Below are 576,716 nucleotides of genomic sequence, written 5' to 3'. Positions count from 1 at the left end.
TTGATACTGACAAGTCAACAACTGCTGGCGTTCACCGATGATCCTGAAATTGGCACGAGGGTCCTGTCCGATCACGCCCCAATTCTGCTGACAGCCTGAATATTTGATCCAGATCCCCCCGAAAATCCCTGCTGGGCACTGTATGAAACTATGCTGCACGATATGATAACCAAAGCAATACATAACTACTTTAAGGAGAATCCCCCAGACCTCACATCCATGGCGACACGATGGGAAGCCAGGATGGCTGTGATCAGAGTGGAACTGATAGCCCAGGCAGCAGCATACCGGAAAAGACGCACCAGAATCAAGGAGCAGCTAGAAGAGGAAGTGGCAAAAGCGGATACTCTTCATAAGAAGGGATGGTCACCTAAAAAGTCTAAACTCCTGAGGTTAGCCCACACAAAGCTGGTGGCCCACTATGCCGAGGACACTGCCCAAACCCTGATCAAGACCAAGCAATACTATTATGTGAATGGCAACAAAGCTAACAGACTCAGTAAATTAGCCAGAACTCGCAAGCCCACCTAGCAGACACACTAACAGCCTCTCCCGGCTGCAAGCACAACAGGAAAAATTTGTGGCGCTGGCCAAACTGCCACACCTATCAGAAATGGACAGAGCGGCGTTGGAGGCCCCCATTACAGCCTAAGAGATCGAGGAGGTGGATCCAGAGCCCCAGCCCCAACGGTTTCTCATCTAAATTCTTTAAACTCTTCCATCCCCTGCTCCTGGCTCTGATGAGGGAACAATTCTTTTAATTCCGAGACTCAGGCACAATAACCCCCTGCATGCAGAAATCAATTACAATCTTACTACTGAAGCCCAGCAAACATCCACAGGAATGCACATCGTACAGACCCATTTTTCTTCTTAAAATAGATGCAAACGTCTATTTTAAAGTGCGGGCGAACAGGCTGGCATTAGTTCTGCCATCCATCATAGATCCAGAACAAACAGGCTTTATCAGAATCAGATGCATGAGAGACAATATTCGTCGGGCCCTCAATTTTATCCAAGTAGCAGTCCAGAACCGACAGGAATTAGCAGTCTTAACTTTGGACGCTACTAAAGCTTTTGATAAGGTGGACTGGGACTTCATGCGCCTCACGCTAGAAGCTTTTCAGTTTGGCCCTTAATTTCGTAGGATGCTGCTGGCTAACTAGCGAGCCCCAAAAACGTCTTTGCGAGTAAACCAAAAACTCCCGGACCATATTCCATTGTCATGCGGGATGAGACAGGGATGCCTGCTTTCGCCTTTGATCTTCGCCCTCGTGAAGGAGCCATTTGCCCAGAGGCTCCGCCTAATAGATCAGATAGCTGGACTGAACGTAGATGGTGAACACTTTAAGGTCTCCCAAAACGCTGATGATGTCATGCTCTCCATCACGGACTGTCACTCTTCTCTCCCCGCCACCTTAGAGGAGCTGAAAGCTTTTGAACAAGTGGCAGGGTTCAAGGTAAAATACTCCAAATCGGAGGCTCTGAGTATAAAATTAAGTGCTGACAGCATGGTAGAACTCCAATCACAATGCCCGCTGAAGTGGAACCTCACGTCCTCACCCTACCTTGGAATACGCATTACAGCAGATCCGAAACAACTATATGCAGCAAGCTTCCCCCCATCATTCCAAGCGCTGGAAGCCGACTTGAAACACTGGGAGGGTCAGGAAATCTCTCTGCTAGGCAGAATTACAGGGTGGAAGATGAATCTGCTCCCCAGACTGCTATACCTTAACCAAACCCTGCCGGTTCCTCGTCCAAGAAAACCCCTGGAACAGCTGCAGAAAGAAGCTTTCAAAATTAATTTGGAAAGAGGGCAACGCTAGAATCCCCCTTAGCGTTATGACTGGGGCGGCCAAATGGGGAGGTATGGGCCTTCCTTACCTTACAAACTATTACATGGCAGCCCAACTCTCGAACACCACAGCCTGGGAAGAACAAACAAATCTTTCAAAGTGGACCCGCATTGAACAAGCAAAGTGTCCCTTCCAGCTGAACTCCCTGCTTCACACACCAGGTATAACTCCCAGATGCTGACTGACGATCCTGTCCTCCACTAAAGCTACCTTAAGTGCATGTTCATTGGCCCCTGAAGGAAGAAGCTACCAAAGGGCCTAATCCCACTCTCCTTGATCCTCCGGAACCCAGACTTCTCACCCAGAATGGTTACAACACAATTTAACAACTGGTCAAGAGGAGGCCTCCGGAATCTCTCATAGTTCTATGACAACGGCACTCCACTCCGTTTTGAAGAATGCAGGACTCGCTTCTGGCTTACAGAAACAAAGAGGTTCAAGTATGCCCAGATCAGACACTGGATCTCACCGCCGACAATTTGACAAGGGGCCACAAGGGAACTTCATCCATTAGAGCATGCTCTACAGGAGGGTCCCTGTAGGGGCCAGATCTCTAAGCTGTACAGACGTCTACAGGGAGATATGCTGTCTGCCAAACTAGTGTATATGGCCAGGTGGGAGGAGGATCTGGGGCATCCCATTGAGGACCAAACATGGGTAGACATCTGGACAAGAATCCGCTCAGCCTCTAGGTGTATCACCAATAAAGAATGTGCTGGCTTTCTTGTGAAGGCCTCTTAAAAAAAGAAGGAAAAAAAAGAACAGGGATGCCACAAGTCTAACACTTTCAGCACTGACCCTAAATAGGAAAGAATAGGAATACCAAATATTGTGTCTTTCTGGAATTCTATAGAAAAATTGTTAGATTCATTAAAGGTTTATTTCAGGCACACTTCAGGGGGTGAGTCACTGATTTAGTCTGTTCTTAAACATCTCAATTCAGCCTTTCATCCTTCTGAGGTCGATAAATGAGTACCTACACATGTTGGGTGATATTGGGTGTATACTTCTTCTATATATAGTGCTTAAGTGTAAGTGCTATATAATAACACATCATTATCATTTGGCCATGGACGTCTGATTGCATTCACAGTAATTTGGTAATATGGGTCTATACACACTGATCCAAACAATACATATGGCGATCCATTCTTGTATGAAATGTACATCACATTATAGTTATGTTATGTTAATTGCCATTTATATAGTGCCTTATGTATCATTGGTATGACCTCAAAGTGCTGTTAGGTTGAACGCCCTCTGGAACCGCAGTTCAAGTCAGTAGAGAGAGAGAGAGAGTGTTGTATTGTGTGTGGGCGCACCGGATATGTGTGCAGCCGGTGTGGTTGTTGCATGATAGCTGCTTCTTAGCAGTAGGTATGGTGCAGAGGGAATCAGTTGTACATGTTCAGTCTGGAGGGTGGACACCTAGACTGAGTTTGGCTGTGTTAGGCCTGAGGAGATGCCAATAGTGATATTGCAACCATATTTTTCGTAGTGTACTTAGGAACAATGCTATGTGATGCCACTTCCTGTTTTGTCAAGGGGTGAAAGGTCGAATTCCATAACTTCCCGCGATATCACTTCAGGGTAGGGTCCAATGACCTCACTTCCTGTGATGTCATCAGAGGTCAAGGGTCGTGTGATGTCACTTCCGCTACCTCTGGCATTTTGGTGAAATGACATCCCTGCTTTCACTCACACTCTATTAATGACGGTGAGGTTGAACTTCCTTCCACTAGCACCTTTAACTAACCTATGGCACAAAACAGGGAGCGATTATTGCCCTTTTTGTGAAAATGTTAATTAATCCTTACAACACTTTTTGTTTATTCTAGAATCTGACAAAGTAAATTAAACACTGCCTAAAAAATCATAGGATGAGATTTATTAAATAGCACATAAGCTTTGTGCAAGAGCGCTCTATAACTTGCTGCCAAATTGCTTGCCGACACCCTCCCCAGTTGTTAGTTCACTGATCCCTTGCATGGCTGCATCCCAAAGTGTGTCAATCGCCCTATGACTTGTAAAGTGGTATATTGCTTCCCGAATCTAGGTAGGTCCATGCTCAATATACAATAATAATAAAAATAATAATAATAATAATAATAATAATAATAATAATAATAATAATAGTAATAATAAATGGTAAAAAGTATTAGGTATTGGTTCTGTGTAGAGGGAACATGTTTATGTAAATTAGTTCTGTGACAAAGAGGTTCACCATAAGGAGTAACATGATTTGGAATCTAGACACTGATTCGTAAATAGTTTATAAAGTTCAGAAAGATGAAAGACGAAGTTGGGGCATCCACGTGATTCAAACTTGTGAAGTGCAGACTGTCCTCAGGTCAGAGACCTGCTGTTTACTCGTGAGGTATACAATCAGACATCTGGGCTCAATAGGCCCCACTTACACTCCACTCTTCTGTGTATTGCACCTCAGGATTGTGGTGCACTATTGACAACACCTGTTCTATTTGTAGTGCTCAGCTCTTCCTTGGAGGTAGGTCTCTCCTATTGTATTTATTCATTTCATATCATTTTGAGTTTCAATAAGGAATGGACTGCATCACAAGAAGTTGATCGGCACAGTAAAGCATTAGCGGGAAGCTGTTAATAAGCAATTATGTTTTTGTAACCTAAGGGATAGCGTGTGGTCGGGCAGGACGTTAAGGCTGAAATGATATTTAGTACAGGGGGGTGGTCCTGACATCAAACATTTAAACTACAGTGGTTTGCTGTAGAAACAATTATAACACATCTCCATATTAAGTACAATACATCTTCATAAGTATGCATCATAGGAAGGAAACGTACAAATCCAAATTCTGGAAAAACTGGAAAACCAGTTGTTGAGACCTTTATTTATTTAGGTCACATATTTCAGCATGGATAGTTCAATTTTGCTAGCTGAAAGACTTACATATAAACAATAAGCAGTAAACATAGTCACCAGCTTGCTAAGTTTTGTAAAGCGAGGACACAAATGTTTAACACAAAAGTCACTAAATACAGCCTGTTATACTTAAAGTCGTACGAAATCTAAAGTAACGCTGGGGGTCGCGTAACTAGTTAGCATGTAGGAGTCTTGTTCGTTATTGGAATTAACCAGACAAATCGCTCCACCAACTAAGAACGGCCATGTCAGTTACTCCATTGGAAAAGAATGAGACATACAACTTAATATAGTACCAATTCGTGTATTTATGGTTTTGCAAACAATATTTCAGAGATTATGGTGACTCCAAGTTATAACCTTATGTATTCATTTTAAATGCAGTTCCCCTGCTTACACTAGTTTAGGGTTCCAGGACTATGATTGTCTATGATCTACTTAGGGTGGCGTGGTTCAAAATCATTTGACATTTTTGTTTTTCATAAACTGTATATGTGTCTGATCTAGTATTCCCCGAAATATGGTTTCAATAAGGGAAGTGCTTGCCCAATATACTCTATTCTACTAAGTATCTGTCTTAGACTTGACCCTAATTTAGGCCATAGTGTGTTTGAAGCTTAACTGCTATTGTTGTGTTTTGGGAGTACTTACAACTCTTATTCGGTAAACATGCAACGCAATTGAAGGGTGGGCTTCTAGTATTTTTTCAATGTTCTTTATAGGATTGTTCTCTAGGTACTGCTCTGTTATCTACTAGTGGTACATCTATTTGTAACTATAAGCAGGTTTTCCTGTTTATTCATGCGCCGTTTGGGTTTGGATTTTTCTTTTTTTTTCTTCTTTTTAATGAATATATTCTTTTTACGTTAATTGCACAGTCAATCCAGTTTCCTTATATGAACTTGTGTTCTGTGGATCACTTGAAACTGCTTAAATGGAATAGAAATGGAATCAATAATGTTGTAAAGCGAAGCAAGGTGTTGTCTTGCTTAAAAACTATGTATTGTGAGGTTGCTTTTCTCCAGGAGACACACCTCACTGATGATGAGGCTGCTAAACTTAGGCAGAGTTGGGTGGGTCAAACCTATTTTTCAACACTCAGTTCAAACAAAAGGGGTGTCCCAATTTTAATAAAAAAGAATCTACAGATAAAGGTTCTGTCCAGCAACACTGACTAAGAAGGGAGAATTGTATTGGTAACAGTTAAGATACAAGACTCTGTGATATTGTTATGCGATATATATGCAGCCAATACAGAGGACCCCATTTTCTTCAATGTTCTTGCACAATGTATCCAAAATTGTAAAGTAGATTTGGTTATTTTGGCTGGAGATTTCAATTTGGCTTTGAATCCATTGTTTGATTGCTCAAATGGTGATAGATCTAGAATACCAGAGAGAAGTAGAAGATCTCTTGGGAATTTGATTGATGAGTTACACCTAGCTGATATCTGGCATCTCAAACACCCGCCTGAGTGATATTACAGCTTCCACTCTGCTTGTCATGATGTTTACTCAAGTATTGATCTTTTTCTGACATCAGATCGCGTGACACCAAACTGCTATAATTCTGATATAGGAATCGTTGGGGTTTCTGATCATGCCCCAATAACTTCATGCCTTTCCTTACAATACAGGCTAAGTAGATCCTTCAGGTCGAGAATGAACAGAGCCATTTTGCAGAATGAGCGTATCAAAGAAGAGATTGTGAATTGTATTGCAATCAACAGAACTGATGATATTGCTGTTTCAACAGTCTGGGAGACAATGAAGTGTTATATGCGAGGCATATTGATGTCCAAAACAGGGAAATACCGGAAAATGAAAGAGAAGGAATTGAAAAGATTAACACAAGATGCAAAAACACCAGAGAAACAATATGCAATAAATCAGGACCAGAATGTAAGGTCTGAACTCAGGAAAAAGAAATATGAGTTAAACAAAATTATATCAGACCAGCTTGACTATGCTTTATTCAGGAGTAAAATCAATTCCTTTGAAAATGGGGAAAAGGCTGGAAGGTTACTGACACACAGACTAAATGTCGTAGAGAGCGAATGATGCATTGCTGAGATAAGAAATCCATCCAACAACCTAGTGACACTTCAAAAGAGCATAAATTATATATTTAGGGGATTTATCAATCAGAATTAAGTTGTGACCAGAATACAGTAAAAGCCTTTCTAGACTGTGTTGATATTCCACGGTTATCGAATGAGTAAGCCACACTCTTAGAGAACACAATAACAGTGAGGGATGTTCATTCGGCAGTTTCGATGCTCCGAGGAGGCAAAATGCCGGGAACTGATTGATTGCCTGCTGAATTCTACCGGATATTACGTGAATGTGCCCTCCAGCTACTCTCTGATGTACTGACCACGTTGTTCAAAACTGGGTCCTTGCCAGACTCTATGTTACATGCATTGGTGACGGTTATGACAAAGAAAGACAAATCACCAACAAGATGTCGGAACTATAGACCAATTAGCCTGATTTATACTGACTGCAAGCTCCTGGCGAAGATATTGGCCAAAAGATTGGAACCTGTTGTGCCATCACTAGTGCATGAAAACCGGGTGGGATTTCTGTCGGGAAGATCAGTGGCAGATAATATGAGTGGCTGCTCTAGGCGATTGATAATGGATGTAAGCAAATGTGCCCTGCTGCAATGGTCTCTCTGGATGAAGAGAAGGCCATTGATTGGGTCGAGAGGCTGCTAAGGCATAAAGACCGCATATGGAAACTAAGGCACAATAACCATATACTATAATGACATGTCAGACGCGAGGTTCATTTTCCAAACAAGTCTGGTTTATTTCAAAGTTTTCTCAGTCGGCTGACCGGGTCTCAACACCTCACGACGTGTATTCCCAGACACCGTGAGATGTCAGAGAGCGAACAGTGCTCAAGCAGCAATATATAGGCAATATATATAATTCCGAGTTAGGACTACACCATGGAGTAAATAGCTCCATGGTTGGCAACCATGGAGCTATTTACTCCATGGAATACTGGCATGGTGAATGGAGTAATTACCGGTCCATTCCAAGGTTGGATGGACCGGTAATTCCCCATTCACAATAGCCCTTCCCCATCCCCATTTCTGCCCCCATAGGGCTCAATGGGAATGGGGAAGGAGGTAATTACGGCACCGTAAATTACAGTGCCGTAATTTACTCCAAGGTCACTTTGCGGGTCCTGTAATTTACTCCTGCTAAAAGCAGGAGGTAAAGAGGGACCCGCAAAGGGAACTCGGAATACGGAGGTAAGGGATTACCGCCATCGGTGCCCTTACAGGCGCCGGTAATCCCTTACCTCCAACCTCGGAATGACCCCCATTATCTTTTGTTAAGGCAATTCGACCCGCCCTCATACATGTCATACAGGCTAGGGTTCAGTGATTGACAATTATGAAACATTATGACAAGTCTAAACATAGTTATTCTAGCAAAGGCAGCAGAGACAGCTTCCTGGTATGGGGAACATAGAGCTCTGGCTCGGTAAGGATATCGTGTTCTTAGCAGAGAAACATTCCTTACTATGTTATCTGTGTGTTACGGCTCATGAGCAAAGGGTCAGATAGTTCTGAAACAGAGAATACCATTCACCACAGACGAGCACCGCTAGGAGAATATAATTCATGTTTAACTGCCTTTTACAACAGCGCTTGCAAGATAAACCAGCACCTGGACTACTGATTAGATGCGGCTTCTGCTCGACTTCAAGGACTTAGTGAGATAGAAAAACAATGTATTTCTGCACAGTTTGACATTCCTGTCTGTGTTAGTATTTCAGCGTTCAAGCCGTGGCCTTGCACTGTGTGCGAGTCTAAAGCATAGAATATATTTGCGAAGCGTTTAACAGAAAAGAAAAAAGCAAATGGCCGACATTTCACAAAATATACGCCCTTTGGTTACATTGACGATTTTTGGATTGCGATGTTTGTCACATGATGCAATTTGCTTCTGGCCAACATATTATACATATCATTCGACTATGGGATTACTTTTCTGGTCTAACAAACCCAATAGCATCACCAATACATTGCGTCTTCATCGGACCACATGTCCAATTCTGAACTGCCCATGTCGCTATAATCGTCATCAGAAATATTAATTGCCATAAATTCTTTAATTATTTCATTTTCATGTTGTGCACCTTCACTTATCATGCGAGGAGGTTTCGTACTAATTGCATGTACACACTCATTTGTAATTTGGGAGCAGAGGACTGGCAGGCATTGTATGCAACAACAACAGAATATGAGGATTCCAAATATCATAATCAAGATTGCAATTACTTTCCATCCCCATGATCGTAGCAGTTCCCAAAACCATGAACTTAAATTCAGATTCTAACCACCTATGACAACATGAATTTCAGAGCTTAGGACATGCAATTTCTTAAATGCTTCAAATATTGTAGGGGAGGAGTCACTTACGAACACACAGCACGCTGACCCCACCAATTTGCATACTCCTCCACGATCAGCCAAAATTATATCAAGCACCATTCTATTTTGAAGTGCAATTAATCTGATTGCTTTTTGTTCCAATGTCATATTATAGAGTATATCCCTTGTCCCATTTATCGTTTTCTAGCACCCTGGACAGTTTTCTTATATTCCATGAGTTTATTGCTTGTCCCCAAAATGGTATAAATGATTTTGCTATATCCCCAGCAATCTGCCCTGCAGTATCATCTCGTTGTGTCCGAGATCTAGATAATTTTGCTATTTCAGAGAAATAGACCAGGTAAAAGTATCCCTAAATAACAGTTCTAGGTAACCATGGATAGGCCTGATCTCCATATATAAAATAGACAGAACCTCCTATATATAATGGCTTTTCTTCTTGTTCAAGCACAGCAATATTCATGCATCTAGTAAATGTTCCAACTGGGTGGAAACCCTTTTTCCGTAAGCAAAATAGGACATAACGTGGACTATGATTAATAGTATAAGAGGGAGGTACAGCATCGTTGTTTGCTACCGGAGCCATTTTAAAAGTGATTAGGGACTGGTAAGGCCTAGAGAGTCTATCTACTGAACTTTTATTTTGCTTCTGCTTGTAAATACGGAACAACCCAACTGTTCCAATATCAATCTTTCAAATTCATTTATGTTTGTTCCATCAAACTGACCAGTGACACTATCATTCCATTTTCTGAAAAATAGCGCTCTTAATGATGCTTTGCCGCGTTACTCTGCTCCTGGAGCTACGAACTTTTGTGGACTATTGCAGCTGTCACTACATTTACCAGCAGGCCATCTGGTCACCCTTTGGAGGCGGGCAGATAAAAGGAGGAGGTCGTGCGCATCGCACGCGCGCACCCAAGCGAGTCCCGTGGAGTCCCACTTTGCCGCGTTACTCTGCTCCTGGAGCTACGAACTTTTGTGGACTATTGCAGCTGTCACTACATTTACCAGCAGGTGATTTCTAACCCGCAAAAAGCATACTTCCCAATGGACTTGCTATCAATAGTTAAGCTTATATTATATTTATTTATATCTGTCTAGGCCATCTGGTAACCCTTTGGAGGCAGGCAGATAAAAGGAGGAGGTCGCGCGCACTGCGCGCGCGCACCCAAGCGAGTCCCGTGGAGTCCCGCTTTGCCGCGTTACTCTGCTCCTGGAGCTACGAACTTTTGTGGACTATTGCAGCTGTCACTACATTTACCAGCAGGTGATTTCTAACCCGCAAAAAGCATACTTCCCAATGGACTTGCTATCAATAGTTAAGCTTATATTGTATTTATTTATATCTGTCTAGGCCATCTGGTAACCCTTTGGAGGCGGGCAGATAAAAGGAAGAGGTCGCGCGCACCCAAGCGAGTCCCGTGGAGTCCCGCTTTGCCGCTTCGCCGCGGCGTCCGGGGCTCCGCGGCACCGAAGCACACATTCACATAAGGCTCCCTGTTAGGGGTGAGTGCTTATTTTGCTATATATCTCCTCTTTGAAATTTAAGCTTTAAGCAACTATTAATTTACGCTGCAGCTCAGTGAGCCCTGCTTGATACCAAGACAACACATCCTAACGGTCTTTACCGGTTGACAACGGGCATGCCGGACAATACAAGGCAAAGAATTATGTCTGAGTCCCATCCTGTCCGCGAAGACTTCACCATAGATGCTGTTGTGTCCACTATGTGCTCAACGCCACTTCAGCGGAACTCTCGACAAAAATCCAAAATGCTGAATAACAAAAAGGATCGCAAGGGGCACAACACGGACATACAAAAATATGGGTTTGGAACTTTAAGAAATGCTGAATTGGTATGTATCCCTGCATGTACAGAACCTTTGATAACTTCTACCATTGATGTGGAACAAACTCAACGTAACACACAAACAGTTGACTCTATTGCCCAGGCTGTATGTAATCTTTCCTTAATGACTGATAATGAAAAACTGTCTGCGTCCATGTCTGATAGTATGTTGTTGAGAAATGCCCTGTCTGGAGCGCCGCATACAGGCATCCCTGTAGAAGAAAATGCGGAAGAGGCCATAATTGATTTAGATTCAACTAATTCTACCTTTTCAGCCAGCTCAGAAAGGTCAAATCTCTCACAATCCCCCGATATGTTTCAGCAATCCAATGGCAGTACCGCAGTTGACATTTCATTTATCCCTCCAACTCCTCGCAGGGTTCAGGACGGTCAACAGGCTTCATCTCTTAACCTGATTGACATACCTAAACCCGCCAATTTAACCCTGGAGGTCATGATTATAGCACTTATGTCACTTGCCAAGTTATTCGAATCCACCGATGGCACACTTAGAGGGCTTACAGAAAAGTTTGATTTGCTTAACTCTGAAATATTCAAACTTAGTTCCGAACTGTCATGTTTCCGAAAGGACTCTGTTGAAAAATGCACTCAGGATCGCGAGTTCCAAAAAAAAAATCACCATATTTATTAATAAAAAACAACCAGAAAAAGTAAGCAAAACCTCAGTCCTTATAGATGCGTACACACAAACAAAGAAAGACTTAAATAATCAGAATGTAGAAATCAATGTCGAGATAGGAAATACACACCAAGATCCTCTGGTTATGCTACCCGCCAAAACGTATACTCACCTACCGTTTGTAGATGGTATCATCACAGATAACACTGTACCGGTTAAACTCATGATCCAGTTCAGGCTCCTTCTCAGACAACCTCAGTACAAAAAGCAAACGGATTGGCTGCACCTGAGAAATCTATATACTCTTTCTTTGATGTCAGAGCCAGTAAAAACACAGCAGGAATAAATCCTAAATCAAAAAAGTTGCCACCTCAAAAAAAAACAAAAAATGTTAAGACGGCAAAGATGGCAGTATCGTCATCAACAAAACATTTCATTAACAATCTATCACGTGCCAATACTAGCACTCAGGTGGCCTCAGGGATCATAACAAAAAAATATGATGCACTAACTAAATTGAGAAAATTAAATATCTGGGGTCCTGCCAGTCACCTCGAGCAATTATAGATCACCCTCCTCTTGATGAGTTAATAAAACTTGCTGAAGATCATCACTCTCCTCAACTCTTAACACCTCAAAACACTGGTGAAAATGACAGTAAAACTCCATTACATCCAGTAGCAAATAGTAAGAGTGAAATGCCTGACGACACGCATTTATCAAGGCAAAACTTGAGACGAGAGATTGACCGTTATTTAGAGAGTCAAAGTTTTGAACCTCCTAGGTTCCCTATCAAAGTCAATGGACCTGCGAAAAGCACCTTTGCTAACACCATGATACCGTCAATGGAAACGCAGAGCATAGAATCTAAAAAGACAACTCTCAAACGAGTATCTTTTGCTGACTCAGAATTCCCGAGTGAGCATAATTTGGCACAAGATTCAGTAAACAATAGTATTGACAGACAAAAAGATCTTGATGAAATAAAAGAGTCCATTGCACGCCTGTGGATGCTAAACTCGAAATCGCAGTTTATCTCGCCACAAAAAAAAAAATGATAATAATAAAAAAAAAACGGCGTCACCACAGGCCAATACAGATAAAGCCCTCGGTCCACTCAGCAGCGTATTGGACAAGCACACGAATATGACAGCAAAAAAGGCACAAGGTAAAATTATGACAAGACATGCCTTGCTACTAGCGTGTCGTCAGGCCAATAAATACACTTTGAATCGTCAGAGTGTGCTTAACTTGTTCTCTGATATAACAACACTCAGAGACATCCAATCGCATTGACCAAATTGAATTCCAAAACAAGAATGACCTTGGTGTGGTACTTGTGTGGACGACCTCTCTGATTGTACATAATGTGATATGGGCTGCGCGGGAAGCTTTATTTGACCTGGGCTTTATGCTTTCACGAGTTGATGATGTAAAATACCCCCTGAAGTCTTGTCTCAAAACACAGCAAAAACCACAACATCACATCTCAATCTATAATAACGGAGAGCGAAGGGAGTACCCACAAGAGCATACCAAGATCACAAGAGTATAACTAGACCCAATTAAGGAGCAAGTGTGTTTATCCATAGTCAGCTGGAACACCCGAGGCCACAGTCATTTGATTAATAACCCAAGAGTATACTGTGTGAATTTGACATCATCCATTTACAGGAAACCTGGCTCACTGTTACTCCAAGCTGGAATAACTTTGAAATTCATCTGGAGCCGGCTATACGAGCAGCCAAAGGTAGACCTATGTCTGGATTACTCACTGCTATAAACACACGAGCAAACTTACTCCTCACTTCACTACCCGCGATAAACCCATTGATCCAATGTTCTATCATTGATGCCAACTCTTGCAAGATTGCATGTGTATATGAGTATCACAGTTGCCTTGTTTTTCAAAAATCTCACATCTGTTCTTGAAAATATTATATTGGGCAATGGCATTACATATATCATCTTGGCAGGAGACTTGAATCTACACTTATTGCAAGGGAACTCTGTTAAAAAAAATGGAACGGGCTGATCTATGGATCAAGTTTGCGAAAGCCTGGAATCTAATTATGCTAAATGGCACCAGTGCGGCTGATTCCCCACCACTTGCGACATGGCAGAGTAGAAACCAAACTGCTATTATTGATTATATATTTGTCTCCAGGTGTCTCTTTGATTACATAACTGACTTTGTATTTAAAATTTCAGAGTATAGTGACCATCATCCACTCACATGCAACCTTGTGCTAAATCTAGATACAAGTGTGCCAAGACAAACCTGCAGTGGGTCAGTTAACATCAATAATTCCTTAAACCGGTTGAAATGGACTGAACAATCATTAATACGTTATCGTGACCATCTAAAAATGTTTGTGAATGATAATTTCAAAGACAATAGCATACATGATTTAGGACCGTTTCAGCTAATGCAGCTATATGCAACGCACCATAAGTCTCATAGGAAAACAATTCAGGTGTGCAACAATCCAGTTCGCTTAAGAAAAGCACTGTTTCGCAAACAAAAGAGACAAACTCAACATCTTTCAGAAACAGATAAGGTCTCGGAACTGAGAACCATTAAAACTGCATACAGAAATTGGATGCGGGAGCATAAGATCACCAACTACCAAAAGAATGGCGAACTAATGCTAAATCAAGTGCTGAGAAAGAACTCAGCACAAATCTGGCAATTAATCAACTCAGCTACGTCAGCATCGCAACTCGCCTCTCAGGTAAATGGGGTATCAGAGAATGACTGGGTATCTTATTTCTCAAGTATATATGCAGCTCCTTCCGGTTCTGGAGCACCAGACATGTCCTGCTCCGACTTTGACATTGATTTCGATGAAGACGATATTCGAAACCTCATTAATAGTGCCAGCATGCCTCGCGCCCCAGGTCCGGATGGACTCTCGAACGTAGTAATAAAGGAAAATGTGGACATGTGGGCTTCCATACTTTATACACTATTTCGACTAATTATTCAATACCAAAACCTTCCAAAATCTTGGTCCCAGTCGATCATTGTTCTGATCTTTAAAAAGGGCAATAGACAAAATCCGATGAGTTATCGTCCAATAGCCCTGTTGGACGTCTCTGGTAAAAATGTTTGCAGACTAGTGCTATGTGATCTGAACACCTGGTCTCTTACGACCCAGCGCAGAGACCCTTTTCAGTCTGGGTTCGTCTCAGGATTAGGAACCTCAATAAATCTTACAATCTTGAACGCATTGAAGATGTCATATGCCCTGCGAAGACAACCCTTGTATGTTGCCTTCATCGAATTTCGCATGGCTTTTGACTCGGTAGACAGAAATTTACTTATCAGAAACTGATAAAATATGATTGTCCCAAATCCTTGGTCAAGATCGTGAGTCTTCTTCATTCAAACACTTCTGTACAGATCAAGCTGAATTTGGAAGGCTCCCTATCCAAACGGATAATGACAGCAAGAGGCTTAAAGCAAGGGTGCATTTTGGCATCCACTCTATTTAACATGTTCCTGCTGGACTTAGCTGACGATCTTGCTTCAGTTCATTCCGACTCACCTAAACTAGGAAGACAAGTGATAGCATGGCTCCTCTATGCGGATGACTTAGTCCTAATCCCCCAGACGCCCTCTGGTTTACAAATCCTGTTAGACGTACTTGACCAATATGTTTCACGAAACAATCTTATTGTGAACCAGAAAAAAACTCAAATCATTATTTTGGGTAAACCGAAAACGACCTTGCATAACAAATTCCACTGGACAATATCTAATCACAAACTGGAAGTGGTCTCGGAGTATAAATACTTGGGGACGAACTTCAACAATATAACATCTGATAAGCCATTTGAAACATCATTGCGAGCTAAATTATTAATGCTTACCTTGCAAGCAAGAATAGTTCATGCAAAATTTGGGAAATTTTCATGCGCCCCTCTTATGTCATTCTATCAGCAGAAAATCATACCTGTCATTACATATGGACTTGAATCTGTTTTACCCAAATCTGTTACATTCTGGGATCGTATTGAAGCAAAGTTCTGGAAAACAGTTTTACATCTACCGAAAAGTACACCTAATATGCTTCTTAGATTTGAATTGGGACTCATATCAATCCAAGCCCAAATAACCTGGAAAATGTGTAGCCTGTTCAGAAAATGCATCATGGGAATCTCGATGAAAAATAGCCTCGCAGAGCTGGCCGATTACTTAACATCCTCAGACCACACTTTCCCACTGCAATGGAGAACCCACACTATAAATGCCTTAGCTAAAGCGGATATCTCAATTGATCTTTTGGTAACAAATCCAAATCGAGCTAAAGCTAAATTTCTTCAAATGGACAAATGGACTGGGTGAAAACTCAGGAGAAATGCCTTAAACTTAAGGATTTTGATAGACTCCTCTTCGGTCATAAACACTTCCGTACAATGGCTGACTATTTGATGAAATGTCCATCCCCACAATTAAGATTAAAAATTTTAAGATTCCGCTTTAATCTATGGCCGGTCAATGAAATACTACTAAGACGAGGTTTGATTAAAAAAGAATCGGGGTATTGTCGATTTTGCAATGATATTACCACCACAGAAACATCACAACACATTATCATGGAATGTAAAGCTTTTGACTTCCATCATGCCAAACTAGCTAAATGTGTGAATCTGAATTATTATAATCGCTCAGATGCCGAAACTTGGGCGACAATCTTTAACTCTCCTAAGATATCCGTGAGAATAACAACTATTGCAATTCTAGATGCAGCGTTCCCAGAAGAGCAAAAAGGTCTTATCATCTACTAATGGAAATAATCCATTGTCAACAATAATGCACAATGTGCCTGTGAAATTGTGTTTGAAATTTCCCCATTTGTCTTAGATATGCATATAAAAAGCACATAAATAACAATTATGATACATGTGCACTTTATAATTCTGTATTTCTTCCGACGTTCCTACTTCTGAGTATCCATTCTCCTTTTTTTTAATGATGTACTAATTATGTATTGTCGAAAATTGATTGATATTCCTTGATTTCTAATATGCTACTATTCTGTTTGTATAAAAAAAAAATTGTAGAGTTGTTGTTTCAACTAAAGCAAATAAATAAAAAAAAAAAAAGATGCATAACAGGCGGTATTAAGGGGAAAAGGATGTACATACCAACCCATTCCTCTTTCCCCATGCTGGGGTAAATGGGAACACACCCAACATTGGACCTATTCAAGATAGCATGGGTCATATTCATAATCAGCAGTAATGTGTTATTATCATATCCTTTTCTATGTTTCACTTCTTGTCATGGAAGAGTATAAGAGAGCACATGTACTGGGATGCTCATTGTAAGAGCATTGGTAGCAGACAAGAGAGAGTTTAAGGGATGCACAGTTTCCAGATACCAAAATATTGGAATCAATGTAATCAAAATGCAAAGCAGTATCATAATAAACAGCATACTATTCTTTCTAAACCAAGTCTTTCTTGGAGTATGCTTAATGTCAATCTCTATACCATCAACAGCATTGGTGCAGGCGGGAGCAGGAGTGATATAGGCATCGTCTATAATGTTTATTTCAGGAAAAGTTTTTCAGTGTTTGTCGGAAAGGTTCTCCACAGCAACACATGTTAGTAACAAAAGTTCAGGCCAATCCAGGTTAGCCTGTATATAGATATTAAGCTTCACAGAGCTCCAAAAAGGCAGGAGCAAGTATCAATTTTATAGTGTCAGTACCATTTGCCCCCGCTTGTCTCTGCCAGGTTGCAAAGCCCTTCCCTTTCAATGGTAGCAACAGGAAACTGCGTGTCAGAGCTCTCAACTGATACCGCTCATACGCTCCTTTTCCCTAGGCCTCCATTCCCAGTGTCATCCATGAACTAGAAACAAAGGCGAAACAAAGGCTGATCACTTCCGATTTCGTGAACGTAGATTGTACCTTACAGCTCCAGGTACAGTATGATCGATGAGCAATGCACTCTCATTTCCAGATGCAGGATCAGTGCCAACTCGCGATGCAATGAGTGACGATGAGGCAGCAGTCGAAAAAAGTTGATGCAACTTCGGCCTTTTGATTTTCGTTACAATCTCCCCAGGCCCTTTCTCTGGCTTAAGAAGTACTTCTGACAGGGATTCGGTGATGATATCTTTGTGATCAGGTACAGCTGTCTTGCTTTCGACGTCCGGATCATCAATCTCTTTCTCTTGTGGCAAAGGAAACTGAACTCTTTTCGTGTGTGTTGCATGGATCCAGTGTTTACGGCCATTTACTCAGACTGCAGCAGTGCCAGTAGTACCTGGAAGGGTCCCGTCCAGCGCGGTGCAAGTGAAGACTTTCTTTCAAAAATGTTCACCAGAGTCCAGTCACCTGGCTGCAAACAATGTCCTAGGCCGGTATATCTGACAGGAAGAGCCTCCTGCACCTGCTGATGAATCAAATACAAGTTTTGAGTCAACTGTTGGCAGTAATCAATAAGTAATGGGTACTCAATAGCCCTCAAACGTTTCAGTCGGGGCACATTCCAGAAATTGGCTGGTCTCCCCATCACAATTTCATAGGGGGAGAGACCAGTTCTCGCCTGCACAGCTGTTCGCATGCATAGTAAAGCTAGGGGCAGTGCATCGGGCCATTTCAAATTGCTCCCTGCGCAAATTTTTGCTCAGCTTGTTTTTCAAGATACCGTTTTGGCGTTCTCCAAAACCGGCACTCATCGGGTGTCTGGCCTAATGGAATTGCTTATCAATTTGGAGACCTGTGCACATTTGCAATATTACGGCTGCAATAAAATGCGGTCCATTGTCTGCCCATATGACGCGGGGTAGCCCAAATCGGGGAAAGTATTCTTTTAGCATGGCTTTAGCTGTGGACATAGCTGTACAATATTTCAGGGGATAGGCCTCTACCCATTTGCTGAATGCGCAGATCACCACGAGGACATATTTGTAGTTTTGGCACCTCTCCATTTCTATGAAATCAAAATGGATGACTTCAAATGGCATAGACGGTGGGCCAAACCTTCCTACTGGTGTCACTGTTCCTTTCCCAATGTTATGTTGTAAACAAGTCATGCAATTCTGAACCAATGTTTCAGCAGTTTTTCTGATGTGTGAATTCTGCCATACAGCATCCAGGTGCTGAATCATTTTTCTAGCACATATGTGTGTCGGACTGCCAGCCATAGTAACCATTGCCATTACATAGGCATTTGGCAACATCCATCGGTTATTTTGTTTGTCCACCCAACAACCCTCAGAATCGAATTTTGCTGGACCCTCAGACCATTTTTTTATTTGATCTAGAGTAGCTTCTGCTTGGATCTCCAATTCAATTACTTTTTGTATCATGCAGGGTACTTCTTCTATTTTTTCGACATACATTTTTGTGTGGAAATCAGTGGCAGTTTGTTTCGCAATTTTGTCTGCAAATGCTTTTCCCTGTCCTATATTACACGTTACTTTTTATGTGCTTCACATTTCATTATTGCTAATCGCTTGGGAAGCACAAGTGCTGACAACAGTCTCACTATAAAAGTGCCATGTTGGATTTTTGTTCCGTGTGATGTCAGGAAACCCCTTTCAGCCCATAATCGACCAAAATTGTGTACCACCCCAAAGGCATACTCACTGTCAGTATATATTTTTACATTGAGGTTTGCAGAAATTTCACATACTCTTGTTAACGCTATTATTTCTGCAGCTTGTGCTGAGTTATATGGGATTTGTTTGCTCTCTATAATAGTTTTCAGTGTAGTGATGGCATAAGCAGCAGTCGATGTGTCATCTGCTAATTTAAAACAAGAACCGTCACAAAACAGTTCTCCATCTGGCTCTTTCTGTGGAGTGTCAGTTAGGTCAATTCTTCCTTTTGTCTCTTGTTCAGTAACCATTAAGCAATCATGTGGGAATTGTTTTTCACCCCCTTTTTCATTGGGAGGAGGCATTAACTCGGCCTCATTTAAAGTGCAACAGCTCTTAATTTGAATATGCGGTGCAAATAGGACAATTTTGTACCTTTTTAATCTGGCTGATGTGAAATGTTGCATCTGCATTCTATTTAAAAGAACATCCGCTGAATGAGTTACCATTACGGTTAAAGCGTGACCTAAAACCATTCCCTCAGTTTGTTTTACTGACGCGGCGGCTGCAGCAACAGCTTGCAAACAACGTGGCAAAGCACATGCAACATGATCCAACGTGGAAGAGAAGTAGCCGCATGGCATATTTCTCCCCCTGTGTTCCTGAGTCAAAACAGCCAATGCACATCCATTGTTTTCATGCACAAATAACTTAAAACTCTTGTCATAATTTGGCGTGCCCAAAACTGGAGCTGAACACAATGCAGCTTTGAGCAGGTCAAATCCTTCTTGACATTCCATGTTCCATGGCAAAGGTAAGGTAACATCCTTCCTTGTCAATGCCACTGTTGGTTTCACAATCATTGAAAAGTTAGCGATCCACTGCCTACAATCTGAAGCCATGCCAATTAAATCCCTGAATTCCTTCTGCGTATTTGGAAAAGGCATATCAGAGATGCTTTTTATTCTTTCTGGTGTCAATCTTTTCCCTCCTTCGAAAGGAGGTAGCCCAAATAGGCCACTTCCTTTCGACAATACTGGCATTTTTTTAGTGAGAGCTTTGTGTCCATGCGCTGCTAAATGTGTTAATAATGCAACAGTGCTTTCTTTACAAATATCCTCTGTGTCTGCTGCTATTAGCAAGTCATCAATGTACTGTAATAATACGCAACCTGTTGGTAATTCAAGCATATCTAGTTCTTCCTTCAATGCTGTACTGTAAATTCTAGGACTCTCAGTGTAACCCTGTGGAATATGTGTGAATGTAAATGAACGTCCTCCTAGTATAAAGGCAAACAAATAATCTACTATCTGGATGCACTGGGATACTAAAGAATGCATTTTTCAAATCAATTACACTAAAATATGATGCAGAGGCTGGAATCATAGTCAAAATTTTAGTCACATCCGGGACTAATGGAAATTGCGGATATACCACTTTATTCACTCCACGTAAATCAATTATAAAACGGTAAGGTATATCATTACCTCCTTTCTTGTAAACCGAAAGAATCGGACTGTTGCAAATACTACCAGAAGTTTCTTCAATTACATTTCTTTTAATTTAATCTGATACAATGCACTTCAACGCTTTTTCTCCCTCAGCCGAAATTTTATATTGCGGAATGCGTGACAATGTAATTCCTTCTTTCAAAACAATTTTCACTGATTCTACTTTCAAACAACCAACATCATTGTCGTTCACTGCCCATATACAAGCCGTTACTTTACTCAATTCAGTCGGTAGTGGCATAGATACAAATTGTGAAACAGGAGTCTTTTGTGGTGGAATTGTCAAATACACTCCATCAGGAGAACAATAAATGACTGCATTCAATTTTTTCAGCAAATTCAATCCCAACAAATTTTCACCGCAATTTTTCATCAAAAGGAATGGCCAAGATTTTGTAAATGGACCTAGTGTTATAGGTACTGGTTGTGAAACTGGACTAATTACCGGCATACCTGAGAACCCTACTGAGACATTTCTATGCCCTGACAGTGGTATTTCTGGAACCCGCTGATGGTCAAGTGAACATTTTTGTGCACCTGTGTCCACTAAAAGAATGTGCTCCCTATTCCCAACCTTCATTTCTCCGTCGGGACCTTTCTGGTCAATGGGAATACATACTGGTTCCAACCCCTGTCTCAGGCTGTCCTAGTAGAACAGTACATCATCAGATGTAAAGTCGCCAGAGTAATATGCATTGGACTGATTGTCAAAAACATTTCCACCATTCGTATTGTTTCATTGTTGATTCTGATTTCCCTGATTATCCTCAAATTGTGGCATCTTTTGGTTTCTATTCTGCCCTAAGATTCCCAAACAACCTCTATTCTGTCTTCTTGAATAGTCCTATTTCTATTCTGTATCTGCAGGCACTGTGTTCGCCAATGGCCTTCTTGTCTACAATAGGCACATTGATTAATCCCTATTGGACCCCCATGCATACTGGACGTTAATGCAAATTGGACTCTGGACGGTGCGTTCCCACCACCTCTATTATGGTTCGCTACTTGCTGTAACAATACTCTTGTTTTCAAATTCCCTTTATCCCTTAGTCCCTTATCTTTTCTGAATTTACTCTGTTCTCATAATATTGGGCCATATGTAATACTTCACTTTGTGTCTTCGTTTGCCATGCACTTTCAGATGTCATTATTAAAGTGTGAATTTTCGGTAACAACCCTCGCACAAACTTTTCAACAAACAATCTCCTCCCGGGATCGGTACTTAAATCTTGATCACTAAAATCTGCAAATACTTCTTCAAACCGATTAAAATAATCTGTCGCTCCTTCCTCTTTGCCCTGCAAAAAGTCAATTTATCCCAAACTATTCTTTTTTCAGGCACTAAAGTTTTCAATTTTTCTACTATCCGCGATGGTAAAGCCAACATTACTTGTGGTAGCTTCTCTCCAGCCTTTCTCTCACTATCAATTTTAGTCAAATGTTCCCATGTATCGCCTGACATTGGTGCGTCATTTATATTTCTAACCTATTTCCATATATCTACAGGAAGAATCACAGGAAACAGTACATCAATTTCACTCAATGTAAAAACAGATGAATTTAAAACAGATTCAATTTCCTTATATAATCCTGCCAGGTTTTTCCTAATATCAGGGATCGTCTGCTTTATAGTATTTACTTCTTGCCTAGAAAAAGGGACATGTACAAACTGTGCGATATAATGAGCTTCTATCGTTTGCTCTGGAGTCGCTCCATCAACAGCAACCTATACTTTTGGGGCAAACGTGGGAGGCACCTCCCTCATGGGTAATTGCAAACTAGGCGATTCTACATTCGTTTGTCTATTAAGCAACAAAGCTAGATCAAGTGAAAAAGCAGTCGTTCCAGTTTCAGGCGAAAAGGCTCTTTTATAAATTGTCATTAACTCAGCGGGACAACGTATCCTATTCTTCATACAGTCATCCTGCAGGTACTCCACCATAACTTGTAATACATTTCTGTGCATTTCTGGTGTATACTGACTAAACGTACCATGCACTTCAATTGGGGAAATGGCGACATCCGTAATCCATCTAAGCGCATCTCGCGTACAAATTCGCATCTCTTCACTAACAGGTTTCAACGGTAGTAAAAACCGTTGCTGAACTTATGACATATGCGGTTTATCTTTTTTCAATATTTCTTTGTGCAATCGATCAAGTTCTCGCTTAAACATAAATATTCGGCCTACGTGTTCTCGTACTTTCACCGCATTTTCTCGCAAGTTCGAAAGAACAACCAAATCACGCAACTCCACTGTATCGGTCAAATCACTCCATATTTTCACAAACTAATTCCCCATGCATTCTAACAATACCTGCTGTTTACCAAGACCTCTATGATCAGATATGGAATTTTGCACAGCCACTTCATTGTCATCATCAATATACATTTCGGCCCATTTTTTCAGTTCTTCTTTCCTTCTTTTGCTAATAATACTACGAGTCTGTCTAATACTTCCTTGCGCAGGCCCCATCTCTGTAGAACTGCCTGCTAAAGCGGCTAACTCACGCTCTGAAGGCGGTGGAGGAAATGATGTCACAGGCACAGGGGGAGAGGAACTGCTTACTGCTTACTGCAGGTGTGGATGGAATCACGGGAATAGGAGGTGCATAAGAAGGAGGTGCAACTGGGTCAGTACTTTGATGTTCATTTCTTTGCTCATTTAATATTTTGTTTATTAGTTCATCTGATGTATGCAAATCTTGTGATTGATATATTTTCTGTACATCTAATTGAAAATCCATGTTCGTAATGGCTTCTGTCTGGTGATGCTGATCATGCTCTAGCGCTTTTTCTACATTTGTTTTATGTCTACGTGCGTGTTTCTCCCTACTTCTCAAACTGAGATTATCTTCTTTCCTCCAGTCTCTTACAAAGCCGAACACTGCAGCAATACTGAATCTAAGTGTTCTATACATGCTAATTCAAAGCTCCCATTATTAGGCCACTGAAGGTCTGATACATGTCTGGTCTGCCTATGCCAAATTGCATTAAACACTATTGCCCCTATACCATACTTGATGTACATTTCATGTGCCGGCAAGCCTTCGGGTGGCGCGACCTGGCCAGTTTCCAAAGAATGTCTACCGCAGTGAAAAAAACTAAACAGGAAGACAATTTCCCAGGCATGGTTAATTCTTACCCTTTTCTTACACTGGGGGTTTGAACTTGCAAGTACAACACTCAACCAATATCAGGATGTTTAAGAATCGGTGCACGACTCACCTGATCAATCAATTCGTCACTTAGGACGCAATTCGCCCGTATACAGACGCAACCAAGAATCGTTGCGACTGCGTGTCTGGCTCAATCTGCCTCGTTCCAGGACCCTCGTCCCCTTGATGCTCTCTGGGCACTGCTTGTCGATCAGGGATTGGCTATGTACAGATCTGCGGAGGAGTCTCTCATCACTTCTACAGGGGCGCCCCGAACACCTTCCGATCCCGGTTCGATTGCTTAGTCCTCGACTCATTTTTTACCTTCCTTCAACATATACGATTGAGCATTAGTGGGAGGGTCCCTATTCGGGTGCCATATTTGCTAGGCCATAAAGACCGCATATAGAAACTAAGGCACAATAACCATATACTATAATGACACGTCAGACGCGAGGTTTGTTTTCCAAACAAGTCTGGTTTATTTCAAAGTTTTCTCAGTCGGCCGACCAGGTCTCAACGCCTCACGATGTATGTTCCCAGAACAGCGCTCAAGCAGGAATATATATACATTAGACATTGGGCCTCATTACGACCCTGGCGCTAATGGGTTAACGGCGCCGTAAAAGGCTGCGGCGCCGTTAACCCATTAGCGCCTGAATATGAGGTCCCTTTGCGGGACCCGACCTTAACGGCTTGTTCACACCAGCCGTTAAAGTAGGGACCCGCAAAGGAACCTTGGTGCTAAGTACGGTACCACAATTTGCGGTACCGTACTTAGCGCCTTCCCCATTCCCATTGAGCCCTATGGGGCGAAAATGTGAATGGGGAAGGGCCATGGTTCAATGGGGAATTACCGCCCGCCAACCTTGGAATGGGGTGGTAATTCCCCATTGAACCATGGCGGACCCGTTACAACACCGGCACCAACCATGGTGCTAATAGCGCCATGGTTTAGCGCCGGTGTTGTAATGAGGGTCATTATCTTTTGTTAAGGCAATTCGACCCGCCCTCATACATGTTCTTCAGGCTGGGGTTCAGTGATTGACAATTATGACACGTTATGACAAGTCCTCATTCAGTCTAAACATAGTTATTCTAGCAAAGGCAGTAGAGACAGCTTTCTGTTATGGGGAACATAGAGCTCTAGCTCGGTAAGGATATTGTGTTCTTAGCAGAGAAACATTCCTTACTAAGTTATCTGTGTGTTACGGCTCATGAGCTAAGGGTCAGATAGTTCTGAATCAGAGAATACTATTCTCCGCAGAAGAGCACCACTAGGAGAATATAATTCATGTTTAACTGCCTTTTACAACAGCGCTTGCAAGACAAACCGGCACCTGGACTACTGATTAGATGCGACTTCAAGGACTTAGTGAGAGAGAAAAACAATGTATATCTGCACAGTTTGACATTCCTGTCTGTGTTAGTATTTCAGTGTTCAAGCTGTGGCCTCGCACTGTGTGCGAGTCTAAAGCATAGAATATATTTGCAAAGCCTTTAACAGAAAAGAAAAAAGCAAACGGCCGACATTTCACAAAATGGACGCCCTTTGGTTACATTGACGATTTCTGGATTGCGATGTTTGTCACATGTTGCGATTTGCTTCTGGCCAACATATTATACGTATCATTTGACTATGGGATTCTTTTTCTGGTCTAACAAGGCCATACCTATTTGAGTTCTTAAATAAAATGAGATTCGGGGTGAACTTCAGGCAATGGGTGAGGCTTATATATACTGACCCTAATAACAGTGTACTCACTAAAGGACTGATCTCTGATCCCTTCAGGCTAAACAGGGTGACTAGACAAGGGGACCTGCTTTCCCCTCTACTGTTCATCCTAGCTATGGAGCCATTGGCAGTGATGCTGCGGGCAGATGCGGATATCCGTGCAGTTGGTGAAGGTGTAGGTGTACACACAATGTGGACTTCCTAGTGTTTCTTAGTAACCATGGCAACGCTATTCCACACTTAATGGATGATATTCAGCGCTTTTCTAGTGTGTTACGGTACAGGGTGAACTGGTCCAAATCTGAGATTCTACCAATTAACAACTCATGCATGAGGCATACGTGCAGCCAATTTGACTTTATCTGGTGCCCTGAAAAAATGAAATATCTTGGAGTCTGGATCTGCTCCAAGATTGAGAGACTGCCAAGGATGAACTTTGATTCTATAATACTCAAGCTAAAATCTGACATGGACAGGTGGGCTCTTCTGAAGCTCTCACTGTGGGGCAAAATTAACAGCATTAAAATGAACATAGCACCAAAAATAAACTACATTCTCTCAATGCTCCCTTTTAAGATGCCAAGACAGATTTTCAAAGAACTGGATAGTGCTATACAAAAGTTCCTGTGGGATGACAAGCCACAGAGGTTGGCCCTATGGAAATTGCAGCTGCCACTGAGACAAGGCATTATGAATCTTCGACTACCATATCACATTTTCCATTCCGGCATTTGTGTCGGTCTGTAGCTACAGAGCAAGAACTTTCGGATGAGATCGTAGCCGAGTGTAATCGTGTCTCGCATCTAGCACCTAAAGCCTTGTTGACAAAAACAGTGACCTGACCGTCTCGTCTTGTGAATCCCCTGACAGCGTTCTTGCGTTAGTGCTGGTATAACATATCACGAAGGATTGGAAGTGACCTGTACCTATTCTTGGACGCATCGATCTGGTTAAATCCAGCATTAACCAACAATGGGAAAGTACTTTTCTAGCTACCCTGGTTCCTGGTAGGAGTTAGCTATTTCAGAGATCTGATTAAGGACTAAAATTGGTCCCATTTACATGTCTGTGCAATTATTTTGACTTGACCGATTGCACTTACGCAGAGTACAGACAACTAAGGGGAATTGCTGCCACCAAAATAAATCCTGCGCAAATGATGTCTTCAAATACAGCATGGTCGGTGCTGGTGCTCTGCAAACGTGTGCTACATCCAGCTGCTACAATATATGGCATACTGCTAATGTCCACCTGGTGAGCTTGGATTGGGGTCTGAGGGCGTTGCAGACTAAGCTCCTCTTCACAACATATTGGAGTTCGGAACGTATGTTCAAAAGACACCTTATTGACAATGACAAATGCTGGAAATACAAACTTGAGAGGGGCACCTTAAGTCTCTTGCTCTGGGCCTGCCTAAAAACAAAATACTTTTGGAAAGGAGTTTGTGAAAAGCTGGGCCTGGCTTTAAGCTGCATGATTGCAATGAAGGCATCTATTATGGTTCTCACAGACGTAAAACCATTGGAGGATGTGCCATTTTACAAAAAAGTGTGGCTACTGAGGGCTTTCATAGTGGTAGAAAAATTATCCTAAGGGGTTGGAAGTCAGTGGCCTCATTTTGTATTGATCACTTGGTGGATGAGTTATTTATCATCTCCACATATGAGAGGGCAATTTACAAGCAGTCTGGAAATACTGATACATTTGAAGAAATTTGGGGATCTTTTCTTGATTCATATGGTTAATGCATAAACTGTGTAATCTGTTTTGTTAACTGTGTGCTTAATACTATTTTTGTTTTCGTTCTTTCTTCTCTTTTTCCTTTCTTCCTTTATTTGATGTTTAATTTGTATGAACCATTGTCGATAATTCAATTCTGTTTGATTATTTGTTAGCCTGCATTCGTTGTTCAAATTTTGATGTTATGTACCATTTGTTGAGTCTCTTGTGACTTGCTTTTGAAGAGTAAAATAAAAATTTGAAATTAAGGAAAAGATTGTTAATGTATGATTGCAACAGAATCAATCAGCAATAGCAAGTCACACCTGCAATGGTAATAAGTGCAAAACCTGAGACCTCATATGTGTAGCATCCGCATCGCCAAAGGGACTGAATCCACAATTCCAGCATAGCAGACACAATCCATGCCTAGCTAAAGATCATAGAAATGCAAATATGCCATACATCCTTAGCCAAAGGGACTGCATCCACAATTCCAGCATAGCAGACAATCCATGCCTAGATAAAGATCATAGAAATGCAAATATGCCACACATCCTTGACCAAAGGAACTGCATCCACAATTCCAGTGTAGCAGACACATTCCATGCATAGATAAAGATCACAGAAATGCAAATACGCCCACATCCTTAGCCAAAGGGACTGCATCCACTATTCCAGCATATCAGACACATTCCATGCCTAGCTAAAGATCATAGAAATGCAAATATGCCACACATCCTTAGCCAAAGGGACTGCATCCACAATTCCAGCATAGCAGACAATCCATGCCTAGATAAAGATCATAGAAATGCAAATATGCCACACATCCTTGACCAAAGGAACTGCATCCACAATTCCAGTGTAGCAGACACATTCCATGCATAGATAAAGATCACAGAAATGCAAATACGCCCACATCCTTAGCCAAAGGGACTGCATCCCCAATTTCAGCAGAGCGGACACAATCCAAGCCTAGCTAAAGATCATAGAAATGCAAATATGCCCACATCCTTAGCCAAGAGGACTCCATCCACATTTCCAGCATAGCAGACACAATCCAAGCCTAGCTAGAGATCATAGAAATGCAAATACACCCACATCCTTAGACAAAGGGACTCCATCCACAATTCCAGCATAGCAGACACAATCCATGTCTAGCTAAAGAGGTTACGCTCACCTGGTCTCTGCAGAGGTGTCGGGGCACGGTTGCAGCCCTCCCGGGGGTGAGGTCGCGTGGGTCTGACTTCGCCCTCTGTGCTTATGTGGTGACTGGTGGTAATAGGTGATGCTCCTTGGGACTGCTCCTGTTCATTAGTTTTGGCAAGCACTCCATCCTGCTGCGTCTGGCAGGGGCGCTTGTATGATCTGGACCGAGTTCCTTCACTGGTCCCTTGCACGTAGTAGTCCAGTCCTGCTGTGACCAAACCACTACACTTTAGGTAAGTGTTCCTGTTTGCCTTTGTCTTTCCTCATCTGTTTTTCTTGTATTGTAAAGTTTGTTGTCTTGTATTGTTCCACTTTTGATGTTTGCTCTTTTGCTTTCTTCCCTTGCAGGTGATGTTGCCGGCCTGGCAGAAGCTGTAGAGCTTGAGGCGGCAGCCGGAGGGAATGAGGAACAAAGCTGCAGCGGTACAGTAGCTAATAAGTTGTTAAGTAGGGGGTGCAAAGGGTTCAAATGAGGTGCGGCCCTAGGACGGATGTTCTAACCTTGTCTTTCTTCTTCTTCACAGGGTCTGAGTTCGTGGATGCGGAGTGTGGTGCTGCGGTGTCGGGATCAAGATCACTGCATGTCAGGAGAAGAGTCTGCAGATGAAGCGATGAAGCACCGGTTTCCTAGAGGTGAATATGCAGGAGAACGCCTGGTTTCAAATGTAAGTAAACTGTTCCAAGCAGTGGTGAGCGTCAAGTTGCATGCGAGTGCACAATGACGTGAAGCACCGGCCTTAAGGATGGAGACGCTTATATAGCTGAGCTTCTAAAGCCACGCCCACCAGGTTCAGCCTGCCTGCCACACCCTGCCACACCCGATGAGTCAGCACATGAAGACCAGACCTAGGGAGCCACACCTGATGAGTCAGCAAATGAGGATGTTCTCTGGAATAAAGGCTTTCAGCTCCTGGAAAGTTCTTGTAAACTTGTAAAGTAAAAGCACTCCTGCACTGAAATAAAGTGTTCCTGCTCACATCTCCATATCAGCCTGGGGCCAAAGGGGCCAGGACTGAGTCCAGCCAGGTCCCCTGTGTTTATGGGTCCCAAAGGGACATAAGTGAGTCAAGTGACCCATTGCCCCATCACTAAATGGTGTGGTTGTCGTGTTCTGTGGCCTGTGGCCATGACAAAAGATCATAGAAATGCAAATACACCTACATCCTTAGCCATGAAGGCGTCTGAGGGCAACGCATGGCAGACACTGATCGGCCATTCCATCCCAGAATGTATAGGCACCGACTCCCCATTCCACAGCCTGGCACATTGACATCAGCAAGAGAGAGGTTTTTGCAAAAACTCAAATTCTGTGAAGTGCCTAGGTTCCAGTTTTGAACTAGAATTTATAAAACATAACAAACAAAATCGTTTGTGGGAGCGTATATATTTAAAATTAAGAAACTCAAAAAGCATCAAACTAAACTTTGGTATGTGGTTTATAACGTGCTAATGTTAAATGAGAATGTTATGTTCCCAACATTTAGCAAAAAAGAGTCATAAGCACATAGATATGTGACACAGCTATTTAATAATCATGTCACTGACTCCGAGAACATTACACTAAAATGTGTCACATGGCCTGATTTACAAAAGCGTGTTTCAATTGGGTAAATCACACTGAAAAACCCTTTATCAATCAGGCACAAAGTGCCCGATTCATGGAATGTTTTGCATGGTTCAAACTGACTGATTCATGGAACTATGCAAAGTGTATTATTGCAATGCATAGCCATTTTTGCAGTACAAAATTACTTTACTCTGACTTCGCACTGCAAAAACACACTTTGCACAGTTCCATGAATCAGGGTTTGTGTGGGCAGTGCAAAGTCACTTTTCAGCAGTGCACAGTCAGTTTGAACCATGCAACAAATTGCATGAATTGAGCCCACAGGGTTTATCATTATCTTTCTTAAAAGTTGTATCGTAAACCTCTGCACAGAGTTCCCCGAGGACAGTTAATTTTACTGAAAGTCTCTGACACCTGAATTTATTTTAAAGTAAAAATTGTAGTTAACTACAAATTATTAGCTGTAGAATTGTTAGGGCACCCACCTGGAGGACGGTGGGATGCTGCCAGTCCTGGCGGGTTTATCCTAGATTTCGGTTTGCTGGGAGACTAGTCTCCCGACGTCCGCACTTGCCCTCCTGTTTTGCTTCCGGGCGCGCGCATGCACTGCGGGTCACGAGACCGGCAGCTTGCGTGTCTAGCCTTATTTTTGTCCCCGGCGGGGCCGCTGCGCATTCACGCGCAGGCCCACGCCTCAAGCCTCGGTTTCATGCCGAGGACCATAAATAGCGGACGAGCACAGGAACGGATCGTGTTTTAACGCGATTCGTTCCTGACTCGCCGTAGTTACGCTCGTTCCTAGCTCTTGCCTGCTTCCTTGGTTCCAGCCTTTTCCTGTTCCTAGCCTTACCTTGTTGGATCTGTGGGTTCTGCTTGCCTCCCTTCCTTGGTGTTCCCTGTCCCCTCCGGGGTCTCTACTTTCCCTAGGAGTGCCATCCCTGTGGTTCCTCTGGTTCTCCCCTGGGTTTCCCTTGCTGTCTATCGCTCTGGATACCAGCCCTGCCTTACCCCTTTGGCCTTGCTCTTCTGAACTCCAGCCAACCACCCATCTGAGTTTCCTTACCTGTTCTTCCCGGAACACGACTGAACTGCCATTACCAGGTGTTTTTTGCTTCTACTACTTCAGTCTTTTCCTGCCACCTGACGCTACCTTAGGCATATTGGACTGTGCTTGTCCTCTCACCACCAGAGCCTAAGGACTCCTTCTTCAGCTACCGAGGTCCTTGGATTCCACCACTCATCAGCTACTGAGGTCCTTGGATTGACCATCTTCAGCACCCCCGTTCCTGTCAGTGCTGACTGTCTTGGCGCCACGTAAATCCACAGGGAAGAAGAGACTGTGGCGTTGGGGGGTGGTTCCTCTCTATCCCTGTTCCATCAGGGTTGGGCAGGAGCTGCTACCTTGCGTCCCACAATCAATCGGCGGATCCCGATTGCCAGTCTGGCCTCTCCAGCTCGGACGTCATCCAGAAACCCAGGTACTACCCGATCACGGGACACACAGCTTAACAGATTAAGACGCCTAACCACCAGTTCGGATCCAGAGATGGAGGACACAGAGGAGTTGAGAAACGAGATCGGCTCTCCACCAGGAGAATCTTTCATTACGAAAGGTGGTGGCACAGGGGGCCAGTTCTAGTATCTCACCTGAAGCTGTGATGGCCCAGACCAGTCCAGTGAAATTTGACGGCGACCCCAGACGAGTGGCTGAATTTTGCAATCATTGCGGGATCCATTTCTTGTGTCGCCCAACGCATTTCAACCAGGACAAGGCCAAGATTGGATATATCCTGGGTAATTTGGTTGGCAATGCGTTGGCTTGGGCTACTCCCCTGGTGTTAGCAAAGAGCCCTATTTTGAAAGACTTTGTGGCTTTCGAAAAGGCCTTTTTGGAGGTGTTCCAATCGCCTAATCTAGCAGCAACAGCTCAGAACCAACTAATGGATTTGAAGCAGGGGTCTAATGACATAATTTCTTTTATCAGTCGTTTCCGCCAGCTGGCCACCGAGTCTCAATGGCCGGAAGTAACCCAGAAAAAGCTCTTTCGAAGAGGACTGAGAGAGGAATACAAGGATGAGTTATTGCATATCCCAGAACCTGATACCTTGCAGGCCTTCCAAGAACAAGTTCTACGTATCGATCATAGGTTGGCTGAAAGACGGAGCGAGAGGCGTCGATCTGAGAAGACGCTTCCGCGATTTTTGCCTGTACCCTCCAAGATGCAATTGGGAGCTGTAAGAGGTCCCCTGTCTGATGCTGAAAGGAAGAGACGGAGGGATCTCAGATTGTGCTTATACTGCGGGGCCTCCGGACATTACCTCTCCACCTGTCCCCTACAACCCCTCCGAAAGTCGGAAAACTAAATGGCCTGTCGTATGTAGGGAAGGCGACGACAGGCCCTTCTGCCTTTACTTCAGTCCTTACAGATGATCAACTGGAGAAACAACCCATGCAGCCAGTGGTACTCATGGCTTTAAAGATCCAGGTCACTTGGTCCAGTAAAGAACCTGTCGAGGTTCTAGGTCTGTTGGATTGCGGAGCATCTGGCAACTATATCAATGCCGATTTCGTAACCAGAAATGGGATTGCCTTACTGGAGAAGAGATGTGCTACGGTGGTGGAAGTTATTGATGGGACTCCTTTGTCTTCTGGACCAGTTCATTAACATACAGGAACCCTACAATTGCGAATCGAAGGACATCAGGAACTGATCTCTCTGGATGTTATCAAGACACCCACGTATCCTATTATCTTGGGGTAACCTTGGTTGTTGCACCACAATCCTAACATCAATTGGGAGACAAGAACTTTGGAGTTTTGTTCGGACCGTTGTACACAGGAGTGTTGTGGAAGTAACTACCCTGTTATGACGGTTTCTACCTCCACACAAACCGACGGCAGTAGTAGAACAAACCATTATTCGATTGCTACAATACCATCAGAATATAACGAATTTCAGGAGGTTTTTTCCGAACCCAAGAATATTCCGTTACCGCCGCACAGACCTTTTGATTGCTCCATAGACCTCTTACCAGACACAGTGATACCACATGGTAAGGTGTACTCATTAACCTCACAGGAGAAGGAGGTTCTACGGGAATATCTACAGGACTGTCTGCAGAAAGGGTACATTGCACCCTCATCCTCTCCAGCAGGGTTTCCCTTATTTTTTGTCAAAAAGAAAGAGGGTACCCTTCGACCATGCATCGATTACCGGCAATTGAACAACATAACTAGGAAGGACAGATATCCACTTCCCTTGATACGAACCATAATGGAATCACTGCATGAAGCCCAGGTTTTTACCAAATTCGATCTCCAAGGAGCCTACCACCTTGTACGCATAAAACCTGGTGATGAGTGGAAGACTGCGTTTAAGACACCGTTGGGACATTACGAGTACCGTTTGATGCCCTTTGGCTTGTGCAATGCTCCCTCAGTTTTTCAGCGTCTAATGGATCATGTATTTGCAGATTTAATCGGAGTATTTGTTTGGGTGTACTTGGATAATATCTTGGTATTTTCTAGAGATCTTAAAGAACATTTAGTTCAGGTGAAAGAGGTTCTCAGAAGACTACAACAGAATCATCTATACGTAAAACCTGAAAAATGTCTTTTTCATCAAGATCACATTGAGTTTCTGGGATATGTGGTCAGTTCTACTGGTATACATATGGATCCTGCAAAGGTTCGCGCCATTTTGGATTGGAAGTCTTCCAGGGACCGGCGATCACTCCAACGTTTCCTTGGTTTTGTTAATTTCTATCGCCGTTTCATACCATTATTCTCCAAGTTGGCAGCTCCCCTTTCAAGTTTAACCAGCACTAAGAAGACCAGAGGCCGCAGTCTCCTTTCAGCAATTGAAGGAAGCCTTCAGTACCTCTCCCATCCTTCATCATCCTCGGGAGGACAGGCCCTTTATTGTGGAAGCCGATGCATCAGACTTTGCTGTAGGGGCCGTATTGTTACAACAGGACCCTGAATTGAAGATAGAATTCCCACTAGCATATTACTCCAGAAAACTTACTGCCAGTGAACGTAACTATTCGATCATTGAGAAAGAGCTTTTGGCCATAAAGACCGCCTTTGAAGAATGGCGTCACCATCTTTTGGAAGGCCGATTCACAGTGGAAGTACGCACGGACCATAGAGACCTACAGTTTCTATGTTCTTTACAGTGCAGGACTTCACGGCAGGCTCGGTGGGCCTTCTTCTTCTCACATTTCGACTTTAATATCACCTATATATCCAACACCAGAAAAGTGAAAGCGGATGCTCTGTCTCGCTCTTTGGAGGATGATATCGTACAGGAGAACAGAGGGCAGCCAGTGTTAGCCCCAAGTCATTTTCTCTTGGCCCTAGTACCCTACATGCAAAGAGTCGCTCAGGAAACATCAGTGGATCTTAGACGTTCCACCTTATTACAATATCCACAAATCAAGGAAAAGGACGGCCTTCTGCTTTATCGAAAAAGGTTGTACTTGCCCACTGAAGATCTCCGTAAAGTCGTGCTCCAAGGTCTACATGATTCTAAAATAGGGGGGCATCGTGGTATTCGATCTACGCAGGAGATGATAGCCCGTCAGTTCTGGTGGCCTGGCTGGGCAACGCAAGTTAAGCAATATGTGGAGTCCTGTCCGTTTTGTGCCCAGGTCAAGACCCTGCACAGGAGACCTGTAGGCTTGTTACAACCTACTGTGATACCACCATACCCTTGGCACACACTTGCCACTGACTTCATTGTGGATCTCCCATGCTCCGAGGGCCATACCTGTATCATGGTGGTGGTGGATTGCTTTACTAAAGCGGCTCACTTCATTCCTTTTGAGAAAATACCCACAGCAACTCAGATGGCACGATCCTTTCTACAGAACATATACCGTCTACATGGCTTACCTGAAAAGATAATATCAGATCGGGGCTCTCAATTTGTTTCAGCTTTCTGGAGTCAACTCTGTCAACATTTGGGTATACATAGAGCCCTCAGTTCTGGTCATCATCCACAGACCAACAGGCAGACAGAAAGGACCAATCAGACTCTGGAACAGTATCTACAATGTTTCACCAACGCATCTCAGTCTAATTGGATGTTGCATCTAGCTCTAGCTGAAGTGGCTTACAATAACTCAGTTCACTCAGCAACTGGGTTTAGCCCTTTCTACTGTTCCTCTGGTTTACATCCCAAGTTACTGCCTCTCCCTCCTGTTCAACCCAGTCCAGTTCCTTCGGCGGATCAGTTGATATCTGAAATACAAGATCTTCATCATCAGGCGGCTGGTACTCTGGCTTTAGCGCAGACCAACATGAAGAAGACAGCCGACAAGCGTCGGAGTCTTGGTCCATTGTTTTGGGTGGGAGATCTCGTGTGGTTGTCTTCCAGAAATCTACCAGCCCGAAATATCCCATCAAAATTGGCCCCCAGATTCCATGGCCCCTTCCGCATAACAAAACAAGTTTCCCCGGTTGCTTTTAGGTTGGCCCTATCTGCTTCTTGGCGTATCCATCCAGTATTTCATGTTTCCCTACTGAAGACCTATCGCCCCAACCCCTATGGTCGTTCCCACTCCCGTCCAGCTGCCATCGATGTTCAGGGTACAGCAGAATTTGAGGTTCAAGAGATCTGTGATGCCCGTTATCATAGGGGGAATTGCAATTTTTGGTGGATTGGAAGGGCTATCCCCCCTGTGATCGCCAGTGGGCAATGTTCTTGCTCCCAGATTGGTGCGGGAGTTCTACCTCAGTCATCCCTGGAAACCTGGTGCTCCTGGGCCTTCTGTGGGGGGTCATGGTGTTAGGGCACCCACCCGGAGGACGGCGGGATGCTGCCAGTCCTGACGGGTTTATCCTAGATTTTGGTTTGCCGGGAGACTAGTCTCCCGACGTCCGCACTTGCCCTCCTGTTTTGCTTCCGGGCGCGCGCATGCACTGCGGGACATGAGACCGGCAGCTTGCATGTCTAGCCTCATTTTCGTCCCCAGCGGGGCCGCTGCGCATGCGCGGACCGGGCCGCGCCTCAAGCCTCGGTTTCATGCCGAGGACCATAAATAGCGGACGAGCACAGGAACGGATTGCGTCTTAATGCGATTCGTTCCTGACTCGCCGTAGTTACGCTCGTTCCTAGCTCTTGCCTGCTTCCTTGGTTCCAGCTTTTTCCTGTTCCTAGCCTTACCTTGCTGGATCTGTGGGTTCTGCTTGCCTCCATTCCTTGGTGTTCCCTGTCCCCTCCGGGGTCTCTCCTTTCCCTAGGAGTGCCATCCCTGTGGTTCCTCTGGTTCTCCCCTGGGTCTCCCTTGCTGTGTATCGCCCTGCGTACCAGCCCTGCCTTACCCCTTTGGCCTTGCTCTTCTGAACTCCAGCCAACCACCCATCTGAGTTTCCTTACCTGTTCTTCCCGGAACACGACTGAACTGCCATTACCAGTTGTTTTTTGCTTCTACTGCTTCAGTCTTTTCCTGCCACCTGACGCTACCTTAGACATATTGGGCTGTGCTTGTCCTCTCACCACCAAACCCTAAGGACTCCTTCTTCAGCTACTGAGGTCCTTGGATTGACCATCTTCAGTACCCCCATCCCTGTCAGTGTTGACTGTCTTGGCGCCACTTAAATCCACAGGGAAGAAGAGACTGTGGCGTTGGGGGGGGTTCCTCTCTACCCCTGTTCCATCAGGGTTGGGCAGGAGCTGCTACCTTGCGTCCCACAATCAACCGGCGGATCCTGATTGCCAGTCTGGCCTCTCCAGCTCAGACTTCGTCCAGAAACCCAGGTACTACCCGATCACGGGACACACAGCTTAACAAGAATGACCTCTTCAATTTCTAGACTATATATGTGGCATTTTTGGTGACATGAGCTAGGTTTGGTTTTAAACAAACATGTATGCTTATTTCTTAAACTCTTAATTTAATGAAGCAACCTAGTTAACCTTGAAATCATATTCAATCATATTCATATTCATAATTCAACCTCTGTTCTTATATTATCGCTCAAATAAAAGGCATTGTTTCAGTACCTACAACAAGCAGAAATCTCTTTGTGATGAAATAGAGACAAAGTAGATTTATGCCTTTTGTCTCTTGACTACTGAAAGTATGAGGAAAAGCCTGAACAAGCAGGCTTATTCAGATAGTAGTGATACCGGGAAAACCAGAAAAAGTGCATTTTGCACCTTTTTCCGCCTCTGCCGCATTCTCAAATAATTCCCATGTTTTGATGAATTAACATCCAGAGTACCAGTGGTCAGTGGTGAATGTCGGTTTCTAAACTACCAATCAGTCCCACACCTCTAATAAACCAGAAGGGATCTGAGCAGTTTGGAATATCAAGCAAATTATAAACCTTATAGTCCAATTTTGGCAACGTGGACAGAACGGCAGGCTTATTTCTAAAAGGTGTGGATCGTTGGTTATTTGCAACAGAGCGAAAATACAATTTATGTCTAATGATAAAAGTGACTGTGCGGTCAAGGTTGGAACAGAAATATCTACTTTATTTAGATCACAACAGACAGTTCTAGCAACACTACGAAATACAACCCACCATGTAAAGGAACACAGAGGACAGACAGTTTCAAAGAAGCAAAGGGGATCACAACAGTTTATGGTTTCCTTGCTTCAGCACAAAGGCAGCAATGGGTCTTAAAATGTCTCTAGGGGCCTTCTTGGAAGGACCATGGTGACAGAACCACAACCTTATGCGGTGGGTGTTCTTGGTGCTCAACAAGGTCAAGGTTGGTGCTCTACAAGGTGCTTTGCAGGCTTCTGTGATAGAGTACAAGACGGGAATCAGCTGCACATATCAGGCGGCAAGACGATTTGTGCAGGCTGGCCTACATGGCGGCTTGGGGTCAGGAATCCTTGTCTCAGTGCTGTTCAGCAGTTCTGAAGGACTGTTTGAGATGTCTCAGATTTCTTTAAATGACTGCAGCATGACAACGGTCAGCGTTGCCAACGGTTGCAGATCAAGGAACTTGACTGGCTCTAAAATGTCCTTTAAGGCGGACATCCGTAGATGCTCATTGAGGCACTTCCCGAGCTTCATCAATGGGCTTGAGTCGTTCTTTAAGGTACACGCCCCAAAGCTGAGGAGTGTGTTGCAGGCAGCTGCCTTGTCCTGGGTTGTAGGTTCAGAGACCTTCTGGCACTTCCAATCCAGGAAGCTTGCTTCAGAGCCTAGCAGGGCAAAATGTGTGCTTGCTGGGTACCGGCTCTGGAGCGACTGCAGGGACCGCCGAGTTCGTTGCTCCCTCTCTTCTCTGGGAGAGGTTTCTTGGAGGTGAACCCATAGGCACTTTAAGCGAGGTAACAAGTTATTGGGGGGATCGGAATGCAAAATTTACTCTTACACCAATAATAAGACCGACTCAGGAAGTTGGCAAAACTTAGCTGTTTTATTTGCAATCAATGGACGTTCCCTCAAGTCTCTCAACGTTTTACATGAAAAAACACACAGTTATAGTAAAAACTTGTCAAAATAAGAAAACCTAAACTGGATTGTGGTTGGTGTACGGGGAACATCTAGGTATACTTTCTATGGGGAATAGGATTGTGATTGGATCTCTAGAGTCAGGTGGACAACTATGCCCACCCCTTGTGCAGGTCATCTGCAGTGTCATAAAACACACAATGTTTCATTGGTTTTCAAACTATAGGGCTCTTTGATACGTGGCCCTCTACAATTGGTTGGCACGCTTGTACCCTTCTGGAATATTCCACTCGCTAGCAGCACGCAAGCTGGTACCCCAGGTGTTTGTGGGTGGACTTGACCATGCCTTCCCACCCTAACGACCCCATCATCAATCATCACTACTGCAGTCTGTTATTTCATATATATGTATATATATATATATATATATATATGTATATATATATATATATATATATATACCGGGAGGTGTTGGGAGGTTGCGAGGGGTTTCCCCCCGCGTATTTGTCCTAATTGACCTTTGAAATTCGGTCAATTTTCAATTCGGTCAATTGTGAAAAGGTCAATTGTAAAAAGGTCAATTCGTATACAACCTGTTTTCTATAATGCTCCTTGTTATACTATAACGCTCCTCGTTATATTTTAAACAACCCCCGTTACTTTTCTACGTTACCATTCGCCATCGTCTGGATCCCTGGCATGAAGATAGTCGTGAATACTGCAGCAGTTTCAATGAACAACCTGTGTTCATACATAATAGAATCAAAGGCTTCTATGGATTTAGCTGAAAAGTAATTCTCCCTTTTTGTTCTATTAAGAAATCCAACTGATCTCCTCTTCCTCATGTGGGCATCAGCTTTCGGAAACTCTCCAATATTCAAGTGACTCTTCGGAATCACCAAAGCTGGAACATGAATGAGTACTATGGAACACAGCCCTCCCTAAAGGCAACTTCTTATACACTCTGGATCCACAGGCCCAGTAAGTGGTCCATTATCACTACTGTTCCATCCTTCATGCCTAGTACTTTGAAAATTCCAATCTTTCTTGTGCCATTGTTTCTGAAACATAAGGATATATTCGCTGCAATGGTCCACCTTCATCATCGACCCATGTCAGCAACTTTGCAATGTTCGGCCAATGATGTTTGCATTCATTCTCTGCATGCCACACAATTGCTTCTGGTCGTCCGGTTTATGCTGGCGGTTTACACACAATCAGACCTTCAGCCCATCCATTCAGAGTAAGCAAAGTTCCCTTGTTTTGCAGCTGATGTCTCTCGTTGCATGTTCGTATTGCTTCATATTGCTTTCCTTGACAATTGAGATTTTTGTGTACTTGCCATCTGATTCCTGCTCCATTTATTCCAGGCTGTTTATATCTTATCATGTTATCTTTGGTTTGGGCTCTCTCGCTTGTCTTTAAATCTTGTCTTTAAATCTTACACATAATCATCTTCTTCTGGAGCTATCTTCTCGGTCACCCAGACCAAGGATGCCGTTCGACCCTGGAAATGATCTCTCGTATGGTAGAACATCAGGCACTGAGCTTTCTGTACTGCTACTTCTATAGGTATGAATATCTTGGAATTCCCCATGGCATAAGGTATGAGAGCACAAACATCGCAACTCTCCTTGGACGTTCTCTCTCCCACCTTTTTCATGTGCTGATACCGCATTGTCTAAATAATGATATATTTCATAATGATCTTCCCTTGTGCTTCTCTTGTGTCTCCCTCTTGCAAAGTGAGGGCTAGCATAATACTCAAGAAGTATATACCAGTAAGGGTTCTTCCTACAGGGGAGATCATTGGTACATTAATTTTAACAATAGGAAATCTTACATGAGCTCTTGGTGTGGGAAAATCACAAATGGTCTTGGACTTTCAGTAATAGATAGGTCTATGAGAGTCACTGGAGTTGGAAGAATCAAAGGGACTTTTATTTTGCTTGGACCAATGAAGTAAACAGTATGGATCAACAAAATCAGGAAAACTAAAATAAATGCTGAGCATGCATATATTATGCACCAATAGATCAATCCCCACCATTTACGATTCTCCACATGTCGTTGAATTTGCTCACGTTCCAAAACTGTACCATTTTTGACATTCCTCATTGTGCCTGTGTACTGCTTTAAGGAAGGAAAAACACTTTTTAATCAGGCAACCCTGTTAAATGGTCAGGTAACTGTAGGATCTGTTCAACTATCTGCTGTAAGCAGCCTCCTAATTGCGGGGCCAATTTTAGGATCTGGCAGAGAAGTGCCTATATTAATTAGTACTACCCACAACAAGAGCAGGACAAGCTTGAAGTATGTAAACAAAAACAGCAAGAAGTAGCCTATGGGCATCGGCATCCATTAAGGCCATTGATTTATCTAAACAGAAACTCAGTGAAGAATGAGTCTTGAAACTGCTCACGTTTCCAGTAGTCAAATTCAAACTCCCGGTTTGGCATATTTAGTACGTCAACACTTTCTAAAATCCAATTCAAAGATTCCTGTGACTCAAGAACTGAGTTTGCACTCCTGTTATAATATCTATAAAGAGTGTCTGAGGTGAGCCACAGTCCAAATGCACACTTGCATTTATTTAAATAGCAACCTTAGCGTCCTTCTTCCTCATCGTCGATCAGGGTCTGCACATGCAGAACTTATTGCCTTGCTTCGGAACTGGTAGTTGGGGGTGCGTCAGTCTCACCAGCGTATGGCTTTACATCACTCAAGTGGATCCCAGCACGTCTGGTGCTGAGGAAGTAATGTTTTCTACTATGTAGGGACCACTAAAGGTTGGTTAGTGCCACTTCCTGGTGAAGTTGTGCATTAGAACTGGATCTCCCATAAAAGGTCTAGGTACAGGAAGTAGGTTTTGAAAGGGGGGTCGGTCTGTGTCCTGAGACCGACCCCCCTTGCGCTTGAGTTGATCTGAAATGACAGAGATGCTAGCAGTTAATCATGTCAAATAAGCACGTAACTAATTTCCTTACATTTCTGCAGTCTTCTGGGTATCACTTCTGCTCTTCAATGGAGGAGACAAAAGCGTTCTCATTTGCCTCCCTGTCACTAGCTTCTGGGTTGTGTGAGATGGTGGTCCGACCCAGGCTGATTCCTTAATGCATATAATGCAAGGGGCAGGCAATACAGCCATCCCTTCTTCAGTGTCAATTTTAATTTTTCAATTCTCTCTTAAGATAGACCATTAAGTCTTTCACATATCCCGGTGATAAGCTGAAGAAAACTTGTGTGTTATAAATAGTAATAGACTAATCTGTTCAAATACTTCATCAACAAAATGGGTCCCATTGTCAGATCTCAGCACCTCACATACTCCCCATATGGAAAAGACTTCTCAGACTAAAAACTTTGCTGCGCAAGAGGCATCAGGGTGTGTACAAGGACTTTTCTTTCGATCCACCTGGAAAAGGGACACACCACCACCACTATCATATACCTATATCCATTACATACTTGCAGCATATCTATGTAATCGACATGTAAATGCTGAAACAGACCATTTGTTCGGGAATCACTCCTGTGATCATTCGCAGTATATGCCCAGTGGTAAACTTTTGACATACCATGCAATTTACTACATAAAATGCAAGGTGTTCGAACAGGTTCCGTATGAACCAGTCCTCTGCAATAGCTACTGCAAGGCTTTCCCTAGTTAGATGCGCGGGGTAGTGCAGCTGTTCAAACGCTACTGGCATCACTGGCTTTCCAGTGCTATCCTGTCGCCATAATGCTTCAGAAGGGGACAATGAACAGCCCCTTTGTTTCCACTATTCCTGCTCTTCCTGTGGTGCACTGCCTTGAACCTCCATCAACTGTGTTCTTGATAAATGATTAAACCCTTCATTTACTGTCATAATCATGACTCATTTTTCCTTTACATCTGGAGTATCAAAACTTGAAATATCTAGCAAATATTCAATCCTCTTGGCCTCTTCATCCGTGGCTTCGTTCACATGAGAAATAAAGTCAATTTGCTTAGTATATGCTGTGCATTTAACTATTGTAATGGTTACTGGGAGTTGTAGTGCCTTAATAAGCCTGTCCAATAATGCTGCGTGTTGCACTGGAGTGCCATCAGCTTGAAGGTAGCCCCTCCTTTTCCAATGTGCTAGCCCTGCATGCATGGCTGACATCACATAGGCGGAGTCACTGTAAACGTGTTTCTCAAGCATGGCAACAAGCGTTACCAATTCTGGTGCTTGCACTGAAAAGTGAGACATAGGAGGTCATTACGACCCAGGCGATAAGTACACCAAATTTACCACCATGGTGTAAACTATGTTTACACCATGGTGGATGGCGGATTTACTGCCCCATTCCAAGGGGAGTGGGGCGGTAAATCCCCATTTCCCATTTACCCTTCCCCATTCCCATTTTTGCCCCATAGGGCATAATGGGAGTGGGGAAGGCGCTAATTACGGCACCGTAAATTACGGTGCCGTAATTAGCACCAAGGCGGTTTAGCGCCATGGATTTTAACGCCTGCTAAAAGCAGCCGTTAAAATTGGAATCAGGCGTTAAGGGTTAACGACGGCGTTAACCCTTAACGCCTGGGTCGTAATGACCTCCATAGTCTTGCACTTGCTACCACCTCAAATTCATCATTGGCTCTGTGCCTCACCACAGCTGAACTTGAATGCCTCTCTCCGCTAATTTGATCGATTTTCGAAGAACCATCAATAAAGAGAATCCCCCCTGCTAACACATTTTCCTTTATGTGTGGGATGTCATCATAGAATTCCTCATAGTTAGCACAATCATGCTCATGCTCACCCTCTACCACAGGCTTAGCTACAAACGTGGCAGGGTTCACTATTTTATACCTGACTATTTTGATTGCAGGATTCGATATAAACACCTCATATTCAGAAGCTCTCTGAGATGTCAATGTACCCTTAGGTTTTTCCAAAATGGCAAACAAAGCATGCTCTACAAAAGGTGTCCTGGAGCACCCCATCACAATCCTAGCAGACCTCTCTATTGCGAACGCGGCTGCTGCCAGCGACTGTTCTCAAGGAAAGTGCCCTTTCATAACTGGATCCAGAATCCGACTATAACATGTCAGAAGTTTGTACCCTGGTGTAGTTCTCTGAGTCAGCACTGCACTCATGACTGTCCCATTCATGTGCAAAGAATAAAAAGAACTCCTCATCATAATTGGGAATTCCTAAAACTGGAGCTGTACAGATTGCTTTCTTCAGTTCTTCAAACCATCCCTCCATTTCCTCAGTCCATTCATTTTTTTTTCCTTATTCACTTGTGCTTTCTTCAGAGCCTGCAAAAGGGGCCTTGTGCATGAACTATAATCCAACACCCAAGCTCTGAAATAGTCCCCAAAACTGTTGCATGTGTTTTACTGTGTGTTTCGCTGTTTTCATAATGCCTCAGCTCTTTCAGGCGTGACCCTTTTTCCCTCATGAGAGATCAACTGGCCTATATACAACACTCCTTCTTGACAATATTGCAACTTCTCTTTGTCTACCTTATATGCCTTGTCTGCCAGGATAGTCATTAACTGAATCGAGTCTTGTCTACACTCATCTTCTGTTGTGCTACAAACCAAAATATCATCTACGTACTGTATCACAATGCTTTTCAAATCAATATTGCTTAGGTACATCTGAAGGACCCTGTTAAACATTGATGGAGACTCACAGTACTCTTGGGGAAAACAAGTGCTTTCCAGTTTAGTATGGCGAAATGTAAATGACGTAAGGTCTTGGGAGTCCTTATTCAACGGGACTGAGAAAAATGCATTGTTCAAGTCAATCACTGTAAAATATCGTGCCTCTGCTGGGATCCTACATAATATTTTCACCAGATTAGGAACTAAAGGAAACTCTGCTTCTACAATCTGGTTAATCAGTCTCATATCTTGGATGAATCTCCACAACCCTCCCTTGATGTTTTAATCTGATACACCAAAGTATTATACAGTGACTCTGACGTCACTAAAATACCTTGCTCCATCAGGGCTGAAATAGTCTTAAAAATATCCTCATCTGCCTCTAGAGACATTTGGTACTGTCTTGCTCGAGGTAAAATTGCCCCTGGCTTCAGCTTAATCTTATCCTCCCCTAACCCCTCAATAGGCCTATGTCATAGGGGCCTGTAGTCCATAAAGAGTTTGGTACCTTCTCTAAATCTTAATAAAAAAATTGTGGACGCTGCCACAACAATACCATTCACTGTGGGTTCTCTGTTTACTCTATACGGATCCAATACTTATCTCAAATATCACTTGATCATCTGATGGATCATCTCTAAACATGTCTTCATCTGTGACATCAGTCAATCTATACCCTTCCCCAAGGGCAATCACTGTTCTCCATGGCCTGCCCTTGTCATCGGTTCCTTCGAGCATGGCCATCTCCCCTCGCACTATGACTGGATTTAAATCAAGGGGAATAATCTGTCCCCCCTCTTCATCCATAGGTATCTGTGGCCGGAACAAAAACTCATCAGGTATTCTCATACTCTCTCCCACTAAGCCGGGTAGCCATGTCAACAAAATGCATACCCCATAAAGAAAAACTTCTGGCTCTAACGCCATTCCTCAGAGAGCCATTAGCCCTGTAAATGCCAATATAAATTTGCCCACATTCATATAATGTATCCCTGGAGTAGAACACACTATGCCTTCATCAGTAAAAGAAATCATCATATTAAGTTTCGTCATTAAGTCTCATCCTAGAATGTTAACCAGTGTCTGTCTTGAATATAATAATGGAACAGACATGTCATACTCTCCTATGGAGACTGGTAATTTGTCAGAAAAAGGAACTCGACTTGTAGCTCCAGAGAATCCTTGCGCATTCATGGCATTTCCTGACATTGGGTATTTTCCCTCTCGTATACATGATCAGTAGCCCCAGCGTCTACAAAAAAGAAAAAGATTTGCCGCCTATCGTCACATCAACCCTTGGTTCCTCTTGGGGGTCTGGTGTCACTAATAGTACTGAACACTGTGAGCTGTCCTATTGTGGATATATATGTATTCCCGTACCTGTGATAGGACTTCCTCCTACCACAGTGACACCCCCTACTCTAGGTGTCAGTAACTGTCCCCTGTTTGCATTCTACTGTATCTGCATGGGTGTGTTTTGTGACTGCCCTTGTCGAGGATTCAATGGTGCTTGCTGTGGATGCAATGCCTGTTCATTTGTGGCGCTTGTGCTTGATACACTGTCTGATCTTGGGCAAACCCATCCCTAGCCTGTGAACTATATGCCGAAGAATAAGCTGTCCCCCTCTTGATAATTGCTCATTCTGTACATACCTTTGGCTTCCACATGTGCACGCAATTTGCCCTGTCATCCCACATGTCCTACATACAGGAGGATCTCTTCTAATTTGCCCCCTTGGTTAAATCCTCTTTACATATTCTGATTATCATTTTACACATTCTGAAAACCGTCTTGATTTTTCTGAAAACCAGCCCGTATCAGGATACTGAACCCAAAGTGGTCTCCAGACATGTGCTCTACAATTATTAAATGGCGCTCCATCATACGCTGTGTTCTGCACCGTGACACTTGAATATCCTGCTCTCGTCCAAATTTCATCAGCCGTTTCCCCAAGAATGGCTACTAGGAGACCCTTAATGTTCTTTATTGCTAAGGTATTTACCCTTGTCATTTTTTTGAGTTTATAAATCAATGTTCCCACACCCGCAGTTAAACTGGGAAGTTTACTCCTTAAATTATCCTTATCCATTTGTGGCCAAGGAATATACTGCGATCTGGCCCCTTCTTCTCCAATAAAGGGAACTGCGTGAACCAAAATCCACAATCTGCTCCCATCGCCTGCCTATCCATAGTGGAGACAATGGTTCCTGATCACCTTCTTCCTGGCAATGACCTCAGCCTGCTCACATATGGTGGTGAGTTTCCCTTCTTGCTATGCGATCATCCTTAAGGTCATTCTGGATACTCTATATGATCTGGCGTCCTATCTTTAGGCTGCTCTACATCAGACCATCTCACTTCCTTGCCTGTCTGCAAGCATTCCTCAGGACTGCATGTACCTCCTCCCTCTTCCCCATGCAAGGTTTCTCTTTCTTCATCTGACATATCTAGTCCCCAACTAGTATGGCTCTCTTCTCTTTCACCGTTATCTAAAGTCAGCCTGTCTAAGGACAAGGCTCTATGTTCGAGACTGAACCGGTCTCTTTCTTCGCTTTATGATTGGAAGACTAGGGCCTGTTCTCCCTTCCCTCGGTTTCCTGATTTGCTACTTTCTCTTAGGTTCTGATAGGCTTTATCGATCCTCTCTCTGATGCTCCCAACGTCAAAAATCTCCTCTAAGGCTACCCTAGGGAGCCCTGATGTTGCTCCTTGCCCCATGATATTACTGGACTCGGTTACATCAATTATTTCTGAATGCGATCAATACTGCGCTCCCTCTGTCTACTTTGTTGCTCCACTTCTTCATCTAATTCTCTTCACTTTCTCGCTTCCCATCTAACTCTTTCCTCTTCTTGTCTTTTCTCTTCTTTTCTTTCATTTGCTCTATGCTCTTCTTCTTCTCTTCGTCTTTGTATTCTTGTATCTCTTCATTTCTGCACTTCCTCCTCTTCTCTCTTCCTTTCTTGCCTATCTTGTTCTTTGATTGTTCTCTGTCTGTTGTCATATTTCCTTGCTCCTCCGCCCTTTCTGCTTTCTTTTGCTGTTCTTCCCGATACATCTGTTCTCGTCTCTGCCTCCTCTTTCAATAGTTTTTTCTCGTTGCCTGTCTTTTCTGTCCCGCTCGTCTTGATCTTCCCTTTGCCTGACTTCTTCAATACTTTTCCCATCAAACTTGACCAATATCTATCCTCCCATCAATTCGTTCTCCTCGTCAGTTTTATCCTTTTCTCCTTTCCATCTCTTAATCTCTCGTTCTTTGTCTGTGGTTACATTCGATCATTCGCTTTTCTCCTCCATGGTTCTGTATGATCTTAAAGATTCCCTCCTTTCTTCTAGCCTTGTCTGGACTATCGTCACTGCTATATGCAGGTGTTTCAATTATCAGGTTGCTATACCCTGTCGCTGCTTTTAGTTCCTTTAACGGATACAAACCTGTGTTTTATACATCAATGTTTTTTTACTTCAAGCCAGGCAAGGGGAGCAGAAGGCTCCACACCTTCCTCCTTACAATGATCTAGCATCCAATCCTCAGGTGGCGGATCCTCTCTCTCTTCCTAATTCATCTTCCAGTGCTCTAAAATAGCTAACCTTTTCTCCAATTTCTTCCCTGTGTACGCAGAGTGCAAGCATGTGGTCAGGTGTTGCAACACTGCTTTCGACAGCAATCCCCCTTGTGGCCATGGCATGAACATTTTGTCTGCTGTGCCTTTTACCCATGCTGCACTATACTGTTTAAGCTTAGGCGGGTGTTTTGGCAGCATTTTACACAGGTGCATCAGTGGAGTAATATCTCCCATTGAGACAAGTCTCAATTGACTGTCAATACTTACTGATAATTACACAGATACATTTCAGAAAAACAACAAATATGTGAGTGATCCAACCTTCGCCGCTCAAAGCCTCTATTTCTCAATTATCTCAATCTACTTTTCAGTCTGCACCGACAATGACTAAAAAATAGGTAATAACTTTTTATATGTACTTCAACTTTACACAGCTTATTCCTGTCACTCTTCAACACCTCTTTTTATTCATAAAATAAACAGACGGACAGACTAGTTGGCTTTTCACATATATACCATAGAACTCCTTTTCTCCTTGCCCCCAAAATACTCTGATTGGAGTTTCAGCCATTGCCTATCATAAATCTGTTTATGTGCTGCCTGTTTATACCCCGATTGGGGTTGGAAATTACTCTTTCTAAACCTGCCTTGAGGTAGGAAACCGGGTTCTCAAAACACTCCTTTTTTTTATGGTATTGCCCAAATTGACCGATCACAATTGAACTTTTGACCTACTTGACCGAATTACAGTGGTCCTAATTGACCTTCTGTACAATTGACTGTTTAGTTATTTTATATATATATATATATATATATATATATATATATATATATATATTGGATTGGTTTTGGTTTATAATAACATAAGGGGATTGGGTGGGGATTCCAGGGGGTTTGGATTGGGTGGGGGGCTTGCAGGGGGTTTCCCCCATATTTGTCCTAATTAACCTTTTAAATTCAGTCAATTGTCAAAAGGTCAATTGTAAGAAATCAATTTGAGTACAACCCATTTTCTATAACGTTCTTCGTTATATTATAACGCTCCATGATATATTTTAAACAACCCCCTGTTACTTTTCTACGTTATCGCAATCCCATTCCCTTATTTTGCCATTCCCCTCAATCTACTCACCATTCGCTCTTCAGCCCAAACCCTTCGGTATAGTCTCCCTCCTCCAATCAAACACCGTCACCTTCTGTCCCCACAGCGCCTGTGGAAACCAGGAGGGATTTCGTCAAAGAGGGACCCGTACAACCTATATCGATCTTCTTGCAAGTATTCTATATCGTCCGCTCTCCACAGGAAACCTTCTGGCTAGATGCTAGAGGGTGTGCTGTTAAAGTATATTTCACATAATACCGCTTAATAACGAACATTGGCCTAAGCACATTCGCATCGCACTGAAAATCGCATTTGAATGAACCTGAATAAGGCTGATTACGCCACCATTTTGATTAAGTCCTATTTTTGTTGCATGTTAAACTTGTGTTTACGGCTCCAGCAGAGAAAAATTAACTTTGCACAGTGTCAACGCAGATAAACATTTTGTGGCTGCTGAGAGTGGATTGTTTGTCCTGCACCAAGAAACCTTGAAGCTAAACTAGAGTTGAACTGAACAGTTATTTAGATGTTGTCTGTACCAATAGCGTCATCCTCGTTCAAACAGTGGAATAGAATGTTGAATAGCTGAAACAGTGTGCCTTTGCAGAAATCTGTGTGTACGTTCCTTGAAACTGGATTAACTTTAAGCTTGTAAACAAATGTTACCATAGTATCATATGTGCAAGGAAAACATGCCTAGTGTTTGAGGAAAATGTATAGTAATTTGAATTTGTATTAGTTATGTGAACAGGCTGTGACCGGGCTTGTGAACCCTAATGAACCCTAATGAATATGTAACTCGAAGATGGGCTGGACGATGTGTCTGGGATTGTGAGAGAAAAGTATAAATATGCTTGCTTTGCAATGTCCAGCACTCTCGCATCTCACGGTGTCTGCTACCACACATTGGGAGGTATTGAGAGACCAGACAGCTGTTCTGTGAATTAAAAGTGTACTTGTACCATTGTACTCATGGCATATTTCTATTGAGTGGTATTTAGCCTCGATATTTGTTTTATCTTTCAGATTGCGGCTGAATAGGGACCCTCAGGATCGATGTCAAACCGCTAAGATGAAGACGAGGCTGCCGGACCGGGATCAGAGAGTGAAGGGGGCCCCTGCAACGTGAGACGCAACTCCTCCGCAGTACTGCATGCCCAATCCCTGGATATTGAGCAGCGCCTAGTGAGACATCACGACGAGGTTCCACGTATCAAGGCCTGTTTTGCAAAAACGCCAGCCACAACAATTTGTAATCCGATCGGACCCTTTGTATTTTGAAATCAGGTGAGTCGTACCCTGATTCCTAAGAATCCTGATAATGGTTGCAGATTTGTTTTTGAAGAAACAAATGATGCCAAGTAACACCAGTGATCTGATATGCTTGAAAAATTGGCATCCTGTTTCAGGGTATTATTCCGCAGAGATCTTTGGACAAGGCCAACTAGTGCCACCCGATGGGTCACCGGCTTATTTAATGTACTTGTAAGTACGGCCTAGGAGTTATTGTATTCAATGAAATTTGGCACAGACAGATTAGACATGCTTTGGAACTTCAGTGGCCAGTTTATGGCAGATTTGAAATTGCCTGCCTAGAGCATTTAGAATCTGTGTTGTTAAGGAAAAAGGCTAGGCCTGCAGCATTTGATGCAGTTAAAGATTGGAGAAAGGAAGCTATGCTATGCTCAGAAGTAAAGAAAAGCATGCACGTAGACATATGACAAATCCTGAGAAAACACTATTGCATGATCAGCAGAAACATTCAGAATCTATTAGAGGTATGGATAGGGCTTTTCAACTTGATGTGCAAAAGATATATCCGTCTCAGGATTTTCATACATCAGATTAATTAATTAATAAATTGTTGAACGAACGTAGTACTGTTCCAACTGCTCCACCTCCTTATGTACCTCCTCTTATTGTTGCTCCTCCACCACCTCCCCTTGTTGTTCCTCTTCTTCCTGTTTTTCCCCCTCCTGCACCTCCACCCTTGCCGACAGTTGCTGTCCCCATAATTCCATCTGCACCGCTAGTGGTATTGCCTCCGCTACCTAGTGACACTTTGACAGGTGATTCTGCTTCACCAGTGGTTGAAGGGGTGGGAGCTGATCCTAGAATAGTGACTTGTGGTACAGTATCCAAGGACAGAAAAAGAGAATTATATGCATGTGCTTAAAAGTATATTGAAAAGGGTGATGAATCAGCTGTTCTAGTTGCGATTTCTGTTCATGGGGGTATTCCTGAACAGAATATTTTGAAAGAATGGATGGGAATATATTTAGTCGATATATGGAGTGATTTGACGGGCATGAATGTCCCACAGGGAATGAGGGATTTGAATGTCCTTGCCCGCTCAAGGGACACTGCGGAGAAAGTATATGAGCAAGTAGAGAAGGTATTTGAGTTTAAAAGGGACCTAGATCGGTTACAGGGAGATGAAATGGATGGTAATGGATGGGAAGCTTCATATGTGCAGAAACAATTTCTCCCTCCATTGAAACCAATGAGCTAAGAAATGCGCATTTGCACAAGAGACGCTCTTATAAGATGGATTTCGGATGTTTCAATTTCTCCCATTGAAGTTCATGACACGTTTAGTCAGTATGCTCCAGCAATGCAAAGGAAAGTGTTACAGGTGATGGTAGAGTATCTACAGGATGAGTTTATGAAGAGAAAGGTTTGTTGTCCCGCAGATTTGATTGTCATTTATAAGAGAGCATTTTCGCCCGATACTGCTTTGACTACTTTGTCGCTTGATTCAGCCTTTTTGCTTAATAAACGCTCATATTTGCCTACTTTACAATTGCTGATGAGAGAGGTTCCTCCGACATTTGTTCCGAAAGTAGAAATTCCAGCTAATGCCGCAGCAGGAACACCTGCCACTACTATTGAAGCACATTATGTCTCACAGTTTGTTCATGTTCCATTCTCTAGACAGGAAGTGAATACCATTCAGGAAGTGAATACCATTAGACAATCAATTCCAGATATTAGGAAGAATCCAACAGGATTTTATAAAGAAATTGAGTCTGTCTTGCATTCGTCAGTTTTCACACTGGGTGATGTAGATTTGTTGTTTCCCGTGATCCTTCTTGCTGATTTGTGGAAGTAGATTAGAACTGTAGACCATCAGGCAGGGATGGGTGATACATGGGATGCTTTAGTACGAATAGATGGGTAAAGGACTGCTGGTGAGAAACCGCCACAAGTAATACTAGTGTTGCCAGTCCTGAGAAAAGAATCATATGGGATAAACTTACGGCTTACATACAATTGAAGCGAGAGGGTGCAAATGAGTATTTTAATATGTTCGAACAAGTATTCTCAGATTTTAGTGGTCAAGACTTAAGTACAGAGTCAGGAAAGAAGTTGTTTGTAGACAGGTTTGTGCATGGATTGTTGCCTGAAATCCAATCACAGATTATGACTTCTGAGAGTGCTTGGCAAGCAAAATCACAATCTGAAGTATTACATATGGCTCATTACTATGTGAATAGGGTTAATACAGAGAAGGAGAAGGCAGAGAAGAAGAAGGGAGACTTGAAGACTAGAGCACTATTGCAGCAAATAGCTAGAGGAGCTAGAGGTGGAAATACACAGTTTAGGGGCCAATTTACACCACAGAGTAATGCACAACTGGGTCCTGTATATATGAACCAATGTTCATATTGTAGACAGGAGCGTCATTGACAAGCACAATGCCCGATCCTTCAGCAGAGATCAAATAGCACATATGGTGCCATGGGTAGACGATCCAGAGGCCGTCCTGGGATAGTGGGTCCTGGTAGAAGTCAGTTTGCGCAGAATCAACAGGCACTGTTACAAGATAGTCAGCAGCAGAATGTTACTAGTGGGAACATTTTTGATAATCCTTCAACTGTCTATTTTTCTGAGGATCTTGCATTTGATAATATACTGTTCCATTAGGACAGCACGAAGCAGAGTCTGGAACCAGTACCTATTCCCGTTGACCAGAAAGGGCCCTACGTTGAAATGAAGGTGGGGAATAGGAAACATCTAGTCTTTATAGATACAGGAGCACAGAAGTGTTCTATTGATCATTCATGGGCTCCAGATATTCCACTGTCAGGGCAGAACAACATTTCTGTAGGGTTCTCTGGTACACCAGTGGTTAGTCCGGTCTCTCAGCCAGTATCGATTTCACAGGGACCATTTACTGATTCTTGTCCATTCCTGTTGATGATGAATTTGTGGGGAAAATTTGTTGGGATTACATTTATTGAAGAAATTGAATGCTGTGATTTACCGATCTCCGGATGGATTGCATTTAACGATTTCGCCTCAACAAACTTTCATCCCTCAGTTTTTGTCTAGGCCTTTACCGACTGAATTGAATAAGGTTCCGACATGTCTATGGACAATTAATGATAATGACGTTGGCATTTTACAAAATGAGCCAGTTAAAATTGTGTTGAAACCAGGTGTTAAATTGCCACGTATTCCGCAGAATAAGATTTCTGTTGAAGGTGAACAGGCTTTGAAGAGTATTATTTCTGATTTTGTACATATAGGTGTGATTGAGGAAATTGCAGGGAGCGTGTGTAATAGTCTGATTCTACCAGTTTATAAGAAAGGGGATAATGCAATTCCTTTTGATTTAATTATTGACTTGTGCACCATTAATAAGGTTGTTGCTCCTCAATTTCCAATTGTACCTGATGTGACTACAATAATAACTATGATTCCAGCTACGGCTACACATTTTAGTGTTGTGGGTTTGAAAAACACTTTTTTCAGTATTCCTGTGCATGTTGAAAGCAAATATTTTTTCGCGTTCACCCTAGGGGGACGCTCATTTATATTCACTCATGTGCTACACGGGTACACGGAGAGTCCAAGCATTTATAGTAGAGCGTTGAAGGAACAGCTTGATATGCTTGAGATACCTTTCACTTGCACGTTGTTGCAGTATGTCGATGATCAACTTCTAGCTGCTGATTCTGAAGTTGCTTGCAAAGAGGGCACCTTGTTACTGCTTATTCATTTAGCAGAACATGGGCATAAGGCTTCATTGAAAAAATGTCAGTATTGTTAACAGGATGTAGCCTATTTAGGCTATCTCCTGGCGAAGGAGGGAAGAAGGCTGACACTTGAACGGATACAAAGCATCTCTAGCATGTCTGTCCTAAATACACAGAAAGAGGTCAGAGCTTTAATACACATTGTTTCATACTATAGACAGTGGATCCGAAATTTTTCTTTGATAATAAAACCTATGTTGGCATTTAGGGATGTAACGGTATAACGGTATACCGTTAAAGATACCGTGAACCACTTAATTGAACAATAATAACCATCACATTGTTTATACCGTTATACCGTTCATACCGTTAAGTGTGATTTTCAATCCGATTTGGAAAGGCTGCAGTAAGCAAGTGCTGCGCAGTCTTGGTCTTGCACTGTTGGATGTGCCGTCTGCCAAGTAGTTTCAGTTAGAGCAGTTTTTAATGCCATTCCATAAACCACACGTGCCTGACACAAAATCAATATGTTAGCAATAGGAAGAATAGATACAGTGCCAAGAAGGAAAAGGGTTTACTTTGGGGTGGCGGCTTTTGGGTTTATATATTTATAATGGATAATGTTCTCTAAACATATGGCAATGGGGGATTTCCCTGGTTCGATCATTGAATTTACATATAATAAGTCACACTGCGAAATTCACTCATCTGTCGGTATTCCCTGCTGCCGTACCAAAACTAAAGGCTGTAACGTGTTGTGTGCGTGTGCACGTGCGTGTGCACATGCGCGTGTGAGTGCGCGCGCGTGTGTGTGTGTGTGTACAAGCTTATACTACCATCATCCTCCATTGATCTGTGGCATGCAGGTTATCAAGATGGCAACATGTTCATTTTCACCAGTAGCCAGTGGGGGAGCAAAACGCCTAAATGACCTCAAGAAAAGCTATTCAGTTTGCTTTGCCAGTTGCAGCAGCCCACCCCCCTCTCCACACGTGTGTTTGTGTTTGGTGGAAGCAAGCCATTTCAGTGGAAAGTATGTTGAAATACCCAATACTGGCCCTGGGTGCCTGGTTTTGTTTGTGATGATAAATCTGTCAATTTATGACCTTTTAGAAAATATTTGTTAAGATTAGTTAACTCCACCTGCTATACCGCGATAACCATGATATACCGTCATTTGGCAAGAAGGTTATTGTACCGTCAGAAAACTAATACCGTGACACCCCTATTGGCATTGACAAAGAAGGGTATTTCTTTGCCTCTACTGTGGAACATGGATTGTCAGAATGCTTTTGGTCTGCTTAAGGCTTCGTTGTGTTCAGCGCCAGTTTTGGGCACACCAAATTATGAAAAGACCTTTGTGTTGTATGTGCATGACTGTGATGGATGTGCTTTGGCTGTTTTAACACAGGAACATGGGGGCAATAATAGACCATACGGCTATTTTTCCTCCATGTTAGACCCTGTTGCATGCGCTTTGCCGAGATGTTTGAGAGCTGTAGCAGCTGCCGCTGCATCCGTGAAACAAAGTGAGGGTATGGTTTTAGGTCATTCTTTAACCGTGATGCTACGCCAATCCGTAGATGTTCTATCAAACAGAACGCACACACAACATCTCACATCGGCTCAACTAACAAGGTATGAGCTGATTCTATTTGCTCGGCATATCCAAATTAAGAGATGTTGCTCATTAAATGCGGATTAACTATTGCCTCGTCCACAAGAAATAGACTGTAGTGACAAGATGTCACATGACTGCCTCTATACTACAGGGCAAGAAACGAAAGGCAGTGTTGATTTAATCGATACACCTTTAAAGAATCCACAAGGGGAGCTGTTTTGCGATGGCTCCTGCTTTATACTTCCGGATGGTACATCCACTGCTGCTTACGCAATCACCACATTAAGCACTATTGTGGAAACCCAACGAATTCTGCATAATTCTGCGCAGGCCACAGAGATTATTGTACTAACCAGACCATGTGAACTTTCTGAAGGGCTTAGTTTGAATATATACACAGATAGCCAATATGCGTTCGGTGTAGTCCACAACTTTGGTTGACTATGGGCTCAGAGATGTTTCTTGACCTCGCATGGAACAAAAATTCAGCATGGTACTTTAATAGTCTGGCTACTTTCAGCTCTTGCGCTTCCTACTCAGTTAGCAATAATGAAGTGTGCCGCACACCAGAAAGTGATGGACGAAGTGGGAAAAGGAAACGCCTTTGCTGGCAGAATAGCCAAACAGCCTGACACTGATTTGCATTCAAAGATGTATGTGCTAGATACAACAAAGGGGGTCACTGACACTTGTATGATAGATGAAGGGGTTAGCTGTATAAAAGATATTCCGGCTGAAGCTACTCCAGAAGAAATCAAACAGTGGGCTGAGGGTCCAGTGGGTTTAGATGACGAGGGTTGTTGGGTGGATAATGAAAATCAAAGATGGTTGCTACCCAATGCATATGTCACTGCTATGTTTACAATGGCTCATGGTCCAACACATATATGTGCTAAAAAGATTTGTAAACAGTTAGATACTGTCTGGTATAATACCAATATTCAGAAAACTGCTGAACAGTTTGTCCAAAGTTGTCAATAGCCTTATTATCAATGTGGACGATCGCACAGTCTGAAACAGGGCTCTCCCACTATGAAATTATAATGGGATGACCAGCAAATATATGGAATGTTCCAAAACCCAAGCAGTTGAAGCACATTGAGTATCTGCTTTTATCTGATTATTGTGACCAGTTGACTCAAAACGTGTATTTGATTCATCCACAGGTACGAGCAGCCTGCCGTGTAAAATGCGAGGGTCCAGGTCATCGACTCCGACCTGGCCAGTGGGTCTTTCTTAAGAACTTTGAGAGGGGCTCCTGCCTTGCATCATGGTGGAAAGGACCGCATCAGATCCTTATGGCTACGCAAACCACTGTATGAGTGGCTGGGAAGAAGCACTGGATCCATGCGACACACGTGAAGAGGATTCCTTTTCCTCTGCCCTATGACAAAGGGGAGGAGAAGGGAATTGCCGATCCCAATGCTCACTTCAAGCCTGCTCTGATAGACACAGAGGGTGTCATGAAAGTCCTTCCTCTATTTCCATATACACCATGTGACAGGAGACTGCGTTTTAGCTCATTTCTCGTATTTAATACTAGTAAATGAATAAAACTTGGCACTCAAAGTGTTTTTCCATTGCACCTCAACAGGAGCTTACCTCGTTTCTCACTTTCAATGTATCTTCTCGAATCGATAACTTGTTTCTTGGCTGCCTCAACCCTTGACAATGGGCCGGACAAGCCTTCTCGAATATTCCTTCATCTTCACCCGTCTTTCTCAGCTGCGCCACACTTTCAGCCCTTTTTGCTCACGGGGTCCTCGTTTTCTAAAATACGACGTGGAACATTCAGATTATGTATATATATATATATATATATATATATATATATATATATATATATATATATATATATATATAGACGGGACTGCCTGCAGTCTATTCACTACATATAGCCAGCCTTCATGATTACTTAGTCTACTTGCATTGCAGCATCTGTACAATTATAAAGCGATTGCATTTTCTTCAGTGCTCTTCGCACGGGCAATCTACATTCCGCACATGAAATGTTACTCAATTCTTTACTTCGTCATCAGACTCTATAATGTCTATATACTTTCTTCCTTGGCATTTCTTCTTGGTGTGTCACCTCTTCTTCATGTGACATCACCAGTCTCTTGCCTTTGTCACTTCACACTTCTTCAGGGACCTCCTTTAAGAGACTGTCATTTCTCCGGGGGTACATCATGTAGGGCTTTCTTAATAGATACCTTGTTTCGAGGATTCTTCCTGAGATAGTTACCATTATCGACATCGTACATGTCACAATTTCCAGCTTCCAACATATAGGCAAAATACGGGTGGGACTTCCGGTAGAGGCATTTGGCTCCTCCTCTACAGAGGGATCTTGCTTCCCTCTTTCAATATCCTATCCTTCCTCACTGGTGGGAGATGTAAGGCAGGCATTACCTTTAGCCAGGGTCCAAGATTGAGTTCTTCTTTGTTACTGTAAGTGAAGTCTTTAGATGATCTGCCAAAAGAGGGGTTCAGTCTTCTTTTAAAGCCAAGTGGGCCGCAACGATTGGTGTAGGGTAAGCCTACCTTGATGAACGAATCTCTGGGGCCTTACCAACAATCTCCTGTATGCATGAGGTTATAACCAGAGTGCTTTTCAACAGCATAGGCAAAGGGGTGAAAAATCTGTGATACTAAGTCCCACCCATCTTCCTGTCTGTTGTTGATCAAAGAGTCTGTCTGGTTGATAGATCTCTCTGTGGTTCCTGATTAAAACATCAGGTCTCCCTTGAAGCTGCGGCGAGACCAAACTCTCTGGCATTGTCATACCTTATGAACAGGGTTCCCCTACTGGGGTGGTCTGCTGTAAACACACAGTCCCATATTAAAGAGCAAAAATGAGCAAGGTCATGGGATACCTGGCTGATGAACGAAGGGTGAACACACACCTTTGGGGGTTACACCTTGGTAAGTGTGTACAAGTAACTGTGAATGACTTCTGGCAAAAATGTATCAGGACAGTTCCGAGTACTGCAGTTAGATTTTTAATAAAACTGCAGTTTACGTGTTTGTAGATACACTTAATTGAGAGTGACACAAGATACAACAGTATTTACACATTTTGAAGGTATAGTAACCAGTTTGTGAGTGATACATTTCAAATATTTGTAACGTCTTTTCAATGCTTACACATCCACTGAGCGGTCCTTGGGAAGCAGACCAGTGGATTTAGTGAGGTGCTAGCATGTAATAATCAGCACATATACATCAAAAAAATGTGGGGTTGAACAAGGACAATGCAGACAATATAACAGTCAACACGACAGTGTTTCGGCCAGAAAGTGAGCTTGGATGAGCTCTGATGGTGTGGCCTTCATCAGGACGAGATATTCCAAGGCGGCAAGTATCTTGTGAGGTCTGTTGAGATAAACAGACAAGGTGTTATTGGAGTGGGCACATTCGTGGATAACTAGCACAGGTAGAGGTATCAATACATGAAGGACTGGTGCTTACCGGAACTTCGGAGCACAGTGGCTCAGGGAGTAGCAGTGTCAGGAGTACACTGGAGGATTTTCGAGGTCCTAGAGGTGGCCGTTACTGTGGAAGTAGGAAGGACATGGAGGCTGTGTTAAGCCATATGGAGCGGTGGAGCAACTAAGGGTAAAAAAGGGGGAAAGGGCAATCTTACCTTGAGGGCCTGTTGCCGCGCAAAATATGGGTAGAACAGGCTGGCGTGATGAGTGCGCTAAAGTCAACTGCAAGCGTGAGGGGCTGCGGAAAAAAGGAAACACAGGGCTAAGATTACAGGCCTCGGAGTATATCAAGTGTCATGGTGCACGTGAGGGTTGGTGAGGCGTGCAGGTCACAGATGGCCACGGACAAGGTGTGGCGGATAAAATCACACATGGATAACATTAACTGTGTGTTCCATGCGGAAGTCGGTCTAAGCATGACTTATAAATGGACAGAAACGTCTGTGATGCTAAAATTACAACCTTAAAAGCCAGGCGGGGGATTAGCGGGATTGCCCGTGCAGGATAGCATGCTGGGCGAGGAAGGTATAAAATGGAGGCTGGGCTCCCGTTCTTAAGTGAGACATGCAGCCGAGAAATAGGTGCAAGAGATCACAGAGCTGCAGTGGTTGCATGCGCGTGTGCTTACCTGGGGTTGAAGGAAGGATGAGCGTTGCAGAGCAAGCTGTCAGCAGTCGCGGTCCCTGGCTGCGCACGGAGTGAGCTGGGGAGCGGACTGTGATTAAATGGGGTAGGCGGCCATGATGTGGTGCACGAGGCCGGGGTGCCCGTGGGGATGCCTGACCAAAAGCGGCACTAAGTACCAAAGGCAAAAATAAAAAACAAAAGGCAAAACAAAACACTCAGCCATGGGGGAGCATACTAGTGTGTACGCATCCGCTTGCAAGGATGCATGGCTCAGGTAGGTAATCCATGTCTAGGCAGGTGGGCGGAGGACGCCTCACTCTCAGGCTAGGATGCTGATTGGTCAGCGTCAAGAGTGTGGTGGTGATGGTGCCAAGAGCTGCTAAAGAGGGGTAAAGAAAAGGAATGGATGATGTGAGCATACCAACATGTTTGGGTGACGCATATCATGATACATATTTGCAGGAAATGCCCCATTGATAGTGGTTATGTTTAGCAGTGACACAGAAAAAGGCACATATTACCCCAATGGGCTGGCGTTTACAGAGTCCAGCGGTGGCATATGAAGTCAATTAGGAGTGGAAGCATTGTCTCAATTACAGGAAATGTTTCCCTCTAGTCATTCACAGTTACTTGTACACACTTACCAAGGTGTAACCCCCATAGGTCTGTGTTCGCGCTTCGTTCATCAGCCAGGTATCCCATGACCTTGCTCATTTTTGCTCTTTAATACGTGACTACCCACCTGGGTAGAGCAAGGCATCAACCAGGTGCCCTTTTTGATAAACAACACACAGTCCCAGACATAACAGCTCATTGTCATTGATACTGAGGGTGGCAGCTGTCTTCAGGTTGATACAGTTACATATGAAAGGTTGTTGGGTTTCCTGTCTCCTTTGTTAACCACTGCAGCCGGACCCCATGAGGGCCTCTTTGAAGTGCCCTCTAATTGGTATGTTAATCTCTGCCACAGGTGACAAGGACTAACAAAAGAACAAGGTGGATCCATGGAGTCTTTGTTAGGTAATCAGGCTGGCCATGGCAGGGAGAAGCTTGGTCCTCCCCCATCCTGGAGATGACATAGTGTGCTCCTGGCTGTCACCTTCCAACTAAATATGACAGGTTGGACTGTGCCTGTAGGCTGTGTCCACCCAGAATACAAAGGTCTATGCGTTTGTCGTAGTGTGAGCATAGGAAAATGTGTGTGGATTAGCCCCACACATTTTCCTGAGGTTGGTGTATCATCATTCCATTTAATTTAAGATTTCAAAAAGCCCAGGCGATCTCACGCCCAACATGCGGATGGTCGATTTCCTCACACACATTATACAGGTAAACCCCAGTTTCCATGTAAGGTTTATCACACTGTGCGGGGAGCCTGTTCATGGAGCCAGTATTCTAATGCTCGAGAAAAGGCTATGTCCTCTTTTCTTGCAGAGCACATAGTGACCCTGTATAATGATGGCCACTTCATTTTATATTGTGGTGCTCATAGTGGGCACCATTCCTGATCTGTGCATGGCAGAGTTCACCACATAAAGCAATGCCAGAGGCGTTAACTCTGGGTCTGCCTGGACTCCCGTGCCTGAAACCAATTCATGCAATGAACCCAGATAATCCATCAGGGAGATGAGGGTGCCTAGCCTTAAGGAATAACTTTACTACTGGGATTACCCAGGGTACATGTGCACCCTGGAAAGGGGGGCTCCATCTAACCCTAATGCCCATATCCTCCCAGAAGCCCCTGAGCCTGGGGAAACGAGGGGGCGTGCACCTTGCAGTGGCCCCCTCCACCCCTACATCTAACCAACATGAGTTCCTGGATCTCCAGGCAAATGCATCCACTTCAGTGAGGAGTCTGGGAACTGGATGGCCCAGTCTGCAGACTCAGTGCGGTAACTTGGTGAGAACAGTGCGCCTGGGACCGATCTCTTTTAATCCAGATCTCCCTCTCCTACCTAAATCCTAATTGAAAGTCAGAGCCAGCTGCTTTTCACTCTCACCTTTCTCTTCCAGCCCATCCTCTTCACCTTCTATCCCCTCTCTACTTAGGGACATGATGGACACCCCCATGTAGGACTGACTGCAGAGGGTGGCCTCCAATATTTAGGGTCCCCAGATTGGCATAAAACCTGCCTATGCAAATGAGCTGTAGGTATCGCAGGTGCAGTTGGTGTTGTGCCGCTCTTCGCACTGGTCCTACGCTCGCTTCCTTCAGCCTCTCCTCCATGACGAAAGGGCCTAGAGGCGATATTAGGTGCTATACAAGATACCTTCAGACATACACATGCACTCACTGGAGCTCGCTAGTGGGGATGGCAGCTGCAGTAGCCTGGTTCCAGAATGAGGTGTCTTTTCACACCCTCTGCATTCAAGTCACATTTTAACTGCCCACGCGCGCAGAAAAAAAGGTCTCCACAAACGACAGCTCATCATCCTGAGTACAGCACAGGATCAAAGGCAACTGTTTGGTCATGACAATTTCATCACTAGCACGTAATAGATCATATCTATATCTCTATGTATAGGGGAAGACAAAGGGTGGCCACGCCACCCCATTAAAAGAAAGACGAGAACGATTGATTATATGACAACGCGATGAAAATGCCACGACCACGCGATGCATTTCACATAGAACCACAAGCAAGTTACCGGCACTTTCGGCGAGAATATCTCACGTTGGTGCAAGTGATGTAAGCAGACCAGACGGACATCCTGGTGCACACCAGAACATTCTGGCAAACACTTCACTCCCTGGTTTTCATGCAAACGTTCTACGTGCCGAGATCACACTCCCCTGTTCACGTATAAATTATTCGGCCTTTGTAAACGAATACTATTTGTGTGTTTTCGCAAACGGCAGTCACACCTCTGATTCGGCGCGTACATTTACTTGGTAGATCTATAGTCTCTGTCCCTCTGACTCGCTTCCTCTCTCTCTCGTTCTCTCCTTCTCTCCCCCTCTCCTTTCCCTTTTTGAATACTATAACTCCTATCACGAGAAAGCCTGCCCCACCTCTTTCTGCTATGGTAATATTTACTGAAGTTTTATTGCGTGGTGACGTACGAGGGTAGTTGTTAAAATGCTTTCATGTAATAATTAACATCTTTACCCTGTAAACTATGGCGTATATTGTGTGACTCCTGGAAGCGAGGGAGTTGCGCAACTCTTGTTGTTGTAATGGTATGTCTGACAATGTACTGCTTCTGAGAAGTGTAAGGACACACGTGGCCTGATTTACAACAATGTTTTCAACAGGACCTTCCCATGTTAAAACATGTTTGTTAATCAGGCCCAAAGTCTTGTAACTGTAAACATGTGAGTCAAAAGCAGCATGAATAATGTAGCTATTATTGAATTTACACGTGAGATCATTCCTCCTCTCAAATTGTCCACACAGCATAGCTGTGTGTGTTTGCCTTTGCAGATACATAGGGAGGCAAATCCGTAAGAATATTCAGCATGCACACAAAGAAATGACATGGAATAATGAATATGTTTCTACTAAAAACTGCCTATTGGCTGATATGCTCCTAATTAAAGACTAATCAACATATACATGCATTGTCACACGCATGACCCAGTGAATCACATTATCCTTAACATGTTGTCATGTGACAACAGACAATATACATTGCTACATTATAACCTGTGTTTATTTCATTAAACATTAACCAAAGTATTTAATTTTTGGTTTTGGCTTCGGTGTGGCATTTGAGCCCAACCTCATGAGGCAAACATATATGTATAGAGTGCATGGGATGAAGAGGCATTGTGAATCCAGAAAAATGCTCGGGTCACCTTGTGCTGCTTAGTTTTGTTATAGGTGGCCCTTTAGCACTACTATAAGTCCTGCCTTACGCGCTGTAATCTAACATCACTATTAGTTTTATCTTCAGCGCCACCATTCCCTTTGGCTAAGAGGTAACGCGTTTGCTCTATCATTTACTACATAGTTTTGGCATCTCCAGGGATGTGTCAGCAGCACAAACATATGATTTCCCACCTTCCCCTTTTTACACATCCGGTCCTTGGCTCTCTCACTTCTGATCGTTGGTTTGGCATTCCAACATCCTATACCCCTCGCCTAAAACATATTGCCTGACAATTCCCGCCACCATGCTTCAAGGGGTTCTTTAGCGCATCTCAGGGCTCTCATACAACCATACATCCAGTAGTTCTACTACTTCATCCAAGGTAGTAGAAGCTACCATCATGTTTGCTGCCATGAGGTTTTTTTCTTTTTCTAGATTAGATTTCCACCTGATCCACTGCCTACCATTGCGCAAGCTCCCCTACCTACGCCATCATATCATCTCTGTCACAATCCCTTTTTATCTTCCCAATTTGTAGCTCTGTGAATCCATATGCAATTCCTACTCCCATGGACGTCATTTCACCAAAATACCAGGGGTAGCGGAAGTGACAACACAACGCCACGCCCCAAGAGTGACATCACAGGAAGTAATGTCATTCGACCACACCCCCGTGTGAGATCACAAAAAGTGATGTTATTTGACCACACCCCCGTGTGACATCACAGGAAGTGGCATCATAAAGCATTATCACTCAGTACACTAAGAAAAATATGGTTACGATATCACTGTATTGCAACATTTTATACAAGAATGTATCATCATATGTAGCAGTGTGTCAAGGCCCATGTTGCCATGGGAAGTGTATGAACCCAAATCCCCTCTTTATGTGGATCTGCCCTGTTATTTCAACAGGACTACAGAGAAAAATAACATTCTGGGGGAACAGGGGTAGATTGGCGGGCATGAGGATAGGGGAAAGCCAGGATAAAAAGGGAGAGGGAGAAGGAGAATAAAGTAAAGTTTATACAACCCTATTAAAAAACAGGCTGGTAGCCTGGAGCGAGTCAACACATCACATTGACCAAAGACAAACCGGCTTTGTTAGGGGAGTTGGCTGTGGTTTGAATCTTCTGATTATTAATATCCTAAAGATGGAAGCCATACGAAACTCAACATGGCATTAAGCAAGGATGCCCTCTTGCTGCCATTATCTTTAATCTATTTCTTTCTGACATCAATTGGACTTTTGACAGTGTTGCATGCTTCCCCCCGAAAATCAATGGCTCACACGTAAGTCATTTACTCTACGCCGATGACGTAATCTTGTTGGACCTAACATCCATCGGCCTACAGAGAAAACTAATCGCCCTGGATATGTATGTGAAGGAGAACGGCCTGAGTATCAATGCCGCAAAGTCCGAAATATTAGTACTCGAAGATATGAGAGGCTTGAAACAAGTAAATCAAAGGTTGGCAAACTGGAAAATAGAAAAAACTTGGCCAAAAATCACACGGCAAACGAGGTACTTGGGGACACAGATTAGTTCCAGCATAAATGATTCCCCATGGGTCGAAGGTATCAAACTAAAATGCCAACAGTTGGCCTCTTAGTCATAAACAAAAAATACGGGAAATACTTGTTGCTTCCTGTTTTGGCTTTTTTCAAACAAAAGGCAACACCTGCATTAACTTATGTTGCAAAAAGTGTACCTGGATGTTCTTCCGACCTATGGAACAGGCTTGAAAACATCTTATGGTCCAGGGTCTTGGTCCTACCCAGGGGAATCCTGGCAGCGTGCATCCGATATGAACTTAGTTTAACTTCCATTCACGCCAGTATATGTTGGTCCACGATTGCCCTTTACCGTAAAATGACCATAGACGAGATACTACCTCAGTATAAAATTCTGAAAGAACCGGGCGCAAACAACAAAAACTCTGTATTGGCCCAGTGGGTAAACCGGTGTAAAATCCTATTGGCGGACTTAGACATCGGTATTCAGACACTGCACATCAATCCAAATTTGGTGAAAGAAAAGTTGTGGAGAAGAGACTGGTGCGAGACATGTGAACAAAGACGTTTGTATACTATTATGGCAAATTTGCCATATGAAAAAAGAGGGCTAAATGAAATCCATAGCCTTTGGAGACTATTTCCCAATTTGTATCGAAGACGCCTGTACATGCAGTTTCTACTGAACCTGTATAAAACAAAAGAAAGAACAAAGTTGTGATCATCAGATAAAACAGCATCAGTGCTATGTAGACTATCTAGTGCCTCGAAAGAAACATTGAAACATCTCACACTTTTCTGCCCGGTTCTCTGACAGGAAAGAACACGCCACCTTGGAAAGCTTATGATAGGAAGTACTACAACAAGTGCCGAGGATTGGTGGCAGTTAATGTTTGATGAGACAGATCGCAAACTAATTATAGCCCTGACATTCTTTAAATGGTTATTCGGCTAGAAAGTCTAGAAAGCCAAGACTGCATGACAGCTTTTACGTAACAGACATTTAAACAAGCTTCTACTGACCCAGACTGGGAGTGCTTTAAGGGCGGCGGCTTTGCTTAGGCCTGTTTAGAGCAAATGTATTTGGAAATTTTGGGGAATGGGAGGAGGTGTTAGACATGACATTTCCTTTTCAAATATGTTTGCTCTTTTGAAGATTATGTGAAGTTCTCTTTCTTTATGAAGATTGTATGATGATTCGTTCCTTGTTTAAAGGTTTGTAATAAACCAATAGAAAATAAAAAATAAAAAAAGAGGGAGAATATTTCACCAGAGATGGCATCCACGGTCTTCAATGAGGTTGGCATTTCCCCCATTTTCTTCTGATTCGACGAGTTACCTTAAGTGCTGTGTTGTACTGTTTGCAGTTATTTCATGGACTTCATTACTCCTGCACAAAACAGCCCGACGTCTCCAATTTCCATCTCCTTCAGAACCTAGAGCTAAGTTTAAAATGGGTTTGATTAGTGTATTGGGAAATATTGCTACCTGATCATCTTCCTGTATCTCTTCAAAGTGCTTTGCGTAACTTAAGAGGAAAAAACATTTCAAGTTCTTGTTTCTAAATATTACTACCATCGCACTCTTACACTTTAAAAAGAAGTATAATTAGTTTGTTTCAGGTACACATCCTATTATACAAGGTATGCAGAAGTTTGGTGTGTTACAAAACCTGATTACCAACATTGAAACCTGTTATTCCACTTATGCAGTGCTTCTGCATTGCCATTCTAGTGCTGCACCCTTCCCCAATATCTGAAAAGGAGAATACTTGTAGTACTCTGTGTGCAAACCTGCCGTGACCAGGACACATTTCAAGGATGGGTAGGTATTATACTCACATCCAGAAAACAGAGATCAAGAATCCATCTTCCTCCTTTTGCTCTCGTGAGGCTTCTGGTGTAACACTTCTTCTTGTGTTATTTTGGCTGCCAACAGAATAGTTCAAAATGTGTTCAAGGCATACAGCGCATTACTGAGTGATGCCAACTTCACTACTAAAAGCCTCATGGCTCCTGTCCCCATACTGTACGGAAAATGATCCTGGCTGCATCTTGCATTACTCCCGCACTCATCAACACTCTTTATATGCCTAGGTTTCTGTTGCTACATGTTCATTGTCCTCTACACCTCACACCTCCCCATAATGGTACACATTCCAACAATTATTACTATTGTATAGATTTTGGATAATACCCAACAGTTAATCTTCCTTCACTCTGATCATAAGACTTAAAATGTAGTTTCTTACCAGATTGAGCAGAACAATGGCTTGACAGATGTGTCCGTTGCTGCTGTTTCAATGGCAAAACAGTTGGGCTGCGGAACAAATGGTGCATGCCTTTCCTCATGTAAGGCGAAGATTCTGACTGGAAGGCAGGCTGTTGCTTAGGTGACTGGAAACCAGAGTGGAGGGCTGTGAGTGCTAATTGGCAACAGATCAAGACACATAACTCTGGTAGTGGAGCTGCAGGTGTTTGGCAGAGAAGAGACTGCAAGTATGGCAGGTGCTGTTTTGATGTCACAGAAAACTGGCTGTGACGCGGATAGTGCCTGGCTGGTTTTAACAAAAGACACTGACTGGGTGTGTCTCATTATTGCTTGGTTATGATATGATATGACATAGCATATATGACGCGCCTATACACAGGTGTTTCAAGGCGTGATGAGGCAAGGGAGGGGGAACAAAAGGGAGGACAGACAGTGATCCTACTAGGCCAGGTGTCATTCAGGTTGCGCAAGTGCATGGGAATGGAGGAAGAGGAAAGTGGGGGGGAAAAGGGTAAGGGATAGTGCAGTACATAGGCATGGAATAATAACAATAAGTGAAGTAACCGCCAGCTGGTGGCAAGTGCAAAGGTAAGTGCAGACAACAGGTATCAAGTGCTGGTAGTGATACTGTAGGAATACAGAAACAGTCACCAAGTGCAGGGGCTGCCAGGCAGGCAGTGCAGGTATGTGCGACCGACGGGGCGGGACCTGGGCCCGAGAAACAGAGGGTGGCCAGGTAACCAGTGCAGATTCAGATGGGAGGTCAGCAGGGGAGAGGAGGAGAAAAGGCAGAAGTGAGGAGAAAGGTTTTGAGGTGCTTCTGGAACCGGAGATTGTTCTCCTCAAGTTTCAGGAGGCAGGGAGGCTGTTCCAGAGGGAGGCCCCAGCCAAGGAAAGCGATCTATCATCCACTTGTTGCTTAGAGAACCGACTGGCCCTAAGAGAGTTGGAGGTGGATGAGTGAAGAGATCGAGATGGCAGATATTTAGGAAGAGAGAATTGAAGCTATTGAGGCCCAGGCCCTAGAAGGCCTTGTAGACAATGCAGAGGGTTTTGAACTTGATCCTCGCAGCCACTGGGAGCCTGTGTAGAGATTTCAGTCCTGAAGAGATACCATCCCTGCGCTTGAGGCCAAGGACAAGTCTCGCAGTCCTGTTCTGGATGAGTTGCAGAGGGCAGAGAGTAGATGCAGGCAGATTTAGAAAGAGGCTGTTTCAGTAGTCCAGCCTAGAGAGGACCAGCACTCTGGAGACAGTGAACTTCTGGGGGAAGGAGAGGAAAGGGAGAATACCTCTGAGGAGGTGCAGCTGGTAGTTTCACTTCTTAGAGATGTCAGAGATGTGAGGAGCGAAGGAGAATGTGGAGTCGAAGATGACGCGGATGATTTTAGGCTCGCAGGTAGGAGCAGGACGAGGGCCAAGAGAGGCTGGCCAGGAAGTCACAGGAAAGGAGGGAGTGGGTGTGCCGATGAGGAGAATCTCAGTCTTACTGGCATTAAGGCAGAGGTCATTGGCGGCACACCACTCCTGGATAGCAGACAGACAGTCGGAGATGAGAGACTGAGAAGAGGTGGCCGAGGGTAGCCTGAGCATGAGCTGTGTGTCATCCACATAGCACAGAAAGTTGGGGCAGAGAGCGGCAATGCGGTGGGCAAGAAGTGCCAGGTATTGGTTGAACAACCAGAGAGAGAGGTTAGACCCCTGGGGGACACCACAGGTAGAAAGAAATATAGCAGAGGGGAAGGACCCAAGTTGGACCTGGGAGGTCAGAGAGGAAAGAAGTCAGCCATGCCAGGGCCTGACCGGTGATACCCAGGTTATCACGGAGACCTTTGAGCAGGATGGCATGGTTTACCGTGTCAAAGGTGGAAGAGAGGTCAAGCAAGATGAGGAAACAGGGTGTTTTAGAATCAAGGTTGGAGAGCAGGTCTTCATGGATGTTCAGGAGAGCAGTTTCCGTGCTTCTGGCAGCTCTGAAGCCAGACTGATGGTCATGAAGACAGCCAACAGATTCAGTGTGGAAATTAAGCTGAGAGATGGCCCGTTTTTCTAGGAGTTTGCCCAGGAAGAGAGTGATGGAGATTGGGCTATAGTTGGACGGGCAGGAATGCCAACTTGACTACAAATCAAGGAGAAGGTGCTGGCATTGTGGCATTTTGAAGACAGAACTGTAGCTGTGGGGCAGCTGGTGACTGGCTTAAAGGGAAGATGCTGCTTAGATGGTTCATCATTGCTTCATTCACTGTAAATCAAGAAGAGCCAGGCTGCATAGTAAATGTTTTCATGACACAAAACTCTGGCTGTGCTGCAGCTTCTGGCTGACTTGTCAAGAAGATGTTGATGGAGGCTACTCAAATTCTAAGAGACTGACAGTTGGCAGATGCTTGTAGCTGTGCTACTAGTAATGCATGTCTGGCTTCACAGGAAAATACTCATTGAATGTATCGCTGTAGCTTAGACTGAAAATCTGTAGGATGCCGGCAGTGTGGCAGATGTTGCCATTTTGAGGACACACATGACTGGCTGTAAGTGTATGTGGTGCCCTTCTTAATGGGATGTTTCTGATTTAATGGTCCATTCAATATTAAACAATAGGATGCTGCCAAAACTCAACAGCATACCATGCAGTAATTTGAAGGTAAGACACAAACTGGTTGTAGTGCATGAGCGATATATCATGGCTGACTTTATGAGGAGAAGAGGCTGATAGTGTACAACAGCAGCAGAGGGTTTTGAAGACTGTATGTGGTGTTGATTAGGTCTGAGTGACTTGAAAAGAAGGACCTAACTGGAAAATTGAGCAATAACCCAGCAGTGTCAAAGAAAATAATGGTTCATCTTTTCAGAATTTACCTCCTGTGCCGCATGTCAGCACATTTTGTCAGTGGCATCACTCAAATTTACCTTTTCATCCTCCATAGGTTTACATGCCATTATCAACAAATCACTAAGTCTCTTTTCTCCACATATATTTCACAAATAGTTTTTAACTCTTTTCAAACAGGCGAAAAACCTCTCATTTGTTGCAGTTGTAATCGACAATGCAAGGACCAGATCCAACAGGTGTAGGTCCTCAGAAAATCCTCCTGGTGATGTATAGAAATAGTACCGGACAGAGTGAATACCTGCTATCGTCTTGTCAGATAAAAAGCTCCTTGCAGTGTCAAGGCCTTAATGCAATCCAACATAATTTACTTGGGGCCCTAGGTAGTGCTCAGCAAGACCATCTGCAGATGAGTCATCCAAGAAATGTGTAGCCCTTGGATTGAACATGCAGGCAGCCTTGATAATCCCCATGTTATTTATAAAACAAGCATCCAGCTCTCTTACAAACCTACCCAAGGTGGAGAAAAACACCTCTTGCTTTAACTGTTCAGTCCGTGGCATTCTATCCTCAGAGTTCTCATAATGTCCAGGCCTCTTCCCTACAGTAGTACCAACAAAGTATTCTGTTAGTTTGCTGCTCAGTTGGTGCTGCCTTAATGGTAAAGCTCTTTGTTCGTGGTCTTCAACTGTTTCAATAGCAAATGTTTCTGCCAATTTCATTGCATCATTGCCGATTTACACCGAATGGCATTCTTGTCGAAGGTTGACGAGGTCAATTCTTGTCACTTGAATTAGTTCACTTGCATTTGGCAAATCAAGATCCTTTCTTCAAAGTTATTCAGATAACAGATGAATCTTTTTCAGAATTGCTTACATACTTAGCAAAGTTAGCAAAAACTCAAAGCACTGCATATTTCAGAGAAGTCCTCTGGCTTCTGAACAAGCCTGCTTTCCACGTTGTGATTCTATTGCACTGAGAACAACTACAATGGTCTCAAATCGAGCCTGTATTTTTTTTAACACAAGCGTACCAATAAAACCATCTAGTGCCAGAAAGTCATTCTAATTTGTGTACTGCCAGACCGCTTCCTTTTTGAGCTTTGTGTCGAGGAGAACTTTGTGAAAGGAACACATACACAGCCTGCAAAGTTGAGAAACAATCTTTCACTGTTCGTATGTTAGTGATAGTTTGCAGTTCGCAGGGTTTAGACGATGTGCATGACAGTGAATGTAAACTGCCTGTGGATGAATTTCTTTTATTTTCGCTTGCACTCCATTGAAACAGCCACTCATATCTGATGCCCCATCATAGCATTGTGCCACAGAATTCTTCCAGTCAAGGCCAGCTTTGCATACAGAATTGTCAATGGATGCAGCTAAACTGGAGGCATCCGACTTCTCCACGTGGTAACATCCCATGGCTTTTTCCTGAATGTTCACATCTTCATCACAAAACTCATCTGTTCTTCATGTGAAATGTCTTTGGTTTCATCAACGAACACTGCAAAGTGCTTTGTCACTTTCCTAACGATTTTCTGACGTACAGTTGCCACAACTGAGATCATGTAATTTTGATACTCAGGAGATGTGTAGTGCCCCTATCTTCTAGCCATTTTTACTTTAAGAGGTTCATTATTATCAGACAGCAAACGCAATATTTCTATGAAGTTTCCCTTATTGTGGGAATGTTGTGATTCGCCTGTGGCTCGGAAAGCAAGTCCTTGACGACCCAAAAGACATACAACCTTTAATAACTGCAGCACATGTCGACGATTCTCTTCAATCTCTTGGTCCCCAATGTTTTCTAGCATGGAAACAATTGACAGGGTAATTAATAGAATTTCGCAGAAAAGTGTCGCAAGCGGCTGGCGCAGAGTGTCCGCATGCGATTGTCTGCGCCAGGCGCGTGCGCCAAAACCGATTTCCGTGCACAGCGTATTCATGGATTTTAGGCTCCCAAACTAGCCGTGGCGCAGAGTATCGCAGCGACCCTGCAGCAGCGCCAGTAACGCCCCCAAGAACGCCCTTGCGCAAGTAAAAGGCATCAAAATTGCTAAATCATCGCAAAGGGCTGCGCTCACCCTGGACCAGTTTACAGGGCTGCCAAACAAGGAACGCAAAGCGGGTAACGTTCATATCAGGGGTACGCGGGAAGTTTTACATGCGATTAGCCAGGATACGTGTATGACAGGGGTACGCGTGAAGTTTAACACGCGATTAGCCAGGGTACGTGTATTACAGGGGTACGCGGGAATTTACACACGCGAATTGGCTGGGTACGTGTATGACAGGGGTACGCGTGAAGTTTTACACGCGATTAGCCAGGGTACGTGTATTACAGGGGTAGGCGGGAATTATCACACGCGATTTGGCTGGGTACGTGTATGACAGGGGTACGCGTGAAGTTTTACACGCGATTAACCAGGGTACTGTATTACAGGGGTACGCGGGAATTATCACACGCGATTTGGCTGGGTACGTGTATTACAGGGGTGCGCGGGAATAATCACACGCAATTTGGCTGGGTACGTGTATTACAGGGGTGCGCGGGAATAATCACACGCGATTAGGCTGGGTGGGTCCTCACAGGTGTTCCCTGTACACCCTCCACGGCCCCTGCAGGCAGCCCACAAAACAGGGGACTACCCTGCACACCTGCTCATGTCTCCCACCCCCCACCCCCCCCAGCAGTGTGGGGCACCCTCCACCAGGCCCCCACTCATGTCTTGCACCCACCGCCACCCCCAGCCAACCTTGGGCAGCCCCCACCAGGCCCCCACTCATGTCACCCACCCACCCCCACCCCCCAGCCACCATGGGCAGCCTCCACCAGGCCCCCACTCATGTCTCCCACCACCCCCACCCCCCCAGCAGTGTGGGGCACCCTCCACCAGGCCCCGACCCATATCTCCCACCACCCCCACCCCCAGCCACCATGGGCAGCCCCCACCAGGCCCCCACTCATGTCTCCCACCCACCCCCCCAGCCACCATGGGCAGCCCCCACCAGGCTCCCACCCATGTCTACCACCCCCCACCCCCCAGCCACCATGGGCAGCCCCCACCAGGCCCCCACTCATGTCCCCTATCACCCCCACCCCCCAGCCACCATGGGCAGCCCCCACCAGGCTCCCACCCATGTCTCCCACCACCCCCACCCCCCCAGCAGTGTGGGGCACCCTCCACCAGGCCCCCACCCATGTCTCCCACCACCCCCACCCCCCAGCCACCATGGGCATCCCCCACCAGGCCCCCACTCATGTCCCCTATCACCCCCACCCCCCAGCCACCATAGGCAGCCCCCACCAGGCTCCCACCCATGTCTCCAACCGCCCCCACCCCCCAGCAGTGTGGGGCACCCTCCACCAGGCCCCCACCCATGTCTACAACCCCCCCACCCCCCAGCCACCATGGGCATCCCCACCAGGCCCCCACTCATGTCCCCTATCACCCCCATCCCCCAGCAGTGCAGGGGCAGCCTCCACCAGGCCCCCACTCATGTCTCCCACCACCCCCACCCCCTAGCCACCATCGGCAGCCTCCACCAGGGCCCCACTCATGTCTCCCACCACCCCCACCCCCCCAGCAATGTGGGGCACCCTCCACCAGGCCCACAACCATGTCTCCCACCACCCCCACCCCCCAGCCACCATGGGCAGCCCCCACCAGGCCCCCACTCATGTCTCCCACCCACCCCCACCCCCCAGCCACCATGGGCAGCCCCCACCAGGACCCCACTCATGTCTCCCACCCCCCCAGCCCCATGGGCAGCCCCCACCAGGCTCCCACCCATGTCTACCACCGCCCCACCCCCCAGCCACCATGGGCAGCCCCCACCAGGCCCCCACTCATGTCCCCTATCACCCCCACCCCCAGCCACCATGGGCAGCCCCCTCCAGGCTCCCACCCATGTCTCCCACCACCCCCACCCCCCCAGCAGTGTGGCGCACCCTCCACCAGGCCCCCACCCATGTCTACCACCCCCCCCGCCCCCCAGCCACCATGGGCATCCCCCACCAGGCCCCTACTCATGTCCCCTATCACCCCCACCCCCCAGCAGTGCACTGGCAGCCTCCACCAAGCCCCCACTCATGTCTCCCACCACCCCCACCCCCCAGCCACCATGGGCAGCCTCCACCAGGCCCCCACTCATGTCCCCTATCACCCCCACCCCCAGCCACCATGGGCAGCCCCCACCAGGCCCCCACTCATGTCTCCCACCCACCCCCACCCCCCAGCCACCATGGGCAGCCTCCACCAGGCCCCCACTCATGTCTCCCACTACCCCCACCCCCCCAGCAGTGTGGGGCACCCTCCACCAGGCCCCCAACCATGTCTCCCACCACCCCCACCCCCCAGCCACCATGGGCAGCCCCACCAGGCCCCCACTCATGTCTCCCACCCACCGCCACCCCCCAGCCACCATGGGCAGCCCCCATCAGGCCCCCACTCATGTCTCCCACCCACCCCCCCAGCAACCATGGGCAGCCTCCACCAGGCCCCCACTCATGTCTCCCACCACCCCCACCCCCCAGCAGTGTGGGGCACCCTCCACCAGGCCCCCACCCATGTCTCCCACCACCCCCATCCCCCAGCCACCATGGGCAGCCCCCACCAGGCTCCCACTCATGTCTCCCACCCACCCCCACCCCCCAGCCACCATGGGCAGCCCCCACCAGGCCCCCACTCATGTCTCCCACCCACCCCCCCCAGCCACCATGGGCAGCCCCCACCAGGCTCCCACCCATGTCTACCACCCCCCCACCCCCAGCCACCATGGGCAGCCACCACCAGGCCCCCACTCATGTCCCCTATCACCCCCACCCCCAGCCACCATGGGCAGTCCCCACCAGGCTCCCACCCATGTCTCCCATCACCCCCACCTCCCCAGCAGTGTGGGGCACCCTCCACCAGGCGCCCACCCATGTCTACCACCCTCCCACCCCCCAGCCACCATGGGCAGCCCCCACCAGGCCCCCACTCATGTCCCCTATCACCCCCACCCCCCAGCAGTGCAGGGGCAGCCTCCACCAGGCCCCCACTCATGTCTCCCACCCCCCCACCCCCCAGCCACCATGGGCAGCCTCCACCAGGCCCCCACTCATGTCCCCTATCACCCCCACCCACCATGGGCAGCCCCCACCAGGCCCCCACTCATGTCTCCCACCCACCCCCACCCCCCAGCCACCATGGGCAGCCTTCACCAGGCCCCCACTCATGTCTCCCACCACCCCACCCCCCCAGCAGTGTGGGGCACCCTCCACCAGGCCCCCACCCATGTCTCCCACCACCCCCACCCCCCAGCCACCATGGGCAGCCCCAACCAGGCCCCCACTCATGTCTCCCACCCACCCCCACCCCCCAGCCACCATGGGCAGCCCCCAACAGGCCCCCACTCATGTCTCCCACCCACCCCACCCCCCGGCCACCATGGGCTGCCTCCACCAGGCCCCCACTCTTGTCTCCCACCACCACCACCCCCCCAGCAGTGTGGGGCACCCTCCACTAGGCCCCCACCCATGTCTCCCACCACCCCCACCCCCCAGCCACCATGGGCAGCCCCCACCAGGCCCCCACTCATGTTTCCCACCCACCCCCACCCCCCGGCCACCATGGGCAGCCCCCACCAGGCCCCCACTCATGTCTCCCACCCACCCCCACCCCCCCGGCCACCATGGGCAGCCCCCACCAGGCCCCCACTCATGTCCCCCACCCACCCCCACCCCCCCAGCAGTGTGGGGCACCCTCCACCAGGCCCCCACCCATGTCTCCCACCACCCCCACCCCCCAGCCACCATGGGCAGCCCCCACCAGGCCCCCACTCATGTCTCCCACCCACCCCCCAGCCACCATGGGCAGCCCCACCAGGCCCCCACTCATGTCTCCCACTCACCCTCACCCCCCAGCCACCATGGGCAGCCTCCACCAGGCCCCCACTCATGTCTCCCACCACCCCACCCCCCCAGCAGTGTGGGGCACCCTCCACCAGGCCCCCACCCATGTCTCCCACCACCCGCACCCCCCAGCCACCATGGGCAGCCCCCACCAGGCCCCCACTCATGTCTCCCACCCACCCGCACCCCCCAGCCACCATGGGCAGCCCCCACCAGGCCCCCACTCATGTCTCCCACCCACCCCCACCCCCCAGCCACCATGGGCAGCCTCCACCAGGCCCCCACTCATGTCTCCCACCACCCCCACCCCCCAGCAGTGTGGGGCAGCCCCCACCAGGCCCCCACTCATGTCCCCCTGCCCACAGGCCCTGACAATCCTCAAGCATGGGCCTCATGGCCAGCCACCACAGCCCAAAGACACAACCAAGTATTACATGCGCCCATGATACTACTCCAATGGAAACAATGTAAATCAACACATGTGTCTCACACACACACAATGGTTGCAAGTGAACCTGAAAACCCATATCATGACATGCATGAAAACAATGAGATGAAACCACACATTGAAGAATGAAAAAATCCAAATAATGTATTAATAACAACAGTAATGGCAATCAAAATTAAACAAAATACACAAGTAAAAAAAAAAAAAAAGCTGGCTGTCCCTTTTCAAATTAAAATCAATAAATGATAATCCAAAAAAATGTCTTCCAAAGTTCAAGTCCATAAAAAGGAAATGAAGGGAAAAAAGAAATAGAAAACCATTGCTCCATGGGAAAAAATATTCATAGTAAAAAAAATGTCCAAATCCAAAGTCCAACTATGTACAAAGTATTCAGGGTCCATCATCCCAACAGAAGAAATGAAACCTACCAAAAAACCTATCTAAAATGGAACTATATACAAAAGGTGGAGCAGTGTCCGTCGACTCCAAATAAAAATAAACTATAAAGGAAACCTATCACTAAATAACTATATACAATGGCGGCGGGCCAGTCCAGCGGCTCACTTAGTTCCGGGCCAGGGCATCATCGAACTCCTCGTCTATGTCCCGGAGGCGGTCCTGTTCCATGGCCCCGAGGGTCCGCAGGGATGCTGACATGTTCACCTCCAACTCCCTGCGGATTGCCTCGAGGCACTCGGCCCGCCTCAGGGCCCTCCGCATGGAGTTCTCCGCCCTGACCATCGTGAGCCGCGCCTCTTCCGCCCGCCGCCGCTCTGCATCTATGGCGTGGCCCAACCGCTGCCACACAGAAGACACTTCCCGTCCAGGGTCCTCCTGCCCTCCGGCCGATGCCTGCCCCTCCGATGTTGAAGGCCCCGAGCTATCGTGGCTCCCAGCTGCTGCTGTCCATGTGCCCTGTCCGATGGTGCCTGCACATCCTCCTCCAGCTGGGGTGCAGTCGTTGATGTGGCCACCTCTGCTGGACGTCCGACTCCCGACTCTGGCAGGGATCTGTTGTCCACCAGCCTGGCCGCACGGTCGGAGGCAGCTCCACAGGGCACCCAGGTGACACATGGGTGGGAAGATGGCATGGAGGACGACTGGGGCATATGGGGTTCCGTGGAGGAGGGGGTCAGAACAAGGTCCAGGAAACGGAGAAATCCAGCCCTGGTGAGCTGTCCCAGTGGGTCAACGCAGTCAACGAGCCATGCAAGAAGACGTGCAGACTCATCATGAAAAGACTGCAGGTCAGCTCGCATGGCCCGTTGACGCAACGCCACCCCACCCTGGACAGGCTCAACCTGGTGCAGGATAGCCACATCCGCAGGGAGAGGAAGGCCAGGTGTTGTAAGCCAATCCCCTCCCTGAGAACGGGTCTGGAGGTAGACATCCCCGCTCGTGCAAGATGATGCAGGGACATGATCAGGGACAGGATTGCACACAGGCACCTCCGCGGCGGCCTGTGCTGCCTCCTGTCCCAGATCCTGCACTGCACCACTAGCACCAGTGGAATCCCCACCTCCAGACCCCGCCTCTGTCGCTTGCACGGCCTCCTCCTCCTCCAAACCCCCCACCAACCTGGATGACTCTGTGCCATCTTCCTCCGTTGGGCCCTGTGGGGTCCCAGCTGCCCCTTCTGCTGCCGAGGAGTCCAACTCCAACCTCCGCCTCTTGGACCTCCCCTCGGCAGCTGCGGCCTGGGACACGGCACCGGACTCCTCACTCCCCGACGAGATCAGAACCTGGGAGGGGATCCGGGCCTTGCGTCTCCGGCTGGTGGTGCGACCCCTGCCGCTGTGCTCCACAGCACCTTCTCCGCCCTCTTCATCAGTTGACGCTGCAGACAGGGAGAAAGAAAACACAGGCATCAGGGCACTGTCCAATGGACTCATACACACATGACAGTCATACATGAGTGGCATTGGTAAACCTCAGACATGGCATCACAATCCCCAACACACATGTCATTTCAACTTGCACACATGAGCCATACCACAGCCATATTGCAACAGCCAGCACCATCCATTCACATACAACAGCATGTGCAGCCAAAGGTCATCCACACATCACATGCAACATAGGGAGTACACTACACATGCACACACACCACCAAACTTGCATGCATGTGTGCACCTCCGCCAACTGTCTCAGTGTTCCGATCGACATCCATGTCACACCTGACAATCATTCCTCCACATCCTGTGCCATGCAAGCCCGCACACACAAGCACCATCCTTGTGTCACACATGAGACCCCTCGCATGTGTCACCCTCACGGCCCTGTACACCCCCCCTACTTGCCCACATAAAAATACATGTTCAACCTGCACACTCCTGGCACACCACAGCTTACAATCAGTATGCATGTACACTTACCGCTCGACTCCAGACGGGTCTGCCTCTCAAGGACCTGGACGTGGAGCGCTGGGGATATGTGCTCCAGGACCCTCATCTGATCTTCCGACAAGTGGCCCCGGCGCCCCTTAGCATCCGCTGCCTTGTTGAGGGTCCTGGACCTCAAGTCCTCCCAGCGCTTCCTGACACGTTCGTAGTCGCGGACTGCCACCTCCTCCGCGTTGATGGCAGTCACGATGTCCATCCAGATCCGAGTCTGTCCTTCCTTGTCGGCGCGCAACCTTCCGAAGAGGGCATCATACTGCCCCAGGACATGCTCCACCAGGACACCAACTTTGGTGGCAGTGAAGCTGGTGCCCCTCTGCCTCCTTCGCAGTGATTTTGCATGTGAAAATCCAGCACGTCTGCGTGTAATTCGAGGAAAGGCCCTTAGAGCGTAAGCGCGTCAGCACACATCTGTACATTCATTGGCCCAAAGGCCACCAGCGTATGCGCGTCTATGAAGTCACGTGCACGTTGAATAAGGCACACGTTTGAAATGTTGCGTGTTAAAAAAATGAAAGACACGTCCGAGTGTCAAAGCGTGTAATTGGTGGAAATGGCCTTAGCGCGTACACGCGGAAGTGACAAAGCATGTAATTGGTGGAAATGGCCCTACACGCGGAAGTGACAAAGCGTGTAATTGGTGGAAATGGCCCTAGCGCGTACACAAGGAAGTGACGCTGGACGTGTGGGCCTGCATAAAAGGTACATGTAGAACACCATTTCCTTGTACGTGCTTTTCGTGGAGAGCGAGTGGGTGAAATCTGTACTTCTTGTCGTTTCACACGCGATTTATTTCACGGCGTTTCAAGTTCGTACTCCCTGTTACCTCTTTCTCTTTTTCTCTTTTTCTGGTTTTCCTGGGCCTGTTCCCTCAAACAGCGTTCCCTTCTACTGTTGTCCTGTCTCCTCAGACAGCGTACAATTCTTCTTTTGGCGGGGGTGTTGCCAACGCGCAAACACGCTTCTTTTTCAAGCTCTTTTTCCTGGCAGACGGTGAGTCACGCACGTATCTAACAACTGTGCTTGCCCCGTGTGTAGCCTACCCCTTCAGAGGTCATTCTAGGCTGCGTGTGACACGCATACTTTCATTCTTGTGTTACTGGGTGCCACAGCGTAGTGCAGGTTTTTTTTTCTGCACACGTGGTCTAGGAGGGGTTGCGTGCACGTCATCTCCCTTTTTTGGGCTTCCTGTGCGTTGCGTGACCCGTCATGTTTCCCCAGGGGTCACATTCAGCCTTGCTAGAGCACTAGGGTACAATTACCATCTGGTACCCAACCCCTTTGACCCCCAATTGCCCAGGACAATAGTTTACAGCCACTCCTATACGCACATTAACATCAGTGCCATGGTTGGGAGGCGAGGAATCCGTAAGGGTGGCAAAGGTGGACGAGCCACAAGTGGTGGCCGTGGTGGATCCGGTAGGGGACGTGGTCGTTACTTGCAGGGTGACCCTGTCCCCCCATGTGTGGAGGACCAGTCAAGGGCACCCATAATCCCCCCTGCTCCCCCTGGTTGAGGCTGATGTGGCTGACACCATCCATGCTCAGCCCTTGTTGGACCAGCCCATTGTGGCACCAGACCTGGCTGACTCCATGGCTGACTTCCAGGTCAGCAGGCCTATGACACGTGCGCTGGTGCACGTTGATGACATCAGGCCACGTGGATCAGGGGCAGCAAGGTCATCTGCTGCCCCAAGTAGGCAGGGTGGAGAGGCTGCAGGGGCAGCTGCGGCTCCATCCACCCCAGCTCTCACACACCCAGCCAGGACAGTGTCGGTCCTAGTCCATCCTGCTGACATTCCCCCTGACACCATTACACTTGAGCCAATGCCTGCACCAACTCCCATGCTGAGTGTGCAATCCCACACTCCTGATACAGAGTCCACCAGGGCTCCTGCCCCTAGTGTCCAGATCGGTGTAGGACGCTCAGGATCACCACCACCTTCCAAGCGGAAGAGGAAGAGTGCTCGTCCGGCACAGGCTGATGCCCCAGACACGGCTACACAGTCCGGCCCGTCGAGGAAGCCCAGCTTCACGGATGCCGAACTGAATGCACTTGTCGAGTATGTGTCCGCACATGATAACGAAATGGTCATTGTTGCAGGATCCAAGACCACACCTGCACAACGCCAGGCGCTGGCAGACCGTTGCGGACATCGTAAGTGCCCTTGGAATCGTGAGGCGCACAGCCAATGATTGCTATAAGCGCTGGAATGACCTAAAGCGCAGGGCAAAGAATAAGCTGGCCTCAAGTCATGCCGCAACTCTAGTGACTGGAGGTGGGTCTCCAGTAGAAGACATGGAACTCACTCCACATGAGTCAGTCGCTGGGACCTACGTCACGGAGGAACAGATCCAAGGCGTGGGAGATCTGCCTGATTATGAGGCGTTGTCCGGTGAGTGCACATGCATGAGTGTGTCATCCATGTGCATGTGTGTGTGTGAGGGCTTCTGTTTGTGTGCCAGGTGAGGGTGTGTGCGCCTGAATCGTTTGGGTCACCCATGTGCTTCATGCAATACATTCTGCGCAGCAGCATTTGGCCATAGCAGTATCCCTTCTGCCAACAGTAGACATCTAGCCCAACAGCACGCCAGTTGCCCTTGAAGTGTCACCTTGCCACAACATTGTTGCTTATTTTTCTCTGTTCATTCAGGCAGATTGTTTGCATTCCACCACTTTTACTAGGCATTTCTCAGTCCTCTAGTCACATGTCTGACATGGCTATGGTAAAGTGGAGTGACTTTGTTACCTGGACATAATTTGTTTAGACATGTCCCTGTGCAATCACACCATTTTGGACTGGCAGCTCCAGGTGAAAAATCAGACCTGTTTGAATTAGAAAAGCTATTACATGAGGGAACTGGACTGAATGAATAAGTGCTGCCCTCCTCTCCATCTTCACTCAATAGCAATGGTACATGCCATCTGTGTGATGGCATGTGTATTTCACCTGGCAATCACAGGCCAATGTGTGATGCCACTGCCAGGCAGCATGCAGAAAATGTGTTCATCTTCCATCTTGGTGTCATCAGTGTGTGCCATTTGCCTACCCTTCATACGCAGTGAGGGTGCATGCATGGGAGGGTTTTAGTCATGTGGGACATGTGTCAATCAAGTACTGGTTCTGTTGCTTCTCAGCCCTCATTGTGTGCCATGGTGCTAATGCCTGTTTCCATTTGTTTGCTTTTATGTCTTTGCAGGGGAAGACGCACCTGATACTGCTGGGGTTGTGGAGATGGTGCAGGCCCAGGAGGGGTCTGAGGGCCGACCGACCACCAGTGAGGGACGTGGTGTGGTGGTGGGTGAGAACCCACAACTGCTGCAGGTCGTGCTCTCAAGGGGTGTCTCTGGCTGCTCCTCCCCCGAGCTGTACTCAGGTGTTGATTCGGATGATGAGACCTACGTGCCGTCGCAGGTGAGTGTTCCTGGGAGGGATTCTGTTCTGTCCCACCCACCTGCACCAGGGTCAGAACCCTCCATGGGGATGTCAGTGTTGGCAGCTACGCCTTTGGTGGTTACGGATGCAGGGTCACACTCCGTGACATCTGATCCTGTTCCTGGGCCAGCAGATCAGAGGGGGAATGCAGTCCTGCAGCCTCAGGCAGTGCCGGCACAGCAAGGCGCAGTTTGCCTTGCCCCAGACAGGTGTGGTACCCGCCGACGTGGTGGCCGTACGCCACCTGGCAATACCGCATGGGAGCAATCCATTTACGGTATGGCAACCCAACAGGCAGCATCATCAGAGATGATGGCTCAGGCCATGGATAGGGTGGCCACTTCCATTGTCCCCCCGAAAGGCTGATGGAGCGACTACAGCAGGCAACCGACTCCATCTGCCAGTCACACAGGGAGGACATGTTGGCGTCCAACAGGGACAGGCGGGCGGCACTGGCGACTCTGCAGGAAGCCATCTCCATAGAGTCCCAGGGCCACAGGGAAGCCCTGAGGCTGGAACTCCTTCACCTCAGGACGACTCTTGTTGAGCTTGAGGCTTCAACAAACAGAAGGACAGAACAGCAGCTGGAGCGTCTCACCCGTACGCTCTCAGCTGAGAGGCAGGCAACTAGGGCGGAGGTCCGGGCATCCCGTGAGTTGTTGCATGGGGACCTCCGCACACTCATCCTCCAGAACGAGACCTACCACACCCGCATGCTTGCAGCCATGGAGGAACAGACTAGGGCCTTGCGTGGGCTGCCTCCCATAGTGCCACCACCTCCGGATGCAGCTGCACAGGGTGATAATAGCGACAGCAGTGATAGTCCCACAATAGGGTAGCCGTGTGGGCCATGAGCCCATGGAGGTGTTTTTTTTTTCGCAAGATCCACACAGGTGGGTTTTGGTGTGCACCCTGTCCTCGGACCTCCTGGGTGGCCTCCACAACCCCCCCGGGCCCATTAATGGCCATTTTTTTTTAATTATTATTATTTTTTTTAATTATTATTTTTTTTTTTTGGGACAGTTTGTTGCCTTGTGTGGCTCCCGTGGGCATACGCTGCATTGTGGCTGGGCACATGCAGGCTTGTCATGTATTTGGTTCAGATGCTTGGGTTTTTGTCACACACACCCCTCCTGCTTCCCGTTTCCATGGGCTTGCAAAGGGTGTGCCCAAGTGACATTGACGTACATGGTGACATTGGTCTCCCACTGCATGTGTGGGTAGTCTAGTCAATACTGTGTATACATTCCTAGTGCATATTGCTGTTGTGTTGTACACTGCATGTTGCATTGATGTGTAACTCATCATCTGTGTCTACCTCCTAATTTGGAGGTCCTTTCCTCATGTCTACATAAGGCCCTCTACTTTGGAGATGGGGTCCATGTTGGCAGCAGTGCACCTACAATTCTAGATGGCGGCAACACTGTACAGTTGGAAGTGGTGGGAGTGCAGGCATTTCCAGGTGGTGAGACTACTAATTCCTTACATTCGTAATGTCATGTTAATGGTAGTTTTGAGGGTCAGTAGCTGATAAGTGTTATTGCTAAATACCTGCTCAAGTGTGTTGTTGGTCCTGCATTACTGTGAGCATTTCAGGTGTCGCGAGTTTCAATTAGGGACACTGTACTTTGTGACACTTGTGTCATGTTGTGGGGATTACTTTGTTTACCTGCACATAGCATGACATGGCACGGTGTGTCGTGTGGCGGTGCTGGGGATGGGTTGGGTGACATGGCACTGTCCTCATGTTGCATTTTGCAAGTGGGTATTCATTTTAGCTGCATGAATGTGTTTTTTCACGTAGGTAGGGATGCACACATTGTAACACTTCCAGGTGAACAATCTCAGGCTGATATGGTTTTGACGGTTGATTCTCCAGACATTCAGGATCAGTGTCAAGTTGAGTCATCATTGATTGTCAGATGGTATGTGCCAGGGCAGTGTGCACTCCACAGGGGTGTGATTTCTATGTGAAGTAATTAGCCACTAGCTGTGTACGGGCTGCCTCCCCCCGTGCCCTTTCCCCTCCCATGCGCAGCGGGCGTGCATGTGGTTGGGGATGTGGGGGCACCACCATGTCCACGGCCAGGCCCCGGCATGTTGCAACGTTGTGCAGGACACATGCTGCCACTATGATCCTGCACACTATTGGGAGAGCGTAAAACAGCTGCCCGCCAGAACGGTCAAAGGAGCGAAAGCGTGAATTAAGCACTCCGAATGTGCGCTCCACTATGCCCCGGGTTGCAATGTGGGCTGTGTTATATCTTACCTCGGGTGGCGTGGTGGAGTTCCGAATTGGCGTCATCATATGGGGGCTGAGAGGGTAGGCACTGTCCCCTGTGGAGGTGGTGATGGGTATCATTGGTGGGGTTGTGACCTTGCTCAGTATCTGACATGCATGCATGTGCAGTGGCATTCATACCCACCAAGCAGCCATGTATCGCCATGCCGCCTAGCTTCTAGGTCCCGGCTTAGGGTGGACATTCGGTAAATGAAGCTCGTGGGTGGACCCGGGATAGTTGGCATATACTGAGGTGATGATTCCCTTGGCATTACATACTACCTGCACATTGATGGAATGCCAGTGCTTGCGGTTCCTATAGATGTGCTCAGTGTCATGATCTCTGCTTCCAAAAGGTCAGGACTTACCCAACTCCCTTGGAAGCAGACCCATAACCCAGGTTCCGAGTGCCAATCAGTCCCAATTGGGACCTTTTGGACCCTGTCCTGGCGCCAGTGGCACCAGGCTCATAAATATGCAGCAGAACGCTCATCGCAAAGCCTACCACAAAACTCCCGTCCAGGCGCTATGGAAACCTCGGATACCGACCAGCTAGCCCAGTTACTTGGGGAACTAAGAGCAGAAGTGCATGCAGCCCGTCAGGAAACGAACGCTCTCAGAAGGGAACTGATTATTTCCAAGGAGCGAACAGACGATCTCGCTAGACAATTGCTACAGTCACAAGCCGGACTGACCCCGTTACCCGCATCAGGGGCAAATCTTCCTTCAACATCCTCTATGAATCCAGTGCAGATCAACCTACCTGGGAATGTACCTCTGGCTCCGCCCGAACGATTTTCTGGTGACCCAAAGAGGTTTGCAGTATTTATTAATCAGTGCCGGTTGCATTTCTTATGCCGGCCAGCAGCCTTTCCAACTGATCAAGCTAAAGTAGCTTTCGTGCTTTCGTACCTTAGTGGCAATGCGGCAGACTGGTCGATCCCTCTAGTTAATCAAGATGATCCGGTTCTCCATGATTTTCAAGCTTTTCAGCTCAGTATGGAAAAACTGTTCGCAAGACATTCACAGGGGCAGGCCTTGGACAATGAGCTTCTTTCGTTGCGACAGGGTAATCAAGACCTTTTGGCTTATATTGCGTCTTTCAACAGACTGATAGTGGAAACTCAATGGCCTGAGGACAAAAGGATTACGCTGTTTTATAGAGGTCTACGTGGAGAGCTCAAAGATGTGTTAGCCCAAGTAGTGAATCCCCCGCAAGACTGTTCGGACTATATAGACTTAGTCGTTCAAATAGATCACAGACTGCAGAACAGGAAGGCCGATCGTTCCAAGTTTGATGCTCGAGTATTTTCCAAACCACCACCTCCTTCCAAAGGAGTAGACTCCGGGGAACCCATGCAAATAGGGGGCCTGAAAGGACCACTAACACAAAAGGAGCGGGAAAGGAGAAAACAGTTGCAATTATGCCTCTATTGCGGAAACTCAGGGCACTTTCTTCGAGACTGTCCGGTGAAACCAGCCAAGAAGGCAGTAGGAGCTGCAGTTACCAAGGTCACAAACTCTGAGCAGGGAAACGACCTCGCCCGACAAGAATAGAGGTCCTCTTGCCGAGCGTTAAAACCAGTTCCGTGACCTCGCATTTCGTGATACCTATGGTCCTCATTAGTCCTGATCATCCGGATCGATTACATGCGATTGAAGCTTACGTCGACAGCAGTGCCATCGGCAATTATGTGGATCATGAAATGGTTTTGAGGATGAATCTAACTCTTTGTCCCAAGGCTGTAAAGGACGTCATTACTACGGTGGATGGTACGGAGATAGCCTCCGGACCAGTAACGCATACCACTCAAGAAGTGACGCTAGTAAGTCAAGATGGACACCATGAGAAGATCGTGTTCGATGTGATCAAGGCCCCTCAGTTCCAGATTATTCTAGGAATACCTTGGTTAGAGAAACACAATCCTCAGATCGATTGGCGAGCAAGAACGGTTCAGTTTCCAGAATGTGTCTCTACTTGTCACCCTCCACCTGGTGTTGCACTGGCAGCAATTTCTTCGGAGACTCCCCAGTTACCTCCCGAATACCTTGAATTCCAAGATGTTTTCCGGAAGGATCAGGATAACTCTCTACCTCCTCATAGGTTTTATGACTGCCAGATAGACCTGATACCTGGATCTACTCCTCCTTGTAGTAGAATTTATGCCCTCACCGAGCCTGAGAACCTTCACCTCCGACAATACCTGGATCAATACCTAGCGAATGGGTTTATTCGTCCTTCCAAGTCCCCTGCTTCTTCAGCTTTGTTCTTCGTTCCAAAAAAAGAAGGAGACCTTAGAACTTGTATAGATTATCGCGCCCTGAACCAGATCACCGTTAAGAATAGATATCCGTTACCTTTGATCCCTGAACTCCTGGACCAAGTCAGAAAAGCATGCATATATACAAAGCTGGATCTTAGAGGAGCCTACCACTTGGTACGAGTAAAAGAGGGCGATGAATGGAAGACGGCCTTCCGCACCAAGTATGGGCTATTTGAATATCAGGTCATGCCCTTCGGACTTTGCAATGCCCCGGCCGCCTTTCAATATTTTATGAACGATGTCCTCAGAGAGCTCATAGATGTGTGTGTTGTTGTTTACATTGACGACATCCTCGTTTATTCTTCATCGGAATCTGAACATCGGAAACACGTGAAAATGGTCCTCGAGGGATTTCGTCAACACAAACTTTTCGCTAAGTTAGAAAAATGTGTTTTCAACGTAACTGAAGTTGAATTCTTGGGATTCATATTATCACCTAGCGGAGTGCGTATGGATTCAAAGAAGGTTGATGCAATTCTCAAATGGCCATCACCATCCTCCGTAAAAGGTGTTCAAAGCATGTTAGGCTTCGCTAACTTTTACCGCAGGTTTATCCCCGAATTCTCCCGAATAGTCCAGCCCATCACCGCCTTGTTAAAGAAAAACAAACGTTTTGAATGGTCTACCGAGGCGGAACAAGCTTTCCAGAATTTGAAGACTAAATTTATCTCGGCACCAATTTTAAAACACCCTCGCCCCGAACTCCCCTACATCGTTGAAACTGATGCTTCGAGCCTTGCCATGGGGGCAGTTCTATCACAAAAGGACCCAGTAACCAATCAGTTGCATCCCGTGGCATTTTGGTCCCGCAAATTCTCGCCTCATGAAATCAATTACACGATTACTGATAAGGAACTTCTGGCTATCAAGTCTGCCTTTAAGGCTTGGCGGCATTATCTTCTGGGGGCTCGACACACCGTTACTGTGATTACGGATCCACCGAAACCTGCAATATTTGAAAACCGCAAAAGCCCAATCCTCTAGACAACTCCGTTGGGCACTATTCTTTGCCGAGTTTGACTTCATAATTACCTATCGACCTGGTACAAAAAACGTAAAGCTGATGCCCTTTCTCGGATGGGAGTGGAAGAACACTTGATCAACCCTAAATCTGTACCTATCATTCCCGAACAAAGAATTCTGGGTGTAATCGCCACACAATCCATAGAGGAAGTTAAGGATAAAGCCAGGCAACTTGTAACTCCAGCAGACATACAGAATAGGCATCTGCAGGGAAAGGACTTTGCAGTGAAGGACTACTTATTGTATTTCCAAGAACGATTATACCTGCCCAGCACAGATTTACAGAAAAAGGTAATCTCTTGTTATCACGATTCTTTAATGGAAGGACATCCCGGTATGGCCAAAACCTCAGAAAAGATCAAGCGCTACTTCTGGTGGCCGTCTTGGAAAAAAGATATCAGAGACTTTATAATGTCCTGTGGAGTATGCGCCCAAAACAAGAGTCAAAAGGAAAAACCAGCCGGCCTCTTACGCCCTATTGACATCCCACCTCGCCCTTGGCATACGCTTTCTATGGACTTCATCACCGATCTACCTCCATGCTCCGATCCTAGTAATCGTGGACTTATTCTCCAAGATGGCGCATTTCATTCCACTCAAAGGCTTGCCAACAGCAGCAACTCTGGCCTGAGAATTTCTCGAAAACATCGTCCGACTGCACGGTTTTCCTTCAGTTCTAATTTCGGATCGAGGTAGTCAATTTATTTCTCATTTTTGGCGAAGTTGCTGTCGGTCGGCTCAAATTGATGTGAGACTATCGACCAGTCACCACCCTCAAACCGACGGACAAACCGAGGTGACCAATCAAACTCTGGAACAGTATTTACGCTGCATGCTGCAACAAACTGAAAAAACTTGGAAAGATATCCTTTGGATAGCCGAATATGCCTACAATAACTCTGTCCACTCGGGAACTGGGAAAACCCCGTTTTTTCTTTTATACGGCAGTCACCCTCGAACCTCAGAGTTGGATCCACTCCAAGATCTTGGAACACCAGCAGTAGACTACCTGCATTCTACAATCACCCAAGCCTTTAAGGAAGCCGTTTCTCACCTTCAAAGGGCTAAGGAACAATACAAGAAAGGAGCAGATCAACATCGGAAGGAAGCCCCCAATATCAAGTAGGAGATCAAGTCTGGTTATCCACCAAATATCTACCTCTAAAAGGACTACGCACATTCAACCCAAGATACCTTGGTCCCTATTCCATCACTACCATAGTAAACCAAGTAGCGGTCAAGTTGGACTTGCCCCCTCACATAAAGATACATCCGGTCTTCCACGTCTCTCTATTAAAACCCGTGCAACCTCAAACCCGACTAACTAAATCTCCAAAACCTATCCTAGTCGATGGAGAACTCGAGTTTGAAGTCAAAAGCATTCTGGACTCCAAGATCTCCAAATCTAAACTATTTTACCTAATTGACTGGAAAGGCTACGGCCCCCAAGAAAGATCCTGGGAATCTGCAGAATATGTCCAGGCTCCTCGTCTAATCAAAAGATTTCACCGAACATTTCCTGACAAGCCAAAACCCCCGGAGAAGCCAGGTTTGGAAGGGGCCTTGAGGGGGGGTGCTGTCATGATCTCTGCTTCCAAAAGGTGAGGACTTACCCAACTCCCTTGGAAGCAGACCCATAACCCAGGTTCTGAGTGCCAATCAGTCCCAATTGGGACCTTTTGGACCCTGTCCTGGCGCCAGTGGCACCAGGCTCATAAATATGCCCAGTCCCAGCGCTGGAAGCGCCGGGCTCATAATGCTTGGGTGGACTTACCTGCAGCAGACCATGCTGCTTACTTACCTGCCAGTTGAGCCTCTGATCCTCTTCTGTTTGGGACTACTTTTCCTGTTGGGTGGGGCAGGAGCCACTCCCTGGGTTCAGAACACTGGAACTCTTCTGGAAAGCAGGAACTCTTTTCTTATCTAGGCGAGGCTGTGGAAGGAGACACCTAAGCACTACAGGAGGCTATTTAAACCACACCCGATGGATGAATCTTGCTTTGCGTTATTCTGCATCCTCTGCAGCAGAACGCTCATCGTGTCTTCTGCATCTGATCCTGGGCCTAAGGGAAAAAGGCTTACCATCCTGAATCCAGTCTTCAGCAACACCTATAAAGACAAGAAAGAACATGTTAGCACTACGGTCTTCAGTGACAGCGCATCTCTTACCTGGTCCATCGGCTGTCACCAACGCCTCGCGCTGCATTCCGGCATCTGAAAGACAAAGGCTTACCTACTCTTCGCGTGCTCCGGAGGTCTTCGCACTGCATTCCGGCATCTGAAAGACAAAAGCTTACCAACTCTTTGCACGCTCCGGAGGCCTTCGGCGCTGCATCCCACATCTGAAAGACAAAAGAAGGTGCGTTTAAAGACATTGGGTAACTTTAATACTCAATACTTTAATACTCACGTGCCATTACTCCCCACGCCGAACCCAGTGGGTATTCCGGCACCCTTCAGCAGCTCCGAACTTGTACCTGCAAGATAAAAGGACAGTTAGTGCGCATCGTGAAGCAGGCAACAAGCGCTTACTTACGTGCTTCCAGGCGCTTCTATTCCTCACACGGGTTCCATCCTCAACTCACTTCGGCCCGTCATCCCCCATCGCCGGAACCCTGCAAAACAAGAGACATCATTACAAAAGACTTTTAAAGACATTTGAAATACTCAGAACTTACCGTTCGTGCAGTAAACGACGGACAGCAGTCCTCTGAAGTCAAGAGGCCTGCACCCTTATCCAGTGAAGAAACTGGTTACGGCACCCTGCCCCGAGGCAGATGGAGAGCACGGCGTTCACTTACCTAAGACATCTTACTCTTCGAGTCAGACATACAGTGCACAGAGGTCCAGCCCAAAGAGCCAACCGTGTGTTACACATCACCTTTGAAGATACGGTACTCGCCCAGTCAAGACCGGCGCCTCTGCGGGAATCAGGTGAGCGTTACACTCAGATACCCTGGGGGACGTAGAGCCACATGGGTGCAGTCGATGGCACCTAGCACTTTGGGGAATCGTGCCACACCGTAAAAATCCAGGGCGGCAGCATGCCTTTCTGCAGGTGTTCTGGGCAGGTATATGTGCCTGCGGACTGATGGGCGTAGAGTGATGATGTTCAAGACCTGGTGTAGGCAGCGTGACTGGGTGGCCTGTGACACCCCACCCACTATGGCACTTGTCCGCTGAAATGATCCAGTGGCCAAGAAGTGCAGTACATTGAGGACATTCTCCAGGGGGCTGAGTGCTTGGGAGCACAGGGTGGGTGATGTGAGGTCATCCTCCAACTCACTCACCAGGTCCAGTATTATGTGTGGTGGAAACCTGTACCTCCCATACACCTGGTCATCAGGCATCCCGAAAAGGCTGGTTCTGGGTGTGAATATTCTGGCCCTGACTATCCTCCTCCTCCTCCTTTGGTAGCCCACGGCCACTGCTGCTAGGAACGGTATATTCATCCTGGCGTCTGAGCTTGTTAGTTTTTTGCGCGCAAATTTATGCGTCGCGGGTCGACGTATGCCTGCTTCCTACTGGCGTACGTGTTTCTTTGCGCGTGTTGTAGGCGAGCGTGTGAAACTTCCAGCGCACCCCTGAAATCCAGTACCCAGGCCAATAGCGTGTGGAAATTCCCGCGCACCCCAGAATACACGTGCGCTGATGTACTCGCGTGTGTAAGTGCCCGCGCACCCCTGAAATACACATACATAGGCCAATCGCGTGTATGCGCACTTTTGTCCAATTACACGCGATGACACACTGACGTGCAGTCTTTCCACGTGTGCTCCGTCATCACGTGCTATGAGGGAAACACCCGTGCGGGTCACGTCACAGACGTGCTTACGCGCTGAGGGCCTTTGGTCCAATGGAATCGCGTATGCGTGCTGATGCGCTTACGCGCTAAGGGCCTTTCCTCGAATTTCATGCTGACGTGCAGGATTTTCACGTGCCAAATCACTCCGTATCAAGCTGGCCACGCGAAAACACACGGAAGACCACGCTCCTGCCCAGAAGGCCGAATTACTGCCCCCCAGTGCCCCGAGCAGCCTCCCACGTGCCATCTGCTGCTGCCTGACTGCCTGCCTGCCTGCTGCCACCGTGCCCTGCCATTTGGTGCCTGCACATCAGCCATCTGCAGGGGTCCAGTTGCTGTGTCCACCCCTGCTGGAACAGAAGACTCCCGACTGGGATAACATCGCTCCACAGCCCAGCCCCAGGACCCAGTTGCCCACCCACTCCTGCCTCTGGGGTTGCCATGTCGGGCACTTCGACATCTGGCACCAGTGGCAACCCCAGGCCAGAGGGGCAGAGGGGCACCAGCTTCACTGCCACCGAAGTTGGTGTCCTGGTGGAGCATGTCCTGAGGCAGTATGATGCCCTCTTTGGATCGTCCCGCGCCAGCAAGGAAGGACGGGAGAGGATCTGGGCCGACTGTGTGGTTGCCATCAACGCGGAGGGTGTGGCAACCCGCGACATCCAGAAGATCAAGAAGCGCTGGGAGGACTTGAGGTCCAGGACCCTCGTGAAGGCCCGGCGCCTCGTGGAGGGGGGCCGGGGCTGCATGAGTTCCATCCAGATGAGGGTCCTGGAACGCGTACGCTCAGCGCTCCACGCCCAGATCCTTGAGAGGGAGACCCGTCTGGAGTTGAGCGGTAAGTGGCCAAGCATTGCTGTGTGAGACAGGGCATGTTGCGGTGTGCTGGTTGTCTGATACTTGCCTGTATGTGTGACATAGGCCATGTATGCATGTATGTGTGCAGGGACATCATGGTAATGCATGTGCGACCAGTGATGTGTGAACCACATGGTTGTTGCATGTGTTTAAATGCGACATGGGGAGCCCTATGCAGATTTTACACATGAGAGCATGCCAGTCTCTGTTCCTGGACATGGGTGGGGGTGAGGGATGGGTGCTGATGCCAGGTACATATATGGTAGCCATATCTGTGTGCCTGACCTGCATGTCTGTGACTTGTGAATGCCATGGATGCATGACACATATGTGTGACAATGCACAGATTCACTGATGCAGCCTAGTTATCCTTGTATCTGCTTTGTTTGGGGTGTATGAGGCCAGATGGATGTGACTGAGGTGAAGTGTGTGCATGTGATAGGCATGACCCATGATGCATGTGAGTTCCATATCATTGTATGTTTCAAGAGTCCATTGGACATGTATGGAAATGTCCATGGCATGCACCATGCCTGTTACTGTGTGTGTTATGCCTGGACTGACCCATGTGTTGTGGAGGGACATGATGGAAGTGTACTTTGACAGTGGTACTCATCTGCTATTGCTTCCTGTCTAGGGGACCATTGTACAGTACCCCGATGCTTGTGTTCTATGTCTCCCTCTACGCAGCGGCTAGTGAAGAAGAGGGCGGAGACGGCGCTGTGGAGCAAGGCGGCGGGGATGCCCCCACGGCTGCAGCGGAAGGGGTGGGTGAGTCCCCACAGGGGCCTGCTACAGCGGAAGACGGTGAGGAGCCATCCAGGTTGGTGGTTTCCACAGAGGAGGAGGAGGCCGCCACTGAGGCACACATGGGGCCTGGGGGGGCATCCCTGCTGGTGCAAGTGGTGCAGTCCAGGGGCAGGGGCAGGAGGCAGCACAGGTCACCGTGGAGAGGCCTGTGCATGTCGCTGTCCCTGACCCTGTGAGTGCACCACCATGCACCAGCAGGGATGCCCCGTCCCAGGCCCGTCCGCAGGTAGAGGGGATGTCCATGTCACCCGACTCCCCTCCACCTGTGGACGAGGGGACCCGTGGCCGTATGGAGAAGGTCCTGATTGGGGTCGCGATGCGCGCGGGTGCAATTCGTGATGACGTGCGTGCTTCCGGGGAGGAGCACGCACGTCATCACGAAGAGCACCGTGCCGACGTGGCCCAATTGGGATCTTCCATGTTCGGGGGTTTCCTGCATGTGTCGGCCAATCTGGCGGCCCTCTCCTCCTCTGTGGAGGCTATATGCCGGTCGTTCTCCTTGCCGTCTTCCGTCCGGCCCAGATGCCACCAGGGCCCCCTGTGGACCTGCCCTGACCAATGCAGCCAGCTCGGTGGGGATCCCATCCCTGCCACAGTCGGGAGTCAGAGGTCCAGCAGGGGTGGACACCACAGCAACTGTACCCCAGCAGATGGAGGATGTGCCGGCATCATCAGGCAGGGCACGTGCACGACGGCGTCGGTGGATTCCATCAGCCTGGATGCCGTCGTGCTGGCAGAGGCAGTTGCGTCGGAGGCAGCAGCAGAGTCAACGTGGGAGGCATCATGGCTCCGGGCCATCAACATCGGAGGGGCAGGCATTGGCCGGAGGGCAGGAGGACCCAGGATGGGAAGTGTCTTCCCTGTGGCTGCGGTTGGGCCAGCAGATAGGTGCGGAGCGGCGGCGGGCGGAAGAGGCGCGGCTCACGATGGTCAGGGCGGAGAACTCCATGCGGAGGGCCCTGAGGCGGGCCGAGTGCCTCGAGGCAATCCGCAGGGGGTTGGAGGAGCAGATGGCGTCGTCCCTGCGGACCCTCTGGGCCATGGAACAGGACCGCCTCCAGGAGGAGTTTGATGATGCCCTGGCCCGGAACACCACAGAGTGAGCCGCTGGACTTGCCCGCCGCCTTTGTATATAGTTCTTTAGTTTTAGGATTCCTTTGTTTCTTCTTATGATTTGGAGTCGACGAATACTGCTCCACTTTTTGTATATAGTTGCATTTTAGTTAGGGTTTTTTGTAGGTTTCCTTTGTTCAGTTGGGCTCATGGACCCTTGGATGTTTTGTACATAGTTCTTCATTGGATTGTTTTATTTTTTTTTTTTTTTATTTATTCACCATGGAGCAATGGTCTTTGCATTTATTTTTCTCTCTCGGATTGATTTTATTTTTAATGTGACTTTGGACAACATTTTTTTGGATTTGGATTTGTAGTTTGGATTTTTTTGGACGGACATGCAGCTTATCTTTTTTCATTGCCATTGTAGTTTGTTTCATTTCATTTGCATGCAATTTTTTTTAATACAATTTTGTTTTCATACTTCACTGTGTGGTATCATCTCATTGGTTTCATGCATGTCATGTTGGGTGTTTTCCCATTCAATTGCAACCATTGTGTGTGATGGACATGGGTTCATTTGCTTTATGAACATTGGGGGTGTAACATGTAATTTCCATTTCCATGTGGGTGAATGGGTTACTTGGTAGGGCCTTTTGGCTGTGGAGGCTGACCATAACGCACATGATTGGGGATTGTGAGGACCTGGGTGCAGGGGGACATGAGTGGGGGCCTGGTGGAGGGTGCCCTGCACTGCTGGGGGGTGGGGGTGATAGGGGCCATGAGTGGGGGCCTGGTGGAGGGTGCCCCTGGATGCTGGGGGGTGGGGGTGATAGGGGACATGAGTGGGGGCCTGGTGGAGGGTGCCCCTGGATGCTGGGGGGTGGGGGTGCAGGGGGCCATGAGTGGGGGCCTGGTGGAGGGTGCCCCTGGATGCTGGGGGGTGGGGGTGCAGGGGGACATGAGTTGGACATGAGTGGGGGCCTGGTGGAGGGTGCCCTGCACTGCTGGGGGGTGGGGGTGGTGGGAAACATGAGTTGGACATGAGTGGGGGCCTGGTGGAGGGTGCCCCTGGATTCTGGGGGGTGGGGGTGCAGGGGGACATGAGTTGGACATGAGTGGGGGCCTGGTGGAGGGTGCCCTGCACTGCTGGGGGGTGGGGGTGGTGGGAGACATGAGTTGGACATGAGTGGGGGCCTGGTGGAGGGTGCCCCTGGATGCTGGGGGTGGGGGTGCAGGGGGACATGAGTTGGACATGAGTGGGGGCCTGGTGGAGGGTGCCCTGCACTGCTGTGGGGTGGGGGTACAGGGGGCCATGAGTGGGGGCCTGGTGGAGGGTGCCCCTGGATGCTGGGGGGTGGGGGTGATAGGGGACATGAGTGGGAGCCTGGTGGAGGGTGCCCCACACTGCTGGGGGGTGGGGGTGGTGGGAGACATGAGTTGGACATGAGTGGGGCCTGGTGGAGGGTGCCCCTGGATGCTGGGGGGTGGGGGTGCAGGGGGACATGAGTGGGGGCCTGGTGGAGGGTGCCCCTGGATGCTGGGGGGTGGGGGTGATAGGGGCCATGAGTGGGGGCCTGGTGGTGCTGCCCCTGCACTGCTGGGGGGTGGGGGTGATAGGGGCCATGAGTGGGGGCCTGGTGGAGGGTGCCCCTGGATGCTGGGGGGTGGGGGTGCAGGGGGACATGAGTGGGGGCCTGGTGGAGGGTGCCCCTGCACTGCTGGGGGGGTGGGGGTGATAGGGGCCATGAGTGGGGGCCTGGTGGAGGGTGCCCCTGCACTGCTGGGGGGTGGGGGTGGTGGGAGACATGAGTTGGACATGAGTGGGGGCCTGGTGGAGGGTGCCCCTGGATGCTGGGGGGTGGGGGTGCAGGGGAACATGAGTGGGGGCCTGCTGGAGGGTGCCCCTGGATGCTGGGGGGTGGGGGTGATAGGGGACATGAGTGGGGGCCTGGTGGAGGGTGCCCCACACTGCTGGGGGGTGGGGGTGGTGGGAGACATGAGTTGGACATGAGTGGGGGCCTGGTGGAGGGTGCCCTTGGATGCTGGGGGGTGGGGGTGCAGGGGGACATGAGTGGGGGCCTGGTGGAGGGTGCCCTGCACTGCTGGGGGGTGGGGGTGGTGGGAGACATGAGTTGGACATGAGTGGGGGCCTGGTGGAGGGTGCCCCTGGATTCTGGGGGGTGGGGGTGCAGGGGGACATGAGTTGGACATGTGTGGGGGCCTGGTGGAGGGTGCCCCTGGATGCTGGGGGGTGGGGGTGCAGGGGGCCATGAGTGGGGGCCTGGTGGAGGGTGCCCATGGATGCTGGAGGGTGGGGGTGATAGGGGACATGAGTGGGGGCCTGGTGGAGGGTGCCACACACTGCTGGGGGGTGGGGGTGCTGGGTGACATGAGGAGGTGTGCAGGGTAGTCCCCTGTGGTGTTGGCTGCCTGCAGGGGCCGTGGAGGGTGTACAGGGAATACCTGGGAGCACACAGCCAAATCGCGTCTAGAATTTCCTGCGTACCCCTGAAATACACGTACCCAGCCAATTTGTGTGTGGAAATTCCAGCGCACGTACCCGGCCAAATCGCGTGTGGGACTTCCCGCGCACCCCTGAAATCCACGTACCATGCCAAATCGCGTGTGAAACTTTCCACGCACCCCTGAGATCCACGTACCCAGCCAAGTCGCGTGTGGAAATTCCCGCGCACGTACCCTGCCAAATCGCGTGTGGAACTTCCCGCGCACCCCTAAAATCCACGTACCCCTCCAAATCGCGTGTGAGACTTCCCGCGCACCCCTGAGATCCACGTACCCAGCCAAATCGTTTGTGGAAATTCCTGCGCACGTACCCGGCCAAATCGCGTGTGGAACTTCCCGCGCACCCCTGAAATCCACATACCATGCCAAATCGCGTGTGAAACTTTCCGCGCACCCCTGAGATCCACGTACCCAGCCAAGTCGTGTGTGGAAATTCCCACGCACGTACCCTGCCAAATCGCGTGTGGAACTTCCCGCGCACCACTGAAATCCACGTACCCTGCCAAATCGCGTGTGGGACTTCCCGCGCACCCCTGAGATCCACGTACCCAGCCAAATCACGTGTGGAAATTCCCGCGCACTTACCCGGCCAAATCGGAACCTCCCGCGTACCCCTGAAATCCACGTACCCTGCCAAATCGCGTGTGAGACTTCCCGCGCACCCCTGAGATCCACGTACCCAGCCAAGTCGCGTGTGGAAATTCCCACGCACGTACCCAGCCAAATCGCGTGTGGAACTTCCCGCGCACCCCTGAAATCCATGTACCCTGCCAAATCGCGTGTGAGACTTCCCGCGCACAACTGAGATCCACGTACCCAGCCAAATCGCGTGTGGAAATTCCTGTGCATGTACCCGGCCAAATCGCGTGTGGAACTTCCCGCGCACCCCTGAAATCCACGTACCCTGCCAAATCGCGTGTGAAAGTTCCCACGCACCCCGGAATACATGCACACGTTATTTTTCAGTCAGCGGGTGTCCGTGTTTGTGGGTAACCCTTTGCACGTCATTTGTCCTGGAGGGCCACAGTATAGGACATTCATCATAGCTGTATATAGGTGCTATTTGTTGGCGCACCTTTTGGCGCACATTTATTACAGGCGCAGAGACGCTACCGCCTGCTTTCTTGTGGCGGTCGTGTTTGTGCCTGTGCGCTGGTTTGACCGTGCGCTTTTTTGCCCTATTCGATTCCATGAATACGTGTTGTAGGCGAGCGTGTGGGCGTTCCGCGCACTTGCACCCTGTACTTCCCCCGTGACACCCACATTTTGGCAAGTTGTTCCCCATTCCGAGTGTTACGCCCCGTGTTCCGCCTACTTTTGTTGTGTGCACCGCGCTATGTGCGATTTTCGCTGTGACCCGGCGCACGTCGTTAGATGGCCTGTGCGCCAACATGTGACGCACACTTTTTTAGCGCACATCCGATGGTTTTCTCGCGCACGGCCTTCCATGAATCGATGTGCGCTGCTTTTCGTGCGATTTTCGCACTTGCACTGCGATTTTCGCTATTCCACTGCGCCGCGCTAATTATTCCATGAATCGGCCTGTGAGTGTTTAGGGTCTGTAGTGTGTTGTACATGCTTAAAGTCTGCCCAAGCTACAACCGAAGATTTATGCTTATCAGAATCTGAGTGCATCTTTAAAGCACAACCTGTCTTTACCATTGTCCGAAGCCAATGTAAAAAAACATTGCCACGTGCATGCCCCCCTCCTCAAGAAGTAGAACCAAAATGTCTTCATACAAAGCAGTATACTTTATCTTTCAGAACTGAATACTCCACCCAAGGATATGTTTTGTAGTCTCCATTAAACTTACGGGAACCAGTTACAGGGTATGTAGGAAGTTTTGGCTGTACAGGGTCACTGTATTGATTTGGTGACAGATCAGTCACCACACTGGCATCTAAATTGGGAGCTGGAGATCTTCTTAGAATGCCCTGCTTAGATTGACGCATCTGCATACTGTCCTCACTCTGCAACCAAGAGCTGCCTGTGCTCTCCCCGAGTAATGAAATGTCGGGAGAGCAAGCAACGGTGGGGGGATCATCAAACATGCTAACACGGGAAAAAAAATCCTTAATATCGGGATTAAAAGAACATTCAGCGTTATCCAGGTAAGTTGAAGTATTGCTTAGGTCAGCGTCACGTGAAATCATCACAGCAATGTCTGCATGTGAACAACAGCCTTCAGTGGCCAATACAAATGAAGGAGTTGCTATGTCAGCCAAGGAAGGAGGAGCGCTAGACAAAGTGTCAGCATGTGAAGATATCGGACTAATGTCAGCACATGTAGATGCACTGTCTGCACCTGAAGAAGCAGCTATACTGCCAGCAAGAGTTGATGTGCTACTCGAGGTATCATCAGAAGTCAACTTCTTTCGCTTGCTTGAATCAGAGCCTGTAGTAGGGCCAGTTCCTTTTGGTTTTGGTGGAAAAATATCAAGGATTGACCTCTGTTTTGGATCCTTGGGTTTTCCTGTAGGTGTAGACATGTTCATTCTTTTAGTACTGCTAAATCACAAGCTATTATTCAACAAATGGTGGATTCCTGAGTGTCCTCCTGACTTGTTTTGTGCTTCTCTCTTCTTTCGGGGACCACATCTGCTGCATACCAAAGAGGAGACAAATCTGAAAGGTATTGCTTTGGCTTAGAACTATATCAATATGCAAATGCTCCCAACAAAAAATAGGAAACAAACACAGTGGACCTTTAGCCCCTGCTTTCACGCACACAGCTCCATGGATGTTTGGAGAGGTAGTGCACGTAGTACTAAATGAAGAAAGTACTATTATTACTGCCCAGTTGGTAGACATGCACATGTATCTTTTAATGTGTATGAGTAACTAGGTTGCAACATTATTATTAGAAAAACATTTCTGTTTTCCAGTTAAAGCATTTTTACTTGCTTACAAAATACTGCCATGGGGAATTGGATTTACATTTTTACTCCATAAAAATAAATGTATTCCTAAGTTTACAAAATAGGGAGTAAAACAGTCCCACTTCATCTTATCTGGAGCACTGAGTATATACCTAAAAAGTGATTTCAAGTATTTATTTCTGTAGCTTACTTTTAGGCCAGTCCTATCTGTCAGGGTTATAGTTTAGATTTGAGAGATTAACAGTTGCAACCTGTCAAACCCTGCCCCTAAAGTGAAGGAAACCCCTGGGTCCTGAAAAAGAACTGGAGTGAAGCATGTGTTCAGTATCATACCGTTTGAAGTTAATTTTGTGGCATTATCTGATTCAATAGAAGAGAGACAGCAAGCCTTAGTGTTGGAACAACTAGTTCAAGGCCCCAATGCATAAATAGATAAAGACTAACAGATCATTAACATATGCTGTCCATTTTCAATACATTGCTTCATGTTCATTTACCTCCCACAGTGGTCACAGATAAGGCTGGTTGTCAGCTGCTCAATGGTGGAACTCCCACGAGAAGACTCAGGTCAGGAAGATGCTGGTCTGAAAAAAAAAACAAAATATCAGAATGGAAGAATCATTTGTGCAACACCACACCATATACATTTTTGATAGAATTTTAGAGTTCTGGGGTGTACAAGAGAGCATGGGGCTTGTCTCCATTAAAAATGTAGCAAACAGAGCAAAATGACCATGGCAGTCAGTTTTACCAGAGGCACAGTGGTGCAACTAAACATGACTGTAGAACTAGCAAGCCCTCCATTTTTATTGGTACATATTTTTCCACCAGTGAGGGAGAGCAGTACACACAGGTAAGAACATGAGCGTACGGTCTGAGGAAGGACTTAGGATACATGATTTGGTTGGGTTTCTAGTATCAGGGTATCCAGATCACGACTGACACAAATCTCTAATTTGGCTGAGTTGCTTAAGGGTTTTTAGGAATTCTTTGGTCAGCTGTCAGGCCAATTCACAGGTGGTGGCATGGGGACCAGGCAGTCAGTCCTGCTCCTCCCTGATTTATGAGGGTGCAAAGAAATCATTTTAGAAATGAAATCGTCATAATTGTGCTTGTCCCACTCCATTTTAAAAGGCAATACACTTGGGAGGGTCAGAAATAACAATAGTGTGTGGTTGTCAGAGGACAAACATGCCAACAGTTTGGGCTTTTGTGTAGGCATGGGAAAGGCACTTGCCAGACACTACCGTAGTGGTATTAACTAGCCATTGATGGTAGCAGGCGCAAAATGGTGCAAGTATCTGGGCATCTCATAGCAGTGGCTGACAAATGCCTGATACTTATACACAAGCCAAAAGTGTTGGCTTTGCAAATGTTTGTTTTTAACATGACTTCAGTGAAGGATGTGCATAGTGCAAATTGAGTGGCTGAAGGCAGACCTGGTTAAGACATTTGTATTACACTGTTAGTGCATTTACAACTCTGATTAAGTCATTAACTCTCAGAAGACTGCTCTGAAAAAACACTGGCAAGCACTTTGAGAGCAAAGTTTGATCATACGGCTTGATTAAAGTGAGCTCAACAAGCTCCCATGAGGAGGTGTTTTGGGGGGAACTGGGTGGGGATGGCCATATGAATTAGCATGGCCAGCGTCAGTCAATAGGTGGGAAAATGCCCAAACAACACCTACAAGCTGTGTGTCCCTCCCTAGCTGTACTCTAGTTTCGGATTATAGGTGGCTACTAAAAATGAAAGCAGGGGCTTCGCGGAGAGCCCCTCTTCCATTCAATTGACTGCCGGGGATGTGATAATGGAGGAGACAGTGTGGATAGCAGCTGGAGGGAGCAGGAAGGTTGTGGCAAGGGAAATATGGAAGGAGGAGGGAGGGCCTGGGCTATTCTCAATTAAGGATTCAAATGTCTATCTGTAAAGGATTCCAACCGGGCAGCACACACCGGACCAGGACCTTGGTCCTTAGCCTTAGATGTAGCACGCAATGAGAATGCTTTTCCTTGATTTTCTACGAATTTGAATTGAGCAGCTACAACTCCTTTTACAAATACCCCGGGTCACAATGGACCATGAACCAGGCCGGTGGGTGGTAACACAATATATATTTACTTGAAATTCAAAGAAAATCGCACAATTTTTATATTGGGCAGCAATCACCAATGGGGTGATCATTACAATGAAAACCACTGAAATACACTTGGGTAGCATTCTACATGAACATATCCAAAGCACAAGTAAATAGGAGCACTTTTTCAATTAGGATAGATAACACCCGAGTTAAGGTTTCCCCCTGCAATGTTCCCTCAAACCCCAATCAATCAAAATTCTGAGGGAGTCAGGGATGAAGCAGCAAACAGAATCGAAATTCGACCATCCCGCACAAAATAAGAGGCAAAAACGTATTTGTATTTTTTTAGGCTGGGTGATAGATGCACATCATCATCATAGGGACAATATAGAAGTGAAAGAGTGACTATAGCTGAAGAATTGGATGAGATTTCCAAGATGAAATGAGATTCAGTTTAGGTAAAATAAAGCAGTTAAAAAGAGAAAACCAGTTTTAAAAAGGAAAGGCAAGTTTTACTTAAACTAAATTATCTAGACTATATGGTTAAAGAAAGACACAGTACGTTCCAAGATTGATTCGCAAAGTCAACCTTTGCACCCCGCATTCAACTTTATGTGGGAATTAATTTGATTAAGCGCTAAGCCCTGTGTGCAAAGGGCTGTGGTTTCTACTGTTTGCTGTTTGGCGTGCGGCGACAGGTGAACAGGGAGTCAACGTTATAAGTTATGGATCCGTTAAACCTAACAGCGAGACTCACAATCTCGAGAACAAGAGCCCAATTAAAAAGGGCCGCATCCACGGATGAATCACAAGAGTTAATTGCAAAACGGTCGAGGAAAAAGCAACAAAGTCAATATTTTTCATGTAGCTCTGTAACCGATCTAGTAGAGTCTACTGAACAAGATGCGCCAGCTTATGTGGACCTAACAACAGAAGCCTTTGATGCCGTGTCTAATCATATATGCCAGGAGGCAGACGCAGAGTCCCAGCCCCCAAACAATGGAGAGTTGAACTATGCAGTTTCTACTATAAGCTCAGAAGTATCTCGCGCTACCACTGGCTACCTTAAGGTCTCCGAGTTCGCCCTCTTAATGGAGACGGAGTCCAACGCATTGGTAGTGCGTGACAAAATACTAAATGAGGAAGATCTATCCGAACACATATATACAGATGCGATGGAGTCTCACTTACCGAGTGTGGTGGGACATGGCCGTTTCGGAGAGTTTGCGGCATTGGAGCCCGTGCGGGGAGATGCCGCGTCGGCGCTGGCAGAGGGGGAGGCATGCCCGACACTCGCTGATGACGCGGCTGACTGGAGGCGGCGCGGAGAGACGGACGCTTCGCACAATCCGTGCTGTGTCGATATCGACACCCTGGAGAAGCTGGAAGAGGGCGGGAGTGCTAAAGCGGGTGCTCTCCCAAAAGACGATCACGCTGCTGATACCATGCCTGCAGAGTCGCCCTGGGAGCGTTCGATTCAGATGAAAGAAGTAAGTGACTCTATGATGATGCTTGACTTACCTAATGCCAATTCAATAGAAAACTTCAACGACTCATTTGCTTGCTCGGCTCTACCTACCACTTCTGATCACAATAAGGTCAGTGTAGATGGTCTATACAAAGACGAAACATCGATAGGTTTGAAAACGTGTGGTAGCGCTCAGAAGGAGCTTAATGAGAGTAGCACGACTGGGTTAAATGATAATCCCCCATTTGATAAAAGAAACTCGTTAGAATTCGTTTCTACTGTGCTGCAAAATTTAACAAACTTAAATAAAACTAGGAATTGTGATAACCAGCCATCTTTGACATCAAGAAATGTTTCCACAACTGATGTGTCAACCAAAAAGGTACGTATGTACGACACTGCTCTTAATCAAGGCATTTGGGGAGCACATAGATCGAATAATTATAAAGCACAAGAGGCAGTATCCCCTATGAGGTGTCTACAGACGCAGGAGAGACATGTGCCCATCTCACAGAATAGGGCCTCTAAACATGATCATGTAGAACAACGAAAACGGGAAATAACACATGTGATTAGAAGGACTAGCTCTCCTTCAGATGTTTCATCAGAAGAGGCGGAAACTTCAGATTCTTCGATTGGTGAACGCCCCTTTCCTAAAATAAGAAGAGAGGGGAGACGCTATAGTACCAACATAGCAAAACCACTTGAGAGAAACGAAATCAGGAATCGAGAGACATGTGGCCATGTCCCTTTAAACGATTTATTAACAACATTAACAGCTGCCATGGCAATTTCTCTTACACCGTTCACAAAACTGTATGAAACACTAAATGACAATGTAAAGGATATGTCAACCCTGTTAGCATTGATGAACTCAAAACTGGTTCAATTAGAGGCAATGCAGGGCTTGGGTAGCCTTAAACAAAATGAGATGAACCAGCAGTTGCTGTCAGGAATACAAGACATGACCGTATCTAAACAAAATGACAGGATTGACAAGAAGTTATTCGCTGAGGTAGCGAGGGAAGCTTTGTCTCTATTCCGTAAATCTCACGTTGTCTACAAAGGGGAGACGTTGGGGGCTGCCTGTCAAGAGAAAGACGCAGGTTGGATCCCTAAAGTAGCGAGCCCCTGTGACGAAGCAAATATTCCAAAGCCGGTAACGAATGCCTCCCTCCACCCGCAACTGGAGTTTCTACACAAATCCTCTCTCCACCTCAAGACGACAACGGAAACATCACAGATCGTGACGAATGTCGCAATGAACGAAGGTGACAGGAAGGAGGTTGATCAGACGATGTTGGAAGAGGTTTTGCGAACTACTACTAACAAGATGAACAGGAAAGTGGAGAGCTATACAAATCCACTCGACCTCTCGTTCAATTCTGCGTTTAGACAGACACAAAATGCGATGAATCCAGCATTGGGGGATGTCCAAATTGCCTCTTGTTCCGCTTTGAGCCATAAATATGTTCCACTTAGTTGATAAAGCGATTACCTCAAGCCTAAAAATAGCTGATTCAATTAAAGAAGGCAAGTCGGTGTATTCTGACCAAGAGGCGACAAAGGCAAAGGACCAAGAGAGTGAGTATCATGTTGAAGATGATGCAAAGGTAAAGAAGATAGTGAGTGTACAAAACGATGAGGATGAGACACTGCAGGCCGAATTACTGTAACTATCGGTCTATGAGGAAAAGGCTATGGATGAAGCAATTTCTGGTATAATCCCTGAGGAACCATTAGCCAGCCCAAGAGTAGTGGCTAGCACAGGGAAGCCTACTCCAGATAATGATATACAGAAAGTGAGTGTAGAACCAAAACCCCAGGTTCTCCTAAATAAGCCACTTAGCGAATCTAAGGGCCGAATATGCGTGATATTATCTCCCATCGTTGAGATTAATAATGACAAGAGAGAACCAAGGAGTCCGGAATTTGTTACACTTCAAGAAAAAAGAGCTAGACAAAGGAGGAGGAACCACGCAAAATCAATGAGCCCCAATGAGCTAAGTCTGAGCTTTGCACATATGACTCCACTGGGGGAAAGAAATGAAGCGACACTGGCTATGATTCCTACTCTCAAACCGTCGAAGCACCGGAAGGTGGACCCCCAGCCGATAGAATCATCAGGACAAAATTTGAAAATGAGACAGCAGAGGTCTAGTACACGAACAACTGATTCTACGGCCCTGATTAAATTAATGTTGGAGCGTCTACATGGAAATTAAAATCTAATTTTGAATCGTTCAAATGTGCTAAGGTTATTACATCATGTCCCACAACTTTGGTCGCTTGAATCAAAAGACATAAAAATAATCGAATTTCCAGATGACCTTCGAACAGACAGAGTAATTTTACATTTAAACTCAATCTTAATCGCAAATGTAATTCTAGATGTAAATGAAGAACTGCATTCTTTAGGCTTCGACGCCTACAAAATGGCGGACTGCGAGAGAAGAGGAAACAAGGATGAAATTAAAGACCAGAAAGGGGAATTCGCTCAGCGTGACATTAACGGCTACGGGCCAGAGTGGGACAAGAGAAAGAGTGTACATCCGACCATAAAACAACATTTACAACTGGCAAAGATCGAAATGGATTATAAAAACATCCAATCCAACTCCCAGTTGCAAGATTTCAGAGTTGGAACACAGGATTCAACCTTCGAATCCATTCCAATGGAGAGAATTAAAATTACCATAAATAATGAGAATCTAATTGAGTCCCAAGGTTTGGCACTTTCCAACAATCCACTGCGACCTATCTTAAATGAAGATTGGACCTGGATGGCGAGCGCACTGAATAGGAAGGCAATCAGCTAATGTTCATAGTGCGAATCGCAACAAGATCTCACGTTTATTTCTTGGAACACACGCGGCTTTGGACATTTGATGGTCAATAACTGGGCTAGTAAACTGCATTTGTTTGTCTTCAAGAGACCTGGATGTGCGAATCACCTACAATAGCAAACTTTGAATGCGCGTTGAATCCTGCCATTAAGCCTGAAAAAGGTCGCCCGATAGCCGGCCTTTTGACAATGATAAACCGTTCGTCTGGTTACCGGCTGTTAAGAACTGATAATCATACGCCGTACATCCAGGCCTCTGAGATAAGCAAGTCTGCGGCCGCCGATAAGAAGAACTACGTGATACATATCATTAATCTCTATTGGAACCATCAGCGCACTGGATCCCATGAGTTTATTGACCAAGTCACGAAAATTCTTGACAATTTATTAGAATCCGGCTTCGGCTCTGACATAATAGTTTGCGGGGACCTGAAAATTGATTTCTTCAAACCTCAGAACTCTCTAAAATCTAATCTAGCAAAAACATGGACTGATGAAATGGAAGTAAGAGGCCTCGCAATGTTAAACGGCTGTACGCCAGGCGATATTCCTCCGAAATCAACGTGGCAGCGTGATGGCCAAAGTTCTACTATTGACTATATTTTCGTGTCTAACAATATGCATGAGAAAATAAAGTCAATGAAAATATGTCCAATGACCCACAGCGACCATGAAATGCTCGAAATTATATTTCAAGATTGGAGAGATAAACCGAGGGAAAAATGGAGATCAAAGGTCTTAGTAGAACCAAATAGACTTCGGTTAAAATTAGTCGAAAAAGAGGTCCTCGATATCTATAAGCAATTTACATCAATAGAGAAGGTCATTGACTACGTTCCAATTCTGTGGCAGTTCAAAACAAAACATATTGGTATGAGAAATGGGTCATTCCAGAATAAGCATAGTTTTGACTTACTGATAAAACAACGAAAACGTGCAATGCGAGCCGAAATTCGAAAAAATAATCAAGGCCCAGTTGGAGAAATTTCGGCGAAAAACAAATCTGCAAGGCAATCCTACAAAAACTGGATTAAAAGTCATCGAGCCATATTAATCCAAAACGATGCTGAAACAATGATGAAGACTCTTGTAAACAAAAATAGTAGAGACTTCTGGCGCATACTCAATGGTCTTGAAGCCCCGCAAGCTGCTCTGCAGACATGCCCAGTGCCTGAAAAAGAATGGGTAAACTATTTTACAGCTCTGTATCATAAAGATATGCCACCCTCTAAGTCAATGTCAAATATAACATCATGGGACCTACAATTTTCAGATGAGGAAATCTGAGAGATTATTATGAGAGCAAAAAATTCTCGAGCCCCTGGACCAGATGGTCTGTCAAACTCGATGATTAAACAGTTTCCTGACTTATGGACAGCGATATGCGTTGAGTTATTTGGACGAATCAACGACCAAAAACAAATCCCTGCATCGTGGAAATCAGGGATAATAATACCCATCTTCAAGAAAGGCAACAGATTAGCACCTACAAATTACCGTCCGGTGGCCTTACTTGATGTACTTGGAAAAATCTTTGCATCGCTGCTCCAAAAAAAATTGATTACATGGGCAAAGACTGCAAATAGAGTTGATGCAAGACAGGCTGGTTTTGTAAAATCCGTTGGCTGTTCCTTGAACTTATTGATTTTAAATCTTTTGAAAATGGAGGCCCTTAGAACGAATACGAGAGTGTTCCTAGCTTTTGTTGACTTCTCCATGGCTTTCGACAGGATCGACCGTGACCTATTGTGGCAGAAGCTAGAATTGTGGGGATGTCCTGAGGGATTACTGGCGGCAATAAAAGAACTACACAATGCAACGTCAATCTTTGTCCGGTTAGATCAATCTGGGTCGCTCTCAACACAAATAAAGACATATAAGGGTGTGAAACAGGGGTGTCCTCTGGCAGCAGCAATCTTTAGTCTCTTTATTTCTGACATTGGGGACACCATTCAGTCTGTCAGATCCTTTCCTCCAAAACTCAACGCTTCAAAGATAAGTTGGTTATTATACGCTGATGACTTGGTTATTTTAGATCTAACGCCAATTGGACTCCAGCGTGAACTAGAAGCCGTCCAAAAATATTTGCATCAGAACAACCTAAGGATTAACACCACAAAGACGGAAATACTTATCTTTGAGAATCTAAAAACAAACCGGCTACAAAAAAGCACAAGACAGGTGTGGTCGCTGAACCAAGAAAAATTGAAAATCTCAAAAAGCGTTAAATATCTCGGAATGCTTCTAAATTCAAGCATATGTGATGAACCCTGGGTGGCAGATTCAAAACGGAAATGTGCCCAGTTGGCATGTCAAGGCCTGATGCTACATAGGAAATATGGGAATTTCTCAATACAACCTTTACGGAACTTCTACGAATAAAAGGCGGTTCCGATTTTGTCCTACGGTGCAGAAAACGCCTTTGGCTGCTCGGCAACCCACTGGGCCTCACTTGAAAACATGTTTTGGACAAAGTCCTTAAACCTGCCTCCAGGCATCTCAACGGCATGTCTAAGATACGAACTAGCCCTAATTTCATTACATGCAAGGATAAGTTGGAACCAACTTAGCTTGTATCGGAAATCAAGAGCAGAGGAGGGAATACTCCAATTTGAGATTTTACATAACGCTTCGTCTAAAGGTTCAGACTTGCTCGCGCAATAGGTAAGACGATGCGAAGACTTGTTAAAGGTCTATAACATCAACTTGGAAACCCTCCTCACAAATCCAACAGCAGCCAAGGTATCAATATGGCGCTTTGACTGGATAAATACATGCTATGAGCGCAATGAAGCCCATGCAAAGAAAAACTCTCCGGGGGAAGCAAGAGGCTACGGAATCCTTCAACCATATTTGAGTCGCTTTCCGTCCCCGAAAGCAAGAAGAATATTCATGCTATTCCGCCTTAACGCAATGAAAACAAAGGATAGAGCTAGTCATTGGGCGGGAAACGTGGATTTATCTACGATGTGTCGGTTATGTGGAAAGGAGCCAGAATCTATAAAACACCTAGTGCTTTTCTGCACAGCATTGAAGGACATACGATCAATCCACTTGGGAGGCTGGTATATTGCACACCAGTCGGCATGTGCTGATGAATGGTGGGGGTATATGTGGAATGGCTCAGACATGAAACTAATCCTACCTTTGACCTCCTTCCTTGCCGTCATTGAGGAGAGATTAAATGCTAAAAATGAACTAGCCTGAGACGGCTGGCCTAAGGATGTACATGCGTTTAAAGACATAAAAAAGGATAATGGTTATGTTCTTGTGTGGCAATGAGGGAGGGAGATGCTGAAAGGGGTAGTTCACCATGTCACTGTGTAATGTGTTGTTTTGTGTCACCTTAAGCAAACATTTTAAAGGTTTAATTTAAACCAATAAAATTAAAAAAAAAAAAATTAATTTGATTATTCTAAATACAACTAAGGATTTATGATCTATGCAGGACAGAAATTAATAGAAAAGTGGCGCTAACGCTTGGAGATCAATGACAAGATGCACAGAGAATTCTTACAGTTTTCACAAGGAATCAGGGTATGGATAGGATTACTTAAAAATGGAACCAAGACAAAGTATCAAGATGGGGTAGGCTAGGTGTGGCTATGGAATGGGGAAATACTCACAATTCACACTTGAGTTTGGGGATTTGGACAGTCAACTGGTTCTGGACACAAAAGCTCTGGTCACGGGATAGCGGCAGACACTCCTAAGAGCAAGCAGCTGGGCAAGTCTGGTCACTGGATGGCAAGGGTACAGCGGACATACAGGTAGTGAGGAAAAGGCTGGTCTGGTCACAGAATGCTCCCCAAGGGTACCACAGCTTTTCCCCTTTGCTATTGGGATTGTTGGGGGGGTTTCTGGATAATTGACCCTGCTTGGATAGGGTCAGTTATGCTTTGGCCTTGCTGGGATAGGGTCAGCTATGTGTTGGCCTTGCAGTAGAGTCTGGAATCTTGCAAATATGGATCTGGAATGTATGGATATGCAGGCGCTGGAAATTCAGGAGAGAGTGTCTGTCCCTGTGAGCTCCCACCCTTTATATAAAAGCGGGTGACATCAACGGGTTTATTGGTGGGCAGAACTGAGCTAGACCTACCCCCAAGAACCAGATAGGTCCGCCTAAGTTAGTCGCCTCCTCAAGGAGGAGACTCAGTTTAAAGGTTTGATTTTATGAGATGCAAGGCCTTCCGGCAGTCCTTTTTGCCAAAAATCAATCTTAACATAAATTACACATTTGTACAGTTGTGGCACTTTAACAAATTACATAGGAAGATTACATATTTCACGCAGAGCATGGCAGTCCAATTCTTCTATTTGTAGGACTTTGTTTCGCCTGTCTAATAATTTTTTGTCCTTTTCAGTGAGAAATGTCACACCTAAAATTCTATAACTTTATATATGTGTACATATTATTCTAAGGCATGTTAATCTCGAATTTCAAAGTGGCACCATATACACTTTCCTCAGACTATCCAATTCTCTACCATTTCTGTCCCTTATATGCCACTGAAGGCTACCACGTCTTGAATTACAGCCATCAAAATTGCATCTAGATTGTGACACTTTCACATTTCTGTGTTGTCCAATTGCAGAGATAAATGTCTCAATGTTTTATTAATAAACTAGTCTTTAGAGCCAAAATGGTCGGCCTTTGTGCTCCACTTGGTTCATTTTTTTCTTCAGGCTACCACCAAATGTCAGTTCAACCCAGGGCTGCCCTGGAGTTTCCCCGCTTGAGTAACTGGTGGTTGTCACTTCCAAAAGTCACTCTTAGGTGTCCCAGATCTATTGTCTCAAGCTGAAGCCCAGACACAAGTCTGACGAGCATGTGATATTTCTTTCTCTTGGTCCATTCAAAGTTTTCAAAGGCGGCAATTAACACATATGTGTCCCAGATCTCCCTTGTGGCTTCTCTTGGGGGTAGAGCACTGCTGTTATCAGCACCCAACTGTCCCTTGGCCCATGGCAGAAACCTGTTTGGGCTGATTTCCCAGTACAGCCAAAAACATTTATTTCTTTATTTTATTTTATTTTGTTTTGAATCAGCAACAAGCCTGTTGAAATAAAACCTCCCATATATGTTTCCCAGCAAAACCCCCTTTACATTGCTAGGCCAAGACAGGGCCTTCTTTCAACATTACTCTTTTAAAACAGGCATTTTTCCTTATTTGCAAAAGTGCATTTTAACACATGGTGAAGTCTGCTGGGCTGACCATTTCAAAAAGGTTTTCTCTTCCTTCTGACTTCCCAACATTGTTTTGCAGCCCTAGTCAGTTTCACTTATACATCAATCTGTTTAAGACATAGGTCCACTGAAATTGCTATATACACTTAGAGCTAGGGTTTCTTTTGAAGCAGTGATTGTTGACATTTTGTAGCCCAAAAGTCAAGTGATTTCCCATGTGATTGAAAGTAAAGCTTCAGTTGATTTCCCAGACTTTGTCTGACACAGCCTGCCTTTCAGGAATAAGGCTCTCTTCTGCTGGAGCACAATCTGAATATGGATGGGCATGGCAGGGCCTCACTGATAAAAGCAGAGTAATGTAGAACAGATGAAAAGAGCATCCAAGCGGCATCATTATAAATGTAAAGTATTTCCCTTTTTCAATGGGAAACCTTGGGCTAGCAGTACAGTAGCGGTGATTTTTCACTCCGTTTCTATCGTACACACCAGAATACACCCTGGCAGCCTTTCTTGGTGTGCTCCCAGTTACAACTTTCCCAATGGTGCTTGGCAAAACATGTAGCCATCCTTTTGTAGCTGCAAAATGCAGTTTTGATGCAAAGCAGTGGTGCTCAAAGGAGCCAGCGCAGCCTTTTTGCTGTTAACTGCTGAAGTGCAGCTTGGTTATGGATGGGAATTCTGCTGAGGGGGTTAATGTATCCCACAAATCCACCCGACTCTTCTGAAACCTCTTGCCGAGAGAGAGTAGGGAAATGTGGGATTCATCGGTAGGGCAAAGTGGGGTTCATCAGGTGCAGTCCTTCTTTCATCAGGGAGCGGTACACCACGATCCTCCCGTTGTCTCTCATTGGAGTGTGGAGTGACACCCACAGCTTTCCCTTATTCTTTGAGGTGTGGAGCGACACCCGCAGATTTTTCTTTGATCTTTCCTATCCATGTCCCCAGGGAAATATTCTTTGGTCTATGAATGGGCGGAACCAGGACGAATCTAGTGAATAAATAAGACCCGGTTACTACATATTCCCACCGACTGCCTTCCCGGAAAGGTTGACAGCAGTAGGACACACATGCATTGCAAACATTAAATGATAAAGACAAATAATCACTCACAAGACACAGACAACTACTGGCATTAGAAGAATTTGTAGGGATCCCTCTCGTATTGACAATGAAGATAATTACTCCCTGTTAGATAAATATCTCTATGAACCTACCTGTTCCCTTCTGGTTCTTCTTTTTCTGGTTCTCATTCTCCAGATGTCTCGTCTATTTGATTTTCTCAGGGCTCCTCAGTTAGCTACAAAGTGTGCCTGGGGTGACAACTCTTTAGCTGATTAATATGGACCCATTTCTCTTCTGCTAACTCTCCTTTGGGGATGCGGATTCTATAGGCGACAGGTGAAATTTCATCTACAATTTCAAAAGGACCGCACCAGCTCGGTAAAACTGTATGCTCCTTGGTCTGGTTCCTTTGGAAATTGTCCAAGTAGACCCTGTCTCCTACTTAGTATTCCTTTTTGGTTGTTTTTAAGTCATATTGAGTCTTCATCCCCTCTGGAGATTTTTCCAGATTCCAATGAGCGAACGCAAAAGCATGTTGAAGTTGTATGCTTAGATTCTCAACATACTCATGTGTTGTGGAGGTGTTTATCAGTGTCTGCTCTTGTGTTCTGTAGGGCAGGCGCTGATGTAGCAACATCCTTCGCCCAGTCATTAGATCAAATGGAGACATCTTGGTCGCAGAAGATGGTGTACATTTGATGGCCATCAGGACAAGAGGTAATCGGATGTCCCAACTTGGCCCAGAATCTGCCACAAACTTTTTTAGAATGTTCACAATGGTTTCATTGTACCTCTCAACTCCCCCACTAGAGGACAGTGGTATGTAATGTGAAGTTTCCTTTTTACCCCAAATATCTCCCACATCTTTATCATCACTTCGCTGGTGAAGTGACTATCTCAGTCTGACTCAATCGTTTGGGGTAGGCCAAAACGCGAGAAGATGTGGTTGATCATCAGGGCAGCTGCTGTTTCTGCCTTGCAGTTTGGGGCCGGGAAATATTCCACCCATTTGGTAAACAAGCATATTACTGTTAACATATACTTGTTCCCCCTAGAGGAGCGAATCACGGGCCTGATGAAATCTACTTGTAAATCTGGCCAAGGCAGTGTCATCCCCCTCTTCTGAAGGGGAGCTTGATGTGTGTGTGAAGTTGGTTGAAATAGTGCACACACAAGGCACGCCTTCAAATATTGGTCGAGGTCCTGCCCCATGTGTGGCTAGTATGCAACCTACCACAAAATTTCTAGAGTATTGTGAAACCCCTGATGACTGGATGTGGCCGTGACATGGGTGTGACTTAGCATCAGGCTTCGGAATGAGGTAGGGACCACCCACTGGTCACAACCAGATATAGATCTGCTTACCAACAAACCATTTTGGATTCGGAACATTTTTGGCATTTTGGACACTTCATCAACACCCTGAAGTCCTCTTTGCCAATGTAATTGGTATCCATCAACAGAAAGGTCTCAGGGTCCTCAATGTGTTGATAAAATTATCCAATAATGAAATCCCCCTTTTTGTGCCATGATTAAATCAGCATCTGGGGTCTCCTTACTCCACTGGGCAGTTGAGAGTTTAATTGTGAGCATTTGTCTGGGACCTAGTGACAGCAGTGACCTGGTTTTTCTCAAACAGGGGCTCGATCTCGAGGAGTTTTGGCCAGCTGATCAGCTAGGCCATTTCCAGTTTTGTCTGGCCCCACTATTATAGGATGACCCTTGATCTTCTTCCAATTGATGGTCATCCCATTAGAGGTGACCAGATCATCAATATTTTGTATTAGCTTGCCATGTTTAAGTGGTTTGTTATTAGCACACAGCATGCCTCTGCTTTTCCAATTTACCAGGTGCTCCACGAACCCGTTCCGGATATAATCTGAATCAATGATTAGGACCAGTTCGTGGAGTTGGTGTTGGATGACAGTGAGGATGGCCTGATGAACTGCCATCAACTCCACCACCTGACTACTACAGGGACCGATTTTTTACCCAGTGGAGGGTTCCGGGGCATCGTTCACCCAGGCATTCCCACCACCTGACACCAGTTCCTTTTCCCTGTTGTTGTCAACATGGTAGGAGCACCCACCCACATAAACTGTGGGCATTCCCTGGCACTTGTCTTCTTCATAGACTTTGTGCGGGGAATTTAGGTATGGCTCCATGTCGTCCTGGGTTTTAAGACTTTCGTCCTTGAGACAGGTTTCTCTGGCACAATCATGCAAATCAGCCAGACCTTGCACAAAGAGACTCTTCTTGTTTTGCCCATATCTGACCTCCACAGGAAAGCCTTGCATTGACAGAATCCAGGAAGTAATTCGGGAATTACTCACATTTCCATCCCGGATTATGTCACTTTGGAGATATTGCAGAGGCTGGTGTGGAGTCTCCACTATGATGTGCTTCCCCTGGATAAATGGGCGGTAATTCTTCAATGCCCACACTGTTGCCAGGAGTGCCTTCTCACAATTGTTGAATTTTTCCTCCACAGAGGATAAAGTTTTACTCGCATAGATTACTTTATTAACCTTGTCATGCTTTTGGTATGATACTGCAGTCAAGCATGTATTTGAGAACCCTGTCTCCAGGAGAGGGTAAGCTAGGCAAGGTGCTTGTGAGAGGCGTCTATTGAGTTGTCCTACTGCCTCGGCTTGTTCTGGACCCCACTCCCACTTGACCCCCCCCCTTCAAAAGATGAATCAAGGGTCTTGTGATCTCTGTGTTGTCCTCAATGAACTTTCTACTGTAATTAGTCAGTCCAAGGAGGCGGCTCCTTAGTTCCGGCAGAGTTGTGGGGTCTTTCAATTTCTGGAGTGCTTCCACTTTCTTTTCCTGAGGACAGAGACCCTGAGGAGTAATCTCATGCCCCAAGAAATTTACACGGGTTCTACACCACTGTGCTTTTTGAAAGGAAGGTTTTGCTCCGGTGGCCCTCCACTGTGTCAGAACATAACAGATCTCTGCTATGTGTTCCTCCACAGTCAAGCTTTTTATGAGAACATCTTCTACATAGGCCAAGTTACCCCTCTCACCCAGGTCGGGCATGGCCATATGTAGAAGAATGTTGAATTCATTGCCGGAGTTGATGTATCCGAAGGGAGTCCGGGTCCATGTGTACTGCTGCCCCCCAAAGGTGAAGGCCAGCTTGTATTGGTCCTCCCTACTGACAGGCACAGTCCAGTACCCATTGGTCAGGTCTATTGCAGTGAATACCTGGGACCCTGGATCTGGGCCAGCCCTTTGTCAATGTAGGGAAGAGGCCATCGGGAAGTATGGACCCGTTTGTTGAGCTCCCTAAGGTCGGCGCAGAGTCTCCACTGGCCGTTTGGCTTCAATATCCCCAGCACCGGATTATTGAAGGTGCTGTGGAGTGGACGGATTATCCCACAGGACTCAAGGTTCTTAATTATTTCAGTAAGGGACTCCATTGATGTGAGAGGCAAGCGATATTGCTTCACAAACACTGGAGTCATGCCCGGGTCCGTGGGAATTGTTGTTGTGTGGATGTCAGTGCGACCACAATCATATGAGTCTACCGCAAAGAGATCTTGAAAATCCAAGAAAACTTGTTTCAATTTTTGCTTCTGCTCCAGAGTCTCACAGGCATCCGCTAGGTTGACTCTCTCTTCAACCCTCTGCCTGAAGCCTGGAAAGACTTCTGGTTTTGCTATCTCAGTGGCCTCCTTCAGCTGGGTGGAGAAGTCCCTGGTCAAAATGCTGATTTGGACTGGTGGCTTCAGGTGGGGAAGGCAGTCCTCACGGACATGGAAAATCACCTCATCCCTCCTGAAGTCACAGGTCACATCTTCCTTACCATAAGGGCAGGAAGTGTACACCAGGAAGTTCCCCCCATGCCGGGTGAAGATCCTGTCTGGTGTTGTGTTGTCATCACTGTCACTGTCAAAACAGTCCTTGGGGATTGGTCCTAACAGTTCATTGCCTAAATCTATGGAAAAATGTTGGTCATCAACCGCCATTCCAATAATGGTGCCTGCGGCTAGAGTGATACTCTTTAAGTCGCTGTTATCCACCTCTATTGGAATGGTGTCATGTTCTATGTTAACTAGTGGTGTTGGGTTACCCCCAACCCTTTCTGTTGGAAATAAGCATTTAGATAAATATAGGCATCAGGGTTTTTCAATTTCTGTCCTCTTTTACCTTTCACTTCCAGGGAGAATTTTCGGGTCCTTTCTGGGATGGTGACCTCCTCTCCAATCTGAATTCCAACTGCATAAGGCAGCAGCTGAGCTGACCTTAATGCTTTCCCTGGGTCATCAAAGCCCATGGGATTATCCGCTAATCGGGACCAAGCTTTGAAGTTTATTAGGTCCAAACTAATGGCAAAGCGATTGAGAATGTCACTGCCTAAGTAAAAGGCGGCAGTGAAGTCTCACACGACCCAACAACTATGGACTATGCTCTTGTTGCCTATGGAGATTTTGAGAATACACCTGCTTGGCAGGAGTTGTTTGGAATTAGGTGTTTCCAGATCCATTTCCCATTTGTCTATCAATTTAAATGTGGGAATGGCTGGATCTTTTGGGAGTTGGCGGTACATGGCTTCGCTGATGAAGCTCTTACCGTTGTTCACACACACTCGGGCGAGAACAGAGTCCTTCCCTTCATTTAACTGAATTGGGATGAACAACTGCTCTCCAATATGCTGAATATCAGCCAGGCTCTGATCTGATTTCTCATCTTTCTGGACTATAGGATTGGGAATGTCTGATTGTGGATTGGTAAATAATTTCAGAGTGCTTCCTTCCAGTGTGGAATGCCACCTTAAACTGGAAGGAAGGTTGATTTTCAGAAATAGAGATGTCCCCCATCACCAGTTTGTTGTCCCACTGCTATTACTGTCACGTCTGGAATTTGGTTGTTCTGGAAATGAAATTCTACTTGGTCAGATTTTTGTTCAACCATGTGGCAGGTGCCGTTTAAACTAACATGGTGGACACTCTGTTTTAATTTTATTGGTCGGCTAGTCTGGGTCCAGAGGACCTTGTTTAGGAAATCTATTAGGGGTGACAATCTTCGCAGGAGGTCATTCCCTGGTAAACAAGGCGTTCCCTCTGGAGTCACAACTATGATGGGGTGCTTCACCTTGTGTCGCCCAAATTTAATGTCCAAATCCGCAGTCTCCTCGATGGGAATTTCCTTCCCGTCAAAGTTCTAAAGTTGTCCAGGAAGAAGGGTGAGAGGAATTTGGTAATTCTCCCCCCTTCCTGAATTCAGTTTATCAAAGGCCTTTTTGGACAGAAGGGTAGCTTGGGATCCAGTGCCCACCAGTGCCAAAATTATACCCTGCCCCTGTATTTGTACCGGGGCATAGAATCTTCCCTCCTTCTCCGCAAGGGGGCACAGATAATGTACATTTTTGGACAACTGGTGGGTTAGTTTTTTAGTTTTGGACACTAATAGGGAGGTGATTTGGGCAGAATTATGTGGAGAGTCTTGGGAATCTGAAAAGAACAGGTGGCAACTAGATATGGGAGAAGTTCTGGTTTCCCCTGGTTCTGGTTCTGTGCCGCCGCACCCTTTTGGAGGCAGTCACCAGGATGGGTTTGAACCAGGGGGTTTTCATGTTGTTGTTTCTGGGGGTGGATGATGGGCGGCGCTAGCTCAGTCCCCACATCTCACCAGTCTGGATTTGAATCCTTTGGGACCCTATTTCCCTTGGGAGGAGTTCCCCATCTCTGAAGGAGAAGATCCTTTTCCCAGAATCCTCTGAGGACCCCTCTCCTTCGAATTGGAAGATTTGTACCTCCTCCACAAAATGGGTCTGTTTGGGTTCTTTGTTTCTCCTACCCTCTCTCTGTTCCTTAGTTGGCAGACTTTCAGGGGCAGAAGATTTTGGTTCCGTTTCCTGGGTTTCCAGGGGCTTTTTACAAGTGGGAAAGAAAGCTTCCTCCAAGGCTTTGCACCCCCCTTCCCCTTGTGCCTCCTCCCTGGGAACCGGTGGGTTGTCGGGGTTCTGCCCCAGTCATTGCTCTGGAGCACCAGGTCCAGAGTTTGGGCATTCTTCACCAGCAAGCTCATCTGAGGGTTCTGTTGAGCCCTCAGCATGCGACCCAGATCCTGTGCCATGTTTTGGACCTGGCGCTCTAGCTGTGACACCTGCTCAGGCTGATAAGGGGTTCTCATTTCTCTCCTGGCTGATCCCGGGAAGGGTAGCTATCCCTTATCTGATAATACCCCGGGTTTGGAAGATTTGGGTACCCCTCCACCCTTGGCCTCCCACCTCCCGGATTGGGTTGTCTGGGCTCAGGAAAGTGGGGAAAGAAGGATGGATTGTTCTGGGGTTGAAAGTTTTGTGTGTACCTGGGGAAAACGTTCTCTCCAGGATTTGGTGAATTTCTGCCCTCCTGTGGGAAGTGAGGAGGGAAGTTCCCTGGGTTAGGTGCTGTTTGGTTGGATCCCCCCCCCTTGGGCTGGAGGGGTCCACACATAACCCAGGATGGGTTGGTTCCCCTTGTAGCAGGGACTTATGTAGTCAGGGGAGTGAGGGATCCCATTTGTGGGACTACCTCCTTGGCTCCCTGTCTGTGACTGGTCCGAGGGCCTTCTGGGCTTGGGATTGCTCTGATTTTGCGCAGGTGGGTTTTTAGGCCCCCCATCTCCAAATCTAAACTGGGTGCAACCTTCACCTCTGCCACCTTAGCAGCAGCAGGGGTTTTGGTTGTTTTGGGGCTTTAGGATTATTCTTATTTTCTATGGGCTTTTGCACCTCATAAATCCGGGTGGCCTGTTCAATGACCCAGTCTAGTGATATTTTCTCATGAAAATCTCTCACTAGCTGGGTCATGATGTACTTTGGTAGAGCACGGAAAAAAGTATTGACAAATTCTTTGCTGTCTGTGCGCACCCTTCTGGTGGTCTGCGCAAAGGCACGCTTTAACTCCTGCACAAATTCTTTTGGGGCCTGATCCTCCCCACATTGCCAGTTGTAGGCTGCCTTGCGAGCCTCCTGAGGATTTCTATGTACAGAAGAATTCTTCAAGATGGCCGCCCTATAGGTGACCATCTAGAATGATTTTGGTCCTCCAGCCCCGCAAAGAAGCTGGAGTATTCTGGTGAGAAGGTCCACTTCACATACTGAATACAGTTACTGCTGTCTTTCAAATGGAATGTTTCCATCATCTGCTCAAAGAGCTCTAAGTGCTCCCAAACAGAATAGCGTTCTTATGATAAGGCGTAATGACGCTCCTTATCGCCTTGATTTGTTTTAAGGGGTCCTTAAGCAAGGCCCTTTTTGCCTTATTGGCCTTCTTGGTTCAGGTAACCCGGGTCCATTCCTCCTCTGACTCAGAAGCACTGCTCCCAGAGGTGCCCGTCTGGTCTTCTAGGTTTTCCTGGATTCTGTGAGCCTGGGAATGGCTGGCAGAATGTGGGGACCTAGTCTCCTGTGTCCTGGGGCGCTCAGAGGAGTCTTCTGATTCCTCCTTGCTCCCAGGATTTGATGGGTACCCCCCCACTGTCCTAGCTGGGCAGAGGTTTATAGGATGCCCTTAGTGGGCCTACTCTCATGGAGTTCCCCACTAAATTTTACTGTACTTGGGTACCCATACCCAGATGCCCGCCCATCCATTCCAGGGAGGTGCTGTTCTATGAGCCCCATACTTCCAATTGGATTGAAATCGGCCATCCCCGTGGCCCTTGGCTCATGTGCGCCAGTGCACATGATGGTGGCAGAGTACAGGGACTGGAAGAGGTGAAGGCCTCTGGTACTAGGCTTCCTGAGGTTATGCTCAGGTGTTTCCCTTTCCCAGCGAACCTCATCTCTATCAGCCCCTGCTCCCTGTTGCCATGCAAGAACCTGAGCTTTCTGTTCCTCAATCAAGGCCTTAATAGTCTCTATCAGTCTCTCTTGCATGGCTACCTGCCTGTGGAGCTTGTCGTTGTTCTCACAGAGAGCCTCATTTTCTCTCTGTGCTTCCTGGGTTGTTTTTGAGTTCTGGGCCAGTCTTTGCTGCCGGAGGGTTACCTCCTGAGTCCTGTCCATACTGGCCTGTTCCTTCCTTGCCAGAGCCTCTTCCACCCTCCTGGTTTGCTCTAACAATCTTTCATGCTCTTTTTGGAGGTCACCCAGTCCCTGCAGGGCCAGGTGATTTTCTTCTACTTTCTCTTTTAAGTGACAGAATTCCTGGCCTAATGTGTCCCTTTCCTGAGTAAGAGCCAGCCTCTGTGCCGCCAGATCATCTTTGAAGGTGCACCGGCTTTCTGGCCTGCTTCATTGAATTCTGCCTGGGTATCCAGGTCTTTCAGAATTAATTTGTTACTCTCCTCTTTCTCTCTATCTAGTTGGCTTTGCAGGGTGGCTACCTGCTCTGTGCATGCCCTGTTGAAGTTTATTTGTTGCTCCAGCTTTTTCTGGCTCTGCAGTAGCAGTAGAGAGTCCAAACTTTCTTGGTTCTCCTTCTGCAAGGCCAGAATTCTGGTATCCTTTTCTGCCTTTTCCTGCTGCAGGATACCCAGGTCCTCTTTTATTTTGACTATATACTGCCTACTTTCATTTTCTGACTCTTGACTCCTCTGCAGCCTCTGCTCTGCAGCGTCCAGATCAGTTTGGGCCTTTCCTAATACCTGCAATTGCTTCCTTGGCAGATCTCGGCCTTCAGCATATTTATCCTGTATGGCTCCAATAGATAAATATAGATATGCCGCTATTTTGGCAATCTTGTTTTGCTCATCCTTTGCCTTAGGGCCCATATATAGTTCACTCAGGGCCACATGTAGTGGACCCTGGTCTTTCCATATATCTAACCCTGTTGTGGTGATCTGTTGTGTGATTCCCTGCAACCATGCATTCTGATCCTGCTCTGTCCATTCACCTCTCACAAATAACTTATGCAAAAGGTGTTTTCTAGCCATATTGATGTCTACCAATGTCGCCATTCTGGAAATATTGATTTCCTTCCTGACTCACAGAAGTTTTCTTTTATTTTTGGAAAACAGACCGTTTCCTTTGAGCGTTCCCTTTTGAGGGGTGCTTTTCACAGTGTAACACAGTGTGGTAGCCCAACAGGATTTATGTACCCTGTCAGTTACCACACTGTATTAAGCTGTCACAAGTGGTATATCTAATCCAGAAATCCCGGACGAACCCCCATATTGTAAGTGGTTTCAACCCAGCACTCCACCTAAGTCAATGCCTGGCGTGAGATGCCCAGCTGGAACCCTTAATTATATATTTTTATGTCAAAAGTTATTTTATTTCTGAACGATGTACCCTTATATCACGCCCCTCTCTTTGAAACCCCCCCCCCCGGTCTCACTGAACCAAGAAGTAGGTTGTTTTGCAAAGTCAAAAGATTTATTTGATGGATTTGAACAATATATATGTGAAGTGGGAGAATGGAACAAAAGGCTCCCACCAATCCCCTCACGCCCCTGGCCTAGAGGATCGCGGCCCAGACACCCGCCACGAGAGGAGTTTGCCTATCTACCAGACGACCAAATATCCTGGTACAGGAACATACGGATGTGCCCACCAGCCTGCCCACCAGCCTGCCCTGCTCATGCCAACGCCTGCGGCATGGATGAACTCGACTGAACCATTCAACAGTAAATGAACACATCGTTAGAGATGCCATGACGACCTAGCCAACGGTCAGCACACCCGTGCAAACATGCACACTGGACACTCCCACACCAATCCACACGAAGAACATATCCAGTGCTATGACGTAGGTGACGGGCACACCCACTGACGCGCATCTTTATTATTTTCACATAGCTTTTTTCAAAATGCAGAAACGCAGGGCGCACAACGAACCCATCTAAAATGCTTGCTGACGCTTCTCCTACCCCATGCATTGCAATGAGAAATATAATGAAGATATGATACTGGGGATAAAACAATATGATACCATAACCTAAAGCGCCGTGCATCAAACGTCCCCACCTATGCACCAGGCCCAAGTAGGCCGCAAGCAAGAGCCTCCATGAACATTGAACGAGCAAGAGTACAATTGCTGACCCTGCAGAATGAGCCCAGCAAGAGCAGACAGTCAAGGGCACAATGTTGCAAGCTCGCATGCCACAAGCCGAAGCCAAGGCCACACCTGCAAACTAAGCCAGGCACACAGTGGAAGATGCAATATTAAATGTGCAGAATTCTGCTTCAACCACAGTCTCTCCTCACGTGACCAAGCCGAACCTGACAGGGTGCCAGGCCCAGGAGGAGGGAGGCGCCTGGATCCCACGTTTTGAGACACAGGCAGCAACAATTAAGCGACTCAATGGACATCTGCGGCAGTGGGAGTAGTCTGCCCTCCCGCATATGAACAAATCCTCGCATTTTCTGCACATACCCATAGTTATACATTGTTGCAAATGACAGGTGCACCGCGAGCTGGGAACAGCGATGGTCCCAGACTGGGGGGCTCGCGAGTGGACCAATCAGAACATGGTGCTCTTATCACTGACGCCATTAACATTAGCCAATCCTCAGGGGTCTTCATGTAACAATTTTCATGTATCTAATTGAAAGGACAACCCAAGTATACCACCTGACTGACCCTCAACCACTAACAACGTTCTCTATACGTATGCTATACTAACCCTACCACTCGAGGAACCAATCCAGAGTGGAGATAGGTTTTTTGCTAACTTTCCCAGGTGACGCAAGTAGCGCGTCATACTAAAGTAAAAAGGGCCTGCGAGCCCCTTGAATTGGAAGTGTATGTCAAGACGGACGCGTACGATCCTTGACCCATCCCTGCCGTTTGTTTAATAAACAGCAGAATTACCTTGCTTCTTGCATGTGCCTCATACTCATTTTTGGGATACGCGGGAGGAGTTGGGGCCTCCCTGCCAGGAGGTCCGCGGACGGCCCAGCCGGCCCCGGGAGAATTTCCCCCCGACAAGTTGGAGGCACTGCTGAGATCTGTTTAAGATCTGTTTTATTTCATTTTTCCGAGTGCTCCCGTTGCGAGGAGGCCCGGCGGCGCGGCCCCCTCTGCCGCTGCCCCCTTTTGAGGACTACAGGACCATCGCGGAACTGCGAGATGACCGGACAGCGCAATCCGGATATTGGCCTTCGGGAGCCGGTTGAGAAGTATCCCGCCCGCGGTTGGCGAGTGTCCAGACGTGGTCCAGACGAGGGGAGGTGGCGAGCCGCTTGGAGGGGTGCACGCAGTCGAGCGGCCCCGCATCAAGAGAACTTGGTGAGTATGCCACGCCCAACAAGCAATGTGAAATTGTGAGGGAGGGGGGAGGAATAGAATACGGGAGGCGGGAGGTGTTACACAGGTGCACGGCGAAGGTTTGATAAATTACTGTTGACGGTGAAGTGAATGGTAGCTGGACAAGTGCGAGAGCAGTCCGGTAAATTACGGAAGAGGAGGGGGCGGAGCACGAAAACATCACGTGCGGGGCCCGTAGACACTGATTGGCCTAGGTTGCGACCACGTGTATGGGTGTGTGTGTGTGCGGTTTCCTACGATTTGGTGATTATTGATCAATGAGTAGATGAGGATCCCTATTGATCGAGCAGGAAACTCGATAGATAGATGACGTTTCTCTGTAGGAGGTAGCTAGCTGGTTGCCTAATACGGAAGATAATTGGCTGGTTAAGCCCTCCTGTCGAGGGGCGTATCACACGCGAGGCGACGCAGTGTGCGCAGTCCGATTATATTGTTGATTATCTTGTTCCAGGCGTGACAGGAAGACAGCTGTGGGGTTAACGGGGGTAGATTACAAGCATATTTTGAGCTTTTAAAAAACATGTGAAGAACTTAACTGTAGTTTTGGAGGAGATCGGTGACGTCACCAGTAGGGCTTTCATAGGACATCTTAAACACGAGGCATTTTTTATTTTGGAGAGTGGTGGGGAAGAGAATTATGGTAAGGGAGTGGAGACGGAGATAAACGGTAATGAGTAGATTGGGGGAGGGTGAAAAGGGGGACGTGGATGCGCACGGAGAACGCCGACCACGGCAAGTGAAGAAAGAGCAGGAGGGGTATAAGAAAGTGCGACGGCTGTACAAGAACGCCACACGGGGCACGCAGCCGCAGGGGGCTACGTGCGCCTCGGCCGCAGGGGGTCGTAAAGGTGTTTGGTAAAGGAAGAAAAGAAAGAAAAGAGTATACAAATGGAAATGCTATATTTTACTATTTTTCCCTAGCGGACAATCGCAAGTCCCCAAAATTACGGGGCCAGGTAAAGATCTAAGATTGTATAGCGTACACTGTTAGCAAGATAACCGCTACCAGATAGGGATAGGATAAAAAGTGGAGTGCTACTATGTCATACGGGACAGGATCGGGAGGGTGGGGGAACACCCTCACTACCCCGCTACAGCACATATGTAAAACACTGTCACCACATAGGGAGAAACTGATCAAATACAGCATAGAATGGACACAGGGGACGGACAACAAAATGACGACACCCTGGCCGCCTAATGGCAGTTTCGACTCATATACCCAACATTCACTATTAACCCATCTGCATAACACATACAAGGGGAAGAAGTTGACACACCACGTGGAAGTGTTTAACTTATGGAGGATGTTCCAAGGGTCCCGACCAGGATCAAACGGAATGTTCATTGTGGGGGAAACAACGGAAGAAAAAGAGATTAAGGAGAAAGGAGAGAATGGGGAAAAAGAGAGTGAAGGCACACAGAACACGGGGAACGGACAAGAGGGAGGAGAAAAGAGTAACAACTCAAATTAAAATGAAATAAAAAAGGAACAGAGCGACGATATACCCCTAGCGAAGGTAGTGAAAACGGAGGTAGGGGGGTTGTATCTTTTAAGAGAGCTAGGAGAAATAGCAAGAGACCAATTAAGGGCGGCTGAGGGGTACTCGAACCCGGCATACAGCCCGCCACCATATACAGCTACAGGTGGCCACACGGGAGGGGAGCGGACTAGTACGACGGGATCAGCTAATAGGAAGATGCCAGCAGGGGAGGGGAGGACTGGAGAAGAGCAGATTGCGGAAATAGGACATGATGAGTGGGTAGCTGCGCAGGTACTATTAAAATTACGAGGTTCATTAACAGGAGAAGAGAAGGAGGTAGTAAGGAAAATGGACGAGGCTAATACCAGGGAGAGGGAAATGAAAGGGGAAGAGGGGAAAAGAAAGGGGGAAGAGCTGTTAAGACAAAAGGAAGAGATTTTGGAGGAACGATTAGCAGAATTAAGGGATGAGCAGGATGCACTGATCAAGCAGCTCGAGAGAAAGGAAAGAGAGAGCCCGGGAAAGGAAAGAAGGTAAGAATTAGTTGGAAAAAATGAGGGAACAAACTGAGGAGCAAAAGAGAGAAGCCGAAAGGGTAAAAACAGTAGCAGAAAGGGTATCCAGAGCAGCACTGCGTGACAGGAAAAGAGAGGAAGAAGAGAAAGAAAAAGAAATGGCAATGTGGAAGAGGAGATTACTATCAGAAACGACAAGGAAATACGAAGAAGGGAGGATGATAGAGAGTATATTAGAACGGGAAAGGGCGAGATGAGAAAGGAAAAAAGAAGATGAAAGGATATTGGAAAAGATGAGTAGTGAAGTAATGGAGGAATTAAAAAAGAAAAGAGAGGAAATTGGTAGGGAAATAGCAGAGAAAAATGAAGGGGAAAGAGAAGATAGGAGAGGGGAGAGTGAAGTAAGGAGGTATGTATATAGAGACACAGAAGTAGCAACAACATCAGCACAAAGGGGAGCGATTGGTAAAGAAGAAAAGGGAGGAACGGATCTAATATACTTAAAAACAGTAACGATTAGGGGGAAAAGACAGATTGGGGGTTGCCATTTACGAATGACTTTTGTAGTGAGGAAGAAGAAGGAAAGAAGGAATGGAGAAGGAAGGAAGAAATAGTGAAAGGGAAAGCCTAGATAAATTATACATCACCCGGACAAATAGAGACTCACCATGGGCCTGTAGGAGAAAGGAAGAACTGGAAGGAAGTGAGGGGGAAGAGCAAGGAATGGCGGGAAGGCAGACACGTGCAGCTACACCCTCATCATCCCGTCCAACATGCTCCACCACCCCACACTCATTACGTGCAACATGCCCACCTAAACTCGCACCCTTCTCCCACGAACTGACACCCTATGCAAGCAGGCTTAGAGACCTCCCTGGACGCAGGCAGGGAGAACGAATACACACGCCAACATTAAATAAAGGAAATGATGAAAGAAGGGGAAGAGATGGAGGAGAAACAGTTACGAGCAGGGGAAATATGGACGAAATTGACGATGTAGGAGACACGGAAGAAGAGGAGGGGTGCGCGGACTCGATTTTGTGGAACCCAGGGGGTCAAACAGGACACAACTTAATGCCACTTCTGGAGAGGGGAGGGGTTAGACCACAATACGTCCCTTGGAAGCATGCAGACAAAGAAAATATAAAGTGCAGGCTCCCATCATTAAGTGGAGGTGCGGGAAAATGGATATATGAAATGGAAAAACACACTGCAGGACAGAAACTGGCAGTGGGGGATGTAAAGGGCCTTCTAATATCAATATTGGGGGATGCAGCAGATGACATCTGGAAAAGAGCAGGCTTCCCCAGGGTTACAATAACAAACACATCACACGATGGGGCACCATTCGCAAACTGCAGACATGCATTATGGCAAGCGCTGAGGGTACAGTACCCAGACATATCAGACATAGGAGCAATTACCTCACGCAAGATGCGTGACAATGAAGATCCTGTTGATTATATCCAGGAAATTCAAGAGAAGTGGCATATGGAAACTAGAGAACAATGGGACAAAACACCAGCAATATTTTATCATATACTAATACAAGGGCTCCCAGAAGCAGTTCAGAAACAACTGAAGAAGGTAGTAGGGATGGATGCAAAAGCATGGCCAGAAATACAACTGACGATAGTACATCATTGTAGGACATGGCAAGAAAAGATGAAACAAAAGCAAGAAGATAGAAAAGCGGAAGAGGCTAAATTGGTACAGAAAAAACGTACTAAATACACGATGGAAGGTGCACTAATAACTACACCTGCAACAATGACTCAAAACCCCACACAAGTAGTGGCTGCACAAGATCCCTCCCAAATACAATCATCACAGATTGTAGCACAACAGCTGCCACCACCCCAGCCATACACGACTAACATGGGAGGAGGATACTCAACGCCAGGAGCTGGATATTATAATTATAACAGGGGAAGGGGAGGAATGATGAGGGGGAGGGGATACGGCTATAACACACAACAGTAAGGGGGAGGATTAAGAAATTTCTACCCCACCAGGCAACCAGTATACCAGGACAATTCAGGGAGCTTTCCATGGCAGAACAGAGAACCACCGGTATGTTGGATTTGTGGATTACTAGGGCACATGTCACGCACATGTAGAATGAGACTAGGCACACCATCATGGGGACAACGGGGACAACAAGGGCCTACACAGGAACAGCAGGGCATCTAGCAACAGCAGGCATTGCAACCGGGAAATGGGCAGCAACAACTAGTAACACAACAACAGCCACAGACATATTCACTGCCACAACAACAGGTAGCGATAACACAACAACCCCAAGTGCAGGCAGTACAGCAACCTGCCTAAATTCAAGACCATAACATAACCTCCACCAATACACAACTATAGCAAACACAACTGGGAAAGGTGATGGTCCTGGGACACAACCCTTACACAGGAAGTGGTCAATCATTATACCCACAATAGGACAGCCCACAGACGGCCTTGGTGTGTCCCATCCTGTCGGTAACACCTAATAGTGCGGAGGAACCATGCATAGATACGTAACGATAGGTGACAATAAATTGTCATTCCTTGTTGACACCGGGGCGACCCTGTCTTGCATAAGGGAAGGTAAATTTAAGATGTCAGGTGAAGCCATGACCACCCAAGGATTCTCTGGGGCTAGGGGGTTGGTTCCCTTTACTGATAACATTCCCTTATCAATAGGGGATTATGACATGTCCGTCCCGCTTTTATATTCTAGGGCCTCACCAGTAAACATACTAGGGAGAGACATAATGAGAAGGTTGAAAATGACGATCTCCTTTACGGAGGACGGCATAATTTGCTCCACCCCAGGAATAAACATGCTCACTGCACGACAAATTATGCAAGCATATTGTGGACATACAGTGATTAGGGCTGAGCCAGTAGATGGCGAACTATTCCAGTACGGAACAGACATGGCATTTGCATGGATGCCAGGAATAGAAGGAAAGATCTGGAGGAGGCCAACAGCCTATTTGTTCAGACCAGAAACACCAGCCAATGAACCAGAAGGAAAGGTAATTTCAGTGAGCATAGAGAGCATTATAGCAACTGCTGACTACATCGCAGTACATGCCCAAGATAGAGAAGGAAGAGCATGGAGGGCAGTGATAGCCCTAGCAGAGGGATGCAGGCTCACCCAAGTGTCAGACGAGGAGCTCTTTTCAGAAGAAAAGGAAGAAGGTGAAATGGTATTTATGATGAGTGTAGACATTTGGCTAAGAGTAACATACAAACAAGTGGCACAGAAAATCGCAATGGCACTTGAAGCACCCACATCCACTCCAGTTCCCTTCTTTGAGGAGGATATGGCAAAAGTACCAACATCATTATGGACTACTAGTCCCTATGATGTGGGGTGCATAAAGAGCATAGGGGGAGTAAGAATAAAATTGAAAAAAGGTGCAATACTCCCTAGAGTGAAGCAATACCCACTATCAAAAGAGGCAGATGAGAGCATATATGAAACAATAACGTCCCTTATAAATAATGGCATATTGGTACCATCAGAATCACCATGTAACACAGCTGTATACCCAGTGCGCAAAGCCAAAGGAGGGTCTTGGCGTTTCATCCAGGCCCTCAGGCCCTTGAACAACATAGTGGAAGCAGAATACCCCATAGCAGCCAACCCGGCCACAATATTGTGTGGCATTCCAGCAGAGGCATCACGATTTACAGTGATTGACCTCAAAAATGCCCTTTTCTCAATACCCCTGCACCCAGACTCACAGGATTTAACAAGCTTCACGTACAGAAACACAAAATGGAAACACACCAGATTGCCACAAGGGTACTGCGAGTCACCCTCAATTTTCAACAGAGTAATACAGATGACTTGGGTAACATTGAAGTGGAAAGCACAGTGTTGCAGTATGTCGATGACATAATAATTTGCAGCACAAGCGAAAAAAGATGCAGAGAGGACTCATTAAAGATGCTGACAATATTGGCTGAAAAAGGTTACAAGGTAGACAAAGAAAAATACAGTACTGTCAGGAACAGGTACTATACATTGGTCAGCTCATATCCCAATACAGAAGAAAGATTGCACCACAAAGAGCACAGGCCATATCAAAAACGCTGTTGCCCCAAACAGTGAGGGAACTGCAGCAGTTCCTGGGACTGTGCAACTACTGTAGAGCATGGGTGTTTGATTACAGCTCATACATAGGACCCCTACTTGAGGCATTAAAAGAAGCTAACAAAGGGGAGAAAAAATTGGGGTGGACAATGGAAATGAAAGAGGCCTTTGATGAACTGAAAGATGCAATATCAACTGCTCCGGTACTGGCCACCCCAGATTATGAACAACAATTTTTTATATTTTCACGTTGCGACTCAGCAGTAATGAAGGCAGTGTTGGCTCAAAAAACAAGCATGGGTTACAAACCAGTAGCATTTTACAGTGGTCACTTGAATCATGTGATGTTAGGACATTTCCCTTGCGAACAAGGTCTCGCCGCAGCTGCCTTTGCGGTAGAGAAAGCATCATCAATCACAATGGGGTGCCCAACCACACTATTTGTGGAACATGCACTATTTGCAATATTGAACAAGCCTAAGTCCACACTAATCACGCAGAGGGCGTCAGGTTATGAGATCATCTTATCTAGACCTGAATTATCAATTGTTAGATGCAGCACAGTTAATCCTGCAAGGTTTATAGCGGAAGTAATTGAGGAAGGAGACTATGCACATGATTGTACCCAGACTACCGAAATGTACTCATGTACTAGAAAAGTTGAAGAGAACGCACTAGATGGAGGAGAGCTCTTGTTCATTGATGGGTCATCAACAATAGACCAAAGTGATGGGATAAGGAGAACTGGGGCAGCAGTGGTAAAAATGACAGAAGAACCGGTGTGTGTGGCGGTGAAATGCGTACAATTACCACAACATTACACTGCTCAAGCAGCAGAATTGGTTGCACTGATCTTGGCGTTAAAGGAAAGCTTTGACAAAAGAGTGACTATATATTCTGACAGCGCATATGTCACGTCTACTGTCCACTCAGGATTGTCCAAATGGAGGAGAAGAGGGTTTAGGAGAGCTGACGGCACCCCAGTGCAACATGCTCTCTTATTAGCTGAACTAATTGAAGTAATAAATGACCCACAAGAATTAGCTTTGGTTAAATGTACCGCACACACTAATGGAAAAGATCATATCTCAAAAGGAAATGCAGCAGCAGACGCACATGCAAAGTATGCTGCACATTTTGGTGAGATATGGAACCCCCCAGAGTCAGAGAGAGGGAGAGGGAGGGGATAGTTAAAGAGATGTTGATAAGAGAAGGGCACACCCATCTCCTAGCCAAACAAATAATGGAGTTACAAGCGGCTGCACCAATGGCAGAAAAAGAAATATGGGTAAAAAGAGGATGTACAATATCACCAACTGACGCACTATGGCGCCAGGGTAACACTGGAAAGATGGTAATGCCATTGGCACTATTGAACACCGCCCTGAGCCAACTCCACCACCCAGCCCACACAGGCAAGGAAGTTATTGCAGCACGAATTAGGGAAGATTGGTTCTGTCCCGAGTTAAATTCCCATGTGCAACAGTTTACGGCCGGTCACACGCTGAAAGTGATAAAAGGTACTATACCCCGGGCCAGAGGGACCATTCCTGCACATCCATATTGACTATGTTGATATGATCAACGTATGTCAAGGAAATAGGTATATGATTGTAGTAGTATGCCCATTCTCCAGGTGGATTGAGGCAGGACCCTGCTCACATCCAGACGCATTTAGAGCAGCTAAATTTCTAGTGAGGGAGGTTTTCCCCAGGTAGGGAGTGTGCGAGGTACTGCGGTCAGATAATGGCCCGCATTTCGCTAATGAAATGTTCCAGCACATCACATCCTTACTGAATATCAAGCATAAATTTGCATGTGCATATCACCCACAGGCCAATGGTATATGCGAACGCCTGAATGGCCTACTAAAGGAGGCAATTGCAAAGATACAGCAAACAACAAAGAAGAGTTGGTTGTATTGCCTTCCGCTAGCTCTATTTGAGCTGAGGAATAGACCAGGCTCCGATCACCACCTCACTCCTCATGAGGTGGTGACCGGACGACAAATGCGCCTTCCTCTAACGCCAACATCAAGGGCATTCACAGACTATGAAAACACTGCAACTGTTCTTGGTGATGAAATGTACCAATATGTGTCTTCTTTGGTTACTAGTGTAGTGTTTGTGTCTCAACAGCTCGAGCGCATGCGGGGCGGGTCTAAGAGTGATCAACAAGAAGACGCGGATAAAGAATTGGAAAAGGAAAAACTGTGCAAAATTGCTAAAGGTGATCACGTGCTACTCTGCAATTTCAATAGAAAGTGGAACAGCCCACGCTTCACTGGCCCCCACCTGGTAGAGGAGGTATCTACGAGAGCAGTAAAGTTGCAGGACAAACGTACTTGGAATCACCTACACGACGTAAAGATCTGCAAACTCCAGACCTGCCCTAGCGTCACCGACAGGGCCATTGGAAGAACAGCAACAGCGTCACCCACGGAGGAAGAGACTTCTACCACAGCTGACGACCTAAGTGTCTCCATACCCTGCCACCCACCAGATTCCCCAGAGACAACTACTGAACCTGGTAATTCCTATACCGCCCACCACATGGTCACACGATCAAAGAGTAAAGAGACTTCCACCAGCTGAGCCCAAACCCTCTGCCCATCGACCCCCTACCCACTACAGTAACCACCCAATTGAAGGACATTGTCTTGCACATATACACATGTAAACACTTGAATGTTCTCTTCTTTCTTTCTCGCACATGCAGGTACTGCGTATTATTGTGTTGCTAAGAAAACAGATAACTAACAAAGTTCATTGCCCAGGAGTAGATGCTACCCTCAGACGATAACTACCCTGAAGAGCTATCACACCAATTTGTCTATCACATAAAAAGGCCAAAGTACCCTAAAAGAAGGAGGGTACGTGTCTACTACACAGCATTTATCTTGGCCATAGAACAATCAATGCCCCATCTTCACCAACACTTGCCTGCCCTAAGAGACATATCGCTTAGATTGGCGTGGGAACAGCTCTTCGTCTGGGCACTGAACGACTACTTGATAGGGAGAGCTTGAAAACAACAACTAACACTAATAACAAGCCTATTGAGAATTTTCAGGCCGGCAACTTTAACGTCGCAATAATAAGCTGCCGGACTGCAGCAAGGTAAGAGCAAAATGCTGGTGAGACTAGCCCCTGTAATAAAGATGATAGGGATTTTGATGATCACCGGGTTTTTGGCTGCCTCTGTATGGCAGAAAAGTTATGCTATCAATATTTTGGCTGTATCCAAACCTAATATGCCCCCACCCACGGCTGCAACAGATGTCACGTCAGGTGGTACTAGCAAAATCCCACATAAGGGGAATAGAGTTAAACGCAGCACATACTCAGATAATAAAGGTATTGATAACTACATAACAGATTCAGCACACGTCTCGAACAACATGTGGTACCAACACATGACCCAAATAGGTAAGCAGACAACAGAAGACAGCTGCTACGTCTGCTCATTGATCCCATACGCCATGAGCGCTTCTCGAACATTCGTTGCCACTGAAATAGATGAAAAGACAGCACGATGTATAATATACCTGGCACTGTTCCAAACGAAAGGGAGATTTCAAGGGACGGTGGTGAAACTGGTGTGGAAAACACGAGACACATATCCATACGAAAACAACTTCCTCAAGACTTATTTGAGTTACCACAAGAGCAGTTTTCATGCTGAGGCATTCAGATACCTGACAAGTGGTCCTGAAAAGGGAGAAACAAAGAAAGTAACACTACAATACCTACCATGTGACTGGTACGCCACTGAAGTTCCTGGTAAACAAGGATGTTGGGAAAGACCACTGGTAACAATAACAGGGAAGGTGTACATGGACAACAAATGGGACATAGGAGTGATTGGCAGCAACATGGTAACAAGGGTAAATATTACAACTATTAATGAACACAATGACAGATGTTGGACGATTTGGGTCAAGTATGTACCCATGCTAACGTGGATAGAGAAGGATGAAGACCCAATAACCATACTGCCGCTGTCTGCACCTAAGGTATGCTACCAACATAGAGGAGAAGTGGACGTGGGATACAACACCAACTGTGCAAGCGTGGTGGAGTTACCTGAGGGGGGAGCAGGAACAGCAGTATTAATGGACCATTACTGGGCCTGCCCTGCAGAGACAAGGCATACCACACACTGCCCCCTCTGTGGAATGGTATATGCACAATGGTACACGTTAATGTACCATCACTAGTGGTGCCCCAGAAACATGTGAACATGGCGAACTTCCCTAAAATGAATGAAGGAAACAAGAGGAAGAAGAGATCTGTAAAACCTCAGAAGGGGCCAGAGAACGAAGACAACAACAACAACAATGTCCTGAATAGAAAGAAAAGACAAGGAGAACCTCTGACAGGAAATTACCTATGGGGAAGGTCCGAAACAGCACTCACTTCAATCCCACCAGAACACAGACTATTCAGCAGCGCAGCAATGTTCTTCTCGTCAATAATACATCCGGGACTACAAGCTTACGCAAACGCAAAATGGCTCCAGATAACTCAATGGGAGCTAATGATGACAATTAATTCTACAGTAAACGGATTCAACGCAATAAAAGAGGAACTGCGAGCAGTGAGGATGGTAGCACTACAGAACAGATATGTATTGGATCTCCTGACAGCGATGGAAGGAGGAGTCTGCGCAAAGATAGGACAATCATGCTGCACATTCATTCCTGCTAACAATGCTGACAATGGTACACTGACAGAAGCAGTATCACAACTGGCCCAGATGCACTCCAAAATGATGAATGAAAGTAAAGGAGTGAAGAAGGATGACAGCTGGTTTTCACTGTTATGGTTGTGGATGCCATCTTGGCTGTCGGACGAACTGAAGATTATAGTTGGATGCATAATACTGGCTGGAGCTGTACTGATCATAATAAGATTCTGGAAGGCCCGGAAGGCACGCACCACAGACGAAATGATCGAAATGGTTGGCATGCACCCCTTGATGCCGGCAGACGATGGCCAGCACACAGGCATAATAATAAAAGAGAGAGAAAAACTGCGCAAACAGATCATCACCAACCACCTAGACCCACCATCTGTAAAGCTCGAAAACCCAAGAAACCCAAGGAGCTACATAGGGAAATGGGTATACTGCACACCTGGATGAACCTGTGTATATATGTATTGGTCATTTGAAGACCATGTCAACCACTATGGGCATTTGGGAGGAGTAACTAAAATATGGAGAGTAAGAGGAGATAAGGAAAAAGATATGTTTGTGGTCGACAAGTCGACCAGAGGGGGGACTGAAGTGGGAGAATGGAACAAAAGGCTCCCACCAATCCCCTCACGCCCCTGGCCTAGAGGATCACGGCCCAGACACCCGCCACGAGAGGAGTTTGCCTATCTACCAGACGACCAAATACCCTGGTACAGGAACATACGGATGTGCCCACCAGCCTGCCCACCAGCCTGCCCTGCTCATGCCGACGCCTGCGGCATGGATGAACTCGACTGAACCATTCAACAGTAAATGAACACATCGTTAGAGATGACATGACGACCTAGCCAACGGTCAGCACACCCGTGCAAACATGCACACTGGACACTCCCACACCAATCCACACGAAGAACATATCCAGTGCTATGACGTAGGTGACGGGCACACCCACTGACGCGCATCTTTATTATTTTCACATAGCTTTTTTCAAAATGCAGAAACGCAAGGCGCACAACAAACCCATCTAAAATGCTTGCTGACGCTTCTCCTACCCCATGCATTGCAATGAGAAATATAACGAAGATATGATACTGGGGATAAAACAATATGATACGATAACCTAAAGCACCGTGCATCAAACGTCCCCACCTATGCACCAGGCCCAAGTAGGCCGAAGCAAGAGCCTCCATGAACATTGAACGAGCAAGAGTACAATTGCTGACCCTGCAGAATGAGCCCGGCAAGAGCAGACAGTCAAGGGCACAATGTTGCAAACTCGCATGCCACAAGCCGAAGCCAAGGCCACACCTGCAAACTAAGCCAGGCACACAGTGGAAGATGCAATATTAAATGTGCAGAATTCTGCTTCAACCACGGTCTCTCCTCACGTGACCAAGCCGAACCTGACAGGGTGCCAGGCCCAGGAGGAGGGAGGCGCCTGGATCCCACGTTTTGAGACACAGGCAGCAACAATTAAGCGACTCAATGGACATCTGCGGCAGTGGGAGTAGTCTGCCCTCCCGCATATGAACAAATCCTCGCATTGTCTGCACATACCCATAGTTATACATTGTTGCAAATGACAGGTGCACCGCGAGCTGGGAACAGCGATGGTCCCAGACTGGGGGGCTCGCGAGTGGACCAATCAGAACATGGGGCTCTTATCACTGACGCCATTAACATTAGCCAATCCTCAGGGGTCTTCATGTAACAATTTTCATGTATCTAATTAAAAGGACAACCCAAGTATACCACCTGACTGACCCTCAACCACTAACAACGTTCTCTATACGTATGCTATACTAACCCTACCACTCGAGGAACCAATCCAGAGTGGCGATAAGTTTTTTGCTAACTTTCCCAGGTGACGCAAGTAGCGCGTCATACTAAAGTAAAAAGGGCCTGAGAGCCCCTCGAATTGGAAGAGTGTGTCAGGACGGACGCGTACAATCCTTGACCCATCCCTGCCGTTTGTTTAATAAACAGCAGAATCACCTTGCTTCTTGCGTGTGCCTCATACTCATTTTTGGGATACGCGGGAGGAGTTGGGGCCTCCCTGTCCGGAGGTCGGCGGACGGCCCAGCGAGAATTTCCCCCCGACATATGTCACACTTTTATGAATTATGAACAATATCTAAATTTCACATGATTAATATTTATACATTGATCAGCGTTGGGTGATATTACAATAATCAACAATCTCTTTAATCAATAGAAGTAGGGATGAAAAGAATAATGTTGCATAGAATAACTTTGTGTGGGTTCAATGAAATGCGATGATATGAGATTAATGCAGCACAAAATAAAACTTGATATGAATTCAATCAAATGCAATGTAATCACTCTTTCCCCCTGATACTACTCAATCCCCCCTAATATGCAGTATGAAGAGATGGAATGAGGGAACACAGGTTTCAGGAATATACAATTAACAAATGCAGTTTCAATCCCAATTCCCCCAGCAAGCTTAGAGAGAAACAGGAATGATTTCAACACAGGTCAAATGCTTTTGAATGTGGCTTGTAATAAATGAGAAAAATGCTGAAAATTGATTTAATTCGCTAAATGGATTCAGAACTATTGGGAGCCACTTTGGATAGCTTCAGGAAAACACTACCAATGATGGTGGGATAACTGGTAGATAGAAAACTGAATTCAGAGGTTGAATGCAAAGAATAGCCGTTTTATATTGGATGAAACTGAGCCAAATGCAGAATCGCAGCAAACTTTTCAGTGCACGAGAAATGCGATTGCGGCAAAACTATAAGGAGTTCGAATGACACTTAAATTTTGTTTCTAGCATGTACGGTTCAGAAGTTACAGAGGTTTTAGTGAAGGTCAATTTTTTTAGAAAAAGTCAAGATTTCAAATGAGGGATGCACTGTTCAAGATCACAAACAAGGATTTCTTAACACTAAGAGGCTATGAAGATGCCAGATACCAACGGTACAACACCAGTCCAGAGGCGCCTCTGTCTGATCTTTGACCGCTGCGACACTTGCCTTTCTTCAGCAAATATATATTAGCGCAAAGATGATTATCACTACAATTATCACATGATTATATGGATGAAAGAATGATTCAGGACAGACAAAAGAGGTTCTAAAATGCAGTTCTGGATATGTTGGAATGGGTTGGATAGGGTTACTTAAAGATAAGAGATTGGCTATGGACAGTTCTATACTAAATACTCACAACTATGGTTTCGGAATATGCCCGTCAGGGATCTGGTCAAGGGTTTGGACTGGAATCTGCTCGCCTCAAGACAGGATTCAGGTGCTTGGTTCTGCACTCAGCAAGGCACTCTTGGACTGGATCTGATGGGTTGGTTCTGGGTTACAGCTCTGCTCTACTGGTTTAGATCTCTGGGTTCTAGCAAGGTTCTTGGCAAGAAGCAGAAAAATAGTACAGCCCAGCTGTTGAATTGGTTGTGCCCCTTGGAAGTTTGGGGTTAAAATCAGTTGCAAGATTTTAAAGGCCAGCTGAGAAGGGTTCAGCTTTGGATCGGGCCTTCTGCTTTCAGAGTTCTGGAGTCTTGATCTGGGTTCTTCCGGCAGAGCACTTTGCCAGTAAAATCAGTTGATGGGTGAATGTCTGTCTCTAGGTCCTCAACAGTCCCTATTTATCTATTTTCCAAAGGGGTGGCCCAACCCTGTAGGAATCCGATAGTTTAGAGAATTTCCTCTCCCCTGATTTGAGAAGGAAACAGTGTGTCATAATGTGTCATAGTGATGCTGCCATTTACAATCCAGGGAGAGACCTCCTCTTGGTTCCTGTACAGAAAATCTGTTTTTCATATAAAACACATTTCGAATATCACCAACTTGCTAATAATTCATATTTACATTAAAGATTAAATAAGGCACGTATCCATCAAAGTCTCATCCTCCTAAGAGTTTCGGGTCACAAATGACGGTTTTTCGTGCTTTTGGTTTGTTACCCAGTGTCAGAGCTGTACCAATTTTTCCAGATACATGCACATAACATCTGGGCATACTTCTGTGAAGTTTCATATTTTTAACATTATCACAACTGCTACAAAGTCAATATTTTGATAGTTCAGTCTCTGAACATCCCACAAATTCCAGAGTAGTTTTAAAACCTGACCAACCTTTTCATTTTAACAACACTGGGGGTCATTCCGAGTAGGGCGGTAAGGGTTAACGGTCACCGGTAACGAGACCGGTGCCGTTAAACCCTTAGCGCCCTATTTCGAGTTCCCTTTGCGGGTTGGTACTTAACGCCTGCTTTTTGCAGGCGTTAAAAAACGAACCCGCAAAGGGACCTTGGAGGTAATTACGGTACCGTAATTTACGGTACCGTAATTACTTCCTTCCCCATTCCCATTGAGCCCTATGGGGGCAAAAATGGGAATGGGGAAGGGCCCATGGTGAATGGGGAATTACCGCCCCACCAACCTTGGAATGGGGCGGTAATTCCGCCATTCACCATGGCGGAGTTGGAAAAATACCGGCGTCAACCATGGCGCTAATAGCGCCATGGTTAATGCAAGGGTCGGAATGAGGCCCACTATATTTACAGATTTTTACCAATTATGTTCAGTTTTCTATGAGTCTTTTTTCAAAAAGATATCTTCTGTGCTCTCTGAATAAACAAAACTCTTCGTCTCCGCCCCCAAGATTTTGGGACTGAGCAGTCCCGGGCTTCTTCCTGCCAGCAGTTGTTTTCTGTCACACCCGAATTAGCATTTTCCTTTCAGTCAAGGGAGTCTTTTGTTTCTGGTCAGAGCAACAGGCCAAAGTCCCCTCCCATTTCCTTTCACACCTCCCGACCAGTTCTTCAGCAGATGGCAGGGGGGAAGATTCCTTTGTTTGGGGAGAAACTGTGGAATGTCTTTGAAGCTCCGTGTGGCTGGCTTTAACTTACTTTAGAAACAATGTTTAAAATAGTCTTTTACTAAAATACAATTTACATTTTTACAAATATAGCCACAAATCTCTTACTTCCAGCCTTTTTTAACACATAGAGATTGAATTGTCACCCTATATTGCTTTTGATAGGAAGTCTCTTCTTTTCCATACTTTGATTTAATGTACAAGTTTAAACTGACAGGTTAAGTAAATCGCCAGCTTCTGACACAGGCGAGTGAAGGCACTGTGCCCATTTATAACATATTTTTCCAAGCAAGCATCTTTAAATGTGGATTTTCTTCTGATAAAATATGTTTCTGCTTACATTGTGCTTGGGTGAACTCTTTAATAAAGTGATGTTTAACACCCAACAAGGATGTTGGATCTTTTGTGAGGTTTAGGAACCATGATTTTTGCACTTTCCACAGCCAAGGAAAAACGGATTTTTAAAGCAGTTTTGGGTTTTCCTTTGCAATGCAGCACTGCTTTTTCAAGTAGTTTCATTTTCCTCTGTGGGCAGCCAAATTATAGGTTTTGGCAGTGGTCTCCTGTGTTACCACCGACATAGGCAAAATGGATTGGCGGCCTATTTTTCAGGTTTTCCTGCGCACTTTCAGAGATTTTTATTGCAAAGATCTTTTTGGCGGCCATCCTGTTGTTTCTGATGCAGACAGCGCACAGTGCTGTTGCAGGGCATGGACTAGTGGGTTAAAACATCCCACACTCCCCCCTTCCTGAATTTAGCTGCTCAAAGGCCCTTTATGACAGAAGAGTGGCTTGGGATCCAGTTTCCACCAGTGCTGAACGGGGGCATACAATCTCCGCTCATTCTCCTCAAGTGGGCAAAGGTAATGAGCATTTCAGGCAAGGTGGGTGGTCAAGTTCTTTATTTTGGACTCTGACGCAGTGGCCTTTTGGACAATTTTCTGTGTCAGAGTCTAGGAATCTGTAATAGAAATTTGACATCCTGAAATAGATGGGATTTTGGAATCCCCCATTTCCCTAATTCTGTGCTGCCCCCTTTTACCTGGAGGCAGTCACTAGGATCAATTTGTGGGGAGGTTGCCTCCTTTACAATTTTCAATTTTACTCTCATAATGTCAATTCAGGGGTTCAGGGATGGATGACTCTGAATCAGTCCCCACACCAACCCAGTCTTCATTTGGATCTCTCGGGACCCACCTTTCTTTGGGAGGAATTCCCCCGTCCCTGAAGGAGAAGATTGTTTTCCCAGAATCCTCTAAGGATTCTTCATCTTCAAATTGGAGGACACTAACTTTCTCCACAAAATGGGCCTTTTCGATGTCTTTATTTCTCCTACTCACCCTCTGTTCTCTAGGTTGCAGATTTTCAGGGCAGTGTGGGATGTTTTAACCCACTTCTGCTCTGCTATGCAGCATCACTGTGTTATGATGGTGCCAGAAAACATCAAAATGGCCGTGAAACCCTTGTGCGCACCAAATCCCCTGAAAATCATGCTTTGCAATGCACATAAAGATGGCTGCCCATTCTGCCACGCATGTTGTCAGTGGTGGAACAGAGATCTCACGCCTGGGATATGTCACTGAGCTCCACAACAAGTGAAAATGGAATACAGAAGGAAAAAGCGGTGTTGCTAAATGAAAACCCAAAATCTTGCCTTAAATCCTTTTTTCTTTGTTGCTGAGACTGCAAAATGCCGGTACAAAACACCCTCAAACATCCAAAATTCTTGCTGGGTGCTACAATTCACTTAGTTTAAGAAATCATTGCGAACTTACAAGCTCCTAAAAATGTGAAAGCATAAAGGGATTCCCACAGCAAAAGTGGCCTGTCTGTGGATTTCAAAAATCTCTGTGCAGCAGTGGACTGCTGAGATGACAGCTGTCAAGAGCCTGCCTGATTAAACTTTAAACATGTATAAACTGAAATCAAATGTTTGCAATCTAAGAGGCCTGTTACTGAGAGTAACCATCTTGTAATTGTTTTGATCCCATGGTTTAAAAGCTTGAATCAGAATTGTAGCTGCTATTTTGAAATCACAAGTTTGTTTTAAGCTAAGGGAAAATGCAAAAGAATAAACAATTAAATCAAGCCTGGCTAAAAGCTACCAAACTGGAATATCAGGTTTCTCCACAGAAGGATGGCCTTTCCCCCCACCAGGAAATTACACCAAAGTGATAATTATACGGTTTGGAAAGAACTTGACCTATAGAGGCAAAAGGGAACAATGAACAGCTGCTACTAAGGAAATGCGGGTTGTGAGGACCGTCGTATATGGCCTCTGCCAAGAGCAAACAGGGAGGAGACTGCTTCTGAACTGCAGGGAGACAAAAAGAGGCGGAGACAAACAACCATCTTTGGCTGAACCTTCACAAAGAACATTTTCTTAAAAGACTTATAATTTGCCAGTGAAAATTGTACAAAATATAAAAATAACAGATTTGTGAATCTAAATTTTGGCTGCATGTTTCAAGAGGTGGCAAAATTGTGTGACATTTTCTGGAAAGAAATGGCAGGAAATGTGATTTTACACAAAATGTATTTTCGCTGGAAGTCTGAAATTTTATACACTTGTGCCCATGTTAAACGCGCACAATTGTAGAAATGTGCTTATAAATTGGACATCGTGTTCCTGATGAAAAGGGCAAAATTCTGTGAAAAGCCGAGATAAGATCCCACAGCTACGGGGTTTTGAGGGATAGTTGGTATATAAAATATGTAATATGTATATGTGATTGTTATAGAGGTTGCACATGTGTAAATATGTATGGTGCCAAAATTAGATTTTGTGTTCAAGGGGCTAGGGGTGGATTCTCTGCCTCATAAAATCACACCATAAAGGTGACATATTGTTTCTCTCCTCCTATCAAGGCAGAGGGGCGCCTCTGACCCAATCACCTGTCAAAAGGGGCAAGCTTAGGATAAACCAGCCCACACACACAATTATCATAGCATAAATAGAGACAGCTCACAACTCAAAAAGACAGACAGGTTCACTCACTATCCTATACTGGCAGAGCACCCTGCTGCTGAACTCTACATCTTTCTTGCTCCAGACTCCAGAAACTTGGCAAAGCAGAAACCCATTGCATAGCTGAACCATTTTCAGCTAGGCCTCAAATTCCAGAACCAGAACCCCACACACCTAAGAGGAAGCATCAAAATAGAGCCGGGCTGCGTTGTACTGCTTGCCTGCTGAAAGAATTATCATCAGAACCAAGAAGGGCTGATCCAATCCAGTCCTATGCCATGCTGTCACCAGAGTGCATTGCAGATCCAGTCCAGTCCTGTGCTGTGCTGTGACCAGAGTGCCATGCTGATTGCAGATCCAATCCGATGTGCCCAGCTAACTGTCCTAGAACCAGATCCTATCCCCTGACCAGAATTGACGGTTCCATTTAAAAACATATCCAGTGAGTATCTATAGACAGAATTGTGTCACTGGCATATGTATTTTGCATAGTTCTATCCCTATCTTCACCCCATCCTATCTTGTATTCAGAACCGTATTGTTAGGAGTATTTTTTGAATTATCTGAACTCTCTCCAAACTATCCTATCTTACTCCTGTACTAGTATTGCTAAAACTATCTTTGCGCTGATCTATTCTCATCTGAAAAAGGCGAGTTCCTCTTCAGGCAGTCATTCTGATCAAGAGGCCGTGTTCCTGTGTGGATTTGTTTTGTTCATTGTCATCCCCTAGTGTAAGAAATCCGTTTGTCATTTTAAAAGCGCACTCCTGTTTCCCATTCTTGCCCCTATCTCGAAAAAAGCAACCTCTACTAAAACGTATATAACTTCCTCAGTTTTTGTGCTAGAAACAGAATTTCAACTTCTGTTTGTAGCTAACATCCACAGCTTTATATTCCAAATCCATACTGTTCTCCCGTTATCGCGATTATCGCGCAGTGAAACATTTGCCGCAAATTTCGTTTTTGGGAATTCTGACACGTGTAAAACAGCTTTTGATTACTCCAGACTTGAATTTTAAGATTTCAAATGGTTTCTTGGTATTAAATCATTGTTTGTGTTTGTGTGCAACTATCCAAAGTGGCTCCCATATGAATTTATAGTAATTTCAGCAATTTTGACCATATTTACTGCCTGATTCATGGAATTATTTGCGTGAAAAACGCAAATTTGCGCGCCTTTCTGCCTGAAAATCCCCATACTTTAAATAGGGATTTTTGGGCAGAAAGGCACACAAATCTGTGTTTTTCACACAAATAATTCCATGAATCAGGCTGTTAGTGCTTTTGCCCAGTCCATTCTAAGAAAACTTTAAAAGCCATTCTGACAGCTTGATAGTCAATTCCGTTTTTTTCTCTTGTGTTTGCTGGGGAAAGCGGGATTGATATTCTGTGTATTCCTCCTATCTTTTTACATTGCCTATTGTGGGTTGAGGGGTGTGCAGGGGGAACCTTTAACCACAGTTCTATTTGATCTGAACACACACACAAAAGTATAATTTCTGTGCTGAATTGTTTTGCTTACTATTACTCCTGGTGTATTAAAGAGATTATTCTGTGTTACATCACCCCATTGGTGATTATTGTGTACCCATTAAAACATAGTGTGATTAAATTGTAAATACATAAATACATATTTTAACTTTGCAAACCATCCTGATTCCTGGTTCACTGTGACTGGGGGGTTCCAGAAGAGGGGCGTGATATGAGTGGTATATCGTTCAGAATAAAGAACTTTTAGACAAAAATAAATAAGGATTTCAGTTGTGCATTAAATGCTAGGCGCTGACGTGGATATGTGCCGGATTGAAATCACTTACAGCTTGGCGGCTCGTTACGAGATCCTGAATAAGACATGCCACTTGTGACAGTCTAACACAGCATGCTAACTGACGGGGTACATACACCTTGTTCGGCTACCATCCTGTGCTACACTGTAAAAACACCCTTCAATAGAAATACTCAAAGAGTTAGGCCTGTTTTGCAAAAGTAAAATAACCCTGAGATAAGTCAGAAGGAAATTAATATTTACGGAATGGCGACCATAGTGGAAATCATTATGGAAAAAGAACATCTGCTGCACAAATTGTTTGTCAGGGGTGAATGGGTAGAGCAGGATGGGAATGTCTGGATGCAGGAAATCATACAACAAATCACTGCCATATAATTAGATATATGAAAGGACCAGAGACAATTACACCAGGCAGCTAGTGAACTGGATATGGCCCCAAAAGTAAAAGAAGAGCAATGTAAAATTGACAAAATAGCGGCTTACCTTTACCTCCACATTGGAGTAACACAGGAAAAATATGCCGAAAACTTAGATCTGGCAAAGAGTCAAGTACAATCCCTAGAGAAAACCCAAACTTAACTGGACTTTGCATAGCAAAGGCTACGAGAGAGCCAAGAATCAGAGAGAGAAACCAGACAGTATCTGAAAAAAGTAAAGGAAGATCTGGATCTCCTGCAGCAAGCGAAGGTAGAGCAAGACACCAAATTACTAACACTGCAAAAAGAGTGTCAAGAAAGGTTGAATTCGATACAACAGAGCCAACAAAAGCTGGAACAGCAAGTAAATTATAATAGAGCCTGTGCAGGGCATGTAGTTGCCCTATAAAATCAGATTGATGAAATGAAGGAGGAAAATAATAAATTAATAGTGAAGGATCTCCACACTCAAACAGATTTTGATGAGGAGCGCCAGAAATGATGTGCCATTAGAAAACAAAGGGTCAACCTGGCTGCACAGAGGGGTACTCCAATTCAAGAAAGGGACTCCTTAGGCCGGGAAGTCAGCCATTTAAAAACCAAGGTGGAAGAAAATCCCCTGGCTTTTCAGGGGCTGGGTGAACTCAAAATGGACTAAGAAAAGCTGTTAGAGCATACCAGGAGGGTGGAAGATGCTCTGGCAAAGAATGATCAGGCCAGTAAAGATCAGATTCAGGAGGTGAGCCTCATACAGCAGAAATTGAACAAATGCTCCCAAAGCAGACAGGAAGCACAGAGAGACAAGGAGGCTCTCTGTGAAAAGAATGACAGGCTCCATAGACAGATAGCCATGCAGGAACAACTAATATAGACCAGTAAGGCCTTAATAGAAGAACAAAAGGGTCAGATTCTTGCATGCCAACAGGGAGTAGGGGCTGAGATGAGGTCAGATGGGAGAGGGAAACCCCTGAGCATAACCTCAGGAACCCTATCCTTGACAGAGACTTTAATCCCTTCAATTCCATGGACTCTGCCACCCCAATGTCCACTGGTTCACATGAACCAAGGGCCACGGGGATGGTAGACTTCAAACCAATGGGAAATATGGGGCTACTAGGTCAACGCCTCCCAGAAATGGATGGCCGGGCATCTCTGTACAGGTTCCCAAGTGCTAGGGCCATCTTCTCTGTTCAGGGAGACTCCAGTGAGGGGGGAATCAGAGAAATGGATCCTCAGAAATATAACTTACCAAGAGATCAGGCAGTGAAATTTGGTGTGGCATTCCACGAGACTAGGCCCACCAAGAGCATACTAAAAACCTCTTCCCAGCTCGGCCAGTGGGGGGAGGGGGTACTCAACCAATCCTGGGAGCAAAGAAGAGTCAGAAGACTCTTCTGAGCACAAGAGGTCCCTAGAGACTAGGCCCCCACATTCTTCCAGTCATTCCAAAGCTCACAGAATCTGGGAGAGTCTAGAAGATCAGACAGCCACCTCTGGTAGCAGTGCCTCTGAGTCAGAGGATGTGTGGACCAGGGTGACCCGAACTAAAAAGGTTAACAAAGTTAAGAGGGCTTTACTCAAGGATCCCCTGAAGCAAGTAAAAGCTATTAGGAGCATCATCACGCCCTTCCACAAGAATGCCAAATATTCGGTTTGGGAGCACCTTGAATTATTTGAGCAGATGATGGAGACTTTCCATCTGAAGGACAGCCAAAGCTGCATTCAGTATGTAAAGTGGACATTTTCTCCTGAGTACTCCAGCTTCTTTGCTGGGCTGGAGGATCAGAACCATTCCAGATGGTCCACCCATAGGGAGGCCATCCTGAAACATTTTTCCATTCATAGGAACCCTCAAGAGGCTCACAAGGCAGCCTACAACTTACAATGTGGGGAAGACCAGGCCCCACAAGAATTTCTTCAGGAATTGAAATGCGCCTTTGCGCAGACCACTAAAAGGGTGTGCAGTGACAGTAAGGAATTTGTGAACACCTTCTTTCATGCTCTCCCTATGTACATTATGACCTAGCTAGTGAGGGACTTCCATGAGAAAAGATCACTAGACTGGGTCATCGAACAAGCAACGTGCATCTATGAAGTACAGAAGCCGTTGGAAAGTAAAAATATTACCAAAAGCCCCAAACCAACCAACACCCCTACTGCTGCTAAGGTGGCGGAGGTGAAGGTTGCCCCCATTTTAGATCTAGAGATGGGGGGCCTAAAAACCTCCTCTCACAGAATCCGACCAACCCCAAACCCAGAAAGCCCTCGGGCCAATCCCAAACGGGCAGTCAGTGAGGTAACCCCACAAATGGGACCCCTAACTCCCCTGACTACATCAGCCCATGCTACAAGGGAAATAGACCCATCCTGGGCTATGTGTGGACTCCTCCAGCCCAAGTGGGAGGATCCAACCAGACAGCAGGAAACCCAGGAAACTTCCCTCCTCACTTTCCACAGGAGGGCAGTAATACCCCAAATGCCGGACCAAATTTCTTTCCCCGGTACCCGGCAAACTTCAACCCCCAAAACAACCCTTCTTTGTTTCCCCACTTTCCTGAGCCCAGACAGCCCAATACGGGAGAGGGGAGGTCAAGGGTGGAGGGGTACACAGACTTTCTTAACCAGGGATATTATGCGAGAAGGGATAGTTACCCTTCCTGGGATCAACCCAGGGTAGACCAGAGGACCCTGTACCCACCAGAGCAGTTATCCCACCTAGAGAGCCAGGTCCAGAACATGGCACAGGATCTGGGTCGCATTCTGAGGGCTCAACAGAACCCTCAGATGAGCATGGTGGCTCAGAATTCCTCAAAACCAGTGTCTGGTGCTCCAGAACAATGACGGGGGAAGAACCCCGACAACCCACCGGTTCCCAGGGAGGAGGCACAAGGGGAAGGGGGTTGTAAAGCCTTAGAGGGAGCTTCCTTCCCCACTTGTGAAAAGCCCCTGGAAACCCAGGAACTGGAACCAAAATCTCCCGCCCCCGAAAGTCTGCAACCCAAGGAGCAGAGGGTGAGGAGGAGAAATAAAGAGCCTAAAAAGGCCCATTTCGCGGAGGAGGTGCAGATTTTCCAGTTTGAAGGAAAGGGGTCCTCAGAGGAGTCTGGGGAAAGGATCTTCTCCTTCGGGGATGAGGGAACTCCTCCCAAAGAAATATGGGTTCCAAAGGATCCAAATCCAGGCTGGGTAGATGTGGGGACCGAGTTAGAACCGCCCATCATCAGAACACAGAATGACCAGCACGAAAATCCCCTGTTTCAAACCCATTCTGGTGACTGCCTCCAAAAAGGGGGGTGGGGCAGAATCAGAACCAGGGGAACCCAAAAATTCCCCCATATCTAGCTGTAACCTTTTTCTTACAGGTTCCCAAGATCCCAAACAGAATCCTGCCCAAATCACCTCTCTGTCGGTATCCAAAGCAAAGAACTTAACCCACCAGTTGGCCAAAAATGTGCATTATCTTTGCCCCCTTGAGGAAAAGGAGGGAAGATTTTATGCCCCGGTCCAAACACAGGGGAAATAAACAATTTTGGCGCTGCTGGACACTGGATCCCAAGCCACCCTTATGTCAAAAAGGGCCTTTGATCAGCTGAATTCAGAAAGGAGGAGAAGTACCAAATTCCTCACACCACTCTTCCTGGACAACTTTAGAACTTCGACGGGAAGGAAATTCCTGTCGAGGGGACTGTGGATTTAGACATTAAAATTGGGCGACACAAGGTGAAGCACCCAGTCATAGTTGTGACTCCAGAGGGCACACCATGTTTACTAGGGAATTAAATCTTGCGTAGATTGTCTCCCCTCATAGATCGTGTAAAAAAGGTCCTCTGGACCCAGACTAACCGACCAATAAAATTAAAACAGAGTGTCAACCATGTTGGTTTAAATGGCACATGCCACATAGTTGAACAAAAACCTGACCAAGTTGAATTCCACTTCCAGAATAACCAAATCCCAGATGTGCCAGTAACTGCGGGTAGGACAACAAACTGGTGATGGGGATTCCTCGCTATTTCTCTATTTCTGAAAATCAACCTGCCTTCCAGTCTAATGTGGCATTCCACACTGGAAGTAAACACTCTGAAATTCTATACAAATTCACAATCAGAAAATCCCTTTCCTATAGTCCAAAAAGATGAGAAATCAGCTCAAAGCTTGGCTGATATTCAGAAAATTGGAGAGCAGTTGTTCATCCCTATTCAGTTAAATGAGTGGAAGGACTCCGTTCTCGCCCGAGTATGTGTGAACAACGGTAAGAGCTTCATCAGCGAGGCCATGTTCCGCAAACTCCCAAAAGATCCAGCCATTCCCACATTTAAACTGTTAGACAAATGGGAAATGGACAAGGAAACACCCAATTCCAAACATCTCCTGCCTAGCAGGTGTATGCTGAAAATATCCATAGGCAACAAGAGCATAGTCCATAATTGTTGGGTCGTGTGAGATGTCCCTGCTGCATTTTATTTGGGCAGTGACATTCTCAATCGCTTTGCCATTAGTCTGGACCTAATAAACTTCAAAGCTTGGTCCCGATTAGCGGGTAATCCCATGGACTTTGATGACCCAGAGAAAGCATTTCGGTCAGCTCAACTGCTGCCATATGCAGTTGATATTCAGATTGGAGAGGAAGTCACCATCCCAGAACGGACCCGACAATTCTCACTGGAAATAAAAATTAAAAGAGGACAGAAACTGAAACATCCTGACGCCTTTGTCCATCTCAATGCTCATTTCCAACAGCAAGGGTTGGGGTTAAACCCAACACCACTAGTCAACATAGAACATGACAGCATTCCAATAGATGTGGATAACAGCGACCTAAAGAGTATCACTCTGGGCGCAGGCACCATTATTGGAATGGCGGTTGATGACCGACATTTTTCCATAGATTTAGGTAATGAACTATTAGGACCAATCCCCAAGGACTGTTTTGACAGTGATAGTGACGATGACACAACACCAGACAGGATCTTCACCCGGCAAGGGGGGAATTTCCTGGTATACTCTTCCTGCCCTTATGGTAAGGAGGATGTAACTTGTGACTTTAGGAGGGATGAGGTGATCTTTCAAGTCCACACGGACTGCCTTCCCCACCTGAAGCCATCAGTCCAAATCAACACTTTGACCAGGGACTTCTCCACCCAGCTGGAGGAGGCCGCTGAGATAGCCAAACCGGAAGTCTTTCCAGGCTTCAGGCAGATGGTTGAAGGGAGAGTCAACCTAGCTGATGCCTGTGAGACTCTGGAGCAAAATCAAAAATTGAAACAAGTTTTCTTAGATTTTCAAGATCTCTTTGCATTGGACTCATATGACTGTGGTTGCATCGACATCCACGCAACAAAAATTCCCACGGACTCTGGCATGACACCAGTGTTTTCGAAGCAATGTCGCTTACCTCTCGCATCAATTGAGTCCCTTACTGAAATAATTCAGAACCTTGAGTCCCGTGGGATAATTTGTTCAGGCCACAGCACCTTCAACAATACGGTGCTGGGGATTTTGAAACCTAGCGGCCAGTGGAGACTCTGTGCTGACCTAAGGGAGCTCAACAAATGGGTCCATACTTCCCGATGGCCTCTTCCCTACATAGACCAAGGCAGGCCCATATCCAGGGGTAACAGGTATTCAATGCAATAGACCTGACCAATGGGTACTGGACTGTACCTGTCAGTAGGCGGGACCAATGCAATCTGGCCTTTACCTTCAGGGGGCAGCAGTTGGACCCGGACTCCCTTCGGATACATCAACTCCGGCAATGAATTTAACATCTTTCTACACAAGGCCATTCCCAACCTGGGTGAAAGGGGTAACCTGGCCTATGTAGATAGTGTTCTAGTTAAAAGCTCAACTGTCGAGGAACACATAGCGGAGATCCATTATGTCCTGACACAGTTGAGGGCCGCCGGAGCAAAACTCTCTTTCCAAAAGGCACAGTGGTGCAGAACCCGTGTCAATTTCTTGGGGCATGAGATAACTCCTCAGGGTCACTGTCCCCAGGAAAAGAAAGTAGAAGCCCTTCAGAAAATAAATGACCCCACAACTCTGCGGGAACTAAGGAGCCTCCTTGGATTAACTAATTACAGCAGAAAGTTCATTGAGGACTACGCAGAGATCACAAGACCCCTGATACATCTTTTGAAGGGGGGGTCAAGTGGGTGTGGGGTCCAGAACAAGCTGAGGCAGTAAGACATCTCAAAAGAAGCCTCTCACAAGCGACTTGCCTACCCTGTCAAAAACAAGGAGTTCTTCTTGGAGACAGGGTTCTCAAATACATGCTTGACTGCAGTGTTATATCAAAAGCATGACAAGGTCAATAGAGTAATCTCCTATGTGAGTAAGACTTTATCCTCTGTGGAGGAAAAATTCAATGAACGTGAGAAGGCACTCCTGGCAACGATGTGGGCATTGAAGAATTACCGCCCGTTTATCCAGGGGGAACACATCATAGTGGAGACTCCACACCAACCTTTGCAATATCTTCAAAGTGACAGAATCCGGGCCGGAAATGTGAGTAAATCCCTAATTACTTCCTAGATTCTGTCAATGCAAGGCTTTCCTGTGGAGGTCAGATATGGCCAAAACAAGAAGAGTCCCCTCACGCAAGTCTGGCTGACTTGCATGATTGTTCCAGAGAAAACATTCTCGAGGACAAAAGTCTTAAAATCAAGGACAACATGGAGGCATACCTTAATTCCCCACACAAAGTCTATGAAGAAGACCAGTGTGAGGGAATGCCCACTGTCTATGTGGATGCGACTACCATGTTGACAACAACGGGGGAAAGGAACTTCTGGCCGGCGTAGGGAATGCATGGGTGAGTGATGCCCCAGAACCCACTGCTGGGTACAAAATCGGTCCCTGAATTAGTCAAGTGGCAGAGTTGATGGCGGTGCATCAAGCCATCCTCACTGCTGTCCAACACCAACTCCACGAACTGGTCATAATCACAGATTCTGATTATATACGGAACAGGTTCATGGAGAACCTGGTTAACTGGAAAACCAGAGGCATGCTATGTGCTAATAACAAACCATTGAAATATAGAAAATGAATACAAAATATTGATGATCTGGTCACCTCGAATGGCATAACCATCTACTGGAAAAAGATCAAGGGTCATTCGAAAGTAGAGGGACCAGACAAAACTGGAAATTACCTAGCTCATCAGCTGACCAAAACCGGAGCCATCCAAGGGGATCTACTTGAGATCGAGTCCCTGTTGGGGAAATCCAGGTCACTGCTATCACTAGGTCCCATACAAATGCTCACAATGAACTCTCAACTGCAAAATGTAGTAAGGAGACCCCAGATGCTGATTTGATTACAGCTCAAAAAGGGGATCCAATAATTGGTAAGTTTTATCAACACATTGAGGACGCTGAGAACTTTCCCCTGACAGATACCGATTACATAGGGAAAGAGGACTGCAGAGTGCTGATGAAATGTCCAAAAATGTTCCGAATCCAAGACGGTTATCTGGTAAGGAGGTCAATAGCTGGCCATGACCAGTGGGTGGTCCCTACCTCATTCCGAAGCCTGATTATAAGTCATGCCCATGATGCGGCCACCGCCGTTCATCGGGGGTTTCAGACAATGCTAGCAATCTTGTGAGATGTTGCATACTGGCCACACCTGGGGAAAGACCTCGACCAATACTTGTAGGGGTGTCTTGTGTGTGCACAATTTTAGCCAACATCACTCACACACTGTGCGCCCCTCCAAAAGAGGGGGATGACGGTACCTTGGTCAGATTTACAAGTCAATTTTATCAGGCCTGTGATTCGCTCCTCTAGGGGGAACAAGTACATGTTGACCGTAACATGCTTGTTCACTAAATGGGTGGAATGCTTCCGGCCCAAAATTGCAAGGCAGAAACAACAGCTGCCCTGATGATCAACCACATCTTCGTGCATTTTGGACTACCCCAAAGGATTGAGTCAGACCGAGGTAGCCACTTCACTAGAGAAGTAATGACAAAGATGTGGGAGATACATGGGGTCAAAAGAAAACTACACATTGCCTCCCGGCAAGATTCTAGTGGTAGAGTTGAGAGATACAACAAGACTATTGTGAGCATATTAAAAATGTTTGTGGCAGATTCTGGGCCAAGTTGGGACATTCGATTACCTCTTGGCCTGATGGCCATCAGATCTACCCCTTCTTCTGCAAAAAAAGTCTCCATTTGAGCTGATGGCTAGACGAAGGATGGTGCTACCCCAGCATCCGTTCTACAGAACCCAAGAGCAGATCTTGATAAATGCCTCCACAACTCATGAGTATGTTGAAAATCTGAGAAAACACCTTCAACATGCTTTTGCCTATGCTCAGCGGAATCTAGAAAGATCTGCAGACAGTATGAAGACCCACTATGACCTTAACACAACTAAAAAAGAATATCAAGTAGGAGACCGGGTCTACTTATACAATTTGCAAAGGAACCAAGCCAAAGAGCGCAAATTCCTCCCAAGATGGCAGGGTGCTTTTGAAATTGTAGACAGAATCTCAATAGTCGCCTGACAAATCTGCATCCCCAAGGGCAGTTTGGCAGAAGGGGAAGACAAGTGGGTCCACATAAACCAGCTGAAGAGTTGCCATCCAAGGCATACTCTGCAGCAAATAGAGGAGCCAACCGGAAACCCAGAGGGGGACATTCCGGATACCTAGAAGAATCCAACTGTTAAAACCATTAGTAAATACAGGCGGGGAATATTGTAAATTGTATTTCAATGTATCCATCTGCCCCACAACATGTGTAGTAGTAGGTAAATTTCAATAACCATGCTCTGTTCTGTCTCATAGCATTGGAACCAAGAATTTCTAATTACCAAGGAGGACCACTCAGGGACCAGGAGGAAAGACCCAAGGAGCCCGGAGTATCGCTCCATACTCCCATCCAGAACCGGCGAGGAGAGCATGTCGATCCAGCATTGATGGGAGAAGCAGACGACTTTCTCCACCTGGACCAAAGAGAGAAAGAACATCCCAATCTCCCGACTTCCCCTTGACGGGCGGTCAAACTCAAGTCATGAGGGGGGCTCTGTGGGATGTTTTAACCCACTTCTGCTCTGCTATGCGGCATCACTGCGTATTGATGGTGCCAGAAAACATCAAAATGGCCGCGAAACCCTTGTGCGCACCAAATCCCCTGAAAATCATGCTTTGCAATGCACATAAAGATGGCTGCCCATTCTGCCACGCATGTTGTCAGTGGTGGAACAGAGATCTCACGCCTGGGATATGTCACTGAGCTCCACAACAAGTGAAAATGGAATACAGGAGGAAAAAGCAGTGTTGCTAAATGAAAACCCAAAATCTTGCCTTAAATCCTTTTTTCTTTTTTGCTGAGACTGCAGAATGCCAGTACAAAACACCCTCAAACATCCAAAATTCTTCCTGGGTGCTACAATTCACTTAGTTTAAGAACCATTGTGAACCTGCAAAGTCGGGAAAAGCTGAAAGCATAAAGGGATTTCCACAGCAAAAGTGGCCTGTCTGTGGATTTCAAAAATCTCAGTGCAGCAGTGGACTGCTGAGATGACAGCTGTCAAGCGCCTGCCTGATTAAACTTTAAGCATGTATAAACTGAAATCAAATGTTTGCAATCTAAGAAGCCTGTTACCGAGAGTAACCATCTTGTAATTGTTTTGATCCCATGGTTTAAAATCTTGAATCAGAATTCTAGCTGCTATTTTGAAATCACAAGTATGTTTTAAGCTAAGGGAAAATGCAACAGAATTAACAATTAAATCAAGCCTGGTCACAGAAGGATGGCCTTTCCCCCCACCAGAAAATCACACCAAAGCGATAATTATAGGGTTTGGAAAGAACTTGATCTACAGAGGCAAAAGGGAACAATGAACAGCTGCTAATAAGGAAATGCGGAGTGTGAGGACTGTCATAAATGGCCTCTGCCAAGAGCAAACAGGGAGGAGACTGCTTCTGAACTACAGGGAGACAAACTGAGGCGGAGACAAACAGCCATCTTTGGCTGAACCTTCACAAAGAACATTTTCTTAAAAGACTTTTTATTTGCCAGTGAAAATTGTACAAAAATATAAAAGGAACAGAATTGTGAATCAAAATTTTGGCTGCACGTTTCAAGAGGCGGCAAAATCGTGTGACATGTTCTGGAAAGAAATGGCAGAAAATGTGATTTTACAGAAAATGTATTTTCGCTAGAAGTCTGACACTTTATACACTTATGCCCATGTTAAACGTGCACACTTGTAGAAATTTGCTTATAAATTGAACATTGTGTTTCGGATGAAAAGGGAAAAATTCTGTGAAAAGCCGAGACAAGATCCCACAGCTACGGGTTTTTGAGGGATATCTGCTATATAAAATATGTAATGTGTATATGTGATTGTTATAGAGGTTGCACATGTGTAAATATGTATGGTGTCAAAAGTAGATTTTGTGTTCAAGGGGCTAGGGGTGGATTCTCTGCCTCATAAAATCACACCATAAAGGTGACACACTGTTTCTCTCCTCCTATCAAGGCAGATGGCAGTCTCTGACCCAATCACCTGTCAAAATGGGTAAGCTTAGGATAAACCAGCACACACACCCCTTTATCATAGCAGAAATAGAGACAGCTCACCACTCAAAAAGACAGACAGGTTCACTCACTATCCCGATACTGGCAAGGCACCCTGCTGCTGAACTCTACATCTTCTTTGCTCCAAACTCCAGAAACTTGGCAAAGCAGAAACCCATTGCATAGCTGAACCATTTTCAGCTAGGCCTCAAATTCCAGAACCAGAACCCCACAAACCTAAGGGGAAGCATCAAAATACAGCTGGTCTGTGCTGTACTGCTTGCCTGCTGAAACAATTATCATCAGAACCAAGAAGTGCTGATCCAATCCAGTCCTGTGCCGTACTGTGACCAGAGTGTATTGCAGATCCAGTCCAGTCCTGTGCCATGCTGTGACCAGAGTGCCTTGCTGATTGCAGATCTAATCCGATGTGCCCAGCTGTCTGTCCTAGAACCAGATCCTATCCCCTGACCAGAATTGACGGTTCCATTTAAAAACATATCCAGTGAGTATCAATAGAAAGAATTATGTCACTGGCATATGCATTTTGAATAGTCTCTATCCCTATCTTCACCCTATCCTATCTTGTATTCAGAACCGTATTGTTAGGAGTATTTTTTAATTATCTGAACTCTCTCCAAAACATCCTATCTTACTCCTGTACTAGTATTGCTAAAACTATCTTTGCGCTGATCTATTATCATCTGAAAAAGGTGAGTTCCTCTGCAGGCAGTCATTCTGATCAAGTGGCTGTGTTCCTGTGTGGATTCATTTTGTTCATAGTCATCCTCTAGTGTAAGAAATCCGTTTGTCATTTTAAAAGCGCACGTCTGTTTCCCATTCTTGTGCCTATCTCGAAAAAAACGAACTCCACTAAAACGTCTATAACTTCCTCAATTTTTGTGCTAGAAACAAAATTTCAACTTCTAACATCCACAGCTTTAAATCACATCTAAAACTGCATTCCAAATCTATAGGGTTCTCCCGTTATCGCGATTATCGCTCAGTGAAAAGTTTGCCATGAATTTCATTTTTGGGAAATTCTGACTTGAATTTTAAGATTTCAAATTGTTTCTTGGTATTAAATCATTGCTTGTGTTTGTGTGCAACTATCCAAAGCGAATCCCATATGAATTTGTAGTAATTTTAGCAATTTTGACCATATTTAGTGTTTTTGCCCAGTCCATTCTAAGATAACTTTAAAAACCATTCTGACAGCTTGATAGTCAATTCCGTTTTTCTCTTGTGTTTGCTGGGGGAAAGTGGAATTGATTTCTGTGTGAATTTTGCCATTCCTGAATACCTGCTCTCTCCTCCTATCTCTTTACATTGCCTATTGGGGGTTGAGTGGTGTGCAGGGGGGACCTTTAACCACAGTGCTATTTGATCTGAACACACACACAAAAGTATCATTTATGTGCTGAATTGTTTTGCTCACTATTACTCCTGGTGTATTAAAGAGATTATTCTGTGTTACATCACCCCATTGGTGATTATTGTGTACCCATTAAAACATAGTGTGATTAAATTGGAAATACATAAATAAATATTTTAACTTTGCAAACCAGCCTGATTCCTGGTCCAGTGTGACCCGGGGGGTTCCAGGAGAGGGGCGTGATATGAGTGGTGTATCGTTCAGAATAAAGAACTTTTAGACAAAAATAAATAAGGATTTCAGTTGTGCATTACATGCTAGGCTTTGACGTGGATGTGTGCCGGATTGAAATCACTTACAGCAGGAGATTTTAGTTCCAGTTCCGGGGTGTCCAGGGGCTTTTCACGGATGAGGATGGAGGCTTCCTTTAGGGCTTCACACCCACCTTCCCCCGTACCTCCTCCTGGGGAACCAGTGAATTATCAGGGTTCTCTCCCCGTCATTGTTCTGGGGGTACCAGACCCTGGGTTTGAGTGGTTCTGAGCAGCCATGTTTATCTGAGGGTTCTGCTGAGCCCTCAACATGCGACCCAGATCCTGTGTGAGTATTCATGGCGCTCCAGTTGGGACACCCGGTCCAGCTGGTACGGGGGTCTTTGTTTGTATCTAGGGGGTTCACAGGAAGGGTAACTGTCCCTTCTCCTGAGGTACCCTGGGTACTGGGGATTTTTGTAACCCTCCACCCTTGGCCTCCCTTCTCCCGGATTGGGTTATCTGGGCTCCTGAAACCGGGGAAAGAAAGGAGGGTTGCCCTGCAGGTTGGGGTTTTGGGGATACTGGGGAAAGAAACTTAACCCAGGATTTGCGGGATTACTGCCCTCCTGAGGGGAGTTAGGCGGGAAGTTCCCTGCTGGAGTACTTACCTGGTGGAACCCCCCCTTGTGCTGGGGGAGTCCATACATAACCCAAGATAGGTTGGTTGCCCTTGTATCTGGGACGTACATAATCAGGAGAGTTAGGGGTCCCATTGGTGGATTACCTCCCTGACTGCCCCCTGTTTCTGATTGGCCAGAAGGCCTTCTCGGCCTCTGATTTTGCTGGTTTTGGGTAGGTACATTTTAGGTCCACCCATTTCTATGTCTAAAATGGGGGCAACCTTCACATCCGCCACCTTAGCAGCAGCAGGGGTGTTGGGTGGTTTGGGGTTTTTGGTCTGGCTTTTATTTTCTGCAGGTTTTTGGACTTCATAAACGCGGGTAGCCTGCTCTATTACCCAGTCCAGAGATCTTTTATCATGGAAATCCCTCACCAGCTGGATCATGATATATTTTGGGAGTGCATGAAAGCAGGTAGTAATAAACTGCCTGCTATCCATGCGCACCCTCCTAGTGGTTTGTGCAAAGGCGCATTTTAGCTCCAGCACAAATTCTCGTGGGGCCTGGTCCTCTCCGCCTTGCAGATTATAAGCCGCTTTGCGAGCCTCTTGGGTTGTTTCTGTGGGCGGGAAAGTGTTTCAAGATGGCCTCCCTGTAGGTGGAACATCTTGAATGTCTTTGGTCTTCCAGCCCTGCATGGAAGCTGGGGTACTCCAGAGAGAATGTCCATTTAGCATACTCTATGCAGTTCTGGTTGTCTTTACATCAAAAGTGTCCATCATTTGTTCATAGAGTTCCAAATGCTCCCAAACCGAATATGTTGTGCTTTTGTGGTACGTGGTTATGAAATTCCTCATAGCCTTGATCTGCCTAATGGGGTCTTTTACTAGAACCCTCTTTAGTTTATTCGCCTTTTTTTGCCGCTTCACCTGAGTCCACTCGCCCTCAGACTCAGAGTCGCTACCGCTCGAGGACTCCACATGATCTTCTATTAGGTGCTCCCTGATTCTGTGAGCTTGGGAGGGGCTTGCAGAATGGTGGGGCCTAGTTTCGTCTCCCCTGTGGTGCACAGGAGAGTAGTCTTCTGACTCCTCCCTGCTTCCAGGGTTAGCGGAGGATCCCCCCCACTGCCCTGATTATGGGAGGACATCAGAATGCTCTTTTTGGGCCTCATGTCATTCTGTTTTTCTACAAATTGAACCAACTGGTCCCTTTGGACGTAGTATTTTTGCAGATCTAATTCCCTGACTTTCTCCTCATAGGATACTTCCTTGTCAGAGGCATCAGCCTTAAAATATTTGTATCTGTACAGGGACGCCCATCCATCCATTTCTGGGGGGCGCTGACCTGTCCGCTCCATTATGCTCAGCCTATTTAATTCTGCTGGCCTCATGGTTTCTGGCTCATGTGAATAGGTAGACATGAAGTCAGCAGTGTTCAATGTATTAAATGGGTTTGAGTCCCTTAGTACAGAGGTCATTATACTAAGATCAGGGGTTGCCCTGTCCCTCTCTACCTGTTCGGGGTCCCTCCAGTTTGGATTAAAACCTATCACCCTCTTTCTCCAACCTCACTAGTTTCTCCTTCTCAGCCCCTACCTCTTGACAATAAGCAAAGATCTGAGCCTTTTGCTCAGCTATCAGGACTCTACTGGTCTCTATGACCCGCTCTTGATCTTCCACCTGCTGGTGGAGCCCCTCTTTCTCTTCACAGAGGACCTCATTGTCTCTTTGGACTGCCTGTATGGTTTGGGGCCAATGAGACAATTTCTGTTGCAGGAGGTAAACCTCCTTTTTCTTCACATTTGGAGCCTCTATGGCCTGCTCTAACTCGAGTTCCATATGTCTGCTATGTCCCATTAATTTATCACATTCTTCTTTTATGCCAGTCAGTACCTGAAGCTCTGAGCCCCTTTTCTACAGATTGCTTTTGGCCTCTTTCACCTGGCACTGAGTGCCCCTATGTTCAGCCAGGTCATCCCTTTGTTGTGTTATGGCGCCTAATTTCTGGTGCTCTTCATCAAATTCTGATTGAGAGTGGAGGTCTCTCATAATGAATTTATTATTTTCCTCTTCCAATTTTTTTATCCGGTCTTGTAGCATGGTTATTTGTCCTGAGCAAACCCTATTATATGTTGATTGTTGACTCAGCTTCTGTTGACTTTCTTCCAGGGAGTAAATATTTTCCCTCCACTCCTCTTTCAATGCATCTAATTGGGCCTCTTGATCTGCATTATTTTGCTGTTGTAGTACCAAGGCCTCTTTTAACTGTTTCATATAGTTGCCAGATTGTGCCTCAGAATCTTGGCTCTTTTGCAATTTATGTTCCGCTAATTTGATTTCAGTCTGGGTTTTATTTATGAGTTCAGATTGATTTTGTGCAAGAGTTGTATTTTCTTGATGCTTTTCCCACATCACTCCCATATGGAGATACATGTAGGCTGTGATTCTAACAATTTTAATCTGCTCCTCTTTAATTGTCGGGGTCATGTACAACTCGCTTAAAGCTTGATGTAATAGGCCACAGTTCTACCACATGTTCATGTCCATGGCGGTGACCTGTTGCATCATTTCTTCTGCCAGACTTTTTCATCTTGCTCTGCCCATTCCACTCTGGCAAATAGCGTGTGCTGAAGGTGCTCCCTAGCTATATTGATCTCTATTGAGGCCATTTTGTAAAGTGTTCTTTCTTTATTAATTTATTTATGTAAGGGTAATCTGTATTTTATTGCTTTTTGTCTATTTTTGGGGTTGATTTAGCTTTAATTTTATACACAGGCCTGGTACTTAGGATTTTTGTTTTGGGAGGCACTTCTACAGCGTAAGACAGTGTTCCAACCACACAAAGGCCCTCATTACGACCCAGGCGGTAAGCGGAAAACGATGCCGGTAAATGAATACCGGCATCGTTTACCGCTAGGTCCGATTATGACCCGCGATAGTGCAATTAGCGACATCATAGTTTACGGTGCCGCTAACAGCACCAAGTTTGCGCGCGCGCGACCCACCATGCCGTAAATACCGGCATGGCGCAAAGCTACGCAGATCACAAACCAAGCGGACATGCCCCTAACGCCATCGCCAAGGCCGTAAAGTACCTTACCGCCATGGCGCTAATTCCGCCATAGCGAACCAACCGTAAATGGCCATGTGCAGTGTTCCCAGCTGCCACAGGTGCACAAAATCAGCACAGGTGGAGGCAATACAGACTCTCCCAGTGCAAAAAGAGCACACCCCACCCCTACCAGCCCCAGTCACACTCCACAATGATACCAATAGGACTAGCAATGTTGGGGCTGGAGGACCTGATAGCAATGCGAGTGCTACAACTGCAACAACAACAACAACAACAACCTGCACAGAGGAGACGCAGGAGGAGAAGGAGGGCAAGGCAGGGCCACCAAGCCCCACCAGCACAGCCAATGGCACCACACAGGCAGCCCCCAATCCCACGCATCAGAGCCAGTCCATTTAATCTCACCGCAGAGCAGATCCACACCCTGTACCGACTGGACCGGGACACCATCACCAACATTGTTCACATGATACACAACGACATTGTCAGCATGATAGAAACACCCACCGCCATCCCGCCCCTACTGAAGGTTGTGTCCGTGCTCCACTTCCTGGCCACAGGCACCTACCAGCATGCAGTGGGCCACTTGCATGGCATATCCCAACCATTATTCTCACGTACACTGATCCAAGTGCTCGATGCCCTCCTCAAGCACACAGACGACCACATCTCATTGCCACGGTCTGCCCAGGAGATTGCCAACACCAAAGTGGGTTTCCATGCACTAGCTGGCATAACTGGTTGCATTGGTGCCATCGACTGCACCCATGTTGAATTGGTGGTCCCACATGCCATGGAGGTACCATACCGCAACCGTAAACTATTTCACTCAATCAACGTGCAAATGGTCTGCGACTCCAACAGGATCTTCACACATTGTTGTGCCCGATTCCCCGGATCAAAGGATGATTCAATGGTCCTTCGGAACTCCACAATACCACGCTACATGGAGCGACATGCAGGCCCAAGATCCTGCCTACTCGGTGAGTCTAATGTCATGAGCATGGAAATGCGAAGTGTGTGGGTGATCGACGTACCAATGCATATTGCACCTGGCAGAAAGCGGGGGGAATGATGCATACGTCACATGGCTGCGACTAGCAGTAGCCAGATCATACCCTGAGGCAGCAATCACGTCATCTGACAACAGTATACATGATGCCTGATCTAATCAGCCCTAACATGTGAATGAAAGTGTACCCCAACCATGACACAACCATCTGCAAGTGCATTGTACGAAATGTGACCACATTGACTCCAAAGGAACGCACCTACATGCACGTCACCAAACACCATCAACTGAAAGGCCTGTCCCCCATAACTGCGCACAAAGGAGGCACATGTCGGACAGGAACATCAATGCACCACTACACAGACAGCAAGACCCACAAACTCCCCCCATTGACACCAGTATTGTTCCCTGGGGTCATAATGAGCCAGACAGCAATGTTGCAATCATGTGAGTATTGACCTCACAGGACACGTGCCAGGTCACATAAAGTAATGGCCTGAACGGACACAGTGGATGGGCACTCACAAGGCAATTGTCCCCCCTGCATTGTGTCTTGGCATGAAAAACAGTACATGAGAGCCATGAACATATACCGGTTGCATAGTGTGAATCCATAAGCACAACTAAATCTGGTGCAAAGTAACAGTTGAATGCAAGGCATAGTGGCGCGTCATGTTCAGAAAGCAATCTCATTCCTGACACACACTTTGTTGCCCATTTACAGGTGATGCAGGCTATCCCCTGAAGAGGTGGCTCCTTACACTAGTCCGGAACCCACAGAACCAGCATGAGGAGGACTTCAACCGTGCCCATGCACGTACCCGTGTGGTGATAGAGCAGGCCTTTGGCCTACTGAAGGCACGTTTCCGCTGCCTCAGCAGGTCTGGCGGGGCACTCCTGTACCGCCATGAGAAGGTTGCGAAGATCGTCATGGCATGTGTCATGCTACACAATATGTGCGTCAGACGTAACGTGCCTCTGCCCCCTGACGCAGAACTGCAACCACCTGATGATGAGGATGATGAGTGTGGGGATGGGGCAGCACCTCAATGAGGCAGCGATGCACAGGAGGGCTGTGAAATGCGTCAGAATCTCATTGACCAATGCTTCTAGCACACACTGCGTGTGCGTGTAACATGTGGACGGCACTTGGGGCACTGTGTGTGTCTGGTATATGCACACTGTAGACTGTACAACAATAAAGCACACATACACAATGAGCAATGTCCACACATTTGGTTTGTGATAAACGTAAAAGTGTATTGTGCTCCTGAAAAGATATGACACACCCAATCCCCCCTCCCACCTGAACACCCCAACACACCCAATCCCCCCTCCCCCTGAACACCCCAACACACCCAATCCCCCCTCCCCCCTGAACACCCCAACACACCCAATCCCCCCTCCCCCCTGAACACCCCAACACACCCAATCCCTCTCCCCCTCCCCCCAGAAATCCCTGCAAAGGAGTGCCAGTGCCTGTGGTGAAGTGGGTAATGTTTTAGTGGTCCACTGTGCGGGCACTATTGCCAGCCCCCTGTCCCGGAACCTGGGGCCCCCCTGCCTGTACTCCTCCGGGTCCTGGATGACCTGCGGACGGGGCTGGATGGGGCCGAACTTGCAGCTGAGGAGGTACGCCGTGTGTCCATGATTGTCCGTATCAGTTCACTAATCATATTCCGCACTGCGGCTAGTTCCGTGCATATGTTCGTGCTTGCTGATTGGATGGCTGCCTTGATGCTGTCAGCACACCTCTCCATGCCTGAACTGGCACGTCCACAATCAGCAACATGCTGCGTTAGGATTGATGCCAGTTGTTCTTGCCTCGCTGATATTTGGTCCAGTACCTGGCTGTAATCAGGCACAATGGGGGTTGCAATTGCAGGCCCAATAGGACTACTCCCCTCCTCCCCTACTCCCACTGGGCTTGGAGTGGCTGGCCATGAACCTCCAGGGGATTGCCCCTGTGTGTCCTGTCCATGCAGGCTACATGGGGACAGGTGTGGGGAGGTAAGTTGGGTGTGGGGGGGACCTTCCATGTCATCATCCCCATTCGCCACATCGCTGTCAGAACAGGCTGCGATGGCTGCAGTCTCCCCGACTGTACTGCTCCCCGCAGACACGATCCCCTCAGTGGGCAGCAGTGGTTGTGGGTCTGCCGTGGGTGCCATCATGTCCCTTTCCTCGGGGGGAATTGCTGCCCTGGGCTGTTCGGCATCAGGAATATTGGCCTGCTGTGGGTTGGCCATGGGTCCAGCAGAGGTGGATGGTTGGTGGCCTCTTCCCTCTGTCCTGGTCTTCTTGGCTGGGGTGGTGCCACTCTCGTCCCTGCCGGTGTCCGAGTGTGAGCCTGTGGTGGAGCAGAGGAGGGAAAGTGTTATCGATGGTTCAGCGGACATTGAGCAGGCATTGGGATGAGTGCCATGGTTTAGATGGATAGATGGTGGACTTTGTAGGCTGTGACATACAGGTTGTCTCCCTTTTGGGTGGGTTGAGCATGCAGGAATGTGTGTGCCTGCTGTAGAGTGTACATGCTGCATGTGTGCAGGGTGTGGGTCTTCTGCTGATGTGTTGCGTTTGCCATATGGGGCGACATTGTGATTCCCATGTAAGTGTGATTCAGGGTGTTTTGCAAGGCTGATTTGGAGGCACCTACCTGTGTCTCCTGATATCGGGGCTCCTCTCTCCATTCCGCCGACGCCCTTGATGCACTCTATGCCGATCAATGAGGCACATGTCTCCTCCCATGGCTGCATCTTCAGTGGGGAGTCTGCTCCACCACCAGTTGCCAGTCCCAGGTTGCGGTTTGCTGACAGTATGCCCCTTACTCGGAGCCAGAGGTCATCCCACCTTTTGCGGCACTGTCTGGCGGTGCGTGGGGTGGTACCTACGGCACTGACGCGTTGTGCCACGAGTTCCCATACTGCTTTTTTCCGGGCTATGGCTGGTCTCGTCATCTCTGATGAGAAGACGACATCTGCCTTCTCCTGCAGCGTTTCTGCCAGCATAGTCAGTTCTTCGCGACTGAAGCGGTCCTGCCGCTGCCTGTCGCAGGCTTTTTTAACAACTTTTGGCATGGTTAGGTGAGGAAATGGGTGGGTAATGGGATTCACAGGGTTTCAGGGTCGGATGTAGTGTGGTTGTGTGGGATGGCAATGGATTGTGTTTTTAAATATGGCCGCTGTGCTCTTTCCCGTTCCGCCGCGATGACGCTACTTCCGGTTCCGCTTATTTGCGGTGACCACTAATTACGGGGCCCGCTGATTACAGTCGCCGCTATGATGGGTGGCGGTAGGTCACCCAGCGCGGCATTCAATGCCGGTAAGGGCTGTTTATGCCATGGCGTAGTTTACATTACCGCCATGGCGTAATGCTCGTGCGCGATGGGTCGGAATATGGCGCTCTTTACGCCATCGGTCCATGGCGTAAACGATGATTACGCCATGGCGGTAATGTAGCTTACTTACCGCCAGGGTCGTAATGAGGGCCAAAGTATCACTACCTTGAATGTTAGCCTGCTGTGTTAAGCTGTCACGGGTGAATAAACAATCCGAATTCCCGGCTCGAGCCTCCAATTTGGAAAGTATTCCAACAAGGCGTCACACACCGGACCAGGACCTTCTCCCTTAGCCTTAGATGTAGCATGCAATGCAAATGCTTTTACTTGATTTTCTATGAATTCGAATTGAGCCAGTACCAACCCATCTCAGACCCCCTTTTACAAATACCCTTGGTCACAATGAACCATGAACCAGGCCAGTGGGTGGTGATACAATATTTATTTATTTGAAATTCAAAGAAAATCACACAATTTTTATATTGGGCAGCAATCACCAATGGGGTGATAATTACAATGAAAACCACTGAAATACACTTGGGTCCCTTTTACAAGAACATATCCAAAGCACAAGTATATAGGAGCACTTTTTCAACTAGGATAAATAGCACCCGAGTTAAGGTTTCCTCCTGCAATGTTCCCTCAAGCCCCAATTAATCGAATTCTGAGTGGATAGAAAGAACCTGCAGGGAGTGAGATGCTATATCACTAGCAACTATAAGGAAAGGTATCACAAAAGACATACAGTTCGAAAAGCAACTTGAAATGAAACCACAGTGCAGTCACATTCACACGTTGAAAAGTTTCAATGTTCTCTTTTTCAGTTTTAAATGTCAAAAAAGGATTTTAAGAAAAATGGGTGAAATACACAGAATCGGAATGCAGTTTTTAGGCTGGGTGATAGATGCACATCATATGGACAATATAGAAGGGAAAGAGTAACTATAGCTGAAGAATTGAATGAGATTTTCAAGGTGAAATTAGTTTCAGTTTAGGTAAAATAAAGCAGTTAAAAAGAGAAAAACGGTGAACTGAATGGACCCGAGCCGGCCCACTTGAGTGGGGATCTCCAAACAGCCCTTTAAGATGAGTAGCAGCACCCCCGAGATAGACTGGAATGCAGATTCGTACTCATGCATCAAATAACTATGACAACTCAATAGTTTGGCAAAGGGAGTCTGTTTAATGACAATTACAAAAAACGGGGAGTACAATGAACATCAGCAACCGCTCTTCTTTCTTGCTTCAACTCCACTTAATTTCAGAAAAAACACAGTATTTATATCAAAAACTCATTATCACTGACACCCAATCTTAAAACCCTAACATGCAACGTGATTGGTTATAGGAAGGTAACTTTAACATAGGTACTTTAACTGTATGTGGTACCGGAGAGAGGGGATTGGATAATCATTGTTAGGTGGGGCAACTCAGCCCTTCCTTCAAAATGGCAACTATAAACGCACTAAAAATACGACATCCCATTGGTTCTACGCACTATAGGACCCTAGATTACACAGTCCACTATGATTGGGTTGACATCAATCCCACTCATACTTTTCCACTTCCATCTAGCAGCATGCAGAATAACCGGCCAGGTGCAGGGAGTTTGTCTGCACCCCAGCTTCCCTCCAATTATGTTACAATCAATCATCACCTCAGTGGTCATGTGTCAATTACTGCTCTGTAGTTTGGCCTTGAGTCTGCTTCTTAGTCTGAGAAAGTTTAAGGAGTATGGGTATGACAGGGATCCATGCGTAGGTGTGAAAGTCTCATCCCTTCCTGTCTGCCTTGTCACATGATTAGGACACCATGAAATCGACCTCTTCTTATGTATTTCCGTGTATTTGATTTAATTCTGCCAGTCTTCTTCCATCTGTGGCTTATCTTGACCTTTCTGAACAGGATACTCTGTTCTTTTTCTCTTTAATTGTATCCACTGTTGGCCTTTTCCAGCCCGGTATGACCTTGGATTCTTGGCATGGTTACCTTCAGCTGGGTTTCTCTCTGTCTTAATTCTCGATTTGTTTGCTGCAACACTCTCTTGAGACCTTTAGTAGCCTTTGTTCAATTCTGCTTATGTGCGTAGTGGATTTACACTCATCTATACAGTGCTTTTGAGGTATATATATGTATATGTTGGTGCCTTCCGCAATCTATTAACTACTAAGCATAAGCAAGCATAATGATCTCTTTGCTTCTTGTGGTTTCCTGCATTTGTACACATTTAAACTAACTGAATATCTTCATCATGCATATAGCATAAGTTTCTGCATCTTGACATCACCTTCTTCACCTTAGGCTCAGGATTTCACTTATTCATGGTATTTCGTCTCTTTGTCAGTATTCTTAGGTCATTTTTACTTTCTATATGTGCGTCAGTCCGATTTCTTATGATGTCACCATTCATCTTCCTTTATTATCTTCTTGGCTTCTTCGGGTATTCCCTTTTGACAAACGTTATTTTGCCTTGCCTGTAGATATGGTTTTCTCAATGGGTACCTTACTGTCCAGGTTTTCTTAGGTGTCGGTACTTCAATAGGCTCTGTTACTCTGATAAGCAGCGGGGCAGAGCCCGACTGTGGTTCTCAGCTCGTTTATCTGTTCTTCATATGTCACATATTTTGGCGTGAACGTACCTGGTACTACGAAGGGGGTGGCTGGAGTGTGGATGGTGCTTTGCACTTCCTCTTCACTCTCCTCTCTGGCCGATTCATTGACCACTCTCACTTCTTTCTTTGCATCCACTTTTATTTCATCTTCTGGATCTAGACATCTCGGTCTGAAGAGATCCTTCTTTGGGGTCCATATCTTTATGACTCCCTTCAAGCATCCTGCTGTTCATACGTGTTCATCTTTGTTCCAGGTCATTAGCTGACATTCTCCACTTGGATTGCAATAGATCCATTTCCCCCATATTTCTTCTATGTTTCCTTGGATACTGGTTCCTTCTGGTGCATAAATGCTAGCCTTCACAAAGTCTATTATCTCTTCGTCAGTCAGGTCTTTAGGCTTCCATCCTGACTCGACATCAATCATGATTTTTGCAGTTTTCTGGCACTGTGAGATTATTAGCTTGATAACGCAGAATCCAAGCAATATCATCACCAACAGGGCTCCTAGGAACTTGAATGCATCTGCCATCCCATATGGAACCCATGAAAACAGTGATCCAAACCAACTGTCATTGCTGACTTCATCAACTTCATCTATCATCTGATCCTGTAGTTTTGTCAGCATATCTATGGCTTCTGTTAAAGTTCCATTTTCCTCATTGTGTGACGGTATAAATGTGCAACATGATTCTCCAATTCTTGCACAAACACCGCCATCCATAGCTGTGATCATGTCTAGGACATATCTGTTCTGGAGTGTCATTAGTCGAATCGCTCTTAACTCTTCCTTAATTGCATTAACTCCCTTTATGGTTGTGTTGATGGTCTGCAGTAACTCCCATTTAATATTTGATCCAACCTGAATTCTAGGCATCAGGATTGTTGTGAACACTGATGAGGTTAAGCTGAACAACCTATGATCATATGGGATTGCATCAAAGGCTTCTATCGATTTGGTAGTGAAGTAGTTTTCGCTCTTCATTCGGCTTATAAGTTCTATAGATCTCTTCTTCCTCAGGTGAGCATCTGTTTTCAGGAAACTGTCAATATTCAGATCACTTCTAGGAATCACCAATGCTGGAACATGGACATTCACCAATATACATATACCTCCCCAATTCTTCAGCAATCTGATATATGCTTTGGATCCACACGCCCTATAGTGATCCATGATCACTGCTGTTCCATGCATCATTCCTGTAGCATCGAAGATTCGTCCACAGTTCTGATTTTCTCCCATTTTTCTTGTACCATTGTTTCTGAAGCATAGCTTGGAATTCTCCAATGGCACTATCTACAAGGTTCCTCCTCTGTCTTCGACCCATGTTAGCAGTCTTGCAAGTCTCGGCCGTAATGGCTTGCATATTGTTTGTGCGTTTTCAATTATCTCTTTATGGTAACCAATGATCATCCATGCTCTGCATATCACCACTCCTTTCTCCCATCCTTCTGGAGAAAGCACTGTTCACCAAATTTGCATTTGACTCCTGTCCTTCCATCTTCAAACTTCTTCTTTAGATTTTCCTTTGACGTTCAGCTTTTTGTTTGTTTCTCTTCTGATCTCTGCTACCTTTAACTCCAGGCTTCTCATAGCTGATCACTACATTTTTTGTTTTGCCATTATTTCTCGTCCTTATATCTTGGACATAATCATCTTCATCTGGGTCAGTTGCTTCAGTTGTCCATTTGAGTGAAGCATCACTTCCCATGAACTGGCCTCTGGTCGTGCACATTGCTATGTGTGATAGCCAGTGTGCTGTCTTGACATCTATTTCAACAGCTATGAAGATTTTTGACTTCCCCATGCTTTATGCTAGGAGTGCACAAACAAAGCATTCTCCATCTGAAGGTCGCCTTCCAACTTCCTTCATATGTTGGTACCATATGTTATTTCCCAAGTGTGCTGTGCTGTCCAGATAATCGTTCAATTCATTATTGTCTTCTTGCTTGCTTCTTCCGATTCCCAAAGTCTTTCTGTAGTTAGCTAAAACCACATCTTTGAACACATCCGTATAGCTTATTATTGCTGGAGGATTCTCCGATATCTCCATGAATGTTTTGGGCATGTCTACATGTATTATTCATGTAGGATAAGTTCCGGTAAGTCTTTCCTCGTCCTCCTGTCTCTTTTTGGCTCTGTTTATGAACGTCCATATTGATTCTGCTATTCTCTCTGCATGTGATTGTATTGCAGGACTTTAGCTTGACCTTTTTATCACTGGATCAGGCATGCTCATCGGTGCTGTCTCTGTTCGTTCATTCTCTAGAGTCTTTTGTTTCCTTAACAGTTCCTTTTCCATGTGTCTTATAACACCCTTTGGTGAAAAGGTTCTTGTTGAGCTCCGTCCAAGCTCTCCCCATTTTCTTGAATGTGATTCTGAAGTCATTGACACTAGTCCAGGTGTGTATCTACTCATTGGGGTCATTACGACCTGGGCGCAAAGGGATACCGGGCACCGGTAATGACACCGGTGCCAGTAATCCCTTTGGGCCCTATTCCGAGGTCCCTTTGCGGGTCCCTCCCTAACGCCTGGTTTTACCAGGCGTTATGGACGGGACCCGCAAAGGGATACCGGGTCAATAACGGTACCGCAAATTGCGGTACCATTATTGCCGCCTTCTCCCTTCCCATTGAGCCCTATGGGAATGGGGAATGGCTCTGGTGAATGGGGAATTACCGGTCCCGCCGACCTTGGACTGGACCGGTAATTACTCCCTTCACCAGACTGGAGTCGGACCGATTTTGGAGGCAGCCATGGCGCTAATAGTGCCATGGCTCCCTCCAAACTCGAAATGAGGGCCATTATTTGTGTAAGTGTACCTTTCATAAACCCTTTCTCGGGTTTACTTTGCCGACCCCGTCTCCGGCATTTCAATTCATTTGTTACCTCAAGTGTCATGTGTGTGTGTCATTGGTTCAGTCACTCTATCATTCTTTATAGGAACTGGAATGACTATGTAAGGTCTGGGCACCTTTGTAGGTTTCATGCGTACATCATCAGGTGGGTGCATGCGAACCTGAACGCTTTGTGCACCGATGAAAAACGCAGTTCTAATTGTCAATGACAGTAATATGATAATGAACACAATGCATGTGTAAATGATACATTTATAAGTCAATTTGCAGCATTTGTTCCTGGGCCTCCATCACCCACCTCTTGGCGGACAACCTCAAAAAGTCATCCAAAGCCATTCTCCTTGGAGACATCAACCTTGGCCTGAATGACGCCAAAGACCCTACAGCCAAAACACTTGACACAGCTCTAGCCACCCTAGGTTTCGTCAACACCATCAACAACCCCACACACGCCCTAGGCAGATCACTAGACTGGATCGCCCACCACAATTGCCCCATCACAGTCACGGGCAACACCCCCACCCCATGGTCCGACCACCACACCATCACCTTTAACATCCCCACCACTACAACCACATCCCACCCCCCTCCTCCCTTGCCTCCTGCCCTTACAAGGAGTGCCCGTCAACTGACCAAAGAAAGACTCCTACCCTTCTTACAGGGACCTGCCTTCACAGCCCCATTCTCCAACGACCCGGAAACTCTGGCAAAAAATTATGATACAGCCATCACAGCAGCAATCAATACCATCGCCCCACTTAAACTTCGGAAAACCAAACCCACTAGACACGCTAATGCGTGGTTCACCCAAGACCTTCTAAAACTACGCTCCGACAAACGGGCAGCATTAGCTCTTTGGCAAACATCACGGGATGAGAAAGACAAACTCAACTTCAAATCCCTTGCAATTAATTACAAGAAAGCCATCATTAAAGCCAAAGCTAAATCCTTCGAAGAGAGAATTGCTGAGGCCCAGTCGAACACCAAGGAAATGTTCGCCATTTTCAGGGAACTTGAGAACCCCACACCCACCCCCCAAAACTTCACTAAGGACAAAGAATGGTGTGACAACATCCAAACAGCCATGCGCAATAAGATCAGCTCTCTCCAAGCCAAAATCTTGAACACCAAACTAACACTCTCCACCCACACTACACCCTCCCCACCACCACTGCCCCCATCACCCACTGAGGCCCCACCAACCTTCTTGTTTGAAACCGTCCAAGAAAACGACATGATCAACATTATGAAAAACATAAAACCCTCCAATTGCAAAGGCGACCCCTGTCCTGCCTCCATCATCAAAGACTGCGCAGACACCTTGGCTCCTTTTCTAACAGCCTTTGTCAACGCCTCCTTCACCACTGGGAGAGTCCCCGCCTGCCTAAAGGAAGCATGGGTCCGACCCCTCATAAAGAAACCCACACTTGACCCCACCTCCCCTAATAACTACCGCCCCATCACCACTGTGCCTTTCCTCAAGATTCTAGACAAAGCAGCCTACCTGCAGGTCCAGCACTTCCTCGAAGAACAGAACCTCCTTGGACTGAGACAATCCGGCTTTCACCCTAGGCATGGGACAGAGACCGCCCTACTCGACCTAAAAAACCAAATGGACGACGCAAGGGACCAAGGCAAACCTGTCTTGCTCCTTCTCCTGGATCTGTCGGCAGCTTTTGATCTTGTAGACCACGACATCCTCTGCCACCACCTCTCCTCCACAGCCAACTTCTCTCAAGAAGCCATTACATGGATCACCTCCTTCCTCCAAGGCAGGACCATGCAGGTCTTCTCTGACCTAGCCACTGCATCACCCTCTATCATGCTATGTGGGGTGCCCCAAGGCTCCTGCCTCTCCCCCACCCTCTACAACATCTTCACCCGCCCCCTCTTCCTCATCCTTGACGCCATGGGCATCTCTTACACTAACTACGCCGACGACACTCTGACAGGCGACTATGACACGGACTCTGCTACCCTCAACAACATCTACAACACAATTCAAATGTGGATGGCTATCAACGGCCTCTGCCTTAACTCCGACAAAACTGAGCTCCTACTCGTAGGCTCCCCTGACACCATCAAGAACCTTGACGCTCAGTTCAGCCATTTCACCATTGACTCAATCACGATCCCAGTACTTGACACGGTAAAAACACTAGGCGTCTACCTAGACTCCAATCTATCCATGACCGGACAAGTAAACGCCATTGCCTCCTCGGCCGCTTACCATGCAAAACTCCTTAACGCAATCAGACCTTATCTGTCAAAAGACACCTGCACTAACATAGCCAGGGCCATAACCGGCTCGCGACTTGATTACTGCAATATTCTTTTCCTTGGGACCTCCAACAAAAATCTTGAGAAGCTCCAAGTAATACAGAACAGTGCCCTACGCGCTGCACAACGCATTGCCAAGAGAGAGCACATCACCGCTGCCAGAAAAGCTTCCCACTGGCTCCCCATAAAGGAGAGGATCCTATTCAAGGCTCTAAGCATCACCCACAAATGTGTCCATCTTGCCGCCCCAATGTACCTTTCGCAGAGGATCCACCTGGTCTCCTCCACAAGACCCACTAGATCACCCTATGCCAGCATGCTCTCAGTATCCAGGGTAAAAAGGACCAGAGCAGGGGGCTCCAGTTTCCCGTACCTCGCTGCCGTACACTGGAACACCCTCCCTAGCTCCCTGCGCTCTGAACCCTCACTGACCGCCTTTCGGAAAACCCTGAAAACGACCCTGTTCATCTAACAATTACATGGCCTAGCCCTCATAATTGTATTGTATGATGTATTATGTGATATATCTGATCACAGGTCACTGCCTTACTGTAACCCAAGGCACAACCTGCTCACATTGTAACTAAGTCTTCCTTGCAAGTAACAGTGCCACAATGCCCCTGGGCTGCCTGCGCGCTATATAGATTTAATAAATAAATAAATAAATATGAATGTCTCTCCTCATGAGGGAGGACAACGTTGCTGTTCTGGTTTCCCATCTCGATCATCTAAGGAAACAAAGCTAATTCTTTAATATATGCTAAACATTGCCACTTTATCTGGATTCTGCTGCCTCTGCTTGCAGGTCTCGAGTGCTGGACTGATTATCCTCTTTGTCCGAATAATAGACTGTCTCTTGTCTCTGGAAACAGTTCCTTTTCTGTTAACAAAAAGTTCCAAATGAGGCAATAAGTTCAATATGTCTTGACTTGCATGTTCCATGTAAACCAATTCCCAGTCTATGCCTCTAATCTGTTTCACTCCAGATGACATGTTGTTTTCTTGTCAGTAGAACCAAAAGTGAAGCCCTTAGCAGCACCCTCACGATCTGTCCCTCGAAGGAAAGTTTACACTGTTCTCCTGTGATTCTGATGCTGACTAGAAAGTTTGGCCTGCATTACGATACCATGCAGGAGCATACTCAGATGTGTAGTGTTCGCTGGGTCTCTGATTAAAGTGAGGATGTCGAAATTGGCATGTCTCCCCACATTTTCTGGAAAGTCTTCAATTAATCGAAAAAATATATTACTGGCTAGCCTACTATTCTCTTGTGACAATGACATTTGTCTTGTCCTCGCTGTACTCCAGAAGTAAAAGAAACTGTTCTGCAATCACTGTGTGCAGCCTCTTTATTGTCTTTTCATTTTCAGGATCTTGAGGAAACTCTGTTATGTTCGTGAGCTTTCCCACCAACGACGGGTATGACCTCAATACTAACTCGAAATAGATCAGAATGTCTGTGGTGAGGTCACTATTCAGTGACACCATAAGTGAGTTCAAACAGGGATTTTGTGTCGAAAGACTCAGGATACTGTATTCTCTTCCAATTTATGTATCCTCGATAAGAATTTGGCATATCTTTTCTTATCAAGGCTTCAGTGTACCCCAGTCCAAGGTTCAAAGTCAACAAGCTATTTTGTGGCTTTATACGTGCAATTCTTCTCCTTTACCCTGCAACTAAGATGCACAGAGTGTCTGTGTTTTTATGTCCTTCTTCCCTTATTTTGCTCAAAGGAGGTGTCCAGAACTAAGCCGCAACTTTGCACAAAAGTTATTTGCCTTTTGCTTGACTGGTCATGCCTCCTTCTTCCTCGGCATGGATTTTGTCTGCAAGTGCTGTGGTTCTTCCCCATTGTCTGTAGTCTCTTCGCGGTGGGGTGCAGGCAGAGGGTTTTCTCTGATGTATGGCTTGATGTTGCCCAAGAAGATCTAAGCTCTTCTTCCCTGTAACTTGACTGCAGAGGGTGTGACGTCCTCCACTATAAATGCGCTGTTGAACCTTGGCTCGTCCCACTTTTTTCTTTTGTGATTTCTTACCAAGACCGTGTCCCCAGGGAATATAGGACTGGTCTGTGTGATTCTCGAGCACGAGTATCAATGCCAATAATTCTGCAGATTGTGCTGAATAATGTGAGGGTATTCATGCACTAATAGGTACTCAAAATTCATTTGGCGTATGCTTCACCACAGCGGCTTCTGTATATCTCTGTCCATCATTTTGTTCGATCCTCGAAGAACCATCAACAAAGTTGATTTCTCCTTCAGCCAATGCATTTTCTTACACTCTGGGAATCTCATCATAAAATTATTCATAGTTTGCGCAATAATGTATTGGCTCTCCTTCAGTGACTGGCTCTGCTATGAACATAGCTGGGTTCACTATTTTGCATCATACTATTTTAATCGTTGGATTTGATATGACCACTTCATAAGCAGAAGCTCTCTGAGATGTCAATGTGCCTTTTGGTTTCTCTAAAAAGGCAAATAATGAGTGCTCGATGATTAACATAATTGGGCACCCCATAACAATGGTTGTAACCCTCTCTATGGCAAATGCTGCGGCAGCCAAAATTTTTTCACACAGGAAGTGACCCCTCATCACTGGGTCTAAATTCCCACTGTAGTATGCAAGGGGCTTGTACCCCAACGTGGTTTTCTGTGCGAGTACTGCTGTCATAACACTGCCATTCGGGTGTGAAAACAAGTAGAATTCCTCTGCATAATTGGGGGAATTGGTTCCATGCAAATGGCCTTTTGTAGTTCATCAAACTCTTCTTCCATGGTCTTGGTCCACACGATTTTTTCTTTCGTTACCTGTGCTTTCTTTAAGTCTTGTAACAAGGGCCTGGTAAAGGAGCTATAGTCAAAGACCCTTGCCCTGACGTAATTACATAATCCTAGAAAACTATGCATTTGTTTTATCGTGTGTAGCTTGGCTGTTTTTGAAATGGCTTCAGCTCTTTCAGGAGTAACCTTTTACCCTTCATGTGAGATCAGCTGGTCTTTGTACAGCACTTCTTGTTGACAATACTGTAGCGTTTCATTGACAACTGTATATCCTTTCTCAGCCAGTATAGTCAATAGCTGAATAGAATCGTGTCTGCACTTTTCCTCTGTTGTGCTGCAAATTAGAATGTCATCCACGTATATTGCTTGGGTCCATTTGCAGGACTCCATTGAAAATCAAAGGAGACTTACAATATCCTTGAGGTAACATTGTGCTTTTCAGATGATCTTGTCTGCATGTGAATGATGTCAAATCTTGTGTGCAATGGGATTGAGAAAAATGCAGTTTTCAAGTCAATCACTGTGAAATACCTCGCTTCAATGGGAATATTGCATAGTATCGTGGACGGGTTCGGGACTAGAGGGAACTCAGCCTCTACTATCTGGTTTATCAGCCTTAAATCTTGTATTAAATGCCAAGACCCTCCCTTTGTCTTTTTAATCGGAAAAACCAAAGTATTGCATGACAATTATGATGTCACTAAGATGCCCTGCTCCATCATGGCAGAAATTGTCTTAACAATATTGCCCCTTGTTTCAATTTAATCTTCACTTTTCCGACTCCTTTCAGTAAACCTATGTCATAAGGGCCTGTAGTCCATACTGAGACAGGCACCTTTGCCATGTCGTCATCAAAATATTCAGGACGTTTTTGTGCCAGCATCATTCTCTAAGGCACCTCTCTTTTGATCATTTTCACCCAATAAATGAGATTAACCTCAACTGTCATCTCATCTTCACCTATTTGCTCTTCAAATAGATCGTCATCAGTGACATCAGTCAATCTGTGACCTTCCCCAATGGTGATTACTGCGCACCATTGTCTGCCTTCATCATCACAACCATCAAGCAATGCCATCTCTCCTCGCACAATGGCAGCTTGTATTGTTAAAGGAAAGACTAGTCCCTTTTCCCCATGCATAGGTATTCGTGGTCTGAACAGAAACTCATCTGGGGTTCTAATTGTTTTGTCTGCAAGGCCTGGTAGCCATGACATTCATACATGAACTCCATATGCGAATATTTCGGGTTCTAACGGAATAGCTCTCATAGCCATTCGTCCTGCATATGCTCTAATCATTTTGCACACGTTCAAATAATGCATTCCTGGAGTTGAACATACTATACCCTTCTCCGTGAACGAGATTGTCATGTTTAACTTTTTCATTAGGTCTCGTCCCAATATATTCACCGGTGTCTGCCTCGAATACAGCAGTGGCACTTTCATGTCACATTCTCCTATGGAAACTGGAAGCTCTTTTGTAAAAGGAACATGCCTCTTTGCTCCTGTGAAGCCCTGAGTATTTATGGCATCGCCGGACAAAGAAAACTTGCCTTCACATATACACGAGTGTGTCGCACCCGTGTCAACTAAGAAAGAATATTCCTTATCCCCTATAAAGACATCTACCCTTGGTTCCGCGTGAGGGTTCGGTGACACTGATAGGATAGTACACATCAGGACTCTCTGTGAGCTGTCCAAGTCCATATATAACCTTGTCCCACTCTGAGTGAATGGATTTCCCCCGTCACTTGTGGCATCTCCAATTCCAGAATTCAGTACCTGTCCTGTGCCTGTTGTTTGTAACAGTTGCATTGGCGACTGTTGAGACTGTCCCTGTGGAAAATGTGTCGCCTTCTGCTGTGGTTGCAAGCTTTGCTGTATTCTTGGTGCTTGCTGCTGCACCGTGTGATTCTGTACAAATCCATTTCCACCCTGCTACGAGAACGCAGATGGATTCACCACCCCCCCTCTTGTGAATTGGTCATTTTGCACCATTCCTTGACTTCTGCACGTGCATTCTAAATGCCATGTCATCCCACACGTCGAACATGTTGGCTATGGTGTGATTATTTTCCCATTTTGCATATCATGGTTTCCGCTTTGCCTGTTTTGAAAACCTCCCTGATTACTCTGCCATCCTCTTCCTCGAAGGTCTCTTCCTCTTGGGTAAAACCTGTTATTGCTTTGATCAAACTGTATTTAGCTATTGGCCTGCTGCATGTTTGATCCATCTGTATTAGTTATCATTTCCCCATCAATGAAATACTTTTATAATTTTTTCTGCACTAATTTAGCCTCTTCACCTTTTCGTGCAGCATCCTTTTTGCAATTCTTCTCTTGCAGCAGTCTGCAATATTGCACGATGGTCAGCTGTATCTCAGACCATGGCTTAGCCTCAATCCCTACCAATTTCTTAAGCTGCTTCTGTACCTGTTTTGGCAGCCCTTGGCATAATATATGGTAAAACATGGGTATAGATTTCCCCCAAGATTCACGCATTTCCAGTATCCATGTGTCTGGATGTAAAGCAACGGATCATCTTCCTCCTTCATCTTGCGTGTCATTAAAGCTCCCATATGAGAAGTGTCTGGGTATAGCACTCGAAGCGCTTTCCATACCGCGGTTCTGCAATTGTTGAACGGTGCTCCTTCATGCGCAGTATTAACTGTTGTCACCCCAGGGTAACCTGCACATGTCCACACATTAGCAGCTCTATCACCAAGTATGGCGATTAAAAGACCATTAATATCCCCAATAGCTAACGTGTTCCCTCCCGTCATGTTTTCTAACTCATGTATCCATTTACCGTCTCCAGATGTCAACATTGGGAGCTTATTTTTCAGGTTTTCTCTATCCATCTGTGGCTAAGAAATATATTGTTGTTACGCTCACCTGGTGTCCACGGGGGCGTCAATCTGAACTGGGCTGTTGTTACCTCTTCCAGCGACACACGGGGCGCCGAAATGATGGACTGTACCAGACCACCCAGCTTAGCTTGTTTTGCCCGTATGAATATTCTTCTGTAATGGAGAAAAGGGAATTAGCCAGCTGCGGGGACTGGGTGCCAACCCCACCTTCCCCCACTCCTGCGATCTCTTCCCACAAATTACTTCCGAACTCTTGCTATGTTCTCACCTGAAAGTTTGGAAAGATGAGCTCTCCATCCTGCCTCGTGCGCAGGGGCGCGTAGATGACCAGTTACTTCACTGGTGTGGGAAGTTGGAGAGTTGCAGAACGGTATTGACTCCGTAAGGAAATAGTTTGAAAAAGAGTTCAAAAACGTCTGGCCTTCACTCTGTCCAAATTCCCTAGGTTGCCTTAATAGTTCTTGGGAAGAGTTCCAAGTGGCAACCAGTAAGATGCAGGTAAGTGTTTATGGATTCTGTTCAGTTCGATAATGAGGACCTGGTCTAACCTGTGACCCTTTCCTTTTGCAGGCGCTGAATCGGTGGAGGTTCCGGTGATTGCGACCTCAGGCAGCAACCAGGTAAGTCTGTAGCGGAATTCGGTTTCCCCTACTTGCGCTTTTGTGTTGCTTTTGTTTCCCCTTTGGGGCCAGGCTACAGCGGAGAAGCTGTGGAGGCCGCACCGACCCGAGATGAGGTAAGTACCCCCTGTGGTATCAGGTAAGTCCTGGGGATTGCCTTTATTGTCTGGGAATGCTCCCTTGCTCACCTTATTGTCTTTATTTCCACAGGTGTTGGAGAGCGACCGCTGGATGCTGAAAGGCACGATGGAATGCAGAGGATTGCTTCAGGTGAGTTCCCGCACGGCGCTGCAGGATGCGAAGCGGTGCGCGTCTGATGATTTCTTCCTTCTAGGTCAGAGCAAAGAAGATTCAGGTAAGAATTGCAGGTAAAAACTCCGGTTCTAACCTTCCCTCTGCTTTCTTTCAGCTTTTCAGGAGCTCCGGCATCCAGGCGGGCGTGGCTGAAGACTGGAAGCTGCTGCAGGCACGGTGAGCGTTACGCTGCAGGTGCAGAATAACGCGAAGCATGGGTTGCTTTCAGGGCATGGTTTAAATAGCCTTGGAAGTAGTTCCAGGTAAGTATCCTTCCGCGGCCCCACCCGAGTAGAAAATAGTTCCTAGGGAAAAATAGTCCCTCCTAGGCCTCATTTGACTTCTGGTCACTGGCAGCATGGTCTGCCTCAGGTAAGTTAGCAGCATGGTCTGCTTCAGGTAAGTCCTTGACCATGAGCCTGGCGCCCATGGCGCTAGGACTGATTCTGAATTTATGAGCCTGGCGCCATAGGTGCCAGGACTGCACCCAAATAGCCCCTAATTGGGGTTCATGGGCTTGCATTAAATGGCATGATGTCTGCTTCCGGGGTAGCTGGGCCAAACCTGGTTTCCCAGGGGCAGGCATCGTGACAATTGTGGCCTTGTTCCTCCCTTTTCTAGTAAAGGGAACTATGACACATGACACTCCTTTTCCTCACTCATCATTTTTCTGTCTACCACATGGGTAATATTCCCACATTGCTATCTACCTGGCAATGTCCTTAATCTGCTCACATAGGGTGGTGGAGATACCCCCCTCTGACCGTATGATACTCCTTCATACCGATCTGATTGTATGGCTAACTCTGATGCCCTAGGTGCAGACCCATTAGAATCCAACCATCTTATCCCCTTTCCCCTAGTGAAGCATTTTTGGCAACTTCACTTGTCTTCTCTTTCTTCATATTCTTCTCTTTCTGCGTCCGATATTGTCTGTGCCCAACTCGTGCAACTTCTCTCATGTTCCTGATTTCTATTTAGAGTCAGCCTATCTAACGACAGCTCTCTATATCTGCTACTTTGGGAGGCGTCCTCAGTATTGTACAATTGAGTTCTCTCAAAACGCTCATCTTCTCCTTTCCCTCAGGGTACCTTTTCTAGTCCCATCTCATTGTATATTCTATCAATTGTCTCTCCGATGCTTCTAGTGTCGAAGTCATCTTCTAAATTTGCCCTAGACGTGCCTGGTACTGAATCATACTCAGGAAAGAATTCTTCTATATCTTCGCAGTCTACTACTGGATCAGGGTTTTTAACCTCACTTTCCAGATATTCGAGATCCCGTGCTCTCTGTCTTTGCTTAAGTTCTATGTCATCATCAAATTCTCTACGCTTTCTCGCCTCTTCTCTGACCCTATCTCCTTCTTCTATTCTCCTTTGTTCTATTCTATCCTGATCATCTGCTGTTCTCTGCTTATGATCGTGTTTTCTTTGTTCTTCCACCTTTTCCTGTTTTCTGACCTGCTCATCACAATATAACTGCTCTTGTTTCTGCCTATCTCTTTTCCTAGCCCCTTCGTTTCTTAATCGTTTTTCCTTTTCTTTCTCTCTCCTTTCTAATTCTTCTTGTTCTCCCCTTTGTCTCATATCCTCAATGCCTTTACCATCGATTTTCAATAAAGGCTGACCTTCCATTCATTTGTTCTGTGTGAATGCCATCTCATCAGTCCTATCCTCATCTCCTTTCCATCCTTTTACCTCTTTTCCTCTATCTAGCGATGTACCTACTTGCGCTTGGTCTCCTTTTTTCCTTTTTGTGTCTCTCCTTGTCCTTCGGGACTTTGGAGGCAATATCTCTTTCTCTATCCTTTTCTGGGCTTTCGTCACTACTTTGCGTAGGTGACTCATATGATAAGTTGCTATATCCCATGGCTGCTTTAAGTTCCCTCAGTGGGTATAATCCTTCATCTTTACTAGCTTTGCTTTTTGTTTCAGCTGGGGCGGGTGGCACAGAAGACTCTTCACCCCTCTCTTTGCATATATTCAGTATCCAATCTAATGGTGGCTCCTCCTCCTTTTTCTCTACGTGGCATGAAAATATGTCGTCATGTGCTGCTGGACTGTTTTAGATAGCGATTTGCCTTGGGGCCATGGCATAAACATTTTGTTTGCAGTCCCTTTAACCCATTCTGCACTGTACTGTTTAAGCTTGGGTGCATGCTTCGGCAGCTGTTTGCACAAGTGTATCAATGGGGTAATGACTTCCATGCTTAACCTGTTTATCCTCTCCTTATATAACACTTTGTTATGCTTTACGTTTCACAAACAAGATCAACGATATGATCCAGCACCAATCGTCGCAAGCTCCAATCCCGTTTTTTCAACAATAAATTTCACTTTTATTTTTGTTACCTACAACCATTAATCCATGCCATGCAACATCTTATCTTCACAATTGTGCAATTTTCATGCTGTTTAAAAACGTTTTTTACCTTATGATGTCATAGATCTACCAAAACACATAAAACAGACAGACTCCGGCTGGTCACACAAATGTCATGCTATCTGCTGCCTCAGATGCATCCTAGCCCTAATTTGTATTCCGAAATGGAATTTAAGCCCATTTCTTTCAGATCGTCTTTAATGGATCTGGTCTCCTACGTCATCCTATCAATTCAGGACCTTAAATGAAGGCTTCTACTAGCACTCTTTAAGACCTAGGTACTGGGCGTATTCTCTTATCTCAGCCACTCCTGGTATCTCTCTATACTGCTCGGCCACCCTCGAGTCAATGTTTTCCCCTTATATATACATTATACTGTTACTCTGTCCTTATTTTTGTCCCTCCTCCCTCTGTTACCTTCCCTTTACTTTTTTTTAAGGCATGCAACTTTTTGCCAAAGCATTCAGTCTTTTTCACTCACAGTTCACATGTTTTTCCTCTCCGGACGCTCGGGATCACAGCCTTCATTACCGCCTTTCCGTGCCGCTCGGTCGATCAGCTGCTCGTAGAAGTGGGAGGGTGTTCTTGGGGAAAGCAAAGGTCCCTTCACACCTTACCTGCAGGATTTTTAATTAAACTAACCACTATTTAGGCAGAGCTTCTCGTTCTTTCAGCCGGATGGCAACAGACTTGTGATATTGCCGAGGACCCGAAGTTACTTATGTCGATGCCCAATGGGTATCTTATCTAATCAAACCATCTAATCTCTGCTACCAAGTGAACTGGACGGACCCCAGCCGGCCCACTTAACTGGGATCTCCAAACAACCCATTAAGATGAGTAGCAGCACCCTCGAGATAGATGGGGATGCAGATTCGTACTCATGCATCAAATAGCTATGACAACTCAATAGTTTTGCAAAGGGAGACCGTTTAATGACAAGTACAAAAAACGGGGAGTACAATGAACATCAGCAACCGCTCGATCTTCTTTCTCGCTTCAACTCCACTTAATTACAGAAAAAACACAGTGTTTATATCAAACACTCATCATCACTAATGCACAATCTTTAAACCATAACATGCAACGTGATTGATTATAGGAAGGTAACTTTAACATAGGTACTATAACTGTATGTGGTACCAGGGAGAGTGGATTGGATAATCAATGTCAGGTGGGGCAACTAAGCCCTTCCTTCAAAATGGCCACTATAAACGTCACTAAAAGTATGATGTCCCATTGGCTCTACTCACTATAGGACCCTAGATTACACGGTCCACTATGATTGGGTTAGCATCAACCCCACTCATACTTTCCCCACTTACGTCTAGCAGCATGCAGAACAACCATCCAGGTGCAGGGAGTTTGTCTGCACCCCAGCTTCCCTCCAATTATGTTACAATCAATCATCACCTCAGTGGTCATGGGTCAATTACTGCTTTGTAGTTTGGCCTCGAGTCTGCTTCTTGGTCTGAGAAAGATTAAGGAGTATGGGTATGGCAGGGATACATGCGTAGGGGTGAAAGTCTCATCCCTTCATGCCTGCCTTGTCATGTGACTAGGACACCATGAAATTGACCTCTTCTTCATATATTTTCGTGTATTTGATTTCATTCTGCCAGTCTTCCACCATCTGTGGCTTATCTTGACCTTTCTGAACAGGATACTCTGTTCTTTTTCTCTCTAATTGTATCCACTGTTGGCCTTTTCCAGCCCGATACAACCTTGGCTTCTTCGCATGGTTACCTTCAGCTGGGTTTCTCTCTGTCTTAATTCTTCATTTGTTTGCTGCAACACTCTCCTCTTGAGACCTTTAGTAACCTTTGTTCAATTCTGCTTATGTGCGTAGTGGATTTACACTCATCTATACAGTGCTTTTGAGGTATATATATGTATATGTTGGCGCTTGCCACAATCTATTTACTACTAAGCATAAGCAAGTTTAACAATTTCTTTGTTTCTTGCGGTTTCTTGCATCTGCACATGTTTAAACTAACTGAGTATCTTCATCATGCATATGGCATATGTTTCTGCATCTTGACATTAGCTTCTTCATCTTAGGCTCAAGATGTCCCTTATTCATGGTATTTTGTCTCTTTGTCAGTATTCTTAGGTCGTTTTTATGTTCTATATGTGCTTCAGTCCAATTTTTTATGATGTCACCATTCGTCTTCCTTTATTATCTTCTTGGCTTCTTCGAGTATTCCCTTTTGACAAACGTTATTTTGTCTTGCCTGTAGATATGGTTTTCTCAATGGGTACCTTACTGTCCAGGTTTTCTTAGGTGTCGGTACTTCAATAGGTTCTCTTACTCTGATAGCCACGGGGCAGAGCCCGACTGCGGCTCTCTGCTGGTTTATCTGTTCTTCATAAGTCACATATTTTGGTGTGAACGTACCTGGTACTACGAAGGGGGCAGCTGGCGTGTGGATGGTGCTTGGCACTTCCTCTTCACCGGTTTTAAAAAGGAAATGCAAGTTTTACTAAACTAAATTATCTAGACTATATGGTTAAAGAAAGACACGGTACGTTCCAAGATTGATTTGCGACGTCAACCTTTTCACTGCGTGTTCAACTTTATGTGGGAATTAATTTGATTATTCCAAATACGACTAAGGATTTATGATCTATGCAGGACAGAAATGAAGAGAAAAGTGGCGCTAACGATTGGAGATCAATGACAAGATGCACAGAGAATTCTAACAGTTTTCACAAGGAACCAGGGTATGGATAGGATTACTTAAAAATGGAACCAAGACAAAGTATCAAGATGGGGTAAACTATGTGTGGCTATGGGATGGGGAAATACTCACAATCCGCACTTGAGTTTGGGGATTTGAACAGTCAAACGGTTCTGGACACAAAAGCTCTGGTCACAGGATAGCAGCGGACACGCCTAACAGCAAGCAGCTGGGCAGATCTGGTCACCAGATGGCAAGAGTACAGCAGGCATGCAGGTATTGAGCAAAAGGCCAGTCTGGTCACAGGATGCTCCCCAAGGGTACCACAGCTTTTCCCTTATGCTATTGGAATTTTTGTGGGGTTTTCTGGATAATTGGCCCTGCTTGGATAGGGTCAGTTATGCTTTGGCCTTGCTGGGATAGGGTCAGCTATGCTTTGGCCTTGCAGTAGAGTCTGGAATCTTGCAAAAATGAATCTGGAGTGTCTGGATACGCAGGCGCTGGAAATTTAGGAGAGAGTGTCTGTCCCTGTGAGCTCCCACCCTTTATATAAAAGCGGTGACATAAACAGGTTTGTTGGTGGGCAGAACTGAGCTAGACCTACCCCCAAGAACTGGATAGGTCTGCCTAAGTTAGTCACCTCCTCAAGGAGGAGACTCAGTTTAGGGGGTTGTGTTTTATGAGATGCAAAGCCTTCCCGCGGTCCTTTTTGCCACAAATCAATCTCAACATAAATTACACATTTGTACAGCTGTGGCACTTTAACAAAATACATAGGCCGATTACATATTCCACGCAGAGCATGGCAGTCCAATTCTCCCATTTGTAGGACTTTGTTTCGTCCGTCTATTCATTTTTCATCCTTTTCCGTTAGAAATGTCATAACTAAAATTCTCTAACTTTATAAATGTGTACATATATCCTAAGGCATTTTAATCTTGAATTTCAAAGTGGCACCATATACACTTTCCTGAGAATATCCAATTCTCTGCCATTTCTGTCCCTTATATGCCACTGAAGACTACCACGTCTTGAATTACAGCCATCAAAATTGCATCTAGATTGTGAAACTTTTGCATTTCTGCGTTGTCCTATTGCGGAGATGAAAGTCTCAAAGTTGTATTAATAAACTAGTCTTTAGAGCCAAAATGGGCAGCCTTTGTCCTCCGCTAGGACCCTTTTTTTCTTCTGGCTACCATCAAATGTCAGTTCAGCCCAGGACTGCCCTGGAGTTTCCCCAGCTTGAGTGACTGGTGGTTGTCACTTCCAAAGGTCGCACTTAGGTGCCACCAATCTATTGTCTCAAGCTGAAGCCAAGACAGAAGTCTGGCGAGCGTATGATAGTTCTTTCTCTTGGTCCATTCAAAGTTTTCGAGGGCGGCAATTAACACATATGTGTCCCAGATCTCCCTTGTGGCTTCTCTTGGGTGTAGGGCACTGCTGTTATCAGCACCCAAATGTCCCTTGGGCCGTGACAGAAACCTGTGTGGGCTGATTTCCCAGCATAGGAAAAACATTTATTTATTTTATTTTATTTTGTTTTGAATCAGCAGCAAGCCTGTTGAAATAAAACCTCCCATATATGTTTCCCAGGAAAACCCCCTTTACATTGCTGGGACAAGACAGGGCCTTCTTTCAACATAACACTTTTAAAACAGGCATTTGTCCTTATTTGCAAAAGCGAATTTTAATACGGTGAAGTCTGCTGGGCTGACCATTTCAAAAGGATTTCTCTTCCTTCTGACTTCCCAACATTGTTTTGCAGCCCTAGTCAGTTTCACTTATAGAGCAATCTGTTTAAGACACAGGTCCACTGAAATTGACATATGCCCTTAAAGCTAGGGTTTCTTTTGAAGCAGTGATTTTTGACATTGTGTAGCCTGAAAGTCAAGCGGTTTTCTGTGCGGTTGAAAGTAAAGCTTCTGTTGATTTCCCAGACTTGTTCTGACACAGCCTGTCATTCAGTAATAAGGCTCTCTTCTGCTGGAGCACAATCTGAATATGGATGGGCATAGCAGGGCCTCACTGATAAAAGCAGAGTAATGTAGAACAGATGAAAAGAGAATCCAAGCAGCATCATTATAAATGTAAAATATTTCCCTTTTTCAATGGGAAACTTTGGGCTAGCAGCAAAGCAGCTCTGCTTTTTCACTCTGCTTCTATCGTACTCACCAGAACACACCCTGGCAACCTTTCTTGGTGTGCTCCTAGTTCCAACTTGCACAATGGTGCTTGGCAAAACAGTGAAGCTATCCTTTTGTAGCTGCAAAAGACAGTTTTGATGAGAGGCAGTGGTGCTCAAAGGAGCCAGCGCAGCCATTTTGCTGTTAACTGCTGAAGTGCAGCTTGGTTATGAGTGGGAATTTGGCTGAGGGGGTCAATGTATACCACATATCCTAGATATGTCTTATGTTAACATGTAATATAAAATAAGAATACAATGGGATTGCATGATATTTACAAAGCACGCATGATGCATCCTTCGGCTTTAAAGAAGATCATGTCGTCTGAATGATACAATGGCGTTTTTGGGCCATAACACATGGTTACCTGACTGTTGTGTAGGGAGGTACAGGTCATGTATGGAGGATGCATAAGGGGCAACTGTGCATTATGCTTCTCTAAAGATTTGGAGGAGTTTGGTGGCCTGCAATGAGGCTGAAGGCAGAGTGGTTTATAAAATGTGACCAAAACCCTGAGATTGCATTAAGGATCATAACACTCTGTTACAATTGTCAGGCATGGTGAGAGTAATGACAGTATTTGTAGAGAGCAGTGTAGCCTGCTCATACTATTCCTTCGCGACCCGCGCTCCGCTCCCTTAGATGTACTACACCCACAATGGGTGTGCAGCAGGCCCAGCAGTGACAGCTGGGCCTGGGCGAAGTAGTCCCACACCAGATAGATCTCGACAACCCTCACCTATTCTTTCTTCCAAGCACTATCTCGCCTTTGCCCCCTATTCCCTCTTTGCCAATTCCCCACTCCCTCATTTGTCCATCATTCTACTTCTGCCCTATTTCTCCCCTACTCTGCCTTTCTTCTCTCCGTCTGCCCTTCCTTTCCCCACATATGCTCATCTCTGCACACCTCTGCCCTCCTTCTCCTCCTGCACTCTTTGCTCCCTCTTCCGATTATATCTGTTCCCCATGCCTGCTCCTCCTCGCTTGCCTCTGCTCCTCCTTGTCCCTGCTCCTCCTTGTCCCCTGCCTCTGACCCTCCGTGGCCTCGCCTCCAACCTCTTTCCTCCAGTGTCCCCTCTTACTACTGCATGCTGTCACGGTCAGATTGGCTCCTCGGCGCGTGGCCGGGCCTAAATCGTCCATAGGGAGTGGGGGCCGGTTTCTGGTCATGCCTGGGCCGGTTTTGAAGAAAGAAAATGTTTTAAAAAATCTTTTTTTTAAAACATTTTTTTCTTCTTTTCAAAAAGACTTTCATCCTTCTTAGGTCGATAAATGAGTACCAACACAGGTTGGGTGATATTGTATGCATATTTGTTCTATAAAAAAGAGCTTAAGCGTGAGTGCTATACAGTCACATATTATCATTTGGCCTTGGACCTCTGCTTGGATTCACAGTAATTTAATGTACTTAGGAACAATGCTATTTGATGCCACTTACTGTTTTGTCAAGGGGTGAAAGGTTGTGTTTCATCGCTTGCTGGGATGTCATTTTAGGGTGGGATCATATGACATCACCTCTGGTGATGTCATCAGAGGTCATGGGTCGTGAGGCGAGGGGTGGGACATGTATTTGAGGCGAGGGGTTGGCCACTTTTTTTGGGTGAGCGGGCCTATTTCTTGTCCCAGTCCGACCCTGCCTGCCATACTTCATTCAGTCCCTCACTCTTTGCTCCCTCTTCTCATTACTTCTGGTCTCCCATGCTTCTGTCTACCTCTGCATCTGCCTCTCCCCACACCTCTGCACTACTCCTCTCTTACCTACCTCTGCACTCTTTCACCCCTCCCTCTTCTCCTTTCCTCTCCCACATACCTCCCCTGACACCCTCTCTCCCTGCAACCCCCTTCGTGTGCACGTCCATGGAGATGTGCGTTGTGGTTCTGCCCTCTTCCAGGTATAGCTGAGCTGCAGCACATTGCAAGTGCAAAGTATCCGAACTGGTGCGTTTAAGCGATTTTTGCATAATGCTGTTAGGCATGTGGTACAGACTGTCCACAAACGAAGCAGAAAACCAATTGATTTTGAGCTTACACAGCTCAACCTCTTTCTGGAATTCGTAAAGTTCTGCACAGCCACGTCCACCCCGTGTTCTCGCTCACATGGGCCACAGTGTCTACTGGGTTCCGCGCCACCCACTTATAACCAAAGCTGTATGCTTGTAGAAGTCAGCATCTATAATTTATTCACAAACACCTTAAAGTGAATCATTTAGAGGAAATGCCAAAGCATCAAACCCTAATCCTACACTTAGCCGACACGAGTTTAGGACACGCGCGTGTCCCTGGCAACGGAGAGGAAAAGGGGGACCTGACTCGTCCCAAGACAAGCTGGAGAGTGGAGACAGTCACCCACGCACACCTGGCACCCGCGAAACACAACATTACCACAAGTAAACTTCTGACGGTTCACCGCCCTGAGTGTCTGTGAAGAGCTAATGATGCCCTGCGTCACCAGGCCCGACCATGCCCCGCAAAGTGCATCAGCAGGAGGGGCCATTAAGGGGCCCATGCCTACCTCGGTTAAGATGTAGAAGTGCATTGGGAGTAGAAGCGACTCAGGCTGCCGCAGCTCCCTTCGAGACACCAACACGATGGGACGATGGGACGACCATGGAGTGGGAAAGGGGCAGACTAACATCACGGGAGACAGACAAGGGGGGCAGACTAACATCACGGATGACCATGGAGTGGGTGGGTGGCAGACGAACATCATGGGAGACAAGGCAGGAGGTGGGGGGCAGACTAACAGCAAGGGAGACAACAGACAAGGCAGGGGTTGGGGCAGACTAACATCATGAGAGACAAGGCAGGGGGTGGGGGGGCAGACTAACATCACAGGAGACAACAGACAAGGCAGGGGTTGGGGGGGGGCAGACTAACATCACGGACAGGGTCGAATTGGCCCCTACGGGCCGAAATCGTCCCTGGGGAGTAGGGGCCGGTTTCTGGCCATGCCTGGGCCGGTTTGGAAGAAAACATTTTTTTAAAAAAAATAAATTCACATTTTTTTTCTTCAAAAAGCCTTTCATCCTTCTTAGGTCGAAAAATGAGTACCAACACAGGTTGGGTGATATTGTATGCATATTTGTTTTATAAAAAAAAGAGTTTAAGCGTAAGTGCTATACAGTCACATATTATCATTTGGCCTTGGACCTCTGCTTGGATTCACAGTAATTTAATGTACTTAGGAACAATGTTATTTTATGCCACTTACTGTTTTGTCTTGGGTGAAAGGTCGTGTTTCATCGCTTCCCTGGATGTCACTTTGGGGCGGGGGGTTAAATGACATCACTTCCGGTGATGTCATCAGATGTCAAGGGTCGTGATGCGAGGGGTGGGCCACTTTTTTTTTGGCTGACGGGCCCTATTTCTTGTCCCAGTCTGACCCTGATCACAGACAACCATGGAGTGGGTGGGGGTACACTAAAATCACAGGAGACAAGGCAGGGGGCAGACTAACATCACGGGAGACAAAGCAGGGGCTGGTGGGGGGGCAGACTACATCACGGACAACCGTGCAGGGGCAGACTAACATGACGGGAGACAAGGCAGGGGGTGGGGGGCAGACTAACAGCACGGATGACCATGGAGTGGGTGGGGGGGCAGACTAACATCATGGGAGACAAGGCAGGGGGTGGGGGCAGACTAACAGCACGGATGACCATGGAGTGGGTGGGGGGGGGGCAGACTAACATCACGGGAGACAAGGCAGGGCGTGGGGGGGCAGACTAACATCACGGACATGTGCGTGGCCTACACACTCCCCGACGAGTCTGTCAAAGCTTGAAGGCTTAGAAACTGGACAGCTGCTGGCAATGAATAATATGGAGCTCATTATCAAACGGGGCGTAACGTGAATGGAAGATGTGAATGCCTTGTGTAACACGTTTACGCCGTCCATTAACGTCACGCCCCATTTTCATTTATTTGTATGGAGGAGAGGAGGGGCGGAACGCAGCTTGCATTTCAGCACTTCCCTTCCTCTGCGCCATGCATATCGTCCATCATTTGGACACAAATTCTGGGGGTCTCTATGGGGTCTACTTGCATTATAAACGCTGCTTTCCACGGTCCTATGGCTGGCAGCGTTTACAATTAAATGCTGCCTGCGCTTACGCATGATGGGTAGGGTTTACTATTGCAGCCAGACGAATATATACATGAGTACAGAAGTATGCCATCCAATGGCAGCACCAAAGCCAGATTCAAAAAACAGCAACACAGCCATGCCTGCTGGGGGTCCTTTACACCATGAGGCAAGTCCAAGGCATTCGTGAATTAGAAGATGGGCTAGGAGGTGGGCTGCATGAGGGTAGCCAGGGGCAGCATGCCCTCCTATCCCAGCTATACATCATAACTTCTAAGCATTGCTTTGTGCCAGTGGTCAGACGCTAAATGATGACTGGATCTAGTGGATCACTCTTCTTATCCGGAAGGATCACAGAGCTTGAGTCTGAAGTGGGGGACTTGCGGTGACTGCCACTAGGGCACACGCTTGAAAATAAACCCCAGGGAAGATAAAAGGGCTGGCGAGCAGGAGAAGGGGAAGGGGAAAGGTGCTGGCGGGCCTGCCATTTAAATGTTCGAAAGGGCCGCAAGAGGAGAGAATGGTGTTTGCCTTCAGGTCTAGAAGCGCCAGAGTGCCGATTAAGGTCAAGTCTAGGGAAACTTTAGGATTCAAGAAGATGTGTTCCACTTCCAACCTTGGTGTGTTCATATTTTGAGTTCCCCACTAGCGAAATACAGTGCCAGGCATGGCTTGGCAGGGATCAGAGTCAGGGAAAGGTACGTGCCATGCAGCTTAGAGCAGCTGGAGACACCTGCATATGGAAGGGGCCAAAATAACACACTCTAGCCGCCATCTAAAGCTCTTTGAAGCCATACTCTAGGCAGTGCCTTTTGCATGATCAGCCCACTGGGCCCCTGTTTGCTCTCATGCGGGTAGGAAGGTGCTGGCGCTGCTTCCCACCTGTCGTAGCCCACCTCACCGGGGCAGGCCACAGATCGTGTCGGGATCACCCGACACCACACAGGGACACTGCGTCCTCGCAGCGGATTGGAGGCAGGGCTCACCTTGCAGCCCCCGGATCACCGGGGGATGTGCTTCCAAGCTGGGGATCACCCCAGGAACTGCAGCGTATGCACTGGGGGCACCCAGGCAAGGACGCAAACCAGGCCACGCCCACGCGGCAATAGGATCCCCCTCCCCCCCAAATAATGATGCAGACATGCGTTGCCGCGTCCTGGGGCTCTGCTGCACTGCCTTCTGCATGCCAGCAGAATCCCTTTTATTAGAGAGGCGTCATGACATCGTCATGATGCACTCTCACCTCCAGACACTAGACCGACACACAACAACACCCGGGAGAGCTCAGAGTGACCCAGGAGCTGGACGCCGCGCTGTGGAAATGCAGGCTCCGTGGCGATGAGGGGGCAGAGTTATCCTAGGTGACTCCACCCGGAGACTGCGCTGCAGCCTTGCACTCCAGCGCAGGCAGGTTCACGACGGTCCTGTAGCACATCATGGAAAGGGCCAGAGCTGGGCAGGTAGGGCGGTAGGTTTAGCTTCCCTGCCTAATATGTTCCTCAAAAGAAAGTGTCATGCCTAAGTTGTCAACATGCTCCGGTAGCTTAGACTGTGTATAGGGAAAGGCTGGAATTTCACAGGACACGAGCCGCTCCCTTAGATGAGCTACACACAAATGGGTGTTCAGCATCAGCAGGCCCAGCAGTCATAGCTCGACAGACCTAGGGTGGCTGCGGGCCGCGGCCCATCGTCGAGCTAGTACAACAGGCCAGCCGGCCCAGGGCCACCAGGCCACACTGTGATGACACAAGGTCAAAGAGGACCGACCAGCAACCGTCCCACCCACCCAGCACACACTCACGCCCGACCCACTCCAACTACACAAAACACTTAGTGTCAACACAGCACACACAGCAAGGTAGCCCAGGAGCAGTGGACGCAGTACCCTCAGGAGAACACACACGAGAGCACACGTGCTGTAGACAAAACGGAGGAACCTAGGCACACTGCACTGTTACCAGCTTGCTGTGGCCACGCCCCCCTGCATTCTAATTGGACGACATTCAGAGGTCGCAAAAGATTGACAGAGGTCACAAACCAATCAGCAGAGGTCGCTCTTGCAAACTCTGGCGACCGGCGTCCCTGTCTACTCCCTCCACCATCAAACCCTTTTTGGCCCTGTTATCTTTTCTCCCTCCTCGAAAGATTGCCGTCTGGATACCCTAGACTTCAGCACAGTGTGTGATTTTCTCAGCAGGGTCCCGGCACGGTAAGACTACTATGTGGTTAGTGGTGGAGTATAAAATCTTTACAACATAACATTCGTTTTGGAATAGCACTGGTCCTCGATCACCAAATACGGCGAGCCAAGGATATTTTCAGTTTTGGTTATTAGCTCTAACTAACAAGCCACAACTATTGTTATTTGAAGTGAAGCTAAGAGAGATATTACATGTGACACAGAGCCTGTGGGTGTTGTTTGGTTATTTACCCACCCATTGGTCACCCCTGGTCATGCTAGTGTCTACAGCGATTCCCACCTATAACCTGCTCTTTCCCACCCAAAACACATCTCCCCAGGACTTTCTTCGAGCTAGCTATATCAAGCAGTGGCATCAAACTGTATTCTTTGAAGGACCTGCTAGTGTTTTTTTTAAAGCAGTTTTCTGTTAGTTAATGACTTAATTGCAGCTGTAAATACATTGCTGATGTATCAACAAAGTGTGACTCCAGCCACTTGATGTATAAGCAATTTGTGTGTACTCCCATCTGAAGTCATGTTAAAACAAGCATTGGTAAAGCCAATGGCTTTGGCTTGTGTAGAGGCATTTACCATACACTACTATCATATGCCCAGCTTCTTATACCATTTTGCTGCGGCCGTTTTATGACAAGGTAGTACCATTATGGCAGTGCCTGACAAATACCTATCCCATGCATACAAAAAAAAGCCCAAACTGTTGGCTTTGTCACCGACTGGGTTTTCCCTTGATTCCGAAAGCTGTGTCGGATGTGACATGCAACTGTAACAATGTTCCTTTTGAGATGCAGGATGCTTCCCCCCTCTCAGTAACCTAGGCCTGGGATGATCCCTGCGTGAACACAGGAGTTCGGTTTAGCAAAGCCAGAATTGCTGTCTTTGCCAATGCTCTTTTTATAGTATAAACATCTATAAGCATCAACTATTTATTAAAGCCGTTGTATTCCAGTTAACCCATTCAGCTCGTTTTCAAATTCCACATTGCAGATAATTGGTATGATGAGGGCTCTGTGGAAGACCTGGTATGATATGATATGGCATTTATAACGTGCCTATACACAAGTTTTTCATGGTGCGACAGGGCAAGGGGGGAAACAGAGGGAGGACAAAAAACAACGATCTTACTAGACCTAGTGACATTCAGATCACGAAGTGCAGGGGAACGGGGAGGGGAGAAGTGCTGGGGGGAGTGGGATGTCGGACAAGTGCAGGACAAAGGAACAGGAAACAACAAGTAGTGCAGCCAACGGGTGCCAGTGCGAGTGTATGGAAGTGCAGACAACAAGTGTCTACTACTTAAAGGGAGAGGGGACTGTAAGGTTGCACATACAGATCACAAGTGCAGGGGGTTCCAAAACGCAGTGCAGGTTTGCAGCTGGACAGGCAGGGACCTGGGCCCCAATTCAGATGGTGGCCAGGTGACCAGTGTAGTATCGGGCAGGAGATCAGCAGGGGAGAGGAGGCAGAAGCAAAGAGGAAGGTCTTGAGGTGCTTCCGGAACCAGAGATGGTTCTGCTCAAGTTTCACAGAGACAGGGAGGCTGTTCCAGAGGGAGGTGCCAGCCGAAGAGAGAGATCTGCCCCCAACTCGTTGCTTGGAGAAGCGGCTGAGCCTCAAGGAGTTGGAGATGGAGGAGTGAAGATCTCGAGTAGGAAGATATTTCCGAAGAGAGAGTTGGAGCTATTGCGGTCCCAGGCCCCAGAAAGCATTGTGGACAATGCAGAGGGTCTTGATCCTTGCAGCCACTCGGAGCCAATGGAGAGATTTCAGGGCTGGAGAGATATGATCCCTGGGCTTGAGGCCAAGGACAAGTCTCGTAGTCCTATTCTGTATGAGTTGTAGCGGATGGTGAGTAGAGGCAGGCAGATTTAAAAAGAGGCTGTTGCAGTAGTCAAGCCTAGATAGAACCAGAGCTCTGGAGACAGTGAGCTTCTGGGTGAAAGAGGGGAAGGGAAGAATACCTCTGAGGAGATACAGCTGGCAGTGTGACTTCTTAGAGACATCAGAGATGTGATGTCACAATGCCTGCCCCCGGAAAGCCAGACCAGGCCCAGCAACCCCGGAAGCAGGCATCATGCCACTTGAAGCATGCCCAAAAACCCCAGTTATGGGCTCTTTGGCTACAGTCCTGGCACCTATGGCGCCAGGCTCATAAGAATAAAGTCAGTCTTGGCGCCATGGGCACCAGGCTCATTACAGAAATCTTACCTGTTGCAGACCATGCTGCATACCTACCTGATGCAGACCATGCTGCACGAAGCCACAAGCCAAATGAGGCTTAAAGGGACTACTTTTTTTTTTTTTTTTATTTGATTTAATTGTACAAACAATTTTTTCAAAGGTAAAATAAAAAAAAAAGTCCAATGTTTCCATAGATTCCAAAGTGGTCCCTTTCAGCCTTAAGTGATCCAAAAGAAGGCACGAAAAGAAAGTCCCTTCCTTGTCCTCCATTTTGACCCATAATGTTTATTTCGCTGCCTGACCTGTTGGATTCTTTGCGTAGTTCTAGTTGTTCTCAAGGTCTTTAACCAATTTCTGTTATCAAGCTTCCTTCCATTATTTATTTATTTAATCCTTTAAGTCTCTTCGTGTACTCACACATTTTCACACTTGAAGTCTTTCACTTCGATGGGACTACTTTACCTCAGGGACTCCTTTCCTCTCGGGTGGGGCTGTGGAAGGATACTTACCTGGGACTTCTTCCAAGGCTATTTAAGCCACACCCGGACAGCCACACGTGCTTCGCGTTATTCTGCTTGCTGCAGCGTAACGCTCACTGTGTCTTCAGCAGCTCCAGTCTTCAGCCACGCCCGCTTCAGCCCTGGAACACCTGGAACAAGAAAGGAGAAGGAGAATAGGTCAGAACAAAACCCTTACCTGAATCCTTGATCCAGCACATCGTCGATCTGGAAGAGAGAAGCCTTCTCAGGTGTATTGCCACGCACCTCGCAGAGCCGCGCCAATCTCACCAACCAGGGCTGCATTCCTTTACTCCATCGCACATCCAGCATCTCCAGGCCATTCTTCAACACCTGGGGGAGACAAGAACAGATAGGTGAGCAAGGGCAATACAAACCACCCCCAAAGACTTACCTGATTTACCACAGGGGGGTACTCACCTCATCTCGGGTCGGCGTAGTCAATTCTGCATCACTGCCGCACCCCGGCCCCTAAGGGGAAAACAAGGACAATACAAATCACCCCCAAAGACTTACCTGATTACCATAGGGGGGTACTCACCTCATCTCGGGTCGGCGCAGTCAATTCCGCATCACCGCCGCACCCCAGCCCCTAAGGGGAAAAAACAAGGACAATACAACCTACCCCCAAAGACTTACCTGATTTACCACAGGGGGGTACTCACCTCATTTCGGGTCGGCGCAGTTAATTCTGCATCATCGCTGTACCCCGGCCCCAAAAAGGAGAACCACAATAGACTTACCAGGATCTTACCAATTGCCACTTGGAACTCTTCTGGTGGTTTAAATCCGCAACCTGCAAGGAATCTGGCAGCGTGAAGATCAGACTTTTGAACTCTTACGAACAATTGGACTTAGAGTCAATACTGGAACTCACCAATTCCTCCACGCCAGTGAAGTAACTGGTCGTCTACGCGCCCCTGCGCTCGACGCAGGATGGGGAGCTCATCTTTCCAAATCTTCAGGTGAGATTTAGAGGGAACTTCAGGAGTGTTCTGAGGGCAGACAAGGGGAGTGGGAAGGCAGGTTAATGCTCAGATTACGGGAGGTTAATTCCCTTTCTCCATTGCAGAAAGATATTCGTACGAATCCAACAAACGAAGCTAAGTGGGTCTGTCCAGTCTGTCATCTCGGCTCTACGTGTTACTCTGGTGGAAGCAACAGCGGGCCAGTCCAGATCGACGCCCCCGTGGGAATCAGGTGAGCGTAACAGAACGCGAAGCCTACCCACAAATACCCACCTGGGCGTCATGGAGACCTCGGAAACCGATCAGTTGGCCCAATTATTAGGGGAACTAAGGGCCGAAGTGCATTCCGCCCGCCAGGAAACCAATGCCCTCAGGAGGGAATTGATAGTGTCAAAAGAACGAACTGATGATTTGGCCAGACAGCTATTACAAAGCCAGGCTGGACAAACACCTCTACCTGGACTCGGGGCCAGCCCAGCTCCGGTGCCACCGAGTAACCCGGTGCAGATAAACCTTCCTGGAGCCGTTCCCTTGGCTCCGCCTGAACGCTTTGCTGGAGACCCTAAAAGGTTTGCTATATTCATGAATCAATATCGCTTACACTTTTTATGTAGACCTGGAGCTTTCCCAAACAATCAAGCCAAGGTAGCTTTTGTACTGTCATATCTCAGTGGCAGTGCAGCGGACTGGTCCATTCCGTTAGTAAATCAGGATGGCCCGATTCTTCGAGATTTCCAAGGTTTTCGAACTAGCATGGAAAGACTGTTCGCCCGACATTCCCAAGGACAGGCTTTGGATAACAAACTTTTATCCTTACGGCAAGGTAATCAGGATCTTTTATCTTACATTGCAACTTTCAATAGATTAGTTGTGGAAACTGAATGGCCTGAAGCCAAGCGAATTACATTATTCCATCGAGGGCTTCGGGGAGAACTCAAAGATGTTTTAGCGCAAGTCGTGAACCCGCCTTTAGACTGTGCTGAATATATAGATTTTGTGGTCCAGTTAGATCACAGACTTCAAACCAGAAAGGCTGATCGAACCAAGTTTGAAAACAAGGTCTTGGTTAAAACCTACGTACCCTCGAAGGGGGTAGATGCCTCAGAACCCATGCAAATCGGGGGGGTTAGAGGACCCTTAACCCAGAAGGAAAGGGAAAGAAGACGGCAACAGCAATTATGTTTATATTGCGGAGCTACTGGTCATTTCCTTCAGAACTGCCCTGTAAAACCACCCAAGAAAACTATAGGAGCAGCAGAACAAAACCACTTGAAACCTGACTCGGGAAACGATCACGCCCGGCAAGCGTAGAGGTCAGCTTGCGGAGCTTAAAGAAGGACACTCTGACCTCGCATTTCACCATACCCATGGTCCTTATAGATCCAGAGCAGCCATCACGCATGCACACGGTAAAGGCGTACGTAGATAGTGGAGCCATAGGAAACTATTTGGACTACGGATTGGCTTCCAGGATGAATCTACCTGTCACCCGAAAGACCACTACTGATGTCGTCACCACTGTTGATGGAACTGAAATTGCCTCTGGGCCCGTAACTCATTCCACTGCAGAGATGACTTTGCTGGGTCAGGATGGACACCGAAAGGTTATGGTGTTTGATTTAATCAAGGCTCCACGGTTTCAACTGATACTGGGAATCCCTTGGTTGGAAAAACACAATCCCTGTATTGATTGGCGAGAGAAGAGACTAACCTTCCCAGAATGTGCTAACACCTGTTACCCAAAGAGAACTCTAAATTCAATACTGGCTCCAATAATCCCAGCTGCCATACAATTACCTGCTGAACACCAAGACTTTCAGGATGTCTTTCAAAAGGAGCAGGCAAACACCTTACCACCGCACAGATCGTATGATTGTCAAATAGATCTCATACCAGGAGCACAACCACCTTGCAGCAGAATCTATGCCCTCACGGAACCTGAAAATCTCCACTTGCGCCAGTACCTAGACCAGTATCTCGCTAATGGCTTCATCTGCCCGTCCAAGTCCCCTGCATCTTCCGCTTTGTTCTTCGTGCCAAAAAAAGAAGGCGACCTTAGAACATGCATTGACTACCGCGCGCTGAATCAGATAACTATCAAGAATCGGTACCCATTGCCTTTGATCCCTGAACTACTAGACCAGATAAAGAACGCTTGTATATACACAAAACTAGACCTTCGGAGGGCATATCATCTGGTACGCGTCAAAGAGGGTGACGAATGGAAGACTGCTTTTCGCACCAAGTACGGATTATTTGAGTACCAGGTAATGCCTTTCGGACTGTGTAACGCTCCAGCAGCCTTCCAGTTCTTCATGAACGATGTCTTCCGAGAGCTCATCGATGTTTGTGTAGTCGTTTACATCGACGATATCTTAGTATACTCCCTATCAGAATCCGATCATGTAAAGCACGTCCGAGCAGTCCTAGAAATGTTACGCCAGTATAAGTTATACGCTAAACTGGAAAAGTGCATCTTTCACACTACGGAAGTAGAGTTTCTTGGATTTATTCTGACCCCGAAAGGAATCCGGATGGATACACGGAAGGTGGACGCAATTCTTAATTGGCCTTCGCCAAGCTCAGTCAAAGGAGTTCAAAGCATGCTCGGCTTTGCCAATTTCTACCGCAGGTTTATCCCGGACTTCTCACACATTGTACATCCCATTACAACACTATTGCGAAAGAATAAACGCTTTACATGGACAGAAGAAGCCGAGAACGCCTTCCAAGAGTTAAAAAAGAAATTCACTTCCGCTCCTGTATTACGACACCCGCGCCCAGAGCTTCCCTACATAGTGGAAACAGGTGCATCCAGTTCAGCTATGGGAGAAGTGCTCTCCCAAAAGGATCCCGAAACTAACCAGCTGCACCCAGTGGCGTTTTGGTCAAGAAAGTTTTTGGCTCCCGAATTAAATTATGCTATAACCGACAAGGAACTGTTGGCCATCAAGTCTGCCTTCAAGGCTTGGCGGCACTATCTGCTGGGCGCCAGGCATACCATTACGGTCATCACTGATCACCGCAATTTACAATACCTAAAGGTAGCCAAGGCCCAATCTTCACGCCAACTCCGTTGAGCATTGTTCTTCGCCGAGTTTGATTTTCTAATAACCTATCGACCAGGTTGTAAAAATGGAAAAGCTGACGCCCTGTCCCGAATAGGAATGGGAGAAACAGACAGAGCTTTAGAACCTGTACCCATAATTCCTGAACAGAGGATCCTTGGTCTGACATCCATACACTCTCTGGAGGACATTCAAGAAAAGGTCCATCAACTCTTTGATTCCGATGCCTTACAGGGCTGGGCAAGGAAAGGCCCAGAGTATTCTGTCACCAACAATCTACCTTATTACCAAGGCCGGCTATTTTTGCCACTAGAGGAACTACAGAAACTTGTCATTTCTCATTACCACGACACCTTGATGGAAGGACATCCTGGCATTGCTAAAACTGAAGCCAAAATCAAGAAACAGTTTTGGTGGCCCACCTGGCGAAAAGATGTCAAGTTGTTTGTCATGTCTTGTGGCATTTGCGCTCAAAATAAAGGGGAAAAGAAAAAACCCACTGGATTATTACAACCGTTAGACATACCACCTACTCCTTGGCATACCTTGTCATTAGACTTTATCACGGATTTACCCCCGTGCAAAGGTTATAACAACATTCTAGTTATTGTAGATATTTTTTCTAAAATGGCCCATTTCATTCCTTTAAAAGGAATACCTTCAGCTTCAATCCTGGCCAAGGAGTTCCTTGAAAATGTTGTCCGTCTACATGGCTTTCCTTCCGTGTTAATTTCAGACCGGGGAAGCCAATTTATTTCACATTTTTGGAGGAAGTGCTGCCAGCTGGCACAAATTGATGTTAGACTTTCAACCAGCCACCATCCCCAGACCGACGGTCAAACTGAGAGAACCAACCAGACTCTTGAGCAATACCTACGTTGTATGCTACATCAATCTGAGGAGGATTGGAAAGACATTCTTTGGATCGCCGAGTATGCATACAATAATTCTGTACACTCAGAAACTAAACAAAGCCCTTTTTTTTACCATATATGGTCACCATCCTCGAACCTCAGACTTAGATTCTCCCCAGCATTTAGAGATGCCTGCGTTGGACCATCTCCAGGCTGTTATCACACAAGCCTTTAAAGAGGCGACTGCACATTTACAAAAGGCTAAGGATAAATACAAGAAGGATGCTGATCAACACAGGAGTGAAGCACGGCAATACCAAGTAGGGGACCAAGTATGGTTAGCCACCAAGTACTTACCACTCAAGGGAACACTGACTTTTAACCCCAGGTACTTGGGACCTTATTCTATTAAGGCTATTATTAACCCAGTGGCCGTCAAGTTGGACCTGCCTGGTTATATGCGTGTTCATCCTGTTTTTCACGTGTCTCTTTTGAAGCCTGTGCAACCAGGAACTAGACTAACCACCCCACCTGAACCTATCCTCATAGACGGGGAACCCGAATTCGAAGTCAAGAATATTTTGGACTCTAAAAGGGTGAGATCAAAACTCTTCTATCTCATTGATTGGAAAGGTTATGGTCCACAAGAAAGATCTTGGGAGCCTGGTGACCATGTGCATGCACTTCAATTAGTGAAAAGGTTCCACCAAGAATTTCCAAACAAATCAAGGCCGAGAGGGAGAACAGCTTTAGGAGGGGCCTTGAGGGGGAGTGCTGTCACGATGCCTGCCCCCGGAAAGCCAGACCAGGCCCAGCAACCCCGGAAGCAGGCATCATGCCACTTGAAGCATGCCCAAAAACCCCAGTTAGGGGCTCTTTGGCTACAGTCCTGGTGCCTATGGCGCCAGGCTCATAAGAATAAAGTCAGTCCTGGCGCCATGGGCGCCAGGCTCATTATAGAAATCTTACCTGTTGCAGACCATGCTGCATACCTACCTGATGCAGACCATGCTGCACGAAGCCACAAGCCAAATGAGGCTTAAAGGGACTACTTTACCTCAGGGACTCCTTTCCTCTCGGGTGGGGCTGTGGAAGGATACTTACCTGGGACTTCTTCCAAGGCTATTTAAGCCACACCCGGACAGCCACACGTGCTTCGCGTTATTCTGCTTGCTGCAGCGTAACGCTCACCGTGTCTTCAGCAGCTCCAGTCTTCAGCCATGCCCGCTTCAGCCCTGGAACACCTGGAACAAGAAAAGGAGAAGAGGTCAGAACAAAACCCTTACCTGATTCCTTGATCCAGCACATCGTCGATCTGAAAGAGAGAAGCCTTCTCAGGGGTATTGCCACGCACCTCGCAGAGCCGCGCCGAACTCACCAACCGGGGCTGCATTCCTTTACTCCATCGCAAATCCAGCATCTCCAGGCCATTCTTCAACACCTGGGGGAGACAAGAACAGATAGGTGAGCAAGGGCAATACAAACCACCCCCAAAGACTTACCTGATTTACCACAGGGGGGTACTCACCTCATCTCGGGTCTGCGTAGTCAATTCTGCATCACTGCCGCACCCCGGCCCCTAAGGGGAAAACAAGGACAATACAAATCACCCCCAAAGACTTACCTGATTACCATAGGGGGGTACTCACCTCATCTCGGGTCGGCGCAGTCAAACACCGCATCACCGCCGCACCCCGGCCCCTAAGGGGAAAAAACAAGGACAATACAACCTACCCCAAAGACTTACCTGATTTACCACAGGGGGGTACTCACCTCATTTCGGGTCGGCGCAGTTAATTCTGCATCATCGCTGTACCCCGGCCCTAAAGGGGAGAACCACAATAGACTTACCAGGATCTTACCAATTGCCACTTGGAACTCTTCTGGTGGTTTAAATCCGCAACCTGCAAGGAATCTGGCAGAGTGAAGATCAGACTTTTGAACTCTTGTGAACAATTGGACTTAGAGTCGATACTGGAACTCACCAATTCCTCCACGCCAGTGAAGTAACTGGTCGTCTACGCGCCCCTGCGCTCGACGCAGGATGGAGAGCTCATCTTTCCAAATCTTCAGGTGAGATTTAGAGGGAACTTCAGGAGTGTTCTGAGGGCAGACAAGGGGAGTCGGAAGGCGGGTTAATGCTCAGATTACGGGAGGTTAATTCCCTTTCTCCATTGCAGAAAGATATTCGTACAAATCCAACAAACGAAGCTAAGTGGGTCTGTCCAGTCTGTCATCTCGGCTCTACGTGTTACTCTGGTGGAAGCAACAGCAGGCCAGTCCAGATCGACGCCCCCGTGGGAATCAGGTGAGTGTAACATGTGAGGAGAGAAGGAAAGTGTGGAGTCGAAGATGAACCCGAGGTTCTTAGCCTCACAGTCGGGAGCAGGAAGAGAGCCAACGGAGGCCGGCTAGAGAATAACAGGAAAGGAAGGTGCAGGTGTGCCGATGAGGAGGATCTCAGTCTTACTGGCATTTAGGCAGAGATCATTGGCGGCCCACCACTCCTGGGTGGCTGACAGTCAGAGATGAGAAAGGGAAAAGAGGCGGCAGAGGGGAGCCTGAGAGCAAGCTGAGTGTCATCTGCATAGCACTGAAAGTTGGAGCAGAGAGCAGCAATGCGGTGGGCAAGAGGTGCCAGGTATTGGTTGAACAGCCAGGGAGGAAGGTAAGACCCCTGGGGAACACCACAGTTAGAGAGTGAGATACAGGAGAGGAGACTGTGCAGCAGCAGTTTTTAAAGTACTTAGTATAGCCACAGGAAAGTTAAAAAAGAGGTAATTAATGGAGAAAGATACTAAGGGACGATTTTCAAGAGATATTTGGGCTCAAGTGATGAGATGCACAAGTACTCCTTCATTTGCATCAAAAATTTGGATTTTATCCACAAAGGGCAATGTGCAGATTCAGATGGCCTGTTAGACACCTTTTGCACATTTTTGCAAATAGGAGGGTGATTTTCAACATATTTTAAAGAGCATCCCCAATTCAAAAACAGGATGCAACATAAAATGCACAGGAATCAAACACATTGCTCTGCTACTGTTTGGAACGGCTGTGGGGAGGTGCACAAAGTATGGCACGGTCATTTCCAAACCTTTCATGCATTTTTAATAGTTTAACAACAGTAGTATGTCACATAGGGATATAAATGCTTTCTAAAATAGTTTCCACATTACACACTGATGGGCTATTTAAGGGCTCGTCATTGTGAAAAGCTCTCTGCGCCGCCACGGGGATGCTGGGGGTCTGTTGTACATTAGTGGCGGGAATCCACAGTGAGATGACAATTATTTGCCTCAAAGCGGACTCTCCAGACCACTCTAAATTCTCCAACTGCTCATGTGGTCCTCCTCCTACTCCCACCTCTACCCTAATCTGAAACCCCCACCTTTAGCACCTTCAAATATCGCTTGGAGCCTTCCACTACGGCACTACCACAGAAATCGCTTGCACTGATAATAAAACATGAAGGCTTTTCATAACTGAAAAGCCTCAGTACTGCAATGCACCATGGGAAATATATAAACGTGTTTGGGAACGGGCAACCTCTTCTACATCAAATGGTTTAAAATCTACTGGAGATTTACCTCCAACAAAAAAAGGAATATCTGTAATGCTTTGTGCCCAACTTGTTTCTAATTTGGTGCAAATGTGCCCAGCTGTTTTTGCATTATGGATATTCAATTGAAACACCCTTTTCTCTATTGGAAAATGAATGGGAGTAGGCCGAAAACAGCTTTTTTTGTTGACTTAATAACTTTTGAACTGTTTATCGAAAACAGCTTTTTTTGTTGACTTAATAACTTTTGAACTGTTTATCGACTTTACCCTTCGATTCCGAGTTTTGAGAGCCCATGACAAAATATTTTGCTGAAAAATGTCAGCCAAATTCATCCAGCGACTCATATGTTCTCAGCATACAGTTTTGGGAAAGTCAAAGTATATATATGATATGGAAATTCGGCAGGTTCGAGTAAAAATATAGGGTTCTCATTATTCTTTTACATTTATTACTGCTTTAGGCTGCTATCGAGGGCTCCCAAAGAGCTCATCAGACCTTGAAGAAATACTTTGCATAGCTGGGCCTCCGTAGCGTGGCTGTGAGCTTTCTAGAAGAGCTGGTTAGGCAGTGCCCGACTCCTGAACAGCCCAGCCCGGCCCCTACCTGGATGAATATCTATGCATCAAGCATGCATACCTGAATCTTAGAAACTACCAGCATCCAGGTGGATGAAGAGCTGCAGGCAGCTCATGTAATCAGGCCTGTGTCCTATCCCCTGTGGAACCAGTTCTCAATGATGGGACTAAATGGTCCTGTGGCGTGCCCAAAGGGGACCCAGAGTGCCGCTGCCAAAGAAAAAGTGACTGCAGGACTCAGCGTCTTGAGGGGTACACAGAACGCACCTCAGGGAATTTAGGATGCATATATGCGTATGGAAGGCAACATGAGAACAATAGGACATAGATATGTGTATACGAACTATGGGCAGTCAAAGGGCTAAGCATTACCTTAATAAAGTTCAATTGTGCTTGAAAGTATATGTATGAAGAGTCGCATGTTTAGTCACAAATATCACTCTGTGGATCACTCTTTGGATTGCGCCCTATAGCTCTGCAAAACAGGCCTGGGCGGCGCCTGTCTTTGGCCCACGTCAGCTCTTGTGGCAGGTGTTTTGGAGGCAGTGTTTATGAGGTACTTATCTCTCTCATTAAAGTGTGTTTGACATTCACATTCACTGTCAAGTTGCTTTTCGTTGAAATAGGGAGTTGGCCATCCTGCATTCCAGGCATTGTGATGGAAGAGAGCCCGGATGTACCTTGTGTGCTTGAATTGTAATCTCGTTTTTATGATTTATATCTTTGCAAAATGCACCAACATCCAAAAGAAGCATATAATTTAATAAAGCAACAATAATTTTGCAGTTCTTTGCAACTGCTCGCTGGTGTCCTTCTGATCTAGTCTATCGTGCCTGCATGTTCTTGAACGTTGCCCTTCACGGTTCCGTAAACGCCCTTCGTCCCTTTTATCGATGTGAACTTTAGTTTGCATGCCACTATTCCAGTGCTATAAAATACAGGTATTTTCAAAGGTATGTGCTAACTTGACATAATTCATAACTCAACTGCACCACACGCAGGAAAAAATACCTAGAAAATAACTGCCTCGCGGTGGAGTTTGAGCGATTTATGTGTAGTGTATTCGGCAGCAGTGCCTATCAAAGAGCTGCCTGCAAGGCTAGCCAACCAGCTCAGACAGCGGCCATCTTGCGCAGTGAGGCCTGTGTAGTGTCAAGCATTCTGCCGTATACGTTATGGGAAACTGAATGCAATCCATTATTGCCCTGGTCCTGCCACCTGCTGATATCTGGCTGCATGGTTTGCGGTTTCTCAAAATCGTTTATTTTCTGGGGGGTTTGCCTGAGAAGAACTAAGTACACGCTGGGCCACGTAGCACCTGTCATTTTTTATCATTTTTATGTGCGTGGCCAGAGGCTGCTTTTAAACTCTGGCGGTTCAGAGACAATTTGTCTCTCTGAAAATGAATATTTCCAGACTACTAAGATGAACGTTATTTATTTTATTTCCATTAACCAAGGTCTCTGGCACCCCTGCAATCCCCATGCAACAAATGTGCATTGTAAATGCATGCCAGCTTTGCCTCTTTAAGAGACAGAGAGGGGAACGGCGAGGGTGTTGTTTTTTTACCAGGAGTGACTGCAGTCTGGAAGAAGGTGACATGGACACGGGTCAGGAGTTCTGTGGACAGGGCAGCAGTGCCATACAATGACCTTTTTAATTGCAGGGCGCTTTGCTGCCCCGCTTAGACACTCTTCGTTATCCCCTGGCATTAATTCAACCCTGACGGCATTTCTCCTAGGGCAGCCTGCCAGATCCCCCAGCTGCAGTCCGAACATGGACTGGTAGGACAGGAGACGGTTGCTCCCCCTATCCCAGAATACATGGCCTCCTTCCAAGTCAAGATGAAGTTTAAACTGTAACTGCCTGATGCACATCTGTGTGATTGCAGGATATGCAAGTGTGACGTGCCCTAGATCATGTAATGTGCTGTGCCAGGGGTTGCATTTCCAACCACCTGATTCTTCACTGTCGGCAGAGAGGGGGGTACATTTTTCAGAATTGGGCCATGACTGTGGCAGTTCCTTATCATTAGCAAGCAGATCAGCCTGCTTCAAAGCAAGGCTATTGCTTGCCTGAATGTCTGCCCTTGATGCCTTGTGAGAATCCCGTGGGCCCAGAATTATCCGGGGCTCTGTGCATGGAACGAAATGACCTCTGCTCTGCAGGTGTGTAAGGATGAGTAGTGGGTAAACCACCTGCTCACTTGTACAAATCAACAGTGATCCCAATCTTAAAGGTAAAACAGGCACAGCAAAGAGATCTACCTCGCTCGCAATTTGTGGTAAGGTGGGCCGGGGGAAGTCTATTCTCTCAGAAAGGATATGAATGCAATCCAGTAGCAAACCAAACAGCAAAGTGAAAACAGGCCACAATAAAACAGAATGTCATATCAAGATTTTCTAAATATATATATATATATATATACTTTAATCAAACACACCAAAATACAAATAACTATACAAACACTATAAGAACCCACCCGTGTAAGAGAGAGCACAGAATTTGCATTGCGTCAAACTAGGTTTCCAGCTGTGCGGTGTTGTGGGCCACACCAGGTTCAGGTGCTGTGAGTCGTGCTGGGACAAGTGGCAAGCTGTTGTCTAGCCATTTCGAGAGATGAGGTCGGTGCGGTTTGAGTGCACGTTCAGGACATGCAGTTTGGATGGTTCACCAGGGTCGGATTGGGAGTCGAGGCACTTTGAGACATTGGTAACCATTTGTTCGGATAAAGGAGTGATGGAATGCTCCTGCAATTCCTGTAAAGATTTGTCAGTTTACTGCAGTGAACTTGGTGCGTAGGAGCTTTGGTTCAAGATTGGTCTGCAGCGGTGAGGAGGTTGTTCAAGCCCAACAGGTGGCATGCTCTGCTTGGCTCGTTGTGGCAGTAAGCCGGTTCGACAGGTGCGATGCAGTGGTAGTTTGAGTTTGTTGAGTGTCAGCAGTAGCACTGGTAAGTCCCTCTGGTTCGAGGACTCTGAACATGGTACAAATGTGGTTCGGCCAGTTCAATGTGGCAGAAAGGGAGATTTCGTCCTCCAGATGCTGTCAGCCCCACTCCAGGGGCACTAGGACAGGATGAGTCCATTCAGATTCATCTCTCCCAGTCTTGGGAGGATTGGCGCAGAGTGACAGGTCCTGGTCCTCAGCAAGAGCACCCCCAATGTTCCCTGGGAGTGGCTAGGGAGCAGATATTTCTTCTGCCTTGAACTGCTCCTTCTTCGCCTCAATGGATGAGGGATTTGGAAAGGTCACCTCTCTCAAAAGAGGTCAAAATGAATTCATCCTTAAGTGTTTGTCCAAAAGTGAATCATGGAAGGAGTGGAAGGCTTCTTCTTTTAAAGGCAAACATCTACAGGTGATTGGATTAAGGAAAGCCTGCTTAAGGGGTCCAATCCCTGTCCACGAGAGAAGTGGTCTTTGCCTTCTGAAAACATACCCAAAGTGCCTTGTGTTAAAGTAAGTGGAGGAGACAGGAAGGAAGAGCGATATAGAGAGCAACAAGATGGTGGAATCTTCAGCCAACTATGGTAAGCTCCCTCTTTCTGCACCAGCTCTGCTCGCTTCCCTTGTAAATAGAATCCAAGATCCTTTTGGTAGACAGCACCCTGGTGGGAGGCTTGTCCTTTTGGGATGGGTGTACCCTTTGATGCCGGTTTACCAGGACATATCATTATAATGATACTGATACCGATTCAGCAGGGCACAGGTGTACACTATGCTTTTGGCATGAAGTTTTCTGAAAGGTGGCCTGGTTAGCTGGCCACTCATTTGGAGACAGAAATACCCGCATCATTTCATTATTAATAAAAAAAAAAAACAGGGCTTTGACACAGTTGCCAGATGGCAATCCTTCCCAGTGCACCACTGCCATCATGGCTCAAATGCCGCACTTACTGCCTTCTTGCTGAGGGTTTGCAGCACGTTTAGCCACTCAGTCGTATCTTTGCTGTGGGAGGTCCAGAACATAGCAAAAGAGGCTGCATCGGAATGAGCGTCTCAATTTAAGGTGCCCCTTTATCTCTCCTGGGACTGACAAGATCTCAGATTTGACTTCCAGCGCCACCCCTGAGACTTCTAACACAGCTAGGGCCTGCCTCCAGAAGGAAGTGTCAGGTGTTGCCCTGGATGACTAATGGTTCTGCCCCTTAGCTTGGGGCGCGTTTAGGCATTGCCTGCTCCTTAAGCGCTCAGTCTGTGGATAAGAACTCTTATATCAGTGAAAAAGCTGCTCGGTAGCCTTAGTGCTTCATTAAAGAGTGCTGACTACATCCTGCGCATGCATGCTCCACCATCAGGAGAGGATGTTGCAGTACGCCACATCCATAAGTATCTGCTGAACCCTGCCTCTTGAACCAGAACCCCAAGGGTTCGATGCAACAGAACTATATAGGGCACTCTTCAGCTCTTCGAAGAGGACTGCTTGGGTCCTCTATGTGTTGGACCTCTTGCATGCCTTCAGCAAGGTGCATCATAATCTCTTGTTCTCCTGTCCCTCCACCATAACGGGAGTCTCTGAGATAGTCTTGCCTAAGTTCGGTGCCTTTTTCACCTCTTGCTATCATTATGTTCAGATGGGCCATTTATATTTGCAAAAAAAACATTGCATTTGATATCCTGCAGTGTTTATCAATTTAACCACTCTTTTTGTTATTATTTTGCCTCCTCTCCTGTTGTCTCCCAATACTGCATATTTATTCATTTAACTATTTATTTATTTATGTATTTATTTATTTATTTATACACAGGGAGGTAAAATGCTCTTTTAATCACAAAGGAACAGACACTCGATGTGAAATCACATTTTACGGGAAGCAGCAAGCTTCTTACAATGGGATAAATTAACATTCCTTTGCCAATTATGTTTTTACACTTGTCAGGGCTGTCCAACCAACTCTTGAATCTTGCCTTCTGCCTAGGATTACAAAATCTATGTATAGCCTGAGGCTAACATCCAACTGTATCTGTATTATGTATTTGGGTTCTATATGGCAAAATCCTAGCTCGGAACCACCGGAGCACTGTGCACATTGTTGAGAGAAAAATAAATCAGGGCAAGAGTGAAAAAAGGGGGAGTATTTACAGAGAAGGAAGGTTTGCAAACCTTTATGAAAGGCCAGAAGAGATTGACTCTACAAAGTTCTGAGGGCAATGAATTCCACAGGTGAGGTCCAAGTATTGAACCACTAGTCTTACAGCCGGAATCACTAACAGGGTATTGCCCTGTGAGCGCACAGAGTTTCCTGGCTGCTACCATTGGTTGTGTGGGAGGGGTGGCAGGGTCAAATAACGAACACACATGAAGATACGTGCCTTAAAGTGTATTCTTTGGTAAATACGCATCATAGGGAGTGCCTAAAATGATAAACCAAGGTGAATTTTGGCAACATGAGCATTAGATGTATGGACGCATTTTGGGCCGCTTGTAACTGGTTTCGTAGGTAAACAGGAATGCTGGACTACAAAGCGTTGGCATACTCAAGGCGGAGAGTGACCATACCGACCACCACAGGTGCATACTCTACTTGTGGAAAGTAGGGGAGAGCCTGCCGGAATAGACTAAGGTGAAAAAAGTGGATTTCACAGTTTCATTAACTTCTGACATAAGGCTCAGATGTGACTCCCAAACCACACCCAGATGTTTACCTTATTAGGATAAGTAGTAGAGAAACCAAAGAGCAAGGGGTTGGGCACTCATTAAGATATTCTAATATATGTTTAGGCACCAAGGGCATTACCTCTGTATTGTTTGAATTCAATTGGAGACCCTTAAGGATCATCCACTGATGCACTTCGTGAAGACATAACTTAAGATGCGAGAAGTTAGGTTTCAGGCCAGATGTCCTAACATGTAGCTCAGTATCATCAGCATATGCGTGATAGTGGAAGCCGAAGTTGTGGAAGATAGACATCAAGGGTTCATAGTGAACAAAGTGACAAGGAGGAGCTCTTCAGGACTCCACAAATAATGGGGGTAAAGTTTGAAATTAAATGGCCAACCATGACTGATTGAGATCCACCATTGAGGATGCACCAAAACCAATCCAAGGTCACGTCGATTGATTGGACGATGTCATTGCTGAGGATTGATAGGCAGGTAGTCTGAAGCAGAGGTTGTGAAGTCTCCCTCGCAACCTCTGATCCAGGTGCAGGTTCATGTCTTCCTGATGCATGTCATTTCCCCACCTGCAGCACAGTACCCAATTGCTGATCATGGGACTTGTGTGGCAGAGGGTATAAATGTACTGTATGCGCAGGGTCAGGGCTGGCAGTGTGGCAGTGTGTCTGGCAGAGTATGCCTTATGAGCCTTATCACCTGTTCATCTGCTCCTGGCTCACATGAGTCCCACTCTTGCAGTCCCCGCGCCATCACTGCTATGATGCGCAATGTGCAATCGTCAGAGCGGGATGTGCATCGGATCCAACAGTCTACCACCTCTGGTTGGGGTGTATTTACATTCCTTCCATCTCACTCCCTCATTCATATGGCGTGCTCCATTTGTGCTCCTACCTTTCCTCTCTTCTGTTATTTATCTGAGGTATGACTTTGACGCCACAATACATTTTGACTGATATGCTACAAAAATATGTGTCTTGAGATACATGGTTCAATTCAAGCGTGTGATAGACAGACTGCACCTTGTATGGGTGCCATGACGAGAAGGTAAGTGGTATGAGTGGTGAACAGTGCTAAGAGAGAGTTATTGGAAGAGTGCAGCAGTGCAGAGCGATGAAAGGAATGTGTATGGTCCTGATCAAGGGACTCTGAACCTACTGCTACTGCAGAAAAGTTGCGTTGCACGATTCCATTCTCTGGGACCTCTCTCTTCCTGTATCAGGGCTCTTTCTAGAGCCTGTTTTGTATTCCGCTGAAGCTCCTGAAAGAGGTCCTTTCTTTTCTGCCTAATGAGCTGTGTCTGTCATAGTATCTTCCTGGTCCTGCCCGGCAATTTTCTTGGAAAACTCCAGGGGCCAGAAAGGGAGCAAATGCTTTGACAATACAAAATGGGGCTAACAGATTTTGTCACAATCCATATTATCTAAAAAGGTTTGCATGCAGGCCAAAATGACTCCGGCTGGTTTGTTGTACTGTGTTTGTTACATAATATAAAACAAAAGGTGTCTACTACATTTCTTTTTTATCTTACACAGCACACATCATAAGTAAAACAGCCTACTCCAATTTACCCCAGGTGCAAACATTTTAGTTAATACTGATTGGGGCTAAACCTTTTTGCACAGTTCTCTATTACCAAAGCAACAAAGCTTGTGCTAAATTAATTTGCACTGCTTTTTTGCACAAGTGCAAATCTTTGATAATGTAGCCCCAGACGACTCAGCTCGACACAGAAGTTGCTGTGCGAGTATTCACAGGCGCCAGGCGTGAGGCGTCGAGATCATGTTTAGATTTGCTTCCAGACCTTTGCTGGGAATGCCTAAAACCCAAGGCACTTGCCTTTCCAGCGCCCTTCTGTGGGTAACATCTCTGAAGCGGGGCTGAAGTTAACACCCCTATGAATGACAAACCTGCACCTTCATCCCACACCTGGAAACATGCTACTACCATAAAAAGAATGGCTCAAAAAGGAATGAAACAACCAGAATGCCTGTATTCACCAAACATGCGTTTCCCATTAGAACACCACAACATGCCAACATGTTTCACCCTTCCCTGTGGTTACCTAAAACACCATGACACTTCACACAGTGTCACGTGTGATGAAACAGGTTCCCCATATAAATGAAGGTTCTTCTTCAGTTGTACTATTACTGCCTGAGCAAGCGACCCATGTGGTCTTCAAAGCTCGTGAACAAAAGTATGACTTGGACTAATACACGTATCATCTCTGCCAGATTCCTTTGCCATGTTCTTTTTTAAAATGAGTGGTAATAAACATCAGTGCCCTTGGCTTGCAGAGTTAATACTCGGTAGCTCCAGCCCTCTGTTTTGCCTGCTTATCTTCCCTACTTGAATGTTCCTTTTTCTTTTGTTTTTTAAACATGTTTTTGTCATTTTAGATATACAACTTATCACTAGGGTACATGTATGCAATCTTACTCATGTATGCATGCACTCTGTTCTTCAACCTGGTAGCTAAGCGTAAGGGAGGAGAGAGGCGAACGTGGGGGCAAGAGTGGAACTCGCACACTGAACTGTCCCCCTCTTCATACACCTCTGCGTCATCACCCCTGCTAACCTGCGCCATCTTCCAATTCGATGTGTAAGGTTCAGTGACCTGGCGTTAGCAGCTGCTCCCAATGTGAAGGATCTTAGGATCAGTAGCTACTCCTTTTCTTGCCTTATCCTTACTTAACAGAATACCCTCTTTCCGGCTTATTGTTAAGTATCGGGCAGGCCGCAACTCTCAGAACGCAATCTTATTATTCTTACAGTACCACACCCACACCACATGCAGCTTTTACGGTGTTTCCTCACAGAGGGGTTTGAACTCATAGGTCCTTACAGCATGCTACATGCTCTCTAAAATATAGGTGTGGCAGTAGTTTTTGCGATGCTAGCTGCGCTTGCTCGAGTCCCGGGACATGACTGGCACCGGGTGACATGGCTGCATGCACAGCAGCCGCTAGTGTTATTTAAGTGTTGAATGTGCCATACAGGTAACTTTGTAATATATATGGCTGAGCCTTTCATGCAAAGTACATTAAACAGCGTGTAGTCAATGGGCCTCATTATATGGTTGGTGGGAGCCGTGCCGGTAAATACTGGCACGGCTGCTGCCGGAGTCAGTTTTTTACCGGCACCCAGCAATGGGGATATACCGGGGCATTCCGGCCCCGCCGGACGCGGTAATGCCCCTTCGCCGAGTGCCAGTAAAGATTACTCCCCTTTCCCATTTGAGTCCCATAGTCCCATAGGACTCAATGGGAATGGGGAGGCGGGTAGCGCCGGCACATTAATAACGGTGCCAAGCACTACCGTGTAGGTCTGCTTGCGGGTGCCGTTCCGTCCAGCAGGTTGGACCTGCCGGGCTGACAGGCACCCGCGAGCAGACCTTGTAGTTTGTCGGTCCGGTAACAACACTACCGGCAAGCGAACCGGTACCATTGTTACCAGACCAGCAACCTTGTAATGAGGCCCAATGAGTAGGACGAGCAAATCCGGGTGTATTCCTTTAAGGTATAGCAGGTGGGAGACATTAAGCTTTACAGGTGGGGAGTGTATTCAACAGCTGGGAGGGTGCATAGTACGGTTGGTGGGGTTTGGGCAGCGATGCTCAAGGGGAAAGAATTTTAGTTGAAAGAATTTTAGTTCACAACTGTGATGGAAGAGATTGGGGTGAGGTTGTGATGTGGGGGGAGAGCACTACAGCATATGGCACCTGCGTTCATTTGACGTTGGGTCTTTTTATAAATTAAGCAGCCTCCAAAAATGGGCTCCCACCCTGTCGAGCTCTCTACTATAAAAGTAAGTAAATCTTCTCAAATCTACAAAGCTACCTTATTCTGTTACTGTGTGTTGGCTAGCATTGGTCAGCAAAAGGGTAACCAAATGCCAAGTTTTTAAAGCAGGTCCAGTAAGAGGGTAGTAACCTATGGTTTTAAGTGGCTCAGGGCTCTCTGCTCTGCTAGGGCTCCCCAACCAGATTTACTGGCATGCTAAAAGTCAAAGAAAATATGATGAGTGACAATACTGCTCTCGCCCAGTAGATACTACTATTTCACCGTCTTTAGAATCACATTGTTAGGCTCATACACTGCACGGCCCAAAATTGGGATGACAATAAATATCGAATCCGAAAGTGCAGCTGCACAGTGATCACATAGATCACTTTTTCCTGCAATCCCGACCCGCTACCCCATTACCACTACTTTGCCGGTACACTTCTTTCAGGTGCATCGACTACCCCCTCACCCTGCAATGTCAGTTCTCTACTCCCAACGTGGGTAGGAACATCCACCGCAGGGTCCCTTTTTCTAAAAAACGGTATTGACCCCGCAATCCATGTAATCCCATTTTAATGAACATGGGGAGCTGAAAGGGGCCCCTAGGGGTCCCTTACGTCTATGGAAACAAGGCAAGTCACCACACACGATAGATACACCAGACACGAGGTTGTATTCCCAAAGCTAGGGTTTATTGCAAAGTAAATAGTCTCAGTTGGCCAACTCGGTCTCATGCCCCGCGACGTGTATCTCTAGACCTCGAGGGACGCAAGAGAGTGAATTACGTACATCAGTTACATATTTACAGAATGCATATCATACAATCAGCTATAACATGTTTACCCCCCCCCCCTTTATTGAGTTTCTTTGAACTCTGTGTGATGATGGACACTTTCGACAAATATGACACCTTCAAATATCTATTCTAGTAACAATATGCAATTTTGCAAGTGCGGAGGCATCTTTTAGTTATTGAACAGAACACAGTGCTTCTGTTCTTGGAAGCGAGCTACATACGGGGGAAGAGTCACATTCCAGACCTTGCTATTTATGAGGTGCTACTCGTGTCCTGGCAGCCGACACGCTCTACAGTGCTCAGTAAAGGGGGGCCGTAAGAAGAGCATAATTCAAGCCTTTAGCTGCTTTATTCTAACATATTCTACCATATAACGAGACTGGCTGACAGCTGTGAAATGATTAAATGCCCTGCGGCTCTGCTTCAAGGCTACATTCGGGAGGGAGCCGGGCATTCCTTCCTGGCGCTGCCTACGTTGTGTTTCAACAAACTCTTATTAGCCTCGCGGCCCTGCGTCCTTGTCCTTTCACATTCAGACAACAATATTATCAGTCGAGCAGTGTAAGCAGAAAATGTGCTGCGAAGCAATTTGAACAGAAAGCAATGAGCAATTGTTAGAAAACAAAATGGCGATCTTTGTTACATCAAAATGGTCGTTCATTGGCAAAATACGTTTGCCGCCAATCATGAGAGGTATCCATTTTTCTAGACAGACAAACCCTCCTTTGGCCGTATGCCAAACGGCTCATTCATTTATTGTGTCCTCCTCTGATGACGATAAGCCTAAAGCACTTATGTCAGAGTTTTGCATGCTACTATAAGCATCATCGTCTTCATTAATATCTATAGCCAATCAATCTTTCACTGTTTTCATGTCATTTGTGTCTTTGTCATCCCGACCATAAGTTTGTTTTCTTCTTGTCATCATATGCATACATCCCTTCGTACATCCCTCAGTTACCTCAGTGCAAACTAACAGTAGGCAGTGTATGCAACAACAGCACGTTATGAATATTCCAAACACCACTACTAATATCGAGATCAACTTCCATCCCCAAGAACGCAGTATTCCCCAAAACCAGGACTCTATTCCCTAGCCTCCTTCTCCAGTAGGGAGTTCGGAGCTTAGGACATGCATTTTCTTTATTGCTTCAAAAATCGTAGGGGAATAGTCACCTACAAATACACAACACGCTGATCCCACAATCTTGCAAATTCCCCCACGATCAACCAGGATCACATCGAGAGCCATTCTATTTTGCAGCGTTATTAACCTGATTCCTTTTTCTTCCAACGTCATGTTAAATAGTATATCTGTTGTTGTGTTTATGGTATCTTTTAGTATTCTGGACAGCTGCCTTATGTAATAGGAGTTCACTATCTGGGACAAGAATGGAATGAATTATTTTGCTACGTCAGTCGCTATCAAAACACCTTTGCTACTCCTTTTGGTTCTAGATCTGGATAGTCTGGCCATGTCTGCTGTTTCTAAGAGGAACACTCCTGGGAAAAGTAGACCTAGGTAACATGTACCTCCCCAGTTTCTGGGCAACCAAGGATATGCTTTCTCTCCACATATAAAATAAGCTGGATATCCCACATATACTGGTTCTATTTCCCATTTTAATACCACTGTATTCATGCATCCAGTAAATGTTCTGACTGAATAGAAGCCTTTCTTTTTTAGACAAAAAGGGACAGTTCTTGGGTTATAATTCACAGTGTAAGAAGGGGGAACTGCATCTTTGTTCCCGTCTGTTCTTACACGAAACGTCATCACAGATATTTTAACTGGTGGGGACAATCTATCTTGTCTATTTTGTCGTGTTATTTTTCGCATACTTTTCCTCGTAGGTTCTGGGGTCATCACTTATGCTTTATGGAATATGGAACAACCCACAGGCCTCATATTATTTCCTCAAACTCATTCATGTTTGTTCTGTCTAATTGACCCGAACCGCTCTTATTCCATTTCCCATAGAACATTGCACTTAAAGATGCACTACATGCAGAACTTAATGGTAATGGCTGTACATACCAACCTATTCCTTTCCCACCATGCTGCGGTAAATGGGCACATGCCCAGCAATTTGTTTTCTTTAGAATTGCATGTGTCATATTCATAATCAATAACAACGTATTGTTCCCATATCCTTCCCTGTGTCTTTCTTCCATTGGAGACAAGGTATAAGTAATCACCTGAACCGGGCTTTCAGTAGTGGATATATTAACTATCGGTAAAAACATTCCCAATGGGTGTATTGATTCCACGTACCATAATACTAAGGCTGTCGTTATTGGTGGTACCACACTCATAAAGCACATAATTATTGTCAGTGCCAGCATACAATTCTTTTTACCATGCGTTTGTCTTAAGCTTACAGTCTTTGCAATTAACTCATTCGCAGCAGCGGTGCAGGAGGAGGCTGAAATCGGTCCCGACATGTTTCTCATCGTCCTTCTTCTTCCTTATTAGAGTTCGTCGTGGATATCTCTCTTCGTTGCACTTGCTCTGATGTCAATAAGTTCAACGGAATTGTCACAGTTCAGTTCTGCCAGTTCTTTATAGCCTGGATTTGCTTATTTGTTTTTAGGCAAGATCACTTGTCCTTTCTCATACTGCTCAGAGGATTTTTGATCAGTTATCTATTGCCTTAGTACCATGTGCGCCCAGCTTGTCCGCTCTGGTTCCAGACACATGTACTTTTTATGATCGCACCGAGGAGCCGCGAGCCTTGAATTGTTCGACTTGCACAATTCTCATGCTTCTCTCCTCTTCACCTCTAGTTCCTTCTCCGTCCATGAGCGGAACCAGAGATTAACATAGGCATCAAAGAACTGTGGATCACTTTGTCTTTCGAGGACGTAAATCATATCGACTCACTCCTGGTATTGATTGATCCGTGAACAGTGCCGGTGCACTTCCAGATCCAGGCTCAAAGCCAGCCTGTGGCGCTACGGCAGGTGCTGGTGTGCGCCGCACCAGTGATGCAGATTCTGTCTTTGGCGTGCTGGAAAGTGCTGGTGGACGCCAAAGGGGTACACGTTTAGTGTCTGCCGGTATTTGCAATGCAGATTTTGTGTCAGCCAACAGTGATGTAGATTCTGCTGGGCAACGTTGGGGCACTCTTTGCCCTTCCCCCTTCTTGGCAATCGTTCCAGGCTTTATTTCGAGCCGCACTTCTCGCTCGGGCAGATTTGGTGGCAGCTTACTGGCAACAGTTTCTTTCGTTTCTGGGACCGGTGTCTCTTTCCAGTCGTCTGGGTCAGGCAAGTCTTTCAACAAAGTTGGAATCTTTTTGTCATGGGTGGCATGGATCCACGACTTCCGTCCATCCACCCGTATCGCCGTCTGCGTTGCCAAGAGTACTTGATAGGGGCCGAGCCACCTGGGTGCTAACAATGACTTTCTTTCAAAAATGTTTAGCAGCACCCAGTCGCCTGGCTCCAGCGCGTGCCCTGGACCGGTGTATCTCAATGGTAGAGCCTCCTGCACCTGCTGATGAATCAAACGCAATATCTGCATTAAAAGGCCACAATAAGTACTAAGCACAGGATGTTCTACCTCTCTAAGTCGTTTTGGCTGAGGAGCGCACCAAACATTTTCCGGCCTCCCCATTACGATTTTGTACGGGGAGAGCCCAGTTCTAGCCTGTACAGACGTACACATGCATAATAGCGCTATTGGTAATGCATCCACCCAACTCAACTTGCTTCCTGCACATATCTTGCTTATTTTTGACTTGAGGATCCCGTTGTGCCTCTCCACAAGACCGGGCGAACTCGGATGTCTTGAACTATGAAATCTCTTATCAATCTGAAGACCCGCACATATCTGTAACACCACTGCACCCACAAAATGTGGACCATTATCTGACCATAGGACACGGGGCAAGCCAAATCGGGAAAAATATTCTTTAAGCATTACTTTTGCCGTGCTTATTGCTGTGCAATCTTTTAAGGGATATGCCTCCACCCACTTGCTGAATGCACAAATCACCACTAAGACATAATTCAAGTTTTGGCATCCCTCCATTTCTATAAAATCAAAATGGATTACCTCAAAAGGCATAGAGGGTGGGCCAAAACTCCCTACCGGAGTCACTGATCCCTTTCCTACATTGTGTTGTAAACACATGATACAGTTCTGCACCAACCTCTCTGCATTCTTCTTTATGTTTACATTCTGCCATACTGTAGATAGGTGCTGTATTATCTTTTTCGCACAGATGTGAGTAGGGCTGTGAGCCATTGTGACCATTGCAGTCACATAGGAATTTGGCAACATCCAGTTTCTAGTTCCCTTGTCCACCCAACAACCCCCAGATCTAACTCAGCAGAGCCCTCTTCCCACCCTTGTATTTCATCGGCCGTGGCTTCGGGCTGCATTTCTTTGACAGTGGCAATTCCATTTTCTATCATACAGGGTACTTCCTCAGTCTGGACTGTCATCATTTTAGTATTTAAATCAGTGGCAGTTTGTTTCACAATTCTGTCTGCAAATGCGTTTCCCTCTCCTGCTTTGCATGTTACCTTTTTATGTGGCTCGCATTTCACTATTGCTAGGTGTTTTGGAAACGTGAGTGCAGACAGCAATCGTACAATCAAAGGGCCATGTTGAATTCTGGCACCATGTGATGTCAAAAAACCTCTCTCAGCCCAGAGTCGACCAAAGTTATGAACCACCCCCAAAAGCATACTGACTATCAGTATACATATTCAGATTCAAATTTTCAGAAATCTCGCAGGCTCTGGTCAATGCTATTATCTCTGCGGCTTGTGCCGAGTTGTAGGGGATTCTTTTGCTTTCTACAACGCTCTCTAGGGTAGTGATAGCGTAGGCGGCAGTTGTCGTGCCATCAGGTAATTTAAAACAAGAACCATCACAAAATAACTCTCCATCTGGCTCTTTTTGTGGAGTATCACTTAAATCAACTCTCCCCTTTGTTTCTTCCTCAGTGACCATTAAGCAATAATGGGGGGGTGATTCGTTGTCACCAATTTCTTTTATGGGTAGTGGCATTAATTCTGCAGGATTCAAAGCGCTACACCTCATAATTTGGATATGGGGCGCGAACAAGATAATCTCATATCTTGTCAATCTAGCAGAGGTGAGGTGTTGCGTCTGTGTCCTATTTAATAGAACGTCTATGGCATGTGGCACCACCAGAATTAAAGTATGCCCCAATACCATTCCTTCCGTTTGTTTCACTGACGCAGCAGCCGCTGCGACAGATCACAAACATCGTGGTAGTGCGCACGCTACAGGGTCCAGCACAGAAGAGAAATAGCCGCACGGACTATTTCTTCCACCTTGTTCCTGTGTCAAAACCGGCAATGCACATCCTTCACTTTCACGCACAAACAGTCTAAAAACCTTTTCATAATTTGGTGTGCCCAAAACTGGAGCAGAACATAATGCAGTTTTCAATTGATCAAATGCTCTCTGACATTCCTCATCCCACTGTAAAGGCATAACCGCATCCTTTCTAGTCAAATTCACCATCGGTTTCACAATTAACGCAAAATTACCGATCCATTGTCAGCAATATGAAGCCATGCCTATTATGGCTCTGACTCCTTTCTGTGTCGTTGGAATAGGCATACAAGAAATACTTTCTATACGTTCTGGCGTTAGCCTTCTCCCTTCTTTCGAAAGTAGGTAGCCCAAATAAGCTACATCCTTTCGATTATATTGAAACTTCTTAAAACTAGCTTTATGGCCATGTGCCGCTAGGTGTGATAGTAGTAATACAGTGCTTTCTTTACAAATCTCCTCTGTGTCAGCAGCTGACAATAGATCGTCTATGTATTGCAAGAGTACGCAACCCACTGGTAATTCTAACATGTCTAGCTGCTCTTTCAATGCTCTACTGTAAATACTCGGACTTTCCGTGTAACCTTGCGGAATCCGCGTAAATGTAAATGATCGTCCTCCTAATGTGAACGTGAACAAATATCTGCTGTCCTTGTCCACCGGAATGCTAAAGAACGCATTTTTTAGATCAACTGCACTGAAGTATTCTGCTGAGACAGGCATCATTGTCAATATTGTAGTGACATCTGCCACTAAAGGAAATTGTGGATCTACTACTTTGTTTAGTGCGCGCAAATCAATTATGAAACAGTATGGTACTTCATTGCCTCCTTTTTTATAAACTGGAAGAATCGGGCTGTTGCATGTACTGCCTGTAATTTATTCAATCACCCCTAATTTCACCAAATCTGTAACAATACTCTTCAATCCTTTCTCACCTTCAGCCGAAATTCTGTATTGGGGAATTTGCGGTAGTGTAACACCTTCTTTCAAAATGATCTTTACTGGCTCTATTTTCAAGCATCCTGCATCATTTCATGCATTGCCCATATACAGGTTGGCACTTTACTTAGTTCTCCTGGTAAAGTTTCAGACATGAATTCTGACACAGGGGCATCCTGTGGCCAAATCGTTAGGAACACCCCGTCTGCCGTCCAATGTATAACGGAACATAACTTTTTCAACAAATTTAATCCCAACAGGTTCTCCCCACAATTTTCTGTTAAAAGGAAAGGACAATGTTCAGTGAATGGTCCTATGGTAACTGGGACTGGTTGGGACACTGGGTTTATGACTGGTGTACCTGCGAACCCTACGGAAACATTCTTTTGCCCTGACAGTGGTATATCCGGAACCAAGTGATGGTCTATTGAACACTTTTACGCTCCTGTATCTACAAGGAAGCGGTGCTCCTCATTCCCGACTCTCATTTCTATGTAGGGTCCTCTCTGATTCACGGGAATGGAAACTGGTTCCGACCCCTGTCCTGGGCTGTCCTATTGGGGAAATAACACATCGTCCGATGTGTAATCATTACTATTACTGTAGTACGTGTTTGGCTGTGTATCAAAAACGTTCCCACTCTTCCCTCTATTTCCCCCACTCTGGTTTCGATACTGTTGGTTTTGCTGTCCCTGACTCTGGTTAGGAGCACTTTGGTTTTGGGCTTGGTTTTGATTACCTCCATCATTGTAGTGCTGCTGCATACTATTCCAATTTGGACCATTCGCTCCTTGTTGCCCTCTGTGCTGTCTCCTCTTACCAGACCCATTTCTATTCTGCAGACATTGCGCTCGCCAGTGTCCTTCCTCCTTACAGTACGCACACTGATTTGGTCCCACTGGCAACCCATGCATATTCGAATTACTCCATCTTGTGCATTCCCTCTCCCTCTATTATGTCCTGCTACTTGCTGTAGTAGCACCCGTGTTTTCAGTAGGCATGCTTTCAAGTCTTCCCCCACCTGTTTTAACAACAATAATTCATCCACCATCACCTTCTGCCCCGGCGATGGTAACTGCTGCTGTCTATTATGTGACCCCTGCATTCCCTTCCTATCTCTCCCGATATCCTCACCCCTGTACCCAGGTGCAGTAAACATTTCAGCATAATCATTATCTAATTCATTTTTAAGTTCAAAAAGTCAATATAGATGTTCTCTCACTTCTTCATCCCTCTCTCTACAGTGTGCTAATGCATTCAAATCTAACAATCGCTGCGGTGGTAATTTCCCAATCAACTGTTTCCATCTCTCCACCAAATATTCACCCATACATTCCAACACTACCTGTCTTTCGTTGCTTCTTCGGAAGTCATATATCGAAGACAATGTTGTTGTCCCATCATTCCCGTCTATATACATTTCTGCCTGTTGCTGCAATTCCACCTTCCTTTCCTTGCTGATCGCACTGCGAGTTACCCTTGTGCATCTACTTTGTTCTGTCCAGCCTCTCGCCCCCGTGGTTTCAACTTCAACCTCGGGAGGGACGGACGATATCGAGTCTGTATCTAAGGCGGGAGGTGCGGATGTGACAACAGAAGTGGGGAGTGTCTGCTGTGGGCCTGGTTGGCTAATAGGAAGTGTTACGTGTGCGGTCTGTGGCTGTGGGAGGGCTTGACCTACAGGAGGGAGAGTTTGAGCTCTGGACGGGGTTTGGGCAATAGTTACTGACGTGTTTGGCCTCGCTTCTGATCTTGGGCCTTGTTTTGTATGGATCAATGTGTTTTCTATCAATTCATCTGCTATGTGCAATTCTTGTTGTGGGTATAATTTTTCTATATTCAACTGGTCACGTCTACCTGTCCTCCTTAGACTCTCAGTCCACTCCTCCTCCTCCTTTTCTTCCGCTACTTCACCTTTCGATTTATGCCTGCGCGCATGCTTCGCTCTACTTCTATATCGGAGCATTGCTTCCCTTCTCCGGTCCTTAACGATATCAAATGCTGCAGGACGCGCTTTCTTTCTTATCAACACCCTTTCCAGGTTATCTATTCTCGCTATCTCAAAACTACCATTAATCGGCCACTGATGGTCTTGTTGCTTTCTGGTTTGCCTATGCCAAGTCTCACAGAATATTATTGCACCCATTCCATACTTCACATACATCTCATATGGCGGCGTTCCCCCAGGTGGTGTAATTTGGCCATCTTCCAAAGATTGTCTACCACAGCGGAAAAACCCAGCTAGGGCGGACAATACCCCAGGCATGTTTCAACCTTCCCCCTGGTTAATCAACCTTACCTAGGGCGTTTGATTTTGCAAAGTCAACTCTCAACCAATATCAGGATTACTTTGAATCGAGGAATGACTCACCTGATAAATCAATTTGTCCTTCAGGACACAAGTCGTCTGTATACTGACGCAACCAATGATGTCGTGTCAGGGATAAGATGTGTGCAGATCTGCAAAGGAATCTCTCATCACTTCTACAGGGCGCCCCGAACACCTCTTGATCTCGGCTCGATCGTCCTGTCCTCGCCGTTCTCTGCCTTTACTCAATTACAACATATACGATGGAACAAGTGGGAGAGGGTCCCTATTCGGGCGCCATCTTGAAAGGGGCCCCTAGGGGTCCCTTACGTCTATGGAAACAAGGCAAGTCACCACACACGATAGATACGCCAGACACGAGGTTGTATTCCCAAAGCTAGGGTTTATTGCAAAGTAAATGGCCAACTCGGTCTCACGCCCCGCGACGTGTATCTCTAGACCTCGAGGGACGCAAGAGAGTGAATTACGTATATACAGAATGCATATCATACAATCAGCTATAACATGTTTAACACCCCCCTTTATTGGGTTTCTTTGAACTCGGTGCGATGATGGACACTTTCAACAAATATGACACCTTCAAATATCTATTCTAGTAACAATATGCAATTTTGCAAATGCGGAGGCATCTTTTAGTTGTTGAACAGAACACAGTGCTTCTGTTCTTGGAAGCGAGCTACATACGGGGGAAGAGTCAAATTCCAGACCTTGCTATCTATGAGGTGCTATTCGTGTCCTGGGAGCCGACACGCTCTACAGGGCTCAATAAAGGGGGGCCGTAAGAAGAGCATAATTCAAGCCTTTAGCTGCTTTATTCTAACATATTCTACCATATAACGAGACTGGCTGGCAGCTGTGAAATGATTAAATGCCCTGCGGCTCTGCTTCAAGGCTACATTCGGGAGGGAGCCGGGCATTCCTTCCTGGCGCTGCCTACGTTGTGTTTCAACGAACTCTTATTAGCCTCGCGGCCCTGCGTCCTTGTCCTTTCACGTTCAGATAACAATATTATCAGTCGAGTAGTGTAAGCAGAAAATGTGCTGCGAAACAATTTGAACAGAAAGCAATGAGCAATTGTTAGAAAACAAAATGGTGATCCTTGTTACATCAAAATGGTCGTTCATTGGCAAACTTGGAAACCTGTATGTCTATCATATCGTGCATGAGACGGTTGGCCCACGGCCACCAAAATACGTTTGCCGCCAATCATGAGAGGTATCCATTTTTCTAGACTGACAGAGATGGGGAAATCCCTGCATCCCCGATGCCCTCATTCAGTAAAATGGGTATTCAGTATTTTTGTAGCTGCCGAATGTGCAGTAAACGCAATACATTGAAGGGAATATATAACACAGGGAATGCACAAGGTCTTTTTTTTAATTATAAGTGCTAATTGCATGCAGTGGAGCACCGACATCAGCACATTTGTGCTGTTACGTCCCCAGGAGACAATTTTCAACTTTTGCAAGGTGGAATGTAAAAGTAAAGAGTAAAACCATGCAAAATCACCTTTACTCTTTGCTTTTTTATTGCTATAAAAAATGTAAATTCCACATGTAAATTACACTTTGCAGGTGGAATTTACGATTGGGTTCCAAAGAAATGTGACTGCTTTTAGCAGATTCCTTAGGAATCTATTAGTTTTGTACCTGTTTGAAAATCTCATGCTGGCTGCTGCGGTGGCTCAGCCCAGTGTATTCCATAACGACATAGAGCCTGGAGATGCTGCAACCTCTTTATTTCTCGATCACTGTCTGACCCTTCCCCCATATTCGCCTGTCCCTTCCTCCCTGATCTCACATGTACCCCCCCCAAGTTTCACTCCCCCTTAAAGGTCCTGCACCTCTGTGCTTACTCTGTAATATCTCCCACCTACTTATCATGGAATGTCTCGGTCTCACATCTGTTTCTTAGTTGTGAGGGTTTGCATGTGATCCGTCGGGGTTGCCCTGGAGACTTGCGCATCTCTCCTGGTCTGACCTCATCTGTTTCCACCAGGTCCTCCACTGTCAGTTCCGCGGGCCCATCCTTTTGTGCTGTCTCAATGTCCTTCGGTTGGTCTTCACCTCCTCTTGGTGACTCCATGATTTCTATATGTGGCGTGTGTAGTTTGCAGAAGAAGGAGGCGTTGCAGGTTATGTCATGCCCATCCCTTGATGCTGTGACCATGGACCCCTTGAATTGTATTACGTGAAAGGGGCCTGGATCATATTGCGTGTCATTTTTCCTCTGCTGTGTCAAGTGGACCAGGACTTCTTCTCCAATGGGCAACTGTGACTCTCTTACTCCTCTCCGCTGGTCAGCTCATATCTTTGCCTTTTTTTTTCCTCTCGGCATTCTTTTTCCAGATCTCCGTATCCTGTTCCTCTGTGTAGTCTTCAAATTGCAGAAGGTGGGCCCAGGGCTTATATCGAATTATGATTTCAGTAGGAGTCTTCCCCGTGGCCTCATGTGGGGTGCTTCTATAGCGTCTCAGCATCTGGCAAAAGCCCTGAGGAAAAGGTTCTGTCCACGTGGAGCATGATGACTGAGTCTGTCAACATGCCAAAAGCCTCGAAGAATGCTGGGAATAGATTCTTGATTCGCTGCAGTGTCGTTTGTTGGTCCACCATAATGTTCACCTGACTCTCATCTGCCAAAGGTCCTTGCATGACTTCTGATTGGTCATACTGAATGTCAATGAGGACTAGGGCTCATGCAGTGCAGTAGCTGAGCAGGCATCTGCCCACCGTAGGACTTTGGATCACATGTATCATTGCTGACACTACACGACTCTTGTGGTGTTGGTCACATCGGAACTGTCCGGTCAACTGGAGCAGGTGTGCAACCCCCCACTGAAACATTCTTGCCTGCGAAGGGATCAGCAGATACAGATCGCTTATCAGTTGATGGAGATTTGCATTGATCACGTTGACAATGGCTCCTGTGTCAAAAATGAACTGATGGTTCACACATCCTTTCTGGATAGACACTCTGAAAACCGTGACATCATCGGTGTCTGTGCTGATCAGTCTCACATTTTCCGGTCATTTTGGGCATATTCATCTTCTTCTCGACCAATGGGGGGTTTTCATATGGGTCCCTCGTGTAGCGGTTGTCATATGTCTCAGGGTGGTATGCATATAGCTCTGCTTGTCCTGGATAATAGTCTTGCCCCTTAGGGTAATTTAGCAGCATTTGCAGGCTAAGGTCTTCAATTGCCCTGATGATCTCGGTTTGGGGAGAGATGGGTGCACTGTGCCACCCTAGCGGGGGTTTCTGGAAGTTCTGCCCAGAGTACATCCTGTTGTTGAGTTCCCGGGGCACGTCTTGGTGCCCTGCCATTCCTGGCGACTTTGGGGGTTTATAGCCTGGGAGGCCCTGTGACTGCTCCTTGCATATCTCCTGGAAGTGGATTTCTCGGCCTCAGCACATAAACATCTGTCCTAGTGCCGGACACTGTCCTCAGTGAGGGAATTCAAACCCACATCTGTAACACTAGTTGTCTCCTTGATATCTCTGGTAAGGGCCACCTTGTCCTGCCCGGGGAGGGCCACTCTGGTTCCTGAGTCTTGGTGTCGACATGGCCTGCATTGCGGCCACCCTGTCTGATTTCCTGGGATTCTCTATGGCTGCGACTTGAATGTCCACCCTCTCATACACGCGGGCTAGGTCTCGAAGTTCTAGTAGCGACAGAGGTGTTTTCAACAGGTGCTTCCTAAATACTGACAATGTGCAGCACTCTATGATTCAGAGCCGGATAGTCTCATCATCTAAGAAGTTTGCAAAGTCACAGTAGGACAAATTGCCCTATCTTCTCATAGGGTAGTTGGGCACACTGATTCACCGATGCGAAAGACATCTCATATGTGGTTCTCCATTGCGGTGGAATCGTCTTCAAAATGCTCTTTATCTCCTTTCCTGCAAGGTTGGTCAATATGTCGGTCATGTTGGGTGAGTCCTGACCAACTACTGCCCTTATAAAATCATTAAATTCCTCCATCCACTCTTGCCATCTTTGTCCTTGGTCATGTTAGGGTTGTAGGGAGAACGGCCCTGGTCTCCTCAGGAATGCTGACCTCAATGACATGCCGGCCAAGATACCTGCCTGTGCCCCTGCCATTGCCTGCACCCCAGTGTCATCGGCCGCTTAGGCATTGTCAACCATGTCTTCTCATGGGCTGGCTACTCTCTTTGTTCAAGTATCTGTTGCTGTGGCTCATCGCCGTGTCTCTGATTTTTCTCCTGTGTGTTCGTTTGGCTGCTCCTACGCTCTTCAGCCTACCCTGCTCTACCTCGTGGGCCTCCTCTGCGGTTTCTATGGTGTAAGGCACCTCTCTCTCCCCTCTGCCGCATTTGATGTTCTGCACCGCTGGCATGGTCCTCCTCCTCAGACTCACACTGATCTGTGCTATTAAGACGCTGTCTTTGCAGTGCCCCTTTGCAGTGCCCCACTTGTAATGTTCCTGCTGACTGTCAGCCTGCTTCTGCTATGACTTGTGCCTATTATGTGTACCTTCTCACCTCCTCGTCTTGGCAGCGTGGTGCTGTCTGCTTAGCACATGGGCCCCTGCATGGCTTGGAAATCACTTTCACTATCCTGGTCGCATGGTGCTGTCCCTCAGCACGTGTGTTTTTTTGTGTGCCCCACCGTGGCACAGGAGCTAAGTGTACTAAGTGTGCTTGTCTCCCTGGTAGTGTCGTCTTCCATCACGTATACCGCTCAGCGGCACTGTTTTTAGCACCACCTCTGTCGGAGGGCTGATCTTCACACAGCCTCCCCACCGCTCTGCACGGCCTGGCTTGCTCCAGCAGCTGTCTTGCCAGCCCTCGCGCCGGCCTCTCAGAGCTCACCGTCTGCAGACGGAGCTTGTTGCTGTGACGATGCCACTTCTTCTGTCTTGCTGACAGCAGCGACAGGTGAGACGAGCCCTTACCGACACGCGCAGGCCGTCTCATCGCCAGTTGTTGTGGTGGCTAGGCCCTGTGTATTCAATAACGACACAGAGCCTGGACATGCTGCAAGCTCTGTATTTCTTGTTCCCTCTCTGACTCTTCACCCCCACCCCTTTGTCCCCGCTCCCATGTGCCCTCCGTCCCAAAGTTCACTCCCCCTTAAAGGTGCCGCACCTCTGTGCTTACTCTGTAACACAGGCATTAAGGAAGTTGGTTTTGCATGTGGAGCAGGGATGAGGAGCCAGAAATGAATATCTCTTTCCATCTCCCACTACGACTGCTAAACAACTGTGGCATTCCTCGCAGCATGAGAGCAAGGCATCAATGGCTCTCTTTCAAAGCCTCTCTTCTGCGCATTGAAGAGTTTTTACTTGAGCACATTGTCTGATTTTTGCAACAGATTACTATATTGAAGACTTGACATTAGGAGGGTCATTTTGCAGGAAATGTAAATTGTATGATTGGGACCACAAACGTTTGCACTTATGTGCTTTTGGGTCCCCTGCGTGCAATTTTAATCATTGACCAGGCAGAGTAAATAGTAAAGAGTAAACTGGGGCATACTCCGGTTTACTCTTCCCATTTTCCTCTCCGTCTTGTGAAGAAATAAATACTGGCTGAATCTTCTGCTTTGTCGGCAGCACTTATTCATTCCTATAGCATCTGCCCGGTTTTGTGCAAGTGCAAGACAGAGGCAGATTCCATAGAAATCCATTGGTCTTACGCTCGTATGAAAACCTCAAGCAGGCATACAATGAAACGCAAGATGGAGGAGCTCAGCACGGCACAGATGGTATGTCCATTTTGTGCCCCTTCTCTGCCTTGCCACTGCTGTAAAATCGGGTGGAGCAGTTTCCCGGCCGCGTTAGAGCGAACGGGAAGCCCGAACCAAGACGGACGTGTTGGTCTGCGTTCTTGGTGCCGGGGCTTACGGCGAAGCGCGCGGGGGGCGCCAGTCACCCTCAACAGTGGCGACGAGGATGGGATGCGGATACGACCTGCCTCACCCAGCAGAGTGCCCTGCAGCTGGAAAGACATGTGGACGGTGCGGGTTGCCAGACCACTTCTCAAGGGTGTGTAGGGCGGCCTTGCCCGTACTGGTGCCAAGGGGCCAGGGCCGAGCGGTCACCATTCGCCAAGGTCAGCCGTCCAATGTCGCCCAGGTAGACCAGGGCGAGGAGGAGGCTCAGGCAGAAGAAGCAGAGGAAGAAGATGAAGAGAACATATTCTTTGTCTCAAGTGTGGAGCTCCTAAGAGGCAGGAATCGACGTCAACCAAGGTGCGTGGTCGAAGTGAACCAGTCTCCGATCCCTGTACTCGTGGACACAGGGGCATCGGTGAACGTCATGGCCCGAAAACATTACAACGCCATGGATCGGCCGCCCAGGCTGGTCACGCCAAAGGCCCGCATCTTCGCGTTCGGTGGTGTGGAGCCCATCCCTCTGGACGGGGCCTTTGTGGCAAAAGTGGAACACGATGGCTCCCACATCACTGCCCGCTTCTACGTGACACCAGTGAGTAAGAACACTTTGTTGAGTTGTGCAGCGGCGGAGGCTCTCGGCATCGTAAACTTCGCGTACTCCGTCTACCTGGAGGACATTAATGACTTGCTGGAGAAGCATCATGCCCTATTCAAGGGGATTGGGCAGATGGTCGGGGAGCCGGTGCGGCTGCACATTGATGAGTCGGTACAGCCGGTGGCCCTCAAACATCGGAGGGTACCTTTCCACCTATGTGAGCAGGTAGACAAAGAACTGGACAGCCTCGTTGATCTAGACATTATCGAGAAGGTGGAGGGACCGACTCCCTGGGCGTCCCCCATAGTGGTGGCAAGGAAACTCAAACAACTGGGCGCAGTCAGGATCTGCGTAGACATGAGAATCCCCAACAAGGCCATTAAGAGAGATAGGCACCTCACACCGACGCTGGATGACATCATCGCGGAGGTGCAGGGTGCTCGGTTCTTCTCGAAGCTCGACCTCAGGGCCGGATATCATCAGGTCGTCCTCCACCCCGACTCAAGGTACATTACCACCTTCACCACGCACCGGGGACTATATCGCTACAAGAGGTTGAGTTTTGGGGTGTCCTCGGCCGCGGAAGTATTCCAGAACATCATTCGGGGTGCCCTAGCCGACCTCGAGGGCGTCCCAAACATAAGCGACGACATTCTGGTCTTCGCAAGGACCGAGGTGGACCACCTGAGGCGTCTGGCAAAAACATTCGAGAGGCTGCAGTCGCTGGGACTCACACACACAAATTTCTGCGCCCCTCCCTGGAGTTCTTCGGGTTTGTGTTCAAGGAAGGGGGGGTGTCTCCTGACCCAAAAAAGGTACTGGACATACAGAAGGCCCAACCACCGGAATCTGTGTCGGAGGTGCGAAGCTTTTTGGGCATGGTCACGTACTGTGGCCGGTTCATCAAGAACCTAGCCTCCAGGTCTGAGCCCCTCCGGGCCCTGACAAGAAAGGACACCGTCTGGAATTGGGGTCCGCTGGAACAGGCGGCTTTTGATGACATTAGGGGCGCCCTCACGGCCGAGGACACAATGTCATTCTTTGATCCCGCCCTCGCATCGGAGATCATCGTTGATGCTAGCCCATTCGGCCTGGGTGCGGTGTTGACACAGATTGACCGTGATGGCGGCGTCCGGCCAGTCGCATATGCCAGTAAGGCGCTGTCAGACGCCGAACAACGCTACTCGCAGATTGAGCGCGAGGCTCTGGCGGTGCTGTGGGGATGTCGCCATTTCCGGCTTTATGTACTCGGACGCCCAGTGACGGTGGTTACTGACCATAAACCTCTGCTGCCAATCCTAGCGGGGTCATCATCTAAACCGCCGGCACGCATTGAGAGGTGGATGCTGGCTCTCTTGGAGTATGGGGTGACCCTGGGTTACCGGTCAGGGGTAAACAACGCAGCTGACTACCTATCCAGACACCCCGGAGCGCCTGGAGAAGGAGATCGTGACATCTGTGAGCAAGAAGCTGAGGAGCATGTCCAAGTCATGGTAGAGGCTGCCACGCCGAATGCCATGCCTCTCCAGGAACTGGAGGCTGCGGCGGCACAGGATGAGTGCTTCAAAGTATTGAGGCAGTCCATGCAGCAAGGCTCCTGGAAGTCAGCGCTTGAGGCCCTGGCGGGACGCACTCAGGAGGCCCGGACTGGTCTAGAACAACTATGGAAGGTTTGTGAGGAACTGTCCTTCTCGGCGTCGGGCCTGCTACTTCGGGGTGATCGGATTGTGGTTCCCCAGTCAAAGGTGGGTGAGGTGATCGCGCTGGCACACCTGGGCCACCAAGGGGCCGCCAAGACCAAGGCCCGCCTCCGGATGAAGGTGTGGTTCCCCGAGCTGGAACGCAAGGTGGACGAGTTTGTGGCGGCTTGTGTCTGGTGTCAGGCAGCCTCGACCTTACAGCGGGAGCCGGTCATCGAGGCGATGCCGAGGGGGACCCATCCGTGGGAGGTGGTTCATGCCGATTTTGGGTCCACCACCATGGCACCCACTTCCTGGTCCTGGTGGACGAGTACTCCCGCTACCCCGAGGTGGGGTTCGTGGAGTCCGTGGCGTTTGAACACGTGGTGGTGGCAGTGGAGAAGCTGTTTGCGGCTCACGGATTCCCTCACACACTGTGTTCGGACAATGGTGCGCCCTTTCAGGGTGAACGATTTGCTGAACTGATGGTGAGCTGCGGGGTGGTACACCGGAAGATCATGCCCCTGTGGCCTCGAGCGAATGGGGAGGCAGAACGCCTGATGAGGACCCTCAATAAGACATTTAGAATTGCCCAAGGACAGGGGCAGTCCCTACAGAGAGCCCTGTACCAATTATTGAGAGTATACCGCACCACGCCACATGCGTCCACGGGGGTGGCCCCGGCAGAGGCAATGTTCAGAAGGTGTCCGCGACGGCTATTGCCGGAGGTCGGAGAGCGGGAACCTGCAGTGATTGACGACCAACGGGTCGAGATGGACCGGCAAGCAAGAACTGAGCAAGAAAACGTGCGGAGGGGGCTTCGCCCACAACAGCTGGAGCCGGGCGATGAGGTTCTCATTCGCAATCGGCACCCGCATGGAAAACTCTCTTTGCCGTACGAGCCTGAGCCACTGGATGTCGTGGCCGTCCGGGGCTCCATGGTGACAGCGTCGGATGGACGGTCGGAAGTGACGCGCAACGTGAGCTTCTTCAAAAAGATCAGAGACCCTAGAACTGACCCACCTCCTGATCCGGACCCGGGAGGAGTCCTGGAGAACGAGGGAGACCCACCCTGCATGCCGGAGTCCCCAGTTCGGGGTCCGTCGGCGGACAGATCACCCGTGCCGGAGGCGAGCAGGAGGTACCCCCAGAGGACTGGGCGAGGGAAACCAGCTCGCCTCACCGATTACGTGCTGGGACAATTGGCTGAAGATCCAGAGGGTGAGAAAGTCTAGCTAAGGGGACCCGGGTGGATGCCAATAAAGGGGTGCTCATGGGACAGGGGTTGTGTGATTTGTTTTCATTGTCCCATTGTTCTCATGACTTGTTTTAATTGCAGTGTTGTATAGTTTGCAGTGAAGAGTTCAATGATAGTTGTTGGTTCTCCCCAAAAAAGGAGGAGTGTGGCGCTGCCCGATGACGGGCGCGCACGCGGCGGCGTGACGTTGCACGCCGTCGCGTGCAGTATAAATAAACGGGGCGTTTCCCTGCCGCGTTAGAGCGACCGGGAAGTCCGAACCAAGACGGACGTGTTGGTCTGCGTTCTTGGGGCCGGGGCTTACGGCGAAGCGCGCGGGGGGCGCCAGTTACCCTAAACAGTGTCCATTTGCCGATGTACCCCACTTAAAATGAGGCTTTGTGATGATTGAGTACAATTCATCAATACATATGAATACATTATTTTTAAAAAAGTGATTTAAGCCAGCATTGACTTATTTTGATAGGATTTTATTTTTATATTTGAATACTTTTAAGGTATTACATTTTTTGAATGATGTTCAATTATATTTTTGCTCCTTTTGTGCCAGGTAGGAAAACTGTTCTGTGCCTCTTGCAATGCACTTGGGATCACTGTGATGCCAAAAGGGGAAGCCCGGCCAAACGTTCAGCCAAGCACGGTGTGCATCAGTGGCACCACCAGCTATTAGCCTTTTATCAACACATGCATCAACAGGCCTCATTCAGAGTGTGGGGTCCGGAAACAATGGTGGCGGTAAACCCGCCACCACTGCTGTCTCTGGACCGGCACACTACGAGTTCTGCAGGTGGGTGGCCTTACGCCTGCCAGGTGTGACCTGGCGGGAGTAGCACCACCCGCCTGCAGACGGAAATGGAAACACCGGCACAGTTAATTAGGGTGCAGTGTTTCCATGTACCCCAACCCCATGGAGTCCTATGGGAATTGAGAGTAACGTTATGCCGCCTCCGGAATTACCGGGCCACTGGGGCTGTAATGCACTGGGAAGTCCGGCAAGTCCAGAGGCGGTATTTCATTCCGGGTCCGGCGGCAGCCTGCCGGTTTTTCCGGCACGGCTACCACCGGACTCGTAATAAGGCCCATGTTTTTATGCACAAGCCATCATGTTATCCTTCCTGTCAATTGTTATACCTTTTTTTGTACAGTCTCACTGTGGGTTTGCCCATTCTTTTGTTTGTACAACTGTGAACAAAGCACTAATCACTGTTGTGGTGTGTTTAGTGTTTGTGAATTTCACTTGGCAGTACAGCAATGTTGCACTCTGTGGGTGTGTTTGAAGAATTGGTCTGTGTAAATGTGTACATTTCCCGGTTACAAGTTTCGCCCATCAGTTTGCACAGCAGTGCATGCATTTCCACTCTGGGTTTCCTCCCTGTGCCTGCTTTCACATTTTTGCATATTTGGACATGTGCTCTGCGATTAATACTTGTGCACCTTTGCACAAGTTTGCTACTGCACTTCGAGATGCACACATTGTTGGCCATTCCCAACTTGTGAATGTATCTCATGGCTTTTATAAAATGTGTAATAAACCGGCTGCTTTTACCAGTTCTGCAAAGCCTACGCCTCAATATTCATTTACACTTCACGTAGCAAAGGTACTATTTAAACAATGACTAGTGTATTGATCGGTAAGATATATGATTATATGATTAAGTAGCCTGGCCTTATCCTTCACAATGATAAGGACGCCTCAACGATTATATCATTAATTTAAATCTACACTAAGTGGCAAAGCCAAACAGATGCATAGCAATGATTCCCGCGTTTGCCATAGACCTGGGGTCTGATTATATAATATGCACCGCATGGTGCAAATTAAGATTGTTGCGCTACCTTGCACTTGTGTGGTATTATGTTCCAGGGACAAATATTGGACATTTAAAAAACACATTTGCCACCTCTCCAAGTCGCTGTCATTAGATCTGAACCCCAAAGAATCACTAAAGAAAAGAACTGCCCCCACCCACCCCAATCAAGTGTTCTCCGAGCTCCAGATGTTGTAATGCTCTCCCCCAGCATCTGTCTCGTTCCAACTTCCTTCAATGTCAGTTTTGTTTTTTACAAATTCTGAATAACATAACACAACATCACATAACATAAACAGATATTTTCATTGATTATTTTTATGACAACGGCCTAACAGAACTCTCTCCTGTTTAATTTAGGCAGGAGTGACACTCCTCATCCTCCCTCCCTACACTTGCTGCTTACATTAGACCCATCACCGGCGCCATAAAACATTTTCAAATGAAAGGCGCCTTGAGTCTCAGGTGGGCCCCCAGCAACTGCCCCCATGTTGCCAGTCAGCAATCTTGTCACACGGCATATGTTCTCGAATGTGCACTTTGCAGCGATCATACCACAAGTCGTGTCTTCCCTTCCCACAGGATATACAGAAGTGTTATCACCTCATTGCCTTATAACACTGGTTCCTGCACCCCAGTCAGTTGCTGACAAAGAAGAATTTAGAGCTCTTCAGTGGGCATTTAGTGTTTAAGCTCCCTGCTGGCTGGCCGTCTCCAGATAATCAGCGGCTTTTAACCTTATCTTTGTCGCCATTGTAATGCATGCACCCCACGGGTGCCTCAGACTGTTTTCACTCAAAGCAAGGGGCCCCCAAACTTCATGGGGAAATGACCCCCACACATCTTCCGCCGGGCCTGCCCATCACTCCCTATAGGACCATTCTTTGTTCTTTTTTTTCGATGCACTTCCTAAGACACCCCCTTTCCCTGCATATCTAGCCCTAACCCTATGACTAATCCTCATGTGAATACTAAATGTAACTCGCCCTTTCCCTGCATATCTAGCCCTAACCCTATGACTAATCCTCATGTGAGTACTAAATGTAACTCCCCTTTCCCTGCATATCTAGCCCTAACCCTATGACTAATCCTCATGTGAGTACTAAATGTAACTCCCCCTTTTCCTGCATATCTAGCCCTAACCCTAAGACTAATCCTCATGTGAGTACTAAATGTAACTCCCCCTTTCCCTGCATATCTAGCCCTAACCCTATGACTAATCCTCATGTGAGTACTAAATGTAACTCCCCCTTTCCCTGCATATCTAGCCCTAACCCTAGGACTAATCCTTATGTGAGTACTAAATGTAACTCCCCTTTCCCTGCATATCTAGCCCTAACCCTAGGACTAATCCTCATGTGAGTACTAAATGTAACTCCCCCTTTCCCTGCATATCTAGCCCTAACCCTAGGACTAATCCTCATGTGGGTACTAAATGTAACTCCTCTTTTCCCTGCATATCTAGCCCTAACCCTACGACTAATCCTCATGTGAGTACTAAATGTAACTCCCCCTTTCCCTGCATATCTAGCCCTAACCCTAGGACTAATCCTCATGTGAGTACTAAATGTAACTCCCCCTTTCCCTGCATATCTCGCCCTAACCCTATGACTAATCCTCATGTGAGTACTAAATGTAACTCCCCCTTTCCCTGCATATCTCGCCCTAACCCTAGGACTAATCCTCATGTGAGTACTAAATGTAACTCCCCCTTTCCCTGCATATCTAGCCCTAACCCTATGACTAATCCTCATGTGAGTACTAAATGCAACTCCCCTGTTGTCATTGTGAAATTAGTCATAAGAAATCATCATTCAAAATGATGAATGTGGAACACCAAATGCTCCACTGTGCAGAAAGAGGATGCACTGTCTATGTGTGCACCCCCATACATTAATTGAAGTCATCTGAATAGATGGATAAGCAATATGCACAGATGAGATGGCTATCATCAACCATTTACACACTGTTACCACACAGATTTGCGCCAGAGCTCTCAAAGAGTGATAATGACATTTTGGGATCAGGGGAAGCTTATTTACGTTAATCATACTTCATTTTCCTAATAGTTACCATGGAACACCCTTTCATGTTGTCTCTCAACTACTGCAGAGTGGCAGGACCACTTAGGGATCTACCTTTCCCAACTTTTCCCTCATCCCTAACATCCTAGAGGAATCATCTAGCTCTCATCACTTGACTGCGCACAATTAACTATTTGGTTGAATTATACATTCCAATGAATTCAGCAAATATTGAGAGAGACTACACTAATATGAAATATTATATTAAAAGAGTTGAGGGACTACTGCCTAGACCTTAAAAAAAAGACCCCAGCGCTAAACATGTGTCGGGTGTTAAGAATAGTTAAGGCTAGGTGAAGGAGAAACTTTTTCCTGCTAATGCCCTCACAAAGGTTTTGGTTTGGATAAGCAGGAGTAAGAGACAGATTGTTTCAATGTCTCCACTTGTGGTTTTATTTTCCAGGGTACAGCCATATTGATGTCCTAAAATCAGTTTTTTCCATCTTGAGTGGACAGTTTTAAAGAACCCCTCTTTTTAAAAACAGAAGTAGTCTTGGTGGGCCTTTATCAAGTGTATTCTAATGACACCACAAGTACTTTTTTTAAAAAACATAACATATAAACATGTTGAGTGTTGTATCTGTCATATTAATAATGCTTCATCCATGCACTGCCTACTGGTTCTAGCTATTATCTCTGGTACCATTTGTTGAGGACAGAACATTTATTTTTCAGCGTATCCCACTTTTCCCAGTAACTTAACTGGGGAAAGTGTCATCAGTGTCCGCACTGTGATCATCCATTCATTTTTCTCACCAAACCGCAGAATGACAAAATCCATGAGTTATTTGCATGTGGATTTCTTATGGCATCCAGTAAGCCATAGGGTTTTAGAAAATCTATAGACGTACATATATCAAGGTTTTCCAATGCGCCAAGATAGATTTGTTGTTTGTAATTTTCATATCACACTGCTCAATGCAAGATATAAATAAACAAGTGTATCTGCATTTTGTATTTATTCTGCTGAGGTGCACAAAATCTACGATCAAAATATAATTATTGAATAATCTTTCAAATTTTATATATCTACGGTTGTGTGATGACATACTTTCTATGAGATAGCAACGGGTGCCTACCTTGGCACACGGGATGGTTGGATCGTCACTGAGACTCCTTTCGTTACATGGTTCACAAGCAGCTGGGTTTACTTGGGAGTCTCACAGGGTAAACATGTGTAACCACCAAATGACTAGGAAGGGCTGCACCGGGTGTCCCTTTTCGAACTATCTGTGAGTGATGTAACATTATTGCGGTGAGGCATGAGACCGTCAGCATGGCTCTCCATGTACTCAATATGTCAAATCCACACACTACCTGTGCACAAACCTCTCAGAACTCACTTGGGCTAACAATCTTCTCTGCATTCATAGGTTAACAATATAACTATAACTGTATTATTACTAATAGCACCTGATGAATCAGAACCTAAAGCAAGCATGTTTATAATCTTGCAATGTTGACAATAAACCTATATGAATTTCCCATGGCTTGTTAAAAAAGAGATATCTGTACGAATTTCGATACAAGTGAAATATACAGAAGTGGAAACCATTTAAACAATGTCAAACAAATTGACAAAGTAACGTTTAAATGTCTGTATTCCAGTCAAATAAGGCATTCTTTAAACCCAACATGTTTCAGCTCTCAAAAGAACCATCTGATTCTCTGTCTTCCTAAAAAGACAAGTAGAATCAAATGTAAGATTCCCTAATGGTGTTGCCAATGTATTTGAACTAACTAATCATAGAAAGCAAAATGTTCACTAACCTTATTGTGTCGTGATGATGCGCCTACTTTCATAGGGGCTACTCACTGGCTGCTTACGATTACTGACGAATAAAGTTGTATCGGTTCTCACTGCAATAACAAATGCATTCATTTGAGGGAAAAGCTCACAGGAAAAGGGTAACACTGCAAAATAGTTACAATAGCAATTAGATATCACCTCACTACTATATTTTATGTCCATGGGGGTCATTATGACCCTGGCGGTAGCAGTGCCGGTAAATAACGGCACGGGTGCCGCCGGACTCATTAATCTACCGGCACCCGGCAATGGGGAATTACCGGGGCATTACAGCCCGGTGGACCCGGTAAATCCCCATTGCCGGGTGCCGGTATTTATTACTCCCCATTCCCATTTGAGTCCTATTGGACTCAATGGGAATGGGGAAGCCGGATGCACCGGCACATTCATGAATGGTGCCGGTGCATGTGTCAAGGTGCCAGTCCACCCGCCAGGTCAGCGCTGGCAGGCGGCAAGACGCCTGCTCGCAGAACTCGTAGTTTGCCGGTCCGGTAACAACGGTGCTGGTAGCTAACCGGCACCGCTGTAACTGGACCAGCAAACTTGTAATGATGTTTGCCAGGATTCTTGACAAAAACAGTGCTGATTAGAGTATTCAATACAGCTCTTCGTCAATTGGTATAACTGTAAATGCAACATTAAACAAGTGTAATTGTAATTGTTTATTTGTAAAGCACTTATACACAAGTGAAGTGCTTCAAAGCGCTTCAAGGCAGGAAGGGAACAAAGGGATAAAATAGTCATTCGTAGCCCTTGAAGATTCCAAATGATCTAACAATAATAACTAGCAAACTAGGCCAGAGGCATCTCTACCGATATGAGTTAGTGACAAAGAGTGTGAGAGGAGAAGTGGGGAGGAGAAGGACATACAGAAACAAAAAAGGGTGGTCTATGCACCTATGCATGAGTATATCAGGCACAACCAAGCTAGGGAGGGGAGGCAGAGGAGGACAGGACAGACAAACCTGCTAGGCCAAGTACATTCAAGAGCACAGACAGGAAGTGCGAGGGAGGGGGAGGGGGACAAGTGCGCCCAGTCCAGCATGGGCCTGGATAAGTGCAGAGTGGTTGCCACTCTCATGGAACATATTCCGAGTGCAGTAGTGCAAAGTAGAGTGCAGGTGCCCGGAGGCACGTGCAAGACTGGCGGGGGAGCCTGGGACCTGTGAGGCTCTGGAGGTGCACCAGGTGACCAGTCAGCGAACTGAGCAGATTGGGGAAGTCAAAAGGCAGGGAAGCAGGAGAGAAGAAAGGAGGTTAGCAGGGGAGAGGGAGAGGGAAAGAAGAAGAGAAGAGGAAGGACTTGAGGAGTTTCCGGAACTTAAAGAGGTCCGGCTCAGGACAGAGAGAGGCAGAGAGGCTGTTCCAAGGGGAGGCACCTGCAGAGGATAAGGATCTACCCCAAAATCTCTGTATGGAAAAGCGGCTCACCCGCAGAGAGTTGGAGGAAGCTAAGCGGAGGGCCCTGGAAGGAGACTATTTGGGAAGAGAGCGTTGTAGATAGTATGGGCCCCAGCCCCAGAAAGCTTTGTGGACGATGCAGAGGGACTTGAACTTGATCCTTGCAGCCACAGGGAGCCAGTGGAGGTATTTCGGCACTGGAGAGATGCAGTCACTGGGCTTGAGGCCCAGGATAAGTCACGCAGTTCTGTTCTGGATAAGTTGAAGGGGTCGGAGAGTAGCAGTAGGAAGATTGAGAAAAAGGCTGTTGTGGTAGTACAGTCTGGAGAGAACCAGGGTTCTGGAGACAGTGAGCCTCTGGGGGAAGGTGAGAAAAGGTTGAATACCTCTGAGGCGGTGAAGCTGGTAGTGGGACTTTTTGGACATGACCGAGATGTGAGAAAAGAAGGAGGGAGTAGAGTCGAAGATGACCCCCAGATTTTTTGCCTCACTGGTGGCTGAGGGCACAGGACCAAGGGCGGCTAGCCAGAGAGAAAGTGGGAAAGCGGTAGAAGGGGTCCCAATGAGGACGATCTCTGTCTTCGTGGCATTAAGACAGAGATCATTAGCAGCACACAAGGATTCAATTGCAGACAGACAGTCAGGGATCAGTGAGGAGGAGGAAGAGGCCAGGGGTAGCCTGAAAGAGAGCTGGGTGTCATCCGCATAACACTGAAAGTTGGGGGTGAAGGCAGAGATTATGTGAGCTAAGGGGGCCATGTAGACATTGGAAAGCACAGGGATAGATTAGATCACTGGGGGACACCACAAGTAGAGAGAATGATAGCGGAGAGAAATGACCCAAGTTCCACCTGTGAAGGACGGTTGGAGAGAAAGGATGCCAGCCACTCCAGGGTCTGATCTGTAATGCCCAGGGTATCACAGAGACGTGAGATCAGGATGTTGTGGTTTACCATATCAAAGGCAGAGGAGAGGTCAAGAAGAATGACAACAAAGGGAGAGTTAGAGTCAAGGTTTGAGAGCAGGCCAGTGTTCAGAAGAGCAGTTTCCCTGCCTCTGGATGCTCTAAAGCCAGACCGATGGTCATGGAGACAACCAACAGATTCAGTACGGAGGGTAGGCTGAGAGATAGCTAAATTCTCCATGAGTTTGCCCAGGAAAGGAGTGATGGAAATCGGGCGATAGTTTGCTCTCGACAGCATGGTCGGCAGAGGTTTATTTGAACAAAGGTTGCACAAGAGAGGGCATCAGAGAAGTGGAGAAAACTCCAGTGGTGAAGGAGAGGTTGCAGAGGTCTGCCAAGGCTGGAGCTAGACAGTCAATGTTGTCTTTGATGGTTTTGGGGGCAAGTGTCCAGCTTTTTGGGAAGAGGCCTTCATAGACTGGACTTCTCTAGAGACCTCCTCAGTTGTGACAGGGGAGAGGGAGGAGAGAAGAGGGGGCATGGTGGGGGCAGCCAAGGGGTGCCCAAGAGATGATGGTGCAAGAGTGGGTGTGAAGGGGAGAGAGGACAGGATAGCCTGTGTTTCAGTAGTGAAGTGTGCAGCCAGGGCCCTGCAAAGGGCCTGGGTAGATACAATAGAGGGTGAGGCTGCAGTAGGGTTGGCCAGTTACTTACACACTTTGAAAAGTTTGGCTGTGTTGTTGGATGCCACAGAGATGCAGGCTTGAATATGGACTCTTTTCTTCGACTGGATGCAGACTCTATATTCCCTTTGCAGACGGCGGCAGGCCGGCTTGTCAGAGGGTACACCTGAAGATCCCCATTTCTGTTCTGCTGCCCTGCACTTGCGTTTAAGGCCAGTCAAGTCAGAGTCATACCAGGAGTTGCATTTTTTGGTAGGCTTCATTCAGTCAGACCCTCATGACAGGGGCAAGGATGTCTAGAGTATTGGAGATGGAAAGGTGAAATTTAGAGAGGGCTGTGTCAGGGTGGGAGTCAGCCGCAGGAGTAGGAGGAGGAGAGTAGTTAGAGGCAAAGGCAGTCACTGACACTTTTTTCATGCATCGGATGACCTTGAAGGTGGGAGGCAGTGCACGGTGTGCCATTGCTAAAGGAGAGGAAAGCTTCAAGTTAGAGGAGAGAAGAGAGTGATCAGTCCATGAGAGTGTGGTAGTGAGAGGGATAGAGAGAGGGATGGCCAGAAGTGTGCATTGGACCAGAGGGTAGAATGGAGAGAGAGAGAGAGAGAGAGAGTCGCATAGATTGCAGAAAGCTCCTGAAGAGCCAGGAGAGTCAAAATGGATGTTGAGATTACCCATAAAGAGGAAATGGGAGGAGGAGGAAAGGAGAGAAGATGCCAGGTCAGCCCATTCCAAGAGGAAGAGGGTGGACTGGCCGGTGGCTGATAGAAGGTGGCCAGAGTAAGAGAGGAGACAGGAGAGAGAGAGAGAGAGTATGCAGACCAGGCCTTCGAAGCAGGAATAGGCCTGAGTGGGAATGGTGGAAGCACGGATCCACTCTGGAAATATCAGGGCAACTCCCCCTCCTTGCCGGTTGAGCCTGGTTTCAGAGAGGATCTTGTAGTCTTCAGGGTGAAGAATGTCAACATTTGTGACAGAGATGTCCTTAAACCAGCTCTAAGTGAGAGCAAGAACATCAAAGTCAAGGTGTCAAGGTGTTCCAGGAGGTGGCGGATGTCAGAGGAGTGCTTGACTGTGGAGATAGAGGCAAAATAAGGCACAGGGGCCGAAAGGGGTGCAGGCAAGGCAGCCGAGTCCGTGGTAGATTGTAAGCGATATTCAATCAACACTACAGCTAAGTCAATGCCTAGTCTGCGATGCTGAGGAAAACCCTTATTGATGTATTTTTATGTCCAGTTCAGTACTCTGGATGACAACCCTTGTATAACACCCCCCTCTTAGAATCCCCCTGGCCCCACTGAGCCAAGAAGTAGGTTTATTTTGCAAATTAAAAGGTTTATTTGAAAAATTAAACAATATATATGTGTCACACTTTTATAACAAATTAATATCTGATAGTACACTTAGACATATGATGTGGATCCACAATGGGTAATGTTACAGTGGTACACTTGATGACTTAGGAGTAGTATAGAGAATGAGGTAGCTGAAATGCTTTATGGTTTCAAGGAAATGCAAGGTGGAATAAATGCAGTACAGAAAATAAACTGATATGGTTTCACAAGAGATAATATGTTCACTTTTCCCCTGGTGGCAATTCACCCCCCTATATGCAATGCAAGGAGATGGAAGTAACACACACAGTCTTCAGGAATACAATCAAATACAATACGGAACTCAGTTCCCCCCCAGCAAGCTTAGAGGAAACAGGTAGAAGTTTGAAACACAGGCCCAAAATGCTTTTAAATGTGATGGCAATGGATGGGAAAATGTGCTAACTGATTTTAATTCCCTCTAGAGATTCAGGGTGAGTGAGAGATGCTTGTTGGTATTAGTTCAGGCTCACTTTAGCAATGCTCTATGAGTTATTACCAGGTTGCAAACGGATTTTAACAAAGGAAAGAATGGAGCTGCTATTTTGACAAGTGGAGAAATTGAGCCAAATCGCAAATCGCGGTAAATTCCGCGAGCGCGTAAATCGCGATTGCGGAAAAAGTATAGGGAGTAGGAATCACAGCTTTAAAATGAAAGTTAAACCACGTTCCTAGCCCAAACGGTTCAAGAGATACGGATGATTTAATAAAGGTAGATTTTCGGATTTAAAGTAAAACTCAAAATGACAGGTGACAGTTTGCAGCTTTAGAATGACAGATGACAGCTCGCAGCTTTAGAATGACAGATGACAGGATTACTAGGAGGCAGTTCTACTTAGGTTAAAATCATTTGGATTAGATTATTTTAACTAAGAGATTGGTTCTGCACAGTTCTGCTAGGTACTCACAATATAAATTTGAAATAGGCCTCGTCACGGATCTGGTCAACACGTCCAGCGGCGGTTCTGTCTGCTTGGTGGGTCAATCAGGCACCGGTTCTGCTCACCGCGATCCGGATCTCTGGTTCTGCTCACATCGGTCTGGGTCAGCTCTGCTCTGCTGGTCTAGCCTCTCTGGATACAGCGGCCTCTGATTCTGGATACTGCTCTGCTTTCCGGTCTGGATCAAGTGGATTCTGGATGTAACACTGCTTTCTGGGTACTGGCAAAAGTTCTTGGCAAAAGAATTCAGACAGCTTGCCCGGCTGTGGAATAGTTTGCAAATGATTTTAAGGATGCTGAGGCCTGCTGAGAAGAGTTCTCAGTTTGTGGGTTTAGGCCCTTGCTTTATGTTCTGAAGTAAATTTCTGGTCTCTGAAGATTGATGGATGTGAAGTCTGGAGTCTCCCGGCAGAGCGTCCCGCAGAAAATGGAATTGAATGTCTCTACCTGTCCCAGCAGTCTCTTTTTATGTGTTTTGGAAGTGGGTGTGTGCGTGGCATAACTGAGCCTGCCCCTCTCTACTTGTCATTGGCCCAATTCTCCCCTCTCCCATGATTGGGGGAAGGAAATGGATTGTCATCATGATGAGGTCTGTTTATGGGTCGGAGGATCCTCCCCTGGTCAATTTGCCCACAAATCTATATTTGATTCGAATACATATTTCCCAGATACACAATTTGTTGAAATGACATGTACACATTATATATTCCTTATGGTCCATGCTCGTCCGCCTCTGATCTTCCTGGGGGCTTGCATTCAAAAATGACAAAATTTTGCGCTTTTTGACTGGTTTACCAATATCGGACATTTACCAAAAATTACACACATGTGCGCAAGGAGTATGGACATTAATTGATGAAGTGTCAGATTTTTAACATGCAGACATTTGGAGTGAGACCCTATTTTCCGCTACCAACCCCCCAGAATACACCACAGGGTCCTAACGCCTCTTAAAACGTGCACAGAAAAATCACAAGAATAATGATATTACTTATATAATTTTGACAAGTCCGAACTATGAATTATCCATCTTTTTAACTTATGCTCTGGTCAAAAAGGGGTGTGGCTTCCCACATCACATGGTGGAAGAACTGGTTTATCCACTTCCCCCAAGCTCAGCTGGCCCTCACAGGCACTTCTCCTCCCACTTCTCCCAAGAGGAAGCCACTTTACGGCCCCCCCAATATAACATTTGCCTGAGTCCATTGTTCAGTTTCCTGCAGTCCCCAGGTAATTCAATCAGAGAGGTGTCACCTCCTTTTTGTGGGGGCATCAGAATGCAGCCAGGCTTGGGAACACAGCTGTTGATCCAGTTTCAACTCCTGTCGGGGGTAGTTGTCAGGCAGAATCCAGTTTCATTAAGCCAGGTTTCAGCTAAATGTCACTTTTTGTTCCCAGTTTTCTACATTCAAATCAAACTGACAATTTTTACACATGCAGCTAGAGTGCTGATTCTAAGTTCAAAACTATGACATTTCAACAGTTACAAACTATGTGATAGTTAAGTAGGTCCCCCATTTAATTTAAACATTTCGATTTTAGTGGTTTTCAGTTCAGTTTAACTTAAGCTGCTGACCTCCACAGCTCAGCCAGTTTTGTTATGAACATTGTTTTGGGCTCTTTTTCTTTCCAGATTTTGTATGCACACAAAACTTCATTCTGCCAAATGTCTGCTGGTGTTCAGTGAGATTTTTGAATATCCTGCAATGTTTGACATAGGCATTTTTAGCTTGCATTCAGAGTCACCCCTCATGGCACCCCTGGCCCATCACGCTCGCACTGGTGGGTGGAAGGTTAGGCGACCATTTTGGTGTGTGCACAAACTGCACGGTTCTCCTGGATTCTGGCGCACATGTGGGCTTTTTGGTCATCTTGGATTTTCTAAGCCCACAGCACCAAATGTTGCAGCTTAATGACTCAAACGTGGGTCAATACACCTGACAAGATGGCAAGGGAGCAGTGAAGTAGGGCCCACGGGGGGCGAGGGAGCCCCAGAAGAGTCAGCAGTGGATGGCAAGGGCACCAGCATGGTAGAGGCTGACAAGATTGTCAATGCAGAGAGTGTGAGCAAGGGAGCCAGGATAGTGGAAGACAACAAAAGACCCATAGTAAGAGGGGCGGTGTGATCAGGTGTAGGCAAGGTAGACAAGGTGTGCCTAGCAGGCAAGAGAGCCAGAGAGGCCTTAGGTGCAGTTGCCAAAGGAGCCAGTGAGGAGGAAAGTGGAAAGTAGATAAGGTGAGGGAGGAGCCTATCAAAAAGAAGGCGGTTGTGTTGAGGCCCTTGTACCAGGATGGTACCATTTCGATAGACATTTATGATGACCCTGGAGGTCAAGGAGAAGGAAAGAAGGACCTCCCAGTGGGTGCCACCATTGATATGTGAGGAAGAGTTGGGAGAGAGAAGAGCAACCATATGTAGAGTCCATAAGTCGGGAGAGGGAACGACAAAGAGGATGTCAGTGAGGGTCTCTCTGGCAGATGTACTGATGTAGGTGTCAGCGATAGGAATGCCTGGGCTGGAGCCAAGTGTGTCCTTCTTATGTTTCTTCCTGCCAGACTTAGTGAGCGCTGAAGTATAGGATATAGAGATATGGTTAGAGAAGATAGTAGAGATAGAAAGCGCCATTGTGAGGGAGCACAGAGTGTGGTGCACTTAACCAGGCTGAGCAGCTGAGGCACGTGGGAGGTAGATGACAGGAGTGTGCAAGCGAAGAAGGAAACACAATAGGAATGGCAAAAAACAGTGGGAGCTAAAGGGGGGTTGGTACAAGGGATCACGAAACAGAGAACAATACAGAGAGCAAGGAAGTCAGTTTGGTTTCTAACTAGCAGAAGATAATAATGCAGGATGAAAGCACACCTAAATTCAATTTATTTTTAAAATAACAGTCCCAATCAATGCAGGATGAAAGCACACCTTAATTTGATTTATTTTTAAAATAACAGTCCCAATCAATGCAAGATGAAAGTACACTGCAATTCCATTTTTAAAATAACAGTTACAATCAATACAGGATTAAAGCACACTTCAAAACGAATACTGTAGTACAGATATTACAGCACAGCAGTACAGAAGTACAGAAGTGTGGGCAGTGTGGTGAGAGCTCAGGAAATGTATAAAACAGAAAAAAAAATTAGACCATGAAGTACAAGGGGACCTACGTCAACAGAGAAAGGGCAATGAGAATGTCTAGAAGGCAGAGGGTGAGAGTCACAGAGAGATGAGGCAGTAGTAACCAGAAGAGTGCCCAGCAAGGCCCTCACAGACAGAGCCTTAGATGAGTGCCTTTGATGCTGGTTCTGGCTCCCGCCTCCCGTTAGGTTACTGTGGCCAATCACAGGGGCCAGGTAGCAACTAAGGAAACGCTCCACTCGAGGGTGCAGGAGCAGCCATCTTGGCAAGTGTCACGAAAAAAAGGGAAGCAAGCAGAGGGTCAACGAAAACGTCCTTTTCTCCGCAATATCAGCAGGATGCATAAACCACCATAAGCGATTATGCTGCTACAGCATTTAGATTGCAGATGATCAAATGTCGCTCCGTGTCGAGCTCACAGTAGAAAATGAATGGAGAAAACACAGTGTTTCAGTTTAAATGCTGGAGATGCATCCAACACTTTTCTTGGGCCCGATGGCCTTACCTTCTTGTTGATTCCAGGTCGAGATGCAGGGAGAAGGAGGTAGGGAGGAGGGCATGGAGAGCACACTGCTCTGCTGCTTCTTGCTGTCTGTCAACAATCCAACATTAACACAAAACACGGCACTTTAGAGTTGTTCATGACGTTATGGTGAGTGCCATATGGAAAACTAGTACTTATTATTTTGGACAGAACATAGCATATGTTTGAGCCATGTCACTACTCAAAAATATTAGAATAGAATTCTCAGTTGAAACAAAGCCCGAGAAACCATGTCGGGTTCAATTTTGCAATTTGTATCCACATTTGCGTGACGAGTCACTTCACTCTGCATGTGGCTACATTGACATTCGTCTACAATTAGTAATATATGTAAAATGCCTGAAAGAAATCAATCAATTCTTTCAATTGGAGACAATTGTAGAGATGTGGGAGGTGTGAGGTAGATCTTAGGGTGTGTGTAGGGATGGTGGATGGCTCTCCATTCAAAATTACTTTCTCTTTAAATTCCTACTTCTTGTCTTCAAAGCTATACATTGGCCCTCATTCCGAGTTGGGTGCAAAGGGATACCGGGCACCATTAAGGACATCGGTGCCGGTAATCCCTTTCCGCCCTATTCCGAGGTCCCTTAGCGGGTCCCTTCCTTAACACCTGGTTTTACCAGGCGTTATGGACGGGGCCCATTAAGGAACTTCAGAGCTAATAACGTTACTGCAATTTGCGGTACCGTTATTAGCGCCTTCCCCCTTCCCATTGAGCCCTATGGGGGATGAAATGCGAATGGGGAATGGCTTTTTCAATGGGAACTTACCGGTCCCGCAAAGGTCGGAATAGACCGGTAAGTCCCCATTGAACCAGGGCGGACTCAGTACCGGTATTGGAGGTAGTCATGGCGCAAATAGCGCCACGACTACCTCCAAACCCGGAATGAGGGCCATTGTCTTGCACCTCCTTCCTTGCTGAATGCATCTCTCTCTGCACTCTCCTTACCACTCCCCACGATCTTCTTCCCTCCTCAATCTTTCTGTTCAACGGCCCGCTGTCCCTCCTGCCACTTGCAACCCTTTTCCCTACTTGCTCGCTCTGCTGGAATGTCCTACCCCCTGACATTAAACATTAAAGCCAGCCCATCCATGGAAGACATCAAGATCAGACTCCGGGTCAACTTACTGGCCAGTGAAGAAGTGTCTCCCACAACGTACACCTGCCCACAAACTGACTCCAGCCCTACCCTCCTATTTTAACACAACATTATTGCTCTATCTGTAAATATGCATATTATTGTAAGCAGTACCATTAAGGTCTCATTCCGAGTTTTGTGTATCCCGCCGGTAATTCGGTGGGATGCCGCCGAAACGGAATAAGTACTCCCACGGCCTCATAGCCTGGTATTTCTGTGATATTACAGGCGGCGGGAATGCCTGTAACTCCTTATTCTGTGGGTCCCAGAGGACTCCATGGAGGTAATTGTGGCATGTTTTTGCCGGTGGGACCTGATCTACTGGCAGGTCAGGTCTGGAGGTAGATCCATGGCCCCCATCAGCAAACTATAGTTTCCCTGGTCTGGAAAAAATGCTGATGCCGGAATTAACAGCAATTACCAGCTTTTTTTCCAGACTGGGGAAACTGCAATGAGCCCCTTAGACTTCTTTGTTTGGTATGTATATCTGGTACCCAGACCTTACACTACCTTACCTCCTCATGATCAGGTCACTCTCACTAAATGACGCTCAACCTTTTGTAAAGTCACCCTACTCAGGGACTTGCTCAGCCATCTGTATTGCTTGAAATGTGTGGCATATCTGTGCTGTATGTTAAATAAACACAAATAAATGTGTGGTGACTACTTTATGCACCTTGTTACAATTAAATATTGTTCTACCCTGAATGAGTTGGCTTATTCTTTGAAATGTTTTCAATTTATACAGATAATGTCACCACCTTTTCTAATAATAATTGTTACAAATCCACGAGAAATTGGCACCATTTCTTTTCATCATATTAGTCCATTTCTATGTGTAAGCCAGTGGGGGGTCAATGATTTTAGATATCGGAGTCCTCAACGTTCATTCTTAACATGCATCACATACTCATTATAAAGAGGGATACTTTGGACTCAGCACATCTTTGTAATCTATGTAGGTCTGTTTCTATTATTCATATTTATGTCTTAAATTAGGATTATGGCAGTAATTAAGAATTTCGACAGAACAGTGGCAATAAATATTTCCACAAATCGTCGCTGAACTCTGCTCTTTATCGTAATACCTTAAAGCAGATAACTGTCTGCTCTGTTTAAATTATTAGACGGATAGTTTGGAACTGCCAGTCTGTACCTGCATTTAGCCTGACCTGTGAGGTTCCCAGTCAGTATATCCAATGTATTTCTTTTGTCTGCTCAGTTTAAGTTATTAGAGATTATGGAGTTGCAAGTCTCTACCTTCATTGAGCCTGACCTATGAGGTACCAGGGTGATATATCCAATGTTGTAATGGATATAGGGTGATAGTTAGCCACACATGATGTGTTGGCAGAGGGATTTTGAGTTGAGGATGCACAAGGGAGTGCCTGAGGGGTAGCGGGAAGGAGCCAGTGGCAAAGGAGTGATTATAGAAATTGGCCAAGGCTGGCGCATGGTATATTTCTGGAGGAGCAGGGAGCACCTGTTTGGAGGAGACTTTCATAGAGAGGTCTTATCTAGAGACTCATCCGGTGCTATGGTGAGAAGGAGGAGAGTAGGAGGGAAGGGATGAGCAGGGCCAAGGGAGACCTGCGACCTGGGGAGAGAAGGAGGTAGAGGAGAGTGAAGACAGGATGTCCTGAGTTATTGTTAACACGTACGACGCCAGTGAAGTACAGAGGATCAGTGATGGAAGGGGAGAAGAGGAGACTGCATTAGGATTGGTGTGCTCATTGCTGAACTTAAACACTTTGCTCCTCGTTGGTTGTGGCCCCTGCTATGCAGGCTTGGATATGGGCCCTCTTCTTCGAGCTGATGGAGAGTGTGTAATGCCTTTGGAGCAGGCCGCAGGCCAGCCTGTCAGAGGATGTGCCTGATGCCCTCCACTTCTGCTCAGCAACACTGCACTTACATTTCAGAGAGACTACGTCAGAGTCATACCAGGTGTAGTCCTTGGAGGCAGGCTTCATTCAGATCCTCATGACAGGAGCAAGGATGTCCCGGGTGTTGGTGATAGAGAGGTGAAGATTAGCAAGTGCAGAGTCAGTGTGGGAATCTGAGGCAGGAGTGGGAGGGGGAATGAAACTGGCGGCTAAAGCAGCCACTGACACTCGCGTCATCCGTCGAATAACAGAGAAGGAGACTGGCAGTGCAGGCAGATGCTTAGCTGGTGTAGAGGAGGTCCCAGACATGGCCTACACCCCAACCCCACAGAGTGAGGTGCCAGGAACATACTCGCCAAAATATGTGACATATGAGGAACAAATGAGCCAACAGACAGCAGCTCTAGGACTCTGCCGAGTGCACATCAGAAGAGCAATACCTGTTGAAGTGCCTGTAACCAGACAACCTTGGGCAACCCGGTACCCACTGAGAAAACCGTACCAGCAGTTAACACGCAATGAAGACTACTTACAGACTGTCCCCGAAGAGACCCAAAGAGCCTTAATGGAAGGCAAATGGTGACGACATGGACAGACGTACAAATGAACATAAACGACGAACGAAAGATGACACACAAGGGCGAAATACAAAGAATAACGATGTAATGGACGTGTAAGAGAAAAGACGTTAATATAAAGAAACGTAACCAATAAGAGAAATAAACACACGTAACTGACTAAAGTGCCTGCAAATAGGCTCGGAATGCAAGAAGCTAAGAGAACGATATTGCTTGCAATGCTTAGTAGAAGAATAGAGCGGCATGCGCCAACTATATATCTACCTCAATAAAGGACACTATACAAGTGCGACTCCATTTTGTAAAGCAGAATTAAGCCCAGGCTGCAAAGGGCTAGCAAGGCCAAGATTCATATTCCAGCCAAAGCCAAAGGGAAGAGCGGAATAGAAACTTAGTGAGAAGTAGCTCATGCTTGGGAAATCGAGGTCAACCTAAGGAAGGGAGGAGAGCGGCAGCTCCGTAGAATCGAGACTTCAGAGCATAGCAGCGAGCCAGTGAAGGTCAAGATAAAGAGGCCCCAGGCAGGTGGCGATGCTATGGAAGAATCAAATACCAGAATAACAGGAAAATGAAGCAGATTCACGGTGAACAGACACGTGACCAGCCAAGGGCGAAGAGGTACCAACCTCTGATGTCACCCAGAACCCGAGGATACCATAACTTTCCCAGATAAGAAGCTACAGTTTCGAGACCATCCTCAGCCAACTAATTGACACATAGCCCTAAAGGTACTGATTGATGGAAGAGAGGCAGGGTGAATCTCGGGGCACTCCGCATCTGGGTGTCCATTCTGCATGCTGCTAATTAAAGTGGAGATTTATGTCTAGGGGTGTAACCCACCCAATCACAATGGACCAAATAATCTAGGATCCTATAGCTGTAGAACCAATTGGATGTCGTGCTTGTAGTGACGTCTATCATGAGTGATGTAGAGGGATGGGTGTAGACGGTCACCGAATAAGAGTTATCCAATCCCTACGCTTTGTTACCATATACAGATATAGCACCTATACTTAAGTTACCTCTTCCAAGAGGATTCGCCTTGTTCCTGCGCTTTAATATAGCGGTCAGAAGAAACGTGAACTCAGAGCCCATATAATAGGGACGATTAGGCTACTGTGACGATTAAAGACGTCACAAAAAGGGTTTGTTTAAACTCCATGTCGGGGTATTGATTAGAAGGTAGAGATATATGTGTCCAGCTGGGGTCTGTCTAGTCTGTCAAGTGTCTGTTGTACGTGTTCCGTTGTATGTCACATGTAAAAATGGTGTAATCATTGATTGTTTGAAATTAAGTTTTGGGTTTAACCGATTCTGTAACTGAGAGGGAATCGCACACAGATTGATGTTCTTGAAGCAAATTAATGGTATAAAAGTTCGACAAGAAAAAATTGGATTGGAGCTTGCGGTATTGGTGCTCGCTCATATTGTTGGGAGTGGTCAAAGTGCATGAAAGTATTGCTAGAACCAGAGTACAAGCATGGAAGAGATAACCCCACTCGCCCACTTATGTAAGCAATTGCCTAAACATGCACCCAAGCTTAAGAAGTATAGTGTGGAGTGGGTTAAGGGTACCGGCCACAAGATGTTTATGCCGTGGCCACAGAACGGGTCTTTATCTTAAGCCGTCTTACAGCACATGATGACTTATTTACATGCCACATATACAGGTAAAAAACTAGAGAAACGTCTTGCTGTTCTTGAACTTTGGAAAATGTTCGAGCAGCCGAAGGAGGAAGAGCCACCCGCAGGCTGGATATTGATCATATGCACAGAGGTGGGTGAGACACCTGCCGTGCCACCAGCCCCGCCTGAGCCAGAGATCAAGGGAAGAAATCAGAGGGTCTCTACCCGATAAGAGAGCTAAAGGCAGCTACGGGATATAGTAACTATGCGTATGAGTCACCTACGTACAGTAGTGACGAAATCAAGGAGAAGAAGCAGGAATATAATCTTACCTCCGCAGTCCCGAGGGACAGGGAGAGGTGGGATGATGAAAGGAAGGACCAGGCACAGATTAGTGCACCTCTCGATAAAGAGAGAGAGGGAAAAAAGTGGAAAGGAAGTGAAGACAGAACTGATGAGATAGCATTCGCAAAAGACGAATGGATGGGAGGACAGATATTGTTGAAACTCGATGGTAAGGGAAGTGATGATGTGAGACCGAGAGAGAAGTCTGATGAGACGCAAAGAAGGGAGAAAGAAGAGGAGAAGGAAATAAGGGACGAAAGGATAAAAAGGAAAGATAGGCTGAGGCGAGAACAGCTATATCGCAAAGAGCAAGAAAAACAGCTTGTTCGCAAACAGAATGCAGCCTATGACCAGTACAGACAGAATCAGCAAAGTGTGGAAGAAGAGCAAAGAGTAAGGGGAAGAAGGATAAAGAGGTGAAAGGATGATGAAATTAGAAAGGTAAATGAAGGTAGGAATGAAAGGAAATGGAAGAAGAAAGGACTAGGGAAGATGCGAGAAGACGCAAAGAAGTTGACGATGATATAGGCCGTAAACGTAGACAGAGGGAACGCGATCTTGAATATTTGGAGCAGGAAGTTAAAAAACCCAATCCTGTTGTAGGATGGAAAGATATTGAAGAATTCTTTCCTGCGTATGACTCAGTACGAAGCTCAATTAGGGCCAATATTGAAGAGGACTTTGACACCAGAAGCATCTGTCGGGGTGATTCTCCCAGGGGCCGGTAGAGCCATCCGCGGACCTCTGGGCTGGGGAGGCCCCAAATCCTCCTGCGTCCCAAAAGGAGTATGAGACACACACAAGGAGCAAAGTAATTACTGCTGTTTATTATAGTAACGGCAGGGATAGTTCTCAGCTCGTATGCATCCGGTGAGACTCTCGTCGTTAGTGGGGCTCGCAGGCCCTTTGTACAGCATTATAACGCGCTACTTGCGTCACCTGGGAAAATCATCACAAAAGCTAACGCCACTTTGGGTTGGTTCCCCGAGTGGTAGGGTTAGTATGGATACCCTATGGGAAGAAATGTTAGTGGATAAGGACGGGTCAGGTGGTACACTTGGGCTGTCCCTAACAGTTGCTACATTGGAATTGTTACAAGGGGACTATTGGTGATTGGCTAAGAGTAATGGCGTCAATGATGAGTCCCCCTGTATTCTTATTGGTTCTCCCGCGAGCCCCCAAGCCTGGGACCATCGCCGTTCCCAGCTCGCGGTGTACCTGACATTAGCAACAATGTGCAACTATGTGTTTGTGGCATACAATGGACAGGTCTGCTTATGGGCTGGTGAGCAGGTCTTTCCCATCGCTGTAGGTGTCCAACTTGCCGCTTCGTTGTTGCAACCTGTGTCCCAGACGTGGGACCCTGGCGACTTTCTGTCTCGTGAGCTTGGCATCTTGTCAGTTCGGCTTGGTCACGTGTGGGGAGACCGTAACTGGAGTAGAATTGTAAGCATTAGATTTGTGTTTTTCAGCTCTGATGGCTTGGCACCGCAGGTGTAACCTTGGTGCTGGGAGCGTGGCATGTGGGTTGCAGCATCCTGGCCTTGGCTATGAGCTCTCGTTGGGGGCTCGTTCTGCATGGTCAGCACTTGCATTTTCATTCTGGGAGGATTTTCGTTTGCGAGGCTCCTGCCTGGGGACTCTTGCTTGCAGCCTACTTGGGCCTGGTTCGTGGGTGGTGGTACATAATCCATGCTATAGAGGTCGCGGTGTGACAGAGTGTCATATGCAGCAATAACATGGTGGTGTCTTCATAGGGATAGGTAGCGAGGAAGCATCAGCAAGCATATACACGAGCTCTTCAGGCGTCTTGCGTTTCTGCGGTGCTGTAGAAGGCCTATGTGAAAAATAACAACGATGCATGTCCGTGGGTATGTCAGTCCGCTATGTCATAGCACTGAGTATATTCTTTGTGTGGGTTGGTGTGTGAGTGACCGGTGTGCATGCTGGCATGTGAGTTCTTGCCTGCTGGCTATGTCGTCATGGCATCTCTAACGATGATGATTTTCGTGGTTGGTGTCTAATCGAACTAGTCCAGGGCGCAGACGTCAGCCTGACCAGGGTGTGCTAGTGGGCATGCTCCTCGTATGTGTATGCTGTTGAAGCAGGATATTTTGTCATCTGGTAAGGAAGGGAATTGTTCAAACTCCTCTCGTGGGGGGTGCTTGGACCTTGATCCCCTAGGCCATGGTCTGGATGAGACTGGGGGGAGGGTGTTTTCCCATTCTCCTACTTCAGTCCCCCCTCTGGTCTACTTGTCGACCACAAAATTATCCTTTTCCTTATTTCCTTTCACTCTCCATAGTTTCGTTATTCCAGCCAAGTGTCCATAATGTTTGACATGATCTCCAAATGACCAATACATGTAAACGCAACCACCACCGGGTTTGCAGTAAACCCACTCTCCAACATAGCTCTTCGGGTTCCTTGGGTTTTCTACCTTCACAGATGGTGGGTCCAAGTGGTTTTCAATATTTGCTTGCGCAACCTTTCTCGTTCTTGTACAATTATGTCTGTGTGCTTGTCGTCTTCGGCTGGTAGTAGGGTGTGCATGCCGACCATTTCCATCATTTCATCCGTTGTACCGTCTTTTCTTCCTTTCCAAAACATTATTCCTATTAACACAGCCATTCCCACAATTATACATCCCACTATCAATTTTAGTCCATCTGACAGCCATGATGGCATCCATGACCATAAAAATGAAAACCAGCAGCCATCTTCCTTCACTCCCTTCACTTCTTCTGCCATCTTTGAGTGCATCGTGGCAAGTTGTGATACTGCCTCAGTGAGTGTTCCATTCTCTGCGTCATTAGCCGGGATGAATGTGCAACATGATTTTCCAATTTTTTCCGCAAACTACTCCTTCCATCGCCGTAAGGAGGTCCAGTACATATCTATTTGTAGTGCTACCATTCGTACAGCCCTCAATTCTTCTTTTATTGCATTAAATCCATTGACAGTGGAATTTATTGTCATCATTAGCTTCCATCTGGTTATTTGGAGCCATTTTGCATTTGCATATGCCTGCAGACCTGGATGTATTATCGATGAGAAGAACATTGCTGCTCTGCTAAACAGTCTGTGTCCTGCAGGAATGTCACTGAGAGCTGTTTCTGATTTTCCCCACAGGTAGTTTCCCGTCAGTGGTTCGCCTTGTCTTTTCACTCTTGTTAAGATGTCTGTTTCATTTCTTCCTGTACCTTCTTCAGTCACCACATATCTTTTCCTCCTTTTGTTCCCTTCATCCATTTTAGGGAAGTTGCCCAAGTTCACATGTTTCTGTGGCACAACCAGAGATGGTACGTTAACATGTACCATAGTGCATATTCCCTTCCAAGATGGTGGTAAGCTGTGGTATGCCTTATCTCTGCAGGCCCTATAGTGGTCCATTAGAACTGCTGTGCCGGCACCCCCCTCAGGTATCAGTACTGTATTTTTACAGTTGTTGTTACTTCCAACAACAACATCGCCGTTGTGTTGGTAGCACAGTGTGGGTGCAGTTAGCAGTAGCATAGTTATTGGGTCTTCGTCCTTCTCCACACATGTTAACAGTGGTACGCTCTTTATCCATTCTGGCCAACATTTGTGGTTTGTTTCATTCATTCTGTGCACATTTTCATTTGTGGATGTTACCATATTGCTCTGCACAACTCCCTATGTCCATCCTTCATTCGTGTATATCTTCCCATATATTACTTTCAGTGGTCTTTCCCAGAAACCTAGTTCACCAGCATTTTCACTTGCATACCAATCGCACGGCAGATATTGCAATGTCATCTTCTTTGTTTCTCCTTTTCAGGACCATCCGTCACGTATCGGAACCCTTGAGTATGCTGGCGGTAGCTATTGTACATCGTAAACGTTTTGATGAAGTTATTTTCATATGGGTATGAGGCCCTCGTCTTCCAATGCAGCGATACTACTGTCCCTTGAAATCGTCCTTTTGTTTGGAACATCGCCAGATATATCAGACATTCTGTCGTCTTCGCTGGCACTTCAGTAGCCACAAATGTCCTTGATGCGCTCATAGCGTATGGGATCAACAAGCACACTTAGATGTCTGCTTATCAATTTTGGACATGTGCTGATACCACAGGTTGTTTGAGACGTGTGTTGAATCTGTAAAATATGCGTCAATCCCATTATTATCTGCATAATTGCTACGTTTAACCCTTTCCCTGTTTATTCTCGTTCTGCTTGTACCACCTGATACCGTACCTGTAGCAGCTGTGTGGGGGTAAATTAGTTTTAGGCACAGCCATAACATTATAAGCATAGTGTTTCTGCCAGACAGAGGCAGCCAATAGACCAGTGATTACCAACACGCCTAATCATTTTATTACAATAGCTAATATCACTGGCATTTTCCTCTTACCTTTGCTGCGGTGCTGCAGTTTATTGTCTTTGACGTTATAGTTGCCTGCCTGAACATTTCTAAAAATATGCGTTAATTTGTTAGTTTGTCTCTAATCAAGCTCTCCCTATCAGGTAGTCGTTTAATGCCCAGGCAAAATGCTGTTCCCACGCTAATCTCAGTGACCTATCTCTCAGAGCTGGTAAGTGCTCGTGGAGGTGTGGGAATGATTGTTCTATGGCCAAAACGAACGTGTTGTAATACACACGTATCCTTCTCCTCTTTAGATATTTTGGTCTTTTTATAGCGTATACAAATTGGTGTGACAAAGATTCAGGGGTGTTATCGTCTGTGGGTAGCATTTGCCCCTGGGCAAAATGCAATGTTAGTTTCTTCACTTTTCCTTATACAGAAATAGTTGTGCGCAGTACCTGCATGTGCGAGACAAAAAGAGAAAGAGAACATGAACGTGTCTGCAAGTGTGGTGCAACGTGACAATTTGTTAGGCAATGTCCTTTATTTGGGTAGTGGCAGGGGCAGGCTGGCCGGGGCAGAGTTTTGTTTGATCTGGGATCTCGTGACCATGGGGTGGGCTGTCAGTGAATGTCCAAAGTTTTTGGGGTCTGTAGTTCGGGAGGGGTCAGGGCCAGTGTCACACTTGTCTTTTGTTGCAGCTGCTGCTGTGTTGTCTTTCGTTGTTGTTGTTGCTGCGTTGGCCCTGTCGTCAACACAAGGGCGGGTCTGATCTTTGTAGGGCTTGATGTCGTGTAAATGGTTCCACACTTTCTTATCACGTAATTTAATTGCTCTAGTAGCTACTGCTTCCACCTGGTGGGGCCCAGTGAACCGGGGGCTATTCCACCGGCGGTTGAAGTTGCAGAGGAGAATGTGGTCCCCTTCCGCAACAGTCCAGTTTGTTGGTTGTCCCTGTTCCTCGTCTGTTTCTTCTTGTTGAGTGTTTTTCGACCCGCCCCACGTGCGCTCGAGCTGTTGAGAGATAAAGGCGACACTAGTAATCAAAGAAGACACATATTCGTACATTTCATCACCAAAAACATTTGCAGCGCTATCATAATCGGTCAAGGCCCTTGATGGTGGTGTTAGTGGAAGGTGCATCTGACGTCCAGTCACCACCTCGTGGGGTGTGAGGTGGTGATCTGACCCTGGCCTATTCCTTAGTTCAGACAGGGCCAAGGGGAGGCAGTAGAACCAGCTTTTCTTAGTTGTCTGCTGAATTTTAGCAATTTCTTCTTTCAGGAGGCCGTTCAGGTGTTCACAAATACCGTTAGCCTGTGGGTGATATGCACATGCAAACTTGTGTTTGATGCCGAGTAGTGCAGCTATGTGTTCAAACATTTAATTTGCAAAGTGCAGGCCATTGTCTGACCGCAGCACTTTGCAAACTCCCCACCTCGGGAAGACCTCCCTCACCAGGAATTTTGCTGCTCTGAAGGCATCTGCATGAGAGCAGGGCCCAGCCTCTATCCACCTTGAACATGGGTATACCACTACAATCATGTATCTGTGTCCTTGACATACATTGATCATGTCAACGTAGTCAATGTGCAGGTGCAGGAAGGGTCCTTCTGGCTGGGGCATAGTACCTTTTATCACTTGCAGCGTGTGACCGGCTGTGAACTGTTGACATGTTAGGCATTTGCTGATAAAGTTTTCAACATGTGAATTTAACTCGGGACAGAACCAGTCCTCCTTTATTCGTGCTGCAATCACTTCCTTTCCTGTGTGTGTGGGATGGTGTAGCTGTGCCAGGGCTGTTTGCAATAGGGCTAGGGGCATCACTACTTTGCCCATATTATTCTGACACCATAATGCATCTGTGGGGGACATTGTGCACCCTCTTTTGACCCATAGCTCCTTTTTCGCCATGGGTGCTGCTGCCTGTAATTCCAATATTTGGGTTTCAGGGGTATAGTACCTTTTATCACTTGCAGTGTGTGTGCGGCTGTGAACTGTTGACATGTTAGGCATTTGCTGATAAAGTTTGCAACATGTGAATTTAACTCGGGACAGAACCAGTCCTCCTTTATTCGTGCTGCAATCACTTCCTTTCCTATGTGTGTGGGATGGTGTAGCTGTGCCAGGGCTGTTTTCAATAGGGCTAGGGGCATCACTACTTTGCCCATATTATTCTGACACCATAATGCATCTGTGAGGGACATTGTGCACCCTCTTTTGACCCGTAGCTCCTTTTCTGCCATGGGTGCTGCTGCCTGTAATTACAATATTTGGGTTTCAGGGATGTGTGTGTATCCCACCTTCATCAGCATCTGTCTTGCTCCCGCCCTCCCCTTATCTTTTTGTTTTTCCGGGAGGGTCCACATTTCACCAAAGTATGCAGTATGTTTGGCATGTGCGTCTGCTGTTTCATTGCCTTTTGAGATAGGGTCATCCCCGTTAGTGTGTGCATGACACTTCACCAGGGCTATTTCTCTAGGGTCATTAATTACTTCAACCAGTTCTGCAAGTAGGAGGGCATGTTGTACTGGGGTACCATCTGCTCTTCTGAACCCCCCTTCATTGCCATTTTATTAACCCTGAGTTAACCGTTGATGTGACGTATGCACTGTCCGAATATATTGTTACCCTTTTGTCATTGCTCTCTTTTAGTGCCAAAATTAGGGCCACCAGTTCTGCTGCTTGGGCTGAGTAATGTTGTGGTAGCTGGACACATTTTACTGGTACATACATCCAATCCTCTGTCAGCCGAACCACTGCTGCTCCTGTCCTTCTTACCCCATCACTCTGGTCTATTGTTGAGGACCCATCAATGTACATTATCTCTCCCCCCTCTAGGGCATTTTCCTCAACCTTTCTTGTGCTGGAGTAAATTTCAATGGCCTGTGTGCAATCATGAGCGTAGTCACCATCTTCAACTACCTCTGCTATAAATCCTGCTGGGTTTACATTACTGCACCTCACAATCGTTAATTCTGGTCTTGACAGAATAATCTCATATCCTGATGCCCTCTGTGTGGTCAATGTCGATTTGGGCTTGTTCAGAATGGCAAAGAGGGCATGTTCCACAAATAGTGTGGTAGGGCACCCCATTGTTATTGATGAGGATTTTTCCACCGCAAAAGCTACGGCGGCCAGGCTCAAGACGCAAGGGAAGTGACCTAACATTGAAGGGTCCAAATGTCCGCTGTAAAATGCTACAGGTTTGTGTCCCATGCTTGTTTTTTGTTTCAGTACTGCCTTCATTACTGCTGAGTCGCAATGTGAGAAGATGAAAAATTGGTGTTCATAGTTTGGAGTGGCCAGCACTGGTGCTGTTGAGATGGTGTGTTTTAATTCGTCGAATGCCTCTTTTATTTCTCTTGTCCACCCCAACCTTTTTTCCCCCTTCTGTGCTTCTCTGAGGGCCTCGAGCAGGGGTCCTATGTATGAGCTGTAGTCAAAAACCCACGCCCTGCAGTAATTGCATAGGCCCAGATATTGCTGTAGTTCTCTCATTGTCTGTGACTGTGGCTTGTTTGTTATGGCTTGTGCCCTTTGTGGTGCAATGTTCTTTCGATGCTGTGAAATGAGCTGACCAATGTAGAGCACCTGTTCTTGGCAGTACTGTAACTTTTCCTTGTCTACCTTGTACCCCTTCTCAGCTAACACTGAGTCCTTCCTACACCTCTTCTCTGTGGTGCGGCAGATCATTATGTCATCCACATATTGCAGCACCGTGCTCTCCATCTCAATGTTTCCCAAATCCATTTGTATCACTCTGTTAAAGATGGATGGTGACTCACAGTACCCTTGGAGCAACCTTGTGTGTTTCCATTTTGTGTTGCGGTATGTGAAGCTTATCAGATCCTGTGAGTCTGGGTGCAGAGGTGTCGAGAAGAAAGCATTTTTTAGGTCAATCACGGTAAACCGTGATGCCTCTGCTGGTTTCCCACATAGTATGGAGGCTGGGTTAGCTGCTATGGGGTACTCTGCTTCTACAATGTAGTTCAAGGGTCTTAGGTCCTGGATAAAACGCCAAGACCCTCCCTTTGCTTTGCGTACAGGGTATACTGCAGTGTTGCAAGGTGATTCTGATGGTACTAGTATACCATTGTTTAGTAGGGCTGTTATTGTTTCATATATGCCCTCATCTGCCTCTTTTGATAGTGGGTATTGCTTCACTCTTGGTAGCATTGCTCCTTTTTTCAGTTTTTTTTTATTCCACCAATGCTTTTGATGCAGCCGATGTCATATGGACTGGTGGTCCACAGGAATGTTGGTACAGCTGCCATGTCTTCCTCATAAAATGGCACTGGTGTAGGGGCAGGTGCCTCTACTGCCATTGCCATTTTTTGTGCCACTTGCTTGTATGTTACCTTCAACCAAATGTTAATGCTCATCCCGAACACCATCTCTCCCTAACCATTGTTGTCTGAGAAGAGCTCCTCATCAGATACTTGTGAAAGTCTGCACCCCTCTGCTAGTGCTATTACAGCTCTCCAGGCACTCCCCTCCTCGTCTTGGGCATGTACTGCGATGTAGTCTGCAGTTGCCATAATGCTCTCGATGCTTACTGAAATCATTTCCCCCTCATTTTCACTTGCTGGTGTTTCTGGTCTGAATAGGTATGCTGCTGGCCTCCCCCAAATTTTGCCCTCAATTCCAGGCAACCATGCTATTGCCATGTCTGTACCATATTGGAAGAGGTCTCCATCTACTGGCTCAGCCCGGGCCACTGTTTGGCCACAGTAATCCTGCAGTATTTGTCGTGCTGTGAGCATGTTAATGACTGGTGTAGAGCAAATTATGCCCTTCTCCGTGAAGGAGATGGTCATATTCAGTCTGCTCATTATATCCCTTCCAAGTATGTTTACTGGTGACTGCTCCGAGTACAGAGGTGGGAGAGACATGTCGTGATCTCCTATAGATAAGGAGATGTTATCAGTGAAGGAAACCAACCCTCGAGCCCCAGAAAATCCTTGGGTGTGCATGGCTTTGCCTGACAGTTTAAATTGACCATCCCTTATGCAGGACCTAGTTGCACCGGTGTCAACTAGGAAGGAAAATGTTTTGTCACCTATCGCTACCTGTATGCGTGGTTCCTCCGCAGTGTTAGGTGTTACCGATAGGATGGGACACATCAAAGACATCTGTGGGCTGTCCTATTGTGGATATAGAGACTGACCGTTTCCTGTGTAAGGGTTGTGACCCAATATTGTCACCTTCCCCAGCTGTGTCTGCTGTAGGGGTGCATCAGTTGTTGATACTGCATTGTCCTGTATTTGTGTGGGCTGCTGTACCAGTTGTACTTGATGTTGTTGTGTTGCTATCACCTGTTGCTGTGGTGGTGTGTATGTTTGTAACTGTTGCTGTGGTGGTGTGTATGTTTGCACCTGTTGCTGTGGTTGTTGCAGTGGTGCTTGTTGTTGTGGTAGACGTAGACATTGTTGTATTCCTTGTTGTTGTTGGTAAACATGTTGTTCCCCCATAGGCCCTTGTTTCCCTTGTTTGGGTGGGCCTCATCCAGCAAGTGCGTGACATGTGTCCCACCATCCCGCAAATCCATATTGGTGGTTCTCTGGCCTGCCATGGGAAGCCGCCCGTGTTGTCTTGGTATCCTTGCTGTCCGTTTGGGTAGAAGCCCCGGAACCCTCCCCCTTGTTGTTGTGCATGCTGGTCATAGCCCATCCCTCTCATTATGCCGCCCCTCCCCCTGTAGTTGTTTGAGTACCCATTTCCCATCTGCATATATCCTCCTCCTGCGTATGCCGCATATGGTGGGGGTGGGGGCATCTGTTGTGTTATTATTTGGGCTGGCTGTTGTAATTGTGCTGCCTGTTGTTGTGTTGTGTCTTGTGCAACCATGACCTACGTGGGGGCTGGTGTAGCTACCACGGGTGTTGTTAATAGCGCTCCTTCCATGGCATATTTAGATAGCTTCTTCTGTACCAGTTTTGCCTCCTCTACCTTCCTATCTTCCTCCTTTTGCTTCATCTTTTCCTGCCACATCCTGCAGTGGTGTACTATAGTTAGTTGTATTTCCGGCCAGGCCTTAACTTCCCTCCCCACTATTTTCTTCAGCTGTCTTTGTACTTGCTCTGGGAGCCCTTGTATTAATATATGGTAGAAAATTGCTAGTGTTTTATCCCATGGCTCCCGCCTTTCCAGGCACCACTTTTCCTGAATCTCCTGAATGTAATCAACAGGATCTTCATTCTCATGCATCTTGTGTGACGTTATTGCTCCTATGTCTGACGTGTCTGGGTACTGGACCCTTAGAGCCTGCCACAGCGCATGCCTGCAGTTGGCAAACGGTGCTCCATCATGTGACGTATCTGTTATTGTGACCCCTGGGAAGCCCGCCCTTTTCCATATGTCATCTGCAGCATCCCCCAATATTGATATTAGAAGTCCCTTCACGTCCCCCACCGCCAATTTCTGCCCCACAGTGTGTTTTTCCATCTCATATATCCACTTTCCTGCTCCTCCACTTAATGATGGGAGTCTGCATTTTATGTTCTCTTTATCGGTATGCTCCCAGGGGACATATTGTGGTCTGGCCCCTCCCCTTTCCAGAAGTGGCATTAAATTGTACCCCCTCATTTCCCCCAGTGCCCGTTGGGTTATGTCAGTGTATTCATCCTCTTCCTCTGTCTTGGGTAATTCTGCAATTATATCAATATTACAGTTGATTGTTCTATCATCCCCTTCATACTTCCTCCCTCTCCTTTTACCCTCTCCTCTCACCGGGGGCGTGCTTGCCCGTTCTTCCTGTCTGCGTCCTGGGAGGTCCCTAAATCTGCTGACATATGGGGTGTTTGCAGGGGTTGGTGTCAGTGGGCGTGGTGGTGTTAGAGGGCGTGGTGTTTATACTGGTGTCGGTGTTAATGGTTGTGGCGTTCTCCTTGCTACCTCTCTTACCTGTCCTTCACCTGTCTTTTCTTCTTCCCTTCTTCCGCATGACCATGGTGACTCACAGTTAGTGCGTGTAATGTACAGTTTATCTAAACTTTCCCTATTGCCATCTCTTCCACTTTTTCCCGAACATTCTTCCTCCTCGCTGCAAAATCCATCAGGAAAAGACAATCCCCACTCTGTGCGTTTTCCCCCCACTGTTACCGTCCTTAAATCTATTAAGTCCACTTCCTTGTGCTCACCTCCTTTAACAGCTGCCCCCTGTGTTGACATTGTAGCCACCTCCGAGTGCTGGCGTGTGTATGTTCTTACTCTGTGCTCCACTCTCCTATCTCCTCTCTCCTCTTCCTTCTTTCCTATTTCTGCTCTCTTTCTGTGCTGTTCTGCACTCACCTTCGCTAACATCCTCTCTTCTTCTTCCTTCTCTATTACTTTACCTTCTTCATACTTCCAGGCCCTTTCAGATAATATCTTCTTTTTCCACAGTTCCATTTCCCTGTCCTTCTCTTCCTCCTTCCTTTTCATTTCCCGTTGCTCTGCGCGTGACACCCTCTCTGCTATTGCCCTCAACCGTTCCTCCTCCTTCTTTCTTTCTTCTGTTTGCTCCTTCATCCTCGCCTGCTCGTCCCTATTCTCCTTTTTTTCCTTCTTCCTCACTCGTGTTTTTTGCTCGAACTGTCTGATCAGTGCACTTCGTGCTTCTCTTAATTCAGCCAGCCTTTCCTCCAACATTTCTTCCTTTACCTGTGACAGTTGGCCTTCTCTTGTCTTACTCACCTCGGTCCCTGTCTGTGTGTTGTCCATTTCTTCCTTGTGCACCTTCCTTACTGTGTCCTCTTTCCCTGTTAGTGTCCCTCGGAGCTTTAGGAGCACTTGTGCTGCTATCCATTCATCTGGTCCTATGTTTGCGATGTGTTCCCCACTTTTCTTTCCTCCCCCCGTGCCTGCCTGTGTGGTGTTTAATCCTATCGTGCTTGTCTCCTCCTCAACCCCTCTAGTAGCTATCTATAGGGGTGTATGGTGGAGGGCTGTACGCGGGGTTTGAGTACCCCTCAGCTGCTGTTAATTGTTGTCTGGGGGCTTCTCTTAATTCTGTTACTGGGTACAACCCTCCTTCTTCCTTCTTCACTACCTTAGCCAGAGGCATATCTTCTGTCCCTTCCTTTTTCACCTTAGCTTCTGATACTTCACCCGATCCTTCTTTCTCTCTCTTGTCCTCCTCTGTGCATAGTGCATAGCTGCTCGCTGTGCCCACGCCCCCTCTGTTCTCCTTCTCCTCTTTACCTTCCTTAGTTTCTTTGCTCTCTTTCTCCTCTGTTGCCCCTTCCATAGAAAACATTCCCATTGCCCCTGGCCTGGCTCCCTGGAAGTTCTTCCATAAGTTAAACACCTCTATATGGTGAGCTAATTTCTTTCCCTTGTCCGTGTTGTGTATGTATGTCAATAGCGAGTGTTTGATGCATGAGTCAAAGCTGCCGTTAGGCGGCCACGGTGTTAGTATTTTGTTGTCTGTCCCTTGTGTCCAGTCAATGCTGTATTTTATAATCTTCTCCTTGTGTGGTGATAGTGACGTGCAGATGTGCTGGAGAGGTGTAGTTAAAGCGCTTCACCTCACTCCAGACCCCGAACCCGTAGTATGCGGGCATGTTATAATTTTCCTTTTCCCAATATCAACCTTCTTTACCTGGCCCCGTATTCTGGGGACGTCCGACTGTCCGCTGAAAAGTAATACAATTGCAAATGTACAGTTCCTTCTTTATTATTTGTCCCCATTGATGTCAATAGTATGGCCCCTTGCGGCCATGGCGCATGAAGCCCCCTGCGGCTGCGTGCCCTGTGTGGTGTGCTTTTACAGCCGCCCCACCTTCTCTTCTTCGTCAAACCTCTCCCTCCCCTTTTCCAACCCCTTTCTGAGCGTGACAGGCGTTCTCCGTGCGCGGCCACCTCTCCCTTTTTTTTGCCCCTCCCTTATCGAGTGCTGCTGGCATTCTCCGTGCGCGGCCTTCTCTCCCCTTCTGTCCCGCCCTTTCCCACTTCCTGTCCCCCGGCCACCCCTTGATCAACGCGAGATGGTTGCAGTGTCCTATACAAGCCCTACGGGTGACGTCACCAACTTCTGCAAACTATTACCGGTAAGGAAACTTTTATAAAATCAAAAGAGCGCGCAATATGTTCTAACCCTCTTGTCCCCCGTAAACCCCACAGCTGTCTTCCCACATTGCCAATAGTGGAGGATGCAACACTCAATTAACTTATTACAATCGGACTGCGCACCCTGCGTCGCCTCGCGTGTGATACACCCCCCTCTCTCGGGGAGCTAACCAGCCAATCGTCTTCCGCACTTGGGAACAAAACTATCTACCTCCTGTGGGGAAACTTCATCTACCTAACGAGCTTCAACACTCAATTAGTAGGGATCCTCATCTACTCATTGGTCGATAACGCAAATTCATAGGAAAGCCACACCCCTTCCCTACAGGTACCCGCGATCTGGACAAATCAGTGCCTTCTGACAACCACACGTGGTACCTTTCGGCTCCACCCAATTCACTTTGTGACGTGGTAGAAGACAGCCCTCGTGCCTGTCCAGCTACCACTCACTCGTCCATCATCACTTATTAATCAAATCTTCTGCAACACACTGTAAACACCTCCCGCCACCCTTTTCACAATTCCTCCCCCCTCCCACACAACGTTACATTGCTTGTTGGGTGTGTCATACTTACCAAGTCCTCTTGAGGCGGGACCGCTCGACTGCATGCACCCCTCCAAAGTGGCTCGCCACCTCCCCTCGTCTGAACTCTCACCAACCGCGGGCAGAATACTTCTCAAGTCAGCTCCCGAGGGCCAATATCCAGGTTGCGCTGTCCGGTCTTCTCGCAGTTCCGCAATGGTCCTGTAGTCCTCAAAAGGGGGCGACAGCAGAGGGGGCCGCGCTGCCGGATTGCCTCTTTGCAAGAGGCCTTGGAATGATGCTCTCAGGGTAATAGACCTCAAACAGATCTCAGCAGTGCCTCCAACTTGTCAGGGTGATTCTCCCGGTGACCTCCGGGCTGGGGAGGCCCCAACTCCTCCCACGTCCCAAAAGGAGTATGAGACACACACAAGGAGCAAAGTAATTACTGCTGTTTATCATAGTAACGGCAGGGATAGTTCTCAGCTTGTATGCATCTGGTGAGACTCTCGTCGTTAGTGGGGCTCGCAGGCCGTTTTTACAGCAGTATGATGCGCTACTTGCGTCACCTGGGAAAATCATCACAAAACCTATTGCCACTTTGGGTTGGTTCCCCGAGTGGTAGGGTTAGTATGGATACCCTATGGGAAGAAATGTTAGTGGATAAGGACGGGTCAGGTGGTACACTTGGGCTGTCCCTAACAGTTGCTACATTGGAATTGTTACAAGGGGACCCTTGGTGATTGGCTAAGAGTAATGGTGTCAGTGAAGAGTCCCCCTGTATTCTGATTGGTTCTCCCGCGAGCCCCCAAGCCTGGGACCATCGCCATTCCCAGTGTACCTGACATTAGCAACAATGTACAACTATGTGTTTGTGGCGGACAATGGACAGGTCTGCTTACGGGCTGGTGAGCAGGTCTTTCCCATCGCTGTAGGTGTCCAACTTGCCGCTTTGTTGTTGCAAACTGTGTCCCAGACGTGGGACCCTGGCGACTTTCTGTCTCGTGAGCTTGGCATCTTGTCAGTTCGGCTTGGTCACATGTGGGGAGACCGTAACTGGAGTAGAATTGTAAGCATTAGATTTGTGTTTTTCAGCTCTGATGGCTTGGCACCGCAGGTGTAACCTTGGCGCTGGGAGCGCGGCATGTGGGTTGCAACATTGTGGCCTTGGCCATGAGCTCTCGTTGGGGGCTCGTTCTGCATGGTCAGCACTTGCATTTTCGTTCTGGGAGGATTTTCGTTTGCAAGGCTCCTACCTGGGGACTCTTGCTTGCGGCCTACTTGGGCCTGGTTCGTGGGTGGCGGTACATAAGCCATACTATAGAGGTTGCGGGGTGACAGAGTGTCATATGCAGCATTAGCTATACATGGTGGTGTCTTCATAGGGATAGGTAGCGAGGAAGCATCAGCAAGCATATACACAAGCTCTTCAGGCGTCTTGCGTTTCTGCGGTGCTGTAGAAGGCCTATGTGAAAAATAATAACGATACATGTCCATGGGTATGTCAGTCCGCTACGTCATAGCACTGAGTATATTCTTTGTGTGGGTTGGTGTGTTCGTGACTGGTGTGCATGGTGGCACGTGTGTTCTTGCCTGTTGGCTATGTCGTCATGGCATCTCTAACGATGATGATTTTCGTGGTTGGTGTCTAATCGAGCTAGTCCAGGGCGCAGACGTCGGCCTGGCCAGGGCGTGCTAGTGGGCATGCTCCTCGTATGTGTATGCTGTTGAAGCAGGATATTTTGTCATCTGGTAAGGAAGGGAATTGTTTGAACTCCTCTCGTGGGGGGTGCTTGGGCCTTGATCCCCTAGGCCATGGTCTGGATGAGACTGGGGGGAGGGTGTTTTCCCATTCTCCTACTTCACATCGGAGAAACGATCGATAAGATATATGATGAGATGGGGTTAGAGCGAATATCTCAAGGAGAGGGGGAAGATGAGCACTTGGAAAGCCCTCAGCTGTATGACACCGAGGATATCACTTGAAGTAGCGGGAGCAGGAGACTGTCATTGGACAGATTAGAAATCAGTAAAACTGATGATGACGCAAGAAGTTGCCTGAACTGGGAACAATCAGTGTCTGACTCCGGTGAGGAGACAGATGACGAGGCACATGAAGAATGGAGACGGCGCGAGAAGCAGCTCCCAAGGGACAAAGGGGTACGATGGACAGACGCCATTGAGTCCGTATCTGGGGCATCAGAGTCTGCTGCGCAGCCTGGCCAACATGAAGGAACACCCCACGGTCAGAGGGGGGTGTCAGCACCTGCCTATGTCGACAGATTGAGGACATTGCCAGGTAGACGGCGAGGCGGGAATGCTGCTCCAGCAATAGACAGGAGCCATGGGGAAAGAGAAGGAGGACTGCGCCTTCCAATTCCCGTTACTAGAAAAGGGGGGCCTAAAACCACAATATTTTCCATGGCCACACATGGACAGATAAAACATGAAAAACAAGCTTCCAATGCTGACATCTGGAGCCGGAAAGAGTAAAAATGACAGGAGGTGTCACGTTAGCTATAGGGGACATTAAAGGCCTACTGATCGCCATACTTGGTGAGAGAGCAGACAATATATATAACGAGCTGGGTACCCTGGTGTAACCATAATTAACACAACCAATGACAGAGCGCCATTTAATAATTGTAGAGCAGCGGTGTGGAAAGCTCTGCGAGTATTGTACCCACACACTTCCGATATGGGAGCCATAATGACTCGAAAAATGAATGAGTCAGAGGATCCGTTGATTTATATCCAGAATTTTCATGACGCATGGGTGCTCGAAATGCATGAATCCTTGACGAAATCTATCCCTGTATTCTACCATATATTGTGCCAAGGGTTGCTAGAACCGCTACAAAAACAGCTCAAGAAATTGGTGGGAGTAGAAGCTAAACCTTGGGCCGAAATACAGTTGACAATTGCACATTACTGTAGATTGCTGCAAGAAAAGAATCAGAAAAAAAGGCAACTCATAAGGGTGAGGAAGCGAAGCTGGTGCAAAAGAAACTCTCAAAGTATGCTTTTGAAGGAGCTATGCTGACCAGCCCAGCTGAATCGAACGTACAACAGGCGACTAACCCATTGCAGAATAACCATGGTAACACAGGATTTTACCCGAGGGGAAGGGGATTCATAGGAAGAGGATAGCAGAGTAATCAGGGAGGTTTCCAGAATAATCAAGAAGGCTTTCAAAACATACAGATGGCCAATCCAGATATGTCATATGGACAGATAGCCTGACCACCGCCAGTATGTTGGCTGTGTGGTAGGCCAGGGCATGTGGCACACGCGTGCAGAAGCCAAGGCACGTGGCAAAATGGGCAAGGTATGGGAGCAGGCACGGTAAGTCCTCCTGCTATCCCACAACAGGGCAGTGCACCGAATCACACAGTGCAGCAGCAAGTGCCGGGCTTGCAGCAAGGTGCGCAGTAAGGGGTTCAACCCTCGAACATGGGGAACCTGCCACAAGGGCATTCCCAACAGGCACCACCGCAACTGTCTCAGGGCACTAACCCCAGAAGGGGAGGCAACCCTGGAAATGGAGAAAATACACAAGCATAGAGTGGACCTAATTTATACATGAAATAGGACAGCTCACTGGGAACCCTGATGTGTTCTATCCTATCAGTGACACCAGACCCTAACAGGGAACCAAGGATAAATGTCATCATAGGGGGGAAGAATATTCCTTCTTAGTTGACACATGTGCAACACGCTCGTGCATACGAGATGGCAAGTTTTCCTTGTCCCGCCAGGCATAGATACTCAGAGATTTACAGGAGCTCACAGCAGAGTTCCCTTTACAGACAATCTCCCAGTCTCTGTAGGAGATTGTGAGATGAATGTGCCCTTACTATATTCACGTCAGATCCCAGTAAACATTTTGTGTCGAGACTTAATGACAAAGTTGAATATGACTATATCGTTCACAAAGGAGGGCATAGTATGCTCCACTCCAGGAATGCATTATTCTAACGTGTGCGAAATGATCAGAACATACTAGGGATGCACAGCCATGAGAACTATACCATTAGAACCAGAAGTCTTTGCATATGGCATGCGTGTGTTTATGGCGGGATTGCCAGGCCTCGCAGATAGAACTATGAGAACCCCTGATGAGTTCCTGTTCAGCCCAAGAATACCTATGCATGAAGAAGAGGGACAAGTATTTCCCTTATCGATACATATTGCAGCAGTATGAGGGAAAGCAGTAGTGGTCGAAGGATTCGACAACGAAGGCAGACAATGGTGTGCAATTATCACCATTGAAGAAGGGTACCGAGTGACTGACGTCACAGATGAAGCTCTGTTCGAAAAAAACACCCTGACTTGGAAGAGACCAGGGTGGAAGTAAGTATCATATTCTGGGTCAAAATGATCAAACGAGAAGTGCCTCAGAGAATGATGTTAGCGCTGATCCGCCCCGCATACTTTGATGATGATATGGCCCAGGTGCCTGTCTCAGTATGGACTACAGGACCCTATGACGTAGGCCTTCTGAAAGGGGTAGGAGAAGTGAAAATTAAACTGAAACCAGGAGCGATTCTACCAAAAGCGCAGCAATATCCCATGTCCAGAGAAGTGGATGAAGGCATCGCAAAGACAATTTCCGCCATGATGGATCAGGGCATCCTAGTGACGTCAGAATCACCCTGTAATACGGTGATTTACCCCGTCAAGAAATCAAAGGGAGGGTTGTGGCGTTTAATCCAAGATTTAAGAGCATTAAACGACATTGTTGAAGCCGAGTTCCCTATAGTCCCTAATCCATCTACGATCTTGTGTAACATACCGATCGAGGCGAAATACTTCACGGTGATTGATTTGAAAAATGCCTTTTTCTCAATCCCGTTACACTGTGACTCGCAAGATCTGACGTCATTTACATTCAGACAAATGCGTCTGAAAAGCACGAGATTGCCACAGGGGTATTGTGAGTCCCCGTCCATTTTCAACAGTGTCCTGCAAATGGACCTAAGCAATATTGCGGTAGACAGTGTTGTCTTACAATATTTGGATGACATTCTGATCTGCAGCACCACTGAAGAGCAATGCAGGTGCAATTCTATCCAGCTACTGACCATACTGGCTGAGAAAGGATACAAGGTTGACAAGTAAAAGTTACAATACTGTCAACAAGAGGTATTATACATAGGCCATTTAATCTCACATGAGGGGAAAAAGGTTACCCCAGAAAGGGCCGAAGCTATCATGAACACGGCTAAGCCGCTCACGATAAAGCAAATGCAGAGCTTCCTAGGCCTGTGCAATTATGTTAGAGCATGGGTTTTCGACTACAGCTCGTATACCAAGCCCTTGCTCCAGGCCCTAAAGAAGGCACAGGCGACAAAGGAAAGAATTGAATGGACTGAAGCAATGGAAATGGGGTTCGCAGAACTCAAAAGAGCAATTTGCGCGGCTCCAGTTCTCGGAATTCCTAATTATGCAGAGGAATTCTACCTGTTCTCGCACATGAATGGCAATGTTATGACGGCAGTACTTGCTCAAAAAACCTCATTGGGGTACAAGCCCCTGGCGTATTACAGTGGGAATCTGGACCCAGTAATGAGAGGCAGGCCAGTTGCCATGCGAACAAAATTTAGCTGCCGCAGCATTTGCCATAGAGAAGGCGACAACCATTGTAATGGGCTGTTCCATGACGTTATACGTCGAGCAGTCATGTTCGCCATCTTGGAGAAACCAAAAGGTACATTGACATCTCAAAGGGCCTCTGCCTATGAGGTGATCATATCAAATCCAGCGATCAAAATAGTTTGATGTAAAACAGTAAACCCAGCCACGTTCATAGCTGAACCAGTCATTGATGGTGAGCCGATACATGACTGCGCAAACTATGAAGAATTCTATGATGAAATCCCCAGGGTGAGAGAGAATGCCTTGACGGGTGGTGAGATCGTCTTCATTGACGGTTCTTCGAGAATCGACCAAGAAGACGGACAAAGATATACAGAGAATTTCAAATACTCGCCAGTGCATGAATTATCTCATTATTCAGCAAGGCTGCAGAGCTATTGGCATTGATACTTGCCATTGAGAATCACGCAGACCAGGAAGTAACGGTGTATAGTGACTCCGCCTATGTGACGTCAACAGTGCATACAGGTTTAGCGTGCTGGAAAAGGAGGAGCTACCTCCGAGCAGACGGCACGCCAGTGCAGCATGCAGCCTTATTAGAGAGGCTGATCAAGCTCCCAGTGGGCATAGCGGTTGTGAAATGTGCCACCCATACTCACGGGACAGATTTTGTGTCACACACACAGCAGACACGGAAGCCAAGCGTATGGCATCCAAACATGAGACGAGCATGGAAGTGTAAGTGGCACACAACCATGAGTGGATGATGGTAGCTGGAGCCACACCAGAGGCCTATAGTAATATGGGGCAGACTCAACTGATGGAGCATCAAGGGGAGGCACTGCAGGATGAAAAGAACCTGTGGTCGCATCAGGGGTGTTCTCTAAACCCCTCAGATGGGTTGTGGTGGAAAGTCAGCACTGGTAAACCAGTCATGCCGGTAGCCCTATTGAAGATAGTGTTGGAACAGCTGCACTACCCATTTCATATGACAAAAGGAAATCTTGCTGCAACGCTTGCATAAAACTGGTTTATACCGAATTTAGCGGAGCATGTTGCATTCTTCATGGTGAACTGCATAGTCTACCAGCAATTCACCGCTGTGCACACATTAAAAGTAGTGAGAGGAGTCATCCTCCTTCCAAATGGGCCTTTTCAGCACCTGCATGTCGATTATGTCAACAAGATTCAAGTATGTAATGGGTACAGGTACTTAATTGTAGTGGTGTGTCCATTCTCTAGATGGACAGAAGCAGGTCCCTGTACACACCCAGACTCAACCTGTGCTGCCAAATTTCTGGTGAGGGAAGTGTTCCCTAGATGGGGGTGTGTGAGGTGATGAGGTCAGATAATGGGGCTCATTTTGTTAAGGCAGTCTTCGAACAGATCAGCTTTTTGCTTGGTATAAAGCACAAGTTCTTGTCGGCGTATCATCCAGAAGGTAACAGTATTTGTGAGAGGCTCAATGGCTTGTTAAAAGAGAGGATAGCCAAGTTGAAGCTTACTCTAAAAAAGGGATGGCTGCACTGTCTACCACTGGCATTGTATGCTCTTCAGAACCAACCAGGCTCCGACCATCATCTTACGCCGCACGAGATAGTCACGGGAAGGAGAATGAGGATCCCCCTTACCCCTCGAGAGCAAGATGTGATGCCCAGCCAACCCGAGAGGTCCTGGGGACCGAATTATCAGAGTATCTGAACTGCATGACATCAAGCCTTCTCGTCGTTACAGACCAAGTACAGTGACAATGAAAAGGGTGCAGCACAACACAAGACGCAGCAGGTGGTGCTGAAACAGACACAGTTCAAGGTCTATGTGCGCCAATCATCTTCCCTTGTGATGCAGTGCTGGTAAGAAACCACACAAGGAAAAGGTGGGACGAGCCAAGATTCAACGGCCCGTTCATCGTAGAGGACTGCACTCCCTCAGCCGTCAAACTGCAGGGCAAGAGAGCATGGATCTTCCTCAATGGCATTAAACCCTATATTGACAAGATCCCTCTAGCTGCACCCCACCGCGAAGAACCTACTGACAACGGGGAAGAACCTCAGCACGTGCAGACGAGAGCCATGACAAGGAAGAAGGACGCGTGAGCAGCAAAGCCAAGACAAAATGAACTCTATTTAAAAAACTGTGGCTCAAAACTGGACATTTCCTCTAAGCAAAAAAGGGGACAAGGACATAATGGACACTCTGTGCATCGTAGTTGCAGGGTGAAGAAGAGAATCTTGCAATCTGAGCCACAACGTACTGACAATACAAAATTTTGAATCAAACCGTATTTGAGCATTATTGGAAAATAAGACTTTGATAGAATGAGAGCAAAGACTTTTCGTTTAAGAGTATAAAACAGTATCCTGAAGCAGCCGACACCAAGACTTTGGGTGCAGATCCCATGATATCTCCCAGCAGAAATATCACATGGGGTGTACTCACCTACTTCCAGTTAGTGGTAATTTCATATCCGTCACTCGTAGGGAGAGTCACCAGTGTCACAGACTTTATTCAAAATCCTGCCAGCAAAAAAATAATCTGGCAACTACTGACTGTCATCGCGGAAGCCTTCGCGGAATTACCCGAACACAGTGATAAGGACACAAATGCTTCCGCCACAGGTAATCATTGATGAACTCACTTATACGCTTTTCTTTCGTATCATAGAGGAGTGCCCAGGACTAGTCGGGAGAACCACAGACACACTAACCTACATTAGAGACCCAAGAAACACTGAACATTTGAACCAACTGTGGATCAAGCTCAACTACGTAGTGGCAATCCACACAGCAGGAAAGTGTAAAGACTGTTCACGTCAAAAGAAAGGCCTATGATGTAGGAACCAGAAAAACAGGACGAATGTGTCATGCCCACGCCGCTGGCACACGCGTTGACAACCATCATGGACTACTTGGTACTCATTTATCCTCCTAATACTCCTTGAACAACTCCTTTTCACGCCTCGGTCTTTTATTACCATTTGCTCAACTTTGGTTCTTTCTTATTTTATTCAATTAACTACATTTACCATAATGCACCTGGCTACAGTCCTCAATTAATGGCTATTCTCATTCATCGTTATTGGGACCACAATCCCCAGAAGCCCTAGCGGCCAGTGCTGCTTCCACCTGCTCAGGACCAGAGAGGGAGGAGGCAGATTGTCTTCAGGTGTGCTGCTCCAGGTGCTGTCAATTAGCCTGCCTCAGAACAGGGCAGGGCTGTATATAAGCAGCTGCCTGCAGGAGCATAGTGTCTTGCATCTTGAGTTCTCCCCGCTCCTGTTTGCCTTGACCCTTTACTTTGTATGCTGTTCCTGTTGCTGCATTATCCTGTTTTGTTCCAATGCCCTTTCCGAGCTCCCTGGCTTGCAGCCTACTACAGTCCTCCGCAGTCCAATACAGTTTGCCTGCACCTAGTGCCACTCTTGACTGCAGACCTGCTTCCTACTTTGCAACCCTTCTGTTTTCCTGACTGCTGCTCCCTTGTTCTCTTCCTTGAGTCCTCTGTACTCCACCTTAGGTTATCTATTTCAGTCTATCTGCCTTTCCTTCATTTCCTTCTGCTAGATTGCTCATTGACTTCCTTTTCGCTGGATATTTCTGTTCTTGTCTTCTCATGTGTCTTATGTAATCCCTTTGTACAGAGCTTGCCTGTTGGTTTCCGGCAGGCAACCTCTGCCCCTTCCCTTGTCGCGTTTTCAGTGTTACAGACACCCACTGCTGTTGTTCCCAGCCATGAGCATACAGCGTGGGCCTCTGTTATAGCAATCTGTGCAGAAGGCTGGAGTTTCCTAAGGTTCGTGGAACACTCTTTCCCATTTCAGCATACACCCCAAGAGGGAATCCAGTTTGTTTGTACCTTTGTATCTTTTGCCCCTTTTGGCTCACAGCTACTGTTTCCTACTCTTCTTTCTTGTTGAACTTCCTGCTGTGTGTGCTTATCTGCTACCTTACTTCGGCACAGCCACCCAAACCCTACCTGGGTGCCCTGTGCCAATCTTGACAGAGTGCCATTCCTGACAGAATGCAAGACCCAAAGGATTCTTGTTCCATAAGCAGGAAAAGCACACACAGACCAAAGATGCCTTCTTTTCGGTTCAAGAAACCTCTACAAAGATCTAAAGTTTTCCTAAGGACAGCAAACAAAAACCCTAGTTTAAAAGACAGACTCGTCCTAGTAAACAAAGGTTTACAAGCACAGTACTACACTCACTGGCTCTCTGACGCTTCTATGTATAACTACTATGACATTTGCAGCTATGATCCACAGTCTCTATCTGTAGAAGAACTACAGCTAGGTAACGAACTCTTGCAGATTTTGTTAGCCCAACTAGTGGAAGACACTCATGCACTTTCGGGGCATTTCTTTTGACACTGCTTCAACCAAAGATGTTGCACTCATTGTGGCAAACTCTCAACCAGAGTACGTTATTGCCAAAGTGACATCCACAATACCAGCTTGGCAAGATACACAACCTCCCCAGACTACCGATACCACTCATTTAACAGGACAAGACATTCAGTATCCTGAAGTTAGAGCTGCTAGTCCTGGGTACAAAAGACCAATACTGACCATTGGTTGTCCTAATGCTTCCCCTGTAACTACTAACCACGATAACTCTAAGGTCAGTCTTCAGATGGTAACACCTGGCTTTTCTGCTACACCAGATTCCGAAGTTGTAGAACTGGCTAATGGAACATACCAGTTTCAAGAACAGCTCTTGCTCCTTAAAAGACAAACCCAAAACCTCTATGATGAATTTGTCTATCTGCATTATAAGAATCTAGCAAAGGGACACAATTTACCAGACCATCTGACACAATGTCCAACACCCGACATTCTGTCTTTAGAGTTTAACAGATAAAGGCCTGTACTGGTAACACAGAAGAGGATACAGACTTATACAGAGCAGATGGAAGACCTGAACTTGGCATATACATACCAGTTAAAGCTTGACACCGCTCATTCACTTATTAGCCACAGTAACTCAGGCTGTCATTCAGATGTTGAAGAATTGACTCCTCCAGTGGGCCAGATCGCTCACACGGCCATTACGCCAAAAATCAGGTGTAATCATCTGACTGGAGATTCCGCTGAGTCAAAGGATTGTTCCGTTCTTGCCCTTGATGTCGGTCCTTTACTCCCACTTACAGCCTCTACTGAAGTGACCAGATCTGAGATGTACTCTGCTTCTATGAACATTGGCACTCCTGTCCATGAGTCAGATCCTGAAACATACCCAGTACCTGTCTGGAATCCAACTTTGCCTACTGTCAATACCCCAGATCCATGTATCAACTTGGGCACACAAGACTTTGCAGGCCAGCCTTCGGAAGGCTTACCCTTTCCTGGTCCTACATCCACCATGCTACTTGTTACAAGATCTGCAAGCCCAATCTCTGCTGCTCCCCCTGCTAGTACTCCTGAATCTGCTACTGATGCCTCATCTCAAATCACTCCTACTGCAGTCGAAGAAACCCCTTCCTCTCTGCCTGCAAGGACAGTACCTGTTGCAAAGCCAGTTAAACGTTCTCCTATTAAGGCTACAGCTCCGGTAGATCCTGTTGGTGCCTCTGCAGCACCTAAACTACCAGTCACGACACCATCAGTCTCAGTTGTGTCCCTGTCGGCTGGTGCTCCTGTGACACCTATACTTCCAGCTGTTACAGCATCTGAACTTCCTACTGCCATTCCTGATCTCCCTGCAACTCATGGAGTTCCTGCAACATTTGTTACTCCTGAAGTCTCTGTCGCAAATCTTCATGTTGCCATTGCTGCTTCTGACTATTTGGACGACCGTCCTAGAGCAACCAATTCAGCTGAATCTCTGGTTCCACCTTTCAGCACTGTATCGTTGCCAGTCCTAAGGAAGACCACTTCTTTCAAAGCAATATATGCCATGGAGCCTGCACACATCTCCACAGTTCCTCAGTTCATGAACGCACTGTTGGGATTTTGATCCCTAAGAGGTTGTCTTTTCTGAATTCTACCTCAAAGGTTCGAAACATTGGTAATGTCTCCTCCCTTCAAGACTCTCACCTTGCAGCATTAAACAGTTTTTGGTGCTTCATGATGTGCCTTTTTGGTATAAGACTCTCTCGCGGTGTGACAGGCCTTGGACGTGCTCTTCTTGTTGGTCAGTCTTCAGGGGGCCTGGAGAGGGGCATGGAGAGGGGCATACTGTCATGCCCACGCTGCTGGCGCACGCATTGGCAACCATCATGGACTACTTGGTACTCATTTATCCTCCTAATACTCCTTGAACAACTCCTTTTCACGCATTGGTCTTTTATTTCCATTTGCTCAACTTTGGTTCTTTCTTATTTTATACAATTAACTACATTTATCATAATGCACCTGGCTACAGTCCTCAATTCCTGGCTATTCTCATTCATCGTTATTGGGACCACAATCCCCAGAAGCCCTAGCGGCCAGTGCTGCTTCCACCTGCTCAGGACCAGAGAGGGAGGAGGCAGATTGTCTTCAGGTGTGCTGCTCCAGGTGCTGTCAATTAGCCTGCCTCAGAACAGGGTAGGGCTATATATAAGCAGCTGCCTGCACGAGCACAGTGTCTTGCATCTTGAGTTCTCCCCGCTCCTGTTTGCCTTGACCCTTTACTTTGTATGCTGTTCCTGTTGCTGCATTATCCTGTTTTGTTCCAGTGCTCTTTCCGGGCTCCCTGCCTTGCAGCCGATCACGCTCCGCTGCCTTCTACCTACAGCCCTTGTCCTCTGGGCTTCCTACCTTGCAGCCTATTACAGTCCTCTGCAGCCCTCTACAGTCAGCGGCCCTGCTCCTCTGGGCTCACTCCTTGCTGCCCTGCTCCTCTGGGCTCCTTGCCCTGCAGCCTGCCTCACTCCGGCTGCCTACAGTCCTTGTCCTCTGGGCTCCCTGCCCTGCAGCCTGCCTCACTCCGGCTGCCTACAGTCCTTGTCCTCTGGGCTCCCTGCCCTGCAGCTTGCCTCACTCCGGCTGCCTACAATCCTTGTCCTCTGGGCTCCCTGCCCTGCAGCCTGCCTCACTCCGGCTGCCTAAAGTCCTTGTCTTCTGGGCTCCCTGCCCTGCAGCCTGCCTCTTTCCGGCTGCCTACAGTCCTTGTCCTCTGGGCTCCCTGCCCTGCAGCCTGCCTCACTCCGGCTGCCTACAGCCCTTGTCTTCTGGGCTCCCTACCTTGCAGCTTGCAACCCTCTGCTGTCTCCAAGCTCTTGTTCCCTGGGCTCCCTACCTTGCAGCCTGCACCTCTGCGCTGCCTACAGCCCTTGTCCTCTGGGCTCCTTCCTTGCAGCCTGCTCCCTCCGCTGCCTCCAGCCCGTGTCCTCTGGGCTCCTTCCTTGCAGCCTGTCTCCCTCCGCTGCCTACAACCCTTGTCCTCTGGGCTCCCTGCCTTGAGGCTTGCTACACTCCTCTGCTTTACAGCCTGTTTTACACTTAGCTGCCTACAGCCCTGCCCCTCTGGGCTCCCTACCTCGCGGCCCTATTCTTTTGGGCTCTCTGTCTGTCGCCTGCTACTAATCTCTCTCTGTCCTGTTCTTCTGGACTCCCTGCCTTGCAGCCTACTACATTCCTCCGCAGTCCAATACAGTTTGCCTGCACCTAGTGGCACTCTTGACTGCAGACCTGCTTCCTACTTTGCAGCCCTTCTGTTTTCCTGACTGCTGCTCCCTTGTTCTCTTCCTTGAGTCCTCTGTACTCCACCCTAGGTTATCTATTTCAGTCTAACTGCCTTTCCTTCATTTCCTTCTGCTAGATTGCTCATTGACTTCCTTTTTGCTGGATATTTCTGTTCTTGTCTTCTCATGTGTCTTATGTAATCCCTTTGTACAGAGCTTGCCTGTTGGTTTCCGGCAGGCAACCTCTGCCCCTTCCCTTGTCGCGTTTTCAGTGTTACAGACACCCACTGCTGTTGTTCCCAGCCATGAGCATACAGCGTGGGCCTCTGTTATAGCAATCTGTGCAGAAGGCTGGAGTTTCCTAAGGTTCGTGCAACACTCTTCCCCATTTCAGCATACACCCCAAGAGGGAATCCAGTTTGTTTGTACCTTTGTATCTTTTGCCCCTTTTGGCTCACAGCTACTGTTTCCTACTCTTCTTTATTGTTGAACTTCCTGCTGTGTGTGCTTATCTGCTACCTTACTTCAGCACAGCCACCCAAACCCTACCTGGGTACTCTGTGCCACTCTTGACAGAGTGCCATTCCTGACAGAATGTCGTTGTCACCAGAAGACAGCAGATATGCATACCATGTCTTCTTTCACCTCATTGAGAACTTTCCAGAACTAGTGGATAGACCAACCAATGTTGACGTACTCACATTTCTCAGAGATCCAGTGAAGAGTACTCAGCTAAACATGCTCTTGCATGCCATTATAGCTCAGATTAAAAACACTAATGTCCATCGACTTCTTGGGAGATTCCGGTGAAGCCTTCCGCCGAGGGACAGATCGAAACCGAGACATAGCTCTTCATCTTTCCGCCGAGGGACAGATCCAAGAGACAGAGACACAGTTCTTCATCTTTCCGCCGAGGGACAGATCGAGAAGAGCAGAGAAGAAAACTTCACTGTTGTGTTTTATTTTTATTTTTATTCTTCTTTCATTTTTATTTTTGTTTCATTTTTAGTGATACCACCTTTTCCATCTTTTCCACATTGAACAGGTTCCAGCATGTCCTCAGGAGTGAAGCAGATTCGGGGAGTGCATTGGGATCTTACCTATTTTGAATATGCATAATGAATGTGACTCACCAAAGGGGATAGTCTAATCTTTTTTCCATAGTCTAGCAAGGGAACTGTATCCCGTAACCAGAGACAATCACCACCCTCGAGAGGGGGGACACTCACGAAACACAAGACACTTTATGTTGCAAAATTTCAGAGAGACAATAATGGAGTAAAGTGAAAGGAATTAAACACTGTCAGTAACATGATTGAGATGGGGGCCCAGAACAGTAACCTGGTCCTCCCGCAACCAGAGGGGCGACCCCACTTTCCTGGAAGAAAGTGCTGCAAATTGTCGTATTGCACAGTTATGTGTATATGCATAGTGATTATTATTGTTTTTCTTTCTCTAACTATCAGAACTGCATTCTTTATTGGTGCACGAAGCGTTCCAATTTCAGTGCACCCACCAGATAATGTACGCATGAATCCCACAAAATCACGCAGACCCTATATAGTCATTCCGATTCCAAGAAAATCTGATGGTAAGGTAAACTAACTAAAATTGAATGTAATTACCAGCGATTCATACACACTTGAGGTAACGAATGAAGAGAAAAGCTGGAGACATGGTCAGCACGGAATGAATGAAAATGTAGCACTGACCACTACACGCACACATACACTGAATGCACACGAACAAGGGCAAGTGTCAATGGCTGCAGAACCTCGAACAATGGCATCAGAAACTACGAGACTGCCCACCAAACAACCAGTCCCTGAAAATAATAAGGGTGACCGAAAAGAAGCAAATGAAAGACCAACTAAAGAAGATATAGCAAAAACCCTTGAGAAGACAGAAGCGGCTACGAGAAAATTCACTGCAGAGACACAAATGCTGATAGATCATTTATTCCCATTTATAGCTAAAGCAAAGAAACTACATGAGGAGCTGGAAAATAAAACTACAGAGACTAGAATGACAAGTATGCCAGTTCCAACACAGGAAAAAAGCACCAGGCCCAAGACGCAGTCATACGTCGGACAAATGATACACAGGTGGTTGAAGGAGCCCCATGAAAGGAAACAAGAGAAGAGGAAGAAAATTGCGAAACCACCTCTTATCACAGCGATACAGCCAATGAAACCTGCTTCACCGACAAGCATGCCCAAGCGTCCTCCAGCAAGGAAAACCCACACCGACGCATTTAGAGATGCAGTTATGGCAGACTACAGAAAGACACTAAGAATAAAGAGAAGTCCACGTGAAGACAACAATGAGTTGAACGATTACCTGGACAGCACAGCACATCTAGGAAATAACATTTGGTACCAACACATGAAAGAGGTCGTAAGAAGAAAAGCTGAAGGAGAATGCTACGTCTGCGCTCTCCTAACGTACAGCATGGGAAAATCCAAGATCTTCATAGCTGTAGAAATTGATGTCTTGACAGCACACTGCTTGTAACACGTAGCAATGTGCAACACCAGAGGACAATTCATGGGAAAAGATGCCTCACTGATATGGGCAACAGAAACAGCATTTCCCGATGAAGATGACTATATCCAGGACATTAAGCCAAGAAACAGAGCTCATACCAGGAATCATGTGATCAGGTATGCAAAGCCAGAAATGAAAGGAGCAGGCACAAGATGGGAAATTAACCCGAGACGGAACGTCCAAGGTAAAACTCCAGAAGAAGCCCAAAATTGGAAGAATAGAGGCCAGATGCAGATTTGGGGAACAGTGCTATCCCAAGACAGATGGGAAGCAGGAGTGGTGATATGGCGAGCATGGATGGTCCTTGGAGCCTGCAAGGAAGCAATAGAGAACTCACAGAGATTATACAAACAACTATGGCCGAAATTGGTAAAGTTGTTAACATGGGTTGAAAACAGAGGAGGACCCTTGCAAATATTACCATTGGAAAGCCCGAAATTGTGCTTCAGAAGCAATGGCACAAGGAAGATGGGAGAGAATCAAAACTGCGGACGAATCTTTGAAGCTCCTGATATGACTCAGGGAACCGCAGTTATTATGGACCATTACTGGGCATGCAGATCCAAAGCATATATAAGACTGCCGAGAGACTGGGGAGGCATATGCACCCTAGTGAACATCCACGTTCCTGCACTAGTGATCCCGAAAAGTGACCTGAGTATAGACAATTTCCCGAAACCAGATGCACACCTAAGGAAAAGGAGGTCTGTGGAAGTGGTGTCCCGAACGAAGAGGGAAAATTACTTTTCTGCCAAACCAGAAGAAACATTTTATGCAATCCCATATGAACACAGGCTGTTTAGCCTCACCTCAACAGTATTCACAACACTACTCTTGCCACACATCGAAGGAGGAGTAAATACAAAATGGTTGCAGATAACCAGATGGGAGTTATTGCAGACCCTTAACACCACCATAAAAGGATTCAACGCAATCAAAGAAGAACTAAGAGCAATCCGATTGATGACCCTACAGAACAGATATGTACTTGACATGATCACAGCGATGGATGGAGGTGTTTGCACAAAAATCGGAGAATCATGCTGCACATTTCATACCTTCACATGATGAAGAAAATGGAACCTTAACAGAAGCCATAAGCATGCTAACAAACCTACAGAACCAGATGACTGATGAAACTGATGGAGTAGATGACGACACCTGGTTCAGAGCATTGGCCCCTAGGCCAAGGGCGACTCCTACAGTTGCGGCTCCCTGTGTGTCTGCAGGTGTCCGCAGGGGATGCTTGGCGGCAGTACTTGCTATCCCCGTCCATGCCCACCCCACCTACACCTGGCCATCGCACTTGCTTGTTGTCCTCACCTCACTGTGTCACACTTGTGGTAAACCAGGGTTTTCTTCCCCCGCAGGACTCTCTAACTTAGGTGGCCCCACTACTGTGTACCAATTTCGCATACCGTTGTTTGTTCTGAAAATGTGGTAAACCAGGGTTTTCTTCCCCCGCAGGACTCTCTAACTTAGGTGGACCCACCACTGTGTACCAATTTCGCATACCGTTGTTTGTTCTGAAAATGTGGTAAATCAGGGTTTTCTTCCCCAGCAGGACTCTCTAACTTAGGTGGCCCCACCACTGTGTACCAATTTCGCATACCGTTGTTTGTTCTGAAAATGTGGTAAACCAGGGTTTTCTTCCCCCGCAGGACTCTCTAACTTAGGTGGCCCCACCACTGTGTACCAATTTCGCATACCGTTGTTTGTTCTGAAAATGTGGTAAACCAGGGTTTTCTTCCCCCGCAGCACTCTCTAACTTAGGTGGCCCCACCACTGTGTACCAATTTCGCATACCGTTGTTTGTTCTGAAATGTGGTAACTTGTGCTTGCCGCTCTCTTCCTGTCTGCGTGCTCTCGCATCGTCTGTCCTCCCCCCACACCCTCCTACTCCATGGTGCTCTCTATCTCGCCTATCTTCTCGAATTGCTTCTCTATTGACTATCCTGCTCTCCTCACTAAATCTGTTAGGAAAAAGTTTAGAAAGGACATCCTGGTCTCCAACCCAGGCCTCCCTATTGCTGACACCTACACTAGTGCCTGCTCAAAGGAAACTCTCACTGACATCCTCTTTTTCGTGCCTTCGCCTGACCTATGGACCCTTCATATGGTCTCCGTGCTCTCTCCTTTTTCCTCTACTCCCATTAATGGTGGCACCCGTTGGGATGTCCTCTTGGCCTCCTTCCACTCCTCTAAGGCCATCATTAATGTCTACTCTAATGGGACCGTGTTGGTCCAAGGCCCCCAGGCCAACCTTCACCTCTTTGATAGACGCTTCCCTCGCCTCATCAACTTCCTTTCCTCTCCTGCTGTCCCCCCTCCTCTGTCCTCGTCTACCTTGCCTCTACCCTCCCTCCCTGCCCCCTCTCATGCTCCTTCTTCACCTCCTTCTTCTACACCTCCGCAGGGCATACCTCTGATTTGTACCCCTCCCCGGAAGGCCTTCAAGGTTGGCAACCGCCTCCACATTGCCACTCTTAACTCTCGCTCTGCCATCAAGCATTCCTCTGATATCTGTCGCCTTCTCGAGGAACGTGACCTTGACGTCCTCGGTCTCACTGAGACATGGTTCACAGCCAGCTCTGTCACTAGCTTTGGCACACTCCTACCTGATGGTTACATGATCCTCTCCGTTCCCAGGCCTAACCGTGCTGGCGGGGGTGTTGCCCTTATCTTCCCTGAGTGGATTCCTGCCACTGTCATTCCTACGCAGACCTACTCCTCTTTTGAATGTCTTGTCTGCCGACTCTCTCTCTCTCCCAGCCATTCCCTTACCGTGGCTACCATCTATCGGCCACCTGGTCAAATTTCCCCCTTCCTCTCTGAGTGGGTTGACCTCTCCTCCTCACTCCTGTCCGCTACCACTCAACTCCTCTTTCTTGGTGACTTCAACATCCACCTGGATGCCTCCTGTCCCCCCACTGGACTCTTTCGTGACCTCTGCGACTCTCTCTCACTCTCTATTCTCCCGTCTGGGCCTACTCATTCTGCAGGGCACACTCTTGATGCTCTGATCTCTTCTGACCTTCCCCTCTCCGTCCCTCTCTCCATTCCTCTCTCCTGGAGTGATCACTTTCTCCTATCCTCCCACCTCACCCTCCCTACCCCTCAGGCAAAGGCACCCTCATCATCGCCACCCACCTTCTCGGCCATCCGACCCATGAAGCGTGTGTCAGTTGAGGCTTTCGCTGCCACCTTCTCGCCCCCCCTCCCCATTCGGCTGACTCCCACTGTGACACAGCCCTCTCCATGCTCCACTCTGCTATATCTGATACTCTTGATATCCTTGCCCCTGTCATGAGAATCCGCCTGAAGCCCAAAGCCAAATGTAACTCCTGGTATGACTCGGATCTCGTCACCCTTAAACGCAAGTGCAGGGTGGCAGAGAGGAAATGGTGTGCTTCGTGTTCATCCTCTGACAAACTGGCCTGCCGCCTGCTCCAAAGGCAATACCGTCTCTCCGTTCTCATCAAGAAGAGAGCCCTCATCCAAGCCCGCATCTCTGCGGCATCTAACAACTCGGCTGAACTCTTTAAAATCTGCAAGGAGCTTGCCAACCCTGCTGCAGTCTCTACCTCTCCTGTCCCCTCCCAGGCCCTCTGCACGGCACTGGCCTCTCACTTCATCTCTAAAACTCAGGACATCCTGTCCTCACTCTCCTCCTATCACCTCCCTCCCTCTCTTCCCTGCTCTTCCTCTGGCCCTTCTGCAGCCACCCCTCCTCCCTCCTTCTCTGCCTTTCCCCTTTTTTCTGCTGACGAGGTCTCCAGACAAGTCCGATCTATGAAAGTCTCGTCTAAACAGGTTCACCCCTGTTCCACCAAAACTATCAAGGACCACATCGACTCCCTGGCTCCCGCCCTGGCTGACTTTTGCAACCACTCCTTCGCCTCTGGAGTCTTCCCATCCCCCCTCAAGCACTCCCTTGTGCACACTCTTCTTAAGAAGCCCTCTTCCGACCCCTCCTGCCCGGCTACCTATCGCCCTATCTCCATCACTCCCTTCCTGGGCAAGCTCCTGGAGAAACTTGCCATCTCCCAGCTTAACCTCCATGCTGAATCTGTTGGTAGCCTTCATGACCATCAGTCTGGCTTCAGAGCTGCCAGAAGCACGGAAACTGCTCTCCTGAACATCCGTGAAGACTTACTCTCCAACCTTGATTCTAACACTCCTTGTGTTCTCATTTTGCTCGATCTCTCTTCTGCCTTTGATACTGTCAACCATGCCATCCTGCTCAACCGTCTCCGTGATAACCTGGGTATCACTGGTCAGGCTCTGGCGTGGCTGACTTCTTTCCTTTCCAATCGACCTTCCCAGGTCCAACTTGGGTCCTTCCTCTCTGACGTCTTCTTCTCCACCTGTGGTGTTCCGCAGGGATCTAATCTCTCTCCCTGGCTTTTCAACCAGTACCTGTCACTCCTTGCCCACTGCATCGCCGCCCTCTGCCCCAACTTTCAGTGCTATGCGGACGATACCCAGCTCATTTTCAGGCTACCCTCGGCCTCCTCCTTTCCTTCCCTCATCTCTGACTGTCTGTCTGCTATCCAGGTATGGTGTGCCACCAATTACCTCTGCCTTAATGCCAGTAAGACTGAGATTCTACTCATTGGCACACCCACTCCCTCCTTCCCTGCAGCTCTCTGGCCGGCCTCTCTTGGCCCTCTCCCTGCTCCTACCTGCAAGGCTAAAAACCTCGGGGTCATCTTCGACTCTACACTCTCCTTCTCTCCTCACATATCTGACGTCTCTAAGAAGTCACGCTTCCAGCTACACCTCCTCAGAGGTATTCTTCCCTTCCTTTCCTTACCCCAGAAGCTCACTATCTCCCAAGCCCTGGTTCTCTCGAAGCTGGACTACTGTAACAGCCTCTATCTTAATCTGCCTGCCTCCACTCTCCGCCCTCTGCAACTCATCCAGAACAGAACTGCGAGACTTGTCCTTGGCCTCAAGCCCAGGGACCGTATCTCTCCAGGACTGAAATCTCTACACTGGCTCCCAGTGGCTGCGAGGATTAAGTTCAAAACCCTCTGCATTATCCACAAGGCCTTCTGGGGCCTGGGGCCAAAATACCTTCAACTCTCTCTCCCTAAATATCTTCCTTCCCGAGCCCTTCGCTCATCCGTCTCAAACTCCCTCAGGGTCAGCCGCTTCTCAAAGCAACAAGCTGGGGGTAGATCTCTCTCCGCGGCAGGGGTTTCCCTCTGGAACAGCCTTCCTGCCTCCCTGAAACTTGAGGAGAACCATCTCCGGTTCTGGAAGCACCTCAAAACCTTCCTCTTTGCCTCTGCCTTCTCTGTCCCTCTCCCCTGCTAAATTCTACACTGAAATTGCACTGAATCTGCAACTGGGCCACTCTCACCGACCTCGGTCCTGGGCCCACCACTCTCCAGTTGCACTGCCTCCCTGGCATTGCATCCCCTGCACTGCGGGACTGTCTCTGTATCCCTACAGCCCCCCTTCCCAGCACTTGCCTGCACCTACCTTGCACTTGCCACCAGCTGGCCCTATTTATTTATTTATTTATTTTTATTCTTCTTACTTGTACTGTACTTCCCCCTCACCTTCCCCTTGCACTTTTCCCTTCCCCTACCCCTGCACTTGCGCGGTCTGAATGATACCTGGCCTAGTAGGATCGTTGTCTGTCTTCCCCTTGTTTCCCCCCCGCCTCGTCGCGCCTTGAAACACTTGTGTATAGGCACGTTACAAATGCCATATCATATCATATCATTGGGTCCCACAATGGATGGCTCAAGCTTCTGGGAGCCCTGCTACTGATGATACTATTGGGATTTTGTGTTTTCAAAATAATCATCACACAATGCCAGAAAACTGCAAAGGAAGCCATTGGGATAAAGATCATCGTCGATGTTGAACCAGGATGGAAGCCCAGAGACCTAACTGACGAAGAAATAAGAAACTTTGTGAAGGCCAGCGAATTTGCGCCAGAAGGAACAAAGTTTGTCTATCCCAGAATACGACGAAGGTACGAAGGAAAATGGATCTATTGCAGCCCAAATGGACAATGTCAGGTTATGACCTGGAACAAAGACGAACATGTAAAAACAGCAGGAAGTCTAAAAGGAGTGATAAAGATATGGACTCCAAAGACACACACGTTCACACCATCATGTACAAACCCAGAAGACGATGATCAAGATACTGAAGAACCAAGTAAGACATACCTAAAGGAGGTTGCAGAAGTGGTCGATGAACCGACCAGAGGGGGGAGTGTAGAGGAGGTCCCAGACATGGCCTACACCCCAACCCCACAGAGTGAGGTTCCAGGAACATACTCGCCAAAATATGTGACGTATGAGGAACAAATGAGCCAACAGAGAGCAGCTCTAGGACTCTGCCGAGTGCACATCAGAAGACCAATACCTGTTGGAGTGCCTATAACCAGACAACCTTGGGCAGCCCGGCACCCACTGAGACAACCGTACCAGCAGTTAACATGCAATGAAGACTACTTACAGACTGTCCCTGAAGAGACCCAAAGAGCCTTAATGGAAGGCAAATGGTGACAACATAAGAACCTGGACAGACGTACAGATAAACATAAATGACGAACGAAATATGACATACAAGGGTGAAATACAAAGAATAACGATGTAATGGACGTGTAAGAGAAAAAGACGTTAATATAAAGAAACGTAACAAATAAGTTAAATAAACACACGTAACTGACTAAAGTGCCTGTAAATAGGCTCGGAACGCAAGAAGCTAAGAGAACGATACTGCTTGCAATGCTTAGTAGAAGAATAGAGCGGCATGCGCCAACTATATATCCACCTCAATAAAGCACACTATACAAGTGCGACTCCATTTTGTAAAGCAGAATTAAGCCCAGGCTGCAAAGGGCTAGCAAGGCCAAGATTCATATTCCAGCCAAAGCCAAAGGGAAGAGCGGAATTGAAACTTATTGAGAAGTAGCTCATGCTTGGGAATTCAAGGTCAACCTGAGCCAGGGAGGAGAGCGGCAGCTCCGGAGAATCGAGACTTCAGAGCATAGCAGCCAGCCAGTGAAGGTCGAGATAAAGAGGCCCCAGGCAGGTGGCGATGCTATGGAAGAATCTAGTACCCGAATAACAGGAAAATGAGGCAGATTCACGGTGAACAGACACGTGACCAGCCAAGGGCAAAGTGGTACCAACGTCTAATGTCACCCAGAACCCGAGGATGTCATAACTTTCCCAGATAAGAAGCTAAAGTTTCGAGACCATCCTCAGCCAACTAATTGACACATAGCCCTAAAGGTACTGATTGATGGAAGGGAGGCAGGGTGAATCTCGGGGGACTCTGCATCTGGGTGTCCATTCTGCATGCTGCTAATTAAAGTGGAGATTTATGTCTACGGGTGTAACCCACCCAATCACAATGGACCAAATAATCTAGGGTCCTATAGCTGTAGAACCAATTAGCCGTCGTGCTTGTAGTGACGTCTATCACGAGTGATGTAGAGGGATGGGCGTAGACGCCCACCCAATAAGAGTTATCCAATCCCTAAGCTTTGTTATCATATACAGATATAGCACCTATACTTAAGTTACCTTTTCCAACCAATAGAATTGCATGATAAACCTATGAGTGTTACACGTCAATGATGACAATTTCTGGGTATAACTATTGCTGTCTGAATGAAGAATTTGGGAGTTGAAGCGAGACAGGCGATCGCATCACTGTTGATTACCATTTTCTTCCCCGTTTTTTGTACTTGTCATTAAACAGACTTCCCTTTGCCAAACCGTTGATATGTCCTCATTGATTGGTGATGGAGTAAGTGAATCCCGCACCCCATCCTCTTCATGGTGCGGCTATCTTGTTTAAAGGTGCCGGGGGGCAAGCTCTGAATCTCATGGGCCCGTTCAGAGATTGCTTTGTCCTCCAGTACACCGGTGTAACCTAAGAGATCCATGTGAGAAGACAGGAGAGCATGGTCAGACCAGGAGTGATGTGTAGTGAGAGGGTTGGAGATGGGAATGTCTGCTAAGATGAGAGCATCCAAGGTATGTCCAGCTGATTGCGTTGGACCGGAGGGATGAAAGGTGAGGGAAAGAAAGTCACATAGAATTAAGAAAAGTCCAGTGGCCAATTCAGGAGAGTCAATGTGAATATTGAAGTCCCTGAGGAGGAGAAGCTTGGCGGAGGAGGCAAGAAGAGAAGAGGTGAGGTCAGACCACTCGGAGAGGAAGCGGGACACCAGACTAGGGGTCCTGTAGATGGTGGCTAGAGTCAACAAGATGGTTGGAGAGACACCAAGCCTGCACACCAGGCATTTGAAGAAAGAGTAGGTCGGAGTGGCAATGATAGTAGCAGGGACCCATTCAAGGAAGATCAAGGCTACTCCGCCTCCAGACCGGTTAGGCCTGGGCTTAGAGACGATCTTGTAGCTCTCAGGGAGGAGTGTGTCAAAAGCAGTGACAGAGCTGGTAGTGAACCACATCTCGGTAAGCGCGAGAATGTCAATGTCAAAGTCTTCACAAAGGAGACAGATGTCAGAGGAATGTTTAACGGCAGAACAAGAGTTGAGAGTAGCTAGGTGAAGGTTTTCTGAGGAGGAGTACATGGATGTGGTACACCCATCAGTGGTGATGAAGGGACCCGGGGGTGGAAGAGGGAGGGGAGGCAGGAGAAGTGAGGAAGTTGATGAACGATGAAAGATGCCTATCAAGAAGGAGGAGGTGGGCTGAGAGCCCTGGGCCATGGCAGTGCCATTCTGGTAGACATTAATGATGCACCTAGAGGATTGGAAGTGGGCCATGAGTACCACCGTTAATTGGTGAAGGAGAGAAAGGGGAAAGAACTGACACCATGTAGGGATTCCATATGTCCGGAGAGGGAGCGACAAAGAGGATGTCAGTGACAGTCTGCCTGGAAGAAGGTGTCAGCAATGGGCAGGCCTGGGTTGGAGACCAGGAGATCTTTCTTGAATTGTTTTTCTTCCAAGCTTCGAAATAGGGGTAGGATAGGTGATAGTGTAGCAGTTAGGGTAAATAGGGGAGATGGAGACCACCATGGAGGGAGGGGGGCAGAGAGAGAGAGGAAAGGAGAACTGAACAATGTACAATGAACTCACCAGATGGCCTAGCAGCAAGACAGGCACAGGCCATTATGCCAGCGAGCACCGTCCCCTGCCTTTGCCAATGGTCAGAACCTCAGGCACCTCAACAGCGACACTTTGCTGACTTCCCCACCAATACCCACCAACCCATATCTGAATTCCCCAGCCTTACGGTTGGAACACTTTGCGACTAAACCCAAACCCAATCAGCAAGCGCCCCACCCTTCAGGATCTTCAGACTGGCCTCTAGATTTCTTCGTACAGCCTGCCACTCACAAATGTTCACCACCACAGCAGAATTGCTACCCACACAGCTACCCTCCAGCCCCACAAACACCTCTTCCACGATCATCCCTGACCTCACCACTCACATCTCCAAAGAATCGTTGATCAAAGGTGCCTTGGTCAATGCCAGGTCCCTCCCTGCTCATGCCTTGGACATTGCTGACTTTATTACCACTCAAGATCTTGATTTCCTGGCCATAACAGAGACCTGGCTACATGCAGCCTCTGGATCATTACTAGCCCTCGCCATACCCACTGGCTACACAATCATCAGATGCGATCGTAACACCAATCAGTCGAAAGGTATTGCCTTTATGCATATAAAATCCATCGGCCTTAGAGTAATCCCTAACCAACAAATTCCTCCAGCTGAGCTACTATCATTCAAACTTCCCATTTCACCGAATCAAACCGCTACCCTTCATCTCATATACAGGCCACCTGGACCCATCACTACCTTCGCTGAAGACATTATGTCCATCCTATTAGAGAAATCTAAAACTAAATCTCAAATTATACTACTCAGTGACCTCAACCTTGCCTTCCAAGACCGTAACAACCCCATAGCCTTGGACATTGCCAATACTCTATCTGACTTAGGCTTCTCCCATCGCATACAGGAACCCACCCATATCAAGTGGAGAACTCTTGACTATTTGGTCGATTTAAACTGCAGCATCAACCTACCTTGCGCCTGGTCAGACCACCATTTGATCACCTTCAACATCAAAGCCAATGACCTTTGCCTCAAACAGGACATTGCTCCCCTGATTCGCACTAGCAATAAAAGGGACATAACGATTGAAAAGTTACTCCCACTTATCCTACCTAGTTTGAACAATGTATCATCCTCATGCACGGACCCCACTGTACTAGTCGATACTTTCAACCAGACCATGCTCCAAGCCATGAACACCATTGCCCCAATCAAGCCAAGGAAACCTAAACCACGCACACACCTCAACTCGTGGTTCACACCACATCTGAGAGTGTTACGTAAAAAAAAGAGAGTCACTGAAGCCCGTTGGAAAAGTCATCCTTCTGATACCAACAAGGACAGCCTCACCTTAGCGACCCTCAACTATAAAGAGGCTATCTTCCAAGCGAAAAAAGATACCTATAACAAGCCTATTTTGCAAGCTGAGTACAACACCAGAGAACTCTTCAAGATTCTGAAAGAACTCAAATCTCCCGTAACTCCTCCTGACACCTGCAGCAAAGACAGCTCATGGTGTTCGAACATTCAAAAAGCACTCCTTGGCAAAATCGCTACACTCAAATCCAAAATTAACGGCAAACAAAATAGCCTTCAGACCGACCACCTTCTCAATCCCCTGCATGCACAACCACTTCCACCCTACACTCACAACCCCTTCACCTTTTCACCACTAACCATTACTGAGGTCGAAAACATCATTAACAAACTCAAACCCTCTAACTGCCAAGTTGATACATGCCCATCCCCTATTATTAAGGAGGCCACACATAAACTAGCCCCCTTTATCATGGGCCTCATAAATTCCTCATTCAACACTGGCATCATCCCAGATAACCTCAAGGATGGCTGGGTCATCCCCCTTGTTAAGAAATCCACCCTCGACCCGAGCATACCCACCGACTACAGGCCTATTACCACGGTACCATTATTGCTTAAAATATTAGACTGTGCTGCCTATCTACAGATCCAGGAGTACCTGGAATCCAACAAACCCCTCTGCCTTAGGCAATCAGGCTTCCAGCCTAGGCACAGCACCAAAACTGCCCTCATTGATTTCAAAACCCAAATTGAGGACCTGAAAGACAAGGGGAAGTTAGCCCTTTTACTATTACTAGACCTATCAGCAGCCTTCGATTTGGTCAACCACCAAATCCTATGCCAGCAACTCAAATCAGCTGCTCACTTCTCGGATTCTGCCACATCCTGGATTAGATCTTCTTTGATAATAGATATATGCAGGTCTTTTCCCCCTCAGCTTCCGCCGAGCCTTCACCCATTCTTTGTGGTGTCCCACAAGGGTCCTGTGTCTCTCCGACACTATATGACGTGTTTACAAAACCACTCTTCGATATTTTTGACTATCTTGGTGTCACCTACACTAACTACACCGATGACACCCAGATGCTCATCCCTATCACCGGAGACTACACATAGACACTAAAACCTTGAAAAATGTTTATCTGGCCATTTAGGTGTGGATGGCACAGCATGAGCTCTACCTCAATAATGATAAGACCGAGCTCCTCATCTTAGGCTCTCATTATCGTCTCAATAAACTTGATCCTTCATTCAAGCTGTTCAGCATCAATGGCAATGCCATCAAGGTTTCGAATGACACTAAAACGCTTGGCATCTACCTCGACTCTACCCTATCACTCTATAGACAAACCAATGTTGTCACCTCAGCCTCCACCTTCATGTGCAAACTCATTACAGCCTTCCAACCCTTCCTCACTACTGCTAATTGTATTATCCTAGCCAGAACTCTCATTATGTCTAAGATCGACTACTGTAATGCCCTATATTTAGGGACTAGGCAACGAAACTTGAATAAACTTCAGGTCACACAGAACAACGCCATTAGGGCAGCCCTAAATATCCTGAGGAATCAACACATCTCTGACACCAGACGTAACTTACGCTGGCTCTCAGTAGCTCAAAGAATTTCTTTGAAAACACTCGCTCTCACTCACAAATGCCTGGTCAACCAGGCTTCCGTCTACTTGGCTAGCCGATTCACAGCCCACACGTCTACCCGTCTACAGTGATCCACCAAAGCCCACAGCCTCGCCCTTCCCAGATACAAGCTTCAGAAAGCAGGCGGGACCAGCTTCCTAGTCCCAGCCACAAAACTGTAGAATACTCTCCCCAACCAGCTCAGATCAGAACCCTCTTCTACGCCTTCAAAAGCAAAACCAAACTGTGGCTTTCTGCCTCAGAGAATCCTCCTACTGAATGATTCTGCACCGCTTTGCGGACACTGCTCGGCTTACTCCTTGATTGTAATAATGTATATATAACCTGTTATTTTTGTTTTTTTTCTTGATTATATGACTTTGTACTTCTTGTACTGTACATATATTTTGTATTCTCTACCTGATTTGTTTTTTCTATATTCTGTAATATGTTCATTTTAACCCTAAGATATGCGCCCAGATGCCTTTGGGCTAGGCGCACTTTACAAATAAAGAAATACAAATACAAATTCAAATCAACTGCACAATGTCACATAGGTCACTGAAAAGGGTATTTTGCTGCTCCAGCAGCAGAGAAGGGAAGCAGGCAACTCAGAAGGAATGAACACTACTCCAGAGTATGAGAAAAGAGTCCACTCATCAATGAGAGCTGTAGCTGGCTGTGCAATAAAGGGAATCTCTCAAGGCTCTCTGAATAAAGGTCCATTTCCCAGGGCCCCCAGTGCTCTCTGCCTCAGGCACCACATCAGCCCCATGGTTGTGGTATTTCAATATTTGAAATCAAATCCCAACCATATGGACGATGCGCTGCCGATGCTATGGCGCCCAGTAACTCAGCAATTAGAGTGCACTATGTAGAGTATGCATAAAAGTTACCCAACAGCCACAGTTACAGGTTATAGATGACAGGTTCCCCATGGCTCTGGATTAGCCTTGACCCACTAGTCCAAAGGTTTCCTCTTGTGCAATTAAATGGGGAATGTCCTTATGTTCAGAAGTTCTCTTGGAATGTCCCTTCTTTCTTCCGGAGGACAGACAGGCTTTCTCTGAACCAATACCTTCAGAAATCCCTGTGGTGGTCTGGGATCAGTGTAGCAGACCCAGGCAATGGGATGATGTGGCACTAAATGGGAGCCATACATTGTGAACATCAAAGAAGCAGCAGCAGCCAATGACACCTTGCAGCTAATGGTACAGATCTCATTCCAACGCTGGTATGGATTCAGCAGTAGCCATTAATCCTTACCTCCCCACCAAGGCTGCAATCACTAACCCGGTCCTGCTGCCTTGAGCTGTGGTCTGAGTCGTGTAGGCAAAAACAAAGTCTTGTGCCCATCCTCCTGTTGAGACTCGTTGTAGAGCTCAAGGCCAGGTGCCACTCTGTTTATCTGATTGCCCCCTATTCAGGTGCCCACCTACTCTGTAGGGATCCGATCAGTCAGATTCCATCCCGCTTCACGAGGCGCGGCACCTCCATTTCCAGCACCAGCTTTTATCTTGCCGGTGGGCAGCGTTACAAACGATCTGCCACCTAATGGCACACCCCGAGTAGAAGCTGCGCTGGGCCGAAGGAGAGTCAATGCCAGCAGGTCTGAACCCACTCATCAGGGCATTGCTCTGGTAATTAGAGGGCCCCTCTCTGAGGGACGCTTCAGCCTGCTCCTTCCCACTTCGACCCTCCACCAGGGCCGATTGTGAGGCTGGCAGCCCTCTCTACGCTATGGCTGTCATTGTGGGTGCTGCAGGTTGGACCCTCTTCTATCCCTTCACACTGGTTACCAGCTATTCCATGGGGCTCCAGCAGGGACTCCGGCTTCCCCATATGGTCTGGATGTTGGGTGTCACTCCTAGGGGCACCTTATCCCTTGGGACGGGTCCAGAGGCCCCCAAGGTTTAGATCTCCCTCAGAGCTCATGGGAGCACACAGGCACACGTCTCCCCGTTGATGATAGGATTTGCTACTCTATTGCAGTAGGGTTTCTTTATGTACAGGAATACACCAAATGCATAGACGTTTGTAAGCTACAGATCGTTGGTTGCAGCAACAAAGTTCACTTGTGTAATGTGCCTACCAGTCACTGGATCTAACATAAGATACTCAATAAGGGTAATCAACCTGCTGAAAAGATCTGTGAGACCTTCAGGTCTCATGCACCTATCCAACCAGTGTTATAAAAATATAACCAACATTATAAAGAGAAGCCTAGACAGACAAGTGTAATAGCCAAGGACACAGATGTGTATCAATTAATTGAGGGAGAGTGCGATAGTTTTAAATGGAGGATTGGTGCTGGGCAATGAATGTTCATTTCTGTCCTCTTAATTGTGTGCCCCTTGCCAAATGTCCTTCCATAAGGATGTCAGCAACTCCAAAGATGCCACCAAATCTCAGCTGATGCTACTTTGTCGCCTCATCTGAAAGTCATGGGTAAGTTTACTAAGTCTTCATAACTTTTATAGAATTTGCAATATGCATTTTTATTTTATTTTTAGATGATGTAATGCATTAGCATCCAAAGTCATGCTGGGCATAACACATGGATATCATTTGGTTGGCAAAGCGCATTGCTTTGAGAGTCACATTTCAGAAAAGCAGTTGTCTTAAGTCTGTGCCACCCACTAGTGCAGAGCCATGGTTGCTTGTCCGTGCCGCTGCAGTGTCATCTTGAGAATCACTATTGGTGGAATTTGTATCCGGTTATTCCTATTACAGTTATTGAAGGATTTTTATCACCCACTTCAAATGATTGTGTCTGGGTTAAGGGTTTGTGATGTCACGTCTTGTGAAGGAACTTAATTCAGACTGCATGTGATAACCCTTCTTCGGATTTCATGAAAGGGTCAAAGGTCTGATATAAATTGTAAGCGATATTCAATCAACACTACAGCTAAGTCAATGCCTAGTCTGGGATGCTGAGGAAAACCCTTATTGATGTATTTTTATATCCAGTTCAGTACTCTGCATGACAACCCTTGTATAACACCCCCCTCTTAGAATCCCCCTGACCTCACTGAGCCAAGAAGTAGGTTTGTTTTGCAAATTAAAAGGTTTATTTGAATATTTAAACAATATATATATCACACTTTTATAAATAAATTGATAATGGATATTACACTTGTGAATATGAGCAGTAATCAGCAAGAGGTAACTATGAATAGGACCAGAAGAACAAGGTGGGAAAGAATGCTTTATATGGTTCAAGGAAACGCAAGGTGGAATAAAATGCAGTACAGAAATAACTTATGATTTGAGCAAAAGGTAATATGATCACTTTTTCTTTTGACAATTCACTCCCCCCCGATGCAACACCAGAAATGGAAGGAGAGCACACAGTCTTCAAGAATCCCAACAAATCACACTTTATAATGCAATACACAGTTCCAGTTCTCCCAGCAAGCTTAGGGAAAACAGGGATAAGTTTTAAACACAGGCGAATTACTTTAATGTGGTTTGCAAGGAAGTGAAAAGATGCTAAAATTGCTTTTAATTCCCTCTAGAGGTTCAGGGTAAGTGATGGCTACTTTATATTAGTTCAGGCTCACTTTAACAATACTCTATGAATGATTAGCAGATTGCAAACGAATTTTAGCAAAGAGAAGCAAAAAGCTGCTGATTTCTACAGATGAAGAAATCGGGCCAAATCGCAAATCGCGGTAAATTTGCGTGTCTCGCGATTATGGGAAACGTATAGGGAGTAGGTTCGTTGGAAAGCCTAGATTCTAAGCTTTCAGATGAAAGTTAAATCTCGTTCCTAGCCCAAACGGTTCCAGAGATACGGACGATTAAATAAAGGTCGTTTTTCGGATTTAAAGTAACTCAAAATGACAGGTGACATCTTGCAGCTGCAGAATTGACAGGTGACAGTTGTGCAGCTTTAAAAATGACAGATGACACGATTTCTAGGAGGCAGTTCTACTTAGGTTCAAATAGTTTGGATTAGATTATTTTAGCTAAGAGATTGGTTCTGCACAGTTCTGCTAGGTACTCACAATATAAATTTGAACTAGGCCTCGTCACGGATCTGGTCAACACGTCCGGCTGCGGTCTGCTCGGCGGGTCAATCAGGCACCGGTTCTGCTCACAGCGATCTGGGTCAGCTCTGCTCTGCTGGTCTAGCCTCTCTGGATTCTGGATGTAACACTGCTTTCTGGGTACTGCTACAGGTTCTTGCGAAAATTCTAGGCAAAACTTCAAACAGCTCGCCCAGCTGTTGAATAGTTTGGTTAGTTTTGAGGCCTGCTGAAGAGGATTCAGCTGGTGGATTCAGGCCTCTCTGCTACAAATTCTGGAGTTAATTTCTGCTACAAATTCTGGAGATTGATGGATTTGAAGTCTGGATCTCTGGATGTGAAGTCATCGGTCAGCATGCTCCGCAGCAAATGGAATTGAATGTCTCTACCTGTCCCAGCAGTCTCTTTTTATGTGTTTTGGAAAGTGGGTGTGTGCGTTGGTCATAACTAAACCTGTCCCTCTCACTTATCATTGGCCAATTCCTCCTCTCTCCCTTGATTGAGGGAAGGAAATGTGAGTCAGAGTGATGCTGTAGGTTTTATGGTCAGAGGAACCTCCCCTTGTCAGATTGCACACAAATCTATTTCTGACCCAAATACATATTTATGTATGTACCATTTTTCTAATATTATAGGTCCAGTTAACATATTTTCTGTAGCACCAAACCATCCGATCCCTGTCTTTGTACGATGTTGTGTCCTCTGATGACAGAATTCTCCCCTTTTCATCCAGATAACGACCTCTAAACCTTTCCAGATTTTACACAAATGTGCACCAGGGATATGGGTTACAGATGATAAAGTGTCAGATTTTTAACATGCATACATTTGGAGTGAAACCCTATTTTCCGCTAGCAACCCTCGAGAATACACCACAGGGTCCTAACGCCTCTTAAAATGTTCACAGAAAAATCACAAAAATAATGATATTACTTATATAATTCTGACAAGTCCGCACTATGAGTTATCTATCTTTTTAAAATTATGCTCTGGTCAAAAAGGGGTGTGGCTTCCCACATCACAGGGTGGAATAACTGGTTTATCCACTTCCCCCAAGCCAGCTTGTTCACAGAGGCACAGCTGCCCCCCAGTTTCTCCCAAGAGGAAGCTATTTTACGACGCCCCCAATATAACATTTGCCTGAGTCAAGGAAGTTGCATTGTTCTGTCCCTTCCAGTTCCCAGGTGCTCCACCCCTAATCTAATCAGAGAGGTGACAACTCCTTTTGGCAAGGGGCAGCAGGATGCAGCTAGGCCTGGGAAGAGTGGCTGTTGATCCAGTTTCAACTCCTGTCGGGGGTAGTTGACAGGCAGAATTCAGTTTCATTAAGCCAGGTTTCAGCTAAATGTCACTTTTTGTTTCCAATTTTCTACATTCAAATCAAACTGACAATTTGTACCTATACATTAAATAATTACTTCCTTCAAGTCATTTCAGAATATAGTTTTACATTGTATCCACCTCTTAGCAAGTCTTTCCTTGGTCTGGTTTTGTTTCATTTGTTCAGTTTTACACAAAAGTCTGGTGGTTTTAAAACGCCGGCTTTCTGATAGTGGTGAGTACTGGTAATGCAACCATTTTTGGGATTAAGAAAATGAATTCCCCACAGTTCTGAGTTGCTTTTTGGCAATCAGCATTGCCATTCCCAATGGTTTCAGGCTACTGGGTGTGTAGCCCAATGGTGGTTTTAGGCAGTGCCCTCCTGTGCTCACAACATAGGCAAAAATGGGTGGCAGCCTATTCTTCATGTTTTCCCTGTGCACTCTCTGGGGAGTTCTGGCCATCATGATGTTTTCCATGCCAGTACTGCACAGTTTTATGGTAGGGCTTGGATGCATGGGTAAAAACATCCCACAAAATATTGGTGAAATTATGCCAGTATGTAGCAGAAGATCAAATCAATGTGTAATGTGGGATTTACAATTGATTATAAAAGAAGTACTACCTTTGTTTCTGTAACAACATTGATGTATTTACATAGCAATATAACATGTGTTTGATGGTTGGACTTTCCAGTAATAATTCAGGATTAGCAGCAAATTAGAGGTAAGAATCAATTTCTGAATTTGAAAATAGGCAAACATTTTGCCTAAGAAGGTTTATGAAAATGAATACTTGCTGAAACATTGTTTTGCAAGGACCTTTATTTATGCCAGTCAACGTAAGAAGTGAAGATATCTCTCCCTGTACTAATTACAATGAGAACCAGTGTCAAACACTCAGTTCGGTACAACTGCCATAATATTCAGGCACCATAAAACGTGCTGCTTAAATAATGTGTGACGAGGTGAAATGTTGACCTTCTCCATGCTAAAGGAAACAACACATATTTCCACGCAGTGAAAGCAGTAGTGATAGTCCATGATAGTCTAAGATAAAGCTACAGAAATCTGTAATCCAGCATAGACTGCCGTCCCATATCCCGGTGTTGGTGAACCCAAAAATCCATGTCAAGTTGCCAAACAACAATGCACCTGCAGTTATAAACTGTTCCCCAGGCTCAAGACGACTTTTTACTGAGCTCAGAAGAGCCCTGCTCTGGTTTGTCATTTTTGTTTTGATTTGTATTTAAGAAAAATAAAGAGCCATTAACTTGCCCATCAAGAGGTGAAAAGGTTAGCCAATTGTGCATGGGCGGTCTCCATAAAATGGCATGCTGAGTCAAACCAAGGCTACAAGCAAATCTTTGTTTCAGGATTTTAATTTAACTAGGTTTCTTTCAGTACTATAATAACACTTCTATTACACTTCTACCAGATATTTTTTAGACTTACTTTACTCTATGCAACTAGTTATAGGCTTCCATTCAGGACGCAGAAAAGAAAACAAAGCTACAATAATACCCTTTTTGCTCAATATGTTACTATAACAATTTAAATGTTGTCAGATTTATTTATTTTGTGATTTGCTCACGTTTTAGGTCATCTCCATAAAATAAAGTGTTATTTTACCCTTTGTCTTTTACACATTTTACAAGACTTCATGCATCTGTCATGACACCCTTTGCCATACCCTCATCTCTCAGAACATTCCTCCCCACGTTCTCCTTTTTATTAAATGGCACGGAAAGTAGAACATGTTGGTCACTGTTGTAGTGAATTTTGGTTGCAATTTTCTTCTTGTATAGTTTTTCCTGTCTTCTTATATTTATTGTTTTGCCTATTTATGTATGAAATTAACCTTTAAGACATACTATAATTGTGAAATGATGCAAGGTAACCTTATCAATTATGAATTCTGTTCATGTAAAGGTGAGACAATTTTCCTTGACTGTCTTTTCTCTGTTTTTTTAGGTAACCTGGTGGAGCATTGTTTAATTGTATGTGGCAATTTTGGGATATGGCGCCCACCCTTGTACCCTAAACACTCCTGACGTGGAATCTTTAGTATTTACAAGGCATGATCACCATTTGGGACTAGCTACCGCTAGGAGTGCAGCAGAGGGTTACCGACTAGCAACAGTCGGTGTGTGTTTTCTGCTTGAGCTGTGCTGAAACTCGAGTGGCCTCGAGTTTCTCCCTCCTGCACCTGAAGAAAAAGGAATTAATACCCTACACTAATATTGTCGACCCCCTATGGGTTATTTATTTCTTATTTGAGTACTTCTGACCAATTGGTGTGCCTCCCTACCCAACCTCTTTCCTCTTAATTTTGGGATATGGGAAACTTAGCAGGAGAGACAGAGACTCAGCAAAACTGTGGGTAGGTACACAGTGCTTAATTCCACAGGGGACTATCACACTGCAAAGCACATAGTACCTTTGCAGGGGCTTGGAGCACTGAGGGCTGATGGCAGCAGAAGTACTGTGGCGTTACTTAGCATGACCATCATTGGTCGTCTAGCTCAGAGACTCAGTCCTCCCCTGGCCAACCCCTATGTCAGTCATTCGCAATTCTAGGACTTGGCTCCTACCATGCTCTTGGCCCGAATCATGTAGATGATTAACTTCAGATAGAGAGTCTAATGGTGATAAATACCTCGGCCAAAGTAAGGAAATAGTTCTATCATATATTATAACTGCAAAACAAAGTGATTTTTTCCACCTACACAGGTTCATCTGGCGTTCAATCCATTGACTGTGCTTGCCTACGATGAGATGAATACCTAGGCAAGCTGGCATTAGATATGTTCAATTTCCCATGTTTCCCTTGCTGAATTACTGCTAATGAACATCACATATCATTATACAGGTAATAACCTTTCTTTTGTTATGTTCCATGTAGGTTAAAGGGACGATCAGCCAACATGGCTTCTTTTGCCAAACTTCACCAACTCAGTAGGTTTAAAATATCCTTTTTATCAAGTGTGTTTCTCATAGCCACTACAAATAAAGGCATATTTAGCCACCAAATCAAGTAGTACTGTTGACACTCACCTAGCCACCTATAACTTACTCACCCCCACCCGAAACAATCATTCTTTTATTCACCCAAACACCCAGTGTGGGTGCATCTTCATATCTCTGATCTGCATCTGCACTGTCAGTTAACTTACATGTCGCAGTCCCACTCTTAAACTAACTATATCTTGGCCAGCTCTGCTGCTTTACCAAGCCAACAGGTGCTGGTGTTCCTTATCTGCTTGAATGACCCATGTAAAAAGTGTGGGTCATTTGCACACTTTAGATGTTTTGGAATTGTGGAAATCTGGTAGGTGGAATGCTTAGGGGCATCAAACAATTCAAGCAACATGTGTGTGGTGCCTATTAGACCATTTCCTCTGATGGAGTGTGCTATCACACAGAGTGATAACCCTAGCACTGGCAAGAATAAGTATAGGACTTTATTTGAAGCGAAGCCTTATCTGCACACTATCATGGGCCTGATTCATGGAAGTGTTTTATAATGGCACAATCCCATGGAGAAAAGTTCCATGAATCAGGCCCTATATATCTACACTGGAGAGGTTTGCACTCCCTTGTACAGTGGAAGGTAAATATCTTTACCATTGCAAAGGGTTAGACAGCAATGAAAAGAGAGAGGGAACATGCCACTTACTGGAGCCTTTTGGCAATATAGATTTTGTTGGTATCTGTGATGGGAAATGTTCGATCTAAGCTGACTGGCACATGGTGCTAAGGATTCTCGTCGTTTTTGGAATCAGGCATTGTGGAGGCGCTTGCTCTAAGCGGTCTGTGTGATGCTGGAAATGCATCGGAGGGACAGGACCTCCGTATCCTTGTCCTTTACTGCTTTTCATCGTGTGCTCTGTCGTGTTTTCCACACAGGAGTTCAGGTGGGACTCCTGGCGGTGCAGCTCTCTCTTTTGTTTTGGTGAACCGACCCATGGGATACCCTTATGGCACCCATGGGTAGGGGTACAACCCTCTGCCCCTAGTGTATGTTTTTGGGCACCTGTGTGTGGCCCACAGAGCAGGGTACGGACTGGTGGCAGCTCCGTGCTGAATTGACTGGTGCCCTGAGTATCCTCCATTTTGTGATGCCCAGGCCCTGTCATTGGAATCGGTAGATTCCTGATGGAGACAAGATGGCCCCCGTGGCCTCTAGCCTTCCATCGCCTGTTACCTTGATCTTCCCGAAGTCCCGGGAAGCCCTGACTCTGTCCCTTCCCCCGACTGGCAGTTGGGTGGAAGTTCCATATATGGTAGTGTGGGGAAGTGCCGCCTAGACTGGCTGGAGCCTTCCCAATGACCATATGTTGTGGCTACACCTGTGGGTGGTATCTGGGTGAATGGAGTGTGTGACGAATATGCACTTCTTGTTGTGGATGTCTGGTTTCTGGTGTCTGACACAATGACTGCGACTGCCCTGCCCGAAACTGGTATGAATGCAGTGTGTAGTGTTGAATGGCGTGTACTTGTCCGAATCCACATTCTGTGTTTGAGTGTCTGGATGGAGAAGAATGGCCTGAATGCACTGTGCGCCTGATTGGCTGACGGACTGCTGAATACCCTTTGTAGTGATTGGATGCTCGAGTGTGACCCAGCGGAATGAATGGGAGATCAACAGTATTTCTGGGGACCTCTCACTGCTAGGAATCATGTTCAGAAGTGTTCAGAGCTGAAGTCCAAACTATGAAGAGTAACTGGAGTGAAACTGACGCTTGACCTTGAAGCCCTACTGGAAGAGAAGAATTGCTGTTGCTCTCGTTCATCAATCTGAAAGCTGCTGTGTCTCCAAGGACTGACCCAGAGAGGACCTGGTAAGGCGCCCTCTTCCCGAGCTACGAGGGACCATCGTGCACCAGCTGATCTTTTCCAAAGCTCCCTGGTAGACAGACCTATGACAGGCTGCCGACCTGAGATGGGGACTGCCGCGGAATCCCAAGGAGAAGCACCCAGACTGTTGTCCGCCACTGTCGACGACCGGCGTCGGCGACCGGAGTCGCCGTGCTCCCATTTGCTTAAGAACTTTCGAATCCAAGGACGCTCTCGTCCGCATCAACGCCACTTTATCCCGTTGGAGAAGGCCTGACCGTCGACACGCCGAGGAGTATCCACCGGTGGGTTTCCCGCCACCCAAAGACCACAGAGACGCCGATGACTTGATGCCCTTGCTGGGCCACAGCTCTTCAAACTCTTTGGGGTCCAGAACTATCAACATCGAGGTGCCCCGCACGCCTCCTCCTTGCAGGACGTTTACGTTCCCTCATCAACGAGCACCGCAAGGAAAGAAGCTGCCACTTCACTGCTGCAGTTCACCCTGTTCTCCGTCAGACGTTCAACGACCCGTGACTCCTACCTTAAAGAGAGGGCACTCAAGAAGGGCTGTTGATTCCCCAACGAGGAACGCTACAACGCCAGATACCTTGGGGTTGCAGAACTATTGGAAAGTCTCCTGTGAACAATATATGGACTGGGCTTGTGATATATCTTTATTCTACCGGTTGCCCAGGTGCGGGGATCTCCATACAGAACTGTGTCTAGGTATCGGGGCCAGTATTCTGCCAATTGTCCTAATCAACTGCTTTCTTCTTATATCGATTGTTGGTTTCCTTTACAAACTGATTTGTGTGACATTTAAACATACAGTTGATGCACTTTAAAGAGGTCTAATAGTAATTGTAGTACCACATACAACTGTATATTTGCCATTATAGATAACTGAGTACAAAGTGAGTTGTCGTGATTGTACATTACCTTGAATATTAATTATATAAAGACTGTGTTTTAACTAGTACAGTGTGGGGACATTCCTTTGTGGGTGCTTGGGGACTACACTGTACTTAAGAACCAGCCCGCATCACCTCCTGAGAAGCTAGGCCTTGATTGCTCGTCCATTTCTACCGTAATAGAGAATCTTGGATTGGGTCCTATGTGCCTCTCCTCCACCATATAGAGAGCAGAAGTACAGACCCGCCCTCCGGTCCTTCACAGTCTGCCACATGGTGCTAAGGATTCTCTTCCTTTCTTGGAATCAGGCATTGTCGAGGTTCTCACTATAATTGGTCTGCCACATAGTGCTAAGGATTCTCTTCCTTTCTTGGAATCGGGCATTGTGGAGGCACTCACTCTAAGTTGCCTTCCACATGGTGCTAAGGATTCTCTCACTTTCTTGGAAACGGGCATTGTGGAGGTGCTTGCTCTAAGCGGTCTACCACATGGTGCTAAGGATTCTCTTCCTTTCTTTGAACAAAGCATTGCGGAGGTAGTCACTCCAAGCGGTCTGCCACATGGTGCTAAGGATTCCCTTTCTTTCTTGGAATCAGGCATTGTGGAAGCACTCGGTCTAAGCGATCTGCCACATGGTGCTAAGGATTCTCTTCCTTTCTTGGAATCTGGCATTGTGGAGGTGCTTGCTCTAAGAGGTCTGCCACATGGTGCTAAGGATTATATTCCTTTCTTTGAATCAGGCATTGTGGAGGCGCTCACTCTAAGCGGTCTGCCACATGGTGCTAAGGATTCTCTTCCTTTTTTTGGACAGGGCATTGCGGGGGTAGTCACTCTAAGCGATCTGCCACATGGTGCTAAGGATTCTCTTCCTTTCTTGGAATCGGGCATTGTGGAAGCACTCGCTCTAAGCGATCTGCCACATGCCGCTAAGAATTCTCTTCCCTTCTAGGAATCGGGCATTGTGGATGTGCTCAATCTAAGTGGTCTGCCACATGGTGCTAAGGATTCTCTTCCTTTCTTTAAACAGGGCATTGCGGAGGTAGTCACTCTAAGCGGTCTGCCACATGGTGCTAAGGATTCTCTTCCTTTCTTGGAATCGGGCATTGTGGAAGCGCTCGCTCTAAGCGATCTGCCACATGCCGCTAAGAATTCTCTTCCCTTCTTGGAATCTGGCATTGTGGAGGCACTCCCTCTGAGCGTTCTGCCACATGGTGCTAAGGATTCTCTTCCTTTCTTGGAATCAGGCATTGTGGAGGCGCTCCCTCTGAGCGGTCTGCCACATGGTGCTAAGGATTCTCTTCCTTTCTTTGAATCGGGCATTGCGGGGGGCGCACACTCTAAGTGGTCTGCAACATTGTGCTAAGGATTCTCTACCCACTATAATTCTGGTGGTACTGGCTGTAAGCAATTATCTACACAGTGCAAATGCTTCTCTTCCTTTCTTGGAATAGGCAGCATGGAGATGGTCACTGGAGGCAGGCTGCCAAATGGTGCTAATATTTCTCTTTGTAAGGGGCCTGAAGCACAGTTTTAATGGCTGTCTTCCTTTCTTGTAATCAGGTTTGCATAAGTGCTCACTTTAAGTGGTTTGTCACAGTGTTCCAATGGTTTTCTTCTAGTTCTGTTGTAGTCTGAGGCAGAATGGCAGTCAGTCATATGATGCTTCTGCATCTCTTCTTGCTTTCTTAGAAATAGAAATCCACACTGCGCTAATGTAGACCAGCATGTGCAAGGGGTTTGCATGCACAGAGCTTTGCAGCAAGTCTTCAGGAACTCAAGCTTTGTAAGGATTAGATATGTTATGTTATGTTGATTTATACTGCGCACCGCTACCACTCAAGGGCAGTCTCGAGGCGCTCCATGTCAGACAGAATGGCATGACAAAGCTCCCTATGAAACAGAAGGTCACAAAAGGACTTAGCTCCACTAGTTGTTAGTTCGGGAGTAAGTAGAACTTTATTTTGAATTATTTTATCATATGGTCCTGATAAAATAATGCAAAACAAAGGGGGGTCTGGGAGTCTCTCTACACGCATGAACACGGCCCATTGACCTGTTCCTGGTTGGATGCCCCCTGGTAGACTCTCAACCAAGTCTTGAGTTCACTGTCCCTTTCACAGAGGAGTAATATCCCTGCATATCAGTCTTTGTCCTGCCCAGGGGCAGTCCAGCACCGAAATCCTAGGCAATTCCTCTCTGAACAAGAGTACCAACAGCAACCCCATACACGTGTTTCAGCCTTGTTGGGCATCATCAGTGAGTTGGAGCTGTGCCTCTCTGAGAACAGTGAGCTAGGGGTCCACGTCTGGATTCCACTGGTAATTTAGGGTGAGACCTAAAGTTACTTAATATGCAAAACAAAGGGCGGTCTGGGAGTCTCTCTACCCGCACGAACATGACCCATTGCCTGTGAAAGGGACAGTGAGCTAAAGACTTGGTTGAGACTCTCCCAGGAGCCATCCACCCAAGAACAGGTCAATGGGCTGTGTTCGTGCTGGTAGAGAGACGGCCAGAACCCCCTTTGTTTGTGATAAAATAATGTTTTCATTCTTACCGTCTGAGCCTTCTTATACCACAATTGGTAGCAATTAGAAATGTGAAAAATGTTGATTGCAAGCTCTATGTGAAGAAAGTAACTGGCCATTTCAAAATGCAAGTCAAGTCAGCACAGTATGCTACATTAACACTCAATGGGCCTCATTCTGAGGTTGGCGGTAACCCACCGTTGCCACTGGCGTGTTGCACAGCCGACCCGGAAAACACTGAATCTGCTGCCTGAATTCCCGGTGCCATAAGGACATTTCAAGTCCCGGCGGCGGAGGAAGTCAGGCGGCAGATTCAGTAACTCTGCATTTCTGTGGAGTCCTATTGAACTCTATGGGAATGGGGACATGGAAGCACCGGCACCGTTCCTAACGGTGCCTGTGCTTCCGTGACAAGTCTGCCTTTAGGGTCCGCTGGGCGCGGCAGGTGTGACCTTGCCGGGCACAACAGCCCCTGAAGGCAGACTCTTAGAGTGGCGGTCTGGAAACAAGAGTGCCAGCAAACTTACCGGCACCCTTGTTTCCAGACCACCACACTTGGAATGAGGCCCAATATCATTTAGTTAGGAAATCTAGAAGGAAGGGTGGGCTTGTCAGTTCAGACATCTATATACATCATTGAAGCGGCACTGAATGGACAGAAAAGATGGAGACTGTCATATCGTCATGCTTATCGAAAGTAGGACAAACGGGTACAGACAGAAGGGACAGAATGTATAGTTACTAGTTCATGGTTGCATACTTTGTCATTGGCAGTGCCCAGATTCAAGCCCATTGAACTTACTCTAAGTTATGTGTTTCATTAAAGATTACACCTGTTCACTCATAGGTCATATAAGTGTTAAATCCTGTCTATGGCACATGAGCTGGGGCATTAATCAATCATGATGCTGTCAGTACGTGTAGAGTATGTAAACTGGTGCTCAGCAGCATAGGCCAGGAACAAAAATACCCTCTTGTGGTAAATTCCTGAAACTATCCGTAAAATACCATTAGTTGGTTGTTGGTTGTTGGTTGTTGGTTGTTGGTAAAGAGCCACATAATCTGGTCATGTCTATTGAAGGTAGTTTCTTCCTGGTACGTATTTATTTGTGCTTAACATGAAGTGCACCTTAGCTTGCCTGTAGTTCCGCTGTATGTTTGGCCATGTCATCCTTTTCTGGATTACGAGGTACATCTTGATAATATTTATCCCTGCAAACAGCCACTTTGAGGCCCTTTGCCTTTACACACAAAGCAAACCAAATGGTTTTGTCATTACTTATCTGGAAAAGTGTTGTTTAGATGTGGCTTAAAGAAACTTGCTCAGAGAAAGTTTCCTTGAGTGCTTCCCTGTTTTGGTGCTTCGTGCTGTAAGTCATGTATGTCCCAATTCCTCGAGGGAACAGAAAGAGCTTGGTATATGGAACATTTAGGCAGAATAAAGTGATGCAATGTTGCCATGCCATAGTGTCCAAATCTCTTTATATCATTTTTATTTCGTTAGTAGGTTTCAGGTTTGCACTTAAAAATCTTCAGCAGGAACTGCAGCACAATTGTTAAATTCACTCTATATTTTGTTAATTTAAAATGTTTACTAGGAAGCGTAACCATAAACAATATGTTTTAAAAAGTACTTAGACTTTAGAATATACATCAGTGAAACCTTATCTTATCCCAGCAAGAGTTTACAACATTGTTGATAGTAATCAAAACATGTGTGTTTGTTTGATTATGGTTCATTAAGTATAAATTAGGTTTCCAAAAGTTTACAAAAACATGTTTTTGCAAATCAAATGTTCACGTGATCATGACATTTTAACTGTACCTTAAGTTTGCAAAGTTCATCATAAACGTAATGTTTACAGAATTTCAAAACACATGTTCATGTGTAAACCAAAAGCTAAACCAAAGGTTTACAGTAATGTTTCACCTGCGTGTAGGCCATTGCAAACCTGCAGTTTGCCCAAGTTTACATGCATTTTACAAAATTAGTCAACTATGATTTTCATACAGTGAGAGCATCAAGAGACACATGAACAACACTCCAGTTAGTGAACATTTTTTTCATGAGAAAATCATACTAGTGATCATCCTAAAATTGCTGCAATTTGAGGGCTAACCAAGCCAGGAAGACCTATTAATTCAAAAGCATGCATATTTACAAAACATGAGAGGGGGCTCGAAGAGATATTTTGGCTTCATGAGTCACCATTCCAACTAACAGAGTCTTAATTGTTCCACCCATAGATATGCAGGGGTCATTTGTGGCATCTGACTGACACTTCACCAGCCCCACCAGCCTTTCTAAAGCATTGGCTATTTTCCAGTCTCACTCTAACCCAGCCCAATGAGACCACAAAATGACACAGATTTACAAGCCTCCTAGAGGACTGCGAGGGCCACTGTCACATGTCAGACCCTGCCATTACCTCATGAGTGCGATTAAACACAATATTTTAGTGGAGGAGCCAAAAGCCTCTATAGGAAGTCCTGCCCCTAATTTGCCTATATGTTGGGAACAGGAAATAGCAACAAAAGCGACACCTGTAATGATGCCTATAACACGAGCAGCCATTGAAGCAAAGTATCCATTGAGAAGACCATTCTTTATGTATCCACGAAAAAGCTGATAGTCTCTTGGGAAAGATCCCCGAATAGCCTGTGAAGACAGATGGAAGAAGAGATTGGTGACGTCACATGAAGCAGAATGATGCACCTAGAAGAGATGACAAGTGAGAAGGTGAAAAGAGCATATGGAATTTAAGGACAAAACAAAGCATCAAGTGATCCATGTGCGGAAAGTAGATTGCACTTGTAAAGAGCACAGAAGGAAATGAAAAACGTTTTATAATTTTACAGATGCAGTAACGCATGTAGATTAAGAATTCATGTAGGCTGGCTATACGTAGTGAAAAGACTGCGGGCAGTGTGCCAATATATATATATATATGTTTGTGTGTACAGAATCTGGATGTTCCACGACACATTTGAGCAAACTTGGATCCCGTGAATAGAAGGGCTGAAAAGTGTGGAGCAGTAGCAATACAAACAGCTGACGGTGAAGGAAGTTTCAGGAAGCCTTGTCTGGCCCAGTGTCAAAGGGTGAGACAGCCGGAAACTTGTTTATCTATCATGGAAAAATAGAATGAAGATGAAGAAGGAGCGAGCCCTTGTTGAGGTGCAATGGAAAAACACTGGGAACACTGAGTTTATTCATTAAATGGTATTACATACAATGAAGGAGCTCAAAACGTGGTCTCCAGTCACATGGTCAGATGAAAATAGACTTTACACGGGCTACGCCGAGACCAGAAGATAAGAACACACTCACACTCCCTTTTATTCTCAGGCATAGAGATCCAAAGCAATGCTGAGTTCAAAGGCCCAATTGAATGGCAGACAGTAGGACTAATGATGGATGTTGGGCTAATTGGGTGGGGAGGCATGACCAGGCCAACCCTCCAGCACCTGGGGTACCAGCTTGCGGGCTGCTAGCGAGTGGAATATTCCAGAAAGGTACAAGTGTGTCAACCAATTATAGAGGGCCACGTATCAAAGAGCCCTATAGCTTAGAGATCCAATGAATCATCATGTATTTGATGATACTCACAATGACTTGGACTAATGGTGGGCTGAGTTGTCCACCTGACAGTAGAGACCCAATCACAATCCCCCACCCCATAAAAAGTATACTTAGATGTTTCCCGTTACCCTATCACAGTCCCAAATAGGTTTCTTAGTTTGCCACGTAGTATGACGTCACATATGATGAATAGTATAAAAGATTGTTTTTTATGATATGTTATTGAGCGTGCTACTGTTTGTCATCTGAGAATGTCCGTTGTACTCCCTGATTTAGATAATTGTTATTAAAACAGCCATACCTTTGCCAAACTTCCTGAGTTGGCTTACCTATTGATGTTTGAGCAAATTCTCCATCCCCATCCACCCTGTAGAGTGTTACCTCGTCTTAAAGAGCCCAAACGGATTCACTATCAATATGTCATTTGGCACAAATAATAATAATTATTTTATTATGCATGCTATTATTAATTATTTTGATAGCCCAAGCCTAGCTCGGGAGAAATGGAGCACTGTACAGGTCATAGAGCAGTACAGCATAGTAGCGAGAATTTAACAAGTCATCAAGTAAACACTAGTCATAATTATAACAGTACAATATACAGATGGGAGTGTGCATAAGATAACCAGAATCTCTGTTACACCAAGGTGCTGTTGGAAAAATGCGGTTTTTAGTTCTTTCCTAAACTCAAGGAGACACGGAGCAGTCTGGAGTGCCACCGGGAATGGAGCTTGAGAGGGCTGGTTTATAACATGAGAAGGACTGTTTCCTACTGTTTTTCTTGAAAACCTGTCTAGTTTCCAGTCTGGTGATGGTCTTACTGCAAAAGGACCATGCTCTGCCCAATGTTTTTAGCTTTGCCCGACAAGTGTCTGGCATACTGGGAGTGCTTGCCTTGTAGGTGAGGCAAGCTGTTTTGAACCAGATACTAGCCAGGATGGAATGTAATTCCCACAAGGAAGGGCATTGTGTTCAATTGTACTGGAGTCAGTGATGAGGCATGTTGTGCTATGGTGGGCCATTTTGAGGAGGGAGGGCAGGTGAGGAGCCAGGAGCCCTAAAAGAAAGGAATTACCCCATTAATATACAAGATCAATGGGGACTGTACCACCGTTCCAGAGTCCTACAGTTAGTAAGGTACTGTTGAAAGGATAGATTGCTATACACAATGAAGCAGAATGGTTGCGGTGAAGCTTGAATCCGTCCAAGCTCATTTCTCCCAGGTACCTTTGAATGGGTTCCTGCTTGGAAGGGTGACCCAAAGGTACAATTTCAGTCTTGGTGGGGTTAACCTTTAAATGAGCACTTGTCATCCTTGTTTGAGTGGTTAAACGGTATGAGCAAAGGCAAGTGATAATTGGCTTTTGACCTTTAGGTACAATTGTCTATCGTTTATGTACTAGTGTATTGAAACAGTGGATAATCTAGGGGCGAGCACAGTGTGTTCCATATAGAGGTTAAATATAACCGGGAAGCAAATGCAACCTTGAGAGAATCTACAGGTGACGGGATGGCACGGTGTCTGCCAGATTGGTAGGATGTGAACCATTTCAGGACTGTGCATAAGAAGACCATCTTGTATGCACAGGAGCATTTCCCAGCACATGTTCATGGTACCTTTCCACATAATATATGTCAGTATAATAAAATATTTCAAGATAGCTTCACCTATGTATTCCCATATAATAACATACTGTTTGCTTTGTGCATAATGCCAGTAATGATGCTTTAAGAAAACCTGTCAAAGTTGGCTCAACCTATACACGCCATTACCTACACATAAGAACACACTCCTGTTGACTTTGCATTTACAAATGCCATGCCACAGTAAGAAAACATGTTTGACACTTAATGACACTTATCATGTTTGCTTTATCACACATGCCCTGTAAAGGAATATCATGCCACAGTAAGAAATGGCTTCATTAGCTGCACCAAAATGCCAATCTATCCATGTAATTACACGTATCATACTTGCTTTATTATAGATGCCTAGTATAAAATGTCATGCACACAGTAAGAGATGGCTAGACTGGCAGAACCACAATACCAGTAAAGCCATGTAATAACACTTACCATGCTTGCTTTGTCATAAATAGGCAGAATCACATTTCTTACCACAGTAAGAAATGGCTAGAGCGGCTTCACCAAAGTACCAGTCTAGCCACGTGACAACACTTCATGAATAATAAGTGTTGTTACATGGATAGACTGGACTAAATTAGTGCAGCCAGCCTGGTTAACTGTTCTGACGTTGGCATGGAATTTTGTACTGGGCATCAACATGATGTTTGTTTTGAAATTGAATCCCAATAAAAAATATCAAGTCACAGTAAGAAATGGCTAGACTGGCTACACATAAATGTCTGTCTAGCCACATAAAAACACTTAGAACTAATGATACATTTTGTTACGTGGCTAGACTCGACTACATTGCTGCAGCCAGTCTGGTTACTGACTCTGGAATGGCATTTCAAACTGGGCATCAAAATTAAAGCAAGCATGATATCATGAGGTGCGATTTGGGAGCGCAGGGGAAGGTGGTGCTGGAGAGTGGGCCTCTGCTCAATTGATTCCACAATTTGGGAGCACCACCTTCCCCTGCACTCCCAAAACAGGCCTACGATTTGGGGATGCAGGGGAGGCTGTGTATTTTTCTATTGATATAATGTTTGCTTGAACATTGATGCACCGTAAAAAATGCCATGCAAGAGTTACAACACCACGGGTCAAAGGAATAGCACATGATCGGTTGTGCCTCTTCCCTACTGGCCTTCCAGAGTTACAAGCCTGATATGTGGGTGATTGTGCCACAATTCATCTTGCAAAGGGACCAGCCAGACACATGCAGACCTTCCACAGGACTGAACCTACCGTAACTGGCATTATCCCATATCCACTTCCTGTCTCCCTGGGAGCACTCAAATAGTGTATGCTGTGTGTTTTCTTTCTTTCTTTAGTTCCCCAGAACTCTTCCCCACTTAACACAGTGTACAAGTCGAATCTTGAAGACTGCAATGTGTTTAACATCTGAAATGCATGCTTCTCTGAACAAGGTACAAATCAAGTACACAAACACCATCGTAAAACAGCAATAACTTGGCCACTGCCATGCAATGTTTATGAAGTCTCCCAATAAATTAATTTCCCTTGGCGATCGGGTCTTCTATTTAATTTTTACAGTTGTTAGGGTTTATGTTTTGTGTTAAAATGTAAACCACGAAAGTTGTGTTTCTCTTGGCCCGCAGTTGAAATATAAACAAAACCATGAGCCTTCCATTTCTATTTTTCTTTGTTTTTGTGATGTCTTTTTATATCTTGAAATCAGGTAGAAAGTTTCTACATGCCAATTGTAAAAGCAGTGCATGGTGGTGCCAAGTTGTGTTTTGTTTTAATATGGCAGTGTTTATTAGGTCTTCTATTTATTTTTTCCAGTTATTATGGTGCCTCTTTTTGTGTTGACCATCATATGAAATGTAAAGAAACCATAAAAGGTTTTATTTTATTTTCATTATGTCATTTTTGTTGTTCAAATCCGGTTCAAAGTTTGGCTACATACATGTCAATTGTATTGGCATAAATAGTGTGATAAGCAGCGCATTGCAGTTGCCAAGTTATGGTTGTGTTACGATTGTGATGGTACAGTTATGGTTGCTTTGGAAGCCATACCTGGCAAATGCTTTGGTTTCTATTTATTTCCACAGCTTCTATAACATACCCTTCCCTTAACTACGTTTTTAAACCTTTATTTCATAACATTTTATTAGGGAAACGCAACCATAACTTCTCATTATCAGCACTGTTTCACCAATATTGCAAAGGTTTTTATTAGGTCAACTTTGCTGCAACGTCCCTTTTTTATCAATATTTTTCCTACTGAATTTCATTGATTTTTAATAATGTACAATATCAGATCTACTGTGAATACAGGTCTACTGGCCTTAAGCCTTGTCCCAGGCACCAACAAGCAAAACAATGCAGTAAGTAACCAATTTGCGTGAGGCATGGCCAAATTAACCAGCCAGGCACAGTGGCCACAATAACACCATTGTAAGTCTGTGGGTCTACTGCCAATGGTCGGCATCTATAGTCAGAAGATACTTCTTTCCTGTGCCATGGCCCTGTCAAGCCACTCATACTAGACAATGGTACAGGCCTGCAGGCTGGCCCAGTGGCCACTTTATCCCACTGCGAGTCCGTGGACTATTGCCACGACCAGAGGCCACTTTGTGTGGGGCATGGATTTTGGTCATGCCCCAGCCAAGCCCGCCAAAGTAGACAATGGGCCTCATTACGAACATGCACGTCCGGTAACAACGGTAGCCGCTCGCAGACTTTCCGGGAAGCACTGGCAACGTTATTAACAGTGCCAGTGCTTCTCTCATCCCCATTCCTATGGGACTCAAATGGGAATGGGGATTTACATTTTTCCAGCACCTGACTTCCAGGAACACCGGGGTCGTAATCCCCCGCTGTTTCCATGGAGCCAGGCGCCAGAAAAAATCACAACTTCAGCGGCAGCCCGCCGGTTTTACCGGCGCGGCTACCGACGGAGTTGTAATAAGGCCCAATGTGTCTGCCCTGAGCTGACCCCACTGGCCACTTTGACCCTTTTCATGTACATGAAAGTCCTGTGGTCAGGGCCAGTGGCTACTTTACCCGGGACATAGCCTTGGTTATGCCACAGGCCCAGCAAATCCACAGGTAATGTATGGGAGTGCGACCATGTATTGCGATTCGGCTCCAGGTCGACAAACCCTGTGGCAAAAATTTGACCGTTTTGGGGCATATGGCACTCTGTAATGACCACCCTCAAACTTGCCTTGAGCCAGGGTGTTTCCTGGGTGTCTGCTATATCCCCTTTTTCAATATGATTGCAGAGTGGTCTGCTCACGACCCCATTTAAGTCCACCAAGAACAATGGCGGGCATTTGAAAAATTGTAAGTGCCCTCAACCAATTAGGTAAAATGTTTCTGGATTGCCCAATGTGCTTGTTGCAAAACGTCTGCGAACCAGGACACCCAAAAGTAAGTCCATGTTCTGTTCCCAGATACCACTAATTCATTTTGCCTACTTTTAGGAACTTTTAAATTAAACTGCTGGGCAGATTTGCACCAAATTTGAGAAACCACGCTTTCAGGATCAGTCCCATCGTTAATTTGTTATGCAAATCATCCAGAATTCGGGCTGTAGGTGTGATGGAAAATACATCTATGGGGAATGAGTGGTAAAGAATGTGTTTTCGGACCCGCCTATGACTTTCATTTGCCTTTTGACAAAACCACACAAACCTTCCAAAATGCAATCGGGTCAATATTGTTTTGAGATGGTTTTATGCAAATTCAATGAACTGCACCAAATCAAATCAAAAGTTTCACCTTCATCCCCTAAGTGAAAAGATGGTGGCTGAAGCTTTGTTAAAGTTGAAAGGTCTGAAAAAACGTCACAACATTTTAAACTGGTTTTAGCTCTGCCTGGATCCTTTAAACCGACCTTTCTTCTGGGCTTCCAGCTAAACCTTTGAAGAAATGCGTACAAAATCAAGCTGCACATAATAAGCTGAGAACGGAGTATGTAAGATAAGGCCTTGCCTCAGATTTCTAAACTCAGCCTAAAGGAGGCTTGTGAATCACAACTGGATCAATTCTGCCCTTTATCCATGTGAAATATCATTAAGAAGGGGCATAATAAATGACACTTAATATTGCAGCACTTAGAAGCAGGAGGAATATGTTATATTATGATGTGTTGGTATTGTGCCAGTCACCACTGTATAGTCTAAACAGCACAGAGGCCTTTCCGAAATGTATCGTTTCCCCACCAGACATCTCCAGACGTTAGTCTGGGCAGTAGTGTAAAAGAGATTAGGAGGCGAGGAAAGGAGCAGGTTTCAGACAGGCATGAGGACATGCCATGGAGTACAATTTTTGTTGCACGGTCACTAAGGTTGATGTGATCCTATTCGAGCAGCCGTTCCTGCCATGCTGTTTCTGATTGCATAAGTAGCCGGGGTTCATCCCTCTTGCATGATTCTCAAAGGAAGCGGGAACACGGAAACTACTAACTTCAATGCTCTCCTTAGTCATCTTAATTAAAATGTATTCCATTCTATAAACACCAGAGAAAGAGATTGCCTGACAGACCTCTGGCAGGCTTTCCACTGAAATTTGCAAGATTGCAGATCATCTTGTATTCAGGAACATTAAAGGCTAAATTGAGTTATTGAAATTTTTGAAGCCTCAATTGAAATGCCTGCTTACCATGAAGGTCTAGTTTTGTATATCTGTTACATTCCCTCTCTTTGCATGGCTGTAGGTGATTCAACACGTCCATAACGGGGCCTGTTAGTGATACATAAACTTTGGTAAATGCGTAAACAAACATATATGAAACAAGCATAAATAGAAATATGTGACACCAGTTCAATAGATAAATAAGTAAATGTTAAGAAAGATTTATCTTGAAGCAACTTTTCCTCCATCGTCCATCGGCCCCAAACCGTTTACATTTGTTTCTGTGTCCTAACCTGACTTTTCACAGTGGAGCACAGCCTTCAGCTGCACTCCACTGGGCTTTATTCCATTGTTATGGGGAAACTGACATTTCCTTTAGGCTGTCAGTACTGAGAAACGTTGTTTCTCTTAGTCTTTTGACTTTGTTGCCACTTGTTGGGAAAATGTCATCATTGCGCAAAGTACCCTACAGTATGTGCAACGGGACTATTGTGTTTTATGGTCCTAGACACCCTCTAAGGAATTTCTGGTAATTGTACAATGTGCCTTGCAACAGAACAGACTGGTGGCAGCAGTAGCTTTTTCATTTATTTCTATGCTTTTTACCAAGCCTTAGAGGGTGTGGCTCCTGCCTGTGGCTAGTGTCTAACATGGTTGTGCCACAAGGTCTTCTGTCTGTTGCTTTGGCCATTTTGTCACTTGGCATTCCCCCTGCCCTCCCAGTGCTGGGATTTCCTTAGTTGGGTATGCAATTGCCTGCGAAAGCTGCTTCTTTAGCGGGTCCATGCAGGTCACATGTGTAGACACTCAGAAAGTGGCTGCGACTGTCTGGTCCCAATTAACGCTACTGGATGTCTGGTATGCATGAGAGTATGACAAACTTGAAGAAAATAAGCCCTCCTGTTGCGCTTCTCAAAATAAAATATTTACACAAAAGATATTTTAACACGTGTTTCCCCGCCGCAGGGTCGCGGCAGTTCTTCAGAAGGAGTGTTAGGTGTATTAGCAAGAGAATTTTTGTCTGAGAGGAAGAGGAAAAGGTAGATTAGTGTGAGCATTAAGTCCTGTGCTTTTGAACTTGTGAGTAACACTGTGTGAATGAATGGATACATCAAACATGGTACTTACTAATTAGGTAGAGTCAATGTGATGCGAATTGTTCGTTTCGCTTCAGTCTGTGTGCCGTGAATATATTCTTCCATATAGTCTGGTCTGCAATAATAAAGAGCACTCAGTTTTGGGTGCTCTAGAATGGGTCAAAGTTGCAATACTGCGTATGGAATAGTTATAAGATTATATTGGTAGAAAGTATAACAGTAGTAGGCAAAGTGAGAGATTGATGTGGGTATCGCTAAAGAGGTAGGCAGAAGGTATAAAACAGAGCTAATAGTGACTGGTATAAGGCAAAGCTAATAGTGACTAGTAATGGGTTAATGCACAGATATAGTTTAAGAGGTAGGTAATGGAAAACAAGACTGGTTTAAAACTAGCGGTAAGTTGATGTTGAAAAATAGTTAAGAATCCTAATGGACATTTAGTTAGAAAAAAGCATGCTGTTGAAATTCCGCTTACCGCTCAAATCTTTGAGGTCCTACTCGTTTGAAAGAGACTGCCGTTCTGGTGTAGAGCGGTGTATTAAGTGTATTGGCGTTGCGCGGTAACGTGTGCGTGATGACGTCATACGCACGCACGTAGTTGCGTGATACGCCACCACGCAAACACGCATCCTCGAGGATGTTGCTATGCGGCCGGATAGCCTTTGTATTACGAAAGTGATGCTGGCATCTGGATGAAAGGTGAAAACGAGGTATAGAGAAAATATGGGTGGTGATGGGAAAAATGTATAGGAGTCAACATTGTGATGATCTGAAAAAAAATAATATGAAAACAAAATGTGTGGATAGGGAACATTAAAGAGATTGAGGCAAAGGTAAACGGTCAGGTGTTGACTGTAACGGTACAGTACGGTTTCCCCCCAACGCAATGATGGGTGAAACATTTTTTTTTTTAAATGAAGCTATATTGAGCAGTCTTTTTTTTTTTAACTTTTATTTTTGTTGACAGAGGCAAAAGGCATACACACACATCAGAGCAATAATCACAAATTCGTTGCATCTACAGGTGCATACAGAGGATATAGGCAAAATTATGATAACAGCGGTTGAATAATGACATATCACAGAGCACCAAGAAGACGAGCAACAATAGGGACGTCAAGGGGATCCATCCACAGAGGAAGTGTCATTTAAGCCAATCAAGTAGCTGTTGAATGCAGTCCATATGTTTCGGGGACGAGAGCGTACTGGGAGCATACCCAGAAACTCCTCCTCACAGTTTCGAGACCAGGTGAGTAAATTTAACCATTTCTGGAATGCAGGGGGATTGGGGCTCTTCCAGCTTAGAAGGACACACTTTTTGGCTATGATACAGCTTACATTTAAGAATTTAATAATGTCTACCGCTCCCCCAGCCCGCCACACTCCAAACAAAACCCCCATTGGATCAGGGTCTACCTCAGTGTCAGTGATCTCAGACAGTGTCTCTATGATCTTACTCCAGAATGTGGCCAGCTCCGGGCAGCTCCAAAACATGTGCAAGTGGTCAGCGTCCTCCGCGCCGCAGCGAGGGCACAGCCGAGGATCGGAGCAAGCAAACCTAGACACTCTACCTGGAGTGTAGTACAGCCTATTAAGCAGTTTATATTGTATGGTGCGGTAGCGGAAGTTTAGGGACACTTTGCTAGTATGGGAACACATCTTCTCCCACTGTTGGTCAGTAAGTTCAGTTCCAGCTCGGAGGCCCAGTCATCACGGGCCCCGGACGGAAGCGGAGAGGGCGAGGACAAGAGGAGCTTGTATAATGAGGAAACCACCCCTCGGGCGCCACCCGAGTTGGCGATGTAAGCAATCGCGGGAGAGTCCAGGGGTTTGATGGGGAAGACAGGCCATAGATTCCGGAAGGCAGCGCGGAGTCTGTAGAACTGCAGGAGCTCCAGAACAGAACCCGAGAGCCCCGGCCTCCACGTCTGCGGTGTTATAAACTGTCCCTCTGGATAGAAATCGGTGAGGGCGCGGTATCCCAGGGCCTCCCAATGGCGCGCCAGGGCGGTGTCATGCGTGGGTTCCAGCCCGGGAAACCCCCAGGTGGGGAGCCATTTGTAGTACGGACATCGCTCGTCGCAAGTTTTGAATATCTGGCCCCAAGCCTGTACCGTGGTTCGGACCGGATCAATGGGAGAGTCCGGCACATACTGCCGGTTAAGAATCAAGGACATGACATCAGTGCCCGCCGCTGCCAGAACCTCAAGTTTGACATGGGGACGAGGTGGGGGCCCAGGGTACCAGTAAGATGCGAACTGCGCCTGCGAAGCAGTCCAATATCGCAGCAAGTCTGGGGCTGTGAAACCCCCCTTGTCATAAGGTAGTGACATATCCGACCACTTTTTACGCACCGCGCTAGAGTGCCACAGGAACTGGGCAAACATTTTATGCAGATTCGTGAAATATTTCCTACCCAGCCAGACAGGAACATTACCAAATATGTACAACAACTTGGGTAGCAGGATCATTTTTACCAGCGAGAGTCTGCCGGCTAGTGATAGTGGGAGGGTACGCCAGCGCATGACTTTGGCCTCGGCATGCTCTGCCACTGCCTGGTAATTGTCTGTTAGGAGCGATTCTCTGGTGAGGGACACCTGGACTCCCAAGTACTTAATCCCATTCGGGCACCAACGTAGCGGGTACTCGGTGGTGGGCTGTATCGTGGAGCTAGTGAGGGGGAGGATCTCAGATTTCGTATAATTTATTGTGAACCCCGAGTATGTGCCTATGCGGGTAACGTCACGTAAGACCGGGTCCAGATGAACAGCTGGGTCTCTAATAAAGAGTAGCACATCGTCCGCATACAGCGAGATGATCTCAGGGGAGTCCTTCAGCCGCACCCCCCTCCGCGCATGCCGCTCCCTGACGTAGTCGGCCATCGGCTCGATCGCCAAGGCGAAGAGGATCGGGGAAAACGGGCAGCCTTGCCGGGTACCTCTGAAGAGAGGGAACAGACCGGACGTCCGAGAGTTAACTCGCACCCTGGCCACCGGGGAAGTGTACAGTAACCTAATGTATGCTATCATATTGGGCCCTACCCCCATATTTTCCAAAACCAACCAGATGTATTTCCAAGACACCATGTCAAATGCCTTTTGGGCATCCAGTGTGATCGCAACCGCACTCGCCCCTTGATCGATACGTGCCATGATGTTAAGAAGCCTCCTAATGTTGTGGGACGTTGATCTTCCGGGTACAAAGCCTGATTGATCCTCGTGGACCATGTACGACATGACCGGGAGGAAGCGGTTGGCAATCACTTTGGCGAAGATTTTGGTGTCCAAATTCATCAGTGAGAGGGGCCTATATGATCCACACTCGTTAGTGGGTTTACCGGGTTTGAGCAGGACCGTGATGGTGGCCTCGCGCAGCGAAGGGGGAAGGGTGCCCAACCGAAGTGACTCGTTCCAAACCTCAAGCAGCCTGGGAGCCAAGATGGCCACATGCTCCTGGTAAAATTCAGCTGTCAGCCCGTCGGGACCAGGTGCTTTCCCTTTAGGGAATTTAGATATAGCCTCAACTATTTCATCCAGCAGGATGGGGGAATCCAATTGATCCCTGGTAGCGGGGGAGACGATAGTCATGTGGATCTGCTCGAGGAGGTCGCGCATTTGGGACTCGCTGTGCTTGGGGGGTTGTGCCTACAGCTCTGAATAAAAGTCAGCGAAGGCCTCCAGAATATGTTGGTCAGACCACCGTTCCAACCCCAGGCTGTCCTTGATACAAGTTATCTGGGTTTGGCCCCACTCACCCCTGGCCAACGTAGCCAGTGTCTTGCCAGGTCTGTCCCCCTCTCCATATCTACGAGCTGCCTGTGGGCGACTGAAATATTGGACTTCCCTGGTGGCTTGTTCATTGAAGAATTGGAGTTCCTTGCTGATCTGGGATAGAGTCGGGGGGTCGATGGACGTAGGATGGGCGCTCTCAAGTTCGCGTAATTTGACATCAGAGCGGGCGAGGGCAGCCCTAATGGCCTTGAGGGCCCCCGCCTCCCTAGATATGGACATTCCCCTGATGAAGACATTGAAAGCTTCCCAGCGGACCCCTGTAGAGGTGGATTGAGGTGTATTAAGGTCAAAGTAGGACTGGATGTCGGACAGTATTTCAGCTTTAAATACTATGTCCTGTAAGGCCAAAGACTTAAAACGCCAGGAGTTAATTGTAGGGGCGGGAACGCCCAAATCCATAGAGAGCCAGATTGGTGAGTGGTCCGACAGGGTGCGTGCCAATATTTGAGTTTCCAACACCCTCCCCAATAAGGAACTGGACAGGAAAAACATATCAATTCTGGAGGAGCTGTCATGCACCGAGGAATAATGAGTATATTCCCGCGTCTGCGGGTGCATAACCCGCCAGGGGTCTTGAATGTCAAGGGCAATGGTGTGTGCAAGGAGCTTGCGCGCCGCACTGGAAAGGAGTCTGGGGGCCGAGCCGGTTCTGTCAAGTGTGGTGTCTAAGATGAAGTTCATATCCCCCCCAGATAATCTGCACCCCTACATATCCCAACAAAATGGAAGCAACCCGGTCAATAAAGTCGGGAGAGTCCACGTTGGGGCCATACGTATTAATCAGCAAATAGTCCCTGTTCGCTATTGCGCAGTGTAGGATAATGTACCTTCCCTCCGGATCGATATAGCTCTTGTGGAGTACAAACTTAAGTGACCTGTGGATCATTGTCAATACCCCTCTGGCGCGGGTCGAATAAGCCATGAAGTACCTGTGTGGACCCCATGCAGGCGCGATGCACCTAGCTAGCGAGCCCCCACAGTGTGTTTCTTGCAATAATAATATCTTGCAACCATGTCTGTTGGCGTGGGCTATGATTTTGCGTGCCTTGGTGAAGTTACTTAAACCCCGGATATTCCAGGACATCAATGTTGTGGACATTACGGGAGACTAAGGTACATCCCACAACCGCCGTAGAAACCTACATAGTGAATGGGGAGAGCTCCCACGAGGGCGCCCTGATGTCGTGCGCTTTGCCAAACCGCCCCTGTCATTTACAATATTGTTACCCCAAACCCCAACCATACCACCCCCCTCCCTCACTGCCCACCCACAACTTGCAGTGGAAATCACCCCCCCCCCGGATACACGCGCCAGCAACTAACCCGACCAACACTAGAAAGTAAGGGTCGGTGGGCAAAGTCCAACAGGGATATGCCCTCTCCAGGGCCCAACTGGGGCCAACTAGCAGTAGCATCCAACAAAACATAAACATTGCAATTGCAGTGAGGTGCGCTGTTGGCGTTTAGACATTGCGTACGACAGTATAAGCTGTCAAATAACAGGTTCCTGCGGAAAACGGAGTTTTTGTAGGGTCCCAACGCAAGTCTCCAACACTCAAGCCGGGCCACGGCCCGTAAAGTGTATTAAGGGTACCCAGACCGCATGGTTGATGATAGAAAATTGCCATTGACCCATGCATATTGATGGATTGCCAGTTAGGTGAAGCAGTGACAGACTAAGCTACATCTGGTCAGTCAGCGCCGGCATGATCAGGCGCCGGATTGTGGAGTGGTATGTGAGCCTCGATGAATTTTGTCGCTACATCCGGGACAGTGAAAAAGTATAGTTTATTATTGTGAGTAATTTTAAGACGTGCCAGGAACAATATGGCATATGGGACATTGCGTTCTCTAAGCAGTTTCTTAACCCCAAGGAATTGGCGCCGCTCCTGCTGCACCGCAATCGAAAAGTCCGGGAAGATCCTGATGGTGTGGGACTCGTGGCGCAAGTCTCCCCTCTCGCGGGCCAGCCGGAGGATAAGATCTCTATCCCGATAATTGAGGATCCTGGCGATGATGGGCCTTGGGATATCCCCCGGCTTGGGACGCGGAGACAGGGCCCTGTGCGCGTGCTCGACAGTGAAGTACGGTGAGAGACTCGGATTGCCCAGCAGATCCTTGAGTAGAGTTTCAACGGCGTCCTCCATGCGGCCCTTAAGTGCGTTCTCAGGGACCCCGATGATACGCAGGTTGTTCCTACGGGAGCGTGATTCTAGGTCGTCACACTTGGCTCTCACACTCTTCATATCGCGCGACAGGGAGGCGACGGTGTTCTGCAGCACATGAATCTCGTCCTCGTTCGTGGAAATCCTACTTTCGGCCTCTGTGATTCTGGTGCCTGCCTGGTCCACTCGGGTTTTAAGAGAGGCAACATTGGCATTAATGTCGTCCAACTTTTCGTGGAACGAGGGGAAGTTCTTTGCCATAGATTCCATAAGTGTGGTCAGATCGGGGGTTCTCGCCCCAGAGGGGGTGTCGCCCTCCGGGTCCTCCTGCAAGGACGATGTGTGTCCCATCTCCTCCCTGGGGACGGATTTGGCGAATTTGTCCATGGTTCCTCTCCCAGAGACCCCCTTGGTCTTATTAGGCATTGTAGATAGAGACACAGCGATGGCAGATGGCCGCTGGGGCAGACAACGGGGCGGAGGGTCCAGCCGTGAGATCCCGACAGTGAAAAGCCCAGAGTGCCGCGCCAGTGGCCCCAAGGAAACCCGGCTCCGCGTGCAGAAGCGGCAGGTAGAAAAGCCCAGGCCGATTATAGAAGCAGTGGGGCCGGGCAGGCTACAGGAGAGTAGGGAGCCAGGGCCATGCAGGAGTCGACAGAAAGGGCAACTAGCCCCAGCGAGCGAGCGGCTCCCCGATAATGAAGCCGGACACTAGTTTCATAGATGTTCCCCTCCAATCGTGTCGACGATTACTGAGATCAGGCCCTCCGAGAATGCAGGCCGCACAGATGACACGCAGGGCAGGGCGAGGGCCCGGATTCACAGGAGCAGGCAGACAAGTGGACGGGGGTCCGCCCGGTGCTCCCCACCATCTCCTCACCTCCTTAGTCCAGCAATGTGAGCCACACAAGCTCAGGGTAACCAGGCTCCCGCCAGCCGCCTAGACGAGATGAGCGCTCCGGCGCTGTAAGCAAAGGAAGAAGTGGCAGGCGGGGTCCCCGACCGGCCTCCACGCCGGGACAAACACTCCGGCGCCGACTGTGGAGGAGGAGGCGAGTGCACGCGGGTCCCGGAAGCGGGCCTCCGCTCGATGGTGCCCTTAGTGGGGCCGCCGCCCGTCAAGGCCAACCGCCAGCAGGCCCAGAAGTCCCGTTCGCAGGCTTCCCGGGGCCGATTCGGGTCGGGATTGCAACAAGATTGCCAGAAGAGAAGGGGCAACAGCTCCACCAAAAATAAGACAGTGCAGGCAAAAGGAACCGCAGTTGATGGCGGATTTCAGCCGGAGCCACACGGAGCTCAAGAGCTAGGCAGCCATCTTGGGCTGTTCCACAGCGCCACCCGCTATATTGAGCAGTCTGATGTTGACTGCAACTGAATGCTATGAATTAAGATGTTAAACAGCAGTTGTGGTTTTATGTTGGTGAAGATCTCCAACTGTTTATTCAGTCTGTAGTGCAGAGTTACCTGATAAGTACGGTGTGTAAGCACAAGACATGCTCTATATTTGCATGAGAATGAGGCTGTGATATAGAATATATAGTGGTCTAAAAGGGAGATGGGGAATAATGTGGAGAATTATGAGAGAACAGGTTAGATGATAATGATGATCGTATGACAACCCCAGTGGTGCCTGCTTGGACCACTGCTGGTGTACATGCATGGAGCAGGTCTTCACATTGGTGGGCTGGGTGCAAGCACTTGCCTGACTTTGGATATGTGGAGGGGCCACGCATTCACTCCTGCAGATCAGCAAAAGGTCAGAACTGACCTACAGATCGAACCAAGTATCCTGAAGAGCCGAGCAGAACAAAAGACGATACTGAGATGCACCGAAGAAGGCTTGCACCTGAATATTGTTGTGTCAATGGAGCCCTGCTTTGCACTTGAAATCAGAAAACCTGCAAAGGTGCTTCAAACTTTTAGAGTTGTGGGGACAATCACTCTCAACGTCTCCTGGTAACACTGTAAGTGGGCATGTTCGGAAGTGTCCATGAGCCATCCAGTGGACTGTCCAGCTTCATCCTTGGGTGCCCCGCAGAAGCGTTGCCATTTTGAGCTTCACCCTGAGACTTTGGGAAGTCCCAGCATATCTAACAAAGCACCCTTCTACTGAATTTCGTTGTCCCAGCGCCTTTGGGTCATGAGATAGGAGGTTGCATCATACCGTGAGAGTTGGGTGCCCCAGCATCACTGTGTGACAGTGATGAATGCTGAAGGCAGTTTTTCTTTCTGCATTCCTTCCTGTGCCCTGAGGCCTTCAGCATTCGTGTTTTTTTCATTCTTCATCTGAATCAAGAGTTACAGCTCCTGTCCCAAAATAGACCTGTATCAGCACCCGCAGCGCCTTTGCACCTGGAAGCCAAACCGAGGGCTGGATATCGAACCTCTGATGACCACCTCTAGACCTGCCAAGTCTGGACCAAAACTGAGCTAAGGGCAGTGAGCAGTGAAGTCACTTACTGGTGGTCATTGGTTCATCCAAATGCATTTACGCATTGAAGGTTATATTGTCCTTCTCTGTGGCTAGGGTAGTATTCGCTTGGAACAGCTTTGTTCATCATAGCAGATCCTGTCCTGGCTCTTGGAACCCGTTTCACCACTTAAGAATTCTTCCCCTAACTTTTCCTGCTCCCTAAGAAGTACTTGCACAAGGCTCCATTCATCTTCTACGGTTAGACTTACAAAGTTAGGGTTTTCATCTCTGAAGAGTGTTAGTGCTATAAAAATTGTTCACCCTTTTCCCTTCCAGGTATTGGTGGAGTTATTAACTTTCTCGCACTGACTCCAGTGAGTGGATATATATTACATAGAAAGTGGATGAAAAGTGGTTTGCAGTGGTTGCAGAGTGTTTTTTTTTGTCTATCCTCTTGAGGAGGAGCTACCAGCAGTGCTTCTTACTATAAGCATTTAAAGACTCATTACACATGCGGAGCACCGCGCGAACGACAAAGTGGATGAAAAGTGGTTTGCAGTGGTTCATGGGTGGGGGTGTTCACAGCCAGTCTTACAAGTAAAGTGTGTAAATTACCCACTTCAATTCAATTAGCGGTGCAAATGCCGGACTTTTCTTTGTTGGTGGTCCACTTTACACAAAGAAGAGGAGTAGCATTTTTCTTTCTCTTGCTACCTCAACTGCAAATGCTGAAAGCAACTATTTCCAGCCTTCATTTACTTGTGATTCCAGAAAGGTTGTGACTGCGGGATTCTCCTTTGAGTTCCCCCGAAGGTTCAAATGGCTTATCATTTCCTTTGCATTTGCCAGGCTTGCCGCTGGAGGAGTGACTGTGGGTACTCTCCTTTGAGCTTCACCGCAGCCTTTCAGATATCATTTATCTGATTCTGCGCTACTGATTTTTAAGAGATTGCATGCTGTTTGGCAAGTTGCTGGAGGAGAGACTGCGGGACATTTCCTTTGAGCTCCACCTCGGGTACACGTTTAATAATACTTATTTTTTTACTCCATATTAAATTAGGAGTTGGATTTTATCTCTTATATGTTTAGAACCTATGATCTTGTGTGAACAGCTCTTAAGCTACTTCATATCGTTTGGAAGGCTGCCGGAGGAGTGACTGCGGGACATTTCCTTTGTGCTCCTCCACACATCTGTGTTTAGCACTGCATACATTATCGAGGACTGATATCATTTTTGCTACATCATTTTAAAGTGGTTTTAATCTTTTTTTCCATTTTTGAACTTTTTAGAATTCATGAATTTGTGTGAAACTGAGACTTTTTGAATTTTATAACTTTTAGTATCTCTTTTAGTTCTTTTAAGCATTTACTGAAATTGGGAAATTGAGTGATTGTATTCTTATAGAGTGGATATTGTTTCTGTGCTTTTTCCCTATACTGAGCTGTTCCCCTTTCAACTTGAAATGACTCAAAAGGGGCTTAGGAGTCAACTGATCAATAATGATTCTGTGTAGCTCAGGCAAACTGTAGAGATTATGAAAGCGGTTACTGAAAAGTCTACATCTAACCCTCCCTTGGCCACCGATCAATTAGTAAATGTCAGTGCTTTGGTTGAGTTGCAGGATGTAGAAGACAAATGTTTTAACTGTACAGAAGTATGCATAGTTATAGCCCAAATTCATAATGCAGGAGAGGCCTGTTTTGGTCGATCTGTAATCAGCCTTAAATCGGGGGAAGATACACCTAATTCTCAACCCCTGGGCCTTTTGGGGGCTGATGGGCACACACATGCTAACATAATTGACAGTAGAATGGATAAGGAAATATGTATTGGCCATCAAGAAGACACAATAGTGGCAGCATTAACCCATAATCTAGGAGTTGAGAACTCTACTCTGCGGGATCTGGAACACAAGGAGAGGGCGGCACTCCCCGTGATATGCTAACTAATGGGGAGGTTTACAAAACACCTCATGGTAAGTCCCCGCTAAAGAAATTGATACAATCAACACTTCTTAATGGTACATCTGTAAGTTGTGTTAGAGGAAATAGGTCAACACAAGGGGCCACATATAAAACCCCAAACCCAAACACTTCACTGAAAAAACATATTTCGAAAACAAACTGCTCTCTTCTCCCCCATTGCAGGGCAGAAAATTATTAAACCATATACAATAAAAAAAAATAATAATAGACCTTGCATGGGGATGGACTTCAGCGAGTCTCGTCATAAACGAACCAAATATCCTCAGCCAGTCGAATAGTAATAGACCAAGATCCGAGCTCCCCGATGGAGCGCTCTGCAATGTACTTACCAGCTGTTCCTAGGAGACCTGAGAAAGTCCAATCCTCCCCTAAAAATCATCGCCTAAGTGACATAGCTGCAGCTATGCAGAAAGAATCCCCTAACAAGAAGCCTGACATAATATCAATTATGTCCGCGATGTCCATTGTATTAGCTCAGTTTTGCAAATTATACGAAGCCATAAAAGAGGAGATCCAAGATAACACGGACATTCTCACAAACATGATTGCTAAAATGTCACACGTGGAAAGCTATATAATGGCAGTGGAAGAATAGAAAAGCACGCACCAAAAAACCTGGGAAAGTAAAATTGAAGCCCTAGAAAGAAAAATTGAAAGTATGGAGCAATTGACCAGAAAACTTAAAACATCACAGATTTCGCTGTTACATAAACCGCACGAATCCCGGACACAGATGGTGAACAGCGAAATAACTACACCGGCTATGGTCGCCGAGACAAATCAAGAAAACCTACCCCAAAACAAAAAAAGAGATCAGCTAAAAGAGACAAGCAAAAAGTCATCTGATGGACCCATAACGCCAATGGAACAACCGGTTCTAAAACTCAAGAAAATAGGGTCTCAAGCAGGGGAGATCCAAGTTCTTGAGTTGGAACATCCAGCTGAATCTCACACAATAAGATCACCAAGAACAGTGGAGAATTTCATGACAGATCCTGTCCTAATGAATCTATCACAACACTGGGAAAAAGAAAACACTGAAATAAAGGAAGATGACATAAGGACTCACAGAAAAAGTGAAGAGAACACCCAAAAAAAAGACGTAGGCGAAACGAAAAAACATAGACAATAGAAAGAACAACTTGACTATGAACATCGTACCCGGACGGAGATGAAAAAGGGGGACGTCCACCAGAGTAACCATGGATATTGGAAAGAGGACCATCACATAGTTCCAAGCACAAGGTCAAGATTCAGAAGTAGTCCCGGGAACCAGCAACCAACAAGAGAACTAAATGAAAGGGAATCTAAAAGGAACAAAGAGACCCGCCTATTCAAGCTAGAGCAATTAGATTCTAAAAAAGAATATATAATATTAAATCGACCAACAGTACTGCAGATAATGAAGAGAGCCAAATCATTAAGGTATATAAGAACTGAAGATCTCAAGTTAGTGGAACCGTACCACATCAACAAAAGAGCCAAAGCATATCTGCATGTAAAAACAGCAGGAATCACACATATTGAGCTGTCGGCATTCAATGCAATAGACCAGATGGGCTTCCGCTTGACTGAAATAAAAAAGTGGGAAAGAAATGAGAGAGACACAGAAAAGAAAAGACAGAGAAAGCATAAAATTCACTACCAATGAAAAACAGAGGAACTTTATCATTATAATCGATGGAAAAATCCAAAGGCTGATGAAGTGTCATGGGGAAAGATCCACTACGGGCAAAGAACTGGAGAACTGGAAAACGACAGAGCATTTGGAACCGGAAAGACAAAGATGAAAACATCAGGCAAATGTCTGACTCAGAAAGAAATTATCCCAATCAGGGCAACCGACCAGCAAGTACTCGAAGAAAGGAAGACGAGGAACCCCGTCCTAGGAGTGACCTCTCTTCGAAAGCCTTGAGGTAAAGAATAACGCAAAGGCATCCGACTCAACTCAACCAAAGGGCCCTTGGAACTGGTTTACATCGACCTGGATTAAGAAAAGTGATAAATAGCAGCGACCTGGGCCGGCCCTCGACAAATCCAACAAGTGGAGAGGAGCGGTCCGACAAGGATAAATTCAATATGGGTTCCTGGAACACGAGAGGCCATGCGCATCTAACGATCGAGGGAGATGTGAACTTAGGCCTATAAGATATACTATGTCTGCAAGAGACATGGCTGATGGATAAACCCACGCTCGACGGATTCTCTGTGGAAATTTCACCAGCGGCCAAGGGCCTCCTAGGAAGACCGTCGTCGGGTTTATTAACAGCAATTAAATCGGGCCTCGGCCTGGCAGAACCTCGGAAGTGGAAAGAAACCTATGAAATGTTGGTGATCTTGACAACATGGTCTCAATGCAACTCGAAGAACCGAGGAGGTCGGTTGAATCTTCTAGCAATAATAAACTGCTACTGGAATCCGCAACGCATGACCACAAAAACATTCTGCTCAAATATGGGAGCAACCATTGACCAACTATACGAAGATTTTGAGGAGATCGAAATCATCATATGCAGAGACTTCAACGCGAACTGCAATGAAGAACCACAGGTGCATCCTACCATCAACCAACGCTCCGGGCCAACAGACGCAACCATGGAACGTGGGAAAGCATGGAAGGAACTTATCAGCTCAAGGAACATTCAAAATATAGTATCATTGTTCCTGAATCAAATCAACATCCCTACCTGGGAACGCTGTTCCTCTAAAGCGACATTAGACTATATATTCATTACAGCTGGTCTAATATCCAATATTGAGAGTTTCAAAGTCCAAAGAACGAACAACAGTGATCACAATCTACTGTCATGTACCTGGCAAGGAATGAGACCGGTGAAAGCAACCTATTGCGTCGCCACCCAAGTAAACTGCCAACAAACACGGTTATACTTAACAGAAGCGGACATCCAGAAAATCAAAATGTCCTGGGACCAGAAAATCCAGTCCAACCGGTTAAGCATGGCAGATGAAAGACCTAACTACCTTCCGTTATTACTGGCGTACCAAAAGCCATCTATGGGAAGACGGACGAACGAGACCACCCCAAACAGGCATATAACAAAGCTCTGGTGGAGCAAAGAAAAGTGGGGAGACAATTAAGAAGAAAGGCAAAGGAAACAAATGCCAAAGAAGACTGGGCAAATTGGCATTTAGAAAGAAAAAGGTACGACAGATGGCGAAAACAACAAAGAGCAGCACAATATCAACAGGATGCGGAAGAAATGATGAAAAGACTGGCAACCAACAAATAGAGTGAATTCTGGTTGCTGATAAAAAGTACAAACAACGCCCCGAGTACGATGCCGAGCAATGCCGTTTCGGAAGCTAAATGGATCAAGTATTTAATGTCAGAATTCGACAAGCCAAAGGAAACTCCACCGGCGATGGAGCGTAACTCTAACAGGGTGGACGTGTCCAACCCCGAAGACATTCAAACAAAAATCAGGAACGTAAAAACATATAGAGCTCCAGGGCCCGACGGTCTGACAAATGTCAATCTCAAACAGTTCCCTAAAGAGTGGTCGGTAGTGATCGGCAAGGTTTTTGGGGAATGTGAAAGAAAACAACAAATTCCAGAGTCATGGCAGAAAGCTGTCATCGTCCCGATCTATAAGAAGGGCAGTCAGGAAGACCCCGAAAGCTACAGGCCGATTGCACTCCTAGATACCATATGGAAAATGTATGCCACACTCCTGCTGGACCATTTCAGATCCTGGGTAAAAATTGGTCCATGCAAAGATAATCTTCAAACAGGCTTTCATAAAAATGGCACTACATCAATTAACATCATGATAATTAACATCTTGAAAGCAAAAGTGAAGGAAGGGGCACCCAAGGTCTACTTAGCTTTCGTCGATCTGTCGAAAGCATTCGATAAAATAGACCAGAACATGCTGTGGTTGAAATTACACACCTGGAATTGCCCCCAAGCGGTACTTGATCCACTCAAAGCGCTTCACTCGCAAACCACCATAAGAGTTAAGCTAAACCAACAAGGAAAATTGTCAGAGGAAATCAAGGTCAATAGAGGGGTTAAACAGGGTTGTCCCCTGGCACCAGCCCTATTTATTGCATTCTTGGGCGATTTCCAACACTCTGAAGCAAAAATCAGGACCTTTCCGCCGAAAATAGGAAAAACCATCATCCCGCAACTTTTTTATGCGGATGATGTGATCCTGATTGATCAGACCAAAATTGGATTGCAGCGCAAATTAACTAACCTTGCAATATACATTGACGAAAACCATCTTGAAATAAATAAAAATAAAACAAAAGTTCTGTCAATCGAGAAAGTACCGAAGAATCAATCCGAACAACAGTCCTGGTTTCTCGACAACATCAAGATTGAAACGGTAAATAACATCAGATACCTCGGAGTCCAAATTGACAGCTCAAGAACGGATTTGGCAATGCAAGATATGCTCTGGGACAAAGCCAAGAGATTAACATCACAAATGAGAACTGTAGGCAAGAAGTTCAGAAACTTTTCATTAATTCCGGCTATCAACTTTTATAAAACAAAAGTGGTACCAGCCCTGGTGTACGGAATGGAAGCATCACTGTTTATCCCTCAGCTGATTTGGAACAAATTGGAGGGGCTGGTCTGGAAGGCTGTCCTGGGCGTACCGAAGTCAACATCAATGGTGGCCATTCGAAGAGAACTGGGTCTAATGTCACTTGTATTTATGGTCGACCAAAGCGCCATGAGATTTTACAGAAAAATAATCCTGGTGGACACGTTACCCGCATATAACATCATCAAAGAAGAACTGAAAAGTGGCAAATGCGAAGCCCTTAACAATTGGGTTGAAAAGAGAAAAGAGAAGCTTTCTGAAATTGTATGCACAGAAAAAGAGCTAAAAGAAAATCCGGATAGAATTAAACAAAAAATGGAAGAAATGGACTGGATTAATACGATTGAGAAAGCAGTAGAGAACAAACTCTTAATCCATCTTCTACCCACGTTTAACAATTTGAAAAAGCCGCTTAATTACTGTGCCAAATTTCCGGAAAAAAGGAAAAGAATCCTTTTTATGAAAGCAAGACTAAATTTACTGTTAACACAGGAAATTCCAACCATCCGGGGAGCTACAGACAAAAAGGGATGCCGTCTATGCAAAAAGACGGAAGTGGCAGAAACCTTAAAACACCTTGTAATAGACTGCCCTAACACCAAACAAAACAGATCTACCTACCTCCTACCTCTGATCTTGAATCCGTGGATGATTCAAGAAGACGACCTATGGAACAGACTAATATCTGGAGAAACCACCAGATGGACGGTGGCCATGGTGAACTTAATAGAACTAACTTTCCGGCAGATCAACGAGGCATCAACCTTTGCATCGCCTACTTAGAGAACTGAACTGGCCCTGTTTGCTGAGAAAGAACAGGGTTTTGTCTGTCTGACTAAATCAGAGGTATCGGTAGATCTGGAGGAAGGCCCATGTGAAATTGAGATTCGGACTATCCATCTGCAAGCGAAACTTTGATAAAATTCAGGTGTTCCCTGAATAAAAGTTAAAAAAAAAATCCATTCTAACAGTAAACATAAACAAGTAGGGCACATAAATAATTGTGACCACACACATGAACACTTACATGTAGAAGCATATGGATTTTGTATAATATCCCAAGCATTTCACTCGATGGATAAGGTTCCTTGTGGCAAAGAAGGTGTCCTCCTAATTGTAAAACATACAAAGAGGCATTTGCATCCTTCATTCCATCCCCACCATCCGATTTGCTGCACCAAAATGGTGTGTATGCTCCTGGCTCCATTGGGTAGGGTGTATGGGAAGATTCTATAAAGATGGTAGGTTTGTACAGGAAATAACTAGAAATACCCTCCCTAAATCCTGCAAATGTAAATTGAATGGCTTTGCTGTATCGTCGTTGGTGAATATGTGACCAGCATAATGTGTCTGCTGCCATGGAGCCGGAATATGAGGGAATATTGAGGACTTGTGAAGGTGAAATGGCACAGATGTTGTGGTGCTTTTGGTATTTGTGCAGAATATCACACTGTGCGTTGTTCTTGGTTAGGCTCTGAAAGTGGTGGAGGGAGGGTAAGTAGATGGTCTTGGAATAAAGGGTCACTTGTAATGTAATCCAACAGCCTTTCGGATTCGCGCTCAAACACTGGGGATAATGTCATGACACAATCATAAATTGTACTAAAGTAGACTATGAACATTTGCAATTTAGCGCAAAAAGTCACCTCCGTGCAATTGGCAATTGGCTACATTTCCATAATGTAGTCGCACTGAAAAGAGTAAAACAAAACAGGCGCATTTGCATTTGCTGTCCACTTCTCCACTTTTTTGGGGGGAAAGTGTAAATGCCTTCTGGAATTCATAATGAGCCCCATTCCGTATCATTCCCCTACTCTTCAGTGACCTGCTTGCACTTCCCTTTATGTTTGAAATAATTGGGCTGGATTACTGGCAAACATTGCCTTCCGGATTCCCAGTTCGGGGGACACGAAAAGCCCATACAATGTCACCACATACCACGGCCTCTGTGATCATTTGTCCCCAGACTCAAAGACAAACATCTGAGCTTGAAACAGTTCTGCGTTAGTTTGTCTTCCTTTTGCATTTAGGCACATGACGGTGCTGTGGTGGTGCTTTTAATGCACAAGCGTGCTATGACGTCAGCACACCCGCTAAATAAAAGGACGTCACGCGACGTGTTCGAGAGAGCACGAGCAGACTCCCAGGGATGAAGATAACTGTCTCTGTGTCTACTTTGTGCCTTGCGTAGCGATGCACGTCAGTGGCGATCAATGACGGGATCCAGAGCTGAGTGGCAGCACCTGAGGAAATAAACACGCAGCGCCAGGAGTGGACTAGCCTTTAGGGAACTCTGGAGATTTCCCGGTGGGCCTCTGCACCCTGGGCCTCTTTTCTGTGGTATTTCCAAATTTTCTCATAGGAAAAGCATTGGGCTTGCTGAAAATGTGTCATATAGTGCCACTTTGAACTTTATTTCCAGGGCCTCTTTTGGTCCCCAGTAATTATTTCCAGGGCCTCTTTTAGTTCCCAGTCCAGCCCTGCGCGGCGCGGATGCCGCGCTAGGTCTTACAACATTTGTCAACACACAAAGTGACACTCCACAGGTGAGAGCATGTGGGCCCAAAATCAGGAAGGTCCATCTACAGGGGTTTGACACCTCAGAGGGAACACGTGAACCAGAGGTTGTAGCTCCTATCAGGAGCGCATGTCCGCCTAACAAAAAAGTAAGGGCTCCTTGGACCAGAGAGGACAAGGATAGTGGGCCAAAAACAGCACATGGCCTGCCATCAAATCACACTGCCATGGCCAAGGGCGAATGGTTAAGCAGAACGTTACATGCAGACACTGAATGAGACATTTTGGATCGCTCATGGTCAAGGGTTATGTCTTCGCAGGGCGTTGTACCAATTTCTCCTGGACTGTCGACTAACCCAGCACTGCTCTACGGGAGTTGCTACAGCCGAATCTATGTTTTGGAGGTGTATGAGGGGTGTGCTTCCGAATCATGACTCTGGGAGCCAGTCGCTATTGAAGATGATGCGGTTCAAGTAGCCAGGAGGCAAATGAGAATGAGGGCATAAGGAGAACATTCCTGGCAAGTGAGCTGGTGCTAGGGGAGTCAGTGATGCTGCGATCACAACGCCATGCAGCAAAGTTATCCCTCACCTATGAGACACACCCGTGTCAAGTGGTGGATGAACACAGGGCAATTATAACAGCGTTAGATGGTCAACACACAGTGACAAGGAACGCGAGTTTCTTTAGGAAATTTGAAGGTGGTCTAGATGAATCACCGGAGAGAATGGCAGTGAGAAGCGGGGATGATCTGCCCGGTAGTGCTTCGTGCCAAGACACTGAGGAAGACTATGAGGGGGAGAGGTCTGATGGAGGTGAGGCAGGAGAAGTAGGAGAAAAGGGTGAACTTCTGGAGGATCAAGGTGTGAGTGTTTCTGGTGACCAATCCCATGAGAAGTTCCAAGCGTTGGTCGATGAATCTACGCGACTATGTTGTAGACATATGAGTGGACCCTTACATTACAATTGGAGATTTTGCGGGTCCAGTGGTGTGTTCAAGTTGTTTATTGTCATGAAAAAGCAGGAGTGGGGTGCTGCTTTTAATACGCGAGCGTGCTGTGACGTCAGCACGCCTGCTAAATAAAAGGGGCCTCATGTGACGTATTCGAGAGAGCATGAGCAGATTCCCAAGAGTGAAGATCACTGTCTCTGTGTCTCCTTTGTTCCGCGCTGCAAAATGCACAACAGGTGCTATTAACGTGAGATGGCGGCAGACACAGTAGTGAGTGAGTGACTTGGTTCCTTAAAGAGGTGTGCATGGTGGTTAATTAGAAGTGGGTTGGGTACATAAAGCTGCATACAGTGAAATAATGATAACGAGTAGTTAACTTTAAAATGTACTTTCTTTCACTGTGTTTATTTCAGTCTTGATAATAAATTAAAACCCTATATTAGTTTAGGCTCACGTTACCTAACCTTGCATTCTGGTAATTGTAGCCTTCCATCGCGACTGGAGAAAGCAAAGCAACACTCGTTACTACAATGATTTACCTATTGTCCGGTTAATTTATGTGATTTGTGCACGTGCAGGTACATGATCTCTATCAAACAGTGTTCTTTTATTTTAGCTCTGAGTTTTTACACTTTTTAAAAGCTTCTCATTTGACTGACAGGTCCTAATCCTTGTTCCAGCCCCATCGCTATGTCCCCCCCTAACACGAGGTGGAATCCCAGAGTAGTGTGTTCGCACGTCCAGCACTGGGGATGGCTGATCATTTCAATAGATACATATGTGCTGGTGACCAGTCGTGCAAAGTCTGGTACCGGAAGAAACTGTTCAGAGAGATCTGGACCATGTGAAGATGGATAAATCCCGGGTCAAATCGTGATGTGGCCGGCACGCCGCTTCAGCGTGTCGCTAAGACCTTGATGGACCTTATCACACAAACGTGTGTTGTGAGAAGGAATGGAGATTAAGAACCAACAGCACCTCAGGGCTTTGACTATTTGCAGAGCAAACTGCCGTCCAGTTCTAGCTGCATGTAACCTTGACATGTTTAATGGCTGTTTAGCAATGTACCTACAGATGTTATCGCAGCATGCGGCCCGCGCGTGGGCCAGCGGGCTATCGCTAACAACCCATGAATTAACTGGACGTATATTTACTTGGATTCAGGGTGGCTGTGGAGCTGTGCAATCTCAGATGGAGCCTTCCAAGGCCCTATTTACCTAACATGAATGTCTTGAGCTATTTATAGAGTTGCCACGGATAACTGGTTGAGATGTGAGTGAGTGGGGAGTTGTGCAATGCTAATCTGCACGCAAGGTTATGATCACCTTGGACCAGGGAACCTGTTCATACCCGACAGGAACAGGAATGTCCAAGGGTATTCAAAAGTGACCACAGACTGTCTAGCACTTTGGGTGTAAATTCTGCATTCTTCTTTATCAGTGGGTTAAAAAAACTGAAGGAATTCACAAGGGAATGGTAAATTCAATTGTGCCATTTTTGTGACATGATTGCACTATTATAGTGCATGATTGGGTTCAGTATTCAACAACAGTCAATTTTGATAAACATTATATCACGTGATGCAGTCGTTAGTAAGAATATGGGTCTGACGTTTACATTAATGTATTATGGATGTACTTTGACTTGGGAATACTTAAGACCACAATTGAAGAGCTTTTCAAAGGCTTTAAAAGGTTTATGAAGCTTTTGGAGACAGCATGGCAACATACTATTATATTCACTGGAAACTAGAGCTCACTGATCACAGCCTTGACCTGTTGTCTCATTGCATGAGATTGGCCTTCGGACATGTCGTGGAACCCAAAGTAGAAATTGGACCTGGCATGCGACCAGAAACAGCATACGGCCTATAGCAGGTCGATGGGCAACTGACAACATCACCTAAAGTGGGTACTGGGACTAGTCACAGGCCAAGTCTAGTAGCCACCTTACTCTCATAGCTGATCCGTGGGACACTGGTCATACTGCCTGGAGCATGGCCGCCTTAGGTGTTAATTCTCACTCTCACCTCAATTGTGATGCCATGTATTTAGGTTTGCTAAAATCTTCTATTCAAAGGCAGAGGCTACAAAATGCTGCAGCTCCCTTGCTATTGACACCTAACGCCTGGAAGCCTACCAGCAGAAGGTGGTGGCTGCCGCCGTCTGTGCATGCAGATCGTGAGGCCATGGTTACCTTGCATCCAAGGAAATGTGTTTTCAGAAATGTGTAGGTGTTCGGGAGAATTCTTATAAATGTGCTAATTCCTTTCACCTTAGAGACCCCCAGCAACTTTGCTTGCTGGATTTTGAAGACTTGATTATTTTACCTGGAGAGAGTGTGAGCCTTTTTTCCCACTCTCTCGTCTATTTTGATGTGTGTTTTACTCTTGTGTTCTTTGATTATAGAGTTTTAGACAACTCCATAAGCATCGTCTTTTCATGTTTGTTACACAGCACCCTCAGTGCAGTAACACATGGAAGCCTTTCTAGTCTGTCCCAAGGTATATAATACCTTCTCTTGGATAGACTACTGTTTCCCAGAGAATGTAAAGTTAAATTGACTTTACTAGTGTTTTTAAAATTCCTAGGCCCAGCACACACTATCTTACAACAGAGTGCTGGATGGGTTACCTAGTATGCCCTGTGTCTAGGAACTCATGTAGCAATCAAATGCAACCCTTTCCTATCGAAATGGCTGGTGTCAGTGGTTTTACAACGAACTACCATGGTATTTTCTGACCGCGAACACCGCTAGCGTTAAATCGCAGGGGCCATGTTTTTCAAGATGGAGTCTGAGCCTCCTTTGTTTAAATGGGTCCCGGTCTTCTTTTTTCACCATTTCTTTTTGGAAAGGTCCTTCTAGAGTTTGTCTCTGCGCCCCAAACTAGGTTTGGTCCCTTTGTTTCTATGCTTTTGTCGGGCTTCAGGACTGAAGACCGCCTCTAGCGCCTCAGTGTCTGGGGTGGGCTGGAAGTGAGGGAGGTGCCCGAAACTCCCTATGCTTAGTCTCATAGGAGACCCAAATGCACTCTGGCTTGATTGGTTGGCTGACTGTCCGCAAGGACAGCCAACCTGCTGGGTGAGTGGCAGCTGGGCTGGAATAAATGGGAGAAAACTGTTTAAAGGCAAGTCTCTTGGCTTGGAAGGCAGAGTCGACCACTGGAACAAAAGAACCGAAGACAAACTGGAAGAGGACGGCTGCTGCAACTACTGGACCGTTGGTTTGCCTGGTGGAACCCTGCTGCAGGTCCGAATCGCCACGTTCATCTTGACAGAGAACCCCTTCAAGGACGACTTCTTCCTTTGAGTTGGTAGGACCAATCAACTTGTAAGCCACCTAGACACCATTCTCGGAGCTGGTTGTAATTTCCTCAGAGTGCTGCAGGAAACCGAATAGCCAGGGAGGAGGACACCAGTTTGTGTGCTTGAAGAACAGCTACCGGAATCATAGAATTGCCAGTTTGCCAGCTGTGTGACCAGTCCCCATGCAGTGCAGGAGTCCCCCGACGTCCTCTCTCTTGTCCCCATGACTGAGGCTCAGGAACAGCGGGATCTGCAGGAACTGCCAAGAACAGAAGTTTTCAGCGGCATCTTTTTCTTCAAAATAAGGTACTGTGAAACCCCGACCGAGAGGACTTACCTCTCACTGCAAAAGTTCATGGAACTTTGGCAACTTGCAGGCCTAGTCAGCTTGTGACCCGACAGATAACTCATTCTTCTGAGAACTACTTCCGAGAACCGTGATAAAGACTTTTCCGTTTATCAACCACAACCATTTATACCTATACAAGACAGTAGCCCATTGACTTTGGCCTACCTATTGCATTGGACCAACTCCTCTGGTGAACTCAAACTATTTGCACTGTTTTAAAGTTACTCCAATATTCGTTTTATTAACTTATGCCTTTTTGCTCCTACTTCAAATGCTCTGAATGCCATTTTGCTCCTACTTCAAAGTAATTAAAATGTTTCAGAACCGTTTAGTGTGAAGTATTGTAGGATATTTCTGTGTGATATTGATTGTCTCCTTTTAGTGAATGATTCTAAATGACTGTGTAATAAATTAATACATGTTTTACTAAGAAACCTTGAGTGTGTCTATTTGAATACGTGTAATTGTAGACCTCTGTGTAACCTCATTACAAGCTCACATTCCTTCTTGAGATAAGCCTGGCTGCTCAGCTCGCTGCCAAAAACTGTGTGGTACAGACTTATACCAAAAGTTGGTTTTGCTTACACCTGTAGTCCTAGTTATGTGTAGTGGTCCCAAAGGGTACTGCATACAAACGTTGCCTAACAGCAGGAGTATACTTTGTCAATGAAGATATTCATGGACCTGGTCAATAAGCTTGTTGGTTGGGCAAGTAAAATGATAAGGCTGATTCTGCTGTGGTTATATGTGTGGGCAGCAAGATAACATTCTGTCTTTATAGCCCATATACAGCATGGTGACCGATGTCCTAAGCCCCGAGTCATGGGGCCGTATTGAAAACATTTTACACCAGTGCAAGGGCTGTTTTGCCAGTATATTAGGACTAGGGCAAAAATGGTCCTAGTGTAAAAACATATTCTTTCAATAAATATTTTTGCACCAGGGCTAAATTTGCCTTGATGCAAATAGAGAACGGTATTAGCATCAGGGCAAACATTTGTGTGGTATAAAAATGCATTAAAGGAATACATGTTTGAATTAGGAAATGCTTCCTCTTACTTTAATCAAGTAAAATGGCGCTTGCTATAGACATTTTATGTAATACAGCCCTCGGTTGTATGAAGCGGACATGGCTGATGAATTTATATTTATTTATTTGTGTTCATTTGAAAAACAGAGATGTCAATTTCGTTCAGTAATGACTTACGTTTACGCATTTACAGATGACAGGGACATTTTCAAGAAAGGTAACATTGTTAGACGAGAAGGATATCGGAGAGGGAAGGTGCGATATGGCATTAGAAGACGGGAGAACAATGACTTTTGTTTTTATAAGTATTCAGCAAGAAGCTGTTGAGAGCTATCCAGTAACGGATTGCAGTGAGACAGCTAGTAATCCATTCCCAGATGAGGTGAAGCAGAGAAAGGAGACACGATTTGGGTGTCATAAGCAAAGAGGTGATAGTGAAAGCCAAAAGATGAGATATGTCTTCTTAGGGCAGAGGTATAAAGGGTGAAGAGCAGCGCTCCAAGGACCGATCCTTGGGGGACGCCAACATGGAGAAGGATGGGGTCAGAGGTTTGTGAGATCCAGGAGATTTTAAAGGCACGACCTGCCAGGTAGGAGGTGATTGTGAAACCCAGTGTCCTGGAAAGGGTATACCGTCTTTTCATCGGCATGCATTTTTACAACTGCCTTTTTAATGTGGAGATAATTACGAAAAAGTCATTGAAATTTTTTGGGAGGGTGGAAAAGGGCAGATAAGGGGTTGAGGGGTCGGGAATAGTTGGGGAGTTTTTTTTGGGTGGGAGTCCCCCAAAAAGAAAAAAAAATTACAATTATTTTTTTCTTAATAGTGTCCACATTAAAAATGCAGTCGTAAAATGCCTGTCGGGGAAATGACATGGAACCCTGGAAAGTGAGTAGGAAAGAGGAATGATCCATGGTGTGAAAAGCATCAGAGAGGTCCAAAAGGATGAGTATCGAAGAGAGTTTGAAGTGGTGAGCATCAGGGACAAAGTTGGAGAAATGCATGAGTGCAGTCTGGGAGGAGCGTTCACTACAGAAGCCAAATTGAAGTTGAGCTCCACGGCCATCATCCTCAAGGTACTTAGTGATCCATTTGAAGACCAACCTCAAGTACCTTTGAATTAGAAAAAACTGGAAGATATTTTGCTGGGACATTTAGGTAAGTAGAGGGCTTCTTCAAAAAGAGCAGGACTCGTCCAGGTTTGAAGAAGCCATTGAAGAGTCGAGCGCAGAGAGAGATTAAAGAGATCGAGCTATGGGCAGCTGATTGAGTCCTTGATCTTTTGAGGAGCAAGCAGGCTGATAGTAGAGCAAGACGGTTTGGTGCTGTGAAGGATGTGTGCTATTCAGTAAGACAGGTTGTGAGATAGGTAGGGGTGAAGAGAAGTGATGGACAGAAGGAGAGAGAGGTGAGGTCAGCGAGAGTCAAACATTTTAATGATTGTAGAGCAAAGGTGGTGAGCAGTAATTAGCAGAAAGGAAGGTAGAAGGTGAGGGATATTGGCTAGGGAAGTGTGAGCAATGTTTTATAAGGTTGAAGAAAGCGTGAGGGGTGATTTCAAAGGGAGGAGATTAGGTTTGTAAAGCAGGGGAATTTGGCAAGTGCATAGGTCAAGTGCATTGGTAAGGATGGGAAGGAAATAGGCTAGCACTAGGGTGGAGGTCCATGACTTGCACCAGCGTTTTTCCTTTCAGTGTCTTGGTCTCAGAAATTATCCAAGGTTGAAGACGGGAATCAGAAGGGGTGCATGCACTATACTATAGTGTTAGTCAAAGGGAGTCATAAGTGCATAGTCAATGTCAGTGAAATCACGGTCAGTAGAAGACGTTTGAATAGGTAGAGTGATAAAAGAGAGATCCTCGCATTATCAAATTAAGGGGCAAGAGAGTACCGCTTGAATTTTCTCTAGGTCATTGAAGAGGGGAGATGATCAGAGGGTGGATGAACCGAGATGTTAATATAAACAATTTTGTGATCAGAGGGAGGTCAGAGGAATAAAGAGAAGTAGAGAGAAAGGTAAGGTGAAGAGTGAGTTCCCACCAGAATGGGTAAGCTTTCTTGGAGGGAGTGGTCAGATGGGATGGAGTTAAGTTCGAGGCAGTTGGCTCAGAAAGCTTGGGAAGGTTAAAGTTCCGCATCATGAGAATGATGATGTTGGTAGGAAGTGACTCAACCAGAAGCTTCAGGTCAGGGAATAAGGAGCTGGGTGGACCAGGGGGTTGATAGAAACCCAGAACAGTGAGAAAAGTACGAGGCAGGGAGGAGTTGAATTGGGGCGTATTTAAAAAAGGAAGTGATGATGTCAAAGGAGGCAGGGGGCAGTGGAGAGGACCTTATTGATAACCAACCCCAGACCCCCACACTTCCTCACAGGTCAGGGGGAGTGGGAGTGCAGTCTCAATGTAGAGAGTCAATAGTATAGCAAAGTCTTTTGAGGTTATCCAGGTTTCAGTGATAGCAAGAAGTGAAAGTTGGGGGTCATAAGAGTTGACGTGGTCAGTGATGTAGGAAGACTTGTTGCAGATAGATTATTGTGGTTTATTTAACAATAAATCTATTGTCTGATTTACATAAAACTGCTCAAACTATTTAACAAAACATTTCTAATAATTACATATCTTATAAACATTATATAAACAGTATACATTCATGCAATAGCTTTAAAAACATTATATAAACATTAAAAAAGCATACAATGTCCCTAAAATCACTTAGAAACACTTCAAAAACATTTTCACACCAATCCTTATTCTTGATCTTTACCTTTGAATTAATAATCAAATACTTGATTCTATCCTGATACTGTATTTCATGTCAAATCAAAAAAATCTGAATCCCATTTAATATATTTAATATGTCAAACCAAAACCATGCAATATTATCTACAAATGTTTCTAACTATGAATCCCTCTATTCATTCAATACCGCACACCCTATAAACACATCCTTTAAGCTGTGCACTATTTATCTATTGTACATAGTCTGCATATTTTACCTAGTCACAACACCCTTCTCCAGCCCTGTATTATTTCCCTTGTCTCTTCATCTATTAATTCACAGTAATCCAAATATCCTTTGCAAGTTCCTATCCAGGAACTGTGTAACATATTTTTTAAGTTTCATGTATTGAGGGGGAGCTTTTAGAAATTCTTTTGTAAGAGTGAATAATTTCAGGTACCTCATATTCTTTTCCCAGTCATAAACATAAGCATTGTTCTTACCTTCTCTCATTTTACTTTCAATCGCGTGTGACAAATCTGCTTTCATTCCTATATGATTCATGTTGCTCCCTAAAACTATTCAAACCATTACAAGTACCACCCCTAATTGCATTGAAAATATCCTATTAAAGTACCAAACATATTCTTCATAAAAGAACTATATAAGCTACATTTCTTTAGCCTTAAGAAAACAGCTAACAAGGGAAGACATCATTCCAATCTTATTTAGACTGTCAGTAAATTCAATGTTCTTTATCATATCTTTTCCTCTATTTTATCCAACGAGTCTCCATGAGATGACTGATCACATTCCAAACCATACAAAAGTGAGGGGAGAATTGTACATTTATATGCCTGGATTACTGGTACTCGTCAGAACCCTCCATATTAATTGTCAAGCTTTTAAACATTGCCATAGACCATAATACATTGGCTTCCTCTATTCCATGTGCCACGCAATTAGATGACTTTTTCACAAGCAAATATTCCAAATAACTAAATTCCTCCACCATTTCAATAAACTGATTTTCCAGATACAAAATATATATAATGTCATTATTTTTATCTTTAACACTTTAATCTTTAAATTCATTGCTCGTAAATAATCTCCGACTGAAGCCAAATGTCTTTGCATTCCCACCTCAGTCCTATTTAGCAAACAAATCAAATCAATATCATCCACATATTCTAAATAAGGTATATGCATTTTATTAAACTATGTTGAAAAAGTCATAGTTATTGCCAATAGTTATACTCAGTCCACAATGTACAAATTAAAAAGGATAGTGGGCAAAATGCATTCTTGTTTTCAGACATAGTTTTATTTGATCAACCTAGGTAGAATGACCCCTGAGTTTACCTCACTGTTATATTAATATCTGTATGTAATTTAATAAATAGATTCAACAACCCATTGTCAACAGCCCAATTTGCCAATTTCTTCCACAATATGTTCCAATCTACCCTATGAAATGCTGCACTACGGCCTAAAAAAACCTCATGAAATGTTAATTTACCCTTTTTCTTTGACTCACCACTTAACATTGTCAAACATATCACACTGTATAGGGTAGGTAGCCCACGTCTGAAACTTGTTTAATATATGGGTAAACGATTAATTATTTTCACCCAGTCTCCTAAAGCCCTTCATGATGTTAATGCACACATTTTGCTAGATGTATACGTAAAAACTATTAATCTATATTATCTACAGTCATCTCTCATCCCTTTCTTATATATATTGGTGTAGCTTCAAACCATGATTTCGGAAGTGATTTCTTTGTCACAATCGATCAAAACTGCAAAGAGAATAATCAACCAGGTTTCTGATTCACGTTTAAATAATATGTTAGGAATCCCATCTGGTCCATGGGCCCATGAAGCTTTTTCATTAATGATATCCTTTATTACTTTAGGAGATATATCCCTGTGCCACTCTTTACCAGTATCGCCTAGAAAAACATATTTTACTAAACTTGCATTTAGCCCACATGCATCTGTCAGCCTTATCTTGCAACTAACCTATTTGTTTAAGGTAGACACTTGTTGCATTTAGCGTATTCGTGGCAACTAGCCTTAACTTGAATTTAGCCCACCTGTGTCAGTCGGCCTTTCTTGCATTCAGCCTATTTGTTTAAGGTAGACACTCACAGCCTTAACCCTATTTGTGTAAAGTAGCCATATTTTGCACTCAGGTTTTTGTGTTAGGTAACCTATCTTGCCTTTAGCCATCTTTGTCAGCAAGCCATATCTTACACTTAGCCTAATTGTGCAAAAGAGCCATTTTCAGCACCAAGCCTAATTCTGTACGGTAGCCATAACATTTGCATGCAGCCTATTTGACCCTAAATCTAGTAACCTCCCCTACCCTTAACCCAGTCTTCAACCATGGCAAACAATTCCAAGGCCAGAAGAGCCCTCTGGTGCCTCAGGAACCAGAAGCCCACCCGATCACCCCTTTCTCCTATCCCCCCACCAGTCCTCCTTCCCACCTCTGATAGCCCCCTCCCCACACCGTGAGATCTCCTTCACTCTCCCCAATCCTCCCTTCCCATCCTTCCCATCCTCCTCTCAGCACCATCCCAACCTTGCCCAACCCCCCCAGAATCCTTTTAATCCCCCAGGCCGATCCATCACCCTCACCCAACCATGCCCGCCCTGTCCGCCATTCTCCTCACTCGCCCTGCCCAAACCCCTCCTGTCCTACACCCAACCTTCCCTTCGCTCAACGCAGCTCGTGCAGCCCTGGCCAAAGCTTTTCCTTCAGCTGATCTCCCCCACCCTCACCCACATACCCCTGGCACCCACCTGCCATCCCAGGACCACAAGAGCTTTCTTCTCCAGCCGCCCCCACCCTCCTCCACTATCTTCCCCCTCCCGTCCACCTTGACCTCACCTCCCAATCTCTTACAACTCTACCCCATCCCCCAGTACCCATTCCTGTCCACCCTCTCTTCCTCTCCCCTGATATCCCCCTGACCCAATTTCGCAAACCACTCTCCACCCCTGCCCCCATCACCATCCCCTCGCTCTATCCCAACCCAATTACCTCTACCTAGGCAATCAACCTTTGCTTCATTAAGCGCAGCCTGCTCAGTCTTGACCAAAACTTCAGGCTCAGTAAACCCTCACCCACACACCTTTGGCAGCCCCCCATTGGCCGAGCTGCAGATGACCTTCTACCCACAGCCACCCCCAGCCGCACTCCTCCCCTCCTCTGCTCCTGCAACCCCTTTCCTCCTCTCTCTGCTACATACCTACACCCCACCTTGCCCAACCCTGTCCACCATCTTCTTCTTTGCCCTCCTTCTCCATCCCCCTCTTCTTACCCCACCGATGCCACCCTCTGCCCCACACACAGCCTCTCCCTCCTTATGACCACCCCAGCTCAGGACATTGCCCCCCCATCTCTTGCATCCCCATCAACGCCAGATCAGTCACCAGAAACAAACACATGATTTTTTATCTCATCTCCGACAAAAATCCTGACATCCTTTTCATCACTGAAACCAGGTTCTCTGACGACAACCTCCCCTCTGCACATGGGGCCTTCCCCCATGCTACTCCCTGATCACCCATAACAGAGCCTGCAGAACAGGGGGCATGGCCATCCTCCACAAACATTACCTCATGTTCTTACAGGTCGAGAAACGACCCTGCAATGATGACTGTGAATCCATGTTAGTAAAATTCCAATCCTCTCTGATTTTCTCCCTAAGCTCCCTCCTCCTTTACAGACTCCAGGCTATGACAGAATATTTGCAGACTACCTCAGTGACTCTGTATTGGCCATACTTGTTTCTCACCCACCTCTCACTGTTCTAGGAGATCTAAACATTTGGTTCGACACCTCCTCCAGCCCCATGACCCGTCATCTCATTGACAAAATGGAAGCTCTTAACCTAACCCAATTCAAATCAGGCCCCACCCACATTGCAGATCACACATTAGATGTAGTATTCAGCTTGTCCAACCTGATCTTCTCCGCCCTCACTGCGCTATCTTCTTCTCAGCCCTGACTTCCGTGACCCCTTGCCCTCCTATCCTCCCGGCCCCTGCAGCCGCCTCCAGGATCCCACTGTGGAACAAGGTAACAACCTGCACTGATCTTTCCACCACCATACTCTCCTCTGTGAAGGAAAATGTGAGGCGGACAACTCTAATGTTTTTTCAAAAAATACCATTTTATTTACAATTTCGGTTTGATAAACGTCTCACTATCCCTACCCTGATAAGGATTTCCCTGCCTAAAACAAACTAAGCCAACCACTCTAATAAAGCATATCTGTCCCTCACACTTGTATATACAGAATATTAACAAGGAATTATATAGTAATTCTCAAATAACAATGATTGAATTTTGAAATGTAACCACAATCTAGTTTTGTAACTTGGGCAAATTCCCCTTCCCCAAGTTTCAACATGGTCTTTGTTTCACAGTTCAGGAAAAGAAAACAAGGACATCCTCATTTACAATCATGTTCAACCACAGTCTATTTCAAATACATTTGGTCTATATAAAGTTCCAAAGTCAGTGTGACATAGTTCCACTTTGTCAACAAAAGTTCCAACTCCTCTGGGTTTGACTTCAGCTTAGAAATTAGAAAGTTGCCTTCACTCCTTGAACAATCCTTCACTGGATAGTCACAATTATAATCTTGCTCAGGATGACTTACCATAACCTCTTTAGTATTTTATAACTTGTCAACAGATCTCAACTCAGTAGACCTTTAACAACTTCAACTGGTAAATTAGCAGCCCCCATTCACTATGGTAATCCTTTAGTATCACAACCAACATAAATTGTATCTCAGTGTTACAAATCAACTTCTGTGGTACCAGTGGTCCAGGGTTGAATATTGGTTTCTAACCCATTAATCAGCCTCACACCTCTAGTACACCAGAAGTGATCTGAACAAATTGGAAACACAAGTAAATTATAAACCTCCCTGTCCGGTAACGTGGACGGAACGGTAGGCTTATCTCCGCAAGGTCGTGGATCGTTGGTTAGTTGCAACACAGCGGAAATACAGTGATAAAAGGGGCTGTCCAGTCAAGGTTGTATACAAATATCTACTTTACTATTATCACAACAGACAGTTCTAGCACACTACAAAATACAACCCACCCTGTAAAGGAATGCAGAAGACAGACAGTTTCAAGAAGGAAAGGGGATGCACTCTGGATACTGATAGGAGGGTAGTTGGTAAAGTAATTAATCTTAATAGTTCAAGGGTATTTGGTTTCAGCACAAAGGGAGAAATGGGTCGTAAAATGTCACTAGGGCCCTTCAGGGAAGGACCAGAGGGACAGAACCCCAATCTACCTTGTGCTTGTAGAAGTTCTTGGTGCTCGACAGTATTGAGTTAGTTTCAGGGCGCTTTGCAGCTTCTGTGACAGAGTTCAAGACGAGACAGCTGTGAGTATCAGGCAGCAGGCAGTTCAGCAAGCGGGGCTGGACGGACGGCTGCAGGCTGGCCTACACAGTGTCTCAGGGTCAGAAATCATTGTCTCAGTGCTGGTTGGCAGCCTGAAGCACTAGTCAAGGCGTCTTGGGCGGCGTCAGCAACTGCAGCATGACAGTCAGTTACAGCACGAGGGGCTCGACTGCCTAGAAAATTTCCTTAAAAGTGGACGCTAGTTGATGCTCGTCAGTGCACTCCTCCTAGCTTCTTCGCTGGGCTCGTGTCATCCTTTAAGGTGGACGGCCCAAAGTTGAAGAGAGTGTTTCAGACAATGGCCTTGTCCTTCTTTCGGTTCAGAAACTCTCTTGCACTTCCCACCTAGGAAGCTTGCTGCAGGGTCTAGCAGGGCAAGCTGTGTGCTGGCTGGGTACCAGTTCCGGAGCTGCTTGGAGTGTCCTATGGATTCAGTATCTCCCTCTGTTCCCTGGGAGATGTTTAGGGGAGGGATCTTGCTTCCCTCTTGAAAATCCTGGCCTTCCTTCACTGGTGGAAGCTGTAAGGCAGATTGGACCTTCAGCCAGGGTCCAAATGAATCCTTCTTTTTACTCCTTGCAAAGTCTTCAGATGATCTGCTAAAAGAGGGGCTCAGCCCCCTTTTAAAGCCAACTGGTCGCCAGTGATTCATGCAGGCTAAGCCTACCATAATGAACCAATCCTGGGTCCCCACTAACAATCTTCTGTTATGCGTGAGATCATAACCAGAGTGCTTTGCAGCAGAAAAGGTAAAGGGGTGAAAACATGTACTACTAAGTCCCACCCATCTTCCTTTCTGTTGTGGATGAAAGGGTTTCTCTGGTTAATTTAGCTCTCTGTGGTTACTGATCAAAGCGCAGGTCTCCCTTGAAGTTATGGCGAGAACAGACATTCTGTCTCCATCAAATCACATACTTCTTCCCTCTGAAAGGGGGCCCCCTCAGGGGTTGCCTACTGTAAACAGTTGTCCCAGACATGGCATTCACTGCCTTCATACTAGTGGGTGGGAGCTGACTTCATGTTGACACAGATGCATATCAAAAAGTTGTTTGGTTTCCTGTCCACTTTGTCAGTTCTGCGACCAGACCTCTCGCAAGCCTGCTTCAGTTAACTCTCATAAGTATATGCTGTCACCAGCAGATTGACCGTGGGCAGGCCGGATCCATGGAGCCTTTTATAGTTAATTAGGCTTGCCATGGCCGGAGTCAGGTGTTGCCCTCCTCCTCTTGAGATGCTTTCATTTACTCCTGGCTGTCACATTCCAGCTAACTATGCCTGTGGGCTTTTCCTGCCCCAGAGTACACAGGCCTATGGGTTTGTCGTGCTGTGAGCATAGGAAAATGTGTGCGGATTAGCCTCACACATTTTCTGAGGTTGATCTCCCATCATTCCATTTCTTAAAACATTTTTTTTTTAAAGCCCAGCTCCCTGTGCGGATGATTGAATTTCTCACACTCAATCAAGGTGATTTGCCACTATTATATTTAACTTCACATTCAACATAGATTGTATTGGGGGGGCATGGCCAGCGAGCACTCGATGGAGACGTGATCAGTTGGAGCTCCCAGGGCCGGCGTCAATATCCTGCATAAATCCTGTTTAATTGGGTGATTGAATTCACGAAAATAGCAGTGAGACATTGACTGGCTGCAATTGCAACTAAATCCGCTGTGCGAAACCAGAGATAATCCCCGTGGAAGAAACGCGCACCCGGCGCCGGAAAAGAAACCAAGATGGCCGACAGCAGCATACGAAGTTAATACGCGGCCGCTGAACATCACTGCACACATACCATCACTGCGGAGAGACGCCGACAAGGCATTCTGAGCGCGGCAGGCAAAGGCTTGCTCATCCGGAGAACTGCTGAATCACAGCCTAGAGTGCTGAGGCAACCCGACACCGACGCAAATGTTCGGTACCCCCGGGTAAATAGACGTACTGCCCGCACCTGCATCAATGAGCCCTGCTGACGGGAGTTCCCAGCGCGCGGTCCACTGCGACTGCCTCCCGATCAAGCATGAACACTGGCAGAGCCGCCTTGGGCGCCACGGCCGATGGGAGGACACGGCATAAGGTCGCGGGCGCTCCGTAGCACGTAGAGCGCCTGCTGACCCATTGGGCTGATTTGCGACGCTGGAGCTGAAGACTCGAGGGGAGAGCGGCCAAGCGGCCACGCGGCCCAGTAAGGCGAGTGGGAGGTGGAGGGCGGATGACATTGCCCATTTCACAAGACCTCTGGCGCTGCGGGGGCCCGCTCTCCTGCCTGTCTGCCCCTGGCCCCGCTCGAGGAACTGCATGACTCCTAACAAGAAGGACTCGAGCGTGTAGTGGAGCTGCACACCACACACCCCACAGAGGCCCTCCACATATAGGCCGAAAGTGCCTGTAACAAAAGCAAAGCGGGACAGCTGGAAGGCACGACCGGCGCTCAGGCAAAGAACTGACTTGAACATTTGAAATAGACAATTTCTGCAAAATAAGGGAAACAACCCACAAAACGGCATGCAATACAATACAGCTGGGCTGACACAGATATAAAATCTGCAATCTGCAGGAAGGAAGCGCAGGACACAAGCAGCTGCAACCACGATCTGAATGTTAATCATATCATACAATATTGCATAACTGACACCAAGGAAGGCGCCATACCAACTCTATAGAGTATTGTAAGCTGCCGCTGACCCCCAAATGCTCCATTAAGAGGATAATAGTACCTTAATAGGTCCGAATAAGCAACGGACTAAACATAAGCAAGCAAGTAATCCATGAAATAAATAGCCCCTGTCACGCTTACTGTCACCACAACTCCCCTGTATGCTAACTCCGAAGTCCGTAAAACATAACCACCACAGCTGGAATCTGAAGAGAAGCTTTTGAAAAAAGGGAGAGCAGGCTGTGCACGATAAAAAATAAAAATCACTGCGCTGCAATCTCTAACAAGAAATAAGAGGAAGGGTGAACCAGCAAAACCCTCCCACCAAGAACTGCTGGAGGCGACCAGATCAGAGCAGCAACGCTAGGAAACTACTTAGCCGAACCCCAAGGAGCGACGAAGAACGACTGGACCGCATAGCCTTGGCCCTGCCGACTGTGGCATTGAGGAACCATACCAAGCCGTTGTGCGCAACAAAGAAGCTGTGCTCAAGATGCACACCTGTCAAGAAAGCTGGCATGGGTAAAGAGAAAGGGAGAAGGACCGCAATGCAAAGCAAGATGGAGCAATATGCAATATCATCACCGACTCCAGTATTGGACCAAGGGAAAGCGGCTGCTACTGAAGACAGCAAAGACAACCTCTCCCTCAAGGACGTAATGAACGCAATAGCCAGCCGAGATCCTCTATGGAGAAAAAAATGGACGGCATCAGTGCGGAAGTATCCCTCCTACGCCATGATCTCCAAAAACTCACCTCTCGCACAGGAGAAGCGGAGACCCGCATATCTAAAACAGAGGATGGTCTACGATCCATGGGTCAACAGATGACTAGAGTACTGGGACGAATGAAGACGCTGGAAGAACGAGTGGAAGAGGGCAAAGGTCGTTCACGACGTAATAATGTACGAATCCTCAGGCTGCCCGAGAAAGGGGAAGGTCCCTCTATGGAACTATTCCTCGAACAATGGTTGGCTGACCTGTATGCCCCAAATACCTTCTTGAAATGTTTCTCTATTGAACGCGCCCACCGGGTGCCAACGGGAAGACCGACTCCTGGCGCACTGCCGCGTACAGTTATAGCAAAAATTCAAAACTATAGAGATTGCGACACGGTGTTGCAGATGGTGAGAACCAAGGGATCCATAACGTACAATGGCTCAAAAACTGCCTTCTTTCCAGACTTCACCAGGGAAGTACAAAAGGCACGACAATCCTTTGACCAGTTCAAAAGACTCCTACAGGTGCAGAACATAAAATATGGCCTCCTGTTTCCGGCGCAACAAAAAACATACCACAACTGCACGACTGTACACTTCTCGGACCCTAAAGGAGCATGGAACTGGGCGTAACGGAATTTGGAGGGTGACTGGGGCCCATCGAACAGACGGGAATGTGGACGAATCAGGCCACGACCAGATAGATCACTGAATCCACGTCCGCCGCAACCACAAGAAGAACCACCCCAAAGAGAAGACGACTGAGGAGACCAGACATAGACCACAATCAAACAGCTACCCTCAGAGGGTCGAAACGATCAGTCAGGACTTATGGCACAAACTGGCACCAACGCCTGCACACACAGCATCAAGCCGGTGGCCCGACCAGGGGGGCACCCCCCTCTTTTTGGATTTATTCCTTTTTCTCCTTGGTTAAATAAGGGATTGTTCGTGTTGGGGTGTAGTATAGGGAGGGCGAGGGAGGGGAAAGTTTGGTAGGTTTTTTGTTGCTCCAGGACTACCATATGTTCTTGGTATATGCTGAAAGACTGAATAGATGGAAGAACTTAGTAGAATACCAAGGCTCTCGAGAAAGCACGGCTGGATACACACTGAACATATTTCCTTGCCAAAGGACAAACAAAAGCAATGCCTACACCTCAGATGACATCGTAATCACCCACAGCTATGAATGCCCAAATGGCCCTGCAAGACACTAAAACCTGAGCCTTAAAGCTCCTCACATGGAACGTGAACGGTCTGGGAATCGGTTTGAAGAGACGCATAGTAGGACAGTTTCTGAATAGACATGGCCCAGATATAGTCTTCTTAACTGAAACCCACTTAGCCGGAACAACCAGCGCACTCATCAAGCGATCCAACTACCGTACAGCAATTCAGGCAGGTTTCACGATGGGAGCCAGGGGAGTAGTGATACTGATACACAATAGGCTTCCCTTCACCCTTACGAGAGGACACAGGAGGCAGATTCACATATTTTACTGGCACGCTCTGGAATAAAACAGTCTCCTTGACAGCGATCTACTCCCCGCCTACACTACTAGCCACACTAATAGATGACATTACGCCCTTGCTGGTCAATGACACGGCAGACATCCTAATCCTGGGGGGAGACTTTAATGATGTTATGGATAACGCATGCGATCGCACACACTTACGCAGCAGAGACCCCAATGCCCAAACTAAATTAGCCACATTCGTAGACACGTTTGGCTTTAGAGATGTGTGGCGCGATTTATACCCGGAGAAAAGAGAATACTCCTACCACTCTGGAGTACATGCGTCAATGTCACGACTAGATTATTTCTTTGTACCAGCACCAATACTACACATGGCAACACAAGCAGAATATCTCCCAAGAGGCATTTCAGATCACTCCCCCCTACTCATGACGGTTACAACCTGTAAACCACTCCCACCACCGGTATGGAGACTAAACAGTTATCACCTGGGCTCCCCAGAACTGATAGAACGTCTACAGAATGCCAGTAAAACATACTTTGAGTTAATGAGGGGTCGGTAGATGACGCTGTTACACTGTGGGAGGCCTACAAGCCTGTGATCCGAGGGGAGATAATTTCCTGGACTGCAGAACAAAGGAAGATATATCTGAAATCACTAAAAGAGGCAGAGGCAAATGTTAGACGGGCGGAGGAGTCACATCTGGCCCAAGATCGTCCCGATACAAACCCGGCCTTGGTACTGGCCCAATAAAAGTTTCAAAACGTAGCTTTAGATAACGCTAAACAAGCCCATGCCGCAATGAGAGCCAGAATTTATGAAACAGAAGACAAAGTGGGAAAGTTACTGGCCGGGCTCGAACGAAGGGATGAAGGACCTAATCAAGTGAGGGTAATTACACCTCAGAATGCGTAACCGCGCCTGATGGACGCGGATATTGCAGAAGAGGTCGCAAGATACTATGAAGGGCTATACAGGGCCCCCGAGGCCCCCCCCTGAGACTTCCATACTCGATGAGATCACCCTCCCCTCCCTAAATGCCTAACAAGTAGCTCGCTTAGAAAAATAAATCACGGAAGAGGAGATAATAGAAGCTATGATGCAGCTACAATCCAGGAAGACACCCGGACCGAATGGCTTTCCCATAGAAGCCTGGAAAAAGATAGGCAATGAACTGGCCCCCCACCTACTCAATACGTACCAACAGGCCAAAAGCTCGGGGAGCCTACCAGCGGACCTAAGGAAAGCTACAATAATTGTAATACTGAAAGCAGATAAAACCCCAGACAAATGTAGCTGTTACAGACCAATATCCCTCATCAACAGCGAGGTGAAAATCCTGGCCAAACTGCTAGCGACACGCCTACAGCAGATCATAACATCCTTAATTCATCCAGACCAATGCGGCTTCATGCCCTGTAGGTCCACAAGGATGAACATACAGAGAATACACCTAGCCATTGAGGGCGCCCAGACCCTAAATGTCCCCTTGGGGGTGCTTGCAATAGACTTCGAGAAGGCGTTTGATTCCATCTACTGGGGGGCACTCTGGGAGGTAATGCGCAAGATGGGGTTTGGTGAACAGTTCCTAGCCTGGGCTCGACTGCTATATACCGCACCAATGCCGGAAGTGAGGGTAAAAGGCTAGACTTCGCGATCCTTTGCCCTGGGAAAAGGGACATGGCAAGGCTGCCCCCTGTCGACCCTCCTTTTTGCATTGGCTATGGAGCCGCTGCCCAATTGCTACGGGACACATGTACCTGGGGGGAATCCCAGGTGGGCCAGGATGGGAAGACAGAGTCTCATTGTATGCAGACGACCTATTGATATACCTACGAGACCCCAAGGCGACATGCCCAGTGGTGACTCAGCTGCTACAAAAAAACAGGGCCTTTAGCGGCCTAAAGGTAAACTGGTCCAAATCCATTCCCAATTAACCAATTAGGTGAGGAAACCCCTGTGCCCTGCCATGTAGGATTGCCTCTGACCACTTCCAATACTTAGGTATCCGGATCACGAGAAATCTTAATGACTACATACTCAACAACTTACAACCCATCACGGAACGTTTCACAAGAGACGTGCAGCACTGGATATCCCTACCCCTGACCCTACTTGGACAGGCGCACTGTTTAAAATGTTAGCACTCCCCCGTTACTTATACATATTACAGAATGCCCTACTACACATACCTGTGAAGACGTTCCAAAAAATAGACTCTATACTTAGAAAACTCTTCTGGGGAGGTGGGCACCCGAGAATAGCCCTTCGAACATTGCAAAGGTCAATATGGGAAGGAGGCATTGGTCTGCCAAGGCTACAGACATGCTACTGGGCCAGCCAGATGTTGGTGATAAATGACACACTGCATGCTGAAACTACACTACCACATGCAAGAGCATCACCTCCCATAGAGTTATACGCTGCGACACCCAGACCAATCCCCTGAGACATGATGTCACAGACATCTCGTATCTGGGTGGAGGCACACGCCTTCATAGGCTGGGAGGACAAAGTCACACCTCTGCAACCGCTATGAAACAACAGGAACCTCTCTGAGGTGACCAAATTGCCAAAATGGCCAATATGGGTGAGACACGGAATAGAAAGAGTGACAGACATAATAGTGGAAGGAACTATTAGACCCTTTGAAGATCTAACTTCGACCTTTGACCTCCCTGAGGCAGAGCGATAGCACTACACACAGCTCCGGCATGCATTACAGCAACACCTCCCCATTCTCACTGACATGCCAGACTGCACGCCCTTAGAACGAAACATAGTCATAGAACACATCCACGCGAAGGTCACCACAGTCATGTACAGCGCAATCACCTCCTTTGCCACTCCAGAACGGACAAGTCTGAAGACAAAATAGGAGAGAGAAGTGGGGGAGATCATGTCGGAAGATTGGGTGCAGATCCTAATGTACCCCCGCAAAACCGCCATATCGGCGTGATTGCGTCTGGTGCAACTGAAGATATTGCATAGAGTCTATTACCAGAGGGTATCCCTGTACCGCTGGGGTAGAATAGCCGAACCCAACTGTATACGCTGGCGAAGGGAGGAGGACACTTTCTTTCACATTCTATGGGACTGCCCGGTTATAAGTCACTATTGGCAACAATGTTGTGATGTTTTGTCAAGGATCCTCAACTAGACAATACCCAGAGATCCTAAACTGCTATTGTTGGGAGTGGACAGCGAGATAGACATGTCAAAATACGAAAAACTTTGTTTCACTACCACAACGGCATTAGTAAAGAGAAACATAGCACAACTGTGGGGAGCAGCAGAACCACCCCAAGTGGACCAGTGGATCATAGATGTACAGGTATGCATTGCCATAGAAAAGAGGGTATATAGGGCCAGAGGATGCCCTGAAAAAGCGGAAAAGATTTGGCAACGGTGGGAAGTCACGATATGAACCTTTGCCACAACCACATCGCAGGAAGTAGGAAATGGACATTGTAGTAAGAAAACCTGGCATAGGAAATACTATACGTGAATTATTTGTGCTCATCTTCCATCTAACGTTAATGTTAAAGTTATTGGCCCTCATTACGACCCTGGCGGAAAGTGACTGACCGGACCGCCACAGCGTAAATAGCGTTTCCGCCATTGCACGAAGGAGCAAAGTGCGGCCCATTCCGACCCATCGGGCACGAGCACCACGGCATGGCGGAAGTGCAAAGTCCGCGATGGCGGAAAAGACCCCAAAACGGCCCACACCGCCGCCGTACGGCGCCCTAGGTGCAATACCGCCACCCATCACAGCGGACACCGCAGTGTGCGCCTACCGGAAAGTACGGTGACCGGAAATATACGGAAACGGAAGTTAAAACATGGGCCCGGAACGGGAAACATCCCGCCGTACACCTATAAAACCACTAAAACCACACAACCACTAAAAACACTACCCTGAGACACACCCCAACCCGTCATCCACCCTAGCGAAACCAAGAAAAATGGGAAAAGTAGCGAAGAAAGCGTGCGACCGCAAGCGGCAGGTCCACTTCTCCCGTGAGGAACTCACCGTGCTAACAGAGACCCTCCAGGAGAATGCTGCCGTCGTCTTCTGCACACAAATGACCAGGACGGCACTTGCAAACAAGAAGGCCATATGGGCTCTGGTGGCACAGCGGGTAAGTGCGGTGGGGACCGCACCCCGCACCCCACAGCAATGCCGAAAGCGATGGGACGACCTGCGGATACGCGTCCGCAGCATACTCTCTGCCAACCGCAACATTGCCACAGCCACCGGGGGAGGTCCTGAATCACCCATCAAGTTGACCCCCTGGGAAGAAATCTGTGCCTCCACCATCGGAATGGAGAGCATAGAGGGAGTCGGAGGGATGGAGAAAGGAGTGCAGACATCCGAAGATTCAGGTAGGTGGGCCAGATAAAACAATGCCAAATCCACAAAGTCCAACCATGTGAAGTACCATGTGTCCACATAGTGCAACAGAAACACATGTCCAGGAGAACGTCCACACACATCGGCCTGATAGCGCACGTTAAAACCCACAATAAATACATAAATAATTAAAAACCCCTAAAACACGCACTACACGTGCAGCAGGTACACCCTAACTGCAGGCTGCCAAACAACTGCACCCTCACTCCACACACAAATGAAAGCACCTCCAAGGCCCCGACCCAAATCACCCTCAGGTACCACCCCAATGCATGTGATCAATGCCATTCCAATTCCCACAGACCCATCAATAACCCTCGCCCTCCTTTACTCCACCACAGGGTCCGATCCAAACGACGAGCTTCAGGACACCCCTACCAGCACACCTGCAAAGAGGGCCAAGACCAACGGCCAAAGACCCTCCACCTCAGCTGCATGCATCAAGACACGGCAGCAGCACAAATCAGGTGGCAGCACAGAGGAGGGAACATCAACAGGCACCCCAGCAGCCAGCATGCCCACACCACCACCACCACAGGTCCCCCCAACGGATGCCACAGAAGGCACTGCCTCTGGTGGCAGCAGCACCATAGGTGACACCCCATTGATGGCAGCATGCTCCGACACAGAAGACGGGGATGTCGAAGACAGATCCATCCATGACCTGTCCCAATCCCCCTGTCTGTCCCATCCCGTACAACATGAGGATACCACGCAGGGGCACCCACAAGACGACGACTGGCCATCCCCCACAAGCCCTGTGGCAAGGCAACATGAGGTCACCAGCCCCTCTGTGACACCACCGCAAATGGCCATGGCCCAGCAGAGGCAACAGTCCCTCGACCAGTTAATCGTGCAACAGCAGCAACTGGCCACGCTCCTCAAGGACCATGCCGATGAATGTGGGGGCACTAAGGCAGACATAGAAACATCAACTGAGACACTTAGGGCAGAAATGGAGAGAGGTACAGAGACACTAAGGGCACAAATGGAGAGTAGCACCGAGAGCCTGGGAGTCCAAATGGAGAGAAGCACCGAGAGCCTGAGGGGGGAACTGCATGCGACGTCCAAGGACGTATGTGCCGAACTTGCCGCAGTGCGCCGTGTGCTCACTGAGCTCTCGCAAACCCTTAGGGACATGCATGGACGTGAGCAGGCAGAGACATCATCCGTTGCAAGTTCCGTCCAGGGCAGCCCCCAACGTAGATCTGGGAGGAACCTGCGCTCCACAGGCAGGGGTGCCCCTGATACCCGCAGAGGGGGCTTGCAATAGCGACTGCCCACTGACAACGAGCATCTGTGGACACTGGTGTTCGGGGGGGAGGTAGGAGGGTGGAGGGGGTGTGTTGGGCTCACTTGGGTGGCGGGTCGATAGGGTGTACAACATGATATCACATATGCCATAAACAGTGCACGATCAACCAATGAGATGTGTGGACATTGATCTTTGTGTACTAGGCCATCATAGGCGTACAGTCCATATTGTGCATGTCCCAGACACACACAGTGCCACGAGTCCCGTGTCCATGTATCAGCCACCAGGCGTGAGTGCTAGAAGCATACATCAATGAGATGCTGACGAATGTCACGGCCCTCCGGTGCCTCGCAGACTCCTTGAGGTGCTGCCACATCCCCGCCCTCATCATGACCATCATCAGGTGCTTGCAGTTCTGCGTCAGGGGGCATGGGCACATTTCTACGTACGCACATGTTGTGGAGCATGACACATGCCATCACCATCTTTGCAACCTTCTCATGGCGGTACAGGAGTGCCCCGCCAGACCTGCTGAGGCAGCGGAAACGACCCTTCAGTAGGCCGAATGCCTGTTCAATGACTACACGGGTACGTGAGTGGGCATGGTTGTAGTCCTCCTCATGCTGGTCCCGTGGGTTCCGGACTGGTGTGAGGAGCCATCTCTTCAGTGGATATCCAGCATCACCTGTATGTGGACGAGAAACGTATGATGTGGAATGCCATTGCTACGTACGCACACACCCCCCCCCCTTCCTGCCAGGTCATTGCCGAATCACATACCCCACATTATCATGCATGTAATGAGACTCACCGAGTAGCCAGGATCTGTTCCCTGCGTGTCGCTCCATGTAGCGTGGTATTGTAGAGTTCCTCAAGACCATAGAATCATGGGTTGATCCAGGGAATCTGGCACAACAATGTGTAATGATCCTGTTGGAGTCACACACCATTTGTACATTCAGAGAATGAAATTGTTTTCGGTTGCGGTACTGGGCCTCCATGGCATGTGGGACGACCAATTCCACATGGGTGCAGTCGATGGCACCAATGCAACCCGGTATGCCGGCAAGTGCATGGAATCCCACTTTTGTGTTGGTAATTTCCTGCTCCGAGCGTGGTAGGGAGATGTAGTCGTCTGCGTGCTGCAGGAGGGCATCGAGCACTTGCAATAGTGTCCGTGAGAACAGTGGCTGAGAAATGCCATGCAACTGTCCGACTGTGTGCTGGTAGGTGCCTGTGGCCAGGAAGTGGAGTACAGACACCACCTTCAGTAGGGGTGGGATGGCGGTTGGGCTATCTATCATGCTGACAAGGTCAGCCTGTGTCATGTCCACAATGGCGGCTATGGTGTCCCGGTCCAGACGGTAGAGGGTGTGGATCTGCTCATCAGTGAGGTTGAACGGATGTGCTCGGAGGCGTGGGATTGCGGGCTGCCTGCGTGGTGGTAGTGGCTGTGCTGGCGGCCCTTGCTGGCCCTGCCTTGCCCTCCTCCTCCTCCTGCGTCTCCTCCGTGCGGCCGGTTGTAGTTGGTGTTCGTCTTCTTCCTGGAGTTGGAGTACTTGCAGTGCTATCAGGTCCCCCAGGGCCAACATCGCGAGTCCTGCCGGTAGCATTTCGGTGTGGTTGTGGGAGGAGACTGGCTGTGCAATTTATGTGTTTTCAGGCTGTATGGCCTCCACCTGTGGTGATTCATTCCACCTGTGCAAACTGCTCTCCCCTTTGGCCGAGCACGTCCCGCACACAACGCTGCAATTCGGGGAATGGCATCTTGCTATTGCAATCATGTATTTGTACCCGATGGCCGTGTAACATTGGTTGATATGTTCATTCTGCTATGGTCCCATTGTTTCACATACTATCTGTGCAGTCGCGAACAGACTTGTGAAGGGTCAGTGGTACGTAGTACTCGAGTAACGGTGGGCCCTCATGCATCACTGTACCGAGTTGCAACGACGGGCGGGGCGTCCCATTTGTGGGTGAAGGCAGTTGCCATTTTCACACACAGCCGCACTAGATGGATTAATTAGTGATTTCAAACGGCCACAGATGCTTCTTCGACGTGATGTTGCAAATGAGGAATTCGAAGGGCGGCGCTTTCGGTTTTCAGCTAGCGGCGAGGAAATGCCCACAGGTCTGACTGCAAATATAACGTACTATTGTTCAATGTCCTTGGGACAGGGGCCATGGCGAGGATGCAATGATTGATATGAATGGTTTGGGATGCGCAATAGCGACGTGGGCGATGAGGCCGGACGTTCCCAAATACATGTTACTTCACAACACTGGCATTACGGGCTGGGGCACTGTGGATTTTGCAGGCTGCATAACGCACAGACTCAATGGATATTTCTAATGTAATGTGAGTAAATATTCTGGCGTTTTAATCCCGGGATGAGGGAATGATGAATGGATGCATGGGCAGGTGATTTGATGCAGAGTTTGCCATGTACAGGGCTTCTTGGAATCTATACGCCTCCCCTACGCTATGTGATGCAGGGCTGCCATAGTGGGACCATCGTCTATCTGGCCTTGTTGAGCCCTCCCTGTCTCGGCGCGCCCTCAGACACTTGTGTCCATGCACGTTACCAATCCCATCTGATGGATTCTGTTTTGACAGACGCATGCACAGGTACACTCGTTTGTGATGGTGTTTACACCTCGATATAGATAGTTATGAGTCGCAAGTGGTTTTTGGGTGGTGATGAACCTTTGGAGTGGGCTAGCATGCATATGGCTGTGGATTTAGTGTGATCATTGAAGTGAGTTGTTCGAATGTAGTTCTGATGGCCATTCTGTTCTTTTTCTTTTCTTTTGGTTGACAGGTATCTCCTCCCCTTTTGCCACTGCCATCTGTATGCCACTCCTGCAGATGGGTTTTACTCCCGACACCTGCTGCTTCGTGTTAATCAGTGGAGCAGCATTACGATCTTATGGGACGATCGCCAATGGGCCACATGCCCTTACGCAGTACTGGTGGCTCGGAGCAACATTTTGGCCTTTCAGCTGGACTAGTGCCTCCCCATTGGGACGGCCCTGCGGTTCTGTGCGCTTCCATGTTGCCTTTTCGTACGTGAATGTGGCTCTGTGTACCATGATGGAACAGGGCGTCACACAAGTAGTGGCTGGTCATTTCTTGCGGATGCAGCCCACAATGGTGAAATGTGTTTTGGAGTTCATGGCCTGATGGCTGTATGGGCTTGGTGATTTTGTTGTGCATTAAATTTCTATTCTGATTTGGCCCGTGTAGCGTTCTTCTTTGCAAGTGATGTGGCATATTCCTATTTGGGGAGCGATGTATTGTGAGGAGATCTGCATTGGGTTCCAGCTTCGGAGTTTAGTTGCGTGGTACTGTACTGGACGCGTTTGCCTACGAAGCCCGTGAGGTCAGGGATGGGGGCTGCCAATATGACTGTTTGAATGTTGTCATGCTCAGGGGCGGGGGATTGGGTTTTGTGTAACAGATGCCGGTCAGCCAGGTGGACTGGTGGAATGATGTGATTTTCGGAATATTGCTGGTCACAGGTGCCTGTGTTTGCGTGCGTTTCTTGGTGGGGGACTGTGGTCATGTCCATTGGGATGGCTTCTGTATTCGTGCCATCTGTGCCCTGCAGCTCCCATTGGCCCCTCTTGTGTTTCATTTGTTCGTTGGCATGCATGGGTGACTTGTACATTTCAATGGTTGCATTGTGACTTCATTGCACCTACGGGGAGTTGTACTTTGTGGGCAGGGAGCGGTGTACAGGCACTCAGTGGGGCCGTTTACGGTTGATTCGCGATGCCGTACTTCTCACCATGGCGGAATGGTTCATTCCGCCATGCTTGATGGCGTTAGGTACATGTCCGCTAGGGTCGGAATTAGCGTACCCTTGCGCCATGGTGGTGTTTACGGTTTGGCATGGCGCGCGCGCGCGTGCTTGGTGCAGTTAGCGTTGGCGTTCACTACGGTGTCGCTAATGGCTTCGTACTTTGCGGTGACGGGTCATAGTCGCACCGAGCGCTATTCGATGGCGGTATTGCATTTCCGCCATCGTTTTCTGAATTCCGCCAGGGTCGTAATGAGGGCCATTGTTGTTCTCTTTAAGCTCTGGCCCTGATGAGACCAGATGTTGTATGTTTGCTCTTTTTTCAAAGCTAAAAACCAATAAAATGTGTCATTAAAAAAACATAGATTGTATTGGTCAACACCCTTTTTCAAGCACTTATTCAACTTCCACCTGGTGTGCTCCCACTACCAGCCCACTTCTTTAATAGTTTGCAATTCAGGTTTACTCCCCTGCCGGAACAACAATTCACAACCACTTTTGCTTCTGGGGATCTATATCAACTGATGAATGTTTTACCACTTCTTCAAGTTGTTCAACAATTTCCAGCTTCAAAGCTTCCAACAACTCTTCAGGGAATACAAGACTACTTTCAGTGCTTTGTGACACCTCTCTCACAATAATGCTCCTCTCCCTCCGGATCGCTCTCTCTCATAAGGGCAGCTGTTGTGACACACTTGTTTACCCACTCCATATTTTTCAGATGACTGATATGAAAATGGTTTTGTACTGCCCTTTCTTTGACTTGTATATTGTGAGTTTCCCCTCAACTTTCACCACAGGTTGGATAACACATGAGTTACATTTGCCACTTTCTATAAATCTTTCATTGGCCCTTTTTGTGCACTTGGCAATATTGGTTGTTTGGTAATTGCCTGGTTTTAGCTCTATTTTGGCTTGGGAAATACATTTTCCCTTGTTGCCATATTACCCAGTTACAATGTTGGGATTTACATGAATTCACATTTATAATATCACTGTTGGCTTCCGTCTAATGTGGTTTTCGCTGCTTTTTAGAATTTTGGTATTCAAAATTACTTTGTAAGATTTTTTCTCTCGTTCGCAAGTGCAGCTTTAGCTTAGCTTTAACAGTGCAAATTTCAAAAATGCTCTTCCAGACTCTTTCAGTCACATGTGAGTGTCTCTCACTCACTGAAAGCTTTCCTCGCATTCGTGGACATAGAAGGAGTGCTCTGGGGTCATACGCAGGCTGTGGACTCACTGGGTAAGGCAGGCTCTCCTCGTCATCTCTCCGGTTGCAGGATTCTTCTTCATTCGGCAGTGAACGTCTCCTTCGAGTTCACTGCCACCTATGCCATTGGGACATGGAGACTTCACCGCTCCAGAGGTTATCTGGTGCACGCCAGCCACCATAAACCTCAAGGCTTCCAGGTGCACCCAGCCACCTGTGTCAGCCTCTGGGACAGGAAAACTGCCCTTGTCTTCACTTCTAACTATGCAACCTCTGCAGACTTGATCGCCAGAGGGCAAGCTCCCCTTTCGAACGCAATTCTGGATTTGAGAGGCACAAACCCTCTCCGGACCGATAGTTCCATTTTGCCATGCAGTGGTCCCAGCGTCTTCTCGCTCCTCCCACAATTTTGCACTGTCTGCATGCAGCACGCTGCTTCTGCTTTCTGCTACTGCTGCCACTCCTGCTGCTTCTCTCTTTGACCTGCACCTGAGGGGGCTTTTTAAGCCTCCCATTCTCCATCAGGTGTGGGTCATTTACATTAATGAGCCGACCACTCCTATAGTACTGTGCTACTTCAGTCGTCTTCCTGGTCCCAGTACTTAAGGGATTATGGGACTCGAATAATAAAATTAGGATTTCTTATCTAGTTTTGACTTTCACACTTCAATTTGTTCTTGATAACATGTTTTATAGGAATAGCATGAATATTGGTTGTTAAACCTGATTAAAAAGGAAAAGATAACTATTTTAGATTATTATTCTCAATTAATTTCCTTTCACTGTTCCTTTGAGTGCAACAGAGGACTTGAGTTCTACAGGTCTCTGGGATTTTAAGAGGTCTTTTATGTCCCTTAAGGTCTAGGATTTCATGAGTGGTTTTACCCCTGCTTACATGTGGATTCTGTGACACAGCAAGCTGGTTTTTACAACAAGCCATTACATACCTTGGGATTATATTGTCACCCTCTCTAGAGCAGGATAAATATTGTGTCTCATCACATGGAATCCTCTCACTTCCCAAGCCTTTTCTCCTCCCAGGTGATTCCCCCACAGAACACCACCCCAAGGCCAGGATCAGGACGCGTCAGACCCTGGCCACCTTGGAGGAGACTTTAGGCAGGGTTTTAATGAGGGCCCCATAGGATTCAACACACCTCCCTGCCCAATCTTCCCCTCCAGGGAGGCACCCCCCCCAGACCTTTTCAACCAATGGCTCTCAGACACTCTGTCCTACCCTAACTCCCACAAATCCAGTGTCCAACAGTACAGGTGGGTCAACCCTTGCCTCAAATTCTTCAAAACCCTCAACCTTCGCCTGGAACAGCACTGGCGGACCAACCCTTACACCTAAAACAAAGCCACTCTGGATAGGCAGATGAGTACCTACAGATTCAAAATCAGGAAAGCCAAACATGCCTTTTACACTGCTCACATCGACAATGCAAACAACCCATCCAAAGAACTCCACAAGATCATTTCTGATCTCTAGACCCCTCTCTGCTCTTCTTCTCTGCCCATCGTCTCCCAGGCTCTGTGTGACATCCTCTCTGACCATTACTTCAACACAGCCATTGATAGGAACCTAACCCCATCTCCCTATACCGACAGCTGCCTCCAATTCGGACACATTTCAGCTCCTTCTCTGCAATTTCCCTTTCTGAGTTCTCAAAGCTTCTCTCCAATAGCTGCCCCTCAGGTTCCTCGGGAGACCTGTGAATACTGGCCCTCGTCAAAAACATCCACTCCTCCTCTTGTGCAGGCACCTCGCCAGATCCATGATCAACCACTCATTAACAGCAGGTATCTTGAATACAAAACCTCTACTGCAAACCACTCCAAAAAAAGCCTTCTGTTGATCCGCTTCTCCCCTCTAACTACTTCCCCATCTCCAACAAATGCTTCATAACCAAATTACTAGACCGCACAGTCTACTCCCAGCTCAGTCTCTTCACCGAGGCCCACCTCTCAGACTTTGACCTCTGGATGACGAACAATCACCTGCTCCTCAACCCCAGAAAAAAACAAAATCCTATTCCGCTGCAAAACAGCTCTCCTTCCCCAACCTATCCCATGGCTACATTCAGAAGGACCCACCCCTCAAAAATCTAGAATGTACTTTTAGCTCAGACCTGACCCTTTCCTCCCACATCAACGCAGTCTCCAGATCGTGCACCTTCCACTTCTGCATCCTCAAGCCGATCTTCACCTATCTCTCATACCCCCAATAGAGTTTCCGCAATCATGGCCATCATCCTCTTACAGCTAGAATACTCTAATTCCTTCTACCTAGGTGCACCCACATAGCAAGTGAGAAAGCTCCAATGGGTTCACAACTCTGCAGCAAGGCTCCTCCTAACACTCTCCTCCAGAGAACACATCTCTCCCACACTCAGGACACTCCACTGGAATTCCTCCAAAGCAGGCTCTCCCGCTACCACCCCACAGAAACCTCAGATCAAGCTCTGCATGCCTTGTGGTAGTTCCTCCTTTCAAGTTCTCCAGATTAGGAGGCACCTGCTTCTCTGTCCATGCATCTACATTCTGGAACTCCCTCCCCCTTGCGCTCCTCCTCATAGAGGATCACTTGTTCTTCAAGAAAGCCCTCAAAACTTGGATTTCCCCCCTAAATCATGATCACTCCAACATTCCCTGTGCCCACTCCCCACCTATCGTACACCCGCTTCAGCCAAAAGTCCCCCGCCCCTCAGACAGCCCCTGCTGGCACCCTGCCCCACCTGCCCTTCTCAGCTACTACCCTCTTCTTTCCTGTCAACCGCCTCATTCTGCCATTCAACCTTCTTTGTGGAACGTCAGGCACACATGGAGGACTCAGGTAGTCACTCCAGCAACTTGCACCTGGAATGTACCCTGACAGCGTGCCAGGTATTGTACACAATTGAACTTGGAGGGGTGGCAATACATTGCACTTACAATGCACCTTGAGAACATCACACTGTTTGTGCAGGCAGAGGACAATCAGACACCTGAAGCCCACCACTCATGGTTGAATCAGCAGGTAACTCTAAAGCACAGGAGGGTGGGCCATGCTGCCACATGTAATCATGAAACGTGTCCTTGTTTTCGCACTAGAAGGAACTGGGGATGGCAATCTCTCTCTCTGAACACCTCTCAGAGGGTGAACATTATGCATTCATCAAGCACTTAAATCACCTGTGAAACGCAGTAATGCTCCTTGTACATAGATGGAACCCAGGAATTAGTCATTGTTGTTTGTCCATCTAACCCATTTCTCCTCTCACACACCGCACCTTTGCAACTTAGTGGAAGGCACAGCTTCACTCCACACACCCTGCACACACATATAACACAAACACTATTGCACATCACCTCTGCAATACAAATGAAGCTACTTTAAATGACAACAATTCGAAATGTAGCTTCCCACATAACTCTCTATTGCCTTAAACACAATCCCCCCTTTAGTCCATAGTATTCCTCCATGGAGCCCATACACTGCATTAAGTCATGGGTGACTACCAGGATCTGGCCACCGCCGCATAACGTTAATGGCTGAAATGCACACACGCATAAAAGCACCTCCCAAACTTTCCCACTTTTTTTGACTCGGCCCCTCCGAGGGCGTTCAACCAAAAGAGCCTTGGGACCATAATTATGGTGAAGGGCGCTATAGCAAATGGCAAAATGAATGAAGGAATGAATAATTCTGGTTAAATTAATTCTCTATAAAATGTTCCTACTCTACTGCTAAAATAGGATTTGTCTGGTCAAGTCGAGAAAGTAATTCCCTTCCATTATTTAAGGTGCAAAAAGCTTTACCATAATTTACACTTAAAATGCTCAATATTGTGGACCTTTGTTTTGAAGTTTGTGTATGCTAATACCTTTTCATCCAATTCTTAAATGCCTATTTAGCCGTTTTAATTAATTACCCAATCTCTATCTGGGAAAAATGATGCCTTCCAACCAAACATTTGATTTAATTCTTAAGCCTATGCCTTTCTAAATGAAAACTTTATCCCCCATCCTTTGCAAGTCTGCTTGTTTGGCAGACATTCACAGACTTTTTCTCATTATACTGTATGGAATACTATTTCCCTATAAGTGCATTCAATTTGCTAATGTTATTATCTGATCATATTAAATGAGTACCCTTCTACTTATTCATTACATCACAACACAGTGACCTACACAGTCCAATACCTTTATGTTGCCTTATATTTAAAGCTAGTATCCTATGATGACACAGAGGGTCTGATTCATGGAAGTGTTTTATAATGGCGCAATCCCATAGGAAAACATTCCATGAATCAGGTCCAGAGTTGTTGCTTTTACTGTTATATTTAAAATACTCATCAACAAGGCTTGGAATACAAAAAAAGGGGTGATTGTTGACACTTTTTACTCCCTGAGACCATGTAAAATTCCCTGGACAATCACCCTTTACTGTTCCATTCAGCATAATTTATTCCCAACTAACCAGACAGTTATGTGAGATTTTACCTGACATGGTCACTTCCCTTTGTCTTAAAACAGCCTCATTAATGTCCCTATTATTAACCCCAAATGTCCCACGGTGCTCACACAATAGGTTGAACATTTAGCATTTAGGTCACCTGCCAATATCACAAGGGAAGATGTAAATTCTGCATTCCAACATGTCAAAATAACTCCAAGCGTGTTCAGAAACTGTTTGGAGTGAGATTATGCATAGTTAAAGATTGCTAAAGTGTGGGGAAGAAGGCGGTGTTGTGCAGTAGGCAAGGGGAAAAGATGAGTTTTGAGCTCCTGGGAGAATGTGAGTTGAGGGTTTGAGGGGTAGAGGTGCAGGAGAGGAAGGAGATGGGGAGAGCGGGGTAGAAGTTTGGCAAGGTTGTGTGTGGAGACTACAGGAGACTGAGAGGACAAGAGTGAGTACAAGGAGAAATGGAAAGACGTCAAGGTGCATGGTGAAGGGTACAAGAAAAAGGCAAGTGAAGACAGCAAAGGGGCAAATGGGTAGGTGGGTGAGCAGAAAAGGCAGAGTGGAAAGGTTGGCTGGGAAGGAGCAGGTGTAAATTCTGAGTTGGGCTAGAATTGGGCTATAGGTAACCAAAAGATAGATACCAGGCACAAAACACTTGTCGGGGTGATCTCCCTGGGGTCGGCAGGGCTTTCTGCGGACCTCCGGGGGTAGGGAGGCCCCAACTCCTCCCGCGGTCCCCAATGAGTATGAGGCACACACAAGAGCAAGGCATTACTGCTGTTTATTAGAAATGGCAGGGCAGCAGGGCAGGTTCTGGGGTCACAGGCCGTCCGGGAACACCTCTCAGCAAGAGTGGGCTCGCAGGCCCTTTTTCAGCATGTGTGACGCCTCATTGTGCGTCACCTTGGAAAACTTCCCCCAAAACCTAATGCCACCTATAGATAAGTTATTGGTTGGTGGAGAAGAAGTCAGGTGGTACGCTTGGGTCGTCCCTAAAAATTGTTACACCAAAAATGCTACATGGAAAAGGTTAGTGATTGGCTAGGTTGTAGTGCCGTCGGTAGTTAGCCCCCTGTGCCCTGATTGGTTCATCCGCGAGCCCCCAAGCCTGGGACCATCGTTGCTCCCAGCTCGCAGTGTACCTGTCATGATGCCTGCCCCCGGGAAGCCAGACCAGGCCCAGCAACCCGGAAGCAGGCATCATGCCATTTGGAGCATGCCCAAAAACCCCAGTTAGGGGCTGTTTGGGTACAGTCCTGGCGCCTATGGCGCCAGGCTCATAAGGATAAAGTCAGTCCTGGCGCCATGGGCGCCAGGCTCATTACAGAAAACCTACCTAATGCAGACCATGCTGCATACTTACCTGGTGCAGACCATGCTGCACGAAGCCACAAGCCAAATGGGGTTTAGGAGGGACTATTTTACCTAAGGGACTACTTTCTACTCGGGTGGGGGCTGTGGAAGAATACTTACCTGGGACTTCTTCCGAGGCTATTTAAACCACGGCCGGACAGCCGCACGTGCTTCGCGTTATTCTGCATTCAGCAGCGTAACGCTCACCGTGCCTCCAGCAGCTTCCAGTCTTCAGCCACGCCCGCTTCAGTCCTGGACCACCTGGAAACGAAAAGAAAGAAGGAGAAGAGGTTTAAACTTGAAACCTTACCTGAATTCTTGATCCATCGCGTCGATCTTGAAGAAGGAGTCATCGCACGCGCGCTGTCATGTACCTCGCAGCGCCGCGCTGAACTCACCATCCAGTGCAGCTTTTCCTCACTCCATCGCAAACTCTGCATTCCCAAACCGCTCTCCGGTATCTAAGGGGACAAGAAAAGCCAGGTAAGCAAGGGAATGCAAAAAGGCAATACAAGCTACCCCCAAAGACTTACCGGATTACCACAGGGGGGTACTCACCTCATCTCGGGTCGGCACAGTTAACTCTGCATCACCGCCGCACCCCGACCCCTAAGGGGAAACCACTGGACATTACAAGCTACCCCCAAAGACTTACCTGATTTACCGCAGGGGGGTACTCACCTCATCTCGAGTCGGCGTAGTTAACTCTGCATCATCGCCGTATCCAGGCCCCTAAGGGGAAAACCACTATAGACTTACCTGACTCTCACCAACTGCCATTTGGACTCTTCGTGGTGGTTAAACCGGCAACCTACAAGGAATCAGAAAGAGTGAAGATCAGACATTTGAACTCTTACAAACTATTGGATTCTAGAGTCAATACTGGAACTCACCAATTCCTCCACGCCAGTGAAGTAACTGGTCGTCTACGCGCTGTTACGTCTCCCGTTGCTCACCCGATTAAGAATCACACAACCACAAGCCCCACACCACACCTAACAACAAGAGCAGTCCCTGCACATAGAAAGAACCAGCAGTTTGCCTGGCGTAGGAGGACACCAGCCTGTAGCCCCGGCGTCTACCGTTCTTTGTTTCACTGGCAGTTACCATGGAGGCGCGCTCACGGCTGGTCATGCCCACGGAGACTCCCACGGCAACGAACATCCAGCGTTCCGTGACGACGTGATCACGTCACGTCTCACACGTCCGTTTGACACATCACGTGGTTACTTAATCAGTTTAAAAGCATCTTGGCAACGTGGGTACAGCGCTTCACAGCTGATCTCTTGAAGATTGTGTAGCGCCTTGGTTTACCTGTTTCTGATCACGGATTTTGCGACCTCGGACTGTTCTTTGGATTTGTCTTGCCTGCCCCTCGGATTTCTGTTACTTGGATTCCACCTTGTTTTTCCCGGCACCTTGACCTTGGAACTCTCTTGGACTACCTTTGGATTATCCTCTCTGAATCTGAAACTTGGAACTTGGTTTTTGAACTTCCTGCCTTACTGGTCCATCTACATCAGACCCAGGTGTGTCCCACCTTCGAGCCATGCAGAACGCTTCTTTCACCACTACCAACAATCTGTGTCTATTACCACATTTAGGACACCACTCACAACACTCCTGGGTAAGCCTTGTTAAATACTGATTGTTACCCGCTACCCGTATCAATTGCACTGCTCCTGTTTAACCATTAACTATTGCCTTGCAGCGGTCAGGGGTCCTTCCGGTGTTCCTGCTACCTGATTGACGGCTCAACACACCTGTGGCCTCAAAGATTGCACAGACAGTGTATCCTTTCTGTCTGTGCGGTACTTGGGGACGGAGGTTCAATAATCTGCACGACCATCAAGATCAGAACAGACTGTGAAGCCTTCCTGGTCATCCAGAGTATGGATACCTCCTCCGGGGACCCTGTGGCCGCTCTAATGCAAGCGGTTGCGGCCCTTAGGACCGACATGGCCGCAGCCACAACGGCTATCCACCATAGACTCGATGCCCTACAAAGCACACGTGCTCCCTTGCCTGCAGATGCCGAGTTTGGCAACCCCACCCCCCCAGATCCATCTGCACATCCGTCCACAGCATCCACAGTCCCCACTCCAGTGGTCCTTCCAACCTCCTTTCCTCTTGCTGCCCCGAACGTTATCAGGGGGATCCCAGGAAATATTGCACCTTTCTCAACCAGTGCAAACTTCACTTCTTGTGTAGACCCCAGCTTTTTCCTGACTCTGTTACCAAAACAGCTTTCCTTCTTTCTCACCTGTCAGGTGTAGCGGCCATTTGGGCGAACCCGTTATTAGAGAGTGATCACCCTGCTCTATACAATTTCGATCTACTGGTGACAGAAATGGCAAAGGTTTTTGATACCAGGCATAAGGCACAATCCCGAGTTCTGGAATTGCTTGATCTTACACAGGGTAAACAGACTCTGATTGATTACATCACCCGTTTCAATCAATTGGCTGCAGAGACCTCGTGGCCTGAAGAAAAGAAAGCCATAGTGTTCTACCGCGGTCTCTGTAGCCACATGAAAGACACTCTTTCTGTAGTGCCGGCTCTTCCCTCAGTCTTCCCTGAGTTAGTGGATCTGGCCCTACAGGTGGACGCTCGCAGGTCTGAGAGGAAAGCAGAGACGGCTTTTTCCAATCAGACACTCCCAGCCCCATCCGTCTCTGTTCCGGAACCCATGCAAATCGGTGGGATCCGGAGTCCCATCACTCAGGTCGAACGGGAACGTCAGAGAACCGACAACGCCTGTTTCTACTGTGGTACTTTAGGGCACTATGTTAAAGAATGTCCTCGCCGCCCTAAAAATAAAACTTCGGGTTTTCAGAAGGCTCGCCCCTAGGCATGGGGGTACGGGCGAGTCCTTCTCTGACCCCCAATGAACTTGTATTCGCTCCCATCAGACCGATTATGGTCCAGGCCCAGCTGAAGCCAGCCGGAGATTTGGTACACTCAGTACAGATTGTGATTGACTCCGGGGCCACTGGCTGCTTTATTGATATTTCGCTGGCTTATGACCTTAACCTACCTTTGATCAAGAAAAAGTATCCAGAGCCGGTACAAGCGGTCGATGGTACCTCACTTGTCTCTGGTCCCATTGAGTATCATACCGCTCCCATGTTAGTGCTGATTCAGGGCACGCACCAAGAGACGTTAGCGTTCAACCTCATTTCCACACCACAGTTCGATATCATTTTAGGCATTCTATGGCTTAAACAACACAATCCCTTGATTAATTGGGGCAGTGGACAGGTCACATTTGAATCTGAAGTTTGCCAACACTTCTGTTTGATCGAGTCCGCTACGATTTCATCCCCGGCCACTGTCCTTGGGGCTATGGCCTCCGCCAGCCTTGAGGAGACAGATTCATCTATGAACGTCCCACACGCTGTGGGGGCCATTACAGCTGGGATTACCACTGTCTATCATGAATTCCAAGAGGTCTTTGACAAAGTCACGGCAGAAGGCCTACCACCACATCGACCCTATGATTGCCCCATTGATTTGGTTCCTGGGGCAACTATACCAAAGGGCAGAATATACTCCTTATCTCCATCGGAAGAGTTAGTACTCAAGGAATACATCCAACAAGCCCTACGCTTAGGTCACATACGACCCTCTAGCTCCCCAGCTGCTAGTCCGATCTTTTTTGTGCCCAAGAAAGAGGGTGACTTACGTCCCTGTGTTGATTACAGACGATTGAACGCCGTTACCATCAAGAATCGGTATCCCTTACCCCTCATTTCCACACTATTAGACCGATTGACCAAGGCATCCATCTTTACTAAGTTGGATCTTCGGGGGGCATACAACTTGGTTCGTATGCGTAGTGGAGACGAGTGGAAGATTGCATTTTGTACTCGACAAGGGCTGTTCGAGTATACTGTAATGCCTTTCGGTCTCTGCAATGCCCCCGCTACGTTTCAGCGTTTTGTTAATGAGGTGTTCTCTGATGTCTTAGACGTTTTTGTTGTGGCCTACCTAGATGATATATTGATATTTTCGTCCTCACTGGAGGAAAACATAGGCCATGTCACAGAAGTCCTGACTCGGCTAAAAAGACATTCCTTGTACGCCAAACCCGAGAAATGTGTATTTCATACTAGGGAAGTAGAGTTCCTATGCTTTCTTATTACACCTGGAGGTCTATCCATGAACATGTCCAAAGTCCGTGCCATCATCGACTGGCCCGCTCCAACCTGTCTCAAACAGCTTCAGTCATTTTTGGGCTTTGCCAACTTTTATCGGCGTTTCATTGCCGGTTTTTCATCCATTGTTTCACCACTGACTGCCTTGACCAGTCCTCGGGTCCCGTTTTGTTGGACCTCAGAACATCAGCGTTCTTTTGAGAAACTCAAAGCTAGATTCACCACAGCTCCTGTACTACAGCATCCCGACCCCGAACTCCCGTTTGTTGTGGAGGCCGATGCCTCTTCCTTTGCATTAGGCGCAGTGCTCTCCCAACCCTGTCCCTCCACGGGTCAGTTGCATCCTGTAGCATTCCACTCAAGGAAATTTACACCTTCCGAGTCCCACTACACAGTTACCGAGAAGGAGTTGCTGGCCATTAAGGATGCATTATTGACCTGGCGACATCATCTCATTGGAGCCAAACATCAAACCGTGGTTTACACAGATCACAAAAATCTGCAGGACCTGGCCTCCCTTAAATGTTTGAACAGCAGACAAGTGCGTTGGCACCTGTTTTTTGCCGCCTATGACTTTGTGGTAAAACATAGACCAGGACTTTCACATGGTAAGGCCGATGCTTTATCTCGCTCGCCGGGAGGGGATTCTTTGCCCCTATACCCAGATTCTCTTCTGAACGAAGGTCATGTCATATGCATTTGCACTCCTCCTCCCTCCATGCTAACTCTCTTCCGACAGTGGGTTTCAAATAATCCACAAGTACTAACAGAATGGGATTTGGTACTTCAGGAAGGGTTGCCCTTCATACAGGATAAGTTATTCCTCCCCACTAGCGATGTACGTAACCAGGCACTTGCTTGGTCTCACGATGCGGCCATCAATGGGCACCCTGGACAGCATTGCACTTTGGAGTTACTAAAGCGATGGTGTTGGTGGCCATCTATGAGACGTGACGTGCAACATTACGTAAACACTTGCTCCATCTGTGCACAGTGCAAGACACGCAGGGATCATCCCGTGGGTCTCCTTCAGCCCCTACCTATTCCTCCCAGACCATGGCATACAGTCTCTAAGGACCTCATTACAGATTTGCCTCGCAGACAAGGGTACGACTCCATCTGGGTGGTAGTCGATTCCTATACTAAGATGGTTCGTTTCATTCCTTGCCACGGGATTCCCTCAGCCCCTGTACTGGCCCAACTATTCTTCAAGTCGATCTTCTGTCTCTTTGGTCTTCCACAAGTCATTGTATCCGATCGCGGTACACAGTTCACATCCCGTTTTTGGCAGGCCCTTACCAAGATCCTTGGCATTGATGCACGCTTCTCCTCAGCCTACCACCCGGAGAGCGATGGCCAGACCGAGAGGGTAAATCAGGCTCTCGAACAGTACCTGCGATGCTTGACCCTTCAGTACCAGGATACGTGGTTGAACCTACTCCATTTGGCCGAATTCGCATACAACAATGCCTGGCATTCGTCCACCGGGTTCTCCCCCTTCTATTCGCTCTATGGGCAGCATCCTCACTCTCTTCCGCTTCCCGATTTTTTTCCTCCTCCACTCCCGCCGCCAATCTCTGTGCTCCGGATCTGCAATCTATCCATGCCCAGACATTGGTTCATTTGCGGGAAGCCCAAGCCTCTATGAAAACCAAGGCCAACAAGAAACAAGTGGCGGCTCCTGTTTATCAGGTTGGGGACCGTGTTTGGCTGTCAACTCATCATTTGCGGATTCCTGGTTGCCGGAAACTGTTGCCCCGGTTTGTCGGTCCCTACAAGATTTCACATGTTCTGAACCCAGTAGCCTTACGACTCTCTATTCCCTCTTCCTGGCATATCCACCCGGTGTTCCACACTTCCCTACTCAAGCCCTGTCTTTCTGCCACCCGGATGGTCCGATCTCCTGCCCCTGTTTCTGTGTCCTCCCCGGATACGTATGAGATCAGTTCTATTCTGGGTTCTCGTCTCTGCAGGGGTCGCCTCCAGTATCTGGTTGACTGGTTGGGGTATGGCCCTGAAGAACGCTCCTGGGTTCCCTCCCGGGACGTCCATGCCCCACGTCTGGTTGCTCGCTTTCATCGAGATAACCCGTCCAGCCCACGGGGTCGTGGGCCTTTGGGGGGGGGCTCTGTTACGTCTCCCATTGCTCGCCCCATTAAGAATCACACAACCACAAGCCCCACACCACACCTAACAACAAGAGCAGTCCCTGCACATAGAAAGAACCAGCAGTTTGCCTGGCGTAGGAGGACACCAGTCTGTAGCCCCGGCGTCTACCGTCCTTTGTTTCGCTGCCAAATACCATGGAGGCGCGCTCACGGCTGGTCACGCCCACGGAGACTCCCACGGCAACGAACATCCAGCGTTCCGTGACCACGTGATCACGTCACGTCTCACACGTCCGTGAGACACATCACGTGGTTACTTAATCAGTTTAAAAGCATCTTGGCAACGTGGGTACAGCGCTTCACAGCTGATCTCTTGAAGATTGTGTAGTGCCTTGGTTTACCTGTTTCTGATCACGGATTTTGCGACCTCGGACTGTTCTTTGGATTTGTCTTGCCTGCCCCTCGGATTTCTGTTACTTGGATTCCACCTTGTTTTTCCCGGCACCTTGACCTTGGAACTCTCTTGGACTGCCTTTGGATTATCCTCTCTGAATCTGAACCTTGGAACTTGGTTTTTGAACTTCCTGCCTTACTGGTCCATCTACATCAGACCCAGGTGTGTCCCACCTTCGAGCCGTGCAGAACGCTTCTTTCACCACTACCAACAATCTGTGGCTCTTACCACATTTAGGACACCACTTGCAACACTCCTGGGTAAGCCTTGTTAAATACTCATTGTTACCCGCTACCCGTATCAATTGCACTGCTCCTGTTTAACCATTAACTATTGCCTTGCAGCGGTCAGGGGTCCTTCCGGCGTTCCTGCTACCTGATTGACGGCTCAACACACCTGTGGTCTCAAAGATTGCTCAGACAGTGTATCCTTTCTGTCTGTGCGGTACTTGGGGACGGAGGTTCAATAATCTGCACGATCATCAAGATCAGAACACGCGCCCCTGCGCTCGATGCAGGATGGAGAGCTCATCTTTCCAAACCATCAGGTGAGATTAAGAGGGAACATCAGGAGTGGTCAGTGGGCAGACAACGGGAGTGGAAGGTGGGTTAACGCTCAAATTACGGGAGGTTAATTCCCTTTCTCCTTTGCAGAAAGATATTCATACGAGCCGACAAACGTTAAGTGGGTCTGTCCAGTCAGTCATCTCGGCTCCACGTGGCACCAGGCCAGTCCAGATCGACGTCCCCGTGGGAATCAGGTGAGCGTAACAGAATGCGAAGACTACCCACAAATACCCACCTGGGCGTCATGGAGACCTCGGAAACGGATCAGTTGGCCCAATTATTAGGGGAATTAAGGGCCGAAGTGCATTCCGCCCGCCAAGAAACTAATGCCCTCAGGAGAGAACTGATAGTATCAAAAGAACGAACCGATGATTTGGCCAGACAACTATTGCAAAGCCAGGCTGGACAAACACCTCTACCAGGACTCGGGGCAAGTCCAGCTCCTGTACCACTGAGTAACCTGGTGCAGATAAATCTACCTGGAGCCGTCCCCTTGGCTCCGCCTGAACGCTTTGCCGGAGACCCAAAAAGGTTTGCTATATTCATGAATCAATGCCGCTTGCACTTTTTATGTAGACCTGGAGCCTTTCCGAACTATCAGGCCAAGGTGGCCTTTGTGCTGTCATATCTCAGCGGCAGTGCGGCGGATTGGTCCATTCCACTAGTCAATCTGGATGACCCGATTTTCGAGATTTCCAGGGTTTTCGAACAAGCATGGAAAGACTATTCGCCCGACACTCCCAAGGACAGGCTTTGGATAACAAACTTTTATCCTTACGGCAAGGTAATCAGGATCTTTTATCTTACATTGGAACCTTTAACAGATTAGTAGTGGAAACAGAATGGCCTGAAGCCAAGCGAATCACATTATTCCATCGAGGGCTTCGAGGAGAACTCAAAGATGTTTTGGCCCAAATCGTGAGCCCGCCTCAAGACTGTGCTGAATATATAGATTTAGTGGTCCAGTTAGATCACAGACTTCAAACCAGAAAGGCTGACCGAACCAAGTTTGAGAATAGGGTGTTGATTAAAACCCACGTAAGCTCCAAGGGAGTAGATGCCCCAGAACCTATGCAACTCGGGGGGGTTAGAGGACGCCTAACGCAGAAGGAAAGAGAAAGAAGACGACAACCGCAATTATGTCTCTATTGCGGAACAACTGGTCATTTTCTTCGGAACTGCCCTGTAAAACCACCTAAGAAAACTATAGGAGCAGCAGACGAAAACCATTTGGAACCTGGCTCGGGAAACGACCAAGCCCGGCAAGTGTAGAGGTCCGCTTGCCTAGCCTAAAGAAGGGCACTCTGACCTTGCATTTCACCATACCCATGGTCCTTGTAGATCCAGAGCAGCAATCACGCATGCATGCGGTAAAGGCATACGTTGATAGTGGAGCCATAGGAAACTATTTGGACTGTGAATTGGCTTCCAGGATGAATCTATCTCTCACCCGAAAGACCACTCCCGATGTCGTCACCACAGTGGATGGAACAGAAATTGTCTCTGGGCCCGTAACTCATTCCACTGCAGAGATGACATTGCTGGGTCAAGATGGGCAGCGAGAGGTTATGGTGTTTGATTTGATCAAGGCCCCACAGTTCCAACTGATACTGGGAATACCTTGGTTGGAAAAACATAATCCCTGTATTGATTGGCGAGAGAAGAGACTAACCTTCCCAGAATGTGCTCACACCTGCTACCCGAAGAAAACTCTAAACTCAGTCCTGGCCCCAGTAATCCCAGCTGCCATGCAATTACCTGCTGAATACCAAGACTTTCAGGATGTCTTCCAAAAGGAACAGGCCAACACTTTACCACCTCACAGATCGTATGATTGTCAAATAGATCTTGTACCGGGAGCACAACCACCTTGCAGCAGAATCTATGGCCTTACGGAACCCGAAAATCTCCACTTGCGCCAGTACCTTGACCAGTACCTTGCTAATGGTTTCATTCACCCGTCCAAGTCCCCTGCATCTTCAGCTTTGTTCTTCGTACCTAAAAAGGAAGGCAACCTTAGAACATGCATAGACTACCGCGCTCTGAATCAGATAACCATCAAGAATCGATACCCATTGCCTTTGATCCCTGAACTGCTAGACCAGGTGAAGGACGCTTGTATATACACTAAACTAGACCTTCGGGGGGCATATCATCTGGTATGTGTCAAAGAGGTTGATGAATGGAAGACTGCTTTTCGCACCAAGTACGGATTATTTGAGTACCAGGTGATGCCTTTCGGACTATGCAATGCACCAGCAGCCTCCCAATTCTTCATGAATGATGTCCTCCGAGAGCTTATCGATGTTTGTGTGGTCGTTTACATCGACGATATCTTAGTATACGCCTTATCAGAATCTGATCATGTAAAGCACGTCCGAGCAGTCCTAGAGAAGTTACGCCAGCATAAATTATATGCTAAACTGGAAAAGTGCGTCTTTCACACTACGGAAGTGGAATTCCTTGGATTTATTCTGACCCCGAGAGGAATCAGAATGGATACACGTAAGGTGGACGCAATTCTTAATTGGCCTTCGCCAACCTCAGTCAAAGGCGTCCAAAGCATGCTTGGCTTTGCCAATTTCTACCGCAGGTTTATCCCAGACTTCTCACACATTGTACATCCCATTACAACGCTATTGCGAAAGAATAAACACTTTGTGTGGACAGAAGAAGCCGAGAACGCCTTCCAAGAGTTAAAAGCAAAATTCACATCCGCCCCTCTATTAAGACACCCGCGCCCGGAGCTTCCATACATAGTGGAAACGGCTGCATCCAGTTCAGCCATGGGAGCAGTGCTCTCCCAAAAGGACCCCGAAACTAACCAGCTTCACCCAGTGGCATTCTGGTCAAGAAAGTTTTCGGCTCCCGAATTAAACTATGCCATTACCGACAAGGAGCTGTTAGCCATCAAGTCCGCCTTCAAGGCTTGGCGGCACTATCTGCTGGGTGCCAGACATACCATTACAGTCATCACCGATCACCGAAACTTGCAATACCTAAAGACAGCTAAGGCCCAATCTTCGCGCCAACTTCGTTGGGCATTGTTCTTCGCCGAGTTTGATTTTGTAATAACTTATCGACCAGGTTGTAAAAATGGTAAAGCAGACGCCTTGTCCCGAATTGGAATGGGAGTAACAGAAATAGCCTTAGAACCTGTACCATAATTCCCGAACAAGGGATCCTTGGCCTGACGTCCATACATACACTGGAGGACATTCAAGAAAAGATCCACCAGCTCTTTGATTCAGTTGCCTTACAGGACTGGGCCAAGAAAGGTCCAGAATATTCTGTCACGATGATTTACCTTATTACCAAGGCCGGCTATTTCTGCCACAAAAGGAACTGCAAGAACTTGTCATTTCCCGGTACCATGATACCTTACTGGAAGGACATCCTGGTATTGCAAAAAATGAAGCCAAATTAAGAAACAATTCTGGTGGCCCACCTGGCGCAAAGACATTAAATTGTTTGTCATGTCTTGTGGCATTTGCGCCCAAAATAAAAGTCAAAAGAAAAGACCCGCTGGACTATTACAACCTTTGGATATCCCACCAACTCCTTGGCATACCTTGTCATTAGACTTTATCACAGATCTACCCCCGTGCAATGGCTTTAACACCATTTTAGTTATTGTGGACCTTTTTTCCAAAATGGCCCACTTTATTCCTTTAAAAGGGATACCTTCAGCTTTAGTCCTGGCCAAAGAGTTCCTTGAAAACATTGTTCGCCTACATGGCTTTCCATCCGTGTTGATTTCGGACCGGGGCAGTCAATTCATTTCGCATTTTTGGAGAAAATGTTGCTAACTGGACCAGCTAGATGTTAGGCTTTCCACCAGTCACCACCCTCAGACCGACTGTCAAACAGAGAGGACCGACCAGACTCTTGAGCAGTACTTGCGTTGTATGCTACATCAGTCTGAGGGTACTTGGAAAGACATTCTTTGGATTGCCGACTATGCGTGCAATAATTCCGTACACTCGGGAACTGGACAAAGTCCTTTTTTTACCATCTATGGACACCATCCTCGAACCTCGGACCTTGATTCGCCCCAACACTTGGAGATGCCTGCGGTGGACCATCTCCACGCTGTTATCACACAAGCCTTTAAGGAAGCAACTGTACATTTGCGAAAGGCTAAGAAAAAATACAAGTAAGATGCGGATCTGCACAGGAGTGAAGCACCGCAATACCAGATAGGGGACCAAGTATGGTTGGCCACTAAGCACATCCCACTCAAGGGAACACGGACCTTTAACCCTAGGTATTTAGGACCTTACTCCATCAAGGCCATCATTAACCCGGTGGCTGTCAAGTTGGGCCTACCTGCTCATATGCGGATTCATCCCGTTTTTCACGTATCCCTTTTGAAGCCAGTACAACCAGGAACAAGACTAACCAAACCACCCGATCCCATCCTCATAGACGGAGAGCCCGAATTTGAGGTTAAGAGCATCTTGGACTCAAAAAGAGTGAGATCAAAAATCTTTTATCTAATCGACTGGAAAGGCTATGGTCCTCAGGAAAGGTCTTGGGAACCTAGTGACCACGTGCATGCACCTCAATTAGTGAAGAAGTTCCACCGAGAATTTCCTAACAAACCAAGGCCAAGGGGAAGAACGACTTTAGGAGGGGCCTTGAGGGGGAGTGCTGTCATGAGGCCTGCCCCCGGGAAGCCAGACCAGGCCCAGCAACCCCGGAAGCAGGCATCATGCCATTTGGAGCATGCCCAAAAACCCCAGTTAGGGGCTGTTTGGGTACAGTCCTGGCGCCTATGGCTCCAGGCTCATAAGGATAAAGTCAGTCCTGGCGCCATGGGTGCCAGGCTCATTACAGAAAACCTACCTAATGCAGACCATGCTGCATACTTACCTGGTGCAGACCATGCTGCACGAAGCCACAAGCCAAATGGGGCTTAGGAGGGACTATTTTACCTAAGGGACTACTTTCTACTCGGGTGGGGGCTGTGGAAGAATACTTACCTGGGACTTCTGCCAAGGCTATTTAAACCACGGCCGGACAGCCGCACGTGCTTCGCGTTATTCTGCATTCAGCAGCGTAACGCTCACCGTGCCTCCAGCAGCTTCCAGTCTTCAGCCACGCCCGCTTCAGTCCTGGACCACCTGGAAACGAAAAGAAAGAAGGAGAAGAGGTTTAAACTTGAAACCTTACCTGAATTCTTGATCCATCGTGCCGTCGATCTTGAAGGAGGAGTCATCGCACGCGCGCCGTCACGCTCCTCACAGCGCCGTGCTGAACTCACCATCCACTGCAGCTTTTCCTCACTCCATCGCAAACTCTGCATTCCCAAACTGCTCTCCGGTATCTAAGGGGGCAAGAAGAGCCAGGTGAGCAAGGGAATGCAAAAGGGCAATACAAGCTATCCCCAAAGACTTACCGGATTACCACAGGGGGGTACTCACCTCATCTCGGGTCGGCGCAGTTAACTCTGCATCACCGCCGCACCCCGGCCCCTAAGGGGAACCACTGGACATTACAAGCTACCCCCAAAGACTTACCTGATTTACCACAGGGGGGTACTCACCTCATCTCGGGTCGGCGCAGTTAACTCTGCATCATCGCCGTACCCCGGCCCCTAAGGGGAAAACCACTATAGACTTACCTGACTCTCACCAACTGCCATTTGGACTCTTCGTGATGGTTAAACCGGCAACCTACAAGGAATCGGAAAGAGTGAAGATCAGACATTTGAACTCTTACAAACTATTGGATTCTAGAGTCAATACTGGAACTCGCCAATTCCTCCACGCCAGTGAAGTAACTGGTCGTCTACGCACCCCTGCGCTCGATGCAGGATGGAGAGCTCATCTTTCCAAACCATCAGGTGAGATTAAGAGGGAACATTAGGAGTGGTCAGTGGGCAGACAACGGGAGTGGAAGGTGGGTTAACGCTCAAATTACGGGAGGTTAATTCCCTTTCTCCTTTGCAGAAAGATATTCATACGAGCCGACAAACGAAGTTAAGTGGGTCTGTCCAGTCAGTCATCTCGGCTCCACGTGGCACCAGGCCAGTCCAGATCGACGTCCCCATGGGAATCAGGTGAGCGTAACAGTACCTGATGTTAGAAACAATGTGTGACTATGTGTCAGCGGTGGACAATGGACAGGTCTGCCATTTACTGCAGGAGCGCTTCTCACCGCCGTCAGTGTCCAATTTGTCACTTCATTGTTGCAGTCTGTGTCCCAAACGTGTGACCCCAGAGTTTCCTTGGTCCTTGGTACTTGGCACTGCATCAGGTCGGTTTGGTTACGTGTGGTCGGACCGTAGCTGGAGTAGAATTATGAGCATTTGATTTGTATTTCGGCTCTGAGGGGCGGTTAGCCGCAGCAGGTGTAACCTTGGCTCGGGCCGTGCAGCGTGTAAGTTGCAACTTCGTGGCCTTGGCTGTGAGGCCCTCGTCAGGGATTGTTCTGCATGATCAGCACCTTGCAGCTCTGTCCGAGCTGCTCTGGGCCAGTGGCTTCTGAGTTTGCGGCCTACTCTGGTGCTGAGACCTACCCTGGCCTGATCCATGGGTGGCGGCATATGGTTCACAACAAGGGGGTCGCAGTGTGCGGTAGGGTTCCTTATACATGAGTGCCTTATGTTGCTGTGGTTATAGTAGCGATGAAGCATTTGCAAGCATGTACACAAGCTCTTGCATCTTGCGTTTCAGCAGTGCTGTAGCTTAGCCTATGTGAAAAATAGCAACGATGCATCAGCATGTGTAAACAGTCCCTTACGTCATGGTATTTATTTATTTATTTATTTATATATGCTTCTATAGCGCCGTAAGCCCGCAGACATCAGGGCGCTGAGACACACAATAAGTACATGGTGATTTAGACATCCAGATCTCTGGTTCCGGTGGATATCGGAGGACTATTTAAATAGGTGGGTTTTCAGGAGTTTTCAAAATTGGAGGTGATTTTCTTGGCTTCTCAGAGTTATTGGAAGGGCATTCGATATCTGAGCAGCCTTTATTGTTAACGATCTGCCCATACCGGATTTGAACCTGTATTTCTGTTTGACTAATAGGTTCTTACCAACTGAGCGAAGATGTCTCTTGGGTGTGTAAAATTCAATATTTTCTTCAAATATTGGGGCGCTTTGCCAAAAAGGCATTTATGTACCAAGGTGAGGGCTTTAAATTCAATCCTGTCTTTGACTCTAAGCCAGAGGAGAGATTCTCTCGCTGTGTTAACATGGTCTCTTCTAGCCAATTGTTTTACAATCCTGACCGCATCATTTTGTATGACTTGACAAGTATGTATGTCTTTGGCGCTTCCCCCTATCAATAGGGCATTGCCATAGTCCAGCCTGGATAGCACTACTGCCCTGGCAATGGTAGCCATGTTGTTGTCATTCAAGAACGGTCTGATGGCCCTCATTAATCGCAGATAATAGGCAGTGTCGTGGTCATACCCAGCATCTTTACTTGACTAGAGACTGTAATGATGGCTTTTTTAATCTGGAAAGTTTTATATTCCCCACCCAATTTTTCCAATTGACGGCTGGAGCCAAAGAGCATCAGCTCAGTTTTTGAGTCATTTAGGCACATCCAGTTGGATTGCATCCATTCATCAATTTTGCTACATATTGCACCTAGTTTCTCGCTGTCTTTCTTATGTGATTCCTCTATCTCTATTATAAGTTGTGTATCATCTGCATAATTGCAGAAGAACACTTCCAGTTCTGTCAGTAGGTCACACAGTGCTCGCATGTATAGGTTGAAAAGCATGGGTGAATGCATGCATTGTGGCACCCCAAACAAAATTTGGGTGGGGTCTGAGAAGTTGTCACCCCAGTGAACTCTGGCTTGACGGTTGGTAAGAAAGGAAACCAACCACTTCAAGGCCAGGTCCGAACAGCCTACGTTGTCTCTGAGTGCTCTGACCAGCAGGTCGTGGTCCACCAGGTCGAAAGCCGCACTTAAGTCTAATAACATCAGAATCCCCATTTTCCCTTTGTCCATGAGGCCCAGCATAGGATTTTGAAGGTCCAACATGGCTGATTCCATGCTATGAGCAGCTCTGAAGCCAGATTGACGATGGTGTAGGGATTCTTGTGTTTCCATGTGGGCCTGTAATTGCTGGGTAGCCAATTTGTCCAGTATTTTCTGGATGAAATTGGTGTTTGTTATGGGGCGTAGGTTCCCTGGGTCCTTTGGATCTAGCCCCACCTTCTTTACTAAGGGTGTGATTGTCACCTTTTTAATTTCTTCCAGAACGGTGCCTTCTTTGAATGATGCATTGATGATCTTAAGTAGTATAGGGGCAAAATGCTCCTTGTGTTGCAAAATAATGTCAGGGGGTAGGACATTTGCAACGCACGATGTAGGTTTCATAAGATCAAGCAGTTTTAGTAATTCTGGTTCCGTTATAGGTGTAAACATAAACGTTTCCTGACTCTGTTTCTTTTTACACTCATAGGTGCTGTCATCCCTTTTTTGTCTGGCTAAAATGATGTTTTGCCTGGCTTTGGCTATTTTTGCTGTAAATGCATTTTGAACAGTGTTACAGTCTTCTTTAGATGGAGCTAATGATGGTGTGAGAGTTGTCGGTTTTTCCACGCTCTTTAAAATTTTAAAGAGTTTGCTTGTTTTATTGTCTGCTGACTCAATTTCCTTATTAAAGTGGTCAGCTTTAGCTAGTTTGATCTTTTCTTTGTATTTCTTATTAGCTACTTTCCACCGTTCTTTATTTTCAGTGGTATAGAGTATGTTCTTCGTGTGAGATTGGTGTGGGTCTGAACAATTGTGCATGGTGGCACGTGTGTTACCGTTTGTCGGCTATGTTGTCATGGCATCTCTAACGATGGTGACTTCCATTGCTGCTGTGTTAGTCGAGTTGATCCATATGGTCTATGTCAGCTTCGCCAGAGGTTCCAGCATGTGGCATGATTGACGGCCAGTTTCCCTGACCATGTGGGGCGTGGCCACGGTAGATGTTGACGTCTGGGGCATCTGTGAGTGGGTCGAATTCCTCTCGTGGTGGGTGCTTAGGCCGTGACGATCTAGGCCATGGTCTGGCTGAGAATCGGGGGAAGGGAGCGTCCCATTTTCCCTCGTCACATGAATTCTCTGTGGTCATGTGAGGTAAGAGCAGCTTCACATTGAATGGATAGTCACTGGCTCAAATAATCTCTATGTGTGGGAGAAGGAATCTGCAATGGGCACACAATGTGTGGACAACCCCGGCCTGCCTGGAAAACCCTGCACAAAGTAAATAGGGATGGGAATGTCAATCCAGTACGCACTGTTAGAAATTACCCCAACTAGATGTGGTTTAAACAGCTGATCTTAAGACCATCCTGCAGTTCTTTCTGGAGTCTAAAATACCATCAAGCCAGTAGACATGCTTTGAGCAGATGGTCCATTCCCCCATTTGAACAGCCTGTATTTGAAATTCCGATTGGATGTCCTACCTATTAGCAAATTAATCATCTGATGTAAAACTGTGCACCCATGAGTTGCCAATTCTGGCAGAGTGGCATCTGAATATCATAGGGTTTTTTCGTATGTCACCTAGCGAAGTCATATGTTTTGTGCATATTGCATGCATCCTTACACCTACTAATATTTTATGTGGGGTTTTATGTATCACAACTGAGTGAAAAAGCAATGGCATACTGTACATATCATTGAGGGTGACTTATGAGGTAAGGGGTATGGGTCACAATATGTGTAATTGGAAGCCCAGGTCATAGGAGTGGGATGTAATGCAGGAATGCAAGGAACCTAGCTTCCAGGTAGGTATTCAAAGAAGTTCTCGCGTTCCTTCCTCAACTGCACAAGTGTTGGTGCAATTTGCATTGCCAGAAAGAAGGTATTCCGGTAGGTAGGGGCTCAGTAAAAGAAGGCCAATTCATTCCTGAGTTATTTCCTTGTTTCATCAGATTCATCTGTAGTCTAGCAATGGCCTGGCTCCTGGAGGATATTTAACTGTGTATGCTGCAAGAACATTAAGCTATGGAATGGATCTCAGTTTTGAAGAGTCCATTTAGGGAGAAACACCTCCACCACGACAATCCCTGCCCAGAATCAAAATTAAATATGGCCACCTAACATTTAACGCTGTTGAAGTCACCCATGATAATTCCACATAAATACAGGCATCTACAGAAAAGAAAACCCACCAGACTGACATTATCTTGGTAATGTTTACATTCACAATATACACGAATATCCATTCATAGAAAAGTCCAAATAACTATTCTACACAAAAACACACAAAATATGCAATATTCTCCAATATCAACGTTAAAATGATCACCTCTGGTCAGTATCACATTTCAAAGACAACACATTTCCTTTAATAACTTGACGATATATAATTCACTTAATTTTCTCTGACACCATCGACAGGTATTGGCATCAGAGAAAAACACTGGATTCAGATATCACATTTTATTCTAGGGCTCATTCTACTCTAAAAGATGGGCATTGCTGGTTTCTAGTTTTGATATAGGTACAAGTATGTCCCGGGAGGATAGCTCAGCGGCAACGTGTTCGCCTTGGAAGCAAGACGTCAGGAAACAACACAGGTTCGATCCCCAGGTCCGCACTTATAAACCTCTGGGTATTAAAGCGCGTTATAAATACGTAACTAAAACCAACAAAGAAAACAATTATGCAACAAAACAAAATAAATTCCTGTAACAGCGCCTCAATACCCGCGGGCTGTGTGAGCGCTTTAAAAATACAAATAAATAAATAAAATAAATAGTGGGTACGGTAAATTTGGCTACTTTGTCATCATGCTTGGATTTACAATCAAAACCTTTATTTTGGAGAGCATAATATCTAGATTAACTTAAAAGGTTTCACCTGCACGGTAACATACATTTGAGAAAGAAAATGAATAAAAACATCATTTTAGTTGGCAACAGGAGTGCAGTTGAGTCAGAATCCTTTCTTTTATGCATAATGTTAGTGGGAAAAATGTAATCAATTATTGAGATGGACGTTATTTTCTTGGTAATACAGGGGACAAAATATCTGCCTTCTTATTTCCCAGTAAGGGGTATACAACTCTATTCAGAATTGTTTTTTTTAATGTGAACTATTGTTGTTCAGGCCGGGAAGTCTAATAATTCCTGAAAATATGTGATCCAAGTTGTACATCATGATCACAAACTCAGATAAATATTTCCCCTGTGTAAACTCAGGATTAATTAACATTTGGCTACTTTCCGGGAATGAAATGCTCGGTACAATTATATATACTATGGCATTCTATTTTAAATTTAGTTTCACAAAGTTTCTCCTATGGGCCCAGTCCCCATTTAGTGGCATAGATTGTAAAGGACAAGACATACGGGGGGTGATTCATGGAATCAAGCGCAGAAGTGGCGCACGTGGCTAGCGCACAGAGGGAGCTTGCGCCAGCAGCTCCAGCCGTGTGTGCCATAACCCATTTTCACGCACGGCGTATTTATGGATTTCAACAACCATAACCAGCTGTGGCGCAGCAATGCTGCAGCAGTGCCAGTTATGCCCCCACCCGCGCCCCTTGTGCCAAAAACAGCCACACAAATCCCCTACATGGGGCAAAGGCCAGTGGACCAGCATACAGCCCCCAACAACGAAATCGTGCTAAAAATGCCACTCACCCCTCACACAACAACCCAATCGCATGTAAAACTCCTCGCGCACCCCTCGGAATACACGTACCCCGCTCCCGCCAGCCCAATCGCATGTAAAACATCTCGTGCACCCCTAGGAATACACGTACCCCGCTTGCACCAGCCCAATCGCGTGTAAAACGTCTTGCGTACTGCTCGGAACACGTGTATCCCGCATGCACCAGCCCAATCACGTGTAAAACTTCTTGCACACCCCCCGGAAAACACGTACCCCACCCGTGCGTGTTCGGAACATCTGCGAAGGCACCTTGCAAGCAGCAGACACAACAACAGAGACCCTCATCACCCCTGAGCATGCCAGCAGGTAGCCCACACAACAACGGAGCCCCCATCACCCGTGAGCATGCCAGCAGGCAGCCCACACAACAATGGAGCCCCCCATCACCCGTGAGCATGCCAGTAAGCATGTCTCCAATCATGTTTTTTTTTATGTGAACTATGGTTGTCATAGGTCAGGAAGTCTAACAATTCCTGCAAATATGTGATCCAAGTTGTACATCAAGATCACAAACTCAGATAAATAGTTCCCCTTTGTAAACTCGGGATTAATTAACATTTGGCTACTATTAGGGAATGAAATGCTCAGTACAATTATATATACTATGGCATTCTATTTTAAATATAGTTTCACAAAGTTTCTCCTATGGGCCCAGTCCCCATTTAGTGGCATAGATTGTAAAGGACAAGACATACAGGGGGTGATTCATGGAATCAAGTGCAGAAGTGGCGCACACGGTTGGCGCACAGAGGGAGCGTGCGCCAGCAGCTCCAGCCGCATGTGCCAAAACCCATTTTCATGCACCGCATATTCCACTCCCTTGGTCCAGTCCAACAGCACCACTGCCCCTACTGATCAGGGCAGCATTTGCCGGTCAGGGTCCGTACCACCGCCCAAGAGGAGGAAGGTTGCTCCTGTGCAAGAGGCTGGGACCCCAGACACGGCTCCGGCCTCCGGCACGTCAAGGAAGAAGCCTTTCAACAAGCAGGAACTGGACTTCCTTGTGGGCTACATGTCGGAACACAAACGCAATATACTAGTGGTCCCAAATTGCCATACTACGCCTGCCCAGCGTTGGGTCCACTGGCAGCATATTGTGGAAGGTGTTAATGCATTTGGATATCAGGTGCGCACAGCTCAGGACTGCAAAAAGCCTTGGGATGACCTCCGACGCTGTGCAAAGCAAAAGCGTGCCTCCAATTATGCCATGACTTAGGTGACTTGCAGTGGGCCACCACCTGAGGAGGAAGAACTCAATCCGCACGAGGCGATCGCTGCGGAGTTCGTCCAGGCAGAATTGGTCCAAGGAGTGGGAGAGATGCTGGATTATGATGCATCATCCGGTGAGTGTTGTTGTGTGTTTCTCCAGCCCATGTGTTGTTTGCTTGTGTGATGTGTTGTGCTTGACTGCCACTACATGCTATGTGTACATGTTTCTCATGTGCGAGTCATGCAATGCTTCATTGATGCGTGCCTGTTGTGATGCATGCTGGGCATGTGAAGCAAACAGGGACTGTCCTCATTACCACACATGCACCCTACTCACATGCTAGTCACTCGGCTACCCCTCCGGTCCATGTTCCAGCTCACTAACCTGTCTGCATGTAGCCTGTGGCGTCGTTCCACTCAGCACTCACACTATGTCATTGCATGACTGACGTGCATGTGTGGTCAGCCTGCATGCGGGTACTCCACGCGGGCATGTTTCCTTGCCCCTCCAACCCCCTGCACCTCAATTTCACCATGTCACTGGTGGGTAACATGTTGGACTACTGCAATGGCCTGTTCCACGCTCCTGTGTACATGCACACTTCTCTCTGCAAACCTGCCAAGCACATACTGTGGGGTACCTCCTTTGTCCTTGATGCAGTGTGTCTCACTCGAACTGTGCAGATGGCAGATTCTGCCCGGGGAATCAGGGCCCTTTCATGCTCCATGTGCATTCCATGCATGCCCCTATGTGTCCTTGGCAGGATGATCATTGTAGTACGTCTCCGGGATTATATACGCATCATAGCATTTGGTCATCCATTCCATGCTCACTCTGGCTCAGTCCTGCATCACACACATGTTTAGGGTGTCATTGCTGTGTGGGGCAAAGGCCTTCCCCTGTTGCAGGCCCCCTGACTCTGTTCAGCTGGTGTAGTGCCTTCTGCATGAATGGGTGTACTACTGAGGGTTCATCAAGTGTCCTGCTTACTGTCCCATTCTCATCTGCTGTGGTGTCAGTTGACTGAGATGATGCAATTGATGGACGTTATTTTCTTGGTAATACAGGGGACAAAATATCTGCCTTCTTATTTCCCAGTAAGGGGTATACAACTCTATTCAGAATTTTTTTTTTTTTTAATGTGAACTATGGTTGTTACAGGCCGGGAAGTCTAATAATTCCTGCAAATATGTGATCCAAGTTGTACATCATGATCACAAACTCAGATAAATATTTCCCCTGTGTAAACTCAGGATTAATTAACATTTGTCTACTTTCAGGGAATGAAATGCTCGGTACAATTATATATACTATGGCATTCTATTTTAAATTTAGTTTCACAAAGTTTCTCCTATGGGCCCAGTCCCTATTTAGTGGCATAGATTGTAAAGGACAAGACATACGGGGGGTGATTCATGGAATCAAGCGCAGAAGTGGCGCACGCGGCTAGCGCACAGAGGGAGCTTGCGCCAGCAGCTCCAGCCGTGTGTGCCATAACCCATTTTTACGCACGGCGTATTCATGGATTTCAACAACCATAACCAGCCGTGGCGCAGCCACGCTGCAGCAGTGCCAGTTATGCCCCCAACCCCGCCCCTTGTGCCAAAAACAGCCACACAAATCCCCTACATGGGGCAAAGGCCAGTGGACCAGCATACAGCCCTCAACAACGAAATTGCGCTACAAATGCCACTCACCCCTCACACGACAACCCAATCGCATGTAAAACTCCTCGTGCACCCCTCCGAATACACGTACCCCGCTCCCGCCAGCCCAATCGCATGTAAAACTTCTCGTGCACCCCTAGGAATACGCGTACCCCGCTTGCACCAGCCCAATCGCGTGTAAAACTTCTTGCATACTGCTCGGAACACGTGTATCCCGCACGCACCAGCCCAATCACGTGTAAAACTTCTTGCACACCCCCCAGAAAACGCTACCCCACCCGTGCGTGTTCGGAACATCTGCGAAGGCACCTTGCAAGCAGCAGACACAACAACAGAGCCCCTCATGACCCCTGAGCATGCCAGCAGGTAGCCCACACAACAACAGAGCCCCCATCACCCGTGAGCATGCCAGCAGGCAGCCCACACAACAATGGAGCCCCCCATCACCCGTGAGCATGCCAGTAAGCATGTCTCCAATCATGTTTTTTTTATGTGAACTATGGTTGTTATAGGTCAGGAAGTCTAACAATTCCTGCAAATATGTGATCCAAGTTGTACATCAAGATCACAAACTCGGATAAATAGTTCCCCTGTGTAAACTCGGGATTAATTAACATTTGGCTACTATCAGGGAATGAAATGCTCAGTACAATTATATATACTATGGCATTCTATTTTAAATATAGTTTCACAAAGTTTCTCCTATGGGCCCAGTCCCCATTTAGTGACATAGATTGTAAAGGACAAGACATACAGGGGGTGATTCATGGAATCAAGTGCAGAAGTGGTGCACGCGGCTGGCGCACAGAGGGAGCGTGCACCAACCGCATGTGCCAAAACCCATTTTCACGCACCGCATATTCCACTCCCTTTGTCCAGTCCAACAGCACCAATGCCCCTACTGATCAGGGCAGCATTTGCCGGTCAGGGTCCGTACCACTGCCCAAGAGGAGGAAGGTTGCTCCTGCGCAAGAGGCTGGGATCCCAGGCACGGCTCCGGCCTCCGGCACGTCAAGGAAGAAGCCTTTCCACAAGCAGGAACTGGACTTCCTTGTGGGCTACATGTCGGAACACAAACGCAATATACTAGTGGTCCCAAATTGCCATACTAAGCCTGCCCAGTGATGGCGTTAATGCATTTGGATATCAGGTGCGCACAGCTCAGGACTGCAAAAAGCATTGGGATGACCTCCGACGCTGTGCAAAGCAAAAGCGTGCCTCCAATTATGCCATGACTTAGGTGACTGGCAGTGGGCCACCACCTGAGAAGGAAGAACTCAATCCGCACGAGGCGATCGCTGCGGAGTTCGTCCAGGCAGAATTGATCCAAGGAGTGGGCGAGATGCTGGATTATGATGCATCATCCGGTGAGTGTTGTTGTGTGTTTCTCCAGCCCATGTGTTGTTTGCTTGTGTGATGTGTTGTGCTTGACTGCCACTACTTGCTATGTGTACATGTTTCTCATGTGCGAGTCATGCAATGCTTCTTTGATGCGTCCCTGTTGTGATGCATGCTGGACATGTGAAGCAGACGGGGACTGTCCTCATCACCACACAATCACCCTACTCACATGCTAGTCACTCGGCTACCCCTCTGGTCCATGTTCCAGCTCACTAACCTGTCTGCATGTAGCCTGTGGCGTCGTTCCACTCAGCACTCACACTATGTCATTGCATGACTGACGTGCATGTGTGTTCAGCCTGCATGCGGGTACTCCACGCGGGCATGTTTCCTTGCCTCTCCAACCCCCTGCACCTCAATTTCACCATGTCACTGGTGGGTAACATGTTAGACTACTGCAATGGCCTGTTCCACGCTCCTGTGTACATGCACACTTCTCTCTGCAAACCTGCCATGCACATACTGTGGGGTACCTCCTTTGTCCTTGATGGAGGGTGTCTCACTCGAACTGTGCAGATGGCAGATGCTGCCCGGGGAATGAGGGCCCTTTCATGCTCCATGTGCATTCCATGCATGCCCCTATGTGTCCTTGGCAGGATGATCATTGTAGTACGTCTCCGGGATTATATACGTATCATGGCATTTGGTCATCCATTCCATGCTCACTCTGGCTCAGTCCTGCATCACACACATGTTTAGGGTGTCATTGCTGTGTAGGGCACAGGCCTTCCCCTGTTGCAGGCCCCCTGACTCTGTTCAACTGGTGTAGTGCCTTCTGCATGAATGGGTGTACTACCGAGGGTTGATCAAGTGACCTGCTTACTGTCCCATTCTCATCTGCTGTGGTGTCAGTTGACTGAGATGATGCAATTGATGCTAGCCAAAACTGTCTGCCAATACACAGTTCGCTGGTCAACCTTTCATTGCCATGCAATGCCTCCCTGCTTCTTTACTAAGGGGGTCGGGGGTTAACTGTAGCCATGCAACCCAGTGCATGCACATTGCACATGATGTCTGAACTTGCCCTTACACTGCCGTCATGTTAACTGATTGACATCAAATCGTACTTGTTGATGTAGATTGTTGGGAACGTAACATGTACTGCACTGCACCCACCCACTTCTGAGCCATGTTACACCGTTCTACATGCCTACTCACTGCTGCAATGTCAAAGTGACCTGGCATGTATGTTCAGATGTTCATCCCTTCACTGTTATGAAACGCACTAGCACAGGTGCATCCTGTGACACATGTACTCTGTATTAGCGGGAGTTTAGCAAAGTTGATTGGTCAATCTGCTGTCTATATTAACTGGTATAGCCCGCAGATTGATTACAGCCCGCAAATCGGGTTGTAATTACCGCAGAGCTGCCTGCGCGTGTGTATGGGTACACTTTCACATACATCAAAGCAAGCAGCGTTGAAGCTGCTTGCTTTGATGTATAGGAAGGTGTTCATATACACCATACAGGTGTTTTCATGTTTGCGCCACCGATTTCGGTGCACTTGGGGATCTGCTTGAGCAATATACGACGCACTTGGGGATCAGGACAGGGGTACAAAAAGTCCTGCAGTGTGGGAACGAGGCTATAAAGTAGGGTCTCATTTTTGGCAACCACTGTATGGTTGGTTGGCCTTTTCACCAGCCACAGTACGGTTGGTTGGTGTTCTTGCTAACCACAGTTAGATTTTCAGGATCAGGTGTCCGAACCACTGTGCATGCAAGGTCCAATGAACATTGTAGTGCCTATCGAATGCCAGAATCCTGGCTGGCATGTGTCTCGGTCCTTGTGTCTGTTGTATGTGTGTTCGTAGTATGTGGATCAGGATGTAAAGTGCGTGTCTGAGATGCAGGCTCTGGCTGTATGACAATACTTTATAAACCTTAACCATGCAGCATCATTTGACACATCAATTTCTTATTGGGCAGGGCCTATGATGGTTCCTTTTAGATATTCACAATCTGACAAGCCTCCCCTTTACTGTGACTGGTGAAATAACCAATGTAAGATTCCATTTGATATTGGGAGGTATTTCTCTCCTCTCCTCTGGAATTATGATCAAATTGGAATGAAATAGATCTTTCTCTTATAATTTCTTATTTGGACCTGCACAATTTTAATGGCCTATATATATATTGAGAATCACAAGAACAATGTGAAATCATAGACATCCTTCATGTTCCAGTGGCTTGTAATATCAGAGAGTTATTAAAACATATATATTTAGTAATATTTCACACATGCTATTATATCACATTTATAGGCATGTGATGCAAACCATTCTACTGAATTCAAAATGATTTTTGTTTTTTATATGGGGCAAAACTTAAAGGTTATAGCAAATAATGTGATGTCATTGTTTGGTGCCTTCATATCATTTTATAGTTAAATGGCTGTGCAATTATTGTTTATTGGAGTTTGTCATTAACAGAACAATGTGCTGAACAACTATTCTGAGACCACAGGCCATGAAGCAGGCACACAAGAGATAATGGTTATTGCTCTGCTCAGGTCAAAGGGGTTAGGGTTATATTGGGATCTGGTTTTTTTGATGCAGCCATTTACTGAAGAAGGCGGCATATGAACTCTAACTAGGCTTTCTTCATACCCTATGGAGCTCCATGAAAATCTGTTTTTGGAATGTGACAGGTTTATTTTGGTGTATTTTCAAGTAAGTTCATGTGTCCTAAATACCTACAGCTCTGCTAACAAATTAGTTACAAATGGTGGGCATCTTTTACCAAAAGGCTTACCTCAAGTCTCTGAATAAACACAGGCCAGATTTACAAGATTCCGGCTGCACTGACCATTCTAAAGTGACATACATGCAGAAAACAATGTTAACGGTGTAATTTCTTACTTAATACAGATAACTTTATAATGTAGCCCTTAGCAAAAATGTTAACTTCAGCTGCATAATGTATACTGTTCAACAGCTTGTCATAATCCCTGCAGAATATTAAAATACACTATATGGGTTGGTTATTGAGCATGGCTGCACAAAGAAATGCTGTTTGGAGCAGACATTTTGCTGTGAAACATGAATCATTATTTATGTTACATTTAACATTATAAGGATGAAAAGCCAGGCATAATGACATTAAACACATTTATATTTAATAAACTTGACAATGCATCTGAATAATACGCCTATACATCAATTGGACAGAAGCCTGTCAGCTTACAGCTCCTATGTATTAGTATCGCTCAGATTGAATGAGTCCAAAAAGCAAAACATCTTTTGGTAAATTAGAAAAATGCTGGACAACCTGCACATGCTTGTTTAACCATTCTGTTTTTGATTGCTTTTAATGTAATGTAGGTAGTCTTTTATACCATGTCGGTTACCACTGATGTGTACTCACTTTTTTCTTTGTTATTCATAGCTCTCAAAAGGCACATTTAAGGTATTTCCTTTGGCATACTAGTTTAAAGGTTACTTTGTGTGTCCCTGTTTTGCATACTCACTGCCCATATCCATGCCACACACTGAATCTCCACAATATATGTATTTTCCCCAGTGTTCCAATTGTCCTCTGCTCTGCAACTGCTTCTGTTATCTGCATCTATATTCCAACTCTCTTGCTATAGTTCATTAGGCCTAACGTAATGGTACATAGAACCATGCCCAACCTCATACAACAGGATGGAGTGGGGCAGCTTCAGCTAACTAGAAAGCATGCTTATAACTGGTCAGTGTTTACCTGTTAGCTGATGTATACCAGAAACCTGAATTTCCTGCCCTCTTCAGCCTGTCCTCTTCATGTGCAATGGCACATACAAAGACACAGGAAGATAAACACTGATCATATATTGATGTGTACAGGCATGCTCTGGCTTGGAGAGCTTGACTGGACACATGAATGCTGAATCATCATTTTCTTAAGGAAAGCCTACCAGCAGCACATCTTGCTTTTTAGTAATTAATTGGGAGCTGGAGTATAGGCAGTCACATCTAGACGTGCCTGCCTCAGCTTTCATTCTTCGGAGGGACATCAATTGGGCAAAATGTAATTGCAACATATTAAAATATGGTAATTTCATAACACACAAATACATCTAAATGGCCAGTATGGTTGGGATATAGATCGCCACTTTTGAGGTTTGCCTGATCCTTTTGTACTTCTGAGTGTGATAATTCAGAACCTCCAGGATATTGCAGCATGAAATGGCAAATTCTGCAGCACAAAACATTATTTATTGCAGCATTTTTACACCACATTTTTTATTGACTCAAGGGTGTACGATTGGCACATTGAAGTAAAGGGGCTACACGAGAGCCACAGTGTCATTATTTGTACCTTTTGTGTCAATTTAATAGGAAGAGTCCCAGATATCTCTAGCTTGGCAGAACGGTGTGTGTTTTGGCTATGTTTAGCTTTAATGTGCATGCCTATTTAACATAATTGACAGTATTGATCATTATCAGTTTTAATGCTGAAAATATTCCCCTTCTATGTTGTCCAATTCCCAAACACCCACACAACCCTCTCACCAACACACCTCACACGTCTCACCAATTCCCCATCACAACTTGCATTCCTGAAACCTTCACTTTGTCATACACTCACGTGCTCTGTAACACTGCCAAGTCACAATTTGCACTCTCAGTCTCCGCCACACTCCAAATCATACTCCCAACTAACACATTTCCCTCCCCAATTCCTGCCGCAGTATACAGTCCTTTATTCTTTCATACTACTTCTACATTTTGCATCCTTTCTCCCATTCCATCAGGCTCTTCCCTCATCCTTTCTACCAATCTGCAGCTCACTGCCTCTTTCCGGCCAACCGCTCCCTCTTTGCTCTCTTGCCCACTGGTTCCCCCGTTGACCCACTGCTCTTCCTCTGCTTTCTTGCCTACCACTCCACATCTCACCCATCAGCCCCTCTCTCTCCTGTCCCTCTCATATTGTGTATAAATTTAGATTCAAGCCGAGATCCTCAAAAAATGGGTCATCTAAAAATAGCGTCGAGGATATGCTATTTTTAGATAAATGTTTTTTGAAAATGAGCAGGTCACTAATTCTCAAAGGTGACCTACGCATTTCCATCTGCCTTGAATACTTTTGTGTTGGAAGTGCTCTCCTGACAATGTTCTACAGGCTCCCAGCATATTTCTCTGTGACGGGCCTATAACGGGCCTGCCACTGTAAAATGTGATTAATTTTAATAATATGACTGCTTCAGGAAAGACCTTATCACGCAGTGGCACCCACTGTGTGCCTATTCGAAGCAGGCACATAGGGATCCATACCATTTCTGCACATTTACAAGCGCATCTTGTTTGCGTCAAGGGGTAAAAAAGGACAGCTGAATGGGCGCATCTATTAAGCGCCCATTCAGATGCAATAGTGGATTGGGCTGCTCCATTTTGGCGCAAGTGATGAGATGTACTTCTGCATTTCATTTCTTGCATGAAACATGTTTTGAGAACATTGCCCCGTGTGTCTTTTATTTATTTTTTAATGGTCGTTTTTGCAAAAAGAGCAGTTTTCGCAAGTGTTTTTGCAAAAACTGCTGTTTTTGTGCTTTTTTCAAACCTTCCAGTTTGGTGGACCACAAAATCGCTATAAGCTGGAGCGTCTGAATTGGTACTATTGAGGTAATAGAAAGCAATGGGGAGATGTCATAATAAGTTACGGGGAGAGGTCATTAGAAACGGGCACTTGTAAAAGCCTGTTTGGGATTCAGCAGAACAAGTCCCATGTCAAGTGTGGCTCACTCAGTATTTCATCATTCTGAGGATGATAAAATGAGAACTAGTGATGTAGGGAAAATGAAATAAAGAGATATCACTACAAGACTATCAAAAGGCTGATCTACTAGAATCATTCATATGTCAAGTGTGCCTACTGGTGCCTTTCTTCCTTCAGAGAGCAGTAGCAAGAGTACCACAGCGGGTGGTGGGGAGGTGTCTTCAACATGGAGATTTCATAAGCATGGGATGACTCTGACTGTATGATAGAACGAGGCAGACTCAGGGATGTCTGACTCAACCCTTTATTCTTTGTAGGATAACAAAAATAGTAGGCCTTTGTTGGGGAACATTAAATTGCGAGATTTTATGACATGCCAATACTGGAAGGCTTATTGAGTTAGTATTTCTTTATGTATTTAATTGTATTAATTGTGTAATTGTTTCCATCCCCTTGTCCACTCCCTGTTGCTCTGCGGGCAATTTGAAACAGTACTTGCGTTCTATATAAGTGCCTAACAAGCAAACAATAAATAAATAAAGATAGAGGTTGGGAACAGCCCGTTGTTTTGCGTTAGGTAATGTAAAAATATTTTATTAAAAGCACCAAAATCGAATTCTGTTTCAAATGTGCGCTATACATCATTGCTACCAATTCCCGTTCTAACCTTCTTTTGGTAAGATACCTTGAAGGGTTAACATGGACATGTTTCAGCTACGTAGAGCAGTGTGTAGCCTGGGAATAATGGCTCAGCCGCTCATCCTTGTAAAGATGGTGAATGAGTGCCAATGGCTTGCTTAGCAGTAATATTGACAAACAAAAGCCCCACAATATATAGTAATGTTGTCTTCCCAGAATTGGAACTTGTGACTTCCTGGTTACGCATAGCTGCATAGGAATCTTAAACCTCTAAGCTCTTCTGAAGGATTTAATGCTGTTGGCCTTCTGAAACTAAAGAGCTAATTTCAGGAATGTAATCAGATGTATCTGTTGGATCAGGAGCATGAGGAGTAGATTGTTGGATGGATTTGTCCATGTGCTGTTCACCGATGCTGTATAATGAGGTGAATATTGTTTAGTTTTGGCTAATGTACCTACATTTGAGCCAATATCAATGGTATAGATGTGTAGAGATGAGGGTTGCCATATCAGAGGCAGATATAGATCATGGGTGTTGCTTGGCTGCACTACCTTTTGTCATGATTGGTACCGGAGCAGGTTTTTCAGTGTCAGTCACTGGGCATGTATTCTGGTCGGCTCCATCAGCAAATGTAGTTGACTATCGCCAACCACAGTCGACCACTGGCAAGCAACACCAATCATAGTCAACTATCCATTTTATAACCTGCTACTTTACTGTAAACATGACGTGACTCGTTCAAACCTGACAACATACTTTTTTCATAAAGGCTTCAGCTCCATGTTTCCCTCCTGCAAACCTTTCAATCTCCCTATCTCTCCCACCCTCGCCCCTGGGTTAGACTTTAATCAATTGCTCCACTCAACCCTATTGCCCCCATCTGGAGTTCCCCCTTCTAATCCTCTGCTACCCCTGCAAAAATACTTGTAACCCCCTGTGTGTGTTTCCTTTGCACAGTGATCTGTTGCTACCCGGCTTGGATCATGCTTTATAAATGTGTGTGTATGTGTGTGTATATATATAATGTTAATTCAAAAGAAAACTAGTTGATACCTTAATTGTGCTAACAAAGTCATTTCTTTTTCATATTTGCGAGCTTTCATGGAGTTCCTCCACTTCCTCAGGCAGAGATGGAATGAAGCCTTTGAAAAGCAATGCAATGTTACAGTTTACAGGGCCCCAACTGGAAATACCTTGTTATCTGTGCCTGTCTGTGTGCCTGATTTGTAGATTTGCTAAGAGAGACATATATTAGATGTTGAACTCCTCCACACATTGCAATCTTCAAGGTCTAATTGGTACACTGCGTTAAGTGGTGAAAGGGACAGTGGAACTGAAAAGCAGGGAAAGAAAAAACAGCCCATCCTGTTGGTGCTCTCAGGAAGACAGGAGGGAATGGGTAAGTGTCAGTCATAGTAGGTGCAGTCCAGTTGAGACTCTGTATGACAGGCCAGTCTGTTTGCAAGGTCAGTGTTCGCACAATCATCAAAATATCAGGCTTGTGCTTGTAGAAGGCTGAAAGATGGCATACAAAACCACTTATATTTTAGGCCTGTGACTTGTGGAGCCCAGTGTAGTAGCTTTGTGACACAATACAATCACAAGATTTTATTTGACACAATCATGAGCAAAGGGGGGAGCTTGACTAGAGACAGGGGCCCTGACAAGTCTCTGGGAAGCTTTCAGCTGGGGCATGTTGAGGGCAGAGGGGGCTGGGTTGGTGGGAATCTGGCAACAATTAATTGCCTACAAAAGGCCGGTGGAGCTGGTACGGTATCAGTTGAATGCCAGTGATTGGCTTTGGGAAAAATGATGGAAAGTGTCAGGTCTGAAAGTTGTGATCTTTGTATCTCTATGGGTGGAAAAAGTGAGAGTCTGTTACTTGGGATAGTGACTCATGAAACTGAGTTATCTGTTCAAGTCCCCTTCTAGTGTGTTGAAAATGTGCATGCATTTGAAGTTATAGGTCTTTTTGGCTTTGCCAGTCCTGAAATTGCCCAGAGTACCTCAGTTTTGAGATCATCAAGGGTATGATTAGCTTCTGAAAAAATGCTCACCAACTGCACCCTCTGAGGTTCACGCGTTTATGTGGTGATTGACTTGTTTCCCCAACCTAGTAGCCACGCCCAGTACATTTCATGCACATAATTAAATAAACAATATTGCTGGATGCACTGGTAAAATGCCCCATAATCTTGTAGTCCCGCCCCGTGCTGGGTATCTTAATTGTGTCTGAATTGGGCAGGTTAGGCATCTTTTGTTTCTGCGAGGCACAGTTCGATAATTTACTATTTGTGTGTAGTTTACTTCTGACCCTCAATCCCTTCAGATTGGCCGGTTGTCGGGAAACAAAGAGTGGTATCTCGGGGCAAATATCACTCAGTCGTTCATCTTGTTGCAGGATGGGTTGGAGATCCTTAGCAATCTTACGTACTGCTTCCAACTCTAGGTTGTATGTGACTAGCAGTGACACCCGCGTTTCTGTCTCTTTTGCTCTTTTTTCTAAGAGGTTGCACCGAGGGATTCGTGTTGCCCTGTGAATCTGTCTGTCCACATTTCTGTGGCTGCATCCATGGTTTATGAAGTCTGATCTCAAAGTTTGTATGTGTGTATCCCGATCACTTGTGACTAAGTATCTTAACGCTTGGCTGAATATTGTAGCATGTTTTGTTAGCACTGGTTCTGGGCTGTCACTTTTCAAGTAGCTGGCAAGGTCAGTTGGTATGTGATATACTGTGCCCTGTAGCTGGGCATCTTCTATTGTTGTGTTGAGGAAATGTAGTTTTTCAGGAGAGTAGGAGAGTTTGAGGTTGATGGTTGCTGGAATACATTAAATCTTCTGTGGAAGTTAAGGAGGTCATGTATCCCAGCAGTCCAAATAAGGAGGATGTCATCGATGTAGCGTATCTCAAAGGTCTGCAGTCACAGGTGCCAAGACAATCTGTCTCTAATTTTGCCATGAACAAATTTGCATACTGCGGAGCCATTCGAGTAACAGACGTTCCCATAATTTGGAGATAAGTATCAATACCAAATGTAAAATAGTTGTGGGTCAAGATGAATTCTATGCACTTGCCCATAGTGTCAACTAGTGGGTTTTGATAGCCAAGAAATGAAATGAAATGAAATGATATTTTATTTATATCGCGCTCATACACAAGTGTTTCAGAGCACGGCCAGGCAAAATGGGAGAGGAACAAGGGAGAAAAAAACAGAAAAACAGCGATCTTACTAGGCACAGTGACATTTAAGAAAGCGCAGGTGCATGGAAAAGGAAAATGGGGGAAAAGTGCATGGAAAGGGGGGAGTGGAAAGTGCAAGGAAGAGGAGAGAAAACATAAATAAATATTAAATAGAATAAATAATAAATAAGGACGATAAACCGTGGTAGTGCAGCCAGCAAGTGGCAGATGAAAGTTAGTCAGAAAGGTTTATCTGATAAGTGCAGAAGAAAAGTGGGAGGGGGACTGTATGGGTACAGATACAGAACCCTAGTGCAGATGGTGGCATGGAGGCAGTGCAGCAGGGTGGCAGGGTGAGCAGGTACCTGGGCCCAAAACAGAGGGTGGCCAGGTGCACAATGCCAAGAGAAGAAACAGATCAACAGGGGAGAAGGGGGGCAAAGGCAGAGGCAAAGAGGAAGGTCTTGAGAAGTTTCCAGAGTGTATTCTTACATGCCTCAGCGCCATCAATGTGGGGGGTGTTTGTGTAGAGTGACTCCACATCCATGGTTTCCAGTAACGTGCCCCTTGGGAAGGGGCATATATCGTCCAGTTTGTTGAGTAGATCAGTAGTGTCTTGGCTCTAGCTGGGTGTATCTCTTACTAGTGCTCTGATGACCCAGCCAGAGATGTTCTCAGTCACTGTTCCTGACCCAGAGATAATTGGGCATCCAAGGTGGTTTTCTTTGTGTATTTTGGAGAACATGTAGAAAAGGTATTGGGTTATCTGGTACTAGGCCTTGAATGTGTTCCTGGAGTTCGTGCAGAGTTCCTTGATTGTCTTGTTGAGTTCTCTTTCATATTGTTTTGTTGGGTCTTCCTGCAGCTTTTTCTAATATCTTGTGTCAGAAGGTTGCCTGTGTGCCTCCTGCACATAGTTACAGGTGTTCATTATGACAAATCTGCCTCATTTGGCGAGAAGTATTGTCCCTGTTGATGGACACTCCCGTCCCCTGCACACCATATATGCATAGAAGAGCTGTGTCAAGATTTTAAATCAATTCTTGTGTATAACAATACATGAACATTTTTGTACATAACAATACATGAACATTTTTGTACATAACAATACATGAGTATTTTTCGTGTGCTGGTCTAAGCCAGAGTTTAATTAGTGCTTTGCAGAATAAACATATAATAAATAACATTTACAAACACATGAAATTAGCTCTACGTGTTTTGGGATTGTGGCCCCGTCATCGGGAGCAGTACAACTTTAAGGAAAGTGTCAAGTGTTCTTCAAACCTCAAGTTTCATATATCTACAAAGAATAAATTCATAGATTGACTTTAGTATAAGTATTCCTTCTAGCAATCACCAATATTGACCATATGAAATGAGCAGTAAAGGTGCAATACAACATCACCTTGTTAAATTCTTGGGGTTTTCTTTAAAGAAGTATGTTTTCTTCAAGCTGGTTGGAAATAAGTTCAACCTTTCTTGATTAGGCAGGAAGATTCTCTATATGAAATTATATATATATGTATAGTGTTTGTGGAAATGTGTAGAAATTACACTTAACTTAAAAATATATTAGGTCTGATCCTGCATCTTACTAAAGTAGCACATCAGAAGCCAACCTTATTAGACAGGATACCTGAGATGAAATGTGGGCCCTTAGATGGCGTTTCAGTTGATGGAGCTGGTTCTAGAGTAGAGCCTAATGGGGAAAATCCATCATAAATTCATTGTATAGAAAGCTTACTTTCAGAAGCAGAAAAGATTCAGATTAGTAGGTGATAAACCATGTGGTCAGAGTCACCTTTTAGTCAATTATGAATTGTATCAGAATGGCCTTTTCCCTTAGTGAAAATGAGAAGAAAATGGAGCTTACCAACGTGGCACTCAATTGAGCTGTATGCGGGCTAACACGTTGCCATTTCCAAAACGGTCGCTACATAAAGAGTAACGTGCCGCGTCACTGCGCACGTTAGTGCGTTTTTTGTTTATCAACGTGCCATGGTGACGATCAGATGTTGATACATATATCATAATTGGAATTAAAACATTTACATCGATTTCCGCGCACAGCGTATTCATGGATTTTCGCCTCCAAAACCAGCTGTGGTGCAGAGTGGCGCAGCGACCCTTCAGCAGCGCCAGTTACGCCCCCAAGAACGCCCCTAGCGCAAGGAAAAGCCATCAAAATCCCCAATCCAGCGCAAAGGGCTGCACTAACCCTGGATCAGTTTACAGGGCTGCCAAACAGCAAACGCCAAGCGGGGAGCGTGTATTACTGGGGTTCGCGTGAAGTTTCACACGTGAAAGGGCCTGTGCGATTAGGGTACGTGTATAACTGGGGTTCGCGGGAAGTTTCACACACGAAAGGGCCTGTGCGAGTGGGGTACGTGTATAACTGGGGTTCGTGGGAAGTTTCACATGCGATTGGAGCAGGGTACGTGTATTCCGGGGGTTCGCGTGAAGTTTCACACGCGAAAGGGCCTGTGCGAGTGGGATACGTGTATAACTGGGGTTTGCGTGAAGTTTCACATGAGAAAGGGCCTGTGCGAGTGGGGTACGTGTGTAACTGGGGTTCGCGTGAAGTTTCACACGCAAAAGGGCCTGTGTGAGTGGGGTACGTGTATAACTGGGGTTCGTGTGAAGTTTCACACGCGATTGGAGCAGGGTACATGTATTTCGGGGGTTCGTGGGAAGTTTCACACGCGAAAGGGCCTGTGCGAGTGGGGTACGTGTATAACTGGGGTTCGCGTGAAGTTTCACACGCGAAAGGGCCTGTGCGAGTGGGGTACGTGTATAACTGGGGTTCGCGTGAAGTTTCACACGAGATTGGAGCAGGGTACGTGTATTACAGAGTTCTTGGGAAGTTTCACATGCGAAAGGGCCTGTGCGAGTGGGGTACGTGTATAACTGGGGTTCGCAGGAAGTTTCACACGCGAAAGGGCCTGTGCGAGTGGGTACGTGTATAACTGGGGTTCGCGGGAAGTTTCACACGCGAAAGGGCCTGTGCGAGTGGGGTATGTGTATAACTGGGGTTTGCATGAAGTTTCACACGCGATTGGAGCAGGGTACGTGTATTTCGGGGGTTCACGGGAAGTTTCACACGCGAAAGGGCCTGTGCGAGTGGGGTACGTGTATAACTGGGGTTCGCGGGAAGTTTCACACGCGAAAGGGCCTGTGCGAGTGGGGTATGTGTATAACTGGGGTTCGTGGGAAGTTTTACACGCGAAAGGGCCTGTGCGAGTGGGGTACGTGTATAACTGGGGTTCGCGTGAAGTTTCACACACGAAAGGGCATGTGCAAGTGGGGTACGTGTACAACTGGGGTTCGCATGAAGTTTCACACGCGATTGGAGCAGGGTACGTGTATTTCGGGGGTTCACGGGAAGTTTCACACGCGAAAGGGCCTGTGCGAGTGGGGTACGTGTATAACTGGGGTTCGCGTGAAGTTTCACACGCGAAAGGGCCTGTGCGAGTGGGGTACGTGTATAACTGGGGTTCGCGTGAAGTTTCACACGCAAAAGGGCATGTGTGAGTGGGGTACGTGTATAACTGGGGTTCGTGTGAAGTTTCACACGTGATTGGAGCAGGGTACATGTATTTCGGGGGTTCGCAGGAGGTTTCACACGCGAAAGGGCCTGTGCGAGTGGGGTACGTGTATAACTGGGGTTCGCGTGAAGTTTCACACGCGAAAGGGCCTGTGCGAGTAGGGTACGTGTATAACTGGGGTTTGCGTGAAGTTTCACACGAGATTGGAGCAGGGTACGTGTATTACGAAGTTCTTGGGAAGTTTCACATGCGAAAGGGCCTGTGCGAGTGGGGTACGTGTATAACTGGGGTTTGCGGGAAGTTTCACACGCGAAAGGGCCTGTGCGAGTGGGGTACGTGTATAACTGGGGTTCGCGGGAAGTCTCACACGCGAAAGGGCCTGTGCGAGTGGGGTACGTGTATAACTGGGGTTCGCATGAAGTTTCACACGTGATTGGAGCAGGGTACGTGTATTTCGGGGGTTCACGGGAAGTTTCACACGCGAAAGGGCCTGTGCGAGTGGGGTACGTGTATAACTGGGGTTTGCGGGAAGTTTCACACTCGAAAGGGCCTGTGCGAGTGGGGTACGTGTATAACTGGGGATCGGGGGAAGTTCCACACGCGAAAGGGCCTGTGCGAGTGGGGTACATGTATAACTGGGGTTCGCGTGAAGTTTCACACACGATTGGAGCAGGGTACGTGTATTTCGGGGTTCGCAGGAAGTTTCACACGCGAAAGGAGGGCCTGTGCGAGTGGGGTATGTGTATAACTGGGGTTCGCGTGAAGTTTCACACGCGAAAGGGCCTGTGCGAGTGGGGTACGTGTATAACTGGGGTTCGCGTGAGGTTTCACATGCGAAAGGGCCTATGCGAGTGGGGTACGTGTATAACTGGGGTTCGCGTGAAGTTTCACACACGAAAGGGCAGGTGCGAGTGGGGTACGTGTATAACTGGGGTTCGCATGAAGTTTCACACGCGATTGGAGCAGGGTACGTGTATTTCGGGGGTTCACGGGAAGTTTCACACGCGAAAGGAGGGCCTGTGCGAGTGGGGTATGTGTATAACTGGGGTTTGCGTGAAGTTTCACACGCGAAAGGGCCTGTGCGAGTGGGGTACGTGTATAACTGGGGTTCGCGTGAGGTTTCACATGCGAAAGAGCCTGTGCGAGTGGGGTACGTGTATAACTGGGGTTCGCGTGAGGTTTCACATGCGAAAGGGCCTGTGCGAGTGGGGTATGTGTATAACTGGGGTTTGCGTGAAGTTTCACACGCGAAAGGGCCTGTGCGAGTGGGGTACGTGTATAACTGGGGTTCGCGTGAAGTTTCACACACGAAAGGGCAGGTGCGAGTGGGGTACCTGCATAACTGGGGTTCGCATGAAGTTTCACACGCGATTGGAGCAGGGTACGTGTATTTCGGGGGTTCACGGGAAGTTTCACACGCGAAAGGGCCTGTGCGAGTGGGGTACGTGTATAACTGGGGTTCGCATGAAGTTTCACACGCGATTGGAGCAGGGTACGTGTATTTTGGGGGTTCACGGGAAGTTTCACACGCGAAAGGGCCTGTGCGAGTGGGGTACGTGTATAACTGGGGTTCGCGTGAGGTTTCACATGCGAAAGGGCCTATGCGAGTGGGGTACGTGTATAACTGGGGTTCGCGTGAAGTTTCACACACGAAAGGGCAGGTGCGAGTGGGGTACGTGTATAACTGGGGTTCGCATGAAGTTTCACACGCGATTGGAGCAGGGTACGTGTATTTCGGGGGTTCACGGGAAGTTTCACACGCGAAAGGGCCTGTGCGAGTGGGGTACGTGTATAACTGGGGTTCACGTGAAGTTTCACACACGAAAGGGCATGTGCGAGTGGGGTACGTGTATAACTGGGGTTCGTGTGAAGTTTCACACACGAAAGGGCCTGTGCGAGTGGGGTACATGTATAACTGGGGTTCGCGTGAAGTTTCACATGCGATTGGAGCAGGGTACGTGTATTTCGGGGGTTCGCAGGAAGTTTCACACGCGAAAGGAGGGCCTGTGCGAGTGGGGTATGTGTATAACTGGGGTTTGCGTGAAGTTTCACACGCGAAAGGGCCTGTGCGAGTGGGGTATGTGTATAACTGGGGTTCGCGGGAAGTTTCACACGCGAAAGGGCCTGTGCGAGTGGGGTACGTGTATAACTGGGGTTCGCGTGAGGTTTCACATGTGAAAGGGCCTGTGCGAGTGGGGTACGTGTATAACTGGGGTTCGCGTGAAGTTTCACACACGAAAGGGCAGGTGCGAGTGGGGTACGTGTATAACTGGGGTTCGCATGAAGTTTCACACGCGACTGGAGCAGGGTACGTGTATTTCGGGGGTTCACGGGAAGTTTCACACGCGAAAGGGCCTGTGCGAGTGGGGTACGTGTATAACTGGGGTTCGCATGAAGTTTCACACGCGATTGGAGCAGGGTACGTGTATTTCGGGGGTTCACGGGAAGTTTCACACGTGAAAGGGCCTGTGCGAGTGGGGTACGTGTATAACTGGGGTTCGTGTGAAGTTTCACACACGAAAGGGCATGTGCGAGTGGGGTATGTGTATAACTGGGGTTCGCATGAAGTTTCACGCGCGATTGGACAGGGTACGTGTATTTCAGGGGTTCACGGGAAGTTTCACACGCGAAAGGGCCTGTGCGAATGGGGTACGTGTATAACTGGGGTTCGCGTGAAGTTTCACACGCGAAAGGGCCTGTGCGAGTGGGGTACGTGTATAACTGGGGTTTGCGGGAAGTTTCACACGCGATTTTGCTGTCAGAGCGGGGTACCTGAATTTCAGGGGTGTGCGGTGAGTCCTACACGTGAATTGGCAGTATGGGTCCTCCCAGGTGTTCCCTCTACACCCCCCACGGCACCTACAGGCAGCCCACACCATAGGGGACTACCCCCCAACCCTGGTCATGTCCCGCAGGCAGCCCATCCACCATGGGCATGCCCCCCCAGCCAAGCCACATAGCTTGCACCCTCACCCCCCAGCAGTCAGGGGCACCTGCCAGCAGGCCCCCACACATGTCCCCATGCACCCCCACCCCCCAGCAGTCAGGGGCACCTGCCAGCAGGCCCCCACTCATGTCCCACACATGTCCCCCTGCACCCCCACCCCCCAGCAGTCAGGGGCACCTGCCAGCAGGCCCCCACACATGTCCCCCTGCACCCTCACCCCCCAGCAGTCAGCGGCACCTGCCAGCAGGCCCCCACTCATGTCCCAGACATGTCCCCCTGCACCGCCCCCCCCAGCAGTCAGGGCACCTGCCAGCAGGCCTCCACACATGTCCCCCTGCACCTCCACCCCCCAGCAGTCAGGGGCACCTGTCAGCAGGCCCCCACTCATGTCCCACACATGTCCCCCTGCACCCCCACCCCCAGCAGTCAGGGGCACCTGCCAGCAGGCCCCCACTCATGTCCCACACATTTCCCCCTGCACCCCCACCCTCCAGCAGTCAGGGGCACCTGCCAGCAGGCCCCCACTCATGTCCCACACATGTCCCCCTGCACCCCCACTCCCCAGCAGTCAGGGCACCTGCCAGCAGGCCCCCACACATGTCCCCCTGCAACCCCACCGCCCAGCAGTCAGGGGCACCTGCCAGCAGGCCCCCAAACATGTCCCCCTGCACCCCCAGCAGTCAGGGGCACCTGCCAGCAGGCCCCCACTCATGTCCCACACATGTCCCCCTGCACCGCCACCCCCCAGCAGTCAGGGGCACCTACCAGCAGTCCCCCACACATGTCCCCCTGCACCCCCACCCCCCATCAGTCAGGGGCACCTGCCAGCAGGACCCCACTCATGTCCCACACATGTCCCCCTGCAGCCCCACCCCCCAGCAGTCAGGGGCACCTGCCAGCAGGCCCCCACTCATGTCCCACACATGTCCCCCTGCACCCGCACCCCCCAGCAGTCAGGGGCACCGGCCAGCAGGCCCCCACACATGTCCCACACATGTCCCCCTGCACCCCCACCCCCCAGCAGTCAGGGGCACCTGCCGCAGGCCCCCACACATGTATTCCTGCACCCCCACCCCCCAGCAGTCAGGGGCACCTCCCAGCAGGCCCCCACTCATGTCCCACACATGTCCCCCTGCACCCCACCCCCTAGCAGTCAGGGGCACCTGCCAGCAGGCCCCCACACATGTCCCCCTGCACCCCCACACCCCAGCAGTCAGGGGCACCTGCCAGCAGGCCCCCCACACATGTCCCCCCCGACAGGTCATCACACTCCAAACCCTTGCCCCTCATGGCCACCCAAATCCCACCCCAGTCCAAACACCCCACATTGAATTCCCAAAGTCATGATAGAAAATACATAACCAGCATGGCCATGAATCAATGTCTCTCAGACCCACGCAATGGTGACACATGACTGTGAAAAGATCAACATTGTGACATGCACAAAACAAATGATATAAGACCACATCAGTAAAGTATATAATAAATGTGTATTCAATAATTAACCAAATGAATAAAACAAAATCACACAATAATGGAAATAATGAAGAAAAAGCTGCATGTCCAAAATATTCAAAAAAAATGTGTGAAAGCAGAATCCAAATCAATCCAAAAGTAAATGGGTCCAAAGAGTCTGTCCGTCCAACCAAATCCAAAGTGTAAAAATAAGACACATCCATTGATCCATGGTAAAAAAGAAACTTAAATGAAGTGAAATCCAGTGTTGAACTATATACACAGTACAAATCCAGGGTCCATCAGCCCAACCATTGAAAGGAAACCTACAAAAACCCTACCTAATAAACAACTATATACAAAAAGGTGGGGCATTGTCCAAGCGCCCCAAATGAAATGAAAACCAAAAGGAAACCTAACACTAATTAGCTATATACAATGGCAGCGGGCTAGTCCGACGGCTCACTTCCTGATTTCCCAGGCCAGGGCATCATCGAACACCTGCTCGATGTCCCGGAGGCGGCCCTCTTCCATGGCCCCGAGAGTTCGCAGGGACGATGACATCCGGACCTCTAGGTCCCTGCGAATTGCCTCGAGGCACTCGGCCCGCCTCAGAGCCCTTTGCATGGAGTTTTCCGCCCTGACCATCGTGAGCCGTGCCTCTTCCGCCCGCTGCCACTCCGCATCTATAGCATGGCCTAACCGCTGCCACACGGAAGACACTTCCCGTCCTGGGTCCTCCAGCCCTCCGGCCGATGCCGGCCCCTCTGATGTCGAAGGCCCCGAGCCATCATGGCTCCCACCTTGTTGCTGCTGCTGCTGTGCCTGTGCCCGCGCCTTGGCTCCTGCTGCCTGCACATCCTCCTCCGGCTGGGGTGCAGTTGTTGAGGTGGCCACCCCTGCTGGACGTCCGACTCCCGACTGTGGCAGGGATGTGTCCTCCACCAGCCTGGACGCACGGTCAGAGGCAGCTCCACAGGGTACCCAGGTGAAACATGGGTGGGAAGATGGCACGGAGGACGACTGGCGCATAGGGGGTTCAGGTGAGGAGGGGGTCGAAGCAAGGTTTAGCAAACGGAGGAATCCGGCCTGGGTGACCTGTCCCTGTAGGCTGATGTGGTCAACGAGCCATTCGAGATGACGTGCAGTCTCCCCATGAAAAGACTGCAGGTCACCTCGCATGGCCCGTTGACGCAATGCCACTCCACCCAGGACAGGCTCAACCCGGTCCCGGATAGCCACGTCGCCAGGGAGAGGAAGGCCAGTTGTTGTAAGCGGATCCCCTCCCTGAAAACGGGTCTGGACGTAGGCATCCCTGCTGGTGCGGGATGATGCAGTCACAGGATCGGGGACAGGATTACACACAGGCACCTCCGCGGTGGCCAGTGCTGCCTCCTGTCCCTGCCCCTGCACTGCACCATTGGCACCAGTGGAATCCCCACTTCCAGATCCCGTCTCTGTCCCTTGTGTGGCCTCCTCCTCCACCAAACCCCCTACCAACCTGGATGACTCCGTGCCATCTTCCTTCGTCGGACCCTGTGGGGTCTCAGCTGCCTCTTCTGCTGCCGAGGAGTCCAACTCCGACCTCCGCCTCTTGGACCTACCCTCGGCAGCTGCAGCCTGGGACGCGGCACCGGACTCCTCACTCCCTGATGACATCACAACCTGGGAGGGGAGCCGGGCCTTGCGTCTCCGGCTGGTGGTGTGATCCCCGCAGCTGTGCTCCACAGCACCCTCTCCGCCCTCTTCATCAGTTGACGCTGCAGACAGGGAGAGATAGGAGACAGGCATCAGGACACTGTACAATGGACTGATACACACATGCCAGTTGCACTTGAGTGGCAGTGTCAAACTTCAGACATGGCATCACAATCCCCAACACACATGGCATGTCAACTCACACACATGAGCAATTCCACAGCCATATGGCAACAGCCAGCACCATCCACACACATACAACAGTATTAGCAGCCAAAGGTGAGCCAGACATCACATGAAACACAGGGAGTGCACTAGACATGCACACACGCCACCACACTTACATGCATGTGTACACCTCCACCAACTATCGCAGTGATGCGATTGGCATCCATGTCACATCTGGCAGTCAGTCTTCTACATATCAGTGTCCCAAGCATCCATGTTGCATCACTGTTGCACCCTTGTGAAATACACACACATGCACATGTACACGGTGCAGATACATGCAGCTGGAACCGACATCCATGTGTGACACCACAACCATGCCAACTTACATACACAGTCATTCAAACATGTGTGCCCACACATCTGCATTTGGCATGCAAGCTTACACACACATGCACCATCCATGTGTCTCACACATGAGAGGACTTGCATGTGTTAGCCTCACGGCCCTGTACATACACATCCATACATGGCCCTACAAAACCACATGTTCAACCTGCACACTACTGGCACACCACCACATGCACAGCTTACAATCAGTATGCATGTACACTTACCGCTCGACTCCAGACGGGTCTGCCTCTCAAGGACAAGGACGTGGAGCGCTGGGGATATGCGTTCCAGGACCCTCATTTGATGTTCCGATAGGTGGCCCCGGCGCCCCTTAGCATCCGCTGCCTTCAAGAGGCACCGGGTCTTGTTGAGGGTCCTGGACCTGAAGTCCTCCCAGCGCTTCTTGACATTTTTGAATTTGCAGACTGCCACCCCCTCCGCATTGATGGCAGTCACGATGTCCGTCCAGATCCTGGTCCGTCCTTACTTGTCGGCACGCAAACTTCCGAAGAGGGCATCATACTGCCCCAGGACTTGCTCCACCAGGACACCAACTTCGGTGGCAGTGAAGCTGGTGGCCATCTGCCTCTTTGGCTGGGGGTTGCCAGTGGTGCTAGATGGTGGTGTGCCCGACATGGCAACCCCAGAGGCAGTTGTGGGTGGGCAACTGGGTCCTGGGGCTGGGCTGTGGAGCGATGGTATCCCAGTTGGGAGTCGTCAGTTCCAGCAGGGGTGGTCACAGCAACTTCACCCCTGGCTGATGTGCAGGCAGCAAATAGCAGGGCACGTGGGCAGCAGGCAGTCAGGCAGCAGCAGATGGCAGGTGGGAGCATGCTCGGGGCTCTTGGGGGCAGGAAAATGGCCTTCAGGGCAGGAGCGTGGTCTTCTGTGTGTTTTCGTGTGGCCAGCTTGATACGGAGTGATTTGGCCCGTGAAAAAATTGCACGTTGTGGGATGTTTTTACCCATGCATCCAAGCCCTACCACAAAACTGTGCATTACTGGCATTGAAAACATCATGATGGCCAGGACTCACCAGAAAATGCACAGGGAAAACATGAAAAATAGGTTGCCATCGATTTTGCCTCTGTCAAGCGACCATTGCCAGGCCCTAACCTTGGGCTACACACAGAGCTAAAACCAGTGCAAGAAAGATTGTGCTGTTTTTTGAAATGTATTAATTCAAGACAACTCCTAAAAAAAATAGGTGCAGTACTGGCATTGGACACTAACCGGCGCTAGCGGTCTAAACTCTGACAGGAGAGCTGTCTTGCAGAACTGTGCATTGATCAGAAGGGGATCTTATGTAATTAAAAGTTCAAAAGACATGCCTTTCCTGAGAACTCTTAACACCCCAGAGACCCACACCAGGAGGCAGGATATCACATGGCCCTGTTGATTGAGAGGGAGGGGACTTCCCTGCAGCCTGCTGGACCCAACACAATAGACCCTTTCAATTGAATGGAGTATGCTGATTTGGGTGTGGACTGTAAACAGAGCTCTGCCTGAAAGGAGAGTCATTTGATCCCTGACTCCCCCAGTTCTGGGGGCGGACCCAGACACTTTTGCGAATTGAATTGAAGGCAAATATATGTTTATAAAAATACTGATAACGAATTGTAACCAGATGACAGAAATGTACAACTTTGAGATTCTTAAAATGACAATTTTACTCACGGTTCAAGGCTCAACTGGTCGCTCTGTGATGTTCTGAGGCAAAACCCTGCTAATTATTAATACTACAGACTTTGTGTTTATGCTAGAGAGACAGTACATTACTGGAATATGTGTAGAGAGATGGTGTACATCTGTGTAATTTTTGGTAAAAATCCAATATTGGAAAACCAACCAAAAAGCGCAAAATGTTGTCATTTCTTAATCCAAGCTCTTAGAAACATCAGAGTTGGAACAGAGACTACCTTATGTGATATATGATGTGTATATGTAATTTCAACAAATTGTGTATCTGGGAAATATGTATTTGGATCAGAAATAGATTTGTGTGCAAATTGACAAGGGGAGTGTTCTTTCTGTAAGCCATAAAGATGACACCTGATGACTCACTCTGACACACAACTCAGTTCCCCAATCAAGGGGGAGAGGAAGACTTGACCAATGATAAGTTGTGAGGGGCAGGCTTAGTTATGCCCACGCACACACCCAATTTCAAAACACATAAAAAGGACCACTGAAATCCAGGTAGGGACACTCATTTTCCAACCTTCAACTGAATTCCTGCGCAGCACGCTGACGGAGAACTCCAGAACCAGAACTCCAGAGATCGAGACAAACTCCAAAACAAAAACTCCAAAGAGCTGAACTCTTCAGCAGGCCTCAAAATCTTTTGCAAACTATTCAAACGCCGGGCTTTGCAGTTTGCTGCTTGCTAAGAGTCCTGTGTATCCAGAACAGAACCAGTACCCAGAAAGCAGTGTGGTATCCAGAATCCACTTGATCCAGACCAGCAGAACCGGAGACCCAGACCAGACCGCTGTGAACAGAACCGGTGCCTGATTGACCCGCCGAGCAGAGAGAACCGCAGCTAAACTTGTTGACCAGATCCGTGACGAGGCCATTCCTTTCAAATATATAGTATGAGTACCCAGCTAGAACTGTGCAGAACCCATCTCTTAGCTTAAAATAATCTGATTCAAAACATTTGAACCTGTTTAGAACTTCATCATAAGAAATTGTGTGTTCCTCCTGTTGATTCAAACCTTTCAAAGCGTATCTGTCATTCCGAAACTGTAATTTCATTTCTGAAAAACTACGTTTACAAAATCGTCTCCAACAAGCTCTAAACCGACTTGCTACTCCTTATAGCGCCTGGGTAATTGCGCTCGACGCTCTCAAAAAAAAGTTCTGCGATTTGACATTTTGCTTCATTTCAACCACGTGTAGAAAGATCTGTCCTTTGGTTCCATTACTGAAATCCGTTTTCAACCTGATAATCCCTCATTAATCATTGTTAGTGTGGACCTGAACTGATTTAAAGTATCTCTCACTCACCCTGAACCTCTAGAGGGAATTAAAATCAAGTTTTGCATTTTTCACTCCCTTGCAAATCACCTGAAAGTTTTTCGCCTGTGTTTCAAAATCATCCCTGGTGCTATAAGCTTGCTAGGGGGGAACTGAATTCGTATTGTACTGTGATTGTATTCCTGAAGACTGTGTGTGTCACTTCCATCTCCTTACATTGCATAGGGGGGGAGTGAATTGTCAGAGAAAAATTGATCATATTATCTTTTGCTGAAATCATATCAAGTTTATTTCTGTACTGCCTTTTATTCATCTTTGCATCTCCATGAAACCATAAAGCATTCTCAGCTACCTTATCCTCTATACTACTCCTAAGTATTTAAACCAGTGTGCTAGTATAACATCATCCATTGTTGATCACCGTCATATGTCTAAGTGTGGTATCAAATTTTAATTTATTATAAAAGTGTGACATATATCTATTGTTTAATTTTTCAAATAAACCTTTTTAATTTGCAAAACAAACCTACTTCTTGGCTCAGTGGGGTCAGGGGGATTCTAAGAGAGGGGTGTTATACAAGGGTTCATCATTCAGATTATAACTTGTCATAAAAATATATAAATAAGGTCTTCCCTTGAGCAATCCCAGACAAGGCACTGACTTAGTGGGAATGCTTGATTGGAGTCATTAACAGATTGGGGGCTCAAGCCGGGGCATCTGGATTAGATCTACCATTGTGCAGCTTAATACAGTGTGCCAACTGACAGGATACATATATCCGGTTAGATCACCACGCTGTTTTACACTGTGAAAGCACCCCCCAAAGGAACGCTCTAAGGAAATGGTCTGTTTTGCAAAATAAAATACAAACTTCTGTAAGTCAGGAAGGAAATCAACTTCCAGAATGACGACACTGGTAGACATCAAAATAGCCAGAGAGCACTTCTTACATAAGCTATTTGTGAGAGGTGAGTGGGCTCATCAGGACCAGGCGGTCTGGTTGCAGGCAATCGCACCCCAGATCACTGAAACAGGGTCAGACATATGGAGAGATCAGGGTCCATTACATGTGGCCCTGAGTGAACTATATATGGCTCCTAAAGCTAAAGATGAACACGACAAGATTGTCAGGATAGCAGCATATTTGTATCTATATATGGGAGCCATACAGGACAAATGTGCTGAAGGCCAAGATCTGGCAAATAGGCAACAGATGGCGTTAGAAAAGGTCCAATCTGACCTGGTCTCTTCCGAGCAGAGGCTGCACAGGAGCCAGGAGTCAGAAAATGATAGTAGACAGTACATCATTAAAATAAAGGAGGATATGGATATCCTGCAACAGGAAAAGGCTGACCAGGATACCAGAATTCTGGCTTTGCAGAAGGAGCACCAAGACAGTTTGGACTCCTTACTGCAGTGCCAGAAAAAGCTGGAGCAACAGATCAATTTCAACAGGGCATGCACAGAGCAGATAGCCACCCTGCAAATCCAACTAGACAGAGAGAAAGAGGAAAGCAATACATTGATTTTGAAAGACCTGGATACCCAGGCAGAGTTTGATGAAGAGCGCCAGAAAGCTGGTGCCCTTCAACGGCAGAGGGACGACCTGGCGGCACAGATGCAGGATCTTGCTCAGGAAAGGGACTCCTTAGTGTAGTGCAAAAAGAACCAATCCAATTTATATAAATTAAGATGGTTTATTGCATAACAGGGAGGCTGGATAACAGAGACCCCCAACCATCTCCCAAAGCAGCATCAACTGACGATAATCAAACAGTAAAATTCTATGAACAATGCATAAGAACTAAATAGATGTCATCACTAGACAGGGTTCTATATGACATACAGAAACAGCCCAGATAAACACCATAACACACACCCCTCCCTTATCCAATTAAATAAAACCTGTTCACACACAAAGAAAATTTAGATATACATGCTATCATACTATATGCATACTACAGGAATAGCACTCTAAGCTGCACAGGTGAAATGGCGTGTGCCTCTACTCAGCAGGCCTTATGCGTTACCTTTGCAACTCTTGCCAAACTCCACACCTGTCCACTCTCCAATTTCACAGCTCCCTCAAAAACTTGTGCAACCCTACTGGCTCAGAATACAGCAGATCACCCTTCCTTTTTACGACTGCTTTCCTTATCCTGACCACATCACCGACTTCAACTGTCGTTTTCTTTCTCGGAAACTTCTCATTGATCTCTTTAACTCTCTTCCTCTTTCGTTCATCCATACGCCTTTTCACTTCTTCCACCACTTTATCTGTATCTCTTGCCCGACCTAACCAAGCCGGGGACAACATTGTATTACTCCTCCGTCCTCTCATTAATTCAAATGGGCTGACCCCTGTTTCGGCGTTGGGAGCCATCCTCAAAGCATACATTCGTTCTTTTACGGCAACTTTTCTGTCTAACCCACTCGCAACTGCATTCCTAATGCCCTCCATTATACACCGATTGACCCTTTCAATCATACCATTGGCTTGAGGATAATATAGTGCCGTTTTTATATGTTTGACACCACATTTATGCATGTACTCCTGAATAAATGCTCCCATAAATTGCGGACCATTGTCTGTTAACACACTTCTAGGTAACCCTTCCCTCTCGAAAATTTCTTCTTAAAATGCTACAACAGACTGACCTGTGACTTCTCTCAATATTTTGAATTCTGTCCACCGCGAGAACCTATCCCCTACGGCCAACACAAACCTACCTCGGCCTCTACCCATATCCACTGGGCCCAAAACATCCATGGCGAGATCCTGCCAGACGCCATTGGGACTTTCAACCCCTCTCACAGGCTGAACCACTGCAGATATACCTTTCCCTGACCTTACACAATCTATACATCCACCTACAGTCTTCTCAATCTCGCGCACCATACTTGGCCACCAATAATCAGCCTTAATCATCCCTTTGGTCTTATATGTAACAATGTGACCTTGATGGGCAACAGCTATAAGCCTTTTTCTTAGGCACGCTCGAACAACCAGTTTGTCCCATCGATATATCATCCCATCTTTCACTGAGAGTTCAACTCTCACCTCCCACAAAGCTCGTTCTTCACCAGATAATAATCTTTTCTCCGGCCAGCCATCTTTAATAAAACTTGTTACACTCCTCCACATCTCATCAGATAAGGACGCTTCAATCCATTCTTCCTTGTGCAGCATGCCTTCAACCATGGCAAAGACCATGCTCTCATTACCAACTACTACCTCTCCCTCATCATCCCCATCCTTGACTCTTACTCTAGATGCATGGTCGGCCTGCACGTTGTCCTTTCCATCTACTACTTCAATGTTAAACTTGTGACATTGCAATCTTGTCACCCACCCAGCAACTCTTCTAGACACCTTGTCCAGACCTTTGCTTTCGAAAATAGCCTTCAATGGTTTGTGATCCGTTCGCAATACAAATTCTTGTCCCCACACAAAATTCCTCAGCTTTTCAATTCCCCAATGAAATGCCAAGGCCTCTTTTTCTAACACAGAATAATTAAGTTCAGGACCTTTCAACATGCGAGAGGTATGCAACACCACTGACTCTCCCCCTCCAATTCCTGCTTGTGACATAACTACTCCGATGCCAGTTTCACTCGCATCAACAGATAATATTGTCTTCTTCTTAGTATCATACATTGCCAAAGGCTTGGCCATATCGATTTTGGACTTGATCTCAACAAATTCTCTTTCACATTCTCCGTCCCAAACAAACTCCACCCCTTTTTTCAATAGTGCTCTGAGCGAGTGCACACTATCAGCATAGTTTTCTATGAAATGGTGGTAGAACTCTATTGTACCCAAAAATGAACGCAATTCTGCCTTATTCTTCGGAGACTGCAGTCTTTTTATACCATCTACTAGAGTTTTCTTGGGTTTTAGGCCTTCTTCTGATATTTCATGTCCTAGATATTCCACAACCTGAGTGGAAAAAACACATTTCTCACTGCGCAAGGTAATGCCACGTGCTCTGAATATATTTAAAACTGTACACAATTTCTTTTTTAGCTCTTCTTCATTACTCCCACAAATTAACACGTCACCTTGGAAACACCATACATTTGTTATACCTTTGAATAACCCATCCATGACCTTCTGGAAGACTGATGAAGCCGATATTAATCCGAATGGCATGCGCCGAAACTGGTAGATGCCTTCGTATGTAATAAAAGCAGTTAGCTTCCGTGATTCTGCATGTAGGTTAATCTGTTGGTAGGCACATGCCATGTCTAATTTGGCAAAGTATTTGGCATTCCCTATCCTGGTTAAGAGTTCACCCAAATTCGGGAGCGGATGCCTGTCTGCCACCACACATCGATTTAATTCTCTTAAGTCTATACATACTCTCAAATCACCACCTGACTTTTTCACAACCACCACGGTAGAAATCCATTCAACCGCCTTTGCTGGTTCAATTATGCCAGCTTTCTCTAATTTCTCCAACTCCACTCTCACAGCATCACGCATTGACATCGGCAACGGCCTAAGCTTCACCGCCACAGGCCTGCAACCATCCCTCAAAACAATCTTATGAACCATCCCTTTTAAGCATCCAACTCTTTTGTTACAAACTTCAGGATATTTGCCAATTAAACTCTTTGGATCATCATCCCTACCACATTCAACAGGTATTCTCTCTACATTCAACACCTGTTCTTTGCTATTAGGGTCCAATTTAATACAAAGACCCCTCTGCTCTTTCCATCCCAACAATGTCTCACCTTTCTTGGTGATCGACAATTTACCATATGTCGATGTGTCTTTAAACTTGAAAGTTGCTGTACAACACCCTAAAACATCAATTCTGCTGCCACTATATCCCCCCAGGGTTTTGTCCGACGAGCTCAGCTCACCTATGCTCTCACTCAGGCGCGGGCACCAGCGCAAGCTCACGCCTCCGTATCCTCGAGGCGTGCTCGCTCCGCTTCCGACCTCCAAAAGCGGTTCCAGGAGGGCCGGCGGCCCGGTGGCACCCTCACCTTCTTCAGACGCACATAGGGGGCGCAGCCACCAGGGAGGCGCCGGTGCTCTGGGGTGCCCAAGAGATCGCCAACACCACTCAAAGCTGGCAGGACCGCAGGATGCTGGCGCAGCTCAGGTCAGCAATTCGGTGCCAGGTGGGAGCGGTTACTGTGGGCCGATCCGGAGAGCAAGGTGGGGAAACGCGGTTCCCGCAGGGAGGCCTCTCGGTCGGGGGTCTCGGATCTTGAAAGATTGGTTATCCAGCAGCTGCCTCACCACTGCATCCATCCCATCCTCGTCGCCATGTGTAGTGCAAAAAGAACCAATCCAATTTATATAAATCAAGATGGTTTATTGCATAACAGGGAGGCTGGATAACAGAGACCCCCAACCATCTCCCAAAGCAGCATCAACTGACGATAATCAAACAGTAACATTTTATGAACAATGCATAAGAACTATATAGATGTCATCACTAGACAGGGTTCTATATGACATACAGAAACAGCCCAGATAAACACCATAACACTTAGGCCAGGAAGTCTGCCACTTTAAAAGAAAAAATCAAGAAAATCACTTGGCCCTCCAGGGACTGGGTGACCTCCAAAAAGAGCATCAGAACTTGTTAGAGCACACCAGGAGGGTGGAATATGCTCTGACAAGAAAGGAGCAGGCCAGTAGGGACGGTGCCCAGGAGGTAACCACCCTGCAGCAAAGACTGACCCAGTGCTCCAGGACCAATCAGGAAGCACTGAGGGAAAATGAGGATCTCTGTCAACACAATGATAGGCTCCAGCAACAGGTAGCCATGCAGGAGAGACAGATAGAGTCTAGTAAGGCCTTGGTTGAGGAACTGAAAGCCCAGGCTCTTGCATTGCAACAGGGAGCAAGGGCTGATAGAGATGAAGTTAGCTGGGAAAGGGAAACACCTGAGCATAACCTCAGGAGCCCTAGTACCAGAGGCCTTCATCTCTCCCAGTCCCTGGACTCTGCCACCCCCATGTCCCCTGGCGCACATGAGCACAGGGCCACAGGGATGGCAGATTACTATCCAGCCGAAAGTATGGGGCTCATAGGCCAGTACCACCCAGGAATGGAGGGGCGGGCATCAGGGTGTGGGCACCCAAGCACAGTGCAATTTAGTGGGGAACCCCAGGAGAGTAGGCCCACTAAGGGCATCCTGAAAACCTCTGCCCAGTTAGGTCAGTGGGGGGGTACCCATCAAATCCTGGTAGCAAGGAGGGATCTGAAGACTCCTCTGAGCGTCACAGGACACAGGAAACCAGGTCCCCACATTCTGCCAGCCATTCCCAGGCTCGCAGAATCCGGGAAAACCTGGAATATCAGACGGGCACCTCTGGGAGCAGTGCTTCTGAGTCGGAGGATGAATGGACCAGGGTTACCCGAACCAAAAAGGCCAATAAGGCAAAAAGGGCCTTGCTTAAGGACCCCTTAAAACAGATTAAGGCAATCAGGAGTGTCATCACGCCTTATCACAAGAACTCCAAGTATTCTTTTTGGGAACACTTGGAGCTCTTTGAGCAAACGATGGAGACTTTCCATTTGAAGGACAGCAGTAGCTGCATCCAGTACGTCAAATGGACATTCTCCCCAGAATACTCCAGTTTCTTTGCGGGGCTGGAGGACCAAAATCATTCAAGATGGTCCACCTATAGGGCGGCCATCTTGAAACATTTTTCTGTTCATAGAAATCCTCAAGAGGCTCGCAAGGCAGCCTACAATTTGCAATGTGGGGAGGATCAGGCCGCACAAGAATTTGTGCAGGAGTTAAAGCGTGCTTTTGCACAGACTACCAAAAGGGTGCGCACCGACAGTAAGGAATTCGTTAATATGTTTTTCCATGCCTTACCCAAATACATAATGACCTAGCTTGTGAGAGATTTTCACGAGAAAAGATCTTTAGACTGGGACATTGAGCAAGCCACCCGCATCTATGAGGTGCAGAAACCGGTGGAAAATAAGAATCAGCCCAAAAACTCCAAAACCAACAGCACCCCTGCTGCTGCCAAGGTGGCAGAGGTAAAGGTTGCCCCCATTTTAGATTTGGAGATGGGGGGGCCTAAAAACCTGCCTGCACCAAATAATTCTAAGCCCAGAAGGCCTTCGGGCCAGTCACAGACAGGGAGTCAAGGAGGTAGTCCCACAAATGGGGTCCCTCACTCCCCTAATTATGTAAGTCCCCGTTACAAGGGAAACAGACCCATCCTGGGTTATGGGTGGACTCCTCCAGCCCAAGGGAGGGGGGGCAGCCAAGCACCTGACCCAGGGAACTTCCCTCCTAACTTCCCACAGGAGGGCAGAAATTCCCCAAATCCTGGGCAGAACTTGTTCCCCAGGTATCCACCCAACTTCCAGCCCCAAAACCATCCATCCTTCTTTCCCCACTACCCTGAGCCCAGACCACCTAATCCGGGAGAGGGGAGGCCAAGGGTGGGGGGGTACCCAAATCTTCCCAACCCGGGGTACTACCAGAGAAGGGATAGCTACCCTTCCCGGGATCAGCCCAGGGGTTGAAAATAGAACCCCGTATCAGCCTGAGCGGGTTTCACAGTTAGAGCGCCAGGTCCAAAATATGGCACGGGATCTGGGTCACATACTGAGGGCTCAACAGAACCCTCAGATGAGCATGCCACTGCAGAATGCCCCAAACTCTGGGCCTGGTGCTCCAGAACAATGACGGGGCAGCACCCCGATAATCCACCGGTTCCCAGGGAGGAGGCACAAGGGGAAGGGGGGTGTAAAGCCTTGGAGGAAGCTTCCTTCCCAACTTGTAAACAGCCCCTGGAAAACCAGGAACCGGAAACAAAATCTCCTACCCCTGAAAGTCTGCCACCCAAGTAGCAAAGAGGAGGTAGGAGAAACAAAGTACCCAAACGGACCCATTTTGTGGAAGAGGTACAGGTCTTCCAATTTGAGGGAAAGGGATCCTCAGAGGATCCTGGGAAAAGGATCTTCTCCTTCAGAGATGGGGGAACTCCTCCCAAGGAAAAATGGGTTCCAAGGGATTCCAACCTAGACTGGGTAGATGTGGGAATTGAGCTGTCGCCGGCCATCATTCTATCTCAGAACCAACAATACCGAAAACCCCTGGTTCAAACCCATCCTGGTGACTGCCTCCAAAAAGGGGGGGGCGGCCAAGAACCGGAACCAGGGGAACCTAAAACCGAATCAATAGACTGGGTAGATGTGGGGATTGAGCTGTCGCCGCCCATCATCCTATCCCAGAACCAACAGCATCATAATCCCCGGGTTCAAACCCATTCTGGTGACTGCCTCCAAAAAGGGGGTGGCGGCCCAGGACCGGAACCAGGGGGACTTGAATATACTCTTTCAAGTTGCCAACTTTTTCTTGCAGATTCCCATGACTCTCCACAGAATTCTGCCCAAATCTCTTCTCTCGCAATGTCCAAACCCAGAAAATTAGCCCACCAGTTGTCCAAAAATGTGCATTACCTGTGCCCCCTTGAGGAGAAGGAGGGAAGATACTATGCCCCGGTACAAGTACAGGGGCAGGGTACAATTTTGGCACTGGTGGACACTGGATCCCAAGCTACTCTTCTGTCCAAAAGGGCCTTTGATGAACTAAATGCTGGAAGGGGGGAGAATTACCGAATTCCTCCCACCTCTCTTTCTGGACAACTCGAGAACTTTGACGGGAAGAAAATTCCCGTCGAGGGGACTGCGGATTTGGACATCAAAATTGGGCGACACAAGGTGAAACACCCGGTCATAGTAGTGACTCCAGAGGGCACCCCTTGTTTACTAGGGAATGACCTCCTGAGAAGGTTGTCACCCCTAATAGATTGTGTAAACAAGGTCCTCTGGACCCAGACTAGCCGACCAATAAAATTAAAACAGAGCGTCAACCATGTTAGTTTAAACGGCACCTGCCACATGGTTGAACAAAAATCTGACCAAGTAGAATTTCACTTCCAGAAAAACCAAATTCCAGACGTGACAGTAATAGCAGTAGGACAACAGACTGGTGATGGGGGGTCCTCTCTATTTCTGAAAATCAACCTTCCCTCCAGTTTAAGGTGGTATTCCACACTGGATTGAGATACTCTGAAATTCTTTACTAATCCACAATCAGAAACTCCCACTCCTATAGTCCAGAAAGAGGTGAAATCAGCTCAGAGCCTGGCTGATATTCAGCAAATTGGAGAGCAGTTTTTCATCCCTGTTCAGTTAAATGATGGGAAGGACTCTGTTCTCGCCCGAGTGTGTGTGAACAACGGTAAGAGCTTCATCAGCGAAGCCATGTTCCGCCAACTCCCAAAAGATCCAGCCATTCCCACATTCAAACTGGTAGACAAATGGAAAATGGACCTGGAAGTACCTAATTCCAAACATCTCCTGCCAAGCAGGTGTATGCTCAAAATCTCCATTGGCAACAAGAGCATAGTCCATAATTGTTGGGTCGTGGGAGACGTCACTGCCGCCTTTTACTTAGGCAGTGACATTCTCAATCGCTTTGCCATTAGTTTGGACCTAATAAACTTCAAAGCTTGGTCCTGATTAGCGGATAATCCTGTGGGCTTTGATGATCCAGAAAGAGCATTTAGGTCAGCTCAATTGCTACCTTATGCAGTTGAAATTCAAAGAGGAAGTCACCATCCCAGAAAGGACCCGACAATTCTCCCTGGGAGTGAAAGTTAAAAGAGGACAAAAATTGAAAAACCCTGATGCTTATATTCATCTAAATGCTTCTCTCCAACAGCAAGGGTTGGGGGTAAATCCAACACTATTAGTCAATATAGAACATGACACCATTCCAATAGAGGTGGTTAACAGCGACTTAAAGAGTATTACTCTAGCCGCAGGCACCATTATTGGAATGGCGGTTGATGACCGACATTTTTCCATTGATTTAGGAAATTAACTGTTAGGACCGATCCCCAAGGACTGTTTTGACAGTGATAGTGATGACAATACCACACCAGACAGGATCTTCACCCGGCATGGGGGGAACTTCCTGGTGTACACTTCCTGCCCTTATGGTAAGGAAGATGTGACTTGTGACTTCAGAAGGGATGAGGTGATTTTCCAGGTCCATGGTCCATGAGGGCTGCCTTTCCCACCTGAAGCCTCCAGTCCAAATCAGCACTCTCACCAGGGACTTCTCCACCCAGCTGGAGGAAGCCCCTGAGATAGCAAAACCAGAAGTCTTTCCAGGCTTCAGGCAGATGGTGGAAGAGAGAGTCAACCTAGATGATGCCTGGAACAGAAGCAAAAGTTGAAACAGGTTTTCTTGGATTTCCAAGATCTCTTTGTGGTAGACACATATGACTGTGGTCGCACCGACATCCACACAACAACAATTCCCACGGACCCTGGCATGACTCCAGTGTTTGTTAAGCAATATCGCTTGCCTCTCGCATCAATGGAGTCCCTTACTGAAATAATTAATAACCTTGAGTCCCGGGGAATAATCCGCCCAGTCCACAGCACCTTCAATAATCCGGTGCTGGGAATATTGAAGCCAAACGGCCAGTGGAGACTCTGCGTCGACCTTAGAGAGCTCAACAAACGGGTCCATACTTCCCGATGGCCTCTGCCCTACATTGACCAAGGGCTGGCCCAGATTCAGGGGTCACAGGTATTCACTGCAATAGACCTGACCAATGGATACTGGACCGTGCCTGTCAGTAGGGAGGACCAATACAAACTGGCTTTTACCTTTGGGGGCCAGCAGTACACATGGACCGGAACTCCCTTCGGATACCTCAACTCCGGCAATTAATTCAACATTTTCCTACACAAGGCCATGCCCGACCTGGGTGCAAGGGGTAACCTGGCTTATGTAGATGATGTCCTCATCAAAAGTTCAACTGTGGAGGAACACATAGCGGAAATCCGTTATGTTCTGACCCAGTTGAGGGCCGCCGGAGCAAAACTTTCCTTTCAGAAAGCACAGTGGTGTAGAACCCGTGTTAATTTCTTGGGGCATGAGATTACTCCTGAGGGTCTCTGTCCCCAGGAAAGGAAAGTGGAAGCACTTCAGAAAATGAAAGACCCCACAACTCTGCGGGAACTAAGGAGCCTCCTTGGACTCACTAATTACAGCAGAAAGTTCATTGAGGGCTATGCAGAGATCACCAGACCCCTGATTCATCTCTTGAAGGGGGGGGATAAAGTGGGAATGGGGTCCAGAACAAGCCGAGGCAGTAAGACAGCTCAAAAGAAGCCTCTCACAAGTGCCCTGCCTAGCTTACCCTGTCAGAAACAAGGAGTTTTTCCTGGAGACAGGGTTCTCTAATACGTGCTTGACGGGAGTATTATACCAAAATCATGACAAGGTCAATAAAGTAATCTCTTATGCGAGCAACACTTTATCCTCTGCGGAGGAAAAATTCAACGATTGTGAGAAGGCACTCCTGGCAACGGTGTGGGCATTGAAGAATTACCGCCCGTCCACACCAGCCTCTGCAATATCTCCAAAGTGACAGAATCCGAGCCGGAAATGTGAGTAATTCCCGAATTACTTCCTGGATTCTGTCAATGCAAGGCTTTCCTGTGGAGGTCAGATATGGCCAAAACAAGAAGAGTCCCCTCGCGCAAGGTCTGGCTGACTTGCATGATTGTGCCAGAGAAAACTGTCTCGAGGAAGAAAGTCTAAAAATCAAGGACAACATGGAGGCATACCTTAATTCCCCACACAAAGTCTTTGAAGAAGACAAGTGTGAGGGGATGCCAACTGTCTATGTGGATGGATGCTCTTACCATGTTGACAACAACGGGGAGAAAGAACTGGTGGCCGGCGTAGGGAATGCATGGGTGAAGGAGTCCCCAGAACCCTCCGCTGGGTACAAAATTGGTCCCTGAAGTAGTCAGGTGGCAGAATTGATGGCTGTGTATCAAGCCATCCTCACTGCTGTCCAACATCAACTCCACGAACTGGTCATAATCACAGACTCGGATTATGTACGGAACGGGTTCGTGGAGCACCTGGTTAATTGGAAAACCAGAGGCATGTTATGTGCTAACAACAAACCCTTGAAACATGGGAAGTTAATCCAAAATATTGATGATCTGGTCACCTTGAATGGGATGACCATCTATTGGAAAAGGATCAAGGGTCATTCCAAAGTAGAGGGACCAGACAAAACTGGGAATGACTTAGCTGATCAGCTGGCCAAAACCGGGGCCATCCAAGGGGATCTAATAGAAAAAGAGTCCCTGTTGGGGGAAATCCAGGTCACTGCTATCACTAGGTCCCAGACAAGTGCCCACAACGATCTTTCAACTGCACAATGGAGTAAGGAGACCCCAGATGCTGATTTGATTACGGCTCAGAAGGGGGATCCAATAATTGGTAAGTTTTACCAACACATTGAGGACCCTGAGAACTTTCCCCTGACGGATACCAATTACATTGGGAAAGAGGACCTAAGAGTGTTGATGAAATGTCCAAAAATGTTCCGAATCCAAGACGGTTTGTTGGTAAGGAAATCCCAAGCTGGCCATGATCAGTGGGTGGTTCCTACCTCATTCCGAAGCCTGATGTTAAGTCACCCCCATGATGCGGCCACAGCCGGTCATAGGGGGTTTCACACAACACTGGAAATCTTAACAGAAGTTGCATACTGGCCACACATGGGGCAGGACCTCGACCAATACTTGAAGGGGTGTCTTGTGTGTGCACAATTTCAGCCGACATCCCTCACACACCGTACGCCTCTCCAAAAGAGGGGGATGACACTGCCATGGTCAGATTTACAAATCGATTTCATAGGCCCCGTGATTCGCTCCTCTCGGGGGAATAAGTACATGTTGAGGGTCACATGCTTATTTACCAAGTGGGTGGAATGTCTCCCAGCCCCAAATTGCAAGGCAGAAACTGCAGCTGCCCTGATGATAAACAATATCTTCTCCCGGTTTGGACTGCCCCAGCGGATCGAGTCGCACCGAGGTAGTCACTTCACTAGTGAAGTGATGACAAAGATGTGGGAGATACTGGGGGTCAAAAGGAAGCTAAACATTGCTTACCGACCAGCTTCTTCTGGGGCAGTAGAACGCTATGACCGAACCATTGTGAACATCTTAAAAAAGTTTGTGGCAGATTCTGGGCCAAGTTGGGATATCCGATTACCTCTGGTCCTAATGGCCATCAGATCTACCCCTTCATCTGCAACCAAAATGTCGCCATTTGAGTTGATGACTGGATGCAAGATGGTGCTCCCCCAGCATTTGCTCTACAGGACCCAAGAGCAGACGTTGATCAATGCCTCCACAACACATGAGTATGTGGAGAATTTGAGGAAACACCTCCAGAAAGATCAGCCGATAGCATGAAAACCCATTACGACCGGAAGACCACCCGGAAAGAATATAATGTGGGAGACCGGGTCTATCTATACAATTTCCAAAGGAACCAGGCCAAACACCGAAAATCTTTGCCTACATGGAAGGGACCCTTTGAAATTATAGACAAGATCTCCCCAGTTGCATACATGATCCGCATCCCCAATGGTAGTTTGGCGGAAAGGGAAGACAAGTGGGTCCATATAAATCAGTCAAAGTGTTGCCATCGCAGGCACACCCTGCAGCAATTGGAGGAGTCCTCTGCAATACCAGAGGGGGCCGCTCTAGAGTAAGTCAGTTCCAACTCTAAAATATTCCACATATCAAAAATATAGTAACATAATGCAAATGTTCCCTGTTATATCTTGTTTTTAAAAGAAGAACGCAAATGTTTCTTGATTTATAAAATGTATATGCCACCCCACTATATCAATAGTGGGGGAGAAATGTCTATGAATGTGTATTGCCGCTTTGCTTTGTCATTTTAGGAGAAATAAAACCTGGAGACTGACCACGGAAGACGACCTGGGGACCGGGAGCAAGGATCCGAGGGGCCCGGAGTACCGCCCAATACTCCCATCAGGACCGGCGAGGAGAACCGATCGATCCACCCTGATGGAGGAAAAGATGCTGAACTTTGTCATCTGCGGAATTGAAAGAAGATGAGGCAGACATCCCAAATCTTGCGAGTTCCATCAGTGAAAGATCAGAATGGCCATACCAAGAGGGGGGGTTTGTGGGATGTTTTTACCCATGCATCCAAGCCCTACCACAAAACTGTGCATTACTGGCATTGAAAACATCATGATGGCCAGGACTCACCAGAAAATGCATAGGGAAAACATGAAAAATAGGTTGCCAACCATTTTGCCTCTGTCAAATATTAATGCAAGAGACCATTGCCAGGCCCTAACCTTGGGCTACACGCAGAGCTAAAACCAGTGCAAGAAAGATGGTGCTGTTCAAAATCCTTTATTTTTGAAATGTATTAATTCAAGACAACTCCTAAAATAAATAGGTGAAGTACCGGCATTGGACACTAACCGCCGCTAGTGGTCTGAACTCTGACGGGAGAGCTCTCTTGCAGAACTGTGCATTGATCAGAAGGGGGTCTTATGTAATTAAAAGTTCAAAAGACCTGCCTTTCCTGAGAACTCTTAACACCCCAGAGACCCACACCAAGAGGCATGATATCACATGGCCCTATTGATTGAGAGGGAGGGGACTTCCCTGCAGCCTGCTGGACCCAACACAATAGACCCTTTCAATTGAATAGAGTATGCTGATTTGGGTGTGGACTGTAAACAGAGCTCTGCCTGAAAGGAGAGACATGTGATCCATGACTCCCCCAGTTCTGGGGGCGGATCCAGACACTTTTGTGAATTGAATTGAAGGCAAATATATGTTTATAAAAATACTGATAACTAATTGTAACCAGATGACAGAAATGTACAACTTTGAGATTCTTAAAATGACAATTTTTCTCACGGTTCAAGGCTCAGCTGGTCGCTCTGTGATGTTCTGAGGCAAAACCCTGCTAATTATTAATACTACAGACACTGTGTTTATGCTAGAGACACAGTAAATTACTGGAATATGTGTAGAGAGATGGTGTACATCTGTGTAATTTTTGGTAAAAATCCAATATTGGAAAACCAACCAAAAAGCGCAAAATGTTGTTTCTTAATCCAAGCTCTTAGAAACATCAGAGTTGGAACAGAAACTACCTTATGTGATATATGATGTGTGTATGTAATTTCAACAAATTGTGTATCTGGGAAATATGTATTTGGATCAGAAATAGATTTGTGTGCAAATTGACAAGGGGAGTGTTCTTTCTGTAAGCCATAAAGATGACACCTGATGACTCACTCTGACACACAACTCAGTTCCCCAATCAAGGGGGAGAGGAAAACTTGGCCAATGATAAGTTGTGAGGGGCAGGCTTAGTTATGCCCACGCACAAACCCATTTTCAAAACACACAAAAAGACCACTGAAATCCAGGTAGGGATATTCGTTTTCCAACCTTCAACTGAATTCCTGCGCAGCACGCTGACGGAGAACTCCGGAACCAGAACTCCAGAGATCCTGTCTAACTCCAGAACAAAAACTCCAAAGAGCTAAACTCTTCAGCAGGCCTCAACATCTTTTGCAAACTATTCAAATGCCGGGCTGTGCGGTTTGCTGCTTGCTAAGAGTCCTGTGTATATAGAACAGAACCAGTACCCATAAAGCAGTGCGGTATCCAGAATCCACTTGATCCAGACCAGCAGAACCAGAGACCCAGACCAGACCGCTGTGAACAGAACCGGTGCCTGATTGACCCGCCGAGCAGAGAGAACCGCAGCTAAACTTGTTGACCAGATCCGTGACGAGGCCATTCCTTTTAAATTTATAGTGTGAGTACCCAGCTAGAACTGTACAGAACCCATCTCTTAGCTTAAAATAATCTGATTCCAAACATTTGAACCTGTTTAGAACTGCATCATAAGAAATCGTGTGTTCCTCCTGTTGATTCAAACCTTTCAAAGCGTATCTGTCATTCCGAAACTGTAATTTCATTTTTGAAAAACTACCTTTACAAAATCGTCTGTACCTTTGGAGCCGTGAATCCTAGGAACGAAATTTATAGCGCCTCCGTAATTGCGCTCGACGCACTCAAAAAAAGTGCCGTGATTTGACATTTTGCTTCATTTCAACCACTTGTAGAAAGATCTGTCCTTTGATTCCATTACTGAAATCCGTTTTCAACCTGATAATCCCTCATTAATCATTGTTAGTGTGGACCTGAACTGATTTAAAGTATCTCTCACTCACCCTGAACCTCTAGAGGGAATTAAAATCAATTTTAGCATATTTCACTGCCTTGCAAATCACATGAAAGTCTTTCGCCTGTGTTTCAAAATCATCCCTGGTGCTATAAGCTTGCTAGGGGGGGACTGGATTCGTATTGTACTGTGATTGTATTCCTGAAGACTGTGTGTGTTACTTCCATCTCCTTACATTGCATAGGGGGGGAGTGAATTGTCAGAGAAAAAGTGATCATATTATCTTTTGCTGAAATCATATCAAGTTTATTTCTGTACTGCCTTTTATTCATCTTTGCATCTCCTTGAAACCATAAAGCATTCTCAGCTACCTTATCCTCTATACTACTCCTAAGTAATTAAACCAGTGTGCTAGTATAACATCATCCATTGTTGATCACTGTCATATGTCTAAGTGTGATATCAAATATTAATTTATTATAAAAGTGTGACATATATCTATTGTTTAATTTTTCAAATAAACCTTTTTAATTTGCAAAACAAACCTGCTTCTTGGCTCAGTGGGGTCAGGGGGATTCTAAGAGAGGGGCGTTTTACAAGGGTTCATCATCCAGATTATAACTTGTCATAAAAATATATAAATAAGGGCTTCCCTTGAGCAATCCCAGACAAGGCACGGACTTAGTGGGAATGCTTGATTGCAGTCATTAACAACATCAGCGTGTAATTCGAGGAAAGGCCCTTAGCGTGTGAGCTCGTCAGCACACGCACGCGATTCCATTGGACCAAAGGCCCTTAGCGTGTAAGTGTGTCAGCACATGCACGCGATTCCATTCCAAAGGCCCTTAGCACGTAGGCCCGCCATAAGTTACATTACGCGCGCGGGTGTTTCCCTCATAGCACGTGATGACAGAGCACACGTGGAAAAACTGCACGTCCGAGTGTCATCGCGTGTAATTAGATGAAAGCACCCACGTACACGCATCTGTGACGTGTATGTGTGGGCCGGTTTGAAAGCTGCGTGTAGGACGCCATTTCCTTGTACGTGCTTTTCGTGGAGAGCGAGTGGGTGAAATCTGTACTTCTTGTCGGTTCACACGTGATTACTTCACAGCGTTTCTAGTTCGTACTCCCTGTTACCCCTGACAGCTCTTTTCTGATTTTTTGTTGGACCTGTTTCCTCAAACAGAGTTCACTTCTCCTTGTGTCCTGTCTCCTCAGAAAGCGTACAATTCTTCTTTTGGCGGGGGTGTTGCCAACGCGCACACGTGCGTATTTTTCACGTTCTTTTTCCAGGCAGACGGTGAGTTCCGCACGTACTTAGCAACTGTGCTTGCCCCGTGTGTCGTGTTCCCCTTCAGAGATCATTGTAGGCTGCGTATATTACGCATACGCTTATTTTTGTGTTTCTGGGTGCCACAGCGTAGTGCGGGTTCCTTTGTTCACGCACGTGGTCTACGAGGGGTTGTGTGCACGTTTATTTTTGATTTTGGGCTGCCTGTGCATTGCGTGACCTGTCATCTTCCCCCAGGGGTCACAGACAGCCTTGTTAGAGCACTAGGGTACGAATTCCATCTGGTATCCTACCCCTTTGACCCCCAATTGCCCAGGACAATAGTTTACTGCAACTCCCATACGCACAACAACATCAGTGCCATGGCTGGGAGGCGACCAAGCGGTAAGGGAGGCAAAGGTGGCCGACCCTCAAAAGGTGGGCATGGTGGGCGCGGTAGGGGACATGGCCAGGATTTGCAGGGTGCCCCTATGCCCCCATGTGTGGAGGAACAATCAGGGACACCCATGCCCGCCCATGGTTGAGGGAAACGTGGCTGACACCATTCAAGCTCAGCCCCTGTTGGACCAGCCCATTGTGGCACCTGACCTAGCACAGGATGACTCCCTGGATGACTTCCAGGTCAGCAAGTCTAGGCCACTTGTGGCGGTGCAAGTTGTCACCAATCCACGTGGATCTGGGGCAGCTATGTCATCTGCTGCCCCAAGTATGCAGGGTGGGGAGGCTGCAGGGGCAGCTGCAGTTCTATCCGCCCCAGCTCTGACTCTCCCAGCCAGGTCAGTGTCAGTCCCAGTCCATCAAACTGGCATTCCCCCTGCCAACATTACCCTGCAAGCAATGCCTGCATCAAGACCTATGGTCATTGTGCATTCCCACACTCCTACTACCCAGTCCACCGGTGATACTGCCCCTACTGACCAGAGCGGCATAAGCCACTCTGGCTCTGCTCCACCTTTAAAGAAGAGGAAGAAGGGTGCTCTGGCACGACAGGCTGAGACCCCAGACACGGCTACACACTCCGGGACCTCAAGGAAGCCTTGCTTCAATGATACGGAACTTGATGCACTTGTGCGCTATGTGTCGGCACATAGCCACGAAATGTTGGTGACTGCAGGATGCAAGACCACACCTGGTCAACGTAAGGCACACTGGCAGACCATCGCCGACCGCTAAGTGCCCTTGGATTTGTGAGGCGCTCAGCTGATGATTGCTACAAGCGGTGGAATGACCTGAAACGCAGAGCAAAGAACAAGCTGGCCTCAAATCATGCTGCTACTCTGGTGACTGGCGGTGGGTCTCCACAAGAGGACAACGAACTCACTGAACCTGTGTCTGTTGCTGGGGCCTTCGTCACAGAGGAACAGATCCAAGGTGTGGGAGGACTACCTGATTATGAAGCATTGTCCGGTAAGTGCCCATGCATGTGTGTAATGCATGTGTATGTTGTTTGGGTGACGGGTTCTGATTGAGTGCCAGGTGAGGGTGTGTGTGCCTGAGTGGTATGGGTCACCCATGTGCTTCATCCAAAACATTCAGCGGCCTTGGATTTGGGTGTGACAGTATCCCTTCTGCCCACATTAGTAATTTGGCTCAACATTACAGCAGTTGCCCTTGAAGTGGCATCTTGCAACAACATTGTTTGTATTTTTCAGTGTTCGTTCAGGCTGATTGTTTCAATTCTCCCACTTTTGCTACGCACTCCTCAGCCCTATTGTCACATATGTGACATGCTTCTGTCATTGATGAACCCCACATTGGACCACATGTGTTACCTTGTTAGATGAATGATTTGACCATTCAGGCTAATTGAGTATTGGCCTGATCACAGGAATTTGTGGGGCCTGTTTGAATGTGGAACATGATAGTTGTTTCCTGTCATGTTGAAGTGACAAACCATTGATGTGTACATCGGCCTGCAATCACTGTATTTTTGTACACTGGATGTGTTGCAGTGTGTGGCACATGCCTATTTTGTCACACTATGTAGCATTTTTCATCTCATCATGTCCATCTCACATGGATGGCTGACAGTATTCATTCACTGACATATGGATGTACTTGTGGAATGTACCATGGCTATGGTACATGCCATCTGTGTGATGGCATGTGTCATGTATGTGTATTGGACATGCGACTCACAGCCCAATGTGTGATGGCAGTGCTACCCAGCATGCAGCAAATGTGTTGCTCTTCCATGTAGGTGTCATCAGTCTCTGCCTTTTGGGTCCCCTTCAAACTCAGTGACAGTGCATGCATGGGAGGGTTATAGTCATGTGGGACATGTGTAAATCATGTACTGTACTGGTTATGTAGCTTGTCAGGCCTATTTGTGTGCTATGGTGCTAATGCCTGTTTCCATTTTTTGTCTTTCATGTTTTTGCAGGGGATGACGCACTTGATGCTGTTGAGGTTGAGGAGATGGTGCAGACCCAGGAGGAATCTCAAGCACGACCGGGCACCAGTGGGGGACGTGGTGTGGTGGTGGGTGAGAACCCAATCTTGCTGCAGAACATTCTGTCGATGGGTGCCTCTGGGTGCACCTCCCCAGACCTCTATTCAGGTGCTGATTCAGATGATGAGACCTATGTGGCGTCGCAGGTAAGTGTTTTTGGCAGGGATTCTGTTCTGTCCAACCCACCTGTACCAGGGGTAGAACCCTCTAAGGGGATGTCAGTGTTGGTAAGTCCGCCTTTGGCGGTTACGGATGCAGGATCACACTCCACAACATCTGATCCTGTTCCTGGGCCAGCAGATCAGAGGGGGAATGCAGTCCTGCAGCCTCAGATAGTGCCGTCACAGCAAGGCGCAGATCGCCTTGCCCCAAACAGGTGTGGTGCCCGCCAACGCGGTGGCCGTACGCCACCAGGCAATACCGCATGGGAACAATCCATTTACGGTATGGCAACCCAACAGGCAGCATCAGTTGAGATGATGGCTCAAGCAATGGAGAGGGTGGCCACTTCCATTGTCCCCCCTGAAAGGCAGATGGAGCTACTACAGCAGGCAACAGACTCCATTTGCCAATCACACAGGGAGGACATGTTGGCGTCCAACAGGGACAGATGGGCGGCACTGGAGACTCTACACCACTCGATATCAATAGAGTCCCAGGACCACAGGGAAGCCCTGAGGGTAGAACTCCATCACCTCAGGGAGACTCTTGATGACCTTGAGGCTTCCACTAACTTGAGGACAGAAAAGCAGCTGGAGCGGCTCACACGTTCGCTCTCAGCTGAGATGCAGGCAACTCGGGAGGAGATCCGTGCATCGCGTCAGGTGCTGCATGGGGATCTCTGCACTATAATCCTCCAAAATGAGACCTTCCACACCTGCATGCTTGCTGCCAATGAGGACCATACCAGGGCCTTGCGTGGGCTGCCTCCCATAGCACCACCACCTCCTGTGGCAGCAGCAGAGGGTGATGATAGCGACAGCAGCAGTTCTCTCACATTGGCATAGCCGTGCAGGCCATGAGCCCATGGAGCTGTTTTTTTCCCAACATCCACACAGGTGGGTGTTGGTGCGCACCCTGTCCTCGGACCTCCTGGGTGGCATCCCACCCCTCCACCCCCCACATGGCCATTTTAGATTTTAGATTTTTTTTTTTTTGTTGCAGTGTGTTGTCTTGTGTGGCTCCCGTGGGCATCTGCTGTATTCCGGCTGGGCACATGCAGGCTTGTCCTGAGTTTGGGTTAGATGCTTGGGTTCATGAGACACACACCCCTCCTGCTTCCTGTTTCCATGGGCTTGCAAAGGGTGTGCCCAAGTGACATTGACTTACACGGTGACGTAGGACTTCCATGAGCTGTGTGGGCAGTCTGTAGTCAATACTGTGTATACATTCCTAGTGGATATTGTTGTTGAATTGTACACTGCATGGTGTATTGCTATGTGCTTGTGCATCCATGTCTTTCGCCTAATTTGCAGGTTAATTCCTCATGTCTTCACAAGGCCGTCTACTTTGGAGATGGAGTTCATGTTGTAAGCAGTGCACTTGGACATTTGCGTGGCAGCAGCACTGTACAGTTGGAAGTGGCCGATGTGCTGGCATGATCAGGTTGTAAGACTACCACTACTTTAACTTAGTACTGTCATGTTTATGCTATGTTTGAGGTTGTGTAGCTGCATTGTATTGTTGGTAAGTATTTGGTCATGTGTGTTGTTGGTTCTACATTACTGGGAGCATGTTGTGTGTGGGCACTTTCCATTAAGGACACTGTACTTTGACACTTGTGTCATGTTTTGGGGATTGCTTTGTTTGCTCTCACATTGCATGACATGCCATGGTGTGTTGGGTGGCAGCGCTGGGGAGGGGTTGGGTGACATGGCACTGTTGTCATGTTGTATTTTCGCAAGGGGGTAATGATTGGCATAGCATTGTGTCTTTTGATGACACAGCATTGGTGGTGTTTGTGTAGGTAGGGATGCACATAATGGAACACTTCCAGGTGACCAATCTCAGGCTGGTATGGTTGTGACAGTTGACTGTCCCTTATGTCATCATCATTGATTGTCAGCTGGTATGTGCCAGGGCTGTGTGCACTCCACAGGTGTGTGATTTTAGGTGAAGTAATTAGCCACCAGCTGCGTACGGGCTGCCTCACCCCGTGCCCTTTCCCCTCCCATGCGCTGCGGGCATGCATGTGGTTGGGGATGTGGGGGCACCACCATGTCCACTGGCAGGCCCCGGCATGTTGCAATGTTGTGCAGGACACATGCTGCCACTATGATCCTGCACACTACTGAGGGAGCGTATAACAGCTGCCCGCCAGAACGGTCAAGGGAGAGAAAGCGTGACTTGAACACTCCGAATGTGCGCTCCACTATGCCCCGGGTTGCAATGTGGGCTGTGTTGTATCTTACCTCGGTGGCGTGGTGGGGTTCCGAATTGGCGTCATCATGTGGGTGCTCAGAGGGTAGGCACTGTCCCCTGGGGAGGTGGTGATGGGTATCATTAGTGGGGTTGTGACATTGCTCAGTATCTGACAAGCATGCATGTGCTGTGGCATTTATACTCACCGAGCAGCCATGTATCGCCATGCCGCCCAGCTTCTAGGTCCCGGTTTAGGGTTGACATTCTGTAAATGAAACTGTCATGGATGGACCCTGGATAGTTGGCATATACTGAGGTGATGATTCCCTTGGCATCACATACTACCTGTACGTTCATGGAATGCCAGTGCTTGCGGTTTCTATAGATGTGCTCTGATGCCCTGGGGGGACGTAGAGCCACATGGGTGCAGTCAATGGCACCTAGCACTTTGGGGAAGTGTGCCACCCCGTAAAAATCCTGGACGACAGCCAGCCTTTCTGCAGGTGTTCTGGGCAGGTATATGTGCCTGCGGACTGATGGGCGTGCAGTCATGATGGCTAAGACCTGGTGTAGGCAGAGTGACTGTGTGGCCTGTGACACCCCCCCACTATAGCAGTTGTCCGTCGAAATGATCCAGTGGCCAAGAAGTGCAGTACATTGAGGACCTTATGCAGGGGGCTGAGTGCTTGGGAGCACAGGGTGGGTGATGTGAGGTCATCCTCCCACTCACTGACCAGGTCGAGTATTATGTGAGGTGGAAACCTGTACCTCCCATACACCTGGTCATCAGGCATCCCAAAAAGGCTGGATCTGGGTGTAAAAATTCTGGGCCTGACTATCCTCCTCCTCCTCCTGCGGTATCCCATGACCACTGCTGCTAGGAACGGTATATTCATCCTGGCGTCTGTGCTTGTTTGTTGTTTGCGCGCACTTTTATGCTGCGCGGGTCCTCGTACGATTGCTTCCTGCTGGCGTACGTGTTTCCTGATTAGCACGTCTTTTTTGGCGCACGCCTTAGCCCTGTTCGATTCCATGAATACTTGTTTTGACGTGCGTGTGGGCGTTCCGCGCACTTGCCTCCTGTACTTCCCCAGTGATGCCCACATTTTCACGAGTTGTTCCCCATTTCGCATGTCACGCCCCCTGTTCCTCCTACTTTTGTTGTGTGTGCCGCGCTATGTGCGATTTCGCTGTGCGCTTAGCGCACACTGTTTGGAGACGTGTGCGCCCCGTGCGCCACGCAGAAATTTGGTGCACATCCTGGGATTTCCACGCGCACGGACTTCCATGAATCGCTTTGCGTGGGCTTTGCTGCGATTTTCGCACTGGCACTGCGATTCGCACGCTTTCGCACGCTTGCGCTGAAAATTTCAGCGCACATTAATTCCATGAATCGGCTTCCTATTGTTATTAGAATAATCGAATGTGCAATGTATGTAATAGATGGCATGGGTCGTTAGAGTGGTAGGTTGCCTCAACAATTGGGGTCCTGATTGTGGGGTGTCCCAATCAGTGCCTGTTCGAAAATACAGGCTTAAATTAAGCTTTCATGCTGTGCACCAGAGGATTCACAATATGAAGTTATACAGTCTCTGGTCATATCTTAATTTGATACAGTCTATTCATAACGACCAACAATATCACACATGATAAATATAACATTAGGTTAGGTCAAGCTAAGAAGTAACTTACAGAGCATTGAACAAAGTTCGATCTGTCAGCTTTCAAATTAGCTTCTTAACATCGATACTCAATGTACATTTCGTCCGTACATGGTTTATGATACATAGAGCCTCATTACAGGTCAGGCGGTCCAGAAATAACGGTGGCGTTAAACCCGCCGCCACCATTGTTTCCGGACCGCCTGATCCCGACTCCTGCAGGCGGGAGGTGATGTTCCCGCCAGTTTTGACCTGGGACTCAATGGGGATTTACACCATTCCGCCTCAGTGATTCCCGGAAAACCGGGGTTGCAATGCCCCGGTAATTCCGGGAATCACGGAGGCGGAATGGTAATACGAGTCTGGCGGTAACCAGGCAGTTTTACCGCCTCGGTTACCGCCGGACTCGTAATGAGGCCCATAGTGTATAAGCATTCTCTGATGGTGTCCCATCTTTATCATATTTAGTACGATTACCTTGATCATGAGTATTTCCCAAGAGTGGGTATATGCCCAGGATTCAATATATATATTTACAATCTATACAGTTAGATGCATAGAGTAATGATGTGGAGATTATGACCGGGTGTATCATCATTGTTAACCAGCGATATGAGATATATGAAATGCAGGGAGCCAAGCGTTGATAAACACAGGGGTGCTGCAGATCAGGATGGGGGTACATTGTTAAGGCTATCTGCATGTGCTGGGAGGCTGCACATCGGTTGGGGCGATTTGTGAAGCCCTTTGTTAGTCAGTCCTAGTACAGGGATAGTTTTAGAGGCACAGCGGGCTGGGATTGTGAGGTGTCAAAGACTAGTGAGTGACATGGAGTGGTGTAGTGTGCTGAGAGAGCAGAGCCCTGAGTTGCACGCTGCACAGCTTATCCGTGAGGCTGCTTATGTGTATGTGGGGTTCCTTCCCGGCATGTCAGGTTTCCTTGTCTGCAGGCATGCTTCAAAAAAAATAATCATAATATTACTACTTTCTGTATAATGCTTCGTGACACATTCCTCTCGCTTCTAAGTGCTGTAATAACAGGCCATACTTTGCCCAATGTAATAGTACTCAATGGGCCTGATTCACAAACCGTTCTTTGATGGGATGCACCCATTTAAAAATGCTTTGTGGATCAGGCCCAGTGTATTGATTTGGTAAGACTGAAGGCTGCTCGGTCCTGTCTGGATTAGAAATGGAGACTGCAGGCTGCACATCATGCCTGAGGTGCGGGGCTGTCATCAATTATGTACTGAATAGCTTCATCTAGCTGCCAATAATTGTTCATCATGTCTGATGTTTTTATGTAATTATCTTCATGCAGGAACATCGCTCTGGACATCCGTCTTAATGTTGCTGTCTTCCCTTGAAACCTTCCTCGAGTTGTCACCATCGAGAGATATATTAAGCATTGTGCTCTTGCTGCTGGTATTTCAGTTGCTATGAATGTTCTAGAGGCACTCATTGCATAGGGGATTAATGAGCAGACGTAACAGCTCTCCCTGGTGGTTTGTACCACATATTATTAGACACCAGAGCAGTGTCGGTGAGATACACGTCTACCCCCTTCATGTCTGTGTCAACACTGCGCTGACCTCTCCTTACTGTTACTGCAGTGCTCTCCTAACTGCCTGACATGGTTGTTCCACTTGCTTGGGTTGGGGAAATGTAAGTGGAGGGTACAGCGGTAGCACTAATAACTCATGTAATTTTCCAAAATACAAACATAATAACACTGATAGGAATAAGTAAGACCAACAGAACCATTACATGTTTTAATATGTCTTTCATTTTTACCTGTGCTGCTGATCCTCCTGCAGCCTGGAGACATAGTTGCCTGCCTGAAATTGCGAAGAAATGTGTTAGTGTTTTAGTATTGCAAGTAACTCTACTGCCCTGCGGACCAAATAATCGCTTATCGTGAATGCGAACACTTCTTCCCACTCTTTTCTTCCCTATGGCTCTCTTAGTGTGGCAAGGATAGGTGGATTGCCATGCTCAAGCTGAGGGTATGTTTGGGCCAAGTATTCTATAAAGGCAAGCTAGTGTACTTCGGGGGATCATGCTCAAAATCTACTGGGTCTTCTCACAGTATGGACAAATTGGTTTGAGAAAGTACCTGGGTGATGGGCAGAGGGCAACATTAACAATCATCAACAATTACATCGGCTTACTTGTGGAAGGTAGGTAGAGAATAGAAGAACAAACAGGCAATGTATCCTCAATCCAAGTCAACAAGCAGTGCGGTTTCTACTTCTGCTGCCCGTGAGCGAGTAACCATTGGGTGTCCTCCACTCGGCCGCATATGCTCAAAGTTCGCTTGTATTTTTTCCAGCTGCTGAACGTTGGCCCTTTCGCTCACGTTGCCAGGTGAGGTTGCTGCTTTGTAGGGCTTGATGTCTGCCAAGTGGTTCCAGACCGACTTCCCCTCTAGTTTGACAACACGGTCTGCCACCTGTTCAACGATGTGTGGTCCTGTAAATTGGGGCACATTCCAGCACCGCACAAAGTTCCTCAAAAGCACAATATCTCCTACAGTCACTGGGTTTTTTAATCCAGAGTCTTGTGGTGAGCTGTTGCAGTGGCTCTCTGCGCCGTCTTCAGGGCCATCACGGTGTCGCTTTATCTGGCGAGAGATAAAAAAGACACTAGCAATCAAGGAAGTAATGTACTTATGCATTTTTTGCCCGAATACATCTGTGCTATTCTCACACGCTTTCAGTGCTCTTGTGGGAGTAGCAAGTGGGAGATGCATGTGCCGTCCTGTCACCACCTCATAGGGCGTTCAATAGTGGTCCGACCCGGGCTAATTGCGCAATGCAAACAAAGTGAGAGGCAAGCAGTGAAGCCAATTCTTTTTTGTGCTCTGCTGTGTTTTGGCTATGGACTTCTTCAGGAGGCCATTCAGGCATTCACACAGTCCATTCGCTTGTGGGTGGTATGCACAGGCAAATTTGTGTTGAATTCCCAGCAGCGTGGTGATGTGCTGGAACATCTCATTGACGAAGTGAGGGCCATTGTCAGACCGCAAGGACCTCACACATGCCCCATCTTGGGACCACTTCCCTGACCAAGAATTTGGCTGCTCTGAGAGCGTCAGCATGTGAGCAGGGGCCTGCCCCAATCCACCTGGAGAATGGGAACACAACCACTATCATGTAGCGATATCCTGACACACTTGGATCATGTCCACGTAATCTACATGTAAATGCTGAAACGGGCCCAATGGCTGAACTATGGCTCCTCTAACAACTCTCAAGGTATGCCTTGGAGTAAACTGTTTGCACGTCAAGCAATTACTGATAAATTCAGCCATGTGTTCTGCCAAATTAGGACAGAACCATGTTTCTCCAATGCGTGCAGCAATGACCTCTTTCCCTGTGCGTGTTCAATGGTGCAATTGTGTTAGTGCAGTGTTCAGTAATGCTTGTGGCATAACCACATTCCCTGTGTTATTCTGCCTCCATAGGGCATCTGTCAGAGACACTGTACACCCCCTTTTAACCCACAATTCCTTTTCCTCTCGGGGTGCAGCTCCCTGCAATTCCATAATCTGTGCTTCTGGCAATACATTGTACCCTTCCTTTAGTACCATATTTCTGGTGCACTCTCATGCATGTGGAGCTGCCTCCATTTCAAATAGCTCCCTGAAATAAGCTGCGCAGTTTGCCTCAAAATCTGCTGCTTCGTTTCCCCTCGAGATGGGATCTTCACCACTAGTTCTGGTGCTTGTGCTGAATAATGGGATTGTAATCGTGCACTGGCTACTACCTCACCCGTCCCATCTTCCTTCAGTCTTATAACTGCCCTTCCTGTATGCCTGACCCGATCTCGGGAGGAAAGCTCAGGGGCAACATGCTCGCCTTGGAAGCAAGGCGACACAGAGCAACACAGGTTCGATCCAGGGGTCCACGCTTAGAAACCTCTGGGTATTAAGCGTGTTATAAATAACCTATCATATCATATCATGTCTGTCTGGTCAATGGTTGAAGATCTGTCAATGTACAGCACATCTCCCCCCTCAAGTGCATCCTCATCTACCTGGAAAGTGTCACTGAACATCTTTATATTTTCCATGCAGTTGTGTGCATAGTCTCCTTCCTGTAGGACATCTGCTAGGAATATTGCCGGGTTGACAAGTCTGCACCTCACTACCTTGAGTGCTGCATTCGATAGTATCACCTTGTACCCTTATGCTCTTTGTGTTGCCAGTGTGCTCTTTGGCTTCTGCAGTATCACAAAGAGGGTGTGCTCCATGTAAAGAGCGGTAGTGCACCCCATGGTTATTGCTGCTGACTTCTCCACTGCAAATGTGGCAGCTGCCAAAGCTTGTTTGCACTTATAGTGTCCTCTCATTACTGGGTCAAGCTTCCCACTGTAGGAAGCAATTGGCTTGTGTCCCATGCTTGTCTTCTGTGTCAATACTGCCTTCATCACCACACCTAAGTGTGTGAGAACAAGAAGAATTATTTTTTCTTATCTGGGATCCCTAACACTGGTGCCATACATATGTCCTCCTTCAGCATGTGAAATGCATCATTCATATCAGAGGTCCATGTTAGTGGGCCTCATTATGAGGTGGGTGCAAAGGGATACTGGGCACCGTTAAGGACATCGGTGCTGGTAATCCCTTTGCGCCCTATTCCGAGGTCCCTTAATGGGTCCCTTCCTTAACGCCTGGTTTTTTAAGGGACTTCAGAGCTAATAACGCCTTCCCCCTTCCCATTGAGCCCTATGGGGCCTGAAATGGGAATGGGGAATGGCTTTTTCAATGGGGACTTACCGGTCCAGCAAAGGTTGGAATAGACTGGTAAGTCCCCATTGAACGAGGGTGGACTCGGTACCGGTATTGGAGTACCTCCAACCTCGCAATGAGGCCCAGTGTCTTGTGTCCCTTCTGTGCTTCCTTCAGAGCACCCAGTAGGGTCCTTGTGTATGTGCTGCTCTGCAGTAGTTGTATAGCCCTAGGAATTACTGAATTTCCTTCACTGTTGTGGGCGTAGGTGTTTTGCGTATTGCCTCTGCTCTCTCTGGGGTAATCTGTCGGCCATGCTGTGAAATTGTCCAATGTAAAGCACTTCCTTCTGACACACTGTAACTTGACCTTGTCCATCTTGTACCCCTTGTCAGCTAATACAGTCAGCATGTGCACTGAGTCCTGTCTACACTGATCTTCTGTCTCGCTGCAAATCAAAATGTCATCTACATATTGTAAAACTGTACTTTCCATCTGTATGTTACTCGAGTCCATCTGTATCGCTCTGTTAAAGATAGATGGTGACTTGCAGTACCCCTGAGGAAGTCTTGTATGTTTCCACTTCTGGTTTCTATACATAAATACATAAAGCTGGTCAAGTCTTCTGAGTCTGGGTGTAATGGTACGGAGAAGAATGCATTCTTCAAATCAATGATCGTGAAACAGGCAGCTTCCTCCAGAATGCTGCGCAAAATTGTCGCTGGGTTTGCAGCTAAGGGATATTCTGCGTCTACAATGTGGTTAAGATGCCTTAAATCATCCTGTATGAAACTCCATGACCCCCCCTTTGCCTTCCTCACTGGGTACACCACGGTGTTGCATGGGGACACTGATGGTACAAGAATGTCTCTCTCTATCAGTGCTGTGATTGTCTCATAAATGCCCTCATCCGCCTCCTTGGTTAATGGGTACTGTGTCACTATTGGTAAAATTTCTCCTGGCTTCAGCTTGATCTTCACTGCCCCTATGCTCTTTATGTGACCCACATCATAGGGACTTGTTGTCCATAGGGTGCTGGGTACCTTAGCCATGTCCTCCTCCCAGAATGGGGGGTCGTGCCTCCAGCACCATTGCCATCCTCTGTAGTACCTCCCTGTAGTGTACCCTTAACCAGTAAGTCACACTCATCTCAAACACCATCTCTATTTCTAATCTTTCTTCCCTGAATAGCTCTTCATCTGTCACCATGGTCAACCTGCACCCTTCAGCCACCGCGATCACTGCGCTCCATGCTCATCATGTGTCATCCATCCCATGCACTGCTATCCAGTCCTCTCTCGTGACCACTGCCTCTATTTCTATTGGCACTATGGTTCCCTCTTACTTGTCCAATGGTAGCTCAGGCCTGAATAGGTATTCGTTTGGAACCACCACACCGTCCCTGCAATGCATACTGGAACATCTCTGCATCCACTAGCACCCCCTCTGTACCTTCCGCCCACAATAAGCTTGAACAATCTGCCTCACACTGAGCATGTGTATTCTTGGTGTGGAGCACACTATTCCCTTGTCTATGAATGAAATGGTCATGTTCAGTCTGCTCATAATGTCTTGTCCCAGTATGTTTACAGGTATTTGTCGAGGGTAAAGTAAAGACAGTGATAGATCGTGAACTCCTATAGAAAGTTAAATGTTGTCTGTAAAAGGAACCACTTCCCGAGCCCCAGAGAATCCTTAAGTGTTCATGGCATTGCCTGACAACTTAAATTTTCCTTCCCTAATTCAGGGCCTAGACGCCCCTGTGTCAACAAGAAAGGAAAAGGTGTTGTCACTTATCGCCACCCCTATGTGAGGTTTTGCCGCAGGGTTGGTTGTGATTGACAGGATGGGACACATCAAGTTAGTCTGTGGGCTGTCCTATTGAGGGTATAAGGACATCCCATTCCCTGTAAAGGGGTTGTTTCCCACCATGGTAACTCCTCCCAGTTGTCTAATGGGAATCATTACCATGGAGTCCATGTGTGCTGCTGCGTCATTGCTCTGTATCTGTGCCAACTGCTGTGTGTTTCTGCAAGCCTGTGGTGCTTGCGAATATTGTGGCACTGGTGCTGGCATCTGTGGTATCTGTGTTTGCATGTGTCGTGCTTGCACATGTGTTTGTGGCATCTGCTGATGTATGCCCTGCATCTGTCCTTGTTGTTGCTGGTCCTGTGTATAGTAGTCCTGGTCCTCTTGGTAGGGCTGCTGGCCCTCTGCTCCCCAATTCTGCTGCATCCCCCTGCTCCAACACACTCTTGAAATGTGTCCTAATTGCCCTCACGTCCAACACTGTGGTGGCTTCCTCCCTTGCCCTTGAAAACCCCCTGAAATATCTGTGGGGCCCTGCTGCACCTGCTGTCCATATCCCCGAAACCCTCCTGGAAAGACCCCTTGGTTATGATGCATCTGGGGCACATGTAGATGTTGGATAGCCATGAAGACACTCTGGCGGTCATATCCAGAGAGGGGCTAGCTCTCCCAGATTGTCAGCTATACTTTTTTGCAGCTTAATTACAGTTCATGGCTCGTTGGGACGACTCTCTGACAGGAGAAATAAAGGGGGGTGTCTCCCGGGACATAGGTAGTACATTGAATTACTTGAATTACTATAGGCGTGATGGGGAGTAGGGGTGACAAAAATATATTTAATACCCTGCGCACAGCATGGGGGAAATTGCTAGTTAAGTTTAAGATAAAGGGAATATATAGCACAGACATAACATTGGGGTTTGATGCAACCGTACTCTCAGTGCTGAGAGGTGTGGGCCTGGTGACCTTGGGATCGAAGGGATGCAAATTGCTATGTGATTTCTTTGCAGATGGAAAATTGCTCACTTTCGAACAGTGGGTGGAGAAATATGAAGTGCCGAAGGGATTTTCTCTGGTCTATGCTAAGGTGGTGAGGAGGTTGTCAGACCTGTGGGAGGGTATTCTGGAAGAACCGGACACTAGACAGGTGATACAGACAGTGTTGTCCCTGGGTGAAGAGAAAGGGCGATTTCTCGGCTATACACTGTGTTGCAGGAGGGGAGACCTTTGGAGCATCTGGTGATCAAGAACAAATGTGAGAAGTATTTGGGCTTTGCAATATCAGATAGAGAATGGCTGGCTCTCAATATGGAAAAGAGGTGAAAAAGGTGTCACAAAATGGGAGATTTCCTTTGGTTCAATGTAACTATTTACATAGGGTGTATATGACCCACGGAAGCTCCATGCTATAGATCCTAAGTTGTCTTATTCTTGTACAAGGTGTGGAGGAGGCTCAGCTGGGTTTTGGAGTATGGTAAGGGACTGTCCTGTCATTGTGACTTATTGGGAAGAGGTGGTGGACCGGATTAACACTTTAATGCAGGGTTCCTATGTTCAGACGTTGTCTGTTTGCCTATGCGGTTTGGTTCCTGGGAGAAAGAAGGACAAGACTACGACGAGAATAGTGCAATTCCTATATATACTGGCCAAATGAAGGTTAGCAATACCCTAAAGGTCCGCTCATAAGGCAATGGATAAAAAATATTCAGCTGGAGGGATTCTGTGGAAAAATAGAGATCCGGAGCAAGAGGAGGAAGGATAACTTGATTGGGGTCAAATGCTAAAAGAATTCACTTCCTCTCCAGATTTGAAGCCACCTTTAGGGAAATCAATTCCCAGTATAGGATGGGGTATGAGGGATACAGGAGTGTCACTGGAGACAGAAGCAAATGCATGTTGGAACCGTAGTCTGTTGATATGGGGAAATCGGGGGGATACAGTAGCTGGAAGGTAGGATGAGTGGGGTGGGAAGAGTGACTGAAGGGTGGAGGTTATGAAGAGGAAGCTTGTTCTTTTGGGAAATGTTTCAGGAACTGTATTTTGTATGTGGTAATTATTTGGCTGTATGAGCTGCTGACACTAAGCTATTTTTGTTTGGTTGTGCGACATAGAATTAAAAATAAAAATAGATTTTTATTAGAAAAATACAAGAGGTTGCTGTCCAGCTATGCTTGTTTTTCCAATAGTTTCTTAAGCTTCCTTATGGTATAGTGCATTGTGGTATCTTGCACAACTAACAGACTCCTACTATTCAGATACAGAGATCAGAACATTCAGACCTGACACTTTCCATCATTATTTCCAAAGCCATTCACAGGCATTCAACTGACACTGTACCAGCCCCACCATCCTCTATAAGGCAATGAATCACTGCTGTACTCCTTCCAACCCAGCCCCCGCTGCCTTCAAAATACCCTGGCTGAAAGCTTCCCAGAGACCTTTCAGGGCCCCTGTCTCTAGTCAAACCCCACCCTTTCCTCATGATTGTGATGCAATACATACATACAATTTCTGAGATGGTATTTGAAACAAAGTTACCAAACTGGGCTCAACGAGCCACAGCTCTAACAAATAACTGATTGTGTAACCTATCTCTCAGCCTTGTTACCACTGACCTTGCAAAGGGACTGGCCTGACATACAGAGTCTCAACTGGACTGCACCTACTATGACTATGGCGCCTGGAACTACTTGTGTATAGGCGACATATAAATGTCAAATAAATACATTACTGACACTAACCCATTCCATGCTGAGGGCACTAACAGGATGGGCTGTTTTCCTTTCCCTGCTCTTCAGTTCTACTGACCCTTTCACCGCTTACCAAAGTGTACCAGTTACACCTTGAAGACTGCAATGTGTGGGGGAGTTCAACATCTAATACATGGAGGGGCCATATAGGATGTAATGTATTTTCAAAGGTTTCATGCCATCTCTGCCTGAGGAAGTGGAAGCATTCCACGAAAGCTCGCAAATAGGCAAAATAAATTACTGTGTTAGCCTAAGTAAGGTATCAACTTGTTGGTTTCTTTTGGATCAACATTCTATTCAACCCTTGGCTAACACTGTACAAGCAAACTAACCATATATAATAGTGCGCAAGTCGCAGCACTACAGTTCAGTATCAACTTCCATAGGACACCCAAAAATTGAACAGCTAATAACTGTTGACTCGCATGACAGATTTGGCTATTTTGGAAACATACCGTTTGTCACACCGCCCCTTCCCGACACACCCAAACTCCACCCAAACTCCAAGGGAAAAGAGGACACTGTGAAATTGGGGGGTTGGGAGGGGCTTGGGCCCAAGTTCAGAGCTCAAGCATTTACTCATAACCAAGGTTATTTTTGCATTCCGGGGTTACAGTAGAAAACGACAATGAAAATGCATCGCAATAATAAACAGGGTTATTTTACGATTAACCAGAGATATTATAAAGAGGGTTGTTTTAAGAATAACTGGGGTTGTTTGGAGTACATTACTATTATCGGGGACATGCTAACCGCGGTTATGACAAACCTTTTTATTTTAATGGAGAGTCAAAAAATGTGATTAATACAGTGGTGGGGGTAATGGGTGTGGCCAAAGGCTATGACTGCTGGGTTACTTTAAGTTACTGAATGGTGCAATATGGAAAAGTGGACACGGCCGAAAGCCGTGGCTACTGGCCGTGGCTGAAGGGCATGGCTAGTGAGTGCCAACTAATCCTATTGGGACAACATGTAAAAGGACCATTGAGAATCGCCGTGGCCAATGGCCATGTCAAGGGGCCATGTGTAAAGGCCGGGCGAATGGTCATGGGCAAAGGCCATAGCTATTGAGCGGGAAAGAAAGGTAGTCTTTTAAAAGGCCCTGGCTAGTGGGCCTGAAAAACATCTAGAGTAGCCAAACGCTGTGACCACCTAGTGGGGTCAAAAGAATCATATTGAGTGAACATGTAAAGTGGATACGGCCGAAGGCCTGTAACAAAATTATGGTATAACACAACCCTTGAAATTGACTGAAAAAAACATGGTTAAGGTGCAGTTAAATTGTGCAGATTTAACGCAACTAAATCGTTGAGTGGATTTGGGAAGCCATGGCCAGCTTAACTTGGCGCATTCCCGTTGCAAAGCACATGAGCACATACATATTATAAGGGAAGGGATTCGCAATGACATACACAATGTCATTATGGGGGACATCAACGGGAGCGCGCCGAGTTAACCTGATCCTGACTTACCACATCTGCTGAATTTCAAGGGGTTTGTTGCGATAAATGGGCACAAACTTAACTGCACCTTAACTAAGATTGTTTCAGTGAAAATATACATACACTATTCCTCTATTGGCGTGAATACATTCTGCAATGTTCTCATTGTACTGACTGAGCTGGAGATTTCGGTTTTAATACGGTTTTTCAGGCACCTTTTGTTGTCTCTTGTACAGTCCTGAGTATATCCGCAGAGCTCACTAAGAGACATGAAACCCATATTGCAGAACAGCGGCTAGGATCGCTCATGATCCCACCCTCCGTTCCATCCAATGGTATGGCTCTTCTGTCCTTGTCTGCTTCCATTTTGGCACACCGCCCAATGTGTTTCCCAAGGCTTTGGCTCAAAAAATACTCCACCCACAAGGGCATAGTCTGCGTCACTTCATGGACAAGAGTTAATATTTGATAACACACAGTATTTGGGTTGCTTTCGTGATTTATTCGGATTTTGGAGGTCACAGGTCCCGTGTCCATCACGGGCCTATGGTAGCGTGAGCCAAGTATTGATCGCTGCGGAGGATGCGATCCAGCTGCGCACACACCTCCTACTTAATGACTAACCAGAGGTGCTGTCCTGACTGCCTGCATATGTGGTACCTGTTCTTGACGTAAGAATAGGAAGCGTTGGTGCCATGGCCACTGAGGAATTGCATCACGCAGTCTTTAAATGGCTCCTGGCCAAAGTTTTCGGAACTTGCTCCAAAGATTCCAAATTCCAGGGCAAACATTAAATTATGACTAGCTTAACAAAAGTTTGGGTGCAAGTGAACAGCGATGGTGAAGCACCATACATCTGGCCCCTGATAAAATGCGGGGAAATGTCACGCACGCAGTGGTCGAAGTGAGCGTGAGCGGTTGGGAGCGGTGCTCCTCTACTTTTTTAAAATTAAGTTTTACTATTTTATTTTATAAAGAAACCGTGCCGGAATGGTTTCGTTTTAAAATAAAAGCGTAGGAAGAAGTTGAAACTGAACGTTCCCTTAAACAGCAGGTGCATTTGTTTCGGGGTTTGAATTGTGTGGGGGAGGGAGCGTGGTGATTGGGTCTGTGGGGAGTGGGTGCAGGCCAGCAGGAATCCTAGTTCTACTACTTCTTTTCATACATTTTTAAAACTGCACGCACGTGTCAGTCTGGCATGTCTTGGCACAGTATATTGTGTTTCATCATCAAGCGCTCATAACGCCCTTAACAAGGGCAGAGAGAACGTCTTCGCCCCACACACTTTTCACTCTTCTCATCTCCTCCACTTCCAGGTTATATAACCTGGTTTTCTAGTTCCCCTCATCATGAGTGCCATGGCAGTTCTCCCTGCCTCCCGATTACTAGTGCATCTACTGTTCACCAATGCTCTATACCCCACACCCCACCCCGACACAGGCCAGCAAGAAACAGACCCTGCACACAATACCCGAGTACTTCCAAATTGAACGCATCAACACAGCAGCAAAGCTAGCATGCATTTCGCCTTGCTCGCCCATTGGCTTAACCCACCTCCCTGGAGACCAATCAAATGGCAGATATGCAGGGTATACATTATGCCGACCAATTGCGGTGTATCATGGCTAAACCGTATTGCATTAGTAATGGCGGCTGCAGAGCTGTACTGTTTGGGACACGCTATACAGCAGGTGCTCATAGTAAATAAAATATCACTAGCACCCACACAGAGTGCCTCGAGACCATGTAAATGGCAGGGGTGTGTGGCATAAATCCCAATAACATAATAATAACTTAACTGTCATTGCTCTCCCTTCTCTGTTGGGATTCTCTGCCACTTCCATGGCAACTCGTAGGGTTTCCTCCTATTTATGAGCGGGCTTTCCGCTCTCATAAGTTCCATGCAGGCTTGGACTGGCTTGTGTGGCAGTGCGCGGAGGGCAGACCCAACCAGTTCAATGTGGGGTGGCCATTGAGAGACAAAATCGGCAATTATCATGACATTACACTCGGAATCTAGTACTTTTGGCCAATATCGCTAGCCCAGTGTGCTTCATAATTCACCAATTTGCCACAAATGACGTCTGTGACAGGGCCGGTCTTCACGCCCTGCCTCCATGCAATGTCATGGGAGGGGGCCCTTCCCTAATGCCCCAGGGTGCCAGAGTGAGTGCACACAGGTCCCCTCCCTACCTCTCCTTACCACTGATGGCGGCATAAGAGATGAAACGTGGCACGGAGCAGCAATAGCAGAGGCTGCGCAAGGCTGAAGGCCGGTGGGAGAGCCAGTGAAACCCCATGTTCAGCAGCGACATCTGCAGCAGCGGAGGAATGCCGCAGGATACCAGTGGCGCTCTAGGAGAATGCTGCGATTGAGCGGAGGTGGTGGTGTCCAGATGGGTAAGGACACCGCTAGGAGCATAAAACGAAAATCCCACTAGCCCACCAGAGGGATTTATGTTAAGAAATGGTGTACAGCTAGGCCTAAAAGAAAAGGAAAAGCAGTTCCGTGTGGGCCTCCATATTGCCCGGGAATCGCAGCATGCCCACGTGAGAAAGGGGGTGGGTCTCACAAACCCTTATTAGCCCTCCCTAAGCACTTCCAATGTCACAAATCTTGATGCTTGAAACACCATTGGCGCCTTGAAACACCATTTGGCACCTTGAAACACCATTTGTTGGATAGGTGCCTTGCAAATATCCAATACATGCAATAAATAAAACACCCCCAGAGATCTAGTAAGTCATTGGCAGGGAGAGCTGGCCAATCCTGGAAGGGGGTGGGTCATTTAAAAGGTAAGCTGGGAACAGTCTATGGTGGGTTGTAGTTGGGGAGGACGTATCAGAGACCAGACAAGGGGAGCGTGGAAGGACGGTGTAGGTCAATGGAGAGAGGGACCTGTGGTGGTTTTTTGCGTGGGTGCAAGGAGTGAGTGTAGATAGAATAGATCAGAAGTAGTGAGAAGGTGGCAATGCTATTAGCAGAGAACGAAAGTGAAAACATCGATTTGCACGATTTGCACTCCATGCAAACCTGGTTTTTAAATAATTTGATATGAAATAATAGTAAAGGGTTTTTTGATGTGATTTTAGGTGCGGAGGAGATGATAGACAACCCTGGCATATGGGTTGTGACATATGAGACAAGCAGACAAGTTCCCATGCATGGGAACTCCCGTCCTCTGCACTCTATCAAAGAGTCTCAATTAAGAGTCCTAGTCATTAAAGAAATATACAATTGCTAATTTTAGCTTTCTTTTTATCAAAGAAAGAAGATTTTCACATATCTTTGGATATAATCAAAATTAGGTGTGAACATACATATACATATAACAATTGTAAAGCACATCACAATGATTTAAGATACACAAGAAATGTCATAAAGCTTGATTCTTTTATTGTAGGCCCAACGCGTTTCGTGAACAATCACTTCTTCAGGGGCAGATCACAATTACTTTTCATGAAAATCTCTGGAAAATCAATATTTAAATAATACTCATTAGTATGCATTGACACTTAGCTAACAATCTTTCCAAAAAGCAAAAATAAATTATTAATATTCGTAGCTTCATATTAATCGAATTCATGACTTATTAGTCTCATGGTATTTTACAAAAACTAGATGCTAAATGATAATAACCATAATATATAACTCATTTCAAGTGTGTTAACATATCATCAATGGTTTTTATCACCAAATAGCTCATAACCTGTTTATCCTATACATCACATTGTTTTGATCAAAAAACCAACATCACTCTCAGTTTCTAGTTTGTTAGTCACCATCTTTGTTGTTTCTGCTATTAGCAGAGGCATTGCTGGATGTGGGGGGGGCTATAGCCCCTGGTCTTTTGGTTGTAGCCACGGATAGAAGCTAAGGGGCTACAACCAAAAGGCTAGCCAAGAGCAGAGATGGAAGGATAATGTAAATCATTGGTACTCAGTACTACTAGTTCCGTTTCGGTTTTACAGAGCGTATCTCTAGTTCAAAGGCTCAAGAAAAGCGTCCACCACACTTTTTCATTCTCCCATGCCAAATACAGAAACCAGCTCCTACCGGACATTCAGGCCCTGCCAATTTCCCCAGTCACAGCCAGGTGTAGACACACACAGAGCGTTCGTGCAACCTGAGCCCCTTAATGACCTGGCAAACACATTTATTTTATCAGCAGCAGAGCCTTTCATATGCATGATGGCACATGTCCAACTGAAATGCCACGCAAAGCACCAGTTACCTTGCAAATCTATGATAGTTAAAGTGAGCAGCATAAAGCACCCTTTAAAAGATGTGTGCGTACACATGCAACACAAATAAAGTTGCTGTATGTCACTAATCACATGTTCTCAACATCATCAGAGTTGGGGGTTTGTGACAAAGAATCCCCATATCTATCTGAGTTTATCATTATTTCTTAAATCACTGAAAGTACAGTGGGGTTAAATAGATTTTTCAGGTTTGTATTATCTTGCATTCTGGGACTTACAGTTTAACATTCAGGATGTGAGAATTAAAGCCACAATTATATTATTTTGGCTTAACATGTTGCTATAAGGATTTACATGTTGTCATGTGGCTTCATGATGGCAATTTGTGTATTTTTTAAACTCCAAAAGGCAGTATTATTGTAGTCTTTGAAACCCAACAATAAAATATTTGTAAAAGGTAAAGCTTGGAAAGTATGTGGTCAAATTTGCAGAGTGGCTTACAACCCCTGTTTCACTGTTTAGCCAACGTTGTGATCCTGGTTAGTTATTTAATCAATGTTTGCAGTTTAGTCAGAGTGTGGTGTCCTTATTGCAAACTTAACCGCACTATTTGAAAAAAATGCACCCTGGCAATGGGACAGATACAATGAGTCGGAAGAAAATAGTGCATATTTGTGCTTCTCTGTTAGTGGATCCCAAAGCTGTCACCTAGAATTTATAACTGGTGCACTGGCCCTCAGGCCTTGAAACATTTGTGTATCGGCACGTAATAAATGCCATATCATATCATATCTAGTCTCAGCAGCCAGTCAGTCCACTACACTAGAATCGTTGGTACACTGACTCTGGCAGAGCCAGCCTCAATGTTCTTCCCTGATGCTGCCATTCACTGAAGTTGTTTGGGCCGTGCAGAGTACTACCCCACAGAAGAATGAGTGAAACTCTTTGCTATGTCCTGTTGCGCTATTTTATTGCATCTTTTATAGCACATCTGCTGCCATTTTCTCCATTTCTAGAAGCTTCAGGATCTGCAAACAATGGAGTAGGAGACTAGTGCACTAGCAGGGAACCAGGGCAAGATTGCTTGTTACAAAGTTGATGTGTGCAGATATGAAGATGTGCTGCACGTTTTAGATATTTTGTGAGCTATCTTGAGGAGTAGTTAATGTGTACTACAGGTTGATAAGGTACTCGTTTGCGTGGATATCAGTAGGGCTGTCAGAGTGATGCTGAATAGGTGTGGGGAGTTATGTGAGTGTACCTGTGATGTATTAGTTTGGTGCTCAGGGAACTTTAGTGCACATATGCACGTTCAGATAGTGTATGTGCCATTGTGTAACCTGTGTTTTTCAGTGCACAGGTTGTGTCCCACAATGTATTTTCATTTAGGGTGAGAGGTAGAAACGGCTATGGTAGATATTTTGAAACGTCTACTTTACCTTATCTTTCGTAAATCGATGGCAAACTTGATTGCATTGACACACCATGCAAGAGTGGGAATTTGAAGCTTTCAAAGTGCACTTTATACAGCAGCAGCAAACAGAAAAATGGAAGCCTTTTCCTTCAGTTTGTTTTTGACAGTGACTGACCAGGGAGTGAAGGACCAGACAAGGGGTGGATCATAGGAGCTGCTCACAAGGAAGCCAAGGACCAGAGGATAACAACTCATCAGAACAGCCAGAAGCAGAGGTGCGATGAACAGAGGGACACTTAACCACAGCCTTATTTTTACCATAGTTGTGGTACTTATAAGGCAAAGGTATTACACTGGAGTAAAGCTAGAAAGGTGAGAACTTGTGAGGAGGGACACCCAATTTGAGGGTGGGATTTAGTTATTTACCCAGCCCATTGACTGCCCATGGCCATTTGCACATGCTATGCCAACCGAGGCTACTCCCTGCACACATCACTGTTTCTAAGTAGTCTGCTGTGAGTTAAAGGTTAATGGCCTAATTGCAGCTGCAAATGTGATACAAGTTTAATCATGATGTTTTAAACAAATGTGCATTCAACCATTTGATTTATACATGTTCTGTTCACTGAAGTCCTGCCTAAACAAACTTCGACCGAGTCAACAGTTTTTACTTCTGTATAGGTATTAGGTGGGCATATGCCAGACACACATATGCCTAGATAATCACACCATGTTCCATCTGTTGCATCGTATGGTCAGGTAGTACCATTATGACAGTGCCTAGAAAATGCCTATTCCATGCCTACACAAAAGCTAAATCTGTTGTCTTTGTTATTCTTTGGATTAAATTGAAGTGACTCAGCCATGTGATTGCTGGCAACTACAAAGTGTACTGAGTTTAAGGTGCGGGTATGGGCTTGCTCAGAGTACTGGCTTTCTGTTTCGCTCATTTACTGTTACTTAAAAAAATAAGTATTGATTAAGAGAAAAGATACAGTAATTTAAAATTATCATTAAACTGTCCCCTGTCATAGATGGATTAACGTCCTGTACTATTCATGTAGGAAAATTGCATTGTTACGTTATGCCAATGTATAGAGCCTTCTGAAGTTCACATTTTATTGCCAATCAACATGTGTATAAACTATATTTGTAATTGTGTGTTTAGTGTCAGTGATGATTCACAGATAACACTAATAAACATGTTCTAAAGAGTTGTATGTCAAATAGTACCTTATTTAGTTTACTTGCACAGTTGTATCAAAGATTTTTACTAATCAATAAATATTGTTTTTGTATTTCTGTCTGGGACCTATCTAGTGCTATCATAGTATATTATTCCAGCCAATATCCAGTCTGGTCACAATGCAAAATAGAGCCATTGAACATAGCAGACCAAGGGTCAAGCCCCGCCCTGTCCCTTAACCAACAACCCCCATCTGTCCAACCATGCCGCCCACTCCGTATTGGATTCAGACAGAGTACCACTGGTTCCTTTTTTCCACTTCCACCACTGGCCCAGAGTCCCGACATTCAGGGGCGCCGAGTATGTGGGTGCCAGGAGAAAGAATTTGGAGCTGAGCCCCCTCCGGGCCAGAGAGAAGATGCAGTATGAATGCCCCTTTGTTTGGAGATCCATACTATCTTTCACTCTGGCCCCGGAGTGTCACCTTGACAGTTGATCCACCTTGGCCACCAGCAGGCCACTGTGAGTCACCGTCACTGCGGCCTGACACACCCAATGGTGATGCACAAATTTGAAATTTTAAGATAAGCCTCCCACTGGTGGTTAGACCTAGAGGGGAGGATTTAAGGACAGGCCGCCGGAAGCGGCTGCTGCTTGTCCTTGCAACCAGCGCTTCCGTTTCACATGCAGTCATGTGCAGTTCAAGGCAGAAGGCAGCTCGCTTCTAGCTGACCAGCCCATAAAGTGCAGACACAACTCGAGCCCTGCAGCAGCATGGCCAGAGAAGTTGAAGAGGAGGAGGAGGTACATTTTACAATTTTTATTTTTTCCTTGTCTTTCGGCCTGCTCCTTTCCTTCCCCTCCTAATTTCTCTTCTCCCCCTTCTCACCCTTACTAATCACCCTCTTGTATTTACCCCCCAGAGCCCTGTTTCTTTTTCTTCTCCCAACACTCTGCACCCCTCTCAGCCCTTTTACACTTTACTCGCCCCCCCACTGGAAAATCTCTCCCCCCACGACCCCTATACCAACCAGCCCCCTTACCAGCACAGTTAGGTAGATGTCCCCAGGTTGCGCTACTTCTTTATCTCAATAGAAGTGCACAATATGGAGGAGCTAACTTTAGAGACTGTGGGAGAAGGGGCGAATTTACTTGTGGGTGCACCTAACTTCTTTACATATTCTAAAGATATTATTTTGTAGCCTAAATGTTACAAGCAGTTAACTTTCTGTGTGAGAATGAGCTGTCGTCTCCTGTCCCTCATGCCCCGCTAATCACTCCCTGGCCCTTACATGAAAGTACTAACAACACCCTATCACGATTTCAATTGCTGAAAAATGTATGCATACGAATGCAGCAGGTGCTAACAATGCAAGGCCGCTCTAGGAATTGAAGGGCTCTGGGCAGCAAAAGATGTGTGGGCCCCCCCTAATGTGCTTACAGAATGAGTCTTTAGTATGCAAAGGTGGCATGGGAAGTTACATTAAAAACATGTTGCCATGCGGAAGGTAGTAGAGAAATACTGCGAAGTCCAGTGAGTAAATTGTCACTATTAATATTTACCTATGTGTCAATATCAAGAGTGAGGCTTTTTTGAAGTAGCAGATAGTGTGACCAAAACACCCTGTAGTGCCTTGAAATTTTAGCAGATATGGCATAGTGTGATTAAAGGGGTTTGCCCGGGGGCACTCACTTTGATTAAATGGTGAAGACAGGATTTGTGAGAAGTATGGAAGTCAGGAGCTTTAACACATCTCTTCCCAGAAGTAATTGGTAAAAATACTGTTTGCAAAAGGTATTTTTGAAACTTTGGTTTAAAAACACTATCTGACTGTAACGCATTGCAAAAATATGGTGATTGCGTTTTGCTAACTGAAACTACTTGTTTCACGATTGTTTTTTATTTTTATTTTGTGTATATTTGGTCATATTGTCCAAATTAGCAATGTGCTTTTATTTCAGAAGCTACAGATAAGGATTATTTTGACAAAGAAATATCTCCAATCAGATAATAACTACGTTTATCAGGTGCTGCTCACTACAAAATGAGAAGGGAACCCCCACAACACAGCCTCGATTGGGGGGGTTCAGCGGGCCAAACAGTGTGCCAGGTGCGGGAATAGTGGAGTATCCTATAGCAGAATGTTGCAAAGGCAACTCAGCAGGTTAGGAGACTGTTGTGAGATGTTATGTTTATACCTTACTGTAAACCATATGGCTTTTTCCTATTCTGGCTCCCTCGCTTTACTCAGTGTGGGAACCTTTGCCCCATAGCGAACCCAATCCAGTATCTGTGTACAGTTCACAGTTGTTGCAAAGAATCACATTTGTTTTGTACTATGTATCTTTGTGTTTAAATGTATTAACAACAATTGGCTAATCTATGTTGGAATTGGAAATGCGTCATTCATTTTTATTACAGCATGTTCTGTCCACACTACATTCCTATTAAATGCAACTCTCACGGTAATGGAATAAATCCACAAATTTTATTGTTTAAAAAGCTATGTTAAAAATGGAAATGCCCTTCATTGGGTAGTTCTATTATGTTATATTGGGTATTTCTATCCCGCCTGCTTGCCGGTGGCCACAGCTTATTAGCGGTTTAGTATTCGATAGCCATTTAGATCACTAAGAAACATATGTACTTTTCTGGTAATTTTGTAAAAATCATGCTGAAATATGTGTGATTTTGACAGGGTTTTTTCAAAAAATGTCTGATGGGGAGAACCCCCCTGTATCCTTCTGGTCCAGTTCAGTGGCAGTATGTATATATGTAGACAGCACTTCCAAATGAGTATGAACAGCATAGTATACAATATTAACGCTCAAATGCGCAAAGCAGTGTGTGAGTGATAGTAGTAGGAGATAGTGGTAGAAGTGAGTGGAGCAATTGAGAAGCAGGAGGGGAAATAATATCAAAGGGTCGAGGTAGGAAGACAGGGTGTAAGATCATAGGGATAGACGCATGGTGGGAGGAGAACATCTTCGGAACCCAGTGCAGGAGAGGGTCAGGTGAAACTGTGCATGTGTAATGAATTGGTGTAACTGTGTGGAAGGAGGTGACATTTCTAACTCCTTTAGAACACTAAGCGTGCTTAAGAGAAAGAACGCTAGAAGGCCCCCATAGTAAGTCAGCCATCGAATTAGGGAAACCACAGAAGCATTTAGGAAAAACCAGATAGGTGTCACCTGCCGGTGCCACTAACCCCTGTTAAGGACGCCTGGGCTATGGAGGGAGAAACCAGCAGTAACTAGTGAGAGAGGGACAGCCCTAGTGCCAAACTTCCCCAGGAACCCCGTTTGCCCTAAGGATTGCCTGAGAATCCCTCAGTTAAGCTCAAATGGTAGGATCAAGCTGAGGGATTCTCAGGCAAGCTGTTTGTAATACAAAATAAACACCCTTGGAATGCAAAAATGTCTCAAGAGAGGTTATCTGTGGTAGAAACCATCACACCTCAAAAACTGAGCAATGGGGCTACTCAAATTGTTGGTCATGAAAAGTTATGCATCACAATTAGGAAGTGGGGGACATGTTTCTTTTGATGTCGGCCTATTTGAGGTTACAATGCAGGTTCAAGTAAACCACATTTTGAATGGGCAGGGTCCCTTTACCTCTCACCCTAAAGGAAAGGTATTTTTTACCCTACCAACTGAGCAAGTGCAACTCCCCTAATAGGTTTACCACTCCCCCTCTCAAATGAGTAAAATCTGTAAACTGCTAACCTCAGGACAGATCTGCACTTTCCGCTCTCGCTTTTGTTCAATGGTGGTCTCAACACTCGTCCACTAGATTCTAGAAACAGTAGAGGCCACTTTAAGGAACGTAGGGGATGGGTCACTGCGGTGGTGCTCTCCCACTACTATCACTAGTCACATAAGCCATAATTCTTTCAGTTTTGGACAATTCTTGGCTGGAGATCTTCTAGGACCCAAGTGAGCATCATTCAGAGCAAGTAGATGCAAGCCATGATGGACCATCAATCAAACCACTTTGCCAAAATATCTGTCCTCCATTGTCCAGATCCGACTCCTTCAATCATGTGGCAGGTGAATGACAGCCTATCCAGACATGTTTGGCCACCTGACCGAGAGTTCGAGCAGGGAGAGGGCTGAGTAGCCATGAGAAGAAAGGAATACATTGATTCAAAGTGCCCCTCTCCCCCGGGGCTCACCAGGTAGGTTGTGCTGTGAGAGGAAAAGATAATCAAATACTGTAACCAACCAGTCTTCTTCAAGCTCTTTGGGGTGCCTCTTTAAGTTGGAAAAGTCAGGAAAATGTGCATGTAGACGGACACAATTGGCTGCAGGGCAAACTGACGCTGGAAATCTGCCTGAATTCGGAAAATAACGATTAGGTGTCTGAATGGAACAGTTGCCTACCAACTCTACTGGGTGAAATGAAATTTAGATCAGGGGCCAGATTATCTAATGTGTCCATGGGTGGAAAAAATGAAACAAAAGCACTTTGCACCAATTTTCCTGGTTGTGTTACAAGGAATGGAGCAAAGAGGTGTCACCCCAGTTCCTCTTACATTATGACTTTTCCAATATAATGACATGGCTTCCTCATTTATCCTCTGGGTATAATTGGGAATAGAGCAAATGGACTTGCTCCAAATTTAGCTGGGAGCCTATCGTATAGCATTTTGAGTCAAAACAATACAAATGAGCACCAGCCTGTTTTAAGTTTGGGTGCGCTTGCTGCACCTATAATACTAAACTATTGCACTGGAGCATAGCTAGGGAGAAATGACATATGTCATTTCATTTCATTTAATTTATTTATTTGTAACACGCCTAATTCCTCCGAGGAAGGAAACCAACAGAGACTGTATCTAGACGCAGAGGTTTAATTATAGAAGTGTATTGAATAATTAAACAAACAGGTGTGTTTTAAGCCTCTTTCTGAATAAGGAAAGAGAGTTAAAATTACAAAGGTCAGGGGACGGTGTGCGGGGGTAGTGAATTCCCAGCACAGGGACCTAAAACAGAAAAAACACCTGTCACTGCGGTGAACAAAGTGAGATATGGGTACCACCGACAGGTTTTGAGCTGATGATAGAAGAGGTTGTGCTGGGTGATAGAGACTGATCTTGGAAACATGATAAGTTGTAGCCAGGCCAGGGGGAAACTTAAAAACAAGACAGAGGATCTTGAAAAGGATCCTCTGTTATACTTGTAACCAATGGAGTGATCTACGGTAAAGGAAGTGTGATGAATACTACAGAGTCATTACTGATCCCCAGCCTAGAGTCTCATCCCATGTATCTCATCGGAAAAAGGCTGCCCAATTAAGGTGAATTGTGTGCATGGAGATGAAGAGATCTATCACAGAACCCCAGTCACTGTTGGGATTCAGGAGTAGGCTACAATAATGAATGCTACCATCATTCCAGGACTTCCTAAGGAAACTATTATTGGTACAGACTTCCCTAATTTTGAAAAACTTCAAAGAAACGCTAATAAAACCTCTTTTCCTTATTACCCCGTGGATTCATGGGAAAAAGAAGGATTTCCCTCAATAGACCCTGTTTGGAATTGGGAGACCCAGGTACCTCCTTCTTATATGGGGGAGGCTATTGGTTTTGATCAAAACAATGACCATATAGCATATCTTTAGGGGAGGGGTATGTGATGAATCCCACAGGGTCATCACTGAAACCCAGCCTAGAGTCTCCACCCATGTGGCGAGGGGAAGGCATCCGCTCCTGATCCTAACCCAGGTGGTGGCATAATGAGGGAGGAGATGTCTATCAGAGAGAAGTGGTGACTTCCTTAGGAGCGATGCAGTGTTCCTCTTTTTGCGATGATGAAGATCCTATAATCCCCAAATACCTGATGCAATGCTGTTACTGCGTAAATCTGTCCCAGGTTAAAAACCAAAGAACAGTAAATGAGAAATCCCCTAAATAGAATATGTTTTTCTCCTTAGGAATCTATTGGTCACATGTGTTGTCTCCTGGTTTTAATGGTTCTGTCTTGGGTAAAACCCCTACCCCGAATATCACTGCACACACCTTTCACATAAGGTTTCCTGTTTCTAATAGCCTGCAGGTCAAAAAACAAATGAAACAAAATAGTCTTGGCAACTCTAAAAGCATTATGACTTCAAGACCCATAATGCTCATGGTACTGAGACGAGAAATAGGAGCAAAGAGCTAATTATGATTACTCATGCTGCTAAGAAGGCTGTGCAGTCTAGTTGTTTGAATTCCATGCAGCAAAGTGAGACATTTAAATTTAGAAACCACGCGCATGTGAGAGAAGCCAGAGAATCCACAGAAGCCAAGGAAGTGAGGAAAGCCAGCGACGCAGGTGAAGCAGAAGCAGAAGTGGAGGCGACAGCTGAAGCTGATGCTGGAGGAGGAGTCGTGGGGTGCTGTTGTGTATGCAATGTGGGAAGTGGAACCGTGGAGGATGGCAGCAGGAGAAGAAGCCCAGCTGAAAGTGAGAGTAGCTCCCAAGCCCCAGAGAACCAATCCGGTGTACAGGAGTACCAGGAGACCCGACAGAGCCTGGTGAGCTCATGGGAAGAGCTGCACAGATAAGGTAGCTGCAAGAGAGCTGTCAACAGTGTTGTCAGACCTCAGAGGGTCTGACAGTTTAGTGAAGTCCTACCCGCATCGATACAGCACTACATCACTGAGAAACAACACAGAGACGCTGAAAGAAGCTAGTGAGTTGGCCTAAGAGGTAACCCGGGGGTGTGACAAAAAGAATAGTTACAATCAAAAGACCATTTTGAATACTGACTTAGTAGAAAAGAAGGGCACAAAGGGTGTAATTCTCCTTACATGGGATATCAGTTTGAGGAAACCTGTAACCCGCATTGCTACCAGCCAAGAGACTATAGAATAGAGATAAAGGGGCAAAAATGGTACAGTTCTCCTCCTGTGAGATGTCAGTTTGGGGAAATCTGAAACCTGCATTGCCACCAGCCACGAGACTATAAAAACAGGCAAACATTGTACAATACTCCTCATATGTGATGTTGGTATTGAGAAACTTGGAACAAGCATTGCCACAATCAGAAGGGGACATTGACAGTTGTATGAAGTAGAATTTAATCCTGGCATGCGAGTAAACCAGGAAAGGAACAATATGTATGAATTGGAAGTCAATCCTGGCAGGCGAGTACACCAGGAAAGGAATAGTTGCTTTAAAGAAGGAAACTTGGTTGTGGTAAAGACTGCTGTGGAAAGAAAATATTCACTTTATCATCCTGACTAACTATTATATAACAAGAGGCATTTGCTGTGCTATCCTGACAAAAGTATTCTACAGAAAGGATCATTGTTACATCCTTCTACCTAATTGTTTTACATCTTGGAAAGAGTACTGTATGGAAGAAACAGCTGCTTTAGTTGCGAACAAGCGAACAAGTAGTTTTTGTGAAAGAGGCATTTACTTTATCAATTTATCAATTTGAAAGATGTGGTGGCTGAAAAGGACATTTCATATTAAACTGAATAGAACACTGCTGAAACAGACCTCTTTCAAAATTCTTCCTGAATTGATTCAGGGGAAGGGAATCAACCCCTGGTCACAGGGATTGCTTGGTGGGAATTCCAAGTTTGACCTTTTGCACATTTTGGTTGAACTGAAAACAGATAAATGTACCTTTTGCATTTTGGTTGTATATGATAGTGTGAGGGTCAGCTACATTTGGAAACAAGGTCACTTTTAGTTTTAGTTTGCTAAGTAGGAACATTCTCTTTAGGATAGGGACAGATGGGTGTTTATCCCATCCCCACTTAACTTTAATAATTATGGCAAACATTGAGAAAACTACAACTTTGTGTCCGTCTCTCATTTTGGAACCCTCACAGAACACAGCGACTGGTTTAGGCAGACTGAAAATGAGTCTAACAGCTGCATTTTGGACAACTTTCAGGTGAGGGATTTGACTATTCTGAGTCCTGGCAAGGATGACATTGCGGTAGTCAAGTTTAGAATGTATCAATGCTCCAACGACCACTGGACAATCCTCCGTGGCAACAAGAGGAAGAATGGGTCTTAGTTGTCTGAGTCGATAGTAGATTTACTTTAGAGACTCGCTAACCTGCAGCTTACAATTCAGACTATACTGTCAAATTTACTTCAGATTTTAAAGCAATAGGCAGATCATGGCATGAAGAAATCTGGTATGGTTCTTTTGGGACTAAGCAAAATAACCTCTGTTTTATTAGGATCGATCGCAATTTATTTAATAACTTCCAACTTTTGATGAGTTCAGCACAATAATCCTAACATATATCTGTGTATCATCAGCATAGGATATAACACAGGCCACCTTTTGCAAGGATAATCATTAATGGTCAGATGTAAATGTTAAAAAGTAAAGGACAATAAGGATGTACCCTGTGGAACTCTGCAGGGAACAAAAAGAGAGATGGAATAATCGGCTCCCATATTTGCCTGTTTCGTCCAATCAAACAAAAAAGATGTAAACCATATTAAGCTTCTTCTGACACTTAGGCGACTTCGATCAGTCTAGATATTAGAATGTTGAAGTTGACCATATCAAAAGCCGCCAATAGGTGTAGAATGACTAGCAGACTTGGGTCAACCTCACCTGCTGAACTTAGAATGTCATCCCAGATGGCAAGAAGAACTGTGTCTGTACCATGACAGGGCCTAAAACCTGACCGAAACACATCAGCCCTCATTACAGGTTTGGCGGGCTGGAAATAAACGTGCCGGTAGCAACGTACTGGCACCCTTTCTGGACCGCCAAACTACATGTATGCGGGTAGGGGCAGTGAACTACCGGCAGGCCCCTACCGGCATGTTTTTCACTGAAGTACCGGCACCGTTAACAATGGATTCCATGGGAATGGGGATTTAGAATGCCGCTGCCGCTTGTAATGTCAGGTGGCGGAAACAGTGTCACAGGGTTGCTGCTCACCCGCCGGCTACTGGGGGGTTTTACCGGCAACCACGTAATGAGGCCCATCAAGAAGATGGTGTTCTTCCATACATTTTTGAAGTTTAACAGTGGCAACATTATCAAGGACTTTTGTGGCCCATAACAGGCTTGCAATTGGATGATAGTCTGTAAGTAAATTGTGATCTAGTGAAGATTTCCTTAATAGAATGGTCGGAAAGATCTTTTGGGCTGCATGGGGAACGTGCCTTGAGCAAAAGAGGAGTTCACAAAACAGGTGATGAATTCACTTAATTCAGCAGCATGACGTTTCGTAGGATCGTAATTATGGTTCATACATTTCAAATGTGTAATTAATGCCAATATTTCCTCAGGTGTAACAGGGGTAGAATTGAAAGATGTAAGAGAAGGGAGTGTATGACAATCATTGAAACTGGTGCCAATGTGTGTTGTCTTGCGGAGGGTTGGTTGCGTTCACTAGCTGTTTGTAGCCGTACGGGTAAGGTCCAATGCCTGGGGTGTTTTCTGTGTGGCTGTTTGTTGTGTTGGGGTTTGTTATATGTGTAGACTGCTGGTATTTAGGGCTACGCGCCCTGGCTTGTTGTATCCATACGGGTAAATTCCAATGCCTGGGATGTTTCTATGTGGCTGTTTGTTATGTTGGGGTGTGTATGTGTTTTATGTGTAGATTGGCAGGTGTTAAAGGTTGTGCGTACTGGCTTGTTGTGTCTGTATAGGTAAGGTCCAGTGTCCGGGATTGTTTGTTGTAAGTGTGTGTTGCTTGTGTTGGGTATGTGTTCGGGTATAGGTTGGCTAGCCCAGTGGGCGTGTATAATGTTTGGGTGGTGTGTTTGACAAAGTAGAAGCAGGGTGGTTAGTGCTTTGGCTACTCGCTAAATTCTTCTATATGGCTAATATACACTGTCCTATCTGTTGTGACAAATGACTAATCTACATAATTCTAAGTGTGGCACATGGTTAATCTTCACACTTCACTCTAAGTGTGACTCATGGCTAAACTTCACAACTCTATCCAAGTCTGATGCTTCGTCAGTCTTCACAATTCTGCGTGGCGCATGGCTAATCTTCATATTTCACTCTAGGAGTGATGCATGGCTAAACTTCACAATTCTATCTAAGTGTACTGCACGGCCAATCCTCACGTCTCACTCCAAGTGTGACGCACGGCTAAACTTCACAACTTTATCTAAGTGTGATGCATGGCTAAACTTCACAATTCTATCTTAGTGTGACGCATGGCTAAGTTTCACCATTCTTTCCAAGTGTGACACGCAGCTAAACTTCACAATTCTATCTAAGTGTGGCGCATGGCTAAACTTCACAATTCTAAGTGTGACGGATGGCCAATCCTCACATCTCACTCCCAGTGTGACACACGGCTATAAACTTCCCAATTCTATCTAAGTATGATACATGGCTTATAAAAGACTTAACTGGAGTTGTAAAGCTGGTACCAGTGTAATAAAAATGTCTTAACTAGGTTGCCTTCAGCCACTCGGTTTATAAGTACACTGTTGCCCCTCACTGAAGTCCTGTTAAAATCAAGCATTGGCAAAGCCAACAGATGTAACTTTTGCGCTCATCATCATCATAGTGGTCGGGATAGAGGCGTATTAGGCCAGCGCCGTGAGTAACCAGACGTTGATCTGTTGAGGAAGAAAATGGGGAAAAGATGTGACAGACTATGTGAAGCAAGAGCAGCATAGAAACAAACAGAAAGGAGTGAGTTTACAGCAGCTCCGGAACACAGCATATATCTCAAGCACTAGAGAACAGAACCAATATACAGCACACAAAATCAAACGTAAAGGTCTGGGGCTTCCAGAACAAGATGTGTCAGTGGCTAAAAGTCTACTTGGGAAACTACATCATGGGAGAACTATATACCGAAAGCAACAAAAAAAACACAAAACAGCATTAAATGCTCTCCCGATGATCTCAAAGCGCATGTGGCATAACCAGGAATACAGGAAACTATTCCCATGAAAAAGAAGCAAGCATTTTAGCTAGTGGTGCAGACCTTTTGGAGCCTGTAAATGCATCCTCTTCTACAGACATCACCCAGATGAAATTCCTTAAAAAGGCTTTGCTACTGCCAGAAGAGGCCCCATGCATTCTCCTGAAAGCAGACGTCCAATGGAGGAAAATGGAAGAGAAAGTTAAATGTCCCCTCTATGATAGGCCGTCAAAACGGTTTGCTCAGCCTCCTCCTTCAAGATCGTCAACTGCTGGGAAGAATCTATAGGTCTCTTCTAACTAGGTGTGCAGAGCCTAGGGAACGTATCGTCAGTGCCGTTTCTGTTTCCGGAAGTGTTTCAAGAGTTCCGGTTCCCATGGAAATCAAGAGTTGTGTTACGGCAGGCGGGCTGTGGCGCAGAGACTATAATAACAGTGACGTTCCCTTTTTCGGAAGTGTTTCAGGGCTCCCAGTTTCTATGACAACCAAGGATTTTGTTACGGCAGGCGTGAGCCACACTGGTGGTGAAAGTTCTGCGTTGCAGAGGGCTGCGGATTATTATGTCAACATGGATTTGTTTCACAAGTGCGGCGAGCTGCAAGAATTAGGTTCGCCGAGCGGAGGAGAGGAAATGTTTCGTCAGCGAGTTCGACGAGCGGAGGGAGGGAATCTTTCGCCATTGTGGAACAGATGGAGTAGGACGTGTTGATCCAGCTTGAACTTTTATTAGCAGGAAGGCCAGTGTGTAGCATGTTGCGTGTACGTGTTGTGGCCTACTGTAGTTTTGTGTCATGTGTTGGCCAGTATGGGTGTGAATATGGGCATGAATGTTCATGTTGTGGCCTTGTATATGGAACGTTAGTTGCTGAATTATGATGTTGTTGTTGGATTAACATGTTTTCATTTCAGGAGGGCTTCGGAATTGTTTGATTACAATGTTGTGTCTGCTAATCTGTTTTCTTACAGGATGTGTTCGGGAAATGTGTCGGAAGATGTGTCATTTGTGAAGTAATGGAGACGTTTAATTTTATGGTCCTCGGATTTAATGAATGGGCAGTTCCGAGAATTTTGGGAGATACTGTCTAATATTGGTTGGGAACATTGGTTTGGAACTTATTTTTCTGCGTTGAACTTGGCTGGTGTTTTTGCCAGTTACGCTTGGTGAAAATGTTGCCAAGATCATCCTTCCAAGTAAAGAAATGTTCTGCAATATAACACACGCCAGTGTGTGAGGTCTCCAGCAACAATGATGGTGTTTTTGTATCTTTTGAACATTGGCCATTAAGTTAAGAGCTCCATTGATATTTTTATGTGTTGTATGTCCTTTGTTGTGGTGTGAGCGTGGGTGCGAGTGTGCATGTTGGTGGTTTGCATGTTTTTGGTGTTTTGTTTAGTAACAATGGTGGTAGCCGGCCAGTGCTGGCGGTCCCACAATAGGAGGTTGTATGCTGTATTTGGCTGGGACTAGGGGTCCCATGGTTGTAGTGGTGTCCGTGTGGCAGGGACTAGGGGTCCCGTGGTTGTAAAGGTGTTTTGCATTTGGCAGGGACTAGGGGTCCCGTGGTTGTAGAGGTGTATTGTATTGGGCAGGGACTAGGGGTCCCATTGGTGTAGTGGTGTCTTGTATTTGGCAGGGACTAGGGGTCCTGTGGTGTTAGGTGTGGTGTCTAGGTTGCACGTAGGGGTCCTCTTAGATCCTTTTTGTGAGCTTGTGCGTTGGTTCACTGGATTTAGTTTTTGCATAATAGTTCAGAGTTGGTTGTGGTCAGGGTTAAGTATTGCCTTAATTAGGGTTTTTGAACTGATGTTGTTAGTTGTGCTTGTTGTTGCTCATTAGAGTTGGGTTAATGCCCGTTGGTTGCTCTTTTGAGTTTGGGTTAGTGCCCGGTGGTGGCAGCCCTGGTGCTCTGAGGTGCAGACCAGGGTGGAAGGTTGTAGGTGCACTAAGGGGTCGTGGTTGTTAGTGGTATATCCGTTTTGGGGGTGCTGGGGTGTGGCAGGCCCTAGGCTTCAAGGGGCAGCTTGAAGCCGGTGGAGCTCTTTTTTTATTGTTTTGTTCCTCGAGTGGTTATTCCAGTTCAGTAGAAGGGAGGTGCAGCCCTTATTCCATGTCGGTGGGTTCCTCTGTTGTGAGTGATTTGGTGGACTAGGGAGTTATAGTGTTGTAGGGTGGATCTGTGTTCCATTTCAGTAGGAGTCATTGTGCAAGGTTATGTTTCCACCTGTTTAGTGCTTCAGGTTTTATTAGTGGGGAGATAGTTTCAATGGTGTCAGTGCGCTTCTGTACCTTTATGGTAGTGTAGAGTGTTTGTGCTCTGTTGTTGGCCTTGGTGTGCGAATGGGCTTCATGTGGACCGTTTCCTGGGGTTGGGTTTCGTGTTGATATGAGCCTGGGTGTTGCTGGGCAGGTACGTGGTGGCCACGCATATTTGTATTTGTATTGTGTAGGATGGTACTTGTGTACAGAATTGACTAGTGCTCTACCAATGTTGGTGTGTCCTATTATTAAATTAAGGGAGGGAGAAGTGTTATAATGAGTGTCTTCCCTCCTGTGTCTTCCCTGCAGTGGTGATGTCAGTGGAATGTGGTGAAGTCGCTGTGCTTAGAGTGTTGTCATCTGAATGTGTGTTCCATGGAGGACAGTTAGAGATAGAGAGCTGGCTGGCAAGGATGTGCCTGTGTTTCCTGCTGTGTATGTAACTAATAAACCCATATAACTTACCTGCTGGCTCAGGTGTGTTGATGACAATACAACATTGTTACAAACGGCCTGAAAGAAAATAATGTTATAACTTACAAAAGAGGGCTTGATCGAAGACGTAACACTGCCACACAGAAACAGCATGTGGAAAGACACATTAAAAGTAGACACTTAAAAAAGCATATTGTTAGGGAGAAGTCTCTGAAATGTGCTAATTCCCTTCTACATTAGAGGCCCCTGGCTCTTTTGCTGGACTTTAGGACTTTTCAATTCTAACCTGGAGAGAGCGAGACCTTTTTCCCACTCTCTCATGTATAGTCCTTGGACCTCTGGTCTTCACCCTCTATACCCGTGTCGTAGGAAGACTTATCTCATATTTTGGCTTTAATATCACCTTTTTGCTAATAACACTCAAATAGGTTTCTCCTTTCCCTCCAACACCATGGCCAGATTACCAACGGACTCACTGCAATTGCTGACTGGGTGGCTCTCCTCTGCCACATGCAGACTCTTCAAAAAAGGAAGTCATCTTTCTGTCAGCATCCAATGCCATCCCTCCTCCCCTCCCTTCTCCTATCTCCTTCCTGCCTAACCTTTTTGCTCCCTTACTCAAGGATCTCAATCTTTGGATCCTCTTTGATAGTGACCTACGACTGCAAAAATTAATCACTACTACTGCCTCTGCTGCTCTTATTAACCTCCTCACACTTGGAAAATTAGCCATTTTCTTACTAACCACTCTACAAAAACTCTAAACCCCACTCTTGTACTCATCAGACTGGACTACTGTTCAAGCCTACTTCTTGGCCTTCCTCTATACTCCTTCTTCCCTCCAAAGTCTTCAAATTTGCTACTCACACTGTAGCCAACCTACGCAGATGCCCCCTCTTCTACCTACCGACAAAATGCTGCTCGACACTACACCCACAACCGCTCTCTTTTCAAGTTTCTTCACCTAATCTACAAATCTATGGATGGTCTTGCTCCTCAGTAACTGTCTGATTGCACATCAGTTAACTCACCATCTCGTTCCTTCCGACCCTCCTCTGCACTCAACCTCACCCTCCCTGTGCCTCCTCCCACTTCTGCTCATTCCCGCTGCCAACTCCGCTCAACTGGAACCCACTGCCCATAACAATCAAAGCCAGCCAGCCCCACTGTGGATCTCTTAAACCTCGGCTTAACCTTCACTTACTTGCTAAAGAGGGAGAGCCCCGTGCCTTCTCCCCATCCTCCCTACCAAACCCTACTACTGCCTCCATGATGCTTAATAATGTTATTTTGAATATTTAACAAGTACGCCTCTTTAGTTTGAAGCACTTGCCCCCTTAGGTTAATGTTACCTTTGATAGTCAGCTGTTTTTTTAATGTTTGTTTTGTTGTGTCCCTGGTATATATCTTAATTTCGTACACCCTCATAAAGGGGCGCACTACGTGTTCTCATCTTGATGCTATTCTACAGACACCCTTCATGGGAATGCTCCCAGCATCTGTAAATGTGTTATTGTGAGGCATTTCTGATACAAATTGGCATCCCTGTTCTTCAAATAAATACACATAACAATGCAAAGAAGCACAATAATAATTACTGTCTTATGAATTGCCAGTGTTCTGCCAGTTTATTATTTATGTGCAACTCAAATGGAATGTTTTCTTGTTACTTGCACTTATCAGTACATATGTTCTCATACCAAATTAGTTGTTGGGATCTGTGTAAACTGTTCCATTTGCGTCATGCCTTTGTAGAAGATATTAAGTCCAGCATTGTATTGCATATTTCCATGTTGGTTGTAAAGCCTGATTGCCAGAGCCATATTTACAAACTAACCTGCCCTCACTGTTAAGAACAATAACCTTTTTGGACATTGCACCATCCACGTGTTACTGTAGAGGTCATTGCGGCTTATCAATGATTGGAAAGGTGAGCTGCTCCTTTGCCCCCTCTGCCACACTTCCTCGCAGTCGTACAATGTGTCCTCTGATAAGACATGAGAAACTTTAAAGAGCATGCGAATAGCCCCCACAGCCTGATAGAATGTGGCACAATGTGAAAGGTTGCTTGTTTAGTCAGTTCAATTGTTTGTGCTTAAATCTAATTACGATACACGGATGAAATAATGAAATGCTAACGTCAAACGAGGTCAAGAAAAAATACAAGTAAAACTAGTAAAATAAGAATGTTGCACAATAATGCAGCACAGGAGCTCTGGTTCTGATTATGGAGGTGCATTATGCATGCTTTGGTGTGGATGTACAGATGTTTTCACAAACTTGCAGATTATGCAAATTTCACCTGCACAAGTTATTTATTTATTTTTACATTTATATTGCTCACCAAGCCCAAGGGTATCAAGGCGCTGGCTGCATTATGTGTTACATGGGAGTCATCCGTATATGAGTTCAGCAGAGTAGGAATTCAGGAACCAAAGACAATACATTACTTAAATAGCCATGTTTTCAACAGTTCATGGAGAGACGAGTAAGATTGCTCTGCTCCCAGTGACTATATACCAAATAAACTATACTGTCATGTAGTTATTCCTACTTGGTTGTTTTGCAGTGCGCATGCGCGGCGCACTGCAGCCACTTCGCAGCCACTTCGCAGCGTGGATGACTGCAGTCATTTTAACACCCACGATGGTTGGTTTGGGACACATGTTTGCAAAATGGCAGGTAGCTCTGTGAGCTGAGGGCACCACGCTGTGGGGAGGGAACATTCAGATAGTTTCAGGGATTGTGTTCCGTCCATTTTCAGGGACAGGATAGCCTTTGAATCAAAACGTATGGATGGATGCATTTGTGCTATGTGAAAATGATGTCTCCCCACATTCAAGATTTTCCTTGGGTGACAATTCTTTCTGGATTTCTTGCCCCCAGAGCGCCTGCCTTGGCAAACCACCCTCAACCCCCATCCCCCACTTCCCGAAGATACAGGGTTTCTTCAGTAGTCCACCCACTTACCACATGTTTTCACCACAGCTGCTCTGGCTCCAGTCCAGTGCCTTCATCTCATGGGGACCAACTCCCCGGCCACTCCCAGAAATATGGCTCCCCAGTTACCTACTGTATTTAGTTTTGATCTGCTTATTCAACTGGGAACCCCTGATTGCCCTCCACAATCCACTCCCTGCCTGAATGTGCCTTTTCTGCCTAATATGGCACACTCCCATCACTCCACATTCGGAATGGCGCATACGCAAATCTTTCCTGCTTGCTGTGGCTTTCATCCGCCACACTTCTTTCATTTTCATGAAAATAAACTTTTCATGAACAAGAAATCATGAGAGTAAGGAACAGGTTGATGGCGATACTTGCAGGGAAGTAGTTGATCTGGATCTGGACCTCCAGTTGCTAAGGTTGGTATCTGTTCCTGGGCATTAATGAGTGCCGCATGGCAAAAGAGTTAATTTTCTCTGATGGAAGCCCTGTGTATGGCGGTGTCCACGGATAAGGCTTTTTGCTTTCTCTATCAAGGAACATTGGGTGCTGATCTCAGTTTTGGGTCATGAGCATTCCATTGTAAAGTAGAATGTACTGCGACAGACTTTCCTCCCGGCTGTATTGTACTGACTGTGACTAGATGTATAGACCAGGATGTGCTGTGCCTCAAATTGCAGGCTGCAACATAGTGTGGGGGCAGCTGTTGGAGGTAGGTTAGCGCTTTTATACAGTGCACAGAATTTTGATTTTGATTCCTTGTTCACTTGAGACCCAATGGAGAATGTTCAAGTTTCTAGTTTGAGGAATTGTGGTCTGATTTCTTGAGATTTACGAAAAACCAAACCTGAGCTTTATTTTTGAATTCTTATCATTTTACACACCTCATTTTCTTCAGGGAGCATGCGGGCACAATATTAAAGTAGTCAAGGTGGGATAGCCCCATTGCCCTGGTCAAATTAATCTGAACTGGCGGAGTGTAGAGAGATAGAACTTCCATTAATGAGCCATTTTGTCAGCGGGAATTGTCATTCAGTCAGGAATGGATGTTATTGAAACATTCTATGATGTTAAGCTTCTCAGTGGGCCCTTAATCATCTACGTGTATCTGGTAAAGAGAGCTTGCTAATTATAACTCTTGATGAGAAAAGCATGTAAATATTAAATAAGACATATAGGACAAGTATCATTTTTGTTCAACCTATCCTGATCTCTTGACCTGTACTAGAGAGGAAGGTACAAGTCCATTTAAAGGTATTACCAAACATTCCTTCCAATGCTTCTAGTCGGTCAAAAATAATGTATTTGTTAACATCCTTCCGGCGCACATCCCTACCAAATGCACTTCCATCCTTTATAATGCTATATCCTCCTTTGCTACCCCCGAATTGAATGAACTGAAGGTGAAGTGGGAAGTGGATGTGGGGGAGATAGATCCTGAGGATTGGATACAAGTCCTCATGCACCCCCGGGAAATCGCCATTTCCTCTAGGCTTCGACTGGTGCAGTTGAAAATACTGCACCGGGTTTATTACCCTAGGACGCGTCTATATGGCTGGAAACGGGCTCCTAACCCGAACTGTTTGCGGTGTGAGGATGGGGAGGGAACCTTTATTCACATTTTGTGGGCGTGCTCCCAGATACAAACCTTTTGGAACGCATGCTGTAGGAAACTCTCCCGAGTTCTGACTCGCACCATACCACTGGACCCAAGGGCCTTGCTCCTGGGTGTGCCTGATGAGATAGAAGCCAATAAGTGGGAAAGACTACTCCTACACACGGCGATGGGACTAATCAAGCGCAACATAGTGCAAAAATGGGGAGCCCCTGACTCCCCAACACTGGATCAATGGAAATTAGATATGGACATATGCGCTATGATGGAGCGTAGGATTTACTCAGCGCGAGGCTGTCCCAACAAAGCATCGAAAATATGGGACTAATGGGAAGAAGGAGCAACCTGAGTATCCCGCATACAGGCTGGGGAATGTGCACTGGGTGTTTTGTTTTGTGCTTGTACCGTATTATACATTATTGCATGTGATGAGGCAGTCGCTCAACTTCTGATGTTATGGGTACTATTTCCGCTGATTGTGAACGATTATGACAGTCTTTGAGTTGTTTTTGTTTGCTTGTTGCTTTGTTATTGTGATTACTTTATTATGTTAATAACAATAAAATATATTATAAAAAAAAAAATAATGTATTTGTTTATTTATTGTTAGCTTGTAAGACGTTTATACAAGAAATACATTCTGTTTCAAAGCGCCCACAGTGCAGCAGGGAGGGAACATGGTATATCTGTACAAATTAAATTAAAATCCCCACATCTACATTTGTGTCTAGAGGGGACAGAAGATTTTCTGCGTTTGGTCCTAGACTCTGGAACAGTATACCCAGGGAAATTAGGACCTTGGACTCCCTGCTTAAGTTTCGCAAGGCCCTGAAAACGTTTCTGTTTAAATAAAGTTTGAGTTATTTCGGGCCGGTTGGAACTGTTTGCCCTCTTGGATAGAGTGCAGGTATTAATACAATTATGGTTATCTCTATTCAGCAGACGTCATCTGCGTCATTATACGGTTTGGTCCGTTTCGAGCGTGTTACAAATTCCTCAAAATCAAAATCAAATCAAATCAATAAAGAATACAGAGGGGGAGGGAACAGCCAAACCTACTATGCCTTTTGAGTATTCAGAACATGCAAGTGCAGGAAGGAAGAGGGCAGTGGGGTAGGTGCTGTGGTGTCTACGCTCGAGGGTGAGCCGCAAATGAAGTGCAAGGTATAGTAAATGCAATGCGGCCAGGAGCCGCATTAGGTGGAAAGTGCAAATCTTCAGTGCAGAGGGTGTGCTGAGGCAAGTGCTGAGGGAAGGCAGATGCTGGGGAGATTGGGTGTGAATGTCAGAGGCCAAGAAGATGCATAAGGGTTCAAGACACCAATCACAGCAACCGTGGGATTAGCAGAGGAAGGAAGAAGGAAAGGAGGAGGAAAAGAGGAGAGCCTTGATGTGTTTCAGAAATTCAGAAGGTCCTGCACAAGACCCAGAGGTAGAGGGAGGCAGTTCCAGAGGAGAGATCCAGCTGAAGAAAGCGAGCAGCCTCCTGCTCTGTGTTTGGCAAAAAGCTTTACACACAGAGAGTTGGTGCCAGAGCAGCATAGAGGTCTAGAAGGAGAGTATTTGGAAGAGAGAGTTGCAGATAGAGTGGCCCCTGGCTCCAGACAGCCTTATCGATGTGGCAGAGGGATTTAAATTTGATCTGTGCAGCAACCGGGAGCCAATGGAGGCTTTTTAGGGCAGGAGAGATGGATTTAAGGCCAAGGATAAGTCTTGCTGCTCTATTCTGGATTATCTGAATGGGTGGCAGAGTGGAAGAAGGTAGATTGAGAAGGAGGCTGTTGAAATAGTCAAACCTAGAGAGAACCAAGGCTCAGGAAACATTGAGCTTCAGGGGAAAGTGAGGAATGGGAGAATTCCTTTGAGAAGGGAGAGTTGGAAGTGTGACTTCTTGGCAATGTCCTCGGTGTGAGGGAGGAAGGATAAGGAGAAGTCATGGATGACTCCAAGGTTTCTGGCTTCAGAAGAAGGAGCAGGGGGAGAGCCCAAGGTGGGAGGCCAGAGAGAAGGGAAGAAGGAGGGAGCAGGGATCCCAATCGGAAGGATCTCTGTTTTGCTGGCATTGAAGAGCACCAAACCTGGATGGCAGACAGGCAGTCAGGGATGAAGGAAGGTGCGTGTGAGTCAGCAGGAAGTCTGAAAAAGAGTTGAGTGTCGTCTGCATAACACTGGAAGTTGAGAGAGAAGGAGGAGATGAGGTGTGCAAGCTGTGCAAGGTAGATGTTGAAGAGCCAGGGGGAGAGGATAGATCGCTGGGGGACACCACAGGTAGAGAAGGAAGTAGGAGAGGAGAAGTAAGATTCCCAGGATAATGTGGGAGGAGCAGTCAGGAAAGGAGTCAGCCATTCCAGTGCCCGTTCTGAGATACCAAGGGTATTGTGGAGCCTTTGTATGAGGATGGAATGGTTGACATTTTCAAAGGCAGAAGAGAGATCAAGTAGAATGAGGACAGCTGGGGAGTTGGAGTCCAGGGATGGGGGCAGTTCTTCACGGGTGTTCAGGAGAGCACTTTCTGTGCCTCTGGATTCTCGGAAACCAGATTGATGATCATGGAGACCGCCGACATATTCAGTGTGCGAGTTGCGTTGGGGCAAGGCCAGCTTCTCCAGAAGTTTCCCAGGAAGGGGGTGATTGTAATAGGGTAGTAGTTGGATGAACAGGTAGGGTCTGCTGAAGTCTTTTTGAATAGTGGGTGCACAATGGAGTGCTTGAGGGAGGAGGGGAAAGAGCCAGTGGCGAAAAAGTGGTTGCAGAAATCAGTGAGTGCGGGGCCAAGAGAGACATTGTTGTCCTTGACAGTTATGAATGAATGGGGGGGCCTGTTTGGAAGAAACCTTCATAGAGCGGACAACTCTGGTAACTTCATCAGGTGTGACAGTGGTGAAGGAGGAGAAGGGGGATTGGCCAAGGGAGGCAATGGGGTGTGGGAAGGGTTAGGTGGGTGAGTGATAAGGGTATTCAGGATGTCCGGGTTTTGGTGGCAAAGTATGTGGCCAGTGCATTGCAGAGGGCCTGGGAAGGAAGAGGGGAGGCGGAGACTGCGGAAGAGTTGGCTATCTCCCTGCAGAACTTGAAATGTGCAGCTGTGTTATTGGATGCACCTGATACCAATGTCTGAATGTGGGCCCTTTTCTTGGCACAGATGGCAGGCCTGTATTGCCTTCGGAGCAGGCGGCAGGCCAGTTTGTCAGAGGGTGAACCTAAGGTTTGTCACTTCTGTTCTGCTGCTCTGCATTTTCGTTTCAGGGCTGCAAGTTCAGAGTCATACCAGGTGTTATGTTTAGAGGCAGGTTTCAGGTTGATCCTCATGACTGGGGCAAGGATGTCAAGGGTATTTGTGATTACTCAGTGAAGATCACTGAGAGCAGAGTCTGTGGTGGAGTCTGTGGTAGGGGCAAGGGGGATGAAGGTAGAGGCAAAGGCAGCAGCTGGCACTCATTTCATCGGGCGAATGTTCGAGAACGAGGTTGGCAGGGCTTTTGTGGGTGCGGTAGGAGGGCCGAAGGGACCCAGGTGGGAGGAGAGGAGAGTGTGGTCTGACCAGGAGAGAAGGGTGACCAGAGGGGGACCGAGCGAGGGGTTGGAGTGGATGATGATGTCCAGGGTGTGTCAGCCGAATGGGTTAGACCGGAGGCGAGGATGGCGATGGAAAGAGAGGCGCAAAGGTCAATGAAAAGAGTGGATGCTGAGGCAGAGGCGTCCAATTGGATGTTGAAGTCACCAAAGAGGAGGCGGTTGGAAGTGGATGAAAGTAAGGAGGAGCCGAATACTGCCCATTCAGAGAGGAACAGGGTGGTTGTGCCTGGAGGCCGGTAGATGGAAGCAATGGTCAGAGTGGACGAGGGGGAGATGACCAACTTGCAGACCAGGTTCTCAAAGAAAGTATAGAGTTGGGTGGGTGCGATGGAGGAAGGAATCCACTCAGGATAGATTAAGGCGACTCCACCACCCTCAGAGTGAGGTTGAGGCTTGGACATGATCTTGAAGCCAAAAGGGAGGAGGGTTTCAAAAGCAGTGATTGAGCTGGATTTGAAGCAACTCTCGGTGATAGCGCGAAAGTCGAGGTCAGTGTCTTCAAGAAGGAGACATATGTCAGCAAAGTGTTTTTTGGCAGAGCAGGTGTTAAGAGTTGCCAGGTGGAGGCGGTCTCTGCCTTTAAGGTTTTCTGAGGAGGAGTACAGGGGTGTGGTACTCCCGTCAGAGGGGGAGGTTTCGTAAGACTGGTGAGGGGAGAGGCAGCAGAAGGAAGGAAGATGATGACGGAAGGCAGGATTTGGTCAAAGAGTAGAAGGTTCGGTTGAATTTTGTGGTCCACCGTGTTGCATGCCTCAAATAGCTCAAGGAGGATCAGCACCACGGGTGTTACATCACTGAAGGTTGATAGCAAGTCTTTTCTCATGATGGTTCAGTTAGTTTATGTCTCTCTAGTTGTCATAATCGTGATTGTCGATTGTGGAGAATAAAACGTAGCTTCCAAGAATATGGGAAGTTGTTTTGTCATCTGATCTTACAGTATTTCCCTGGGGTATGGGAGATCAAAGATAGGCTTGTACCTTAACAACTATTTATGGGTATCTGTATGGTTCTCTAGGAGTGGGGCCTTGATTGGATGTTTTAGAGCATCGTGTACTATTCCATAGTGGAGTTAACATTTAGGAGGTCAGTGATGATTAGGGATACAATGGATCAGTACATTTTAAGGCATGTGTGTGGGCAGGGTTCAGTTGGGAGGTTGAAAGCATTGATTTTCTGTGATCCTTGAATGACTTGTAGGCTCAACAGAGAGAAACACAGAAATGTCAAATAGTGATACTGGCATGAACAGTGCTTTTACTGATTGCTCTGGGTGCAGCCACAGAGTTTGGAAATTATTGTGTTGAAGAATTTGTGTAGGTCCTCACCATATTGAAACAAGCAGAATGGGGCGTTCATGGGGGCATTTCTGTTTGATGATTTCCATCAAACTGTTTGGTGTTTCGCGTTTAGCTTCCCTAATCTTTTGTCCACAGTATGCATGTTTGGCTGTGTCCACTGTGTGATGAAGTGAACAAAATAACACCTGCAACAAGATATGAAGTTCTGCAACTTTATTAATACATCAGGTTCCATTAGGAGAACTGCTATAGGCACAAGGATTTCAACTATAACTCAATAGACACTACTGTTCTTAAAAGTGTTAGGATGGCTACCTCAAAGGTTTTAAGGGTTTATCTAAAGGATTCCCTGCCCTTGCCTTGCTTCCCCAGACTACTGCATACAGTCTCAGGGCCGTGCCTCACAGGTTGTTGCTTGGCTCAAATCACACAGTCTCAAGGATGTAGCTTCAGCTTACTTCTGGACTTCTCAGTCCCTGGGATATAGTACCTAGCTCACTTCTTGAATATCATAGATTGTTGCCTCTCTGGATGTGGGTGGCTTTCTCAGGATCTTTGGTGGCACAACCATACCAGTATTTCACCCCTGCCTTAAGGTATTTGTTTGAACATACCAAAAAGTATGTCATGGAACTCAGCCACTATATCACCTAAAGCAGAGCATCCAGTATTTCCTCCCCGACTCGGTCATTGTCAGACTTTGCTATTTTTACCCACCTGCCCAATGTTGCCTTTCCAGATATGGCCTTCAGCCTCAACACATTTTTGGATCTCATTTTGGTTCTCAAGTTCATGCCAGGTTTTGGGTTATAGATTTAAAAATGCTTGCAGAAAATAACCCTCATTTGTGTCTGGTCTCTGCCATAGTGTGAGATATTTTGTCCTCAAAAAGCTCCAGTATCCACTTCTTCCCTCTGACTGTCTGGAAAATAGTCCCCAGCAGGCTTGTGGCTCTCACTCGCTTGGCTCTTTGCTCACTATTTCACTCTCCAGGGACATCTTCCCAACAGTGTCAATGTGTGCTCCAAACTTGCCCTTATTTAGATCTTCTGATCAGCATCCTGATTTTTCAATAATTTCTCAGATTGATCTCTCCAGGCTTGTTCTCTGTTCGACCAGGGATTGGCCCTGTTCCAGTTCCCCCTTGTATACTTCAGGGATTTACTCTGTCCTTATTATGTTCCCCAGTTGCCGGCCTTTATCTTCCATCCTTCAGTTATTAGTCATCAAAATATCTATTCTGGCAGTGACTAAGGTTTGAAGCAACTGTCAAGAAAAATGGATGCCAGCATAACATGGAACCGAGGCCTGACTGAAGTGGGGTGGCCCCAGTGTTTGTGGCTGCATCCAAGATAGGTGAGTAATGGGATGAGATTGGTGGGCCAGAGACTAGTGCTGAGTGTAGAATGAGAAGGAATGATCTCGCCAGCAAGACTGTGCATTTGTGCAATCCAGTAGTTCTGTAGGTCTTCTCTTCTCTGCTCCTGTCAAGTAACAGAGAATGCACATGTAGCCTGGCCTACGTTGGTGGGGATAGGGAGAGTGGGTGCATAATGGGGCATATGTACTGTTGGTGAGTCAGGCAGCATTTTTCCAGTGGATACTGTCACAGGTGGCATCAAGAACAAAACCAAACTCTCCAAAACATGTCAAGGGTTTTTATCGAAGCATTTGAGAAGGGGCTCACTAAGGGCCATCCCTCTCTCTCTTGTAGTCCGTGGGTGGATCCCTCCCTAGTCCAGGCATCTCTCAACACCAGGATGGTCCCTAGAGAGTGGTAACCAGTACTGTCTAATCACTGACGGGCTGGTCATGATGGTCTGAGGGCAAACCCCCTTTCTATCTGTCTCCCTGTCAGAACAAACTAGGTGAATCCTAACCTAGGCCCCACAGTACAATTGGTACAAGAAGAGGTTTCTTGAAAACACTCAGATCTCGCTCAGTTCTTTCCTGCATTCTCCTTGACTCCTCGACCTGATGTTCTATTCTTCTTCTTCTGCTCTTCTACTCTCCTCCCATTCTTCCTCTCTGTCTCCTTCATCTCCCTCTCTCTTGCCCCTTGCCTCTGTCTCTCCAATGTTCTCCTTCTCTCTACTACTCTCCTTCCCTTTTGTACCATGGTTCTCCCCTCTCAACTCTACTACTCTCTCCTCCCCACTACTACTACTCTACCCTCTGCAGTACTTCTACTCTCCCCTTTCAACAACGACTCTACACTCCACCCACAGCTTCTTCCTCGATCACCCTCTTTTTACTCTCTCACGTACCTTCCAATCACTCTGTCACCCTCTAATCTCCATCTATTAGCCTCCCTAACACACCTAACACACCTTGCATGCACACTTACTCCTGAAGTGGCAGGTTTCATATGATATGCTGGGCTATCATAATGCTTTGGCTGGGGGGACCTCATATCACTGCACTTACCACCCCACCCCCATGTTAGCAATACCGTGTTGAATTTGTCCTGGACATATGCCAAAGTAGTAAAGGACTCTGACTGCTACGTCTGCACGCACACCTCCCTTCGTCCCCAAGGGGATCCCGCTGATTCAAATTCCATTCATATGGGAGGATTAGTGTTACCTTTATACTCTTAGTAGTTCCTCCTGCCCCAGGTCTTCCTGCCCCAGGTCTAACCACACGTTCCGACACAACTGGTTCATTCCCTCCAATCACTCTGAAATTCCCCAAGATTGGACACTGCGTTTACACCCCAGGGCCTCATTTCATATGCTCAGAATGGAACAATAACTATTGGTGTCATGCCCTCCACCTACCTCCACTACACCAACACCACCAACCTGACCCAATTTAATGTTACCTTCGTCAAAGGGAGATTTAGCATGGGGGCCGGTGCCATCTGTTCCAGGATATTCATCACTGTCCGGGGCACTTATTTCCTGTGCGGCCCATTTGCCTAACAGTGGCTCAATGGGGCCTGTAACATTGGGTTCATTCAGCCAGCGCTCTGGCAAATCCCCAGTTTCCCACTGACCGGCTTAGGGGCTGGCTAGGGAGATGTTCTGTTGCAGAATGGTTTAAAGGGCTAATAGGATTCCTGGTGCCATCGATCAGGACCTCCCCTAATAGGGTGGGCATGCATTCTCTCGCTCTTCTCCTTGAGCAGGTTGCAAATAATACTGCTTGGGCTCTTAAGATTCTGACTGCCGAGCAAGTAGCTATCTGGACCAAGGCGCTGCTGAATAGAATGGCTCTTGATTACATCCTGTCTGCACAATGAGGAATTTAGGAGAAAAATAGGACAAGAATGCGGCACATGGGTCCCTGATAGCTCATCCCAGATAAATGAGATCATCACCCACCTCCAGAATGTCGGTAGCACTCTGCACGACATTACCGAAGGATACTGCCTCTCACGGTTTGGCGGGATACAAGATCATTTTGGCTCCCTGGGCTCCTCTATTTTGCATGGCATTATCATCATAAAAGTTATAATTTGTTGCCCTGGCCAGGATAGGATGCCTCATCCGGTGTCTCCTTGCCTGCTGTGTCAAGCAGGCATCTCACTTACCGGTTGTAAAAAAAACTGCTACCCGTGACTATAGACCTACCCTCTGCACTGTTCGACCGCACAGAAGAAAAGTAAATGTTGGATATCCAAGGGCAGCTCTCAGATGAAGATTTGTACCAGATGGCAGGGGTCCAATCACTCTAATTGGATGATGACGCCACCATAAAGTGGTATGTGGAAGTGATGGCTTCCACAAATCCTGCTCTCTGTGGTCTACGCCCTGTTTCAGGGACGACCAAATGGGGGTTTGATGTGGCAGGATTCTTATGTTATGCTATGGATGCTATGCTATGAAAATCTCACTCGAATATTTAGGCCTTGGCTTCTCCATCGTAGCCTAGCTTGAGGCCTCAATGCACCCAACCCCATTGACCTTGGCAGAATAGACCCTGTGGCCCAGCAACAGCTACAAGGACACGTCTTGCACCTGCTCCCACTTGGTTTTGTGCCGTCTGCATCATCAACATATATGGAATATAACCGTTGTTTTTGCATATGCTGCTTATCTGTATGACAACATAATGTACTCAAGTCTAGTTAACCACAAAGGCTTATGTGTAACTCTGCACTGTCAGTTTTTGCAATGTGTCTGCAACGTGATGGAAAGTAGCACGTACAATTATGTACAAGAGCTCCATTTGACAACTGCTGCCACTTGTCATCCAGTGCTAACCTAAATTTCAGCTGACCATTCAATCTATGCTGTCTATTCTCTGTCTGATAAGAAACTTGTTTTAATCATCAGCCTTGGCTACGTCTCTATTATTAGTGCAGGGTTCTCCACATGAACCAGCCTTTTAGGGACACGTCACACCCCAGTACCACTTTCTCCCACCAACCAATACATCACCTTCCACACTCCTTTAACAATCCTTCCCGTTTCATGTGCCCCTATTATCCAATCCCTTTCGTCACCATTGGTTCTCTTCCTCAGCTGGTTTCACAGGCCAATCGCTGGCTTTCTTTTATGCAGTGGAGGTGTAACAGCTAGCAAAACTCATGAAGGCAGTGAGACAAGGCCAAGTCTTTGACCTTGTCCGTAGGGGTGGAGCAGCCCTCTTTTTGGGAATTGGAAGGTGCAGAAGGGTGCCCAGACTGGATGCTACCTTTGAAGTGGATGGTAGAAGCAGAAAAAATACCAATTCCTGCCCCTTCCCCCTGTGCCGGTATGTGGTTCTGCAGACCGCATATCAAGCCGGTGCCACAGGTGCTCGGCGGGACATGAACTGCAGCACTATGAAAGGCTCGGCAGCTTTCATGCTAAATGAGACATTAGTCCCCTTGAATTCATAGAGCTAAAGGAGGGACAGAGCTGCTCACACTCCGTATGAGTTCCTGTTAGCAATCTCTGAATCTCTGCCCAACAGAGGTATCAGTCCAGACCACCACTTGGGAGGATAGTTCAAGGGCAACACGCTCACCTTGGAAGCAAGACAACACGGAGCAACACAGGTTTGATACCCGAGTCCTCGCTTAGAAACCTATGGCTATTAAACGTGTTATAAATAACCTATCATATCACTTGCTGGGCTTGATAGCATGCCTTGTTCTTACATAGCACTCCTCAGCCATACAAGTTCCCTCACGATCCCAAGCCCTGAAAGACAAACAATGGGAGATGCTAAAGGGCCATCATCAAGATGACCACCTAGATTTCAAGCTCTGTTTGTTCTATTGGAGATCCAGCAGTTTAATCATTTTAAAGTAGGCTGGGAAGCCTGAATAATACTGAATAAAATCCTAAACAATCCTGCCTTTGGTGAGGTATCTTCCTGCTGCTTTTATTGCGCTAGAATCAAATGGCGCAAGGCTGTTAATGACGCGCCACTCCTCTACAGCATGAAGGCCTAGTTTCTGGTGCTCATCACAGTGGGGGGAGGGATGCCTGGGTAAGACGCAGCATGGTTACTGTGCAACTCTGTAATCGCTGTGCAGTGAGAATTGCGGTGTGACGAGTCACTGCATTTACAATGCAGATTTTCTGGCCAGGGTCAAGAGGCTTGGCTCACATTGCTAATTGTTGCTGAAGCCAAGCCAGAGCAAGGCTAGCACAAGAGGAGTAGTTCTTGGCTAGGGCAGGCCTTAGTCGCACTAGCAGCATCTCTCGGTGGAATATCTGGGCCTCGCCAAATCTGTGAAAAGTAGTGTATGCAGATTGGATTCGAGAAACTTTAAGAGAACCCAGCTGTAAATCATGCAGAACCCATCACGCCCCTTGATGATCAGGCTTATAAACTGAGCCATATCTGTTATATAAATATTGTGGCACCTGCGTGCCGTGCTTTGTACACCGTGTTCTGCAGATAATATCTCACCAGCCTGAATATATACTTACAGTGTGTGTTTGTTGCTGAGTATACAACCTTTCTGCCTGCCTTTGGCTGCTCGCTATGCATACATGCCAATCCCTATTTAGGCGGGAGACTCCCAATTTTGTTAACAAAAACGTTGCTATTTTTTTACTGCCTCCCTCCTAAAATAATTCTAACCCCAATGCAATCGGATCAGGAAATCCAGCTCTCCCAATTTCTCTGAGAACATCTTCCTAAGGGTGCTGCAAGATGTTGGCATATATGGGTATGTCTGGATCCATAATAGGAGCAATGTAAACTTGATGTATATACAGGCAGATATAATAATGGATACACGTCCTGACCAAACACAGCTGGTCCCTCCGGAGCAGGATATAACAGCAAAGACATTCATTCAAGAGATTAAGGGCATGTGATGGATCAGAAACTGGACTTGCTCTCACTTAAACTGGAGGTCAGTCGACTCAAAATTGGCCAAACATACACTAGAGTCACTAAAGTCGAGCAGAAGACATGATATGTGGAGGGTACAGTAAATTGACATGAGGCTGATAGCAAGGAGATGTAGAAGACCCTGGGCACCTACCTGAGGGCTAGAATGCAGGCCTGCAATCACGCTCCAAGTGCAATCATTATCGTGACGTGGATTGCCCGAGACTGATGTGCGTGGCGCACTGGAACTCTTTTAAGCAAGCCTGTGCTCTCCGCAGCACTTCTTGGTGGCGGGAGCTCAGCATTCCCCAGAGGGCTAGGCTGGTGCCGAGGCAGCCTCCTCGACCTGCCATTAATAGGATGTTTCATTACAATCACTGTGATCTCATTTTGAGAGCAGCCAGGGATGGTGGTGGAATCTGATACAAGAACACTACACCGATTTGATCCCGGCTGAGCAGGCAGCGCAAAGAAGCATTCATGGGAGGTAAAAAGCCACTGCACCAAAAGGGGATCTAATATCACATGTTTCCTTCGAAGGTGAATGTACTGTATGCAGGCAAACCGCACGTGTGTACTTCTCTGCAAGAGGAGCAAGACTTTCTTGAGACCCCACTGCAGCGGGGCATTTCTCCATCTGGGGCGCCACCAATTTAGGTTCCTAGAGATTAGCATGACCTTGCATGGCTCAGGGTACACAGGATGCATATACTCCTGTGCATGAGGTCCCAATATCCACTTGCCACTTCATTTTGGCTACTGTGGGCATTCCCACATAGGGACTAAGTTTAACTCTTTACTCTTGTTGATTGTATAGTTTCTAGACAACTCTGGGGAATCGAGGGGAGGGTCGGTATGCTGCCACTGTCTGTATTGAGGCATGCTGTGGGGGGTGGCTAATGTTAATATTTAAACTGTCTATTATTATAGACAGGATTGCTTTTAGGTTCAAGATGTTCCCACTTTGATCTGTACTTGTTGCCCCTGCTACACTACCTCCCCTTGTCATTGCCGAGGCACACACACTTACACTTGTCTCCGGTGTGTATCCTGTATCCTGTATCCTGTATCCTGAATACATGTAACACATGGAATGCTAGGGGGCTCAGTAATGTGATAAAAGCAAGGAAGGTACTGTCCTACTGTTGCAGATTGGGTATCAACGAACAGGAAAATCCAACATTCATCTGCTGGTAAACAATGGGACTCAACTGTAGGCATGCATCCTTTTCAAGTAACCACACTGAAGTCCTCAGAGCAAAATTCTTTACATACGTAGAAAACACAATCATGCACAATTTTCAGGTTTTCCACATGAATGTTAAACCACTTTTTTAGAAAAAATATTTTAATCAAAGAAAAAAAATCAGAATGATTTATGAACATCACAAGAACTAACTACTTATTAACAATAGGGTGTGCATTCTTCCATAGATCTCCACGTGACCATATCATCCAAGACACAAAGACAACCAACATCTATTATTCAATCATAACACATACGGACAAATACAAAAGATCTTTTCAAAAAAGTTATGTTAACACAATAATCCCATCAAATCTGGATTTGTTCCTACATAGAGCAATCAATCTGTGCATATGCTGTTTTATACAGTAGCCCAGCGTTGCGCAACTCCACCACTCTTCTGCGCCAGCGTAAATTCCTGCCACTAATAACTAAATTCATTCTGTAGCTGGGAACAATGCTTCCAAGTAATTGGTCTTATCAGAATGGTAGATCTAAGACAAAACGAAAATGTTTTTCATTGTATTAACGCTCATCGCAATTGGGTAAAAATGTTTACGTACAAGTAAATGAGTGAAACTGCACATTACTACTTTTATAGGCTTGTAATCCATACCACCATACTTCCATTAGAGTCCGCAAGACCAGTGCACAGCATACTAGAGTGAAAAAGACCCAAGATACGTATTCCTACTCAAAGGGCAATACTTAACACTTGCTCTAATTGATGAAAGCTCCTAAAACATCTTACCACCGTATAGTCACAGGGTGTGATCCCAATTTTCTCTGTGTATAGATGAGAATTCAATTACTGACTGTCAAAACAGCCTTAAGAAAACAACAAAAACACTCAGTTAGAGTGCTGCACTTTTCCAGTGCACCTCACTCGATATTAAAGTAAAATAAAATGAGTATCCAAACCGGGTTAGCTGTTCAATTTCCTAACTGGGAGCGCTACGCGTCGAACTGTGTACATTCCACCTCAGGGATTGTAAACACTGATGCTGCTTCCTATGTTGTTTAAAATATCCAAAACACTAGACCGGATATTGCTGTGAAAACACAGCTCTACACAGGCGCCATCTTGGAAGAAAAAGGTGACAACTAAAAAGGAGGCTTTTATTGATGCTTTATGCAAAGGGGTAAACATATGTGAAATTTCCAGACATGGTCACCATATTAATGAGACCAGGTAAATATCCTCATTCAGACCTTTAAAATGGGATGATAAACAATGTATCCATCTTTGCTCAAATACGATAGAAATACTCTGCATGTTTGTTTTTACTACATCAATGAAATCCCAGTCAATGTCATTTTCAGAGTGAGGAAATTCCATGTAATGCCTCACCAAAGGTGCTTGAAGGGATCTATTTGGAATTTTTGATCTATGTTCAAATTATGAGATACTAGTTGTTATCGTCTGGGTGGTCATTCCTATGTAGATTTTCAAACAAAGGCAATGGATCATATAGGAAATGTTTTTAGTGTTGCACTTCGTGAACTACTTTAATTACCAAACACATGTGTTGTGGTCAAATGTAGTCAATTTCTCTGTGAATAGGTATGTTGCACAAACCACATAAGGACAAGACTCTTTGTTTCTCCTATAGGCTTTTGTCTATGTAAATTATTGACAAGATTCTACCCAGAGCTTGTAGGCTATAGTCTATGATGCCTAATATAGTATTACCTGACCAGACCCGGTTTGTCACAAGAAGATCTACTCATGACACTCTGTGGACCTTCTTTAACAATTCTAAACAAGGTCAACCCTGATGTCCTCATAGTTGCAGCTCTCCCTGACATTCAAAAGTCTGTCAGTACAGTGGAATGGCTGTTCTCGTTCACTGTCCTTTGCAAGGTAGTTCTTGGCAACATTGCTTTAAAATGGTCAAATTGTCATATGCAGAGTAGAGTACGGTGGTAAGATGTTTTAGGAGCTTTCATCAATTAGAGCAAGTGTTAAGTATTGCCCTTTGAGTAGGAATAAGTATCTTGGGTCTTTTTCACTCTAGTATGCTGTGCACTGGTAGTTCATGCTTGTACTCACAAATGATATAATATCTCCTCTATCAGGCTTATTAGAGGCATGAGCCAGGGATGTTACAATGTATGTGGTAGTTATGGAATCCCTGGCATGTAGGCTCAGGCAATATCATGAGCATAGGGGGCTATATATAAACAGGATCTGCCTATTTGTACCTACGTACGCAGATGATTTGCTGGTCTGCATTAAGGAACTTGTTAAAAATCAACAGTCGGTGCTTGATGAGGTAGCATGGTTTATGATGGCATCAGGGTTGATCCTAAATTGGGCCAGGTCTGAGATTTTCTTCTTGACCCCAAGTGCGCAGAGTTCTGAGATTCCTACGGATTTAGTGTGGCGATAGTAATTACCCAGGTAATAACTCCATGGGCCATAGAAAATGAGAATGGTCGAATCCTGGTCGCAGGAGACCTAAACGCGTATTGTCAGTTCGAATATCCCCCATGTGAAATCTGTAAAATGGTCCCTGATTCAGAGGCTACTTCCCAAAAAAACAACTGGTCATCTCTTGGTATGTCGGCTTGGGCAACCTAGGCCTCTTACCCTTGGTGGGCTCCGCCAAACAGCAGTCTGGGGAAACTGCCTGGCATACCTGGCGGCATGGTGAGAGCTCCTCTATGCTGGATTACATCTTCCCTGATGATTTTCTAAGGAATAGATGCACCGCCTGTAAGGTCTCTTATAACGATTGGAGTGACCATGCTATGTTAACCGCCCATTTTCATCTGACCATTACCACTAGGAATTATATCCCCCACCTACAGGTTTCAGTTAGTATTTCTGGGAATGCTATGAGATGGTCGCTGAAAAACATTGATGCTCCAAATCAAAATCTGAGGGCCCAATTGAACAAATCCACCCTTGAATGGAAACTAAACAATTTTTACGCTTTTGGGACCATGTCCCTGATCGATGATGCCATTAGGGACATTGCCTTATGACCAAATAGAATTGCACTGAAACCTCAGCATACTCATTGCTATACTCGGGACTTGGCCCTGGCCAAAACTCTCATGAGAAAAGAGATCAGAAGAATTAAGAACTCAGAAACCAATGAGGCCCGCCAGTTCAATATGATTAGACCGATTAAGCAAAAATATGAAAACCTATGTAAATTCATAAGACATCAACTCCTCCAGCGAGATGCAGGATCTATGCTGCAAATACTAATCAGGGCTAATTTGGGGGTCTTTTGGACTATTGTGAATGGCCAAGACATCAATCATGTCACTTCACAATTGAATCCGATCTCGGAAAACGAGTGGCTGGCATTCTATGAGGAGAGGTTTGGGCCTAACCCGACACTCTACGGGCGAGAACATCATGATTACCCTGCTTATGGTAACAGCGACATTTGGGAGCCTATTCTAGTGGTTGATACAGTTAAGGAGCTGATTGTGAAGTGCAAAAGATTGCACAGTCTGGGACCTAACGCTCTCACTAACAATAATTTCAAGTCTGACCTTAATCTGTGGGCCAATCTCCTCTATTATGAATTTAAAGACATCTTGGTGATGAGGATTTGCCCTCCCTCCTGGAGCGCAGCCCACGTTATCCCAATCTTCAAGTGTGGCAGCAGGTTAGCCCCTAAGAACTATCGTCCAATCTCCTTGATTGATGCCGATTGTAAAATCTTCTCAGCTTTCCTGCTGTCACACCTTGAAGATTGGTTAAAACACTTTCAGCCGTTGATTATTTTCCAGACTGGCTTCCATAAGGGCCATTCGACAAACATCAATGGCCTGCTCGTAAAATGTGTTCAGGAGGCTGCATGGAAGAAGGATAAAGGGTGCACATTCATGGCAACGGTCGACCTCTCTGCAGCCTTCGACTGTGTCGACCGTAACAAACCTGGGCACAAATTAGCACTATGGGGTTTACCAAGGAGCCTGTTATGCTTGGTTGAAGGCGTTTATAAGCACGCAGGCATTCAGGTCTGGCTTAACCAGAAGGGCGATATGTCATCTAGACTCCAGACGCACTCTGGAGTGAGACAGGGCTGCGTACTGGCACCATGGATCTTTAATCAGTAGCTCATTGCCCCAAGAGTAGGCTTGGCTAAAATCATCTGGCTGTCCTACGCGGACGATTTCTTGCTGTTTGATTCCACTAGGGTGGGACTCTAATGTCTTCTTACCACTTTTGCGAGGTAAACTAAGGATAATGGCCTGGTTATCAACCCAAACAAAACCAAAATCCTCTCAATTGCGAAGGGAGAACGCAAGAAATTGTGGCCGACCTTGCCTTTGGAGGGCTCAAGGGTGGGCATTTCCACTAGTGTGACTTATTTGGGCTACCATGTGGGTGCATATAAGGGGTCTAGAGCACAGTTGGACATTTTAGCACAGAAAGCTAAACTAATGGGAACCCAAACGCTGAATTTTGACCGTAAATTCAGGAAATTTTCATTGAAACCTGCTCTCATGTTTTTTTAAGGTAAAGTGGTCCCTAAATTGGGATATGGCTTGGAACTGTGCTCTGATGCAGTTATGCATAAATTGACGGAATCTGCAGACGGATCCTTGGCATCCCTAATGCGGTCCCCCTAACTGCAATCCAGTTTGAGCTAGGATATACTTCCATATGGGCTCCAGTACAATGGAGGATGCTCTTGCTATATGGGAAAATTAAGGCCCTTACTTTAAATACTTTATATGAGTGGATAGGAAATAATATAAATTCCTCTGGTTTCCTATTAACATTTGCCACCAATTGTGAGAAGATCCTTCAAAACATAGATTCAGACTTGGAAACCTTAATCAGCAACTCGATGTTAATCAAAAAGAGGTTGCTAGATAAAGATTGGATCTCAACACTAGAAACTTTCCACTCTTATAAATCTATGAGTCACCTTGCTTATGAGCATAAAAAAAGAGGATCCCTCTCCAAGATTCTCGCTCTCTTTCCAAACCGACATCATCGTGGCTTGTTGCTACGCCTGCGATGGAGCATTCTCCTTACTAATGACACTCTATTTAAAAGAAATCAAGTAAACACAGTGGAAACCTTATGTAGATGTCATTCTGAGCAGGAAACCGCAAAACATCTATTTTCAAGCTGCGTACAATTGGTTGAAAGGAGGAACAGCTTTTTGGGGTCTTGTAGGGAGTCTCATTTATGCTCCTCTACTGACTTGGTTTGGAAACGCTGCCTAAATGTACACAATAAACGAGAGGGCTTAGCAATATCTGGGTTCCTAAAAGGCCTTAAACTTGACTGACTTAGAATATTTTAAGTTAGGTTTATATGTTTATACATTTACATGTAACAATTTTTTTTTCTTTTACTTTTTCTCTTCTTTTTTATGGTTTCCTGTTCTTGTTTATTATCTTGTGGAGATCTGTTACTGATTGTGGCTCCCGTTATAGGAATTATTTTATCTTCTTTCCTTCTTTTTAATCAATGTAAATAAGTTAAGTTTTACGATGGGTGTATTTTTCTCCTTTTTTCTTGCAAATCAATAGTGGTTTCTTTCTCTTCTATTCGAGTAAAATGTTTTAAAGGTTTAGCTAAACCATATACAAAGAAAAAAAAGCAAAACAAAATATGTGTGGCGTTAGGACATGATTTGGCATTTAGCGTGCACGGTTTTTTAGCATTACTACAAAACACTGTTTACATACTTTGCAGACTGGGTGGACAGACAGCTGTCTTCTTCTCACTATGTTTGGTAGAAACTCATATAATGCATGGTAGTCCTGCCCAAACTCCCATTTGTGTTCTGTAATGTGCCCATTAAACTTACAAGGTCAGGATAACAGATATTCCCGTTCTCTCTAGATACGTGGATCTCATCTACACGGACAAGTACTGCCTGACCGTGCTTCGTGAACACCACCATCTCCCAGCCTCTGAGAGTTTACAATCAGCTGGTAGAGGTAGGTGCATAAGCAAGCAGTATTGTGACTGCGCATTTTGTGTTACCCACTAATACGCAACGATGTGGCTACACCATACTAGTCCAGGTGACCAGATCAGTCCACACCACCACAACCTCTCTCCTTTGCCGTCGTATGAATATGGCAACTTTAAGGTCTTGGGAACAAGACACTAGCAATTAGTTTGCTGTAAACAAACACAGCTGTACTTTGAAAATATTGCTACGGTGACAGTGCTAAGCAGTTGGGCGTGACCTATTGCTTTCCCCTTTTTGTCTCCCTGCAAGGGACAGAGGTGACCGCCCAATTCGCAAATGCGGACAGATGCTGGAGCCATGCCAATCCCACAATATATTGGTCCTGAAGAATATGACATCATTAACCATGGTCATCGAATACCGGTCGACCCTGCAGATCATGAGACCCATCACGATCATGAAGATGTGCTCAATTAAGCTAGGATATGTCACACAAACCATATATACTCACCCTTAGTGAGTACTGTTTTTAGGCTATCCCCATACTTTGGGATATTTTACTATCCAGGAGCGACGATTGACATTCCTAGAGCATGTTACCCAGTTGGTGAATAAAGACTTAAGGAAATTCTACGTGGCAGCATGCATCTTACGAATGCAGACGAGACATGATCCAATAAGAAGATATGTATCGATCTACTCTCGTACCTCTGGATTCTTAATTCATTATACTTCATTGCTTGTGAATAATTGTTGATGAGGGAACATTTTCTCTCGCTGTCCCTATTAGATATGGGACGCACCACATTTTGTTTTTCTTAGATATTGGCCTAATTACATCACATTCTTTTATTATTCACTAGATTCGGTCCTAGATTAACCATTCTCAGATACAGGTACTTTATTACCATTAATCATTTGGGTCAACTTCTATGATTGCCATGAGGCCTATACAATGCAAATGATTTTGTTAAATGTAGACTGCTTTATTAGTAATGAACATAATTGATATAGTTTAATTTCCGATATTTTTATTGTCAGTTCAAATATTTCCATATGTGATATTTTAATTTCTCAAGATCTTTCTTTCATTACTTATTTGAGGCTCATTAAAGTGATTAATAATATAGCAAAGGTTTATAGATTATTGTTCTAAACATTTTATAGATGGATACTTGTGGATTCTACTTTTGACTAGGAATACATAGATGTATTTCTTTGTCTCTGTTACGCTCACCTTGTCTCTGCGGGAGCGTCTGGAGCCTCGGCACGGATGTCAGCTGGGCATGCGCTGGATGATTGGACTAGACTGGGATCTGCTCCTGAAATGTGAATAGGGGCTAATGTTAATGAACCAGTACCAGTACCTACCTCTTTCCCCGTGTCTCTGGGTCCCTCCCCTAAAGTTTGGCTCACCTTATATTTCTTGTGGGCAAGCTCTCCGTCCTGCTTCTTCTTTGCAGGGGCGCAATGTCTGTGTTCTTTGTTTATGGAACCAGTTACGTCACTGGTTAAGTTCCACGTCCAGACCAGCTGTGGTGTTGGTTTTTTGTAGTTTTCTGTAGTGTGGCACGGCTTGAAGTCTATTGGTCCTTTGCACCTTCCTAGAGTGTGGCAGTCTTTATGCAGGTTGGTGCTTCCTTAGCACGTGTGCAAGGCGAAAATAGCAGAGGTTGCAGCTTTCGTATGGAAATGAAAGATAGGTCAACACACTAATGATGATGATGAAGTTTGGTGTGTTATATAGGCCTTGCTGCTGTTCGTTTGTGTTTGCGCTGCATTCCGTTCCATGCGCTTCTCTGACTTACTTGTTCGCTTGTTTATCTTCTTACAGGTATCGGATGACTTCGGAACAGAATCCCAACGGAATAGTCGGAAGGGAAAACTGGCGGACTGCTCCGGTGCTACGAGGGATGACAAGGCAGAGCGAAAAAACGGTACTCAATCTGTTATGAGATGCCCAGGTAAGTAAGGTTTGCAGCGTTGTTCCGCGGTCCCTTGTGCAGGCTAAGTTGAATACCGGTTCTCTCTCTCTTGCTGCAGGTTTCAGACGCAGGGGCGTTATGCTGCCTTTGCTAGCAGAATAACGCGAAGCAGTGTTAACTGCTGGGGTGTGGTTTATATAGTCAGCCACACCCATAATCTGGACCGCATATTGAGCAACATGATGGCCCATTCCTCTACCATGTTGGAGGAACAGGAAGTACCTGATTCTCTATCTGTTGCTGGTCACCACAATGAGCTTGGCGCCAGATGTGCCAAGACATAGTCCAATTAGTCTTTCTCTTCAGTTCCTGTGCCTTATGTCTGATAGTGCCACAAGTATGTTTTCTGGGTGGCAGTCTATCAGTGCCATGGGAGTGGCAGCAAGGCCAGAAACAAGCGTGTGTTCATGGTATTGAGTCCGTGGTTGTGACAGTCTCTTTATTGACAGATGTAACACTCCTGATGAAGGGATTATTTCCCGAAACACATTGAGCTTGAAATCCAAATCTGAGATACATTAATTTGTTAGGAAAACTATAAGGTATTGTGTAGTCTTTAATACATTCACGGATTATTAGCCACTTATGATATACTTCTTCCCTAATAATTATTGAATTAATTAAATTCTGACTTTTCTTTACCAATACAAAGGTGTGAAGGGGAACGGGGTATCCAGACATTTGCATACCATTTATACTTTAACATGCTGCAGTGCACAGGATCGTTGCATATCGATTAACTTCTTCCCAGGTCTGAGTATTTTCTCCTTTTTAACTTTTTAACTTATGAGCCTTTCTCAGACTCGTAACCAATGATTAAAAGGAAGAAAATATAAAGCTCATCATGTGCCCCTGTAATGGCTAAATGTTCCAAATGTCGTTCCAAATAAAACCTTAGTTGAGGCATTTCAGTCTCTCTTTCTCTTGACACCTTGGTGTGCCATTTTCACTTGTTTACCCCACTCCAGAGTGTTTCTGTTACCCTCCAGAGCTTCACACACTCTTTCACTTCACTCAGGGTATTTCTCTATTTCATCCCCGTTCCAGGGTGTCTTCACTCTCTCCTCCTTGTATGGGGTCTCTTGATCCGTGTTACCCTTCTCTTGGAGTATCTTAACTCTGACTCTTTCTCTTGACTCTCGCTCCCCTCTCTCGGGGGTATCCTCTATCCCTTATGTTAACAAAGCGGATGAATCTCTGACTCCTTCGTTGAGGTGGCTCACCACTTGCCACCTCTTGCCATCCCGGAGTAGTCAGGCTGCTCACAGTCCCTTCTTCTCTGGGGAACTTTAGGTTACCTAGCCCCTTCCACAGGCTAGCATGGCCTGCCTTTCTTCCAGCTCCTCTGGGCCCTTGGATCAGAGGGGTATAGGCTCTTCTCCCCCTCTGGGTTCCTCTCAGGTTTCCCTCTTCAGCCTAGCAGGGTAGCTACCAGGCAGCTTTCTTTCCCCTGCTTCATGCTTCTTCTCCACTGTTTTCCTTTAACCAGCAAAGCTGAGACAACATGCAACTGAACTGTCTCTCCTTTCATTTAGCCCTTTCTCCCCTTATCCAACTAACGATTGGCTGAACTGTCCGGTTTCACCATTGGTGGAAGAAGTGCTTACATCATATCCTCCCCAGGGGTATATCATCCCCTATTGGTCAGTCAGTTGGAATAACAGTTGGATCAACTAGGAGTTCCAATTAACTCTCCTATATGAGAGCTCTGCTCCAGTCTATCTGGTTTGCTCCTCCTGGGTAGATGGTAGGTAAGGCACTCTCGCTACATGAAAGAAGGTTTTATTTTATTTCACCATGTTTTTGTGGTGTTGTAGATGTTATTTCATACATTTAGATTAGCTTTATCCAAAGTCTTTAATGGGGAATTGAACTCAGGTCTTCTACATGGGAGGCATCAATTCTACCACTGTACTATTTCAGTGGTGCTGCTATTCAGTGCTCAGGCAGGCTGAAGTCTTTTTGCTGCAGCTGAGAAGCGCTTTTCATCTCTGCATGCTGGCAGCACATCTCACTGCATGTTGCCAACTTGATCAGCCGCTCCTCTCCCTTCGCCGTCACATGGTTTCAGAGATACGCTCAGTGTGAGTTGAGCAAAAACCTTGATTCACCACACCCATCATAGGTGGTTTTGAAAACAACTTTTTAAGTTATGGGTCAAAATGCAATACCTTCAAATTGTTTTGATTATCCTGGATATTTGATTACTCTGATTAGAATAGGTAGGGATGTAAAGCAATGCAGTTCACGGATTTGTTCTAGTATCTAACAAATCCTTTCTATTGATTATTGAAGCCTTCGTACAGGTTTCTGAGACCACTTCCAGAGGATAGCCCCTGGCTATTTGTTGGTTAGTCTGTCACCTTCTAACTCATAGGCCTGAGTATCAGAAATATGAGACATAGTCTGTATGAATTTTAAGAATTCACTTAATCATCAAGCAGCATATTGTTTACATCTGTTGGTTTCGTGTAGGAGTTAATGTTAAAGACACCATTATTGATGCTGATGTTGACATCTAAGAAGTGTAACAAGGGTTTTCCTAACTCCGGGGAAAATTCGATCCTAAAATGGATCGAGTTAAGATAGTTGAAAAAGGAATGTAATTCAGATTTAATGCCATTCTAAATGGCAAAAATATTATCACTATAACTCTTCCAGGCTAGAGTCTTACTTGGGCCAAATTGGAGTGTCAATATATGTGTCTTCTCAAAATGATGCATAAAGATGTTAACATATGCTGGGGCTACTGCTGACCCCATTGATGTTCCAGACGTTTGTAAGTAAAAAGTTCCACAGAAACAAAAGAAATTATTTAACAAAATAATGTGGAGAAGTTCCACAACCAATTGTTTATTAACTGCGAAATCTCTTTCTGTAGTTGAACCCATTCAATTGCTTCTATGCCTACATCATGAGAAATTGAAGCATGCAGACTCTATACATCCAATGTGAAAAGAATACAGTGTTCAGATATATCGTCTAAGTCATGTAAAAGGTTCAATAAATGTGTTGTGTCTCGTAAATATGTATTCAGTTTTTGAACAATAGGTAGCAGTAATCAGTCAAGGATTAAATATGCTGTCAGTACCAGCTGCAATTGGACTAAAAGGTGGACACAATTTGTTCTTATGAATTTTAGGAAGAGCCTCAAAAACTGCAGTAATATGAAACCTACATGATATGATATGATATGGTATTTGTAACGCGCCTATACACAAGTGTTTCAAGGCGCGACGAGGCAGGGAGGGGGGTACAAGGGGAGACAGAAAACGATCCTACTAGGCCAGGTGTCATTCAGATCGCGCAAGTGCAGGGGTAGGGGAGGGGAAAAGTGCAAGGGGAAGGGGAGGGGGGGAAGTGCAGTACAAGGTAAGAGGCGTACGTAATAAATAAATAAATAGGGCCAGCTGGTGGCAAGTGTGAAGTAAGTGCAGAACAAGTGCTGGGGGAGAGGGGGCTGTAGGGATACAGAGACAGACCCGCAGTGCAAAGGGGTTCCAGGGCATCAGTGCAAGTGGAGAGTGGCAGGGCCCAGGACCGAGGCTGTTTAGAGTGGTCCAATTGCAGGATCAGTGCAGCTTCAGTGAAAATTAATTAGCCGCTCAGCAGGGGAGAGGGAGAGGGAAAGCAGAAGCAAAGAGGAAGGTTTTGAGGTGCTTCCGGAACCGGAGATGGTTCTCCTCAAGTTTCAGGGAGGCAGGAAGGCTGTTCCAGAGGGAGGCCCCTGCCGCGGAGAGAGATCTACCCCCAGCTCGTTGCTTCGAGAAGCGGCTAACCCTGAGGGAGTTGGAGGCGGATGAGCGAAGGGCTCGGGAAGGAAGATATTTGGGAAGAGAGAGTTGAAGGTATTTAGGACCCAGGCCCCAGAAGGCCTTGTGGACAATGCAGAGGGTTTTGAACTTTATCCTCGCAGCCACTGGGAGCCAGTGTAGAGATTTCAGTCCTGGAGAGATACGGTCCCTGGGCTTGAGGCCAAGGACAAGTCTCGCAGTTCTGTTCTGGATGAGTTGCAGAGGGCGGAGAGTGGAGGCAGGGAGATTAAGATAGAGGCTGTTACAGTAGTCCAGCTTCGAGAGAACCAGGGCTCGGGAGACAGTGAGCTTCTGGGGGAAGGAGAGGAAGGGAAGAATACCTCTGAGGAGGTGCAGCTGGTAGTGTGACCTCTTGGCGACGTCAGAAATATGAGGAGAGAAGGAGAGTGTGGAGTCGAAGATGACCCCAAGGTTTTTTGGTTACATGTGAGAAAGTCTCTATGTTATCCTCTTGTGCTCTTTCTAAGGTATTTCTAATAAGCTCCAGTGTAGTAATTGTAATAATATCATCAGAAGCAATACAATAAAACAATTATAGTGTTCAATAGTGTAATAGTTCAAATGGAATCTACACCATTAAATGCCCCTGTAGTCTACTGTGTGTGGGACAAACAGCAAGAAAACCATGAGAAAGATGGATAGAGCATAAAACAAATATCAGGACACGCAATAAAAAAAAACATTGTATGTAAAAGGGACATAATATTGCACAAACATTATTTATGATCATGGAGGTCATGCACACTCCTGCTAGAGGTGGTAATGTATTCAAATGGTTTGCCTCATGGAAGTTACATTGGGTTAACACTCTTGATAACCTGTCACCTAAAGGTCTTTGCTATTTCTTTTTTTTCTTATTTCTTTTACTTTTCACTAGATTGGCTCCATGATGAGCTATTCTCAGATACAGGTACTTTTTTTTAGCATTAATCATCTGTGTCAACTTCTATGATTGCCATGAGGCCTATACATTTTCTAAGATTTGAGAAATGTAGAATGCTTTATGAGCAATGGACATAACTGATATACTTTAATTTCTGATATTTTAATTGTAAGTTCTTTCATATTTCTTTATGTGATATTTGCATTTCTCACAATCTTTCTTTTGTTACTTATTTGAGGCTCATTAAGTGATTATTAATATAGCAGGAGTTTATAGATTATTATTCCAAAATTATTATAGATGGAAAGGGGTGGACACTACCTTTGACTCTCATAAAAAAAAAACTAGCAATTCATAGATTTTTTTCTTTGTCTCTTTATGGACATATGTAACACTTGCTCCCGATGAAGGGATTACTTCCCGAAACACGTTGAGCTTTAAATCCAAATCGGAGATACATTAAATTGTTACGAAAACTATAACTACAAGGATTTCTGCAGTCTTTACAACACTTTGTGGATTATTTCAACTCTTATCTACTTATGATATACTTCTTCCCCAATAATTATTGAATTCATCAAATTCGTACCGTTTTTTACCATTACAAAGTTGTGCAGAGGTGTCAGGAATAGGGTGTGAGGCAAGCCTAGGAGACAGTATATCAGGAAATGAGGACAAAAACTACAATTCCCAGCATGCTTTAGAGCGGGTTGTAGTTCAGGTGATTCACGCCATGAAGCAGCTGGAGGCCATCAGGATGGTATTTAGCCGTTGACCGCCCGTGCACATGTGCTGATAATTAATGATTGTCCAGCACGGGCAGCCACAACGGTTTGGATGGCGTAGCTAGCTGGAAGCGGCCTGATTCCTCATGCGGCCGCGGCAGTTAGCGAGTGAACTTGGACGGGCTCTGCGGCTTTTCCTGGGTCGCGGCAGTGAGAGAGTGAACTGGGGCTTCTGCGGCTCTTCTTGGGTCGTGGCGGTGAGAGAGTGAACTGTGGCTGGCTCTGCGGCTCTTCCTGGGCTTCGGTGGCGACTCTCCAAGATGCGATTTCTGTGCTGGCAGTTTTTCGAGCGTATTCCTTCCCCGGGTGGCAGAGGTGAGTTGCTCCGGCAGAGGAGGAGGGCAGTGCAACACGCGGCGGTGTGCTACAAAAGGACACAGCGTTTCAAGGCGGCATACTACGAGGTCCGGGTGAGCTCTCGAGTCACCCGGACACTAAGATAAGTGCATAGCATTATTTGGTTTTCAAGTACTGAGCAGGTTTGGAGTTCTATGCTTAAATATCTATTGTTACTTAAGGAACTGAAGGCATATTCCAGCATGACAAGGTTGTTGGAGGGGTATGGTGTAATACCTGAGAGCAGAATCTTTACTAGGTTGCATGGTACTAGATGTGGAAGGAGCAAAGGCTTCCATGCACAGAGAAACCCATGACTTATGTTCTGTTTCATGTTGAATGTTAGCCCAATGGGCCATGTGTCATGTTGATTCAATCAGAGAATGTTCCCTTGTCTGTGCCATACAGTTTTGTGGTTTGCTTCCTATATGTGACAAGGTCACCGGGTATGACAAATAATGAACAAGTTGAATCTCAGGAGTAAGACAGGACAGGTAGTTATTAATGAAGAGAGCAGGATTAGGAAGTGTTCAGTATTAAGTCATATGTTAGACATGCATGTTTTCTCTTCCCCACCTTTCCTTAGTCATTTCCCCCCCTTTCCCTAACTCTGTCTTCCCCTCATTGGCTGCCACGTGGTTCTCTGTATTATTAACATTCAGACGCCCTTGCCAACCACGGTGGGAGGGTCGATCTATTTGGCTTCTGTGGTTCGGGAGAGGGGGGTCGATACCCTTTCATCCCTCAGTAGGCTTGACAAGAGGCCCGGGTATCCAGTTGTTTGGATACCATCTATACATGTGCCAAGGCTATTTTTACTCCCCTTCAACCTAAGTTCACATACATTGTATTACATTGTTTCATACTATTCCTAAATTTAGGTGTGCAATTAGACATTTTTCATTTGGATTCTCACTGCAGCATGTTAAACAGGTATCAATAACGTACACTCACAAACTAATACAATTTAAATTGCTACACTAGTATTAATATACTCTGCCGACTATGGCGATATTGAATGAGACATATGTAGGAAACTGCTCTAGATGTTGCCGCTAATCTCCTAGCTTCATACACATGGTGTGGTTCTGTCCTTCAATACTTTGTTCTGGAGGGAGGTCTAGGAAGTAATTCAAGAATTCTTCAAGGTCTAATTGATCATTTCACCTAAAGTCTGTATATTAGATATTCTGATATATGTAAGAGGCACTAACACTTAATAGGTATGGCTTGTTTCATTGTAAAGATTCTGCTGGAAAGTAGATATGGGGTCCCACCCCCACCACCTTTAAGGCATGGATGCTGAAGCTTACCTGGTTGAATATCCAGGAACATAATGTAAGATTATACTCTGTCCCAGTGAGGTGGCTAAGAAGACATATGGGGAAGATTTAGGAGGTATCTTGAGACTCTGCAGAAGTTTTAATTTTGCCATGACATTACAGCAGTTTTCATCAGGTTTCATGGGAAGTCTACATTTGGACCCAATCCAAATCTGCAATTTTTGAATTGAAACTAAAGGTTCCGACGTGGTCCATCTTCTTGTCTTACTATGGAACATGTGAATACGAGACAAATATTTTCCGATGAGATGGTGGCACGCCATTACTGTTGGTACCATGTTGTTTGCTTTTTTGGGGTTTGTATTTGTTGAAAACTATAATTTACAAATTTAGAAAAAAAAGACAAACAGCACATTAACTTCTGTAATATATGGAAGCCACACCGTATCACTCCTCCATGTCAACCCCATACCAAGCTCAAAAAATAATAAGAAATGTTTTTTTTTATTTTTTTCTAACTTGGAGTCCTGTATCCCTGGTGACCCTGTGTCACCTGCCTGATGCTAAAACGTTGCTTCGCAGTAGAAGAGGAGAATGGATAAACTGCTCCAATTCTGCGCTCTGTGGCTGAGCATACTACAGAAAATGCTCAGGGCAACAAGCTAAGTGCTTTTCAAGGCTACACATATCTATTTCCAGGTGATTTAGTAACATACTTGGATTCTCTCCCTGATGTGTTGAACTATACCTCAGAACCTGTTTGTTTTGACTATAAAGGAACTACACCTACAAACTACAAGAGCCCCTGTGCAGACAAGAGACAGCTATCCAGAGCGTGACATCACTGGCTTCTCAGAGAGTCATAAGACACTCAGATACTCCATCCTGCCAGAGGCATCCGCTCTCATTACAGATCTACTCATGACACCCTGGAAACCGTAATCTTTAAACAACCTGTCTCATTCTGTGGGGGTCCGTCATCTTGCCTTAATCTTTGCGTTCAATTGGTGTGCATTATAAATCGTGTACAATAAATGATCAAATAAGTGCATGTGTACAGCTTTGTGTTCTATAATAGAAAGCTTTTTAGTTTACTGTATGAAAATAGAGTTGTGGTCCCATGCTAGCTGTACCGCGTTATGGTGTGCAGGATAAATTCATAGTGACAGCAGCCAGCTGTAAGTGCGGAGTAATATGATGATAGGGGGTGGGTGGTGTGTACTTTCAGAGAGAGAAACAACTGGTATTTGTATGTTTAGGGGCTTCTAGTCTCTGAGTGGAGGTAGTCTACTGTACTCTACTGTCATGGTGTGGTGTCAGGAATCGGACAATGTTGACGTCTACAGTGCTCTATAGTACCATCATTCAGTGACGTAATTTCACGAAAATGCCAGGGGTAGCAGAAGTGACTTCACACGACCTTTGACCTCGGATGGCATCATAGGAAGTGATGTCACTTGACACCCACCCCAATGTGACGTCACAGGAAACAATGGAGCACAACCTTTCACCCCTTGACAAAACAGGAAGTGGCATCATATAGCATTGTTCCTAAATACACTATGAAAAATATGGTTACGATTTCACTATAATGTGATATACATTTCAGACAAGAATGGATCACCATATGTATTGTTAATATCAGTGTGTATAGGCCCATATTACCAAATTACTGTGACTGCAAGCAGACGTCCAGAGCCAAATGTGCTTTATATAGAACATTTATAAATACAATATCACCCAACATGTGGCAGTACTCATTTATCGACCTCAGAAGGATAAAAGGCTGAGTGGAGGTGGTCAAGAACAGACTAAATCAGTGACTCACCCGAAGTGGGTGAAGTGGGCCTGAAATAAACCTTTAATGAGTCTAGCAATTATTGTATAGCATTCTAGAAAGACAAATTAGTTGGTATTCCCATTCTTTCTTATTTAGGGACACTGCTGAAAGTGTTAGACTTGTGGAACCTCTGTTTATTTTTTTAAGAGGCCTGAATAAGAAAGACCGCCACTCCAAATATAAAAAGCCACATGGCGTTGGCCACAGACCATGAGCTTACATTTAAAAATAAAAAATTACTTTTTTTGTGGTAGCAAGGGAGACCACATGGGTAGCATGGGTTGCACCCACGACCCCTGGCAGCCCCCCAAATGACATCCCTGCCACCATTTTGGCCGTATTTGTGACTGTTTTATATATATATAATATATGACCAAAATTATTTCTTTAGAAGGCAGCTGACTACCAGATAAAACAGTGCAGAAGTCAGGGACATCATATGCTCTTGGAGCCTGCAGTGTGCAAGCAAAAGTGAACACTGTTTATTTCTATTCCCACCTCTTTTTCCTTTCCCAGATCCTCACCACCTTTCTTTTGGCTGCTGAGGAAATAGGGAAGGGTCAAGGGGCCCAAATGCGTTGTGTCAGTTAGACAGTGCTGGAGCAGTGCCTATGGGGAGTGGAGTAGCCAGCACTAAAAGAATGAGTCATCTGTGTCTGGAGAGTGTGCTGTTGGTGAAGGGGACCAGAGCTGCCGCAAACGAAATATAAGTGCAAGGAGAGACGGATTCTCTGCCTGAGGTCTGTAGGCAGGGCTTACTGAGGCATTTGGGGCTGCGCTTTTCAAATGATGGCAACACCTGTATGCATGGCGATGGACCTTGCATATGGTGCCTTTACCATTTGTGCAAGGCATTAACTGGGATTAGATGGCATTAGAGGGATTTGCGGTTACTCTTTGTATATGTTGCCGGTTTATGCACATATGTGATGCTGCAACTAATGTAACTGGCTTTAGATGGCATTACCGAGGCATTTGAATCAGTATTTGAAATATTATGGCAGCCCCAGCAAGGCAAAATATTCCACCTTGCATACAGAGTCTGCACCTGTCATTAGATTGCATGGGTCGCACTGTCGATGTATTTGAAGCTGCACTTGTTATGTTACTTGTCTTTTACACTGCATACGTCACCAGCCTAGTAAGCCTGGCTCTGGTCTCTGGGCTGAAAAGGAAACAGGGTTCAGTGGAACAGAAATGGGCAAGAGTAGGAAACGCCAGGGAGAAGAAAACATGCAGACAACGCACAAAAACATGAGAATGAGGGATAGAGATTGATAGAGATCATTGAAATGGACTGATAGAAGAAGGTTTAATCAAAAAAGGAATGAGCGATTCCCTTATTGGGCAGCATAACCTTCATAATGATACGTTATTTGTATAGCGCCTTCATCCAAAGCGCTTTACAGAGCACATATTTACATACAATATCACCCAACCGAAATTGGTACTCATTTATTGACCTCGGAAAGATGAAAGGCTGAGTTGGCCTTGCCGGGATTCGAACCTGCGACCTGCAGATGACGCTCAGATTGCAGAACCGAGCGCTCAACCTGCTGAGCTATCTTACCAGCATGGAGTGCAATACTAGTGTGGTGGTGATAAATATGTTAAGCCATGCTGTTGATCATGAGGTCCTGTAGATGTGCTCAAGAGTTCCTGGGAGAGTGGGGGCTCATCATAATGGACTCCTTCCTGCTGTTAGTCAGAGGGGTTCTGCTAAACCGAGCTGCTGGCGGAGGTGTCAAAGCCAAGATTTGGATGTGTACAGAATGAGTGCTGGGCGACACAAATTAGAGTTGACAGAGGATCTCTGCCGTCTTGAGCCATACCAGACTGGCCTCGGGTGGAGAAGAGAGAACTAGTGTCTCCTTTATATGTGGTGGATTGGCAAATAAGTGTCTGGACTGCAGTATGATACAGCAAGCATACCTGACCAAAGAAGACATTCACATTAAGAACAACACTCTAGGAGGACAGCAGTCAATGTTCTGGTCTGTATGCAGAGGCTGTCTGGCACTTTAGGCACAGGCTTTCAGAAACGTGTGCACTGCCTGTGTGTGTTAAAGCAATGCACAAGGGAGGAGCAGAACATATACTCTTCTACGTATTCCCTAGCCCACAAATGGCCACAAATGGCTGGAGTTTATAGACAGTAAAGCTGGGAGAAGCTGTGGGTATTCCTAACTGAGGGTCGTTTTTGTTCTGTGGATTCTCTCGGAGCAAGGCCCTGGACTGGGCTGCCAGGGTGTTTTTGAGGCCTGCTAAGAGCTTCATGGGGATGATAATGGTGGTGTTGAAGGTTGGATACTCCCTTGGCCCGTTTCCCTAGCAAATAATATCACCATACAAGAATGGCGCCATATTTTTGCGGCAATATTAACCCATTAAACCTGCAGGAGACTCCCATATTATTTTAAAGAGAGCGGGGGACACCCCCACAAACCCCACTCCCATTTACCCCAAAAGTTATCCCCACTAATAATATCACCTATGGCCGTTCCCGACAACCATATATATGGTGATATTTTTGGTGGGGATAATAATACCTGATACCCTTGACCCGAGGATGGGCTTAATCTGCATAATCCAGTGTTGTCTAACCATCTCAACGTGGGTTGCAATTACCCAGTCCTGTTACTACAGGGTAGCAGGGTAGTCTTAGGTTCAGAGGGGTTGTAGAGTCGGCTTTTGCCAGTTTACATTGGGCAATGTGCCCTTTTTACTGATCAGAGATCCGATAACCTGCAGGAATAGGATCACATGTCCTGCACATTGCATATGTTACATTTTCCTGACATTACAGGACATACCGGTGTCGTTTGAATCTGCACTGACTTGGAATATGGCAACGGTGAAGCTACGTGCATGTCTAGTATCTGGGTTCAAACTGCAAGGAGAGCTGGTTCTCAGAGAACTGTTATTACCAAAGGAAACCCTCTCCCATCCGCTTTCAAGGTGGATTGTTTCTATTTTGTGAGTGTTTTTAGTGTTTCTTTTGAATTAAATAGTATTCCTCTGCTGTCTTTTACTCACCATGTGCCTTAAATCCAATGAAGGAATTAAAAGAAGAATGTAAAACGTTGTAACATTTTATTTTGAAATGTTGATTTTGCTAAAGATGTGGGCTTCTCATTTTTGTTTCCGGCTCATTCATTTTTTATAGGTGTTAGCCTACGGCTCCCAAGTTAAAATGATCGTATAGAGCAGTGCCATACCAGTTTCCATATTGCCAAGCCAGTTTCACGATGTGAGCTTCCACATTGACATATCACTTTGTATTTAGTCCCAAATTAGTGGCAGGCAACTTTGCATTGTCCTAAGTAATGGCACATGACTTTGTCAGTTTATTATTTCCCAGAGAAAATATACATTCTAGTTTCACAATGCACCAATACATTACACATTGCCATGACTATGTTTACATTTCCCACTGGCTGTTGCCATACCAGATACTGCATTGCCATGTTAGTTTCACAATGACAGAGTTGAGCACATTTGGTCTCTAGATTGCCCTAGAGAATATACTAGGCCAAATACAGACCTGCTCCAATTCACACACCAATCCACCACAAACACACCTCAAACCATCATTCTACATATATACAGGGATCCTGTCTGTCCCCATGACAAACACATAGACTAGGGCACTCACCTGCCAGAAAACCCACATGCACATACAGACACACACACACAGAAACGTGCACATGCACAGTTGCACACGCTCAAACAGAATGGCCGAATAGCACCAAACCTTCCTGTTCTCAGTCACTACTGCTTAGTGGTGGCAGCCTGGTGAGGGTGGGGTCTAGATGCTATGTATACCTGCACCTTAACACAAGAGACTCTTGATGATCCATATATTTCCAAAAGCAGTGTCGCACTAGCATCCTTGCCTGATGATCACACAGCCAGTACACAAACAACCTATTTGCCCTTCGATGCGTCAGCCCATCCTTGCTAATGCTTTTCGCCATGCCACAAAGTATACCAAAACTCTGTCTTTTCAATGACAATGCCGGTGTAATGTGAGCAGTAGATTCACTGCCCCAGTCCGTTCTAGAAAACCATGCTTTTGGAGGGCTCCTTGACCTCGATGAGCACCACTTCATGCATACTTCAGCACCACACTGCTTAGCCATGTTATGGCATCAGCAGCAATGGCACTGAACCAATGTGAAGACAATGGACTTGCTCAAGGCATAGACTTTATAAAATCCGCAGACATTGGGCAATCTTGCCCATACCTCTTGTGTCAACAGAAACCGCCTAATGGCATTTTCCAGTAGGCCACCTGGTGTATGGAAGGGTTTAGTAACAGGTCCAACATAGGAGTTGATCTCTGGGAGACAGTAAAGGAGTTTGTATCATATTAGCTTACTCCTTGTGGTACATAAGTAGCCTTTGTGGCAGCTGACAACGGCTTTAGTGCTGTAGCTACCCTGAGGCTAGCCAAAACCCTGAACATGCCCTGCTTTGCCCATGTCCTCCATCTTAATGAGCCAGTACCCACCACTAGATGAGATAGTAAATGTGGCCCCGAGGATCTGCGCCCACTTTAGCCACTCCTAAAGTGCCATCACTTTCCTTAAAACAAGCTGAAAATGGAAATCCTGACTCAGTGGAATTAAATCCTCCATATTCTAGAGCGTCTGTATGCAAAGTGCAACGTGGTGACTGGCTGCTGCAATAGCCATAGCCAGCAACTAGAGGGTGCCTTCTTAGCACCTGCATAGTAGTACATTTTGGAAAATGTGTGTTCTTTGCTGCAGTATTTTGAAGTGACCGCCGCCCAGTGGATCAGTCTGTATGCTGAGTCACCAATACTTGTGGCCGAACTAAGCCAGGAAGTGGGTGGGGGGGGGGGGTGGGCGGACCATTAACATCAAAGAGGATGGACGTGTAAGGAGCAGTCTCTCGTGAGTAGGAACTTTGTAACTAGAAGAAAAGGAAATAACTAATTCATCTTGTATAATGCACTTAATACCAGAGACCGATCTCCAAGCGCCGGATCAGGATTCTAACTTGTGTTGTTCTGCGCTATCTTGCTTGCAAGACAACTGCATTGCCCCTGAGCTATCCTTCTGTCCCGTACATGCATTTACATTGAGTGCTTCTTTATTACCCATGAGGACATCACAGTGCATTCCTGAGGGTTTTGGACCTAACTAAAGTGCATCTTTGTTTGTGGGAAAGCGTACTCTGCCAAAGGTTGTCATGTTTGGGAGCTCAACAAATGCATAATGTTTGAGTAGCAGTCAATAGAGTCTGTATTCACACTGAATTGATCCTGTGTATTGCAGAAAATGTTTAGAAGCCTAGATGATGCAACTCCTGGAAGTTTAAGTTACTCGTACACCCAACAAATATTGGGCCCCTGCAATTACACCCCCAGATAACACTTCCTGGAACCTGGCCTAGCAGGCAGTTCCTCAGGCAAAATGTGTTTTGTTACGGCACATTGGGAACCCAGGACCCAACAGCCAACAATCTAATAAATAGTTTTTCAGATGGGGCTTTCCATAATAGCATTGTAAGTACAGTGTTGCTAATACCTCAACGATACCCTATTGTTCTACTCTGTAAGGCTGAAGGTGTGCTGTATGTTGCCTGGATGCAAAATGGCTACAGAGTAAACACTGATAGCATAGTATTCTATTGTTGGGTGGCCAACTTTCCCGTATTTTGAGGACTGCACCACATGATAGGTTGTGTCTCATGTCCAGCACACACCCTTTCCGGGGCGGGGAAAAGTCCCCACTTTGCTTCAGTCCTGATCCAAGCCTCACACTTGAGTGTGAAAGTTGAAGCTCGGGGCAGCGGAGCAGCTCCGTCAACAGAGCATTAGAATGGGAGCAACTCGGCATTCTTGTGAGGGAGGACACTGTTAGCTGGGATTTTTGTCCCTTAGGAAATGTGAATGATGGGTGCTAAGAAATGGGAAGGGTGCATACTGCTGCATGAGATAATAACTATGCTTTAAAAAACAAAAGGGTGATTTGTTTAAGCTCACATTACTTTACATGGTGCTATTGTGACCTTCCAAGGACGATGGGGAAAATAAAGCTAGAACCATACTCTTTTTTTCTCAATATTTGTCTTAGTTTATCATGAAAGGCTAGTTGATTATGTAACGTGTGTCTTTTCAAGACTTTGCAACAAACAAAAGGTTATTTAAGCACATAAAACCCAAACAAACACTGTAATAAATATTTATATCAAGTAGACCAGGGAAGATATGTGGTCAGTCCTTAAATGGCACACATCCCAGATTCACCACATAACCAGTGTGTGATCCTGGGCAAATAATTTGATTTCAATGTGTCTCAGACGGAGTCTCTGTGTAAGGGATTCAGTTCGTAGCTTATGCTAACGTATTATGTTATGATGCTATTATAAAAAAGCCTCACTCATGATTTACTTTACTACAGCGTTGCTTCACATATAATATTAATAGAGATCATGCATTTACCTACGAAGCAACATTTTCCTTCAAAATGCCTGGAACAGCGCCTTGAGACCTCAGGGCTGCAAGTGCGCTATACAAATGCAAATAAAATAAATGTAGGTCACACCACAGTTTTCTGTCTTTCGGCATAACAATGGCAACGTCTTGCAATGCCACTTCCTAGGGTGGCACCAAGTATCACATAGTCATGATGCTCCGTGCAATGCCCTTTTCTACTTTTCTGTGAAGTCACTTTATTTGGTATGAATACATATGCAAAATAGGAGACTGGCATGCCTTTTACCCCTCATGGTCTGGACAGGACGCCAGGTGGGCTCCATGCATAAAGGTTCGACACTTTTGTTATGTGTTTTTATGTGTGTGTGCGCTGTCTTGTTAAAATGCCATCTGCCACAAATGGTGCCAAAAGGTTGATGGGGGGCAGTGGAACAATGACCATTGGGCAAATAGGGCAAATGTTGGGTTATATTGACCTGACTCCCCTACAGGGTTGTCCACAAACGGTGCTTGTGGCTGCACTGGCAACAAAGGGTCGGCAATTACCAATGGAAAGCATTTCATTATTAGGTATTGGAATGTTAGCACTTGCCTGCCAGGGAAGCTATTGGGAGGGCCGTAGGGGACAGGAGACAGCTCGTTTTCACAGCAGTCCTTTCAGACGTGGGGGGAGAGACACCTGCTTTTAACACTCAAGCTTCACCAGAAGAGTACCTGTAGAATGTGTAAAGTGGGAAACCCTAGTCAATGGTGACAATATAGGCATTTTACGTAGAGGCTCAGGAATACGAAGGAACTCGAATATCTTAACGAGCATGACATTTGAGTTTGACTAACATATCAAGGTTTGGGTCTAAACTTTTTGAACAAGGTTGTAGTTCGAGGACGAATCAACTCGTGTTTTCTAAGGAAGCAATCAGAACATCGCATTTGCATAGGCCTCATCCATGGACTGTTTTTTTTTTAAGTGTAACCCCATTGTTATCTTGTTATTCTCTAAACCCCCCTTTTCCACATACACAGTCCTCATAACAGAAAGACAGGGCGAAGTCTAAAGAATTCCTGAGGTACAATACACATGCACGGCGCGCGCCGAGATTCCGGTTTCCACCAGCAGGCCCCGGCCGAGGCAAGTAGCAGGAGAAAAGAACTGGCGCGGGCTCGGCCCGCTTTAATGGGCAGCCTTTGTGCCTCTAAATCTGCCTTTGACTCCGTGGAGGGAGGCACACTGGAGGAAGTCATGTGAATGGGGCGATGACGCAAACGGCGATAAAATCCAGGCCTTTTCTCCAATTTCAGAAAGTTGGTGTTAAACAATGATCTCGTTGCGTCCGGGGCATGCTGGAAAGTGCTCCCGCGGCTGCTAATTGGGAATTTAATAGGCGCACTGTCAACACTCGTCGTCACAGGTACACGAAGCAACGGTCTCCAGCACACGATTTGTATAATGTACTTTTGAACGGGACAATGACATTTGTCACGGCTAATTTAGCGGAATGCGTCGGTTTACCTGAGGGCATTAGGGTAACATATATTAACTGCTGCTTAGGTACTGCAAGAATGTCCGCTCTGGTGCGCGCCTGCATAATTAGCTGGTGGTGCTACGACATAGACGCACACATCTTACGCAATGAAGCAGTTAAGATGGCCACTTAAAACCAGTGGCGTATCTTAGTCAATAATATTGGGTGGGGGGAGGGTGGATCTGATTACCCAACTCATAAAAAGCGGACTGTGGCGAGTTGGTAACCATGGCGCGGCTTTACAAAATGGTTTTGCAGGATACTTTAGACGCTATAGCCCCGTTCCTCCCACTATATGCTTTCTTGACACAGAGCAATGTGTTCATTTGCCTTAGGAGTTTCAATAAATTGAGAGGTACGAGCTCTACAGAAAGGGGGCTGCTTTGCAAGAAAGCATTAAGCAGGGACGTCATTTGGGGTCGCAACTGCGACCCCTGAGTTCTCCCTTTCTACCCCTTTGGTAAACCCTTTGCTACTCCTAAAAAAAAAATGTTTAAAAAAAAATGGATATGATGAAATTATATGATATGGCATTTATAACGTGCCTGTACACAAGTGTTTCTAGGCCCCACAAGAGCCGGGGGAAAATGAGAGAGGACAAAACAACGATCTTACTAGGCCTTGTGTCATTCAGATCACACAAGCGCAGGAGAGGGGAAAGGGAGAAGTGCAAAAAAGGGGGTATGGAGAAGTGCAGGTAATCAGGATGTGCAGCCAACGGGTGAATCATAAGTGCAGAGAGAGGGTCCTGTAGGGTTACAGATACAGACCACAAGTGCTGGGGGAGCCAAGAGGCAGTGCGAGATGCAACTGGACAGGCAGGGACCTGGGGCCAAGTTCAGAGGGTGACCAGTGCGTGGAACAAATGGGTCATCAGCGGGGGAGAGGAAGAGAGAAAGCGGAAGCGAAGAGGAAGGTCTTGAGTTCCTTCCGGAACCAGTGGTCGAAGTGTACGAATAGAAGTAGTGGAACTATGTTCCCTGCTGGCCTGCACCCACTCGCAACAGACCACGCCCCCTCCCACACATAATACAAACCCCGAAACACATGCACCTGCTTTTAAGGGAACGTTCAGTGTAGTGCACTGAAAGTGCAAGTTTCAACTTCTTCCTACTCTTTTATTTTAAGATGAAACCATTCCAGAATGGTTTCTTTTTAAAATAAATGTATAGGAACAGTAAAATGTAATTTAAAAAAGTAGAGGAGCAATGCTTCCAATCACTTCGACCACTGTCCGGAACCGGAGGTGGTTCTGCTCAAGTTTGAGCGAGGCAGGGAGGCTGTTCCAGAGGGAGGCCTGAGCCGAAGAAATCCTTGTGCCTAAAGCTTGTGTACAATGTAGACATGTTTGACCATAGCACATAAAATGGCCCTTGATTTCATTGTGCTACAATTAATGTTTTGTTGTAATGTGTTCCTATCTTCCTATCTCCCTGGCATGCTGTTCAGGATGTTTGTTTGCATGTATGTGGTAACGAGTGCCCAGAGTACGGGATGCCGTGTGAGTGCACTGCTTTCCCGGCGCTACTCTAAATTCTTTAATACACCATTATGAACCCGCCCAAAAGAATGTATTTTGACAGCCTCTGAAGCCTGAAAAGTAGATCCACTCAGGCTTGACATGTGGCCAACTTTGACCCAGACCTGCAGATGAACTGGCCTGCTGTTAAATCTCAGTTATCAGTTTAATGCTGTCCATTACAGAGTGTAATTTGCTTTCTCACTTTGAGAACATTCAGACATGAAAGTGCTCATTTTATTATAGCTGGTAAGATAGCTATAACCGGTAAGTTAGCTCAGTGTGTTGAGCACTCGCTGCTGCAATGTGTGTGTGATCTGCAGGCTCGAATCACGGCAAGGCCAACTCAGCCTTTCATCCTTTTGGGGTCGATAAATGAGTATGAACACAGGTTGAGTGATGTTATATGTATATTTGTTCTATATAAAGCACTTAAGCATAAGTGCTATTTAATAACACATCATTATCATTTGGCCTTGGACATCTGCTTGCATTCAAAGTAATTTGGTAACATGGGCCTATACAAACCGATATTAATTATACATATGGTGATCCATTCTTGTATGAAATTCCTATCACATTACAGTGATATCGTAACCATATTTTTCATGGTGTACTTAGGAGCGATGCTATGTGATGCCACTTCCTGTCTTGTCAAGGAGTGAAAGGTGTTCCATCGCTTCCTTTGATGTCACTTCAGGGTGGGGTCAAACGACACTTCCTGTGGTGTCATCAGAGGTCAAGGACTGTGTGTTGTCACTTCCACTACCCCTGGCATTTTGGTGAAATTACTTTTCTGGCATTAAGTATTACTAAATGGTCCTCTGACATGCTTGACACCTCCACCCAGAACTGACTTCCATTAAACTTGAATGTAACAACGTGCACTACCTCTGTTGATCACATTAGAGACAGCCCCAGGGCTTTAAGTTCAGTCTCCCAAAGGATCTCCCGAGCTGGGGCCCTGCCGGGGCTCACCCCCAACCAGCCCCAGCCATGCAGACACCTCAGGCAGCCTGAGTAGCCAAAGTCCTGCACAGTTAAAGGACAGCGTGTAGGTGTCAGCACTTCCAACTGAAAAAAGAAAAGGCATCAGCTTTTCTTTTTTCTAACTCTGAAATACTGACACCTGCAGTCAGCCTTTTAACCACATAGCCTTCGGCTAAATGGGCTGCTTGATGTCTCTGTACTCAGAAATAGGAGGGCTGGGGTGCCAGTTCTCCTGTAACGATTCAGACATAACCTCTCCTTGAGAGTCCTTTGCGTCCTCCACTCTGCTTTCCAGTGTCTTCGTGGCCACAGCTAAGGTGTCAGCCCTGGCCCACAAGCCTGCCACTGTGTCCTCAGTATCACTTACTCTCTGCTCTACATCTGCGACTCTCTCGTTGACTTTCTTCAGGTTTGCCCACACCAATGAAACCTCCACACCCACAAACTGCACCTTAGTCTCAATGGAGGCCCTTGAGTCCTTAATAGCTTCCATTAGACTCTCCAATGTGGCCCCAGTAATTCCCAAGGGTGCAGTACTAGCAGGGGTCTGGGTTACCCCCGGTACCGCCACCCGGCCAGCTACAAACTGATCTAGCTTTCTCCGTAGGCCTTTTACCATCCTTGGAGTCCTGGCCCAAGCTCTGAGATCAAATAGTCCTCACAGGCACGACCACCTTTAAGCAGGTCAGTGATCAAGGCGTAAGCGCCACACAGTTCCCCATCTGCCCCCTCATGTTCCTCCTTCAGCCTCTGTAGCCAGTCATGAAAATCCGGACACCAACGGATCTCACGCCACCCTGGGCTATGTTGGGCAGGGCCCCACTTGGTTCACCTATCCCGGGTGGCCTTCAAGGCCAATTGCTGTCTCACCTCACTCCACCCGGGCTGCCGTCTGTGCACCCACATCCTACCATGCGCCTCTGAGCATACCGATCCGTTCAGGAGATGCGGGTTGCTACTGAAGCGTGCACCAGCTGTAGAACGCTCCATACTGCTCTGGCAGGTAGGTCCCATTCGTCTCAATTTATGGGCCTCTTGTGTAGTAAAGCATTTTATTTCCACATGTTCTTAGAGGATAAGAACTGGGCTTGCTAAAAATGTGTCATATGTGTCTACTGTGAAAATGATTTCCAGAGACTCTTTTGGTTCCCATTCCACCGTTGCAATTGCGGGATTCTCTTGAAGATTGCTTGGGGTAAGGATTTCAACAGGATTTTGTGCATTCTGGGTGAGGAGCTCAGCCACCTCACATCCGCTCTGCTCAGCTGCAAACCACTCCCCTGGAGCATCAGAAAGCTTGACAATAAGCATCTGTCCCATTTGAGATTTTGTATTTTATCGGAAGAACGCACCTTAATCTGATAACAATTATCCACGCATCCAGGGTCATTTTCTGCCTCCAATACAAGCATTTCCAGAAGCAAAGTGGATACAAAGTCCTGATGTGCTTTGCTCAAACTACAGTTTCAAGGTTGAAAAGGAGTGTGGGAGCCCCTCTACTAGGAAAGTACATGGCTCAAATACCCTGTTCTATGGATTTTCTTCCACTCAGGAGGGTCTACAACCTCGTTTTAGCTCATTGCACCCTTCACAGAGGAGAAATATCCATTTGTACAACACCACCCACAAGTACAGTCCAGCACCGAAATGCTTGACAACTCTGCTCAGAACAACAGTACCATCAACAACCTCAGACACATGTTTCAGCCTTGTTGGGCCTCCTCAGTAAGGTGAAGCTGAGCCTCTCTAAGGCACAGTGAGCAAGGGGTCCACGACTAGATTTCATGCCTTGTTTTAACCAGCCCCCCATTAGGTGAGGGAGGGCTCATGTTATCTTGTGTGGCCTGAGTACACTTGTACTTAGGCCATGTCCTCTAATGGCAGTCCCCCCTTAATTGAGAAACCCACTTAAAACACTGTGTAGCCCCCACGTCTCCGGGAATTGAAGAACTGTTTTGAAACAGTCCCTTAACTTAAGAAGTCTTGCCTCTAATGCAAGAAGGCTGATGTTACCCCCGGTGCAGTCGTCTATGCCCACAGCGGTGAACAGTCACACTGCAGGGAACAAACCACTTAGACTAAGTCCCGCTCCACTCGCTGGCAGAACCACAAAAGCAGTGCTCTACCAATAAGCCAACCGCAGCCTCCACCAAAACACATGCAATGCGCAAATGAGCAGCACACCTCTAATCACAGAGGCCAATCAGCTGGCCCATGCTTTAACTGGCTATAACAGCGCCTAGTTGGCCACCAAGGCCATGCCATCCCCTCTTCTCCAGTTCAACTCTTCAGAGGTTCCACTGGATGAGTTATCCCCTCTCAGAAGGTTCCTCTCATGATAACCTTCCCAAAACACATTTTATTTCAAAAGGTGGCACAATTGGAATCAAGAATGTCCTCTTTGGAGCAGAAATCCACTAAGTTGAACCTTTGTATCGAATTTGCTTCTGGAAAGGCTTGCATTGGAGAATTGGAGGAGAAAAAATGACCTCCATGTGTGTCGATAAGTGTTATCGGATTACTGTGCGTTCTTACGATAAGATACAAAAAATCTCAAATAGGACAGATGCATATTGTGTTGGGAAGGAGAAACCCAGTGATTTTGGATGAAACAGAGCCCTGTGAATGTGGAGTAGGGGCTAAGGGAGCTTACAGGGGGTGGGGGTGTCACTAGATGCCTTAGCAGCCGTAGTGGAATCGAGGCCTAGTTTTGCGCTGTAGCTAGGGCCGCAGGCCCAACTCTCAAGTCACACACATAGAAATAAAGTGTATGTAAGTGGTAACATATTGTAGCGTGGGCACCAGGGAGGAAGGCCAGAGCTGCAGAGATTCATAGACCCTTCATTGTCTCATGTTGCCAACATTTCGTATCCCAGAAGGAATGCGCCCTGCAAGACCACAAGGGGGTTGAGAGATCCCTGAAAAAAACAATTCCACGAGAAGGAGGGCACAAGCCTCCGACCCTTCCTGTCCCAGCTCTAAGTAATAGCACCCGAAAGTCCCAGCCCCAAGACCCCCAGCATGCCAAGGTACCAGTAAGATCCCAGACCACCTATCATAAAACGGTTAAACCCCCAATCGATCAGAAAATGTCTGAAAACAGGGATCACTCGCCTTCACCATAGGTCTTGTGATTTGTGCTGCGATGTGTCGGGAGGGATAAAACAAAAGAGCTAAAATGAGGGTAGGGAACTTTGGTTGGGTGCCACTGTGTCTGGATTCGAGCTGTAGTCTGTTAGAAACAATGGCCTCAAAGTATCCTTTTAGCCCATGTCTCCAGTACCAGGTGCACGTCAAATTAGAGATAGAGCTTGTATTGTTTTTCTTTAGATAATTGCCAATCAGTGGTAGCTTCACACCCAGTGACACTAGAGGAGGAACCCACGTGGAAGAAGATGGACAGAAGGCTTGGGACCAATGGCCTGGCATCCTTATGGAGCAGGTAGCCTATGTATAGGGTCTCAACCAACCAGCCGCGCTGGTTTTTTGCAGTATGTAATTTGCGGCACTGGTGATGCTGTCTGCCTTCATAAAGTGTTGTTCGTACTGATTTCGCTGTTGAGGGGCTTCTCTACAATTGTCAAGCTTTCTGATGCTCCAGGGGGAGTGGCTTTCAGCTGAGCAGATTGGATATGAGGCGGCTGAGCTCCTTGCCCGGACTGCACAAAATTCTGTTGAAATCCTTACCCCCCGCAATCCTCGAGAGATTCCTGCGATCGGGAGTCCTCGTTTGCTGTTTGACCTACAAATATACTAGCAGACTTTGGAGCCGGCCGCAAAGTCTGGCCGCAGAGTCTTTGGGTCTTTGGGCTCTGCAGGCTCTGTGGTCCCGCAGCGCTCTGTTTAATCAAACTCGGCCTCTCAGCGCCAACCCCATTGAAGCCAGCATGGAGCGGCTCCTTCATCCCTGCGTTTCGAGCTGCTGGAAGGAAACAGCTGTCAGGAGCTTTCATTAGGCGTTGTATGTCGGAAGTCGCACTACTGTGCTGGTAAGCAAAATATAATCAGATTTGATCAGTTTGGTTGAACGATCCCAACACGAGCTGGAGACTGCAGGGGTTCACCCTTTGATCCCGGTCACTTCTTGCATCCCGCTGCTTCGGCGGGTTTAGAGTCCCCTCTCCCCACTTCATTAGAGCACGGCTCCAATATCATCTGGAGGTCCCCAGGGGGCGGACACAATAATTATTAGAGAAAGCACGCCTGAGTTTCTGTGTTATCGGAATTCGCAGCAGGAGGAGAAGCTATCTTGGGCACCGGCCGCAGGGGAAAAGAAGAGAGAGACTTTTACTAAAGCGAGATCCACATCTGCCTACAGAGTAAAACAAAGCTTTTGCCATCTTCTAGAAATTATACAGAAAGACCACAGTGTGAAAATGGTAACAAGATACAATCTAAGAGGTGTTTTTTTGACAGATGATACCAGAGCTCCAGAGTGGGAGGGCTCATTGCTCTCTAAAACAACATCACTAAAAGAGAGATATAGCCCTCCTTCGCCAAAGTTACTCGAAAGCGCCCCGGCAGGCCTTGCAATTCACACTCGGACTCAAATACACGCAAGGGACATTGATCAAGCTCCAGAAGGGAGAGAGGTGGGAGATGGGTCCCTCGTTGAAATAAGACCTATTAGAGGGAATGACTTCACTCTGACTGCTATAAACATAAAGGGGAGAATTAACCAATAGTTTACCCGATGGAGAAACAGAAGCTTGAGTGATCTCCCAATAGACCTGCAGACCTCCCTACATTTAAGTTTGAACACTAAGGGTAATGTAGGAAGTATTGGCCCCATAATCCCGGGTTTGGAGTTTTGTCAAGGTCTTACTCTTTCACCTATACCCCCAAACAATGTCTCGAACTCGTCGGCCACGCTAAACTCAACAGAAGATGTAAGACAGGAGACGCATATGCTAATGCTCAACAACAAAAATCTAATGGGGGTGCACCACCGGCCAATCAGGCTTTAACTCAAACACCATATGTAAGTGAGACCACATTGTCAGCTTTGAGTTTTGTTCTGAACTCTTTAGTGAAGGTGTATAAAAGCATAAAGGGCGAGTGCAGACCCACACAGTAATTTTGTCTGAATTGACAAAAGACATCGAGCAGTTTGGGTACGCAGTAGTAGGTCTAAGCAATGCAATAAACACATCAGTCTCCCATACACTAAAAGCCGCCGCAGATCAGATGACCTCACAGAAGACCGATATACAGGACCTTAAAGCACTATTACAATACCTATGTGTGGAGGGAAAAGAGTCTAAATCAATGATCCTTAATTTCATTCAGACCAAGGAAGAAGACAAAAGGAAGGAAGAAGTAAATAAATCACCCAAAAAGAAATTGGACCTTCCTTGTCCCCTTGATGATACGCCCCTCTCCCAATCGGTCCTTGAAGAATTCTGCCGCCTGGCCCATACAGCCGACTTGGTCTCTTCGAAGCATTCGCACCATATAGAGGAGATCAATTCTACAGAAGAGCAAGCAGGACCAGTAGATGGGGAATCATGGAAGGAAAGCTCCCAACAATCTTACCGGAGATGGAAAAGTATTAGGATAACGAAAGGAAGAAAGATGGCTCATGGAATTCTGCCCCCACATGCAGGTCAAGAAAACAAAAAACATCAAGTAAAAAAAAAACGGAAATCTCTGACACAAACAGGTTTATAAAAAGTCTAAGTCTTCCTTCAAAAAAAATCAGATGTCACTAAAAAGGCAGGTAATGATGATCAGCTATTGAGTGGTAGCCTGAACTGCGCTTTGGCTCAAACAAGGAATAGTGGGAAGAAACAAAAGCCAAGCCATACATCAAAGTCGGAGGATACCAGGGTGACAAGAATCACCATAGGAATTCAAACAGATCCAGCCCATGAGGAAAGAGGGACATGTCCACTGCCTGAAGCGATGACAAACAAGAAACTAACAAAGTGGGCCCCACTTCTCTTACCAAGGGCCAAACCCGTGATAAAAAAAATCTCACCGGCGTCAGGCAATGTCCTGAAAATTGCCCCAATATTCTCTAGGGGTGGTAAGGAAAACAAGAGCTCGGGAGATGGTTCACTAAATCATGACACAATTCCTGGTCATAGTTGTGGAACATCATCGAATTCAGGGCCGGACCAGACAACAGCTAAGATATCTGAACAGCATAGAACTAGAAGATAGAACAGGAAATGATCAAGAAAATACAACTCACACAGAAGGAAAGGACTTTGCTGCCAGTCAAGAAGATCCAGTGCCTTTTGCAGTCCCAAAATCTGGTTTACTTGTAACAAGCATAAACTAAACCCTATATTTCCAAATAGAGGAGTAATTCTACCAATTATCAAAAAGATTTGGGACCTTTATCTATTCTCTACTAGGGAGATTGAGTTTGTTACTTTCCCAGATCCTTATGACAGCCAGCTAGCAGAAGTAGGATTTGCATCCAAAGTGGGGGCCGAGGCTCTCCTTTCGGTTACGGACTCCCTTTTAAAATTTGGTTTGGTTGTCCATAAATCTCCGCCTTTACTAAATGAGGAGGTTGTGAAGGGCAGTCGTTCGAAAAAAGGTGATGTCCTGGGGAAAGGGAAGCAGCCTAGTGGAAAGAAAGTTACTGAGCAAGATTTTAAGAATGGCGATCAATCTGCCCTCTGGTTTATGCAGCCAGAGTTGATAACTAAGAAACTGGGGCTGAGGCAGACTTCCCTTTAGTCGGGGAAGGTTTAAAATTGGTGAGCTGAATACAGGGGGTTCCAGCTCTGTTAGAAATGCTAAAACAAGATCAGAGGTATTTGGGGGAAATTATCTAATCCTATTTCAGAAAACATGGTTAGTAAATACCCCGGAACTAGAAGGGTTCACAGAGTTAATACAACCTGCAACTACCATAGGTAAAGGAAGACCAAAAAGGGGACTTTTGACAGCCTGCAAGTCCATGCTCTTTAAGGAGACAACAGTGATACCGAACAAGCAGGAGGGTATCCTGGCTGTCAAACTGGGGTTTCCATCAAAGAAGGGGTATAAACATCTGATAGCCATACATCTTTATTGGAACCCTTTGTGTTCGAAGCTCCCCGATTTTCTGTCCTCATTGGTGGGTGTATCAACACAGATTAAAGTATCATACTCAAATGCCCACAATTTAGTGTCAGGTGATATACATTCCCAATATGTCTCAACTTGTTTGGGGGCTGGGACTAAGAAACCAAAGATAGTAAGTGTCAACGGCAAAAAGTGGTTATCCTTTCTCTGGTAATGGGATCTTAGAATGATCAATGGATCCATTGAGGGTGATACACCTCCTGCAAGCACATGGTTGCGGGGGGAATTGGAATCCACTTTGGACTACATATTCTTCTCTCCCAGTCTATTCATGAAATGTGATCACTTTCGGGTGGGGGAATGTAGCTCCAGTAACCATACACATTTGGAAGCTTCCCTAGATTGGAGCTTTAGTAAAAAATTGGATCAATGGCAGGGGACTGTTGTAGTCAATGCCCAAAGAAACTGATTAGTAAAATATAGAAAGGAAGGCATATGCCTAAATGATGGACTTGATCAGTTACAAAATGATCCCAGTTCTAGTGATCTAGAGGAGTACTTAAACCCACATGGTTTCCATGATTTCCTGTGGTCAACAGACTGCCCCCAGAATATACCATCAAAGGAACTAGTTGTACATAAGCACGCCTTCGATGAGCTGACGTGGTCAAAGAAGAGGTCCTGCGGGGGCAGATCAGTGTGGCTAGAAGAGAAATTGTGGATAGAGCCGAGCTGTCGAAGGTTATTAAGCAACTAAAGTGCACCTACAGGAATTGGTCAAGATATCAGAAAATGAGCTGTCTGCAGAAAGACAGGGAATCTATGCTTAGGCTTCTAACAAGTAACAACTCACGTAATTTCTGGGCATTAGTAAACTCCCAGGATAAAGATCAGGGCGCAATACAGGCAAATTGTGTGCCCAAGACAATTTGGGTCGCTTATCTTATGGATGAATATCTGAAATTGCAGAGTAATGTAGTACCCAGCATTCCTGGGTCACCTTGGGTCATTGACTTCACAGAAGAAGATATCGGTGAGTTGATAATCAAATCATCGGCATCGAGAGCAGCAGGGCCTAGTGGTTTGACTTATCAAGTTTTAAAAGGAAATCCATCTATGTGGGCCCACATCCTACATATACTTTTCAGGGGTATTATAGAGAAGAGAAACATCCGTCTTTTATGGAAGTTAGCCATCATTATACCCATTTTTAAAAAGGGGGATCGCCAGAACCCAAAAAACTATAGACCCATAACCTTATTAGACGTGGAAAGTAAGATCTTTGCCAGTCTGATAGTAAGGAATTTAGAGAAATGGGCCGCAGTAGATAAGATCTTACCAAAACAGCAGACAGGGCTTTGCAGGGGTCATGCCACCTCCCTAAATGGCATAGTATTAGCCACATTGCTAAATAGCAAAGAAGGAAGTAACTCAACAAGGCTATGATGTGCCTTTATTGATTTGACTTAGTCAATAGAGAGCGGCTATGGTCTAAGCTTGCAATCAGGGGGGCGTCAATCCCCCTGATTAATATTTTAGTCTCTCAACACGAAAACAACACGGTGAGAGTAAGACTAAATAAGGAAGGACATCTCTCAGAACAGATTCCTGTGGGAAGAAGGGTGAGACAGGGATACATGATTGCTCCCTTTCTCTTTAACTTTTATATGGCCGATTTCGGGCAGGAAGTTGATGTTGTAGGATTGGGAGCGCTAAACTCGGCGTAACGGTATTGTCCTTATGGACAAAATACCGGTGGGCCTACAACGGCTACTGAATGCTCTCGATGACTTTCTGAAGAAAAATGACCTAAAGGTGAACACAAGAAAGTCAGAAATTGTGATCTTTGGAGATAAGAGAGCTAGTGAAGGCAGATTCTAAAGGAGGGTGGGAGGTGTTTCCATCTCGGTGGTCGAGGAAATTGTATATCTAGGATTTACATTATATGCTACTCCCAGAAAAACTCTGACTCTGTTAGAGTTTACAGCAAAGGCCAATCAGCTAACTTCCCAATTAGAGAGAATCATTGGCCAACTGTGTGGTTTTTCACTATTGCCGGCGGTGAAGTTCTAAACGGCAAAGATCATACGAGTCCTCTTGTACGGGATAGATAGAGGCCAGACCCATAGCCTGGTCCTTCGATTGGCAGACAATAGAGGGACTGATATGGAAAAAAGCCCTAGGGCTACCGAAGGGGGTTCCAATGGTAGTCCTGAGGTTTGAGTTAGGTCTCAGGTCCTTGAAGTCCCATATGCATTGAAAGCTATTATCATTATAGAGATTGATTATCAATCCACTGAAGAACTCGTTATGTGAGGACCTATTGGGTCATCGCCAATTGGGCCATTCATCAGTGTTAAAAGATCTAAGGAGGTTGGTTGTTCAGATACTCGGTAGCTGTGGGAGTGATGAAGACACTCTAATAGCAAACCCAATGAAGACAAAAAAGGAGTTAATCACAACGGATTGGATCAGAACAACTGATCAAATGAGGTCATCAACTGTCGCAGCTTCTCTCTCTAAGTGTGATAAGAAAATTGGCTACCTCCCAAGATACCTGGTAAAATTCCCCGATAAAAAGGTGAGACAGAATTTTCTCAGACTGAGATTAAATTTGATTCACACAGGGTGAGTTCTAGCTCATTGGGGTTGGGAGGAGAAAACCTCAATCCTATGCTCAGGTTGTAAAGATCCCGAAGCTCAGACGATCGAGCATTGTTTGAGATTTTGTGGGGGAATGTGGCTGGCTAGAGAGAGATATCTGGGGCCTTTAACCGTCTCATTGGATCGGCTATCCACTGAGATGTTTTGGGAAAGAATGACAGCGGGTCAAGAAACTGCCCTAACAATTAATGTGATCAGAGTATTACCACACACTAGTTTTATCCTGCCGAAATATTGTTAAGTTCTGTGGACTGTATCAGATTTCCCTTTTAAAAAAAAAAAAGGTAGACAATTTTAAGAATTTGTAATTTGTAGTTTGTAATTTGTGATATGTCATTTGTTAATTGCTATTTAGTTTTGGCTGATGCGTAGCTCTTTTTTCTTTTATCTTATTGTTTTGATGAAATGTTTTGTGATAAACCAAAATTTGGTTGTATCGCAAATAAAAAAAAATTATTAAAAAAAGTTTGAAATCCTTACCCCCAGCAATCCTTGAGAGATTCCTGGGACCGGAAGGGGGTTGGGATCAATTGCGGCCCCAGTTTCAGCCTCGTATTTCAGGGTGTGTGGAAGCCTCCGTCGCACCCGTTCAATGTGGCTGCCTTCTTGGGGCTCAGCTCCATTTCCCACTGAGGCACAAAACCCCACTTTCACTGTGGAGGAGGCACGAGAGACATAATACACAGGGGAATGGTACACATCGGTACACAGCCACCCGCATCTCTGGGGCAAGGGAATGAGCGGCCTACTTAGAAGTGCACAGTGGCACCTGGGTGCACAGACAGCAGCGTGGGTGGAGTTGAGGTGAGGCAGCAGTTGTACTTGAAGGCCACCCGGATAGGTGAACCAAGTGGGACCCTGTTACAACATAGCCTGGAGCAGCGTGCAATCTGTCTGCACCCTGATTTTCATAAATGGCTGCAGACGCTGTAGGAGAAACACAAGGCAGCAGATAGGGAACTCTGTGGCAACTGACGCCCTGATGCCTTGACCACTGACCTGCTTGAAGGTGGTTGTGCCCATGAGGGCTGTTTGATCTCAGAGCTGCGGGAAGGACTTCAAGGATGGTGAAAGCCCAACAGAGAATGCAAAATCAGCTCATAGCTGGCAGGGGCTGCAGTTGGGGGTAGCCCAGCCCCCTGCTGGTACCACACCCTTGGAAATAACTGGGGCTGCGTTGGAGAGTCTCATGAAAGCTAATAAGGACTCCAGGGCATCCCTTGAGAGTAAAGTGCAGTTTGTGGGGGTGGAAGTTTCATCAGTGCGGGCCGACCCGAAGAAAGTCAACAAGAGAGTTGTAGAGGTAGATCAGAGAGTAAGTGATACAGAGGATACACTGGTGGTCTTGTGGGCCAGGGCTGCCACCTTAACTGTGGCCACAAAGTCACTGGAAAGCATAGCTCAAGGAGATATAACGTCCAAATTCTGGGTGTCCCAGAGGGTGAGGACGGCCAATGTGTGAAACTGTATCTCGAGCGGCTGTTGGCTGAGACACTGGCATAAAATGTCTAGCAAAGTCGTTCACAATTGAGAGGGCCCAAAGGGTGCCTGGGAGAAGACCGCTGGTGGCTGCCGTGCCAAGCGTCTTGACTGCAAAGTTCCTGAATTTTCCGAGACAGGGATGTGATCATAAACGACGCCAGGAGGCGTTCAGCATACTATGTTGGTGGATCAAGTATTCTTATTTTCCCAGATTTTAGGCAGGAGTTACAGAAATTGAGGAAATCTTTTGATACAGTATAAAGGAGGCTACGGGAGCTAAACTACAGGTACATGATGTTCGACCCTGAAAAATTGAAGGTTTTATCCTGGGACAGGTCCTATTTATTCCACACCCCCAAGGATACTTGGGACTGGCTTGATGCCCAGGCACCTGGGGAGGAGCACACTTATGGGCCTGGGGCTACATATTACAGAATTTGTCAGGACCGCAGGCCATGCTGGGTCAAACCGAGAAACAATAGGGTGTCCCCTTAATGGGTTCTGGTGTATGAAGACGGTACCACTGGTGATGGGGTCAGTGGCTGGGGACCAAGGGGAAATCGGCAATGATGCTCAAAGCACTGGACAAACCACAGCATTGACTGTCCCATTGATATATACGCTGGCAGCTGTGTTGGCATATGGTACTATGGGAAATTGGGGCGGCTAATTACTAGCAATGTTATGGCAGGAATTTGGATGGGATGCTTGTATGACAGGAAGGGGGAGACTTTTGTTCGGTTGGACCTTATTCACCCCTGAATTCTATCTGCGGGGCCCGATTGTTGACATTGCTGTTGTTGGTCTCTGGAGAGGAACCTCCAGTTGGATGAGGTTTGTTACGCTACTTGCCTTTGTTGGGGGACGGGGGGGGAATGAGTCTGTGGGTTGGGGTGGCGGACGCAGGGTGGGTGGTTGGTGGTAGAGGGATGGGGTAATGGAGGGTTTTCATTTGGTTCCAGTTATAACTCATGTGCAAGTGGGAATGAGAATGCTGATGGTGGGAGGGGTGGCAAGTGTACGTGGGAGTGTCTCTCGAGGGGAGTGGCTGGAGTATAGGAAGGGTATTGGTCATAATGGCAAGTCTTAATGTGATAAGCTGGAATGTGCAAGGCTTTAACAGGGCTGTCAATAGAGTGACGGCCCACTAATACCTGGTGAGGCATAAGGTGGCTTTTACGCTCACCTGGTCTCTGCGGGGGCATTGGGGCACGGTTGGAGCCCTCCGTCGACTTGGCTCCCTGGTGCTGGTTGTCTCCCTCAGCTGCCTCGAAGGATAGGGTTCTGGATACTGGTATTGCACCTGGGAAGAAAGGAGAGGAAATGAGGAGAGTGTGGAGGTATCCTGAATTCCCCCACCTCTTTCGTACCAGAACAATGTACGCAAGGTCTTCCCATGCAAGCTCACCTGTTCTTTTGAGATGTTGGGCTCTCCGTCCTGCTTTCTTCAGCAGGGGTGCGTAGAGAGGTCCTAGTTGCTTCACTGGCCCGCGACATGGCAAACCAGACCAGCTGTGACCAATCCACTTGAAGTAAGTCTTTGGTTTTCTAATAATGTCTTTAGCGATGAGTATTGAAGAAAGGGTAAGCAGTAATGATTTCCTGCTATATCGCTGCTCTTCCCAAATAGGTGTGAAGATGATGGTCGAAAGCGTGGAACGGCTCTTGGGGTTCCCCTGAGACGATGGGCTCTCGAGGACAACAGGTACACAGATCGGTATGATGGAAGTCAAGACTCAGGTAAGATGCAGCCCAAAGTTGGTGATTGGGAGATTTCTAACCTGTTTTGTTCTTCTCTCCTTGCAGGAGCGTTCCGATGGCGTGGAGCAGAGTCTGAAGACTTGGGGATGGTTCGATGTCTCCGGATGGAGATTCCGCGGTGAAGCGGAGAAGAGGCGAGATACTCCCGAGTCGCTGGTAGTCCGAATCAGAAAAGAAGAGGCCCCGACTCCGGCGGAATGCAGGTGGGATGCATGCCCAGCGGTGGAGAGGCTGGAGTCAGGTAAGCGCCCTCACTGATGGAGTAGCTGGAGTCAGGTAAGCGCCTTCAGCAATGGAGCAGCTGGGAGCAGATAGGTGCGCCTTCAGCGATGGAGCGGCTGGCGTCAGGTAAGCGCCTTCAGCGATGGAGCGGCTGGAATGAGGTAAGCGCCTTCAGCGATGGAGAGGCTGGAATCAGGTAAGCGTCTTCAGCGATGGAGCAGCTGGAGTCAGGTAAGCGCCTTCAGCGATGGAGAGGCTGGAATCAGGTAAGCACCTTCAGCGATGGAGCGGCTGGAATCAGGTAAGTGCGGAGGGCTTCGGAACTGGAGTGCCGGAATCGAGGTGAGATACAGCGGTAAGCGTCATGCTGCAAAGCAGAGTAACGTGAAGCGAGGGCCTGAGATTGAGCTGGCCTTATATAGGCTGGCTCCGGCCCTTCCCTTTAGCCACGCCTTGTGGCTCCACCTTGACTTGCCCAAGGATTCCAGCACGTGCCTCCCCATGCAGTCCTATGGCCACGGCCAGTCCCGAAGCACGTGCCTTAGGCACAGAGTGTTCCAAGCACATATTTTCATGAGCCTGGCGCCAAAGCCGCCAATACTGGGTCCAAGTGGCCCTTGTGGGTGATGGAGGCCTAGGCTCTTGCTCTATGGCCATGACAGTGGCTGTGGCTATTATTCAGGAGACACACCTGATTAAAGGGGAATTGGTTAAAGTACAGAACAGATGGGGTGGGGTGGTGGTGGGGTCATCCTTCTTCTCTTATGCAAGGGGGCCTTTATATGGATCAGTATGTCGGTTCCCCTAACAAAACATCAGAAATTGGTGGACTTGGAAGGCAGATACGTGGGGATAGTAGGTAGGCCGATGGTGATTACTTCTTGGCACCTATGCACCTAATGTTGATCAGGCCTCCTTTTCCGAAGACCTGGGTGCTCTGATAAGCCAACACTGGGAAAACAGTGTGTCATGGCTGTGGGACTTTAATTGTGTGTTAAATAACCAGCTGGACTCCTCCAGAACGAGCGTCTGCCCGCAAACAAAGGCATCAAGGACGATGGAGCAGATTGTGGCAGATATGTTGCTTATAGATGTATGGCACCAATGCCATGGTTCTGAGCACTGCTACTCCTACTATTCAGGCGCCCATGGGTCCTTTTCGAGAATTGATCATGCCTTTGTGGAGATGGAAAAGGCCAGTACGGTCACAGAGGTGGAATTTATGGACGGGTCTCTGTCTGATCACGCCCCTTCATAACGTGCCAAAGAAGCACGCCCATCCCGACGTGGGGGTTGCGCAACGTTATGCTGCTGGATGGGGCATTGAGACCCACTCTTCGTGAGGAGATTGGTGTTTACATGGAACATAATTGGGGATCGACGGCGAATAGGTCCATGTAATGGGAGTCACTGAAAGTGTTTCTCAGGGGTCTTTGCATGTCTATGGCAGTGCGGGCTCGAGGAGGGCTCGTAAACTCGGTCCCCCGTTTGGAGGGAGAGATGGTTGCCGTGAAAACTAGGGAGGGTAGGGGGGGAAATGTGCATAGTGTGCAAACAGAGTTGGTAGGGGACCTTGATGAGGCTAGGGATGGGTTGGCAGCGTTTGACTATGCAGGATATTTGGTTCAACAGCACTCGAAGCGTGACAGGGCACGCAGGCTCCTCGCATGGCTGGTGAAGAGAGAGGGGAGGAAGTGGGTCTGTGATGGAATATGGAATGCGTCAGTAGAAATGGTCTTAGACCAAGAGGGGATGGGTGATGTGTTCAGGGCCTTTGATGACTCTTTCTATGCTAGACGTCCTGGCTTTGACACAGCCAAGGCAACCACTTCCTGGAAGAGACGGAACTGAATCAGTTAAGCAGTGAATGGGGGGGAAGCGCTGAGGGGTGGGCTGGCCCTTTAAGATATCGAACGCACAAATGATAGTTTGGGGACTGGAAAGACTCCTGGAATGGATCGTTTAACAGTGGAGGTTTATAGGACCAAAAAGCATCTCCTTTCTGCTAAACTGCTGGAGTTTTTATCAGGAGGCCATGGTGAAAGGGGGATTCCGGTGCACTATGCTTGAAGTCTTGGTGGTGGTTCTACCGAAGACGGGCAGGGATGCAAGCGACTGTGGCTCATATAGGCCACTGTCCATGATTAATGTAGATAGTAAAATTATCTGTAAAATAATGGCAATTCGCTTGAGCCAGGTGGTACATGAGCTGGTGTATCCAGATCACACAGGTTTCATTCCTGGCCGGAGCACAGTTCAGAATTTGAGGAGGCTATTTCTAATTCTGGATAAGTATAAGGATTTGACATTGGTGGTGGCAGTGATCAGCTTGGACTCTTATAAGGCCTTTGATTCCATATGCTGGGATTTTCAGTGGATGGTAATGGAAAGAATGGGGTTGGGTTCTTCCTTCATACGATGGGTCAAGTTGCTATTTGAAGGGTCTACCTCCAGGATGAGAGTAAATGGGAATGTGTCTGCGTCATGGCTAGTGCAAAGAGGCATGCTCCAGGGGTGTCACCTATGATATTTGCCCTGGTTGTTGAGCCGCACGCAAGGGGGATAAATAAGAGACATTTGGTGGTGGGACATACGCATAGGGGACGGAATTCACTCTACACAGACGATGTACTGCTGTATGTTCATGACCATCGTCACAATTTGGGGACTTTGCTGGACTCGACCAGGGAGTTTGGGAATCTATCTGAACTAGGGGTCATCTGCTCTAAATCGGTCCTTTATACAATACCTGCAGGGGTGGGCATGGACCCCAGTGACGGTTTCAAATATCTAGTAATATGAGTGGGAGTAAAATGGGAGTGGGTGTATGAGAAAAATGTGACGGAGAGCCTTGTAACCTTTGACAGATCCGTGCAGTTCTGGATGAAGTTCCCCCTCTCAGTTGTGGGTAGTCACGCTTGCAAAGATGATCACACCTTCTTGGTTACTATACATTTTCGAGGCTTTTCTGATGCCTATATTGGTGGACTATTTCCACAAGTTCATACTGGGCAAGTTATTACGGAAGAGGGGGAGTCCGAAGGTAGTGCTAAAGACGTTTCAGCTCCATGCAGGGGGTGGGGAAGGGGGGGCAGTGGGGCACCGAACGTCTGCCTATACCACTGGGCAGTTACGCTCCAGCACATCGTGGACTGATTTGCGGCTCCGCTGGGCGAGGCGCTCACCCAGATTCTTGCAGCTGAGTGTAAGGTGCTGCACATGTTGGAGGTGCTTGGCGCTAGGGAGAAGGACCTTGCTCTCTTCACCGGTGGTACCATTGGTACGGGTTTGGAGGCATGCATCTAGTAAGAAGGGGCCCTTCATGCCAGAGATTAGGCAGTCCTGCAGTGTGCTCGCTTACATTAGTGGTAAAGGGCGAGCTGAGAGAGTGGTGAGCATTGGTGGAGGGGCCTGTTTTGCAGATATTTATGAGGGAAAGGTGGTGCTCTAATATCAGGAATATTGAGCACAGTGCCCCAATATGCAAATATACTTCCTGGAATATGCCCAGTTGATGGCGGTGGTTAAGGGCTTGTGGTGAGGGATCCACTGTGTTCATGCAGTGTTATTAAGCCTGGGGAGCGAGGTTAGGAGGATCACCGAATGATATGAGTCTGCAGGGGCCACAGGGGAGGAACAGTGGTTAAACCAAGAAATAGGTGGGATGCGGACTTCGGGGACCTGCTGACAGGTGGTGAATGGGCTAGGGCTGTGCAGCATGCAAAACAGGTGTCAAGGAATGCATGGTTTCAGTGGATACAATATGTATGTAATGCGTGCTTATGTCACACCTGTGGTGGCATAAAAGATTACTCCGAATATTTTTACCAACTGCTGGAGGTGCGAGAGTTAGGAACATACCTACACAAGTGGTGGGGATGCGATGTGATGCAGACGTTCTGGTGGCGAGTGGCTGATAAGATCTACAATCTCACAAAAGTGTCACTGCAAACCACGGTCCATCATTGTATACTCGGATTGCTCTCCCGTAAGCAGGGGAAAAGAAACAAGCTCCTTCTGAAAGTGGTATCTCTGGGATTCATTCTGGCAGGGCAGGCAACTGCAATGGCCTGGAAGTCAACTAGGGGCCCCTCCTTGGACATATGGCCGATAGAAATAGGGACATGGGTTAAGGTGGAGGTAGACACAGGGGAACAAGTGTTTAGACGGTAAGGGGAGGAGACCTGCTATGGAGTATGGCATGAAGTCTGGGACATGTTGCAGGCACCCTCAGATCTAATGCCACCCTGAGGCAGGGGCAGGATGAAGAAGGGGGAGGTGTAATGGATCGCTGGTGCCAGGCGAAATGATCTGTCCATCACCTCTTCTCACTACCCCTCTGTCAACTGCATCTCCCCAATCTCATCCGTCAAATTAGCACCCATCCTTCGCATCGCCAACCCTTTTTGTACTCCAATCAACTTGTTTCCAGCTCAAAAAATCAAAGACTCAATCCCAATAGGTCTGTATCTCTGACCTCTAACCTCTCTCTCTCTCTGTCTCTTTCTCTCTCTCTTTCTTATGTACTCTTCGCTGCCGCCTTCCAGTCTACAACTGTCCCGCCCCTTTAGAGGAAACCCTTTGCCAACCCGAATGTCCCAGTGAACTATCACCCAGTTTCCCTCCTACTTCATTATTCAAAAGTCCTTGAGCGGATGCTCAGCAACCAGATCACTAAGTACCTTGAGGATAATGGCCTTGGAGATTGAATTAATTCTGGCTTCGGCAGGAAGCATTCCACCCAAGCTGCGAGCAGGCATGTCTCCAACATTCTCTCTGATACTCACCACTCCAAACGCTTGTGCATACTCATTCTTTCTGCCGCTTTTGGCACTGTGGACCACTCCTCTCACCTCCACATGACCTTAAGTTTTGCCAATGTGCTCTAACCTGGATTGCTTCCTACCTGGAAGGTTGCTCATTTAAAGTCTGGCTTCCATCGCCATCCCTACCCATCTCCTTTCTTACTGAACTTCTTGCCCACACACCCAAGGTTTGCAAACTTGGGGTTCTCTTTAATAGCAACCTCCATCTGCAACAATTCATTACTACCACTGCGCCTCTGCTTCTTATTACTCTTCTCAACATTCAGAAAATATGTCAATTTCACATTCCCCATTCTATGAAAATTCTAATCTCCACCCTCTTGCCAGCAATTACTGCTCATGGCGCTCCTTGCCCTTCCTCTCTACTCCTTCATCCCTCTCAACAATTCCCTCAACTACACAACCCACATACTCTTTAACCTGCCCAGTTCCCCACCCGCTCTTTACCTATTAAAACCATGCTGGATGGCACCCCATGCACAAATGCTCTCTTTTCTAAATCTCCTTCTCATAGCATACAATGCAATTAATAGATCTTCAGTACCTGGCTGACTATATCCCTGTCTACTCACATCTTGTTTCCTCGACTCATCCTCTAAATTCAACCTCATTGTGTCACTCTCCCCCTGCTCCTCTTATCGTTTTTCTCCTTCGTCATGCACGCCCAACTTCTTTGAAACCCACTGCCCATCACAATCAAAGCAATCCTTACTGTATATTTCTTTTTCAAAGCTCAGCGTAATCTTCACCTACTAGGCATCTCTAGTACCCCCTTGCCAATCTTCCTACCAGATTCCACCACTCCATTCTGCGTAATAATGTAATTTTGTCTGTTTGTACAATACTTCTATTAAGTTTGCAGCACTTGCCCCACTAAGTTAATAGTACCTCTGTAAGCTAGATGTTTTTTCTTTTGTCATTCTTCTATGTCCTATTTTAGTCGCACCCTCATTAACTGGCTCACCACCACTTGTTCTCATTGTTGTGCTGTTGTACAAACACCCTTCCTGTGAATGCCTCTGCCATGTGTAAATGTGCAAATTGATTGAAATTGTAATCCCTGTTCTTCAGATAAATACAAATACAAGTTTGGTACCTTGACAGATTCCATCTCAATGTTACGATTTCCATACAATTGCTTTGTCAACCCCTAGCCAATGTTACATTTTGTAAAAGGACGCTTGCCACAGGTTTAGCACGTCTTTCACAACACTTAATTTGAAAGAGACTTAGCTTAAGAGTCATTCAGTCCATCGCAAGGCACAGACTTCAGCTCAAAGTATCTTTGTGTCTGAGAAGGGGGATTTTGTCAAGTATTCAGGAATTTCAAAAAGGCCATATGGTTTGTTGATTTTCGAGTGTGATGGGCAGATTATTGGCAGTCAATGAAAGGCTAAACAGAATACCTCCTCTGCCAAAAGTCCATTGGTAACTCAGGTGAAGTATACAAAGCTCACCCAAGATGGCCTTTCAATCACCTTGAAAAGTGGCAGCTGGTGAACTTTTTAATTGGAGGGCTGTAAATATTTCCCACCAATCTGCCACGGTGACCGGCCGTACCATGGGAGCTTGAACCAACCAAGAGGGGGTCTGGCCGTTCTCCACCAGAGACAATTCTTTTAATAATGCTTTCAAATGTTGCCTTATACAGCACACTTTCTGTATTCTGTGAAAACATAAGTTAAATGCCAGACAGCTTGCAATCAGTTGTGTAGAGTAACTCATGAAAACGACCAATAAATGTAAGTGACCAACAGTGCACAGGAGAATTTCCCAACGCATTTCCTGATTCCTTCCCCACAATATATGCCAGTTTAAGAAACATTTTCAAGCTGGCTGTGCCCATGCATTTCCATGGAGGCTGCACCAATATATGTCAATATTCATATATAAGAACATACTCATATTTGCTTTCCACATAATTCGAGTATCCCCCTGTAAGAACATCGTCCTGTTGGATTTGCCATTAAAAATGGCATGCCAAAATTAAAAAAATATACAAACTGGCAGCACCATTGTAGGCCAGTCTAGGCATGTTATAACACATGTAATGTTTTAACAGTAAAAAGTGGCAATTAAAAAATGGCATGCCACAGTAAAAATGTATAGCTAGACTGGCTGCACCAAAATATGCCAGTCTAGTCACGTAACAATACTTATCATGTTTACTTTATCATAGATGCCCAGATGAAAATGCCATGCCATAGTAAGAAAAAATGTTCTGGCTGACCGCTTGCACTGCATGCAGAAGGTATCATGGAGTCCTTTGGAGTAGAACATTCAGCTAATATGCATGGATTTTAATTGAATAGTTGAGAAATAAAACTTGGTAGTGCCCTGCTCCAATGCCCCCTCGAGGCACTAGCCCCACCCACACACACACACCTGCACACAAGCAATCACACACCAATAGAGCTTCTCGTAGTCCGTCACACCACACCCAATGGAACCCTTACTCACGCAGATACAATCTGTGACTCACATGCATGCACCATTACAAAATAAAATGTCTCTCACACACACACGCAAAGACTCACACAAACACACCTTTGCACAACATTTTCATTTTTGAAATTTTAAAAATGTACATGCGCCACAGCCATGATCTTCTCTCTTCACACATTATCATGGGCCCCTTACCTGCGGTACAGCGTTCTCCTTCTCTGATGGGCCGAGTGGCGGCTGGCAGCTGCATGACCATGTCCCTAGTAGACCATTACTGCAGCCTCCTCCAATGGGGGCCATCCTCACGCAGAAGCCAGGGTCTGGTGGCTGAATTCCATGCACACGCTGCACGCATTGCGTGATCCATCACCAATGGCAAACGGCGGTCACGGCATAGCCTCATTCTCATGCCAAGGCACATAAAAGAGACTCAGGCACTTTCACCAGAGCATCGCAATCTCTTCTGCTTATGGAGTAGGCGCTGTTCCTTGGTTCTGGACTTCTTTGCTGGGTCTACCGTCGCTTCCTGCCTTGCCTTCTTTCCTTTTCCCTCCAGCTTGTCTTTGGCCTTAGCATCTGCCAGTACCTTCTGCTGCCATGGTCTTTCTTCTGCCTTTGTTCCAGTCCTCTCTGTTCCTCCTTTGTCTTCCTCGTTGCCAGTGTTTAGCCATTTTAACCGTTCTCCTGTTTCCTTCTGCATCTTTTCTCCTTTCTTGGACTTCCCACATCAGTGTTTTCACTGCCTGACACCACGTTAATACTTCTTGACGTGTTGGGAAAGGGCTCCGAGCTTCTGGCTGAGTGTACACTATTGAGACCAGGGGCTGTGGATGGTTTTCCTTCCCATATTAACCAGGGCCAGATCAGACATCAGAATCCAGTTTTGCCCTTGACCGACTAAAGGCAAACGTATCAGGTACGTGGGAGTCACGGGGGGTGGGGAGGCACACCTGGACACTCATGTGCCTTATTTACCAGCGCCCCCGAAGAATCCTTACTGGCGTGACATCAGCCATGTTCTCCCTAATGCCTTTCACAGAGCGGTACATGAGTGAAGGCATGGGCATTGTATTCACCAAACTTCACCCATGTAAAGTGCTGAGTAGGCCATAAAGGGCTCCACCAGCCTTCCCATTTGCAAAGAATGTACATGTTTTTAGATTTTCTTGCAAGTACAAATACTACATTTGCATTATCTTGGAGCGAGTTAAAATCATTTGCTCCATAATGCAAATCCATTTTTGTTTGTTCTTTGGGCTGGGTATCTTCATGGGACCTGGAGGGTCCCGAAACATAAGAGGGGGTGCCGGCCTAGCTCCCCCTATAGGCTGGCCCCCACTGAGCTTAAAGTCATGGCACCCTGAGAGAATGCCGCAGCTTGTCTTTATAGCACCCATACAGTGCTGAAAATGAAAAAATATATTTTCTTGGGCCCCCTTCGGGCATTGGAGTGTTCAAAAGGATTTGGGCAGAGCAGAGCCCCAGCCCCAGTCAAAAGGTGCCAATCTCCTCAATGAACTGAATCAAATGCAGCTTGGGGAAACCTGCAGAAAGGAGTGAGTCTTGGTGATTTGCATGCAACAAAGAGCATTTTGGGTACATGAGCATGACCACAGACATTTACATTTGAAATATGTCTGTGAGCGGATTTCAAGCATGAAACTCTTCTGAGCAAGTAATACCAGCTGGGCTCTCTGCTCATTTCATTTGTCACATAACCCAGCATAACAGTAAAATGTCTGTAAACCACAAGCCATATCTTCTAATTTGGATAGTGCTTGTTTACAGGTACAGGGCTTGGGCTGTTCGGCGTCTAATCTCCCTAAATGCTTCCCAGAACTTGTACATTGATCAACCAGCCCCAGTTTCCTGAAGCATGCCTCCAGACAAAGGACAAGCACACAGAAGAAACCTCTTTAGCCGCTTATGGGTGACAGATTCTGGAGACCTAGCTCTGGGAAGGGTCCATCTTGTTTCTGGCCCAATTCCTCCCCAGCACCCATTACATCAAAATATACTGCATATGAGACACAGCAGCAGAGCATGGTGCTGAAAGAAACCCACCTTGGTCTCGAGGACAGGCACACAGGCATGTTCGGATTCTAAGCACTGCTTCAGTTTCATCCAATCCAGAAATACATATCTGGGTGGGCAATTCTACTATTTGTGCAATTTCCAACATGAAAAGTGTGTGTCGCCTGACAAATATGGAAATATGAATGCAGAACCCACAACCCATTCCATTCTCAACCTGAGTTTATTTTATTTTGGTTGTTCCTCAGTTATAAGAGATGCCCCATAACCAACAAAAAGCCCATTGTTAGGAAGTAAATTAGGATTGTGAAAATAAAGTGGTGGCAAGTAAGAGAGCAACAAAGAGATGTGTCACAAAGTAACAGCCAATTGCAGTGCTTTGTAATCCCAAATGCTAATGTAACAATAACTGTGCATGTAACAAGGTATTTGGTACTAAAAAAAGAACACATCACTTACATGGTTGAAGGTTACACAAAGTACATTTTACATTTTAGAGTAAGTGAAAAATGAAATGAACACCAAGCCCAGTGTGCATTATGTACTTAGTGAGTCAAGCATACAACCTTTATTCACAGACATGTGTTTCAAGTATAAACATCTGGGGCCATGCTTATGTTCCCAACATGTCTTTCATTTTATGGAAAGAAATATGGAACAATCATTGGTTTTATTTGTCCCCTGCCCATTTTCATAGGGGCATTTCAAAAGAGTGCAATGGGATTGCACCACTGTCCACCATGGAATGATAAAGCAAAAACAAAGAGGTGATGGCTGGAAGGGTTAGAATTAATCTTAACCACTGGCACTGCTCTGGGCAACCCTCTAGACCATCGTTCTTAGCCTGCCAAGCCATTACAGAAGGGGAAAGACCATATGCAAATCAGGCTTGGTCCCACCCCAAAAGGAGCAGTCCAGCCCGAACTGCTAGATCACATTTCTTCTGCACGACACCAAAAGCATCCCCAAACATGTTTTAGCCTTGTTGGGCCTCATCAGTGAGGCGTAGCTTGGGTCTCTAGGCCCAGCAGGCACGGGACTCATGTCTTGGCATACCCGTCCCACTCAGGGTGACAAAGCAAAAACAAAGCGGTGATGGCCGGAAGGTTTCAAATGAATCCTAACCACTGGCATTGCTCTGGGCAACCCCCAGACCATTGTTCTTTGCCTGCCAAGCTATTACAGAAGGGGAAAGACCATATGCATATCAGGCTTGATCCCACGCCAAAGGGGCAGTCCAGCCCGAACTGCTAGGTCACATCCCTTCTGCACGAGACCGCAAGCATCCCCAAACATGTTTTGGCCTTGTTGGGCCTCATCAGTGAGGAGTAGCTTGAGTCTCTAGGCCCAGCAGGCACGGGACCCACGTCTGGGCATACGGAATCAAGCTGCACCTCACTGAGGAGGCCCAACAAGGACGAAACATGCCTGGGGTTGCTTGTGATTCTGTGCAGAGGGGACATGGCCTAGCAGTTCAGGCTGAGATGCTACCATTGGTGGCAGTACCTGACTGATTTGCATATGGCTGGACCCCTTTTGCAATGGCAAAGACGGGCTAAAAAACAATGCTGTGGAAGGGTGCCCAGAGCAATGCTAGTGGTTCAGATTCATTCAAAACCTTCCACCCATCACTTTTGTGGTTACAGTTTGTCTCACTATGTGAGAGAGGGTATGCCCAGACTTGGATCCCTTGCCCGCTGCGCCATAGGGAGCCAAGCTGCACCTCACTAAGGACGAAACATGTCTGAGGTTGCTTGTGTTTCCGTGCAGAAGGGACCTGTCCTAACAGTTCGGGCAGGGTTACTACCATTGGTGGCAGTACCTGACTGATTTGGTGTCCAGACATTTGGTCGACCTAAAACTGGTCGAATGACATTTGGTCGACGCAATTTGGTCGAAAACCAAATTATCGAATTTTTTTTTTTAATGATATATTTATTTTTCGGGTTTTAGTTTTTTACAAAAATGGGTTTTTAGAAAAAAAAGAGGGTTGGGGGGGACCCCCCCCCCAAAAAAAAGGGGTGAAAATAAAAATAAAAAAATTCGACCATTTGGTTTTCGACCAAATTGGTTCGACCATTTGTCTGGTCGACCAATTTTTTTTTACCAAATGTCTGGTAACCACTGATTTGCATATGGCTGGGCCCCTTTTCCAATGGTGCAGACGGACTAAATAACAGTGGTGTGAAAGGTTGCCCAGAGCAATGCCAGTGGTTCAGATTCATTCAAAATCTTCCACCCATCACTTGAATGACAGCCTTCTATCAGAAAATAATGTACATGGTTATTCCAGGTTTTTGATAATGTGTCTAGCTCAGTAAGAGAAATGTAATGTTTGATTATGACTAAAATATTAACTGTGGTCATTAGAAATGAAAATAGATACATTTTAAAAGGGGGGAGTTTGCAATGTTAGTACACGTGAATAGTTTGGCAAAAAAACACCCACACCCACTTCAAGGTATCGGTTTTTTATTCTCTGGTCGGCTGTCATCAATGTCTGGGTTGGCTTTAGCAAACGCACACTTGACAACACAACTCTCACCCACAAAGATAGGAACCAAGACAGAGTAAGACAGAAAGAGAGAGAGCGAGAGAGAGAAGGGGGGAGAGAGAGAGAGAGAGAGAGAGAGAGAGAGAGAGAGAGATGAGAGCAGAGAGGGAGAGAGAAATAAGAGCACAGAGAGAGAGAGAGAGAAAGAAAGAGAGAATGAGGACAGCGAGAGAGAGAAAAGGAGAATGAGAGCAGAGAGAAGGAGGTGTACCATGTCTGCATTGCAATGACTTAGCAAAGACATAATGACAAGTCTCCACCCTTTCGGGTTTTGAGATTGCAATCTCGTGCCCAGCATGTACGGGGTCGCACTGGTAAACAATTTTCCAAGCTTGCGAACTCACGCAGAAACCCCAGCGCACAGTTTATTGAAACCCACACGCTTCTGCTTCATATTGTAGGGCCATGTGTAATGGTAGGGCTGCCGGCCATTTTGTTCCAGCCTAGCGTGTTGGTGCATAGCAGGCAACAACACATCCCTTGGGGCGTTTCCGAATATGCCAATATCAGCACAACTTGATTTTCTTGTGTAGTTCATTGCGTTCTTGAAACAACACAAAACCACATTGTTTTACTTTTGGCAGGACTGCTGCTTTATATGGGCAGTCACACTTCAAATTTAGATTTGTGCCAGCTAACACAGAGAGCCAGAGTAAAACAGGCAAATAAGAAACAAATGTTTTCAGCAACCAAGCCAACCATCTTGAGCTCACTGAAGCCCAAAGTCCCTTTCTTTGCCCCACAAAATGTACAAACTTTGTGATTCCTTTCCCACTCCCCTTCTCTGCAATCTCCAACAGACTTACACCTCATTTGACAAGGCTGTAGAATAGGGAGGGCAGCGGGCAGGGTGCGCTTTGGCAAAATCTAATATAGAGGCAGCCATTTGACTGCTCCTGTTGCAACCGGGTAATTTTCACCTACTGGGCTTCCAGTTTGAGGACCACATTTAAATTGATAAATGGATGCAAATGGGGTGCTCTGTGTTGTGTGCCTATTTTGAAGTAATACGTTTATTACTAGAGTGAGCTCTGAGGGAGAGATGTAAATGATTTAAAGTGGCTCACTTAGATGATTTTTTGTTTCTGAGGGCCCCAAACACGGAAACTTGCAGCAAATCGTTAGCGACCATTGTATGCATAGCAGATGAGTTAGGCATGCCATTAACAGGTGACAAAACAGTAGGCTGAGTAGCATTGTGCAGTCACCCAAAAGAAAAAGTGGAAGAATTGTGCACTAACGTTAGTGGAATGAGAAGGAAGGAGAAAGAAACTTGGTCAGAGCTTCAAAAGGTCAATGGGCAGCCCATTTCTGCTGGGAATGTTATACCAGCGGGATAAGTGTGTGCAAGATGCTTTGGATCAAATACTGGGGTGGCTATCCCAAAAATAACACACATCAGGTTAGGGGCAGGTGTGAAGGGTGATCATGCATTGTGGGAGGAATTTGTGCTTACCTTCAATGGCACCTGCTAGTGGAGACAGGCTTCAAACATTGGCGAGCAGCTTGAGCGTTACACGAATACATCAGGGGTAAAGCCACAGGTCCTTTCCTGGGAGGGAAGTGGTGTGCTATTTCCTGGCTCGTAGAATAAAGATGAAGTCATGTGAGAAGGAATAATGGTCAGAAAAGACAATTTATCATAACAGTTCATTACTGACATGGAGCAGAGGGGGAGAGAAGGCAGAGGCAAACAGAGCAGAAGCCTCTCCTTCCAACCGTCATCCTCCCAATGTTCTGTGGCTCACGCAGGTCACAAAGGACAAGACCAGCGCCAGCCAAGGATGTGAGACATCTTCCTCTTTTACATTATCAAGTAAGAACAGAACTTTAGTACTTTACATAATCTTTAAACTTCACAGGCGGACCCCTCCGTAGGGATTTTGATCTTCCTCTGGATTGTGTACCGTTTCCCACTCACTTCTTCTTGTACAGCCTCACTGCTGTTACCTTGTACATGATCCTCCTCTGCAACAGGAATGTTCTTCTGCTCATTTTCTCTGTGCGTTTGTCCACCAACTCTTTCCATGCAACACCCATTCCTTCAACCCATGCACTCCTTCCATCCTGACTAGATGCAATCCTATTCATATTCCATCTTTCCTCATTTTCCAAATACACACACAAACCCCTACACTCACTCACTCTTTTGGAACTTGAAAATCTCGACAACCCCTTGACCATTTTCCCTGGCAACTTTGTTCTGATCCAATCTCCAATTTTTTACCAAGCAATTTGGCACCTCATTTATCATCAGTATACTTCTTCTGTTTAAATTCTACTCTCTCCATAACTCTCTTTGCATCTCTTCATCCCACTTGTATTGTCTTCCTTCATCTCTCACCCATCCAGAACTCAACCGACTTCAGGGCAATCTTCCCTGCATGAATTGGAAAGGAGATACCTCTGTAACACTGTGGGGAATAGTGTGAGAAAACACAAGGAATTTAATCAGCTCTCTCTTGAAGTTTCAGTTATTCTGCACACAAATCTGGACCAACTCATTCAATCTACTGTTAAATCCTTTGATCATACCCTTAGATTGGGGATGATACAAGGATGTACACACATGTTCCACATTATGTTCACACAAGAATTCCCCCATCTCACGAGATTTAATCTACACTCCGTTGTCTGACACAATTTTCTTTGGAGCACCTTCATTCGCAAATAGTTTCTCTAAAAGGGTCTTCACATTCATAGTATTCACCTCTGTCATGGGTTGAACAACAGGCCACTTTGAGTGATAATCCATCACGAACACCAAATGTTTGCAATCCTCTGGCAACACTTGGAAAGGACTTGCTACATCTTTAGCTATTTTTTCCATGGGCCAAAATCCACCCGAGTCATTGGACTCACACTTGTAGTAAGGCCCTTGTCACTATTTTGACACGGAATGCATAATCTAACAACGTTTTCTATCTCTGAGTCCATACTCGCCCACCACAAATCTGTCCTTATCTTCTGTTGGTAGCTGATTATTCTTGCTATCAATGACTTGGGAGGAATTAACACCTCATCCCTCACAACACAATCACCTTGAACACATATCTCATCCACAATTTTCCTAATTGAGCTTAGGTCACCTCTCAAAGCTCTCTCTGATGGCCAATACTTGACACAATACGCATTGGCTTGCTTTAAAACCCCCTCCTTCTTTCCTTCTTCACGCTATTCATCTCTTGAAATTGTCTTCTCACCAAGCCAGCCCACTTCAGTGTTTATCTGCTCGTAATCCTCTATCCATGCTACTTGAAATTGAACCTCAATAATACCTTCAGATATCTCCATTGGTAATCTCGACAGACAATCGGCCTGCACATTATCCCTACCAGAGATGTATTCTGTTTTTAATTGTTTAACCTTAATGTTTGAATACTAGTCCCTGCATTCTAGATGATATATCTGCACCTGTCCCTTGTGCCAATATATGTAACAGCGGCTTATGATCTGTTTTCATTGTGAATTCCGTCCCCCACAAAAACATCCTAAAATGTTCCACTGACCAGGTGCATGCTAGGGCTTCCTTTTCAATAACTGAAAACTTACATTCACTCTAAGACAATGTTCTAGATGCATCTGCTACCACCTGTAACTGCCCATTATCCTTCTGCTATAGGGTGGCACCCAAGCTTTAACTTCTTGCATCCACACCCAACACACATCTCTTCCCACTCTCAAAGGTTTTGAGTGGTGAAGCAACTTTAATTTCTTGAAAACATCTCTCTTCCACTTCAGTCCACTCAAACACTGTAATTTCTTCAAAGGCTCAGTTTTATCTGCAAAAAGTTCCACAAATCTCGAGTAAAATTCTGGTAATCCCAGAAACAACCACAACTGTTCTGCATTCACTTGAGCTGGTGCACCCTGTATAGCATCAATGTGATTTTATTTTGGTTTGATGCCATTCCCTGGAATGATGTGACCTATATATTCTGCCTCCTTCAAACCAAACTTGCATTATTCACCATTGAGGGTAATGTCACTACCCTCCAATATTGTTAAAACTTCCTTGAGAATACGGTCTGCTCCTTCTCATTCTTACCATAGATCAAAACATCATCCTGAAATGCCACCACAACTTGTAATTCCTTGAAGAGATTTTGCATAATTCTCTGGAACACAGAAGAGGCACTCACCAAACCAAACGGCATCCTCCTGATTTGATACAGATGATTAGGTGTTATGAAAGCAGTCAATGGTTTTGTGATTTTATGCAACTTCACTTTATGATATGCACTTGTCATATCCAAGGTGCTAAACATTCTTGCTTCACCCAATAACATCAACGTCTCTTGCAGATTAGGCAGAGGATGACAATCAGCCACCACAAACTCATTTACGTTCTTCAAATCCATGCATAACCTGATCCTTCCATCATATTTTCTTGTCAGAACCACTGGTGTAAACCCATTCTGCACACTCATTTGGTTCCATTATATAACCTTTTACCATTTCCTCTATTAGTAAGTCCTCACTGAAATGGATACCTTGCACACCTTGCTTCTCATAGACACAGCACCCTCCTTCCACCTTATTTCATGCACAAATTTGCTCAACAATGCCAACTCTTTCTTAAACAAAGTTGAATAAGCATCAATTATATCTTTCCTCTTTCGCACGCCTAGACACAAAACGTGTTCGTCTTCCCCAAGATGCAACTGCATCTTTAACTCTTCTTGACGAATCCACCCTAGAATGAGTGCTCCAGATTCCATCATATACACTTTACCTCTTGTTGTCCTGCCATTGCATTCGATGTCATAAAGCACATACCCTAAAATGACAATTTTACCACCACCATTACCTCCTGGACTGATGTCAGGCTTGAACAATTTGTATTCCCCAAAAACATCCTTAAAATCCTGAAACCCCAACATAATGTACTTTGAGCATGAGTCTGCCATTACTCTCTTCCTGTGTCTATCAAATGAAACCCAGCACCAAGGTATTTCACGATCGTCCAAATCAAGACCCCCATTCACCATTAAAACATAATCAGTCGCATCGTTCTCACTGCTGACGGCATCCCATTCAAAGTAATGCACCTTGTTTTTAGGCCTCACATAACACATCCTTGAGAAATTTCCTTTGCAATCACAATTCAAACAGTCTTTCTACAATGATGGACAGTTCTTGTTATTAGCGAAATGATCCTCCATCCTGCACCTGAAGCAATGTCTCTTGTCTCCTCTTGGTTGGTGCACATATGCACTTTGCACATCCCTTCTTCCTCTTTGTAGCACCTTCTTGACTGGCCCAGTGGCATACAAACCATCTTTCTTCTCTTCTTTGAGCGCTTTAAAGCTTAGCTCTGACACCTCTATGCTCCTCGCTATCTCTATTGTGGAATGTAATTTAGGAGTGGTTCATGCCCAAAGTCTTTCATTAACCTTGTTGTTCAGCGCATTCATCAATATCTGATCACGCAGCACTTGATCTGGAGTTATTTTCTCAAATTCACACTTTGCCGCCAAACCTCGTAATGCTCCCACATAGTCATCAATACCTTCTCCAGGTAAACGTTTTCTTGCATAAAAAGTGAGCCATTCAAGAACCACATTGGTTTTCTCTGCAAACCGTTCTTCTAACCTCGACATCCATATGCTAAATAGATCTTTATCTTCCTCTTCCCGACCCATAGGTAAGTGTTTCATGAGCCTCACTGCTTCCACTCCAATCGCAGTTTTCAACAATGACAGTTTTTTTAGAATGTATTAACTCTTCACCATTCTGTGCATCCAAGTAAGCCTCAAACAATTCTCTCCACAATTCCCATTTCATGCTGGCGTTCCCTGGAGACGACAAAAATGGTATAGGCGGTTGCACATCCATATTAAAGTTCCTCCTCACATTTGCTCCGTCATCATCCATGTTAACTATAGATATAATGTATTCCTATGTAATGACTTCTTTGCTTTATTTATTTTATTTATTTATTTTTGTATTCTTTTTCTTTAAAAAAAAACATTACGGCAATGCCACAATAACCACCTTCAGTTCTTCAGTAACACGGGCAACCACAAAATGCAGGAGTTGTTTATTTATGTATTTTTTAATTTAAATCAGCCTCTCTCACGCCCCGGCCCACTTAAAGCATTGCTTTCATAGGTCATGCAGGGCAAGACCAGAACGAGCCAATGATATGACAGGTCTGTTGACCAAAATCATAGCATTTCTGGAGTTATTCTCAACTGTAGTAAGTTTTCAGATTTGTTCAGAGAAGCTGAGTAGCAAGAAGATTATCTTGTGATCTGACAATCAGCCAGGTGCAGGTGACAAACAATTACTCTGCAAAATGTCCAAGATGTGCTTGCTTTTTTAAGATGTTTGACGTTGTCATTGTTTAAAGCAAACACTGAGGCTGGGGGCGAGACACATTCCTGGGGCACAGCATAATGTTGCTGATGCTCTGTCTCATTTGCAGCAGTGCCGGTGTAGAGAGCTGCCCCCTGAGACCATTTTCTCAGTTTTACTGGGGGAGGTGCCAGAAGGCACTAGAATTGTTGGTCAACGACATCCTGCCCTCAGGTACTGAAGAAAATGAGTCTCATTTTGCATCTTTCAAGTCCATAGCGAATGTGGTCAGACACATTGGAGAGCAAGAAGTAAGGTGTTTTGTACAGTAAGCCTTCATGGTTGCCCATTTGGTAGTGGTAACATATTTTTCAAAACTGGAGAGAAGGAGAAGGAGAAGAACAAGAACAAGAACATCATCATCATCAGCCATGTAGATGAGGTCTCAAGTACATTTTGAATGTTCACGCCAAAATATGTAACGTATGATGAGCAAATAAACCAGCAGAGAGCCACAGTGGGGCTCTGTCCAGTACCTATCAGAAGAGCAGCACATATTGAAATACCTATACCTAAGAAATCATGGACAGTAAGGTACCCATTGAGAAAACCATATCAACAAATGAAGTGAAATGAAGACAGGCTGAGTACAATCCCTGAAGAAACCAAAAAGGTCTTAATGAAAGACGAATGGTGATGACACAAGAACCCGGACTGACTCACAAATAGAAGAGATGAAGACCAGAGAATGACGTAAAGAGACGAAATGCCATGAACCGGGGACATCGTGAACCTAAAGTGAAAGGACGATGTCAAATGTAGGAAGCTTAAGTTGTAAGCATGACAAAGATGTTCAACAAGTTTACGCATGTACATATCCTTGGAACCGCAAGAAAGCTATGAAAATCGTGCGGCTTTCTATGCTTAGTAGAAAAATAGATTGCGGCAAACGCCACCTATACATATCTACCTCAAAAGAAGCATGTTATACAAGTATACTTCCACTTTGCACAAGAAGCAGAATTTACCAAAGGTTACTAAAGGCCACACTGTCAAGAGTGGCACAGGGCTCCCAGGTAGGGTTTGGGTGGCTGTGCTGATGTAAGGTGACAGATAAGTACACACACAGCAGGAAACTCAACAAGAAAGAAAAGTAGGCAACTGTAGTTGTGAACAGAAAAGAGCAGGAAATACAACGATACAAACAAACTGGATTCCCTCTTGGGGTGTATGCAGATATGGAAAAAGAGTGTTCCACGGACCTTTGGAAACTCCAGCCTTCTGCACGGATTACTATTACAGAGGCCCACTATGTCTGCTCATGGCTGGGAACAACAGCTGTGGGTGTCTGTTAAACAGAAAACGCGATAAGGGAAAGGGCAAAGGTTGCCTGCCGGAAACCAACAGTCAAGCTCTGTACAAAGGATCAACATAAAACACAAGAGAGACAAGAACAGAAATAACCAGGGACAAGGAAATCTAAGAGAAATCTAGCAGAAGGGAATGAAGGAAGAAACAGTACAATAGAAATGGGTAAACTAAAAGGGAGGACAGAGGAGTCAAGGAAGAGAAGGACAGGGATCAAGAGCAAGGGGTTGCAAACAAGGAAGAGAGCAAGGGAGCAGCAGCTAGGAAAGAGGGGGGCTGCAAACAAGGAAGCAGGGCTGCAGTACCGAATGGTACAAGGTACAGAAAAACTGTAGTGGTGTTAGACGCTCCTCTGCACACCAGAACACTGCTAACATCTCCACAACACCTTCCCTGGGTTCCCACACTACTCCCTCCAGGGTTCGAGACTCACGTGATGTGGTTACCCCAAAGGACCGAAAGCTCCGTACCAGGTACAATGTACGTGCCCGGTTGCAGCCCTTCCTGCATTGGCAGTTGCCATGGAGAACATACAGCAGAAGGGGCGGCGGAACACCTCCGCATCAATCATTCATTTGCTCACGTGATTCAGAGCGGTGTTTCCCACGTGACCATGGTGGACGTCACATGACTCAGAAGCGCACAGTATATAAAGCTGGATGCACGGAGCACTCACCGCTTCTCAGCTGTCTTTCGACTCTGTTTGGCGCTACGTTTGATATACTCTGTTGGTTTACCTTGATCTTGGATCTTTCACCTGGACTCCCTCGGATTACCCTTTTGTACCTTTTCTTGGAACTGTTTACCCATTGCTGAACCTTGACCCGTCCCTCACCTGTCTTCGGATCATCCCTTGGTACTTTGTTGGACTTCTACGCCATTGCCCTTTGGGAACTCAAGCTACGTCTTCATCTCTACAGATGGGCTATCCTGTGTCCACACTTGACTCCGTTCCCTGTCTTCTGGGGACTGCCTCTCATCTGAGTCTCGAACCTCCTTCACTAGGTTTCCCGAGTTTTCCAACCACCGGATAGGTAAGATTATTCAGATCCTCTGATTATTGTGTTATATTGTATTTGCCTGGTACTTAACCTCGTTCTTTCTGCAGCAGCATCGGTGTTCCAGAGGTTCCGTGGATCCGGGAAGTAACATCTCCCACCTGTGGCTCCAAAGGTCGCACAGCGGGGTTCTTTTGGTTCCCCTGTGCGTCACTTGGGGACGGAGGTCTCAACGGTCTACACGACACTCAAGTCAGAACAAGTGGATTGCAGAGGACTGTAGTAGGCTGCAAGGCAGAGAGTCCAGAGGAGCAGGACTCAGAGCTGTAGTAGCGGCAGACAGAGAGCCCAGAGGAGTAGGGCAGCAAGGAGTGAACCCAAAGGAACAGGGCGTAGAGGCAGAGAGACCAGAGGGTTAGGGCTGAAAGCAGAAGAGAGTAGCAGGCTGCAAGGCAGGGAGCCCAGCAGAGCAGAGTAGCAAGGAGCAAGTTCAGAGGAGCAGAGCAGCAAGGCAGGGAGCCCGGAAGGCTATGGATGTAGGCAGCCGAGTGTAACAGGCTGCAAGGCAGAAAGCTCAGAGGAGCAGGGCTGTGAGGCAGGGAGCGCAAAAGGCTAGGGCTGTAGGCAGCACGGTGTAGCAGGCTGCAAGGCAGGAAGCCCAGAGGAGCAGGGCGGTGAGGCAGGGAGCCCAAAAGGCTAGGGCTGTAGGCAGCAGGGTGTAGCAGGCTGCAAGGCAGGAAGCCCAGTGGAGCAGGGCTGTGAGGCAGAGAGACCAAAAGATTAGGGCTGTAGGCAGCAGGGTGTAGCAGGCTGCAAGGCAGGAAGCCCAGAGGAGCAGGTCTGTGAGGCAGGAAGCCCAAAAGGCTAGGGCTGTAGGCAGCAGGGTGTAGCAGGCTGCAAGGCAGGAAGCCCAGAAAGAGCACTGGAACAAAGCAGGAAAATGCAGCAGCAGGAACAGCATACAATTTTGAGATGAAAGGCAAAAAGGGGCTGGGAGGACTCTTGATGCAAGAGACTGAGCTCCTGCAGGCAGCTGCTTAAATACCGCCCTGCCCTGTACTTAGGCAGGCTAATTGGCAGCACCTGGAGCAGCACACCTGAATACAATCTGCCTCCTCCCTCTCTGGTCCTGAGATGGTGGAAGCAGCACTGATCCCTATGGCTTCTGGGGATTGTGGTTCCAATGCTGACAAATGGGAATGGCCAGGAATTGATAGCTGTAGCAAGGTGCATTGTAGTACATGTAGTTAGTTGACTTATATAAGAAGGCACCAAAGTCACGCAAATGGGAATTAAGTACCAAAGTTTGAATAGGGGTTGTTCCAAGAGTATTCTGAAGATAAATGAATAACAAATAGTCCATGATGGTTGCCAATGTGTGCGCCCATGGCGCAGGAATGACACACACAAGGAAAGCTTCATATTTAACAAATCGAGAAAAAAAGGAAGAAGGAAATTCAGCAGAGGCAAATCGTGCCAGAAAAACCACGGACATATCAGTTAAAATAGATGAACAGTAGCTACAATTAATGAAGCAAGGAACAGAATATCCAGCTCTGAAAGGTTGAGATAAGAAACCGAAGGCAGGTGGTGGGTAAAATGAAAATCAAATACACGAATTACACGAAGAGGCAAATTCATGGTGTCTGAATCACGTGGCCAGCCGAGCAAGAAGAAGTGAGACTTTCACACCTATGCATGGCAGTGGTCCAAGCGAAGATATCAGAACTTTCCAGACGGAAGATGCAGTCTCGAGGCCAACCACAGTGAAATAATTGACACATGGCCACAAAAGTGATGATTGATTGTAACAATAATTGGAGGAAGGCCGGGGGAGCTAGGGGGCACCCTGCACCTGGCCGACCATTCTGCGTGCTGCTAAGCAAAGTGGAAAAGTATGAGTGGGGTTTGTGCCAACCCAATCATAGTGGACCAAGTAATCTAGGGTCCTATAGTTAGTAGAACCAATGGACGTCGTACTTGCAGTGATGTCCACAGTAGCCATTTTTAAGGTAGGACTTAGATGTCCCACCTGACAGTGTTTACCCAATCCCCTTACTCCATTACCATATACAGATATAGTACCTATATTAAAGTTACCTTTCTAGAACCAATAGAATTGCATGCCAACTTTTAAGCATAAAGCGTCAGTGATGACAAGTTTTTAGTATAAATTATGTGTTTTTTGTGACGTTTGTTGGAGTTGTGAAGAGAGAGAGAAGATCACGTATCCGCTGATATTCATGGGACTCCCCGTTTTTTGTACTTGTCATTAAACGGACTCCCTTTGCCAACCGTTGAGGTGTCATTATTGATTTGGTGTTGGAGTATTAATCTGCACCCCCAGTCATCTCACGGGTGCTGCTATCTTGTCTTAAAGTGCTATTGGTCAAGCCCCAGCTCTATGGGCCGGTTGGGGGTCCCAGTGTACAGCCATTATGCCAACGCAGCCATGAAAGGTTGGGGACATCAAACGGTGCTAAGCTTGATGAAACGTTACCAGTACTATTTGATGCCCTTATTTCATTGCTGGGGGCTCTGCAGCACATTTGTTCAGGGGTTTATGGGGGTCTCTCTTTTTTGGGCTGCTTTTTCGATGGCTTTCTTTGTGACCTTCTGAATCACTGACCTGCTGCCACCCAACAAACGACTAGATGGAGTAGGGGGCCTTCTGGACATTCCGTAGAAGTGGTTAAGAGGCATACGATAGGTCAAGGAGGTAAGGGATGAAGGGCCTTTTTGTCAGACAGGCAGGGGGCCCTCAATCATTAGTGTGACATGAGGATGGGCTTCCGCTTTCGGTTTTGTGCAGTAATGAAGATGGTGCAGGGCTCTTTGGGAAGTAAACCAGCAACGTTTGGGATGCATTCATTCAGGATAGGTGCTGGCACGACAGGGGCAGGTCTGGTGTACTAGTGGCAGGAAATAGGGTGTTGGAAATTGGAACGATATAGCAAGTGTGAAAGGTGTGGAGCAAGCAGCTTGTAGTGGTCAGTGACATGATCTCCATTTCCCCCAAACAGGCGTCTAGCTGGTAAGAAGGAAGCGGCCTGTGTCGTGGGACATTCTTTTGTAAGAAAGCTGAGAATTCGCAAGGAAGGAAGCCAAAGTTTCAGAACTTGAAATGTGGAGATTTAGAGGAACTGCTAGACACGCTGCTAAGCAATATCATAACCCTGGATGCCATCATAATCCACTGCGGGGGGGGGGGGGGGGGACACAACCTCACATTGAAGGTCAGGGGACAGTTGTTAAAGAAAATGTCAGCCTCTTGTGGGGAACTAAGGAAGGAAGTCGGGGATTGTAAACTGTCATGGTCAGTGTCCTGAGCATAACAGCACCAGTATCTCGGTGCTGGATCGCGTAAGGCTGTTGTGAAATCTAGAACGAAGTTGAACCTGGCGATGGCTGAGTTCTGAACATACCTAGTTAATACCACAAGGACGGGGTTCATCTCTCAGAGGCTGGGACTGATTTCTTTTTTTTAATCTCTTTTTGTTAAATATTCAGTATGCCCTCATGGGGAGAGGGTTTGTGCAAAAGTAGGTATAGGATGGAGGCCGTAAAGGGTCATGAATGCCCTTTTCACTGAGGTGGTTAAACTGTCAATCGAGAAACAATGACCTCAATAAATGAAAACATTTACTAATGATGAGTCTTCACCCCTTTGGAGGATGGACACGGCAGGGGCTAGAAGGTTATGGGTTGCAGCCCTGCAACTTAATTCATGTAGAAACAGACACAGCTCCATACAGCTCGCATCTGAGGCCACAGAGAGAAGCATTGGCGTAGTGGGGGCCGCCCGCAGCCCCTGCAGTGTGGGTGGCCACGCCACCACATGTCCTGGGTGGATTGGGGGCGGGGGGGTCGGACATAAAAAAAACAGTTTCTTTTTGAAGTCATTATGACTTCAGAAAGAACCAATTTTATTTACTGTACGGTTCCGTAACAGAAATAATGTTTTGCTGAAAAAGACATTATTTATTGTTGAAGTCCGAGGGACCCCCCACAGAACATGCAGGCCTCCGGCTCGTCTGCTCTACGCATGACAGGAACTAGAGTTGCTGCTGCGTGGAGCAGCCAGCTGGAGCCCTATCTGCAGAAAAGGTAAGAAAAGACAGTCCGGCCACCTCTGCATGGAAGCTGCCCGTGCAGATCGCCGTGAGCCACCAAAATGCTGCACGACCCTACAGGTGTCACATAAAGGCGACACTATCCCCTGGCCCCAGTGGGTAAAGATGACGCACTTAAACAGAGGCTTATGCGAATTATGCTATTCATGGCGCGCAAGCGTATAGTCCTTCACTGGAAAACTGAATCCCTGCCCACTAAAACGGTATGGACAAGCCAACTTGCCAAGGCCTGTGATTTGGACATAGTGCCTGCAAGTGCCAATCTAACTCTACAAAAGCAGAGAGGTTTTGGAAATGAGTAGATCCGTGTTGGGGGAGGGGTGGCAGTGGACCTGGAGGAACTCCATGAACGGGCAATGTTGGGACCGCAGTTGAAGCAGTCCCCTGGCTGTTGATGGGGACTGGGAAATGTTGATGAGGAGGTTACCTTGAGTACATACTACGTGTCGCTTAATACAGGCTGAGGTAGTCGCCAAGTGGCTCACAGGAGAGACGTCTGGCCTGGGGATGCACTTCCAGCAGACTCCCCCTGCGAAGTGCAGGGAAGCCCAGATTTCACCTAGTGGACACTGAAATAAAACAGGAGAGGCAATCAAGACAGCCCATTGGCCCATTCCATACTGGGTTTTTAGCATATTGTACAGCATGTTGACCACAGTGAGTATATACATGGGAGGGAGGGGGTGGACGGGGTAGGGTATGGGACCACGTTAGCCACAGTTTGTTGGGGGTTCCAAAAAAGTTACACATGCTACAGTCTGCTAGTTCAGTCAGCAAGAGTAAGATGTGTCACTCTAATGTGGATGGGGTACTGTACCGACTGCGATTGACTGTTAATGCTATGTTGGTTTCTTATCTCTGTTATATATGAAAAATAAAAACAGATTAAACAAAAAAAAGATACGAAAATGTGTGTGTGTGTGTATGTATGTATATTATGTAATGTGTGTGAATGCAAGATGTATGGGTGGCTGGGTGTGCATGTTTGAGCACATGGTGAATGGGTGCACGTGTAAATGAGTGTGTGCTTGTGTTTAATGCCTGGATTACTTATCAGTAATCTTACTCCTTGCCCTACTCTTCCTTGTCCCAGTACTTGTGAATGAGGCACCTTGCCTCATACACAAGTAGTGGGATGAGGAGGAGGGACATGGAGGTAATGCATCACTTACTTAATAGTAATCTTCATTACTCCTAGTCCTACTCTTCCTCGTCTCAGGATTTACATATAAGGCAAGGTGCCTTATTCATAAGTACAGGGACAAATCAGAGGTATGTGGAAGTAATGCTGGGCTGAGGAGCTGATTTCGGGGGTTGGAGAATGGGGTGGTAAGGACAGGGGATGTTCAGGGAGGGTGGAGCATGGGTTGTTACGCTAACTCATAATGGACATGCATGATAAAGCAGATATGATGTGTGTTATTATTTGGCTAGACTGGCATTTGGGTGCAGTCTAGCCATTTCTTATTGTGCAATGACATATTTTTCTGTGCATCTATAATCCGGTAAGCATCATAAGTGTTATTACGTGGATGGACTACGATTTTAGTGCAGTCAGTCTAGCCATTTCTTACTGTGGTTTGACTTTTTTTTACTGGGCATCTCTGATAAAGTAATCCTTATAAGTGTAATTACCTGACTAGACTGGCATTTGGGTGCAACCAGTCCAGCCTTTCCTTACTGTGGCTTTGTATATTCTTCTGGTCATGTATAATAAAATAAGCATGATAAGTGTTATTATGTGCTTAGACTGGCATCTTGGCAAGCATTAATGCTGCTGTGTACTGTTGGTGACTTGCATGTCTGATGCGTCAGCCGACCTAGAACTGAATCCAGGTACTGTGACACTGAACTGCCCCCATAGGCCAGTTGGGTCCTAGAGACTGGTTAGGTCACGGTCGCTCCTGTTTTCAACCAAGTTCTTTTTTTCATGGTAGTGCCTTAACTACCACCCCTGGGACTACACTCAGAGTGCTACTTTATCCAGTCTGCCGCATCTCCTCTGTTCTTTCCTTTGGGGTGGGTTGTGTATAGTAATCTCTTTTCATTCTACTTTCAGATACTGTGTTTTATTAAAGTGTTTATATTTTTATAGAACCTTTATTGGACATTCCCTTTATTTTGGACTCTGATAGTCTGTTTTGGTCACTACTTGTTCACCTTCATACCCCTCTTGAGAGTATAGCCTTCCCTCTGCCTGGGCTACCACAAAAGGTAAAGGAGGTATATCTCTTGATTGTCCCTTTTTTATCTTAATGATTGCATTGTGTTTCGGCTTGTAAAAGTGTGAGGGCTGGGTGGGCCATTTTACCCCTACTCATCTTTGTACTCCTGTGAGGCAGAATCCAATTCATCACAACATGGATGCTTGTTTTACAGGCATTTTTGGGCAATGTCAACTTGATGAATGTTATTACATGGGGGGCGGTGTTTGGGGTGGCGAGTTTATAGCGCATAGAAAAATGTTTCCTTACTGTAGCATTGCCTGTTTTACTGGCGTTGAGGGCAAATTCCACTTGCAGAATGGGCAGCCATTACTGTATCCAGCAATAACGTGCTTTCTTCCTGTGACAGGAGATTTTTACTGCCATTAATGGCAAAGCCAACAAGAGAATGTTCGTATATGGTGATACTGGCAGAGCCAGCATGAACATGTTTTCTTATTGTATCATTATTTTGCCTACTATTAATGGCCACGCACAGAGTTGGCTGGTACATTTGGGTGCCCGGAGCCAGGCACAACCACCTTGCTTCTACACTAGGTGAAAGATTTAAGGTTTTATTAAAACACCGATTTATATCTTTCTCCTAGTGCAATGCGCAGCATGCCCCTGCCGCAGCCTGATCATCGTGCATATTGCACATGCGTGGTGGCGCAGGCCAGAGTGTGGCAAAACGCATGCTTTGTTGCCAAGCTTGTGGGAGGGGCCCTCAGGATGGCTTGCAGAGGTGCCGCCACATTTTGTACTACACCACTGGAGAGAAGGATTGGGGAGTAGGACCACAATCGAATGCTGCAAACAAATGGGGGGTGATGCTTTGAATTTAATTTGGTCATGTGTGCAATGATGCCCAGGATCTGCTAATTGTACTCATGGTGATTGTGTTGTAAATATGTAATAAAAATGGACCCTTAATATTTTTCCACCAGAGAAAACAATTGATTGCCTCCTTCTTGAATGTGCCATGGAAAAATTGATTGAGTGAATCGGGAAGATGTTGAAGATGTAGGTGTGTGAGGGGTCCTAGTGGGCGGCTGCCTGAGTTATAATAAGTAGCGGCAAGTGGCAAAAGAACAGCTTTTTCTCCTCATGAAGTAAAAGTATAAAAATATGTTATACATGGCTCCCACTTCACACCTTTAAAGTGCAGATTGCGGCTTTCAGGAAATAGCATCTGGGAGTTTGTGAAATCTGAACTGAAATGGCAAAAATACTTACAAAGGAAAGCACTGATTGCGTAACATCACGGTTTGATACCCTCGAGGCAGATTTCTCGTGACCCCGCCAACAACTGCCGTCGTCACACAATGGAATGATCAATGTGCCGACCTTGGAGGGAAGCCGGCCTGACATGTCCCTGTGCCAGGATTCAAAACTCAGCCCTGCAAACACCACAGGGATGGTTGCAGCGAGTGCGTAATGCACCAAGCCACGTTGCTTGTTACTTAATGTGGGCCATGAATTACAATCAGGTGTGGTGGTTTTGCAGCGTCTTCTTTAAGCCGTTCTCCATGGAACGCACAGCCTCTTGTGGTTGAGCAGTACAGGGAAACAATATTCTACATCTGGCAGTTATGTAAGAGCGCTTCTATTGCTTGTTTCTCCAGAAGAGCGGACGTCTTGAAAGGCGGTGAATTATCCTAGTTCCTGCAGATTTATCGTGAATGTTGTCGACATTACTGGAGGTCCAAACGTCCAAGGAACACCTGCATGCTCTCCGTGAAAGGCACACGCAATCAAGCATTCGAGGGCATTCTGCAACAATACATGTATTTAGAAAATAAAATACAAAAGCAACAGAGCGCCCCCTACTGGTCGTTCTTTAAAATTCCAATGAATAAGGACTGGAACGTATGAAGCCAGCATTGAACGGGAATAAACACACTCAAAATGTCCAGGAACCATCAAGTAGTCACGTGCTTCGGTAACCAGCACACAAGTGGCTGGGCTGGGCAATGAGCACGTGTATAGTTCTAATTGAAAGCTAAATAGCTTCATAAAATGTACAGCAGTGCATGGGTTCTTATCCAAATTATTATGGTTGTACAACGACAGACTACTGTTCTGGGAACCAATGACCGGTGGAGCCAAGAGGTTAGTGACTGTCCCTCATTATGGGTTTTACCAATGACCACTGAAGCATTGTTTAAGTGTTTGGCAATAAAAGGCTGTGGTTTTTTATTCCACATCACGTAATAGTACACAAATTAATAACAACCATATAATGCATAATGTACACTTTTGGGCATGAGGTCCAGGGTTGTGCCCCATGGCCCGTGCCACCTTCTTCTTCCCACAATGACATGGGCCCCGTTTGTTGCCCTGTATTTCTCTTCTTCCCTTTTCTTGGGTGGGTGGATTTCGGGAACAAGAAAAGTATTCTACGTGCACAGTTTACTTGTGGTGCTCCATAGGGAGTACCAGCAGCTCCTTAAATCCTAAAAAAGATTTGCCCTAGGCTGTGCATGCTTGTGGGGGGGTTTGCCGCGTCCCAGGCCGGCTAGCGCTGACGGCAGTTAGCACCTTGTAGTGCCCATTGTACACCTGCGCGCTTCCTGCCTTCTTGATCTCCAGGTTGCGGCACTTGCTAATGTGCCTTGGCACCCTGCTGTGCCCCTCATCCTGCCTGGCCCCAGGTAGCTCGGTGAAGGGAGGGGGATGGGGCTAACCCTGTGTGTCTGTATGCTGTAGTTTGCAGCATGTACCTTGGTCCCTCCCCTTTTGTCCTCCTTGCCCCCCAGGTTATTGGTCCGCTCTTTCTAGCTGCGGGGTGCCCCCTCCGCAGCACTGTCTACAACCGGTAGAGCCAAGAGGTTATTGACTGTCCCCCATTTTGCGTTTTCCCAATGACCACTGAAGCATTGCGTAAGTGTTTGGCAACAAAATGCTGTGTTTTTTATTGCACATCATGTAATAGTCCACAAAATAATGATCACCATATAATACATAATGTACACTTTTGGGCACGAGGTCCAGGGTTGTGCCCCCTGGCCTGTGCTGCCACACCTGGATGGGTTACTGGCCTTTCAGGTTCCCCCCAAAAGTTACTATCTAAATCCTCTCTCTGCCAGGATGTCTACTATTTCCCTGCAAAAATTATCCATCCCTTTTCCCGATAGATGTGTCCCGTCCTTGTGGAAGAGGTCCAGGTTCGCCAAGGATAAGGCGCTGTGTTTGATGAAATGGATCCCTCTGTTTGTGCAAATTCTTTCTACCCCTCTGTTAGTTAAATTTCTTTCTTGTTATATCAATAGCTGTGTATGAATTTACCCTCAACCATATTTTCCTGGGCAGCATTGCTAAGTAAACAATCTCAGTCTCCCTCCAGTTATGGGCCATGCCTGCCAGGGAAGCGCATGCATCTGCCAATAACTGTTTTCTACCCATTGTCACCAAATCATTTCCCCTTAGTTATATGATCAGAAATGATAGGGGGTCCCTGAAAGCCACTAGGTCTGCGAGCCTGTCGTGAATATCCAGCCAGTTCATCCCCCTGTACGCCCACCATGACGTGATGGTGCTTTGCAAAGCTGGTCTTTCTTTCATCTCCTCCGACCATCTCCCTGTTCTGAAAACGAAGGATGTCCTATTATCCATGCAGATTTGAGGGGGGCATCGCGATCTGTTTGTGAAGAAAATTCATGTTAGTTCCGGCCTTTTGTATTGTTTGTAACAGTCTGATTTCCATCCCCCTTATCGTTTTCACTTGCTGGGCCCTGAGTCACCCTTGCCAAGCTGTTGTCGCTGCCCCTATTCAGAATGAATGAGTACCATATTCCTTACCGCCCCACCCGGACTTACCAATGGCTTTCATCCACACTGCTTTGAATTGGAATTGACTTAGTGTAGAGGCACCCCTATGTACCAAGAAACAACCCCCCACTGGTGGGTGTTGGCCATTGTATTAGTTGGTGGTGCACACGGAGCAGTTGGACCCATCCTCTATAGAGTAAATATTGATTTCCCTTTTGCAACCTGTTTTGGATGTCTGTACTTCAATAGTGACGCTATCTGCTCTTACTCTCACATCCAATATGCCCAAACCATCGCTGGCTCTCGTGCCTGATGCTATTAGCTTACTTAACCTGAAAGCCCCGAAATATGCTAAGGTAAATGCTGTTTTATAAATAGCAGTGCCTCATATGGGTGAGAGCATATTTCGTCTAATAGCCCTGTTAGAACAATTAATTTCTGGAAATCCAACGGGCATCTTTTATCCTTTTGTGGGCCCTCCATTTTCCCCCATTCTTTCAAAGCGTATGATATTAATGCACTGTGGGTTGGGTCTGACCCTCCCTGAATCTTGGCAAAATATGCCACCACCGTTAAATGCCTTTTCGCCCATTCCTTCTTTACCACTTGTCTGTATGCCCATCCCAGGAACTTGTTGATATCTTTTGTTGTTACCAATTCTACATGTGCTAAACCCGTAACATTTAGTACTGTTTTCAGACACTTACTATATTGTGCAGTGGTGATGGTTGCCAGTGTCTTCTTGGCCAGGTCTAATAACAACCCTGTTGCAGGATCCATGTTTTGTGCCCGAGGCGAGCCCCTGCTGACAACGGTCTCTGATATGTGCACCGCTGTTGGTTTCGCATTCCATCCCCCGCTGTTCGGCGTTGGCATTGATGATGTAATTATTTGTCTGCCAGAATTTCCTAGCAATCTTCTGGAACTTCCGTCCCGTTTTTCTGGGCGTTTGGGGCCATTTGCCAAAAGTTTCTCCACTGAAAACGAGACAATGCATCTGAAATGTTATTATTTGTTCTGGCGATGTGTTTTGCTCTTAATACAATGTTTCTTTTCAGCGTAATCTTGGTCATGGCTCTTAAGATCTTTAACACAAGCTGACAGTTGGTAGTTCTTCTGTTTCTGATCCCAACTACTGCCATGTTATCTCACCAACCAATGAGTTCAGTGTTTGCCACTTGGTCACCTTAAATGTGCAGCGCCAGCCAGATGGGTATCATTTCTAATAGAGTAATATTCCTGGTCCAGACCACTGTATGCCAAGTCTCTAGCTACTCCTCTGCGAACCATGCCATGCCCAGTATCACCCCAAAACCCTTGCTCCCTGCAGCATCTGTGAACAGTACCCTCTTACGGACTGTGCTCAATGGCATGCACCATATTGCTGTTCCATTGAACTTTGTGAGAAATTCCTCCCACATCAGTAAATCCTTTCCCCCAATCTTATGTGTTAGTGGGGTTTCTGGCAGCCTTTCGTCCTTAACTCCAAGCTTCTTGCAAATGTTTTGCCCTGTAGGATTACTCTGAAAATTGAAGCTTCCCGCCAATGACTGTCTTTCTTTAATTGTGCCCTTGTTCTTCCCCTTTAAAACTCTGGTTTTACTCAGCAACGCTTCTAGTTTCTTGGTTGGTATCCTATATACCCCTGCTTCAGAATCTATTTCTATGCCCAGAAAATGATGTTTATTGCTGGGTTTGTGGTTTTTTCTTTTGCCAGTGGTATGCCCCACTGAGCTGCCAAGTCCATCATTACTGCTAGTGCATCCTGACATTCCCCTGTCCCTGTGTGCCCCATCAGCAGAACGTCATCTAGATAGTGCACGACCTGTGCTTCTGGCAGTTTTCTCAAAAAGGCCCATTGGAAAAAAGAACTGAACTGCTCAAATAAACCGCAAGATATCACGCAGCCCATTGGTAGGCATTTGTCCACATAAAACTTGTTTTCAAATGTGAAGCCCAGCCAAGGTTGGGAGTTTGGGTGCAGCAGTAGTAGTCTAAATGCTGACTCGATATCTAGTTTTGCCATTAGAGCCCCCTTTCCAAATGTTTGATGATTCTGAGTGCCTCTTGGAAGTGCGTGTATGTCACAGCTGTCTCTGTCTCCGGTATCCCATCATTTACGGACTGCACCTGAGGGTAAGACAAATGGTGTATCATTCTAAACTGCCCTGGCTCTTTTTTGGGCACCAGGCCCAGAGGGGAACAAATGTACTTCTTGAAAGGCATTTCTTCCCAAGGACTCCCAATTCTGCCTAGCTCTAATTCTTTTAGAATTGTATTATTTTTTATAGTGGGGGTTTCCCTTGCTGATTTCAAGTACTTTGGGATTTTTATGGACCCTTTCCCCTGAATGGAATGCTCCCGGAAACCCTTTTCTATAACCTGACCAATGCTTTTATCTGGGTATGCTGTTAACAACAGCGTAAACTCGCTAACACTAATTGGAGTTCTTCCTGGCGTTAGTTTGTCATTGTAACTTGGACTCTCATTGCTCTTCTTTCTTGGGGCCTTTATTAGGTAACCTGGTGCACCCAATGCTGTTGTGCCCCCCCCCCCACATTGTTTACAGACGTGCTTGTACCTACACTCCCTGCCCCAGGGGCAGTACCCCTTCTCGAATTTCCAACATGTAACGTTGTTCCTGTTGGTGTTTTGAGGTTTGCTAGTACTCTGGCTATGGGTATTTGACCTAGCCACCCATGGCTGTTTCTTCCAAAAGGGCTGTTCGCCCTTGCTTGGACTCTCCAGCTCTGTGCTTTTATTGTTGCCTGTCTGGGTTGTTTTAGTATGTGCTGAAGTCTATTCCCCTCAGCACAGTGCGTTTGTCTTCAGCACCTCCTATATGTACAACCTATTCTGGACCTCATCCCATTCTATCTCTGGGTGTTCAGCCATAGCCCTCCTAAATCTCTCATCAAATGTGAGCCAGCCCCCCCAACCCCAAAGACTTCCCTTACCTCTCGGATTTTGTCACCCCTTCTTCTGGTGATTTCTCTGAGATCACTGTTGCCATTATATTTAAGGCCTTTAGCCAATTATACAAACTGTGTTCTACCTGAAATTTTCGTGAAAAGATTTTGTCTTCCATTTTTTTTGGGTCTCTAAACACATTGTAACCTTTTTGTTGTGCTCCGAGTAGTGGAAACATTTCTATGTAACATCTCGTCTAAATAGTTTCTTTGGCTGCTTGTTCAATATTCCATTCCAGATACCTCTTAAACCAGTTTAATATAACCTTCTTTAGCGTTTTAAGTTTTTCTATCAACTGCAGGGTTCTGACCACTGTGCTTTGATCTTGGGGTGACGTTGCCGCACTGCCTATGTTGCTGCTGTCTGTCGTTGTACCTACCCCTTCTATTGATGCTGTCGGTGCTATGGGCCCTGCATTGATGGGCCCTGCTATGCCCTTCTGGTTCTGGGTGGGGTTGGGGTCCCCTATCCAACCTCTTAGGGGCCCCTCTCCCCACTGCCCCCTTGGTCCACCGTCACCTCTAGCCCAGTGTTTTGCAGTTTTTTTCCCCCCAACTCAGTCATCATTTTTTCTAATCTGTCAAATTTGGCATTTACTAATGTTTCTTGCGGCACAAAATACTTGTTTTCTAAATCATCCATCATTTCAGTCATGAAAGCTTTCTTTTTACCTTGCTTGTGGTTCTTCTTCCCAGCAACTGCTGTCGCCTGCTTTTCCACTGTGGCTGGAGTATTGTTCCCCTTGTCCTTCTTCTAGCGTAGTGACTCTGTTTCCTTGAGCTCTGTAATTTCCTCTTCTTCCTCATCTGAACTTCACTCAGAGGCTTTCTCACCCATGCCCAGCCATGCATCTGCTCTGCTTCATCAGCCCATTCCATCATCTTTGATTTCTTCTTGCTGGCCATTTTGCCCTGGTCTGTAAGGCCAGACCTGTTTGTTGGCATTCTGTAATAACTTGGAAGCTGATGAACACCCGAGCCAGCAGGTAAGTTATTAAGTAGATTTATTGTAGTTCAATCCCAGGAACAAAACATTGACATGTCCTTTCCAAGTCAGCATAACAACACATTCCCCTGAAAATGTCTTTTAGTTCAGTTTTGTGGTGTTTCACGCTCTGTACGCCTTGTGCAGCTTTAAAATTCACCCAATGCTCCTTTTAACGTAATGCTCAGCCAGCTCCCAAACCTGCGTGTCTTACTGTGAGCCCTGTGTCCGTTTCTTCTGTTCGGCTTGTTGCCCCGGCGACCGGCGTATGCTTTTCTCCTCTTGCGGCTTGCTTCTAAACCTGCACGTGCTTTCTGTCAGTTTAGTTGGCAAATCTCATTGGCCCGGCAACCCTGGCCGGTTCCGTGTCTCGTTCTGCCATGCCCTGCCCCTTCTGGATTTTCTGTCTCCTGCGTTCGGCCTTGTTTAACGCGCTATGCCACTGCTCTTCTCCCCATATCGGCTCCCCAAGTCGGGCTCGGGGTCTCTCGCTTCCTTCTGGCGCAATGCTCTCACGCTGATCTTCCTTCAGAGCCTGCCGGTGAACTATTTTCTATATATCTGCTCCGGTGGCACTTTATAAACTTATGAAAAACCCGCCTGAGCAAGGCGAAGCTCACGGCTGGGGCTATCAGACTCCAACGATCCCGTTGTGCAGGGTGAAGCGCGCAAATTGACTTTTCTCAGTCGGTCGGCCGAAGCAAGGTGAAGCTCACGGCCCTGAAGGACTACAAAGCAGGTCAATGTTTCAACAAAAAAAGTATTCTGCATGCACAGATTACTTGTGGTGCTCTGTGTGGAGTACCAGAGGATTGTGTTTCTTGCTGCCCGGGCAGCTCCTTATATCCTAAAATGATTTTCCCTAGGCTATGGATGCTTGTGGGGGGCTTTGTCGTGCCCCCAGCCAGCTTGTAGTGCCTATTGTTATACACCTGCGCGCTTCCTGCCTCCCTGATTTCCTGGGTGCCGTACCTGATAATGTGCCTTGGCACCCTGCTATGCCCCTCATCCTGCCTGGCCCCAGGTAGCTGAGTGAAGGGAGGGGGTTGGGGCTACCCCAGCGTGTCTGCATGCTGTAGTTTGCAGCATATACCTTGTCATCTCCCCTTTTGTCCTCCTTTCCCCCCAGGTTACTGGCACGCTTTTTCTAGCTGCGGGGTGCCCCCTCTGCAGTGCTGTCTCGTACCAGCCGTATTGCCAGCCCCTATTTGATGGGAGGGGGTGAATTACTGTTGCATCTTTCATGCTTCATAAGACAGAAATGCATCACCACAAGGGTCCATTTAGCATGGATTGCTTGAGCCTGCAATACCCTGAGACTAAAATAAATAAGCATGAAAGAAACGGTACTCCTTGTCCAAGAAGTGGGGCAACAAGACCACTGTGCTTCTGATGACGAATATCTGATAGTGACTATTCAGGTGAACCTGCAACAAAACATGCCCGCACCAATAAAACATTGAAAGAAACAATTGCTGAAAACTCCAAGGACACTTGGAGTCACTGAACCTACCACCCTAGACATGGGCTTGAAAAACCAACCTCCCTTTCTGCTAACCAATTCAGCCTTCATTAACTTCATGCACCCTCTTCTGCCTTACAGTCCGTACATCAACCAATGTAGACACATCTACAGTACATCTCCTCGTGAAGCTAAACTTCAGTTGACATGCAATCCACCCTTTTCCCCGATGCGAGACCCCATATCTCATCGAATGACCACCACTTATTTTTCCCGCTGTCTATATGCCTAAGAGAAAAAAAACTGCACCTCTCTACTCACTCCACTGTGTGGTGCTAGGTGGAAACCCGATGGCCATGCAGGGATGTGCGCCTGGGCTGAGTGCATGGTGACATAAAACTGGTTTGAGAGGAAATGCAGTATGCATTTTATGGCTTGCATGGCCAGGGGAAAATGCAAGCGAGGGGAATCAATTTCATCCCCACATTAACAGCCACGGTTGAAACCCCTTGCCATCCTGCACCATTTTAATTTACTTTTTTAAGGGGGTGTTCTGCTTTTGGAAAGCCGAAGCTTAATCCTCAAACAGCAGAAACAGGAGCAGGCATGTGCCACACATCATAGGCAATACAGAACCATAGAGATGTCATAAAGCCAGGACAAGAGTAGAAGAGCATCAAGCCTTCCCCATATGTCACAATATTCGCTCTTTGTTTACTGCATTGCTGAAACAACCTTGCGGCTGCCATGGTCCAGTTGGGACTTGAAGGCCTTGTTTTGTATTAATTCTTTAATTCTTACATGGCAGGGGCTAGATCGCTGTCTTCTGTGTATCAATGCTGGTTAATATAAGCAGCCTTCTTCATTAAAATGCACTTCATCCAGTAGGTAATCTAGCTTCTCTCTTCCCATTGCAGGGAGTAACTGTTCCCCTCGAATATGATGATGTCGCCCACCTGCAGAGTGCCTACCACATGCTTTTGCCACTCGCCAGGTGCTCACATCGTTTGGCATGGGCGATATATGTCTGCCCAAGCTGAAAAATAATTTCGATGACGGCACCCTGGCTTGATGGCTGTTTTTAACATGGTGCCCCTGCCCCCTACAATTGTATCGCATTTAACTGTCCCATTTTGGATAGAACCGTACAATTAACCTTTGGACATTGCAAATCAAGAGCCACTGCATCAGCTCGACCTGCTCCCTGCACATCTGCTTCCCCTGCGATGCCTGAACATATGATCACAGAAGTGCTCAGAAGCAGAAGGCCAAAGATGAGCACCAAACTCAGGGTGCTTGCTATCCTGTTACAGAAAACCAGCAATGGGTCTTCACTCTCAGGATTTCCCTCATGCGCTCTGGCATTTACTACTGCACCAGTGTCAAAGCGCACCCATGGAAGAAGCTCATCCAGACGAGTTCATGCGGCTCTGCTCTTGCAACTCCCTCTCCCTCGGTCTCATTTTCTGGCATTTTCAGTTTTATTCAGGCCTGGCTACAAGCTGTGCATTCTTTTCTTCAGTCTTCAGTCCCTTCTAACTAAAACCAATCTCTACAAGTCAGCATTGACTTTTGTAATTCGAAAAGTAGGGGCAACCCCTCATACAACACCACGGTACTGAATATGCATGACTAGCACTGATGCAAAGTGTCGGTAATTCCGCCGGTGGTAATTCTAGCAAAAATGCCACGTAGAGTCCAATGAACTCTCAAAGATGGGGATTTACGCCGCCGCCGCCACTTGTAATCTGGCAATTATTCTGCCAGACCAAGTGCAGTAACGGTAATTCTATTGGGTGGTATTCTGGCAGATTTACCGCCAGAATACCGTCCAACTCGTAATGAGGCCAAAGACCTTGATGCAATAATTGTGCTGCGTTCCACCCAGTGAGCATGGTTCTAAATCAGGCAATGGATGGTTGTAGGTACAGTTCATTTTACAACCAGTACATCCAGGGGGATCGGGTGTTCCTCACGTCTGGCAAGACCAAAGTTGCCCCTTCTCCAGTTAAATGCAATGGCTTCCGAATGAATGGACTTCTCCCCGCACAGTGGAACATACCCAAGGCACAGCGTGGGTACAATCTTTATAAAGGAACCCCATTCTGCTTTGCAATTTATTTTAGAAAACACGAGTCCATTCAGTATTAAAAGTTGAGATTCAAATGTTAATGCTAACACTATACTGCCAGCTGCTACCTGGTGCAGGTAATGTGTTGTGCAACAAAGCATTCGTCAACAGGTTCAAAGACTGTCTGCACATGGTCCACCTTTTATCAATGGTGTAAAAGAAAAAAACACTTTTCTTAGAACGGAGCAGAAGCAGATCAGGCTTGACTGCAGTTTTGGAAGGTCACAGCCGGTCTGAGGTCCTAGGGCACAGTATGCGTGGGGCAAGTGCTTTGCACTTTTGCTGTGATGTGTTTCGGTTACTAGACAGCAACTCCTTGTTCAAAGGTCATGTGATGTTATCAGCGGCAGGTGATGTTATTTTAGCTCGCCCTATGATTTTGGAGGAATTGATACCACTTATTCCAGCCACTATCACTGTTTAACATCTGTACACATCCCCCCTGGTTGCACGTGCCTCACTTTAAAAATGGTTCTAAACCTACACGCATTTGCGAGTGCAGTTCTGGCCGCATTTAAAAATAATATATAATGAAAACATTACAAATAACTGTGAGTGTCTCAAGTGATGTACTGACTATGGGGCCAAGAAGGACACTCGTCCTCCACTGGCTCATCAGTGAAGGGAACCTGGACTATTTTTGGCCATTCTGGGACTTTGTAGGATAGCTGTTACCTGCGTGAAAGCCGCCCAGGGTTGTGCGCAAGTGGTGCAAAGTGTCCCTATGCCGCCACAGCAGCCGCGCCCTCCCTCGCGCACGTGACTGCGAATGGGTTGTCTGTTCACTCTTTCTCTTGGTTTTAATCAATGCATTTCTATGGGCAGCTGCAACGGGCAGGAGCTGGCTGTTCTCGAGGAGTCCCAGCTACCATTATGTGTTAATATTTGGATCATTAGCTTTCGTTTCGACCCATCAGTCTTCTCAATCTATGCCCACTCCAAAATGAACGGAACCACAAAGTGAACGTCTTTTAAAAACGTTTTAAAGAGCACTGGTCCGTGATGGCTGTATGTTTGCTCCACTAAAAGGAAGTTAGCTTTTTGTAGTCAAACTGTTTATGTTATGCATACCACGACATATACCTGTTCCAAACAATGGGCCTCATTACGGGTGGGGGTAACCCTGCCCATGCTACTGGCGGGTTGCCGCCGGAGCCGTAAAATGTTACTGGCGCCTGACTTCATGGTGCCGGTAAATCAGGCGCCGGTAATTTCCTTAGTCATCATTCCCATAAAGTCCGATAGGATTCTATGGGAATGGGGACACGGGAGCACCGGACCATAACGGTGCCGGTGCTCCCGTGAAAACTATGCGGGCGGGTGCCTGACCTGCTGGGCGAGAGGGCACCCGCCTGGCAGAGTTGTAGTGTGCCGGTCCAGAAACAACAGTGCTGGTAAACTCCAGGCAACGTTGTTTCCGGACCAGCGCACTTATAAAGAGGGCCAATGACTTGAAACAGGTGATATGATCGATCATACATGGTCTTCTGGGCTATGTTTCAGTTTTGAAAGTCGTACAACCCACTGGACAGTTTGCACAGAGTGCCATTGCATCGTGTCATTCGTGAAATAATCAACAAGTCCCATTACAATTGACATGATATAACATGAATCTATTCATGAAGCGATTTTGGCAAAGCACTGTACACAGAGCACTTATATATACTTGTATTAGACAGCTGAAACTGGCGCTCATTTGAGACCTCCGGAGAATCAAAAGGGCTGGGTTAGCTATGCAGGGAACTGTTACCTGCAACTCACAAACAGACTTCAGCAGCAAGCATTTAACCAGCTGAGCTATTTTACCTCTATGCAGCACCAACGTCCCTTTACATCAAGCAACTTTCTCTGTGATTGATGTCCAGAAACAGGACTTCTGTTGCAGAAAAATCAGGTGTTTGCAAGTGTTGCACTAAGTAGTTTGGTTGGTATCAATTGACTTCCCAATATATTTATCTGGGAGGGAAATAGAATCAGCCTTCATATCTATTGAATGCATTCCCCCATGGTTATCTTCTGGCTATGTGTGAAAGTTATAAAATGGAGACCATTCAATGTAGTTATCACTCACCAATCATATAGTGGATGTAACTTGCTAAAATGTAATATTCTACTTTCCTATTCCAGGTGGAGGGGTTGGTTCTTTCGGCCTGTTTAAACCCACCATGAATGTGCTGGTGTTTACTGAAGTTGGGAGATCAGGAACATGGGGCGTATGCCTCCCTGCCCCGGCCGATGAATTTTCAATTTTGCTCCCAGGTGTAATATGCCAAACAGAAGGGCATCGTACATTTAGAAAAGGTGTCAACGAGTTTCCCTTTTTCTTGTGCCACTTGTGCAGGTTTGATAAATGTTTTAAAATGGTAATAAAATACCCCTGTGGGATCAAACTTGTAGGACACAGCATTTGAAGTCCCAAAGATTCTTGAACGTATTGGAGCTACATAGAGCTCAGAGGGACTCCGCATGGTGGTGGGACATAGTGCACAAAAGCGTGCAATTAATTCAAGTTTTATTTGATAGACTAGCAGGAAAAAGGGGCACGCCAGGAGCAGTAGACAGAAATAGCAAGGATCCGAAAGCATGTCTGGGTCGCGGGTGGTCTCATGCACCAGGGAGGTGTCCTGGCTTTTTGGGGTTGAACTGGCCCAGTTTTGGGGTGGGCTCATGCCTGATTTGCATATGGTTTGCCCCATTTTTAATAGCACCGATGGCTGAATAATCGATGGTTTGCGGAGTCGCCAAGGGCAAGCCAGAGTGGTTATGAGTTATGTAGAACCTCCCACCCTTCACTCTTCAGGTGCTTTATCTACACGCGTTAGACATTTAAAATATTTGTAATGGAAATATGTACAAAGAAAAAACAATTGTTTTGTTTGCAGTCTAGTATTGTCCGAATGACATGTTTCCACTTCTCTCTGCTATGTCCTGGGTTGGTTCTATAATCTCAACGGCCCCACCTACCATCCTGCTCAGTCATTTCAGAAAAGCATCTCCTACAATAAACGCTCTCTGTAAAGCTCCCTCTGGCTTCTTGGAGCTAGGTGCACACGACATGAAATACATAAAATAAAAAACGGCTGTTAAACCGGCGAATGCACCCGTAATTACGATCTAAAGACTTATGCCATTAGATGATAATTATTGTTTAAAAGATGATCAGCGACAACGTTGTTTACTGGAAAGAACATGCCCGCCTTTCGGCAGGAGCCTTGGGCTGCACCCGTACCAGGAGAAAGCATTCAGTGCCCGAACACAATAGGAGAAGAAGTTCTGGAAATGTCTGTGCCTGCCGAGTGTGGTGTAGAGGTTACGCAAGACCAGCTAGATCTAGTTCCTGTTGTGAGTGGCATTCCTTCCTCTGGATGTGGCTGCCAGCGCCATGGCCTCTCTCGGGTCAGCGCGCCACGCAGCACAGTGCTTCCATTGTTGTCGTATGAGCTGCGTGCGTTTGGCGAGCAGCGTGGGCTGTCTGAAACATGAAAGAAATATCATGTTTACAAAAATCCACAGTGCCTGAAGTAAGTCTTTGAACGAATGAATCTTTGTGTCAGAAGATGCCTCTTATCTATCCATATATGTTCCTCATACAATTCCACACCGTTCCACCAATCTGCACAACATTTTGCACGCTTACTCCACTTACTGCACTAATAATCTCTGACAAGGTTGATACCGGTATGTAGTTGTCTACAGTCTTGAGAAATGTCTGTCTTGGGTTGATGAATCTATGTATAAAGTAGCACTGCCCTGTAAAACAAATGCAAAAGGCTTGCATTTGCGCTCATTTGCATACCCACAATGCCTTGCTGAGAATTTACAGTGATGGTTACTAGGTGGCATTGTGGCATGTGCGACTTGGCTCAAATGGAGCGGCCGCGTAGTTATGGCTAAGTTGTTAAACTCATAGGAAGAGCACTTTTTCGGCGGCTTATAACTTCGCTCCCCCTGATTGAATCCTCACCAAATTTTGCAAAAAAAAGTATTTGGCACACTCTGAATTCTTTCGCCAACCTTAGTGAGGTTTCGTGAAGGGGGGGGGGGAGAGTTATAGTGGGGTCCCACATTTTCTTTTCTCCATAGACTGAATGGGGAAAAACTTTGTGCACGGCTACAGGCCGAACGGCTGGACGCATTTGCACCAAATTTGCGGCAGGAGTGGGGGCTTGGGTCAGAAAGCATGCTGTGGTGTGTTTGGTGGGAATCTGACCAGTAGTTTTGTTGCAAACAACTGAAATGTACGTCTCTAAACATTTGTGATATTAGGGTCCGTTTGCTCCGTGGACAGAAGTGTCATTGGCTTGCGGTACAGCGTGCTGTCGGAGAACTTTGGACGCGGCCAATGGTTGGCTGGAGGGAAGCGTGCTCTGCGTCAACATTTTTTGGCAAACGCCGCCATGGTGTATCAGAGGACAGTGAGCCGGCGGAAGGGTCTGCAAAATATACCGTACACCATGTGTTGCCGGAAGGAAGGGAGGGGAAGGGTGGGGGACTGAGAAATGGTTCATGGGACATATGTAAATAGGTGGAATAAGACACAGGAGTGTCTGCGTAATGCAGCAATTTGCCGGTACCTAGACAGACGACTACTTTGTGTGGTGATTGGAGGCAGCTGTCGTAACAGCCCCATAGCTTCTGCCGCGACCTGTTTGCGGCAACCTTTTCCCGTGGTGAGAGGTGGCAGGTGATTTTCAGAAGGGGAGTGAATTTCACGTGACATAGGTTGGGTGGGAGCACAGGTGGCTCTGCTCTGTGGATGGATAGCTGTAGTTGGACACATGGTGGCATGAATGAGTGCATGAAGTTCTGGTGGGTCTGTTGAAGGCTTAGACTATTGGGTGCATGGCTGAAGGCCATAGGCCGTAGGGCATTCACTCAAGAGCCTGGGGATTCAGTACACCCACGGCAGTAATGCATGTCTGACTTTGCATCCGATAGAGGGTGGTGCTTGCATAGTGTGGTGTATGCACATTAGTTGGAGTAGGGCCAATGTTGCGAACAGTATGTGGGTAGGTTGGCAGTGACACAATACTTTGTCAATGGAAGTGGGTACGGCTGTAGTATGTGAATGAAAGTGCACAGGGGTGCAGGAGACAGTGTTTTATTTGTACATGATGGTAACTGTTGCAATTCTTTCCTGCATAGCTCCATGGTGGTGCGCAGGTTGGGTAGGAGTGCTGTGTATGTCGATTGTGGTAGTTGGTGACATTTAGGTGGGTGTGTGCAAGGCCTAGACTATTGGGTGATTTTCAGAAGGGGAGTGAATTGCACATGACATAGGTTGGGTGGGAGCGCGGGTGGCTGTGCTCTGCGGATGGATAGCGGTAGTTGGGCACATGGTGGCATGCATGGGTGCATGAAGTTGCGGCAGTTCTGTTGAAGGCTTAGACTATTGGGTACATGGCAGAAGGCCGTAGGCCGTAGGGCATGCACTCAAGAGCCTAGGGATTCAGCACACCCACCGCAGCAATGCATGTCTGACTCTGCATCCGGAAGAGGGGAGTGCCTGGATACTGTTGTTTATGCAAATTGGTTGGAGTAGGGCCAATGTTGCGAACAGTATGTGGGTTTCGCATTGACACAATACTTTGTGAATGGAAGTGGGTACGACCGTAGTATGTGAATGAAAGTGCACAGGGGTGCAGGAGACAGTGTTTTATTTGTACATGATGGTAACAAGTTGGGTAGGAGTGCTGGTGGCAGTGCTGTGTATGTGGATTGTCATAGTTGGTGATATGGTGACATGCATGGTGGCATTACATTGCGGTAGGTGTGTGCAAGGTCTAGATTATTGGGTGCATGGCCCAAGGCCGTAGGCCACATGGCATGCACTCGAGAGCCTAAGGCTTGAGCACACCCATGGCAGTAATGCATTTTTCACTCTGCATCAGTTAGAGGGTGGTGACTTGTACAGAATGGGTGTGAAGCATATTTCAGATGCAGTAGAGCAGAAGAAGTGAGCTGCCATGCGTGTATGTTTGGTTTCGCAGGTCAGGTGACTGTTACAACATGGTAACGTTTTTCATGTGTGGTTGGAGATGCTGCAGTGAAAAGCCATGCAGTGTGGGCACTGGGTGCAGTGTTTGCATTCTGTCCGTATGGTAGGGGTATGATTGAAGGGCAGCTTATATGTGCTTGGATAGTGTGCTGTGTGCACAATGCTTGGAGTATGGGCAATGGTGTAAACATTTTGTGGTTAAGTTGGCAGTCACACAATACTTTCTGAGTGGAAGTGGGTAAGACAATAGTATGTGAATGAAGGGGTGTAGGGGTGCCAGAGACAGTGTAATGTTTATACATTATGGTAACTGTTGCATGTAACGCTGTGCATATCCATTGCAGTGTGGAGGGTGGTTAGGCGTGCTGGTGCCAGTGGTGCGTATGTGCATAGTGGTAGTTGATGACATGCATGGTTGCATTACAGTGCGGGGAATGTTTGCAAGGAGCACACCCACTGCAGCAATGCAGGTTTGACAGTGCATCAGGCACAGGGTGGTGATCGTTGGAGAATGGGTGTGAAGCACATTGTAGATGTGACACAGCACCATAAGTGAGTTGCAAAGCGTGTATTGTGCTTCCATGGTTGTGGTGATAGTTGCAACATGCTACAGTATTTGGTGTGCGGCAGGAGATGGTGCAGTGAGAAGTTGTGTAGTGTGGCCACAGGGTGCAGTGTGTACGTAATGTGAGTAAGGAAGAGGGTATGGTTGAAGTGCAGCTTATATGTGGTTGGTTACTCTACTGTGTGCAGATTTATTGAAATAGGCCCAATGTTGTGAAGCTGTTGTGCATAGGTTGCCAGTGACACAATACTTCGTGAATGGCAGTGTGTAGGGGTGGTGCAGGTTGTGATATGTGTGGATTCTGGCAAGTGTGACACGTTTTCGTGAATTGGTGTTTTATGGTGTGGGGTAGTTGGGTAGAAGTGCTGCTACGTATGTTACGTTTGTGCATAATGTTAGGTGCCCACATGGCGCTTGCTTGGATGTACAATGTGGTGGGTGTGGAAAGGGCTGCACTGTTGTGTGCATGGACAAAGGTGTGCTGGTTGCATTTTAGGATCTTTGTGGATGCTGCAATCATGCATTCTTTAGCAGAGGTTTCTGGTGGAGGGGCTTTGCAATCAAACGGAACGTGTACTGAGAGTATTTAACAGTAAATATGGAGTGGTGTACAGAAATGACAGTGTGCAATACAGAGGTTTTGTATGTGATTGCTGCATGTGTGTTTGAAAATTTGACAGCACCCAATGGGGGAGTGCTGCAAAAATGACCCTGCAAAGGGAAAAAGTATTGTGTGTGCTTTACTGGGCCGTGGCCCTCACTGTAGATGGGAAAGCACACGTGCCACATCCTGCCATTATGAGCACGGTGGAAATGGAAATGGAATTGTGGGAAATAGGTAATTAGGTGTTTAGGGTGTGGTTCACAGGAAGGGGCGTACCATTTCGTCCCTATACTGTGTCATGAGGGTGGTAGAGATGGAGAGACGCACAGTGCTTATCGTCGGTGATACTTTTGTGTGCCATCTGCACAGGTGTTGTATGGAAAGAGGCGTTGCTGCTAATTTCGGGTTGGAAGGAGTGGACGCTTTCTGGGCCTGTCAGGGTGACTGCATTTTCCGCAGGATGGTTCGCGTTTGCAGATATGTGGCGTCCGTCACGAACGTTGACTTTGTCGTGGTGCACTATGGAAGTATACATTTGGGTTACATGTCGTGTGGACGATTAATTTGTCACCTGAAGAGGTTGCTTACCGCAGTGATGCAGACTTTTCCTACTGCCAACACCATGCATAACACCAAAAGGAGTATGGGTCCATGACGGTGTAATTTGTCCCCAGCCAGAGGTTGGAAGGTGTGCAATAAACAGAATTATGCGTGAATTTAAGCAGACTGCTGGCATGTTCTCCACCGACTATGAGATCATGAGGTCGCAAAACATGCAGTGATTCCGTAGAAAAGGCATTGATTTGAGCGCTATTGGCAATGCTGTTTTCTTTTACACTGAAGCATTGACCAGAATGTGGTAAAAATGTGAGGAGAGGCAACAAAAAAAGTTGCTTGCACGCATGTGGATGTTTGCGGATGGAGAAACCGTGCATACTGTCATTGAACTTTGTAGTGGACATGCTTTGGAATGGCACGACATTTGTACTGTAAATGTGTAACGGTACATTTCAAGTGTTGTACAGGAGTGACAGTGTTGGATGATGGTGGCTTTGATGCGATTGATGGATGTGTGTGTGCCTATTTACGCATAATCCAATGAGGTAGAACTGCAGAGAAGATAGTGCAAAGGGAAGAAGGGCTGCTCCAGCGATACAGGGGTGCGGCCCTCGCGCTACTTTGGGTGGCGCACGTGCCACAATCTGCACTTTACACCATGTTGCCCAATTGACATGGCAGTGTGGGGATTAGCCAATCAGGTAGTGTGGGTGTGGTTAACAGGAAGGGGGAGGTGAAACTGTTGTACATTATACTCTGCGTACTGAGGGGGGCAGACATGGTGAAACGCATTGTGTTGACTGTAGGTGATCCCTTCTCATAGATCTGCACAACTATGCCCTGGAAAGAACACTTGGACAGCAATTTTGGTTTGGAAGGAGTGTAAGCATTGTGGAACGCTGTATATAAGTGCAATTTCGCCGATATGCATGCACTTTGCAAAGACCTCGCTACTTTTGCAGCAGTAGATGTTATCGTCATCCACTACTCCGGCATGGATATGGGTTACCTGGCTTGCTTAGATTTGTTCCCTAGACTGAGGAGAATGCTGGATGTTGTGAAGATGCTT

The sequence above is a fragment of the Ambystoma mexicanum genome, chromosome 2q (assembly GCF_040938575.1).
Source record: "Ambystoma mexicanum isolate Mex_15411 chromosome 2q, UKY_AmexF1_1, whole genome shotgun sequence".
In the NCBI taxonomy this organism is placed as follows: Eukaryota; Metazoa; Chordata; class Amphibia; order Caudata; family Ambystomatidae; genus Ambystoma; species Ambystoma mexicanum.
The sequence above is the reverse complement of the archived record's forward strand: the minus strand, read 5'-3'. Positions refer to the sequence as shown.